This window comes from Astatotilapia calliptera, chromosome 7 (assembly GCF_900246225.1).
Source record: "Astatotilapia calliptera chromosome 7, fAstCal1.2, whole genome shotgun sequence".
Lineage (NCBI taxonomy): Eukaryota > Metazoa > Chordata > Actinopteri > Cichliformes > Cichlidae > Astatotilapia > Astatotilapia calliptera.
In genome coordinates this window covers 2,300,942-2,867,936 of record NC_039308.1, presented here as the reverse complement: position 1 = coordinate 2,867,936, position 566,995 = coordinate 2,300,942, and the positions used below count along the sequence as shown (strand labels likewise).

General features: G+C 42.4%; 21 protein-coding genes and 2 long non-coding RNA genes across 38 annotated transcripts; 9 read left to right on the top strand and 14 right to left on the bottom strand.

The window, feature by feature from the left end:
- Positions 1–4,107: 4,107 nt before the first annotated feature.
- On the top strand, positions 4,108–12,936 carry LOC113025089 (uncharacterized). Of its 3 annotated transcripts, none has more exons than XR_003272761.1 (3): positions 4,108–5,275; positions 5,714–5,762; positions 12,648–12,936. It is a non-coding gene; the product is annotated as an uncharacterized LOC113025089 (long non-coding RNA). The 3 variants fall into 3 exon arrangements; XR_003272760.1 differs by lacking the exon at positions 12,648–12,936 and adding an exon at positions 7,230–8,353; XR_003272759.1 differs by lacking the exon at positions 12,648–12,936 and adding an exon at positions 6,494–6,969.
- On the bottom strand, positions 8,708–10,645 carry foxl1 (forkhead box L1). Its single transcript, XM_026172491.1, has one exon. It carries the CDS (start codon positions 10,388–10,390, stop codon positions 9,218–9,220), a length of 1,173 nt encoding a protein of 390 aa, XP_026028276.1. The 5' UTR covers positions 10,391–10,645; the 3' UTR covers positions 8,708–9,217.
- A 5,010-nt stretch (positions 12,937–17,946) lies between the features above and the next one.
- acd (ACD shelterin complex subunit and telomerase recruitment factor) lies at positions 17,947–21,093 on the bottom strand. The gene has a single exon (XM_026172490.1). It carries the CDS (start codon positions 20,814–20,816, stop codon positions 19,143–19,145), a length of 1,674 nt encoding a protein of 557 aa, XP_026028275.1. The 5' UTR covers positions 20,817–21,093; the 3' UTR covers positions 17,947–19,142.
- Positions 21,094–21,864: 771 nt separating this feature from the next.
- On the top strand, positions 21,865–38,314 carry gan (gigaxonin). The gene is made up of 13 exons (XM_026172489.1): positions 21,865–22,078; positions 22,757–22,980; positions 23,104–23,218; positions 23,311–23,661; positions 23,895–23,963; positions 26,138–26,289; positions 30,411–30,532; positions 30,636–30,748; positions 31,702–31,851; positions 33,391–33,527; positions 34,934–35,068; positions 36,086–36,195; positions 36,284–38,314. Exons 2-13 carry the CDS (start codon positions 22,796–22,798, stop codon positions 36,454–36,456), a joined length of 1,812 nt encoding a protein of 603 aa, XP_026028274.1. The 5' UTR covers positions 21,865–22,078; positions 22,757–22,795; the 3' UTR covers positions 36,457–38,314.
- Positions 38,315–40,729: 2,415 nt separating this feature from the next.
- Positions 40,730–100,724, top strand: cmip (c-Maf inducing protein). 3 transcript variants are annotated; one of them, XM_026172486.1, is made up of 22 exons: positions 40,730–41,499; positions 47,167–48,503; positions 70,069–70,194; positions 73,404–73,454; positions 74,624–74,785; positions 74,925–74,966; positions 75,336–75,398; positions 75,504–75,584; positions 76,400–76,503; positions 86,583–86,687; positions 87,695–88,150; positions 88,246–88,311; positions 91,684–91,710; positions 91,804–91,852; positions 91,932–92,039; positions 92,136–92,252; positions 93,282–93,422; positions 94,777–94,824; positions 94,916–95,062; positions 95,166–95,271; positions 95,363–95,433; positions 96,696–100,724. In XM_026172486.1, exons 2-22 carry the CDS (start codon positions 48,180–48,182, stop codon positions 96,747–96,749), a joined length of 2,448 nt encoding a protein of 815 aa, XP_026028271.1. In that variant the 5' UTR covers positions 40,730–41,499; positions 47,167–48,179; the 3' UTR covers positions 96,750–100,724. The 3 variants fall into 3 exon arrangements, with proteins under 3 accessions (XP_026028271.1, XP_026028272.1, XP_026028273.1); XM_026172487.1 differs by lacking the exon at positions 40,730–41,499 and having other exon boundaries at positions 47,050–48,004; positions 48,157–48,503; XM_026172488.1 differs by lacking the exons at positions 40,730–41,499; positions 47,167–48,503 and adding an exon at positions 50,884–56,182.
- Positions 100,725–101,612: 888 nt separating this feature from the next.
- On the bottom strand, positions 101,613–156,434 carry plcg2 (phospholipase C, gamma 2). Of its 3 annotated transcripts, none has more exons than XM_026172484.1 (33): positions 156,422–156,434; positions 138,939–139,130; positions 137,615–137,764; positions 137,193–137,286; positions 136,276–136,323; positions 135,404–135,488; positions 135,204–135,284; positions 135,067–135,110; positions 134,894–134,966; positions 129,184–129,285; positions 128,793–128,911; positions 128,594–128,679; positions 127,496–127,613; positions 127,067–127,235; positions 126,883–126,978; positions 126,390–126,476; positions 125,779–125,948; positions 123,316–123,516; positions 120,837–120,959; positions 120,367–120,547; positions 119,664–119,732; positions 119,455–119,564; positions 117,019–117,115; positions 116,852–116,924; positions 116,430–116,602; positions 113,393–113,495; positions 107,990–108,193; positions 104,674–104,813; positions 104,426–104,534; positions 103,776–103,940; positions 102,928–103,016; positions 102,679–102,842; positions 101,613–102,271 (listed from the first exon to the last, which is right to left on the bottom strand). In XM_026172484.1, exons 2-33 carry the CDS (start codon positions 139,120–139,122, stop codon positions 102,229–102,231), a joined length of 3,750 nt encoding a protein of 1,249 aa, XP_026028269.1. In that variant the 5' UTR covers positions 139,123–139,130; positions 156,422–156,434; the 3' UTR covers positions 101,613–102,228. The 3 variants fall into 3 exon arrangements, with proteins under 3 accessions (XP_026028269.1, XP_026028268.1, XP_026028270.1); XM_026172483.1 differs by lacking the exon at positions 156,422–156,434 and adding an exon at positions 155,397–155,795; XM_026172485.1 differs by lacking the exon at positions 156,422–156,434 and adding an exon at positions 155,397–155,795 and having other exon boundaries at positions 138,939–139,124.
- A 7,110-nt stretch (positions 156,435–163,544) lies between these two features.
- meak7 (MTOR associated protein, eak-7 homolog) lies at positions 163,545–179,264 on the bottom strand. 3 transcript variants are annotated; one of them, XM_026172481.1, is made up of 10 exons: positions 179,173–179,264; positions 176,921–177,024; positions 176,656–176,808; positions 176,117–176,380; positions 175,895–176,039; positions 175,583–175,794; positions 169,997–170,183; positions 167,757–167,875; positions 166,733–166,912; positions 163,545–164,850 (listed from the first exon to the last, which is right to left on the bottom strand). In XM_026172481.1, the coding sequence occupies exons 3-10, from the start codon at positions 176,800–176,802 to the stop codon at positions 164,725–164,727; spliced, it is 1,380 nt and encodes a 459-aa protein (XP_026028266.1). In that variant the 5' UTR covers positions 176,803–176,808; positions 176,921–177,024; positions 179,173–179,264; the 3' UTR covers positions 163,545–164,724. The 3 variants fall into 3 exon arrangements, with proteins under 3 accessions (XP_026028266.1, XP_026028265.1, XP_026028267.1); XM_026172480.1 differs by lacking the exon at positions 176,921–177,024 and having other exon boundaries at positions 179,173–179,263; XM_026172482.1 differs by lacking the exons at positions 176,656–176,808; positions 176,921–177,024; positions 179,173–179,264 and adding an exon at positions 176,587–176,639.
- Positions 179,265–196,988: 17,724 nt separating this feature from the next.
- On the bottom strand, positions 196,989–210,969 carry cotl1 (coactosin-like F-actin binding protein 1). The gene is made up of 4 exons (XM_026172479.1): positions 210,497–210,969; positions 209,587–209,669; positions 202,793–202,950; positions 196,989–198,442 (listed from the first exon to the last, which is right to left on the bottom strand). The coding sequence occupies exons 1-4, from the start codon at positions 210,571–210,573 to the stop codon at positions 198,332–198,334; spliced, it is 429 nt and encodes a 142-aa protein (XP_026028264.1). The 5' UTR covers positions 210,574–210,969; the 3' UTR covers positions 196,989–198,331.
- Positions 210,970–213,650: 2,681 nt separating this feature from the next.
- Positions 213,651–219,110, top strand: klhl36 (kelch-like family member 36). Of its 3 annotated transcripts, XM_026172475.1 has the most exons (9): positions 213,651–214,055; positions 214,507–214,584; positions 215,012–215,206; positions 215,362–215,484; positions 216,486–216,707; positions 216,793–217,098; positions 217,290–217,517; positions 217,608–217,765; positions 217,871–219,110. In XM_026172475.1, exons 2-9 carry the CDS (start codon positions 214,507–214,509, stop codon positions 218,592–218,594), a joined length of 2,034 nt encoding a protein of 677 aa, XP_026028260.1. In that variant the 5' UTR covers positions 213,651–214,055; the 3' UTR covers positions 218,595–219,110. The 3 variants fall into 3 exon arrangements, with proteins under 3 accessions (XP_026028260.1, XP_026028259.1, XP_026028261.1); XM_026172474.1 differs by lacking the exon at positions 213,651–214,055 and having other exon boundaries at positions 214,525–215,206; XM_026172476.1 differs by lacking the exons at positions 213,651–214,055; positions 214,507–214,584; positions 215,012–215,206; positions 215,362–215,484 and adding an exon at positions 215,497–215,716.
- LOC113025080 (aldose reductase) lies at positions 219,062–226,226 on the bottom strand. Its single transcript, XM_026172477.1, has 10 exons — positions 225,850–226,226; positions 224,633–224,809; positions 223,396–223,512; positions 222,677–222,754; positions 222,281–222,397; positions 220,520–220,632; positions 219,855–219,942; positions 219,662–219,745; positions 219,319–219,401; positions 219,062–219,246 (listed from the first exon to the last, which is right to left on the bottom strand). The coding sequence occupies exons 1-10, from the start codon at positions 225,937–225,939 to the stop codon at positions 219,213–219,215; spliced, it is 981 nt and encodes a 326-aa protein (XP_026028262.1). The 5' UTR covers positions 225,940–226,226; the 3' UTR covers positions 219,062–219,212.
- A 1,311-nt stretch (positions 226,227–227,537) lies between these two features.
- vps9d1 (VPS9 domain containing 1) lies at positions 227,538–256,614 on the top strand. Its single transcript, XM_026172473.1, has 17 exons — positions 227,538–227,831; positions 229,712–229,784; positions 231,591–231,788; positions 231,953–232,124; positions 232,336–232,447; positions 237,167–237,229; positions 238,463–238,515; positions 239,184–239,271; positions 239,645–239,727; positions 240,666–240,814; positions 241,032–241,400; positions 241,503–241,632; positions 243,700–243,905; positions 245,024–245,108; positions 248,774–248,878; positions 250,838–250,954; positions 254,815–256,614. Exons 1-16 carry the CDS (start codon positions 227,739–227,741, stop codon positions 250,947–250,949), a joined length of 2,091 nt encoding a protein of 696 aa, XP_026028258.1. The 5' UTR covers positions 227,538–227,738; the 3' UTR covers positions 250,950–250,954; positions 254,815–256,614.
- Positions 256,615–263,393: 6,779 nt separating this feature from the next.
- Positions 263,394–270,005, bottom strand: LOC113025077 (uncharacterized). Its single transcript, XM_026172472.1, has 6 exons — positions 269,516–270,005; positions 268,256–268,363; positions 266,175–266,314; positions 265,949–266,045; positions 265,232–265,356; positions 263,394–264,350 (listed from the first exon to the last, which is right to left on the bottom strand). The coding sequence occupies exons 1-6, from the start codon at positions 269,598–269,600 to the stop codon at positions 264,174–264,176; spliced, it is 732 nt and encodes a 243-aa protein (XP_026028257.1). The 5' UTR covers positions 269,601–270,005; the 3' UTR covers positions 263,394–264,173.
- A 689-nt stretch (positions 270,006–270,694) lies between these two features.
- spata2l (spermatogenesis associated 2-like) lies at positions 270,695–275,101 on the top strand. 4 transcript variants are annotated; one of them, XM_026172466.1, is made up of 4 exons: positions 270,695–270,976; positions 272,129–272,478; positions 272,561–272,854; positions 273,160–275,101. In XM_026172466.1, the coding sequence occupies exons 2-4, from the start codon at positions 272,131–272,133 to the stop codon at positions 274,054–274,056; spliced, it is 1,539 nt and encodes a 512-aa protein (XP_026028251.1). In that variant the 5' UTR covers positions 270,695–270,976; positions 272,129–272,130; the 3' UTR covers positions 274,057–275,101. The 4 variants fall into 4 exon arrangements, with proteins under 4 accessions (XP_026028251.1, XP_026028252.1, XP_026028253.1 ...); XM_026172467.1 differs by lacking the exon at positions 270,695–270,976 and adding an exon at positions 270,987–271,444; XM_026172468.1 differs by lacking the exon at positions 270,695–270,976 and adding an exon at positions 270,987–271,449.
- A 1,233-nt stretch (positions 275,102–276,334) lies between these two features.
- Positions 276,335–278,418, bottom strand: pdf (peptide deformylase, mitochondrial). Of its 2 annotated transcripts, none has more exons than XM_026172469.1 (3): positions 278,296–278,418; positions 276,906–277,516; positions 276,335–276,805 (listed from the first exon to the last, which is right to left on the bottom strand). In XM_026172469.1, exons 1-3 carry the CDS (start codon positions 278,298–278,300, stop codon positions 276,648–276,650), a joined length of 774 nt encoding a protein of 257 aa, XP_026028254.1. In that variant the 5' UTR covers positions 278,301–278,418; the 3' UTR covers positions 276,335–276,647. The 2 variants fall into 2 exon arrangements, with proteins under 2 accessions (XP_026028254.1, XP_026028256.1); XM_026172471.1 differs by lacking the exon at positions 278,296–278,418 and adding an exon at positions 277,751–278,046.
- On the top strand, positions 277,855–285,083 carry LOC113025074 (uncharacterized). Its single transcript, XM_026172464.1, has 8 exons — positions 277,855–277,885; positions 279,695–279,816; positions 280,033–280,256; positions 280,360–280,461; positions 281,680–281,781; positions 282,515–282,628; positions 282,853–282,961; positions 283,229–285,083. Exons 2-8 carry the CDS (start codon positions 279,711–279,713, stop codon positions 284,743–284,745), a joined length of 2,274 nt encoding a protein of 757 aa, XP_026028249.1. The 5' UTR covers positions 277,855–277,885; positions 279,695–279,710; the 3' UTR covers positions 284,746–285,083.
- Positions 285,084–293,310: 8,227 nt separating this feature from the next.
- Positions 293,311–303,177, top strand: tat (tyrosine aminotransferase). Its single transcript, XM_026172463.1, has 12 exons — positions 293,311–293,393; positions 295,006–295,310; positions 295,413–295,517; positions 295,653–295,720; positions 295,902–296,060; positions 296,500–296,638; positions 296,729–296,781; positions 300,523–300,675; positions 300,814–300,942; positions 301,144–301,227; positions 302,342–302,440; positions 302,531–303,177. Exons 1-12 carry the CDS (start codon positions 293,389–293,391, stop codon positions 302,669–302,671), a joined length of 1,440 nt encoding a protein of 479 aa, XP_026028248.1. The 5' UTR covers positions 293,311–293,388; the 3' UTR covers positions 302,672–303,177.
- Positions 303,178–305,353: 2,176 nt separating this feature from the next.
- Positions 305,354–305,861, bottom strand: LOC113027216 (phosphatidylinositol N-acetylglucosaminyltransferase subunit Y). Its single transcript, XM_026176836.1, has one exon. The coding sequence runs from the start codon at positions 305,843–305,845 to the stop codon at positions 305,633–305,635; it is 213 nt and encodes a 70-aa protein (XP_026032621.1). The 5' UTR covers positions 305,846–305,861; the 3' UTR covers positions 305,354–305,632.
- Positions 305,862–305,924: 63 nt separating this feature from the next.
- Positions 305,925–307,521, bottom strand: pyurf (PIGY upstream open reading frame). Its single transcript, XM_026176835.1, has 2 exons — positions 307,220–307,521; positions 305,925–306,156 (listed from the first exon to the last, which is right to left on the bottom strand). The coding sequence occupies exons 1-2, from the start codon at positions 307,420–307,422 to the stop codon at positions 306,021–306,023; spliced, it is 339 nt and encodes a 112-aa protein (XP_026032620.1). The 5' UTR covers positions 307,423–307,521; the 3' UTR covers positions 305,925–306,020.
- A 20,255-nt stretch (positions 307,522–327,776) lies between these two features.
- On the bottom strand, positions 327,777–505,290 carry LOC113025072 (polypeptide N-acetylgalactosaminyltransferase 18-like). Of its 2 annotated transcripts, none has more exons than XM_026172460.1 (11): positions 504,770–505,290; positions 409,312–409,519; positions 409,053–409,219; positions 396,679–396,865; positions 379,047–379,244; positions 377,022–377,136; positions 369,026–369,211; positions 367,593–367,730; positions 359,443–359,538; positions 343,687–343,854; positions 327,777–331,677 (listed from the first exon to the last, which is right to left on the bottom strand). In XM_026172460.1, the coding sequence occupies exons 1-11, from the start codon at positions 505,017–505,019 to the stop codon at positions 331,531–331,533; spliced, it is 1,860 nt and encodes a 619-aa protein (XP_026028245.1). In that variant the 5' UTR covers positions 505,020–505,290; the 3' UTR covers positions 327,777–331,530. The 2 variants fall into 2 exon arrangements, with proteins under 2 accessions (XP_026028245.1, XP_026028247.1); XM_026172462.1 differs by having other exon boundaries at positions 343,687–343,851; positions 504,770–505,289.
- Positions 505,291–532,041: 26,751 nt separating this feature from the next.
- On the top strand, positions 532,042–533,693 carry LOC113027275 (differentially expressed in FDCP 6 homolog). Its single transcript, XM_026176896.1, has 5 exons — positions 532,042–532,253; positions 532,489–532,655; positions 532,778–532,970; positions 533,070–533,228; positions 533,539–533,693. Exons 1-4 carry the CDS (start codon positions 532,122–532,124, stop codon positions 533,217–533,219), a joined length of 642 nt encoding a protein of 213 aa, XP_026032681.1. The 5' UTR covers positions 532,042–532,121; the 3' UTR covers positions 533,220–533,228; positions 533,539–533,693.
- A 1,054-nt stretch (positions 533,694–534,747) lies between these two features.
- LOC113027213 (uncharacterized) lies at positions 534,748–536,021 on the bottom strand. The gene is made up of 2 exons (XR_003273001.1): positions 535,020–536,021; positions 534,748–534,938 (listed from the first exon to the last, which is right to left on the bottom strand). It is a non-coding gene; the product is annotated as an uncharacterized LOC113027213 (long non-coding RNA).
- Positions 536,022–537,462: 1,441 nt separating this feature from the next.
- On the bottom strand, positions 537,463–540,481 carry LOC113025071 (serine/threonine-protein kinase pim-2-like). The gene is made up of 9 exons (XM_026172459.1): positions 540,127–540,481; positions 539,496–539,732; positions 539,245–539,370; positions 539,027–539,121; positions 538,841–538,888; positions 538,538–538,756; positions 538,268–538,448; positions 538,011–538,181; positions 537,463–537,921 (listed from the first exon to the last, which is right to left on the bottom strand). Exons 1-9 carry the CDS (start codon positions 540,185–540,187, stop codon positions 537,830–537,832), a joined length of 1,230 nt encoding a protein of 409 aa, XP_026028244.1. The 5' UTR covers positions 540,188–540,481; the 3' UTR covers positions 537,463–537,829.
- A 23,364-nt stretch (positions 540,482–563,845) lies between these two features.
- Positions 563,846–566,749, bottom strand: LOC113027206 (uncharacterized). Its single transcript, XM_026176828.1, has 5 exons — positions 566,177–566,749; positions 564,958–565,985; positions 564,648–564,803; positions 564,292–564,384; positions 563,846–564,157 (listed from the first exon to the last, which is right to left on the bottom strand). Exons 2-5 carry the CDS (start codon positions 565,969–565,971, stop codon positions 563,846–563,848), a joined length of 1,575 nt encoding a protein of 524 aa, XP_026032613.1. The 5' UTR covers positions 565,972–565,985; positions 566,177–566,749.
- Positions 566,750–566,995: the final 246 nt, after the last annotated feature.

Here is a 566,995-nt window from a genome sequence, read left to right as displayed (position 1 = left end):
AGAAATGTGAATGCAATGTTACTTATAAGCCTCTACACTAACATGGTGGGTATTACCACTGTGTGTCTGTAAGTGCAGCCATCACACACACATACAAACATTGTAGCATAGTTCACTTCAGTTGAGTGTTGGTCAAGTTACTTGAAAAAAGTAATTAGTTACTAAAAACTGATTACTTCTCCCAAAAAAGTAATTTATTGATTACTTATTTTCAAAAGTAATTAGTTACTTAGTTACTTTTTAAAAACATGATACACAACCTGAATACGTAATAAAGCAACAGACCTTTCAGACCAATTCTACTTTTTCTGCATAATCAATCATTTAAAATGTAATCAAATGGAAAAGTCTCTTTTTAAAACTTGTTCTATTAGTTTTAATCTTTTAACTTTATGCATCAAGCAAAAATTAAATTATATGCACCAGTCTTTGACTGGAAGAAATTGTTTAACATTTCAACCTATTTCCTGCAGATTCCAGCACATAAAATAAAACAATGGTTTGTGTTTACACTCACTCTTTCAAATAGATGCGAGTAAAATGAATAAAATCAAAGACTCAGCAGCACTGAGTCCTGTCGCTCTTAAATCTATTGTCACCTGTTTAGCAGGAGTGGGACGGGTGGAGGTTTGCCCGGTGCAGCAGCCGTCATGTCAGTGGGGGGATCCGGGGGTTTCTCTGTGAATGTCACATTCCCGTGTTTGCTCAGATTTGAAGTTTAATTTTTCGCTGTAGAAAGAAGTTTTCTTCCCACGCAGTGAACAGCAGACGCTAATGTTTTTGTCACTTTTTACGGAATCAAACTCAAAGTAATGTCAGTACTTCCACGCTGTAAACGCTGCATGGTCGTACTCTGTCCTGCACTCCATATTATCCACTGGTGTTCTGCACGTTGTCATGAGACACTCTCACAAACAAAATCATGACGGTAACGCAGCGTGCTTACGGGAAAGTAGCAGTAATCTAATTACTTTTTTTGCAATAGTGATCCCTTACATTACTTGTTAGTTGAAAAAGTAATCAGATTACAGTAAGCCGATCCTTGTAACTACACAGCACTTTAGCTGTTACTTGTAACTAGGGCTGCCACGATTAGTCGACTAGTCACAATTATGTCGACTATCAAAATCGTCGACGACTGATTTAATAGTCGACGCGTCGTTTGAAGCTTTGTAAGATCCTGAAAAACGCAGGAATAAGTAGCAGGATTTAAGAGTGTAATAACGGACTGAAACAGAAGATGGCAGCACTGCATGTACAAGGATACCAGCTGCCGTTAAACCCCGAAGAAGAAGAAGCAGCGTCCCAGAATTCATAGCGCAGCTTCCAACAATGGTGGCAGCTAGTTAGTTTTAATATTGCTCTTATTATTCTTTCTGCGTCACAAAATAAACATTTAACATATTTTCAGGCGAGAATGTAGCTGTGTAAACCTCAAATATCTGCTCAGTTTATCAGGACACCGCATATTTTCAAAAGCGCTCCGACGTTTTCGGAGACGTCTGTTACCCACTAGCTCGATAGCTAGCCGGGGGCTAGGCTCACTAGAGCCGTGAGAACACCGGACTCCCGGCAAATCGTTTTCAAACCCACCGCCGTCTTTCGCTACTCAGGTTAAACATGACATATGAGTCACTTAGATAACTTAAAATGTTATTGTTTGGCTTTTTTTAGTATTTTATTTGTTCCTGAGTAAATCGGTTTGGCTGAGATTAAAGTTATAGTTTTTACACAGCTGAATAAACGTCAAGCAGACAGCTGATTATCAGAAGTGTGAGATGCTGGAGAATTTACTCCGGTGTCCTGTTATATTTTAGATAGCAAGGAGTTTATTAAACTTCACCGAAACAATCTGCAAATTTCATTAAAATTTAATAAACTATCATCTTGTCTTTATTTTTAGTTAGCACAGACCTTAAAAGCTTAAAGCTGTAAGCTAATGATAGTTATATAAGAGCAGATGCTGCTGGTGCAATAAGCTGTACGTTTTACCTCCAATGGATGATGATCTGATTAGTCGACTAATCACAAAAATAATCAGTGACTAGTTGACTATCAAAATAATCGTTTGTGGCAGCCCTACTTGTAACGCGTTACTGCCCATCTCTGCCTGTGATTAAGTTGAACTTTTGCTGGCACTGAAACCTCAGTGTTCACACACATTTGCCTCCATCCTGGATAACTCCTGCGCACATGTCAGTGTAAAGGTAATATCTGAAAATGAAACTTTGCCATGATGTTGGTAACAAACGTAATAAAAACTGTTCTTTTCAAGCAGCTGGTGCACACAAAGGTTACAGAGTTTCTCCATCACTGTGCATGTGCATTTCGAGATTCATTTACGCGCTAATTAAAGATGAATTTCTTTATATTTTACTATATGGTAGTAATATTAGTAAAACGCATGACACCGACAGATCTAAATATTGTTAGGCTGTGGAGGTTTGTGTGAACAGAGTGGTCTGTATTATTATTTGGGTCCAACCCTGCTTTGGTGCTTTGATCAGCTCTAATCCCCGTCATATTAAACACATTCACATATGGAGAGCATGCTTGTAGGGTTACCATGATATGCAACACAGAACTGTGGAACAACACAGAAATGTTCCGTGTAAGTTAGCAGATACACACTTCAGAAAAAGCACTGCAGCCTGAAACTCCAGAGAAATATGTATTCTTTTATTTGATTGAGACACCTTTGCACCACATTGATTTAATTAAAGATTTATTGAACTAGATTATTTGCCGCAATAACAACTGAGTTATGCAGTTTGGCTAAAGTCCTGTGTAGTTAGTGCCGTGTGAATCACAGTGATTACAACTCAGCCGGAGGAGGGAGGAAGAACATGTGAACCAAAAGTCAGGTCAACGGTTTTATAGTTGAGAAACATTAGACATGAGGCCAAGGCGAGCCAATAGAAAACAAAGAAGCATTTCATAATTTAATGAGAACCCTATTACAAAAATATGTTTAACACTGGAGAGCAAAGTTGCTGTTGACACATTTTACTGTGAGGCTAAAGCAAATGTTAACTTGTTGGTGGAGGAAAGGTTAGATTGCTTCTTCCAAGTAACAAGTTTGAGATGAAACAAGCACAGTAAACTCTGCATGCCCATTTGAAAGAGAACTCGCTCAGGCAATAAAATCATTTCTGTTCAGTTTTCAGCATTTGTAAATTTTGCACTCACTTTCCTTGGACTTCTTCGTGGGCCGACCTGAAACCCTTTCATATAAATATGAGTCCATTTTGCTGCTCTGTCCTGTACGATGGATTATTAAACAGAACAGTGATTCAACCTGATGAAAGCTTCTACATTTAATGTTCTAAACACACCAACGGTCTGGTGGGTGTTTCTGCTCTGTCAGACAGGAAGTGATGCCTTCTCTTCTGCTTTGTTTGGATTCAATAAAAGGAAAAAATCAGTCCTGACCAAGGAAACATGCATTACCTTTATGGCTGGTAGAAAGAAAAAGAGTGAAGGAAGAGGACAGATTAAAGAGATTTTGACAATAAGAATAGAAATGTGAAGAACAATGTGTGACATGACAACAATCGAAAATGATTTAAGGGTTAGACTGTTTTTATTTCTTAGAATACACAGAGACAAAAAAAAACAGAAAAGGAAAAACAACCTCAGAAACAAAAAGGACTTAAAATGACACAAAACAACAAAGATGTGAAAACAACCACAGACACAGTGATCACAAAATGTCCACAAAGAGACAAAAAAAATGCAAAACCACTTGAAACTGATGTAAAACAAACGCAAAGACAAAGACAGGGACCTGAAAAAGACACAAAAAAGTCAGACATCAAACAACCACACACTGACCAAAGTTAGCTGCCAAATAAAGACATGCAGAAGGATGAAATAATGTGATAAGAAGTTAAAATAAGTGAAACAATTACAAAAAAAGACGAGTACAAACATAAGCTCAAAAAGCAAATGCAAAACAGATGAGCAAAAGAAAACTACCAGATTTAGTCTCAGAATGACCCACACACCAAAATGAGACAAAAATTGACCAAAAAAAGACAAAAAAGGACGTCATAGACAAACAAAAAGACCACAATGATGTACAAAACACATAAAAAGCCATAAAGAAACACAAAACTAGACACAGAAGATACACAAAAACAAACACAACGGTATGCAAAATGAGGCAAGATGCATTTATGGAAACAGAGCCGCAAACCACATGGTGGGATGATTAGTGGGGTTTTGTGGGGTTTTTCCGTCTGCGCTGCTCTTCTGGACGGAGTCACGAATCCAGTCACGATTTTAGTCAATCTAAAGACGATGTCACTTTGACTGAAGGATGACATAAAGGACAATGACGAGCTCCATTCAAAAGAAATGTGTCACATAGTTGCTCTGATGAGCAAATCCTGCATAGTCCACAATCCTAAAGCCTCTCACAGGAAGGGACTGGAAGCCACCTCCAGGTCCCTGCTGCAGAGTTCAGCCCGGTGCCAATGCTGGCTCCGTGCATGTTAAAGATCTGTGACCACGGCCCATCAGCAAAGTTTGTTTTCTCGCATAATAAATAGAAGCGACAGGATTTCCCTTTTGTCTGAGTTGCTTTCTCAGGAGGATCTCTTACTGTTCAAACACTCACAGACACCATCAGATAACCAACATTTATTAATCTGCTTTGTTTTCAGAAGACTTTGGAAATCGCTGGAGGACGAGGAACCAGCGGAGCCAATTACGCTGGTTTATGTGTCGGTATGAAACGCACCCAGACCTCGGAGAGCCCGAGCGTCGAGTCCAGTCACTCCTCTTCTTTCCACTCCTCTCTCGCCATCTTTCCCTTCTGAGGTTTTCATCATGTTTTATTTACACGTCCGACCAAAAGAATCCTATACACAGGAAATGCTTGTGATTGTGAGTTCCTCTCCTCAAATGTGGGCAAGTTTATTTATTTCAAGCAAACATTCCTGATTTGCACAGCGCTAGCCTCAAACAGTGCAGCTTTTTCAGCGGAGTGTGAGTCTGAGCGGCGGGCCTATATTTAGACATGGCTGCTCTGTGTTTGTAATGATGCTGTCAGCACAGCGCTCTGATTTCCTGCAGGTGTCATTCTACAACAAGTCGCTCACAGACCCTCGTTTGGGACTTTCAGCACCATCAGACCTTAAAAGGCTTCTCATTAGCTATTTATGACTCCCGGTCCAGAGCAAACGCAGGGTTGTTATTCAGCTGTTAGCATTAGCGGTGAAACCAGGAAACACAAGCTGTGTCTGTACGTTAAACTCGTCACTTCTTCCAGGTAAGCTGAGCCCTGCTGAGAAGTAAATCCAGAAAATACGGCCTCTGTCACCGCCGTGACGTTCCTTGCACCCACGCCACGCGCAGCTGTTGTAGGTAGAAGTTATCAGCTAATGCTAGCAAGCTTGGTTATCAAGCTACGATCATAAACTGTTTGGGGGCAACACGCGGACACAAATACCTGCACCTCACAGCAAGTCATTTTATTTGTCAGATAATTCAGTAAAATGGTCCAAAAGGCTCCGGCAGCACAAACACCTTCAGGACATTCAGTTCAGTGACTCGATGTAGTTTTTAATCCAGGCTGTAAATGTCTTTATTTCTGCTGTAAACATGAACATGTTACACGGGAGTTGCCTCATTTTTGAGGAGACGGCCTCAAGTGGACATTCGAGGAACTGCAGTCTTTGGCACTTACATGACCTTGTTGCTCCTGCAGGTATGAAGCCAGTGACTACGGTCAGTGCACAGTGAAGAAGACTTATGAGGTGATATTTCACAATAATTCTAACCTTATTTTAAATCTTAGATGTTTGCACGTGAGGTGTTTTATTTTTTAAAGGCGGGAATGCTAAATACACTTTGTTTCAGTCTAACATGGATAAAATCAGGCTGCAAGGATGAGAGATACTTGTGAGAAGTTTGAAATACAAGAAGTCTCTTTGTCTCCATAATTTAAAACGCTTCAGCAATAAATGACACTTTTGTTTCAAAAGCTGTAAATTTTCAAGTGAATAGCAACCTTATAAAAACGAGTGCGTCAGCCACACGTCACCCAGCAGACAGGAAGCAGGACAAATGCTGCGTCCAGCTTAGTCACTGTCGTACCACCTCTGAGTGCGCTACGGACTGAAGCGTTTAGAAAATCAAGCAGGTTGCATTTTAATAACCGATTGCAATCATGGCAGAAATGTGTTCGTTTCCAAACACTTTCCAGGATGTGTTATATTAGAACCCCCCCCCCCCCCCCCCCAACCACACACACACACGAAAACGCCCTTCATTTTCTGTCATTAAAAAAAAAATACAGATCAAAGTTATTATGTTACAAATTGCAGGATTGCAAAGGACTGATGTCCTTATTATCTCCACAGAGGGGTGGAGATAACAGGGCTGATTCTTCTTCTATAAGTTTACTCAAAAAGTTCTTGATGCATTTGAACATCTGAAGCTGCTTTTGGAGAAATGTAGAAGTGATTAACTTTTGTTGTTGATCCAGATCCAGATTTAATTATTTTTGGAAGAATTCCTCCATTGAGAGAGCGCTCAAAATTTCTTGAATTGAAAGAAGAGAAAGTGGAAGAAATCATTTTGATATTCCTGAGGAAACAGTCACACTCCAGCCCGGATCTGTCTGGATGCAAGGAGGGAATTTACAGCCTGATGCAGACTGCTCCAGCTTGTGTATTAATGGAGCAAACAGACATAAGATAGATTGCAACAAATGATGATAATTGTTTTGTATAAATATAGAATTAAATAAACATGAGGCTGTGTGTTACATAATTCTATATGAACACATGAGCATGAATAAAATAGCTGGAGTGTGTTGAGCTGTTAGTTATGTGAATGCTTCAGCGTGTCATTGCGTTTACCTGCATGGAATCACAGCTGCTGGTTTGGAGAGGAGTCATAAGTATTTTACACTTTTATGATTTAGTATTAATATTTCAGCTTTATGGTGAGAATTTGTTTTGTTCATTTGCCTTTCGTGCTGTTTGAAGTTTTAGCTTTAACTCTTAATGTAATAATATAAATGAGAAAAAGGTACCAGAATTAAAAAATACAAAAAGTTTAAACATGAGAAAATTATTATATAGGATTATTACTGTTTTTGTTGTTTGGTTCCTTTGAGATTTAGATTTTTTTATTATTATTTACTGTGATTTTTACAAACTCATTCTTGATGTGGAAACAGTTGAACCAAAAAACGTGTTTCTAAATGTTGTTTGCAGGTGACCTCAGACATGGTTAAAGGCCCAAGGAAAGCTGATAAATGGACGTTGAGTTTAGGTCATGGTCAGCGCTGCAAACAATAAAAACATGCCGTTTCTTTTTGTAGTCCTAGATTTGGTGAATTTGACAGCTGCAGCTGAAACTCTGGATTATGTGAACTTCAGTAAAACAAAGATTTTCCCCATTTTCACTGACGGATGGTTCCTGGTTTTCTGGGTGTTGATTAAAACACACTTTGAAACACAAACTTAAACAAATAAGCTCAGCAGAAAATAAAGCACTTAAGGTCTATGTATTTAACCTAAACTGTGCTAATATATCATCATCATTAGGCTGAAATGATAAGTAAACTGTGGACTTTTGGGGGCACCTGCGGGACCTGGTGTTGCCACCTTGCACAGGGTGTACCATATGACTGATTGCACTGATTTAAGCAGGTATTTAGGAGAACACCTTCACACACAGATCTGTGTGGCTGTGCCAAATATATCCACACGTACAGTATGTATAAATACTGGTAAATTACTTTAAGCTTCACCTTCACAAGGTCACCATCCAGCCTGGACTGCTCTATAATCAAACCCTTTGTGGGCAAAAGCTGAAACCGCTGGTTCCAAACCTAAAATGATCTAAATGCTTCAGACTCTGGATGAATGCTGGATGTGGAAGAAACTATATGGATGTGTCTCTTACTGATCATAATCATGATCTACAATTGTTTTCTGTGCTCGGCACTGTTCATATGAATGCTTCCTCCTCCACCTGGAAGCCTTTTGATTCCTTTTATCACATCGCACTGCATTTCATTGCGGTCGATAATCTTTTCTCACCGTATGAAATGCAAAGGTGGGCCGGTCCTCCTCAACAAATACCAGGGAGCAGCACAGCATGATGTTTATTTATAAAGCTGCCCTCCAAAAACTGCCCGGCTGCCTCTGCTCTCTCATTCCACTGAAATAAAGCACCATCACCGCACATTCTTACTGCCGCTCAACTTGGAAAAACATGATTTAAATACTTTGCTGTGTTCACAAATATGAAGTTACATTCTCTGATTTCCCCAGAACATTTTCATGTTTTTTTATTAATTGAATTTTTATGAATTCTGTAAATGCACAATGTATCTCTCTGTTCTCAAACGGTACATGTTTTTGATTTCAATGAAACTTTGTTATAATTTTTTAGATAAGCATCAACTTTTAATAATGGAATGTCTGTCTGTCCTTAAACTACAAGGCAGTGTCCAGTTTTTCAGTTCTGTTGCTGCTGATGTTTCCGTTGGTGAAAGCCCTGATATGGGTTTTATTTCATTTTTTAAACTCATAAACGTTAATGAAAATGAACAAAACCAAACACGTCGTCTCATTTTTCTTAAAACAACGGGGGGGGAAACAAAGGTGCAGTTTTCCAGCAGTGTTTCTATTTATTCTTTCGTACCACAATTTAAAATAAATCACGTCAACATTTTTGGCTAAATTTTATTTTGCAGTAAAATAAATGTTCAAATCCAGAGCAGAGTGGAAAATAATAATAGGTTTTGGTTACATCATTACTGAGTACTAAACTTCATATTGTACGGCATCTTCAGGCCCAGTCACGACAATTAAAATTCTTTTTTAAATTACGCACTGTTCTTGCTTTATGGGGTTTCACCATCATGAGTAAAGTGTAGCATATGAGAATATCCGTAAATATTTACATGGCAGGGACGACATCCTTTTATTGTACTGAGCATTATGTTTTGTGCAGCCATAATTTCTGAGGAGCAACAGATTTGGGAGGAAAAAACTGAATATAATCACAAACCTGAAAATGACGCATGCGTAAAGATGAAGATAAAAGTCTTCTTGACGCTCTTTGTTCATTTTTGTCCGAACTTTAAAGTAGATGATGGCAGAGATCTTGTTTCGTGTCTCTGCGTGTAAAGCTAAACACAGACTTTACACTTTTACGCGTTTGGTGCGTAAAACGCACGAAAGTCTGCCGGTCATTTAAAATGCAGCACTTTGTCAGGGTAGGACAGCGACAAGTAAGAGCAGAAAGGGAATCCCATCTGATACAACTGATGCTGACGCGCGCCGAGGACCACGGACGCGCTGAAAGCCGGATTTTGGCCCTGTGCGCATGTCTCGGCCGGCAGGCCGAGGATGCTGCCTCGTATTTCGTCCTCGCTCTTCGCTAAAATACTGTCTATGCTGAAACCTTTGGATTTGTCCCTGCTCAGTGTGTTCCCCTTCGGCCTGTCTGGCGCAGGTACGGCCAAGTTTGTGTTTCCTGCGCAGCTGACGGTGCAGAGAGGACCTCTTTCTCTTTGGCTGAACGCAGACTTCCTCTCCTCTGATTTCGGGTCAAGGGTCTCGTCTGGGAGATGAGCGTCGTCCGTCCACAGCGCAGCGCGTTTCGGCGCGGAGCACGGCTCGGGCTGTGGGGCGTGAAGCTCCCTGCCGGCGGCCTGACTGCTGTGTTGGTTGGGGGGCACTTTAAGTCTCTGCGTGGAGGGGCTCTGCGGCTGTTCCGCGTGATTCAACTCGCCAAGAATATGTTTCCTGTCTGCGGGCGTCCTCGCCTCCTCCTCCTCATCCCTCGCGGGTGCTTCTGTTACCCTCGAGCCAGCTTGATGTTTCGGGGAGGTCTGAGGGTCCCTAGGTTGCCCGGGGGCCTTGGTGCGCTTGTGCCCGGTGGCCTTGGAGTCCAGAGCCTCCTGCTGACACTTCGCCTTCCTCTTCCTCCGGCGGTAGTTGCCGTTTTCAAACATATCCAGACACTTGGTGTCCAACGTCCAGTAGCTGCCTTTGCCCGGCCGGCCCTTCTCCCGGGGCACCTTGATGAAGCAGTCGTTCAGGGACAAGTTGTGACGGATCGAGTTCTGCCAGCCCTGTTTGTTGTCGTGATAGAAGGGGAATCGGTCCATGATGAACTGGTAGATGCCGCTGAGCGTGGCGCGCTGCTCCGGTGCGCTCTTGATGGCCATGGCGATGAGCGCGATGTAGCTGTAGGGCGGCTTCTGCGGGGGCTCCTGGCGGGCCGGCACGAAGCTCAGGGCGGTGGGCACGACCCCGCCGCTGTCGCCTCCGTACAGGTAGATCAGCGGGGGGGCGGACAGGCTCAAAGCCGAAGATGTCACACCGAGCGACGGCAGACGGCCGTGGTAGAGAGTCATGACGGCGGGAAAGCCGCAGTGTGTCCCGGGGAAAGTTGAGCCTGCTCCCGCAGCTCCACTCCTCCACTGACTGACTCTCCAGCCTCATGAGGGCCCCAGAAAAATGTTAATAATTGTTGTACGTTTGCTGTGTTATGTTGACTTTGCACTGGGAAATAAATTGTCCATCATAAACAGTCGGTGCTGCTCTTAGCCCACCCACATTAATTAAAATTTCATTGCGCTGAAACTCCCTCATGTCCCCCTCCTCTGCCCAACAACCAATGAGGTGCCGGGTTATTCCCTCATCTGTTTATAGAATTAGTCGCTTGATAAGTCTGCCCACCCAGGTTGAATCAAGCTGTGTTTATTTGGAAAAATTTCCGGGCACCCAATACATAAACGCACTGATGTGCTGTTTGAAATATCACGTCCACCCCTGACGCTCAGAGTTGCTCACACAGAGAGAACAAGCAAACATTGCCGAGTCCTTTCTGGGAGTTGCTGTGAGTTCACTCGAATGAAAACAAAGTGTATAAAAGGGAAAATAACTTAAACAATTTCTCTTCACTCGTGTCAGACTCTCGTTTTGCTTCCAGTCCAACACAAATGACGCAGAGGGAACATTTCTGCAGCAAACTTCATTTCAAAGAATATCTGAGCGCATAAATCAGGCATGGCTGACAGTATAATAATAATGATCAGCTTAACAGGAATATAAGTACTTCAGGCTGACAGCTGCTCTAAAACGATTGACTGGGTTTTGTAGGTGGTGGCGTTAAAAAAAACAATTATATGATTAGCTCAAAATTTGCAACTTATTGCGATCAGCTAATGTTGAGATTATTTTTATTAAAACATTTCTTGATACCAAGCAGTAAGGTACAAAGACAATATTATTTTTATTTTTTTATTGATTGAAAGATGACACAAGAACATGCGGGCATGCTTACACAAACAATGCATAAACCTAGGGACCTTAATATATTACAAGATTAACTTATTACACAAATATACAAATCGCATTTCCCAAAAAGAAAAGGAACAAAATATTTTAATTTGCCTTTGTAATGTGTTCAGTTTTCAGTCCACTGTCGATTCTTCCAGTTCATGTCTTGTATAAAACCAGGGGCGATTCTAGAACCAAACTTTTAGGGGGCTCAGCCCCGGTCATATTGTCATGCATGCAGTGCCTCGCAGTTAATATAAACAGCACATGATGATTGCAAATGTAGTCAGCTTTTTTCACATTTCAACGAATCGTGACAATGTTAACAAGCGTAATTACTTAGATCTGGGTCTAAAACTAATTCAGTATGAATAATCGCACATTTCAAAATTATACACCAGTTTTATCTCGTACCCTTTATTTACCAAACCTGAGGCAAAGGCTCAATCATGCTGACCAGAGCTTTCTAAAGTAAGTTAAAGCTGCTGTTGAACATTGACAGATCACATCCTCTGACTTACTCTCACCTGCACTTGGAGCTGTAAACGAACACTGAAGCTCAATTCGACCAAAATAGGAATAAAAATCGTTAACAAACTAAAATTATGAAGTACACCAGCTCCTTGGGTGGTAACTAGTGATGTGTCAGCAAACTAATGGCCCTAAAGAAACATTATAAGAGTTTGTGAAATGACCTCTTCATTTTCTTTCTGCCACAGCAACAAAAACCTCCCCCCAAAAAGTCGTATTTATTCCTGACAAACCTGCTGTTGAAGCAGCAGCACCTGTGTGTGAGTGCACTGTAACATCATTACAGCAGCAACACCGGACATTTAAACCTGTTTTTATTGGATCCTGTCTCCAGTAGACCAGCTGCCAAAATATAATATCAGAAGACATATAAGATACATTGTTATTATTGCTACTCCTTCTATTCTATTTTAATGGGTGGTATGATCAAATGTAGGGGTGCCTGAGTGTCCCAAAAAACATCTAAACTCACCTAAGGTAAAACTAAATTTAAAGCTCCGTGTTTGGTGAAGCCGCAAAACTCCAACGCTCGATAAAGTGTTAATAGCTACAGAAGTTAGCAAAACACGATAAACATCTGGCAGGCTAAAAGATGGGCGTGGCTTCGGGATCTGACGTTATAGAATGACCAGCAGGGGGCGACCCCCACCACCACCTCCAGTGCCAACCTCCCCACGTCAAGACTTTGTTATGTTAAATAATAATTTTAAATAAATGTGATGTTAAAAGATGATTTTGTTTTGTACCAATAAATAGTTGGTTTTGAAACATGTTAACATATTATGAATATATTTAAAGGTATTTGATCCATGTCAGGTCGCAGAAAAGCCGGTGCCGACCCCTGGAAAGATCAATGGTGCATCTCAGGGGCAACACAGAGACAGGCATCACACTCTGACATGATCCGACACTTGTTTGTCTTTCCTGAACAACTTTGCTTTTAAACTGAACTCCTTCCTGGGAGAATGGATCTTAATTTGCTTCTGCTAACAATCGTCAACTTTAATAGCAGGAAATGAACTCGGCATATCATTCTTTTCCGTCTCTGTGTTTTTGCCACATTTTCCAAGTAACTCATGTATTTAAGAACAGCATAATAAAACTGGAAATTCTGCTTTTCGTGTGCCACTCCAATATTTTTAGTGGCCCTCATATGGCCACCCCAATGAAAAAATTCCGGAGGCGCCCCCGATTCTGTTTCACATTTCTGATTATTTAAGTTCATCACTGTATTTTCAGCCTTATCATTAATATTCTTTTTTACATTCAGGTACATGTATTTCCTTTAAAATTCTAAATTCTGTAGCTAAGTGATAATTTTAACAAGTGAGTCTCTTTTTGACGTGAAGTAAAATGTAAATTTTGTAGTTCATCTTCTGGAAATTATCATTTCAACGTGTCAGACATCCGTCATCAGTTTAAGGAGGCCGGTGTAGGAGAACCACGGCTCGCTGTTCTCAGTCATTATGAGGTCTCCTTCACACCTTCCTCTGACCTCATAGGGTTTTCCATCAAGGAAACACTGATTAGGAAAAGGATGTGGGAAGATTTTTGTATCTTCTTTTCTTATTTCATTTATTTCTTTCTTTTGTTTTGTTTTGTTTTTGAGTATCTGACTATGACCCAAGACCCACGTGAAAGTCAGCCTTCAAAGTAAAACAGGAAGTAACCAAACGCTCACACTAAACATGAAGATAAGGGGAGGTGAACACAACGCTCAATGAAAATTTCAAATTATATAATAATGGATAAAGAGTGTATTAATTTAAAAAAATCTGAAGGGCTCAGAGAATTAAAATAGCAACGTATAATCATATAAAACAATTGTGTAAGTACTGAAATGTCTCCTACAGATGTGACCAAATCAACTCTCTGCTCTGTGGAAAAGTTCTGAATGAATATTTGTTTTCACATCGACTGCAGCTTCTTCAGGTTCTTTTCTGACCGTGTCCGTATGAAAGTGGAACAAAATGAAACCCGACTTTAATTGTCCTTGGAGAAGCTTCGTGGAGCCACTCGGGACTGTATTGCCTTACAAGGACAACATGGACAGTGTATTATTTGTAGATGTGAGCATGATGCTTTATATTATGTATTTTCCTGTTTATAGGTCAGAGGAGGATTATAACAACTTTACAAGTGCGCACAGCTGGCTCCTGCTTACATTAAGGCCTTGGAGCTTTCAGTGGATAAACTCAGAAGTTGGTCTTTTCTCTGTTTCTCTCTGAGCAGACGGTGATTCATTAGCAAATTAAACTAAACTAACATGAAAGTATGAGACGAGTGCGGGCCACGGCGAGCGGGATTCAGGATCTGACATTTTAGTGGAAATTCTGCAGGACGCATTTTGATATCTACAACTTTATGTTCGAGCAGCAGATGCACGAGCATGATGTTTTATTGACAGTGATGTCACCCAGTCGCCCAGCTGTTGAGAGTTCACAAAAACAGCACTGTGTGTCCAAAGATCAGGAGCATTGACTCCCCAAACTCAGTGTTGTAGGGTCGCTTTATTAGAAACAGATTATTAGACGTGAGGTGCCAGAGCGCTGACTTGTTTTTCCTTTCTGATTGCTTTCTGCTTTCTTTACGATCTTTTCCATGTCAGGATTGTCCATGACACAGTTTCAGCCAGTCTCCCAGAACTGGATTAAGCCTAGTCCCAGACCAAAAAGAGATTCCAGTGATGATCTCAGACTGAGATTAGCTTTAATCTGTATTTATTTGGGTTTTTGTAAAGATTTATTCTAGTGCATTTTATCCTTCATTGCTGGAGAGAACAAGGGGAACAACATGCAGGAAATGGCTTGTGTTGCTATGTAGTTGCATGTTCATCTTTGCTATAATATTGGGTGTCTTTGCAGACACTTTGTATCTGTTCGCAGCGGTTTTTCACCTGTAGGCTGATGAAACTGAAGGACGAGAACAGAAAAAAACTAGAATGAATCTGCAGGAAGTCAAAAAGCACCTTAACGACCACAAGATTTCAGAAAACACATCTTCAGTGGACAATTCCAAACCACAGGGAGAGCAAAGACGGTAGAAATGACAAAGACTGAGGAGAATGACGCAGATGAAATACTCTTCTCAGCAGAGGAGTGAAATAAGGAGTGGGTGAAGTCAGTCAGTCACTAATGAGGGAGGGGAAAAAAGAATGGAAGCAAAAGCACTGAAAGCCACATGAAGATCTAACCTTCAAATTAAAACAGGAAGCAAGATGCCAAGACCTCACAGACGAGGAGGCTCACGAGAGAAGAAACCATTCAGCAAAACAAAAGCTGTTGTTTTTACACATAAAAAAAAATCGAAAGCTTTTAAAACTTCAAAATGAGAAAACGAAGCAAAGCTAATACAGGAAGCACCCAGAGAGGAGGCGCTGTCTCTTGCAGTATTTGCTTTGAAGGCTAGCACGGTGGCACGGTGGTCAGCACTGCTGCACAGCAAGAAGGTCCTGAGTTCAATTCCACCATCAGGCCGGGGCTTTCTGTGTGGAGTTTGCATGTTCTCCCCGTGTTTGCGTGGGTTCCTCCCACTGTCCACAGACATGCAGTTTGTGGGGGTAGGTTAATTGATTAATCCAGATTGCCCATAGGTGGGAATGTGAATGGTTGTCTGTCTCTATATGTTAGCCCTGCAACAGACTGTCCAGGATGTAACCTGCCTCTCGCCCTATGACAGCTGGGATAGGCTCCAGCGACCCTGAAAAGGACAAGTGGATGGAAAAGTAAGTTTACATTTTTCTTTTTAAACGTACTTTAAGAAGTTGTACTTTGTAGAGAGGGGGAGGAGAGGTCAGAGTTCAGATGTTACATAATATTTGGGCTTTTTGCCCATTGTTGACCAATAAATCATTAAGTTGACCTTGAAGACCTCAGTGGAGTTAAGCCACATTTTAAAGCACAGGTAGTGAACTCCAGTCCCCAAGAGCCGAAACTTTTAAATGTCTCCCTGCAACAACACACCTGGATAAAATTAGTAGGTCATTAGTAAGACCTGACTGCATGCTGAGGTGGCAGTTCAGCCATTTGATTCATGTTACAGCAGCTCATGAATGAATGAATATGATGCAATAAAAGTACTTTTAGAAGTGCATTTTTCCAAAAACTTACATTTATGTAAATTTACTTGAGCAAGGTTAGGGGTTGCCACCTCAGCATGCAGCCCAGTCTTGCTAATGACCTCCTAATTTTATTCAGGTGTGTTGCTGCAGGGAGACATTTAAAAGTGTCAGGACATCGGCCCTCGACGACTGGAGTTTGACATCTGTGTTTTAAAGGATTGTTAACACGCCCCCATTCTAAAAGGTCATTCGTTCAAAACACAATGACGCAAACACAAATGCTACCAAATACATAACCTCCTCGGTGGAGCTAATAAATACCAGGATGTGTTGTGTGTCTTTTCTAGTTACTTTGCATCTATTTGCAGTGTTGCATTTGTGTCATTTTCCTCACTTTAGACATTTTTGTGTTTTTGAAAAGAAAACGTGACCATTCTTTACACAGTGGTTATACAGAAACTGCTGTTAATCTTCCTTTTGTTCTTTCTTTCTTTCACAAATTGCTGTAAACCAAAATAAATTGTTTCTTTTCTCACCTCTTATTTGCTTATACGAGCAAAATGAGCTTTTTATGTCGTCTTCAGATAATTAAAAACAATCTAGAACACTCAGTAAAGTTTAAAAAAAGGTGTTGATAAAATGCAGTTTACTGAATGGTTGTGTGCATAGCCCTCTCACAGTTACAGCCTCTGGTTGTTTGTAGACACCAGGGGGAGACAGTTATCTCTTTTTCATCATTTCAGTCTCTTGGGGGTCACATTGCACCTTTTTCTGATCATTTTTACTCTGTTTACACTCATTGGTGCATCAGCTTCTGTTAATATTTCTCCTCACTTTGGTCATTTTGAGGCTTTTTGTGCACATCTCTTTTCAGTTTTCTCTGTACCAGGGCTCCTTGACTTCTTGTGCCTCTGGGTCTGTATCCTGTTCAGTCATCCTTTCCTCTGTTGAAACATCCCATCATCTGATTTATTTGGCACCTGTTAAAATGAACAAAAACTAACCTCTACTGTTTCCTGCCGAGTTGGTCCTCATGCACAGTGCGATGTTTGGAGAAAGTCAAACACAGCTTATCAGCACAAACATATACCGACTGTCAGCACGGTGGTGGCGAGCTGATGATTTGGGCACCTTGATGTCACTGAGTCGACCACAAACTCCTCTGTATGCCAAAGTATGCTAGAGGCTGATGTGAGCCCGTCTGTCCCACAGCTAAAGCTTAGACCAGAAGAATCGACCTGCTGTAAGGGCCCAGAGTCCAGACCTCAGCCTGACTGAGATGCTGTGGTGGGCCTTCAGATGGCTGAAGCCACAATGTAAAGAACAGTGGACCAAAATTCCTCCACGATGATGTGAGCTGTGGTCGTGCAAAAAATGATTGCTTCAGATTATTACTGTCAAAGGTGGTTCTACAAGCTGCTGAATTGTGGTGCTTACTTACTGAGTTGTGTATGTTATTTATTTATTGGTTGTTCTCATTTCCTTATTATCATAAACTGTTCAGTTCCTAAAACTTCCATACAATGGCAACATTGTTTTCTTCTTTGCCTTTTCTTTTAGTGACAGTAAATACTCACGTATAGGAGGCACAGCTCTGCAAAAACTCAGGTTTAGTCTCGACTGAGAGAAATGTGAACTCCCTCCTCTGCCTACCAGCATCACTTTGTGAGGTTTTGATTAGTTCACTTCACATTTTTTGCTTTGACGTGCGCATTACTGAACCGCTGCATCAGCTCGACTTTAACAAGCACGGTCTTCAGCGACACCTCCTGGACAAATAAAGAACAACTCTTTTACCTTTAACCAGGAAATCAGAATATTTGATCAGAAATAAACACGGAGTCTGATTTTCAGGATTATGAGCCTTCATACTGATGAAGAACATGAAATATGGCTGCATGAGAGCCTGGATCGATACTGAAAAGCTGCCAAGTTTAAAAGAAAGAAAAATATCTACTAATGCAGCTTTACTAGTTTTTTGTTTTCTACAAATATGATGACTTTGACTGAGGTTTGGGTCCAAGAATTCTACTGCAGGTGAGATAATAAAGCTGCTAACTGAGCTTCTACTGTTAATACTGCTCTAATCATCTCCACACTGAACAATGAAAAAACACAAAAGCACAGCTCCAACGATGCTCTGAGACATGAGGCGGTTCTATGGAGAAAACTACAAACATCCTTTTCATTCATCTGCCAAGTTTTATTTTTCTTTTATCAATTTTGTCTGAAAAACAGAAAACTGGGGGGGGGGGGAGTTTAAAACGCAGATTTTTACTCAACTGTCACAAATATTCATTTATCAAAATGTGGAACAATCAAATATTTTACATTTTTGCTTTCATGGATAATCAAACAGCTGCTGATGACTTCTGACATCAAACTAATGTCAGCTGAATATTGCAGCGTGTGACATTTCCATTAATCACAGACAGGAAAGGTCTGAAATCACAAAAGAGAGCAAAGCCACAACCTCTGCACTTACAGAACATTTAACAGCAAATGATTGAAACGAGACTCCAAACGTGTTTTATTTGGACATTTTAGCATCTAGAGGCTGAGAAAATATTCATTTTTAACCCGTGACAGCGTCACACAGCATGAAACACAAGCATGGTTTCACAGTGCGTGACGAGTTTGTGCATTGGTGTAAGCACGGCGTTCCTGCTCAGGTGTAAAGAAAACTGCCGTTTGGCTTTATTTCGGTCAGTAATTGTATTTATTGATGATTTAACATTGTTATTTGTGTAGAGCTCACCAAAAATTGTTAAACAAACATCGACCGTGTGTGCAAAACATTTTCGGTGCGGTGTCTTTGGCATTGCTGTCATGTGCTTTTGTGAAATGCAAACCTCTTCTGTTTGCAAATTTTTATACAAAATATCAGGAAAAAAATAAATCAAATTAAGTTTTAACTTCCTACAAGCCAAGGTGATGTCTTATATGCTCAATAAACCAAAATCAGATCAGTTTCTCATTAAATTAGGAAGCTCTGACTGAAACGCCAGCACTTTGTTTTTATTTTGTTCTTGGAAAATGAGGAAATCTTCATAAAAGCTAAATAAATAACAGCTGTAAATTCCCTCATCAGCTGATGTGGACCTTCGTTTGATAAACCAAACCATCCCAAACAGAAATGGCCATCAGAGCGGCCTGAGGACACCATCATAACCGACAAACTGAAGCAATACCAGAACAGAACTAAAGACAGACGAGAGGTAAACTAGGCCCGCTCACGCTACGTTTGCAGGATTGTCTGTCTGCTTTGGAGTCACGAGATACTTCACAGCCCAGTGCAGCAGAGATTCAGTCATTCTGAAGCGACTGAAGTCCTGCAGATTCTGTCCACACACGCGGTACGAGTAAGAGAACGGCCTGCCGTCGCGATGAACCTTTGGAATTTTTCTCGGGACACTCCCTGAAGCCCGTTTAGGACTGCTGCCGTCTTCGGCACTGGAGCCTCCTACCGAAGTGTCAAAGAGCCACGATGGAGGACTGCTGCTCAGCTCCGCCTCCTTGTCCTCCGCCAAGGTGGAGGTGTCGAGGGCTTCTGGTGTGGACTCGCTTTGCTTTCTCTTAACTTTTCCGTGTCTTGTCAAAGTTGTCTCCTCCCTTTCTCGGTCCACAGGTGGGAGGCTCTGCTGTGCTGTCCAGGTGCGATGATTTTCCATTTCTGGAGCAATCATGGAGCCTGAAGCTGAACAAGAGGAAGTGGCAGTGGTGGGGAGGGCAGTCAGCTGTTTCTGGTAGGGTGGGAAGTAGCTGGACTCCACCAGGTGGGCAGGAAGCTGCGTGCTGGTGGCGGGATCAGGCTTGGATTCTGCAGCAGAGGCGGGGTGCGGCGAGATGCTTGGTGTAGCTTCTGGAGATGCATCCGAAGAAGATGAGGAGATACAAGGAGGAGAAAATATGTTCCACGGGTTGGACAAAGGCTCGTCAGTCCCACCTGTGATCACATCCTCGTGGAGCAGGCTGTCCTCCATTGGAAGAGATGAGCTGTCACTGGATGCACAAACTCCTTGTACAGCTGCTGGTTGAACTATCTGCCAGTGTGTATCATCAACAGAGGGCTGCGTGGTCTCTGGAGGGTTGCAGACTTGCAGTATATTCTCCTCCTCCATCCTCTCTGTGCTGCTTTCAGCATTTTTTAGAGTCTGGACCTGCTGAGAGTCTTCTTCTGGGATAAGGAGATATTTCACAGGGACACTGAAACACTTCTCTCCCTTATATCTGATCCTGTCCACATCCCAGCGTGTGCTAGAGCAGGTCTGCGTGGAGTGACAGGTGGAGGTGGAGGGCTGCAGGCTCGCGGCGCGTCCCCTTGTCAGCTTCTCCCTGACGTCCTCCAGCACAGCCTGCAGACAGTCGTGCTGCCACTCTCCCAGCAGCTGGGATAGGTCAAATTCACACTGGCTCTTCTGAGAGTCCTCCTGACCCAGCAGAGCTCTCCACGTTTTACAGATCTTCATCCTGACAGAGGACAGGGTGGTGCAGCAGGGAGTGTTGTCTTTAACTGGACCTGCTGCGGTTGTAGCTAGTTCTCCGACTGATAGGAAGAACCTGCATTTAGTCTGTTCTGAGGCCATGTGGAACTGCAGCCGGTAGTCCTGGATGCAAACCGTGCTGTTGAGTAGGCTGCTGAAGCACTCACGGTCCTCCTGCTCCTGCAGATGCTCCCAGGCTGACGCCGTGAGGACGGCTGGGATCTGGAGTACCCCATCAGACAGGAAGAGCAACCCGGTGGGGCCCTCGGTGTTCCCCGCCTGGGACTGGGACATCTGACCCACACCGATGACATGAGCCTTCAACCTGCTGCCCACCTCCTCCTGCTGCTCTTCCTGGCTGCCGTAGCTCAAGATGAGCCGCTCTATCCATGGAGACAGTCTGTTCCGCGGAAGCCGAGGCATGTCCGGAGTTTTAAACCGTACCGCAGAACAGTTACGAGACTCAGTCAGAAGAACACTCCCACCACATCCTCACTGTAGTGACAACTTTAGCAGGGACTCGGTGAAGTCCACACACTCGTCTCTCGCAATGTCGCCATTTATATTTTAGCCACGTTAGCTGGACACTCGCTTAGCTTAAATATTTGATCAGCGTTGTAACCTCTGTGCACTTCCGCTCTGCGCGTGTCTGCAGTCATGGCGGCGACAGTCAAGTTACCGACAGAGAACAGCAGCTCCTTCAACATAAAAGCGCAAAAGTTAATCGTTTTATTTTTATTTCGAACGATAACAAGAAGATGAATTATATATATTAATCATTAGTCATATTAGTTATATTAAATTATATTAAACCGTCGAAGCCAAATACTCGGGTAAAATAGTGAGTTTATGCCTTTAATAATATGTATAGAAACTTTGACTGACATCATTCTGTCGGGGATAGTTTTTTTTTTTTTTCGACCATGAGCCACGTTTTACGACATCCGCCATTATGCTTTCAGGCATGAATCCAATAGCTGCAAAGAATTTCCAGCATTACCCTCCTGGTTTCGGGTCGCCTTCGAGCATTAAAACTAGCCGGCCGTTTTACACAAACTGAAGTTTTTTGTGCTTCAAACTCGTAGTTATTGTGTGGAAACACGTGACAATAAGGGAATGGGTGTGGTCGTAAATTCTAAACCGACCAATCAGCGTCCATTACGAAAGTCAGAAAAAATAAAAGACATTGCGAAAACTAAAATAAAATACATAATGAAATGTAACATGTTTTTTGTCTTTAGAAACCAAATGTACATATTTATATCGGTTGTTTGATTCACAGCTGTTCTGTTGCTGCACACATTTTAAACTGCACGCGTTCCGCCCTGATGCTCCGTTCAGGTGGTGTCGCCAAAATACATTGCAAGCGGCTGTGTTAACTTTTTTTTTATCTGTTTAAAGCAACCGAGGTGGTTTCTTCTTTATTATGAAAGCTTTCAAAACATAGTGGCTTGAAATATAAATAGATATGTTCTCCGTTGTACGTTCTCCATTATCGTCACATATATTCGAGATGGATGTCATATTTACCACATTTTCCCAAGATTTGAATGTAGCACAACACATGCCTTGACGTCTACTTCCAAAATTTTCGTCCTGAGTGATCAGAGAGGGTGGATGAGTAATTCATGTAGTGTAGGTACGCCCTGTGCCCAGAAGAGAAAGGTGCATTTTTCAGTCTTAAGGTGAGATACTTAAATTTGTAATCAGTAAAAGGAAAGGATGACACCTCAGGTTTTGCATGCACTGTAAACAGTCCATGTCGGAACCCCATGTAAACATAGCTCCACAGTTTTCATTTACAAAAACATTTTGCTAAAATCATGTAACGATGTTACTTAAAAAAAACGTTAATGGCGGCGTTGTCCTTCCTTTATCACGGGGAATCTTTATCGAGGAAATCTTTATCGACATGTCGGTTGTTTTGGTGCTATGCTAGCATTTACTGGCCAAACCTCATTTAGGAATATCAGTTCAAGTTTAGACTCGATACAGTCAAGATCGCTAACATATATAAATGTAAATCATTGGGTCCCATGGGTCCTCGGGTGTTTCCGTAATATTCGGCATTAAATTGATTCACTGAAAGCATGATATGTTTGCTACGTTTGGGTTTTGCTAACGCGGCCCGTTTACACTCGCTGTACTGGCAGAGGACTAGCCACTCCAGAGAAGTCCTTTATTTAAAAAAAAAAAAAAGGTTTCGCAATGAAGAGTTTATGTTGAGACTTTTAAAACTCGATTTTAAGAATGGACCACTTTTCTTTTACTTAGTGCCGTAAACTGTGCATTACTGTCATCGTATGTTCGACAACATTAGGTGGTACTGTTTGAAGAAGCTCAGTTTGACACTATGTTGGCAGGAGTGTGCTGTGCGTCCTCGGGCTGTCGCAAGCCTAGACATGCCCGATACTGCCTCCAATGAGCCCGGTTCGAAGGTTTCGGATCCACAACATTCCCAGAGACTCCTGAGAGTCCTTCGCACCTTTTGGCAGGAGCAAAGTTTCCACGATGCGCTGCTGGTGGTGGACGGAGAGGAGCTTCCTGTCCAGAAAAATATCCTGGCTGCTGCCAGCCCCTACATCAGGTCAGTCAGTCACAGCACATATCGAACTGTTTGTAAACACCAGCTAGGGACAACAAGGGCGTGTCCAGTTTTATTTAGTGGCAGTGCTATAACTCAGATGATTCTTGCTTTACTTCCTGTTAGGACCAAGCTGAACTACAACCCTCCAAAGGAAGATGGGTCTACTTACAGAATCGAGCTGCAGGGGGTCTCTATGGCCATCATGAAACAAATCCTGGACTATATCTTCAGCGGTGAAGTGAGTGGGGATGCTTTAAAAAGCAGAGTGACCTGCTGATATCCTAATAGCGTGTGGCTTTCATTGACTGTTCATATGTACCTCACACACAGATCACCTTGAGAGAAGAGACCATCCAGGACATGGTGCAGGCATCCGACCTTCTCCTCATGACCGACCTCAAGTCAATGTGCTGCAAGTTCTTGGAGAGCTGCATCACTGCAGAGAACTGCATCGGTATCCGCCTCTTCTCTCTGCACTATTGCCTCTACCACGTGCACTACGTCGCCACAGAGTTCCTGCAAACGCACTTCCGTGACGTGGCGCTGACTGAGGAGTTCAGGGAGCTGCCACCGGACCGGCTCTGCGAGGTGCTGTCCATGGAGAAGCTGAATGTGGGCAACGAGAAGCATGTGCTGGAGGCCGTGGTGCGGTGGTTCGCACACGACCCGGATGATCGCAGGGTGGGTAGCACTGGAAAATGTTCTCTTTTTTTGCAGAGATACCTGCAGCATTCAGAGGCGAGTCTCATTGTCCAGCTTTAGTTTCATATCAACAAAATACTGATGAGTGGTTTTTCTTATTAAATTCTAAACTACCTAACTATAAACACTTTTCTTTTTTATGCATATAAAACTGTGAAGGGCTGGCTCAAACTGAATAAAAAAAAAAACTGTTATCCCATATGAATTTACAGGTACGCATGAAGGAAGTGATGTCTGCCGTGTGGCTGCAGGGTTTGGATCTCAGCTACCTGAGAGAGCAGGTAAACAGTCTAAATACTTCTTACCAGCTGCTACTGGCAGGCACAGGGAGACCGTGTTTGGATGTGAATGTTACACTGAAAACTGTTGTGTCAATTAGAGCAGGGCGATATGGCCAAAAATATTTATCACGATATATATTTGAAAATTTGCGATAACGATATAACTGACGATATAAGTGATGCGAGACAAAATACAACTCCACAACATTACTAGCGCAAAAAGACAACCTTCCATTTATTTTCACTTAAACAAGAAGCTGGTTTTTATGTACATTAAAGCTTTATAAAAATGTAACAGTGCAAATGCAAATTCCTTGCTGAAAGTTTAACCAAAAGGCATTTCCAGTAGAAATGTGCTGACATATCCTGAGCATAACCATGTATAATATCCACTGAAGTTAAAAAGAGGTGCTTTGCAACATTAAACTGCAGTGTGCAGTACGTATTTTTCGGACCATAAGGTGCACGGGATTATAAGGCACATTAAGCGAAACAAAGCAGTCAGATAAATCAAACTTTATTAAACTCATTCTTCTTGCTTCCTCCACTTCTGTACCATTGATTCATTAATGTTGAATTCTCTGCAGCTGCTCTATTCCCATGTTGTTGCAATATATTAATGACTAACCTCGTATTGTGGATGGATTGTCTCAGTTGTTCTTCTGACTGAAGTTTGGTCCGTTTACAGCATCCTGCCATGCGATTGCATTTGTCTCTAACCATGAAGAACCTTCACGTTAACTTTTATAAGTGGAAAAGTGTTAGTGTTCGTCCTCCAGCTTCACTGTTTATATTATGCTAACATAGCTGTGTCGCTAGCGATCACGTAGCACATCATTATATACCAGCTAGCCCAACTTCAGTAACCCTACAAACGCCACTGCTGTTTAGTTTCCTGTCTTCATTTATGTTGGAAGTGATAGCAGAGCTGTACGTTTGAATTTTTTCAGAAATCTCTCCGTCAGAACATGCAATATCATGCTTAGGTAACTAGCGAAACTAGCGAGCTAACTTCCGCTAGCTTCCTGCTAACTTCTAACTCCGTTAAATGTAATAACTTTTGTTTTCATGGATGCCTGGATGTTAAACTTAATTGTTCCACCTGGTAAAGCAGCAATGCTGATCGTTTTATTAAAGATGAAAGAATTTAGACAGTTTTTAACTCTCAGTGATGCCGCAGTGTTCGTTTGACCTGAAGCATACGGAGTTTAGGACCCAGATTACTCCCAGATTTAAGAGCATCTTAGTCCGACAATAACAACGGCCGCTTGCATGTTCTGCAAAAAAATGTGCTTTGTCATGTATCTGACGGACAAACACCAAATCAGTTCCACATCACTGAAGTTGCACCATTTTTACAAACCAATTCTGGTTCATTTGTTTCACTCAACAATCGGCCATGTGCGTATGAAAACAAAGGCACTGCGCATGCGCGTTTTACTCATATTCTATCGCGATATTTCATTTTCCTATCGTTGCCTAACATTATACCGGTATTACCGTGAACGGTATAATATGGCCCAGCCCTAGTGTCAATGTAAATGTATGTCATGAAAACTTTAACAAGAATCAGGAAGTATATTCGATTTTATGAGCTAGGATTCTGATCCCAGCTTATCGTTTGGCTATAATGACAGCGTCACAGCTCAGGTTAAAGGCTGTAACAGCTGAAATGCAGGCTGAGGCTGCCTTTCTTCAACATTAAGTGTGAATACAATGAGTCTCTTTCTCCCCGTGTTAGCAAGGCTAACTGACAAATGAACCATGGTTTTAAATCTGAGAAAACATCAAATGGCAGCAGAGAATTTCAGAACAAAGTGGCTCCTGTTTTCAACATCTAACAACACTGAGCATTGATAACTGAGTATACTGATGAGTGCTGTGTGTGTAGTGGCTAAAACACACACACTTTGTCTCCTTCAGCCTCACCTGGTACATCTCCTCCACCTGCAGACATGGACAGTTTAGCTGTGTGTGAGCCAGTGATCCTCACACGCAGTCATTCACCATGAAAACTCTCCTGAAAAGCTTTTAGTGACATCCCAGTGCGGGAGGAACTGCTGATTACCACCTTTATGTGGGAAAGCTGTGGCTTACTCAGTCTGCTGTAAACATACAAATGCAATATAAGTTTTGAGCTAACCTCGCTGTGTGCTACCGTTGTATCCCATCAGGCCATGGGGGAGCCTCTGATGAGGGAGGTGATCAGAGAGTATTGTCAGCCGGTGCTGACGCAGGGTCAGCTGCAGGGGGAGGCTATGCTCGCTGCCTTCAAACCCAGAGGGTATTCTGAGTGTATCGTCATCGCTGGAGGTGAGGATCGCAAGTAAGTCGCACTCGCCAACTTTGTTTTGTTCTGTTTGGACTTCATGCAAAGAAACAGAAGTTTATTTCATACATTTATTTTGGCTGCAAATACATTACCATTTATATGCTTTATTTATTGTACTGTATTCTTCAGTGTCGGCTGATGACATCAAAACTGAAGTAACCTTAACTAACCGGCCTGAACTCGAGTGTAAATTGTGTAATTTTGTGCCATTCTGGAAGAATGACTCACGTGAAATAACCATGACGGTATTTTTGCCTGTGACTATGAAATGTTGGTTCCATGTGTCACAGTGTTCAACAAAGATAGCCTGGGACAAAATTCCGACACAGTCAGAATGAATGGATGACCATTTCACAGCTACAACCTGCGTCTACTGAGCGAAGAAAGGAAAGGTGGGGGTGGGAGGTATATCAGCACTTGTTGGAAGGAAATAAAAAACAGCTGACGGAGGGAAAAAAAGATTGAAGCAGTAAAACTGAGCTGAGCGCTGCAGCAGAAGCTTGTTTGTGTGCTGTGTCCTTCAGATGCTATCATGACTGACGCAGCATGGAAACAAAGCAGATAGCGTAGACTTTGAGATTCAGTTATCACCTTTGAACTTTGAATGCCTCTGAAATCTCACAGTGTGCTTCACTCTGTCCTGTAACCAAACCATCTCAGCTGAGATTAGTTCAGGTCATGGTGGAGGTGCGGTGGGTTGATGCAGTGTTTTTGTTTAATTACGTAAAAGCTCAGATACTTAAGGAAGCTAATAAATCTGATAAGACAATTTTATTGTGACTTTTTTTCTTTTTTCCTAAAAAACCCTGATCTGTACGACATCAGTGCTACTGCAGTGATTGATATGATGGCTGTATGAGTACAGACTCTGCGTGAGCGTTGATCAGAGTGAATGTGGGAATAAAAACTGTACAGATGTCTGCTTGATTTTGCATGCAGCGCTCTGCAGCGCCTACTAGAGGGAAGGAGTTGGAACAGGTTGTGTCTGGGGTGTGATGAGTGCGATGGCGTTGAAGGTGAAATAAACACTCCAGCTTCAAAAAGACTTTTCTGGCAGTTATTTCATGGTTCAGGCTTTGCAGGGTTAACCCCTCCTTAATATTTTGTGTGTGGCTCTATAGTGTACTGCAGGGGTGCCCAATCCCGGTCCTCGAGAGCTACCGTCCTGCAGCTTTTAGATGCATCTAGGGCTGCTCGATTATGGCAAAAATGATAATCACGATTATTTTCACTGAAATTGAGATCACGATTATTTGACGATATTTATTTCGTCCGCCAGAGCTTATATTATTTTTTTTTTACATGCTGTAGTGCCATTTGTGGGAGCATTTCAAGTTGCTATACATCAATACAACTGTTATAGCCCATATTTTAAAAATGTGTATGCATTAAGTCCATAGTAATTACATAAATTGCAAAAAAGTGCAATAAACTACAAAAAAATTGAAAATCGTTTTTGTTTTTACATATATTTCTACTTGGAGAAATTTAAGAGGTTTATCCCTCAAAACTTTAAATACAAAAAAGTTGCAAAAAATAGTTTACAACAACAGGAAATTTATTTTGAGTGTCTTCATAGTTTTATTTTTGGAGATACAGCAATTTTTATATACTGCAGGAAAAACAAAAAACAATCCTATGATGCAAATTTGCAAAGAATGTGCATGTGCATCAAAATAAACTATTTCCAGCAGTGCAATTCGAGTTCTAAGGCCTACAAGTAAAAAACTACATTTTCCGCAAAAATGACGTCACTTGCGATAGTTCACGTTGACGTCTTTTTCAATGTGGGAAGTGTTAAGAACAGCTGATCGGATCGGCAAAGCGTGTTTCTGGAATATTATGTTTTTGTTCCTGCAAGCTCTTTTTATGCAATTTTTGCAAAGCTATATGTGGAAGGAAACCGTGACCGAGGACAAGCTGATGGCATAAGATCTAAGTACAACTCCTCTGGTTTCATATGGAGAAAAATTTATTGTGCTAGCTTAGCGTTCAGGTTCTACAGGGATTTAAAAATAGTTACACAAAACGAGCGTGCTGCTCTGACCGGCTTTAAAGGTTTAACAATAACAATGTATTGAATAATGACTTTAAAAAATAATATAAAATAGTGTGCAAATACTGATAACAGTGCAAATGTTTGCAATATAAGAAATAAATGAAAAATGTGAACTTTGCAGTGTTGCTCTGTGGTGCAGCTACGACACCATAGCAAAGTTTACACACTGTGTCTACTTGATCCACGTCTGACTCCGCGAAGCCATAATGTTTCCACACCACTTAAGTTTTTTTTTTTTTTACCTCTCTTTTCAACCAACAGCAGTCCACTCCTCTCCAAATAACTTCTGCTTAGCTTTCCGAGCTTCCCTCGGGTCCTCTTAATTGTTGTGACGCGTGTTCGAAATGCAGAGCAGTGCGCTTGATTTGCCACATGGAGCAGCGCGAGAGTAAAGCATGAGGGAGGGGCTAATAATCGGCTCAGTCATTTTTAATGATCGTTGAAAGCCCAGATCGTAATCGTGATTAAAATTCGATTAATTGAGCAGCCCTAGATGCATCCCTACTCCAACACAGCTGAATCAAATGGTTTGATCTCTTCAGCATGCCATCATGTTTGGCAAGGGCCTGATAACAAGCCATTCATTTGATTCAGGTGTGTGGGAACAAGGATGCATCTAAAAGCTGCAGGACGGTAGCTCTCGAGGACCAGGATTGGGCACTCCTGGTGTACTGGTTAGCACATTCAAATGGTTGATGGTTCGATTCCATCTGCATCTGACACACGGCCCTTTGGGGTTGTGTCCGGAAGGGGATCTGATGTAAAACCTTCCCAAATCCAGCGTGAGGTTTAGGGAGATTTATATCTACTTGTATTTATATAAGTAGATATAAATACTTACTTTTTGTCTGGTTTCCTGAAAACTGTCAGAGATTTAATGAAAGTAAATACAGATTACTGTAACTTGTACAGGGAGAAGGAAATGATTTTCAGGCAATTCTTTTTTTCTAGTACTGGAGCTACAATTACTCTGCAACAGATCTTTCTGGCTTCAAACAAGAAGATCTAGTGTGTTCTCGTTAGTTGATTTCTAAAGGCTTTGTCCTAAGCACCCATTTAAAAGCTATATTGTTTTGTAGTTTTCACTTTGTTGGCCTACTTTTAAGATCAGGCTTCAAACTTTCCTTTTTGCTAAAGCATATAGTTAGGGCTGGACCAGGTGACCCTGAATCCTCCCTTAGTTATGCTGCAATAGACGTAGGCTGCTGGGGGATTCCCATGATGCATTGAGTTTTTCCTTTCCAGTCACCTTTCTCACTCACTATGTATTAATAGACCTCTCTGCATTGAATCATATCTGTTACTAATCTCTGTCTCTCTTCCACAGCATGTCTTTATCCTGTCTTCCTTCTCTCACCCCAACCAATCACAGCAGATGGCCCCGCCCCTCCCTGAGCCTGGTTCTGCCGGAGGTTTCTTCCTGTTAAAAGGGAGTTTTTCCTTCCCACTGTCGCCAAAGTTCTTGCTCATAGGGGGTCATGTGATTGTTGGGTTTTTCTCTGTATCTATGAAGCGCCTTGAGGCGACTTTTGTTGTGATTTGGCGCTATATAAATAAAATTGAATTGAATTGAACTTATGCAACACAATCAATTGTTTGCAGAGAAATCATACTTTGACTGTAGCTCAGGAGGTAGAGCAGGTCATCTACTGACCGGAAGGTTGGTGGTTCGATCCCTGGCTCCTCCAGTCTGCAAGATACTAAAGTTGCCAAGTTGCTCTCCAATGCATCCATCGGGGTATGAATGTGTGTGAATGTACTTAGAAAGCACTAAGTATAGAGAGAGTGCTTGTGAGAATGGGTGTGATTGGGTGAATGTGGCATGTTGTATAGAGCGCTTTGAGTACTCCAGTAGAGTAGAAAAGCGCTCTACAAGTATCAGTTCATTTACCATTTAAAAATATGCAGTCTGAACAGGTCTGAACAGGCAGCCTGTTCTCGGTCTCCTGTGTGCACTTGGTCTTCAGTAAAAGTACCGGGAAGGCCGACTCACATCCTGTCTGAACAGAGTGAGGGGAAAACCTTTTGTCTGATCTGATGCGTTCACTCTGTGCAGAACCAGGAAGCCGACAGCTGCGTCGCGCTGCATGTGTCCTCTGTATGACGCCAACAGGCAGGCTTGGATAGAGTTGGAGCCAATGAGCGTCGCCCGCCTCGGCCATGGGTTGGTTGCTGCCGGTCAGTGCAGTCCACCGCACCTACATGTCTGTAATAAAACGCTTTGTGTTCAGTAAAAGACATTAGCAGGTGTGTCATTAGCAAGGCTGTCTCTGTTGGTCAGGGGGGTTTCTGTTCGTGGTGGGTGGAACAGATGAACACAACGCAGTCCTGGCCAGTGGAGAGAAATATGACCCCGACTCCAACACCTGGAGCCCGATTCCCCCAATGCTACAGGTAGGATCACGTTTCTGAAACAGTTACTCATGGAAACCCATAAACAGATAAACGGCAGAAGTAAACTCCTGTGTGAGTGTGCAGAAAAAGTGCAAAATAGGGATGCTGTATTAAAAACAGCAGAATGCAGTGTTTTGCAAATGTCATATGATACACTCTCTCCTTCTGCTCAGTGCTTTTCTGTCAGATAGACACTAAACAGGTATGAAAACCATCATTCGTGCTGCTTGGCTACATAAATATTCAGTATATACCAGACGTAGAGCAGATATGTTGCTGCCATATTGTTTTATATTTGACTTCATGGCCATCAGGTGTCAGCAGTGCTGCAAAAATTCCCTGACAGCTGAAGGGTTAAAGGCAGATGATACACAAAGCGCACGATCGTTCTCCAGAAAAGTGATGTCATTCACTAATAAAAGTTTGCTGTCATTAGTAAGTTCCTGATATGAAGTAGCTGGCGGAAACATGCTGGAAGGTGAAGTTAGGGGAAGGGCCCCGACAGCTCCACCAGCAGATCATCAGCTTATTAAAGCTGCTGCACCGAGATGAATTTGGCACAGGAGCACTGCACACAGTCTGAAAACAATATAATAAATAATACACTTCAAGCCAGTCATGGGGTCTGATCCCACTGCTGCGTTTGTGTTGACACAGACAAACAGCTGTGTGAAAAACTGACGTCACCAGCGGTACTCTTCGTGGCTTTGGTATGCTCTAATAGCGTATCTGATTTAAGCTCAAGTCCCCCTTTGCAAACAAACCGGGCCACAGATCGCCCAGCTGTGCCCAGTTGTGCTTTGCACTTATGAAACATCTGAACTTGGAACTCAGACGTGGGAACACCCAGAGACCCCAGGAGGGTGTTTGTTTGTGGCTGAGCGCACAGCTGAGCTTGGGGGATGTTGTTGGCGGTGGTGGTTGATTATATTAACATCCGCTGACGTTCTCAGGCTCGTCAGAACTTCGGTGTGGTGGAGCTGGATGGTCTGATCTATGTTCTTGGTGGAGAGAGTGAAGAGCTGGGGCTGATCACCGTCGAGGTGTTCGACCCCTACTTCAATACCTGGAAAATGCAGACCAGTATGACCATGATCCGCAAGGTAACCCCCTCACCTATGCGCGCACACACACGCACGCACACACGCACGCACGCACGCACGCACGCACGCACACACACACACACACACACACACACACACACACACACACACACACACACACACACACACACACACACACACACCTCTACCTCGGGTATTCATATCATCTAATTGACATAATGCTTTCCCTAGCCCCTTACCCTAACCATATAAAACAAATGCCTAAACCTAACCACAACCTAACTATAACCCTGAAAAATGCCTTTAGATATATAAAATATCTAAATGGTATCAAATAAAATAAAAACAGACATTAAAATAAATAAATGTTGACGTAAGTGTTGAACAATTAATTAAACATAAAATTAACATGACAGAAATGCCCAAAAATAAAATGTTAAAAGTGCAGAAATTGCATAAATAGAAGCAGGACAAATACTAAATGTTGTGCAAGCAAAGGAATAAAGTAAATACAGAAACAAATAAGGGTCTAAGGTGCTGCCCATGTAACTGCCAGGCTCAGGTTCTACTGTGGATTTTTGCTGCGTGTCATCCCGCCATTAAAACGATCAAAATAACACCATGAAATAATTGTAGACCACTTGGTGGAAAAAATGTCTAAATGTGGGTTTGCTGAAGTGGTGCGACAGATCGAATCGATGCTTTTAGTGAGTTGGGTGTGGGTCTGGGTTATCAGTAGTTAGTTTTTTAGCATTTCTACAGCTTTTCCGTCTGAGCTCATCTGTTCTGCAGAACCGGAAGCTAACTGGCTGCTGAGTGTTAATGATGGGTGACAACGTCAGCAATTTGTCATCTTACACCACCAATCAGAGAGCTGCATGAGGTCAGCTTCTTGTTAAATTTGAAGGAAGGACCAGAAAAAGAGAACAGATGATGACAGTCTCACATTTAGCTTGGATGGGTTGTGAATGTTTCCAGTAACGTCAGCACTAGAATTCCCAGTACAATGCCCCTATCTATGTGTATTGGACTCGGTGTTTAGCTATTTTTGGAATAGGCTGGAATTTGACCCGTATTCCAGTTGGGAATGCTGTACCACCCGGAGCGCTTGGAACTACGGTTGTCGTCACTTGTGTACGCCAACGATTTATTGCTCAAGCTGGAATTCAACTCAAACTGATGGATGTCACTTTGATGACTGAATGTAAAACTCTGAGTAACAGGATTTGTCTATAAACTGTATATAAAAGATGACCTGCAGTTATGTCACGCAGCGATTCTGGACAAATTTATTTATATTTTTAAAGTGTGTGTTTGGGATTTGGTTTGGCAGCTGTATCCATACATGGGTTCAACACAAAGATCTCCTTCGATTCTCCTTAGATTAATGACTGGATGTTGGTGGTCTGTTATGACCCCGTCTTCAGCAGTAACTTCAGCAGAACAGCTCTCATTGTTCTGAAATGTTAAAAACAACAACAACATAAAATCAGTGACAGAAATATTTGGTTAGCTTGACGGCTGGACGACGCTTTGACCTCGTCTGATTTGTACGATCGTCTCCGTCTTCTCCTTCAGGTCGGCTGCTACGCCTCCATGAATAAGAAGGTCTACGCCATCGGTGGGGGCTCCTACGGGAAGCTGTTTGACTCTGTTGAATGCTTTGACCCCAAAACCCAGCAGTGGACGGGGCTGTGTCCTCTGAAAGAGAGAAGGTAAGCACAGCCTCTGCTGTCTGTGATCTTAAAACGTTAAAGTCGGTGTTTTCTCACAGTCCTGACGTTTTTGTTTTCTTTGCAGTCAGCTTGTTTTTTGGGGGGGGGGTTCTCTCACTGCATGCACACTTGCTGTGCAACACTTAACATTTAACTTCAGTGTTGTTGCTTTAATTTGGACTAGTTTATGTTGCACAACAGGAAATGAAACATAGCTCTATAAGTCACTGTCATTCTTCCCAATCTGGAAGTTTTATTTTCAGTTTGACTAACTTTATCTAACATCACAGCTTCACTGACTTGCTCAGCAAGTGTAGCTGTTGAGTCAGAACATTCAACACTGTGGTTTTTATTGTGCGTTAGTTGTGTCACACCTTCTCTTTCGTATTGCTGAATCCACACCAAGCATGCTAGACCCGTCTGTGCTACTCATGTGGATTTCATCCATCCACAGGTTTTGGTTTCATTATGCGCTGTTATGAGGGGGTTTTTTCTTCTCTGTGGGCGTCTGCAGAATTTCCTTATTGGTTTTTCTGTACTTTTTAAGCACCGCTGCTGCAACTGCGCTTTTGCCCACAGTATGTTCAGAATCTGCTGAGGATCCAACCCTCTCACAGCCGTGGCATTGTACTGAAATTCAACTAAAAAATGCTAAAAGGCAAAGCAATAAATTAAATAAATGTATTTCAAGAGCTGGACCAGGCCTCTGCAATGTGACCCATGAGTTTACGGATTTTGGATCCTCAAACTTTTACGTGCCACCCTTTGGTTCCAGAAATGATTCTATGTAAGACAAAATGACATAAATATTTATTCATCCCAAAGTTGAGTGAGGGTCGAGTAATAAGCTGTCACTTAATGATAGCAAGCTGCTCGAGGCAAGCCAGGTTATTTGTCTCATTAAAAATGCTCCAAAAGGCAGCGATGGCACGAACCCAGTGTCACTGCGCTGAAACCACATTGGTCTCCCACCTTCCTCAGAACGTCAGTAAAGTTAACCACTGAATAAGTTCTGTAGTTAAAAACAGACGACCATAAATCCTCGAGTTGTGGAGAGAAGCAGTGTTTCTGTATTCTTGAACAGAGGTCCTCGAGGCTTCACGGGGTGTACGTGGTCACATGCATCCTTTTTATAGCGTTAATTATTCAATTCAGATCAATTCAGTTTTATTTATATAGTGAAATATCAGCGCTTTACGTTTGTAAAGTAAAGACCAGCAATAAGATGACGCTCTGAGCCGGCACTTGGCGAGAGTGGGAAGGAAAAACTCCCATTTAAGGGAAGAGATCTCTCCCGTATGACCCTAATTTACTCGTTACTTATTATCTTTAAATGAATTGTTAAACTCATTGCATAGCGAGGAGCCCGCTTTACTGTCAACCCTCAAAATGTCTGTGCTGCTCAGGTTTGGCTCGGTGGCGTGCGGCATCGGTCAGGAGCTTTACGTGTTCGGTGGAGTCAGAAGCCAAGAGAACGACAACCCCGAGCAAAGACAAATGACGACCTGCAAGTCTGAGTTCTACCATGACGAGATGAGGAGGTGAGTCGTTAAACGTTAAAACCACAGACGCAGCCACAGTGACGTAAACTGTGCTGGCGCAATAAAGTGCTGTCATATTTCAGCGCTTTCCCAAGTGCTGTTAAACAGGGCAAGGAATTGTTAACAGTTTTATTTTGAATGCTTCCATTATTTAATTTGCACACAGAACTGAAAAGATTTCACAGAATTCTGGTTCATGGTTTCATTCAACGATCCGCTTTCGCCCTTCTCATTCTCCGCCATGTGCGTATGAAAACAAAGGCACTTGCGCGTTTCACCCATATTCTGTCGCCATATTTCATTTTCTAATCGTTGCCCAACATTATAGCGGTGTTACCGTGAACGGTATGATATGGCCCAGCCCTAGTTCTGTTGACCCCACAGATTTCTGATCGGGTCTTTGTGTGAGTCAATAACGTTCCCTTGTTGAGTCAGAATGACCCAGACCCAGTTTTCTTTCAAAATCTTCACGTCTTTCCTTCCGTCATGAGTCCACCTTGATGAAATCCCCACTTCCACTGAAGCATCCCCACAGCATAATACTCCCATGACTACTACCGTGTTTCACTATGGGAACAGTGTTCTTTTTTTTCTTTGGCCTCTCCCTTTGGCTCTAGGTTCATTTCATAATCGTGCTTAATCGTTCTCCAGGTTGTCTTCAGCGCACTTCGTTCTGGTTTGAAGGCGTCTCTTCTGTGTTTCTTGCAGTCTATTCCTGTCCAGGAAACGCTGTGATAACTTTATATATCCATTTCCTGCTTTGTGAGCATCAACAATTATTTTCCTCAAGTCTAAATTGATTTCTTTTATTTTTGGCATCATGCTTTCTCCAGTGACAGCTGAAAGTCTTGTTGAAGCTTTTATTTTGTGTGTATTTGGACGATAGCGCTCCATTTGAACCTCACTTTTTAAACTTGCAGCACATCGTTGCACAGATGAGCAGAGCTGACCTTACAGTTTGCACGTGTGGCTAATCTTACGATTGCATTATTAAAAAAGAAACATGTTCTGCTGCAGGTGGATGTTCCTGGATGACCAGAACCTGTGCATCCAGACCAGCTCCTCCTTCGTCTACGGCGCCGTGCCCATTGGAGCCAGTATCTACGTGGTGGGGGACCTGGACACAGGTCGGTGAAAACATTAAATACAGCTCTGCTGGGCTTTCAGGATGTTCAGTGTTTGATCCTGTTACCCTCTCGCTTCCTTTGGTTGCAGGCACAAACTTTGACTACATCCGGGAGTTCCGGCGCACCACCGGGACGTGGCATCGCACCAAGCAGATGTTACCCAGCGACCTTTCCAAAACGGCCTGTGCCAACTTGCGCATCGCCAATTGTCGACTGTTCCGCCTTCAGCTGAGTCAGGGCATGTTCCGGATCAGAATCTGAGCCGAGACGGCAGCCGGCAGCTCTGTCCCGGCTCCATGTGTCTCCACTTTTGCACACTGGTACGCTCTATCTGCTGTAGGTCTGAGTTTATATACAAACACTAAAGCGCTGTAGTCGCTACGCTTTGAAGATCTCGACTCCAGTCATTGGTTTATACTCACGACCCTTTTGATGTATATTTATTGTTGACCAAATGGGATGGACTTTAATCTGAACACATTTTTAGCTTTATGGGTTTTATGACATTTTTCTTATCTAAATCTATTTTCTTTGAAGTGTGGGATCCTTTTTTTACAACTTTCTTTTAAAGGACATTGCTCATTTTGAATGCTTTCTGGTTCTCGGTTACTTGGCGAGGGATTCATTATACACCAGTCACTACCCCTTTATTACACTAGAAATCACGCGGCACAGTTTTTGCAGAGGCAGCGAGGCCCGCTGTGGTGCCGCTTTATTAAAGGATCACTCTAGATCATTTCAAGGCTGCAAATATCCCATTATTATCTCCGTTATGACGTTCCAGTTCATGATAACTTTGCACACGTCACCTTGTGGTAGAGATACGAGGGAAGGATGAGTCACACATGAAAGCAAAGTGAAAAGTTGCAGCAGGAATCAGCTGCCTTTTTGGTAAACGCATTAGACACTTGCCAGCTGACTCAGTCACATGCATATTAAGCCTCACACGCTGGTTTGTTTTACGTGTGTGTGGATGGATAATGTTCTGTTTGGCATGTGCTGGTCACAGCAAAAACTGTGACCAGCACAGTTTGACAGTTTAGAAGAAGGAAGTAAAATGATTTTGTACAGGAAGCTGTAGGAGCACAGTTCTGAATCCACAACCAAAGATTTCACAAATGTCTCTTAAACTCCAGGAAACTGTCGACGTTACTGGAGGCCCTCGCAGTGCAGTTGTGTCCTTTAAAAACTATGGCGTGCAGCTCAGACGGTGTAGAAAAGCCACGTGGAATTCTCCAAACTATGCACGAACACGGGTGACTTGCTTTTGGCGACGGCACCTGATTTCCGTATATTCACAGAAACGTTCCCACGTGCTGATTTCAGCGTTTGCCTCTTGGAGCACAAACTCTTTAATGGATTATCACTTTTTATCTGAGCTGGTCCGGGCCGGTCCATTCTAAAACAGAGCACGTTACACTGGTGATTTACTGGAAGTGCTGCAGCTTTGCTGACCTCTGACCTGGCTTTACAGTCAGGACAGTTTTGGCATCTCTTGACCCCGTTTGTTCTGTGCGAGTTACAGCTGCTGGTGTCTGTCCTGCACTCAGCGGCTGCGCTTACAAAATGCCCCGTTCATGCAGCGCAGTGTGCGTTAGGGCCGATCGCCCCGGGCCAAAACAACTCTTTCAATTTGAAGCGACGCGAGAATGTCAGGTTTTAAAGACTTGTGCAAAAACTTGCATTAGACTGCAGTTGGAATCACGTCTGTTTTATTTTGTAAGCTTATTATTTATCATAACATAAATATTTAATACTTCAACACCATAAATATAGCAACAGCATCAGTTCAAGCGGTAATTTGGTATAAACTGATATGTTGCAGCTGGTCGCCTTTATTTGCTGCACTGTTACTGGTTGGTTTGCTACACAAGCATTTGTAGCTCACCTAACAAAAACACTCCTGGTTTTTTTATTGTTATTTATTCCAAAATATATGCAAAATGTCATCTCATTTTTATTTTTGTTTGTTTTTTTGCTCTCTATTATTACCAAGCAGCAACCTCCAGGGCTGGAAAATGAAGCCAGTCCATCAGTATTACGAGCTGTGGTCTGAGGAGCTTGGAAGACTGAAGAAGCTTCTTGGAGGTGAAACATCTTCAGGAAACTTAAAGAAGTCCAAGCTCCTCAGACTACCGTGACCTGGATGACTGAGAACCTACACAGACATTAAGATCTGTGGTTCCTCGGATCAGTTCCTGTCAGTATCCAGACTCGCAGGTTAAACTGTCCCCATGCACAGCAGAAATAAATACGTTTACAGCCTCCTACACAAAGACAGTGTCTGTTTTCTATACAGGCGCGACTTCTCTGGCCCCCACACAGACCGACCTACCTGCTAGCTGTCTGCAAGGCTCCCCTCACCTGGAGCGGTCATGTTCCATGAATTGAAGCCGGACCTCTCGATGGAGGTTGCGGTGCCCATATCTAGATGTTCAGTTACCATTTATTTGCTCTCCATGTTACAAAAGTCTTCAGAGTCTGGGGGGAACGCTCTAGTCGCCTTCGTTAACACCTCTACACGTTTTTCTAATAATAAATTGTCAAACACAAGAGTTGATTGTTTCAATATGACAGTGATTCCAAGGGCCTAAATATTACATTTCGATAATGATCAACTATATGTAACAGTTGGCTAAAAATAGTTATTGGCTCAACAATAACGGATTAAATATCGAAATAATTTGCTACAAACTAATAAATAATGCATAAATATTCTGTCAATTCAAAGGGTTTACGTGTGAGGACGTCATAAAAATCACATTAAAAGGATTTAAACAGCCACAGATGAACAACCACACAGGGCACATTACATCGTGACATTATTTAACTAAATCTAAGCCAAAAAGCAGAAGCAGTGTGTGAAATCCTAAAGACGCCGTGATTCAGCAGCTTCTAGAACCACCTTTATGTCCCACCGCAACACCTCCGTCCGGTTGAGGTCTGGACTTTGATTGAATCTGCTTTCTGTGGCTGTAAAACAAGACCAAATCTTTATATGTAGAATTTTTGGACTTCAAATTGTGAAAAGTGAGAATGAAAATTTCCAAGAGAGACCTGCACAAAGGTTACAACAACTACGACACATACGAAGTAAAAAACAAATACAATATTCCACACAGACAAGTGAGCAACAGCAGATCATTAAGAGCTACATTTCTGACAATGTCAGCTCTTTCTGTAGATTATTCCAGATTAAACGGGAATAATGCCTTTTTTCTCCGCTCTGTCCTGATTCTCAGGACGATCCTTTGTATGACGCTGTGAGAGCGAACGCTCTATTGGTTGTGGCTTTTGCACATATAAACACACAAATAAGAGGAAACCAGCACAGGCAGAGTCTGACCTCACAACCCAGGTCACTGCTGATGTCTTTCCTCCTTGGTATTGCGTTAACAGACCAGCAAACTGCCAAAGTTTGCACACTTGCAGATGATCAGTTAATCGAGTGCATCTGACTCTCAGTACCAGGCTGCTCAACCGCTTATTTCCCATGGAAGCAGTGAGGGTGCATCTAGTGTTTCACACGCTGCTTCTGCCTCAGGGTTTATTTTCGGTGAAAGAAACAACGACTCATTGTCACAACGTCGTGTATTGTAGTTTATCAGAGTTGGATTCATCAAATTTTAGGACCCGATAAGGAGCAAATGACTTTTATCTCCTGATATTTAAAACTTAAGAAGTGATAGAGGGTGTGCTTTCTCGTTACCATGACTAATTGCAAAATCGCTAAAAGAAATGGCAGGAAATGTGCAAACCTAAACACAGCTGGTGCAACAGGCTGTGAGGCACACAGACGAATATGAAGCAACAACTACAATGAAACGGTTTGTGTTTTGTGCTGTAAACGGATTGTTGACATCAGTGGTGTTAAAGAAAGAACGCGGGTTTATTTCTGTTGTGGCCGCGTTTCTGCCTGTATAGACGTGAGGAAAGACGGAGCTGACAGAGGTTTTTAAACCGTCTGATTTTCATCATCTGACACATTTGTTTTGTTTTTTCACACTATCTGAAATTCATAAAAAGGCCATAATTGGACAGAAAGCTCTGATATGACAGCCCAGCTGTAACATTCCAGGGTGTCTTAACATTTAAAGTAAGTCATATGGTTTCCAAGCTGCTCCGTGTACGAAACAGCACTTGCTCTCGTGTGTTCGCACCTCATGACTGTCTTTGTTGTGATGTGCTGGAAAACATAAGGGAAAATAATGGCCGTCTAACCTGAAAATAACCAAAGCTGTGTTGTGAAAGAAAGAGGGAGTCTTGTTTCACTTTGTACTTTTGTAACTGGTGCATGAGGAAGTTTTGTAAGATGTTTCCCATGAGTGTCGTTCATTTACGTCAGAGGAATTAAAACTGTTGGTGGTCAAGCTGTATGTTTTTGTCTCATTTGCTTCTCTATTTCATTTCAGCCTCCAGAGAGAGCGACATGCTTAGTCACTTTCCTGCTGCTCATTTTGTATCGTGCAAAGAGATGCTGAAAGCTCCTTAATAACACCTTTTATTGCTTAGGTTGACTGCATTGCTCAATAGCACATTCGGAGTATTTGCATTGGTATTATAAGGCTGGTGTTTTTTCCTGTTCTGCGTCCGATCTGTGCCTGACCAGGTTTTCTTACTCGAGATGTACGCGATGCACTAAAGTTCATTTCTAAAACACAGACGTGTGCGACGTGCTCGAATTTGCACAAAGTTGTCCGCATTCCGTTCGTGAGAGTTCTCAGTACAAACAAGCACCAAGGAGGACGGGAGGGTGAATTATGCCTGTAAATGTGCTGATTCAGCTGAGAAATGCTGGGAAATATTATTTGAAAGCAGCACAGAGAATCTGCAGAGCCTCGCTGCTTTGCTTACCAGCATTCTGTTCAGTTGCTACTCGGGGAAGCTCTCTGTCGGCAGCTTCGCTCAGAATCGCAGCCAAAGAGCGGAAGGTCTCATAATGTGGATGCTGCACCAAGAGCTGAGCATGAAAGCGAAGCTGTTGATTTACTGCTTGACCGATGGCCACGAGCTGTGATTAATGACCGAAGAAGATCGTGGGTAAAAGTGTTGGAAATGAGCTCAAAGTAGGCCCGCTACATCTGACCGCGATGCCTTCACGGGCACCTACAAGGTGAGCTGTTTCAGGCATGTCCACCTGGGAGGAGACCCCTGGGTAGACCAGGACACACTGGGGGGCTCGTGCCTCTTGGGGATGGCCTGGTGTCCCCCAAGAAGAGCTGGAGGAAGTGGCTGAGGAGAGGCAGGTTTGGTATCTCTGCTTAGACTGCTGCCTCCACAACTTACACCTGGATGCTAATGAAGGTAGAAGTTGATGCACAAAAATATGCAGGAAATGACATGTATGAGCTCAGAGCCTCTGTTTAATGTGCTTCAGCAAAACCTACACGCAACTGCATTTTATAGTAAACTCCCCAACTTTACATTGTTATTTATCTTCAGGCCACTGAATCTCAACTATTGGTACCTGCAGGGCTAGTTTAATTTAGGAGGGTAAAAATTACGTTTTCATTGTTTTGTTTTTACTTTTTCACAATCTGTAATAACTGTGAATTTCCAGAGAAATGGGATAGTCTTACACGGCCAAGCGAGTAACCTGATCTCAGCCCAGTAAGAACATCTTTGTCAGGCATTGGGGAAAAAACGATCCTGAATGCAGTGAGAGCACAGAATGGCTGTAATTCCTGAAACAGTTCATGCGATTTCAGTGGAAACGGTCGTCAGATATTATTTCAAGATTATTTTCATTATTGCCGAGACAAACTCCATCCTTGATGGAACTTGCATCATTTCTTTTGTATTTTGTTTGAATTGATTTGATATACCTTTATTAGTCCCACAAGGGGAAATTATTTCCAATAAGACTACAGTAGACTCTGCCTGTTATAACTCGTCTCCTGAACAACACTCACCGGAGGGCCCGAGGTGTTGCAACAGGATGAGCTTTCCTTTTGAGGCACTGTTGGCAGTATGGTAGGGGTGGGGTCTCTACAAGAAAGGTGAGATGACCCAGGGGAAGCATGTGTAAACCTCAGAGGTGATACTGAGGTAGGCGTTGTGGTTTGGGACCTTTGGGAAGAGATTTTAAGCTCCTGCTCTCTCTTTTAACAGCCTTTCTCCTTCATAAGGACTCACTCGCTGCTTTGTTAGGTACACCATGCAATTATCTAATCAGCCAATCACATGGCAACAACTCGTATTTCAAGATTAAACCTCCTATCAGAATAGAGAAGTAATCTCAGTGACTCTTAACCTGACATGATTGTTGGTGCTAGATGGGCTGAGTGGTTCAGAAACTGCTGATCTAATTAATCATGTGTAGAGTTACCTGAGAATAATCTGAGAAATATACAGTAAGCGATAATTCTGGGTGAAAACCCTGCAAAATGCCCACTCGGGGTATGAACAGACCCCACTATGGCCCAGTACAGGTGTGAAATCTGTTTAGTGTGGACAGCCCACACTAAACAGAGAGAGGCTCACAGTGAGGGCCCGTGGCGTACCCACAGTATGCCCACATTATAGATGTGAGCTGCCCTACATTTTACACAGGTACGGAGGCCCAGACAAGATAACCCACACACAGCACAACTGTGGTTCAGATTAGTGGGGATATTTTTTTGGCATGCTTTGGGCCCCTCAGAAATAAATGAGCATAATTTAAATGCAGCAGCATGCCTGAGTATTATTGCTCACCGTGTCAGTCCCTTTATGACCACACTGTACCCATCTTCTGATGGGTGCGTCCAGCACACAGCGTCTCAAAGCATCTCAAAACTGGTTTCTTGAACCAGTTCTCTGCACTCCAATGGCCTCCACAGTCACCAGATCTCAAACTAGCGCAGCGCCTTTGGGATGTGGTGGAACGTGAGATTCCTGTCGTGGATGTGCAGCCGACAAATCTACAGCAACTGTGTGATGTCAACACGGACCAGAATCTCTGAGGATTCACCACCTTGAATCTGTGCTGTGAAGAAGGGCGTCCAGCCCGGCACTAGCAATGTGTTCATAATAAAGTATCTGTGGAGTGCATGTTCCAATCCTAATAAGGTTTTCTCATGCCCAAACCTTTTTTTTGTTCCCTGTGTATATATGAAGATGTGATCCCCCTTTGAAGTGTTTGAGGGATGAAAAAATGGTTATTTCCCACATTTTTAGGACATCTAACATCTTTTTTTTCCAGGTACAGGCTTGCACAGCCTATAGCTTGTTCAGTAAAATCAAACTTATGTCGGCAGAGTTTAAACGCTCTCTGAACCTTTGCTCTCACTGACACTTACATGTTTGTAAAAACACAGAAGCGACTGGTGTCGCTTTGTCTGTAATAACTTTCTGTCTCTTTGTGGTTTTTTGTAGCTCCTTTTAGTATCTTTGTGTCTCTTTGTGGTCACATTGCATCTCTGTGGGGTCGTTTTCTCTTCTGTCTTTGTTGTTATTTTAACTTTATGTTTTTTACGTGTCTGTTTGCATCATATTGCATCTCGATAGGCTGATGTTTTCTCTTTAAATTCCATCTATTTGTATTTCTCAATGCTGAAACTGAGTTCTGTCACTGTCCAGTAACAAATGCGTAGTTACTCTTACTTTGGAGCCTCATGATGTCATTAAGTACACAGAACACAATCGGGCTTGGCACTCTCTATTTTTTATGCCTTTTTTCTCATCATTTTCATCAGTGATATGTTCAGGATGTTGAATGTAATACTTAAGAAAAACCACAGAGATCACACTTAATCAAAGGGAGATTACCCATGATGGATAAATATCGCCACCCCCTCATCACCTGTGCATTTGTCATTCAAATACATGTTTGTATTTCTGCTGATTTGTATGATGCACAGATAAACGGCCTCTGTGGGTAGAAGTTCTGCCATGAATGTGACTAAACAGGTAACAGAGCTGAAATGCACAGAGGGTTAGGAAAATCAGCCATTGCCTTAATGTAAAGCATCTACCTGGGAAGCATTTTTTATGACCCACCTGTGTATGTGAGTAAGTGGAAACATGAGTCACGGTGACTGTCAGCAGTGGCTGGGAAGGCATGACTCCGGGGCTCGTATTGTTCAACATCCGCTTGGATGAGACATCTATGACGGACATTAGCAAGTTGTGGCAAGTTGATCTTTGCGATCCAAAATAAACCTGTCGGGGTCCAAAGCTGCTCTGGTGGCTTTTTTGATGGACGAGAGTAAAACCAAAGATATACAATATCCTCTGACGGCTGCAGCATTCATTACATTCCTTCGGATGTGGACATAATCCTGTTGGTTAGTCATTCTGCTGGGGCAAAAATATATTTAGTATTTTCATGACTAAATACATTTTTGAATGATAAAAATCATTATTTACTAATTTTCAAATATTAATATATTAATGTAAACACAGTAAAATAGCAATAAAATGTTTGGGTTTTGTTCTTAAAAAATTATGTGGAAATTCCGAACACAAAGCTTCCGGGAAAGAAAATGCAGCTTTGGGAAGCTGAAATAGGCACAATGCTACTTAAACCCTATTGGCTGGCATTTGCAAAGTGTTTTTAGGATGATACCTTAAGGTATATCTTCTGTTTGACCTGTTAAAACAGGCAGTTTCTAGCATTTTTAGACAGGTCTCACGTGTTCACGGTTTTAGTCCCTAACCCCTGCGAATACCAGGGGTCAACTTTAATTTGAGAAAGTCTATTTATTCTAGGCTTCTCAAAAAAACTAAGGGAAAACTTGATAAACAACAATAACTGGAAGCTGTCTTTTTGCAAACAATCAAGATGGATGATTGGATGACTGAGAACCGACACAGACACATATGTGCACTGAAGAAGCAACAATAAAACAACATCCAACGAGTGATAGTTTTGCAAGTGCTCTCCACGTACCATTGCTCTCATCTTGTCCCACCTCACTCATGTTTCTCTAGTTTTACCTTTTTGTCTGTGTCTTTGTCATATCGTAGCCAGTAGACTTTTATAAGATCATGCAAAGTTTGCTATGTCTTGCAGAACAGCCTCATATGGAAATTTCAAGTTATTTTCCGCCATGTGATTCAGCTAATAACAGAAGGATTTCATCATTTGTGAAGCCATGCTGAAAATACTCAGCAATTTGTGCATTCATGACCTGGGAGGTTAGTTGTAACATTTGTAGCTGAGGGCTTTAGCTTCCAGGTAACAAGGAAATGACATAATTCACGTAGATTACTGATTGGCAGCGCTAAGTCAAAATTTCGAGTTATGGATACTTTTTTTTAGTGGAGGCAACAGGCTTCCAAAGCCTCAAGAGTCTGGGAGAGATAATGGGAGATGGGCCGTAGAAGGCCATCAACCCAGCAGCAGGACTGGTATCTGCTCCTTTGGGAGAGGAGGAGCAGCGAGACCGCTGCCACAGCCCTATAAAATGACCTTGAGTGGGCTACTTGGATGCAGGTTTCTGACCAAATTGTCAGAATAAGACTCCACGAGCACAGGATGACGTCCAAACGTCCAAATGCCAGTCACACAGCACATGTGACAGATGTTATGGCACCTATGTAAATGTACATGCTTTTTGTAGCAGTTGGGTTTTTCAGTTCTCCTTTGTGGTGGCTTGTCACATTCTTGCTGATGAGACTCTTCGTCTGTCTTCGTCTGTCTTGCATGCTTTTGAGGCTATGCACAGATTTTAGATGAGGTTTCGGTTCAGGGACTCTTAGGGCCACAGGAAAGCCTTCAGCTTGCACCTGCTGACATATATAAATTCCCCTCTTGCCCCTGCAGGCAGTCTTTTATCCGTCAAGCTCGGGTCCTACCGGAGGCCTGGGAGCTTGAGGGTCCTGCGCAGTATCTTAGCTGTTCCTAGAACAGAGATCTCGGATGTTGTTCCCGCGCTCCGATTACCACTGGGACCACTGTTACTTTCACCCTCCACATCTTCTCCAGCTTCTCGTTTCCCTTCTTTCTGATGTTGCTGTCATCTGGTATCGCTACATCTATCACTACGGCCATCTTTCTCTGCTTGTCTACCACCACTATGTACGGTTGGTTAGCCATCACCAGTTTCTCCGCTCGATCACTCGAGAATGACTTCCATGTCATGGCGTTCCATGTATGCCCTGCCTGCTAGCATCTTGCACCCTGCTGTTATGTATACTTATTTTATGTTATGGAGCTTGTGCTCAGAGCTTGTTCCTGTGCTGCCATGATTAGTCCCTCTGTGCTGTCTTTCAGTTCAACTTTGTTCAGCCACTGGTAGGATTTCTCAATTATTAGCCACTTTAGTCACTTCTTCTATCAGATATGCTGTGCTCCCCTTTCTCAGGTTGCTGCTGCCTGAGGTATTCACTAAGCACACTATCAGTTGTGGCCATCTTCCAGATGTAGGCTACTCATGGATCTGTTGTTTCCTCCTGGACAGCGGCTCTGACACTCACTAGTCCTCAGCCACCTTTCTTCCACGTAGCACACAGTTTCAGGGTGCTGGATCTGGGGAGAAAGCCCCCATGTCAGTCAGAGTCAGTGGCTCCTATCTCCTCCTTTGGTCAGCTTATTATCCCAGCAGGGTACCTGATCACCGGCAGGGCTTAGGTGTTCATTGCCCAGATCTTGTTCTTCCCATGCAGCTGACTCTTCAGGACTTATCTGACCCTCTGCAGGTGTTTGGTGGTTGCAGCTTTCATAGCAGCCTCTTCATGATACTGATTCATTTTTGCAAAAGATTCAGGTTCAACACATACTGGAATATAATGCAGTGAAGCTCTCAGGCTTTATGTTCTGCTTTCAAATAATCATTCCCAGCTGCTGTCATATTATCATAACTGCTGAGTCTATACACTTAAAGGGATCATTTACTTTTCTGTCCGATCTGGTTTCAGAATTGATAACAAATGATATCCAACATATAGGCCTGTAAATACAAATTTCTTCATTTTATGTACATAATGTATATTACTTTAAAAAAAATCAATCCCTTTCCTTTCTGTTCCCCATTTCTGTTCACAAAGTTGTCTCTGAGAGCCACAGAAAACGAACCTCTGCCTTTGCAAATGGCAGATGCATCTAATCTGGCTGTGGGGGCAGATTTCGATCAGCAGCTCGGAGCTGTGTAAACTGCCCGTCGCCTGCACGCATCAGCCCGCCAGCGATCGTCTTTTCCTTCCCTGGAAAGTGACGACGCTGCATCATTTCCTCAGAACTGGGAAAAGAAAATGAGGATTCGCCTGAAGTCGCTGCGCCCTCCTCCATTTTTCTGCGCGCACGGGGGAGGAGGGTGAGCGAAGCTCGAGCGTGCGCCCTCGGCAGACACTCAAGCGCAAAAGACACACGGCTCATCCGCTCACCTCCCCATTGACGTCAGTCCGGTGTCACATGAACGAGCGAGGACCAATCGGCTCGGCGCTGCCGGAGAGTGCTGGCTGCTTTACACCAAGATAGGGGGAAAAGACTGAATAAAAGGAAACCGTGCCAGTTAGCTTGTAATGACCACAAAATCCCACGGAGGAGCCCACGGTCGCCGCCATTGGATACTCGTCCCGTTTCCTCGTGAATCCCGCACGTTTCTCGCTGTGGATTATTGCGTTTGGAGCCAGGGCGGACGGAATGGATAAGGCCATGGCCCTAACATATTGAGTAGCTCGTTGGTGGCGGTGGTGGAGGGGGAGGCGAGACGCGCACCGTGGAGACAATTTATGGGGCATTGTGCGGGGAGGAAAATGGTGGATTATTTGCAGTGTGTCACGAAAATCTCCCCACATCTGGATCTCCTGCCTTGAGACACTGATCGGTGGCGTTTCTGCGCCTGTCTACAGTAACCGAGGTCGTGTTGTAGCAGTTGGTTGGTAGGTAGGTACCCCCCTCACCCCCCACCCCCAAGCTCGATCTGAACGACCTCATTTTTAAAAAAAAAATTATTATTATTAATATTGGTTTTTTACATATTCATGTCGGATTGTCGTGTCGTGGCGACGCGCTCACTCTCCCCTCCTTGAGAGCAGAAACTGTTGGATTACAGACAACTATGGATTTCACCAGCGGCGGCGGCGTTGAAGGCAGCGAGCCGCACAACAATCAGTTCTACCAGTGCGAGGAGAACAAGCCTCTGCTGGCGGACATGTCGGAGAGCAATAACAACACGAAGCTGGGCGCGGGGCCGTGCAAGAGGTCCCTGCATCACTGCAGCAGCAGCGGGATGCGATACAAGCTGCTCCATGAGGGGGACATCCAGGTGTGCGTGGTCAAACACCCCCGCACCTTCCTCAGCAAGATCCTCACCTCCAAGTTCCTGCGGAGATGGGAGCCGCATCACCTCACGCTCGCGGACAGCAGCCTGACTTCGGCCACGGTAAGGAACCTTCCGGCTCTCTCTCACACACACACACACACACACACACACACACACACACACACACACACACACACACACACACACACACACACACACACACACACACACACACACACACACTTTCCTCATAATATGCTGCGTTTCACATTCCAGTTTTGCTGTTTGCCTTTTCGTGTCTGAACGCGCACCCAGATTAAGCACAGTCTGCTGTTGACGCAGTTGGAAGAAGGCAGCCTGTCACTGCTTTCCCTCCTGCTCCTAATCTGGAACCCCTCCCCGCCACGCCTCCATCACTTCTCCTCACCTTCCCGGGACCCTGCCGGCTTCCCAGGTGCCTCTCTCTCGCTTTGAGCTCGTCCTTTGACTCCGGGAGGGGTTGTTGCGTTTGGGTTTTAAATATTAACAGCTAAGATCTTCTTCCTTTAATGTGTTGGAATAAAAGCCATCTGTGGGGGAGGGGGGTTTAGGCTTTAGGTGTGTAACATGAAACCAGCTGAAGGTCTACTCCAGCAACCTGACCAAACAAAGCGCTGCTGCTTCCTGCCTGTCAGAGGGAGGCCAAGAGAAAGAGGATGCTCTGACGGGGTGACGTCTCTTTGGTCATGTGATCACATGGAGGCTCTTTCCTCTGCGGATGTGCAGGCCTATAGGTCCTGGTAATCAGCTGATTGAGCCAATGAAAACAGACCTGGATGGGATCTAATGGGATTGTTTAACCAGTAGACATAAAGGAGGAAATCCAGCAGCTTCCCCCTTTCAAAAGAAACAACATGGCCATTATTTTAGGAGCTGAAGAGCCTGGAGGAATCACACACTCTGTAATTACAGCATTAACTGCAACAGGACCCGCGTCAGTAGGGATCAGTTGTAATTGTTAGCAGAACAATTAAACCCTGTGATTTCCCCCTTCTGTTGTTATCATCTCATGACATTTTCCTCAAAGCGTGTTTTATCAGCACACCTTGTTAAAGGCCCTTTGGACGTCTGCCTATCACACCCACGCTGGAGGAGTTTGCAGAACTGCTTGCTGCAGTGTGCAACACCTTGGCAGCTGTTATTATTTCAGAAAAGACTTTCCGATATAGTTGATGACTTTCTGAATTCATGCAAAATATCACATTCGAGAAATCGTAGAGCTTTCAGGGAAAATGGATATATATATATACGTCACGGCTCAACTTTTGCCTTACACTGATTGTTGGTCGCCTTTTTGCATTATCTCATGGGCGTAACACAGCAAGTCCGTGACACCCTGAGATATGTGCGAGGAATCAGGGGTTATATGCAAGTGTTTTCATTTACAGGATGAGGTATCATGAAACTAGCTGATTAATAGAAAAATAACGTGCAGCTCTTTTGATAACGACTCCGTAGTTATTTGTGTAACCAGCCTCTGCAAAAGCAATTATTGCGGTTAATTCAAAGTTACCACGTTACTGTTAACATCAGAGTTGCCCCTTTCCAGGGCACCAATATGAATATGTCCTTAACGGTGTGCCAGGTTAAATACCCAGTGCCATCTTGTGGTTCAAAGTGGGATTACACAAAAATACATCCCATATTTTTTTTGTAATTATCATTATTTATTCATTGTAGCCTCAAATACAAGATTTGTAAGAACGGTACTGATGTATGATGATGAAATGATACGTTGTCCTTTTCTTTTCTTTGCAAGACACAAATCGCGAACACATTTTCCCAACGTTTGTTATGTGCAGATATTTACCAGTAATTAAGATATTTTGATCAATGCAGTTAAAAAAATAATTTTACTGTCACATAAACTTCCCTCTGTTCCTGACAGGGAAGTTGCAGAGTGCCCCCTGGTGGGCAAAAGATGTAACATCAACACTTACAACATGGCTGAAGGGTGTTTCTTTCATCTCTTCTTTACTTTTTACATTTTCATTTATCAGCTGTTATAAATGCAGATACTGATAGAGCGCTGCTATATTGGCCCCACTTGAATTATTTTAATTTAAATTGATATTTTGTTGGTATTTTGGATGTAAAGCCATAGCAGATGTTTCTTTAAAATCTGCTGATAACTTCAGAAAATGTTTGCAGTTTGAAGTAATTGTATAAACTATAATTTAGTAGCTGGGAGGTGTGTGGGGGGGATTTCTTCGGTTTTTGACTTTGCAAATTGTAAAGTTCCAACAACCCTGGGGTGCCTCTGTCAGTGCGCCCCAGGCTGGCTGTGGCTACAACGTAGCTGCCATCACCAGTGTGTGAATGTGTGTGTGGATGGGTGGATGACTGGATGTGTAAAGCGCTTTGGGGTGCTTAGGGACCAGTAAAGCGCTATATAAATACAGGCCATTTACCATATTATCCAATATCTTGTATATATTAATTTAAAGATAACAAAGACATTTAAACAACACTTGAAATCAAAAAATATTTGAAAATGAAAAACTAACGGTTTTTATAAATGTGTAGTACACTCTGTACTGGGCTCAGCCTTAGAGATGGGGTGAGGAGCTCGGCCTTTCAGGTGCTCCATAATGGGCTGGCTGTGGCTCAGCAGGTAGAGCAGGCCATCTACTAATCGCAGGATTGGTGAGCCAATTCCTTGGTTGCTCTAGTGTACGTGGCAAAGTATCCCTGGGCAAGAAACTGAACCCCGAGTTGCCCTTGATGCATTGATTGGAGTCTGAATGTTAGACAGTAAGCAGCTAGATGGAGAAAAGAAGTGCCTATATGAATGTGCGTAAATGGGTTCAGTCCATGTATCGTTATCATATCGAAGGGATCAAGCAGAGGCATCAGACTAAGATGCCTCCTGGAGGCCTCGTAGGTGAGGTGTTGTGGGCACCTGTAGCTGGGAGGAGACCCGGGACACGCTGGACAGGTGTCCCTCAGCTGGCTTGGGAACACCTCAGTGTCCACCCCAGAGGAGCTGGAGGAGGTCTGGGCATCTCTGCTTGGGTGGGTCTGGATATGCGTCAGAATACTGATTAAAAATAACCACACTGAGGGGTCATTGTCATTGTCTGTGACCCTCGTGCTTTGTGAACACTAGTCGTGAAACTATTGCAGCTGAGAATGCAAAAACAACCTGCAGGTATCAGTTAAGCCTCCACCTTTTCATGCAATCTTTTTAGTTTTATTTTCAAAAGCATTAAAAAACAATAATTTTCTGATTGAATCTTTTAAAACTGCAAACTAGAAGTCAGTTCAGTTTGGACATTTCTGTCCTGCTCTGACAAACCTCCTGACTGCATGCTGTGTCGTCTGTTTTAATATGACATATTAGAAGCTTATTGGCTGATGTCTCATATGTTATCCTGTAAATCGCTCAGCAACAAACAGCCCTTCACTCAGCACCGCATATTTTCTTACCATACTGCAAATACCAAGTGGTGTCATTTATCACAAAATGTCTGTTAGCCTGCTTCGTTTCAGGAAATCTACCGTGTGACGTTAATGCTGCTTTGAATTATGTCACATGTGGCGTTTATTCAGAAATCCTCATGCAGCAGCGGTGCGCCTGCGAGCCGTCTCCTATTCTTTGCCCCCGTAGAGGCTGAAATCTGAGCAAACAGGGTTTTATTCAGGCCGGGAGCGTGAATGTGCACGTCCTCAGTGGAGTTTTTGTGCCCAGCGTCAAGCGGAGCCGGTATGTGGGCCGACGAACAATGCTGACCCATTTGCTCTGCGCTCTTCCAGCAGGGCTGCTTCCACAGAGCGTCGACTCTGCGTCTCCAACAACATCCCCACGCTCTGCAAATAACCGAGATGATTGTGAGGACAAAAAGCTCTGTGAAACTGAGCGCCGCTGCCAAGAGGGTTTCACCTGAATTAAATTAAAGTGGTTGCCATTTTTCTAAAATCCTTCTCATGCGTACACAAGTGTAGACAGTTGCAGTCGCTTAGGCTTTCACTCATCTGTTAAATGCTTTTTCTGTCTCTCGCTGAGTAGCAGGAGGGAGGGTTGTGACTCACTTTTCATTCCTTGCTTCGACAGACCTTCCTGCCACGGCTGTGCTCAGAAGCATAACCTACATCACATTTATGTAAGAAGGCTGCAAAGTGCAGGAAAGCACTTCCTATATCAGGTCTCGCTCACAAAAGGCGAGAGATGAAAGGAACCTGATTATTTTGGGTTCATTTTAGATGGTGAGGTTGAACTTGGCATTTAAGAATCGCTATCTCGCATGTCCTTATAGGTGAAATATTTAGCAAGAAGCAACATCGCTGATCTATCTTGGTGTGCGTTGGTGTGACCCATGATGTCACTTTTAGAACAGATAAACTGGTTACATGGAACTTTATTTTTTCACAGCATTGTGCTGGACTGATTGAGTCGGAGCGTTGGAGACCATGTTTCCTTGATGGAACGAGAAAAAACAACAACAAAAGATGGAAAATGAACACAAATGCGCTCAAAATGACTGCACGAACACGCGACAAAAGAGCAAAAAGGACCGTAAAAGATGAAAAATGACCACAGCCTCAAAAAGACTGCAAAAGATGACCAAAAATGTTGTAAATGACATTTTTAGTCATTTTTAAGTGTCTGAAGAACAAACAAAAGGACAGAGGCAGACCTGAGGGACGTCCTGTTTCTCTAAGAGAAAACTAGTCTTGTAGGTGGTTTCAGGTGATTTGCTGTGTGGCGAATCCTAAAGTGTGAGCGGCTGAAGTCGCACAAACAGGTTTCACATTAATGAAAACACGTGCCTGTTATTCTCAGTCACTGTGTGGATGAGCCCGTGTGTTATTGTCACCTTGCTGAACGTGTTACACTTCGGATTAACTTTGAGTTGTAACACCTAACTCCTTCACGCCGAGGTGTCCAGCAGTGTCATGTGTGGGACGAGTGGGAGGCGTGGAAGTTTCACACTTGAGGGAGCACAGAAGAAACGGCGCAGAGCTGCATCTTTAAAGAAGACGTAGATCAAACTGATCCTCGACGACACAACTGCACTGCACGGAGCTGTGGGTGTGCAGCTCAGCAGCTGTTAGTGAGATGCTAACAGAGCTCTTAACACAGAGTCAGGCTCACAGTAAAGAAGTATTAGGACCTGCTGTAGCTTTACACTGACAATATAAATGATTCACCTCCATGAGTGAAGCAAGCCCAATTCCAAAACTCCTAAAGAGGACCTATTCTGCTGCACTCAGATCCATTTTACAGTGTAAAAGTTTAAAGGTAAACATGATTACATTTCACTAATTAGAAAACAGCAATTAGCTGCTAATTATACATTGAGAAAATATGCGTTCATAGTATTCTAGTTTTCATTTTCAGGACAGAAATTGTTTTTAAAAGTGTCACATCACTGATGCTTTTAGTTTCAGCCCAGCTGTTAGAACTCCCCTAGTTTCTTTAAAAAAAGGAAAGAAAAGTCAGCTAGACTTCCTGATGTGGTTGCTTAATGCGTCATTCAACTTTATAGAGCAGGCCTCAACGCCAAGCCACCTATCTCCACCATCTCTAAAGTAGGTCTAAGCAGCAGCTGATTGGTTATGATTTGTACAAAGACAGGAAACTCTGCTCTAGCCTCAAAAGTGATATCTTGAACCATTTTAAATGTGCCCCTGTTTTCAGAGATGCTTCTGCAGCGATAGATTTGATTACATCCAGACGCAGTCTTGAACTGCAGGACTGAAAATCCTGAACTTTTAATTGGATTTTTCCTTAAAAGTTAAAAAGTTTTGCACTCCTTTTCACGCAGCAACATATCGTACCGTCTTTAAGCTCTACACCTGGCTTGCATCCACAGCTGTGTCCAATTTAGAATCGGCGATTAACCTAAGAAGTCCGTGTTTGGTCTGTGGCAGGAAGCTGGAGTACTTTTAGAGAAGCCACCGAGGCACTGGGACATGCTAACTCCACACAGCAAGGCCTCCAGCTGGCCGGCAGTTTTGGGCCCAGATCCTTTTTGCTGTGCGGTGACGCTGCTAACCACGTGACCGCTGCCAATCCTGAAGCTTTTACTCTGAAGGTGGTGAAGAAAGCTTGTGCAGGAGAGTAGAGGATAAAAGTATACATCCAGATCAGCTGGTCACATGTTTTGCTCCCAAAAGCAGAAGGATCTTGTTTTTGCAGTTCTGATAATACAAAATGGCAAGAGAGTCCCAAACAGGTCTGAGCAGACCTCCCTGACAGGCCACCATACGTGTTCATACTTTAAAAAACGGATCCTCCCAGTCTGTGTTTGAACAATGCAGCCATTAGGCAAAGATCTGACTTGGAGTCAGGAATGATGGTGCTCCCTGCCATATTGATTTATGATATTTAGAATGGATTGGAATTGGACTCGTTCCCCTTATTCTGCCTTGTTATGTGTGTCAGCGAGTGATGGATAAAGTGAAGGAAAACAGAGAAAACCAAACGACAGAGTTTGTCAGGAGGGAGAAAAAAGAATGTAGACTGCAGCCAAGCAGCAGTTATTCTCTATTGTTTTTAGTCGTGTCTTTCAGGAAAACTGTGGGCTGTTTTTAAGGCAGCTGGGGAAGAAAAAAAAGAAGAAGCTGTAGTCAGTTCGGGCAGTGGGAAGTTGCACACAGTGCTTTTCTGTAGCCAAACGCTGTGAAACTTGTTTTCCACCTCAACTGAAATTTACATCCCCCCCCCGCCCGTTTGCATTTTAAGCTTTCTCTGATGTCACACAGCAGCGCATTGTCTAATCGTTTGCATGATTTAGTGGCTGATGCACAAATGTGTCACAAGATAACAAGCAAGAGCTAATGGATTGTTCATGTTATACTGTTATTCTTTCCGTACTAGCATAGCTTTGTGTAGCAGCTGTCTTTAAGTTAACTCACTGAGCTGTCAACATTTTAGTCAAGTTTTCCTCAGCCTAAGTTTGTCATTAACACGTTTCCATCACACTTTTCACCGTAGCGCTGTTTGAGTAGTTTACCCAAGTTTACAACCAGACCATGAGTGCTGCTGGTGGCCAAAACCATTGTGAGGAGGTTCTCAGTGCAGCATCAGTTGCTAGCAATAAGGAAAATCACTATTGGCTGTCCTAAAAGTCGCTAGAAGTTGCTAAATGACCTCATCGACTAATTTGCATAATTGGTGACCCGAAATAGGCACTGGCGGAGTTTCTTTTTTGAGTGCCACCTCACTGGCGCTCCTTACCATTGCCACTGGATGTGCGGAAGCAACGCAGGAGAATTATTCCTCTATGAATAAAACATCAAGAATTGCTCCTGGTGCTAGCTTCAGCTAGCTGTTTATTATTCCCTCTACCACGATCACTTCTTCTTCTATTCTGTATATCTTATTGATTCCAGAGCGCCCCCTGTGGGTAGCTTCAACAATAGCAACTATCATTATAGCCTTGTCAAACTGAGACTCAGGATCTCTTGTTTTCCTCATGAGCTTCGCTCAATTTGTCGATCCTGCCCGCTACTCTTGGTGCCGTTGCGTGCTTTGGACCCGGTGGACTCCTGCTTGGTTCCTGTTGTGGGATCTCTCGAGAAGGGTTCTGCAAAACCCTCTCCTCTCCGACATCTGCGTTGGCGTGGAGTGGACCAAACAAACCTCCGACCTGTGGATCTGGTTGTTGCTGCCTCGGAAGCTCCCGAGCCAATTCCTCTCAGGTTGGGATTAATTAACGCCAGATCGGTGGCAAATAAGACATTCATTTTGAAGGAATTTTTCGCTTCCCATGCACTGGATTTTCTTTGCTTGACTGAAACTTGGATTCCACCCGGTGAGTTAAGTGCCTTTTCTGAATTACTGCCGGCTGGTTGTGCCTTTTTTAGTGTTCCGAGAGTTTCTGGTCGCGGAGGAGGGCTAGCTGTTGTTTTAAAGGCACATCTTGACTTTAAGCAGCTATCCCCATCAACACGCCACACCAGTTTTGAACTCTGTTTGTGTGAACTGGTCCACTCGTCTTCGCTGTTGTGTGCGATTGTTTATCGGCCCCCAAAATATAACAAGAAGTTTTTATCCGAGTTCTCAGAGTTTCTTGCTGACTGTGCATCACAGTATGACCAGATCCTTTTACTTGGTGATTTTAATATACACGTCTGCTGCCCGGGGAAGCCCCTGGCTAAGGACTTTCTGGACTTAGTGAACTCTTTTAACTTTATTCAGTCTGTTAAAGGTGCCACTCAAGAACGTGGTCACACACTGGACTTGGTTTTATCACATGGTTTATCTGTCCAAAACGTACTTGTCGAGGATGCGGTGTTCTCTGACCATATGCCTATTTTATGTGATATTGTTCTTTTTAATCCTGTTCTTAAGCGTGCTGTACCTGCTCGATGTTATCGTGCTTTTGGCTCAGATACTGCCGAGCGGTTTTCCATATTGTTTGACCAATTTATTTCTTATCCTCCTGAGTTGTCCATCTCAGATGGATTAGTTTCTTGTTTGGATTCTGCTTGTAAATCTGTCCTCGACGCTGTCGCTCCTTTTATATTCAGACAATGCAAGCCAAAGGCTAGTCCTTGGCTAACTGATTTTACCAGAGCCGCTAGAAAAGAATGTAGAAGATGTGAAAGACGGTGGAAAAAAGATAGGCTGTGCGTCTCTATGGAAGCTCTTAAGACTAGCTGGAAAGTCTATCAGAGAGCAGTAAAGGCTGCCAAGCACTCCTATTTTTCTCAACTTATTGCTGCCAGCTCGCATAACCCTCGTGTTCTATATAACACTATAAATTCTGTACTTAATCCGGAAGACTATATTCTTTTGCACTCTTCTGCGGTTATGTGCAATAAGTTTCTTAATTATTTTGTGGAAAAGGTTGCTAGTTTGAGACCTCGGACTCTACCTATTGCTGACCCAGCCATGCATGGTTCTTGCTCAAGTCTGTTCTCTGCTTTTCTACCAATTGTTTTATCTGATTTAGAGAAACTTGTGTTGAATGCTAAACCGTGTGGCTCTCCAAATGACGTTGTTCCTCCCCGTTTTCTTAAAAAGGTATTTCCTATCATCGGACCACATATTCTGAACATTATTAATACTAGTCTTTTGTCTGGTCAAGTACCTAGGGAATTTAAGCATGCAGTCATACATCCTTTACTTAAGAAACCAGGCTTAGATAGTTCAGTCATATCAAATTTTAGACCGATCTCTAAGCTTCCCTTTCTTAGTAAGATTCTGGAAAGGATTGTTTATACTCAGTTGATGGACTACTTGAATGACTCTAAATTGTCAGAAATCTTTCAGTCCGGCTTTAAGCCATTCCACAGCACGGAGACAGCCCTCGTAAAAGTTATGAATGACATCCTGATAGCGACAGACCGTGGTAAATATGCAGTGCTGGTCTTGTTGGACATGACAGCTGCATTTGACACTGTGGAGCACGATTTGCTGATCTCCCGCTTACAGCACGGTGTGGGAATTACTGGTTCGGCACTTTTGTGGTTAAAGTCCTATCTTTTAAATAGGACATTTTGTGTTAAGTTGGGGTCGGCTTCATCCTCTGTGGCCCCTCTGCTTTGGGGTGTTCCACAGGGATCTATTCTTGGGCCGTTATTGTTTTCATTGTACCTCTTGCCCCTTGGCGCGATTTTTCCGAAAGCATAAAGTGCCATTCCATCTATACGCAGATGACTGCCAGCTCTACTTACCTCTTAGTCATTCTGATAGTCTCCCAACTGGACCTCTGCTTGACTGCCTTACTGATGTCAAAGCATGGATGGCAAACAACTTTTTAAATTTTAATGATCGGAAGACAGAAGCAATTTTATTTGGCCCAAATCGTTCTTCTCATACTCTGGATGTTGATCTTGCAGCTTTGACTTCCCAACTAAAGAGTTCGATCACAAATCTCGGAGTAAAATTGATTCTGCACTCACCTTTGATGACCATGTAAACGGGGTGGTAAAATCAGCATTTTATCACCTCAGACGTTTATCAAAGGTTAAGCCCTTTCTTTCCAAGCGTGACTTGGAAAGTGTTATTCATGCCTTTATTACCTCACGTTTAGATTATTGTAATTCTCTTTTAACAGGGGTTGGGCAGGGCACTTTGTCACGCTTGCAATTAGTGCAAAATTCTGCGGCACGATTTTTAACTGGTAGAAGAAAATTTGATCACATCACTCCGATTTTGACCTCTTTACACTGGCTTCCAATTGAATTCAGGATCCGTTTTAAAGTCCTTTTATTGGCTTTTAAATCTCTAAATGGTCTGGCACCTGTTTATTTGTCTGATTTGTTGAAGCCCCACGTCCCCACTCGTTCCCTTCGGTCAGCTGAGCAGTTGCTGCTTTCGGTCCCAAAGACACGGCTGAAACTTAGAGGAGACCGAGCGTTCTCTGTTGCCGCGCCGATGCTTTGGAATAACCTTCCTCTCCATATTAGACAGGCTGCATCAGTGCCAGTTAAGTCTTTATTAAAAACCTATTTTTATTCCCTGGCTTTTAACTCTGTGGGTAACTGACATTTTTATTTAATTTTATTTATTTTTTTATTTATTTTTTTATTTTTTTATTGTTTTTTAACTTTATTGCTATGTCTATTACTATGTGCATATTAGTATTGTACAGCACTTTGGTCTACCAGGTGTGTTTTTAAAGTGCTATATAAATAAATAAATGATGATGATGATGATGAAGTAGTTTTAAAACTTTTGAGCCACAAAAAGTAACAGTGAAAGAAGACTATTTTTAACCAAAGCGTTGTTAACAAACTACATTAACAATCAAAATGGTCATAGCAAACCTCACCAGAACAGCGTTAGTCGAAATCGGATGTACAAGATGGAGTTGATTTATTTTAGACAAAGAAAACTGTACATTTACTGCTGCTCCCACCCTGCATTACAATCAGCGCGGGAGCAGCGGCTTCGCTAATGCACCGTTCATTAGCGGTTTGAACGTGTAGGGGTGAACTCTGATGGCAGCTGGGGGGGGACTGCTGCCTGAGGACTATCTGCTGCCTTTGGTAAGGGCGAGGTGCCCACGGCAGCACCCGTGCTTGTTGAGTGTGAGAGCGATACTTGCTTTCACGTCAGAAAGTCGTTATAAGTCTCCAGTAACACCAGCAAAAGTCGCCAGATTTGTCGCTAGTCGCTTTTTAGAAAATTTTTGCTAAGGGGGTCTGAAAACTCACTAAATGTAGTCGCTAAGTTGGCAACACTGGTTGCTAGCGACCTCTAGCAACCACTCCCCAACCGGATAGGGAATGTGCATTTTTCCAACAGGGGGCAGATCCCTGCGTGACTGAGGACTAATGTAACACTGAAGAGGCTAACACCAAAGAGTCAGCAGGTTGGAGCTGTTTCTGCTACCCCGGCAGTGTTTTTTCTTTTCATTTGCGGCAGTTTTTGACTGAACTGCCCAAAGTTTGAAAAAGAAAAGTTCAGATGACATTTTCATCGACTTCATCCTCTCTTAAACGGTCGTGTGATTTAATGCACGTGTTGTTTTTTTAACTTTATTCATCCGTCTCCAGCTTCACGTGTGTGTGGAACATAGTAACAGCAGGCAAAAGTGGATTCAATGTGACGGTAAATGACAGGAGCATGCAGTAAAGACTCCCACACTGAGATGAAAGGAAGCGAGTGCAAATAAATCAGCCAACGTATCCGTGCATCGTGTGAAGGTGCTGATGCAGAGTTTGTGCTTTGTAGCCTGGATTCCTTGTGCTGTATCTAATAAAACAAGACAGTAAAACGGCTAAATGTATTGATACGGACCAATAGGCAGATTGATAGACTAACCAGAGACAAGCCAGTCATTTCTTTGATTAATAAACTGCCTCTGAGTTTACTCTCTGCATCTCTTTACCTCGCTCGTACAGTGTTCTCTGGCTAAATAAAAAAAAATAAAAAAAAGAATAATGTAAAAATAAGCATGTGTTTTTAATGAGGGGGAAAAAAAACTCTGGAGTGCATTAAGATTGCAGTATTTTACCGTCAGCAGTGACCCTAGCTATTTGGAGCCAACATCAGATGAAATGACTGGTGAGAAGTCTGGTTAAAAGCCCAGGAAAAGGAAAAAAATCAGTTTTTCCATTCTAAACAGCTGTTGCTTCTTTGTGTTGTTTTTGGCTGCAGAAACCAGAACAGTAAGAAAAGCACGCATGCATACAGAATGACGACCAAACAAGCATTTGTTCGTCGAGTTGTAGGTCACGTGACCTCATGAACAAGTTTGTGTCAAACTCGTAGAAGCGATGAGTGTCGTCTGCAGATGTGGAGGACGAGCTGGCAAAGAGGAGGCTGACGAAAACAATACTGGGGCTACGGTGCCGTGTGGGAAGCAGGAGTCACACGTGACGCCTTTAAAATGAACACACTGCCCTCCTCTCATTGGTGCCTTTTGACCTCATCTGCCATTACTTTACATTATGCTCCGCTGTGGACGTGAACAGCTGGAGTGACAAAAAGCTGCCCATTCAGAGCCTCACGCTCGCCGTCTAATGACAAAATTTGCAGACCTCGGTTCAAAGTTTCAACCGAGACGTGGAAACGTGACGCACATTTAGAAAACATTTAAAGTAGCGTTCAAGATTTATTTAACCTCCTTTTTATTTGTGAATGGCAGGAGGCAAGAAATCCCATTATTGTGCCGTCAACGCCAAATGCTTAGAATACGCAGGATCAAGTAGTTCACGTGGTGGTCTTGGAGCATCTTCAGCAGAAATAAATGAGTGACTAAGCAAAAGAAAACCTCGGTAGTGTTTGTTGCATTGATGGTGCTGTGTACTGTACGTATTTCTGAATTAATAATACATTAATTACAAAGCTTCAACCAAGCATGTTCCTGTTGTTGAATCATCTGCACTGATATGAAAGATTTTTATTCATATAAGAAAAAAATCTGCCCTGAAACCTGATGAGTCAGAAAAACAAATCACAGGCTACACTTTCACAATATATGGCAACTTGATTTGAAAAAGCATATATTTAAACAAAAAAGTGGAGGGACGAATGCGTTTCAACACTGCTTTTATTCAGGAAGTGACTGCAGCAGTTTGGTTTAGTGTTTGGGGGGGTCAGAACCGGTGCCCGATGCCCCTGATGTATTGTCTGGCCTTCTTGCTGGTGACGTCTTGAGCTCATTCATCACCAGACCACAATGAGCAGTGAAGCCATGGCCTCAACGTCAGGGGCAGTATCGCAATCTAATCTTAAAACACAAAAACACCACCAAGGGAACAAAACATTGAAGGCTAAAGTGAATTTGAGTGTTGGTTCAGAACAGACTGTCAGGCAGTTAAATCGCTGCGTATTTATATACGAAATGACGTTACTCCTCAGTTTGTCTGCACGTCTTCAGATGCCATTAAAAGGTCATAAAAGAAGCTTCGAATCCTGTGTGTTAGGATATTTACAGATAAGTGTTAGGCTGGAATTCTAATGTGTTTGATCAGTGTTTAAGTTGTTGTCGTCATTAATGATATTACATTACTTGCCATGTTAGATTAGAGCCATAAAAAGGGATTCGGTTACACTGCTGCTTTACCTGCAGAGACGGAGAAGTCATCAGAGCACTTCTGCGCTGCCAAAGATAAACAGCCCTCTGAGTTCGGCATCCACATGCTGGTTTTGTTCATAGGGTGTGTAGCCTGCTGCACATTTACCTCAGTGTATTGACTTTACAGAGATCACTGTAGCATCTCCTCCACAACGTAACCAGCAACAAACTCATTAGTCTCTCTGGGTGACGGTTGAAGCTGCTGCAGTTTCGGAGCTTTAGCACTGACATTCAGCCAGAAATCAAAGTCGCTACAGGACAGTTTCAGTGCCACGTGAAGCCCTGTGCATTCATACAGATGGCATTATGTGAAAAGCGGCCCTGTACAAGAGTGCACCCTGCCTCCTGCGCCACAGCGGCTGGGATAGGCTCCAGCTGACCATGACTTGAGTAGGCGGAAGAAAGTGGATGAAAAGTATTTAGACTCTTTAGTGTGAGGAATAGCTGCTACATCCAGCAGGTAACGAGGTGCAATGATAGAAAGTTTGCAGTTTGTCGCAGGGATGCTGTGTGTGCAGTTAAGCAGGTCTTACATGTTACCTGCTAAACAACTTGTCAGTGAACCGTGCTGCGATCATATCTGCATTCTGATGTATCGCTCGCTCTGCTGCTCCAGTATTTCCATTAAATACCTGAACAGGAGAAGGATATTCAGCCACGCTTTTCACACTGTCTGATGTAACTGCGTGTCTGCGCTCAGGTCTGTTGTGTGTCACAACACCGAGCGTCGACCTGCTGCGGCGGGGAATAACGACAGCTCACGGCAGGCCTGTTTTCCACAGCAACCTTCCTCCACAGTCACAGCAACGTGTGCGTGTGCATGTGAGCTTCTCGAGTGTGATTTACAGTTTTGTTTGGGTTAACGTTCCGTTTGGAGCCGGAGTCGAGCCGCTCACGGAACCGCTGCCAGGAACCGCTACACCCATTATTACTGTGCTGTTTGTTTAGTTGTTGCTGCTTTTTGGTCAGTATATCCTGATGTCTCGCTGGTGTTAAACACACTCCCTAATACCGCTTTAGTTTTCAAATTAAAGGCTAATCATATCATTTGTGTGCTGAGCACATTCCACATACTGTTAGCGCAGGAATGAGGGTGAGGAATAAATCAGAAACAGCTTTCCAGGATCTATTTTTATCTGCTTGTATTTGAAAATGTGGCAACAGATGATGTTCTGGTCGCTGTCCCGTCCTAAAATGAACGGCTTGTAAAACTTCTAAACATATGCTCCAAACTTAAAGTGACACTAACCCGTTCCTGTTCTTGTAAACTTAAATATTACTGAAGAAAAAGAAGAGAATGTGCTCGTTTTTCTCTCTTTTTCTAAGAAAACTTGTGGTTTGTGGAGAATGTTTACACCCATTTTGTGCTTTTAGCCGAGCCTCAGGGGCACAAATGTGGCAGTAAAAACCGGTGTAGTTGTTTTGGAAAACTGACATTCCTCCTTTGACTTTTTGGTCTTCGAAATTATTTAAACTAGCAATTTATTATTTTTGTATATTGTATACTGAGAGGATATCAAAGACCTGTAAGACTGCAAATATATATCTAATGTAATACCAGGATTTGTTGCTATATAAATAAAACAATTAACATAAATGATGAAGATTTATGACGACTTGAATCAGTCATGTTTGTTAAATGCGATTCGTCTTGATGCTGGAAGCAGGAAGTGGACGTCCCTCTGTCTCCGTCCTCAGTCCTGCACATGCAAAGCTCTGCTCTTCTTTCTGCTGCAACACTGCGAGTTGCATTAATCAAGTGCAGCGTTAAGCTACACGTGTAAATATTAACACCTTCAGTGAGTTTGGCGCTGCTGTGTGCACACACTGTTCCCCCACATGCACCGTCCCGCGTTAAGTCTTTGCTGGAGGGGTTCCTCATTTCCTGCTGTAGCGAGGCCGAAGCGCTCCTTGACTTTAAACGTTTCTTGGAACCGTGTCAAGCCGCAGCGCACCAAACGCTGGGGCGGCCCGGCCGGCCGGCTTGTTGACAGTGCGCCGCGGGTGTGTTTACGAGCTGCGGTTTGCTCGTTCCTTCGCAAATGGAGAAGTGCAGCGGCTTATCGTTGAGGGAAGTGACTCTAATGCTTTGAGTCGAGCAGCTTTGCACGAGTTCTGCTGTGTGACTAAGCCCTTAAACAGAACACGTGACATGTTTATGTTAGCGTGTGATCAACCTGCTGGTCACGCTGAGCGGGGGTCTCTCCGTTACCGTAGCCGCCCCTCAAATCTGGGTCGCCGCTGAACGTCCATCTGCTCGGGAAAGGCTGTTATTGGTAAATAAGAGCACGCAGGAACACAGGATGTGAAAGGGTAATGTTTGCACGATGACAGGAACAGGAAGAAATGTGCAGCCCTCCAAAGCCTGCTTTTCCTCTTGCTATCTGTCTCCAGCAGGAGGGCTGCGGTTGTCAGTGTGTGTAGTGCACCAAATGGTGTTGACTGCAAGACGCCAATAAAGTTTCTCCAACCAGACTTCTCTCAGTTTCCTCAGTGTTTCTAGATACGGTGACATATCTGACATCCTGCGTCATTATATCCTCTGTTTGTCCTCATCTGTTGTCAGTACGCTCAGTGATATGACTTACGTGGAACAGCAGAAACATGAAGTGAAAAGAGGAAGGTGTGAGGGAGAGGGAGGAGAAGGTAAAGGAGTCAAAAGGAGGTGGTGAAAGTAGGTGAAATGGTTCCAATCCAGTGAAGAGAAAAAGTAAGAGGAAGCAGAGGAAGGAAAAGGAAGAAGGATTAGAAAGTAAATGAATAACCGATGAGAATGAAATCTGGAAAAAATGTATTGTGTCGTAAATGAAGGCAGAGAGAAAGGAGCAGTGGAGGATGTTGAAGGAGAGTTGTAAAAGAAAAAGGTGGTCGAGGTAAAAGGAAGTGGACAAAAGTATTCAGTCAGGGAGGAGAAATTAAAGATGGATGAAGTTGGAAAGAAAAGAAAGCAAAGAGAAAGTAAAGAATGAGATGTTAAGTGTAGGAAGAGGGCTTTGTGAAGGAACTAAGAGACGGGGAAGGCTTTAGGAAATGAAAACAAGGAAAGGGGAAACAAGTTGGGAAACAAGACACAAGAGAAGGAAGTAAATTGGGGAAATGGTGAGAGGATGGGGGCATGAATAGGAAATATGTCAAATGAAAAACATGAGGATTTGTGGACTAAAAGGGGAGGAAAATACCAAAAGGTGAGGAGAACTGAAAAAAGAGTTGAAGGACGGAAGCGAGAAATAAGCTTAAGGAAGTAGGAGAAGCATGAGAAGGAAGGGGGGAAAGGAAGGAAGGAAGTATCGCTGGATGAGGAAGTAAAAGGAGTAAAACAGGAAGTAGATGTGTGGAAAAATAATGTTAGTCGACGTTAAATTTGCATCTGAGGTTTTTATCTAGAATTTTTCCTTTGAGAAGAGCAAATAATTTCCATTTTTAAAATAAATGGTTACATATAAAGTTACGTATTAATATCCTGTTGAGTTGTGGATTTAATTTGCTCAGGCTGACGACTCACATTAGCTTTCATAGTTCTTCCAGGGGTGAATGTGCTACAGTGCTCTGGCCTTTGTCATTGGCCTGTGAAACACCTGCCAGGTGACTCCTCACACCCGTTCAGTCAGCTGTTTGAGTCGCCCGCAACTTCCTCTGTCACCCTCCTCCGGTTTCTCTTTCTTTGTCTTTCTCTCTGGCTGCTGATGCGCTTCCTGCTTTGACTCATCATTGACGCCGTTTAAAAAAAACAGAAAACTCCTCCTTCATGCGGCGCTTTGCAAACTCTACTCAGTGTATCGACGAGCTGTCAGGGCTGTAGAGGACTGAGTCAGGGTTTACAAATGCTGACACAAGGTCACACCACACCTGAAAGGTAAAGGAGGAGGCACGCCCCACACCCTGTGCTTATGTATACTGTTGCATGCACAGAAAAGCCAACGCTTCCATGCTAACTCGAGCCTTTACTTGAGCTGGCACGGATACTTGCAGAGGAGAAACTGAGATCATGTGTTATTTAATGACGTCGTCATATAAGAGAGCAAAGCACCTCCTTACCTGGTACTCGCATGCATGTACCCACGCCTCGCTACCGAAATGTGGGAAAGAGATGTGGTTCTTCACATGAGCGAGCATCATTTCATATCCACAGTGTTACATTTTTAGGGATGTAAAAATGTGGCCGATAGCCAGCTGTTACAGCAGAGCTTGTACCTGACGTTGCCGCACTCCTGAACAGTGCCACATGGCAAAAGTGTCGCCACATCCGCCGTCACAAGCCACACTTTGGTCTCCTTTGAGCCACGCAGTCGTGCACCGCCTTGGTTTTGTAACCTCGAGCGGGCGCCGTGGATTGAAATGCAAAAGTATGATCGTTCTGGTTTTCGATGATACATCGGCACAGAAGACTTTCTGGAAAAATCTTTGGAGAGAAAAACGATCTTTGTTCCCGGTTTTAACTTCTCCTCCACCTCCTTTCCCAGTGCTGATGGGGAGGTTTCGACTGTTGTCTTTTTGTCTTGTTTGGAGCGACACTTCAAACATTCCTTTCTGCTCGTTCTCGGCCCCAAACACCCGTTTGCTCCAGTTCCCGTTCAAATTGTTTTTCGTGATCAGGAGTCTTTTTAAATGAGGACAGATTCAACATCGCCAACTCAAGGAACTGGATGCCAAAACCGATGGGAGACAACAGATCAACATCGACCGCTGCCACAGTGATGTCATCTTGTTTACTTATTTGTTGATGGCTGTAAACAAGACAAAAGCAGATACCAATGGTCAGCCAATAAACGGGCGCATCGCTACAAATGGTGTTTAAAGTCTACTGATTTACATTTTGGTGGTTTTGAATGGAAATCTGTCCATAATCCTGCCAGTGATGCAGAGGTGATCAGCACAGATGAGCCGAACGTTTTACTGTAAAATATAGTTCATGCGTCACGGTCTCTTTCTTTGTGTCTTATTTCCTCCGTTCTCCTTCCATCACTGCTCGCTGTCTGCTTCTCCCTGGAAACAAAAAAACATAACATACATCTCCATCCTCTTGTTTCTATAGCAACGCAGCAGAGAGGAGAGGAGATGAGGAGCCGTAGCCTCCTCCAGCCCTTCTCCGTGATGAGAAGCACAACAGAAAGAGACAGAATAAGCCAAAAAAAAGAAAAGGAGAGGTTTGGGAATAAGATGTAAAAAAGAAAGAGGAGGACTGAAAGAGGAGGAGAGGGAGAGGAAAGGGTAGAGAGAGGCAATCAGTGCTCGCTCTTGTGCAGGAAGGAGTATCTATGGTAACCTCGGCCGGTTATCAGAAAATTGAAGTCTCCTCTGTTTGTCTCCGTTCTGCTCTCCCTCTGCCTATTCAGAAATGCATTTATCGTCTCCTTTAGCTCCCGGCTTCATATTCTCCTCTTAATGTTGCAGTTCATCTTGTTAGTGTGTCATGTGCGTGCAAAAAACCACCGCAAACACTATTTGGCAGCTTTGAGACATGCAGACGGAGAGGCGGAGGGATGGACAGAGGCAGGGGCTGAGGTTTACTCTTCCGAGGAAATGAGACATCTTGCCCAGAACCAATATTTGCCGTGGACGTCGTCTGTAATGAAAATCCCGCACGGGTGCAGGCGCACAACAGGTATCCTGTGTGCGGAGAGGCGGGGTTACACCGAGAAGCCAGCTCACCCATCGGTCGTGGAGGGAGGTGTAAATAAAGGAATAGCATGTACGTTCTTCACCGAGGGTGGGGTTGGCGGAGCTGTTTGTTTGCTCTATAGAGAGAGATGGACGAGAACCACCTGTCTGCCCGAGCGGGCTGCAGAGGGACGCCAGGCGTCTGCTGCTGCTGCTCTCGTGTAGCTGCTCAGATGTGTTTGTGTTTACTGGAGCTGCAGACGTGCTGTTTATCTGTGTGGAAGCACACGCAGGGAAGAAGATGCAGTGGAGTCATGGAAGGATGGGCCTTGTATACTTTTAAAGTCACTGTTAACAAATGTCTCTGGAACACTAAAAAAAGAGAGCGAGAGGCCCCACGTACAGAAAGAGTGAAAACACAGCTGCAAAGGCAAACGCCACAAAGCTACACATGTTCAGCTCATTCAGTCCGTTTTATTTAGACTGTGCCTGTTCACTGCAGCGCTCGTCCTTAGGTGCTTTAAAGACTTCAACTGGAGACAGAACCCAAATGAACAGGCGGGAAGATCCTGTACTGGAACCAAAGCAGGAAAGAGAACAGAGGAGCCAGACGACGGCACGCAGTAGTGCTTTGTAAAAGAACGAGGGGCGGATTGAAAGCGCTCAGAGCATCATGGGAGGTCTCACAGTGGCCTGGGCGTATGGTTCAAATTCACCTGAAAATCAAAGGATGACAAAAAAAGGCCTAAAGATGACTACAGGGAGGTTGATGACATCCGGAAAAGGCTTCTTTGTCACAAGTTGTTACGAGCACACTGATACCAAAGCATGTGTTATTGTAATCAGATAAGAGCAGATTTTCCTGGGATTTCATCAGAAACATTATCTGAGGGGCAGATGTGGCGCTCGCAGAGGCCTGAACTGAAACGTGTAGATTTACTCTTCCAGTGAGCGCTGAAATGAAATGAATATAAATAATGCTTCTGCTGCCCACCAACGATGTCTGTTTATGTGGCGTTTCTCAGTTATGGTTGAATAGTTTAACTGCTGCATTATTTGTGCTTTAAAAGAAGAAAAGGTGGCTCGAGTTAAGCTTCCTGTATCTGCCCGCCTGCACTTTTATGTTATTAATACAATAAACAGGAAAAAAAGGAGGGGGTGTCCTTAACTTTAGCCCGTCTCAGTCAGGTGGGCAGCTACATGTGTGCTACTATATTTACATTGTTACTACTGATACATAGACCTGGTTACTGCATTATTAAACCTACGTCTGACGGAGCAGATCAGCTGTGGTTCTTTCCCAGTTTCATTCTCAGTCAGCAACACGCCAAATAAAGCAGGTCAGCTACGACACTTTAGTCACTTCTCTCTTTAGATGCCAAACTTCATGACGTTTTTGCAAACCCGGTGTTTTGCAATCAAGTCACCGCGAGAAAGCCAAAATGGAAGTTGTAATGTGTTATCTGTGTTTAACCACTGGCATAAAAACTCAATCTGTACAGTTTCACAGATTACAGAAATGGCTTTCAGAGCGGGACGTCCTGTATGTGTGACGAAGTTGCTCCCAGTGAAACTTTTCACACTCGCTCTGCCGCCCTGAGAGAAAATGTTGCCTCTCCACTCTGTGTTTTCCAAAGTTTCTGAAGGGAAATGGCCTCAGAAAAATGAAAAGCAAAATAAGGACGATAATTCCAGCAGAGCTATGCAGAGAAAGCCACTACAGATGACGTCCACTCGGGCCATTTGTGTGGATATACAGTTAATCTTGCCATCGACAATAATTGGTCGAAAATCACGCAGTGAGGCCGGCGTCTGGGAAATCAGCTGATGATTCATTTGCTGCTGTTTCTGCAGTGCTGGCCGACACTCGTCTTATTTTAGAGTGGCATTAAACATTTCTCTTCAAGCTCCTCCTGCGGGTTAGAAGATATACAGGCTCGGTTTCCTTGTGGCTTTCTCTCAGCCTCGTTATTTTTATCTGCTTGGCTCCCCCCGCCTCCCTTTCTCTGAAGACTCTTCTGTTCCTGAGTCCGGAAACTTGTGGTCATTTGTCAGCGTTTCTGTAATCATTTTGAGACTAGCAAACGGGTTGTGGCGTGTTACTCGTGTGCACTGCGATGAGACTGCGATCAGAGCTCTGCCATCGCACCAAAGGGCCTTTTCCTGCATGTGCGTTGAGTTAAAGCTCCGCCGTCGTGTCTTTCTGGCTGATGTTTGTGTATTTGCGTGATTAATGGCTTTTGCTAAATTGATTTTCCACTTTGCTCTTGCATTCGGTGAATGTTTACTTGGAACTAAATCAAATGTCACCACAGCTGATAAAGATTACTCTGTGTACTGTTTTCACAGCATTTACCACTCGGCTGTATTTGGAGGTTTTGTTTGGCCTCGTGTTTACCCAGGGCAGGTTAGCCTGGGATATGTTTCTTTTTGTCTTTCCAGCTGACTGGCAGTAAAAAATAAATGCCTTTTTCTCCTCCTGCTTTGTTTAAATATACAATATGTACTGTAAATGTTAGACAGTGGCAGACTAATATCCTCTTGCTCTTTCCCTCTCTCCTCCCCAGCCCACCGGTTACATGGAGACATCATTGCCCTACAGCTCCATAGAGGACCTGCAGCTCCTCTCTTGGGACAATGCCCCAAAGTACTGCGTGCAGCTCAGCTTCCCTGGTGGCACCGTCCTGCTGCAGGTAATTCATTATCATTATTACGACTATTTTCGCCTCCGCCAGGGAGGTTATGTTTTTGGTAGCATGTGTGAGCTGTGAGCAGGGTCGTGTTAACAATCCGTCACACCGAGGGCTTCGAGGTCGGCCGAACGATTTGTTGGTCAAAAAGTGAGAAAAAGACTTAACATTTGGAAACAAGGTTGATGTTGTCAGCATGTAGATATACACTTCATATTTCTAACTAAACATTTAACCAGACTTAACAACAAGTTACCGACCTGACATGTCTTAAAAACGTACAGAGTGTATATTTAAATAGGTTTCAAACAGCAAAAGCGCTGCAAACTTTATAAATACTTTAAAAACAAAGACAACAGAATGAAAATGTAGAAAACTGTTCTCACAAATGTTAATGCTGTCCAGAGAGGTTAGTGGATGTTTTCAGTGTTGCACTGATTGTTGCTCTAATAATTTTAACCTCTTGTGTTCAGCACAATTAGTAAATTACTAAGAGCAAAGTCCTCCGTGCAGCTGAAGTCTCATGAAAACGTAACTCTTTGTCTCCTTCGGAGCGTATCTGTAACTAGGCAGTTTCTGAAACTAGATCAAAACATTGTGGTTGATTTGCACATTCCAGGAACTCACGGTCAAAACACACTTTCCACATCTGGTTGCGTCAGCTTGTCAAATCTGATCTGCCCTATCCTACTACAGATCCTTATTTAAAGGTTAAGTTTAAACTTGATCACAGTTGTACATCAATACAACGCTTACTTCACTAAATGACTACAAAGCGACACCGGTGACTCCAGACCAGCTACAGTGGAACAAACCTGGGAGCCGACACCTCTGTGGGCAGCAGCCACATTTAGAGGTGGCTTATGTGGCGTCCAGTGGATAATTGGATCAAGACTCTCTGCTCTGTGCTCTGGTCACTGTTGTTGTTACACAACAGAACGGTAAAAATTATCATCAGGTCATTGATCCTTCTTCTTATTAGGCGGCCATGTTTAAAGCTGGAATAGCATCACTCTGTTTGCGCCCGTCACATTGATTTTCATTTATTTAGTTTCATTATTAGCAAGTATTTCTATGAACAGCTGGAATGTGACAAAAGGTTAAATAATTGCAGATAATTGTGTAAATGCTGTTTTGTTTGTAGCATTGTTAAATGAGTATTTTTACGGTTTTACGCAGTCTGAATTTACCTCGATCTTTAACTTATTAAAGCTTGTCTGTCTGCTTTGGCTTGGGACAACACAAGGTCCTGTCTTTGGCCTGTTGCTCCATGTACCTGCTGAACTCTGAGAAAATTTCATTTCAGCATTAACCAGAGCCGCTCAGGGGGCACATTTAGTACCGTTACCCATTAGCCCAATTACCTTGGATACACAGCTCGGCCTATGATTGGTGCTGGGGGTCAACAGTGAATGTCAGCCTCTTCAGCTGTGTTTGCTTGTGCCTGCTGGCCTTCTTTGGACCACCGCCCGATGCTCCCACTTTGAAGCTTTGCTGGTCGTGGAACGCTGGCAAACCTGGAATAAATCTTCAGCTATGTAAAGAACACTGACGTGCATTTAGTGTTTAGTGGATGGATGGTAGATTTGAAGGTCAAGTTGATGACTAGAAACCCCAACCTGACGCTATATTGTAGGTTAAGCTGAAGCAGGCAGGTACTCATGAGCACCAAAGGCTGTAATTGTACTGTACTTTACTATATTTAAGTACTCTAGTACTTGACTTGCCCCAACATCTGCTTTTAATACAAAATCAACAAACTGAAAGCCTAGCTGTTTCACTGCACAGAAACTGTTCCTTTAACTGTTGTTTAGCATCTCTTTGTGGTCATGTTGCGCTGCATGCAGTGTTTCTGTGCGTGATCTTTTTGATTTCTGGTTGTGTGTGTGCGGTTGTATGTTTGTTGTTCCTGGTACGTACTGTACCAGGAACAACCACAAAGGCAGTTTGTGTAGCACACAGCATGATAGCGCTGCGCAAATTAACAAAGTAGTTTGAAGTAATAATGTCGTAACAGTCGCTCATGGGTTGGGTCGGCACATTGTGTAAGTCGAATACCTAAAAAAGGTTTGAACTCTTTCTAAACGCGTAGAGATGAATCCAACGCCGGAGCTCATCCGCGTTCACGTTAAGCTGCTGCAAGCACGGCGGCGTTTCAACGTTTCGTGATATCCTGAGTATTTATCACCTTTTTTTCCTTTGACTTTTTTGTCAATATCTATTTTATCCAATAAGATAAAGTTATCTCACTGCAGTTATGTATTTCCTGTTAAATGAGATTGTCAGGTTGTCAACACTGTTGCTAAAACCTGCCATAAGTGTTGCCATAAGACAGAGTCAATATATCAATCTGTGATATCAGACTGCGATGGAATGGGGTTGGAAATAACATGCAATCAGTTTCTGATAATACAGCAATTAATGACCATCAGGGATGACAGCTTAGGCGACGATTCTTTGTGTCGTATTTGTTGGAGGTTTGTCAGTTGAGCTGGTTTAATGTGAGTTTGTGCGATGTGTCACGATGGGGGTGCAGGAGATGAGAGTATTTTAATTTATTTAATAAAACATCCATATTTGGTGTCCTTCCACTGAGACGATATCACCAAGCAAAATATTTGCGATTTGAAGCCACGGCTCTGTTTCTAAAGACACGAGTGGAACGGTCTCACTGTGGACGCCATCAACTTTATCAGGAAGTCCGACATGTCCAGTTATTACATTTTTATTCTAGTTAAAAGACTTTAAATTAGACTAGATTACTAAGATTACAATTACTTTGATTACTTAGAGATTTCTTGGCAGATGCACAGAGTGGTTGTTATTATTAACTGTGCATCTGACAGTTGCAGCACTGCAAGTTTTTGATATTGTTTTAGCAGCTCTCTGACCATCAGGTTTGCTTTCATGGGTGCATTAAATCTGTTTCTCTTCTTCACAGCGCAGGAGTCGTTAATAAAACTGTAGATCTGGTCATTTAATGCTGGCTAAAAGGTGAACTTGTGACTTTTTGCACAGCAGCAAAAGTTTGTCTCAGGATATACTCGAAATCATTTGACATTTTGCGTGTGTGTGTGTGTGTGTGTGTGTGTGTGTGTGTGTGTGTGTGTGTGTGTGTGTGTGTGTGTGTGTGTGTGTGTGTGTGTGTGTGTGTGTGTGTGTGTGTGTGTGTGTGTGTGTGTGTGTGTGTGTGTGTGTGTGTGTTGCTGCAGGCTGCAAACAGCTACTTGAGGGACCAGTGGTTTCACTCCCTGCAGTGGAAGGTAAGGTCACTGTTTTTTCTTTCTTTAACTATGAATTCAATCATTTCTTCAGCCTCATTAAAGCTGCAGCCTTCACCCTGTCCTCCACTTTGTAAAGATTACCACACACGGTGACATTTACTGCAGAATTATCATCTCAAAACATCAGAAATGGATGTTTATTATTGCACACCTTTCCCCAACCCCACACAGCATTTTATAGCACTTCATGGACCTTTATGAGGACCAGACCTCTAAACCTGTCAGGTCTGAATCCATGCTGTGCTCACAGAGCTAAATAAAGCTGTACAAGGAAGTATGCCTTAGTACTTGCAATGACTTCTGCACTGTACAAATGTTTCAGGTTAGTGTGTGACACACACGTTTCCTGGGACACCTTTAAAATAAAAGTCCAACACAAACACGGAGGAAACTGTGACAAAGGAGGACCAACGAGACAAAAACCACTTTTATATTATTTCCTAATGATTTGTGTCTGCTTTGCTTATCATTGTCATACGTTTATTTGGCTTTTTTTTAGGTGTTTTGTACATTTTTTCCTTTTTTTCTTGGCTCCATCCAACTATGAGGAACTTTTTGTCTCTTTGTAGCTGTTCTGTCTCTCTTTGCGGTCTGTGTCTTTCCACAGTTGTTTTCTTTCTGTGTATTTTTTGTGTGTGAGCTTAGTTTTTTTCTTTCTTTGCATATCTTTGCAGTTCCTTTTGTCTAAAGGTGGATTTACGGTCTTGGATTTGTATCCATTTGCATAAGTATTTGCCTGCGGACAGCCTCGCGCACCTTCGCCAACATGTAGTAGCTGTTTGTTGTCACCAACAGTGGCACAAACAACCATCTGTGGGTTGGTGTTGCTTGTGCTTTAGTGGGTCAATAAGTTGCAGAAGAGCGAAGTTCAAATGTAGAAAAAGCTGAAGTTAAACTGAACATTAAAAACGATAAAAAGCATTCGCTGCTCTGTTGTCTGTGCTAAACTCAGCTGTCACTCAGCTACATCATCGAGCTATGTGGCTGTTTTTTCTTTGTTGGAGCATTGTACACAAGCAGTTTTCCTGGGCCCTCCAAAGGCAAATACCTGTGCAAACAGACACAAACGCAGCACCCTGATGTGTCATGTGCAGTCCTGCGGCCTTTGGGCCGGTGCTCAGCTGTTCATCGCATCGTTTCTCCTGCAGAAAAAGATCTACAAGTATCGCAAGGTCCTAAACAACCCGAGTCGCTGGGACGTGGCGCTAAAGGAGATCAGAGCGCTGGTGGACATGGCTCTGACCTCACCGCTGCAGGATGAATCCATCCACCAAGCTCCACTGCACATCATCTCCACCCTGCTGGCTGAGGTAGCACACTCACTCGTGTTGCGTGACATTGCTGTGATGATGTCGTTTCCTTTAAGGTGGAGAGCTTCCATCGTTAGACGTATTGTTAACTCCGTACTCATAATTAGTTCTTCCTTATTTTTGATTTTTTCCTTTGCAGAACTCAAACCTCAGTCCTCAGGATCATGAAAACATCATCGTGGTAAGTTTGCTGTCACTGTGCACTAAACTGATATTTAACAAGTTTATTAATCGTTAACAAGCTTCAGTTGCTTTGCTCGTTAGACTGAAGAATATAGATTGTCCCCGTGTCTCTCTTTATGCTAGATTTTTTTTATTTGTGTGTTTTCGACCGTGGCGGTCGATACCCACGCGGTGGTAACTGGGCAGAGCAGGGGGAGCTTGATGCTTAGGGAAATTGCAATGTTTGTGTAGCTCACCTGTGGCCTGTTTTCACACAGCTCCTTCACCTGACAGCATGCTGGCTCTGGGCCTGTGTAAATAAGAGATATGATATGGAAATAGTCACCTGTATGTGTGCGTTTGTGTGTGTACATGTGTGTTTGTGCAGGCCATCGCTCCTCTTCTGGAAAACAACCACCCTCCACCTGATCTGTGCGAGTTCTTCTGTAAGGTGAGCTCTTGTGCATCGGATGCTGAACACGTTTCTTCTGTCGTAAATATTGCAAATAATTAAAAGCGCTTCCTTGTTGACGCCCGTCGATCTCGTGTGTTGCAGCACTGTCGGGAGCGACCGCGGTCGAGCGTTGTGATCGAAGTGTTCACTCCTGTGGTTCAGAGAATCCTCAAACACAACATGGTGAGATCGGCTGAGTCCAGTACCGCTTTTCTGCACAGCGCCGTTTTTATCTTCTTCTTATTTTAGAATTCTTAAAGTAATTTTTTAGGAAGCAGAAGATTTTGCAAGACCAGTGATTCCCAGCAACGATAGATCTGCTGTAAAAATCTTTACTGGTTCCACGTAGCCCACCTCCCCTTTTGATGACTGTTTATTGCAGGCAGTTTTGTGTTTTTGGCTGCAAATGCCACATTCCTGTGGCGTCTTAACCCTGGGAGCTTTCTGTTAGCTGTTTGGTGCTGTGTTGTAATTTAACGTCGTATCACCCACCAGATCATCTGTGACCCATCTAAGGTTAGGGTTGGACTGTGTTTTGACGTCATGCTAAATTGGTAAATATTGAGAAATCCCTCAGAGACCGTTAGCTTTCAAATTAAGGGTTTCTGCAGAAGCATTTCCATGCAGGCAGAAATATATTTCAGACTTTGTAAATGTTAAAAGGTTAAAGTACTTTGTTCTCTGTGGTTTTCTCTGTTTCCACTGGAAAAATCTGATCTCAGTGGATGACGACGCGCATTTTGCTCAATGAGAGAGTTTAAATCCGTCTGCTGTCTTCAGTTCTGTGAGAATTTAAAAAGCATGAATGAATGAATTGCCATGTAAAGTTCCCACAAGTGTCCATAAAGTCCTGTACAAGCCCTTGGTTCATGAGCAGCAACTTAATAGTAGCTAATGAGAATAAGAAAAGTTTTTATTTCTGCATATCCTTTATTCATCATTCAATTTTGTATTTTGGATGATATATTCCTAACTCTGCTTTTGGCTGTTGCTGACAGGATTTCGGGAAGTGCCCTCGTCTGCGTCTCTTCACTCAGGAGTACATCCTGGCTCTTAATGAGCTCAACGGTGGAATGGAGGTGGTCAAGAAGTTTATTCACAGGTGAGCATGTGCTGCTATAAATCTGTAATCCGTGACTCAATAACTTCAGACTACAGCCTCTATTTAAAGATGCAGTGAGGTGGGATTTAATTGCTCTGGAGGCCACAGCTGTAGCTCGCGGTTAGGATGGCAGGATGTTTAAAAAGGGGGAAAAACGTTTTTGGGGCATTGCCTTCAATACTGGGTAAACATGCTGCGCAGACCAAAGCCAGACCAGTCTACTGGAAACCAGAAATAAGGCTACGGCGAGCCTGAGAGAGGCCGTGTGTTCAGCTGAGCTTTATTGAGATGAAAGTTTTAAGAAAAAGAGAAAAATGTTGCCAAACCATCAGATTGTAATTTGCCTGAACACTTGGACAGTTATTTATTTATTATTATTTATTTTATCAATAATATAACATCGAGTTTGATGACACTGAGTGTGTGTGAGGTGTGTGTTTCTTGTCCACTTGTCCTCGTGGTAGGAACTGGGCACCAACTCTACAAGCTCTTTGAAATCTCATAATAGACAATATAATAACACATAAGTAGCACATTAGTTTTTTATTTGAATGATTCACAATCCAAGAGGAAGTGAATATAATTTGAAGCCAAAGGCTGTTGGATAAAATGCAGCACACTGCAGATATTTCCCGTACGCAAGGAGGAACTGAATCTGTGTGAAAACCAAAGAGCGGTAGGCCAGCAGTTCAAAGTAACAGGCCAGTGTTAAGATTCATTATTGAGGAAGGGTACAAGAGGTGATCGAAGAATAACCACACCAATCCGGCCGGGTGAAGTCAAACGATGATTTTAATGAATACACGCGTGGGAAGACACTCTGTACGCAGACAGCCAGTAGTCTTCAACTTAATCAAAGCATGAACAGATATTTTATAGCATCAGGGTTTGTTTACTGACGCCCCTTCATACGTCACAGACACATTTTATACATAGATCAGATCAACATCATCATGACTTTTCACCCAGAAAATCATCTCCTATTTTCATGGCTTGGTACTTTCCGTTCTTATCTTAAAATGAATTGTTCCTCTTTCTTGTCGAGACAATTTTGTAGTTACAACCAAACATAACTAACCTCTTCCTCTAAATAAATCTAATTTAAAGTGTGTGTGTGTGTGTGTGTTGACCTCACATGCTCTTTCTCAATTCACCTGTTGCACTTCTGACCTTTTACCAGACCAGAAGCTCACTGAGACTATGTGTATGTCTTCTACTAAATAAATGTTTTAATCAAGAACCTCTACTAAAACCTTAATATAAAATGATCTGATCTTAAGGCCTTCTTAAAGCTATCTGTTACATTGTTAAAGTCTCGTCTTAGCCTGCGGCTCAAAATAACTTCCTGGTTTCACTTCTGCATACAACTTCCTGTCAGCCTGCAACTCAGTCTTTCTGAAAGAGACACTGTTTAAACCTTGGAATGCAATATCCATGCTGCAAATTATATTATTAATGCAATGACAATTATTTAACAATAGCAGTAAAATAATTTCCCTCCTCGACACTCCCCCTTTTGACCTCTGGAACACCAGAGGTCACAATACATTGTGTCCTCACGCAGACCCTTCTCTGGTGGTCTCGAACCTCGAGATCTCCAGGATCCTCGCCCCTCCTGTGGTCGCCGAGATCAGTCTTCTGCAAAGGAAACAAAACACCTTTTCTTGCATCTCCCTAACTTATCCTATCTGGGACTCTTTAATTAAAAGCATGATCCTAATTATGCTCTTAACTTATTGACTTGTATTTATGTATACTCTTCAACGTTACTCATCACTTTAAAATCCCTTTAAGCGCTGGTTTCACGTCCGGTTGCTCGCTCTATTTTCCCTTATCTGATCATCAACATCCTGTGCACAAATTGTCGCTGCTGCAAGTTAATCTACTCCAAAAGAAAACAACCACTTTAATCAATTAAGTTCAAGCATATAAGCAATTACTCCTGTATACATTTCATCATAACTAAATGCTGCCTTGAAACAACTCCTATGTGTTAACACTAACTTCATTTTAAAACCTCACATTTCCTATGTTATCACCTGTTTCGGTATAGCCTTTTTATTTCATTTTGCTCCTTTTAATGTAACAATACCTCCTAATTCTAGTTTATCAGACTTAACCAAAATATATGCTTTCCTTCCTCTTTGGTCCTTCTTTAAGTTCAGTTAAAAGCTAAATGAATTTAAGGCCTTTTGCCTGGAATCAATACTGTCATGTGTGTTTCTTAACTCTGTGTCTGTAAGCGTGTGCAATCCTTCATGAACTCATATTATCCTCACAGTAGATTGGCTAATCATAGCGCTAGCCAAAGGCTCGTGACCCTCCAGAGACAAATTTGAGCCACAACTCCTTTAAAAGCACAAAATGCAATATGTATAAAAATCATTTCTATTTATAAGCTCCCCCTTTTATCCTAAAAATACCTCCTATGTAATATCTGTATGTGTAAGCCTACATTATAACCACTACTTCTAGAAATCAAAAAGAAATCAAAGCTGTTCTACCCCTTCAACCCTCACTAATTTTCCCTCTAAGAATTATTCACAGCTTTGAAAAACCGGCATTGTATCTTCTAAACAAGATTCAGTTCTGTCATGGTCCTGGGCCATGTTGGCCCAGTATTCTTGGTTCCTTGTATTTTCGCTCCTTATTTAGGCCAGGTTTTCTGAGGTGTCCTGTTGTGGTGTTCCCTAAGTGTTTTTCCCTTTGTGACTCTTACCCCCTTGTGCCCCTCTGTGTATTTATGAGCTCTCGTCTCTCTTTGTGTTTATTCCATGTTTCCCCCAGCCTGTTATGTCTGTGTTCTCCCCGTGCTTTTTCTCCTCCTGTCTGAACCTCTGTGTACTTCCTGTTTTACTTTGACAGTCTCTCGTCAGTATGCGTAATGTTGTGTTCACTCCTGCCCTGTCTCGTTATGTTTATCAGTGTCACCTGTGTTCTCCACCTGTGTGTAATCTCCCTGTGTTCTCTGTGTGTATTTCCCCGGACCTCCCTGCATCCTTGTTTCTGGTTTGTGTTATTAGCTTACCCAGTTTTCCGGTTTCTTGTTTTTCCACCAATGCTGTTTTGTGCCCACCGTTGTAAATAAATATTCACCTGCACCAGAGCTGCCGCCTTTTGGGTCCTTTTCTACAACTCCACACGGCTTGCCTCGCAAACCGTGACAAGTTCACTTTTAATCCTTTAACCTTAACTTAAAAATACCAGTTTCAGTTTTACCATATCCAAATGATCAAAAACCCAAAAGGTCCTAAAATGATCCTAAATTATTAAACAATTAAATTATTAAACCCTAAACCCCCCTTTATCTTGATACATTTCATGTGTCAAGATACTATACAAAACTTAAAACTGCTCAGTTTTCCCCACTCATGATCCAATCTATGTCATAAAAATAAACTTAAAACAGAACAGTTATCAGTCATGTGTTTCTACAAGTAATGGTAACTGAGTTACATCAAAAAATATTTCCCTTTTAGCATTTGGCATTCTCCCAACAATATACTATAATCTCATAATCTAACCCCAGTCAACAAAGCAAAACAGAAATTTTTCTGGTAAAAGCAAATTGTTTGTCCACATTAATTCATCCTCACTCACATACAGTCTCACATTCACTCACATGCAGTCACACCATGTATTTGCTAATGGTGGAGCTTCCCGCGTCAGATTCTCCACCCTCAGCAAAATGAGCTCCGTCATTTTTATTTTCCATAGGAAAATATTTCTTCATGCTTTTGGACTGGATTGACTCGCATAAAATCCTTTTTACAGGGACTTACGACCTTGATCAGTCCCCACAGGTAGCTCTCCTCAGCCAATTGTAATCTGGAAAGCCCCCTTATATTTGCTCCTCCCGAGAATTTTCAGCGCCGTTATTCACTGTTGCAGGCCTGCTTAAAACAGAAATGAAAAATAGAGCTGATTGTTAGCTCATAAAAACAAAACAAAATCACCTGACAGGTTTTCTTTAAGTGCACTGTTACAAAATAATGGGCCCAATTTTTTAGACATGTCCATGTTTCCTAAAACTCCCTCTATTAAAAACAAAACAACAACAACAACCTACCTGACAGAATCAACCCATCACCACAACAACCTTAAACACACAAATCTTGCCACCACATAATTTCACCTCCTCAATACACCAAAAGTCTCATTAAAACCACTCAATTTGCACACAAAAATCACCCCCTTATGCTCTATAACATACTTCAATTCAGCATAAAACCCCCTTACGACATCATATAATCACTAAACTATAAATTTCCTACCCCAATCTGCACTTCTCGTCTCTGCTATGCTTCCTCTTCCTGAAAGTCACAGTCACACACACACTCAGGAAGTTCTTTCGTCACCACACACTCCAGCTAATTTGCATACTGAATCATCTCTCAAGAAGCTGTAACAACAGAAACATATGTTTAAACATTCCCAACTCATTAAATCATTTTATTTCTTCCAACAGTGATCACTAGTGTTGATCACTCAGTACGAGAGCACTCCTAAGTCACTCTTTTTTAAAACTACTTTAATCCCTTTTTCGTTTTCATAACTCCCTTTGTCATATGGCTTATTCTATTCCTCAATTACAAACTCAAATGTATTTTATTAAACATTCACACCATTGTATCATTCATACAAAATAGCAAGCTGTTCTTCATTGCCTATGTTTGTGTTCTTAGCCAGGTTTAATCAGTGTCTATGCATTAAACTCCATGAGCTTGTCTTGTCTTTATAAGTTTAATGCATTTCCTGTTTGTGTGTGTGAATTTGCACATGGTGCTTTTACAGTGTGTCAGACTCCTTCATAATTTTGCCTTTAAACAGTCAATTTTCTCCTCCCCAACTTTACTAACCCAAATTCTGATTTCCTACGTTAAATAGCAGCATTCCTTGTCCTCAGCCAGAAGGTAGGGCTCCACTTGCCACTTTCCACCTCCACCCTAGCCCAGCGGTCTTACCCGTCAGGTCCGAGAGTATTCGTGACTGTGCCTGCCTTAGGTTGTCCCAGGGTTTCGAGGTGGGATCTTACCCGTCATGGGCTATCCAGCCTTCCATACTCGCCTGATACGGGGCCCAAGTGGGCAGGGGAGGGAACACACTGGCTCTGGGAATTAAAGGAATGTAAGCTGCTTCCTTCATTGCATCTTATGTTAAACTATCTCTATAATAAGCTATCTCAATTCTGACTCCTTCCTAGAATAATTTCACATATGGCACTTTGTGTATGTGTGTTTTCTATTCATTAATGTAATTGTCAGTTATTTTCTCTCTTCATTTTACTTTATTTATCTGTTTGTTTGTAACGTTCTACTTTAGTTCTACTAAACCTTGATGTAAAAAACAATACTCCCTTATTTCACGCACACACTCTGCATTTTGCCTACGCACACACTTCTCTCTCAGACTTCCTCTGTTCACACATCACCTTGCACTCACTCTACTATCAACTTTCATAGTGTTATTATTATTTAGTATTTTGTACACCTCACACAGAATCATTCAAATCGAGTACTCACAGCATTCACATCACAACCTTCAACTTTCACTTTCGATCCTGCAAGACGCAGAGATAGACATCTCCTTCACCTAACATAAAACTAAATTACCATATCAACATACAATTACTGAAATTCAAACTCAAATACACCGTTTGTTTTAATAAAGTCAAAGAGTAAACCGGTGTACCAAGTGTATGTACTTATGTGTTTTAAACTGAAAGAAAAAGAAACTCAAACTCTTATAACATCACTCATGCCTCTCTCAAGTTAAAAACACTTCCAAACTTTAAGACATCCTACTTTACATCACCAAAGAAATACCTCTCACACCTTTATTCATCATTCAAAACCTTCTAGTCACCGCATTCACACTTAAACTGTGACTAGAGTTGAAGAATATAACTCAAAACACAATTTCCTAAGAGTATTTTAGACATGCTTGTCATAATCAAAAAAGCAAGTAAAAAACAAACAAACAAAAAATTGAAACCTCCATTAATTCTCACCGCACACACAAGAAATTGAAAAAATAAAACCCACCAGCAACTAATGCTGGAGAAAAGTTACTACTGAAAGTGATGTGTTAGTCTTAAGTATATACAGTGCACTCAATATATTTATATATCTACATCCAAACTCAGTCAGTTACTATGCATCCCCTACGGCAACTCAAAACTTTATTTATAGTCCTTTACTAAACATAAATGGCATTTTAAACACACACTCAACACTGTTTGCAGCAGTATTTGTAAAACCAACTGTGGCTTAAACAGTTCACTGCTTACTCATTTGCATTTTCACTCACACACACCGTCTAAAAATAGCAGCAGCATTGCCTCAGACTCCTTTCACACAGAGATCTCTTATTACAAAGACGTCTTATATTTACAACTACTGTCAGATCTGTCAGCTTTAGCGCCTAACCAATTTCGACAAATTTAAAATAACCGCCCACCAATTAACCAGTATCAAGACTTTAACTGTTTCTGGCCTCATTTCTAAAATCCCTAACTCAATTTAAAAGCGTCAACCAACCCAAACTTTTTTGAAGTTTTAGGTTAAAGTTACACGCCCGAAGTCCACTTCTGCTGGCCAAAAAAGCGCAGATACCGTTGCAAACGGTAAGGAGATTCTAACTCCTAGTTATTCTGGAGTGCCCCAAACTCCACAGTGACCAACTGACTATCCCTCTTCGAGGACAATGTCTAAGCGTCCTTGACATTGGCAAGCGTTACCTCTGAGCACTGCGCTTCCTAGCAGACTCGAACTGCCGTTCTAGAATAATTTATAATACTTTGAAACAACAATCAACACCCGAAACAAGTGTATAACTGAGGCAGGTGCAACCTAGTGGCCAATTTGACCGCTCAGGTCCACTCTTATGACCAAATTTGGACTCTAACCAACACAATAACCAATTCCCTACCAACTACTTGAGACTCTAACTCAATTTCTTTGGGACTTCAACCCATTATTTAAACTTTTCTTATCAGACTCTTAACTACTTTCATTTCTTCTTAGCAGAACTCTAACTGCTTCAACTCATGAGATTTTCATCAAAATCAAAACAGACATCCACCAGTAACTTCAGTGAGTAGACTTAAATTTTATCATGTCCAATTTGGCACACTTTGGAAATAATTCAACAGGTAGTGCCTTACCTTTTGGATAAGCCGGCTTATGCCCACTCACTTAGACCACTGGAATTCATGTCTGCCCGTCAGACCACCTAAGACCCCGGATTTCTCCGTCCAAACCTCCAACTCTCCTTCCCCAATAACCGGACGAAGCCCCCAAATGTTAAGATTCATTATTGAGGAAGGGTACAAGAGGTGATCGAAGAATAACCACACCAATCCGGCCGGGTGAAGTCAAACGATGATTTTAATGAATACACGCGTGGGAAGACACTCTGTACGCAGACAGCCAGTAGTCTTCAACTTAATCAAAGCATGAACAGATATTTTATAGCATCAGGGTTTGTTTACTGACGCCCCTTCATACGTCACAGACACATTTTATACATAGATCAGATCAACATCATCATGACTTTTCACCCAGAAAATCATCTCCTATTTTCATGGCTTGGTACTTTCCGTTCTTATCTTAAAATGAATTGTTCCTCTTTCTTGTCGAGACAATTTTGTAGTTACAACCAAACATAACTAACCTCTTCCTCTAAATAAATCTAATTTAAAGTGTGTGTGTGTGTGTGTGTTGACCTCACATGCTCTTTCTCAATTCACCTGTTGCACTTCTGACCTTTTACCAGACCAGAAGCTCACTGAGACTATGTGTATGTCTTCTACTAAATAAATGTTTTAATCAAGAACCTCTACTAAAACCTTAATATAAAATGATCTGATCTTAAGGCCTTCTTAAAGCTATCTGTTACATTGTTAAAGTCTCGTCTTAGCCTGCGGCTCAAAATAACTTCCTGGTTTCACTTCTGCATACAACTTCCTGTCAGCCTGCAACTCAGTCTTTCTGAAAGAGACACTGTTTAAACCTTGGAATGCAATATCCATGCTGCAAATTATATTATTAATGCAATGACAATTATTTAACAATAGCAGTAAAATAATTTCCCTCCTCGACACCAGCATGACCTTTCTCCTCACTGCGTGAGACAAGCCACTCACTTTTACCAACCTCTACACTTCCTGGAACTGCCGACTAGTATTTTGAGCCAAATCGGTAGCATTTCTGAGCTAACACCGTCATTGTCTTGTCCTTATCATCTCCAGCGTGACAGGTGTAGCCCGCTACACTCATAGTAGAATCACTAGCATTCCTAGCTATCCTTTACAGGTCACTAGTGACTGGCATTCCTAAAGAATTCAAGTATACAGTGTTTTGTTTAAGTGCAGGTGAGGCTGTACCCCCAGAAAGCTCGTACACAGTTACCATGTACAGGGAGTGCAGAATTATTAGGCAAATGAGTATTTTGTCCACATCATCCTCTTCATGCATGTTGTCTTACTCCAAGCTGTATAGGCTCGAAAGCCTACTACCAATTAAGCATATTAGGTGATGTGCATCTCTGTAATGAGAAGGGGTGTGGTCTAATGACATCAACACCCTATATCAGGTGTGCATAATTATTAGGCAACGTCCTTTCCTTTGGCAAAATGGGTCAAAAGAAGGACTTGACAGGCTCAGAAAAGTCAAAAATAGTGAGATATCTTGCAGAGGGATGCAGCAGTCTCAAAATTGCAAAGCTTCTGAAGCGTGATCATCGACCAATCAAGCGTTTCATTCAAAATAGTCAACAGGGTCGCAAGAAGCGTGTGGAAAAACCAAGGCGCAAAATAACTGCCCATGAACTGAGAAAAGTCAAGCGTGCAGCTGCCAAGATGCCACTTGCCACCAGTTTGGCCATATTTCAGAGCTGCAACATCACTGGAGTGCCCAAAAGCACAAGGTGTGCAATACTCAGAGACATGGCCAAGGTAAGAAAGGCTGAAAGACGACCACCACTGAACAAGACACACAAGCTGAAACGTCAAGACTGGGCCAAGAAATATCTCAAGACTGGTTTTTCTAAGGTTTTATGGACTGATGAAATGAGAGTGAGTCTTGATGGGCCAGATGGATGGGCCCGTGGCTGGATTGGTAAAGGGCAGAGAGCTCCAGTCCCACTCAGACGCCAGCAAGGTGGAGGTGGAGTACTGGTTTGGGCTGGTATCATCAAAGATGAGCTTGTGGGGCCTTTTCGGGTTGAGGATGGAGTCAAGCTCAACTCCCAGTCCTACTGCCAGTTTCTGGAAGACACCTTCTTCAAGCAGTGGTACAGGAAGAAGTCTGCATCCTTCAAGAAAAACATGATTTTCATGCAGGACAATGCTCCATCACACGCGTCCAAGTACTCCACAGCGTGGCTGGCAAGAAAGGGTATAAAAGAAGAAAAACTAATGACATGGCCTCCTTGTTCACCTGATCTGAACCCCATTGAGAACCTGTGGTCCATCATCAAATGTGAGATTTACAAGGAGGGAAAACAGTACACCTCTCTGAACAGTGTCTGGGAGGCTGTGGTTGCTGCTGCACGCAATGTTGATGGTGAACAGATCAAAACACTGACAGAATCCATGGATGGCAGGCTTTTGAGTGTCCTTGCAAAGAAAGGTGGCTATATTGGTCGCTGATTTGTTTTTGTTTTGTTTTTGAATGTCAGAAATGTATATTTGTGAATGTGGAGATGTTATATTGGTTTCACTGGTAAAAATAAATAATTGAAATGGGTATATATTTGTTTTTTGTTAAGTTGCCTAATAATTATGCACAGTAATAGTCACCTGCACACACAGATATCCCCCTAAAATAGCTAAAACTAAAAACAAACTAAAAACTACTTCCACAAACATTCAGCTTTGATATTAATGAGTTTTTTGGGTTCATTGAGAACATGGTTGTTGTTCAATAATAAAATTATTCCTCAAAAATACAACTTGCCTAATAATTCTGCACTCCCTGTAGTCCTCTAGCATCAGCTTAGAGGACGAGTATCGTTAGACTCACACTGGATTTAGATAAGTTGCAAGTCGTCCTCTGACCTGCACGTTTGCTTTGCAGCATGCACGGGCCCACAGGCCAGTGCCCTCACCCACGTGTCCTGCCAAACCTGGTGGCAGTGTGTCTGGCTGCCATTTATTCCTGTTATGAGGAGTTCATCAACAGGTCAGTCACGCCCATATCCACACGCAAACAGTATCTGCTTCTTCTTCTGCTTCTTGTCTTTTCCCTGAACTCATTTAATAAACGCTTACTCGTCTTACCACCTTCACATTCGTCCTTCTCTTCTTTCCAACTCTCACTCAGCCTGTACGCTTGTTGTTGCATCATCTCAGAGTTTTCATTTTGCACTTTTTATACTAGAGAAAGCTCACTGCACAGCATTCATCGAGAGTATTTACACCATTGCTTCTAAGGCTCCTTTTTGCTGCTGTTCCAGCAGAAGGGTTATTCTGTTGTTTGCCTTCACGTTGTCATTGATTAGACAAACACATGACTGGTAATTTCCCACATCTTGTAGGACTAATATGAAGGAAACGATACAAACACCAATTTGCAGATGTTACCAGGAAAGCAGACGGTAACTGTTTCGATCATCAGACCACATTATGCCATTTATAGCCCTAAACTAATCTGCAATGTTCCAGAGTGCCACAGAAATACATGAGCAATTATATACAAAAGAATAAATGGAAAGTAATTAAATACATAAGCTGATTATGTTTATTAAGAAGAATAACCTGAGGTTTGTTGGGTTCTTGCAGGACTATTCACAGTTTCCAGTTTTGCTTCTTATTAAATGCAGCTCAGTGCTTGTGGATGCTGTGGCATCAGCCATTGGTGTGTGGATTTAACATTCAACATCAGCATTTTGGACTTGGTTTTTATTTATTTTAGAACTATTTTTTTGAAATGTGTCTTTCTGGTGTTTCCCATCTGGACTCTTTGGTGGTTTGACGGGCCCTCTCAGCTCATTATCACCATCCCTTTAGCGCTGTTCACCCCAGAGAGGAGCCACTTTTTCCAAAGCACTAACCCACGAAGGAGCTGTCACTCCAGGAAACATCGCTTCTGCCTCCAGCTGCACCTCACCTGCGTCTCTCATCTGCGCTTACGCTTTTTCATGCACGCTCTCCAGCATGACCGATGTTTTCCTCTCTTGCTCGTTGCAGTCGGGACAACTCCCCCAGCCTGAAGGAAATCCGAAACGGCTGTCAACAGCAGAACGACCGCAAACCCCCGATGCCGCTACGCCTGCTGCGGCCCGAACCCCCAACGCCACCTCCTGCCACCATCCTACCGCTCTCTACCACCCCCAGTCCTCCTCAGCCACCTCCCCCAGCCCCCACTAACCCCGTAGCTCCAACCATCCCCATCTCCTCTCCGACGTCCTCCCTGCCGCTCTCTCCTCCTCCCTCCGTCGTCAACTCCAGCGAGATCCTGGTGGAGCTAGAGCGGAACAACAATTCGGCAAACACCAAGCGGAAGGGCGGGCCGACGAGGGGCGACAGCGAACCCAACCTTATCGACTGTCTGCTGGTCAGCCCGGCCGTCAACACGCTCTCCATCCAGCTGCCGGCGCAGGCTGACCGAGTGCTGGGCTGCTTCGCTCTCATCCTCAAGATGCTGTGAGTTAATGCGTCAGTGCTGTAGCACGCCAAAACCATTTTTCTCCGGGTTGACAGGGTGACACTGACTCTGTGTTCTTGCTTTGTGACTGTAGGTCAGACTATGACGACTGGAGACCTGCTCTGGCCAGCCTGCTGCAGCCCATCCCCTTCCCTAAAGAGTGAGTGTTCATCATAGATAATGTAGCATATGTTGCACGCTGCAAATATAATAGGATATGCAAATTTAAAAAAACCAGATAAATCCACCATGATGTCACCCAATGGCTTGAGCAGGCTCCATTCATAAACACACAGACACATATTAGCTGAGTGGGGCTAAATGACAGACTAATAAAAAGGAATTTAACTTCTTTTATGTGTGGAATTAAGACAGCGTAGACAGTGAAGACTACACTTCCACATTTCAGCAGATTAAAGCAACTTTAGTATCCAGTTTGATGAAAACACCCACCATCACTTTGCCTTCAGACACCAAACCTTTTCGTACCAGAGCATTCATTTTTCCTCTGTTTTCACATATTCACATTTACTCACTCATCCAGTCATTCATCTTAATCTGAATGACCAAGAAAAAAAGGACAGAACTCGGATTTGGAGAAAAATCTCCAAAAAACGTCTTTTTCTTATTAAAAATGTGTCGAACTATCAAAAAGTATTGTATGAGTTAGAATGCTGGATAATATCATTTATGTTATTAATGATGAAAGACCAAAAAGCACCTTGTGTTCATTGAGGCCACTGAACCTGCGGTCCCCAACCTTATTTGTGCCACGGATAAATACAACAAAATAAAACGATACGACCGAGACAAACTGTGGGATTTTGTAAATATAATAATAAAAGTGAATTCACTGTGTAATTGTGTAACTTTATTAGCAGCGTCCTCCTGAAAATGCGCCAACGACATTCAGAGTAACATCCTCCTCTCTGGTCGCTATGGTAACGCGTAAATATTTCTTTCAAAATAAGACGCGCAGCTACAACAGGGGAAAGAGCCAGGCAAAGCGAGTTAACGATAAAAACGCTGAAAACCATAAATTTCACACCGGAGCCTCAACTCTCGCGGCCCGGTACCAAACGACTCATAGACCGGCCCGGGCAGTGGCCCGGGGGTTGGGGACCGCTGCACTACACAGAGCACTGGGGACTGCTCCAAACAGCAGAGAATTTGGGGTTCCTGCTGTGGGAACGTCAATTAAAACCAAACGTGTGCCTCTGGGGCTGAACAGTGAAGCTGTGCGGAAGCCCAACAAAAACTGCAGTTCCTGTTGTGGCCACTTGAGCCTGGTTCCAAAAACAAGCCAGTCCCCACAGACGCGCTGTCGCTGTCTCTCAGGGTGTGCACATATTTCTGATGAGGACCCGTGGGGGTGTCACTGCTGACGTGGTGAGGTACATTACCGTGCTTCCCAAAGGATCGCAGACTAGGGTGGGGGGCGGATTCCTACCCCCAGCGAGCCCGCTGTTGTTAGGCATAAGTAGCCCAGAGCTGTCTTTGTAATTGGCTGCCTGATCCCGAGCTTCATTAATGGCAACTAGACAACAACTTGTTGTTTCGTTAACTGGGGAACCCACCTGCGCCACTGTTACCTGGCTGATGTCTTCAGGCGTCATTAGGAAAAGCAACAATATTCCCCAGAACCCTTTAGCTTTGGACAGAGTGAGTCATCTCGTACAAAGTGAGAAGCATATGCATGCAGAGGACTAATTAACACATGACAAGTTGTTATTCACACGTTAATGATTCCATAATTATCATCCCATACTACATGAATAATGCCACGAACAAAGAGGGTTTTTTAATAGCTATATGAAGTCTTTTTAAATAATACTTTTAAATGATATTTGAACTGCTTCACTGTGGGATCTTCTTGCTGTGTTTTCAGTCGTGCTCCCACCGTTTCAAAACGTCTGGAAACACCGCGGTCTGCCAGCCAAAGCTTCTGTGATAGACAAACGAAGCAACGGAAGCTGTTTGGTTAACCGGTGACGCTTCTTTCCACTCGACACTTTTCAGTGACCAGCATCGAAATTCTTTACTGCTAGCCAAAACATGTTTTGTGAGGTCACAGCAACCTTTATCTTTGACCGCCACGATCTAATCGTTCATCCTTGAGCCAAGTGAATGTTTGTGGCAGTCTGGCAGTCACAGACATGACTTAGATGAGAACGAAACATTCTCTGTGAAATCTGTTGAATAAGGTGGAAACGGGATGTTTTATGCTGTAAAAACTAACAAATATGTAAACACGAGCTTTCGGTGCATTCCATGTTATTGTGCACCAGCTAATTATAGTCATGGCTATAAGAAAAGACTGTCAGTTGTAAGGATTTATGTATCAGGACATCAGATGCACTTGATTAAGGCTCCATTAAAGCAGAGGCATCGGCAGTTTGCAGTTCTGGAGCAGTCAGGTGTGTGTTAACGTAACGCCAAGGAAGAAAGACATCATCTTAGAGGAGCAACAGTTGCTGTGCATCAATCTCAGAAAGGTTATAAGGCCGTTTCCAAACAATCTGTAATCCATTGTTGTACAGTGAGAAAGATTCATGACAAAAAATCCAAGGCAATCTTCAAAGGCTTAGATAAAAGGTTAAAATACAGTTAATTGAATAAGTCGGGCTTCTTTGGAAGGCCTGCAGGAGAACGCCTCTTCTCTCTGAAGAACATGGCAGCATAGCTCAGGCTTGCAAAGCTACATTGCAGAAAATGATTACATTACTACATTACTAAAGCATTTGAATTAGATTTTGTTTAATACATGCTGGCACAGTGTAACATGTCAGGTTTTCTTGGATGTACTTTCCTAATTTTAAGACCCGTTAAGGATTAGATCATTTATTAAGTGTCGATATGTAAAAATCTTCCAATAGAAAGTTTGTGCTTTCTTTTTACTGTGCTTGTATATTTACAGTGACGCACTGATGAGCACCAACATGGTTTTTCCTAGAAAAATGGCCCTCCGTGTTATGACAACAGTGGGGGGGACGTTCAGTAGCATTGCTCCATCTTTTACAGATGGTCTCTGGTTGTCATTGGCTCCTCACAAGAATCTGATCCACTCTGCAGATCAGAACCTGTGGCATATTTTTATAGAGGAAACGAGTGCGAAGTACACACAGAGTCAAGTAATTCATTCATGACTTTCTGTGCAGTTGTGCATTGTAACAAAAATGCACAGTTGTCCCAGAATCCCTGGATTCATCTCCCAGCTCACCAGGGTGTCTCGGCACGCCATTTGGGAATCGCTGATAACAAACAGTTCATAGAAGTCATGCGTACAAGTGCAGGGAAAGTCCTAATGAGCTCTGCACTCCCTCTGCATGTGGACCGTATCCACCAACACAAAGTAACACCATGCCTCTGTGTCAGCAGCTTTACATCACCGTTAGAGAAAGCGCAGACGTGATGTCAGCTTCCAGAAAGGCACGGATGTGCCATAAAGATCAGCTCTGAGTCACGCTGCATGTAAAAATGCGTTCCTGTATTTAAGGCTGTAACACCTCACATATCTCTGTCTTCTCTGCAGGGCTCTTGCACATGCCAAATTCACAAAGTAAGTAACCGAGACGTGCTCCTGATAAATGAGGTGAACTCGAGCTTTCAAACAAACTGACCTTTGTGTCTTGATATTTCTGTCTCTAAACAGGGAGCTGAAATATGTCATTCAGAGGTTTGCAGAGGACCCTCGGCAGGAGGTGTGTGTGTGTGTGTGTTCAGGTTGATCTCTGCTTTAAGCCTAAGAAAGGAGAGTCACCCTGTATGTGTGCTTTCCAGGTCCACTCCTGCCTGCTCAGCGTGCGTTCAGGGAAAGATGGCTGGTTCCAGCTCTACAGTCCAGGAGGCGTGGCCTGTGATGACGACGGAGAGCTCTTTGCCAGTATGGTGAGTGTATGAACACACATGCACACACGTAAGCATCGACACAGTCATGCTGAACTGTAACGTGACCCACCTCCTGCTCTTCCTTCTATCCTCCAGGTTCATATCCTGATGGGCTCCTGCTATAAGACCAAGAAGTTCCTCCTCTCTCTGGCTGAAAATAAGCTGGGCCCCTGCATGCTGCTGGCCCTCCGTGGAAACCAAACCATGGTGGAGGTGGATGATCTTTCTACCTTATAACCATGAATTATGTCCTGCTCTCCTAAATATATACACATTTTGCAGTTGTGTGTCTTTTTGTGGATTCTTTGGGTCACTGTGGGGTGTTTCTACACTGCTCCGTGGTTGTTTTTATTCTAACCTTTTTGGTCTTATCGCATCACATCTCTGTAATTTATCACTTTCTGGTTGTACGTTTTCACATTTTGGTCATCCTGCTCATGTGGTGGACACTTTTGACCACATTTCTGAGGCCATTTTTTATCTCTTTGTTTTTGTTTGTGGTCATTTAGTGTCACCGCAGTAGTTTGTGTACAGATTTTATTTTAGTCTTTATCACTTTATAGATTTTCTGCATCACATTTGGTTTGTTGCTCCTCAGCCTCACTTTCCGGTCGTTTCCTCACTCTAGTAACTTTTTTTTTGGCCACACTGTGGCCATATCTGTCTCACTTTTAAGTCACTTTACCTCTTTATGTGGATGTTTCCAGTCTCGTTTTAATCATTTCTTCTTTTAAAATTAGTATTTATTGCTATATTGTCTTGTTTTTGTTCATTTCTCCACATCTCGCTTTCTGATCATTTCATTATTTTGGACATTTTGACTCTTTGCGGTTGTTTTGCATGGCATTTTGGTCATTTTATTCTCACCTTAGTCTCTGTTTAGTCCACCCATGTGCAGTTTGGGAGTTTATTATTACTATCTGGCATGGCTGTAGCTCAGGAGGTAGTTTAGGTCATTGACTAATTGGTGGTTCGATCACTGGCTGCTCCAGTCCGCATGCCAAAGTATCCTTGGACAACATGCTGGATGCCAAGCTGCTCTAAAAGGATTAATTGGAGGGTGAATGTGAGTCTTAGACATAGAAAAAAGTACTTGTGTGAATTTGTGAATGAGTCAGGTTGAGGTGATTAAGAGTAGAAAATCCATTTACCAACACTGGGCTGCACTACGTGTTGGTTTCATCGCATGTTCTGGTGTTTCAGTATATCAGCAGCTTTAACTTGTGCATGACATGTTTCCAGATCCTGTGTCTGATGCTGGAGTACAACATCATTGAAAATAAAGACACCCAGCTGCAGATCATCTCCACCCTGGAGAGCACCCAGGTGGGGCTCCGCATGTACGAGCAGCTCTGCGACCGACAGAGAGAGCTCAAAGAGCTGGTGAGTTCCAACTCCACCTCTCACTCCCATTATTTAGTAGGAGCGCCGAGGCCTGCAGCCGCTGCTGCCGGCGCACTGCTGCGGCGCACGGAAAAATAAAGTCACCAGCTTCTCATTACTGCAAATTCATGTGTCGTCAGTAACGCATGTGACCTGGCTGTAGATAATTGTCAGTCTGCAATTCTAACACACTGGTGATGGTTGTTGACAGTCTGAGAGGTCATGCACACATTAGGGACAAAAGGAAGACATAAGGTGCATTTACACGCATTCACATGTTAAATATTATGTGTATGAACACGTTTGGATATAAAATCCTGCCGTTTACTCTAAAAATCTTTGGAGGTTGTAGTTTTTTCCTTCCTTCAGAGCAGCAGCAGAGACGGGTGATGGAGAACCTGATGATAATAATAATGATAGCTAGAATCTGCAGAAAATACATGCATGTGAAACTGCCAGTGTGCTTACAATGTATGGTTGTCACACACTTTTCAAATTCACAGTAAAGTTTAGACTCTTGTACTCTTCTCCAATTATAAAAGTTTGTGTTTTTTAGTATATATTTGATATGAATGTCACTACATTTCCTGAGACGATTTACACAACGCACATTTTATATTTAAAAATCTGAAAAAGACGGCATGTTATGGAAGCAAAGCAGTCTAAATCTGTAAAATTAACAACTTTATATTAAAAAAAGCGTCTGCTTGTTACTGCTGCCATAGTTGTTAAAATAAGCGATAAAACAACACATTTATCTAATATTTGCTTAACATACGTCATTTACGCCGATATGTAGACTCCATTTATTTGCAATTCAAATAAACATGTCTATATTCCATAACTTATCTCGCCTCCTATTTAAAAGGCCTTCCCAGTAACCAGCTGTTTTCTTTATCACACCAATACAGCGGTACACCGTTATCTCTCAATAAACTCGAAATGCAGTGTTACATAATTGAATAAAATGGATGTAAGGAGAGTTTGTGAGTGAAGGAGAGAGAATAGAGCTAAAACAAAATGCCGTTTAAGATTAAATCGTAATAATCTGTCTCCCAATTGATGACGCAGAACTGAATTTCATCAGCAGGTCATTACTGTGCAGGCCAAAATCTTGCCCCAGAAACACCACGTTTATGTTTTGTAGGAGAATAAGTTTTTATCAGTGGTTCTAACTGAAGCAGGATGGGAAGCATTTTTAAAGCATCTTATTACTGAAATTAAACACGAGGTGATCATAGACGTGCCTCAGTGGGAAACGCCTGCAGCTGCTCACACGTGCCATCTACTGTTAGCAACGATTCCTGCAAGGCCTCAAGCTCAGACGCCATCTTTCTTTCTATTTTCTCCTCAGCAAAGAAAAGGAGGCCCTACCCGGCTGACTCTGCCCTCCAAGTCCACGGTGAGATCACACCGCTGACACAGACACCGTCTTAGAAAAGAAGCAAAACTCTTGATTTGACTCTTACAATAACCTGTCATCACCTCTCTAGGATGCGGACCTGGCCCGCCTGCTCAGTTCAGGTTCTTTTGGGAACTTGGAGAACCTGAGCCTGGCTTTCACCAATGTCACCAGTGCCTGTGCTGAGCAGCTCATCAAGCTGCCTTCACTCAAACAGCTCAACCTCTGGTCCACACAGGTAAACGGACCCAACACAAACAGCTGCACAAGGAAATCATGACTGTCTATGAGTCTACAGATGCCTAACAGCTGCCCTTTCCTTGCTTTGTTCCATGCTTCAGTTTGGGGATGCAGGACTGAGGTTGTTATCCGAGCATCTGGCCTGCCTTCAGGTTCTGAACCTGTGTGAGACTCCCGTCACTGATGCTGGTCTCCTGGCGCTCAGTTGTAAGACATCTTGCATAGGAAGCATTTTTATGACACGGTGAATGTCCTTGATAGTGTGTGTGTCAACTCTAAGTGCAAATGTCTGTTTCAGCCATGAAGAGTCTGTGCAGTCTGAACATGAACAGCACCAAGCTCACAGCAGACACATACGAGGACCTCAAGGTAATTCAGTCAGTGTTAAAGGTTCTTTAAAGGTTCCTGCTGTTCTGTTTCTGTGTGGCACCTAATGCTAAATGAATGGAAAAAAGCACGCCTCGGGACCTTTATCGCTTTGAAGAGAGGTCTTATATCTGATGTCTACACAGATAAATTTTGAATGGACTGATAGATGCATATATATATTTTTTGTATTAATACAGTGAAAATAAATGGTTTTGACAAAGCCACCAACACCTAACCCCATGATGGCTAAACTGTGCTTAACTGACAGCTAAAGTCAATTTGATCATTTAACATTAAGCTGCACAATCCCTCGAGGCGGTCGAGGCAGTATCGTCACATAATAAAACTGAATCTGAGGAATATTTTGATTTTGATTCTTGGCTGAGCTTTTTAACCAGCTGCTTAAAGCTCTGCTTTTCCACTATGTAACTGCACCAGAAATTTCCATCCACTGTTTATTCTTCCTCTCACATGGAGTGCAGCTAGCGAGCAATAACAATGCTCGGAGGGGTCATTTGTTTACTTTTGGGCAGCACATCAGCAGCTGCTAGCATCTCCTCCTTGTGTGCCTTCATATCCTGGCTGTACTCAGCAGTGTGTTTTTGTCACCAGTGGTGAAACGAGTTGTTTTCACCTTTTAGTAGGAACAGTTTTCTTGCCAGTGATTGTGATGCCGTGAAGGGTGTTTAGGTAGCTTAGTGTTTACGTGGCTCTCGCTCTTAGACATGTCTGGGCTTGCGTTGTTGTTGTGCATGCTAAGGAGCTTAAACACAGCTTTGTCGATGTTGCTGGCTCACCTTTATCACTGGGACTAATGCTAAAATATTGACAAACAGTAGTTGTTAAAATAGTTGGTGTACTACTTCCTGTTTCCGTGTTTCACAGCTCTCTGAGCTCAGCTGCACTTATCGCCATTAAAGACTGCTCTCTGCTGGTGTTTTTCATGCAACACATCAGTGCATCTGCATCAGTTGTTTGGTGCTTTAGTTAGTTATTGTATGCCCTCCACTGAATCTTTAAGCACAGTTATGAATGAAATCCCTCCCTGAGCCTGGTTCTGCTGGAGGTTTCTTCCTGTTAAAAGGGAGTTTTTCCTTCCCACTGTTGTCAAGTGCTTGCTCATAGGAGGGTTGTTTGATTGTTGGGATTTTTTCTTTATTAGTGGGCCTTTATCTTATAATTTAAAGCGCCTGTTTGAATTTGTTGCTGTTTAAATAAAACTGATCTCAACTGAAGTGTATATTGTTTGTGTTCCTCTCCAGGCCAAACTGCCTAACCTGAAGGATGTTGATGTTCGGTACACTGAAGCATGGTGATCGGCCAAGCTTTCAGCAGCCCCTTTACATGCCGAGACACACACAAGCACGATCACACACAAACTCACACATTACATCGACGCCATCATTACACCAGGAACCCTAACATCACCCGGCCTGAGGATCACCCCGTCTGATTAGACGCTTGCTATGAGGAGGAGCCGTCACCAGTTTCATCACCGATCCCACAAAGTGACACCGTCACCGGGAAGGAACTTTGTGAAACTCATCGCTCCTCTTACCTCGAAGGCCCTTGTTGTTTTTTTGTTTTTTTACAAACGACATCAGAGAACGAGAGGACCCGATGTACTGAAATACTGGAACCCTGCTCTCTCTGTCCTTACCCTTTGCCTCGTCCTTTCATACGTAGTCTCTCAGTTTTCATAATCACTCTTGTTTTTTTCCCTCTCTGCGTGTGCACCTCATAATGAAATCCAGAATCGAGGAAGGCTCCACCTCCCCGGAGCCTCTCGCTGGCGTTTGCCCCTCATGGAACGAAGGCCGGACGCAGCAGCTCGCCTTCCAGTTCGTCTTTGATCCGATCCACGATGTAGCTCTCCCGACGGACGCGGTCAACTGTTATCGAGTCCTCGCTCTCTCTTTGCTGTCAGTTTTCGGGATCAAATTCCGGCCTTTTCCAATCTTTCACTGGGAAAATGAGGTGCTACCTCAGAGAAAAGAAGACTGTGCCTACTCCTCATGTACAACTCGCGAAAAGGAGAAAAAGAAAACAAAAACGGTTTTTATCAACTTGAATTAACATATTTTTCCAGACATCTGTGCTTTCATATATTGTGTCTTTCTATAGAAAACATAAGGAGATGCCCACCTCCCTCCCCATCACCTCCCCAACGATGACATTTTGGGAGCTTTGCAGGAATGTCAAGGGTGATGGCAATATTTGGTCCTTTTTAAATTGCCTTCAGTGTGCGTGCTGAAGCTCTCCTGTTTCTATTTAATAGGACAGTTGTGTAGCAGTAGCTGGGTGGTCTGGGACTGACTGATATTTATAAGTTGTCTTTAAAACCTCTGACACATTGTCTTTCCTGGATTTCGTTGGGAGGTATCAAAGTACACAGCTTTTTGGGGTTTTTTGCATCGCATTATCCAAGAAGCCCTCGCAGGTCGCCGCCGCACATGGACGTCCATGTACCAAAGCCGCGGTGGCAAACTTCAGAGTGGACTTCTGAAATCGGACCTGTTTGAACCAGACCCATCACCAGCTGAGAGTTGTATATTTTCATATCCCCCTCTCGTTTTTGGTCCCCGCCGTGCAGGTGCTTTGGGATGCTTTTGAAGCAAAGAACTCGCCAAACGTCTTTCCTCTGCTTTGTTTTTTTTGAGGCAAACCTGAGCGTGGTGTCGCCCCCCTGATGCCGTTTGCCTCTCCGACCCCCTGTCCTGAGCGGAGGAGTCGCAGTGCCTCTAGCGGATGAGTCACTTGTCTTTTTACCTGTCCCACGACCTGTTTTGAATCACTCTGCTGTATTTATATTACGCCATATCACGTGGATGACATTTTTAGGCTAATTCTTATCAGAGGATGGGACAAAATTCTTGTACATATTCGATCACAATAAGGGACGAGTAATCGGGGAGGGTGGGGCACCTTCTATTTGCCTGTGTACATTCCCTCAAAGTGTTGCCTGTTTGTTGTGGCAGCGTTTCATACGATGTGGTAACTGCCCTGACACACTGCAAGTCTGTCAGGATCTATTCTCCCCGTGTGCGCGTGGTTTGGGCGGATTTGTCTTGGAAACTCAAGGCAAGCGCAACTGCATCCATCCATTTTATTTATTCGTGTCGACCTGGGCAACGCTCCAGATGCTTGTTGAATCAGAGGACAGGACGCCGTCCGCTACGAAGCGCTTTGTTTCCTATTTATTGGGTGCCACGACAGGTTTCTGTTTGGCCTGTAGGTGCGGTTTGTGTACGGCCATCTTCGGGTCTAGCTTTAGGACATCGTGCTCTTTTTCATATCCTGTATGATGTACATATGAGTGTATATAGTCGTCTCCTTCCTTTCTCTCTTTGAACCATTTTTGAATCCTCGCCCTTCTTCATCTCCTCTCTGTTTTTCTCTCAGCCTCCTTTTCTTCGGCAGGCTGTTGTTGCCTTCATCTTAATGTGTGTGGTTGTTTTTGTTTTGTTTTTCTTCTTTTCACACAAAGTGCTCTGTAATCTAAAAAAACTGTTTTCAATGTGTGTTATATTTTATGTTTCTCTCATTCGATCACTTTAATCAAACATTTGTTTCCGGTGTTTTTGTTGTTTAAGGTTTTTTGCACGTAAATGTTGCCGCGTCATCGAATATGTTTTTTCGTTATTTTGTAATTTTTGTTTTGTAAAAATACCATAAAGGGTTTGATCACTATCTCACCAGGCTGAGGACTGAAATGGAGAGATCCCATCCGGCTGTTTTGTGATTGGTCGTAGCCAGGATCTACCCACGAGCCTGCTGTTTGAGGCAGTTAAAGTTGATTTTCTAAAACAGCCAATGACACTTGGCGCCTTTGGACTGAAGCCGAGATTTAATCATTTAAACGATGGCCATTTTTTATATCACGAGTCGTATCGTATGAGGATCACGCTGACTGTGGTCATATTAAATAAAGTTGGAGATTCCACACATCAGCGACCCGATGATTCAGTCTGATTTTACTGCAGTTGTTTTTATCCCCGATGGTTTTGAAGGATGAACGGTTTGACTCTATTTTAAGAGTGACATGAAGAATCCTGATACCAATATCACGTTTATCTGGTTGACGTGAAGCCACAGCCATCGGCTGCTTAGCTCAGCGTATCAGGAGAAATGGTTACCTTGACTTTATCGAAAGGTAAAATAGTCCTTCCAGTACAGAGTTTCAGATAATGAGGTATGTGCGAGTAATCCACGAGTTTCTTTTTTCTGGTCTAGGGTCTTTATGATGTCATGCTGGAGGAGGGAGGAGCTAAAACAGACTAGAAGGGTTTTCTCGCACTGCTTCCAAGGCACACAAAGGACGGGGGAAGAAGTCTAAATGGATCAGATCCAGATCCAGATCCAGCTACGCTATTATTTTAAACATCCTTGTTGCTAGACCAGTGTGCTTGTGGCCTTTATGGGGGTTTTTACAGGGTGTATGACTAATGCCATTAAAATAAGAAAGCAGAAAAACAAACATCACCTGGTGGTCTCCAGGTTGTGATGCAGCTTTTAGGCTACAAGCAACCTGCAACACAACACTGAGCTTCAGTGCAGCGTAGCATCGTTTTCCTCCAGAGACTGTACTAGTAGGGAAACTGGCTGAGGTAACGAGCTTGGCTGTAGCTTCACCCTTAATCCCAGAGGTAATTCATCAAACTTGGCATGAAAGCAGATGAGCCCATTTCCCACAGTGGGCTGTTTTGGGCCACGCTGACTTGTCCAAACTGTGAGCCTGGGGTCCAGCATGTTGAGATGATTATGTTTCTCTCTCTTTTTTTTTTTTTTTAAGTGTTACTATAGAACGTGCTGGTTGAAAAGTACCGTCTCTCCTGTTCGGCCATGTCTCCTGTTTCCTGTGGAGCTCACTGAGCTTTCCTCCCCGTTCATCTGTCACCTTTTTTAAATAAGAAAAACATTTTTTTGTAAAGTTTCTACCACACCTGCGTCATGTACAGCTGTGCTCGAGTCTTAACCATTGTTATGGAAGGAACAGGGTCAGACAAACCTGACAGACTGAAAAAATGCAACTACTTCAACTTTATTTCCCATTCCTTGTAGTAAAATCATTTTGTTGGCAGCTGGAAAAGGGGCGCCCATCATGTTTCTCTCTCTTTTTCAGTCTTTCGGTCGCATTGATCTGCTTCTCCTGCCGAGTTATTATTATTATTATTGCTGCTGCTGCTGCTCTGTGGCTGTTGTAATAAAAATACAAAAGATCTTCAACAGGAAAATAACAACTATGATGTGAAATAATTTCAATCAAAAATAAATTGTCTGTGAATATGTTATCAACCGGGTGTGTTTTTTCTTTTCTTCATGTTATTATATCAGTGTAATGGGGGAAAAACATGAAGCTTTAGCTGTTAGTGAGAAAACAGAAGAAACACAAATGGTTTTGCAGGTGGACACGTTTCCCTCATCTTTTTGGACAGTTTCTTCTCATTTAGCTGGAGTCAGAGTCACTGCTGCTTGCATGAGATGATACCTGGACGCCACAGGTTTGCCAGAAGGCCATTTATTCTTCTCCGGTATATCTCTTCAGCCTTTTTCTCAGCGCTTGCAGCCTTTGTTTGGTAGCATCTAGAGCCTGTGTTATGGACAGCTTGCTGTACCTCATTTTGACACCCTTCTGCAACTCGCATCAACATCTTTCCAGCCTTTGTCTTCCTCTGCTTGCATCCTTGATCTTATACCCAAGTGGTTGTAGAGCAGTAGTGGTTTCAGTGATGCTGGTAGTGGAGATGGAGCACAGGGCAGTGTTGCAAACATCTCCTGTATTGAGACGAGCTGGGGACTCGTTCTCTGTCTCGAGTCCAGCCACACGCTTCATGCTCAGTAGATGCATCTGTCATTGGTTTAGCTGCACTGCTCTTGTCTACCAGGGTTACAGGCTCATTACTTCCATATTTCTCCATGCTGTACTTCAGCCTATGAGTCTTCAGAGAAGCTGGAGATCCACAGGCTGAAGTATATTCCTTTATGGAATATGTTTTGTTAAAAATTGTAAGTGAGCAAACTTACAGGTAATTATTTCCCCAGTGTTTGATGGAGGACTTGCTCTTTCGTTCGAGGCCTCTCTACGCTCCTCACTTCAAGCGTTTGGCCTACTGCTGTCCCTGCAGCCTACTTTAAAATGCGGTGGAGCAGAAAACAATGCAATAAATACAGATAAAGAATGTCGTTCACCAAGCATACTTTATTGACTCGATTCATGAGGAAGTCAGAGGAATTCTGGGACAGCTATAACCACAATCTGCCTTCATATTAAATAGAGGAAACACTCACTGCATGAGATTACAGATCGGATTTCCATATCAAACAAACATTGAAGAAAAACGTCACACTGGTGAAACTGCACAGCAAAAAAACCACATTCAAAATGACTAAAATGAATTAAACACAAGCTCCCTGGCAGCAGAACAGCCACTGCAGTGAAATCGTCATTATTTCAGACTCCGCTCTTTAATGAAAAATAAATACCATCAGTGTAACACGATGCAGTTTGATAACAGACTGAATGCAAACATATCAAGCACAACGCTGGCTACTTGGACCGTTGTAACGGCCTCTTACATTTCCTCCAGCAATTCCATATTTCAAAAACTCCAAAACGTTAGGAACAATTTTTTTCCAATCTTAAATAAATAGAAAACCATTCGGGATACTGGAATGTTGCCATCTTCGGTGGAAAGATGGCAAAAAAAAAAAAGCTCTTCCAGATCACAGCTCCCATAGCAAACATTGATACTAGATTTGAAGCCTGCTGCTCACACAGGTTAGACAAATGAGTCCTCAGGAGTAAAATTTACTGTTGTTTATCTTCTTTTCTTTTGACCTGGAGAGAAAGACGGACAGATTGAGAGCAGAGAGTAACAAGTATCACAAATTAGTTGTCATATATTACAGTATATGTACATATTGCAGTATGCACCATGAAATGCAAATTAGATAATCCACCAAAAAGCTGTTTTATGGATGGAATTTCCTAATCAGTTTATTCTGAGCTCGCCACTGAAATTTGGAAGCTGTGGCAGCCTAAGGACCTCAACTGAAGTGAAGCAGGCCATCCGCTGACGGCAATGAAATTAGTCTGATAGATAGGCGGGATGTTAGCGGCAGCAAAATCAACCAAAATATCACTAAGCTTGGCAAAAGACCCGAAGACGACAGCAGCGGACGAACGGGGTCCTTTCCGTGAATAGACTGTCGCTGCTAGAGTATTCCTGCACTTTTCAGACTTACCTTGGATTTTCACCAGTGCTGCCCTTCCTCATGAGGTTGTTGGTGGGCTGAGCCAGGGAGGATCGCTGAAGGTTGCTGTGTGTGTCGTACAGGAAGGGTTCGCCCAGCTCTGCCTGCTTCTTCTTCAGCTGGCTGGAAGACGAGTACAACTCCTCCTCCGCTTTCTGAACGATACGTGCCGAGTCAGCAGATCACAGAAATCCCGCCACAGTGACATAAACGTCGATGCGCTCCTGGTGCGTTACTCACCCCGGCCTGCTGCACACTGATGTAGACCAGAAGAGAAGCTAGCTCCAAGTCTTCACTGTAGCCGTTCTTCAGAGGGACAGAGCGGTAACCTGTGGAAGCAAACCCAAAACAGTTCATTTCCTTCATTTATTCACATCACCTTGATTTGTGTTATAACCTGATTCATTCGTGTTCATTTCGACTTTTAAAATCACTTTTAAAAATTACATTTTTTTTAATCTTAAGCAGTAACGATGGACCTAGTTTAGTTTTTACAGAAATACAAAAAAACCGTTGTTTTCAACGTGACTGTGTGAGTTGTGTTCCCTCTAAACTTAAAAAGTCTTAAAATGAGTCACAACCTAATTTCACTTCCAAATGAGGTCACTTCAGTGTGTGGTGTCAGTCTTTTGTGGAATTTCAAAATACTAAAGCCCGCTAAAATTAGATATTAAAGCTGCGTCACACTCAGAGTGGAAACTCCCCGATTACCAAGAATCTAAAAGTTTACATTAAAGTTTGGCCAGGATACAAGAGACATGAGCTAGCCACTGTCTAACATTACTTAAATATCAAATGATTCAGGATTGTTTCACCTCTTTCATTATTTATAATTTGAGACGTGGAGTGTCTCTTCTTATTAAAATATGAGCCCCATACAAAAAGTTAATACAGCAAAAGCGAGCACACCTGTGAGAAAACTGGTGAACGAGGAAATTAACTTGAGCTCCACATGATATAGTTCTCAGGTGAAAGTATTCTCAGTGTGCATTAAATCTTGCTTCTAAGTAACATTCAGTTCATGCAATAATGATAACGAGCACTACCTGAGAGTGACGGTAACAGAAGCTGCGTGTATGAATTCCCACCTGAGCGAAGGCCTTTCACAGGAAACGTGGCCTGAGCTAGAAAGTTGGGGTCTGAGAACATGTCCTCCTCGTTGACGATGAAGCGCAGGAAGGTGAGTTCAGGCTCATACACACTCAAGATTATGCGCTCTGAGCCTTTCCACACTGGGTTCAGACCATTGTCACCTGCAGGGGGCAGAAACGTGCAAAGCTTTAACCTGTGAAGCCTCAAGTCCCCATTAAATTAAAAGTCCCCAGAACCTCAAGCTGAAAAGAATAAAAGTTCCCGCAGAATTGCAGCTAAGGCCGAAGCTGCTCGAGCTCTGACTATTTTAAGGTTTTTCATTATTATTATTACATTTTGTGATGGACGACTTCTCCCGGGTCGTCCCGCCTTTTGCCCTGTGAGAGGTGGGACAGGCTCCAGCCCCCCACGTCCCACAATTTTTCCACTGTGAGATCGAAAGCCCCACAAAGACGAGGCAAATCTCAGTGTTGATATAGATACACAACAAACACAACCTTATTACAATTTTACCATCGATCTTCTTTCAAATCTCTAATTCCTGCAGAAAGCGTTGAAACAACGAACACAAGCTACATTTTTAATAGTTAGAGAAAAACTAGATGAAACAGAGGAAAATAGAAAGGTTGCTGGAGAATCTCCTTACGATAGACGATGGTCTTGTACTTCTCCTCTGTGTGCCCGCACAGCTCGATCTCCACAAATGGACTGGCGATGCTGCGGCCTGGCTTCGGAAGGTGCCTGGCACCAATCACCTGCAAGGGACGAACACAACTGCTCTTATTCTCTGCACACAATCAGGCCCAAAGTGCATTTTTGTACATAAGTGGACCCTGAACGTGACTCATAATCATGACAGAGGCACAGAGAGTGTGTGTGCGTGTGGCGGCACACCTTGACCACAATTTTGTATTTGACTTCCTTCTTGTCCTGATGAGGGTCGTAGCTATCCATACGCATGAACTCCGGCTGCAGCACGTAGCCCGTTTGTCCGTTCAGACTGAAGAGGGCGTTGTTCAGCTGCATGTATTTATCTGGGTGGACACAAGAACCTGAATAACTTCACAGTGTCACTTCTCCTTCAGGCAAATCCTGATAATTTTCTAACAGGTAGACTCGATAGTGTAACCTGTGTTATTTTTTCAGCTGGAGTAGACAGATATCCCCCAAAGACATGACAGACAACATAAAGAGGGCAGTTTGAGTTTAGCTTTAGTGCAGAGTGATGCACTGGCAACCCATCAGCATATCTTTAAATATCAGGACATAATAAAATGACCTGGTCCTCAGTAGGCCTTAAAATGAGGTAAATGTAACTTTAAATGAATCCCAACACGTGACACGTTGCACTGTGCCATTATTTATTGAACAAAAACTAAGACAAGGTGCTGACGTAACGTGTGAAAAACGTTGAACTCCTTGAACGCCTTTCATGTATTCTGGAGTCAGATGTGAGCCCATCAGTCCCACAGCCCGACTGAGATGCTGTGGACAAACGAACTGAAGCAACACTGTAATGAAGAGCAGGCCAACATGTTTGTTAACCTCACACAGAGAACAGGTATTTGAAAGACTGCACAGGCTACAGAACCATGGGGTGGACGCACTGCTTCTGCATGTTGGTTTAGCCCTAGTTAACTAAATAATGACACAGCGTCAGGTGTTGTTGTTCATCTCAGCTCATACGAACCCAAATGTACGACCTGCTAAAGACTAGATTTTTTTTAAACTTTGTCCTGACACTTAAATTCTTAGTAATGTACAGATAGTGTATTTTCTCTTTACCGTGACTGTAACTAAGCTCAAAAGACAAAGACATAGTGTCTCTAAACACATAATATATGGGTTTATAAAGCTATTCATAGCCAAAATACTACATATAAGTGGAGTAATATACTGAAATAAGCTTTCAGATACTACAAATAGAAGATTTCTTGTATTAATGGGATGTTAAAACCCGGGAGAGCAGCCAAATGGCTTTTAGCTAGGCTTTAGCTTCAGCCAAGTGGAAGCTAAATTGGCTAGTCATTCATATGTAAATTGGGTTGTTACCTGGGAATTCTGGAGGGAGGGGAGTGGGGGTGTGTGATTGAGGGGGTGGGGGAGCTGCTAAAAGCTGTGCACTTCCTTTTGTGTTTCATCTTGATGCATTCTCAATCATCCAGGGAAATAAATCTCCAAAAGTCACCAACTTGGAGTGTTTCAGTTTGCCATCTTAGGGAGAAATCAACACACATGGGTGTATGTCCTTTGTTGCTGAGATTTATTGATAAAAACAGTACAAAAAAAACCAACCATTTGTACACATATTTACAAATAATAATAAAAAGTGAGTGAGTACATTTCAACATTATACCAGTGGTCTGATTGATGCCACAATGGAGCAAATCGAGCAAAGACTGATAAGTTTGCTGCAATTTCCAGTGTGTGGGGATCATTGGTCACCAACTGCATCACGTGCTACAACCCTGGTCTACATATCACCGTTGATGAACAGCTTTTCCCATCAAAGACTCGGTGCAGTTTCCTGCAGTATATTGCAAGTAAACCTGACAAGTTTGGGATCAAGTTTTGGGTGGCTTGCGACCTAAAATCCAAGTACATTTGCAATGTCTTCCCATATCTTGGCAAGGACCCCAATCGTCCCACTGGGGAGAGACTTTCTGAAAATGTAGTAATGATGCTGATGGAACCATTCCTAGACAAGGGCAGAAATGTTACCACGGACAATTTCTTCACATCGCTTTCACTTGCGCAAAAACTTCTTGGACGGAAAACCACCATCCTCGGCACAGTCAACAAGATTCGCAGGGAAATTCCTCAATCCACTAGACAGACAGATCGCAATGAATTCACCACTCAGGTATGTTGCAGGTCTTTTGTGGTTCTATGTTTATGTGTTTCATTGTGTGTAAAAGTGCTATGGAAATAACAATTTATCTTATTTCTTAGGTGTTTTCAACCTCTGCTGCCACGCTGACGGCGTATGTGGCCAAACGGAAGAAGACAGTCTATATTCTTAGCAGCATGCACGGCGTGGTTCAGACTGATAACACCACCAAAAGGAAGCCAAACACTGTCTCCCTTTACAACAAAACAAAGTGTGGCGTGGATGTGATGGACCAGATGGTTCGGGAGTACACTGTCCGCAAAGGAACACGGCGCTGGCCAGTCGCCGTGTTTTATAACATGATTGACATGGCAGCACTGAATGCACATGTGCTGTATCAAGCATGCACCGGGACGAAGGAAAGACGGGTGGACTTCCTGGTGGAGCTTGCAAGAGAGTTGGCTCACTCTCATGTAGCTGCGAAGAAGGCAAGAAAAGAACAGTTGCTTCACACCTAACCCTGGAAAAAGAGCCATGTGTCAGGTCAAACACAACTGCAAGAACAATCATGCCACTGTGCGATGTGTTCACTGCTACAGATACACATGTGGTAAATGCAGACGACAGATACCGTGGCAGTGCCAGGATTGTGAGTGATTGCTGACAATGTTGAATTGTACTCACTCACTTTTTATTATTATTTGTAAATATGTGTGCAAATGGTTGATTTTTTGTACTGTTTTTATCAATAAATGTCAGCAACAAAGGACATACACCCATGTGTGTTGATTTCTCCCTAAGATGGCAAACTGAAACACTCCAAGTTGGTGACTTTTGGAGATTTATTTCCCTGGATGATTGAGAATGCATCAAGATGAAACACAAAAGGAAGTGCACAGCTTTTAGCAGCTCCCCCACGCCCTCAATCACACACCCCCACTCCCCTCCCTCCAGAATTCCCAGATAACGACCTAATTTACATATGAATGACTAGCCAATTTAGCTTCCACTTGGCTGAAGCTAAAGCCTAGCTAAAAGCCTACCAGCCATTTGGCTGCTCTCGGGTTTTATAGGTAGAAAGGTAGAAGCCTGGGGGATGCTAGTGTTAAATCCTCTATTATTTCCCATTTTCACACTTTTATTTCCTCAGACTTATTTATTTCTGCATTTTCATGTCCTTTCAATGTGCCGATCCTCGTGTTGCTCAACCTACAGGCGGAGGTTTATTCTAAATTTATAATTATATTCTGTCACAAATATTTTAGCGTGTTTTTGTACTTTGCTTCACTTGAATGTTTTCTTGTCATAAGAAGATAAATATAAAGCCCTCAAAACTGTCTCCTTTGTCCTCCGCTGTGTGATAAATGAGCACTGCTGTACCTGCTGTTTGGAAGTTGAGAGCCACCATGTGACAGCCGAGGGCCCACATCGGGTAAGGGTCGTAGTTTGAGGACTCGACGCGCTGGCCTTTCGGGTAGATACGACTCAGAGCTTTGCGGTTGTACTGCAGGAAGTCTTTGGTGCGGCTCTTCCCTGGAAGCTTGTTCTCCACGAAGGAGCGGACCTCCTTGTAGCTGTAACTGTCTGCAGAGCAGGAGAGAGGGGAGGAGTTCAGTGGTTCAGCCACCTCACCTTCGCTGCTTGCTAAGAGAGGGAGCTGACATTTAGTTAAAGTGAGCTAAACAAATTAACTGGATTTATTTCAGAGGGATGGTTGTTTGGGGACTAGACTGTGAAAGGATGCATGTCTAAACTGCATCTAAACCCCACCCTCTCACACATTTTCACTCAGACAGTCAGAAATATTATAATTCTGATCATTTATCAGCACAAATCCATATTTTTAGATCTTTGTATAAAAACAAAGCTGACAGTTGTGAGACTTTATCAGAGGTGGAAGCATCACAGCAGACGCTTTTCTGTGGAAGTAACTGAGAATAAAACAAAAACATGAAGCAGATTTTCCTGTTCTGGCTTTTTATAGCAGATAACCTTAAATATTCTGCAGTAGATCAAAAACAGAAGAAAACCATGAATCAACATATGAACATTACCTGATGCTGCTGAAGTGAAGCAGAGCAAAGTTACAGAGGTTTTATTAGAGACACGGCTGAGAGCAGTTTGGCATCATTTGTAAAAGTTTACATTTCTGGTCTTGAAGTACACAGAGACAGAAAGAGCTGCACAGGAAGTGTGATTTTATCGTGGTGGAAGCAAAAGTGCCAAAGTAAGAAGGACTAAATGATGTTGTTTATCAAACGAGAAGCATAGTTTTGATCTTCTTTTGCTGCTGGTTCAGTCAATTTTGATCAGAGAGTGACAAAAACCGCAACTGCACACTTTGTGTTTGCACAGTCTCAAGAACATCGGGCGAGTTAGTCCGCTGCCATATAAAAACTGTAATGGCCCTCGATTACTTGTCGATGTGCAATGCTGCTGAATAAGAGGAGCCAGAGAGCTGTCTCAGGCTGCTGTGTTATAATTCACTGTTCGGTGACTTTATTGATCCATTAAAGGTTTTAACTTAACCCAAAACACAGCAGCAAACATTTTCTCTCACTATTGATGTTGATCGGCTCCATAGGAATAAAATTTAACTGAATTTATCTGAACTGGATGTCATGCTCAACAAAAATGAGCAACAAGCACAGAACATTGAAGCTGGTCCATCAGATACAAATCCTGCTCACAGCAGCACATCTTACTGTTTTCCTTTCAGTAACCACACTCCACATGATAAGTGGTGGTCATCAAACGATGATTGTGGGTTTTGGGGCTCTAACCATGAGTGGCCGTGGCGTTGTTTCATGTGACTGTGCCCACTTCAAATTGGTCTTTTCCTGTTTTTGAAAGTAACACATTTAAAAATGAACCTAAATAGTATCAAATAAATGCTACACACAAGCTTCTTGTAAAACGAGTTTCAGGTACAACGCGATTAAATAAAGGTTTATAGACGCTTTCAGATTTAACCGCGTTTTTTCCCTTCAGATGCTTATTTGGTTTAGAAGCTGATATTGCAGATCTGTTATTTGGAAATGTCACCGAGTCATTCTGAACCTACAGAAATCAATTGTGGTGCGAATGTAGTTTTAGCATCTATTTCCAGATTGAGACAGTGCATCACAGGAAACCGTCTGTCTTTAGATCTTTCCTCTTGGTCACATCCTGTTTGTACAACTTAAACCCCCGCGAGCCATCATTTTAGGGATTCCTACCTATAAAACCCAGAGAGCAGTCAAATGGTGGAAGTGGAAGCTAAATTGGCTAGTCATTCATATGTATATTAGGCTGTTAAGTAGGAATTCTGGAGGGAGGGGAGTGGGGGTGGGGGAGTGGAGTGTTTCAGTTTGCCATCTTGGGGAGAAATCAACACATGGGTGTATGTCCTTTGTTGCTGACATTTATTGATAAAAACAGTACAAAAAACCAACCATTTGTACACATATTTACAAATAATTCAACATTTTCAGCAATCACTCACAATCCTGGCACTGCCATGGTATCTGTAGTCTGCATTTACCACATGTGTATCTTTTGCAGCGAACACATCGCACAGTGGCCTGATTTTTCTTGCAGTTGTGTTTGACCTGACACGTGGCTCTTTTTCCAGGGTTAGGTGTGGAGGGTTCTGCCCGAAGCAACTGTTCTTTTCTTGCCTTCTTCGCAGCTACATGAGAGTGAGCCAACTCTGTTGCAAGCGCCACCAGGAAGTCCACCCGTCTTTCCTTCGTCCCGGTGCATGCTTGATACAGCACATGTGCATTCAGTGCTGCCATGTCAATCATGTTATAAAACACGGCGACTGGCCAGCGCCGTGTTCCTTTGCGGACAGTGTACTCCCGAACCATCTGGTCCATCACATCCACGCCACACTTTGTTTTGTTGTAAAGGGTGACAGTGTTTGGCTTCCTTTTGGTGGTGTTATCAGTCTGAACCACGCTGTGCATGCTGCTAAGAATATAGACTGTCTTCTTCCGTTTGGCTGCATACGCCGTCAGCGTGGAAGCAGAGGTTGAAAACACCTAAGAAATAAGATAAATTGTTATTTTCATAGCCCTTTTACACACAATGAAACACATAAACATAGAACCACAAAAGACCTGCAACATACCTGAGTGGTGAATACATTGCGATCTGTCTGTCTAGTGGATTGAGGAATTTCCCTGCGAATCCTGTTGACTGTGCCGAGGATGGTGGTTTTCCGTCCAAGAAGTTTTTGCGCAAGTGAAAGCGATGTGAAGAAATTGTCCGTGGTAACATTTCTGCCCTTGTCTAGGAATGGTTCCATCAGCCTCATTACTACATTTTCAGAAAGTCTCTCCCCAGTGGGACGACTGGGGTCCTTGCCAAGATATGGGAAGACATTGCAAATGTACTTGGATTTTAGGTCGCAGGCCACCCAAAACTTGATCCCAAACTTGTCAGGTTTACTTGCAATATACTGCAGGAAACAGCACCGAGTCTTTGATGGACCTAAAATCCAAGTACATTTGCAATGTCTTCCCATATCTTGGCAAGGACCCCAATCGTCCCACTGGGGAGAGACTTTCTGAAAATGTAGTAATGAGGCTGATGGAACCATTCCTAGACAAGGGCAGAAATGTTACCACGGACAATTTCTTCACATCGCTTTCACTTGCGCAAAAACTTCTTGGACGGAAAACCACCATCCTCGGCACAGTCAACAGGATTCGCAGGGAAATTCCTCAATCCACTAGACACACAGATCGCAATGAATTCACCACTCAGGTATGTTGCAGGTCTTTTGTGGTTCTATGTTTATGTGTTTCATTGTGTGTAAAAGTGCTATGGAAATAACAATTTATCTTATTTCTTAGGTGTTTTCAACCTCTGCTGCCACGCTGACGGCGTATGTGGCCAAACGGAAGAAGACAGTCTATATTCTTAGCAGCATGCACGGCGTGGTTCAGACTGATAACACCACCAAAAGGAAGCCAAACACTGTCACCCTTTACAACAAAACAAAGTGTGGCGTGGATGTGATGGACCAGATGGTTCGGGAGTACACTGTCCGCAAAGGAACACGGCGACTGGCCAGTCGCCGTGTTTTATAACATGATTGACATGGCAGCACTGAATGCACATGTGCTGTATCAAGCATGCACCGGGACGAAGGAAAGACGGGTGGACTTCCTGGTGGCGCTTGCAAGAGAGTTGGCTCACTCTCATGTAGCTGCGAAGAAGGCAAGAAAAGATCAGTTGCTTCGGGCAGAACCCTCCATACCTAACCCTGGAAAAAGAGCCATGTGTCAGGTCAAATACAGATGCAAGAACAATCATGCCACTGTGCGATGTGTTCGCTGCAAAAGATACACATGTGGTAAATGCAGACTACAGATACCATGGCAGTGCCAGGATTGTGAGTGATTGCTGAAAATGTTGAATTATTTGTAAATATGTGTACAAATGGTTGGTTTTTTGTACTGTTTTTATCAATAAATGTCAGCAACAAAGGACATACACCCATGTGTGTTGATTTCTCCCCAAGATGGCAAACTGAAACACTCCACTCCCCCACCCCCACTCCCCTCCCTCCAGAATTCCTACTTAACAGCCTAATATACATATGAATGACTAGCCAATTTAGCTTCCACTTCCACCATTTGACTGCTCTCCGGGTTTTATAGGTAGAAAGGTAGAAGCCTGGGGATGCTAGTGATAAAGGTTTATAGACGCTTTCAGATTTAACCGCGTTTTTTCCCTTCAGATGCTTATTTGGTTTAGAAGCTGATATTGCAGATCTGTTATTTGGAAATGTCACCGAGTCATTCTGAACCTACAGAAATCAATTGTGGTGCGAATGTAGTTTTAGCATCTATTTCCAGATTGAGACAGTGCATCACAGGAAACCGTCTGTCTTTAGATCTTTCCTCTTGGTCACATCCTGTTTGTACAACAACCTGTGGCTGAACACGACGAGTTTCCTCAGCTCAAATAATTCCTCGGCTAGAAGGACTCATTTAAATCAATGTTAGAAACTGTGTAGTTACAGGAGTCACGGACGTGCATTTCAGGATGGGACCAGCTCTTGAGTAAAAGCATCTAAACGCTTTTGTGACTGCAATTATATTTTTAAAATTGTGTCATTGAAAGGAAGTTTAGACGCCAACTAACATAAAAAATAACATCTAAAAGTCAGAAATGAAGAAGAAGGTATCTGCTTATTCATTGAGACACCACAGAGACTGCACCTATAAAAGGTAAAAATGATACCTGATTGAAATTTGGCAGCTGGCCCCGTAAAGGTCACCTCCCTCTGTTTGCCGTGTGTGGCCTACATAACAGGCCCAGCACACCAAACACAGTAACCCCGATTAGCAGCGGTCAGGCACTTTTACAGTTATGAGCACCCTGTGGCACACCAAAGTCAATCAGTGACATTTACTAAACAGATGAGTTATCAATAAATCCACCGATCAGGACAATGTTGTTGCAAGCTAGACAGTTTGTCATTGCCGGCTTTAAACATGCTTTTTTAATCCTGCAAGGCTGGGTGTGAGTATTTGTGGTTTTATTTTACACTTTGTACAATAACTACGTTGCTTTTATAACTGGAGGTCTGGAGAAAAGCGATTCAAACACAAAGCTTGAATTCATCTTACTGTGACATGGAGTTACAAAGGTAACACCGCATTCACCAATGATTTCGATTCTTAACCTCAGATTAAATAAGTGAGGCAAGGTTTCATTTTAAAGCAGCGTGCAAAAGCTTCAAGCGCAGCCTGTCTGCATTAGACATGTGAGTTGACACGTATTTACCAAAGCGGTCCTTCTCTTTGCTGCGTGGCTGACAGTAGACCACCACCTCCGACATCTCCGTGGCGACCACTGCCTTCTTCTCCACTTCCACCTGTTGTTTCATCTGATATCGAACAGAAAAACAAGTCACTTCCTGTTTGCACTGTAATGTGGACAGACCACCTATGAATATAGACGCCGATGTGGTTTTGCATCTTGCACTTTGCTTCGGTCAATACACAACCTTCCCGTAAGCTCACACAGATGATGCTCTTTTACATCATTTCTTTGCAGTTATAGTTTCTTCAGTTATTAGTTTTTACATTAATTTTGTATATTTTTAAATGATTTCAAATTACAACAACATTTGTCTTAAATTGCCCTACATCGTATCTGTGGTATCAGATAAGATACCACATGATCCTCTGTGAGCAAGCACTTTGTGACGGTGGGAAAGAAGAACTCTCTTTTAACAGGAAGAGAGCACCAGTAGAACCAGCCCCACTGACTGAACGGAGCATTTTGTGTCTCACTGTAGCAGTTTTTGTCGTTGTAGTTGTTAGTAAGTAACTTTGTATTCACTTGTAGTCACTTTGTATCTCGTTTAACACTGGCAGTCCCAGGCTTCTACCTTTCTACCTTTAAAACCCGCCACCAGCCAAATGGCTGGTAGGCTTTTAGCTAAGCTTTAGCTTCAGGCAAGTGGAAGCTAAATTGGCTAGTCATTCATATGTAAATTGGGTTGTTACCTGGGAATTCTGGAGGGAGGGGAGTGGGGGTGTGGGGATGAGGGGGTGGGGGAGCTGCTAAAAGCGGTGAGCTTCCTTTTGTTTCATCTTGATGCATTCTCAATCATCCAGGGAAACAAATCTCCAAAAGTCACCAACTTGGAGTGTTTCAGTTTGCCATCTTAGGGAGAAATCAACACACATGGGTGTATGTCCTTTGTTGCTGAGATTTATTGATAAAAACAGTACAAAAAATCAACCATTTGTACACATTTTTACAAATAATTATAAAAAGTGAGTGAGTACATTTCAACATTTTCAGCAATCACTCACAATCCTGGCACTGCCATGGTATCTGTAGTCTGCATTTACCACATGTGTATCTGTTGCAGTGAACACATCGCACAGTGGCATGATTGTTCTTGCAATTGTGTTTGACCTGACACATGGCTCTTTTTCCAGGGCTCGGTGTGGAGGGTTGTGTCAAAGGCAACTGTTCTTTTCTTGCCTTCTTCGCAGCTACATGAGAGTGAGCTAACTCCCTTGCAAGCTCCACCAGGAAGTCCACCCGTCTTTCCTTCGTCCCGGAGCATGCTTGATACAGCACATGTGCATTCAGTGCTGCCATGTCAATCATGTTATAAAACACGGCAACTGGCCAGCGCCGTGTTCCTCTGCGGACAGTGTACTCCCGAACCATCTGGTCCATCACATCCACGCCACACTTTGTTTTGTTGTAAAGGGTGACAGTGTTTGGCTTCCTTTTGGTAGTGTTATCAGTCTGAACCACGCCGTGCATGCTGCTAAGAATATAGACTGTCTTCTTCCGTTTGGCCGCATACGCCGTCAGCGTGGCAGCAGAGGTTGAAGGAATGGAGAGTTTAAATGTTAGTTGTAAACAGCTATATCATATAATAACTGCAGCTGTAGCTGTGATCAGACATCCCCCTGCAGGCCCTGAAGCTGAGCTCTGAGGTCCTCACAAACCTGCTGGAGCCAGCTTCCATCCTGGGGAGCACGTTTTTGTGTTTCAGCGCGGGGCGAGGCACAAAACCCAGATGGTCCAGATGGACCAGATGGTTCGGGAGTACACTGTCCGCAGAGGAACACGGCGCTGGCCAGTTGCCGTGTTTTATAACATGATTGACATGGCAGCACTGAATGCACATGTGCTGTATCAAGCATGCTCCGGGACGAAGGAAAGACGGGTGGACTTCCTGGTGGAGCTTGCAAGGGAGTTAGCTCACTCTCATGTAGCTGCGAAGAAGGCAAGAAAAGAACAGTTGCCTTTGACACAACCCTCCACACCGAGCCCTGGAAAAAGAGCCATGTGTCAGGTCAAACACAATTGCAAGAACAATCATGCCACTGTGCGATGTGTTCACTGCAACAGATACACATGTGGTAAATGCAGACTACAGATACCATGGCAGTGCCAGGATTGTGAGTGATTGCTGAAAATGTTGAAATGTACTCACTCACTTTTTATAATTATTTGTAAAAATGTGTACAAATGGTTGATTTTTTGTACTGTTTTTATCAATAAATCTCAGCAACAAAGGACATACACCCATGTGTGTTGATTTCTCCCTAAGATGGCAAACTGAAACACTCCAAGTTGGTGACTTTTGGAGATTTATTTCCCTGGATGATTGAGAATGCATCAAGATGAAACAAAAGGAAGCTCACCGCTTTTAGCAGCTCCCCCACCCCCTCATCCACACACCCCCACTCCCCTCCCTCCAGAATTCCCAGGTAACAACCCAATTTACATATGAATGACTAGCCAATTTAGCTTCCACTTGCCTGAAGCTAAAGCTTAGCTAAAAGCCTACCAGCCATTTGGCTGCTCTCCGGGTTTTAAAGGTAGAAAAGCCAAATGGCTGGGCTCTGGGCCTTCCTAGTGTTAAAGTCACATTCACACAAGCCTAGAGAACATTGGTTGACACCCCAGTTGCTAGGGACGGGTTGGTTGCAAAGATGCATACACTGCTGCACCAAAGACCTGCTTGTGATTGCTTTGGTCGCGGGCAGATTCCTCCCATCACCAGTGAGATTTGCATTGGTTGGTTTCAGCATTAAAGGCAGAACTTTGGATGCAAACGTTCTGTTTTGTGCTGCAGTTTTTCCAGTTTCACTAACGCTTGGTGGTTAGTTTCCAACTGTTTGCATACAAGTTGATGTCTTCCATGCAATCTACAGGCAACCATGGCAATCAGCAGGTGACCAAAGTCTGTGGTTGCTGCTGGTTTTGCTGCAACCTCCAGCAATCGCATCCCAACAGGTTTTATGATGCGGGCTCTGCTTCCACAGAAGCATATCGCACTCACCTGTTGATCCTTGCTGTACTGCTGGTTCGCCGTTCTCTGAATAATGTCCCATGCCACCTTGTACCATTCAAACAGCTCTTCCAGAGAACCAGCAGTCAAGTCAAACTGCAGACTGTCTTCATCCTGGTCCTGCAAGGTCACTGCGTGGGGCTTCCCGTATTTACCATTCTTCACTACAAAAAGGAAGACAGAGAGGCCCAGTGATGTTTGACTCCCAAACTTTGTGCAAACTTTGAGGAATCAGGATTTAGTCGACGTGTATACAAACCCTAACGCAGTAATGACACATTTAGTCCAAACTGAGTTAAAGCCACAGAAAAATGCTCAGGACTGAACTAAACTGGACGACGCTGCTGTGTAATGTATATTAACTGTGCTTTTCCATTGTGACTGTGTGACACACCAAGATAACGAGTACTCACAGTTTTGAATGTTGCATTTGGAGATGTCCACGACGCCCTGACATAGTTCACCTAGTGGGTTATCTTCCATTTCCTGTTTTAGCAGACATCACAAATAGAGGTCGTTTTCAGTCACTTTCCACACAGATACAGTACAGTTGAACTCTGACCTGACTTCTAATCTTTACCTGCACTCTGATGACAGGTTCGGTGTTGCTGGACACTGGCTCCACGTAGTTAGCAGGAAAGAATAACTGTAACTTGCCACCGTGGTCTCCTCTGCACCTGTAATGAGCAGAATGAGTCACTTCAGTTCAATTTAGTTTGATTTATATTGCACCAACTCACAACAACAGTCGCCTCAAGGTGCTTTATACTGTGAGGCAAAGAGCTTACAAAACCAGACGACCCCCCTATGAGCAGCACTTTGGTGACCGTGGGAAGGGGAAAAAATCCCTTTTAACAGGAAGAAACCTCCAGCAGACTGAACAAGAAACACTCAGTGCATCACTCAGTGCTGTGCAGCGCAGAAAAGGGAGGATTGAGGGTCACCAGAGCCACAAGTAAGCCCGCAGTGTGAGAGGGAAGTGCTCTAATGGAGTGATACGGTACGACGAAGTCTTTAAGATAAGACGGGGCCTGAATATTCAAGACCTTGTATGTGATGAGAAGGATCTTACGTCACTCTGAGACAGGATGGTTCTAATTTTAGAGATACTGTGCAAGTGGAAGAAAGCAGTCCTACATATTTGTTTAATATGTGCAGTCTTAGAACATTGTGCTCTGTTAAGACAATAAGGTGCTAAGATCTTTAAAATATGATGGGCCCTGATCTTTCAAGCCTTTGTTTGTCAGGAGAAGAATTTTAAGTTCTGCATTCAACAGGGAACCAGTGAAGAAAAGCCAATATAGAAAATATATGGGCTCTATTTTTAGTCCCTGTCAGTATTTTGGAGCAACTAAAGGCTTTTCTGACAACCTTCAAAACAACATGAGAATAAAGGAATTACAGCAGTCCATGTAGCTCATGTCTGACACATAACTTCTGCGAGTGAGGAAGACTCATGAACGCATTGGAATCTGTCAGCTAAACACTATTCAAGCCAGCACAATACATTTTGATGATGTCTTCTACACTGTGTAATAATCAGTCAGCAGCATCAAATGCTGCACCGAGGACTCAGATCTAACAATAGAAGCACACAGACAAGTCCACTGTCAGAGGCCAGCAGAAGGAGATCGTTACTTAAAGATTGGTCTCTAATTACGAGACAGCTGCACCAAGAAATGGCTTTCTAATTATTTTATTACATCCACCCTGAAAGTCCGTTTGTATGTAGTCTGTTAATAAAGTCAAACTAATCAAATTTAAAAGCACTAACGGTAAGACGTGGAGTCTAACAGACTCAGAGTTCATTATTAAAGTTAGTTTAGAGCTCAGTAGGAGAGAAAGAGTCTAAATAATAAAGTTGCTGTCCTTAATGATACTTCTGTGTAAGTTGATGTGAAAAGTCCCGTGTTTGCAATTAGCCATGTTTATGTAAGGGTTACTGAGGGTTTGAAGTAACTGTTAGAATCATTTCATTGGTAAATTCAATCAAAAAAAACAACCCCCCACCCCCCCACACACACACACACTATGAGATAAAGGAGAACAACAGCCTGATACCTGCAGGCCTGACAACAGGAGATGTGTCACTGCTGTAACACCTGTAACATTCAGCAGTTTCCTCATTGCTCTGACACACACAACAAAACTATTGACCACACTACACACTAACTACACACTAACTACACAAGATTTGCGCTAAACGTCGCAAATCTCTCACGTCTCAAACACGCCGTCACTCCCCAACTTCCCCCTCCCTAAACATCTAAATGCCATGTTGCCATATCATTTTTTGATTGGTCGACATGGTACATTTTTCCACCAATAGGAAAGGGCAGGGGGAGGGGTTTGGTGTTGTTTTTGCTCTCACGCTTTCGAGCGTTTTCCTTATAAAACGCCGTTTTTACCGTTTCTTCACGCAGTAAATATAACCAACGACAGTATTCAGGAAGAAAACCAAACATATACGAATGTGAATCGCATCATTGGCTGTGGGATAAGGCGGCATCGTTCTAATCCCATACGGGAGCAGCCAGTCACTCACTGACTAACACTGCAAAACAGAATTGTTAAAGTTTTAATTTTAATTTCAATTCAGGTCAGATTATTTTTGTGCGCAACACAGATTTTGTGCGCAGAGACCGTGCCAGCAGTGCACAATTGTGCACGCGCGCAGCTTAGGGGGAACATTGGTAAATACCACAAATAGACCAAATGCGCTACAATGAGACACAAAACATCTAAAACAGACACAACAAGAAAAAAAGCACAAAAAGACAGAAATAAGAAGACACCAAGATGCCCAAAGAAATACACAAACTAGCTAAAAATCAACACAAAGTTGTTACATTAAGATACATCAGCAAAGACAAAAAGCCACTTCATGTCACTTCTAATTGGAGTCCGATCTCTACTGTTGAGGGCGGAGGGCCTTCTCCACATCTGTGTCACTAAATCAGTCCGTGGCCATGCCAACCACGTACATGCAAAGACACAAACTTGCGTGTGGACTCACCATCCATCAGCCTCTTTGGACACGTTGTGTATCAAAGCTCCTTGTTGAAAGCTCAGCTCATCTGGCCTCCTCGCCTGGTAGCTGTATAATGCCTTGACAGTATTTTTAGGCTAAAGGAGACAAACACATAGAATTGAGAACGTTAAAGGAACGATAATCAAAGAATACTCGACAACACACCACATGACCAAATCTGACTGCATACACACCAGCGAGGGCTCGATCTCATTGGGCTCCACATACGTCTTCACATCATATAAAGAGGCACAGTTCTTCTCCTGTGAAACACAGCGCACTGTTAGGAGGATATCATGACCTGACACTGACCTGAAATGTTCTGTAGTAAACTGTACAGTAAATGTTCTGAGTTTAAAATGATAAACCTTCCTCAGACTGATCACCATGTATTTTGACACTGAGGAATTTACTGGCTTTGCCACAAACTTTCCTAATTTACAGTCAGAGACGAGCAGGAACTCTACAACTAACATGGCAGTAAATACAATAAGTGATCAAATACTGATTTTTGTTTCTCCTTTTATTTGTGTGTGTTTTGTTTTTTTTAGAAAATTCTATGGTAGCTCAGAGAGGACAAGCACAGTCTCCGGAGTCGCACGCAGTGAGGATGTAACACTGCAGACAAAGATGCAAGGTAATGAGTGTTTTAATCACACGATTCATAAAATACTGCAGAGACATGTTTGCTAACAGCCATTTACTCTTAGCTTGTCACGTCCGCAGCTGTTCCGTTGCATTATTGCAAAAACCAAAAACAGTGAGTTTCCTTGAGTTTTCTAGCTGTTAGTGTGTTTGAACTCTTGGGGCTACCATAATTACCTGTTTCTCAAGCGCAAATGATTCACTAGTTTCCACAAACTTATTGCAACAGTGGCAGAATCTCTTGAAACTCACTGTGCTGAAGCGGTCGACCAGCTCGGGCGTGACCGGGTAACGTAGCTTAATCTTGCGATACAGCGGTTTCTTCCTAAAGTAGTTGACCAGCTCCACGAGGCTCTCGAACTCCGTAGTGGTGCCCAGCAGATACATGTTGCCCTCCTTCTGGATGCGGCAGTGTTTCACCTTACCGTCACCTCTGAATGACAGAAGTTGATAACAAATAGTTATGTTTGCAGTACTAAACCCGTTATGCAGATGCTCACGGTGGCAGTGTGTTCTGGCTCTGTCACCCCGATCATCAGATTTAGGTTGGAAAACACACATTTTAGCCCAACTTTGTCACTAATGGATCAGTGTCTGAATTAATGGAAAGTTTTTATGGAGATTACAGTTACATAATGAGGGGTCATCAACTTTATTTCACCCTTTATGAAATGACACATTTCAGTGGAGACACATTTGTTGAATTTCCTTTGGCACGGTACCTGAATGTGATGGCAAAGGAGTCTGGTTCTCCTTCTCTCTGCCGAATGAGAAAGGCTCCATCTCTGGGAATCCTCATTAGGTAATCCTCTGCCTGACCTCTGCTCAGGTTACTGTAGAACCACCTGCTCCACACAAACACAAGGAGGGTTACACCCTTACACATTCACAACCACTAGCACTTTATATAGCCTCTGTAGAAATTATCCACATATCTCACTTACAGCGGGGAAAATAAGTATTTGACACATCAGCATTTTTATCAGTAAGGGGATTTCCAAGTGGACCATTGACACAACATTTCCACCAGATGTTGCCATCAAGCCAAATATTGACGTCATACAAACAAATCAGAACATATAAGTATACAAGTTAAACCACAATAAATAAAGTGAAATGACACAGGGAATAAGTATTGAATACATGGAGATAACAAGGGGCAAAATGACATAGAAAGCCAGGAGATCACCTGAAATCTGTCAGTATTGATAGAGAAATCCTGTCCCCTATCAGTACTAATTGATATCAGCTGCTTTAGTCCTAATTGATGGCCTATAAAGGCTCCTCATTACCCAGAAGGCACACAGGAAAGACTTCATGATGGGTAAAAGCAAAGAACTCTCTCAAGATCTTCGTAATCTTATCGTTGAAAAGCATTTTGATGGGAATGGTTATAGGTGCATTTCCAGAATGCTGAATGTTCCTGTGAGCACTGTGGGGGCCATTATCCGGAAATGGAAAGTGCATCAGTTCACCATAAACCTGCCACGATCAGGTGCTCCACGCAAGATCCCTGTCCGAGGAGTCCAAAGAATAATCAGGAGGGTTCTCCAAGAGCCAAGAACCACTCGGACAGAACTTCAGGAAGACCTTGCATCAGCAGGTACTGTTGTTTCAAAGAAAACTATAAGCAATGCACTGAACCGCCATGGCATCCATGCACGCTCACCACGCAAGACTCCATTGCTGAACAAAAAGCATGTCAAGGCTCGGTTAAAATTTGCGCAACAGCATTTGGAGAAGCCTGTGGATTATTGGACGACTATAGTATGGTCAGATGAAAGCAAAATTGAACTTTTTGGCAGTCATTCTACACACCATGTTTGGAGAAGAAATGGCACTGCTCACCACCCCAAGAACACCATACCAACAGTCAAGTTTGGGGGTGGAAGCATCATGGTTTGGGGCTGCTTTTCAGCAAGGGGTACTGGCAGACTTCATATTATTGAAGGCAGGATGAATGGAGAGATGTACCGGGACATTCTGGATAAAAATCTGCTGCCATCTACCAGGAAGCTAAAAATGAAAAGAGGGTGGACATTTCAGCAAGACAATGATCCCAAACACAAGGCCAAGGAAACAATGAAGTGGTTTCAAAGAAAGAAAATCAAGTTGCTTGAATGGCCCAGTCAATCACCTGACCTAAATCCCATAGAAAATCTATGGAGAGAACTGAAGATTAAAGTTCATAAAAGAGGCCCAAGGAACCTTCAAGATTTAAAGACCGTTTGTGTGGAAGAATGGGCCAGAATCACTCCTGAGCAATGCAGACGACTGGTCTATCCATACAAGAGGCGTCTAGAAGCTGTAATCACCAACAAAGGCTTTTCTACAAAGTATTGAATAAAGTGTGTTCAATACTTATTCCCTGTGTCATTTCACTTTATTTATTATGGTTTAACTTGTATACTTATATGTTCTGATTTGATTGTATGACTTCAATATTTGGCTTGATGGCAACATCTGGTGGAAATGTTGTGTCAATAGTCCACTTGGAAATCCCCTTACTGATAAAAATGCTGATGTGTCAAATACTTATTTTCCCCGCTGTATCTTAACTGCACTACTGTAAATGCTGTATAAATAATCATTCTGTACAATACGATCATTTTAATTCTACAACTGTTTATAAATTGCATAGTTCATATTTCTGTATAGTTTCATATTTAGATCCTGTTCATAGCCTGTACATACTTATAGTGATAGGAAATTGTTAATGTATCTATCTCATGGCTAAAGCACTTCTGGATGGATGCAAACTGCATTTCGTTGCCTGGACTTGTGACATGTGCAATGACAATAAAGTTGAATTCTATTCTATTTATGCGGCATGTCTGTTTATCAGATGATGGCTTGGCTTTGACAGAAACAGGAGTTTTCTTTCTTCCATGCTCTTAAAAAAAAGGCTGAAAGAAGTGAGAGGGCAGTGACTACCCGTCCGTGGGTGTGCATGTGTGAAAGTGTGAAAGTGAGAAACAGAAGCTATGCATATGTGTGTGGGACTGAATGTGAGATGTAAGCTTAGCTACAGTAACACAACTAAAACTGGACATCGATGTGGAGCCCTGCATCAAACAAGGGTTTGGTTTTTTATTATAAGCTGAGAAGTTGTGAATGATTAACTCGTTATTTCTCATCACACTGCAAAATGATTCAGCACCCTGTGATGTCTGTGATGCATTTTAGCACTGTGGAACAAACCCTTCTTGCAGATGTGAGTCGGGTTTTGGTACGGCATCGGTGAGGCGCAGCTCAAAGTCCTGGCAGCGCAGTGGGTTGTCTCTGTAGTGCTGGATCAGGGCGTACACGCTGGGAAAGTGCAGGTTTGCCGTCATGTAGAAGGAGGTGTGTCCGCCCTCTGTGACGGAGCGAATGCGACAGTGCTGCACCCTCCCGCTTCGCCTGAAACACGTGCAAACAAATGACCGAAATGATGACATCGACATCAAGCTTTCTTCTCCAGTGTAGCAGAAACATGAAGCTACCAAAGTGTTTACAGCTGACCTATTCAGCTTCTAACCCTAACTGAATTCAAATTGAATATATTCTAGTCCGAGTTTCCATTTGAGTTTAAACGTGTTTTCGGCCTTATTTTGATAGATGCAGTGAAGCCTGACAGGAGAGACATCCAACAAAGGGCTGAGGGTCGTATTGGAGCCCAGACCGGCTGCTTATCCCACCGAGCTGAACCGGCGCCCTCAGTTTGTATTTTCTGTTCAAAAGTGTAACGTTTGGATTACAGTTTTTATTTCGTTATTGTTCTACTGACCTTATTTCCTTATTAAATTACTGAGTCTGGTTTGTGTCTGGTTTCTGTTTACGTCGTGATTTTCTAGGAATGACTTCAGTCCGTTGTGTTTTTTGGTTCTTGTATTTGTAGTTATTTGTAGTTATCTCCTACGCGTTTCCCTTTTCCATGTTCCTCCTCTAGAAGTTCATTCATGTTTCAGCGTTTCCTTGTTTCAGTTATGGCTATTGTTGGTTTCCTGTTGTCTCGTTGTCCTTAACAGTTTCATTTGTGTCTCCAAACTCCTGTGTTCAATCCCCACTACAGAGTGTGTGTGGGACGATCGTGGCTCAAGAGTTGGCAGTTCGTCTTGTAACCGGAAGGTTGCCGGTTCGAGCCCTGGCTCGGACAGTCTCAGTCGTTGTGTCCTTGGGCAAGACACTTCACCTAACGCCTACTGGTGATGGCGCGATATGGCAGCCTCGCTTCTGTCAGGGCAGCTGTGGCTACAACTGTAGCTGCCTTCACCAGTGTGTGAATGAATAGTGGAATTGTACAGCGCTTTGAGGGTCTCGAAAAGCGCTATATAAATGCAATCCATTATTATTGTGTGTTTCCAGTCTTCCCCGTGGTCTCTGTTGGATGGTCTGTTTTCACTGCTGTGAGTTTTCCCTCATTATCCTCAAGCTGAGGAATTTTGTTGGAATTTCATTCCCTGGATGTTTCACCCTTTTGTTGGGTTTTTATAGACATTACCACCAGCTTTTCAACTACGCTCTCATTTTGTTCTTTCCTTTCCTCTCTGGTTTAAATTTAGGTGCAGCTTTAATGCAAACTGTGACACACCAGGAAGTAGACACTTTATTTTTACTCTTGGTTATGTATGATAGAGAGGATCTCTCCAGCATCATCTATCTAAGGCACACAGCTCTGGCTGTGAGCACAGAAGCCCCGCCCATTTGCTGTTCAAACCTTCCATTTGTGAAGCGCAGCCAATCAGCTAAAACTGCTTCTTTCACACAGAGGATGATTTCAGTGCCTTACATTAATGTCACATTACATTAAACTTTAAATTGAGGAAAGGTAGATTAAGTACAAGAATAAAAATAATAATAGATCCTTGTTGAACCACACAAATTGAACACAGCGTGAAGCTAAGCTCAGTTAGCTATCCTGGCAGCTGATATAGAGTGTGCCAGTTAAACTGCTTTAGCCTGCTAACAACTGCTGTTGCCTCTGCAAGCCGCTTTGAAACCCACCTCTGTGAAAGCGCATGGAAGGACAGGGATGTGTGATCTCACTGCTGGCAAACAAATTACTGCAGATAATCAACAATCCTATTTTAACTAAAGTGGGAAAATTTGAATTTTCTGTTTTTCATATTCCTTCATGTAAATGATGATTTTATTAGTGGAAATCATTTAGTGGGTAAGGTCATTAGTTATGTTGTATAAAGTCAATATTCCTATTCATCATTAATGAGCACAGAAACCTCGAGGAAGGTTGTTTAAGTGCAAAAACTACTGAACACAGATGCCTCCTATGAGCCCTAAACAGGAAGAAATTCTTCAGGCTTATCTTTATTGTGTATTTCAGTGTTTAGTTATTGTTGATTTACTGACTGTTTTATATAGTGCACATTTTTATATAATTTCTTAATATTTCTTAAAAATCCCACACAGCATCTGTGCTTTCCACCATGGAGTAGGAGATGTGATGGTCAGATAGTAGTATAGCACACACTACAAGACACATTCTCACAGCAGAGCAAACTTTACATTTTTCTGAGCCCCATTCTCAAATCTCTCGCCCTTCTCGTTTCCTATACTACATGACGCCAAGGTCCCACCCTTAGAAAGCGAACACAGAGGGGGAAGGACAAACAGAAATTAGTGCTGGTGTGTAAATCTGATGAAAAAAAACATGGGACACTGTACCAGAAGGAGAGCGTATAGTCTGTAACGAAGGTATCGCTCTGTCGGACCAAGAAGGTGCCGTCTCGTCCGCTGGTCTCTTTGCAGTAATCTTGGATCAGCCGCTCGGCCATCTGCCTGCCTTCCTTCATGCGACCGTGGAACCACGGCTCCGAGCAGTGAAGGTCCTGATACTGAAACGTCACAAAAACAAAAGTTCTATCAACACTTTTCTAAATTATTGTAAAAGTTCTGTTAATAACTTGGAGCTGAAGGAGTCAGGGTTAGGGCTCCAGCATTTCTCACTAATGACGAGTGAAATTATCACAAGATGAATATTACAATAAACTCGAGCTTAGTCATCTATAATCATAAAATGCTATTTTTTATTACAAGAGTAACAAGAATCAAATGAATCAGGAGGAGCTATTTTTCTGTTTTAAAACCATATACTTAGTACTTTCACTTTAGTATCGTTGTACTTTGGAAATAATAACTAATCTAATATAATATAAGACATCATTCAACATCATTCAACATCCCCTTTTCGCTTCTTTACAGCTCATTGCACCACATGTCCAAAAAAGATGCATAAACCTGATATTTGAAGTTTGCTACTAAACTTTGGTTTTTACCTTCCTGGGATCCTCTTCCTCATCCTCGTACTCTTCTGCATAGTACAGCTTGTCGTCAGAGATCACACAGTAGTGCTTGTTCCAGCGCTGACAAAGAGAAATGAACATTTACATTTCCACCTTCCCATGCAAAACATGCCACTTGTTCAGGAAGCTTTTCAAAGAGCAACAGGGACACAAAGCGTCGGGCGCTGCTTTCGCTCAGTGAGGTCAATGAATTACAGAGAGATGACAAAAAATTGCAGACGCACATGAGCACCCAGCATAGCGCAGACACGAGTCCGTTTGTTACGCTACAGTACTAACGCAGCTGTTTAACACTATATTATCATAATAGAGGCAAAAAGTGGCAAGAACCGTCAGCCCTGAATCCAGAGAAATTCATTGGATTTGACTGGATTTAGCTACATTTAAATGACATAACTGAACACATTTAATCTCAGAACCTCAAACCTCTCTCATCAATGGCACACACTGATATGTGGGGTAATACCTGATCTACAGGGTCCCAGATCTCCAGGTCTCCTTCTTTCTGTCCCTTTCTAACATCCTTGACGGTGAATCCTCCCTCCATGTTGATCTTCTTGTGCTGCTCAAAGAAAACAAGGAGAGCACCGTTTTCAGGAATTATGACAAATCGTTTCCACTGACGCGCGGATGCGCTCAGACCACATTACCTTGAGTATGATCTTGCCCTTCAGCTGCGTGGGTGAAGGCAGCTGCTCGGCCAGGTGCTCCACGGGTTCGATCAGCAGTTTGTCTCCAAATACTTCTCTGAAAGTACGAGCCATCTGACGCTGCTGATCTACAGGGCAGTGCTCCTCTATGGACAGAATCACCGGGAACCTGAGACAACGAGACGTGGTTACCGAGATGTTCTGAATGGTCCAATGAAAAAACAGAATCCTTCCCAATGAATTAAGAGGCTGACAAAAAGTTCTTAAATCATCACATTGAATCGCTGCTTCTGCAGTTTAGCTCAGATCTTTGAATTCACAGAACTGCAATGTTGATTTATCTGGATCCATCATCAGCTTATATTCAGATCTAACAGCAGTCAAAGGCAGCATTTTTTGAGTAACACGTCTGGTTGTTTTGATTCTTACTCTGAGGTGACAAACGCGTGCTCGTTTATCGCTCTGACCACATCCTCAAACTTGATCTTCGTCGTCCTGCTCCAGCCATGGTAAATGATTGGCTCCCCGGGGCCCTCCCAGCAGTCCACTGTTTGCATTCAGTAACACACAAAGAGACACTGTGAACACACTGAGTGAGCAAAAAAACCTCTTATTAAAAACTCTTGTTTTACATGTAATGGTATGAGTCATGTCCAAAGTTAAAGCAATCAACTGTGGTTCTGTGACATTTACGTCAAACGTTACTAAGCATTAAATAAGAGTTTGGCCAAATTAAGCTGAAAAGCCCCAAAACATCGAGTGGACAGGGTGGTTAATTTATATGTTAGAAACCATATAAGACAGACAAGAGTTAAAATAAATCTTATTTCAGTCACTGATTTTTGTTCTGCCTACATTAACATGTGTCTTGAGGGAGCCAATCAAAAGTGGACAGCTCAAAATCAAAGTTCTGCTCTCACATCTCGACGAGGGCCTGCGATCACTTCTTGCTCACTTTGATACAAACTAGCATGCACAGAGTTTCCATTTTCAAAGATCAAATGTGTAATCAGCAGCCGTGCACTTAGAGAGAACCGACAACTTAGAGACTGTGACGTTAACCGCGAGTTTTTGGGCAAACACGTGGAGACCCCAGCAGTCGCTCTGACCTGCACCAGCCAACTTTCTTTCGTTTTTTTTTTTGGAAGCATATTTGATGAATGAGATATTGGGGCAGGAGCATTACTGAGTGTTAGAGCTGGCTCGCTGGTCTGTAAGGCGTACAAAAGACTTTATCGACTATTCAATACTTGTTAGTGTCTTTTACACTTGGACATTGTATTAAAATCGGCAGCCTTGCTCAGGACACATCTACACACGCTGGTAAAAGCATGCGGCCGTAGCCCAGTCAGCCCAGATTACGCTGAGACGTTGGTTTGAATGATCAGACGTCACTGCTTGCTTCCTTCCTTCGTCACCGTCTTTGAGCTGTCCACTTGCAACAGAATCACTCAGGATGCATGCTAATGCCGGGCCCGAACAGTGGCGTCATTCGGGTGCAGCACACGCCGGGAGTTTGATACTAACATTCGACGCAGCGGCATCCCAGACGCAGACAGCGGACATAAGCCTCTGTGGACGACTCGCTGCGAATCTGATCACCTGTCAGGTAGCTGTTGAAGAGCAACAGGAGACATTTTATCTTTCACACATAGAGACATTTAAACCAACAGTATGTGGAAATATTACTGAGCATCATTAGTATGTGTGACGGAGTCAAACTGACGTGTTGTGTGAGGAGTTGACCCAGTAATGCGACAAAGGGTTGTTCATGTCCACGTTGCTGATGTCTGAGAACTTCTCATCCCAAATACAATTCTCCTTGGAAAACAGGAAGCCGAGGAACTGGAAGAGGAGAAACGCTTCAGATTTCAGAGTAATCTAACCCGTTCCCCCAGCCCCGCCCCTGCAGACTCCACAACGCTGTAGAACTGCTACGGGATGATTGTGTATTCACTTAAACACTCCAAAAACTTAAAGACTGCTTTCTGTTGATCAGAATTTCGAGCAAGTTTTTTAACACAACTGCATTCCTGTCAAAACTCAGTTTTAGCATCGATTGTCAAACTTGGTGCAGAAGAAGGAAGATGGTGTCCACTCATGTTGGTGCTGAATACCTCGCTCACGGTGAACTCCGGGTCATTGGTTTTTCTCATGGTGTCATCAATAAAGGTTGTCATCAGCTCTCTGACTTGGTTCAGATCATTGGCCCAAGTTTCCTGATGGATGAAAGGGCCAAAATAAATAAATAAATAAATAACTAAAAATCACACATCAGACTGCGACGGTTCATTTCAAACACTTTTTTTCTAGTCCCAGAGCTGTGTGATGTCAGCGAAAGAGGAAATCCATAAACATGCTGCTCTCTGTATATGAGGAAATCAGATGAAAGCCTTAGCAGACTTTAGAGAGAGGAGGGGAACTACATGGCTTGCTTTAGATAGAGTGTAAATTAAGTAACCGCACCACAGTCAGTGGCGACTAACGGAATAAATGTACCGCCCTTACGTATTTAAAATGCAAAATATGAGTAACTGTATTCTGTTAGAGTTACTGTTTGAAAAGGTGGTATTCAGTTACTTTGTTGAAATAAATAATTTCCCCCAGGGATCAATAAAGTATTCTGATTCTGATAAATGGATTGCACGGCAGTCTTTTCCTGTTTCATATGTTCAGCTTTGCTCTCTCTAGTTTTGGTAATTCCATGCACAAAACACGCATTAAGAGGCTCTAATGTCTGTGTCTCAGTCTCGCGGCCCATGTCACCCCTAGTTGCACGCCGCATAATGACTTGAAGAAATATTTTTAAAAATTATTCACAAAATGATTTAATATGAAGGCAATAGGCAGAGTGTTACAGGCATCGGCCCAAAGAATGTAGCCTGATGGGCAGTGTAGTCCGTGCTGCAGGGAGAATGGACCCGTGATGTTTCTGTGAGCGAGGAGGGAGAAAAAGGAAAAGTAGGAGCTGTCACCGAGCAGAACCAGGAGCTGGAAGCATGTAAATATAATAATAACCACTGCAGCCAAGAAGAGTGCCTGACGAGCCCAGCTGTAAGTAAGCTGTTAAGACTCGACTGTACACTGTGTTCGTGTTTGTAAGCAGCCTTTCAACGCCTCTCTCTGTCTCTCGCTAGCAAACTTGACCCAGACAACAAAGTAAAGCTAGTTTTCAGCTACGAGCCCGACACGAACCGGACGTATTAGCCAGAGGTCCCTTTACTACAGTTCGGAGCCGCGGACCTGTTTTATATACGAGATCGCTGCAAAAAGTGCAGCCTTACCTAATGTCCACCTACTGTTACTCATTTATATTAAGATTTAAACATCTAGTTGGTGTTGGTATGGAGAGTAACCGTCAGCAATAGTAATAAATCACACAGCAATAGTTCATTCATGTAGTTGCAAAAAGCATGATAATATATTAAGTAATCCAAAGTATTCAGAATACATTGCTCTCATTGAGTAACGTAACAGAATATGTTACAAAATACATTTTGGGGCATGTAATCTGTAATCTGTAGTGGAATACATTTTAAAAGTAACCTTCACAACACTGGCCACAGTACAGTTAATTTAGGTCCTTTTAAGTGTGAAGGGGAGTGTTTTTAATCTGCATATCGGTCCAGCGAGCACACTGAACTCTTCTGCTGTAAGAGCACGATAAATGAAAAGGAAGAAAAGGAAAAACAGTAAATTCTATAACTGGTCCCAGCTGTTGATGACTGCACTGTGGTGAATCTGGGAACCACCTAGTCAGCAATCTACAAACTGTCTTTGGGACAAAGCTGACCAGGGGGGCCAAGCAGGCTCCATCTGAGACATTCAGCCCTGTGCTGACATTCAAAGAGACCAGCGGCAGACAGCGAGACACTTCGGTCATCACTCTGTGGCCTTCAGGTGGCTGCTGTTACAGCCAGATTACAAAACAAATTGATGCACAGTTATAAAATCTACCAAATCAAACACACACCGATTCTGAACCATTTTAGTACAGCCCAAAATAGCTTCATCAGCCACATATATTTCTGTAATATACAACTGTCGACACAAGAGTTACATTTCAGTGTGCGTTCTGTTAGCAATAAGCTAATATTGCTAACATATAGATTTAAGTACTGCAGCTCATTTAAAAATCAAACCAGAGGCGAGTTCAGTGCACAGCTGCAGGGCTAAAACAGGGCAACAAAACCAAGATAAACTTCTCTGCACAGCGAGGAAGTCAATAATGAATGATATCATATCACTGTTCCCCTTCCTTATAAATAAGAACTGAACATAAGCTAACCTTCCATCATCCGCCAGCTCACTGGTGACTTGTTGGGGGTAAACTTTGCTAGTCTGCAAATCTTTTAATGAGAAAATCTGTAATGCCGAGATGAAAGTAAAAATGAAAGTAACATTTTCTAGTTTCTGAAAATGTGCCCGTTTAGAAACCCCAACCTTACCCCTACACCTGGACGAGTCGCTGGTGACCTGATATCATAGTCAGGGCTGCACATAAGTGGCCCGTAGGTGCGCATTCGCTGTCAAAATAAAAGATGCGCACCAGATAAGAAGTTGCAATGTGCGTTTGCGTCCATATAAAAGGCACTGTTTTCATCCGCTAGAGTGGGATTTTCACAGCATATTCCGCACCACATCTTTGTGCGTTCATCATTTGTTTGAAGCCAGCTCACCTCCTGCAACCACTTTTCCGAGAATACGTGCTTCTTTTGCGGTTCGGACTCCTGACATTTCTTTGGAGGTGGAGGAACACCACAGTAATTGCTTAAAGGAGCTTCTTCGACATCTTGAGGAGTTCTAAACAAATGTCTGTCCTCCTCCAGAAAATCTTATGTACGCAAACGTGCGTTGCAACTTCTTATCTGGCGCGCATCTTTTATTTTGACAGCGAATGTGCACCTGCAGACCACTTATGTGCACCCCTGATCATAGTACCACCCTATTAGAGCACTTCGCTCTCGCTCTGCAGGCCTACTTGTTGTTCCTAGAGTATTTAAAAGTAGAATGGGAGGCAGAGCCTTCAGTTTTCAGGCCCATCTTCTGTGGAACCACCTTCCAGTTTGGATTCAGGAGAAAGACACTATCTCTACTTTCAAGATTCAAACTTTCCTTTTTGCTAAAGCATATAGTTAGGGCTGGACCAGGTGACCCTGAGTCCTCCCTTAGTTATGCTGCAATAGGTCAAGGCTGAAATCAGGAAACAAAATCCAGGAGCAACAAGAGGTGATGAGACAAGTGGAAACAGGTGGGGAACACAGCAGGAAGTAATGAGAGGACAAGACAAGGGAAGCAAAACTGAAAGCAAAGCACAAGGAATGGCTAACTATCAAAATAAAACAGGAAGTGAGAGAACACAGACAAGAATGAACTTAATACAGGAGGACTGACACAAGAGGACAGAACAGCGGGGAGAACTCAAGTCTGAATGAACTCGGAAACTAGTATCCGGCATAAATAAAGGAGGAAATACATGAAACAATATTGAAAAAGAAAAATATTTCAATAATCCAAACTCTGGGTAAGATGACCCAGGACCATGACAAATGATGACATATATGTCCTTTAAGTGGGTGTAACTGTAAGCAAAGACCTCAGCAGGCATGTTAGGATGAATCCAGGCAATTATTTTACAGCCTCACGTGGAGTCATGAGTCTGATTCATAATATGACTTAAAGCTGCATGCATAGAATCACCAGAAAATTCTAAAAGCTTCAGAAGTTTTGTTGACTTTGCCTCCAAATAACGTTTAAACGTTTTTATCCCTGCAAACTGTCGTTCTCACACACATGTGCACTGCGTAAACACATTACAGCTTCACTTAAGTACCCATCAAGACATGTACAGTATCCCTGTTCATCACACCAGATGAACCAATGCCACACTAGTTACAATTATAATAAATAGAAGTACATTTACCCATATCTTTGCTATGACAGTGAAAAGAAAGATGAATTCCACCACTCAGCTGGTCCTGGACGTGTGCTGGCTGCAGTATGATTGGCAGTGTTGGGACTAACGCGTTATTAAGTAACGCGTTACAGTAACTACGTTATTATTGTGGTAACGAGCACGGTAACTAGTTATTATGCCAAAATCAGGAACGCGTTAGTCGTTACTGGGATTTAGATAGGGTCGTTACTCGTTACTTCGTGTGGTGGCATCGCAGAGCTTCCACAGATTCAGTAACATTAGCAAGTGGTGGAGGCCAGCAGGTGGATGAGGGAAAGGGACGCAGAAGGAAAAGAGACCCGAGGCGGCCGCCGGTCCGAGTGTGAACTGAACTTCAGGTAAGAAGTTATGACCTGCAGTCTCTCTGGGTCAGATATGAACCAGGTTTAGGTGGAGTTTATTTTCGTTATTCTGACTTTTTCCGTACTGCGTGCTAGCTAGCATGACAGGGTTTCTATACAGCTGGGTGGGTGCTATGAAGTTAATGATGTTGAACTTTATTTTGTTCATAAGTTATTAGAGTTGCCAACCGTCCCGTCTGGTATTCAGAGAAAATATTACGCGTTTCTTATTGAGGTGAAAAGGAACAGTTTGTCCCGTAATTCAGCTACAATGGAAAAGGCACAAAGCTGGAGTTATTCTGTGTTTACGCTGCACAGCTGCCTCTTCTTCTCTCATCCTCTCACCCTCTCTCTCTCCTGTTTCTACTTCAATCATGAAACTGATCAATGATCAGCTGATCGGCTCTCTTGTTTGTTTATTGCCCACTTTGCGCCGAAAGAGGAAACCAGTCGCGCTAAACAACAGCAGCACGTTCAAGCTTGATCAGCTATTGAGAAACAGGTTTACCTTTTAGGTCACATGGATGAGTTGAAGGGAAAGTTATGAACTGTTTCTGAGAGACAAATAACACCAGGATCCTTTTTTAGGTAGCTGACAGCTGGTAACTGTGCAGGTGCGGATCTAGCAAAGTGTTGCCAGGGGTCCATGTAGGGCATTAACGGGGAAAGGGGGGCACAAAGAAATACTTTTCTTTCTTATTCTCATTTAAAATGTCTCGCTTTTAAAAAATAATTATCTGAATCTTACAACAAACGATTGATAGATTGATGCATATATACCATCAGAACAGTGAACATCACTGTCACAACAGGGTTTATTTTCATTCAAAGGCTTTATGATTTTTCCTATAATGGTGGGCCGGTCTCTAGTCAAATTCCCCGGGCCAATTTTTTGTCCCAGTCCAGCCCTGTAAGCAGCTCATCTGCAGTCTGGTGTTACCTACATCTTCCTATTCAGAAGGCAGAATTTCAGAGTTCTGAGTACAATCGACAGCACCACGACTGCAGTTTTTGTGTTGGATGTAAAAGGCGCACATGACTCTGTGACGTAGGCTAGAATCATGGCAGCAGTCAATGACGGTCCAGGCGTGGGATTTCTCTCGTGGAAATGTGCACATTATTTTTTCCTTTCTATTGGTAGGTGGCACAGTGCACTGTGGCAAGTAAGCAAGCTAGAAGACTGCAAAGTTATGGAAGCAACACATTAACAAGAGAATTCGGAGTAAAACCAAAGTTACTTTGCCTAGTAACTAGTTACTTTGAAAGTAACGAGTAACTTGAAGTAACTGAGTTACTTTTGAGAGAAGTAACTAGTAATGTAACTAAGTTACTATTTTAAAGTAACTTACCCAACACTGATGATTGGTTATATTTAATCTGTTTGGCTCTTTTCCACCTTCAAAGTTTCCAAATTCTACTCAGGATTCCTCGAGTGCCAGGTTTGCTCCGTGTCTGCTTCCTGCATAATCCTCACCCTAAATATAGTCACGGCTTGTCCGACATGCTCGTTATTCCTTGTAGCTTGTTTACCTGTTGCTGATAGATGAGAAATCGTTGGAAATCGTGCAGGAGAACGGCCGAAGCATCCGGTTTGTCTGTGTTACTGCAGGACGGAGGAGAGAGGGAACACACATTCACACGATGCCGTCAGAGCATCCTTCATCAGATCGCTATTATTTACACGAGAGGAAACGGGATCTCACCCCAGAATGAAGGCGCAGGATTCTTTCTTGAACTCGTCAAGAATCTGAGAAAAAACAAACCCAGCATGAATGAAAGGGCTACAAAAACAAGAACCTGTGTCTGGTGATATTATGTGATGTCATTCATTCATACAAACCTCATTCTGCTCAAACATGAGAAGGTTATAAAATTTATGAAACTGCTCAAAGTCCAGGCGATCCTTCTTCGAGCCCACTTCCTGCGAAAGCAGAGCATGAAAACTGTGATCAAGCTGACGGGAGCAGCTGCAGACGACTGTTTTGTGTTCTGAGGGGGTTTAACTATGTTTTTAAAAATGCATCCGCAAAGTGGAAATACCTGGAACTTTTCTTTCAAAGTGCGAGAGCTCGGCGCCTTGTAGTTCATCAAAGGAAGCAGTGCCTTCAGTTCCTTCAAGGAGATGCTGGATATGAGACAAAAAACCCAGTGTGATCAGACTGGAAACCATTTATTATTACTGGTTATAGCATGTTCAGACACTGTCCTGTGTGCAGAAAAAAGCCCACTTAACATCAGGTATAGAACAGATTTTTTTACAAGTGTATGCAATGTGAAATTATTCTGAGATCCAGATTACATCCACAAGAAATTTTAAAGTTTCCAGGGTTGAAAGGCGCAGCATCAGTAACACAGGGTAGTACTATCTGTGACGCATTGCAGAGTAACAGAAGCTTGCATCGCTAAGTGCATTATGGGTAAACTTTAAAGGGTCGGATCAGCATGAACAGGTTTACCAGACTTATGTCCTGCCGTGATTTCAACTTTGTTCCAATTAATTTCTCATCCTGTTACATGATGAACACAGTCAAGTGCTGTTTATGTGTTCCATACAACAGTTTGGACATTCAGTCATTTCACGCTCTGAGCATGCAGGAGGGCGTGGACCACAGAGTCGCAGCAACTGAGCATGCTCTCTCCACAGTTTGTTGCTTCACTAACTCTTCAGCTCGAGACATCTAGCTACATGTTAAATATAGCCAGCTGGAATATTTAGCTTCTGTTCATTTTTAAAGAATCCATATTAAACACAGCAGGTGGCTGAAGGCAAACAGGCGCTAGTGCTGGTGGGACCAGAGATCGGGGCTGCAGCACACTGGTAAAACCACTGGATTTATTTTGTAAAAAAAAAAGAAATATTAGTAAGTATCATAAACTAAACAGTTAGTAGGTAATCTTTATATTCAGCATACCTGTTTGTCTTGGTCTGATTAACAGAATACATCTGCTTCCTCAGCCAGCTGGAGGGGCAATAACACAGAGAGAGCAATGATCAGAGCAGCACAGCCACAAATAACTATGGAAGTGTGTGTGTGTGTGTGTGTGTGTGTGTGTGTGTCCTGTTAAGTCATGGAAACACAGCTGGGTGTCTGTGTGTGTCTGTAGGTGTTTGCATGACTCATATTGTTAGGTGCATCCTAACAGTATGTATAATGTAACATTTGAAAGCAAAGACTTGATAAAAGTGTAGTTTATGTTTAGATCATGGAAAAACAAAGACCTCAAACAGTTCACATTTTTACTTTTAAAGCCCGCTTTGTTAAGTTAAGTGGGCCGAACATGTGAAACTTCACATTCTGTCGCTCTAAAGATGCTTGACTGCACATTTAAACCCTGAAATATCTTAATATAAGATAAAGAAGTGGAGCACCTCTCAGTTTTTCTACGTGATAAGGTTTCTGGTAGCTCACTGCCACAATGTGCTGTATTTGCAAAAATTATTTTCTTTTTTTTTTAAAACCACAATTTATATAGTAGACAGTGAAAAACAGGAACTTTCCTGTCATTTAAATGTTTATCTGTCACTTAAATACTTCGGTGTCAGATGAAATGGCTCGGGGGAGGTGTTTATCAGCAGGAAAAGCTGCAAAACATATAAAAATACAGTTAAAAGTCCAAAACTTTCTGCCATCTTTTACATTTTCCAAAGCTGTCTGGCAGGCTGGTCTTTTCCAGGCCAGTTCTGGCCCCCAGGCCACATGTTTGACACCGCTACCTTAGGGTAATGTTTTGCTTTAAATTCGAGGCAGCTATGGTTGGAGGACATCTTCACAGAATGAATAAATGTCAGTGTCTGAGGTGATGTAAACACTGCAGCGTGCACGGCTACCTCTCTATGAGCACCGGGGTTGGTGATGCCCGAGTCTCCTCCCTCAGCATTTCAAGTCCCACCAGCCATTTCTGCGCCTCATCCACAGAATCAGCTGCACAGTGAGAAAAAAAGACTCATTACTCAAAGATGTGTTCGTGAAAACACCAGTGGATTTGGTTATATTACATAGGTAACACCAAAACTACCGTTTACCCCTAAAACAAATTAGCCTGCACTGGGCACTTCCTGGAGCAACAGGTGCACTTATGCACTGAAAAGCTTCAAAAGAACTTAACAGCAAGCGTGGGAAATGAAAAGAAGATGCAAATACATCACGCAAATCCACTTGGCAACTACGAGTTTGTTGTGCAGCAGATACATATTTCTGATGCTACTAAATTCTGTTATAAACACTGCATGGAACATCCATAAAGCTTCACCTCCCAGACTGAGGGTGCTGAGAACAAACTGGGAGCCGTAAAAGATGGTGAAGCAGGTGCTCTCATCGCGCTTGTCCTTCCCATCTTTGAAGCGTTCAAAGTCCTTGGAGTTCCTTCCCGGACGGATCTCCCGGATCTCAGACAGGTCCACTGAAACGCAGCACACGTGTTTCTTTAAAGCAGCTACAGTTTTTAAAGGATGTGATTTAACTATACAACCATCATCATTCCCGAAGGAGACCTTTAATGCATATTTCCAAACTTAGACTTTATTCATAGACTTTACTAAAGTAGAAATGTTTGATTTGGACTAACACTGGGCCCCTCAGTTCATCCTCCCCTTTATCAAACCTACTACAAACAGGGGGTGGAGCTTATGTGCACATAGTATCTTGCTCAAGGATATTTGGCATGCAGACTGGGTTCGAACCACTAACTTTGCACTTAGTAGCTGACCACCTCAGTTACAGCCACCCCATTTACCAATTATATCGCACAAACAGGATAATTAACTCATCTTTTCCCCAGAGCCATGTGATGAGATATCAGGCCTCTGTGCACAGATATGATAAACTCGTTTTTTATTTCCTTTTTAAAGTGGAGTCACCCTGTGTTCAGCAGGTGACCCATATGCCATAAGGATTCGAGGCTATGTTCTGTGTCTTTCTCCACTGTCCCATCAAATAAAGGTTAAAATACCTCAAATGCATATACAAGAATAAAGTGAAATCACACAATCAAGGAGAAATTTAGACAAAACATGCACATTGTTTTATAAACTGGAGTATATGATGTATGGTTAACTTCCTTTTTTAGCCACAGTCATCTCTGAAGCTTCATGAAGCTGATATTCAAAACTACACAATGAGCAGTGAAGTGCAGGAGATAACAGGTACTGTTCTATGTGCTGTGGTACCTCTTATACACTAATGTGCCTCCTGGCTTTTTGAGGTGTGGTTTGATATTTGTTTTTATAGGGATGTTGTGATTAGTCATAGGGTCACAGAAAAGAAACAGAAATGAGGCAGTGACCAAAATGGTAACACTGTGGCTTTAAAATGCCCAAAACACTGGCGGACGTTACCGTGGTTACATACATCCGCTATATAGATACTAGGAAACGGGAAATAAGGTCACAGAGAAAGGAGTGTGGATGGTGTGGTTTAAAACATGTCACATCCTGCTTCAGATGAACCCATTTTTGAAAGTTGTGAACCAAACCTGACAGATTCTGAGCTGGAGCATCACGGTGTATGACAACAAGCCTTACAGAGGAAACAACAGTGGGACCCTCAGGTCGTACAACTGAGACTCAAATACTTACAGACGCCATCGGTCTTGTCCGCGGTACGTGTCCACGCCACCTGACGGGTCTCCATGATGACCTGCACAGTGAGGCGCTCTGCCTTCTGCCGAAACACCGTCATGACCACGCCCATCTCCAGGTCCCGCTTGATCACGATCTTCCTGTACTCAGTCATCTCGCCCTGCTGCCCCAAACGAGCCATCTCTGCAGCTGACACAGGGTGGGAGAAAGCCGAAGCGTGACGTTTGAATAATTAGGAAAACGTGGAAACATGAGTTTTTGCTGGCTGAGACTATTTTAAACAACAACTAACCCATCAGTCATCACAGGCACCTTGCAGCTGGTGCATACTAGAGTAAAATCCTCCCTGTTGTGACACATTTATGAATCCTGCAATAGCCTTTAAAGCAGAGCGTATGTTTTTCCCACAAACTCACCGAGAAACAAACCTCTCCTCCTGCTCCATAAATCATCCTTTACTCCAGAAGGCATCACTCAATCAATCCTGCCTTTATTTAAGTTACGAAATACGATGATGAGTGGGTTCCCCCCGGGTACTCCGGCTTCCTCCCACCGTCCAATACCTCCACTTTTTAAAGTTAATTGCATAATACAGTAAGCACAAGCTAAACAGAGATATTCACTGAATTTCAGCATTTTCCTTTCTTTATAACTCTTTTTAAACTGCTTTATGTTTGGACGTTGCCTCAACTCCACACTCGGACTGGTCCACAGCTTCACTGCACGCACAGAAACACAAAGACTGTTCCCGGTATCACACAGTCACAGCTTGAAGTTACAAAAACACCTTAAGTTATAACTTCCTTCTCTCAAAAAGAACAGTGAGAAAGTAGTGAGTGTGTATATAACCTGTAACCTGCAGTGTGGATGATTTGAACTGTAAAAAGAGTAAACAGTGAATGCAATGTTGTTTTTTAGTTATTGCCCCAGACCTCTGCACAATAGCTTACGTAAGGTGAAACCAGTGAACAGTGGAAAATATGAAGTCCAGTCTAATACTAGCAGCATTGGACTGGATTAGTATTGCAATGCTAGTAATGCAACTAGCATTGCAATAGTATTACTAGTACTGCAATGCTTCTTGATACTTTGGAATGATTATATGTTATATATCATATCTTATTCTCTCCAGTTAAGTTTTTCATCTATTATTACCTCAAGAAATGTATTTTCACTCAGTATCAACTTCATTCATTTGAATGTTAACATTTGTACTTAAACTGCTATTACCAAATAACACAGTTTAGTTTTATTCAAATTTAATGACAATGTGTTTTTGTAAAGAACTTCATTTATTTGGTTAGTTGTCCCAGATCATCACCAGAGCAGGAAATGTTTGTATCATCAGCAAAGAGTGACATTTGTAATACTTTGAACACTTTAAAGGTGTCCTTGATGTATAAGTTAAAGAATTATGGGCCCAAAACTGAGCCCTGGGGTACACCACAAGCAATGCCCATACATAAAGAGCAATAACCCTTTCATTTCACAAACTGCTTCCTGTCTCTTATATAATTCAGAACACAGTTTAAAACGACGCCTCTGGCACCATAAAGTTCCAGTTTTCTTATTAATATATCCTAATCTATAGGGTCAAATGTTTTTCTCAAGATTATGAACAACCCGGCCACATATTGATTTTTGTCTGTGGAATTTGTGATGTATTCTGTTGGATCTAATAGTGCCGATGATGTTGATCTTCTTCATCTGAAGCCGTACCCACTCTCGGTGAGTAGTTTATCTATACATTTTCCAGTCGGTTGTTAAACAGTTTTTCAAGTATTTTTGAGAACTGAGGTAAAGAGGCAGGCCTGTAGTTTGTGAATCGGTGTTTGTTGCCCGAGCTATAACTTTTTATTTTCATTCGTTCTGAAAATCGACTAGTTTGAAATGTAAGTAAATGGTTTTAAAATACCCTCAAAGAATATCAGTATCATTACAATCCAAGGATTTCTGATTTTCACATTTTTTGACAATTTAAAAAACTTTATTTTCATCGGCAGCTGTGAGAAATATTGAATAAGGATTTCTGTCTATCCTCTGCTGTCCCAGGATCAGTGATCGTTCTTGCTAAATTTGCTTCAGCAGTTACAAAGAAATGATTAAAGCTGTTTGCTACAACATCCATATTATATTCTTCATATTCATTGAAACACTGAAATACGTGGGATGGTTGTTTAGTCCAGCCCCATGTTTTATAACACTGTTCAGTATTTCCCATGATCTTTTAATATTATTTCTATTATTACCCAATTCCTTCTTACTATATTTAAGTATATTCATTAACTTATTTTTATATCTTTCATATCTAATTTCAGTATCTTTGGTTCTCTTTCTTAAGAAATCTCTGTATAGTGCATTTTTCCTTCTTTTGCAGACCTTTTGTTATCCGTGGACAGTCCGTATATTCATGTTTTCTACTATATTGCTTTATTGGACAGTTTGTATTATACAATAATGTAAATATTCTAAGCAATTCATCATAAGCACCATTCGCATCCTGTTTCTGAACACTTCATCCCAGTTCTGTTTCATTAAATCGTTTTTAAAGACATTTATTGTTTCCTTTGTTTTTACTCTTCTGTATTCCTTTAACAGGTTCATACAGTACAATTTTCTGTGAGCCATTTCTGTAAATGAACTTATTGTAAGTAAGTGTTTTTCAAAGTGATAATAAATGCAATTAAAAGATTAGTCTTTAGCAGGTATCATTTAATGTAAAGACAATAATAATGGACCCAGGATTGAACTCTGTGGAACCCCTCGGTTTAGGAGTGGCATGAAGGGGGTGCAAGGAAAACACAGCAGATCTGCAGGTAATGAGAATACTTGATAGGAAATAAAGACCCTCAATGACACAACACAAGAGCCTAAAAATAGTTTTGAACTACACAACGGTTTCACAAGGAGGCGAAACAGATATTTAGAGTCTATTCAGAATCCCTACTGATGTGTCCCTTCTTCAGACAAGAAATGTATGATGCTTTTTACTAACACATACGATTAAGAAAAAATAATAAATGCACATACTTGATCTGAAAACAGTGAATAAATGCACGTGTGGATTACTGCCCAGGACAACGAGCCATATAGTGTGAACTTTTACTTCTTATTCAGGTTGGGAGATGCAAAATGACCACAAAGATAGGAAGAGATGCAAATTGGCCATAAACAGATATAACACAACCAGTGAGAGTCACAAAACAACTACTAGGAGATGCAAAATATCTGCATGATACATAGCCGGTGAAGCAAAACGACTATAGCAACATGACCGTGTGGTTTGTGGTAGTTCTGCGTGTCTTACAGTCATCTGGCTGCTTTGGGAGACTTGCGATAGCCACATGTCGCTTCAGACCCTTCTGGCTGACACGGTGCTGACGACAAACAACAGAAATCACTCATTTACATCTCATCCCAGTTTTCAGACTTTATGGTTTCACTTGAATCCAGGTCACTGCACAGGAATGTCCATGTTCTGAGCCGTGTGACGACACGTTAATTCTTTCACTATATCTGGATTCTACTTTAGCCTGAAATGGGAAGCTGACCTCACCCACGTCTTTTCTGACGAGTGGGTCCACGTCCAAACTCCACATCTGGCACCATTTCTATTTTTGCTTTTTCATATCTTCATCTCATTTGCGGGGTGTGCTAACAGAAAGGCAGCAGAATACAAAAGGAAGTGGAAGTTGAGATCACACATGCTGCAACTCCGGTCAGTGTGTTGACATTTCAACCCATGTACATTATTACATAAGCACTCATGTCGCAAAGTGCAAAAAGCTGCAGTTTCTCTAGCTGCCTCTTGAGGCTGACTCCAAAGTGAGTCGGCCACAGATCCCCACAGTTAAATGCTTGGACTTGCAGCACAAATATGCATGTTTGCAGACTAGTATAAAAAACTGACCTCTGCCGAACATTTCCCCCTTCCTAACAACTGTGTTAAGTTAGGGAGAAGCTGCTTTGAGTGGCATGTGTGCTGGTCCAGGCAGCTGTAGCAGCTAGCGCGCCGCTAATTCCACTCCTGAAACTCGACTAGCAGGCATATGTGTACCTGTGTGTTGCACCTGTACGCCATTACACTCATCTAGTGTCTACTTCTAACTCAAAAAAAAGAAGGTCAAAGTGTAAACCCCAAGCCTCCAGAAATCACTGTGTGAAGATGCTGTGCCATCTTAAAAATACAGTCTATAAACTGTCCAAAATCTGTTCGCTTTCAATTTGATTCGATTTTCAATCACAATTATCTCAGTCCTGCATACCAAGGTTACGTCTTTCAGTTTTAACTCAAGACGCCTGCAGACGGACAGACAACATCTACATACCATTACCCTCAAAAGCTTTAAAATGACATTTCCATTTAAGAAGCAAACTACAATTAGAGTTTGCATGCCTGGGCTGCAGGCAGCATCACTGACACATCAGAGAAATCACCAAACTGGGAGGGTGTGGTCAGTATGAGAAGCATGAGGTTTGTTGGTGTGCATGACACAGTGCAAACTTAGACAAGCTTGAAAGCTTTTGTTTGTTATTCTTTTTTGTTGTTGTTATTGTCAGGCCAAACAATGTCTCCAAGCAACCTAATTTCACGGGAAAGCACGTAACAGACACGCCGGTCCAAGCAGCCCACCTGCAGGGGGAGATGATACATTTAAAGCCAAGAAATCGCTAGTGAACAAGGAAGGTATGAAATACATGCCAGGAACGATTAAGCTAGGTGGCTAATATGCATTTACATGTGTTAGTAAAGTCTGTTTAAACTCATTATTTTCATATCGGCTTAAAATAAAATATCTCCCTCTGCTGGTACTGCAGCTAACTGCAACCTACTGTAACGTCGACAGGCTTCGCTGTTACCAGTGTTGGGACTAACGCATTATTAAGTAACACGTTACAGTAACTACATTATTATTGTGGTAACGAGCACGGTAACTAGTTATTATGCCAAAACCAGGAACGCGTTAGTCGTTACTAGGATTTAGATGGGGTCGTTACTCGTTACTTCGTGTGGTGGCATCGCGGAGCTTCCACAGATTCAGTAACATTAGCAAGTGGTGGAGGCAGCAGGTGGATGAAGGAAAAGGGACGCAGAAGGAAAAGAGACCCGAGGCGGCCGCCGGTCCAAGTGTGAACTGAACTTCAGGTAAGAAGTTATGACCTGCAGTCTCTCTGGGTCAGATATGAACCAGGTTTAGGTGGAGTTTATTTTCGTTATTCTGACTTTTTCCGTACTGCGTGCTAGCTAGCATGACGGAGTTTCTATACAGCTGGGTGGGTGCTATGATGTTAATGATGTTGAACTTTATTTTGTTCATAAGTTATTAGAGTTGCCAACCGTCCCGTCTGGTATTCAGAGAAAATATTACGCGTTTCTTATTGAGGTGAAAAGGAACAGTTTGTCCCGTAATTCAGCTACAATGGAAAAGGCACAAAGCTGGAGTTATTCTGTGTCTTTGCTGCACAGCTGCCTCTTCTTCTCTCATCCTCTCACCCTCTCTCTCTCCTGTTTCTACTTCAATCATGAAACTGATCAATGATCAGCTGATCGGCTCTCTTGTTTGTTTATTGCCCACTTTGCGCCGAAAGAGGAAACCAGTCGCGCTAAACAACAGCAGCACGTTTAAGCTTGATCAGCTGTTGTTAGAATTTATTTAATATTAATTTCTAGTATCAGCTGATGTTTGCTGGAGCCACAGCTGTAAAGCTGCTGGTCATGATATGGTTTGGTTATCTGGTGAGAGGGAAACATGAAGATGAAACCAGGAGATGTCCTTACTGAATCATCAGAGCTGTGATGGAGAAACAGGTTTACCTTTTAGGTCACATGAATGAGTTGAAGGGAAGTTATGAACTGTTTCTGAGAGATAAATAACACCAGGATCCTTTTTTAGGTAGCTGACAGCTGGTAACTGTGCAGGTGCGGATCTAGTAAAGTGTTGCCAGGGGGCATGTAGGGCATTAACGGGGAGAGGGGGGCACAAAGAAATACTTTTCTTTCTTATTCTCATTTAAAATGTCTAGCTTTTAAAAAATAATTATCTGAATCTTACAACAAACGATTGATAGATTGATGCATATATACCATCAGAACAGTGTACATCACTGTCGTGACAGTGTTTATTTTCATTCAAAGGCTTTATGATTTTTCCTATAATGGTGGGCCAGTCTCTAGTAAAAATGCCCGGGACGATTTTCTGTCCCAGTCCAGCCCTGTAAGCAGCTCATCTGCAGTCTGGTGTTACCTACATCTTCCTATTCAGAAGGCAGAATTTCCGAGTTCTGAGTACAATCGAAAGCACCACGACTGCAGTTTTTGTGTTGGATGTAAAAGGCGCACATGACTCTGTGACGTAGGCTAGAATCATGGCAGCAGTCAATGACGGTCCAGGCGTGGGATTTCTCTCGTGGAAATGTGCACATTATTTTTTCCTTTCTATTGGTAGGTGGCACAGTGCACTGTGGCAAGTAAGCAAGCTAGAAGACTGCAAAGTTATGGAAGCAACACATTAACAAGAGAATTCTGAGTAAAACCAAAGTTACTTTGCCTAGTAACGAGTTACTTTGAAAGTAACGAGTAACTTGAAGTAACTGAGTTACTTTTGAGAGAAGTAACTAGTAATGTAACTAAGTTACTATTTTAAAGTAACTTACCCAACACTGGCTGTTACACAGATGTTACAAAGATCCAGCAAACACCTACCAGGATGGTGCAGTAACATCTCCACTGTTGCCACAACTTTCACTGATGATGCTGACAAATGCCAAGTGAATGATGTTAGTTAATGATGTTAATCACCTAAAAGAAATAATTCCTCTAAAAATATCACAAAGTTTTTCTCTTATTTTTGTTTTCACGAAGGAAATAAAGCAAATTTATGACACGGGGGGATTTTCTGTCTTACTCTCACTGCAGAGGATGGGACATGCAGCTGTACGCTACTGAAACGGTTGGAGACACACAGGTGGAGACAGTTATGGTGGTGAGGCCTTTCGAGGATATTGTTGCTGGTGTAACAAAACTCAAAGTTGCAACAGCTAACTCTGAGCTAAAGAAGTCACTCTGAGGGAACGTAACAAGCTTGTTATTATGTAGCGGAGAAGCTATCAACTCACTATGCAATGAGGTGAAGTCAGTACACTGTGAGGTAAATGTGCTGTGAGGTAAATGTGCACTAGGACCAAGTACCCAAATGAAGGTGATGCAACAGTGCTCTAACAAGTTTCTCTCGGGAGCTAAAACTGCACCGTAAAAGAAAGGTTTTTAAGGCAGCAACCTTGTAATATGCAGCCCTGTGAAAAACTAATTACACCTCATGATTCAGCAAGAAGTAATTGTTTTCTGTATGACTTCATCAGTCTCACAGCTCTCTGGAGCTTTCAGTCAGGCTGAGGTCAGGACTCCACCACTGCAGCATTGCTGCATCCTGCTTTATTTGTCCAAAAGGACATATTTCCAGAAGTCTTCTGGTTTGTCCAGATGCAGCTTTGCAAACCTGACTGTCGTTTTTTCTTTAGAGTGTAGAGGCTTCCTCCTCCTGGCAACCCTTCTGAGAAAGCCGTACTTCAGTCCTTTTCTAATGGTCCTTTCATGAACTTTAACACTTAGCCTGCCAGCTGAGGCCTGTAGAGTCTCAGATGATTCAGTTTTTCACAGCACTGCACAGAGACTGTGAAAACCTTTCCACAAAAACGTAACACTTTGAAAGTTCCTTACACTGTGACTATCATGCACTTCAGCATAACATTGTTAATGTGTCTAATATTTTTGAGCTCTTTGAGTAGAAGTAGTTGTAACAATTGTTTGTCAGGGGTTGGGTGAAGAGAAGGAGAAAAAAAACAGAACAAATAAACCGCTTGGAGACTGAACATGCCTCCAACATGAAAGATTTCACTTTGAGCTGCGTAAACTTTGAGTTACCTCTTGTGAAGTGTGTCACAACACTGAATACAGTACATTAAGAAATGTTAGTGAAGAGTTACAGTCAAAACAGAGCATAGATTAAGAAGAAATGCCATTTTTATCTTTACATATGATTAAAAGTACGTCTGTATGTGTAAAAATCCAGGATGTGCTTTCCTGTGAATACGGCTGAAACATTAAACACTGAGCATTCTTCAGTGTTCTGAGGAAAGGTGAATAATTAACTGACATAATTACAGCACTATGCCCCTGCTTTTCCTACTGAAGTCCAGTGAGGGACAGTCCCTATTAAGGATCTTATTTACATTAACAAATTTCCTCATACTTATTAAGCACAAACTGAGGCCTTAGTCAGGTGAACATCCTGCACGACTGTATGGAAAACATTTCAGGAAGATTTGTGTTTATGTGAAATGAGGATGTGATGTTTCTTTCAGCCAAACCACCTTTGGTGCCAAAGGAATGCATTCATAGAAACACAAAGCTGCTATTTACACGGATACTTTGCATGTTTTTATATTTGGGTTGTATGACATGCTTCCATAGCCAGTGTATTGGCTAAAGAGGATGGTAGGCAGCTAAGCATTGTACTGCTGTGAATGGGGTCAGCAGGTCATGGGTGGGGTTTGGGATTGGTTAACCCAGCGGTCCCCAACCTTTTTTGTGCCACAGACCAGTTTATGTCCGACAATATTTTCAAAGAGAAATAAAACCAGTACTGGTACCAAAAAAAACCAAGATTTATTAATAACACACGGGAAAAGACTCAGGGAAACCAGGTTAATGATAAAAATGGTAAAATAAAGAAATAAATGAATAAATAAATGAATAAATAAATGAATAAATAACGCTAAAAAAACCCTGAAAACCATTCATTTCACACCCGAGCCTCAACTCTCGCGGCCCGGTACCGGTCCATGGCCTGGGGGTTGGGAACCGCTGGGTTAAGGTCCCCACCTTTTTATAGAATTTATACCTGTTTCAGAAATCTCTATAGAAAAGATTTAAATTTAAAAAAGCTATAATGCAACAATAGAGTCAGACTTTCTCTTCTTTATCACATTTAACTGTAATTTTGAGCTGAAAACAATATAAGTACATGTGAGGGAGGCCATCAGGCTGAAATACCAAAAATAAACCGGTTAGAAAGATATCAGAAACTGACCATATAAACAATCGGATTCATTCATAAACAGAAGGAATGCACCGACAGACTGAAAGACCAAAGACTAAACTAAAGTGGATGACAGGATTATTTCCATGGTTAAGGAAAAACTATTTCACAACATCTAACCAAGTCAGGAACACTCATGAGGAGGAAGGAGTATCGCTGTCATCAAGAGATGCCCAGGCTTTAAAAGAAGCAGATTAAACATCCAAACAAGCCTCTTTGAACTAACTAAACCGAGGTTAACCTGTTTTTACCGACATAACGACATGACAAAAGTATGAAGTAGGTAACGAACAGGTCATGGAGGCCGTGTTACTGGTGTTTACTGATGATGTGACTGCTCATGATGAACTGTGGACAGGACTGCACTCTGCTCAGATTCACACAAATGCTGCAAAACCGTGTGGACAGACTTCAAAGTTCAGATGGACAATGAGCCGAAAGCAACCTGTGCAACAGATGAAGCAAGAGAAGTCAGCCACAGCAAAAGCCTGGCAGAGCATCTCGGGGGGGAAACGGCATGTAGGGATGTCCACGGGCTCAGTTATGAACTGCTAATGATTTTCATCCATTTTTAAATTGAAAATGATGTTAGTAATTTACTTTTAAGCCTCTGAAAATGAGTGGCCAGTTAATGAGCCCTTGTATTTAAGACTTAAAGCTGAGCGTCTACACTTTCATCACATATCGATTGTTTGATTTAAAATCCACTGCGGTGGCGCGAAGAGGCAAAACTACAAAAACAACAAATCATGTATGTGTCCTTCGTGCAGTTTACGAGTGCAGCTTCTGGCTCCAAAAAGTAACAGAGCAGCAGCCAGAACAGCAACCGCCATGTCCCAAAACCTATATGTGGCTTTGTGTCGCTGTGCCCATCTTTTATATACAGTCTGTGGTTGTCTGTAAACTAGGCCACTGTGGCCTCAGCAACTCAGCAAGTTGCTGAGTTCAGCACGTGCACTGAAGAGGCTGAAGGATCCAGCTCATCCTCAGCAAAGACGTGTTGGTTAATATCAATATTTGCAGTGAGGTACCAGCTAAAGTCTAAAGCAACTTGTTTAAGATGCTGTGGAACAAAAGAATCATTTACGGGTGATTAACAGCAGATATACAGAGATGCATGTTACAGAAAGAGCATGAAGATTTGCACCTTGAAGATGACACATCAGCCTGAGGTGCTGGGTGAGGTGCAACACGCGCTACAGCTCTTTAAATCATACAGACGTCAAACTTCCTTTATGCTTTTTTCTTGTACTCCACAAAAGGATTGTTGTCTCTGTAACAGTTTCATTTTTGCCTGTGCAACGTTTCGCTTCAGAAGTGTCATTTAGAATCTAAAAAAGCTTCAGTCTATTTTCTTATTTGGTGTTTTTCTGCTCGTAGTTAGAGTGCAGTTTTGTTCTGACCGAGCTAACGCTGAGCCGTATGTATGTATGTATATAGAACAGCTGGTTGCTTAATGTGCCACACTCTCAAATCTAGCAGTTTTTTTTTTTAACTTGGCTGCAGGCTGAGAAATGCCTCCTCTCACTTTCTAGCAGCAACACCTGCAGGCAGTGAATGCGCCGCAGCAGCAGAGGAAGGAGGACAGATGTCCGTGTCCGTCGGTCTTTCTAAGCTCTACACTCGGCGTTTTTACTGGATTGAATTATCCCCAACATGAACTGTATGGCTATTGTCTTAATATTTGGGTATTTATCACAAGTCAAATCATTTCTGCAGTATAGGACAACGTTATCTCACATCTTCCTCAAAACCCCACAGGCCTACGCAGAGGTGATGCATTCATAATTTGGCTGCATTACTGAGTCTGTGGCTCACTTTAATCCACTCACTTGTGCCATAAAAGAAAGTTAGAATAATGAGTCTGTTTACATGCAACCCAAATATGAATGAAAAGCACCAGAGAAACAAAAACCCCATTTAAACAGTAATGAAAACAACTTTAGCTACGCATCTTTTTAAGAAAAGAGTAGAACAAACTGACATCTTCAGCTTGTTTAGTCTGAGGACTAACAGTGCAGATCTAATGGCATTCGCTTCACTGCAGCAATATATATGAAACCTGATTTTAAAGAGCTGAAGCGGCAAAAACAAAAAAACTTAATTTCGACTCATTTATTCAAATAAGTTTAACTGTTGAAGCTTTACGATAAACACATGAAAGAGATTTGATATTATTATTATTTATCTCCTCACACAGTTGCTAAATTGTTTAGGGCTGTCGAACTCCAGGCCTCGAGGGCCGGTGTCCTGCAGGCTTTAGATCTCACCCTGTTTCAACACACCTGAATCAAATGATCAGTTCATTAGCAGACTTCTGGAGAACTTCAGGACATGTTGAGGAGGCAATTTAACCATTTAAATCAGCTGTGATGGATCAAGGACACATCTAAAACCCTCGAGGCCTGGAGTTGGACACCTGTGGTTTAGCCTCTTTTAGCTCATTGCTTCTTTAACAATTACACATATATGAACTTTGGATCAAACAGTTTTAAAATGCATTTAAAAAAGAAAAGAAAAAAACCCCACCAAATATGCAGAATGTTACTTTGCTCTTTTCTTTTTGCAAACATCTGCATAAATGATAATAAATATGTGACATCACGCTACCAGCTGATACGAGATTTAACAAATTATTTACAGTTTGTTCATTTTGGGGGCTTTTTTCTACATTAACGTCCTTAACGAGTTTGTAGTGCAGTTTGAACAGTTATTTACCTTATTGAATTACATTTTAATATTAAAAATTAAAAAGTGTATTTTTCTTTTCTAAAACTAAAAAAAGGAACTTTTTCAGTAATATTTCACATGTATTTAAATTGTTATATATTTGAACAGTAATAACCTGTTACTGTAAGGTGGATAACAAAGTCACAATAATAAATTAATCAGCTGTACTCAGTAAGTATCCCATGCTAACACGATCTGAAAACGTATCTCCATATTAAAGAGCTCCAAACAGCATTATTATCACTTTTAGATCATTCTTTTAACCTTGAAGAAGAGGTCAAAGGTCAAATATGACATGCTATGTTAAATCTTTTTATGGTGCTTCCTACATGTTGCTCTGTCCACGCAGTTTTGATCTTGTAAGGATCATAGTTTCTAATTTAAAAGGCTTTTTGTAAATTTTCCACCAATAAATCGTTGAGCGGGCCGTGAAGATCTCCATGGATGGAAGCCAAATTTTATCAGAAGTCATTCAAAACATTTCATGGACTTGCACGCACACGTGCGAACACTTTCAAGGACAGGACGTCGTCGGCGTGGGTAATCGGGGCAGACCGGGGGACTGAAGCCTGGCCTCTCTGTTCACGCAGAGAACAAATGGTAAGCGTTAAAAATTCTATTTTTCTTGCAGAAATCTTTTGCAGAGCCATTTCCTACGGCTGCCACACAGATTTGAACTTTTCAAACAGCAAAAAGTTTACTTTTTGACAAATTTAGCTACAACACTGAGATTAGTCAGTCTGCTTAAACTTTCCAGTTAACCTGATGAAACACTTTACATTATGTTGTAAGTACTGACTCAAGGCGGCTGTTTTACTGCTCATCACATATTTGGGAAATTATTTGGAATATCAAAAAAACTAAATATTCCAGTTAATTACTTGCTGCAGTATTTACAAACCGATTGCACACACTTACACGCACACAGTTCACAGGACGGTGTCAGTGAATAATAAGGATCAATATTAACCATTTAAGCAAACACCGCCGTAGTGAAGTAAAATGATTATTAGCAGCTGGAGCAGCGTGTTTCTGTGAACATCAACAGTGAGTTTAGATCCACGAGGTGGACGCGAACATTACTGTTGGTGTTTGTTTGCATTTCGCCATCTCCCTCCTGCCAGCCAACAATGTATTCATTCAACTTCAACAGACATCTACGGCCAAAGGCTGTGAGAAAAAAGGAACAAGAGAACAGGCTAGACCCGTTAGCCCCATCAATACGATCAAGAGGACGTGCATGAAAATGTTCTCCGCATATCTGCCCTTAAAAGAAGCAGCGATACAGATACGGTGACTCTGGGGTCTGTCGTTTAGTTTTAACGTCTCTGCAGGTGCTTTACTTTCACAGACGGCTGTGTTAGCGCTCCACAGAGCTACAGCTACGTCGTTGCATTGGTTTTTCAGTGAAATGAAAAGGACAAGGAAGGTTATGAGACTACGAGCTGTAGGTCACACGTCTGCTGAATGAAGGCAACGTGCAGCTATTTATGGTCCATTTGAGTCTTTTTCTGGTAATTTGGTGTCTCATTGTTTCTCATGGCAACCCAAACAGAAATCTTATTTTCAGTCCTTGAATTTCTTTAGAATTTGTTCATGTCTTGTTGAAGTCATTTGCCTCTCATAGAAGATGATTTGTGTCTCCATCTGGATATTTATACTATATTTATACAAAAATAGGCGCGCTATGAGCAAGAAGAATGAAAGACAAAAGACTCAAAAATGACCACAACGCATGCACAATGAACAAATAGCATAAAATACATAGCAACTCTGCACATAAGGACCCAAAAGAGAGACACGAAATGAGGAAAATATGACAAAAAAGACAAAAGAAGCAAAACTGCAGAGACACAGGACAGACAAAATCATTAGGAGGCAAAAAGACCCAAACGAAATACAAAAAGGGCAAAAGGTGACACAGTGTGGCAAAAAGGACTTCAAACCACAAAAGCAAGAGACACAAAATGACAAATGATACACAAAAAGAAACAGATGCAAAATGACCCTCAAAGAGCCAAAGAATGACCGTAGATGGACACAATAATTAAAGCAATACACAACAACCAAAAACAAAACAGACACAGTGTGAACTCAAACTGATCAAAAGCAATGCAAAGAGGAAGAAAAGGAACCAGGAAATTGAGAAACAATTTGAGACACAAGATGATGATCAAGATGCAAACTGAAGAGAAAATTATGTTTAGAGATTCCTGAATAAATGTGACAAATTTGTCTGTGATATACTTCACCTCTGCAGTCAACAGAATGGAAGAAAACTTCAGTTGCTCAGAAAATCCTTAAATTACAACTCCTCATACAAACGTTGGTGATCATAAAGGGGAATCTAGATGTCGCTGCTCATCTGGCTCACGATCCGTGTGTGAAGCACAAACAGAGAGTGATGCGTTCTTTAGGTTTGGTGAGAGAGAATGACAGAGACAAACCGGTGACCTCGTGTTAGACCCATTACATGAACACTGAATGCAAACTTGATTCAATTCTGACCCATATTGTAGGACAAATAACGATTCTTGTGAGTTTTGGACAGGTGGACGGCATCTGTGATGAGCTGAAAATGTGCAGTAGAACTCACATTCTGGGGTTTATTGTGTTTGTTTTTTATCTTTTCCCATGCAGGAAAGCCTTTATTCACATAACTCTGGACAAGATGGACATTTGAGTGCAACACCATCAGGGGTAAAATGGTCCCAGCACAACTGGGATTTACAGAAATACGTCTACATCTTGTCGCTGTGGACAAAGGGGCAGAGATACAGATCTGAGGGACAGCTACTAACGTGAGAAACTCGTGTTCGTGCTGTGCACTTGTTGGTCCTTCAGCTTCATCCCTGCCACAGAGAAGATAAATGTCACGACATACAGAGACCTTGGTGGTGTTGTGAAACTGAAAACAGTGGAAACTGTCCACCGTCTCTGCTTCTAACCATGCCTCTTTGATCTTTGTTGTTTTTTGTGCTTTTTTATCATTGTGGTAAAGTCTTCTATGGTCGTTCCCTTTCCTGTTTAACCTTTACAGCCAATCAGCGTTTAACGAAGGCAATGCTGCGCTGGCTTTTTGGAAGAGTGTGTGCAAGTATTTCCCGCAGCTTGCGTGCTGGTTGAATTCCTGTAATCCTTCACTCCACGTAGCCAAAGATCTCCAAAACAGTCTTTGTAAGGAGCTCCCTCTGCATCTACAGACCCCACAGGTTTGCCAGTAAAAGTCTGAGCACTGATTCTGAACAGTTCTCTGGTTTGAATTTGCACCGCCTCAGTGATGCTCTTAGCAAGTTCAGTCGCCCATGCCTGTGATCAGCCAACCACACCAAGCAGGGGCCATGTTGTCTGACACGAGTGCCTTGCACAGCTGGAAATTCAACATTTTTTTTTTCCATTTAAAATCAGAAATCGGCCCTAAATAGAATAAAACTTGTTTAGCAGCAGTGAACGTGCTGCTGAGGAAACATCTAATGCAGAAAACACAATCCTGTGCCAAAGACCTTTTCAGAAAAGAAAAAGCACACTGCTCCTGGTGTGGTGATGCCAGTATTGCCACACAGGCATGAAAAGACCTGAATTGTGAATTAGTTGTTTGAATGGTGAAGATGTAAAGCTTTGTGCCTTTCCACTGAGATCCAAAGACAGCAGAGTCACTGAATGTGGGAAACATAGACGCTATTACTCCAGTTTTAAAGATGGATTGCTAACTTGAGGAGGAAAAAAAACCAAAAGAATATTTTAGTTATTTGACAGTTTTTTAAGGACGTATTGTTCTCATAATGTGCTTTACTTAAAGATACTGACATTACGGGTTATGGTGCTGTGATTTTAATGGTCTGGCACACTTGAGAAAGAGGCATGAACTAAAATAACGTGCACACCCTGATTTAAATCAGGTCTTCTGCACAGATCACTTAAAATTGCCTAAAAATACAACCACATTATGAGATCATCTCATTACAGTTATTCATGCAAGACATTTTTAGCAGAGCAACTAATCTGCGACCTCTTAATATTCAATAACTAACCTTCCAGCAGTGAAACTGACGTAAAACGACCAGCAAAGACAAAAAGCACACAAATAACCCCAAACAAGGCAGGAGAAGAAGCAACAACAAGGAAATGCAATATCACACAAAAACGACTTTTATGGAATAGAACAAGTCTCACAAAAGTGGCGCAAAACTACAATAAAATGGCACAACAGCTACACAAAGCCCCACACTAAAGCCGCAGAGGGCCCCGTGTCTATTATCCTGACCAACACAGTGAAGTTTGAAGTATTGGAATTAAATATGGGTGAAACTCTTCCACGTGGACCCAACGGTTCACCTCAAAACTAGTTCCCCATAGAAGAAATGTAAAGTGCGCCGTGCGTGAAGGCTTTCGGAGGTACCGGTCCCGCTCTGACACGGAGTTGCCTCCACGCTGAGCCGCCTCCACGCTGAGCCGCCTGGTCAGACACATCCTCTGCAGCCCCGCACACACTGCTGCAGCTGCCGCCAGCAAAAAGCGGATTTCCCCTCAGCCAGCTGAACTGTGTCACACCGCGGTCGCTAGAAAACTGACACCAAAAACAGAAAAGAAGGAAAAAAAATAAAGAAAAGTAAAGTGTCCGGCTTACCTTGTGAGTGAAATCGATTCCTTACAGCTCCCAAAGTCGCCGCTCGTTTGTTTTCTATCTAATCATGATTTGAGAGTTTTGAAGTGAAACAGGAGAGGATGTAGAGCGCTGACAAAAAGGCCACCCGCAAAACGGCCAGTTCCTCTATCCGCGTGTGTGTACAAGGAAGTAAAAGTTAACTTGCATTATAGCCCGCAAGTTATAAAAAAGTCCGGAAGCAAGGACGGTATCTATGCAAAGTACGAGAGGGCAGTGAGCTGCAGGATGAGCGCTTCTGATGCTCAGGCTTGTGTTTTCACATAAAAGTCGTAAAAGGTCGTTTATAACACGTTTCTCTGTGTGTTGGAGTCTTCTCACAGTCTCACGCGCTCATGTAAACACGCACACAGCTGTTTGACCTACGAGTGTCAACTAACAGGGGCGTTTCCAGGTTTTTTATTAACGGGTGGCACAACAGGGGGATGCGCGGGGGGGGGGATTAATTATATCAGAATAAATACAAAAACAAACAAAGTGGAAACTGTTTAAAAATTCACAGATTTATGGGAATAATAATAGGAAGAAAATTACTGCGCTGGGATTACCAGGGCGTAACGGCAGGAAGGCACCTAGCAAGCCTTTGTTTTAAAAAATTAGCATCAGATTTCAATTGTCTGGATACACTTATTGGGGATTGAACTTTAATTCCAGACAAAATGATTTTGTCTACTCTGTACTACGGGCAGTAGTGGTTTTTAGGCGACACGGGCGGTTGCCCAGGGTGGCATCGTGGTGGGGGGCGGCATCACGGGCATCGGCAAAAAAAAAAAAAAAATGCTCGTACTTGTGCTGCCCCGACGTCAGCCAGTGCATATTGGGAATGGCATTGGCACCGATCAGTTTTTGTCAGGTTAGGGCTGTGTGCAGACAGGAGTGGTGGTAAGGAGGACCCAAAGCGCAGACGCTCAGAGGCAAGAGTGTACTTCAAAACAGCTTTAATGCTAAACTCAAACAGTAACAAAACCGAGACGCCAAAATAAACTTACACAGCAAGATGACGGTAGATCACCAACCAGACACAAAGAAACACAGGGCTTAAATACACAGAGGGAGCAATCAGGGAATGGGTAACAGGAGGGAAACACAGCTGGGGCAAATCAGGCCTAACGAGACAAGGGGAGCAAAACCAGACGCATTTACATGAGACACAGACTTTCAAAGTAAAACAGGAAACATAACACAGACTGAGCTAAAGACACAGACTCGCATGCAGGCACTGCAACAGAGGGAACAGAGGCATGGGACCAGGGCAGACAGACACTGACTGGACACGGGGTTATAGCAACTAAGGATACACAGAGACGCCAACTAGACAAGGGGATACAGCTGACAGGGGAGACAGAGCAACTAGAGAAGACAGAGACATAAACCATAAGACAGAACTCAAAGAAACCAAAGACTAGAAATGATAAATAATATAATAAACTCAAAAACCCTGGGTCAACGACCCAGGCATCCTAACAGTTTTCTATCGCCCTTTTGCTGGGAGTAAGGGCGCCCTCCCGTTTGCGAGGTGCGCCTGCTGCTTGCAGCGCAGAGAGGAGAGGGCGGGGCGGCGGGGGATTCTCTGACCGGCTGGAGCAGCATCTAATAACCAACTCGCAAAATAAAACAAAATAAAAACAAACCAACAAACACGAAAACACCAGACATCATGATACAGACTTATAATTTGCACCGATGTTTTTTTGAAACTCTATACACAAAAAGTGAGCGTGAGAGCCCTCGGTGCGCCTGCTCGCTGCTGAAGTCAAAGTAAACTTTATTGTCATCTCCGCTACAGTTCAGTATATAGAGAGACGAGATGACGAGGCTCCAGTTACAGCAGTGCAAGTAAACAAACAATAAATATAAAATGAGTAAGAAAATAAATATACACTTTAGGACTCGGGGTAAAGGGATCAATAACAATTTAAAATTCATAATTTACAGTTTGATGATTTAAAGTCTCACACACAACCTGTCGAAAGGGGAGGGGGGCCGGCTGCTTCCAAATAGAGCACATTTCATTCATAATGATGTAAATCCAAGCCCATCATGTATTCATGATTTGAATCCTGGGTTGTGTGAAATCTCAGAAATGCACCCTAGACAAAGTGAATCTGTGAACTAAGGTGTAGGTGTGTTAGATTATGTTGTGGTGATGCTTGGGTTGGGGGATCTGTGTTCATACTGGAGTGCAAAATTAAAACCAATGGAAGATGGACAAGAAAAGTTCAAAGCCATCAGGTGCTCAGTTTAGAAAAAAGGCTGTGGACCATTAACCAATGTTCGCCCTTGATGGCAGAGTGCGGCACCTGGAGCCAGGAACAAGCTTGCAAAGAGCATGCACATTTTTTGCCGCCTGGGCACACACAAATTAATTGGGAGACGCAGACTGATGCAACAAAAACCAGTAAGCAGGGTGTACACTATAGTCTATATAACACAGGAGTGTTAGGCTATTATGTACACGTTGGCAAGTTGTCTGAAACAAATGAGCGTGCTGTGTGTGCAACAGTGCGGCAAACATTACTCGTCCTTTTATTTAATGCACAAGTAGTGCTGGTCATTATCTGGTAGCCAACTGGGTAAGGGTGCCATGGCTCTGTAGCTCTGTCTACTGTTATTGGGAACATATTTAGTTTCAAAGGAAGTTACGGGGCTTTCCCTCCTTTGTAGAGGGCTTATATTTCACCAAAACTATCTAATATGCATATTCACACACATTATTATAATTATCATATTCTTTTTTTTCTTTAAAAGAGTGTTTTAAAGAAAATACATTAAGAAACTGATTATTTTTGATATATATAGATATATATATATATCTATATATATATATAAAACACCCAGCACGCCCCTGCGGGCGGTTTGTCCTTGAAGCTCGGGTCCTCTACCAGAGGCCTGGGAGCTTGAGGGTCCTGCGCAGTATCTTAGCTGTTCCCAGGACTGCGCTCTTCTGGACAGAGATCTCCGATGTTATTCCCGGGATCTGCTGGAGCCACTCGCCTAGCTTGGGAGTCACCGCACCTAGTGCTCCGATTACCACGGGGACCACCGTTACTTTCACCCTCCACATCCTCTCGAGCTCTTCTCTGAGCCCTTGGTATTTCTCCAGCTTCTCGTGTTCCTTCTTCCTGATATTGCTGTCATTCGGAACCGCTACATGGATCACTACGGCCGTCTGCTTCTGTTTGTCTACCACCACTATGTCCGGTTGGTTAGCCACCACCATTTTGTCCGTCTGTATCTGGAAGTCCCACAGGATCTTAGCTCGGTCATTCTCCACCACCCTTGGGGGCATCTCCCATTTTGACCTCGGGACTTCCAGGTTATACTCGGCACAGATGTTTCTGTACAGTATGCCGGCCACTTGGTTATGGCGTTCCATGTATGCCTTGCCTGCTAGCATCTTGCACCCTGCTGTTATGTGCTGGATTGTCTCTGGGGCATCTTTACACAGCCTGCACCTGGGGTCTTGCCTGGTGTGATAGACCCCAGCCTCAATGGATCTTGTGCTCAGAGCTTGTTCTTGTGCTGCCATGATTAGTGCCTCTGTGCTGTCTTTCAGTCCAGCTTTGTCCAGCCACTGGTAGGATTTCTGGATATCAGCCACCTCCTCTATCTGCCGGTGGTACATACCGTGCAGGGGCCTGTCCTTCCATGATGGTTCCTCGTCTCCCTCCTCATATATATAAGGACGTATTGTTCTCATAATGTGCTTTACTTAAAGATACTGACATTAGATTAGATTAGATAGAACTTTATTACGGGTTATGGTGCTGTGATTTTAATGGTCTGGCACACTTGCATTAAAAATGCTTCCACTTGTATGGTGAGTCTGAACTTTGTTTTTCAACTCGGTCCATCACAAAAGGTAATGCAGCAAATTTATTTTGAATTGAATGATTTATATAATTCAGAATTAACATTATATCAATATATCAAATAATACTGCTGAAATATAATAGTGCAAAAGTAACACGACAAAACTCTGCTCAGACTGTGAATCTTATATAGTGATTTCCTACTCTCCCAGAGCACTCTATAGAACATGCCCTAGTCACTTTCTCTAAACTGAGTGCTTCCTAACTCCATTCACACTCCAACGGATGCACCAGAGAGCAACTGGGGTTAGTATCTTGCAGGCATGCAGACTGGAGCAGCCAGGGATCGAACCACTAACCTTCCAATCAGTAGGTGACCTGCTCTACCTCCTGAGCTACAGCCACCAAGTGGTAAACATGAGTAAACCGTCACTAGGTTTTGGATAAAGTGTACACTCACAAACCTGTCAAAACTGCATTTGAAACGTTGGCTACCACAGCAGTATAGTATTGCAACATGGCATTTGGGTCTTCTAACTAAAATAGGAACATAAATAGTGGAGCATTGCCAGACCTGGCCCACATCTGGTTGACATACACCCTGCCATGACACCAGTCAGTCAGAAGTGCCAGCTTGATGCCGGACCCGAACCAGACCTGTTTTCTATGAGCCTGGGCTACATAAACCAAACCACAATCAGGCCAGATGTGGCATACGATCACATAAACAGTGCCATCTACACCAGGCCTGGCCCATATCTGGATGACATATCACTTACCATGCCAGAAGTCAGCCAGCAGTGCTGGCTTGACACCAGATCCGGGCCAGGCCTGTCTGCTATGTGGGATATAGTGCTGCAGAACTGTGCACCTCCTCATTCTTTTCCCACATGTTTGCACTGAGTAGGAGATGCTCTGTATCCCATTGTACACGTGTACAGTGACAATATTATTCTAGCATACATTTTTAAAATAAAAGTGGAATCTAGCCACAACAGTCTGATTGTGAAATGCAAAGCAGGCTTTTTTTTTTATCATCATGAAAAATCGTTTTTGACTGTTTCTGCAGCTACAGACCACAAATCTTACTCTTTATCTAAACCCCTGTAACTCAGATCCTACTAAAGTGAAAGTACATTCGTTTTTTCATTTCTTGCTTTAAACATCTTATATACACGCTGGCCACACGTTGGGCTGGTGTTGGAAACACAGATTTGGGTCCATGTTGCCATGTTAGCATCACACAGTTGCTGCAGATTTGTCAGCTGGACACCCATAATGCAAATCTCCTATTTCAAAACATCCCAGGTTTTCTGCTGGACTGATCTGAGTTCAGTGAACCCAATGTTGTGTTTGAGGTAGCTGAGCGCTGTGACACGGTATGTCATCCTGCTGGAAGCAGTCATCAGAGGACACGGTCGTAGTAAAGAGATGGACATGATCGACAATTCTCAGGCAGGCAGTGGTGTTTGAACGATGCTCAGTTGGTACTAATATTTTACTGAAAATGTGCAAACTGTAGTCTCGGTTTCTCAGTTTGGTCTTCTGCTGCTGTGTCTTGTGCATTCAGAGATGCTCTTCTGCACATCTTGGTTGTAAAGAATCTTTATTGGTGTTATTTTTGCCTTCCAGTCAGCTCAAAGCGTTCTCCTCATACATCTGACATCAAGGTGTTTACACCCACTCACTGGATGCTTTTACCTTCTTCAGGTGATACTCTGTGAACCTCCTCTATAAAAGAAGGATGTGAGGAAAAATCTGGCACCAACACTCATGTCACATTTTGGTCACCTTGACCATGTCAGCACACCTGAGTTGCTGCGATGTGATTGGTTGATTGGTCGTCTTAAAAAGCAGTTGAACAGGTGTATCTGACGAAGTGGCTGCTCACCGGATGTGAGTGAAAAATTATTAAAAACCCGGGATGTCGTAGGCATTTGTTTCACCTGCGTTAGTCATAGTTCCAAACTCCAAAGAAGGATCATGAGTATTTTCACTCGCTGAAACGTCCTGGAAGCATTTGTTCATCAAATGTTTTATAAATATCTTTTAAAAAAGGGCAGCACAGCCTCATTTCCTTTACTCTGCATTTATAGTCGGCCTATTTTCAGAGAGGAAATTTCCCGCTGCTTCTTCTGAGCAAAGAATGATTATTTACAGCTGAATTTCCTTTTAAGTGAATAAAACAGTAAATGTAATATGTCCTTTGATAGCAAGTTAAGTTTGAGGTTTACTAGGTGACATCAGAACTATAGAAAAGTCAGCATGTGTGCGGATCAGGATGAAGAGAATAAAAACCCTGCTCTGCCAGACAAAGAAGAAAAAGCTACAAAGATGAATATTTTAGAAAATATGACGACACAGTCAAATATTTTACAAAGCCTACAGGGACATTTTAATCGCCCAAGTTGGAGAAAATATTCCAAAGAGTGTAAAATATGAAATGATCCCAGATTACGTTCATTTCTGGGAATATAATATTTAAATCTTTTCCTTACACCAATACAATAAACATAAATGTTTATGGGCCCAGAGCCGTCATGCTGCTGTTTGAAGTGCCGTCAGATTATCTGATAGATTTGCATGTGTAACTTGTCTCAGTAATTTGCATGATAGCGAGAGAGGAGCGGGCGAGATGGGAGGAGGTGAACACAGAGCCACTGATCAGCTGTTTGTATTAGCAGTTATTCGTCTGTGCGTCGTGCCGGCGGACATAAAGTCACATTCGAGCAAAAGTGAGAAGTGGGTCAAAGTAGCTACAATAAAGTGTACATACAGAAAATAACCAATAAATAATGAATACACCAGATTTCAGAGCTCATGTTGCTAACACTTGCTATGCTAACTCACACAGTCTCATTTGTTCCAGCTGAGTGAACAAAATCTGCACCGTGCACTTTTTTAACAGCTGACTGAACTCTGTGGTCACTAATAAAGAAATAACATTAAGCTGCTTTTCTGTGTCTTCACATCCATCAACCGTATTAATGCAACATTACCGATTTCCTGTTTGTGCAGCTGAACACATGAACACATTATATTAACACATATACACAGCATATCGACTGGTGTGTAACAGAAGTGGATTTCCTAAAGCTGCTCGTGGATCAAGTGGCTCTACAGCGACGAAAAGACAGGTTGTGTTTGTCCTGAGCTGAAAATAAAAGGTTGAGGGCTGTTTCCCATAAACTGTTCAGTGAAGTGAGATTTACAGAGTGCTGGGACAGAGGAAGGCTATCAGCTGCACCTCTGTACAACACGTCTGTTAGTTCTTCAGTTACTGATCCCTAAAGGTTATATTGGGGGATGTTTTTAGGGGAAGCATTTGCCTACATTTACATGTAAGGCTGAGCTGTGACACACTAGACTGTGGTTACAATTGTGGGGTGTGGCAAAAATAAGAGAGGCCTAAAAGAGGCCTGTGTCTACAACTGAGCCAGATGTCTGGCTGCTGATGGTAAGACCCAGCCATTTTTTGGGAATGTCAATTTAGTTAAGCGGGTGTGAATTAACTGGCTCGCTTAACAAACAGCTGAGCTCAGTCAGTGGCTCATTTGTCTTGTGGGCCTGATGTAGAGATCCCAATAGTCTCTCAGTTTACACCACCTCAGCTCAATGAGCTGGCGGCGACGTGAAGAAAAGGTTTCCTGGACTCTGCAATCCTGATCTTTATCAGCGTAACCACAGAACGAGTCAGTGCCAGAGCTGCTCAATCAAAGGTCTGCAGCACTGCCTAAATATGGATGATGGAAGATGGATGATATGTCACCACTTCCTTGCACTGTGCCAAAGAGAAGCTAGCGCGTCTTGTAAACGGGCGACTTCAGGTGATATCGGCTCAAACCTGCAATCATTTTGGTTGCAGCTGACATCACAAGCATGACATTGCAGGACACGTGTCACTTCTAGTTTTGCTCCATCTTTAGACAACCTGAACATTTACCACGCTCGCCTTATTCTGCAGCACATGAATGAAGTCTGTGAGCAGAACTAACAAGCTCCGCCCACAGGACTGATAAAAGAAGCCAGAATGGAAACGCCGAAAACTCTCTTCTGATCCTCTCGTGGCCCCTCGAAGATGGCTCCAATGGTGAGTCTGAACTTTGAAGCCTCAAAGCCTTTGTCTGCTGCCAACTGTGGGTGGAAAGATAAGCTATCAGCTAATTCTTGGATAGCAAGCTGCACCCATAAACCTACTTGTGGTGTGGTCGCAATAACTGACTATCCCGACAGTCCTGGGACTAAAATTTATAGATGTCTGCCAAGTGGCAACCTCTGAAGAAGCATCTTAGTCACATGGTAGAGTGCACCGTACTTTATTATTCCTTGCGAGCTTATTGGGAACCATGACTGTGCTTTATTTATTAGGGGCTCAAACTAGTGACTGAGACAATAAATACACATCGGAAGTGTTTAGTAAGGACACAGATCCAGGGAGCTGGAGGATGTTTTCCCTCTACAGTCTGCAGACGTCATTCTGAGACTTTACCCTGCCCGGCCATCAGACAGAATGCAAGGTTAACACACTTCAGCTACATCTATCTTTTAAATACAGTCGAAGAATCAACCATGGAAGCATTTAAAGTAGCGAGCAGCACCCATCTTCACACACTGCTTCACCTTTCACACCGGAGCAGAGCAGCTGCTGCTGTAAACTGCTGCAAAAACAGCCTTTTAAATGAATAACAGCCAGTTAGTGCAACAAGTAAAGTGCTGCAGCTTCTCTGGATCAGCTCACTCTGCTGTTCATATGAGGAAGAAGGAAAATAACACCAAAAAAATCAAAAGTAAAGCATAAAAAAAGGCTTGAAATATTTCACTTTATAAGTAATATAATACAGATTAAATAGAGATTTATTGATCCTCTTGCTGATCAACCACAGACCTGCTCATCTGTCTAAAACACTGAAGCATAAAATCACACGTGACTTAAAAGATGAAATTCACAGTATCACATCTGCACAGACGCTACAGGCCTGCTGTGATGCAGCATTCCACAGTCTTTGTTTAAGCTGTTAATTACTCAGCTTATCTGCCCAGAATCCAAGTCAGGATTTGGACTTTGTGCTAACTGGTAAGGAATAGTAAATCCAGGAATGTGTCCAGTTTGTAAGACAGGTAATCAAAGTTTCTGTTTCTTGTCTTCATGAACTTTACTGGAAGGAAAAAGAAGCTGTGATCGCCAGTGTTGTAAATTCCCTGAATTATTCCTCCAAGCTACGTCTCTTCAGTCTGATTCTTCACTCTGTGTTTTTTAATAGTGATGAAATGAATTCACTCCAGTGCAGCTCAAATGTGAACACGTCCATCGTGCTCTCACTGATGTAAAGCAGGCCTGAAACCTGCACACTGGTGACAAACCACACTGTGCAGACCACCTTTAAGCTTAATCCACATGAATTAGTAACTGGGTAGACTGGGGGGGGGGGGGGGGGGGGGGGGCATGAATGGAAGCGATATATAGCTGGGTGTGTTTACAGTCACTCCTGGTCATCCTCTGGTTCTCTGAGGCCCTGACTGTGCATGGTCTTCCCTGTGATCTCCATCAGGGCCTGGGCCTCTGGATCCACATCCAGGATGCTCTTCTTAGCTCCGCCCTCCTCACCCTGTAAAGCAAAATAATAGGTACAGAAAATAAAAACACAGTTTTTAAAGGAAACAGCAGGTTCATGCAGAAGAACTGCAGCTCTCGTGGTGCAGTGCATGCTCTGTGCATGCACTGATCAGCATTAGAGTGCAACAAAATCTCCTCAGTGTGAGTTTGCCATTAGACAAATTCTGCTGTGTGAAATGTTGTACTTTCATATATTATTAATGCAATATACAACTGCACAAAAAGTTAGTGCTCTGTGCATATTAATTACCTTGAAAAATAATTTAGGAAAGTAACATAAAGTGAGATTTGTGGAGTACTAGCACACTGGGCGATAAACTGGTCTGTCTGCTAAACCTGCAGAGTTACTGATCCCTAAAGGTTATTTAGGGGGATGTTTTGATGGGAGGTCTTTGCATACATTTACATGTAAGGCTGAGCTGTGTTGTGACACAGAGACTGTTGGTTACAGTGGTGGGCGTGGCAGAAATAAGAATAAGAGAGACCTAAAAGAGGCCCGTGTTTATGACAAAGCCACCTGACTAACAGCTGTTTGGGTATCACCTTGTTGCTGCACAATATTATTTTATTTCTGTCAAACTGTGCTATCTTTGGTATTACTTGTAGATTCAACAGAAGTAATGGGAACAAATGATGTGTTTTATGACAGGCTGCTAGTGGCAAAGTGTCTAAAAATGTAATTTAAGCATTTAATTTGAAAGAAATCTAAAGAATAACTGTGAAAATGATCAGGTACAGGGAGTGGACAGAAAAAGCTGCCAATGTTCAAAGAAAACATTTGAAAGAGCTTCAAAAAGCCTGGAGAACGATTGCTCGGGAGTCCTTTGAATTTAAAAGGAATTGCTCCTTGGAAATAAAATATGAAGAAATGAGGGGTGGCTCAAGACTTTTGCACAATATTGTATGCAGGGATACTAAAGAGGAGATTCTGTCTGTTAGTCAGGAACTTTGAAGGAATAATGCATGTTTCCTCTTTGTCCTCTCTGGAGCATCCGAGTGTGTGTGTCTCTGTCGACTTTCTGAAAGTCAACAGAGCCCCTTATAATCCCGTGCGCCTTATGTATGAACTCTGGTTGTGTTACTGACCTGGAAATGATTTTATGTGCACGGCGCTCGAAAATCTGTCAGATGTTTCAGTACGACTTTGCTAAGCTACGAAGCCGCACCGCTTGATGGATTGTCGGAGCATTACGGCTATCGTAGGCGGAGCCTCGCGGAGTGATACGTACTGTGCTTCAACATAATGTTACCATATTGTGTGTGTATAAGCTCTTTTTAAGTTTTGTGGATATTATACATAGTTATGCTGAGGATGTGTCGGCCAGTTTCCACTGGAAATGCCTTTTGGTTAAACTGTCAGCGAGGAATTTGCATTTGCACTGTGAAATTTTATATAACTTTAATGGACATAAAAAACTGCTGCTTGTTTAAGTGAAAATACATTGATTTTTTTTTTTTGCACTAATAAAGTTGTGGAGTTGTAAAGTATTTTGTCTCGTGTCAATTATATCGTCAGTTATGTCGTTATCGCAAATTTTCAAATGTATATCATGATAAATATTTTTGTTCATGTCGCCCTGCTCGACTATCCCAGCAATTTTCTTTTGATTAGACATAAAAGCTGCAAACACTAAAAATGGGCTCTAAAGAGAAACTTTAGTTAAGGCCCAAATCACACAAAATGCAAACATGTATTTCTTTGGTTTTAAACTCAACGTTTGACGGAGATGTTGTTTGGCTGTTTGTGTTCAGACAGCCACACATTGTTGGCTCCAGGTACACCGACTAACACCCAGTGTAAACCTTCTGACTCTAGGTCAGCACGGGTCTTTATTTTGCCGAGTTTATAGAAGAATTTGAACAAGTACTCTGACCTCCTCGGGCTCTGGGGGTTTTCCCACAGCCCACACTTCCATGGAGTCCAGGGTGAAGTCTTCGTCTCCAGAGAGCTGAGGGCTGCCATACGTGGTGCACTTGGGTCGTGCCCGGCTATGACCGCGGCCAAAGTCACTATCCAGCCACAGGCCGAAATAGCCGTGCTGACCGCCCATCCCCTGATGAACACCAGACAACACATCTTTATGTCAGTTAACACAAGCAGGTCACACAAAACAAATCATTTTCGGGGGCCACTCAGGGGCAAATAAATAAATATCGTCTCTTTAGCCGCTGTGTTCAGGAAACCAACCGAGTACTTTTCTATGCTGAAATCTAACCAGCAGGTGAAAGTATGAAATGTTCAAATGATTTCTAAATGATCAGAAGATGTGCTTAGTTTGTCAGGTCAGGCTGAACATAGCTGCTGTATGAGGTACAGAGCCACATGCTCCTGAGTATTACAGCCTGCTTACTGCACCGCTGAGATGATGATGAGATATTCCTGCACTTCTGTGGGACTTTCTGTTGAAACTCTTCTGATTCTGGACAAAATCGAAACTTTTACTCTTTTTAATTCTGCTGTCCAATTATTCGAGTCATAATTGGCAGATTTCTGTTTACTATCATCTGTAGACCCTCAAATGTCAAAGACAGCGCAGCTCTACATTACACCTGAAGCACAGATACTACACCATCATTGCACTGTGACAACAACAGGTGACACTGATATCACTGAGTGTAGCTGTTGGATCAGTGAGCCAACACTGCTACCATCAGGTCAGAGATAACCAACATGCTCAGCACACACCTCAGGAGAATTCTTAGATAAAAGGGTAAAAAACAAAGCTTTTTAAGATTCACTTTCACACAGTCTGCTATGTTCCCTAAATCACATACAGCTTCTCTAAAGATATTAAGGCTCTGGTAAAAGTAAGAGGTCATGTGTGAGGATATCTGTGATGAGCACAGGCCCTGAGGAACATTAATAAGTTCTCTCCAGCTGAACGAGTGTGGTCTCACCAGTCCGTTGGGCATGGTCTGCTGGTTCTGATTGAGGTACATGAAGTGTTGGTTGTATCCTGTTGCTGTATAAACTCTCAGTTTGGGGCTCACAGTGAACAGGAAGCATCTGGAGTCACCTGCGCGCGCGCACACACACACACACACACACACACACACACACACACACACACACACACACACACACACATATACAAATTATGAAGATGTGAGAGGAAAGTCAAGGGACAGCCCACAGTATTCAAAGCAGTGGTGTTACTTCCTCAGTGTTTCATTTCATCCGTGTTTTCAGATGAGTCTCTACCTGCTGCCTGACATATTTGTATCTATTAGAGCCGACACACTTTCTTTCTTGTGGTTAATCTTTTACTGAGCTGTAAATCTCATCTGATTATGATGCTTCAGTGATTTGACATTTACAGATGTCTCAAGATATGCACAGAAAAAAAGTTCTGCAAAGGATGAATAGCAAAGAGGTTTGCGTTTAAAACGCAGCCACGGCTCAGAAGCATAAACAGTAACGCAGCGATTTATTAAGAGCTCTTTGCTCCAAACGAGCAGCAGCTTCTGGGTCAGAAAAATGAAGCCAATGCAGAAGAACTGCAGCTCCTCTCGTTAATGCAGACTTCAAAATGAGTCGAGGCCCACATACTGCCCAAATCCACAACATTTAAAATGCAGACTAAAGAAATAATTTCTGTAATGTTGGTGCCTTCTGGAGCTGTTTTACTGATGACAAGTAATACGGCTCGTTGTTTGATACAGCACCAATGGTTTTACCAGAGAGAAAGTTATGCATCCATTTAATCCACATTGTCATTTTGATGCTAAAATCCACACGCCAGCAGAGATGTGTTTGATATATTTACATATAAAATATTAAAGGAATATAACAAAATATGTATAAATATTTGTAAAAATTATCTTAGGTGCTTTTTTTTAACGTTTTATAATTTTTAGATTTGCTGTGTTTTTTTCAAATATTGTATCAGTCCAGTTAAGATGAGATGAGATAAGCTTCACCACACATGAGAAATTTGTTTTGTTACAGCAGTAAGTGAACAGTGCAAAGTTACATAGCAAAAATAAAAAAACCCACTGGAATAGGATGAGATGATATGAATAAGAATAAGATACTGTACACAATAGAATAGAATAAAATAAAATACTATATACAACTGAGTAAAATACAACGTTGTTAAAAAAGAATTGCACCTAGTGTTATTGCACATACGGCAATAACACTGTTGTGTGTGTTTGGTCAGCTGTGAAGTCTTTGTTGTGGAGTGTGACAGCAATGGGGAGCAAAGACCTGCAAAATCAGGTGAGTCAGTGCACTGAAACGTAATTCTAATGAATGAAATATACTTGACAGAGAAATCGACATCATGCCTTCTGGCTGGATGGTGTGGAAAGTTGTGGTGTGGGCTAAGAGGGGTTACATCTTATTAAGTCACGATGTAGATCTTCCACAGATATCTAAATCACGCTTAATATGCACTAACTGGTGTATGCTCTGAATGACAATAAAGTATCGATTCTAATATATTCTATTCTATTCTAGACTAGAGAACAGGGGCTTCAGAAAGATGAAGAAATTCAGCTAGAAACAAAGTTTTTATGTGTGGCTTGTTTCATGTGAATCGTGTCTAAACCACAGCATCAAAGAACTTTTAGTTTTCTTTTAAAAAAAGTAACTTCCTGTTCGGCCACTCAAGCCTGTGCAACAGACAGGTATGACTCGAACCCGCGAAGTTAAACACTCACTGATTTTTCTTTTAAATCTGAATGTATTACTTGGTTTTACGACAGTGCCAGCAGCTCTCAAAAACAGGTCACTGTGATTTGTGCGGTCCCTTCTTGTAGGACCACAATCAGAATGATTTATTTCACTTGGCTAAATGTTAGAATAAAATATTAAAATATTCACTTTGTGGCCTTTTTTTACATTTTAGAGGAAACAGGAAAGCTTGGAGAAAAAAATGACATTAATGAAGTAACATCGTGGCAAACCATATATGCATCTGTCCTTTTATATGATTCTGATTACAGAAACTCCCAAATCACCACACTGTTAAATTCTCCCTGAGCGGCTGCATCAGACAATACTACTTAAAGAAGGATCATTTCGAGCTGTGAATCATGCAAAGCTACCCAAATACAGTGCAAGAATAAAAATGAGCACAACAGGTGGACTTCAGCTCTTTTGCAGTGGGAGCACTAGTCTGTGGCATACTTACCCTGAAACTGAGGTTTGACCTCCCAGGTGTGGGAGGCGAAGCCCCCAAAGACCTGCCCCTTGGTGTCTCTGATAAGCAGCAGGGTGGGCCCCTGCTTCATCAGGCCGGCCACCATCCTGGTAAAGCTCTCCCCGTGCAGCCGAGTGGAAAACACAAGCCTCCAGGGGGCGCTGTAGCCATCTGGCAGCTGGTGAGATTAAAGTGACGTGTGGAAGAATATGTGTGACATCTGATGAATGATTTGCTGTTATAATAAAAATCACACTACAACAGAGGAGGTGGATCGGGAGTCTGAAAGGTGACGGAGAACCTGTTCCCCTCTTGTTACTCAGATCACTGAATGTCTTGTTTCGCCACTTTGCATGACTCAGTGCTTTTAGTTCTTGTTATCCCACTAACACTCCCCCTATTCTTCGCAGCTCTCACCGCACTCTGCATGTGCGCTGCTGGAAAGACGAGTAAATGCTGTGCCAAACCCACTGACCAACCCCACTCAAAGACAGCAACTACTGCCCGCTCCACTCTGTTTGTAGTAGAGTATATAAATACAAAAGCATGGTTGCTTGGCACATTCATTTAAATTAATGCACTCCCAGCCTCTCCCTAACCTAAAATTAACTCTACCTAGAAGTTAAAACCAAGTCTTAGCCCTCAAACAGGCCCTTCAGAAGGCGTGCGAACATGAGAGTTGATCGAATTTCTTTTACAACATTTCATATCTTTGATTGTCTGAAGCTCAAACAAGTTCTCAGAGACACAGGTTCACACACTTGCTTTTGTCTTTGGTTTCCTGTGACAAACTACTTCAATCGCTCACTCGTGAGCAGGCGAGCAGTTCTTGAGAAAGCTGCAAGCCACAATCTCTCCATTCTGCACGGCCAGAACAACACACATTCAGCGAGTACATCTTTTATTGTAAACATTTGGACAGTGATGCACCTTTTGTGATTTTGCCTCTGCACACAGGCCTCTTTCACCTGCATCGATCTCTGTTTGAACCCCCCATATGGAAAAGACTCAGATGTGGCCTACTTCATATAGTGAATCATATAAGGCTTCTATGATTTACTCATGAAAGCGTTCATATATTGTTTTAGTAAGTATCCAAAACATACAAGTTTCATTTATATAATTTTTCAAGGGATCTTATATCTGTTTTCACTCTTGTATGCTTTTCATACAAGTTTCATACAAGACAGATACAAACTTCATAAGATTTATATATATCTTTTCCATATGGGTCGTAAGTGTTAAAGCTACATGTTTACCTCTGATCAATATCAGTAAAAGCAGTAAAACAATACAAGACATCTGAGCAAATTCTGATAGACTGGTGGTGATAAATGTGTTGCAATAGTTAGTCGATTCATTGATTCTGATTACAGATTCTGGTTAATTACAAGGAACACTATGTAGGCAGCTACTTTCTGTTTTAATGGTTTAAAGAAGGCTTTTCCTTGTTTGAACATGAAAGCACCCTGAGCTTTCATAAATATACCAGAGACTCATATTAGAGTTGCAATATTTAATCAAGTAATTCCTTCTCCGATCAACAGAAAAACAGCTTGTAGAATAGATAGAATAGAATAGAATTCAACTTTATTGTCATTGCACATGCACAGGTACAGGGCAACGAAATGCAGTTTGCATCCATCCAGAAGTGCTTAGTGATATAGATATATTACAATATATATTAGCAATAATATAGATATGTGAGTATATTACAGAAATGGGTCTATTATGTTATAATGTACACGGTATGAAGTATGTTGTGAATATTCTATAACTATAAGTATGTACAGGCTGTAGTGAGTACAAGCTATGTACAGGATATGAACAGGATATAAATATGAAAAACTATACAGAATATGAAATAAATAACTTTACAGAATCTGGGATATACAGCTATACAGAAATGGGAACTATGCAAGTTGTAAACAGTTGTAGGATTAAAAATTATCGTATGTACAGAATGATTATTTACACAGAGCTATACAGTAGTGCAGTTAAGATAAGTGAGGGTGTAGATAATTTCTACAGAGGCTATATAAAGTGCTAGTGGTTGTGAGTGGTGGTTCAGTCCATGTTATTATTGTGTGTTTGAGGGTACAGTTGTCCATTGTGGGTGTGTGTATGTTCAGTCCATGTGTTAACGTGGGTCAGAGGTCAGGAGGCAGAGTTCAGGAGTCTGACAGCTGTGGGGAAGAAGCTGTTCCGGTACCTGGTGGTCTTAGTCCGGAGGCTCCTGTAGCGCCTCCCAGAGGGCAGGAGGGTGAAGAGTCCATGTGATGGGCGACTGGGGTCTCTGATGATTTTCCCAGCCCTTTTCAGACACCGCTTCCTGTAGATGTCTTTTATGGCAGGAAGTGGTGCTCTGGCGATGCGCTGGGCAGTTTTCACGACCCTCTGCAACGCCTTCCGGTCCGAGGCAGAGCAGTTCCCGTACCAGACTGTTATACAGTTGGTCAGGATGCTCTCGATGGTGCAACGATAGAAGTTCACCAGGATGTCTGAGGACAGGTGGTTCTTCCTCAGAGTCCTTAAGAAGAAGAGGTGCTGGTGAGCCTTCTTGACCAGCTTGGAGCAGCTGGTCGTCCAGGTGAGATCCTCGGAGATGTGGACTCCCAGGAACTTGAAGCTGCTCACACGCTCCACAGCCGTCCCCTTAATGTGGATGGGTGGATGCGGGTCAGCATTCCTCCTGTAGTCCACGATGAGCTCCTTGGTCTTCTCGGTGTTAAGCAGCAGGTTGTTTGTGTCGCACCACTCAGCCAGACGATCCACCTCCTCCCTGTAGGCGGCCTCATCGTTGTCACTGATGAGGCCAATCACCGTGGTGTCATCTGCAAACTTAATGATGGTGTTAGAACCATCAGCAGGTCTGCAGTCGTGGGTGAAGAGGGAGTAGAGGAAAGGGCTCGTCACACAGCCTTGTGGTACACCGGTGTTCATCGTGATTGTAGATAAGCAGTGGTTATCCAGCCGGACATGTTGGGGGCGGTTGGTCAGGAAGTCCAGTAACCATTTGCAGATGAGGGAACTGATGCCCAGGTCTGTCAGTTTCCTGATGAGTTGTGAGGGGTGGATTGTGTTGAATGCTGAACTGAAGTCTATAAACAGCATTCTGGCGTAGGTGTTGTTGTTGTCCAGGTGTGAGAGGACAGAGTGCAGTGCGATGGAGACTGCATCCTCTGTGCTCCTGTTCTGGCGGTATGCGAATTGTAAAAGACTTAAGAGAATAAAAAGGAAGAAGCCAAATGTCAGAGCTATTTGCTTGTCTTGGTCTCTAAACTTACTACTTGAATGTTTTTCCCGTTTTACTAACATGAAGAACAACATTACAGCAAAATATGGAAGATGCCAGCATGTCTGCAAACACTCGCTCCTGGTCGGTGGCTCGGTCTCAAGCCCTGCGTGACTTGACCTTACAGCGTCTTAGATGCAAACAGGCAAGTTAACGTTACATGATTAGCGGTCATGTGACTGCAAAACCTTAATGGAAGTCTATGGCAAAAACAGCGATCCGATTCGATCTCTAAAAGCTGTCATGACACACTAACAATAACATTTTGTAACTTTTTTTATCAGTCTCGTCTAAGAGGAGACTGATAAAGAAATCGACCCAAATGGCAGATGGCCCCGCCCCTCCCTGAGCCTGGTTCTGCTGGAGGTTTCTTCCTGTTAAAAGGGAGTTTTTCCTTCCCACTGTCGCCAAAGTGCTTGCTCATAGGGGCTCATATGATTGTTGGGTTTTCTCTGTATTATTGTAGCGTCTACTTTACAATATAAAGCACCTTGAGGTGACTGTTGTTGTGATTTGGTGCTGTGTAAATAAAATTGAATTGAACTGAATTAAGACGAGAGGATTAACCAGGTAAAGATTGGCCATTAAAGAGTGTTTAGTTTCACAGTTCGCTCGAGCCTTTGCTCTGTTTTTTTGGTTGCAGACCTGTGTTATTCAAGTCAGCAAAGTTTCAAGAGTTAATTATCCAACTGACAAAAGCAACTTGAGAAAAATGAAAGTTTGGAGAAACATCTTTGGATAGTTGGAGCCTTGTGAACGTTAATTTGACTTGGCTACATTTGATATGAGTTTGCTGATTTAGGATGACAAAAATCCTAAAATGAGAGAATAATGTCTTGGTGTTGCTCTTACTTGGCACCAGAGATGGGCAGTAACGCGTTACTATAATCTGATTACTTTTTTCAAGTAATGAGTAAAGTAAGGGATTACGCTGCGTTACTGCGTTACTAAAACCGTGATTTCGTTTGCGAGAGTGTCTCCTCACAATGATGTAAGCGAGCGCGACGTTCGTGACAACAGCTGTGTGCAGATCAACAATGGATCATATATCGAGTGCGGCAGAGCGTGCAGCGTTTAAGGCGTGGAAGTACTGACCTTACTTTGGGTTTGATTCCGTAAAAAGTGACAAAAACATTAGTGTCCGCTGTTCACTGCGTGGGAAGAAAACTTCTTTTTACAGCGAAAAAAAACCCCTAAACGTCCGAGCAAGCACCGAGTAGCTACGACGTAATGGGAAACTCACAGAGAAACTCGCGGATCCTCCCACTGACATGACGGCTGTGGCACACCTGCACCAGGGCAAACCTCCGCCTGCCCCACTCCTGCTAAACAGGTGAAAATAGAGCAACAGGACCGCTGAGTCTTTGATTTTATTTATTTTCTGCTGTGAGTGTAAACACAAAAAATATTTTATTTTATGTGCTGGAATGTGCAGAAAATAGGTTTAAATGTTAAACAAATTTCTTCCAGTCAGAGAATGTTGCATATGATTAAATGTTTGCTTGATGCATAAAGTTAAGAGATTAAATCCAATAAAACAAGTTTTAAAAAGAGACTTTTCCATCTGATTACATTTTGTATGATGGATTATGTAGAAAAAGTAGAATTGGGCTGAAAGATCTATCACTTTATCACCTCTTCAGGTTGTAAATCGTGTTTTTAAAAAGTAACTAAGTAACTAATTTCTTTCTAAAACAAGTAATCAGTAAAGTAACAGGATTACTTTTGGGGGAAGTAATCAGTAATTAGTTACTGATTACTTTTTTCAAGTAACTTGGCCAACACTGCTTGGCACCCACCTGTACAGACCACATCAGGTGCAGCCAGTAAAAAGACCTACTTACTGAACATACATACATAGACTGCAAGTGTAGCTACAGCATTACACTTCGTTGTACATGTACTGTGTACATACATGTGCAATAAAAGGCTATTCTATTCTATTCTATTCTATTCAAATAAAGGAAAGATTTGTCGTCTTCACACCGAGAAACAGCTTATTAATGTCACACAGGTATGAGACATCTGAAGCAGCACCAGATAACTGATGTCAAGGTGTAGGTCTCATGTTGGAACTAGAATCGGCTGGATCGCTGCGTTTCTAAAAACTAGAGCACCTGAATACAGTTTATATGTTTGCTGTTCGCACTGCAGTAACACAACTAAGTTCTCATTAAGCAGGCAAAACCAGAAGTGTAACACCAAAATGTTTCAGGGTGTCTGAAAGTTTTTTGGTTTTTTTGACTCCATAAAAAAGCAAAAATATGCTGGTATATACTGACCTGTGGAGCCAGAAACATGAGGGTGGGGATGTCCAGTAGACACTTCAGTTCATTCCAAGGCGTCTCCCTGCAGGGGGGCAGCAGCGTCGGGGCTGGCCGGTTGCTCAAAGACACACTCAGTCCCTCAGCTACCAGCAGCTCCAGGTACTGTGATACCTGCTGTACCCTGAAGATCCAGTCTTCCAGACAGGAAACATCACAATCCCCCTCATCTAATGAGAAAAGGGGAAGTAGTAGATTTAAAGTAGATTAAGTCAGAGAAGTAGAAGTCAGAGTTTCTAAAATATTCAAGAACTTCCAAATCAGCTCTACCTGATGGTTTGAGCTCAGAGCACATCTGCTCTGCCAGGAGTTTTACACCCAGGGAGATGTCACCCATCCTCTCTGGCTTCCAGCCCTGCAGGCGTCCTCTGTGGACCAAAATCTGAACTACAGCAGAGACCAGGTCCTGGAGGAACTTTAGTGAAAGAGCAGGAGTGCTGTAAGAAGCACAGACAACAAATGCTGCAGAAACCAACACTACACTCTACTCACCTCCAGCACCTGCTCACATGTGACAACCGCTGCCGCCCCTGCCGCATGCTGGGACATGGCCATGACGAGGGGGACACGTTCTTCTGCAGTTCCCCGCAGAGTGTCTGCAAGGAAGACGATCAACTGCTCTCGGCTGACTCCAGAGGGGCCGGCGTATCCAGCCTTCCCCGTGGCTGCTGGAGCTGCCAGTCCAGGGTCGATGCTGGACATGCACCGGTAGACCCTCCTCACCATCGAGCCTGGTGCCACGCTGCCCACTGATGACTGGGAGAAAAAAAATGTTTAAAGAAACCCGGTGACAGAAAGCACCTCTACACCAAGTAGTCAAAGCATCATAGTCACAAAAACAAATCCTGCCTGATAGGAAAAGTTTAAAGATGTACAAATGGAAAACTGGACTTCTTAAAACATGTGAAACCTGATGTAATGAAGTCGTGATGTTACATAGAAACTATTATTCAGGCTTTTACCTGTTCCATCTGCTGACACACTTTTAAGTCTTATTTTGAAAACATTTAGTACTGCTTCCACAGTCACACCTGCAGCATCTCCAGCGTTATGGTCTTCCCTGCGGCGCCCCCAGCACCACCCTGGAGCTTGTCAAAAACCCCCTCAACCACGGGTCGCTCCTCGGGACGGAAACGGGCCAGCCGCTTCTGCACCACCACACTCTCAGCGTTACCCATGATGTTCTGCAGTCACACACAAAGTACAGCAGAATGGAAATCATCATTGTGTGTACGTACTGCCAGGCAATCGAATCCAATTCAAAGAAAAGCAAAGCAATATTACATTTGAACCAACCTAAAGATAAATCGATATCAATGAAAAGAGGAGCAACGGCTATTTTTTTAACCACTGGGCGAGAGGCGGGGTACACCCTGACAGGTCGCCAGGCAGTCACAGGGCTAAAAGTCGAAGAAGCGAAACCAGGTGATGAGTTTATGGGCTCGCTTAAAGAAGCTAAAATGAAAAGAATTCGATGATAAATTTTTTAAACCTCCTGTGAGCTGAGCAAATTAATCAAGTTTAGAAATTAAGAAGAATACATACTGTACCAAAGACAAAAATGTAGCTAAGCCTAAATAGTGAAGCAAATGTGCACCTGCAAAGGCGGCAGGGGCGACTCCCATGGTTGCAAAAAGACTTCTGGTTGCATAGAAGTCTAAGGGAAAATCATACTCTGCTCCCTTATGAAGCCACCTGATTAAACACTTTCTGAAGAATTTATGGGCTCAGTCTTCAGAGGCATCATAAAAGGGGGCAGACTACCAAGTTAGGTGGGAGGGGACTGGGCAAGTTCCTAGTTCTTTCTAAGGTATGGACATCCAAGGTATGGACATTGAGGCTGTGGACAGCTACAGGTACCTTGGTGTTCATCTGAACAACAGACTGGACTGGACTCATAACTCAGACGCCCTCTACAGGAAAGGGCAGAGCAGGCTGTACCTGCTGCGGAGACTCAGGTCGTTTGGAGTGGAGGGCCCACTCCTGAAGACCTTCTATGACTCTGTGGTGGCTTCTGCTATCTTTTATGGTGTGGTCTGCTGGGGCGGCAGCATCTCTGCTGGGGACAGGAAGAGACTGAACAGGGTGATCCGAAGGGCCAGCTCTGTTCTAGGATGCCCTCTGGACCCAGTGGAGGTGGTGAGTGACAGGAGAACGGCGGCTAAGCTGTCATCCCTGATGGACAACATCTCCCACCCCATGCAGCAGACTGTGACAGCACTGAGCAGTTCCTTCAGTGGGAGACTGCGGCACCCACGGTGTGGGACGGAGAGATTTCGCAGGTCTTTCCTCCCCACTGCTGTCAGACTCCATAATAAAGACTTTAACTGATCAAGCACACACATCCATACATATGCAATAATACTAAGTGCAATAATCCTTTCTGTCATCGTTGTATTTTTACTCAGTTGTATATAGTATTTGTATTTTATTTTTATCTTATTGTATATTTATTTTATTTTATTCTACTGTATATAGTATTTTATTTTATTCTATTCTGTACAGTTGTGTACTGTATTTATTCTTATTGTATTCTAATTTTTGCCTCATAACTTTTGCACTGTCCACTTCCTGCTGTGACAAAACAAATTTCCCACGTGTGGGACTAATAAAGGTTATCTTATCTTATCTTAACCAGGATGACCTCTGAACGGTGAACATCGACACATGTGACAGGCATGTCTGGACCCGGTTTGCAGGGCTTTGGGACACAATGAGCAGCAGCATTTAGATGCTTTATGATGAACTTAATTGTCTGATTAATAAAACATTAGGTTCAGCTGCTTCACTACAGCAGCGTCTCCTGAGATCTCTCCTGGTTAGGCAGATGTGAAAGCGCCACTGTGGGCTCACTAACTGGCTCAGTGAATACGTTGCACTCCCAGTGCTGATTAAGCTTTATCATTTAGTGGTGACTCCATAGTGGCCTGTATATTATGCCCCTCCGATTAATATGAATGGAAAGGACACAACAGCAGAAACGCTAGATTTTATAATGTAGTCCAGCACACATGGACGGATGGCCCTACATGTGTTTTCTTTCTGTCTTAATCAGCTGCTGATGCCTGAAAACACGTTTAAAATCTTTGTCTTTCTGAAGGCGTTTCTAGATTCCCGAAAAACTCATCCAACCATCCGAGAATAAAAAACAGCAGCTTCACCGAGTAACCTGCGACAGTTTTAACTTCTTTCTGTGGACGCGGCCATCTTTGTTTGGACTCAGGAATCGCAGGTGCACCCGGGAAGGAGGACAAAATTACTCTTTATCATTGCATTGACAGGAAAGTTTTTCCACCCGATGATTAGAGGCGTCCTTGGCTATTCTAAAGATACACACAGAGGTGATTTAGCGTTTAAAACGAAGCTAGCCAGGCTACTTTTCATCAGCGGTTAGCTGACACCTGGATGAATGCTGGGGTTAAAGTAACAGAGCCCAGCACTGCTTCATGATTATCCTTCGCCGAAAACGTCGTGTTTGATTAGCGAAGACAGATTTTATGCACCGCGGTCTCCGACAATAACAGTAAATGTGTCCGTGAGGCGCAAACCTTTGAATGAAAAAGCTGCTAAAAGCTTTCCATCCTGTGACAGCAACACTTCCGGGTCTTGCAGGAGCAACAGCCAATGAAAGAACGAAATGTCCACGCGCTCCAGGGAGGGGGCGGAAACAATGCGCGTGAGCAGCCTGGGCGCGTTCAAAGCGTCTCAGGTACAATACTGAAATACCGGAATACCAGTTGTATTCATACAATATTTCTGAACATGATTATCAGATAGATAATACTATATACTCAAAAATAAATGGTATACTATAAATACTATTCGAGCAATTTGTACGACGTACATCATTTTTTAATATTTACATAAAGTGACATGGTATAATAATATTGAAACATTTATTTTTAGCAGGCATTTGTCATATGTGCATATGAAGTGATAAAGTGTAAAATTTGTATGAAAAACCATGTGTGGAGTTTTAAAAAAAATATCCAATGAAGGCCATATTTATCCTTGAAAAAACGTCATAATTTCATAGGCAGGAGATTACTGTGAATGTGACTTTATCAAATGAAAGGAAAGACTTTGTAATACCACATAAATCGGCTTGCATCATATCTCATTTCTTTCAGCACACTCAGATCCTGGGGCCCGTCACATCAGAGGGCTCCTGGTTTTTAGAATATACATGAAGTAACACAGCTCGATGACAAGACACAAAACAACTATTAAAATTGATAATCAATCCCATAAAGACAAAAAAGAACCACAGGAAGAAGAAAAACAACTACAAAGAGACTCTAAACTCTCAAAATACCCACAAAGAAAATGATACAAAGGTCTCAAGGATATATTTTTAAAAAAAAGAAAACTCATTCTGCAGTTTCTGTAGTTTCCCTCTTCCTGAAAAACTGAAACAAATAGTAATTTATTGTCCAGTTTTCGTACTTTTGTCTCAAACCTGAATGTGTGACTCATACACAGTACAGCCCTCATAAAGAGCTTGTATTGTTTTCATGCTCCCGTCCCCTCTTTCGCCAGTAGAGGGGCCACGAGAGTAACTAAAGACAGACGGGAAGGTCCTCTGCAGAAACAGCAGGCAGTTGGAAAAATGCCTTTTAAGGGCATAAGATTTGCTGTGTGAGTGCTCGGAGTTGGATGTGTCGCATTGTAATGAGGGCTTTTGAATATGAAGGTGACGCATTGCCATCTGCTTGCGTCACATAAACAGGATATGGTGGCAAAGCAGAGAGTGCAGTATAAGAAGAACCTGAGAGTTAGAAGACCAACCCCGGAGTGCATCCACTGCAATAAAGCCACAGATAACTGGGTCATAAACCTGAATGACTCAGTGAAGTTTTGGTAGCACGAATACTAAATGGAGTTATCATCACTCTTCTGAAGCTCAGCAAAATGAATTAAAGTGCTTCTTAGGCACATTTTCTGGTGGACCTCCACCTGCCTCCATCTGAATTTGAACCTCACTGCCTCTAGGCTTTTGCTTAGTCCTAGAACCACACCTTCCAGATTTTTAGTCTTTCTGCAAGTTTGCTCTCATGTCTGCTTGATTCTGCATTGCTCTACTTCATAGTAAAGACCTACCCACACACATTCACAGTGTGAACTTCTGTTGACTGTAGTGGAACTTAACGGCACCTGCCATAAAGTGTTTAAAGTTGCAAAAACACATTTGGGAAAACTCAGCAGCGAGTCTTTCTCCAGAAACTGTGTCTGGGTTTCTCAAGAACAGGAAAAAAAATCCAAAACCCTTGGTGTGAGCAGTTTCAAGTAGGAAGTATTTGCTTTCTAGTCTCTACATCGACCAATCAAAGGAAGCATGTAACAAGCTCACATTACAGCTCAGCCGAGGGAGACGCCTACTTGTGTAATGTCTATGAGGGCGAGCTTCTTTCTAGGCGGGCGCAGTTCAGCAGAAAGAAAACAGTTTGTACTTCAAAGTTAACGGGGTCTGTGGATCTTTTTACAGTCATGATGTTTGGAAAGAGAAGTTTGATTTTGAGGTGAACTTCAGTCAGGAAGACTCTTACAAATAAACATATAAGTATTAATTATAAATTCAAATAATCTTTGGACGACATGATCCATGTTTCTACAGGGGAAACCAAAAACTGTATTATACCCCCTGTAGCTGCAGCTGATTGATCAAGTAGGGCTTACAACATGTGTATTGCGTCATTCTTTATTGTGTTTCAACACAACAGTGCAGACTGAGTTCTCTAAATAATCCTCTAATAAAGGGAACAGTGGCAAAGTCCAAGTCTTGTTTAGAATTTATACAGCAGCTATTTAAGGCAGCAATCTGCAAAGAGAAATACTACCTTAAACTGTGCAAAGGCCGTAAAGATTGTGTACTCTTATATGCATGCTCATGTACGCATATATGTACTCTTATATGCATAACAGAAGCACAAACACAGACAGAAAAGCTGCAGGAATAACTGTCTTTTGAAAAGTTTTCAGAAATATCTTCTTGGACCTAAAAGTGTTTTTGTGATTGATTCTTATAGAAATATATGAAATATAATATACAGACATTTAATGTGATGCAGGATCAGGAGACATTGTAGGCCTGGGTCATGAAAGGATAATACAAACAATGACGCATTTAATAAAAAAAAAGAAAAAGAAAAAGTGATTTGCTTAAGCAAAATCACTTCATGTACTCATTTGTTTCAGTACGACCTGTTTAAGTCAGGAAGTCTCAGTCTGCGTCAGACTTTACAGAGCATTCTTATTCCCAACGCTCAACCATTTATCACATGCGAGGGGATGTTACGCCGTGGGATGAGAATGTGTTGTAGTTTAAGGAAACAAGCTGAACATAAAGTCGCAGTTTATGGCTCGCACTTCTCATTTCTCCTGAACTGAGTATCAAACAAGTCTGTACACTTTCTCTGTAAACTCGTGGCTGTTAGTGGTTCGTACCAAATCAATCCTGCCAAAGAGGGACACTAGACAGAGCAGGCCTCACTGGGCTGAAGGGGATGGGTGTGATAGCAGTGGCCTTTTATTTTTTAACAGTTTCATTTTCATATGTTGACAGAAGTTTTCATTTTCCCCAAAATGACTGTTGTTGTCCCCCACAAGCTGCTGTTGGGTCTAAAAGTAGACTAGGAGGCCGGCCCTCTCCTTTGGAACCAGCTCCCAGTTTCTGTACTTTGAAGATTGGATCTAAGGAGCTGGACTTCTTTAAGTTTCTTGAAGAAATGTTTCACTTTTCACCCGAGAAGCTTCTTTGGTTCTTAGACCAAATGGTGGAGAGTCCCTGGTATTTAAACCCTAGTGGGAGTTGTCCCTTAAGAGGGTCGTTGATCCACTGACTCATTACAATTTGAAGATTAAAACTTTCCTTTTTAATAAAGCCAATAGTTACAGCTGGATCAGGTCACTCTGAGCTCGGAGTTAAAACATGAAGAGCGATTTCAGTGAACTCTGAGCTGTAGGGCCTGCAGGTACAACCACACCAATTACAATTTATAATCTTGGCTCTTTTTATTTTCTGTTTTGTTTCCTCATTTGTCATACTTCATCCGCCTCATACCTCAAGCAGGTACGAACAGAACCAGCGAAACACACAGTTCATATATTTGCACACATTCCGATAAAAAAAAGAAAAACATGGCTTGATCGCTATCTCTGGCAGCCTGCGTGTTCACTCATCTGTACTGATTCAGCTGTCAGCAAGCTCAGACTTGAGAAGTGAGCCTCATTAGTTCTTCTTTTCTTTTCCCTTTACCCTCTACCCCGTCCTCTGAGCTCAGTCCCTATATGGTAAAAGCGTCACTGTCGAGTGACTGCACGGAAAATCTATCATTTGACTACCAAGTTAGAAAAAAAGAAACCACACACTGTACACTCGCAAAGACTGAAATTCTCAACTTTATCTGCTGTTCTGCGCTTGTTGGATTCGCTTGTACTTTGTGCAGAAGTTACAGCGCTCCCATGAAGTTTTCATTCATACAAGCAGGAAACAGTCGTCACCTGAAGAGGTTTTCTGTTGAGGTTTAAACACAAAAGGGAACTGTGTGTTTGCCGTGCAAACAGTCTTCTTGATTGCTTTGCATCCAAAGCATTTGAATGAGATTTTGGTTTGTTTCTGACAGCTTCCTGTGCGTGTGTGCACGGACCACAATGTGCCAGCTCAGAGCTGTGAGAGAAATGACACCTTGGCAAAAATGTCACTTATGTGAGTATTTGCGTTAACACCAGGCTAATATACCTACACATTTATGAAGAATCGTATCTCATTGCAATTACAATCAGCTTCCTCATTTCGGTACATTCTGGTCTCTGCTGCAGCTCTCGATTCATTCTGAGAGAATCAGGATGCTGCTGAGTCTTTTATGTGGCGACTTCTGCGTGCCGGTTTCACTGTAAAATTTAACCTTGTGAAAAAGCAGAAGAAGAAGAAGAAGAAGAAGAACACCGGTTCCACGAGGCAGCAGACCTTTCAAGGGGACAAAAAAAAATCGCATGCTTGACTTTTGCATGTTGAACTTGTTTCCCTTTACCCTCTACCCCGTCCTCTGAGCTCAGTCCCTATATGGTAAAAGTGTCACTGTCGAGTGACTGCACGGGAAATCTATCATTTGACTACCAAGTTAGAAAAAAAAGAAGCCACACACCATACACTCGCAAAGACTGAATTTCTCAAATTTATCCGCTCTTCTGCGCTTGCTCGTGTAGATGAACTGACCTTGTCAAACACAGGTGTAACTAGGTCCAGTACTCTACTATGTTACATAAGCAGTGTGCAAATTGGCTGTAATTTTTCATCCTACAAGACTAGCTATGAGCCCAGAGTCACCAAACGGCCTTCAACTTCTTTACTCTGGAAAGCGAGGGGGATTCACACGATTCCAGTAGTTTCTAAAACTAAAGACGAAAAAAGCTAAAAGAGAAGAAGAATTATTTTCATGAAGTAGCAAAACAACTACAGAGAAATGTGGATACATGAGTGTAATTAACCACATACAGACAGGACGACGGTATCAGCGATGTGATGGACAAAAACCGCAGATTATCAACAAGATCCGGCAACTCAAACAGCAACAGGCGAATGCAAAGCAGGTTAAACTAGTCTCAGCTTTCAGGTGAGTAACTGAAGCAACTACCTACCCATGCTGACTAACACATGACCAGGGTGATCAGATGTCCCTCTTTATGTGGGACTGCACAAGATTTTTATGCCTTTGTCCCCCTGCCCCCATATATCAAGACAGTGTCCCACATTTCACCAGCTCTGCAGGATGTGCACTTTTCTGGCTTTTACCCGGTGCATGTAAAGGAAGCAATACAGTCGGTCTAATGGGAAAGTCACCAAAAGTCACAGGTTTGCAGTTTTTAATAAATAAGATGGAAACAATCACAAAGAAATGAATCAGCAGTTTACACTGGCAAATGCAGTTTTTGTCTCTACGGTTTCACACAAGGCAAAAAATGGCATGGAGTAGCAGAGCACATCATAGCTGGCTGAAAAAATGCTGAAATTGTCAGATATGGCTTATAAAATATACAACAATGTATGGATTCATCCATATTGAAATCCAGCGATGATTACCAGACAGAAACGCAGCTGGAAGAACTGAAATAAAAGAGAATACAGGAGCGTATAAAGACCATACTTTAGTTTAGCTTTATGTTAGCATAGCATGCTAGCATTGCTGACATGTCCGATGTTGTCCCACATAAACATCGTGTTTGCACCCATTTCTTTTTTCTTTTTCTTTTCTTTTTTGGGGGAATCTGATCAGCCTACGCACAACAGATTGGGAAATATACAAGAAAGTTACCTGCACAACGTATTTAAACAGTGCATTGAAACGCCAACATTTTCCACACAGGTAAGCATTTTAATGCACCTGAAAATGGTGAGCATTCATGTACACTACACTCATGTGTCAAGCGACAACTCTGTCCCTGTCTGCACGATCCGACCAGGCCGACATTAGGCAGCATGGACATTGTTTTCCCAGCTGCGTGATGCATCCTAAAAGATGTAGCATTATCTATTCAGTATTGAAAAATTATCCATCCATCCACATTGCATATACTCATTCCAACTGCCTGCTTCTCATCAATACATCTTACTTACTCAAAAACTGACACAGACCTTTTTAATCCCGGCAGCGTCCAAACCGGTATGCTTCATCCTAAAGACTCTTATTAGATGTGTGCCCTGGTCAGGATTTGAACCCCAAACTCTTGTGCCAAAGATACTTTCCAGATACACTACTCATGCACCCAAGCAGAGATGGGCAGTAATGCGTAACTGTAATCTGATTACTTCTTTCAAGTAACGAGTAATGTAAGGGATTACTATTGCAAAAGAGTAATTAGATTACTGTTACACTCCAGTACATTTCCGTAAGCATGCTGCGTTACTGCGTTACTAAACCGTCGTGATTTTGTTTGTGAGAGTGTCTCATGACAGTGACGTACGAGCGTGCAACGTCCATGGTAACAGACGTGTGCAGATCACCAATGGATAATATGGAGTGCAGGACAGAGTACGACCATGCAGCGTTTACAGCGTGGAAGTACTGACATTACTTTGAGTTTGATTCCGTAAAAAGTGACAAAAACATTAGCGTCTGCTGTTCACTGCGTGGGAAGAAAACTTCTTTCTACAGAGAAAAATTAAACTTCAAATCTGAGCAAACACGGGAATGTGACATTCACAGAGAAACCCCCGGATCCCCCCACTGACATGACGGCTGCTGCACCGGGCAAACCTCCACCCGTCCCACTCGTGCTAAACAGGTGACAATAGATTTAAGAGCGACAGGACTCAGTGCTGCTGAGTCTTTGATTTTATTTATTTTACTCATATCTATTTGAAAGACTGAGTGTAAACACAAACCATTGTTTTATTTTATGTGCTGGAATCTGCAGGAAATAGGTTTAAATGTTAAACAAATTCTTCAAGTCAAAGAATGTTGCATATAATTTAATTTTTGCTTGATGCATAAAGTTAAAAGATTAAAACTAATAAAACAAGTTTTAAAAAGACAATTTTTCATTTGATTCAATTTTAAATGATGGATTATGGAGAAAAAATAGAATTGGGCTGAAAGGTCTGTTGCTTTATTACGTATTCACCCCGTGCCTTCTGAGGGGTAGATCTTAGCTATGCAGGGGTTACCACCACCCACACAGTGCACAAGGGCTATACATTACTGCGCCGTGCTGTATAGAGTCACATTTACTGTCCATTTACTGTCCAGGAACATTGCAGTGGTCAAAATGATAACTGGGGGCATCAGAATACAGTCAGTGAGCACAATAACAAGGGCTGTAGCCATCTTTTGTATACAGTTTGTGTTCAAGCCCGAGAGACTTTACAGCAGAAACTATGTTTACAGCCTGATTTCAGCAGCAGGTGTAAGATCTGCAGAGTGAGAGAGCAGCAGAGCTGCAGGATATAAAGAACATATTCGACTCGGCTGGTTATGCAAGAAATGATCAAATGCTCCTTTTTAGAGGCTGAGATAAAAGAGGTCTCTACAACAGATCACTGTGTGAAGCTATGAATGATTTTAACATTAAAAAAAAACGAAAGACAAAAAAATTCATCTTGTAATCGATGTGGTTTAAAGAGCAGAGCCACTCCCATCCGTCTCATAAAGAGCACAGAGGCAGTTGACCTTTCGCTGTGACCTCTGTGGCCTTCACAAATGAATAACTGCTTTAGCAGATGTCACTGATCCACGAAGAGGCGAGAGTTATGGTTTAATTAAAAGGAAATAGACGTGGACGCCACATGAGCGACTGGAGCGATAGGAAGAGGCAGAACCGAGGGAGACGGCAGAACGCGGGTCAGCAGCAGCAGCATTATGTAAGATGATGCTGTGGTTCGACACACTGGAGGGGGAGAGATACGTGTTGCCTAAATACAACTTGACTCGTTCACCCATTCACACAGATTCACACATGCACAAGCGTTTTTCTATCTGACGTTGCCCAAATGCTTAGCCGTGCACACTGGAGCAGCCAGGGATCGAAGCACCAACCTCCTCTACCTCCTGAGCTACAGCCACACCTACACATACTCTAATTGTTATTGGCACAGAGACCCAAGTAAGTGGATCTTGTTCTTCATGTGAATGACAACAAAGAGTCCCCGATATCCTCGATGTCCTCGGAGCCTCTTTTTGTCCCGACACATTTGAACCCAACGACAGATGAGCTTCGTAACAATTATTTTGAAATCATTTGAATAGCTTTTAATCTCCCGCCAAAGGCACAGGCATCCACAACCTTTTCTGATGAAGGCCCCGATGAAGACTTTCACATCTTTGCATGCTGACTCCACAGTCAGCAGCAAATACAACAGAAGAGCCAATTTGTTAAAGGCTTAAATAAGACACGCTGTACCTGCCACTCCCTCAGGAGGTTCAAATCACTGCCACAATTCTTAATGTATGAGTTCACAAAGCTACTTTTCTAATGTGTTTTATTTAATCAAATTATAAAACATAAATACTTCATTTCTTTAGGAACTGTTTGTTGAAATCTGAAGAAAAGTTAACACTTTTTCACATAAATGTTTCAGAGATGGGTTTGTTTAATTGTCTTTTATGAGCGCTGTGAGCTTTCATTTTCATAACGGTACAGTTTGTTTTCAGTCTCTTTGAATCTGTGTTGGGCCTTTAGACTGGAGATCTGACTGAATGGTAGCACTTGTATACAGTAAACAGTGACTTCAGCATTTGAAGTTCTGGAGAAGAATTCCCCTTATTTGTTTTGGATGCAAATTGTTTATATAGGGTGGCTTAGAAAGCTCGACACTCTGAAATGAACACATGCAAATAGACAAAACACAAGCAAGTCAGGAAAACAGCTTTACTAGTTTGGGAATCCAGCTGAATACAGGGAAGAGCAACATGCCGATGCTTCCTGTTTGTTTTAATCTACATTCCACAGCATCCTCTAGGATTCCCGGGAGATTAATATTTCGTGACTTTTCTTAAACTATTTGAAGACTTTGTAAAGTTTAACCATTTTAACCTCATCAGATTTGGGCTTTTGCATCTTTGCATCTCTTCCTCTGCTCGGTGTAGATCGGTCAGCCTTCTTTGAAATAGCGTCTCCAGCAGGAAGCCAGCTACATATTTCAACTTCCTCACACACAGGCACAGATAAGGACTTCTGCTCAGTTTCAATTCATGTTCAGCTGTTAACAGGGGCTTCCTAGAAATGCAGCAGTGGAAAGAAAAACTGAAATGACTCTCTTTATCATAATCTTTGCCATTTCTCTTGTTTATTGCTGGCTGTAAGTCTTAATAGTTGTTTTGTATTGTCCCCGTGTTTCTGAGCCTCTTCAGTTTCTACATATCTGCTCTTCAGTTTGCTTCCTGTTTTGTTTTGGAGATTAGTTCCTCATGAGGCTTTCTGTGTTTATACTTCCTACTTTGTTCATTTCCTGCCCTTATTAGAGTCTGGTTAGGTTTACCTGTCCATTATTAGTTATATCCTCTGTCTTTCTTGGGCTCTTATCTCTATTCTTGTTGTTGGACTCGCCTGCTTCATCATGCAGGGCTGTTTAGGTAATATTTAACTGAGTATTAAGAAAAACATTCTGTATAGCCACCCCGCATTTCTTTATGTTTTCCTAGGAAAATGGGGAATAGGTGCAATAAATGAGAAAAGATACACTGAAAAACAGTTTGTAAGGCAAACACAGAGTTCAGTATTTGGTATGACTGCCTGGGGAGGCTGGAGCCTGTCCCAGCTGTCTTGGAGTGAGAGGCAGGGGACACCCTGGACAGGTCGCCAGTCTGTCGCAGGGCTAACACACAGAGACAGACAACCATTCGCACTCACATTCACATCTATGGGCAATTTAGAGTTTCCAATTAACCTGTCCCCACTAACTGCATGTCTTTGGACTGTGGGAGGAAGCCGGAGTATCCAGAGAGAACCCACAAACATGCAGACTCCACACAGAAAGATCCCAGCCTGATGGTGGAATTGAACTCAGGACCTTCTTGCTGTGAGGCAACCATGCCGCCGTGCTGCCCTGATTTTAACCAAACATGTCAAATTTAAATTCATCGCTCTGTCAGACCTGCTGACACTGATTTTAAGTCCAGTTCTTGTGTAGTGAGGCATACCTCAGCATTTTCTCCCTGTTTCCTTCTTTACGAAGGGTCAGTGTGTCTTTGTCCCGTTTCCCTCCCCTCAACTCCAGCTGGTCGTGCAGGCGGCCGTCCCCCCTGAGCTTGGTTCTTTGGGAGGTTTCTTCCAGTTAAAAACAGTTTTTCCTTCCAACTATTGCCAAGTGTTTGCTCAGAGGGGATTGGTTGCTTGTTGGGGTTTTCTCTGTATTATTGTCTTTACCTCACAGTATAAAGCACCTTAGGACAATTGTTATAAATAAATAAATAAAATAAAATTGAACTGAACTGAACTGAATCAGCTGAGAGTCCAGATGTATCTACTGTAGATCGTTTTTACACCAGCTGCTTCTTCTTTTGTCCTTCCCTTGTTCAGTTTTCTGCTAACAGCTCTTTGGGAATCACCTCGTTGGTGCAAAAATACTATTTTATTTCTGTGACAGTGTGCTGTGTTAGGTGTTTTCTGTAGAATCATCTCAAAATGGGAACAAATGATGTGTTTTTCAATTTAAAATTGATTTCTTGTAGGTTTTCACATTTTCATCCTTTGTTAGGTGCTTTTCTTTCTGTTTTTACTTGAATGATTCGTAGGTCAGTAGATGGCTTAACAAACAAAAGAAGACATTCCTCTGCAAACGAGGAACGAGGTCTGGGCTGAAAATCAGTAAAAAAGCAGCTGATGTCCAAAGAACATTTTTGAAAGACCTTCAGAAAACTGGAGAACTGTTGCTCGAGGCCGCTTTTTAAAAACATTACAAGAAAGTCTGGCTCCTTGGAAGTGAAATACAAAGAAATGAGGGGGTACCTAAGGAGATTTGGACAGTGCTGTTCGTTTCTGTTTTTCACCCACCAGCCTTTCCTCGGACCTGTTCCAGAAAGCAGAAGCAGTTTACTGAAAGAAGTAGCGCTAACTTAAATCCCAGGTCAGTTGCCAGGGTGACAGACTTTGTGAAGCTAACCTGTTTGCTGGCAAACTCAACAAGATCTCAGCTTCTTTCACACTCCTGCCTTCCTGCAGAGCCTGGTGGAGTCGTCTGACACATACACTTGCTATTAAAGCACATACAGGAATGCATGAAGCTGAAGAAGCTTCATTACTCGTGCACTCGTAAATTTTTAACTCAGATTCAAAACGTTTTCCTTCAGTATATTTTTTAGCCTGATTAAATGTTCATACAAAAGGTCTTTTGGAGGCTGATCAGTGATCCAAAATTTGCATCCAGACTTTGTTTATAGCGAGGAGCAGCGCTAATCCACACATCTCCTTACGTGGAACGCCTGACTCCAAGCAGCTTTGGTGACAATGACAACAGACATTTGCTTACTTTGCCCAGCTGTCTACTGTGGCTGTCTTTAACTGTGACTGAGATGAAAAGCAAACTAAATTTTATAAGAAACAAGTGTAACAAATCTGCACCTTTTTCTTTAGTTTTCTGTAAATCAGACTGGATTTTGCTCACATTTTGCTAGTGAGGGAGGATTCAGGGTCACCTGGTCCAGCCCTAACTATATGCTTTAGCAAAAAGGAAAGTTTGAAGCCTAATCTTGAAAGTAGAGATAGTGTCTGTCTCCTGAATCCAAACTGGAAGCTGGTTCCACAGAAGAGGGGCCTGAAAACTGAAGGCTCTGCCTCCCATTTTGCTTTAAGTTCATAAAGATGAAATGAATATTGACTATCTCCATCGATAACAACAATCTGTTTAAATTTTTCCTTTCATATATTTTGGTTTCACCACCTTGTCTTTGTGTCATGACTTGTGCTTTAAGCTCTATTTGTGTAAAGCAGAGTTGTTATATCATAATAATTACTGGAACTGTATTTTTGCCTGTCATGTGACAGGTGATGAACTGATGATCGGTGGTGATAGAGAAGCAACAACAGACTGACATCACAGCAAACAGATGCCTGACTGTCGGCCTGTGTTCAGTGTAAAGGCCCTCTGTAAACAGATGCTCATTTGAGGTGGGAGAATGAAGCGGCCCTCAGCTCGTTAGTCTCTGACAAAGATGTCTCTGTGCCAACGCCGCGCAGCGCTGGCACACAGTAGGTCTGAGGACAGACTCATTCACGCTCGCATTCCCCCCTCTGTCTCCCTGTCTTCGCTTTTCACATGGCCTGGAAGAATCTGAAAAGAGAACCGCCCCACCTCCCACCCCCGTTTGCTTTGCTCACTCGTGTAAATTTCGATCTCCATGCTCCCCTCGCCCCCCTTCTTCGGCCTCCCACCAACCATTATCTCTCTTCCCTCTTTTCGTCTCAGTATGATGAGGTTTCCAACATCTTCCTGGTCTATATTTCATTTACGCTTCCAGAAAGGCCGTTCTTGGGTGACAAGAAACCAAAAAGAAAAAGAAAAGCTCAGAGGTTGGAATGTCTCATGTTTGTAATCTGAAATTCAAATAATAGTCTCGGACATGCAAAAGTGATCACTGGGTATAAGTAAAGGGCTGCACCACCTGATCCAAGACCAAAGATTGTCTGTAGACCGCAAGCAGGCATTCGTCAGCTGTTAGATGTGGTCGGCTGGAATTACTTACATTGGCCCAAATGTAGCCCAGCCACATCTAACACCACAGTTACTTTGACTGAGGATCACTCATCAGAGTTCTGCAGAGACGCAGACTTATGACCCTCAGGGGGCTGAGAAAGTCTCCGAATCCTGAGCCACATATCCAGTTTCTGACTCATCCCTGCAGTGGAACATCTCATATTTATCATTTTTGGCACTGTCCTTAAAAAAGCTTTTCAAATGATGATTACATTTTTAAAATCTGTTAATTAACTGGTATTCCAGCTATGGAACGCTGGTTGGTTTCCGGTGTTCCTGGGAAATACTTGCTGGCTTCTACAATGGGAACATGAAAGTGACAGAGCTGTGAGGATCCTGCTGCTAATAAGAGTTATCACTACACTTATTACTGATTGAGGCTACATTTGGAAACACTGACACCACTTTAAAACGATGGAAAGCATAAAACATGTGGTGTGGCAGAAGATGAGTTGAGATGAGGATTTGTGTAGAGCAGATGAGTTCATCGGGAGTAACACGAGCTCCCTCTCTCTCCCAGGGTCCCTGCCTGCCTCTTTCTCTCAGATGTTATCACACAGGCATCTGAGTCTGTTTGGATTTAGGCCTCCGAGCTGTGACGAACCAAATGTTCAATCAGTCCAGCAGCACTTACAACAAACTGGGACAAAAGGAGCCAAACGTTAAAAGCTTTAATGGAAAACTTCAAACTAAATGTCTCGCAGAGTTTCTCTGAGTCTGAGATCCGCACTGATGCAAACCGTCTGAGCCTTTCAGTGTTCAGAGACGCTTGTGGTGTGTTTAAATTTAAAGCTGGGTTGTTTTTAAGAGCAGCCCTTTAAAATAACCAGCAACCACAGCTACCTGGGAATAAGCAGGAAACAAATGAGAAACTTCTAGTTAATTATTAGTTAATCAGTAACTGCTGATAAAAATGTATCCAGATGTAAAGTAGCTAATCATTAGTTAAGGGGGACCTGTTTAGCTCTGTACCTTTGTTCTTAGTGGTTTCACATGATACACTGTAACTTTCATATGCAGGGTCTTGGTGCCTCAGTCCATGTCTGAACACACTGCTTTAGCTTCCTTCACCCTCACGTTAAAACAACTTTATTCTGAAGGGCTCCCACTCCACACTGCAGTTCCCCACATAACCACATCATGGATATCTCCCGTCCCGTCCAAAAGGAGAAAAACCTGTCTGAACAGAAAAAGAGGCCGAGGGATTACCCGCACAAACGGTGACCTGATTCCTTATTAAAATATGAGCGTGACAGAAAACAAGGAAACACGCAGTAAGTTCCCTTTTATGATTACGTAGTTGTTAAACAACTTCAGAACAAACTGGGAGCTAGTTTGATTCCTAATGGATAACTACACAGCAGATAATGATGATTTACTACATGAGACGAATTGACAGGCACTATTAACTTATGACTCATTCAAAAGAAACTTTATACGCACATTATGTGTTAGAGACAGATCTCAGTTGTTCTCACTTTCCTGTTTAACGTGCAGTCATGTTAAAAATAAAAGTTTCGATTCTAAAGTTTTACATATAAGGACAGAAATAACAATCGTGTGCTGCAGGTTTGTCACATGGTTGTGGAGGATTTTTGGCCCACTCTTCTTTACATTGTTGGCTCAGTTCACTGAAGGTTGCAGCACACAGCATCTCAGTCAGGTTGAGGTCTGGACTCTGGCTCCACCATCTTTTCTTTTTCAGCCGTCCTGTTGGAGATCTGCTGCTGAGCTTGGATCACTGTCCCGTTGATGACCCGGTTTGGTCTGAGCTTTAGCTGCGGGACACGCGGCCTCACATCTGACACTTTGGTATACTGTGGCTGCAAGGAGGCCAACTCATCATCCCTCCACCGCCGTGCTGACAGCTGGTATGAGGTGTTTACTTTTCTCCAAAGGGACAAAGGACATTCCGAAGGACATCTTCCTGGTAACCCTTCCGAACAAGCCATGTTTGTACAGCCTTTGTCTAATTGTACTCTCATGAACTTTAACCTTTAACATGCTAACTGAGGCCTGAGATGGAGCTCCTTGCACAGGCCGACCTTGGGGTGAATTTGCTGGGACGTCCACTTCTGGAAAGTTTGCCAAGTGTCTTGAATGCTTGGACATGGCCTGCTTCTGCAATTTGATTTAGTTTTTGTGAAATACATAAATAAATATGTAATGTGTTGTAACTCGTCTGAGGTTGTTTTTATTTATTATGTTCCAAAACATAAAAGTATGAAGTGTTATGACACTGGAATAGTCTGAATCATTACTTGAGCTGTTAAAAGGCAGGAACTGATGTTTAAGAGGTGAATAATTAAAGAATAATTAATTTTCAAAGAGACAACAGCATCATGACATAAACATTTAGATATGTGGGGTGAGTGGAGGACAATTCCTGCCTCTCTCTCTCTCAGAGCACATGACTTGTGTGGGCTGCTGTGTTGAGGAGGTCTGAAGAATGCAGGAAGGACTGGAGTGCCAGCTCTGCAGGGACTGATCTGACGGTCCTTGTTCAGACTCCTACAGTCCTGCATGCTGGTACAGTGGCTCAGTGCTTAGCAGTTTGCTCACAGTAAGAGAGAGCTGCGTTCAAGCTCGACCCGTCTGTGTGGAGTTTGCAGCTTCTCCTGTGTTTGTGCAGCTTTTCTCGCAGAGCCCCGGCTTTTCCTGTTATCAAAAATATCCTCAGTTAACGCTGCTTGTCTTGGCCAGGCACACTCCAGAAAAGGAGTTGTACTTCCTGGTTACAGGAACATTTACACACACGCACAAAAAAAAATCCCTCTCTGAAAGAAAGCGATAGATGCTTGTGCATGCTTTTACCTTTGGCCCCCTCCGCTTGGAGCTGTCAGAACATGCGAGACACAAAAGTGAAAGGAAGAAGAGGCCAACAATCGCAACACCACTGTGGAAGTCACTGTGCACAAAACTGAACCAGTGCAATTCTAACAAACTGTTTTTCTTTTTTCATTTGAGCGTTGTTAATTAGTCGGACTGAAGATTTTAATTAAAGGGGAATGGGTCATGGTTCTCGTGCACTGTGGGGGAAAAGTAGGAGCTCTCCGGAGGAGTAAAGTCCATAAACGCTCCGGTCCATGATCCGGTATTTGTGCATAAAGCTGTGCTGTGGGTCTCTAACAAAAGCTCCGAATGAGAAATGTTTGACTCATTTCAGGCTTGTTTTATTTATTGCTGTGTTGGTGTGAATGTTCCTGTGGAGGGGTCATCTGCAGCCGAGACTCTTTTACCTACATGTCTGGAAATCTCTTGGGGGTGTGGGGATAAACATAATCCAGCAGCCGAGGATCAGAGGGGGAAATCCCCCAGCAAATCAGCAAATACCAAAATCACCTTCTTTAAACCGCCAAACCAAACCAAAACCTTTAAACCAACCAAACACACAGATCCAAACTGGTTTTTTTACTCTTGGATCTGTATGGTGTCACTAAGAGGTGATTTCCTGTCTGTGGCACAGAAGCCCCACCCACCCTCTTCTATTTAAGGGCCCTTTAAAGAGGGAGGAGCTCGAATCGCTTATGTCAGACACATGAAGAACTGTGGGGCTGCACCCAGCACCAGCATAAGATTAAACTAAACTATGAATTTACAAAACTAGAAGAATCCCTGTATGGAGTTAGCGCTGAGCAGAGCGGGTCCTCTTTAAAGCAGCGCCACAGCCTCTGTGTTGGGTCTATTTTAAGCAGCATTCACACAGAGACGTGGGGAAAACGCTGACAACCGTTTAAAACCTTGTGGGCAAGAGAACTGAAAATAAAGGAAGAAACTTTATTGCACTACACAACAGACACATGTGGTTCCTCCTTGTATGACTTCATTGACCTGCTGTAACAAGTCTGCTGTGATAAAGGCCCATCCACTCATTTTTAAGGCAAATTAATCTATATCTTAAGAGCATCAGCTTCAACACTGTGGTCCCAGCATGCCTGTCTCAACTCGCCCAAACTCCCACACACACTGATGGTGAAACATCTCAAATTGCATCCACTACTCACTTCCTTACAGCTCTGTCATTACGAAACCTGCCATTAGTCTTTACACACTGCTGCAACCACCCAGCAGGCAGGCACCAGCCTACTGTATGCACAATCACTCAGTGTTTGATCAGCAGCAAACAAACAGTCATCCACTCAACAGGGAGCTGTAACAGGACAAACAGCACACACACACACACACACACACACACACGCAGACAGTGTTTGGGCTGGAACAGCCGGGAGCCATCGACTGACCTATTACACACCAGCAGCTGTCACTCTGGCTGCAAACCTGCTTTTGAAAGTGATAATGTGCGAATGTGCATCGATATTCTCCGTTAACATGCTGACTTACTAGATGTGACCAAGTCATGACTGCAGACTGCGAGGATTGAATCAATACGAAGCAATGTTCGATAAAGAGCAACCAATACAAGCGGAGGGGGGAGGTGTGTAAATGATTTTTAAATCATTTAAACATCAAAAGTTCAAACTGGGAAAGCTCATTTTGATTGAGGCAGGAGCATCTTTGGACCGTGTTGCGTTACCTCAAAGAGTCTTTGGGAACTGGGCAGACTCATTACAGCATTTTTGAAAGAATAATATTTTCCCATTCTTGCATCATATTATATTTTTGCTGTTCAGTTGCCTTTGCTCCGTTTTGTCTTTTTAATTTCATAATGTGCCGGATGCAGACTGGTATGGACTGCAGGCACGCCGGGTTAGCCTACGTAGGCTAACGGTTCACGTGCACGGAGCGCTTTAGCATCATCTTGCTGAAATAAGCAAGACAAAAGGAGGCCACCTGAACGGGGCAGATGTGTATCATTGAGGAAACAACCAGGCCTTCACAGATGTTGGTGCTGGTGACACATGGAGGAGGATGCAAAGTTGACGAGTGTGGTCTTGCCCTGCACGCACAATCCTGTTGCTGACCCACACCTACCGACTCTGGGCCAACATAGATGTGTTTGCTGGGTTACTGTCGTAATACAAATGAAGGTTAAGAGACACAAAAGACACTTTGGAGACACTAGGTGTTGGAAAAAACATCAAATTTTATTTTGAAATGACCGGTCTTGTGCCCATTCTGTTTTATTTCAATTTCGCATGATTTTTTTTTCCTGTTCCAATGTTAAAAAAAACAAAAAAACAAAAACAAAACAAATGATCAAGTAAAACTTTCCAGAGAAAATAAAATTCATCTCAAAAGCAAGAAAAGTACAAAGAAATACAATCCTATTTTATCCTTTTTAGCAGGGGGGGGAAGGGAGGGTTGAACCTAAATAAAAACAGATGCTACAACCGAGACGTGGCTGCTCCTGGGTCGGGACGACGGGCTCAGACCCACATCCCGCCCACATGTAAAAGAAGACAGCCAATCACAGTGTAGTGTCCACAAGCTCCCATGATGACCCTCTCTCCATGGGAGACTAAGGCAGTCAAACACAGTAGGTTACAGTATGCATGGATACCTTTCAGTGGTAGATGATGAGATGAGACACCAGAAGAAAAGACCTCCATTTTTCACTATCCTCTGAGGTTGAGGCGAACAGGCGATAGCCGACTGCAACGGATGCTTACAGATCAATATATTAGTCATTCCTTTGTGCCTCTATAGCAAAATACAGGCCAAAGCCACGAACATGGTTGTTTTCCATCTCAGCTGACACGGATAAAGACAAACAGAAACTAGAGGGACAAGAAGGCTCCACAGCTCAGAGGAGGATCAATTACAGTGAACTCTGAAGCTGTAATCCAAACACAGCTGTCTGGCTGGAGATGAAGAGGCAGTTAAATGTGCACTCAGCAGAAATGCTAAGCTTGCTCAAAACAAGCCGCCAACCATCACCGAGGATACTGTTGGGAAAATGGAGATCTCTTCCACCTGGAGGTACAGTGTATTAAGACTACGAGCATGTTCTGGTATCTAACACATGCCTGCAAGCGAGGGGTGTCTGCTGTGCTCTTATCGGTGAACAGTCTTAATAACATGAGCCGCTCTCAGGGCATCTTTGAAGTGAAGCCCTCCAGTTTTTCCACATTTTCCTCCTTCGCTTTCAGTCGGATGGCGCTGAAGCCGGACGACAGCTGAGATGAGGAGGAGCGCGAGATGATGACGCACAGCACAGTAGATAACCAACCATGAGCTGACTGGGGAGAGGGCAGGGTGTCAGAAAGGAGAGGACACCTGTAAGAGTGCTTATATGCTTGCTTTAAGCACACGTTTGTGGTGGTTAACCTGTATATTCTGTTATGCAGCTGCATTGGTTCCAGCTGTTTATCCTACAAATCGAGGACAGAAGCACCCTGATACAGATGTGGACACATCCAAAGAGGCTTTTCCTCAGTAAGCTGGTTCAGCTTCCTGTGACGGTCTACTTGTCACTAGTGCCCTCTCCATCCTGCCCTGCCCTCTCCCCGAGAGGTAGCAGCCCAGTCCCAACACTCCCCCCCCCCCCATTTAGACAACCCAAGCCCACCCCGCCACCCACAGCCGCTCCGCCCTGACCCAACCCTTCCAGTGGCACTTCTTTACTCGGCCTGGGCGTCGTAGTTGGCTCCGCCGGCCTTCTTCAACTCTGTGCGGATGTAGTCCTCATCCAGTTCCCGCGGGTCACTGATCATGAACTCCTTGGCAAAGTTCTGCACAGAGAGAAGAGAAGATCAGAGAAGACCAGCGATACCAGAATGCATCTACATGAGAACACTCAAAGCTAACAGGACTTTACTCGAGCATACTTTATGACCACATGTATACTTCTCTCTGCTCAGTCCAGCAGTTAATCCAAGAGACAACTTTCTTTAAAATCTTCTAAAAACATGAAGCTTCGATTGTGAAATTCTGCTACGATACTGGAGATGTCTAAAATAATTTTGGCGATAGCCCACATCATACATATGACCTGCTGACAATAATGAACACCATATCATCTGCCTAATTACAGGCGTGCATCCCTACGATAAGCAGCCTGTATTTAGATGCGCATTATGAGGATGCTTTCAATAAACTCCTTCACAGTTTAATACAAATTAAAAGGTAAACTGGAAATAGGGGGAAAAATTAAATTACATAATAAGTTAGTGACAAATTGATTGACATTTGCCCCTCCATGAAGATGTACTGAATGCATAAGCGGAGGGAAAGCAGCTGCTGTTAATCAAGTCTGAGACAGCATTTAAAGGAGGTTCTGGGGTGGAGGTGGGTTGCAAAGCAGCTTACAGCAGCTGCAGACAGGCTACCGGTGAGTTATCATCAGCTCCTGTGTAGGTGGGCGAAGCTACGCTTCATTTCTTGCAAGTGTCACCAACAACTTTAATTTAGGCACCGATATTATCTGTATTATTACAGCTAATACAGTCTTCTGCATCCAAAACCCGTCATGCAGCATGTTCCACTGCTGGAGCTCATCAGCACGAGGTAGTCACATGTTCTAGCAAGCCATATTATTTTTGAACCGAGGTGTTATTTCAACACTACTTTGTTGGTTTTAATCCTGTAATTCTTCACCTCCTCCGCAGTAATAACCACAACTGAATCGACTTCCTGTTTGCCAACGAACTGGCTGCTCGTCCTGAGCAACCTGCCGCGTTTTATCAGCTCAGCGTGAATTCAAAGCTAAAAATGTTTTGGCCACTCTGACGTTAACACCAACATATAAGCCTCTTTGGTAATTTGGTAATTGGTAAATGCAGCCGCGCTCTTTAAGCTCATGTTGTGCTGTGTTGTTGTGCTGCAGGTGAGTGCAGCATTTCTAGTCCACTGGATTTCTTTGTTTTTTTGTCACCATTGTCACGTTGAAACGGCCGTTCCTTAAGAACTCATGAATGCACGGATAGCTTTAACTACATTACTCTGATACTACAGAAATCTGATGGCAAGAGCTGAATTTCTTCTGTGGTTTATAAAAGTTTATGCAGACTTCATTTATTTTTGCATATCCCTTACAGACCGTATCCTGTAACCTCATCGTTTGTCTTTGTTTTGTGTCATTTTCCTGATTTTACTGTCATCACTTGGTTTTCAACATCATTTCATTTGCATGGACTGACTGTCATCCTGCTCTGGTGGGAGGTTTCCCCACAGAAGTGATCTTTAACCCCAATGACACAAGCCGAATAAAGGTTACATTGAAAAACAGTCAGAGACTAGAGATGGACCGATCCGATATTACGTATCGGTGCGATACTGACTTAAATTACTGGATCGGATATCGGAGAGAAATAAAAAAATGTAATCCGATCCGAAGTATCACAAAATGACCTCACAAAACGCGCTACTTGCCGTAACCCAGCTCGGCGCATCGGGGCAGTATGTGTCACGTGATAGAGCGGCTGTTGTCTGCGACACCTGTGTGGTCTGTTGGTGCATTTGGAGCCTCGCTACATGCTTCCTAACCGCAGCATTTCATCTCGGCGAAAACTATCCCAGAGAAGTAAAGCAAGTGTGTAAGTTCATCACTGAATGTTTGCAGAGTATTTCCATGTTAAGCTTAACAACTGATATATTGAGCCACAGCTGGACTGGCCATCGGAGTTCCATACTGAGGTGAAAAGGAAGCGATTTGTCCCGGACTTCAGCTAGAATTAAAAAATAGACAAAGCTGGAGTTATTCTGTCTTTGCTGCGCAGTTGCATCTACTTCTCTCATTCACTCCCCCTCCCTCTCCCGTTATTACTTCAAACATGAAACTGATCAATGATCAACTGATCGGTTTTTCTGCCGCAAATCCGTCTTTCTTTTTTGTTTATCGCCCACTTTGCGCTAGAAAGAGGAGACCAGCGGATAAACAACAGCAGCACGTTTAAAAGTGATCAGCTGTTGTTAGAATGTATTTAATATTAATTTCTAGTATCAGCTGATGTTTGCTGGAGCCACAGCTGTAAAAGCTGCTGGTCATGATGTTGGTTTGGATATGTGGTGAGAGGGAAACATGAAGATGAAACCAGGAGATGTCCTTACTGAATCATTAGAGCAGGTGATGGAGAAACAGGTTTACCTTTTAGGTGACATGAATGAGTTGAAGGGAAGTTTTGAACTGTTTCTGAGAGACAAATAACACCAGGATCCTTTTCTAAGTAGCTGACAGCTGGTAACTGTGCAGGGGCGGGTCTAGCAAAGTTTTGTCGGGGGCCAGGTTGGGCATTAACAGGGAAAGGGGGGCACAAAGAAATACTTTTCTTTGTTATGTCATTTAACAACTTTGAATAAATAATTATCTGAATCTTACAACAAAAGTGGTCATCCGATTAAATGTATAGAAATCCATTATTGTAGATAGTAACTAATAAGTCTAATATACACCCAGGTAAGCTATAGTACTTTTTCCTTTGGTACCATCTGTGCAGTCTGCAATTCTGTTGAAGAAAGATGTTGAATCTATTTAAATATTGTAGAAAAATAATTGATTTCTGTGCATTTGTTTTACACATGCATTAAATTAAAGTTGATTACATCGATTAAGGGCGGGGGGTGGTTCCCTAATATTTTTGCTGGGAGTTGGCAACCCTATTAGTGAGGTAGGTAAGTACTCTTTAAAATACCAGAATAGGGAGGATGGTGTAGGTTTAAATTTATTAGAGTGATCAGTGTTGCTGAACTATGAAATGTTTTGGGTGCAGTGTATTTTTTGCATACAGGTATAACAGAATAGCTTCAGTCTCCTGTTTTTTTAAAACTTGAGTATGAACTTATACAAAATGCAGCAAGATATTTACAAAAAACAGTTTTATTGATTACAAAATGCGCTGTATCGGATTCATATCGATAGCGGCAGATATCCAAATTTATGATATCGGAATCGGACATTAAAAAGTGATATCGTGCCATCTCTATCAGAAACCAAACCTCCACATGTACCGTTAATTATGTCCAAAGGTCACTTGCTAGGCTTCACCACCGCTAACTCGAGCTAAATGCAAGAACTTTATTAGTCTGATACTAATTAAATGGTCATTAGCGGGCATCCAAGGTTTTCACGTTGCAGCCGTATGTCATGTTTGATAGTCTCACCTAACAACAGTGTTAATTTTGTTGACCAATAATTCATCATAGGACCCAACAGGGCACACTTTCTTCTGACACAGCTAAATAAATCTTATGCATGAGGACAAAAACTATAATGACAAGTACTGACACTTTGTCAATGATTCAAATATAAAGCAAAGCTAATTAAGTTAATTAAGCTTAAGTAAGTTAGCACCCATCTTCCCCGTTTCTCCTGACAACACAACAAAATGTCAACACATGGGAGGAAGAGATGTGTGGACAAGCAAAATAAGACAATCTGTAAACTGTGACCTTTGTAAACTCTCACCGTACATAATAAACTTTTACACCTTTTTTTTTTTTTGAGCTGAATCAACTTTAGACTTGGACGACTGCAGTCTCATGCCATTTAGATCAGCGGTCTCCAACCTTTTTTGCGCCACGGACCGATTTATGCCCGACAATATTTTCACAGACCGGCCTTTAAGGTGTTGCGGATAAATACAACAAAATAAAACTAGTACCGGTACCGAAAAAAAGAAGATTTATTCATAACACACGTGAAAAGACCCAGGAAAACAGAGTTAACGATAAAAACGATAACAAAATAAAAACCCTGAAAACCAGACATTTCACACCTGAGCCTCAACTCTCGCGGCCCGGTACCAAACGACTCACGGACCGGTACCGGTCCCAGGCCCGGGGGTTGGGGACCGCTGATTTAGTCAACTGAAGCAAAGAGACTTCAGTTGTCTACATTATGACTGAAACTAAAATCTAAATATCTGTCAAAACGGACACTGGCTGATAAACTGTGGGGCGCTGACCGATGGGTGACCTCAGAGTGCCTGTGTCCACCTTTAAATATGGCCTCAGAAATACAAAGAGTCCATAACACATTTATCCTTCCGTTGTTTTTGTTCTGAATCCAGTGTCGTGCGAATGCAAAGCCACCAGTTTCCCCAAAGGAACCATTACTTTAATTGCTACTTTCTCCAGTCACTGACCTGCACAATGTCTTTGACCAGCGTCTTGTCCGTGCTGATCTTTGCACGCTGCAGCCCGCTGATGCTTTCCCCGATCCAGGTGATGAGGGTGAACTTGGCTCGTTTGCTCATGGCATCTCCCGTCGTGATCCGGAGGAAGCCAAACAGACGAGCGTCGTCTGAGGGAAGACGGGAATGCACGAGTCAAGACAGATTAAAGCCGAACACATCGACTAACCAATCAGTGAGGAAGAAAGGATGGCACCAGATGGAGTTATAAAAAACACTATCAAAGAAATACAACACATTAAGCATTAATTGTCTTTAGATTTTGGGCTGTTGTCATGCGGACATAACTTATTGCTATTTTCATATTTGCAAACACATCGCTGGATATTTATTTATGCAACCCAATGCTATCCACTAAGTTTTATTAGTCTATTCAGAACTGGCCACCATCGATCAGTTAAAACTGTAACTGTAGAGTTTGTGCTTTGATCACCAGTTTTACATTTTAAGTGTTGCTGTGCAGAGTTGTGTGCTTTTGTCCCAGTGGCACAGTCCCAGCACTCCAAACCAGAGGGACGCTTTGTGAGAGCGCGTCTGTGCAGCCGGGGAGTATTCAGGTCAGTACACTAGATGAGTAAAATCGTTTGTGAGCCCTGCGGTTGTGTCGCAAACCTCCCGGTGACCACGCCCGTCACTGTCACGGTGGTCCACTGCAATCTGAGAATAACGCCCGAATACAAACAAGTGCGCCGACATGAACGAACAAACATTTCTGCTGCTTCTTTTGTCCGACTCGCGCCGCCTCGGGATCCTGGGTTTCCACTCAGATGCAGCTTTCCACCAAATCTTAAGAAAATCATGAATGTGCTCTTCATCTGCTAACTCAAAATTCTGAGTAGAGATTAAGGAACGGTCACTTAATTTGAATAGATGGATGAATAATTTCAGCCATGCACCAATTCAGAATTTCTGTACTAAGAATAAAGATCAAGTATAAATGTTGGTGGTTAAAATCTTAACGAAATTGACTGACCTGTTTTTTAAGTCTTCAAGCTTTTTATTCCGTTGTGGTCAGCTCTTTAACTTTATATAGGCAGTGTGTTATCTGTCATATGTACAGATAGATATACAGAGACTAACGTTTTGCTCAAAACCTCCAAATCCTTCCTAATTTCCTTCTTTCCTCAGCTTCTTCATTTGAGGACTTCATTGTTTTCTTTTCCTCAGAGGATATTAAACTGAATACATTTGAACTGTTTGGACTGATGTTTGACATCACCACAAGATGTGCTTAATTACAAGCAGCGTCTTTTATTTCTTTTTGGCATCTGACAGACAAAATGACGAATCAAGAACTTGATAAAATCATGGTCGGTGTCTTTGCCATCCATACATTTACTCTTGAATTCTATTCATAATTCAAAAATGGTCCTTATTCATCTTTTGATGGGCCTTGGTGCTACCCCTCAATTCATTCTGACTAAAACAGTTTAGCTCCTCCCCCTTCTGTTAAGCAAACTTTCTTCTGATTGGCTGCCCCTCCAGAGAATTTTGAAAAGTTGGAGGTTCAGTTTTACCAAACCTTTCAACAACTAACAGTCCAGAAGCCGAAGATGTTCAGTTAAAGTTGGTATATGAAGAAAAGCATTTACATTAGTGACAGTGAAACACATATTTGGCACTGGTACTTGGAAAATAAGTGAAATGGTTAATTCAATCAAAAACCACCTATCAGAGCGTAATCTCTCTTGATAAACAGACACCGTAACTGCATGGAAGCTTAGTGATTTAAATACAAAGTTAAACCTATTTAAACTCTGAAGACACCAACTGAGAATGACTGCTAGGACTCATTGTTACCTACAAAATGATTGCAGACAGCTGATGGACAGAGACCAGTGATATAGCTACATGATCTGTAATTTTCACAGGAACTTCTCTGTCCTGGTTTATAAATCACAAGCATCTGAAGACTTCTACAAATATCGTTTTTGGAGATGCTTCCTTTGCTTTTTGGCAGAAGGTGGTCTTCTCTGTTCTTACCACAAAAAATAGCAAAACCTAAATATGGAGAAGACTAGTGTTTTTCCTTTGCAAATCTGCATGCTGTAGACCAGAGGTGGGGAACTCCAGGCCTCGAGGGCCGGTGTCCTGCAGGTTTTAGATCTCACCCTGGGTCAACACACCTGAATCACATGATTAGTTCGTTACAAGGCCTCTGGAGAAGGTCAGGACAAATTGAAGAGGTAATAAAGCCATTTAAACCAGCTGTGATGGATCAAGGACACATCTAAAAGCTGCAGGACACCAGCCCTCGAGGCCTGGAGTTCCCCACCCCTGTTGTAGCTGTGGGACCCACATCTACATGTTGTAGGCGTGTGCAGTCAAAAGGGGACAGCATCGAAAAAAAAAAATGTGGAAGAACCACTAATGACGACTAATCTTCTCGTAGTCCCTTTGTTCTCCATGCTAGTGGCTAAACTAAAGCATTCAGAAAGTATTAACAACTTGTTAGTAGTGAAACATGTCTTTACGTGCTTAAAGAAAAAGAAAAAAAAAAAAGCCTCTCTTCCTCTTTGTGGGGAACTAAATAGTCCTCGTTTGCTGTTCAAAGCAACTTTTCAAACCAATCAGCACCACAGCATCGTCACCGTCAGCTGACCTGCTGTTTGCTTTTTAGAAATAACTGCACACCAAGCGCGTCTGTGCAGCAACTGCTTTGGTTGAATTCCCACAATGCCTCTCTAAGGCCCAAAGAGCCACAAGCGAACACCAATGCAGAAGCATAAATCCAGCATACCACTCTGCTGGAGCCTTGTTTGGTCTAAGAAGTCAGAAAACGTGGAAAGGACTTATATTTGAATTTTAAGGAAAGTGCAGATGCCTTATCACGCCTGCAGGATGTCAACACATTGTCCAATAAACACACTCCTGCCCGCCCTGCCTTCAGGTGCTCCACAGATTACTCATTACCATCTTCCAGATGTTGTTCTCTGTGGGCTGCAGGGCAAAGAGCCGTTTCATTTTGGGAATAACTGCACTGCAAACATACAGACTCAGCTGCAAACCAAATAAAGGCTGAATGAATACCAAAGACTTATGGAAGCATTCGATACACAAATCTCAGATTATGGCACAAATACAGCCAAAATATTTCAGTGTCACATTAAAAGCTCCACCAGGCAGCATTTAGATGCAACACGGCCCTGAAGCATCAACAGCACCGTCCCTCCACCCGGGTCTGAGTGCCGCTGGCTGCAGGGAGGGTTTGGCTCGGGCTCCTCGCCTTTCACTACAAGTTGTTTTAACGTCACCCCTTTCTGTGACGACCGGGCACCGCATCTGTACATGTGCCAGAAAAGTAAAGGTCCCTAATATTTCACAGTGCCTTTGAATTCCACAATTTCATCATTTCCTGTGGGATCAATAAAGTTTTCTGATTCTTTCAACTTCCTGTTATTGCAGCTCTGCCAACTTTCCACTCTCCACCTGTGATCTATTGGTTTGGAAATGTCACCAGTGGAGTGGAGTATCGGATGCCAACAGCTTTATAAAAAAGTCTCATCAGGAAAAAAGCTAAACTCTATTTTCTATTCGAATGAAAAGTTTAAAATGGGTCATTAAAAGTCCTGACGTACACCTCGGTTCTCTGAAAGAAGTTGGAGTAAAAAGCTGCACTGATATATTGGCTGAATGTCACACATGTTGGCTGATATCAACAAATTCACACGTGGTGCTTATAACGGCCTGTGTGAAGTTATTGTGACAAAGAGCTGAAAGGTCATTCTTCACTTCCTTGTACTGCTGGGATGCACCATTCCTTTATTTAGGATACGGTTATTTTAACCCACGTGCTGGGAAACTGTAACTGCACTTGAATGTGATTATGTCCTTTTCCATATTTATTGCTATATTTTGCTACCTTATATATAAAAGAATGATTTCCAGTGAAGGACATAGTTTAGGGTTAACACTGGTGCCTGATCAGTATTCTGTATCGACCCAAAGCCACAGTACAGACATGTGAATCCAATCCAAGTGGAAAAGGTTGTTTATGTGCATTCTGATGTATTCAATCAACTATTTGGAAAAACACAACATTAAGCGATTTTATCTTAGGTTTATTAAGTTGTGATGTCCTGACGAGGAAGCATTTCAGCAGGAAATTCAGTGGCTTTGGTTTGAAGATGTAAACTGGCTTATTTTAAGTCTCTGCTGCGTTAAAGTCTTCACAGTGAAACGTCTTATCTTTACATTGGAGCAGCTGATACAGGCTGTCAGGACAGGACCAGCCACTATAAACAGTCTTATCAGCCACAGAGGACATCCCTCGTGTCAACACCTCACTGCACAAGCAGTCACCTGACTCAGACATGTCTGTGAATCAATCTCTGTCACATCCAAATATTGCTATATGCGATTAATGAACTCTTTGTCATGGCTCTCATCATTGTTTGAGCCACCAGAGAGAAAACCAGTACAGACAAATCCTCACCCGACCTGGCGCTGAACCACACCCTCCCACTTCCTCCGTCTGCCTTTCTCTTCCTGGTTTATCTTTCCTTTAAAGCCATGCTGACTCTGCAGACAAATCTGCACTGAAACTACAACACGATGAGGATGCAGAACAGCGACCTGTCGGCACAGAGGTTGTTCTGCATTAAGTGCCTTCATTTCAGCAGTTGTCGGGCGACACCCTGCCTTCCCAAGCACACCCACCCGTCCCCTCTGAAAGCAACCGGAGCCGTCTCCTGTGGACGGTGTCAGGTGGATCAGGCAAGGAGTGGTGTTACCAGCATGTCGACTGTGTCCAAATTTGGTGTTTTTAATCTACGCTAACAGCGAGGCCTGAGGGCGGTGAGGTCAAGGCAGCTGGATTCCTCCTAATGAGCTCACACCACCTTTTATAATTAGCACTTTAAGCTATTTGTACACAACTGATTAAAAAGATCAGACCTCAGGTTTGGAAATTGCTAAAAACGTACAGATGTGCATCTTCGTTTATTTCCAGAAGAAACGTGGCAGCATGTGGGGTAGGGCATCAAAGGGCCATCACAGAGAGAAAGCAGCATTCATACCCACATCCACACTCACCAGTTAACTTCACATTCATGCCTACAGACTGTGGGAGGAAGCTGCAAGCTCGTGCTTAGCGACAGATTTGAACCCACAGCCTTCTCGTAAAGAGGCGACACCGCTGCACCGCCGTGACACAGGTGGAAATATATAAATAAATAGAATTCTTTATTTTAGTTTTAAAACAGCAATCCATAAAAATCCATAGACGGATCAAAGGTCCAGAAAACTACAGGGAAATTCTGATTCGTCCCCTGGGGGCTATGAATGTCTGCACTAGACCTTTTTCCGAGTTGAGTCAGCAGGTCTTCAAATATTTTAGGGCTATGTAAAAGTGTTGGCTAGCTGGAGGTGTTACAGTAAAATATGGACATTAAACCCAGTAAAATGTATCCTCTGAACTATGTTTTATGGGAATGCATCCAATATTTAAACAATTTATGCCTGGGCACAGATCACCCTGTGCTTATAATTCATCCTGAGGGGAACCTGACAAGTCTGAACCATATTTCATGGAAGTTCACCTAACAAGCTGGTTAGGATTCATCTTCTGAAAACAAGAACCACCTGAATTTAACTGCACAGTAACGCACAGAAAGATGAAAAGTCGATACATCTCTGAATCATCCATCGTCTGGTGGTTATATGGGCATTCATTTTGGCTTACAGGTGATTGTTTTTAAAATATACATTTGGACGACTTAAAAAGTGAAAGTCTCCTTTACAACATGGTGAAGAGTTTACTCAATAATATATACCTCTAAATAAATAAGTCATTGATTGGAGTTACATTTTCTTAGAAGAAACTAGGATTAAAAAGTCTTAAACTACATTAAAAAATGAGGAACCAGATCTTGGTGAAACAATACCCCAGCATGCAGCATCTTCTTTTTTCACTTCCTGCTGCAGTATAAGTTTAAGATCAATATTCTACAAGAGTTGATCTGAACTCACTAAACTCAAGTCTGCGGCAGCTCCTCCCACGCACGCACGCACGCACGCACGCAGAGGGGTTTTTTCTGCAGGTTACAACTTCACTGCTAAATAAGGCAAACGAGCCCACAGAGGGAGATGTGCGTGTCATCACTGAACAGGAACTAATAGCGAACGCAGCAGCTGAGCGGTTACATGTAAAGCACTGTTGTAAAGGAGTGATTTCAACATAGGAATGTGAGCTCTAGACATCAGGAAGTAGAGAGACACAGGAGGCCCTGAAGCTTTAAAGAGCTTGCATTAGCAGTTGCCACACCCATCATCTGAGCAGATGCTTCGCTCTCTCTAAAGGGGAACCGGAGTGAGATGGGTTTTTTGAAATCTATACATAAAAGGTTTGCGCACTGGAAGTCATTACACCACAGCGGCCGATGGGTGCTTTGGAGGATCTCTTGTTAGAGGCAGGTGAAATATTAATGAACATCAGCTCGTTGAAGGAGTAAAACTAAAAGTTAACATATTTCCATTGTAGTTTGCACCAATAGACAAATGTAGGCCGCCCTGTAGTAAAAAAAACTTGAGATATTGTGAACCAGATTATGCAACACAATGAATACACAGCTAAGTGCTCTGACAGCCTCGTCACAGGCTCAAGGCTCATTGGGTGATGGAGCACAGAGTCTTAAAAGATTAGTGTCCCGCCAAGTCAAGCTGCCTGATATATAGGCTGTTTTACAGAATCTACAGCAGCCAGCTACACAGCCACAGCCCTGCGTTTAAAACTGATCCAGTCTTACCTGTGCACAGCATCTTGAAGTCCTCATAGTCAGTCCCTTGTCCTCCAGGCACGATGATGTTGTTCTCATATTTAAACACAGCCCTGGAAGCAGCACAGTGGGTTAATTACTGTTGGATCACATGAGTTTGCATAATGCACACGCGCGCGCGCACACACACACACACACACACACCATTGCAGAAAAATGCCTGAGACGCCCATGCAAGGTGGCAGCTGTGTATCAGCCATCTGCAAGTGTCACCACTATAACATTTTCCCCATTGAATACAGGACAAAGGAAATTACTTCTGCCCCGCCGGGCCTGATAACAGTGCGCCGTGTGACCGCTGAACAGTCAGAATACAGATCAGCCACATCCGAGGGACAGGACAGCGAACGCTGCGTGTATTTTGGCCAGTTTTTCTAAAGAAACAGTCCGCAATGTGCCGTTCTGGCGCGTTTTCGCAATGAGCAGGCGTAACTGCATAGGAACATAGGGTAATTTAAAGTTCTGGTGCAGAAATGCACAAGTAAACGCCACCAAACATACAGCTGATTACATTTTATTGGCCTTTATTAGTTAGTGTGCTATTCGGCATGTATCCGCTTATTCAAACGACGCTTATTTAAACACAATTTCAACTTTTTCAAAAGCAAGTCCGTCTCTTCATGTTGCGCTCTTCCTCATTGAAAAGACGGAACAGTGGGCGGTAACAGACAGAGAGAAATAAATTTTTAACTAACACCACATCAAATAAATACTCTATTTGGTGTTTTAATGGTAGCCGAAGTGGATAACTGCTAGAATACCACCAGACAGATGCAGGGTTATGCACGCGTGTCATTCATTTTCGGTAATTTTAGCGTTAATATAAAACAGTCACAATCTTCAATGGAGTATGGGTTAGTAACCGTGCCCGCACACTCACCAATTGATGTCAGTGTTATCGTCCCTCACTTGGTTGTAAGCCTCTCTGCAAGCCTCTTTATCGATCTGGGTTGCCATTTTTCGGATTGAGAAGTGTTAGGCAGGCAAAATGAGCGTTGAATGGGTCCGAACCAGGGAGGGCCAGCTACACGGTACTAAAGCGGCTAACTTGCACAGTGGATGCTACACATCAGACCTAGAACCGATAGCGTTTCACGGCGGGCTTCAGTCGGAAATCACGACCACTGCACTGGAACAATCAAGCCGGTCAGACTCAGCGGGAAAAGACGGCTGTTCTTCTAGCAGCTCGGTTCATTTCCTGTATGTTACCACTTTATGGGCGTGGGTGATGTTAGTCAATCAGGTTGCCAGCAGACAGACAGAGAAGCTCCCCCAGACGCTGCGTTCACCTCCTCCTGGTCAATGAGCGTTTAGCAAAAGAAGCGCTGTCAAGGCAACGGCGACAGGCAGCGACACTTTCCGGCAGGGATTTTCTAAACAAAATCAAAAGCAGCAAGTTCTCAAAAGTGACTTGAAACCAAATTTAGCCATTTTACATTCTGCATTACCATGAAATGTTATTATTATAAATAATAATATTATTATAGGTTTCTATTAGTAATCACTACAGGTAAAACGTCCTTTTTTGTGGACAAGAGATTTTCTTTGAATTTCTTTGAATTAACAGAAACTTTCTGTTTCTATAATTCTGTATATTTCAGGATCACGTGGGCAGTAATCCTGGTTCTGAGCCTGGTTGTGCTGAAGATTTCTTCCTGTTACTAAGGGAATAAATAAATATGAATTCTCTTTCTCTCATTCTAATATTACACATTATATATCTTTTAGCGATTTGATTCCAGATTGACATTTCTTATTTAATTGCTCTTACAGTGAATGATTATTTTTATTGGCTCTGTTTATCAATACTGACAGCCAAAGTTCTGTCAGAAACATGAAAAAAGTAAAAGTGTATCAAAAATGATTCAGCAGAATAAAAATAACTTTCACAAAGGAAAAGGTGTAAAAATGGAAGCAATACATATGCCATATGTTATACAATAACATGAGAATGAGCGCAATTGTTTTGCTTTTTTTTTGGCATTTGCTCATTTTTATTTTAATTAGATACTTTTATTCTTAAGTTAAAACGATCAACTTCCGGTCTTTCTTTTACCTGCTAGCGCAACTTTACACAGCAGAGTGCAGATGAATTAATTTGAGGAACAGGTACTAGTCTGACACAAAGCCATTGGTCATTACACTCACATAAACTACACCGTAAACCCACGAGGTGGGCTTAAAACATCCACTGATCAAATAGGCTAGCTAGAGGTCAAAGGTCATCTCCCTCCTCTTTGACACTGGCATAAGCCCAACTGAGCTGTACCTCCTGGTTTGTTTGTGCCTGCATCATCCTGCCACCTGCTGGTCGACCTGCTGTCGGTCACAAGCTTTCATCAATCTTTCCTGCAAACTTAGACTCAGTGGTCCGCAATAACCACACAAATAACTATGTTAGACTGCAGGAGGGGGGCTGGTTATGTCTTCTGTCTCTCCAGCCTCATCTCCATCTGTCTGCCTCACAGTCTGCACCTGCTGTTACATGCAGGCTGCAGAGAGAGAGAGAGAGAAGATGTTCTCTCCTTATTAAACATCCTAAATATGAATATGACAGCTTGATAAATGTTGTGTCCTTACTTTAATCACAGAAAGGCCGTGCTTGTGGGGCCTTCTGACAGAACTGCTTCCTTCCATTTTTTCCACTGCAAAAGAAACTGTATTTAAAGTCCTCTGTTCTCAGAGCAGCTTTTCGACTAAGGAGCTGTCCAAACAAAATGGTGCTTTGTTCATAACTTTTGTCTTTTTTTAGCCTTAACTTCAAAACATCACAGTTCGGAGAGTTTTCTTAGATTCGCATTTCACTACAGAAGCTACTTTTTGCACCAGAAACACTGAGTTAAAAAAAGAAGAAGTGGCTGCTGTGGACAAGGAAGCTAGAGTTAGCATCTCTAAACATTATTGCACAAGGAACACTGCTGCCGTGATGGGAGTTACTCCATCACAGTAATCGCCACACCGAAGCCAGGAGCCAAGTTTCTGAGCCAAGCATTCCCCACAGCATCGCACTTCATCCACCTGTTCGTGTTCCTCCCATAGGGCACCCTGCTCCTACCTGGTCTCCAGTTAGCTCATGTGCAGTCAACTCTATGACGTAAAAGAGGCAAACTTGCTCCATGTTTTAACTGTGTACCAAACATATTCAAAATAAATATATTACTCATAAAAATAAATGAATAAAAATAAATCATCTTATCATGTCTTTTATCAATAGCTTTTGGGGCTTTTCATAGAAGTCCACTTCCTTTCTCTGTGTAACTCATTTTCCCTGAACGGGACAAACTTTATTTGACAAATTTAGGAGGCAAGGTAAACCCTGGACAGGTCACCAGTGTGCTGCACTGGTGACCTGTCCAGGCCCACATTGTTTAACTAATATTGTTTTCTTTCAGATTATTAATCGAGGTTAACTGTATCATAAAACCGATAGGCCTCCGTTTATCTCTTTAATATATTCATTCATTCATTTAGCAGCTGTTTATCTACAGTACCGTGCAAAAGTCTTGAACCACCTCCTTTTGTTTCAAAGGAGTCAGACTTGTAATGTTTTTGAAGGTGATCTTTAGCAACGTTGTTTCCTTTCTTTCTATTTCCCGATATGCTCGTATAACGTAGAGAAAAGACGGGTGGCGCAAGACTTGTGCACAGTACCGTTTGGCGTTGTTATTGGTCACTCAATGGCCTTCATAATGTATTGATGTAAATAACAACATCCGGCCTAAAGTCGTTGACTTCAAAATAAAACAAAGCCTCAAGAAGTTATTTTTGAACACTGCGTTTAGCTTTTAATCTTGTCTGGTAAATCGAACTACTACTACTACTACTATAATAATAATAATAATAATAATAATAATAATAATAATATTATTATTATTATTGTTGTTGTTGTATTATTGTTATTATTGTTATAGTTTCCAAAGATTTCAATATCTATTCAGCTTCTCAGAGACCGTTGGTTTTTCAATACACAAAATAAGCAAATATTTTCCTTCCAACAAAAATTAGCAAATGTTTATAAACATATATTTTCTATTCATCTGTAAGCTCATAGCTTGTAAACATAACCCCACCAATAAATAAACATGCAAGAGTTTATTCTGAAAACTCAAACCGGAAGTTCAGTTGATGTTTAACCTGCGGCTAAGCTAACTCCACCTGGCTGCTTGCTCCAGCTGTTTTTGTGGTCCAATACAGCGTGTGTCACCGGTAATAAGTCTCTGTAAGAAGACGGTGGACGAAGAGCGAAGTTTGAAGAATTTTTATTGCTTCCTGGACAAAATGCAGCAGTTTGTTCTTCGGCTGTCTTGCGGGACCCTTAGATGCTGCTGCTGACGGAATAACAGAAGAGCCGCCTTCTGACCCGCCTCAGGTCCGCCTGGAAGCGCTGCTGTCAGTGGCTCTGCGGCAGTGACACGGTTTCTCGTCTGGGCTTTTCAGCTGTATGTACCTCATCTCGCTAAAGGCCCGAGAGCCGCGGCTCTAGCTTGTCTCCTCTTCCTGTGTTTAGGAAGGGCCGTGAACCCTCAGCTGAATGTGGTTCATAATATCTGTGATCTAAAGCATCAGAGCTCATATTTCAGATGAGACTCAACTCTCACACCAAACACCAAAGACTTGTTGATCTCATGAACTGTTACAAGTCCTGTACCAACATGAACGATTTTTATTTTATTACTGGGCAATAAATCAAACATCAGAGTCAAAGCTGAAGGGAATATCCTCAGATCTCTTGTTTTGTTTGACTCTAATAACTCCAAATAGAACATTTCTTCCAGTTTTTCTTGAAAATAACTGAATCAGTTAAACAATGTGATGCATTATTTGAGTAACTTATTAATTAGTTAATAGTTGTGAGAGAATTACAGTAAAACCTGTGTGCGTGTGCTTTAGATGATGCCTTCCTGGGGGGATGTAATGGACAAATCGAGCCGAGTGTGTCGACCCCAGCGGATTGGCGAATCGTCTAAGGTCAGTGTTATTATTGTTAAAAATTATCGCATGGTCTGTAAAGTAGCTTCAGGTTAATCGACTAATAGTTGTAGACAGTTGTCTATCCAAAGTGCAGAGGATCTGGGGACTGTTTTCATCCCTCTGGTAAGTTGAGAAGTCAGCTCATTTCTAGCATGAGAGACAAAATCAGACAATGAAAATCTCTGCAGATCTCTCGCTACTGCTTGTACAGTAACACTGCGAGTGCCAAGAACTGAAGTTTGGCAGCAGTTGGTTTTATCTGGGGTGTGAATCAGGAGGAATGTGCAAAAGTAAGCAGGCAAAAAGAAGAAGAAAGGCAGCCTGGTTCTTATCAACAAGGTTTCTGAGGAGGCTCCTGGGAGCGGGCACACAGCCGTTTGGAGTAAGGAGTTGTGGTCAGGGTGATGTTGTGCTGTGTTTGCAGGTTTTCCGCTGCGTGGATCATGCTGCTGAACTGCTGCAGGGCCTCAACGAGCAGCGGCAGCACGGCCAGTTCTGCGATGTGGTCCTCGTGGCTGAAGACGAGCGCGTCCCCGCTCACCGAGCCCTGCTGGCGGTCTCCAGCCCGTATTTCAATGCTATGTTTACTTTGGGCATGAAGGAGGAGCACCAGCAGGAGGTATGCAGGCAACGCTGTGAAATTAGCTTATTTATGTACGTAAAATAATATATTAAAATCAATGTGGATCGTTTGTGGGAGCCTTTGTTTCTATCTTAGTTGTACTGAAGTTGTAAATGGAATAGAGTACACGCATGTGTTCTTCCTATCTGCAGGTGGAGCTGGTCGGGATGTCCTTCGTGGGTCTGAAGGCGGTGGTGGACTTCCTGTACAGCGGCGAGCTGCCACTGGACGGAGGAAACATTGACTATGTGCTGGAAGCTGCTCACCTCCTGCAGGTAAGAAACCAGCGAGCTGTTAGGTTTAACGATGCAGGCCAAGCGGCAGCTTCTGGGGCTGATGAGGGAAAGGGCCAGAAACTGCACTTCCTCTGATGGCCACTTGGGGCTGACCCTAAAAGTGAGTCAATCTCAGTAGACTCCCATATTAAAAAAATACTTTACAGCCTGTAGCATTCCAGCCGGACTTTATTCAGACGATGCACTCAATGATCATTACGGATGGACCATGGTGGGGTATTCCAACCCATTTATTCACAAATTGCCATAGACACATCATAAGAGCTGTAATCATAACATAAAACAAATAAACATTCACTTGATATAACCACGTTTCTGTTATGCTAATCAATTCACAGAAAAGGCACAGGAGGTGCTAGCATCAGCCTGCTAGATCGCTCATAAACTTATTAACAATCAAGTAATACATTTACAAATTGTCCGAAATGTAAACAACAAGTACAACACACAAACATACCTGTTCGCCTTCCAGCTAGATGCTAATTTTAAGATGGATGGAAAACGATAACCTTCTCATTAATCCTTTCTGCGGCAAGCAGTTGCGGTACGATCTTCCTTCCCGGAAGTTGCCCGTTCCGAATTTCAAAATAAGAGTCTAATCTATATTATAAGGTATAATTCGTTCAGGGATTTAACTGTTTGAAAAATATCAAATAAACAAATAATCTGGGTCATTTACACAGCCTGATACAAAAATGGTTTTCATCTCCACGAGTAGTTTTCTCTTCATGAAAAATATACTTTTTTCTATAGCTCATCAGTTTAGATACTGTTAAGGCTTAAAGTTAGAGGGGTGACCTGTTTGACTGAACTTCTCCTTTTGGAGCATTTAAACTAAATTATCAGGAAAATAATATTTCTAAGAATTTCTGTTTGTAGTGCGAGAGGTTTAATCACCTGTTAAAATCACCTGTTTAACTGTTAAAAATCAATCGGTGGTGATAATTAATGTTACCTATAAAAACTCATGCATTGTTCAGGTATGGCGAGCGGTGGATTTCTGCTGCCAGTTCCTGGAGACAGAGGTGAGCGAGGACAACTACCTGTACCTGCAGCAGCTGGCGCTGCTCTACAGCCTGGAGCGACTCAGCGCCTTCGTCGACCGCTTCATCCTCAAACATTTCTCCATGCTCTCTTTCACCCCGGACTTCCTGCGCGACATTCCTTTCCACAAACTCAACTCCTACCTCTCCAGTGGCCAGGTGAGACGTCCTCACCACGGCTCAGCAGACGAGCTGAAATCAAAAGCACGGTTAGCATTCTGAGAGCCCCTTTCTTCATCGCCAGGTTCAGCACGACAGCGAGCAGGCGCTTCTCCAGGCCTCGCTGCAGTGGCTCAGCCAGACGCCCGAGCGGACCTCCCACGCCAGGCAGCTCCTCTCCCACATTCGGTTCCCTCTGATCCCGGTGGCAGACCTCATAAGCAGGGTGCTTCCAGATGTGCGAGCTCTGCTGCCCGAGGAGGCCGGCTGTGAGGCCCTGGTGGAGGAGGCGCTGGCATACCACGCCAGGACCAGCGCTCAACCACTCCTGCAAACTGGACGCACCACAGTGAGGGGGGGAGTGGAGAGACTGCTGCTCATTGGAGGAGAGGTACAGAAGCTGATTTCATGATTTCACGTGAACATCATGTTAAACCTGCTTTAGATCTGATGTCTTCACACCTGACACTTACTGTGATATGATTTCAGTGTTAGTATTTTAATCTTGAGGCTCGTGTCTCCACTGCTGTCTGAAAAGTGAAACCTGGAAGCTTCACAGCTAGACTTCTCTTGTTTTTTGAGGTTTCCGAGCGTGGGGAGGAGCTTAGCGCTAGCGTTTCCTGTCTGGACGCTGAAACAGGGAGCTGGAAGGTGGAGACTGAGCTGCCGGCCCAGCGGAGTCACCACTGCCTGGCGGTCCTGGGAGGTTTCATCTTCACCGCCGGCGGGAGCTCGTCCAGGGACAACGGTGGAGACGCTGCCTGTAACCTTCTGTACAGATATGACCCCCGCCACAACCAGTGGACCAGGGTAGAGTGTAGAAAAGTCCCCTCCCTCCAGCCGCTTTGATAGTCTGAGGTCGTTTAGCAGCCCAGACTCACGAACAGCGTGTTTTTGCAGGGTGCCCCGATGAACCAGCGGCGAGTGGACTTCTACCTGGGGACCGTGGGAGAGTACCTGATCGCTGTGGGAGGGAGGAATGATACCGGAGCTTTGTCGTCAGTGGAGGTCTACTGCCCTGCTGAGGACTGCTGGTCCTACGTGGCAGGACTGCCCAGGTTACTGCTGACTCCGCCTCTTTGATTGAGGAATATCTCTGATAGCTGAGCTGTGAGGACTGCGTTTACACTCCACACATGTAAAAAACTGTTTGTGTTTTGCAGGCTTACTTACGGTCACGCTGGTACAGTCCACCGTGGCGTCGTCTACATCTCGGGCGGTCACAACTATCAGATCGGCCCATACCGCCGGGACGTCCTGAGCTACAATCCGTTGCGGGATGGCGATGTGTGGGTGGAACGCCAACCCATGTCTCTGGCCCGGGGCTGGCACTGCATGGCCTCCCTCGACAACCTAATCTATGCCATCGGAGGCAGCGATGACCACGAGGACACCTCGGAACGCTTCGACATCCTGCAGGTGGAGTCCTACGACCCACGCGGCGACCAGTGGACCAAGATTGCGCCGCTGCTGCTGCCCAACAGCGAGGCGGGGCTCGCTGTGTGGGCAGGTAGGATCTATGTTCTCGGGGGCTTCAGCTGGGAGAGCATGGCGTTCTCCAGAGCCACACAGGTATACGACCTAGACAAGGGGGCGTGGTCCAGAGGGCCCGACCTGCCCAAATGTATAGCAGGGGCTTCGGCATGCGTGTGCACCGTGAAGCCTCCGCCGCTGTCAGCCTCGCCACAGAAGCTCAGAAACCAGATGGAGGAGCCATTATTCTGTACTACGACTGACACGGTGACCAGCGGATCTGCGACTCTCCAGTCTGTTTACAGTGCAGGCAGGCCACAGAGTCAAGCTCAGCCACAATCCCAGCAGATCAGCTACTCTCAGTGGCAGCCAACACCTCCTCATGGTGCAGCTGACGCTTTTATTCACATGTAATAGATCTCTGAGTATGGATGCCGCTTTGCAACCCTCCTCCTTTTCTTGCTGCATCTGACACTTAATCAGTGTTGTATCTGTCGCTGCCACTGACTGTCTCATAACTGCATAGCTGTTTGGTGCTCTGTAGTTTCACTGAAATGTGGACTGTAAATAATGTGAGTGCAGCGTGTGGAACAAGACGTCAGTCGTCTGCTAATGAGCCTGATTTGTTGACATTTAAGCTGTCGACTACTAAAACAGATAAAACTGTGCACGGTTAAGGTTCTCTAGAAGTTGCGTATTTGGGAAGAATCACAGATTTGATATTCCTCTAAATACAGGAAACAGAACAAGCTGCATTTAAAAGAGGTTTTTTTTGTTCTTGCTTTTAGGATTAAACGTGAATGTTTTTAAAAGATGTCATCTCTGCCTTTGAAGCAAAAGCTGCATTCATTACTACTGCATTTTTCAGAAGTATTCGTCTGTGCATTTGTACATTTTTTCTTTAATTAAAAAAAATATTAAAAGAGAAAAGCGAGCTTATCATTGGCTCTTATCATTCTAAACATTTCATCGTTATTAGTAAACAGGTCACTGATGGATGCTCCAGCGCTGGTCGTTGTGGCGTCTTCTCTCTCAGGTGAAGGGGTAGTACGGGTGAGACTTGATTCTGAGAGACAAAAGAGCAATCATTGGTTTGATGCTGGAGAATGCAGCTACAGCAGGAAGGTGGTTGACTTACTCTTCAATTTCACAGGCCTTCCACCCTCGGTTCAGTCCCTTCAGAGCACTCAAGTCTTCTTCAGTCAGACTGAAGTCAAAGATCTGCAGGGAAACCGACAACGAGGCTCTAAATATACTTACACTACACTCCTGAACTAAAACTATACAATTGCTGAGGCGCTGTCAACTGAAATTGAACTGGGGCCTTTTGTGTAATAACAATTTGTACCACACAATGGTGCAGTGAGTCAACCAGAGGGCCTGCCCCCTAGTGGTCGTTAAAAAGAGTGCAGGTTTAATACCCCCACCGAGAAAATCGTGGTAAGCATCTTTGTCTCACCAGAGCGACAATGGTTTCTTACCTTTGTGTTTTCAAGGATGTGGTGAGGCTTTTCACTCTTGGGGATGACTGCAACACCCTGCTGCACGTGGTACCTCAGCAGGACCTGAGACAAGTTCACTGTTACTAACTAATGAGTGCACACACACACACACACACACACACACACACACACACACACACACACACACACACACACACTTTATCAACCTGACCTGTGCAGGACTGCGTTTGTGCTTCTTGGCGATATCAGCAATGACTGGGTCCTCCAGCAGCTTATATGGATCTGTGTCTTCTCTTAACCTGTGACACGGAAGGATTTATGAAGACGGGTTAAGAGATGAACAAGGCCTCTGTTGGATGTAGCTATTAGCTACTGTTAGCTGCATATATCTAAAAGATGCAGACCACAAAGAGACATAAAGTTAGCTCTACCAAATGGAAAGAGACAAACTAATATGGGGACACAAAAGAACCACTGAGATAAAATATATCTGCAACCTAAGAGGACCACACCATTATAAATAGTGCATGTGTTTATGTTTGTGCCATGAAAACCATCCTAAATATCAGGATATATTTACATCTATTTTTCCCTACCCCAATAGTCGAATTCCATAAAATAGTTTGCACTTCATCAAAATGAGATCCAGAGTCTGCACAGCAAGTTTGTTATGACCTTTACTTCCTATGAGTCAGTTTACTGGCCGAACTTTTAAAAATATTCAAAAAACATCTCTTTTTTATCGTCTCAGCCTTGGAGATATGTTATATATCTGTATATATAATAAAGGTTTCAAACATTTAAAGAACAAAAAGTTCTTCGTGTCTGTTTTTCTGATTTGGTTGTCGGTGTGGATCATGAGGCAAGACCTCGTACAGTTCTGAGGGTCTCCCAGGTGAACCGAAGGGGCTGTAGGCTGTCAAGGCAATGTTCTTGGATTTGCAGAACTCCATCATATCTGTCTGGATCAGGTAAGGATGTAGCTCCACCTGTGGACGACATGTAAACGTACAACAGTCGAGTCGAGACTCTAAAACGTTTCAGTAGCTCACAATTTCTCACTTTACAGAAAACACATGTGACATTATCACAAGAAAAAGAACACGACACCGGAAGAATCTGCACAATCATAATAATTCAGCTCCGGACTGATTCACCAATGCAGGAAAACAAAGTCCAACTTTGAGCAACTAAATTGAAAATAAAAAATGTTTACTAGTCCTTACTAAACACGGCTTTCCAAAACTCCGCACTGTCGTAAGAAGTCTGACAACTTAGTTCAGGACTGATAGTGACTGACTTAAACAGGACTGATTTCTGGAGAAACTGCAGTGGGATTGTTGCTGCTGCTGGACCTAGCCTGTTATTTGGTGGTTGGATTGGTCAGCTACAAAAGCTAATGGTGTTAGCAGCTGATACTGTTAAAAGGCTTTAAAGAGTGAAATAAACGTTTTTAGGCATCTTAGCGCTGATCAAATTGAATAACCCACTGATGACTTTTTTTCTTTTTTCAAAAATTCTACAAAACCTGAAGCACTTTTGTCTTCCATTAATAAAGTGGACAACCCTCCACTTTATTAATGGAAGTCCCTCAAGTCCCTCCTGTCACTGTCAGGAGGGACAGACTGTCTGAGAGGACAAGGCAGAAATTTCAATGCACCATATCTCCTTAACTTTAAATTGCTTCCATCTGTGTCATTAAAAGCAGTTAAAGTTACCACGATGACTACATTCTATATACAGCTAGCTGAAAAAATAAGAGATGTTAAATCATTTATTACCCCAAATTCTAGGAAAGTGTGTTACAACAGTGATGCAAAATACAAAAAAATGAAGAGCTCTGATTTAAAATAAATGCAGGGATTGTGATGTGAGGAGGCAAACAGCACTAATGAATTTCCTCAGCAGCAGTGTGCTACCACTGCAATGATCTGAACTTGTTCCTCACACACAAAGGACGAAGGCTATGTTGGTCTGGATAGGCTGAAAATGAAAGGAAATCCAAAACCACCAATCAGAGTGATCGATTTCAAATCAGCTATCAGTTAAGCAGCTGTTACACTTAGCAATTAATAACTGGCTCAAACAGACTGACAATGAATGGAAATGGTACTCATAAAATGTCTTACACAACCACGTGTGTGTGTGTGTGTGTGTAAATATTTAGACTTCTTTGTGAGGACAGAAAATTGGCTACTAAACTTGTGGGGACCAGCACTTTGGTCCCCACAAGTTTAGGCATTCATTTTTGATGGTTAGGGTAAGTGGCTAGGGAAAGCATAATGTCAATGAGATGTCCTCACTAAGATAATGAGTGTGTGTGTAACAGAGAGAGATTAACCTATGCCAAAACTGTAGAAGCACACATTGTGCAATCAAGCCTCGTGTTTCAGACCTTAAAGCTGTGTTTCTGTGATGAACCGTCTGAGGCTAGTTAGGTGCAAAAGCTTTGGAAAAGTTTTTTTTATCTATAACATATAATGGGATTGATTGTAACCGTAGAAACAAACCTCTGGGAACATGCTACATCTTTGTACAAACACCAGTTAATTACAAAATGAACTAGGAGATGTTGTAGAGCTCGTGGAAATGAGCCTTCACAGCTTCAACGAATGTAAATGGACGCATCTGCAGTACCTGATTGACCGCAGGGGGAACCCTGCACAGAGCGAGGAGTCTCTCCAGCTGCAGGATGCTGAAGTTGGACACACCGATGCTCTTTACTTTCCCCGAGGCTTGCAGTGCTTCCATCCCCTGCAAACACAAGACAAGTTTTTACAATTTAGTTTGCCTGAAAAAAATCAGCTTTTAATATCAGTTAGATCACAGATAAAAATGTAAAAGATTGTATAAGAATTTAGTTAAATGATGCATGGAGCTGTATTTATATGATTCACAGTTCACATCTGGGTCATAACTATTTACTTTGACCATTTTATTATCATTTATGGTTCATTTATCTGTCATTAACATTTACTCATATGATTATTCAGTGCTGTTATTCAAACAAGCATACAGTCTGTATCTTCTTACCCTCCACACATCTACGTAGTCTACGTCAGAGGTCACTATCTTTCCATCCTTCCTTGGGAAAAGCTCATCACCCATTTTCTGCAGTGAAAATAAAAGTCCATCAGACAGATGGCACATCTTTCCCCACAGTGCACCCTCTTTCAGTTCTAAGGCTTTCATTCCTTTTTTTGAGCAGTGTATTTTTAAATACAACCTGACATGAACAACAACTCCTGACACATTACACCGTGTCGATTTAACAAAACCTAAGCCAGGATGCAGAAGCAGAAAAACTGCATCCAACGTTTCAGAAGCTCGTTCAGCTGTTTTTAGCAGCAATGACCTTCCCAGATCGATGGGTAGTTCCTCCTCTAAGATCACTGCCGATATCTTTCCTCTTTGGCATTTGTTAAAACACACACCTGAATATTCTAGACCAGCACACTTCCACAACGTCTTCTTTTACAGAGGTGCTCATGCTTGCTGATTTGGTTACCAGCACCTAGCTCCTTGAATAAATTTGCCTAGAATGTCTTTATTGTTAAAGTGAGTTTAACAGATGGATACTGCACTGGAGTCTCTGCTTTTATCTCCAATTTGCCTGAATGGGAATTGAATACAAGGTTGACTCCTGAAGGTCGACTATTCCAGAAGATGAACTTATTCTTAAGTCAAAGCCAAATGAAGAATGGCAGAATAAAGAACAGTGAAACTGTCAGAATTGGAAATCTCTGCTCAACCTTTAGACCAACAGGGAAATGCACAAGATAAAGATCCAGGTAGTCCAGTTGGAGATCACTTAGGGACTTATTGAGGCACACAGGGATGTCTTCTGGGGCATGATGGGTACACCACAGCTAGAAAGGTTAAAGCACAGCGAGATAAACATTAACATACAGCAGTGTGATGCATAAATCTGGGTACTTTGAAATAATAATTCAATTCATTTTTACAGACAAAGAAAACCCCAACAATCATATGACCCCCTATGAGCAAGTGCTTTGGCAAAAGTGGAAAGAAAAACTCCCTTTTAACAGGAAGAAACCTCCAGCAGAGCCAGGCTCAGGGAGGGGCGGGGCCATCTGCTGCAACTGGTTGGGGATAGAGGGGAGGAAGATGGGACAAAGACATGCTGTGGAAGAGAGCCGGAGATTAATAATAACTAATGAAATATCAACTCAATGTGGGTCCAAAAAAAAAGGTGACTGAAGAAGAAACACCCAGTGCATCATGGGAATCCCCCAGCAGTCCACACCTATTGCAGCATAACTAAGGGAGGATTCAGGGTCACCTGGTCCAGCCCTAACTATATGCTTTAGCAAAAAGAAAAGTTTGAAGCCTAATCTTGAAAGTAGAGATAGTGTCTGTCTCCCGAATCCAAACTGGAAGCTGGTTCCACAGAAGAGGGGCCTGAAAACTGAAGGCTCTGCCTCCCATTCTACTTTTAAATACTCTAGGAACAACAAGTAGGCCTGCAGAGCGAGAGCCAAGTGCTCTAATAGGGTGATATGGTACTACAAGGTCATTAAGATAAGATGGGGCCTGATTATTTAAGACCTTGTATGTGAGGAGCAGGATTTTGAATTCTGGATTTAACAGGAAGCCAATGAAGGAGAAATCTGCTCTCTTTCTAGTCCCTGTCAGGACTCTTGCTGCAGCATTTTGGATCAGCTGAAGGATTTTCAGGGAGTTTTTAGGACTTCCTGATAATAATGAATTACAGTCGTCCAGCCTGGAACTAATAAATGCATGAAGTAGTTTTTCAGCGTCACTCTGAGACAGGATATTTCTAACTTTAGAGATGTTGCACAAATGGAAGAAAGCAGTCTTACATATTTGTTTAATATGTGCGTTGAAGGACATTTCTGGTCAATCTAACAGACAAAAAGTAAAAGAAAAAGATTGGAAAGGACAAATAAGAAGTTCGGACTCTTCCTCCTCATGCTGTCCCACCTCTAACACCAACTACTTTCCCACCTTGCTGACAATAAACATATCTTCACGTCGGATGATACCCTGCTGCATCTTGGAGCGCAGAGCCTTTCCAATGTCCACCTCGTTTTGATAACTGTAGGCAGTATCTATGTGGCGGTATCCAGCCGCGATGCCAGTCTCTACTGCACCCTGGATCGAGGTCGGGGACAGATGAGAGGACTGCAACAAGCAGGACAGTAGAGTTAGTGTCTGCTAACCTTACTCTTGGTTCCTGGGCACATTTACACCAATGTAGAGAGAATTTGTGTGAGATAGATAATACAACAGATAATACAAAGTTGAGAGGGTCAAAATAACATCACAGATGTGCATGAAGTCAAGCAGCACCATTGGTGACAGTCATGCCAATGTCTGATAGGCCTCTTCTCAGCAGGTCACTAAACTGAACTTCTCTACTGTGCTTTTATGGGCATTTTCCATTGATTATCTCACACATGATACAGCATGATACAGCATGCTAAGCGGTACAAACAAACCAAGAAGATTTGGCTTCAGTTTTGGTTTGGACTACTTTATTAGTTACTTAGCACCAATTGTCTCTACCCGTGCATTGCACCCCTGCTGTTTATCAGCTTGCTAACTAAGCATGTTAACATTAGCTGATAACTTCTTGTTAAGATACTAATAATGGGTGACCTCACGCCACTATGTGTCAGATACAGCAGGATGGAGGATCTGGATTGCTGCTTGATAGCAAAGTGGTGTGCAAATGTACATCAGTTGCTGATAACCATAGTTAATGGTTCAAATCATATAATATAAGAATCATCAGTTTGCTTTGTAGAAATGTGTCTGTTGAGCCACTCGATGACGGCTGAGCTTGGTGTTTGCCTGATGTAAGGCTTTTTTGGATATGTGTTAAATCACATGTAAGATAAAACTTTGATCCAGTTACTGGCTTCATATGTAATTATAAAGTCCGAATATTAATTTCGACCTCTAAAGTTTTGAAACCACTGTTTGGATGCATGTGTCTTATTATTAAACTTGACTCTGCCACCTGAAAGAGTGATCGATGTCTGCCAATCACAATCAAGTCCTTCTAATCACCTCCCTTCACAAATATCAGTAAGTATGCCTTTAAATGCATGTATTAGAAGGCATTAGTAAACATATAGTAACTCTTAACAATACATGAGAAAACACAGTAACACTGAGCAACTTCTCAAAGTTAAATGCAGATGAAGAAATGGGGCTACCTTCCATGTCCCAAGACCCAGCAGTGGCATTCGAGAGCCGTCATTCAGCTCAACGTTCCTGGCCACCTGTGTGTCCTCCACAGAGTACATTTTCCCCACCGTAAGAGAAAAACAACAAAAAAGCCTCTCAGTTCACAACCGCGCACTGTCACGGCTTTCTTCTTCCTCTTTCCCCCTCAGAGTGCTTCTGCTGAGTCAGTGTCCTTCCTTTTTCTTTGCTGATTTTACTTTAGCTCATGTTTCTGACCTTCACTCACTTGGTTTTATTCTCTTCCACCCACTCATTTCCTTTTCTTTCTGTGCTATCAGTCCACAAGTTAATTATTGGACAACATGCAGAGAACTTCACTAGAATGTAGTATTTATCTGTAAATAGTAAGTGAGGAGGAACGTGTTGCAAAGGTCACTTCTCCCATCGTGATAGCAATACAAACACGCATGCACACACATGCACACACGCATGCACACACATGCACCTTGCCTTAGTTGCACTAAAACAAATCCACTGTAATGTTCCCGCTTCCACATTAGATGGCGATCTTGTATCACCGGTTTGTGCAGCCACATTTTTTAAAATGAAAATTATATATATTTTACATTTCTTAAGTCATTTATTGTAAGTTCAGATTTTAATGTCATTTTGTATTTAATACAATTTGTCATCGTATTAATTCCTCACGTCTGTGCTTGTTTCTTAGTGGTTCTCTTATTTTAAAATAGCTTGTATTTTTTTTACATTTATAATTTCACTTTTGGATTAAACTGATTTTATGACACCAACTTCATGTTTTAATATAACTTTTGTTTTAATTTCATGATGTAATTTTTGTCTAATTACATTTGCTGTACCTGATATTTCAAACCCCAGTTTCAATCCTGTTTCTAATCCACCTCATAAAAGTTGTTTTTGGAAGAGTGGTCAACATTTTCAGAAACTGATATCTGAGCCTGTATGCTAAAGAGCCTATAGTAGTTTCAGAGGTGTACTTACGTTTACTCAGAATTTTAACACCTGACAGGTTTTTGGTGTTGTTCAAGTAAATCAAACAAGTAGGTTCTATTTTAAAGAGGCTCAAATGTTTGCTTGTTTCAATATGATGAAAACATCTGCTGTGCTTTTTGTTTTTACATGACTGCACTCCGCATGGTTTCAGTTTGCTTTTTATGTTTTTCCTATTCAAAAACCAAAACCAAGCAATGCACCCAAGCTCTCGTTTGGCATGCAATTCTAATTTCTAAATGCTTTTTGGTTTAGTCTAACCCGATAAGCACAAAAAAAGGAATTCTTTTTAAACGCATGTTCCCATATGGGGACGATGGGTTTATTTTATGGCGTAAAGCAATACAATCACCACAGTTTATGTATAAAACACTTTATCGAGCAGAATGAAGTTTAATGTGTAGATAAGCCAAAATATAAAAACTCTGTGTTTTACACTGAGGTGTATTACATCTTACAAGCATCAACAATAATTGGGCCAGTACTGGGCAAACGATGATGAAGATGGAGCTGAGAGGCAGGAGGAAAAGAGGAAGACCTTAGAAAAAGGTTCATGGAAGTAGTGAAGGTGAACATGCAGAGGGCTGGTGTGACAGAGGAGGATGCTGGGGTGAGATGAAAGCAGATGATGCACTGTGGCGACCCCTAAAGGGAGCCGGAAGAAGAAGAAAACTGCGTCCTTCTGCAGACTGTTTGTCTGATGCAGAAGGACACATTCGTGCATAGCCTTGAACACCAGGAACTATGTCCTGGTCTCACTAGATAACACTAACACTGAACTGTGCCTAAACAGTCTGAAGCGGTAGAGGGCGCTGTGTGGCCTACCCAGTAAAAACGAGGAAGAAGAGGCGGAACCAACGTAAAACGAAGAAGGGGCACCAGGGTAACCATGGCTAAAGTTGACAGCGGAGCGAAACCACTACAAAATGCCATGAAAATGGCCAAAGTGGCAATACAGCTGGACGGAGGGAACAGACACAAGGTCAGTGAGCCCCGGGGGCCGACAGCACGGACACAGCAGCGGGAAGCGGACAGGAAGCGGCGGGTGGGGATGTAAACAGAGGGAGGGGGCGGAGGCTGTCAGTGGTTAGCCACATAACGTTAACCTGCTCGTTAATCTATACATGCAAAACTACCTTTAATTAATAATGATATTTATTCACTGCCATCCCGAGACTCACCTCAGTGTTTTGTCCTATGAAAGCGCCTTTTTGCTGCATTGTCATCAAGTTTATTGTACACGCATAACACCAGTGTTTACGATGCGTTATAATAAAGAATATTTGCGTCTAAAAACAGAGACAAACCTGGCATGTTATTCAAAACACGTCGAGCTAAAATATGCAGAGGAAACAAACACTCTTCTGTGGATTGTGGTTTCTTTTTCCCATCACACTGTGACCACCTGCGTGTGGCCCCCTGACCCGTCGAGTAGACCCTGAAGCTGGTCTGCACTCTGGTGTCTGCACCAAGATGTTTACAACAGATCTTTTAAGTCCTGTAAGCTCTTCGGTGGGACCTCCGTGGATCAGCCTTGTTTGTTCACATTCCACAGATGCTCCCATCTCAAGTCAACACTTTAAACTCGTTGTTTTGCTCCAAATCATTGCTGAACAGTTTCTGCTTTGTGACAGGGCGCATTGTCCTGCTGAAAGAAGCTCCAGCCATCAGAGAGTCTGTAGGGCAGGGGAGTCCAACTCCAGGCCTCAAGGGCCGGTGTCCTGCAGGTTTTAGATCTCACCCTGGGTCAACACACCTGAATCAAATGATTAGTTCATTACCAGGCCTCTGGAAAACCTCAAGACATGTTGAGGAGGTCATTTAGCCATTTGAATCAGCTGTGTTGGATCAAGGACACATCTAAAACCTGCAGGACACCGCCCTCGAGGCCTGGCATTCCCCATCCCTGGTCTACATGATCTGCAACCGTGCTCATGTAGGCAGTACCTGTCAAAGTAACATCCATGTGGATGGCAGGATCCAAGGTTTCCCAGCAGAACAGGCCAGCTGTCACTCACGCATGCATCAGTGAGCCTTGGCCACCCATCACCCTGTCGCTGTTCCTTCCTTGGACCACTTTGATAGATACTGTCCCCCCGATCCCTGCAGACCAGGAACACCCCACAACAGCTTATTTGTTTTTAAATTTAAAAAATCAGAGAGCTGCTCTGGGTCACAATTTGGCCCTTCGCTCAAATCTTCACATTTGCCCATTTTTCCTGCTTCTAACGTCACCTTTAAGGACGAAATGTTCACTTGCTCTGTAATATATCCCGCCCACTAACACGTTCTTTGATGAAGAGATAATTATTCACTTCACCTGTCGGTGTTTATAAAGTTGTGATTGATCAGCGTATATATTTTCCTCTATGGTGATGTTCTCAAACTCGGGTCCTTTACAGGAAGCCTGCGAGTTTGAGGGCTCTGCGCAGTATCTAATATGTTCCTTGGAGTCTGTTTGTGTGCATGTGATATATTTTTCTATTGGCAGAACAAAATAAACGCTGTTGTTTATAAGTTTTGATTGGTTGGGTTGAGGTGACCCCTGACCATAGCTGGCAGTGACCTAATCTGTAGGCACTGTCACCTGTCTGTCTCTGTCCTGGTGAATTTAGACCCAGGGCATCCTTTGTACTGGTTAAAGTGCAACTATGTTTCCTCTAAAAACAGATTATCCTCAGCACCACATGTAACCAGTCCAAAGCTGAACTGCTTTCCTGAGTTACAAAACTCTTTCTTTATCAAAGTTGGAGGGACTAAAAACTGCAACTAATGTGTTAATGCGATGCATGCCAGTGTGTGAGGTTATCAGCAGCCTGTGTACTTATAACAACTGATGGCCTGTTTGTGGTCTCTCTGCAGGAAGCTTACTGTGAATACCTCCGGACCATCCACTACATATCACATGCACTTTTGGAGGAAGCTGTTTCACAGAGTAAGAGCTGAAGGAAATGTGTGACTGATGATGAAGGAGCATAATGGTATAAGGTCTCTGCTCAGTTTACCTGTTAGTGTGCGAACAGTCCAGTGCTTGTTAAAGCAGACACTGAACACGGAACATGAACCAGTTTACAAGCAGAACTACCCTCCTGACCGTTTCCTCTGTTCCTTTAATACCTTACGAGAAGCAACCTCTGACAATACAGACGTACCGAAAGTTCCTGGAGCAGTGCTTCCTCGAGTGAGTCAGGCCCACAACTTCAGAGCAGGAAAAAGCATTGCTCACTTCCTGATCCAAAAATCAGTGCTGTTTGTTATTATCAAAGAATTCCCGCAGTCCCGCACTTCAGAACTCTTTAAAATGTTTGTATAGCAGTGGACTCATAAGGTGCACAACATGTGAAAGTGGCAGCTCATTCAGAGTATGAAATGTAACTGCATTAATGTTTCTTAAAGGTACTACATCTTTGATGCTCAAAAATGGAACAAAAATGTTTCAGCATTTGTTATTCATGGATACATCCGAGCAGTTTCATCGCTGTGCGATAGTCCAGATTTAATAGGGGACTATAGGGCTACAGCCCAAAAATGTACAACATGAAAATGGCCAATAATTGAATCTTTTATATGGAGTCTGTTGGTAAATCATATCCTGTGGCCGCCACAGTTACCAAAGCTCTACTCGGTTTAACATCTGTGGGTTTAAAGCTGATTGTTTTTATGAGGCAGATAGGCTCATCTGTTCATCATCTCAGGCTACGTCCACATGAAAACGGCGTTTTCGATCACTGAAAACGGAGATTTTTAAAAACTCCTGCCAGGGTAGAGATTCTCAAAAAACTCTGTTTTTGTGTTTACATGTGGACGCAGAAAACGGAGATTTACTCACGCAAGCTCAAAGGTGTGCACCTTGTTTGACGTGACGCTGTGCGCCATGTTATTGTTTACATGAGATGAATTTCTACAATGAGACAAAAAACTGTTGCTGTTACTCTGTGTGCAGTTTTTACACGCTTACACATGCAGTTACTGTCCATCCATTCAGAAAGGCAGAGGCGTCGTCAGTTTTGAATAAATTAACAAAAAATGTAATTAAAATTTATGCATGCTGTATGCATTTAGTTCATTCCCAAGTTGTGAGTCTACACCAGCCGAAATCCTGTTTCTGGTTATTAACATTTGAAATGATGAAGGTACTTGAAAAGTAACACAAAATTAGCTGCCTTTCCAGAAAAACACAAAGCTTTTGTCCTGAAGGTTTGCATAAAACCCTGTTTACTCTTTCCCTCCCAGGCTTCTAGACTGGCCAACATTTCTGCACGGCTAGGATTTGGCACGTTCTTGACAACATTTGACTGCGTTTTTGGCGTTTACATGTGGACGGAGATATTTTTCCAAACTGCACGTGTGGACGGGATTTTTAAAAAGAAAGAAAATGGAAAATCTCCGTTTTCAAAAACACCCGTGTACGTGCGGATGTAGCCTCAGTGTACCAGCAATCATGGCACCATGACCTGTTTGTGTGGCTGCTTTGATCAATCAAAAAGCAGTGTTATCTGCAAGCCATAAGGGTACCACCTGAATGTGAGCGTGTTGGACTCGATGGATTTGTGACCCGGACCAATCAAGGGTTGCTACTCAGTAATCCTCTTGTTCCAACACTGTTAATCATTCCGATCAAGGCTTGAACTAATCAACCATTTGTGAAATTCAATCAGCTTTCTCATGCCATGTGATGACCTGTGTATAGTAGAGAGATTAATCCCATCTCATGGCGTGATATGTGTCTTTCTGGCCTCAGTGGAAAAGGAGATGGTGTCAGTGGAAGTGGCTCGGATGTTGACCCTAGCTGAGCAGTGTCTGGAGCGAGCCAAGTCATTTGTAGGGAAGAGCACCGAGCCCCCCGACCTGTCAGCTTCTGCTTTCTCTTCGGGTTCACCTGGCCTACCAGAGCCCCATCAGACTGCGGTCGTCCCTGCCTCTCACACTGCAGACACTGGTGAGTACGTTCTCCTCCAATCAGAAGCATCTCTTCTGTAAACACACTGGTCAGTCACTGCTAAGTTGGAGCCAGGAGTCACAAGTGAGATGTCACCTGCTGCACAGTGTTACGTCATCTCATTGTGTCTTTAGCCTGAGCTCTTGGTCTCTGTTTGACTGCAGTCACAGTACCTGTGGGTGGTGCTCCTGTGGCCACAGACCATAAATCCTCGAGTCCCAGAGTGAGCGGTCGCAGCAGGCTGTTGTCAGACGAAGCCGAGGAGCCCTCACCTTTCCTGCCTCCCGAAGTCTTCCACAAACTACAAGCAGAAGCGTCGCAGGACACGGGCAAAAAGTAAAGACTGGTTTTCATCAAGGAGAGGAAATATTGCTCCAGTGATAGAAGCTGGACAAACAAAGAAGAACAGACTTAGTAGTTGCTCTGGATTCCTGTAAAAGCACAGTGTTTTCAAGTGAAACAGCAAACGTGTTGCAGTCGATTTGTTATCTAAATTGACGCGTGCCGTGAGTCATGTATTGTTTGTTTATGCGTTTGTGCGCTGCAGGGAGCTGACACCCATCGAAGAAGCCTCACGTTTGAACCAGAAGCTGAAAGCTAATTACGAAGCTCGCCTGGCGAGACTCACACCTGGTCAAGCCTACCAGAAGACATCTTTGGTAAGTTTGGGAAATGAACTCGTCTCAGTCTGTTGTCACATACGCTACTTTGTTGTCCTTGTTTGAGCACAAGTTTATTTAAAAATGTAAAGACGTGACAACTTCTGTTAAAACGATTTCCAAAAATGTTACATTTTTTTATTTTAGTGATATATAAAAATTTGTTTAACAGTATTTTTTGTTTGCACCTTTATTTTGCATGTGGAATATAACAGGTAGATGATTTTTCTTAGCCAGAGGACAAACTTCCTGAGGAAGAGTCGGTCCAAACATCCCACTGGTTTTTAGAGTTTCACCTGAAAGAAGGGATTCAATTATTGATATTATTCCTTCCAGTTTTGCAGCATGTGTATACATATTTGGTCCGATTTGCCTGGATATTCAATCACACTTAATCTTTTTTCCCCTCTAAAGCCACGAGGCTGCCGTGATGTCATCTGACAGAGTTATCATAGACATAACTTAATGATAATGGTCGCGCTCTGATTGCTACTTTCTGTCTCCCGTACTCGCTGAAGTTTGTTGTTCCCTGTCACTAAATGACCACAGCACACTCAATTTGCATGTGTGTGGCACAAATGAAACAAAGGGGGGCTTTTTTTGGAAAAGGGTCTAAAAATTGGTAGGTAAAGTTTATTGAAAACACTTCAAATTTGGGCAACAGTAAAGTTTTAACTGAAGTGTGAGAGGGAGGCCAGAGCCCAGCCTGTGACGATATCTAAAAACATGTAAAATTGTGTTGTTGTTGGGTTTTTATTAAGCTCTGGTTTTGATGGCAGTGTCGCGATTATGTGAAGTTACTGTTGATGCTGAGGAACATATACAGGTTTTACGCTTTCATGCGGACTTCTATATTTCACATATTGAAACCTTCAGTCCCAGAACTTATACAAGGTGTTGTTAAAACAGGAGGCGATTCATAAATGTGCTTCAACTTTCAACTTCAACAAAGTTAAAAATAAATAGAATTTTAATCACTTTTATATCAATCTTAATATAACCTTTTAAACTGTAAAACCTTCATTTTATGCTAGCATATTTACCCAGTCACTTCCTCATAGTAACAGTGAAGATTATATTTTGATAAAAGGGAAGACAAAGAAAGACAAACGGTTTTTATTCTAATTAGTTTCACTTTGTGGTTCTGAGTGTTTCCTCTCCTACTGAAAAGATGGCCTATGCTTGACGGACGGTGCAGGTGACATATTCAGTGCGCAGGATTGGTCCGTCTTTCCTGACATCTTTGTCACTGTCACCAGTATCAGGCTGGGCGTGTTTTAGATGGATTAGCTCTTGGTAAGTGCATTGCTCACACTTGTCTATAGTGTGCATCAATGAGAGAAGAGCCAAAGTTTCCATAATGAACCAGAAGAAGGCAGGCCTGAGGAGGCAGTACAGGGCTCAGTGTAAATCTCAGAAATTCACCTTCATGTTGATGCTACTTCAATATATTCCCGCTTACTAAACTCCTCCACCTTAATGTAACGCCCTCATCAGCAATGGGCTCTTCAGCAGGGTGCTGCACCCTAACAGAGATGTGAGGAGCATGCCAAAGAACAGGTCAGAGCTGATGGCAAGCAGCATTAGAGTGGTGCTTTTTAAGTATTTAACATTAACATATGAGCATGCTGTGAATGTACATTCAAAGGTAATTTAAAGATAAGAACACACATATTCACATTTTACGTTTGTGTTTGATTTGATTTTGTTACCTGTAAATGAGGCAAAGAAAGAATTTATCAAAATAAAAGTTTAATGTTGCACAAAAATAGTGTTTATTTCGGTTATGCGAACTAAACGCAGCTAGCCGAGTCAAGTTTCATCGCAATGCCAGACTCACTCACCATCTCATTGTTTTCCCAGCATTACTCTTCACATTCATAATGCTCCATTACATCATGTATTTCATCAGCTCCAAACAAAAGCTCAGGCAGCAGCCAAAATGTAAATCCTTAAATGACGTGTATTAGTGAGTGTGGGAACGGTTGTGGGAAAACAGTGTTTATGTGATTGCTCTTTCTTTTTTGTCTCTGCTCAGCCTAAACAGAAATTTGACACACTTTTTCCCTGACTGTGGTCGCTCACCCTGTCAGTAAAATGTTTTTCTGCCTTTGCATTTGTAAATTAAACTTTCTTTGACTGCCTGGTAGACATTAGTCTCATGCACTTTGAATCTTCTTTAAAAGGACCTGTTATTCTCATTTGTTTTGTCTAAAACTTAGATTTAGCTCATTTCTTTTTAAGGCTTTCTTCTGATTGGCTGCCCCTTGCAGACAGAAGTTTTCACCAGCTGGTGGGTGAATGTACAGGTGGATGTATTACTACCAATAGTTTTTACATTTTGGTGACCATTGAAATTAAAGTTAATGCTTCAAATAAGTTGGTAAATAGAAATATGAATTACATAGGGGTGTAGATACTTAATCAAAGCCTCTCTGTGCTGCACCACCTGTGAAGGAAACGGTTTCCAAGGCCTACTCCGTGGATCGACTTCCTTCGAGGCGTGGACGTCTATCAGCAGAGAATGTACCTTCACCTATCAGCAGAGAATGTCCCTTAGTCTGTAACACAGTCAAATATATTCTCAAGTAATATTCAAGCATGCCATTCAGCGTGTTAGTACGAGCTCGGGAGCAGCTTGGGAGAACAAGAAAACAGAGACTGCTTCAGGTTGTCTTCCCAAATTGACTCAACTTTATTCACAAGTACAACAGTTTATATAGAGGGTAAAATTCATGAGACAGCAGATTATCAGTTTAAACCAGTACAGACCAAGATAAGGCAGCGTCTTCCTGCCCATGGGTGAAGAAGCATCCTTTGTGTAGTGTATCAGTTCAGCTACAATTGTGATTATCTCAGCGACATATTTTCAAGGCACAAAACGAAGAGTTCTTACATTAGTGAAATCTGAAACAAACCATTTGGCCTTCAACAGGCGTCTAAAAGATTAAGAAACTAATGTAGCTGAGGGAGTGATCTCTGGTATTTCAACCTTGTACCAGCCTGTGATTCTCACACATCAATTCTTGGGTCAAAGAGAAAAATAACTAAAACAAAGGGGCCTTATTGAATGACAGAGTTTTCCTGCATAATGTCACTATAAAACAATATCCAGTAAATGCTACCATGGTACTAAAATACCTAACAACCTGGTTTGTGGATACTGACATCTACAAGTGGTTTATATTAATCTAAGATCTAGGGACATTTATCATACAAATGCAAATAATGCAATTCTACTACAGAGATGTGGTAAACATTGATTAAGTGCTGTTGATTTAGAATAAAATATCCTCAGTTTCTTCTGTTATTCGCCTAATAGTTGTATTTAATATGTATTTAATGTCACAAACTTTGACCTCAGTTTAAGTACTGAATCATTTTCTGCGATGGTAATCAAAAATAATGGAAACTCTGGTGGATTAAAGCGCGCTACCTGTGCTTTTATTTTGTATTCTGGTCTTCCGGTTCGCGGTTCCGCTGCTGTTAATGGTGAGTGTGACGGGCGGAGGGAGCAGGCTACCTGAGAGCGTTTTATTTTAGCCGGGTAACGTGTGAGCTACAAAGCAGAACTTTCTCTCGTCGTTTTTTATAATTTTAGTGGGAAACTCGCTACATTAAAAATATATAATAAATAATGGTAAGCAAAATGCCGCCAAGTTTAGCTTACATCTGGTTAGCTCGCTATTTTCTTAATTGGCTCGCTCGGTTGTAGGCTAACACTTCTTTTTCTGTAGAGATCTTTTTTATTTTGAGCTGTAGGTTTTTAAAGTAACGTTAACTTGTCAGTTAGGTGCGGAATATGTTTCGACAGTCTGCGGAGCCTCGTGTTTTCTGGAGGAAACTGAAGGCGTTTGTAAAGGTAAAGTCATAATGGCTAATTTTGTTAGCCAATTAACGCCACTGACGCGTCCCCCCCACAAGCTTTTAATGACACTACCGTGGCAAATAATTAGGGCATTGTGTTTTAAAATACACAGTATAATAATTAAGTCAATATAAATAAACTGAAAATACTCTGTGGTTTATGGAAAAAGGTGAAGTATTTTCAAGGTTTGCACTTTAAATTGCACATCAGGGATTCCCAGTATATTTAACGTTTATTTACAGAATGGTATTAAAACTACGTGGGGCGTCTTAAATAGTTTTTAATGTAACTGCTATTACAAAACATGTAAACCAGGAGATATCCTTTTAATACAGAACCACAACATGATATAGTTGTAAAGTAAAGTAAGAGTTTTGTGGCTGCACACTTGGAGTGGAGGGAACTAGTTTGTGTTGGTATCACCAACAAATACTTTACTTTCATGTTGTGTGGAACTTGGATGATGCATCCTGTAGTTTTTTAAGTGGTGGTTGGCAGTGTCATTGACATTTCTGGTGTGGATTTTGTCCCCTGTTGGCCCATATGTGCCTCCACATTTCTGAGTCGATGCAGGAAAAACCTTTATTTTTCTAGTACTTAGAAATCTGAGTTTAAGGTATGTGTGAGTCGCGGTTGTTTTATTTACAGAAAGATTCATCAATGGTTGCTATCATTTTTTTTTTTCTCAAATAGAGGAAAGGCCGCATTAAGGCCCAGGGGAATATTTTGAACTTTGATTTATGTTAAGCTTTTTTAGTAGAGTCCAAGATTAGATCTCATTTTATTGAACAGATGCATACAGTGAAGTAAAGTAATAAGTAAATAGCCTTCTCTCCATTTTCCCCATTCAGACACTCTCTCTCCAGCGGCAGATGATGGAGAACCTCATCATAGCCAAAGCCAGGCAGGATGCTGTATCCTTTGAATATGGTAAACAGTTGGATTTACTGCATGGGGCTTTAAGGTTTGTAGCAATCCAAATGCAAAAAAACAAAGATGTGTATTAATTTTGAGCAACAATCCCCGCCTTGATGCTTGCATTATGTTCAAATGCCAATGAAGTAGGTGGTGCATTGCTGGGAATTGGGCCAGGAGAAGAGAGAATGGTTAAAGCGGAAAAGGACATTAAACTTTGGATTTCTGATTTAGGAATGTTGATTTTTGCTTTTTTTTTTACGTTCATCCTTTAGCTGAATAAGCTTTGCTTTTGTTGTTTGATGTATCCTAAATTTTATGCTCTCTGAGTTAAGCGGTCCTTTTTGGATCGCCTTGTTTAAATTGCAGAGTTAGTTGTGGAAACAACACACTAAGAAAGAAATCACTCTTTGCAGAATCACCCACTCCACTGGCATAAACAGTACTTTTAGATTCCAGTCACGGTGTGGCTTCAGTGCTGTGGATAGTTTGGATCCACACTAACACTGCAAAACACCAAAATCACACAATAGCAAACTAACTTGCTGAGCCAAACTCTGTGTTGTGTAAGGTGATTTGAGTGTTTTTTGTCAGTGGAGGCTGGTGGAGTGTAGTGGCTTCACTTTCCCAGTGAAGTTCACTTTCCTCAGTCAGTGATGCTGACCCACAATCGTTGTTGTTATTATTGTTAGATATTAAATATGCTTTGACAAAGTTTATTGAAAGTTCTGAGTAACCAGCTGCTTTTAAATGACTTGTAAAGTTGACCTGTTGCTACAGCAGAAAATGCAAAGATGTGCATTTTACATTCAGACTAAAAACCAACAGATTTTTGATCCATATTACTCAAATGAGACTTCCCAGTGTGTTGGAAATCTCTCTGGTTAAACGGTCGTACAAATGTAAAACGTGGTGACACTGATAATGCAGCTCACCTGTGTTTCATCAGCTGATCTGTAGGTCGTACAGCTTTTTGTAAAGCTCTTTTACATTTGCTTGAAAAATGACTGAAGCTTTTAATCAGTTACTGATTGCTGATTAAGTTTATACTTGTAATACTAAAAAGTTGTTACAAGCTTCTTATCAAAGAAAAATCCATTGGTTTGGACATTAGTGGCAACATGTGAGTAGTATAACTCTCTAAAGCTTTAATGAACTTTATAAGATTTCCCAGGATATACTCACGTCTTATCCACGCAATGGTTTGGAGATTTCCTTAATGTTGACATTAGCTACAGCGGAAGATGGAGGACAGAAGACTGAGGCTGCAGGAAGAGGCCAACAGGTACAGTGAGCTTTTCATTAACACAGTGAATTAAACTAAAGCATCTTTGTTTTGGTCACCTTAAATGTAAATGTATAAGAGCTGTGCACTCCTCTTTGTGCTCATGCCTGATGCAAGCTGGGACAGGAAGTTATATTTCTAGGGAGGTGTTATATGATGACCGATAGGTTTGCACTGTGAATTTCATACAGAAGTATAAAGTCCCTGCAATAAATCACAGATGTCAGGAAAACTGGACACACTTTTGAAAATTATTTTTTAAAAGTTCTGTAAATAACTTATTTTTTTTAATGCACAGATTGAACTCTGTAGCTATAAATAGGTTTCCATAATATTTCTCATTTCTTTTCTTCACACCTGCATGTAATTAATTCCTTCTTCTATTTGCACATTTGGTTAACCAGACATGACAGTGATCCTGTATTAAGTATAACTTCTGTGCTGTTATTTATAGCATTTATTGACCAAATTACAGTGTTTATAAACTGTGTAAATAACCTACTGCATAATAAACCAGAGATTGCAGGTTTCTTGCTGGGGTTTTGCAGTCAGGACAAAAACATAGTGGCTGTTGGAACCTCAACAAGGGGATCTGCTTCCAAAATTAGCGATCACTGGCAGGCATACAATTTCAGTAACCTCTCCTGTGTGTGCGTTCGTCATTCCAGGAGATTTGCAGCGTCTGGGGCAATGACTCCAGAGGAGCGAGAGCAGCGTATTCTCTACACCAATGTTCTGGAATATGAACAGGACCATGTAAGTTTAAATGCTATTAAAAAGTGTTGGCAGGTGTAAATGAAGATTAGAAGACTTTGCATAGCAGCAAATAATTCAAGTACAGTAAACAAGATGGCAAACTCTGGACCTACATATTTATTTCCTCTTCAAATCTCCAGTTTCCAGCAAAGTATCTTAGTTTGTTCCAAATCACACAGAGTTGCATGTTGTTGTTTTTCTACTGATGCAGTGTCGATGCACAGCAAGTTACAGGCAGCCCACGTTTCAGCAGTCCCCTCTGTTTTCTTTCACAAGTTCTCAAGTATTGAGTTTTATGTTGGTTAATTAATGACTAATCACTTAATAGACCTTTATATATGTGTTTATGACGTTTTTGTTTTGGCCTCTTTAGGATTGGCCCAAACAGTGGAAAGCCAAAATGAAGAAGACTCCTGATGTCTCGTTAGTGTCAAATCTGGTCTCCTACCTGCTCAGGTAACTGACAACAAGGTGGAAAACGGTTTATTTTTCTTGTGTGGAGAAATACCTGTGCTATTTATTTGTGCTTTTTTTTTTTTTTTAACACAACAAGACACAGTCAAAGCATTCAAATGTTGTGACTGCTCAGGATTGTCCTTTCTGGGTTTTATTCAAGTATTGGGGTGTTTAAGTGGTGTTTTGTCAATCAGAAGGGTAGTTTGGCTTGAGTGTCTGGAGAATTGCAAAGAGACGAAACCAGGCAGTAAGCCGAAACTAAAGTAACGAATAGGGAAATATGCATAAAGGCAAAAAACTGTCTGCCACGACTTCAACAACACCAGAGAAATTGAGCTGAATTCGAGGATTGATTTGACTTTCTCTTTGTCCTTTGGTTTGACATGTAGTTAATAAAAGTTTCACTTATTATTATCAAATTTACAGTAAAGTTAAACACAATAATAAATCATATACAGCACAGATTTTATAGAATATGCATAAACGGTTGTGTATTTGCTTCAGATGGTTTAACTGTGCTACAGAATTAGGCAGTCCTAATCCTGCATGTACTTGTTTCACTGAGAGTAGTTTGGACTTCTGGTAGAGGAGCTCATATGCGTGTGCACACACAGCACCGCGCGATGACAAAGCAAACACGTTTGTCAGAGTTTAAAACGAATGCAGTCTGAAGAGAGCTGCATGCCTTTAATGAAGAAACACTCAGCTCTAATCCATTTTAAGACAAGTGAAACACAATGTAGTGCAGAGTATTTACAGATGAATGATAATGAACCTTCTAAAAGATGTTCAGTCATTTAATGATCTTTAATGATTTCTGGAGCACAGTTTGTTATTAATCTGTGGACTTGGAAAGTTTTTAAATTGTGTTATCCCACAGCCGTTTCTGATTTTGCATCGTCAGTGGATTCTGTTATCGCTCTTAACTGTGTCCTCAGCCGGTCCGACCACCCAGTTGTGAAGCTGCTGAGGAAACATCAGTACCGAGTTTACAACCGGCTGTACCCCATCGTTAGTAAAGGTCTCCCTAAGAGTCCCGCCATGCCACTGAGACCACGTCACAGCATTCACAACCCACTTCATCCAGGTAAGGGGTTGGTTTGGAAGACAGTGGGTTCATATTTATGTTCTCTTGGCTTCTTTTTTGTGCAAACTAGTTTAAATTTTTGTTAATGAGGATTTGAGACAGAACACTGGATTCAGCTCTACTCTGTATGGGCAGCATTTAGAGGTTCTGGACTCGTGATGCTGTTAATTGGAGTGAACCAAGTTACGTTAATGGTGACATGTTCTGAATCACACAGAGACTCCGAAGAGACCAGTCAGGACAGCATGTAGTACCCAAAGTGTAAAGAGCTTCAGCACAGACTCCTTGATTTCTCCCTCGCGCTCCCACAACCTCATCCCTAAATATGAGGAGGAAGAGGCGGAGGAGCCCAGCGAGCAGGGGACAATGGACCGGGAGAACTCATTTGAAGATCTGGAGCAGTTTGTGACTCAGATGGATTGGGTTCAACCCCCCAGCAGCACAGACGACACTGCCTCGGATTCAGATTCGGTCTGCGATTTTTCTGTGCCGCTGGAGCAGGATGAGAGCCACGTCCAGGAGCTGGAGAAGAGAGCGCTTAAAGAACACCTGAAAGCTGTCGTCAAGGACGTTCATATTGCAATCGGTGAGCACAGCTTGTTGTTTTGGAACAGCAAACTCTTCTCTTGTCACGACATTTGCATTCATTGATGGGAGTTAAATGATACGGCTGTGTTCTGTCTTTCAGATCAGCTTCTGTCTTTGTGTTTGCTGTCCTTTGAGTGCCTAAACACTGCCAGCTTTAAGGACCTGTGTCTCGCCAGCATTGAGGAAGCCTTCTTCACACCTCTGTGGAGCGCCCTAGTGGCTCTTTTCAGGTAGTGCACCTGTAATCCTCAGTTCTGTGCCAGAGGCACAAAGGTGCCGAAACACCAATAATCAAAGAGCTGTTTAGATAATAGAGATCTTATAATCCACTATGGCCAAATGTAACCAAATTCTTGAGAAATATAGTGCATAGAAACTGCTTTCCTATTAAATATTAAATTATACGTACTATTAAGTAACTGCCTTACTGCTTCTAATAGATTATTCATCCAGATTTGAACACCCAAATTTAAGCTTGGCTTCCTGCAGGTCGTTAAAAGTCTGAGTTCCCATAAAACAGATATTTTTAAGGTTGTGAAGAAAAAATAAGATAAAACAAGTTAACATGTTTCTAACATTGTTGTCCCTTTATCACCCATATTTATTAAATTTAAGTTTTAGTGTGGGACGAAACACTAGGAGGCATTAATTAGTGTTGGTGACATCTTTAAATCCCCAACAAAATTCAAAGAGTCATTTATTGTCACGTAAAAGAAATGTGACAAATACTGTATAGTAATGACTTCACTGTTGAGCAGTCATGCAAACTGCTACTTAGTGCAAATAATAATACACAATTTTAGCTTTTTACAGCCTTAATTAAACTCGCTAACTTACTGTTAGCAAAATGTTCTTCTGTCACAGAGTGTAGGGTGTGAGACGGTGCTCTTAGGAAAACACAGGTGCAGTGCATGTGCCGGTTCAGATCTAGAGGTAATTTGTGAAAACGTTTACCTGAATTTAAAAGGTTGCTGCAGAGTAGAGAAATGGATCAAAACAGGCTGCATGCAGAGAGAAAGGAGTCTTAGACGTATGTTATGCTGTCTGCTTAAACTGGATGGAAAAGGCTGCTACAAATGTAGCTTTCAGACTGTGTAAAAACACTTAAAAAGTTCATTTAACCAGTGGGTCAAGGTCTCTGACCAGCATGGGGCAGTGCTGCTCTTGTTTTTGCTCAGCTTCCCTCATCTGCTGTTCTCTGGTTGGGTTCTCAACTTGTTTGTGTTGCAGATTTCGCTGTAGTTGACTGTGATGGTACTTCTAACATTATTGTGGTTTATATTTGATTCCCAGTTGTGTGCTGTGCCATTAATTTTCCGCATTTCCTATACTCAACCTTTAGTTTAGCTGGATTCAAACAAATTCAGTGGTAGTTGGTGTCGTGGCACTGAAATGAGCTGGGTGATTTAGATAATTAAGATAAATATAAAAAATATGTTTAAAATAAAATTTAAAAAAGCTCTTGCAAGAAGCCAGAAAATTAGAGTTTAAAGATTTTATGTCGGACACAGCTTGAAAGAAATTTGAGATCCGATCTTCAGCAGTATCCCTGTGTTTGTCGGTCAGACCCGCCCTGCGCTGATGCATGATTTCAAAACACGAACGCTCAGCTGGAGACTTCAGAAAGGTGACATCACCTGCATCACCATGGCTGTGTTCATCCTTTATATACAGTCCACTGTTACCACATGGAAGCTGTATCGTTTCTTGAATGACGGAGGAGAATTTTAAGTTTTATTGATACTAATAATTATGCATCAACTTGCCATACTTTTTACTTTATTGCAGAAATAAGAAGTGGAATAGCAAGAATTCTGCTCTGCAGTGTCTCGTGGTGATGTGCCCTAATTTTAGCTAGAAGCTAAAGTGGAACTATTTTTGTTGAGTTTTATGTTAAGCAGGTATGAGGGTGTCAGACAATGATCCTGTGGAAGAGCGATGTGTTGTGCTCATGTTCTAAATATTAACAACCATGTCAAGAAATAAGAAAAGCTTCTTGATTCTGGGGTTTTTATTCCACTTTAGGGTATGTTTTTAATCAATTAGACAGCAGGAGCTCAGTCTGTGACAGTTATCCAGCTTAGTTTCCAGGAAAGCTTTAAAAAATTATTCCTCATTCTGCCATCGACTAGGAATAACCTGGAGTTTAAATATCCAAAATGTACCCCCTACACAACCACTACCAGGTTTTCATGTGACGCTTCCCAGACTTGTGTCATTCTTTGCTCCGTTTCCATCATTTAGTTATTTGTCCGTTTGTTGGATTTCGCTCTGGAGCCATATGTCTTTGATTTCAGGAAGGTGTATGTAGAAAGGGAGGAGGCCTACGAGACCAGTGTGAAGCTGTACAGCGATGTTTCACCTAGAGATATCGGCATTCCCTTGAAACTGTTTCCCCAAAATACCGGTTCCCCACAAGGTTCCTACCCCTACGGGTCTGCTATCCAGGAGCTCAAACTTCTCATTCATGACCGATGTCCACAGAGGAAACTGGAATGCATTGGTGAGTCAGATTGTGTTGTTTTTATTCTCGTTTACACAAAGGCAGAGTTTTGGGATGGAAAGCTGCTCTTAAGAGAGGATTAATTCCAATTGAAAGAAGAAATACACCCTTTTCTGGCAGAAAACCATGGCCTGAGGCTTGGTACTGCTCTGCCTCTAACCTCCTCACGCTAATTTTTATTTTAGTATTTGCAGGTTTTGAAAGGTACAAAAAACATTTAATTTTGCTTCGTTAGAAGGGTTTCATGTTTGTTCGAAACTCTTTGGTGACTGGTGACGTGTCCTTTTGAATTTTAAATTCAGTCTGTTTTTAATCATAAGACCTCACATTTATAGAAAACTAAGTGTTATTATTCATCAGCATTAAACTTTACTAAAAGCTCTCTGCATCTGTAAAGTGTGAGGGCAGCCAGCCGTTAGGTGCACGTCCTCAGAGTGAAGAAGGCATAAGTCAATTCTTCTTGTGAGCTTTAAAGATAAACAGTTCTTGGCCAGATGGTCTCTGATGTCACTCTAAACCAGCATTTATGTATTTGCACTAAACCCAGAAAAAAACATTTTGTTCAGTAAATGATTGAAATAATAATTTTGTACCTTAAACTTTGCTTTGAATCCATTTTTGTCAGTCTCACAGACCTTTGACAGTCGGTCTGTTCTCACAGCAGCTGAAATCTAATGACTGTGTGGGCTGACTCATTATAAACAGAATATCAGCCTACTGCCTGCTCCTGTCACACAGTCTGCTTTAGGTCATTGTCCTGCTGTAGGGGGAAATAGCCTGCGAGGTCTATGGCCGTTCCCTCCACTGCAGCGCCCGAGGCGTTCACACCTGCTCCATGTAACATGTCAGATATTTCCGAGCACGTTCTTTCTCATCAGAACACCTCAAACTCCAAATAAGATTCATCTGTCTGTAACACTTTGTCCCAACGCATCTGTTTAATGTCCCAATGCGCCCTTTGTTTTTTTCTTTCCTCTCAACTTTGCATCCAAACCTGTTTCTCTGGCTGCTATCTCTAATTACTGGGTCAATACTTCGATATCTTATATTATATTTGAAGCATTCAGTCTGTATTGCAGTGCTCCATGAGTTTTATCGTTTCTTGTGTTTTGTTCCAGTGAGGACGTTACGCCTGATCTGTGCCTGTGCCGAGGATTACAGGTGTCTTCATGAAGGGGACGCGACTCCCAAAACAGCGGCCATGTGAGTAAATGATCAGCTCCAGTAAGTATCTGGGCCTTTACTGTGGTCAGTGCACTGACCACAGTAATCTTTCTTTTTCACTAACACACACAAATGACAAATGTAACTGAGAAACAATGCAACAGTTATACAACACAGTGGTGTATTGTTCTTTTAGTTGAATTGCTATAAAGTACACCTCATTAAACTTAAATGAAAGCCCTTTCCTCATTCCATATTCCTCCTAATAGGAAGGGAAAGACTCTTCCGAGATCCGCTCATAAGTACCCAAACATCATTTAAGGGGTCCCTGCCTTGGTAGCTGCCCTGTCAGCTCTCATCACTGCTCATTTAGGTCTGGCACAGCAGGCGCTGTCTTGGGTCTGTTACCCTCCTGTAGAGCGCCTCTTCCTGACCAGGCCCAAAAGTGGGTCGTCCTGGCTGAGCCTGCAACACACCATGGTCCAGTGAGGAGGTTTGGGGAATAAATGAAAAGGGATGGAGTTTTGTGGACTGAACAGTGATACCCAGAGACAAATGCTCAGTAGGTTGTAGCATGCATAGGGTTCAGCAAATTAAACGTGTTCTTTGTTGACAGAGTTGGACCAAAACTTTGTAAAATAAATGGCAGCCGAGCTCTGCATATTTCTCATCGTGGCTTCGTATTATCGCTGAACTGTATCCGCTAGAGAACATGTTAAAATCAGCATGAGTTTGGGCTTCATCTGTAATTTGGGCTGACAGTATTTTGGCATTATTATTTATGCAAACAGAGACTGAGACTTCTAGTGACCGCAAGTAAACAAACAGACGCTGGATTTCCTTTACTGAATGGGTGGGGATCATAGTCCTAGAATAAGAGCATTTATGAGGCTGTTAAAAGGACCACACTTAAGTTAAGGTTAGACGTTTTATAATAGGACTCGTAACAGTCGACTCAAAACCTAGGGGGGATATGTCAGCAGCTTTTAAATGGGTTTTATGTGTGATTAATGCTTGTAAAAATCCTGTTTGCTCCAAGAGTCAAGGGGGAAAAACATCTTCCTCCTTCAGAAAGCTCTTGGATACGTTTTCTTCTTTGTACACTCCAGTTGTTGTTGTTGTTGAGCGGCTGAGGCAGTGTCTCCTGCTCCATATCTGTCTCTTTGCATCGGAGCGCTTGTGACGTGATGAGACACGGCAGTGGAAGAGTTGATTGGGCGCAGCACTTCTCAAAGCTTTTGATCCAGAAAAGTTGTGACGTTGAGGGATTTTGATGTGTACCCTCACGACGCTAAAAGAAACAACTGGGCAACAAATGTCTCTCCAAGAAATGCAAACCTAATCACGCTGCACTTGTTATGTGGAAACACGAATCACGCTGTGTCCTGCCACAGCAGACATTTCAATCGGTGACTATTTTAGATTTCACAGAGTTTTGTTACCATCTTGTAGTAAAGATGAAATCTCCAGGTTGGACTGGACTTTGGCCCCAGACTGCCAGCGCTGGCATGTTTTTCTTTGCTGATTGCAGCTCAGTGCAGGGCCATATGTGACTGCTTTTCTTAGTCCCTTTTAAATACAGGTTGCCTTTGTGGATGTCACTGTGACTCACAGAGTGGGTGTTTTTAATCCAAGGCCTGATTCAGATTGGAAAGTCGTTTTTTAAAAATCTAATCAAGATGTTTCACAGACAGAGTGTGTGTGTATGTGTTAATATTTATGTTTATATTGCATATTTATCTCTCCTTGTGTATATCGAGTACACCAGTGCAACAACACTGAAGCGCACTATTTATTGTTCGCTGCGTGTTTCCGTATGAATTGATCTGCTGCAGCGTTTCGGTGCCTGACTGGTCCCCCAGCTTTGTCTTCCAAAGATGCATCTGGTCAGGATTTGTGTGCTTTGGCTTTAGCTGGTGTTTCGTTGTTCAGTATATAGAAAATTTGTTTAAGAAAAATACAGCGACAAAATGTAATTTAAACTTCACATCACGGCACTTCCTGCTTTACCTTAAAAATTTATATTTTTATATCATAGCCATTTTGTCCTATTTCACCCAGACTCGCACTGGGATTAGGGTTGGGACTGTTTCCCATTTCCAGTGTGATAAAGGCGAAGGTCTGCTATACCAACAGAGTCTCGCTCACATATAATAAAGGATCTAGCCTAACAGTTTAAGTGCTAGTACCTCGCAACATTTTCCAGGCTCTTCTCTACTTTTGGTCCACAGTTACCTGAAGTGATTCAGTCTGATTTTACTGTGTATTTGTAAAATTGCTCACCTGCCTCTCTGATTTTTCACCATACCCACCCCTTGCACACAGTGGAATCTCTCACCAGTAAATCTCAGATAAACCAGTGTCTCTGCAAGTGAGGAGGCCCGTTAAGCTCTACTTTAAAATCAAAGCAGACAGAAACATCCTCATTCTGTTCTTCTTGCTTTAGTTTTGAGATGCTGATGATGGACTAATGTAGCTGCTACCCACACATGGATTAATTTCAAATGGTGCCGTGTGCGCATTTTGGCTCACGTCTCCTTCACTTATATTACCAGACACGACCTGAAATGTTAGTGTGGCAGATATATTTAAAAAATGATTCTGGCTGTGATTCAGGATGATCGTTAACAGGCTGTTGGAGATCCCTCCGAATGTTGTTGGTCTTTTCATTGATCATTGACCCAACAACACTAGTTCAATTAAATATTCCCTCAGAATTTAGACGGGTTTCCTTTGGGGTATTTTTTGCTTTCACTGTAAAATAAATTCTTTGTATAACCAAATTAGAATTATTTTTCCTGGCCTTTACCCTTACTCTTTAGAATCTAGTTTTAGTTGGTGGTTTGTTGTTTTGTTTTTTGTACTAGTTGTCGTCTTTTTATTCTGTGAAAAGCCATCTAGTCCTTTTTTTTTTTTCCCTTCCTCTTCTATTGTGATCCTCTGTATTCCCTCTACATCCATTTAATCGGGAAATTTTCTGTCTTTCTGCTTCTGCCGTTTGCATTTTTAAACTTTTTGTCCACTAAAGAGCCCTGCAAACCCATAATGTGGCCTAATCTTCCCTGAGAGATCAGTACTTGTGCATGTGGCTGGACTGCATTGTATCCTTGGAATGCAGAGACACCAGTTTTCGTGTGAGCGATCGATGTGTATGTTTACAGTAGTGAACTCTGAAGATTAGAGTTCAGGGCTTGCGATTGTGTGAGTATGTGAGGTCCGGCTCCCAGCGGTTACATGAGCTCGTCCACACCTTCCAGAACCCGCAGGAGGAGAGTATCCAGTTGCATGTGCACCGGGTCAGTGGAGGGCCAGCAACCTGCCTTCTCACGCAAACTAGCAAACGAGCAAACGAGCAGTTAGCCCTGCGTGTGAGTCCTGATAAACAAATGGTCACTGTCTGCACACAGGGAAAATGCTATCAAGCTGTCATCATCTCCCAGGCTGCAATTTGTCCTCCCAACAGATCTCAGAAAGGGAGCAAAGGGGGAAGGAGGGGGGAGGAAAAAAAGCTTTATCATTTCCATCCCCGAACAGGCATCCCGTTAAGAGCTACGTTTGATTTAGTTTCCTTTCAGTCCCCTGGAGAGTGCATGCAGTCATACTCTGTGAATGTCACTCTTTTTTTCCCTTCATCTTTATTTATTTGCTTTTGTTTTTCCCTCTTACTTGAACTTACCGCCTCCTTCCTTCCTTTCCTCTGACAGCGGTGCAGACGACCTGTTACCCATCCTGTCCTACGTGGCTCTGCGGTGTCAGTGTCCTCAGCTGGTGTCTGAATGCGCTGCTTTGGAGGAGTTCATTCATGAAGGGTGAGTCATCCGCATGGAAAGTGATGATGTCCCTGGGAGCAGATAAACTTACAGTTTGGTGCATAAATACATAAAATAACAGTAAAACGTGAGTATTTTGTTAACATGCTGCCGCTCAGTAAAATCTTATTTATTCCCAAGTTTAAAATTAAGAAACTTTTTGTCTGAAAGGCTGTAATGAGACCTTCCTCAGCTCTCTTAGTTGCCTCTTGTAGTGATTCTATATGAAGGACAAAACTAAAGCTTTGCTTTGCGTCGCGCTTCCATCCAGCAGTGAGCAACAATGGCTAAAGGTAGATCAGAGTCAGCCAATCACTGACGACAACCAGCACACCACCGCAAAAGGACAAGAAAACACTGTGGCTTCAGGTGGTGCCAGTGACAGCGTTAGTGAGCAAACAAACAGGGGCTGATAGTTGGCTGTAGCGTTTCAGGCCCTCGGGTGAAGACTGCAGTCGGCATCGGCTGTATATTCTTTATGTGGAGGGAGAGTTTGGATTTTGGAATCAAATCTAAACCAAATTTCTTTCTTCTAGCTAATGATACTGAAGACTAGCTAGCCTGCTAGTTCATTCAGACTCATCTGAGAAGTTGCTGATGGTTATTTTAAACTGGGCAGCTAACGTTGGCCCTGTTTGTGCAGAGTAGCTAAATTAGAGCTAGCTGGCTAAAAATATCCTTACTTGAGAACATTATTGTTATCGAAGTCACAAAAATTTCATCAAATAAAATGGAATTCAGAATTATGTTGATTAGAATCTGACTGCTCGATGTCTGCTGGAGACACAAACGTGACAATAAATAGCAAACACACTGACCATGAGAAATGATGCTGACACTGGGTCTTCTGTGCAGATCTAAATAAACACAAAGCAACAGCAGTGCTTCCAGTTTTCATCTTTGTCAGGGTTAAAAATCCAAATCAAATGTTTTTCAGGCTGAAGTTTTGTTCTTTTCTGATGATGATCGGTGCAGAGCACGCTCATGTCACCAGAAGCAGCTAAGTGCTGTTCTGCTTGAGCCATACGTCTTTGGCAGAGTAGCATGTGAGTTTACACACCACACCCAAAAGGTCTCGTCATATCTCCAAAAAGAGTGGATTGTAAAAGCCGGTTGGTTAGACTGGCATTGGCTGAGGAATGTCAGGATATTTGGGATTTGGTTTTCTTCTCTATAAAAGTGCAAATAAAGTCCTTGAGTTTAGATCATTCATGTTAGAGGAGAGACTCCCGTTCTCACAGAAATGCGTTGAAGTAAAAGCTGCATGAAAAGTATAGAAAGATGGGTTTTTAAAAGAATAACTGACCTCGAATCACAACGTACACTTAACTCAAATCAGAGCAGTAAAAAGAAGTTTGACTTTAAACTCAGCCACAAATGTCTCTGATATTTTCATCTGAGGGAAAAAAAGCTGACTGTAAATTCCTTAATTAAGGAGTTAACTTAGTTTTTAGTCTGCAGTGTGAAGGATTAAACGCTGTGTTCACTGATAACATGAAAGTGCAACTGTTTGTGCGCCGCTACCCTGATCAGTTTGTCTATGATTGTGACTTGGATAAAGATCGGAGAGCATTTTATGAGTAATTGATGCAGAAATCCCGCTAACTGTAGTGGCTTCACAAAATGTTTCTTCTCCTTTTTTCCTTCAAATGCACGTTTTGTTCAGAATTTCCAGATAACAGCTGAGCGATAAGCATCTTATCGCTTTCCTCTTTCTGTCCCCTCTCGTGTCTCGATCCTCTTAGCCCCGGACTCAGAGTTGAGTCCTGGCCTCGTCTGCATCTCGTCTGCTGTCTCTAAAAACCTCCTTGGTTATGACTTGATCTTTTCATATAGCATCCATGACTTTCTTTTGCTCAGCCTGCTCACTGTGTAATGTGTTCATAACTCCAAAAGTGGAGAAAAATTGTTAGTGTAAAACTATAAAACCTTTTACTATCATCCACTTCTCTGTTTCAGCTATTTGATAGGAGAGGAGGGATACTGCCTCACCTCCATGCAGAGTGCTTTGGCCTATGTTGAGTCTCTGCAGCCCGGCGTAGCTCAGCTTCCTGCGGGAAAGCTTATATGAAACAGGTAAGGGGATATCCATACATAACATGGATGCTTTGAAGATGAGCTTTTCTGTAAAGGTTATTGTGACATTCGTGTTATTGCACAGTGACTTAAACATCCTGCAGAGAATAAGCTTTTCATTACCATCTACCTGAGGGATGCATCAGTGAGATTAATGGGTCAGTGAGGTAACCTGTGAACGCAACCTGGTCAGCTGCAAGTAAAACATCAGAGCCTGACGTGCCTCTGACAGTCAGACGTGTTTGGGCTCGTCTCATTGTTGTGTGCATTAGGGAACATAAACACATAGTGTTGGTATAGCAACTTATTAAAATCATGTAAAAATGTATCTTGGTGTTATCACATATGTACTGTTGAGCCATGCCTGACTGATGCGGCCAAATGAAGCCCAGCTGTAAAGTTACAGCAGTGCAAAGTGTCACTGGAATTTGCCTCCATTCAGATGGTGACGCTAAAACAGTTCGCTGACACTGAATCTGACACTTCTGCTGTGGCAGCTACAAGAATACAGATTAAAACACACAGACTGGTGCAGAGTCGGCGCTGAACATACTGAGTAACCTTTAATGTTGAACTGCGTGCAGTTTATTTGCAGCTGTCACTGTAAAATAAATATATTTGCCCCCTTTTATGTGAGTGCACGCAGAGCCTGAACCAGAACACCTGGGTTAACAAAAAGTTAATAACCACGTTATACCTGTGACCTCTGACCGGTGTTTAGAGTTTGAAAAACAACTGGTTTCTCTGATTAGTTTAATCACAAAGTTGAACTCAAATACAACCTTGGATAGCTAGCCAAGTTACAACTAACTGCCTCCAGCTTGCATAGCTCGTACTGCAGGAAGTTGTCAGCCTGGCAAATTTACAAGGCTGATCAAACTTGTGAGTTTGGATGAATTAGCTCAAGTCATCCAGTCGTGACAGAAGTTTTCTGCTTTAGATAGCTAGCACTTCATCTGCATTAGAAGCCATGCAAACACTGAAAGAAGAAAAGTGGATTTATGGAGTGCCATGTCTGTGTCTATTATGGCTCATCCTCAGCGTCGTGGCTTTACCAGGGAGTCAGCCTTTACTGCTAGCCCCTCTGCAGCCCTCTGTGAGAAGTCCTTTCTGCCTCACTTAGCCTTCACGTCCCAAAACTGAGTAAAACCTGAGTCTGTAGCAGGAGGCCCTGCAACCACTCGGATGAACAAATTGACTCCAGTCTGTTTATTTTTTGTTTTTCTTCAACCAAATCTCCTTTGTGCCGTTTGTCTCCTGCTTACCGTGTGCTCTCAGGGACTGCGTGTCAGCCACCAGCAGAAGTCTGGTTTGTAAACAGTTTTTAAAAAATTATACACAAACATTAGAGAAGTCTGCTCTGACAGAATTCAGTGCTATTGGTCATGGAAAAATGAGAACGCCGCCAATTTCACAGCAAAATGCTGCAGCACGACCCGTCTGAGTTGACTGACACTGGAAGTGCCGCACACGTGCAGATCCTGAAATATATGATGCAGTTTCATCTGAACGAGCAGACCGATGGATACTTCTTGTTGTGTTTTGATCTGCTGTTAAACGAGCGAACACATTTCCAGTTTTGGCATCGTTCTGAAAAGCTCATCTGGAGGAAGGTTTGAAGTGTGGATGCAGTTGTGAAAAGAGGTCGTTGAGATGGAGCGATAGCCGGAGTGAAGTAGACTGAGACTGATGCATTACACCGAGGGATGAGAGTGTCACTGAATGGCCTGTCTGGCACCCAAGGTGCTGCTCTGCAGGATGGGGCGTGATGACACTGCACGTTACAAAATGTGACATTTCTCAACTGGCGTCTCCCAAAACTCCCAGTGACACAATCATTCCACTACAGCCAAGTATTGAACTCTGCGGACTGCTGCGCTGCACAGAGCTGTCAGCAACCGCAATCAGCTCTGTGCCGGAGAAGCAGATTTAGGTTGAATGTCTGGTTATATATGCTGTGTAGATGCTTTTCCGTGGCTTTGGCTTTAAAGATGATCAAAGTTCAGATTGGTATTTGAATGCTTCTTTTTAATAATGTACCATAGAAATCCTAGACCGCCTCTGAAGTAAGAAACGGTCATCAAACACGAGTCGACATGCGTTATGTCTGACTGTCAGCAGTTATTCTTACTGCGCATTTAATCCCAGTCACTCAAAGTTACCAACACTGACAGTGGAGCAGAGACACGACCACGAAGCAGACTTACAAGTCATCAATCTGCAGCAAAATGCTGAAAAGGTCAAATGCCCGTCTCTCTCTGTACTCAGATATGACCTTCAAAACATCAAGTGCAGGTCAGAGGAAACTGGAGGACTTATCGTTAATGTGCAGCGAGTTTAGGCGACTGTTGCAAGAAGCCTAACAAATTACAATGTTGGCTTACCAAAAAGCAGCTGTTTGACACATTACTGTAGCTGGGCATGCCACGATGTGTTAGTGGGTACCAGTACATTCATGGTTGTCAATACCTAATAGTTTGATTATGACAGTTTTAAAAAATTGTTAAATACTTGTTTAATTTGCTCACACGGCAACGGCAGACGGTTGATTTAAAATGGTAACGTCATGTTTTTGACCCGGACTGAAATGTTAGCGTGGCTGCAGAGTAGCTTACTCATGTTACTGCAACATTACAAACATTTTATCCTGTGCAGCAAAGTGAATTTCACACGGCAGCCGTCTCAAAAATCTGTAACGTGCATTTCAAAATAACAATGCAGAGTTCCTTCATCCCCGAGTCTTACTGCTCCTCCTATCGACCAATCACTGCAGAGCTTCAAGTCGCAATCTTCCTGCATTTGCAGGCATCACCCAAGAGCAGCTGTACCACCTGTGATTGTTTCCACCAAGCTGGTAAAAACATCAGCAACACAAATTGGCTCAAAGAAACTTCCATAACAAATAAGCTTTGATATATTTGTGAGTACTGTGCACGTAGTTCTACCCGCAGCTAATATGCAGACCTTGTCCTTGGTTAGGCTGAATAACCAATCAGTACCAATATGAGATCAAACAGTTGGAAACGGCAGCAAAATGTCTGAAGACGCAAGCATCAAATGAACAGTGTGTTCCAGATCTGTGGACTTCAACAGACGACCGAACCAACGCTTTTTACATCGTGATGACTTGCAGTCTGCATTGACAGCTCCCCTTGTGGTTACAGCTTTACGCCTGAATTATCTGACTGAATTTAAACGTCAACTTAAAATAAAAGACTGCTTGTAGTTACTTGCAGTACTTTTTCCCTTCAACCATAAAAGGCCGATGGGGTATTGTAGTCGCTCCTTTTCTGGATTATCGAGGATGCGTAACGACGTGATGGCTCTACTTGTTGCCGCTGTCTGCTCTGAGGCGCTCAGAGTAATGAAGAGTCCTTTTGGCCTTTCCTCACCTGGTTGTTTCCAGTCACTGTGTTTGGAGCAGTCGGCCCCTGATGAAAGCAACAAAACAAGTTTCCTTTATTAGCTCATCAGTGTGAAAGATGAATCTGTGTTCATCAGAAGACGTCTGCTGGTCCTCTAGTGACCCGTTTCATGTTAGGCACACGCTTAACTACTAGTTTGTTTCCTTGTGTTTTTTAATGTGTATATTTAAGCTTTGTAGCTTTGTGTTTTGTATTTTAATCTAACCCTACCCTGAAAGTACTCACCGCTGACCTGGTTGGTGTTCAGAAGGTATATTATGAATTTTGGTAATACCCACCACCACCCCAACCCCCTGCAAGATGGGATACTTGTTTCCTTGATCCTCTTCAATAAGATCCGGGAGGATACAGAAATGGCCTCATGCAGCTCATGCAGTGTAGATATTATATTATAAATGTATTGCCAGTAAAATCTTTCCCCATTGTGTGTTGTAGGCTGCTGCACATCCTTCCGTTCACCCCGTGACCCCTGCTGCAGTACATAAAGGCTCCAGCTGAACCTGCAGCTCCCTGAAACTGCATATGCATATTTTCTTGCACACATACAGACGTACGTTACATTTAACCAACCAGAGGGACTAAACTGGTGCCGGTGAGCCTTTTTGACCCCATCAGCGCCTGCTTTGGGACCTGTTGTGTTTTCAGACTGGTTGAAGTTGGACTTATCCAAGGATTGCTGTGTTTGCTGTCCAGACTTCTTCTGACACGCCTTTCTCTGCAGAAAGGATTGAACTACTACTTCTCTCCATCTCAAATGTTTTTGACCTTTTTGTGTCCGCGACCTGAGCGCGGCACGATGACCGCTTCCCTGCAGGGACTGACAGGCTCCTCCAACTATGTCTGAGGCAAATGCTGTAACAGAAGGCAAATATTCATGTGTTAACATGTTACTGAGAATAATTAGCGTGGGCTTCATTTACTCTCTCCAGCTGATGAAAGAAAACAGCGTTGCTAAAGCTGATTTCCACCTTTATTGGCACCAGTTGGACTAATTGTTGCTCTATTTCAAGTATGTAGTTATTAAAATGCAGTTTAATAAGAGCAGTTGCTGTTTGTAGCTCACATTCCAGTTATGCATGAATGACTTTAACTTCAGATTTCCTAAACTCATCGACTTACAAGTCCCCAGCACAGCTGCACGTTGGTGTTTCAGCTTCCTCTGCTTCCAGAGGGGAGGGGCTGAGCATTTATCCACAGGAGGCTTGGAGTGAAGTGATGTTTACGTACAGTAAGACGAATAAAACTGTCGCATCGGCATCAAAGAAAAGCAGTGTGAATGGGGCTTTAATGAGGAAAAGGGATAATGTGTCAAAACTTAATCATCTGATTCAGGAAACGATTAAAATGTGAAGGAGTTTGATTTGAAAAGCACTACTGAAGTTTACAGTGTGGGGTGTGCGTGCTTAGACTGAGATTTGGAAAGTCATCTGTTCTAGAGAAACTCTTTTTAAAGAAATGACGCACATTTATAATTTTTGAATGCTTGTGTGTGTTTTTGAGGCATTCAGAGGTGAGGTTGTGTTGGATGTTCAGACGGACTCGGTGATTGGTGGAGATGTAGTGGAGGAGGAGCTCTGCAGTGTTTAGGTTGGGTTTTACTAACTGCAGGCACTCAGGTTGCTTTTCTCCTCATGTGGATGTTTTCCTGCACACTCACATTATCCAGGTTATTTCATAGCTTTTTTTTGTATCTTCGAGTTTTAAACCTTATTTTGACTCCTTCCTCCCCTCACATCTACACATATTAGATACTTGTCTTTTCTCTGGAAGCTGAGTCTTCAGTGCTGGGATGAGAATCAGTTGGGTCCACTTTCTTTTCTTCTTTAGATTAATTTCCTGCATATTTGGTGGAAACCAGTAGCTCTTTAAATCCCAGAAATCCTCAGTGCAGGTCAAATAACGTGAGCTACACTTCAGCTGTTTGAATCATTTACACTTCAGTTTACTGGATGTATCTTTTTTCCCTTTTTTGTATCCTCCCAAAACATGTGACATTTTTGGGGAGAATTTACTACTGCCTACAATTTCTGATAATTACATAAAGACTTGCCTCTGTAACGTTTACACAGTTAATAAAAATGTCAGAATGTGTTTTGTAAAGACGACTAAGGCGTCGATTTAATGTAAATGATTTATTGTCCACTGAGTCACGGTTTTATTGAACTGCTGTACTGTGAAACTTTAAAAATGATGAATGTGTTGGACAAATTAGACAATAAAGAGAAGAAATGTTGATTTGTTTTGTTTCCTTTTCTTTTTTGTTCCTGTAGAGGGAAAAATACATTTCAAATGAAATGGTCAAAATGCGTTTGACTTTGAGTCATGATACCCTGAGCCTAGCAACGATGTCAGACTTTTATCTTAAGTGTGCCAGACGAGTGAAACTTCCCTTTCTGTCCGTGTAAAGATGTTTGACTGTGTATGAATACAACATGTTGAAATTGTTGAAGTAAAACTTCAAAAGATCCGAAATGTATAAAATTTCAGGAGAAGCTGTAAAACTTGCAGTTCCTCTGATGACCACTGGAAGCAAGTTGGTTTCACATGTTCAAGTATCCAAGTTTACAACATTAATAAGTGCATTTGCAGTCTGATAGAAAAGAACCTCTCTGGAGTTCACGCGTTTGTACGAACCCCCCTCTCCCTGACCTTAATCCAATAAAACACCTCTGGGACGTTATCAGTCAGGTTGCACCTCAGCTCAGTGATGCCCCAGGATACCATCAGTCTCCTAACTAGGAGCCACGCCCTGGCATGCATGCAAGCATGGCAGAGCTATTTTGAGTTGCTGCAATTGCGTGTTGGCAAAACGGACTAGCCTACCTACCGCATCCTTTTTTTTTTTTTCTTTTTTTTTTAACTTTGAATTCTGGGCCCTCTGTAGGTTGATAATTTTCATTTCCATCAAGTGATGTGCCATCTGCTCATCCCTAACACATCGAGTCCATATCAGTAAAGATGGCCAGCATGATTTATTTTTTCATCTCCTAAAATGTTCCTTTTAACTTCTTTAAGCAGTGTGCATGAGCTCAGATGATTATCACAGCAGGTTCAAAGTGTAGCTGAAAGATCAGTGTGTTTTCATACATCTGGTCTATTGATTATCGTGCAGGAGAGTTTCCTGCTTTTGCAATTTAAAAAAGAAGCCATATGGAGGTTGGTAACCTCTAATTAGTGATCCGTTAATCAGTGATACATCCTGGAAGATGTCTGGTCTTTATTAACAGAGGGAAACAAAAGTCACTGATGTGTTTTTCCTAGTTTGGTTTTTAAGTCGCTCGGTTGTTCGGGTGTCTGTGTGAGGATGAACCCTGGATCGAGCAGGAGGATGTGATGGGCACATGGCTGAATAACAGCAGAAGCCTGTAAACTCGAGGAAAAAACATGCCACTCCGAATCAGAGGCCGCTGCAGCACCCAGCATGCCCTCCATCCTCGCTCCGTGTCTTTTGTCCCTTTTCCAATTCATTTACAGAGTTGACCCAGGACAAGTGGCTCATCACTGACGCTGCTGCATGAACCTGAGCGCATGCACTCGCTTTAAGTTTTCTCTCTTGCTGGTGTTCTGCTGTTTTCGCTCTCACTCAAGGTGTGGAGAACATTAAGATCAGAGCAGCGTTTATAAGAACAGCAGTGTTACACACGTCGTGTCTGAAAAAGTTTGAACCTTTTGGGGATTTTGTTCCCATGAAGAGCAAACAAACACGACTGTCAGCATAAATGTAGCTGAAGCTAAAAGGCTAAAAGGGAGACGTTAGTGCTTTTCCTTTTTCTGCACCCTTCCCTGGTTAACTAACATTGTTGGTGGTGGAATAACTAAAGCATGTGTGAGAGACAACAAAGTGAAATTATTTATTAGACCATTTTAAAGTGTCCAGATTAAAGAAGGTAAATGATAAACCAGGGTCGAATGTCAGGGAGGCTTTCAGAAAGGACCAAGAAAAGAGAGGACTGCCTGTGCATGTCGAGGGCTGGATGTTACGGGACTACTCTCTTCTTCTTTTAGCTGCTCACCTTCCTCCTTCTCACCCTATCCCAGCTTCCTCGTCCATCTCGCTCTGCACGGCCTCCTTCACCGCATCCATAAATCTTCTCTGAGGTCTTCCTCTTTTTGTCCTCCTCCCTGGCAGCTCCATCTTCAACCACTATCCCTCCTCTGCACATCTCAGCTTCGCCTCTCTAACTTTGTCTCCAAACTGCTCGGCCTGAGCCGTCCCTCTGATATTCTCATTTCTAATCTGCTCACTTCCGCTATAAAGAATAAAAAAATCAGAACATGAATCGTAACTTTTACTCTGCAACTCAACAAGACAACAAGGGCAGCGAGCTCCTCGATGAAACAATTTGATAAAACAAGTTGAGTCAACCCCGTAAAGAGTGCCAAAGGCTTCAGCAAATAAATGTTTTAAGAAGAGTTTTAAACTCAGAAAGAGAAGAGGCCTAATGTGCACGGGCAGATCGTTCCACAACTTTGGAGCAGCTACAGCAAAAGCACGGTCACCTCTAAATTTATACTTAGTAATGTGCTCAGACTTGACGTGCTGCAGCATTTTGCACAACCTGCAGACGCCTAATGGACGCATCTCTAACCCCACAATACAGTACGTTACAATAATCCAGCCTAGATGTAACAAAGGCATGGATTACTGTCTCAAAAAGCCGCTTTGATAAGATGGGCTTTATTTTGCTCATTGCCTCAAATGAAAAAAGCGAAATTTTACAACAGCTCTGGCCTGGCTTTCAAGTTTATATACGTTCAGATTTCACCATAAAAATCCCAAACTTGAACAGGAGCCACAAAACAAGAATCCCAAAACATAACCAGGTCCAGGGACCGATGCACCTCGAGTCAAAGTGCGATGGTCCCAAAGCAAAAGATTTTCTCGTGTGAATGTTTTACTGAGTAAAAACCCGCCGTGATCATTGTCTGTGGTCCTGATACAGATCTGGGTCTAAGTGACTCCACCAAACACGGCTGCTGTCACGAGATGTTCTCTCAGTCTGTTGTCACGCTGTAAACCGCTTTAACAATCCACATTTTGAACCAATGAGTTCATAATGGAGACGGTTAATATGAAGCGCTGCAGCGTCTGCGTCCTGCTGCTGTGGAGCACGCTCCGGTGGAGACAGCACGACTCTGCTCCCCTCATCTCAAAGCTGGCCGCCGATACGACACGAGCTTCTGCAGTGAGTAAACCGATATTAATCACTTCCAAAGTATCGAGCATGCTGACAGCTGTTGTTGCACAGACACTGTGTTTATGGGCTGGTGACTTCTCTGACCCTGTTTTCCACAGTGCCTCCTCAGGCAGGGAGAGATGATATGTCAGGAGGGAAAAACCTGCCTCTCCAGCTAAACTATCAGCCTACGGTGTCGCCCCATGAGTCAACATGCGGTGTGTCGGTTTGTCAAAAATGGAAAGTTGCAGCGCTGCTTCGGTGAGGTCTCGCCGCTCTCACGAAAGGCAGAGCAGCGCGCTGCCAAGATCGAGGCTTGTTTTTAACTTCTGATATAAAATTTTAATTCCTCTCGTCTCAGCTGCTCCAGTGTTTAATCAGAAGCAGATGGGAAGTTTGACACACGCCACCAAACTGCTTTTCTGGAACCGTTTATCCTGCTCAGCTCAGCACTATTGAAATAAATCTATTTATCCGGCATTTATCATTCAAACATTTTTATCCTCAAAAATGCAAATGACTGTGTGCTTTTCTGCTCTAGCTGAGCACTCAGAGGGCTTTTACTAAAGCAAGCTCACCCATTCCCGTCCCTGCCTGAAGTGCTTCTACACCACACACTCTCGGGGATTCATCGGTGCCGGTGTTTACAACAGGAACCGGGGATTGAACCACCGCCCTTTCACTTAGTACCTGCTCTACTTCCTGCACCACAGCCAAAAAATAAAAATCCCTGCAAATACTGTAGCGTGTTGTGGTTTATAGCACATCCTCTGACAGTGAAAGGGTTGGATGGGCTGTGATTTCATGTGCCCTACAGAAGGAAGACTGTTTCCGACTTGACTCGAGGATAAGAATGTTGGTGGTGGGTGGATGATGAGTTGTGGACCATGAACTCTGTCCCACAGCTGAAGCTTGGAGCAAACTGAAGAAAAGAATCAAAGTGCTGCAGTCAGAGTCCAGACCTGACCTGACTGAGATGCTGTGCATAGATTAATGTCCCCAAACTCAAGTGAACTTAAGCAAGAGGTCTCATCATGAACCACATGATTGCCACTAAAAGTGGTTCAGCTCCACCGCTGAAATATCTCCTTCGTTAAATTTCCTCATTTCATCTAATCTTTACCCCCACATTTCCATTCTGCCCGCTCCTCAGTCCAGGAGACTGTGACCCCCTCGTCCCCCTAAAACAAAAGCCGGTTTTCTTCTTCTATTAGATTGACGTGAATCACCGGCAGAGCAAACGTGGCCATTTGCGTTGGCGTATTTGACCGTTTTTGTCCTTTTCAGAAGGGAGAGAAAAGCAGGGAGCTCGAAGAGGAGATGGGGCCCAATGAGTTTCCCTTTGATTAATTATAATTTGGCCTAATTGGGCCGTCAGCCGACAAGTTCATGACAAAAACTGTGGCGCACTGGCTCCCCGCCCCCTCCAGAGGCTACTACTACCCTACTCTCACTTTCCTCTCTCTGCTTCCTGGTCCAGTTCCAGTTATCCTTGGCAAAAATCTGTTTGCATGAGAAGTTTACATTCTCGAGCCAGCATGTCTGCGTGACGACATACAAGACAACAATGCCATCTCGCAATCCGCTGTTTATTTAAGGGACACACTGTCTGGAATAATGGCTGGCAGATAAAGGGGCCACAGGGGGTCGAGCCGGTGCTTGTGAACGGGACAGAGAGTCACGCTAGGCCTGATGTAAATATGTCCTGGCCGCCCCACCCTAGCATCAACTCAAATGCTTTGAAGTATTTGCATACTTCAGTTTGCTCACTTACAAAAGACATGAACAGTCTCTAAATGTTATGGTAGTTTCATTTTAATGGACGGAGGCAGAATCTCGACCCAAAATGCTGAAAAGCACATTACATAAAGGTTTTCATGCTTTCAGATCATGCCACGGTTCTGGCTCCCACAGAGTGTGTTCGTGTGGAAATCAGTTACAGATTCTCCTGATCTCAACTTGTTAGATGTAGAAAGCACACCTTTGCACAGAATCTTCCATTCCCACCTTCCCACCACCGTGGAACCTCCATCCCTCAGCCAGGACACTGAAGATGGTCATGGATGGGTGTTCTGGCATGAAGCACATTAGGGTCATGGAGTGGACTAACCAGTCTCCAGACATCTATCCTTTCACACATCTGTGGAAGAAGCTGAAAAGTTGAGTCGCCAAGCAGCAGCCAAGAAACCTGAAGGATTTAGAGTTTCTGTAAAGCACCAAACTCCCTCCTGAGATGTGAACCGACCTGCCCCCACTACAAGAAACAAACACTGCGCTTTCCAACAATGGTTTTTCCAACAAGTACTAAGACAGGTTTTCTTTATCGAACTGAGTGACATGAACAAAACTTTTGGTTGATATTCTGTGTCTGTAAATTAAAATGAAAAAATATTCTTTTCTGCTCATTTTTTTGTCTCTGGCAGTTTTGTTAATGGTGTTGACAATTAGATGAGAGTTAAGAGTAAGAGGGGAGAATAAGAAAGACACTGGACACAGGAAGTTACTTTTGTTTTTTAAGTTTTGCACTGACAAATCTAAATGAGAGGTTTTTGGACACAAACATTTGTGATTTCGAGCCAGTTAAAACGAATAAACCAGATGGGTGTGATGCCATCTCACCGATCATGGTGGACAAATGTGAAAAATGCTGCCTTAAAGGTCTAAACTCATCATCGTTGATGAGTCCAACCCCAGGCTTAAAACTGGTTTGTTTTACTTTACTGATTTTACCCAAGTCAGGGTTCAAAGAAAATACCAATTGTAACCAACAGAAAGTGTCAGAAACTATTCATGATATTCCCCAAGAAGTCTGTTCAGGTCTTCTATCTTCCGTCTACGATGATTTGGTTCATGGGAGGCTTTAACCTGTCCCAGCTGATGCTGGACAGGAGGTGGGTACACCCTGAGCTCCATATAATGACTAACAGTGAGTAAGAGGCAACCACAGGTCACACCTACAGCAGTTTACAATAACTAAAACTTGCTGTACATGTCTTTGGACTATGGGGTGAACCGGAGAGTTTGGATAAGCAGAACATCCTACAAGCCACAATGCTAACCAGTGCTGAGGGAAGTTTTCTAGGGAACGCCACGCCTCTGAGCAGTGATACACCTGAAAACAAAGTACACAGGGTCAGCAGTATTGTCTATATCTTGTTTATTTGTGTTTGTAAAACGTTATTTTTGCGCTACAAAGAGGCTGAAATTGCTCAAGCTGCTGAATCTGTAACCAGGCAAATGTTGCAATTTTCATCCAGTTTAGCTGCTATACTTGGATGGATCATCTGACTGTATCTGAGCTTTCCAAAACCAGCAGTCTGACATGTTGTATGAACTTGCTCATTTGAAGCACGCTGCAAACAAAGCGTCTCCTCGATGATCTAAAAGCTTCTGAAATGATTTACAGAGGTGGCAAAAAGATGTCATGTAACTTTCTCTCACTCCTTTAAAACAAATGCAGAAACTTCACAGAGTGAAGTGCGATTACACCAGCGGGAAACACTGAAGCTCTCAGAGAAGCGAGAGGGAGAAAGTGGATGCAGTGATGGTAAACTTTTAACGCCACCACTGGGATCATGTAGCAACACGTTCTCTTTAGTCGTGGATGATAAATTTCAAGCATACAGAACTCCTAAAGTCTATGGAAGCCCGTTTCCGCCACTAAAAAAAAAAAAAAAGGATCCATAACTCAAAATTTCGAGTTATTTTCTCGAAATTTCGACATATTAACTCGAAATTTCGATTTATTAACTCAAAATTTTGAGAAAAGCAACTCAAAATTTCGAGTTAGCGCTGCCAATCAGTAATCTACGTGAATGACGTCATTTCCTTGTTATGGATACTAGCTTTTTTGTTTTTATTCAGTGGCGGAAACGGGCTTCCATAAAAGTCTGTCAAGATACATCCACAGCTGAAGCTTTTTAACTGTACCGGGAGGTGTTGCCATGGAAACACAGTTACATTTAGTGCTTCTTTGAGGCCCGGCGACCTCGTTGAAGACAAAGAAGATTTTTGTCTTGTGCTATTTGCATGTTTGCGTCGATTTCCTAAGAGCTATGTTTGGACATTGGGGCGTTGTTGGTAGTAACAGCCACCTGCATGCTGCTGTAGAGCTAGCTTATTAAAACATTATTCTGTTAAACTCGTAGTGGTCAAAACTTCCACTCAGTACAGTCTCTGTCTGTAGATATATTTACATTTTGGACCAGTTGTTGCGATCTTGGCTAACTTGGCTACAGTCGTTATCAATGTGAAGTCATTCTTTACCTGCTCTGTCTGATTATTTGGCCTTAAGACGTCTACTTATACCAAAAATATTTAGCAGAAGGAGCTGTGTGTCACGTCTTCTGTTGATGGCAGAACAGACTATGTAACAACACACAGAAACAGATAATAGGGAGAAGGCGTTGGTTTTCTTACATATCCTATAAAAAGCACATGCTGAGAGAAAACTTGCTAACGATGTGAGAACAGGCAGGAAAATATGCAACGCCTAGCAAGGTTTCAGAGTTGTATGACAGGAAATCAAAGGAGACTATTTCTGGAAAGTGCAGGAGAAGAAGCAGTGCGATCCTGTCCAGGTGAGGCTGGAGGAAGGTGGGGTCTTTTTTTTGGAGTCTAAAGGTTCCTCTCCAGAAGGACGCTCTTTAAGTCTGCAGGGCAGTTGATGGTGAAAACGTTGTGGGCAGTGTTTCGTCTTTCGATCAGGGCGGCAACAGCCTCGCCCAGGTCCAGATGATTGAGGAAGCCGGGCGCCATGTGATCAGGAGTGGCTACACCTGTGTTAATCTTCACCTGTCAGAAGAGAAGAGGAGAGGGGCTGAATGCAATAGAGGGATGACTGTAGGATGTAGAGCAGGTCGTCTACTTATGTCGGGGTTTGTGCTTCGAGCTTTGGCTCCTCCTGTCCTCATAAAACAGGTTTCAACCTCTGAGTTAAAGCTGTGGGGAGATTAGTCAGCGTCCTGTGAGGAAGCACTGGTAGTAAGATCAAGTTTTAGCTGTGAAATGGCTCATCCAATCATCTCACAACTCACAAGTCCCTGTCCACTTCTCAACAGTTTCCAAAGGCGATTTCTGAGATGTACGAAAACATCTGATGCATCAGGTTCAGAGACATCGTGGAGGTAGAGACGAGCAGTTCATCTAGTTTGATCTGATCTTATACAGGAGATCAGGTAAAGTTTTGATTAATAAGGGCTGATTTCATCAAAGTTGTTTTTCTATCAGCCAAGTTCACGAAGCTTTTTGCATATTCCTGACTAAATATGCATGTTTGCACAAAGGCAGAAATATGCACATGCACTATTTAGATAAAATGCCTGATTAACTTCTGTCATGCAAGATTACAGAATAAGGTTATGTAATGTAGATGTGTTGAAATGTGAGCTGGTTCTCACAAAGGCATCGAGGAAGAACTGAATCTGCATGGGTGGTAAAGTGGTGTCAGTATTACAGATTTCCCCCGAGTGAGCAAATGCCAAAGAAATTCAGGGCTGTGCGTGTGAACACTAGAAAGCAGAGAGAATTACATACGTAGATGATTGTGGAGGCAGGCATGTGAATTGAGCTGTGAGCTGACTTCTTTTGGTCAGGTCTAAAGGGTCATGAGTCATGTTAGCCGACTCTGTGCAGTTTATCTGAGGCCCTGCTGTGCAATCCCATTAATATCTCACCTGGTTGAGTTTGCAGGGCACCTCGGGGTACTCCTCACGGAGGACATGGCAGAAAGCCAGGGTGCTGGCAGCGCCCACTGTGAGGAAGCCTGTACCAGGCATCAGCAGCTTCTCTCCTGCTCCTCCTGTGGCAAAGCAGCAAAACACTACATAAACACACCAGGAATGCAAGGCGAGCAGCTATCGCAGGTGACCCTGCACGAGAGGCAGGGCACACCCACGGACGCAGTCTGTCAGAGTCGGAGAACATGCAGTGAGTAAAATAACATGGCAGCTGTTTTGCTGACCCCAAGTGGACAGAGAGAATAAAGAGAGAAAACCAAACAGCTCAGCCAGACTAAAAACTTCTCTCATCCTTTTGGTAAATTTGAATCTGAATCTATCGTTCCAAAGATGGTAATACCATCCAGCTACCACTAACCACAAACAGTCTCCATGCTACCCAATCACTTCTGAGCAAAGTCACAGAGAGAGAGAAGAAGCATCGGTGAAGCAGAGCTCAGCAACGTCGCCCTGAGGTCTGGCAGATGCTACCTCAGTACTACTAGAGAGAGGCAGAACAAAGGCAAAGTAGCACTGCGCCACACACACACCGCCTCATCCCACTGAGCAAACACACGTCTTCACTACAGGACATAGGCGACATCAGCAATACGACTGCGTTTCTCTGTAATGTGGACGTCGTGGCGACGGAGGGTGCTGTCTGCGATGCCTCACCTGTGATGAACGTATAGGTACAGTTGGAGTCGTCCCTCACCAGGGGGTAGAAGGCCTTCCATGACACAAATGTGCTGAAAAGCAACGTCTCAATTACCTGCAGATTTCACAGGAAAGAAAACATCACAGCACCCCAATGACTCCTGCAAGTGTTTACATGCTGCATGAGTTTAAAGTGAGGGAGAAGAAATTAAATAAGTATATTGGAAAGTGTGTGTGTACTGACCCAGTGTAGATCTTTCAGGGACTGGGTGTGTGGGGGTCCTCCCTGCCACCAGCTGAAGCCCAGAGAGGAAACTATGTCGGTGACTTTCCCCACCTCCTTCAGCAGGGCCTGCTTCGCCTGCTCGGCTTCCTCCTCTGAGCCTGAACACAGAGACGCTGGACTTCAGGAGAGGACAGGCAAACTTGTTTTCTCTAATGAATCACTGAGATCGGCATCGATATAGAACTTCAGCCCTACTGGGGAATAACAAAACATCGCAGTAGAAGATAAACACCTTCCTCACCTGCTGCTGTGATGTCATCTCAACTATCACTGAAGTTTTCTTAATAATGTTTGGTGTGTTTATGGGGTGTAAGCCCTTTCCATACTGGAAAAAATACAGGATTTTTTTTTGCACCTCCACCTAATAAATCAGCAGCTGAAAACAATAATTTGACTAAATCTGAAAATAACAAATCACCATTAACGTTCCTTTTTGCACAGGACGCACACTTGATAGGTTACGGCAGAGGTGGACGTCGCTGATGTTCGTTACCCCAAGGTGCAGTCTTTTGCTAAACCCAAACAAGCAGTTATCAGGTCAGTAAATCATTTCTGAGACAGTCGCTAAGATGCAGACAAATGATGACCGAAGAAATGGGAACTTTATCACATTGTACGGTGGAGGATTTGTACTTGAATACAAGCCCACAGACTTGTGAGACAGGAGGTCGGTTGGGTTTAATCCCCCCCTCTCACTACCACTGTGCAATTACAGCAGTTTGAAATGTTCTAGTTAGAGTTTGGTGTCATGTCTCTAAGCTGATTATTCAGTACAAATACGAGGGGACGAACCAGCAGGCGGTGATGCAGGGCAGCACTGACATGTCAGAGGCTCAGATGGAAAATTCTGCAGCTTAAATTGGCCGCCAAACAGAGAGGGTGTGTTTGGTGTTGGACGTGAGGAGAGGCAGGCGTGTTGGTGTGCCTGAGGTTGCCTGCCTGAACTAGCTCACAGGCTTTGCACCATTACTGCTCTATGAGCAGTTGGAGACTGTGTGAGTGAACGAGTGCAGACTCTTTTACATTTACTTGCAAGCTGGACGACCCGAGTCTGAAATAAGAATTTACAACATCAGCTCCACTTGGCACAAATTTGAAGGGTCACACTGGAGTCATAGGAAATACCTGACCTGAGAGTGTGTGATGATAACAAGAACTCATTACCAGAGAGTGCACATGAACAACTATGGTGAATGTTCCTGAAGCTTTGCTTTTTTACCTGTAAAGTTCAGACTTCTAAATGATGAATTCGGTTCATGCAGCTTCGCTTTAACCTGCATGAACCAAACTCTAACTTGCGGAGTGTGAACTTGCACAAGACGCTGTCTGCCCTCCATTACTGAGCAAACAGTGGAACGTGCCAATTTGGCAATCTGGGCTTTAGTCCAAGCTGAACATGCAGACTGGAAAAGCCAGGATTGAACCACCCACCTTCTGATGAGTAGATGATCAGCTCTAACTCTCACCTATGGCCCCACAGAAAGTTAGTAATGAGGAGTGCCTGGAGTTCATTCAGGTGATGTGGCTGAAACATAAGTACTGCCTCTACACCCTTATTCCTGAGCTCACTGTTAAAAAATGGCGCAAAGAGGTTTTTGAGTATTTTCTAAAGATAGCTCATACACACAAACAACCTGATACTAAGAATGATGGTAAAATGAGATTTTCTCATCAGAGTTGGTGACCATCTTGGAAATAAAAACAACCAAAACAGAAAATCAGTCCTTCATTTTCAGATCTCTAACCGGCTTTCTGATAAAAGAGTAAATGAGCCAGTTATGGTGCTTGTATCCACCTGAGAACGGTTTCCCTGCAACATTAAGTTCACTGCTGCACTACATGTGAGGGTTTCTACTGATTTAGTGCAGCTCTGGTGCAGTATGTTGCCACTCCCATACTTTGCAGGCTCTCTTTTGCACAGTTTGGATTTGTATTTAAAGTGTTTGCCGGGGGGGAATCAGTAATTATGCGATAAGGGCTGTGGACAAGCGCAAACAATCCTCAGAGCAGAGACGGGCAGGATAAGTAACCTGACTTACCCACATTTCCCACTATAGTGGTGAGGTTATCCTTTGTGTTGGGAGAGACAAACGATCGGAGTTTCTCCAGGCGGCTGCTGTCCCTGGAGATCACTGCAACTTTAAAACCTTGACACACAAACACACAGAGACCTTTAATACAGAGACAGTAGGATGGAGTGAACCTGTGTTGTTGTGCTGCTTCTGTCAAGGTCATCAGAAAGTGAAATCTGACAGGGATGTCGACAGTAACTTACTGCTCAGTTCAAACAAAGAAGCTGTGAGCATGCAACCAATAAACTCTCATCTCAGCTTCTTCCTTCCTGGAGGCACAGAACGGTAAATGCCCACAACAGATTTCAGCTTTAAGAACACAACAGAATCCAAACAGGGATGAAGCTGAACTGAAATTATGCTCTTTTAACTCTCGCCATAAACTGTAATTTAGTTTAAGATGATGATGATAGGAGTTCAGATAAATTTAGATATGATTTTATGAGACTGTGCTGATAAAACCACCCACACAGCAATCCCAGATATGACAAAGCCAAACTGTACAATGACACACACAATGACACACACACACAACTGCCTGAGAATGTTTATTCTGTCTTTACTGTTCCAAAGATTTCCTGATGGGACATGCTTTTATTGACAATGAAGCATTATTATGAGAACTCCATTGTGTCATTTTGGTAACTCCCCCTAAGTCTTGATTAAAGGAAGATTAAAGGAGCCTGTACAGTAGGCTGAACAGCCTGTTGTTTTTGACACGTCTATGATTATTAATCCAACATTTTATTATCAACTATAGATCATTTGTGTTGCAGTTTAGTTTTATGAGAGTGGAAGGGGATTTTTGGTCGATCAGTTGTCACATTGCGCGCTCAAATTTATTTTTACCCTCATAAAAATGTGATAAGCGGACCTGTCGGTCTAGAGCGTGGCATAGAAAGCCCAATACAGTGTTTTACGCACGCGGGCGGATGACTTATGGCGAGTCATTATTTAATTGTCTAACAATTCAGACACAATAAAACAATAATAAGTATAAAGTATAAATAAGTAATAACTGTATTTATTAAAAGTGGCCATACCGCACAAAAATCCCCATAAAGTGTTTACAGTGCGGTTTATAATGATGGAGTTCCTCACGCGTAAAAGCCCAGGGGAAAGACACCTGCGCGTAAAAACGCATAGATGTCCCAAAGATTTGTCCTCCTCTATTTCACTCAGTTTATTTTCCCTGCCAAATGTCCTTCGAGCTACAGAGAAGCTTACCTTTATCCAGCAGTCCTTTAACGATCCCGGAGCCCACTTTTCCCGCTCCTCCGAGAGCTAACACAACCCTGTCCGAGTTCGACATGCCGACTGTAGCTGCACAGACCTGCTGGAGGATGGAGGGTGGAGGATGACTCTGTCGATGCGAAGTGAAGCTGCTGGCTTGTGCAGAGCATCCTGGCCGGACCGGGATGCTTTAAAGGATCACGGGTCCGCCCTTGTCTACGGGGTCACTGAAGCCACGCCCATACTCTGTCTCCGTGTGTATGTGTATCCCGGCACGGCTAAATTTGAAAGGACCGGTGGAGAGATTTAAATGTGGGAAGTGGGAACATGTACTGAGCGTGAGGGCACCTTTCAGGGGTGAGGATAAATTCAGATCTGTGACCATTAATTCAGGCAGTCAGTTTATTGGCTCGATGACCAGTTTAAGTTACTACTGAGTTCAACATAATATTGCACACAATGATCTAGAAAGGTGGTAAAGCAGTATGTGCTCCATGATGGGCCTGGCTGTTCATTCATAAGTACACCGCTTTATGAGTGTGCAGTCAGGTCTGCCCCGTGTGTGATGTCAGATTGTGGCAAACTAAGATGGGAGCAGCAAAAACATTCATCTCAAGGCTTCACTAAAAGGTTTCTGTAAACCAGAGATTATGGTTACATCCATCTGTTATATACAGTCTATGTTAATCTGAACTCTGCATCAAATGGGCTCAAAACAAACAAAACCCCGAAAGTGTTACAAGATTTTGACAGAGAATTTACAGCCTTGATTGGGACATTCTGTGACCTCTTGTCACTTTGGGTAATGAACTTGTGGTATATTATCAGGAATTATATTTCGTTAGTGCAATACATTTATACTTTTCTCACAAATCTATTGCTCAGAACTAGATATAAACAGAAACACATTAAATCCGCCCTAAAAACCACAGAACAAATACTTTTACAGTTTATTTGTATAATGTATGGATATGTTCCCATCGCACCAGAAAAACTCTGCTAAAGAGTTTAAACTAGCTGCTCACCTGTGATCATGTCAGTAAACGTCCTCACAAAGACAGGAAGACGTGTGTTTGTGTGTCTGCGTGTGCCGTGTCAGTGGTTCATGCAGAGGTGAGGCTGCCGCAGCAGGTGAAATGCTGCCATCTAGTGGCTGAAACTACACGCAAGAAAACTGTTGATTTAATCGATTTATTCGGTAGCACACTTTGCAGCTTCTTCCTGTTTCCACCTTTTCTGTATTTCAGCCCGTTTTTACATCACTTTTCTTTTAATTTAAAGCAATTGTTCCATTGTTTCCACCCACCTAACGGCACATCCAGGAACAACTGCCAAACACACCCTGTATAAACTGGAAATCCCGTGCCACGTGACAATGTTTACGTTACCCAGATAATCGAGCAGATTGTCGTGTGGCCGGACTCGCCAAAACAGCTGATTACGTGCCAGGAACAGGTGAGTCTGTGTGTCAGACACGTTTTATATCGAACAAAGCCAGACTCGCCCACCTGTAGCCCGCTGCGTTACGTTAGCTTCGCATACCTACGAACATACCTTCATGTTCGCTCAGTCCGAGTTTTCCTACAAATTATACCGGTTTTCTATTGCCTCGCGCTTTGGCTTAAAAACACACATTTTAAAACTTAAATCGTTACGTTTACAAGTTTATCGGGAGCGTACGTGTAATTCGGCGTGTTTTCAAAACGACATAGATGTCTTCTTAATATGAAAAATGTACATCTTCCTTGGGGAGGTTCAGTCGCTTCCTCGCACTTCCTGGGTATTTTCCCACACAGACTGAGCCTGACATCACACTGGAAGGTTGATAAAAGTTGATTTCGCTTTCGTCGACGGATTATATATCGGCCGAACTGAAGAACAGCTCGGTACCAAGCTTCCCTGCGCCACTTCACCGCAAACTGGGTAAAGTAAGGAAAACAAGCCGGTTTACAATGTGCGGGCGGGGGATGCGTTCACTGTCCGACCCGTAAGTTCTCTTGGGTAACTAACGTAGTAGACGCGGCTAAGCTAATGCTAAGTGGGGCTGTTAAAAAAAAAAGGTTCTCGTTTTTCTCGTTGATGAGCTTGAAGTTCCCAGATGTTCCCTGAAAACACGTTAAAGTTTGGTAGATGTAAAAAAAACAAAGTGAGTCAACTTATTTTCACTTATGGCAAAGTTTCACTTTCGTTATTAACATGTGCTCAAAGCGAGTCGCAGCTGATACAGAGTGTGCTATTTAATGAGGCTAAAGGTCGAAATGTTTTATATTTCCAGTGGCCACAGTTACGTCAGCATGTGCTGCAGACATAGCAGGAGCCTGGAAAACACGTGTGTGTGTGTGTGTGTGTGTGTGTGTGTGTGTGTGTTTAACTTTAGTCACACTGTAACTCTTTATTGAATAGTTACTAACAGAACAGAGAAATATAGTCAATCCCATTGGAGTGAAATGAGGTGGAATTCAATTCATAGGACACTCCCTCAGTGACATCCGTTGCCAGTGGGCACTGTTAGGTTGATGCACAGCAATAAGAAAAAAAAAGGTGTGACTCAGTTATTAGGATCATCTTGGTTTATTTTTGTCTCTCTCTCTTATAAATGGATGAAAGAGATGAGCTTCTCCCGGAAGAGAGACGTAGATCTCACGGGCGCCTACGATCGCAGTTTGGAGCGCCAAATTGTGGAACAGGGCTCGAGCCTGCCGTGCAGAGATGAGGAGCTGTGGAGAAAGGTGGAGGGACTTATGAAGGAGGGAAATGCTCAGGAGATCCACTGCCTGGGTGTGGATCCACTGAGGGTGATGGAGGAGTCGCTCAAGGCAGTCACAGCAGCAGGATGGAGCAGACAAGTTGGAACCAGAGGAGGCCTGCAAGGCCTGGCCAAAGCCTTTGAGGTGCTGGAGCAAGCAGCCTTGAACCTGTACCTGGGTCCCTGGAGGAAGGAGTACACTGTAATCCAGGTGGGCCAGAAGGAGAAAAAAGTTCATGTGTTCAGTTAAAATAATCAAATGTGATTTTAAAGTTTCACATTTTGTGTCCCAGATGTACTCCGGCACGTTCACGCACTACATCACCCCGGTGCTGTCGACGGCTCAGATCGAGAACCTGTTCAACCTGTTGGGCTACGAGCTCAGCGCGTCATCATCTGAGCAGCTCCATCTCCAGACGCACAGAGTGAACTCCACCTCTTCGGATACCCTCCTTTGTTTGTCTTGCGCCTTCTTCCTGGCCCGCTGCGAGTGCCACTTTCTTACAACAGCGCTGGGGAAGCACTGCGGTGACACCCAGTGGGAGCTGAGCGCAGTGATGGAGAGGCAGCGAGGAAACGGCCTGCAGGTATGTGACGCTGATGCTGAGATCTTTTGTTTTGTTTTCTTTCAGCCTTGGTGCAGCCAATCGCTTCATTGTCTGCCTCAAGCAAGCTGTTTTTAACTTCCACCCTTTAAAATCTTAGAAAACGTTCCTCACTAACCCACTAATCTTGCTTTGTCGTACTATGTTTGGTCCAGGAGGGTGTACTGTGAGGCAAAATGTTTAGCAAAGAAAAGTGTCAATTGTATGATTTCTTTCTTCCTGCTAATAAATGCAACAGTAGGATATGAAATGCCTTAATTGACTTTATTACTTATACCTCCCTACAGGTTGCTGTGGAGAACACCAAGAAGATGCTGGAGGTTGGCGAGGCCCTAATGGAGCAGCCCGATGGAGACGTGGATCTGTACACCGATCCGGTTAATGAAGGGGACCCGCAGATGGTTGTCAACAAGGAAGAGAGTCCCTGCTCATTCATCTGGACGACAGCGGACAACGTATCACCCACCACTGTCAAAACACACAGCAACGGAACAACAGTATCATTCCCACCGCGAGAGCCGCTCACCGGCAGAAACTCCGCGGACAGCAAGAGGCCAAGCTGGCGTACCCCTGGTGCTACGAAGCTGGGTGAAACAAACTCTGAGCCTCAAAGTCTGCAGGTAGATCCAATCGAGGCTCTGAAGAGCGAGGATGGCGACCACAACCTCTGCAGGTGCGTCCAGAACTCAGATTCTTGTTCTTACTGCTCTGAATGCAAAACCCTGCACGATGAGACCTGTGTAGTCCTTAAGATTTGCAGAAAGAATCTCCACAACGTGAAACAAGTGAAGAAAATGCAGAGTGGAGGCCTCAGATCACCCACTCTCACTGGCAGCAGTGCAGCAGTGAGCTCCTTACCTCTGAGTGAAGACCCCGCATCAATAATTGCACTCCCTCCTGCCATCGCCTACCACGAATGCTGCGATCTCAACAATCCAGACCCTCAGATCCTGTGCCACGAGTGCAGAGTCTTCCACTTGAAATCCTGCAACATGGCGAAATCCTGCCTGTCACTCCATCACAGCACACAGCTGGGAAAGTGCTCCTCCTGTAAAAAGTGGTGCTCCAGAAAGCCTCTGGTCCTGTGCAGATACTGTGGAAACGAATATTGTAGTGGCTGTTGGTTCAGAAATCCGCTTGCATGCAGCTGCGGCCAAACATTTGACCAGTCAACATCTGTGTGATAAAGGTCTGAAAAGCTTTGCACTTACGAGATGCATTTAGCAAAAGTTAGTGACTTAAATCTGCGTACTGGAACTGAAAACGCTGCCTTGAAGTTCTGCCATTGTGCCATTTATTTGATATTTGCATGTAACAGCCTCTGTGTGGTGTGGTTTTGCGCTCGCAGGTCGCTTTGCGGTAACTCATGACGCAAAAGCAAGTGTTTTATGTTTGTGTCCTGCAGCAGACTGCAGTAAAAGGGTCAATGTGCCATTAAAGTGTATGTGTGGTAAACATGTGTAACATGGGATGAATTGGCGTGATCACCGTGGTGTGGTGGGTATGATTTAATATAAAATCAGTCACAGCATTTAAAATGTAATTGCTTCATAACTAACACTAAGAACCTTCATTTTTCTGTATTAGAGAAGTTTTCAAATATTACTTTTTGGCAGGTTATGTGGCTTTCCTCTTTTTTTTTTTTTCTTTTCTTTTGTTGTAATTTGCTGTGAAAGGTAAAAACAGCTGAAACTAACGTTTGTTGTAACTATGAAATTATTTTCTCGAGTAATCATTTGGCCGAGTGCTGAAATCTGCTTGTTTTTGCCTTTAAGGTGACTTCACTGTTGTCTAAAGCACATTTTCTGAAATGTCAGTGGCAGCTGGAAGCTTTGTTTTCCTAGCTTTTCCACTGTCGCCTTAATGCAACATCTCAGGAACACTTTAAGGGAGTCTTTCCACGTTTAGGACAAACATTTGTTTACACCAAATGATTTGTCAAACTGCATTGTACTCTGCTAATGCTGCAATGTAGCCTGACATGCACCCTTCACAGAAATGTAGCTGCACGGCACGGCAGCGCCGACCTCGGCGGCGGTCATGCGTCTGTGTGATATTCATACACGGTGCAAAAACAAAAGGATAACACTTCTTTCTGTAAAAACCTTTTGTAACCACCCGGTCAGCCTTCTACCAGAAACTTTTCCTGCAGTAATTCACTGAGCGTTATGTTTACTTCTGTTTGAAATGAATTTGTGTTGCTGTCTTTAAAGACGTCTTGTAACTAATCCGAGTCTGTTTTTTTTTTATAACCATTCCTGCTGTTGTACTGTGACAGATGCTGCGTTAGCACATAGTTACTAATGTTAGAATATCTCATGATGACTGAGGGCAGATTGGACTTTGCATCATCTCGTGGTTCAAAGTGATATTATATCTATTTGTTATTGGGGTTTTTTGGAACCAAAAATGTTCATATTTGGACAAAGATCACAGTAGCCAGAGCTTGGTGCTGCTTCGTCCTTTTTCAGGTGCTCAAGCACTCCCAAATGTCTTCACAGCACACTTAAATAAACTATAGATATAGTTGTAATGTTTTTTAGGATCATTTTTTCTGATATTATATTTTGCTAACTCATCTACAGCAGCCAGGATTGTCCAGTGGTGTTGATGTCATGATGTTACAGTGCTCTCACATTGGTGCCGCTGCTTTAACAGCAGATGACATCATGGATCGACTCGTTTTTGGAACCGGCCCCCAGTGGCCATTAGAGGAACTTCTGGCATTTACCCACATTTACTTTTAAATTTTTAAATGCCTGAGAATGAAGTTGAACACAGTCAGGCTTTCTTTGCCTTAGCTGGCTCAACAAAACCTGAAACCTCAGTTTGAGATATGAAGGAAAAACACAATGGTTAGCCACTTTGCTAAGCTAGCCTTTTTGTTTCGGGTTTGATGCGTGCTCACATAATAAGGGGCAGTTTGTGGGGTCATGTGACTCCTCCCTCCACATAATGATCCTTGTGAGTGTCCCCTACTCCAGCGGTCCCCAACCCCCGGGCCTCGGACCGGTACGTGAGTCGTTTGGTACCGTTAGCTCTGTTTTCCTGGGTCTTTTCACGTGTGTTATGAATCTTTTTTTCGGTACCGGTACTAGTTTTATTTCTTGTATTTATCCGCAACACCTTAAAGACCGGTCCGTGAAAATATTGTCGGGCATAAACCGGTCCGTGGCGCAAAAAAGGTTGGAGACCGCTGCCCTACTCCAAACAGGGATGTTGTCAGAAAATAAAAATATAACAGTAAAATGCTAAACTGTTGAAAGTTGGTGATTTTTGCACATTTTAATTCAAATTCAGTTCATTTTAAACTGAAATTCAGGTTATGTGTTCATCATTACCACGGTGGTTTAGAAGTTTGTGACACAGAAAACTCTTTAAGCTTGACGAAGCTGGCTAAATCATTCATCTTGCTTCGTACCACAGCCCTCAGGTATCCTGTAGACAAAAAACCAGCTTTCATAACTTCTATAATTAACATTTTAATGACACAAATAATTGCTTATGTGTTGAAAAGCAGTTTCCACGCTTTATAAGGTAGCAATATTTTAGCCCACATCAGTGTTTTGGTGTTCCAGCTGTTGGAGCCTTTTAACTGAGTCCTGCCCAATCGTATCCTTTCTTCACTATGATGGAAGGCAACAACATTTAAAGATCCATTCTGCATCCTTTCAGCATTTATTGTCAAAGTACAGATCTGTGGTCCACAGAAACCAGAAGACACGTTCACATGTGCATCGCCAGTTAGCCAGTCTGCCCTGAGCAGGTGTTCACTCTATTCGTTGTGTGCCTGCCAGTTGATATTAATGAAGGTCTTTGTGTCCATGCGGTCGACGTAGAGGACGCCGTCCAGGTGGTCCATCTCGTGCTGGACGATCCGGGCCGACCAGCCACTAGCCTGCCACGTTACAGCTTCGCCATTTTCATTGAGACCTGCAGGGTGAGAAGACAGAAGCCCGAGACAAAGGCACACCTTACAAATGTGGACACTCTTAAATGAGACGTGTCACTGTTGAGCTTTAAGCATGCGTACCAGACACTTCCACAGACAGGTAGCGGGGAACCGTGGCAGAGAAGCCCGAGATGCTCTCACAGGCCTCCTGAAACAGCACCGTCCGACCATCCAGCACCCTCAGCTGTGGGTTCACAAAGATCCTTAGGGGCTGGACGGAGAGACCGCGGACCTCCCTCGTGGCAGGCGCGCTCTCTTCAAACATTTTTTGGGGATATTCCAGAGCCAGGATCCGGAGTGGCACGCCAATTTGAGGCGCACTCAGTCCCACGCACTCAAGCTTCCTCATTACTGCCACCATAGTTTTAATGACACGCTGGATCTCAGGTCCCGTTACAGCTGAAGGGTCCACAGCAGCTGCATGTGAACGCAGCACCGGGTCTCCTACCTGACACACATGGCTGTACGGAGGACTGGGGGGGGATATGATCTTGCGTTTGACGTACTGCAGGTAGGAGCGCACTTTGACGTTGCTGGATAAGGAGCGTCTACAGGGTGAGGTGTGTGGAAGACGGGTGGAAGCTGCTGCCATCAGGCTCAGGGCTCCGGAGCGATGGCCTTTAGATGCATACAGTCTGAGCCCGGTCCAGGAGAGCTGGAGCAGAGACACTGAGGACGTGTTCATGGTGGGACTGAGACAAAGAGACAAAAGGAGGCCATTTAGGTCGGTCAGAGAAAGCAAAGACATCTTTTGACACTTTGTTGACTTCCATCAGTAAGAAGGTTTAAAATACTGCTCATTCTTCTTTTAAGAGGTCACCACAGATCATCACATCTGCCACCGCATCTCTAGCATCCCCATGCCTGTTTTTGCTAGTGCCACCATCTTCAAACCATACAGCAAAACTCAATTTCCCAAGTCGCACCTGTGTTTCCGAACCAAAACAAAGATGGCGGACACCGGCTAACACGAGAGGGCCGCAACTTGGAATTTTTAAAAAATATTTTTAAGTGTTTAGTGGATACCCTTTTTATTTTAATGACTACAACTAACACGTCCGGTAAGTCTTATGGCTTTCTATATTTTCAAGCATCGCCGTTTGATGCAGAGAGCTCGATGGTTAGCTCTGTCATTGAAATATAAGCTTATACCCAAGAGCTACAAACTGCTGCTAGCATTACCAGCCACCCTTGAACTTGTTTATATCGCCGCGTGATTTCTTACATCACGCTCTTTAATATTACCCTCAGCACACATCAATTAGAGAAACACCTGTTTAGCGTTAAGTCAGACACCACCTAGCGGTTTGTCCAGGTGCAACGAAACATGCGCGCCAGTTCAAGAGCGACCGTGAGCTGTTGAAGCTAGGTCGTTAGCATGTTGATGTAACAATGAATAAAAATAAAAAGTCAGATAACTGTCAGCACTGACTGAGCGCAACAAAAACGAAGCCTTGCAGCTTCCCGTTACCTCATAGAACCGTCTGAGCTCCGCTGTGGATTAGACAAGACCGCATAGTTTGGAGGGTGAAGTCAGGGCAGAGACATTCACGGCTCCGGTAAAGTTCTTCCTGGTCAACCACGCTTTCACAATAAAAGTCCATGTGCTTACCTATGTAATAGAGCAGCCCTTTTTTGTCATTGTGCATGTACAACGAAATATGGGCCAATTATGGCCAATAGAAAAGGCACACATGGGAGAACAAAGTGCTCAAAAGTAGTGCAAAGGACTTGATCTAAGTATACAGTGCATGTGTGAGTGAGTTACTCAGACCGTGGCTCGGATCAGATGATTGCATCACGTAAACATGTTTTGTAATAAAAACAAACAAATAGAATCAATAGACACATTTATTGGCTGCATAGATATTAATTATCATAGGAAATTAAATCTTGATGACTGATTTTGAGCAATTTTTATACAGTTAACTAGTTAGTTCAAATTTAATAACGTATAAACTTATTGAAGAAAGATGGGAACACCATAATATTCATCAGTTTATATCTCTATATATCCATATACTGCTTTAACATTTATTTCTCCTTTTTATTTCATATTGTACTGTGTTCAACTTTACAGCAGATTCATCTCAAACTGGTAAATGTCTGTTAGGCCTTTAAAGCCTGAACCATTAAATAGTTGACAAATAATAATGATACTTTTTATTTTAGAATCGAGTTGAATTGAATCTCCTCACAATTTAAAAAACTTGTAGTTGAGTTTTAACCCTTTAAAGCCAAGCATATCGTATTTGATACATGTGTTTTTGTGAGTTTTTGAGACTTCTACATCATCAGTGTGACTTTTTTTACCCTCAAAAAATGATATAAATTGCATGACACATTTTTAATTCCTAAATTGCAAACATACGGCTAATGTAGCAAATGTGATACAAATTAAAACTCATATATGCAGATTAAAATGTGATATATTTTTAGATATATTAGTCTAAAGGTTCAACAAACACTCCATTATCAAAAAACGAAAGATTTCTGGCTGTTATTTTATGGTTCAGGTTTTAAAAGGTTACCTGGTATCATGTTTGCTGAATCTTTGTGCAATCTATTAGTTTTTCGAGGAGGGAAAAAATAACACCGATGACGAAGTCTGAAAAACTCAAACATGAAGCAAATTTGACACACTTGGTGTTACAGAGAGAGACGGGGTTTCTTGCTTCCTAAGCTTTTATTTTGAAATGCTAAATAAAGGCATGCAAAGGAAGTTATTTGCAACATTTTTTTTAAAAAAAAAGCCGGGGATGTTCAGATGCGTGACATCCTCAACTTGCCGGTACATGTCCAGCTGTGGTGGTTCGGGGGTTTAAGGAGGTGCAGCGGGCTGATGCTCTCCTCCGTCTCCCTCCACACAGCCCGCGGAGCTGAGCCATGGACGGAGGGGAGCTGCGGGCTGGACGCATGCAGAGCTTCTCTAAGCTGCCTGTGTGGATCATAGAGCATGTCTGGACTCACAAGATGATGGATATACAACAAGGTTGGTTCTGGGGATTTTAATAAAAAGTTTTAACACAACAAAAACTTTATTGAACTCCTTTGTCTGAGTGTTTTTTATACTGATGTAGAAGAAACATATACATGAAACTTGCAAAGCTAATCTCAAACAGCAGAGATAAAGAAAGTCTTAGAAACAAAAGTATTCATGCCTTTGCGTTTGCTTGTGACATGTTGGCTTCATTTTGTGTGCTCACAGTTTTGGACCTGTCCAGCTGGCCAGATGTGGACTCCCAACCTCTGAGTCTGGAAGACTCGTGGAGGCTGCGCGTCGTCTCTGCTCAGGTCTATTCCATCATAAAGAGCAGGGACCTGGAGCACTTTGAGAGGATGATAGGGTTTCTGGAAACCACGTACCGACTTCTACCCAGACTGATTCCTGCCATCAAACACATGAAGATCATGTTTGGCCTCAAGACCATGGTAGGGAAATAAGTAGTGGTCCAGTAAGCATGTACAGGAATGTCAAATGGGGTTGTTTCTTCGTGAACGTTCACCTCCTGGTGGTTCCTGTGTCTCCTTCCAGGTCATTATGTGGATGCTCAAAGAGGGCCGGGGAATGGTTGACACCGTGTCAAAAATCGGCCAGTTCTTCCCGAGCAAACTCCCCGAGTACCAAGACCAGTGTGTAAGTGACCTGCCCTGCACCGGAACTAACTGGAAGCCACTGTTGAACTGGTGGAGACCAAAACTGAGTTAAAAGTACCTACCTTATATTATGCATAACTCACCGAACAGCTCCGAACCACTGGGGCACAAAGCCTCCGGGGGTGTCCTGTTGGGTCTGAGTGGGTTACAGGATCGGACTTGTCCTGGCACGTCCAGTCGGAGGCTTTGTTATGTTCATGAGCTTGTGTGTGCTGCTGCTGTCTTGTCCTGCTGAGGGAGGCTGCTACCTTTGAGCAGTGTTGTTGTCCGTTGGAGTGTGTTTTGTCCGCCGCGGTGTTTGGTTGGGTGGTAAAACATGTCGAGACCGAGGTTTCCCAGCAGAACTCAGCACTGGAACACAGTGATGGCTGTTGTTCACCTCACCTGTCAATGATTTTATTATTGTGGCTGATTGAGCTCTCATAAATGTCTCATACATGTTGCATCGATTGTTTCCTTTAAATGAACCCCTTAGACATCAGGAAGAAAGATAGATGGATGGATACTTTTTGATCCCACATAGAAAATGATTGTGTTACAGCAGGATTAAGAATATAAATGATACATTTTTATAATAAATATTCAAGAAAGGTAAAGGAAAAGTTCAGACACCAGACAGGAAGCATCAAGCTCTGGATGTCTTCCATAGTTTGTGGGGGGGTTTTCCTGCCTCCCTCCACTCACCCCCCAACCGGTTGCTCAGATGGCCGCCCCTCCCTCAGTCTGTGAGGCTGGCTCTGCTGGAGTTTTCCTTCCCACTGTCGCCAAGTGCTCATACTGGGTTGTTTGACTGATGGAGCTTTCTCTGTATGTTGTCCTGACAACATAAAGTGTTGTGAGGCGACTGCTGTTGCGATTTGGCGCTATATAAATAAAACTGAATCGAACTATTTGTTAGTTTTTGCCTCCTCACAGATGGCACACTGGTGGTGTGCTGTCATAGACTGTATATAATAGATGTACTTCATCGCTGTGACCTCACCCGTTCTTTCTCCTTCAGTCCTCTTTCTGAAGCCTCGAGCGAGGCACTTTTATTCTGTGAATAAAGTAAATCGTTCATAACATTTTGTGTTGTTGCATATTGAAAAATGTGATAGCATACCTGGAATTGGCTTTTGGGAACAGTTACAGTTGCCTGCATGAAAAACTTTACTTATATCAACAGGTGATTCTATGTGTTCTGGTGTTTTTTGCACAGAGCCAACGAGAAATGTTCCTCATGAGGAAGAACCACCTGGACTTTAGGACTCTGGCGCAAACACTTGCTATGGACAAAGACAAACTTGAACATTACATTAAGGTAAATCTCCTGTAAGTGATTATGAGACAGATCCAGAATATTCTATATACATTTCAGTCCCAATATATTCATGGCCTACGTGATTCATGCACATTCAGCACATTTCTAAATCATACAGTTTGGGATTTGTTGGATAAAGGCATTGCAGTTTCCCCAAAGTTATGCTTTGAGACACAGTGCTGTTCACAATAATCAGTCGGGTTTGATCAAACCTCGAATGTTTGGAATTATCATAAAGGCAACCCTGCATGTATTTGTACAACTAGATTTCTTAGTAGAGAAAAACTCATCCCAGCTGGGCCAAAAATGAAGCGGTCCTAACTGTGGCCAGCAGGGTGCGCTGCAGAGCTACGATGTACAAAATCTTTCCGTGAGCTGCAGAGTCGTAGGGCTGCCAACCTGGAAAAGTGATCAAGCGTGGAGGAACAGTAATGTGCTAGAACTTTGGACATTGGCTGCTCGTTCTCAGTCCTCGCACCACTTCCAGAGGAATGTTTTTTTTTTTACCCTTAGCTTGAATCATTCAAGCAGTTTGACAGACATAAAATCATATTTTTGCACCAACAAAGTGATTCCCAAACACGTCTTTCATGATTGCATGCTCAGTCATCCAGGTAAAGAAATCCCAAAAAGTTGATTCTGCCCATCTGGACGTAGAAACGGAGTGTTGCTCAAGACTTTTGCACTTATTATGCTGAATTTCATGGGATGATGCCTTTTGTCTGTCTTGCAGAATGACATGGACGAGCAGTATGGGGAACGGTATGCCCAGAAAGTCGAGGACAGGCTGCTGCATTATCTCCATGAGCTGGATGCTGTGTTACAAGGAGATACCTACATTGATAAGGTGTGTGTGTGTGTGTGTGTGTGTGTGTGCAGGGTTTAAAGATGCGTTTGTAAAAATGAGAGTTTGAATGTAGATAAACTGTCCCGTTGGCTCTACAGCGACCTCATGTGGTCAAAAACTCCACAAGTCTCCTTTAAGATTGTTGATGAGGGAAATGAAGACGAGCAGAAATGCCAGCAGTGAGAATGTCTCGCTGTGATAACTGAACATTTGTGCTTCACTAGATCCTGAAGAAACAGAGCCCTGTGACTGAAGAGGAGAAGCTACTTTTAGAGGTGATAAGCTCTGACTCCACCACCATAGCTGCGACCCTGAAGAAGCTGCTGCACTGCGGTAAGAAACAGCTCAACACGAAAAGTTCACCTCAAGTTTACATCATAAAAAGATAATAACTTTATATTTTATTTTATTTTAGGGTAGATTTCTTTAGCTTTGAGTCGTGGCTTTTACCATTTCTGCTGTTTCTTTTTATTTATGTAATTTTCTCCTTTTAAACTGTATATTTTTACTGTTAGGACACAAGCAGGATTAGATCTTTGTGTGAAATTATGAATATCCACTGTTATCAGTATCAAGCGTGTCGCTGTTTTCTTTCTTTAGATGCTGCTTCCTGTCGTCAGTCGTCGATATCTCGGTCGCCTCAACTCTTTAAGTCGGCTTTAAGCCAAACTAATCCAGATGTTCATCCAGAGGAGGCTCCTCGCGACGTGTCCGAAGACAGCTTCAGTTTTTCGGACAGGAGCTCAGACGTTAGAGGACATCAGCAACCAGAGGAGGAAGATGAGGTGAACAAGAGAGCGGAGGAAGAGGGCAGTCAGGGAAACAGCACAAGTGTTCAGGAGGCGGCCCCCACCCCTCAGTTCTGCTCCAAACACCAGCGATGGGTGAAGAGCATCCTGCGGGGATGCTCGGAGGAGCTTCTCCTTCAGCCGAACGTTTCCTCATCTCCCCTGCTCTTCCCGTCGTCGTCTTCTACTTCTTCATCGCAGGACCTCACACCATCTGACCTCATCCCCTGTCCGTCCGATCAGCCACCTTCGCAGACCCCCAGCCCTCCTCGGGCAGCAGTCCAAGCATCCAGAACAGCAAAACCCAAATACAGGCGCAGCTCCGGGTCACTCGGATCCTCAGGCGACACCTCACAAGCACAAATTCTGCCTCAGGCCTCGTCTGCTCGGGGCTCTCCGCTGCCTGCTCTGCTGTCACCGGTGGTCCGACTGGTGAACATCGGCTCCTTCGGGACGAGCTGTAAACACCAGCAAGCATCACCAAAGCAGCTTCTTCTGGCAGCTTCTTCCAGTTCGGAGATGCTAAGTTCTCCACACCATCACACCTCAGGAAACGTAAAAGACAAAAACAGTTCATCTCGCTCTGCCTGGTGTCAAACCCCGACTGAACAGAGAAAGCTCAGACGGGTCTGCAGTACCAACAGACACAAGGAGGATTTGGAGGCATTTGCTCAAACCCCCCAGCAGCTTGTTCAGGACCCAAGTACCTCTCAGATGGGTGTTCCAGCCACAGCCAGTGACATCAGTGTCTCTGGACCTCCTCAGAAAGGTGCTCAGTCAGAGAGTTTGTTCTCCGCCTGTGCTGCCAATCAAATCACACCATCTTCCAAGTCATCTAAAAAAGTCGTCCCTCGGAGCTCTCTTCGCCATCGTCAGCCACAAAAGAACAGCAGACCTCGATCAGGAACCGCCCGGCGCTCCTCACGCTCCTCCTCTGCCGCAGGCAGGGACAAAACCAGCCGAGGCCTCAGAGCTCAGCTGAGGCTATCGCTGCCCAGTCAGGGTGTGCTGCTGCACTCCAAGCTGCTACAACCCTACGTGAGTCTTACCAGGCTGAGCTCTGAGCAGTGTCACCTATCGACCCGAAGGAAAGCCTCAGCCGGGCCGGAAGAGCCCGTGGAGCAAGGCAGCGACGGCGAGGAAAGGAGGAAGCAAGAGGAGGAAGACTCTTCCTTCGATGTGAACGCTCTTTACTCCACTGATTCCTCAAGCAGTGACGGAGAGGAGTCACCTGACCGTGACCCTGATTATAGACCTCACATCAAAAAGAAAAGACTTCTGTTAGAGTATGAAAATGCGAGAGTGCTCAGTCACGGTGACAGCAGTTGAACTAATTTCTCCTACTCGAGTACTCGAGTTTTTAGAGTATTTTTAGATGCCGCGTGAAGATACAGCCATCAGTGCTCTCTAATGATCTGTCACGGTTCCTCTACGCTAACTGAATGTAGATGTGCAAAACACAGAACATAGAATTGTTTTAAATAGATTTGTCTCCCTATTAAAATGTGAAGAAGGTAGCACTCAAACACGTTCAACTGAAAGGAAAGAAAAGCTTCTTGTAAACGTTTGTATGGTGCAGCTTTATTGTAGCAGGTGTGTATCGAGTGTTCGGGTTTATCATAACAGGTCTCTGATTATATAATTGAGAATAAACAACACAGAGGGGATCGTTGTGTTTTCGTAATGTGTTTTGTTTGGCTCCGTCGGCAGGTCCAACGTTTCAGGACTTTTACCCCACCTGGAAGTCCAGACCGAGGTAAATGTTTCTGATTATATAATTTCCATTTGCACAGCTAACTTTTGGCTTCCTGTTTTCACTTCACACGACATAAAAACAAGGACACGCTTTTTTTTTAACCCCCTATTAAATTTAAAGTTTTTCTCAAACCGTTCTCCAAGTGGGGAACCAGCTTCTTATAGAAAGCACACATCACTTCTATTTGCACCAGTGCAAACCTTTTCACTGAGCCACAGCACAGAGCACTGCTGTGTAACGATGTGCTCTAACTCTGATGGTCAAAGCTGTAAAATCAAGTTACACCTGAGGGTTATCTTCAGTTTACACACAGTATAAAAGCTCAGGAAGCTTTGAGCTGATGCACAGGAAGGGACTGTGAGGCTGCAGACTAAGAGAAGATAACGCAGACTGGAAGCTCGTCCGTTTGTTCAGATGAGGTGAAACTAGAGCTCTTTGGCCACAGAGACGCTGCTTATGTTTGGAGGAAGAACAGAGAAGCGTACAACCCAGTTGTATTCCCAGTTCTCATCTGGTTCCTAACACCTCTTTATTTTTATGTTGTATTTTTGTTTAAGCTATGACACCAGTCTGTCCAGGGCTAACACACACAGACGGACAATCGCACTCACATTCACACACACAATTAACCTAACCCCACTAACGGCATGACTCTGGACTCTCTGGGTACTCCCACAGAGGAACATGTCACCTCCACACAGAAAGGTCCTGCGTGGGGTTCAAAACCAGGATTTTGTTGCTGCGAGGCAACAGTGCAAACCACTGCAGGATGATGACAGAGCGACTAAAACAGATGAATATTTGCTGGTTGGTGGTGTCGTGTGGCTTTAACAGTATTACTGCTGAGCTGTGCTGTAGTGCTTTTGGTTATATCGCCTGGCGTCACTGCCAGCACTGCTTCTAGTTGGTTTTCCTCTCCGTACTCCAAGGACCAATCACTGGTAGTCGTGTATACTTTTCCTCTGCAGGACATCTACAAGTCACGGGTCAGCACCGAGGTCAACCATCGTCCCACCCACTCTGTTTGCAGATGCGTATTTACACAGGTCTATTAGAGGGAACAGTAAATAAGCGCAGCGTCATGGTGGGGGTAAAATGAGGACGTTGTTAACTAGCTTAACTCATCCTGGCCTTGAATGATGGAGCCAGGATAAAAAGATAAACAGAGCAAACAGCTAGTGCAGTGTTACCTGGAACTGCTACTTTCTTCTGTGGTTTTTGAGTCGTCTCCTTTTGCACATTTGTGCTCGTATATCTCAAAAACCATTAACGATGAAAGCCTGAAATGATCACGGACTTGCTTTATTTTGCATTTTTGTGAAATATAATTAAACGCCATTCAGAAATTGTCAGTAACTATCTTTTGCAATGTGATTTTTTTATTAGTTTGTGCTTGAATACAGGTCTTTGCAGGACAGGATACAAAGGAAGATGAGATGTACGTCACGTGATGAACTCGGACCCTGTGATGTGGTTTAACCACAGTTTGTGTGCAGCTAAACGCCGCCCCCAGAGGCTTTTTAACCTGTAAAATCAGAACCTGCAAAGCTAACAGGTTGCAGATGTCAGACGTGCTTCTTTCTTCCTTGTGTTTTCTGTATGGAGATGAAGGCCAACACAGACACAGAGTTTACTGACATCAGTGATGTGGAGAAGCACAGGAAGGGGATGAGTAGGCTCTACTTCCTAAGGAAGTTAAGATCCTTCAGTGTGTGCACCAAAATGATGAGAGCTGGTACCCTCCACCCTGTGGTGGAGAGGACGTGACAGTGTTGTTCCATGACGGATACTGGACATACTGGACATACTGGACATGCAGCAGAGCTCCTTTTCAAACAGACCGGTTCAGTTTTGCTGCCTCAAACACAGAGACAGAAAACATTCACGCCTCATGCTGCCACCTTCTATAATCCAATATATCTGCCACAGAGATCAGCATGTGACCTGTTACCACCTACAACACAATCTAAATCACATCGAGGTGACAGTAACCGTTATTCGCCATTACAAACAAAGCGGAGTTATTACGATGATGATGATTTCAGCTACTGTCAGTGCGTCCTGTTTTATTTTCATTTTGCTGCGTGTGTCTGATGTAAGTCCCAGAGACGGTCATTTCTGAGCTTTCCCATAAGACCTTAAGTCCTTTCTTTCATTGTTGTTGTTGCTTCTTTAATCATCTTTTAACTTTCTGAGCTTTTGCTGATGTTAAAATAAAGCGACTCATATGAAGCACTCACATCAGTCTATTGGCTGATATCACCAGATGCTGGTGCATCCCTGCTGAAAATGAATTTAGTAATTCTTCTTTATTTAAATAAGGATTATGGTCTCGGCTATTCTTCTTGGCCTTCTGTTGATCGACAGCCACACGAAACTTTGCAAGGTGACACAAGAAGCCAAAATATCTGGTTAGTAACTCTTTCTCTTATTTGCTCAAACAATATTTTTTATGGTTATCTGTGAGTTAAAGGGATTAACAAGAAACAGGGTTTTATAAATGTTTACAAGTATAGATTTATCTGGCTCTTGTATTTCTAATAAGACACATTTCCTCACATAGATAGAAATTAAACAGGGAAAACAGTTTTTTTTCTGGCTGTTTGTGCCAATAAACACAGTTTTAGTTTTTTAGCATTTTGAGGCAGGACATTTGAAGAACTTGCCAACTTTGCAAACCTTTTTTTTTACTAACACATCGAGTTCGTTCAGATTAGGAGGCAGGATTTTGCAGGATCTCCCCAAAAGCATGAAACAAAAACAAGAGAAACAGAAGTCACACAATAACATTGAAAAGGCATTCTTCAGTCTTCCTGCTGAGACTTTAAAGTATTCTATTATTTGTAAATTGTGTTTACCTCACAGTATAAAACACCTTGAGTAAACTGTTCTTGTCATTTGTTGCTATACAAATAAAACTGATTTGAATTGAACTGAAAATAAAAGGCAGCCACTGTAGCTTTCATTGGTTAGTGAAGTCCTGCTATGAAACCTGCTGAGTGCTTCTGCCACTGTCATGTTAGCTTTCCTTCTCATTCAGATGCCACAGAAAAATCTTATTTACAAATTAACGTCATGGTCCCCTCAATAAAACTCGTTTGCTACAGCTGCTTCTGTCAGACGCCACTCAGATGCCCATAGCTCCATATGGAGGAGATCACCACCACAAAAACAATCCACCCTCTGTGAAAGGACAAAACCATCCACAGCACAGCAGCAGATTAAAGATGGGGCAGAGGCTGTTGCTTTTTTGTAAACAGGAGTCACTCCCTGCTGGTCAGTGGGCAGAACGCTGGCTTCACCTCTCAGACCTGAAAGCTAGAGGAGAGTCTCCTTTTCATTGACATTATTTTGAAATGACTGCATGATGCTTGACTGATGGGCCGTTGCATAAAGAGTAGTTTCCACCTCTTCACTGTCAGCCAGTCAGAGTGCTCACTGTAGCTGTCGAGCATTAAGTGTGTTTGGTTTGAAGTTCTGTTTGTTTGTCGGCTATTGATTGAGAACACAGTGACTGGCTGTCCGCACACGTGAATGCATAACATGTTTTTCTCAGTCAAACGTCAGTCTTAGTATTTTATAGCCTCCATGAACCAGTAACTTTTTGTCTTGGTACGTGACGTAAAAGCGTAAATGATGTGCAGGAGCTGCAGAGACTGTAAATCGTTCTAAGGTGGTTCGGTTTGGAGGAGTTCACTGACCAGTGACCACTCAGTGAGCACACAGAGCCCAAATCATCACTCCTCCTCCACTGTGCTGACAGCTGCTCTGAGGCCTTTCCTCCGAACGTTCTGCTGTGTATCATAGACAAACATCTCCACTTTGGTCTCGTCTGTTCCAGAAGTTTTGTGCTTTGTTTTTTGCTGTTTACTTGAGTATTGCGTAGTCTGACCTTGGGGTGAATTCGTTGGGGAGTTCTTGCTATAGAATGATGGACTTGTTCTGAAATGACCTCTGAGATGGATGAGCAGCAGCACTTTCTGATGTCTTTCTGAAGGAAACTGTTTCCAGGGCCTACTCCGTGGATCGGCTTCCTCCGAGGCGTGGACGTCTATCAGCAGAGAATGTACCTTCACCTATCAGCAGAGAATGTCCCTTAGTCTGTAACACAGTCAAATATATTCTCAAGTAATATTCAAGCATGCCATTCAGCGTGTTAGTACGAGCAGCTCGGGAGCAGCTTGGGAGAACAAGAAAACAGAGACTGCTTTAGATTGTCTTCCCAAAGTGACTCAACTTTATTCACAAGTACAACAGTTTATGCTGTTGCATGCTGGGGGAGCAGGCTGAGGGTCGCAGATGCCAACAGACTTAATAAACTGATCCGTAAGGCCAGCAATGTTGTGGGGATGGAGCTGGACTCCCTCAAGGTGGTGTCGGAGAGGCGGATGCTGTCCAAGATAAAGACAATGTTGGATAACACCTCCCACCCACTCCATGACATGTTGGTCAGTCACAGGAGCTCGTTCAGTGAGAGACTGAGATTACCGAAAAGCACCACTGAACGACACAGGAAATCATTCCTGCCTGTGACTGTCTCACTGTACAACGCATCCACTTAACACACTGTTTGCTGCTACAACTACACATGTTTCTTTTCCAAATATTTATTTATAAGTGACTTGTGTATGTATGTATGTATATATATGTATATATTGTACTATTCTTAGTTAGCGTATTGTCTGTCTTGTCTTAATGTTGGTTTAAAATGGAGCACTGTAACAAAAAATAATTTCCCCCAGGGATCAATAAAGTATTCTGATTCTGATTCTGATTCTGATTATATAGAGGGTAAAATTCACGAGACAGCAGATTTATCAGTTTAAACCAGTACAGACCAAGATAAGGGAGCGTCTTCCTGCCCTTGGGTGAAGAAGCATCCTTTGTGTAGTTTATCAGTTCAGCTACAATTGTGATTATCTCAGCGACATATTTTCAAGGCACAAAACGAAGAGTTCTTTCATTAGTGAAATCTGAAACAAACCATTTGGCCTTCAACAGGCGTCTAAAAGATTAAGAAACTAATGTAGCTGAGGGAGTGATCTCTGTGGTATTTCAACCTTGTACCAGCCTGTGATTCTCACACATCAATTCTTGGGTCAAAGAGAAAAACACTGAAACAAAGGGGCCTTATTGAATGACAGAGTTTTCCTGCATAATGTCACTATAAAACAATATCCAGTAAATGCTCCCATGGTACTAAAATACCTAACACTTTCCTTCTTGGTTCTCCAGATCTCCAAACTGCCAGGACCTCATCACTTACCGATGATCAGATAATCTAGTGCATTTGATAGACAGCATCTGGCTGCTGCTCACACTCTTTACATCACTAAGGTTGGACTTGTACATTTTCATTCCTTTAAAAAGGACGAGAAAGGCTGAGCGTGTCATGGTCCTGGGTCATTTGACCCAGTGTTTTGCATCTTCCTGTGTTTTGTACTATGATTTATGTATCCAGGGCCTGGAACAAAGAGGGCACAACCATAAATTTAATTCTTATAAAATCCAACCAGGTAGTTCTGGTGAGCGACAGTCAGTTTATTTACACTGAATAATGAACAGAGAGTCTGAAGAGTTTTCAAAAGTGTGACTCCTTCTGTGGTCCGTGGTGTGAAAGGTGGAAATCCAACACTCGATATTTACAGCAAAGCTCCGCTCCCACAACACACTCCTTACCAGCTTCCTGACAAGACAAGACGTGATGATCAGTTTAGTGTTCACGCCAGGCACGTGCAGAGGGGGTGGAGGGGGCTTGAGCACGTTGGGTGCCCCAAGTGCCCTTTTCTTGAGGCATTTTTTCTTCTATGTGTGTGCGTGTGGAGTCCTGCCTGTGCCCCTCAACAAAAACATTTAACTATTATTCACAATTTTGCTAAATAAAAGGCTTGCATCAGTCACATGATGTCCATTAACCAATGCTCGCCCTTGACGGCAGTGCGTGCCGGTTACGAGCCGGGAAGGAGGTCGTGAAGAGCTACAGGGCTTTTCCCTGCCACATAAATATGGAATATTATAATATTATAATTATGATATTCAAAAAACCGCACACACTGTATATATAATCTGTAAACAGATTATAGATTAGATTTATATTTTAAATATGACAAAATGCTGCAGCAGCAAAATGATTGTATCTCTTTAGTTTAAACATTTAGTCAGATTGCTGCCTGCACAGGGTGGACAGCCAAACAAACTGAATCATCATAAATACATTATTTTATAATTTTTACTTTGTTTATTTTTACTTTATTATCATAGCACTAGGAATAAATGGCCTGTATTTATATAGCGCTTTACTCGTCCCTAAGGACCCCAAAGCGCTTTACACATTCAGTCACGCACACATTCACACACTGGTGATGGCAGCTACGTTGTAGCCACAGCTGCCCTGGGGCGCACTGACAGAGGCGAGGCTGCCGGACACTGGCGCCACCGGGCCCTCTGACCACCACCAGTAGGCAACGGGTGAAGTGTCTTGCCCAAGGACACAACGACCGAGACTGTCCAAGCCAGGGCTCGAACCGGCAACCTTCCGATTACAAGGCGAACTCCCAACTCTTGAGCCACGATCGCCCAATAAGGGAAGGATTATGGATCAGCACCATGATGCAAACTTGTGGCCATACAGTATATACAGTATTCTGGAGATCACTGCATGTGCGTGTGTGTGTGTGTTTTATGTGTATCGATTTTTTAAAATTATTACTCATGTTATATTATTGTCCAGACATGCCTCGTAAGGACACGAAGAGGAAACAGTGACAGAAGCAGCTGTGTGAGGCTAAAGCAGTGAATCCCTCAGCAGCTGGATTACAGGACAGGTCACAATAACACACCCATCAGTTGTTGCATCACAGAGGTATTCAGGTATAAAAACAATAATAAACACAATTTCTTGGTTCTATAACATTTCCTGTCATTACTTTATTATGGATTAGGTGCAAGAGCTGTTAAGTGGGGCGACCGTGGCTCAGGGGGTCAGGAAGCGCATCTGTCGCCGGTTCGATCCCCGGGCTCTCTGTCCTGGTCGTTGTGTCCTTGGGCAAGACACTTTACCCTCCTGCCTACTGGTGTTGGCCAGAGGGGCCGATGGCGCGATATGGCAGCCTGGCTTCTGTCAGTCTGCCCCAGGGCAGCTGTGGCTACACCTGTAGCTGCCTCCACCAGTGTGTGGATGAATAGTGGCATTGTAAAATGCTTTGGGTGCCTAGAAAAGCGCTGTATAAATCCAATCCATCATTATTATTATTAAGTGTGGATAATTAAATAATAGCAGATTGTGCCTCGTTCTCAGGTGGACAGCAAGTGGAGAGTGAAAGACCAGAGAAGGAGATGGAAGGAGGAAGACTGTGATTCACAGGCAGAGCCTAGTTTGTTTTCTCACAATTTTCTTTCATAATTTTTCTGTTGTCTTATGGTTTTATGTGCATAAAGCAAAGAAGAAACCTTGTTTATAAGTTAGGAAGCAGTGGAAGGTGATGACATCTCTTTGATATTTCCTGGGAAAAGCTTTGATCTGGATGGTCTCTGATCAGTGCTGGAAACTAGACTCATTCATTTCCATGGAAGAAGGACTCTTCCATGGAAAGTGCGTCTAATGGCCAAGTACATGCACAAACACATACAAGGAATTTGGTTCCAGTAGATGTAAATCACAACAATATGTAAAGGACACAACACACACACACACACACACACACACACACACACACACACACACACACACACACACACACACAAAAGTGTATTTAGGTCATTAAAAGCATTAAAATGTTAGTAATGTTTTGGCCTGAGATGAAGATGACTTTCACTTCCTGCAGACCTTCATATGTCCCCGGCTGTGGGACTCATATTTGCCTTCATGATCAATAGATTTCTGCCCTGCTGTCAGACCCTCGCTTTGGCCCCAGCTGATTCTGGCGTGACGCACTGAGGCGGTCTCCCTGTGCGTGAGGCCAGCTCCTCTCTTTCACTGCTCCTACATGCTGATTGATGCTGTTAAGGTTTTGTGGTCGTATGGTTCTGGTTAGTGATGTTAGAGGGGTGTGATGGTACAACCCTCAACCTCCACCAATGGAATTATGGGCAGGGCTCAACACCCATTTTCAGGGATCTCGCTATAAAGCCGGGTTTGTACATCCTGGCTTCTGTTCTTTAATTTAACTGAGAGCGATTAAACTGCGCTGCTGCTTTTTGGAGACTTTGAATAAATCATGAGGTAAGTAAACAACATTATTTTTCTTTCTTTTTTAAAAAAATTATGTAATTTCATTAATTGGCAGATTTTAAATCATGTATGAATTGAGTGGCATCCTGATAAATTACAAGTTTTCAAAGACTTATATTACACATTACAGCACTCTTATTACGACTGGATAACTTTATGCTTTAAACCACTTAATACTAAACCTCAGCTTCTTTGTAGACCGATGAATCTATGAATGAATTATCAATGAAATATTAACCTGTGAATGCGGTCACTTTCATTTATTACAATCTTGAACAGAAAAGCTTTGAAAGTTAAAGTGTAATCCAGCAAAAGAGATCAAAATCTGAGCAGATCAATAATTCACGTTGATGAGGAAAATATATAAATTGTTTCTTGTTTTTTCTTTTTTTACGCACAAAACCTAAAGTTTACAATTTTTTTTTTTTTTGTACCTCAGGAAAAAGATTTTTTTTCACAATGTAGGCGAGACCATTAACAACTGTTACAGTATATATAGTATAGTACATATATATATATATATGAGTGTGTGTGTGTGTGTGTGTGTATATATATATATATTCGTTTTTAAAAAAAAAAAAAAACCCCATAGATAATACTGATGTATGAAGGTTGTCGGTGGAAGATTTTTAGTATTTCTAGTATTTTATTTTAGTATTTTCCAAACACAAAGTTCACACAGCTGGAAGTAAGCAGGAGTAATCAGGCCCAATAAACACCAAGAACCCCCCTCCCCCCCCCCCTTTTTTTGGAGCCCTTTGTTCATATACCGGAGATGACGGAGCCAAATTAAAGAAATGAAAACAGAATTGAACAATTAAATAAACTAAATGTATTTAATAGAAAGGAACTAAATGCATCAACATCAGAAGGCGAACCCAAAGGCCCAGATTAATTCATTTATTCTATTTCATTGGACTCAACTTATGTCATTGTACTAAAAACACAAAGAGCAATTAAATGCATAAAAAATACAAATAAAGATTCTAATTAATCTAATTAATGTAAAATGTTCGTATTCATTTGAATTAATTTTTGTGGTGATTTAATTGTTTTTAAAATAAATTTTTAATTTGACATGCTTTATGTATTAATTGGTAAATGTATGCATGTATGTATTTATATATTATTAGTTGTTGGTGACCGCACCATCACAAACACTCAGAGCTCTCTCTTTAGTAAATACCTAAACAAATAAATAAATAGAAATAAATAAACATTCTATAATGCAGAGGAATCACTGATGATGAAATCAGTCATAATAAAATAAACAAAGGAACTAATGAATTTATAGAATTAGGATTTTTCTGCGTTGGTATTTATATGCATTTGTATCAATTTACATATTTACAGAAACTGGGAAAAATAAATAAAAATACATACGTTTACATTAAATAAATATATTAATAAATATGTCTGTAATACAGTTACAGATATAAATATGATAAATATCAATACATATTTTTATATATTTAATATATAAATATTGTATATGAAATTGACACCTCTGCAATCTAGGAGAGTATAGATACAAAGTACGGCACATTACAAGACTGAGTCTGATTAAATGAATCATTTGTTAATCCTGTGCTGGACTCTTTAGTTCCAGGATGGAGACCAAGTCTTACATGGTTCAGATGAACGGGAATGGAGTTTGTGGCAAAACTACGGTAAATGGAAAAACCCTAAATGAAAATGGAGTGAACAGAAACGGGGTGCACGGGAATGGCGTCCACCATGTCAACATCAAAGGCGCCTTATACCCAATCAAATCTAAGAGCCGGAGGCAAAGGTGGGAGGTGAAGCCTTCGGAGATGGCTAACAACACGCTCAACCCCATCAGGGCCATCGTGGATGGGATGAAGCTCACCCCGAACCCGGAAAAACCCATGATCGCACTTTCGATCGGTGAGGAGATTCCTCGTAAAATTCCCTTTAGATTTGGGGGTTTGCATCATGCTTATTCTTTGTTTTTTCTAACTGCTGATTACCTTCACCTTTGCTCCTCAGGGGATCCCACCGTGTTTGGAAACCTGCCCACCGATGGTGCAGTGCTTCAGGCCATGAAGGATGCCATAGACTCCCAAAAATACAACGGCTATGCTCCCTCTGTCGGTGAGCCATCCCTAAAGTGAAATGATGTGAAAAGATAGATGCAAAGATGAATATGTTTTTCTAAGAGCCAGCAAAGCGCAGAAGAAACTGTTGAACATGTACAATCATGAATCCTTTCTCTGCGTCCACTGACAGGTTACCTGCAGAGTCGGCAGGCGGTGGCAAACTTCTACAGCTGCCCTGAGGCTCCACTGGAGGCAGAGGTGCTCACTCCTCACACACATTACCGTCTGCCCCTAAATCTGAAATGTGAACTACACTTTTACTAAAAACTCAGTAGCAAATGGCTTTGGCGTCAATCTGCTTGTTACAGTGGATTGTTTTGAGTTCCTGTGTGAAATTAACAGATTCTCCGAACTAAAGAAGACCCTGTCTCTCTTCCAGGATGTGATTCTGACCAGCGGATGCAGTCAGGCCATCGACCTGGCTATCAGTGTGTTGTGCAACCCAGGAGACAATATCCTGGTACCGTGCCCAGGCTTCTCCTTATATAAAACTCTGGCTGTTTCCATGGGCATCGAGGTCAAACTTTACAACCTGCTTGTAAGTGTGGGGACAGTTTCTCTGTTTTTAATGCTGGCCTAAGCACTAAACACTTTTTGGGCTGGAACAGTTATGATTATTACATTTTAGTGGCATCATCTTTTCAAGTACATCAATCATGGGTAAACTCAAATGGATCTGCCACACTCAGCTTATCTGTTATTTCTCCCAGAAAGATTTCACATATTTTAATGACCACATCTCAAAGGAGCAACAGAGCAGGAAACATGTGAATGAGGCTGGTGACGGTGAAGGCTGTGGAACACACAGCATTTATGTTTTCTGTTAACTGGATTCATTTATATCAAAGAATCAGATTTTATGAGCATGTAATTTGTAAAGTTACTAAAGTAAAAGTGGCATGAACATAATATACAAGTAAAGTAATGATAATAAACACTCATCGGTGCATAAACATGTATTATGATTATTTTCACAGCCGGAGAAGTCGTGGGAGGTTGACCTGCAGCACATGGAGAGCCTGATTGATGAGAGGACTTCCTGTCTAATCATCACCAACCCATCCAACCCGTGTGGCTCTGTTTTCAACAAGAAGCACCTGCAGGAGATCCTCAAAGGTTGGCTGCACTCAGAGTGGGGAAGAATTCCAGTTTTGTAAGCAAACAAACACAACATCTCTCAAACAATTCCATTCTTCTTTTGTCCAGTGGCCTCCAGACACTGTGTCCCCATCCTGGCTGATGAGATCTACAGTGATATGGTGAGTGTAGCAGCTGTCGACACAAGCTGCATCTCAGCACAGGTGGGCTTGGCTCGTGCAACACCAGCGAGGCACTTTCTTTTTGTTTTAAACCACAATGACAGTAGATGTTCTGTTCCAATTGGTGGCATTTGCCCTGGCTCTGCATGTGCTGATGTGCGTGCACAACCTCACATCAGCACATGGGGGGGATTAGTGCCTCTGTGCAGGCCAGTGGCCGGGAGGTCAGCAAGGACAAGCAGTGGATAGATAAAGATTTAAAGTGAGACCGCATCCATGTTAAAACATACAGTCCAGTACTAAATATAAAAGGTAAGTCCCACATGTTTCTATTTTATCATTTTGTCATGTTGGTTGTAAAAACTGTAAAAGCCACAAATTGTCACACAAATGTTTTTGGACATTTAAAGCAACTTTTGTCAAAAAGGAGCAAAAACATGTGATTTGAACATTTGAACAAGTATCGAGTGTACACTCACAAAATAGTACTAGCATTGTATAACCAGCACTGCTCCAAAAGGAGTTATGTTGACATTATCTAATAAGTGTATGGTTTGTTCACCTGTGTGGAATATTACATTTCATTCCAATTTACAGCAGTTTTCTCAGGGCACCTTAAATAGTGAGGTAAAGACCCGAGCAATCAGACGATCCTCTCTGAACATCTCTTGGTGATGGTGGGGAGAAAGACCTGCCTTTTAACAGGAACAGACTTCCAGTAGAACTATGCAGCAAAACTGTGGTCTGCTTTTCTAGGCCCAGTGACTTACAGGTTTTCTTTAAAGATTTCAGGTTTGATTAAATGGAATAAAGCTAGAACAGATTTTTGTCTAATAAACAGAATTAAATCATCAGCATATAGTGACAGCTCGGTCTATACTGGACCAGTCACACTGTTTTTCTGAACACGTGGGTGTAATCGTGGAGCTCTTTCAAAAGTTTGATTGCTCATCAGCTTTGCATTATCAGAAACTGTGAAATATTCCTGTTTCTCAAGATTCTTTCAGATATTTTTTTCAAAAGCAAAACTTTTCCAACATATTAAAACCAATCAATGTCTACTGTACATCGAAGGATAATAGGGTCTTAAATATTGTTATATTCAGAACTAAATATTTTATATAAACCTTCCAGTTACAAATCCTTCTCTGCTCATTATCAGCAGTATTGCATTTGCTCATAATAAGAATAATAATGTAACGTAACGTTTATGAGGACAAGCTTATTGTCCTCACATTTGCTAAAATATTTTCTCGCACTTGAAAGTAATAAAATTAGATCTCCGCTCATAAAATGTGAAAAGTTCTTATTCTGCAACTCTTCTTGAAACCGTCAGTGATGCAACACATTTTAACATGCATGTCTTATGACAATGAATGTGTGTGTGAATGGGTGAATGACTGAATGTAGTGTAAAGCGCTTTGGGGTCCTTAGGGACTGAGTAAAGCGCTCTACAAATGCAGGCCATTTACCATCAGTCTGGGAAAATCTGTACTGGTCAAAGTTTAGTTGAAGGTCATGCAAATATGTCCACAGATAAGCAGACACACTCTCTGGCAGCCATCATATTGTTTGTCAGCTCGCAACAAATGGAGATGAGGCAACAGTGCAGTAATTTTCCACTGAGAATTCAAATTGATCAGTAAGAACACCTTTATTTCCTTTTTATAGGCTATAAGTGCATCATATGCATTTATACTAACTATTATTTTAAAAATGATATGTACATATAGAGTGTTCTACCTCTGACATAAATGGTTCCCGAAATATTTGAACTTACACTCGTTTCTTTCTTTCTTTGTTGCCTCACCTTTATCCTCCAGGCATGTCTCTGCTAAATAAAACTCACGTAGCAGTAGACAGTAACGATGATGCTTTAGCATCTTTTAGTTCGTGGGGGTTCGTTTTGAGGAGTTTCCGATCATCTTTGTCTCAGCTGAAGTTGACAGTTTGGGTCTTGTTCGGATTTATTCCCTCCAGTCCTTTGTTACATCTGAGCTGTTTTGACTTTTGCACTTTACAATGTGTTGGTCTGTCTAATGAGTGCAAACTAAAACAATCGATCGATCAGTCGTTTAAGAGGCATTTAGTACATGCATGCTGCACACTGCATCGTCTGTGATATTTCCTTTGCCATCTTCACACGTTTTCATCTCAGCTCTGGAGTTGAGATGAAGATGTGTGCTTTTGTGGAAAAACACTGGGAGGCCTTGTGTCGCAGTGGACTTGCTGACTCGCCTGCTTGATGATATTAAAGCTGAACAAAAACAACTTTTGAAAGCTTGTTTTTGTGGGAGCTGTTGTGAGTGTAATAGTTTAAAGTCGGGGTTACTGGGTGCTTCCACAAACCACCTCGCCACCATTGGACCGTTCCATAATGAGCATGTGCAGACCAGAATGACTTTGCACTTTTTTGGCTGCATGTGCTTGCAATTACTGCAGCTGTCTGGTTTTGTTACAGCAGAACCTGGGGAGGAATGGGGGCCGTGTGGTGGGTGGAGACGTGGCCTCAGGGTGCACTGGTGAGGCCTGTTTTTCAGTGAGCGGCGACTGTGAGCTGCAACACCTAGGACGTTTCAGGCAGTGGGTCAGTGCCCCTGCTCCTCACCTCTGTAAGCCCTTCAGTGATAAATTGTGGTTTTATGGGGCACGTCTGCACAGTCAACATGCTCTCTGTGGAGATGTTTGACCTGCCTATGAGTCACAGTTATAAGCCATGCACACAGCTGCACATGCATTCACTCCATTGTCTCCATCAAGCTTTTCATTGCATCTATGTTGATCAATGCTTTACATTTGTCCTCCTCTTGATCTGAGAGGCGTTTAAGACATTTGTGCCAGAAAACGAGTTATGCAATCACGTTAGTGCTGCTGTTATGTCATTCACGTCAGTCTGGCCAATAGGATGCGGGGTAGTGTCTTTTCTCCATGTCACGCAGCTTTAATAAGAACCAGCTTTCTGTGGGTGAAACGTTTCTCTTTGTGGTTACCTCAGCATCGGCCTCCCTCTTTAACTCTCTTCCTTTTGTTTCTCTCTGGTATTTTTGTGAGACTTTCAGGAAGAATATTATGCAAGATTATGCAAAAAGTTGATGTAATTGTTGTTTGTGTCTTTTAACACTTTCCTCGCTGCTGTGTTTTACTCTGTAAACAGCTGCTGTCATGCTGTTAGTGAACATGAGGATGAAAGTAGTTCTGACTATACATCGCTGTGTAAATGACAGAAGTTTGTTTCCTCTTCTTTTTAAGGAGGGCATCAGACACAAGTTGAAATGAAGAAAGCATAACTACAGAAATGCTTAATTAATAAATAAGACATCAGCTGATCTCTTTGAGCAAGTGCTCTCTTTGAGCTGCTTCAGTCAGCAATAGTTGCTGTGCATCTGCAACTTGCTTTGCAACCCACCTCCAGCCCTGGGTCTTCCCGTCCTTCCTCTGATCTGCCTGAGAAAGTTTGGTCTCTCTTTAACACCGAGCCTTCGTGTTAATAACATCATTTCAAAATGACCAAGAATTCCTATGATTTTTTTCCGCTTATCTCCAAGCCCTCTCGTTTTTTTCACTGTGGTGTCAGTCTGTGGGAAACCCAAACTGATCCAAACAACAACAGCATGATGATTTTCTCCTTTTAAGTCATATGAATTAAAACGGCTGCACGTCAGTTTGCCTCAATGAAACATCTGTAAACGTCAAATATCTGCATATGTAATATAAAGTTTTTATTCTTGTTTTTGCCCTCAGGTTTTCCCAGGATGCAGTTCTCCTTCAATGGCATCCCTCAGCAGTGATGTTCCCATCCTGTCCTGTGGCGGTTTGGCTAAACGCTGGCTGGTGCCTGGCTGGAGGATGGGATGGATCCTCATCCATGACAGGGATGATATATTTGGAACTGAGGTACTTTTTATTTATTTATTTTACAGTTCCTGATGGGGGAAGCGTTGACCGATTGTTCCAATACTCAAACCCAAACACACAATGATATACAATAATTTGCACATTACATTTACCCGACTGACACGTTTCTTCGTTCAGATTCGACAGGGTCTGGTAAAACTCAGCCAGCGTATTCTGGGAGCCTGCAGCATCGTTCAGGGGGCGCTGGAGCAAATCCTCGACAGCACTCCTCAAAGCTTCTACAACAACACCATCGGCTTCCTTAAGGTAATGGAGAGAAGTTGTTTTAATATATTCCACTTTTATAATTAACTTTGAGTAGCAGTAGCTGACCCTGGTTCCTTTTTTGTTCCTTCAGTCCAGATTCTTGTTGTTATGTCTTAATTCTGTCTGAAATCACATAGTAATGCACATTAATATGCATCACATGACACTGTGTGAACGGTTTATCATCCTTTGCTTCCTCAGTCTAACTCAGAGATTTGCTTCAGCGAGCTGTCCTCCGTCCCCGGCCTGAACCCTGTCATGCCTTCAGGAGCCATGTACATCATGGTGAGTGTTGAACGTGTGGTTTGCATTCAAATTTCTGTGCCATGATCATTTTCTCAGTCACATTTAGTTTACTTAGCATCATCATTTTTGCAGTGAACTGTGCTCTGTGCCCAGGTTATCACATTTTATGGGAAATTTCCACAGTGTCTGGATTTTGCAAATGACTCACACTTAACCATTTAAATGACTTTAAAAATCAGATTTGTGAGTTTAAAACAGAAACTTTACAGAAGCTTTTAGACCTTTAATTCATACTTTGAATGAGGTCTTTGAGCAGCAGTTACAGCTTAGGTAATCTCTACAATATTTATATTTATTTGCATTCATCATTCATCTCCCTGTACCTGCTGCACCCCACAGCACGATGATACCACCGCCGTGCTTCTCTGTGGGGCTAGTGTCAGCAGGTAATGAGTGTATTGGGGTTTATAATGAGTTTAGGCGTGTCCATGTGCAGATGTGAGATGTAGATACATGGACAAAGTGCTTCTACTATGGCAACAAATAGTTACATTATGGCCTTTTGGACAGATTGTCATAGTTTACATTTCTCTTTGCCCATAACATAAAAGTCTGACTGATGGGGTGCTGGTGAGATGGTGGTGCTACCAGCAGGTTCTCCAGGACTTCTGAAACTCTATCAGAGCGACTGTTTGGGCTCCTGGTCACCTTTGTGATCAAGGACCTACCTGCCTGGCTACTCTGTTTGGCCAGACTGACGGATGTAGGAAGAATCCTCATGGTTTTAAATTTCTCCCAAAGTTTGGCCGCTAAGCACCCGGGGACACTGCTGGCAGATTTCTGCTTCACCATAGTTTTATCAAAGAGATCTACTGAGAGTTTTGGTGACGTGAAATAAAAATTATGGGATTTGATATCCCATGTGAGAAATTCTCAAGTCTCTCCAGTCAGATGATTAAGGATGATTCAGGCAAATGGAATACAGCTGAGAACACGTCGGAACCACTAAAAGGGTCAGAATACCTTTAAAAATGAAAGATTTCATTGACTGGTGGGAAACTACAAATGAAGTGTGCACACAGTAAAGGAGTCTGAATGATGTCAGCATTCAGAGTTCAGAGGTTAGACCAACCATGGTGTTTACATTTTCCAGATTGGGATCGACATGGATCACTTCCCAGATTTTAAGAACGATGTGGACTTCACCGAACGGCTGGTGACTGAGCAGTCTGTCTTCTGTCTGCCTGCTTCGGTAAGACGCCATCACCTTTCCTCTCACTGCTGATTCGTCGGTCCTCACACCGACATATTTCTAAACTCCATCCTTCCTGACGTTTCACAGGCGTTTGAGTATCCCAACTTCTTCCGCATTGTGGTGACAGTCCCGGAGGAGATGATGCTGGAGGCTTGTGCTCGGATCAGGGAGTTTTGCCAGAGCCACTATCGCCCCCCCAGCCGTGACAGCAATGACCTGGACCAGTAATGCAGGGGCTGTACCAGTCTTACAGCTGTCCCACCACAACATTACCCTGAAATCTTTTTTTCAAAAGCTGCCATGGCAACAAAAAGCATGCAACAGCATATCTAATGGTGTAATTTTTATGTAAACTCTTAAGAAATGAACAAATGTGATATTTATATTTTATACTGACAGCTTGTATTAACCTGTACTTGTATATTTATATCAATTGTATTTCACTTACACACCTCTTTGATATAATCTGCAGCTAGCTTCTTTGTTAGCTTATGCTTGCTTTTTTCCCTGAGCTACAAGTAGAGGAAGTGAATGTGTTTGTTTATTTTTATAAGCCTTGTATACTGATAATCACCTCCTTACATGAGATCGATCGATCTATCTATCTGTCTATCTTTCTATCTATCTATCTATCTATGTAGATAGATGAAGTATAAATATTGTGCATTATTTTCAGACACAGCATTTTGTGCCATTGTTAACAGTTAATATAATAAACTGTACTGACATAACAAGTAAAGGATAAATATTCAATGTTAAAGAAAAATCGCAGAATAAAATATAAACAGAAACAAAATAATCCTCCTCTGATGATTTGAATCAAAAATTTCACATTTGGATTCATGCAACTGCAAAGCCAAATACAGTTGATCAGCATCAGTCGCTACATGACAGAAACACAAGGTTCATGTGGTTTATCCATAACTTATGAGGCTTATTGAACAAAAACATGTTAAAATGAGGTTTTAATAGTTTCAGTGATCTTCGTTTCTTATCAATTCTTATAAATATTTTGGAGAACTTGTGTTTACAACACAGTGGAACAAATATTAGGACTCATAACGTGATCATTTTTTCTTTTCCAGAAGCCGAGTTTTGTCTCTGGATTAAAATATTTTTAAAAATATTTGATGCAAAACAAATGATTACAACAAACAACACACTTCTATATTTAGGGAATAAAAAACAGAAAGGATTGACTAGCACTGCTCCAGTAAAATATAAAACTTACATTCATGCAGTTATGAAGCTTAACTTTAGTCCTGGCTTAACTGATTTGCTCAGAAAGAAAACACGAGTTTACCTGTGCAGCGTATTTTATCTCATGTTTGAGCTAGCTGGGACCTAAAGACTGCCTTTAATCTCCTTATGCACACCGAATGTCCTCCTTCATCACTGAAGCTGATCTCAAACCAGCATTCAGACTATCAACAACACTCACATGCTGCTCCATCTGCCTGCCCACAGTGATGGAGCCGTGACACAGCTGGTAATAACTTTTGGCTGGTCTGTGGAGCCTCCTACTGGGCGATGGGAAGGTTTGTTTTCTTGCCACACTGTGCAGGATAACCAAAAGCACTGTGGAGGAAATGATGACCATCCTCCACAGATTCATTAATGAATGAGGTCAGGGCAGGCGTTGCAAGCCTTGCTGGCCACTGTGCTGCTGGTGCAACTGCAGGATGCCATATCCATATTTCACCTGGGAAACTAATAAGTCATAAAAGCAATATCTATCCTGAAGGGTAACTTTAAAGGCACCAAACGTAGCATTGACAGCTCCTCATGCAGCCACGTGGATCTCACGTTCGTGCAGTTTGCATGATTAATCCAGTTTATGGATAGACGTGCACATATGTGCTCAGTAAAATGTCAAACTACACAGAGCCTGGCCACATAAAGCCTGAGGTCTTTCTCTGGAATATCACAGGCATCAAATTTCTGTTTTGTTTTGATATATACGTAGTAGAGCCAGTGGAAGTTTGCTCATGACTGATGATACAAGTGCTCTGTGTGCTGTTGTCTGCAAAACTGACAAATCAAACAAGCAGTGACTCTTTTCAACTTTCTCCAACTTAAAATGACCGTCAGCAGCTCAGTGCTGGGCGTCTCTGCTCATACCAAAAGAGCACTAAGTCACGCTAATTCAATAAAATAACCAACCTGTCTCTTTCTGTTTCACAGAAGGATGAGCAGCTGTGAGGAAAGAAAATCGAGAAGAAACAGCATGACTGTGAGAACACAGAAGAAAAGAAACAACTTTAAAATCAAAGTTTGAAACTCAAAAGCAGGAATCTTCAGGTTTCTACACTCCGACCTGCCTCCATCGTAACTCTTGATTCAGATAAAAGTCCTTAGACGTCACAGTTTGTGCATTCCCAAAACTTTTCCAGCAGACACTGCATCATTTCTGCAACACCAGTTCAGTTTTCGTGGCTTCAGGTGAAGAGCAGCGTGTGTCAAATTTGCATTGCTCCTGAACCTCGAGCTCAACCCGAGACTTTGAGCAGAAAGTCAGCAGCTCTAATGCTGTCAGATCGCGTTTCCCTCTATGATGCACGCTGAAGGCTCCTGCTGAACGTTCCCAACATTCATCACAAGAGGAATCACGCTTTCATGAGTTCAACATGAACTGTGGTAGAAAAACACATCTGAGGACGGTGTTGTGCAGCACGACTTAAAAGTTTTGGGTGCTCTGTCATGTTTGAGCTGTCAGGCAAGTTTGTCTGAGTTCCACTTTTAAATGTCAGCTTGTGAATTTTCTGAATGCAATAAAACTGAGACACACTGCAGATCACAGCACAGTCGATTCTGCACAAATGTAGTCTGTTATATATTCAAATGCATTCATTTAAAACGAGTAGATGTTCCCGTTTTGTGAAGTCAGGACTCAAGTATGGAAACAGTGGATTTGCATAAAGATTTTTATTATTTGCTCAGAAAATATACAGCCTTCTACTTTATGTGCAAATGATATCCAGGGGTTTGTTTAACAGCTGTATTGACTAACATACTGTGTCTCATACTCTAAATGAGACACAAAAATATTTTCAGCTTTAAAAAGCATCCATGCACCATCCGTCTTTACCTTCCTCCAAAGGGCTTAAAGAAATGAAAGCCACTTCAGCCACAGATGTTTTACAACTGTGTGAGGCTGGCAGCTCAACACATCTGTGTTGAGTTGCCAGCCTAGTTGTGCCTGAAAAGCTTGATCCCCATCCAGCTCCAGAGGTGGAAGAAGACGTAGACGGGGATGGTGACGGGCAGCAGCAGGCTGTAGAAGCACACACTGCTGCTGCTGGTGCAGCCCTGAGGGAAGTTCTCATCCACCGCCGCAGAGTAGAACAAACCAAAGAGGGACACTATGGGGACCAGTCCCACCATCACAGACAGGGACAACATGTTTGCAGATGGGCTCGGAGGTAACGCGCTGCCGGATGATGATGTGTGTTTGGTTAGAATGCCAAAATACAACTGAAAGAATCCAACACCTCAATTTTATTTAGTCAAACAGTTTTTTTAAAGCCAGCGTCCAGTTTGTTTTTGCTCAGGTCAACTCAAAGTGAAGGCTTTTCTGTTACTGTGCAGGTGTGTCTGAAGCATCTTTCCGAATGAGTCTGGCCTCCTGAGGGATCATGTTGGGAATGCCGTCGATGACGGGATAGGCAATGCCGAGCTCCTCGTTGATCAGCTCGTTGGTCTTAGGCTCGTATCTGTGGAGGAATAACATAGCAGAATAAGTCTTTCATAGCACTGAAGTGCTGACATTTCCTACAAACTGTGAATGCAGCAGCAGTAGCAGCTGTAGTTCATCTGAACTTAATAAAACCATGACACACACATGCAATGCTTGTTTTATGTTATCATATTTATGTAAGCATTTGCCCACAATGGGTGTGTGTAAAAAACACCAGCACAGATGTGCTCGTGTGCAGTCCTCAGGAACTCAACAACAGGAAGCTCGATGATCATTAATTTAAAAGTTTTAGGAGATAAACCTAAAATCTAAATCTGATCTCAGAGAACTTTTCAGAAAAAAGATTCAGTGGAGGACACAGACAGTACTTAAATAATACAATTTACTGACATGTATTACAAAGTATAAAGTTTGAGAAGTATATAGACATAAGGTCCTGAAGTCTGTAATGGTCTTTGTGGTGTTTAAGAGCAGGTTATCATCAGTCTATGGGGTCAAATTATGAACCTCCTTCCTGCTGTTTGTATCATCACTGTTGGCAGATTCCAACTGCATCATCTCATCTGCAAACTTAACAACAACCAAAACTCGTGGTTAACAGCAATCTGAGGGCGATTAGTGAGGAAATCTAATATCCAGGTTCATCTGAACTCCAGTCTGTTTGGTGATGGTGTTAAATGTTGAGCCGTAGTTCACAAAGAGCTTCCTGGCGTAGGTGTTGTGTTTGTCTATGTGAGTAAGGGGTTGTGTTGAGAGCCACACAGATGTTCAGCTAAATCAGATTCAGGCATAATTTCCATTTGTTTTCACAGATGTAAAGTATCTGCGAAGGCAAATGACAGACCCTAATAAGCCAGCCAATCAGCAAGTACATCGCAGTGTTGCGTCTTCAAACTGGACAAGAACTGAACAATTTAAAAGGCTCAAACTGTTTTACACATTAGAAAGTGCGTGTGAGGTGGTGCCGTTTGTCCTGCTAGAGAGCAACGCGGCTGAACAACAGGAACAGAAAAAAGCAGAATACAGTGAGAGTAAACCAGAGCGTGTAAATAACCTGAGCACAGGTCTGTGTGTGTTACCTGAGCGGTTTCTTGGACAGCGGACATACGAGGACCTCCAGCAGGGCGGTGTCGAAAGGCGGCTGCGCTTCGTCCTTCACGTCCGTAAAGCTCCTCACCGGCGCGGAGACGGCAGCTACCCTCCGTAATAACGGCGTGTTTCTCACATTACGCTCAACAAAGAAGGTTTCAGTCAGCAATCTGCTCAAAACATTCTTAAACATGACCACAAAGTGCCTACCGCGTCCAAGTCTCCTACAGGAAGCATAAGTACGCGTGTAACCGTGAAATCAGTCCGCTTCCTGTGACTCCCTGGCCCTTTCGGGTTTAAAATGTTCCGCTTTTTCACTTATTCAATAAAAATATCTACCACGCGCTTGCTCACATATGCAAACTAACATACTATATTTAACACGGTAGATACCACTGCTAGTCGTACATGTCATTTGGTGAACGTTTGTTCGCGCAGTTTCCACATTTGCCCGCATGGTGGCAGTGTTCCACTGTTAGTGCCCCAGTGTTAATTTCATTCAAACGTATTCTGTGTGTGGGCTTTGACCAGATGTGGAAATAAAATAATGACAAAACATACAAAGAAACAATAAACATTAAATGAATGTGAAAAGCACTGATTTGGTCAGCTAGACTACACACCACATCACCATAAGGAGAGATCTCTATGCTGCCCACCATACTGTGGTAAATATCCTTAGAATAATAAAAGTCACGGCCACCCTAACAGTGGCTTTAAGTGAAGGAAACTAATGTAGATACACATTTTGTGAATTTTGCAACAGTTGCTGTTTGGAGTCTGATTTCTTTTAAGCCCCGTAGATGTCCCAGGAATGATTTCCCAGCAGGTTAGAGCCATACAATATTAAACATTGTGGTAGAGCTCAGTGCCAGCCAGGGCAGAATGCATTCCCTCCCATCCATATGTCTGAAGATATTGCTCTGAGACTTTGTTGGCAGGGCCCCAACCAACTTGTTTTAAAACTGCTTCTAGCTGTAATAAAAAAAAAAAAAACACCCAGCGCGCCCCTGCGGGCGGTTTATCCTTCAAGCTCGGGTCCTCTACCAGAGGCCTGGGAGCTTGAGGGTCCTGCGCAGTATCTTAGCTGTTCCCAGGACTGCGCTCTTCTGGACAGAGATCTCCGATGTTATTCCCGGGATCTGCTGGAGCCACTCGCCTAGCTTGGGAGTCACCGCACCTAGTGCTCCGATTACCACGGGGACCACCGTTACCTTCACCCTCCACATCCTCTCGAGCTCTTCTCTGAGCCCTTGGTATTTCTCCAGCTTCTCGTGTTCCTTCTTCCTGATATTGCTGTCATTCGGAACCGCTACATCGATCACTACGGCCGTCTTCTTCTGTTTGTCTACCACCACTATGTCCGGTTGGTTAGCCACCACCATTTTGTCCGTCTGTATCTGGAAGTCCCACAGGATCTTAGCTCGGTCATTCTCCACCACCCTTGGGGGCATCTCCCATTTTGACCTCGGGACTTCTAGGTTATACTCGGCACAGATGTTCCTGTACACTATGCCGGCCACTTGGTTATGGCGTTCCATGTATGCCTTGCCTGCTAGCATCTTGCACCCTGCTGTTATGTGCTGGATTGTCTCTGGGGCATCTTTACACAGCCTGCACCTGGGGTCTTGCCTGGTGTGATAGACCCCAGCCTCTATGGATCTTGTACTCAGAGCTTGTTCTTGTGCTGCCATGATTAGTGCCTCTGTGCTGTCTTTCAGTCCAGCTTTGTCCAGCCACTGGTAGGATTTCTGGATATCAGCCACCTCCTCTATCTGCCGGTGGTACATACCGTGCAGGGGCCTGTCCTTCCATGATGGTTCCTCGTCTCCCTCCTCTTTCTTGGGTTTCTGCTGCCTGAGGTATTCACTGAGCACTCGGTCAGTTGGGGCCATCTTCCCAATGTATTCTTGGATGTTCCTTGTCTCATCCTGGACTGTGGTGCTGACACTCACCAGTCCCCGGCCCCCTTCCTTCCGCTTAGCGTACAGCCTCAGGGTGCTGGACTTGGGGTGAAACCCTCCATGCATGGTAAGGAGCTTTCTTGTCTTTATGTCAGTGGCTTCTATCTCCTCCTTTGGCCAGCCTATTACCCCAGCAGGGTACCTGATCACGGGCAGGGCGTACGTGTTGATGGCCCGGATCTTGTTCTTACCATTCAGCTGACTCCTCAGGACTTGCCTGACCCTCTGCAGGTACTTGGTGGTTGCAGCCTTTCTAGCGGCCTCTTCATGGTTCCCATTTGCCTGCGGGATCCCCAGGTACTTGTAACTGTCCTCTATGTCTGCAATGTTGCCTTCTGGTAGTTCAATCCCCTCAGTTCTGACTACCTTCCCTCTCTTTGTTACCATCCGACTACACTTCTCCAGTCCGAACGACATTCCAATGTCATTGCTGTATAACCTGGTAGTGTGGATCAGTGAATCGATGTCTCGTTCACTCTTGGCATACAGCTTGATGTCATCCATGTACAGGAGGTGGCTGACAACTGCTCCGTTCTGTAGTCGGTATCCGTAGCCAGTCTTGTTAATGATCTCACTGAGGGGGTTCAGGCCTATGCAGAACAGCAGTGGGGACAGAGCATCTCCTTGGTAGATCCCGCACTTGATGGTAACTTGTGCTATGGGCTTGGAGTTGGCCTCTAGTGTTGTACGCCACATCCCCATTGAGTTCCTGATGAAGGCTCTTAGGGTCCCATTGATCTTGTACAATTCTAGGCATTCCAGTATCCAGCTGTGGGGCATTGAGTCATAGGCCTTCTTGTAATCAATCCAGGCAGTGCACAGGTTGGTCAGTCTGGTCTTGCAGTCTCGGCTGATTGTTCTGTCTACCAGTAGCTGGTGTTTTGCACCTCTGGTATTCTTGCCAATTCCTTTCTGTGTCCCGCTCATGTATTGACCCATGTGCCTGTTCATCTTAGCCGATATGATGCCTGACAGGAGCTTCCATGTAGTACTGAGGCAGGTTATTGGTCGGTAGTTGGAGGGGACCGGTCCCTTCTTGGGGTCCTTGGGGATCAGGACCGTCCGGCCTTCAGTTAGCCATTCCGGGTGTCTCTCGTTAACTAGCAGCTGGTTCATTTGTGCTGCCAGACGCTCGTGGAGTGCAGTCAGCTTCTTCAGCCAGTAGGCGTGAACCATGTCGGGCCCTGGTGCTGTCCAACTCTTCATACTGGAGACCCTTTCTTGGATATCTGCCACTGTGATGGTTACTGGACCCTGTTCAGGGAGGTCGCTGTGGTCTGCCCTCAGATCCACTAGCCACTGAGTATTGCCGTTATGGGTTGCATCCTTCTCCCATATGCTCTTCCAGTATTGCTCCGTCTCCAGCCTTGGTGGTGCTGTTCTCTTATTGTTCCCTTGCCACTGAGAGTACACCTTTGCTGGTTCTGTGGAGAACAGCTGGTTTATTCTCCTGCCTTCTATCTCTCTGGTGTACCTCCTCAAGCGGCTGGCCAAGGCTGTGAGTCTTTGCTTGGCAGTTTCCAAGGCCTCAGGTATGGACAGCTTGCTGTATTTCTTAGGCACCTTATTTGTCGCACCTTTCTGCAACTCCGTTAGTTGGCTAACCTCCCTCCGTGCTACTTTGATCTTGCCCTCTAGCCTCCTTCTCCATGGAGGGTACTGCCCCTTGTGGCTGTTCAACTTGTAGCCAAGCATCTCACTGATCACTGCTGCCGTATTGTAGATCAGCTTGTTAGTGTCGGTAATCGTGGTTGTAGGTATTGCCCGTAGTGCTGCATTAACATCATCTAGCAGACCTTCTGAGGGTACTTCACGTAACGTACTTGCGTAGTAGCATTCCAACAACGCCCTGTTTTCGTCCCTTGCCCACCGATGCCTTCTTGTTCCAGTAGCCCACTTTTCGTCAGGGTGCCCTGGTTCCTCAACACCTGACGCGGACCTTGTTGATCCGGGCGACGTCCGAGCCGGCATGCCTTCATATTTATCTGTCTCGCTCATGTCTGCGGTAGGCTTGCTTAGCATAGGGGGTCTAGCCTTAGGACCCTTACTGGATACAGACGCCCCAGGCAGGAATCGAACTTGCGATCCTCTGTTCCAAAGGCGTGTAGTTTAACCACTACGCTATCCAGCTTTTATATATATATATATATATATATATATATATATATATATATATATATATATATATATATATATATATATATATATATATATATATATATATATATATATATATATATATATATATATATATATATATATATATATATATATATATATATATATATATATATATAATATATATATATATATATATATATATATATATATATATATATATATATATATATATATATATATATATATATATATATATATATATGGGCCTGCTTGAGAGGCATCCATCATCTCTAACACAGACTGAGGCTGAAATGATACTGAAAAAGGTCGACACCTGTTCAAGCCAAAATGCAGCACATGACTGGCTGATTGTCATTATTGGTCTTTAACAGCAAAGTAAAGCAGACATGTTGAAAATAATACAGAAGAAAATATGCTCTGATGTTCAAAATGTCCCATTTATCAAAGAGATCACACTAAAGATGTCTGCTGACAGCAGAAAAATCACTGCCTAATGAATTCTGGGGAACATCTGGACATGACCGGCATGCCACCAACATCCTGCTCTAAATGAACATTTCTCTTGAAGTGCTGATGTGGGTTCACAGAGCTGTTTGGGAGGAGCATGAGGTTATTTATACCATGAATGAACAGACTCAGATTTTAAAAGTTTGTGTTTTGCTTTAATAGAAAATAATCTCATTAAAAATCACATTGACATTTTCAGTGTAATACATCCATCCATCTTCTGGGTGCTCGACACAGAGCAGGGGCGCTGCAGTCTGAGTTGGCCACACCTCCCTGTGCCTCTCAGCCACCTCCTCCAGCTCCTGTGGGGGACATAATCTCTCCCAAAGACATGTTCTCTTATGTGCATCCTGGGCCGCACCCAGAATCTTCTCTTGCTTGGAAATTTTGGAAACACCTCACCTAGTCAGATACCCGAACCATCGCAACTGGATCCTTTCCATGTGGATGATCCACATTACTGCCGACACTGCACAGATCTGTCTGTCAGTCTCCTGCTCCACTGTTCCCTCACTCTTTGATGTGACACAATCAGAACTCCTACTTTTTCCAACTGAGACGTGTGGACTCAGACACTTGATGAAAATCAGAGAAAAACATTTGAGATCCTTTGACCACCCTCTGCCCTTTGGTTCTGGCTGTATTCCAACTTCATGGTGTCCTGGAGAGTCCGTGTACTGGTTAAATCTCAGAGTCTCAGTTTTTATTGTCTCATACATATTTCAAGGTATAGAAGCGTGTGCCCAACCCGTCTAGATATAGTCTTGTTTGGGAATATGAGGGATCTGATCCTCCCTGAAGGACTGTAGTGAGAGCTTGGCTCACATCGAGTGGCAGCTGGATTCTCCCACGGTGGGAGAATCATCTATTCTGTCATCAATTCAGTTCATAGGTTTTATGAATTTTTAAGGATAGAAATTGTAACAAGCAAACAAAGAAAACAAAAAATGGGCCAAGGTAATGTAGGAAGTAAAATAAATAAATAAAATAATGTTTTAAAGGTTCATTAACCTTTATGAGTGGGCCTCACTCATAACACATCATTCATATCTCTTAACCGATTTTCTGCGGTATTCGAAATATCTCGCTTTCACACTATATCCATTTTGAAATAACAGGTGTCAACACATCTTTGGCACAGTGGCTACAAAGCCACACTGGGGGGCTGGAGCTTATCCCAGCTGTCATCCAGCGAGAGGCGGAGTACATCCTGGACAGGCTGCCGATCTGCGACAGGACTAACACACAGAGTGAGACAACCACACGCTCTCACTAAGGCAAAGAGGCAAAGATACAACACCATTAGAAAAGACTATTGATTGTATGAGGCCAAGACTGTACAGGGTTTGGGTATAAATATAGAGGACGAGGAAACAATCTGATCTGAGGGGTCATGAGATGTTTTTTGGAAGAAGAGGAATTCCTCTGATCCTCCACAGATTATTTTTGATAATGATCACGTTTCTGTTTTTAATCTGGCATTTGTGTTTTCACCTGGAAATAACAGAGCACACACACACACACACACACACACACACACACACACACACACACACACACACACACACACACACACGTGGCACGGTCAGCAACAACACTCAGGTAGGCTGTGGCATTTAAATGATGCTCAGCTGGGCCAGAGTGTGATACAAAAACATCCCCACACCATTACATGGACCTGCTGATACAGGGCAGGATGACTTCGTGTTTTTTAACACAACATTCAGATCCCCAGGCAACGTTTTTCCGATTTGCTGTTGTCCAGTTTTGGAGAGTCTGTGTGAACTGTAGCCTCAGTTTCCTGTTCTTAGCTGACAGGAGTGGTCTTCTGCTGCTGTAGCCCATCTGCTTCAAGGTTTGACATGTTGTGCATTCAAAGATGCCTCTTTGCAACGCTGGTTTTAGCGAGTGCTTATTTGAGTTGCTGTTGCCTTCCTATCAGCTTGGAGCAGTCTCCCTATTCTCCTGTGACCTCTGGCATTGACAAAGTATTTTCACCCAGAGAACGGCAGTGCGCTGGATAGTTTCTCTTCTACAGACCACTCTCTGTAAACTCCAGATGTGGCTGTGCGGGAAAATCCCAGCAGATCAGCAGTTTCTGACGCGCTCAGGCCAACAGCCACGCCACATTCAAAATCACCCAAATCCCCTTTCTTCCCCTTTCTGATTGTTAGTTTGAACATCAGCAGGTCGTCTCGACCATGTCTACACGCCGGAATGCATAGAATAGCTGCCATGTGATTGGCTGATTAGATGCTTGCATTAATAAGCAGTTAAACAGGTGCAGGGTTTCTCAAACCTGAACATGACAGTGAGTCGACTGTACTCAGGTGGAGTCCAACAGAGTCCCTCTGGGATGTGGTGAAACAGGAAATGTGAATCAAAGAGCAGCAACTGTGTGATGCTATAATGCCGATATGGACGAAAACCTTTACAGCACGTTATTAAATTGATGCTATGAAGAATTAAGGCAAAGAGCCAGTCCAGTACGAGCAAGGTGTACCTCAGTGCTCGTCACAAGAAGACGAAGTCACTGGACTGTCTCTGACACCTGCACACTGACGTCTGAGGCATCATTCAGGAACAATGACACGATTTTACAGTAAAGTGATGAGTGGTGATAGTGGTCAGGCAGCGATGTTCTTGTACATGTTGATGTCTAATCTCAAACATAACCCGCTCCACAGTGTGCAGTGTAATCCATGCTGTTACAGAAGTGGACCTTCGCAGCACTGAAAACATGTTTAACGTGGAGTTACCTCGATAAGCCCCTAATCCTGCTTCATAGTACAGGTTCCTCACCTGGACTGTTTGCCTTATCGACTGCCTGCTAGCCTGGGTTAAAGATTTCGATTATGTACTTTTACTCTGCTCAACTTGTGCATTTAACTTCTTTCCTTTTGAATCTGTACAGATGCTGGAAAAAACCACCTAAAAATAGGAATAGTGTACTAGGAGTTTAAAGAAGGCATCTAAGAAGCCCCTTCTTTGCAAATGTTTTGCGTTAATATATTTTGTACTTACTGTTAGCTCACCAGTGCATTACCAGTGCACACACCATCTGTGCTTTGTTTCTCTTACAGTTTCCCGAGAGGCTTTGCATGCCTACTTCAAACAAATAACACTCAGTGACACACAGAGTGGAACTGCCAGAGAGTCAGATATAAGACAGAGAGAGATGAAAGTGTTGTTTGTCACATTTGAAAATTAAGTCTGAAACTTAAAGTAAGAAAGCCACAAGTTGTCAGGGCTAGTTGAGTTTTTGTTCGGTTTACTCCTGCCTGGAGAGATTGGGCAACAGCTGATCGATCAGAAGAGGACGAACCATGCGGCGTCTAAATCAGCTGATGTTTTGATATTAACAGCGAGCGACAGTAAATCCATCTGCTGAGCAAGCCCTGAGCTTCTGGCATGAAGAGTCTCTATTAGGCCAGTAGCTGAGGTGATCTTTGCAGCTGCCTTTGCCAGAATCATGCTGCTGCACATGCTGGGTGGCTGCTGAATAAAACATGCCTGTGCTTTGACCTCACAGCTGGACCTCAGCGACACGGTGGGCAGTCCTGATTTTAGACCCTCAATCAAAGCATCCTCTAAAGAAAACCTTGGAGTCTGATGTAAAAACGGCCTCGCGCTTCTCCGCTGACAGCACAGCGGCCTCACCAAAAGGCAGCGCAGACTTGGCAGTGAAGTTAACGGGTCCCTGCCAGAGCTGATACAACGCTAATAACTTCGAAGCTTTCTGGCCTGGGAAAAAGAGCTCTCGTAATCTCTCTACTCAACACGTCACCTTGAAGTGGCTAGCAGAATTAGACCTTCACTCCTGCATGCATAAGGTCACATTTCCCAGTTTGAAAGACTGGCTGCGACATATTTCACCAGAGGTGTGCGTTCTTTGTAAAGGAGATCCTCAGAGACAGTAAAGTCTCTGCAGTTCCCTGCGAGTGGGGGACAGAGCGGTGCTTGAAAGGCATCAAAGCGTGGGCCATTTCACAACTTGAACGATATCTTCTTCATCAAACCTGATCCTCCCAGCGATGGCTGACTGAACGTTCATCAATCCCACGCCTCCTCTGAACTCACCACAGCCACTCACCTGTGCACAAAAGTTCTCATTGATATCTTCTGTGGCTGCTTCAGACGGTCTGTCTTTTTACCGGGAGGAGGTTTAAGAGTGACGAACAGTGACAGACTCGGCAGAGCTTTCACAGCTCAGTGGTGATATATGATGCTTCTTTTATTTCTCACATTTTTTCCTCCTAAGTAGCTGTCATGGTGAGCGCACAGTTTTAAGAACGATACAGTGAATCCGTGAAGGCTGCACACCTTTAAACAGGCTTGCGTCACATAATGGAACACTTACGCTCATGCAGGGCTCTGCCGGGGACCCTGTTAGCCAGGTTCATTTTTTTTCGTGTTTTATACTTATGACTTTCATATGAGTATATGCACGCAGTCAGAAAGTTACTGTTTAAAAAGAGGAAGATGCACTCACTGAATGCTCACCGAGACAGCACAAGGGAGCGACTGAAGTGGTTTGTTTTAGTAAATCAAAAGTAAAGAACAAATAAAATCATAATTTATTTATTAAAAATATGTTTATTAAGATTTTTGATATAAAGAAAAACAAAAAACAAAACGGACAACACAACAGCACGTTATGAAACGGCTGTGTGGAGACGGAAGATGGCTGGACGGGCCCCTCGGACCCTCCAGCAGGAACAGACGGCTGAAGCGGTTCCTCGGACCCTCCAGCGAAGACAGGCTGCAAATCCTCTGGCTCATCACACAGGAGCGGTTCTCCAGAACCTCGAGCAGAAATGCCGTCCTGTGGCGAACGCAGCTGCTTAACAGCGAGCTCCGTCTGCTGCTGCGTTGGTGTGGGAAGAGAGAGAGATAGCAAGCTCGGTGGCTCTGACGTGCTCCCTCCACGCGGCTATGGTGTGGCTCAGATAAGTGTCCATGGAGAACTGATGAAGCTGGGGGTTGGTTATACTCATTGCCTCCACCGCGCTCAGTCCCACAGCCATAGCCTGTAAGCTATCAGCCTGAGCGATGCGGTTCAGCAAATCAACGACCTCCTTCATCTCAGTCTTAAAGTCCGAGGTGGAACAGTCTGCCGGGTCCATGTTCTGGTCGCGATCTTCTGTTATGAAACGGCTGTGTGCAGGCAGGAAAAGGACCCAAAGTGCAGACTTTAAACAGCTTTAACTCAAAAGGGTAACAAAACTGAGACTACAAACTAAGCATACACAGACAGATCACACAGCACGATAAGGGTAGATCACGACACAGAGAAACACAGGGCTTAAATACACAGAGGAGCAATCAGGGAATGAGAGACAGGAGGGAAACAGCTGGGACAAATCAGGGCTGACGAGACAAAGGAAGATAAACCAGATGCATTAACATGAGACAGACTTTCAAAGTAAAACAGGAAACATAACACAGAGACTTGACACAGCAACTATGGAACAGAACAGAAACCAGAAGGCACAACTCTGACAAAGAAACCAAAAGACTAGAAATGATAAATAAAGGCAAAAACCAAAGTACGATAATAATGAAAACTCTAAACTCTGGGTCAACGACCCAGGCACCCTAACACAGCAAGGGCAAAAAATTACACTGCATAGATACCACGTCAACACTGGCAAGATACAAAAATAAAACACTAGGGTGGTAGACCGAATTATCGATCAAAGAGGATTTGTTTTAATTAGTGCTGTCAGCGTTAATCTGGTTAAACTGGCGTTAACGCCATAGCCGCATTAACGCGGCAAATCTCCATTAGTGGATGCGGCTATGGCGTTAACGCCATTTTAACCAGATTAGTGCTGACAGCACTAGTTTTATTCCATGATCTAAAAATGGCTGCCACACATTAAAAAACTTACTAAGTTTGTCCTCTAATGTATACCTAATTCTCTCCATATGCAGTAGAGCAGTCAGTTCTGTCAGCCACATTTTGAATTGAGGTACAATGTCAGACTTCCAGAGAGTCAAGATAATTTTCTTAGCAATCATCATTCCAAACAGAATTGTAGTTTGTGCAGCAGAGCTGAGGTGTAACAAGGAAGAGGAGGATCCACACAATGCAGTTACTGGCTCTGGCTCTAATGTGCAGTTGTACATGTCAGAAAAAACATTTAAAGATATCCAACCAATAGTTATGCAATTTGGGACAAGTCCAGAATAAATGGGTAAGAGAGCCTTCTCCAAGTTTACAACGATCGCATATTAGACTAATGGACGGAAAAATCCTGTGTAATTTAGTTTGTGAAGCACTTTGAATTGAATTAACTGATGCCTTAGATTTATAGAATAAGAATGGATCCTCTCCCACACCTCATCTCCAATTAGCAAACCAAGCTCTTCCTCCAATGCTGTCTTCAAAAAGTCCAATTTAAAAGTCAAATACTCTGAAAAAGCGTTCGCAAAACCAGAGACCAGGTTTTTAGAAGCCGGGGAGCTCAGAAGGAGCTTAAAAATTGGCTCCTCCTCCGGAAGAAATAGAAAGTTGATGATACTCTGACGAACATAGTTTCTAATCTGTAAATCAGGGGTGTCAAACTCAAATACACAGTGGGCCAAAATTCGAAACTGGAACAAAGTCGTGGGCTAACATTAATATTTATTGAAGAAAAAATCTTCCTCCAGATATAAGAATGAATCTTTTGTTATGGACTCAAACAAGTTTTTCTGAAAAACTGAATATGGAACAAGCAAAGCCTAATACTAAACGATATATATATTAGCCGTATAATACCAGTAGGCCAGCTCTGATAGTAATTTGGCATGGCTTCGTGGGCCAAATGTAATTAGGCTGCGGGCCAAATTTTGCCCGCGGGCCAGAGTTTGACACCTATGCTGTAAATAATGGAAAAAATGTGACGCAGGGAGAGAGAACTTGTTCTGCAACTGGGTAAATGATGCAAATTGCCTGTCAATATATAAGACTTTAAGAGTAAATATACCTTTCTGTGCCTCAAAAGAGGCGTCTAAACATGAGGGTGGAAATGCATGATTACGATATATTGGAGTATGGATCGAAGTGTCTGGTAGTGCACAACCTTTTTTGATCTGACTAAAGATTTTAACACTGTTTGAAACAGAAATTATTGACCTTGGTTCACGGATTAGAAGATGAAAAAAGAAGAGCAGGAAGGGAGCCATTCTCAACCCCTTCAGTGCCAGTAAGCAAGAGTTCTAGCATTCGCAGCCCAATAATAAGACTGAAACCGTGGCAGACCAAGTCCCCCCTTAAGTTTGGATTTACATAGATGAACTTTTGATATCCTGTGAGTTTTATAGCCCCAAACAAATGGTAATACTACTGACCCGATCAATTTGAAAAATTGCTTATTCAAAAAGATAGGTACGTTTAAAAATAGATATAAGAATTCAGGGAGAGAAACCATTTTGATTGCATTTATGCGACCTACCATGGAAATAGGCAGGTCGCATTAATGTCCTTTTTCAGTTTTTCAACTTGTGCAGAATAATTCAACTTAAAGATCAATTAGAAGATCCTTAGGCAAGGCAACACCCAAGTATTTCAATCTGTCTGTAACTTTAAAAGGCAAAGTTTTCAAAAACTCAACTTCCAGATTTGCTGTCAAAGCCACGAACTCACTCTTCTGCCAGTTAATTGTATAACCCGAGATTTCCCTAAACGACCTCACCAGATCCAATAGTACAGGAACAGATCGCTCAGGATTTGACAAGATAAAACAAGAAATGTAGTGCTTGATTTTCCCCAATCGGACAGGGTCAATGGAGGGCTCATTCCTACTGGCTACTGCAAGAGGTTCAATAGCAATTGCAAAGAGCAAAGGGCTCAAAGGGCAGCCTCGTCGTGTCCCGCGGTGTAAAGAAAAAGGCGCTGATCTATCTTGATTAGTAAGAATGGAAGAAGTGGGATGCCTATATATCATATCAACCCATGATATAAACTGTTTGCCTAAACCGAACGTCTCCAGTACCCCACGCATATAGGCCCACTCGACCATTTCAGCATCTAAGCTCAGCACTGTGATCTTGGAAGCCGCCCAATGCCCGTTATACATAATGTTAGAATTGATCATTTATGAGAACCACAGACTGTATATAAAGAATGGACACAATACAGATCTGAAGAGTGAAGCCAAAGCTGAAGGTCCTGAAAGTCTGCAGTTCTTTAATGGCCAAAGGGCAGTTTGGAAAAAGACAGAAAAAATCCTTTACCTCCTCCATTAGAGACGGGACGCCTGACACCGACGCCTGTTTCACACCGCCAAATGTAGACTTTAAGTAATTTGATTACATGTAATTTTGTTCCATAACTACAATATAAAATGTTAAATTTAATGCTCAAAAGAAATTACTTGATTGATTTAATACAATTCACTATTAATTATTAAAATAAACATTTGATCTTGTGTATTTCAATTGCATTTTACTCAAAATTATGTCTTTATGCTTACTGAGGGTGAAAATAATTTTTTTGAGTGTAATGAAGCAGACTCGTTGACAACACTGTGCCGAGGCTTGTATCGCAGTGATCATGTGACTCGCTCTTTCATTTGTTATAACCAGAGGTGAAATGCTCCATCCTTCAGTTATTCATCTTTTCATCGGCCCAGCTTTGGCTCATATTGGAGCAGCCCTCATGTCAAAATGTGTGTAATCAATAAATGTTGCTAGGCAACCTGGCCTGTGACAGTAGCTGTTTAATTTACATCAAAATGACGTCCTTAGCATCCTTTGACATCCTGTTCTTTTAAAGCCCAAAATTCAGCATTATAAGCCCAGTTTAGCAAATGTCTGATGATGAAGTTTTATTTTAATTTTAACACATTTTTAACCTTTTTAGCCCACCATAGGCCCAAGTCCCGCAGACCTTATCTTTTTACATGCTGTAGTACCATTTTTGGGAGCATTTCGAGTTGCTATACATCAATATACCATTATATCCCAGACTTTAATATATGTATGCATTAAGTAAGTATGTAAATTGCAAAAAAGTGGAATAAACTACAAAAAAAAAGAAAAAATATATATTTTTACACATATTTCTAGTTACAGACATTTCGAGGTAGATCCGTCAAAACTGTAAATGCAAAAAAGTTGCACAAAATAGTTTCCAACTACAGGAAAATTATTTTGAGTGTCTTTATAATTTGACAGTTTACAAAAAAATCCAGCATGTACATCAAAATAAGCTCTAAGCCACCCAGAAACTATACAGCTGATCGGATCAGCAAAGTGTGTTTTGGATTATAATGTTTTTGTGGCTATCAGCGCTTTTTACACGAGTTTTGCAAAAAGCCATTTGTGGAAAGAAACCGCGACCTGGGAAGTTGAATGCATAAGATGTAAGTACAACTCCTCCGGTTTCATTTGCAAAAAAATTATTGCGCTAGCTTATGTGGTTGCAGTTACACCAGGATTTAAAAATAGTTATGCAAATTGGAGTGTGCCCACTCCGATGGGCTTAAAAGTTTTTTTTTTAACTGCCAGGGTCAAAATGACCGCTCGACACTTCTAGCGGTTAATACTTATAAGTTAATACTTATTACAACTGGCCACTAGATGTCACTAGAACGGTTTGTCTTTGAAGCTTTAGATAAATTTTTTTCTGATACCAGGAGACAGTCTCAAAGGCTTCACAAAGCGTCATGCGCCCATCTCTACACTGATGAATCCACGGACCCACTCGCTACTTTAAACATCCAGATGCTCACTTTATGACAGCGTCCATTAGAGTCAAAAAGAGGACAAACCACCCAACAGGCTTGCAGTGGCTTTTTTTCTCCATACCTCACTTGTGCACTTTTAAAATGTCAAGTGACAGCAAAAACACATCACATCCATCTTTTGCACACAGTCTATGGTAAGAACCAGCTTGAGTTTTAAACCACAGGCGTAATCATAAAAAAAATCTTTAAACGATTTTGACTGACCCACATTTTTTCACAGGACTGTTTAAAAGTTAAGACTTGGCTTTGGGGTTAAACTTTGATTTGGTTAGGTTGAGTTTAATGTAAATGTTTGGCACTTAATCATAATGACGAAACCTAGGAGGGTAAAAGGCTTGAAAATGTCAATGAATGACCTCAAAAATGTGTCAACCGTGTTTGTGTTTTAATGCATGCAGCAGTGGACCTGAGACACTCCTGACATGTGATGCTGTGCTTGTTCATGTTCACAGCACCACACGCTGACATAGATGCAGAGAACGTGGACAGACAGACAGAGATTCCTACAGTTATTAGAAACGAACCATAGTCTCAATTTCTTGTAATGCTAAATAATCCAGTTTCTGCCATATTAGCAAAGTAAAAGACTTTATTTGAAATTTTATTATCTCATTCTATTTGTAGGAATCCATTGGTCGGGTCCATTTCACACCGGCCTTGAAACTCAACTAGCTGAAGTTATGTGTGCCTAACTGCAATAATGACTGCACTTTAACAAAGTGTTAAAGTTAACAACTGCCATACACGGAGAATGAGAGGAAAAGTATAACGTATTCCTGAGCTCCCCCCATCTGGCCCGCAGGAGCTTATTCCACAAAATGAGAATCTTTTTGTGGAACCGAATGGCACATGAGAATTCAATGTCATTCCACTGTGGGTTTGAATTCTGATCGTTTCCTTTGCTGAGCCCAGGTTTTATCCAGTTAGAAACAGAAGATTAGGCCCTTTCCCTGCCAGGAGAGCTTTCATTTCCATGCTGAAATATCGCTGATGTAGCGTTGGCTCCTTAATCTGATAATCAGATCCCCTAGAACTTCCTCTTTTTTGTGCCCTTCTTGTCTCCCGTGGACCTTTAATCCTCCTCTCTGTTGCCCTTTTCTCCTCATTCTGCACCCCTTATCATTTCCAAGCATTTACTCCCCCCCCTCTATTTCCCTGCTTCCCTTTTCTTCCTGTACTTCTTCTCTCTTCCATTCAACACATTCGGCTGCCAACAAAGATAAAAAGCTAAGCTCTTTCTAATGCACCTGATTGATGGACAGGCACAGATCCAATGAAGCGTTGCCCTTCAATTAAGCCTCTGTGGTCACCTGGCAACAGTGTTAACGAAGTGTACCCTTCAATTAAGTCTCACCGGTTACTCAGCAGAAGCCTGAGCCAATGAGGCGTGAGCAAAGGTTGCTGCTAAGTCGTTAACGCTCCCTTCAAGGCCCCCGAGTGCAGCACTGGCTTTAATCACTCAGTCGCCATTTAGCGCTGTTGCACAGATGTGTGTGCGCGTGCGTGTGTGTGTGTTTATTATCACGCGTGCTCACGGCTCATTGGAGGTGCTCGTAACATCAAAGGCATTGATGTTACGAGAGGCTTGTTTATGAGGTGTTCATGGTAACTCCCCCAAACAATACAGGTGCAGGGCTTCGGCTTTTATTACAAGTCATCCTTGGAAATGCTTTATTGCTTCTGGAGGCTGAGCCTTTCTGGGGATCTCTGTTGTGCTTGAAGAAAGGGCCGTGTTAAAGGATGGATTCCTCTGTAGTGGAGATGCATCTGCTTCATAATGATATCTATTAAAAGAGGGGGAGGCAGTGCAGGAAAAGTGGATTAAAAAGAGGAGAGGATGGGGTCTGAGTGAGGAGGAGTGAGAGGAAGAGGGAGGCAGAGCGGCGAGGATAATGATAGGAGGCGAGAACGAGTGGGACAGAGAGAAAGAGTGAGTCCAGGCAGCTCATCGGTGGCCTCACAAGAGAGTGGGCTGCCGCCTGGAAGTGATAATTAGTGCATCCTCAGAGGCTGCAAGGCTGCACAGGGCCACTCTTCTGCCCCCAGTTTAGCTGCACTACAGAGGATAAACTGCACCAGTGAGGCTTTATTATCTTTGTCTTTGGTCTGGGTTGTTTTCCCCAGAGCATCATAACTTTGGAAATGATGAGAGCTTTCAGACCGTCATCAGGAGCTCAACCCTTCACTGAGATGGAGAAATATTTTTCAGACAGCTCTCTCTTCATTTCCAGATCTTGTATTTTTGTGACATCACAGATGCACTTGTCTCCTGCTTTTCCTTATTTTCTGTCATATTTACTGTGTTTCAACGTTGGATGTTCATATTCAACATGGACACCCTTTGAAATAATGTGATCAGTGTACGTACAAGTGATGCCCATGAGCCATGAGCTCAGGATCCAGACCACAGACAAGCAGCCTTCAGACGAGCCTCTGTTCTCTTTTTGCTCAGCAGTGGTTTTCTCTTTGGACTCCATTTTTGCCCGGTCTCTTTCTTATGGTTGAATCATGACCTCTGACCTTTACCAACGCAAGTGAGGCCTGCAGGTCTGTAGATGTTGCTCTGTGTTCATCCTGGTGGAGGAGTCATCGATGCACTTTTGGAGGAATTTTGGGCTTTTGGACAACATTGAAAAGTTATTATTTTGAACCGTGAACGATTTTCTAGTGGCGTCCGAGATAAAAAGCATTAAGGTGGAAATGAGTAGAAAATGTTCACTTTAATCATCATGTTGTCACCATTTATGTTCTTGCTTCCCTGCTGTCACGACTTTATCGGCAACCATTAATAGCTCAAATGAGCTTTGGCTCATTACTCTTGTAATACAGGAAATAGAGGAAAAGTTTCCACCACACACAAATCAAACTTTAGCTCCCTGGATGAAAGTTAAATCACTGCAGCAAGCCTAGATAGGCTTACTTTTTTAACTGTGAGGCTCTTTTTAAGGAGAAAATGCACATTTCTCTCAGAACCTTACTGAGGATGCAGTTTAGTTCTATATTGTCATTTTCAAGAGACAGGTCTGAAAGTGAAGCAGTTCAGTTATTCTGCAGTAACTGCTGCAATAAAACAGGTATTACAAACCTGACAAAGTCAAATCCCAGTGAAACCCCAAGTCCCGTCAAGCCCCAAAGTCCCAAATCCTAAAGAAGGTTTGAAGCTAGGTGTCAAATCTTAAATCAGGTCAAAGCTTCAGCAAATAGCAGCTGAGACGTAGTCAGGTAACCTCAGATCAGGTAGAACAAGTCCAAGCCAAACCTTGTCAGGGCTGGTAGCTTGTAGCTAGTAGCTAATGTAAAGTGACATCATAAACTAACTAAATAAAACCTTTTCCTACCTCTTTATATGTGAGCGAAGCCTTGAGATTGTCAGAGCCTTCCTCCCCTCACCCCAGCAGATGCCCCTCCCCCATCCCCGAGTCTGATTCTTCCCGTTAAAAGGAGTTTTTTCTTCCCACTGCCGCCAAATACTTGCTCACAGCAGGTTGTCCGATTGTTGGAGTTTTCTCTGTATTATTGTTCAGTCTTTACTTTACAATACGAAGCTTCGAGAGGTGACTGCTGTTGTTGGACTCAAATGACTTTTCACAGATTAACGTTAAATCAGAAACTTCTCTGCGTTTAGTCAAATAAAACAAAACTCATATTAAGGTTTCCACATATCTGTAGCTTTATGGTGACTCAGGTACAAGCCTAAACTAGCCTAACCCCAGGTGACAGTCACTGTGCAAATATATGAGTGATGCATGAACATTGCCGCGGTATTTGTTACCGACAAATTCATAAAAAAATAACTTTAAAGCTATCTGAACCCATCTGAAAATGTGCACTTTATTCTGCACCATGATGGAAAGCATTCTTGCTTTTCATAATGAGATTACTGTAAAGCCATTATACAGAGTGCTTTGCATACAGTATCGTTCATTTCCCTTGCTTAAAAAAATGGCAGCATGAAATATGAAATGTTTGTGCGTATTTGTGTGCATGCAAATGATGGCCTTTATGTGACAGTGGGAGCGTAAACAGCCGCATTACCGGGACTGATGTTAGCAGTGCTCAGAGAGTGCCGCTCATACATGTTTCATGATGTCAAACTCCAAGTTCAGCAGAGACACTGCTGCAGGAAAATGCATGGGCCAATGCAACATTTAGTAGGTGCAGGCACAAACTCGGTAAAGACATGAGTTGAATGAGACTTCAGTCTTTTGAGATTTGGAGTAGTTTCAGTTTACAGTACTTTTCCTCTCCACCTACACTACACACTCATAAACATACAACCTTAATTGTGTTTGTCATGATTGGGTATAAAAGGAGCATCCCCAGAAGGCTCAGCTGTTCACAGGCAAGGACGGGGCGAGGTTCTTGTTCTTGTTCTTCTTTGTGAACAACTGCGTGTGCAAATAGTCCAGCAGTTTAAGAACAACGTTTCTTAATGCACAATTGCAAGGAATCTTGGGATTTTTCTACTGTCCATAAAAAGATTCAGAGCTCTGCAAGTAAGCGGCAAGGCCGAATAAGAACACTGGATGCCCATGACCCTCGATCCCTCATTTGGCACTGCATTAAAAACCAACATCATTCTGTAAAGCTATTACTATGCGGGCTCAGTTAACACAGTTCATCGCTACATCTACAAGTGCAAGTTAAAACTCTACCATGCGAAGCGAAAGCCATATATCAACAACACCCAGAAATGCTGCTGGCTTCTCTGGGCCTGAGCTCAGCTGACACAGACTGACGTAAAGTGGAAAAGTGTGCTGTGGCCTGACGAGTCCACAAATCTTGTGGCAAAGAGGAAAAGGACCATCCGCACCATGCCCCTGTCCCAGCAGTGTTGCAGGCATCAAATTCAAAATGAGTGAAAATTTGCAAAACAACAATAAATCTGATCAGTTTGAACATTAGCCATATTGTCTTTGTAGTGTATTCAATTGAATATAGGTTGAAAAGGATTTGCAAATCATTGTATTCTGTTTTTATTCATGTTTCGCACGACGTCCCAACATTGGAATCTGGGTTGTACATCCTCAGAACAGCGTGCTGAATCCACTGAACAGTTTTCCATTCTTCTGAAAAGAAGACTTTATGTCACGGTTCCTTATTCATGGTGTTTACACACAGATTAAGAATAAAAGAACAATTTTTATTTAGACCTTTATGAATCAAATAATATTAGCTCAACAGTGTTTAGTGATCAATATCCATCACAAAAAAACAAAGAAAAAAATCACACAGTACAAGTTTAGCCATGAATATTTTTTTAATTTTTGGTAATTATAAATATCTGCTTTAAATACACTAACAAAATAGCTTGGACATTTTTCATGACTCGATATAGTAACAGCTTCCCAAAAATTGAGATACTTTGAAAATTTCAGGATCTACAAACCTGAGCCACAACGAAAACAAAAGATCAACAGAAGGTTTGGTAACCGATGCTACACAGTAGCTGATAGAAGATGAGCAGCTCCAGTCCTCCACGAGTTACCAGCGCCGCGAAACGCGTTACTGACACGTCAGCAAGCTCCGGCTGAAAACAAAAGATCTGAATACACAACAGCCAGATTAACAATTCGACTTCATCGTCTTTAGACAGCGTTGAATGATTGGGAGATTGACTGCAATGCACTTATATTTGATTAAAAGCTTCACAACAGTGTAAATTTCAGAGATCTGTAAACGCTGCACATGATTCAGCAGAAGTAAACACACATATCCAATCAGCAAAGGTTCATGTACTCTAATGTAAAGAAAATAGAAAATACCCTCACATGTATGGAGTTACATTTGTGCCACAAGTCAGTGCAGACCTGATTTTTGCCATGTGACAATCAATCTACTTCTTCCTATGCTTAGAGTTGAAGCACAAATGACTCTCTGTAAGTCAGAGCAGCATCTGCTGTGCTGATTAACTACGCGTATGTGGGTGCCAGTTTCCTCCTAAGGGTGAGGGAAGGATACTCTTCTTTGTTGGTACAAGTTGTTGCAAGCATCGTTTAGCTGTACACACAATAGGTGTCGAGAGAAAGCCACCTGCTCCCGGTTCCCTTTGTTCTTATTAATATTACATGTTGTACACCTATGATGCAAAGCTTTCAGGGAATTACATCTTTAAAGAACAAAACAGAACAACATTAAGCGCACACACACACACACACACACACACACACACACACACACACACACACACACACACACACACACACACACACACACACACACACACACACACACGCACACATCAGTGTTTGTATTGATTTTGCTTCCTGTTGGAGAATTTTCAAGGGAAAAAAGTTCCCCCTTCAGAAACTTGTCCACTATCTAGATTTCCATCTGTTCAGTTACTTTTTGTGATTCTGCATTAATTCTGCACATAACTCGTTTGTGATGAGTACACATCCTTCAGGATACCTTTGAAAAGCCCACACAGACGTGCAGAAAGACCTCACTGCAGCGAGTAGGTGGTGGAGGATGGATTGTCGTGCTTGCTCCCATTTTAGTGAACTGCTAATTCTTTCAAAGAGACACCGAGGTCTTCCTCTCGGGTGTCGCTAATCCCCTAAACATCTGATCACGTCAGAAAGTTGCAGCTGCAGTTTGTAGCAATGCTATGGATGCGGTCTCCTTCCTTATAGATGTTGATGCTGTGTAATTTTGTTTTGTTTCCTTCCTTCACCTGGATGCTGAGGTCATGCCAGCCGCTGATTTTCCTTCGTGAGCCATCGTGGAGGGTTTGGGTTGGGCCACTTTCAGTCCACTTTAAAGCTGCATTGAATCATCTGAAAAACTGTTTTCCTTGATGAGATCAGTTTAAAATTCAACGCTGGTTGTGGAAACGGGGAACTTTTAACACCTGTTTAAGGAAGGTGTAGGTTGTGTTGCTAATCTGTCTTTAAAGCACTTTTTGGTGGTTTAATGACCTGTTTGTTTTGAATCATAGTGAATGGCTCTCGGTCTTCTGGCATTAGTTGTTTCAATGTTCAGGACAAACCTTCTGTAAACCAGCTTTGAGCTTTTAGGCTACGTGAAACTTTGACAGCAAACAATAAAGGTGATTATCCACACTGACTGTGGGGAAGATTCCTAAAAACTACAGTCGCTCCTGTCTAAAAAACAGCTGTTTAAGTGTAACCTATGATATTTTACATGTTGCTTTTTAAGATACTGTATATCCAGCCTACAAGTGTCAGTCTGGTCCATATTTCCCAGCCTCGGCCAACAGCATTCAAAGTTGAGAAAAACAGAGCTGTGGTGAGAAGTTTGCATCCACTCATCACAGCCATGGATGTCAGGCTAATTTGGGGTGGGATGTTTTTTTACAGTGGGGTGGCTGTGTGGTAAACTTCTTTGATGCAAAGCATGAAATGGGTGCACAAGTTTGAATTTATTTTGGATTCCTAACCAGCTGCCTCTGACATGAGAGAGACAGTTTCGTCTTCTTTCAGACGTCTGCAAAGTGGTGACACATCTGAATAATTTATACAATTGTTTGAACTGATGATCTTGAAATCTACAGATGTTTAGAAATGGCTCCAAGAGACTCTCCCAAGTTATGTAAATCTGCATTTTCACTAATTCTTCACTGAGTTCCCTGGACCGTCCCATTGCTCCGAGTATGGGCGGGCCAACGAGCGCAGTCCTTTGTAATGATGCAAAGAAACTACAAGTTTTATTCAATCATGATCACCAAGTTAATGGGCCTTAGCCTGTACGTATACTTCTGACCATGTGTCGATTATAGAAAATCCAAAATAAGTTTAAACTTGTGCACGCAGTTCTTTTCTTTTAAGTCATTGAAATGCAGCGATTCACCCTGAAAAAAGAACAGCTGAAAGAAATTAGCCTGAAATTCAGACCTGTGACGACTGGATGAAAACAACCACAGCTGGATTTGTAAATTCATAAAACTCCAAATATCTGTATTTTACTGTGATCTTTTCATACTTTTTTGCTGTGTATTCTGAATGAACAACCATCCAAGGTTAAATTTTCATTCACGTGGCACTCAACGAGCGGGCAGCAGTGACCTCTAAATCCAGGGAAAAGAACGCCGCGTTTCTTGTTGAAGAGTTTAAAATTGAAAAAGGAGGAAGTGTCTGAAATAGGATAATAAATATCTGAGGTTCTGCACCTTTATGCTACACCTACGCAGGCATTTTCAATAATTTTTCTTGATTAGACATCTTCTGAGGACCGTGTAGGAGTATTGCCGACATGCTGTGATAAACTACGGACCTGAAATCAGGTTTAGTACACGTTCTGTGGTATTTAATTCTTCTGAATATTTAGCCAAGGTTTGGGCCACCCTAACAAATTCTTAGTTTAGGTGTGACTTTGACCTGTACTGACCTCAGCAGTCACCATGATGGACTGAGCGCTCTCATCACTGCGTCTCTGCTGTAAGCTCTTAAAAGCCAGAGCCGTCGAGGAGAGCGCTGTGGCCACGTCTTCTGCTGCTCTAAGGTTGCATTGTGTGATTACTCTCTTCAAACGCGTTGGAGAGGCATCCTTTATAAGGTCAATGAGAAAAAGCTGATGGGAGCAGTTAGTAATTTACAGACAGCACAGATGCAGCCAGACAATGTGAGGATGAAAACTGTAGTCAGACACCGAGCTGGGCCAACGTGAGCAGGGTTGGTTTATAACAAACCCCCCACCATATTAACAAAAAGTCTGGTTCTGAAAGGGCAAATGTGCACATCATTCCCACTTTTTCCATATGCTGAGGGATACTGCAGGTATCTATTAAAGTCAAAGCAAAGCATCTGATACACAGCCACCTGTGGGCAACCAACACGACATCTGTAGGTTTTTGATCCAACTGGATTATCTTTGCACTCACGTTATATTTCTGAGTGTTGAGAGGGCTTTGAAACATGATTTTTGAGATAAAGTTAAAAGAAAAACTTAAATTTTAAATAGTGAGGAAATCTAAGAGTTAGTTGTTGTTTTTCTGCAGAGACAATTCAGCATTTCTAAAATCGTGCACACTGCAGCACACTGCTCCAGGTGTCAGTGGACGGATGCCGTGGAAGCTCCATCTTCTCCACATCACGAAGTCTTTTGTCCTGGCAGGTGTTTCCAGATTTCTGTTTAGAAGTGTACACACACGCCAGAATGATTGGCGGTTCTGTCTGTAAACCATTTAATCCCAAAACACACTCTGAAACCCCTGAGTGACGGTGTTTCTATCACAGTGCCAGTTTAAATCACTCTGTGGTATTCTTCATTAGACCAGCTCCTTTTTAGTGACATCAGGAAATCTACAGCACCTGCTCGGTCGCTCCGCTCCAGTCGAGCGGTGATGGTAACGATTTAAAACCTGCCCTAAAAATCAAACGTGAGCAACACGCCGGCTGCTTTGCAACAATACACCACATCTGTCCGTCTGCACGCAAACATATTGAACCGCGCTCACTCAATTTGTTTTGAGATTGTGTGATGAGGCTGTGGCAGCTCAGGCCTGAACTTAAACTACCGACTGGGAGCCAGAATACATCACAGGCCCGCTCCTGCAATAACCAGACTGCTTACATGATTTCATGAGCCTGTCTCCCGGAACAAGTGGCTATATTTCTCATTTCCATCGCAGAGTGGGGAGTTTTAAGAGCTCCGGCTCCATCTGTGAGTGTCTCTTCTCCCAGGTCATTGGTATAAAATGGTTATTAGGTTACTAATGGTCCGTGTCTGATTGGAGCACATCTGCTTCTATGCAGATTCTCCTTAAAAATAAGTCCAGTACTGAAACTAACTTTTTGAGAGCTTAGTTTGATGCTGAGGTCAGTGTGTTAGTCCATCTCTAACTGGACTATCATTTGTGGACCAGACCTCTATGATGGTCCATCCTGGCTTTGGGTCAGTTTGGTTTTTCGGTGTGAAGTGGCAGACTTCCTCAGTTAGACCAGTCCATCACATGAAAGGTCTCCTAATGTCTGACTGGTGTCACTACGTTCACTGTGGCAGGACAGTCAGTATGTTGGTGATGGTCCATTTCTGATCCGTGCAGTCCTGAATTGCCAGCTGGAAACTGAACTCTGACTGTCGGCTCTCCACCAGCTCCAGACAGCGCTGCGACTCCATGTTTTGGATGGGACCACCCTGGAGAGACAGAGACAAATGAGGTGAGGAATATCTCAGCATACAGGCAGGACGGGTGTGACGTTCTACTGGTGTTTTTGGACGAGCAGTAACCTCCATGGCTGAAGAGCAACGCGCACGAGTGTCAAAAGCTGCAGTTGCTCTAATGGCCACTCAAGTCAATTCCTATAGATTCCAATGGTAAAAATGCACAATTTCAGCATTATAGCCTGGCTATTATAGACTATTGGCTATACTGTATATAGATATATCTATGTATGTAGACAGGGTGGCTTTAGCTCAGGAGGTACAGCAGGTCATCTACTGATCGGAAGCTTGGTGGTTTGATACACCAACATACACATATATTAAGTGCACCATCCTCAAAAGCAGAGCAACAATCTCCATATTCATGGAGAAACAGGAAGCAACTTTTCAAATGAAACCGAGTCTCTGCAACGTTTACAACACGTCTGCCATAAAACGTATGAGGCAGTTTACAGCAGAGCTGTCAGGTATCTCAAGCATATTTTGACCTTGGCTTTGGACTTTTGCCGGTTTAAGACTGTAGCGTGAGAGTCCAGACTGACGCCTTATTAGAACCGTATTAGTTACCGAACACACCACACACAGATGGTCTGTAGTAGTATTTTGTGTATGTACGGTCAACAAATGTCCAGTAATATTTAAACATTTGGTGCTATGGTAATTATGCAATGAAGCTAATATTTCATTATTATAAATTCAGCCTCCACAGGTGATTGATGTTTATTACATAGTGAGTATTTTACCATTCAATTAACAGTTATTTAGATGTTTTGGCAACGCTGCTCCTGTGACATCTGTGCCAGTAAAGCTGACTGAAGGGAACTGACCTGAGAGAGGGGGACACAAAAAGCTTGTGTGTGTCTGTCTGTGTGCACGTCGCTTCACAACAATGTCATTTTCAATAAGAGGCTTGCTTCACTGTCTGAATGCACGCTGGGCTGCTGCCTCTCCATTCCTTGAACAATGCGCTGGCACCTAAAAGTAGGTCCTTAGTTATGTGGCAAACAACAGTAATATGTTTTAATGAGCCCGAGCGCAGTGAGAGCGGAGACTGAACCAGCGCTGCTTTGAAATCAATATGCTCTACACCTCCCAGCATTACATGCACAAGCACAAAGGAACAGCCATCAGCCTGAGGACAGAGCTGACTGTACAGCAGTGTTTTCGTGTTCCTAAACACACCGCTAACCCTGCATGCTGTTCTCGAATGCCTGACTACATTAGAAACACAACAAAAAAGCGGACCTGTGCACGGCACTAACACAGTGCTCTTCTCTCAGCTCTCAGCTCACTGAAAAGGTATCGATTCTCTCTGCTTGCTTTTCTCTGTGCACAGCTGCTCAGGCACAGAGCTGTTCACCCACAAAACCCAAGCTGCTGACACGTAAGAGTGACCAAAGCATACATGCACATATATGACCTGTCATAAACATGCATTCATGCAGAGAGCGGGACAGAAACGTGGAGCTCCATCTGTCTCTGAGATTTGAACCTGACCTTACGCTGACCCCAGGCTGATCACCGTAGCTGGATGTGTCCCATTATACACTCGGAATACTCGAGGGCTTCTTATCGAAGCTCAAGGTAAGTATGTGCAATATTTTCACAGCCAAAAAGGAGAAAAAGTGTTCCAAAGCACACTTTCTAAGAGCACCTTTATGCAAGAAAGAATATAAAGAATAAACCTCTTTAACAAGAACTTTATTGTGTTCGCTAAGCCTGTTTATTATGCTTAAAGTGTGACTGCATTACTGCTTCTTTACTGACTAATGCTTTGTGTTTTGCATTTTCCTTCACCTGCACCCAGAGACGACACACATTCCTCGAAATCGACTAACGTGCTTTCTGAAGTCCTTCTGGGTTCCTGTTTGGTTTCTTATTGTTATATTTAAAACACAAGGCCTGAAAGCTTAGTGAGTCCGTTTAAACCCTGGAGTTTCAGGGTCATGATAGACGAACTCACTTATTACCTTTTTAGTTTTTGGCATTATAATACATGCTGCAAACCTCACCTACCCCAGGGCAAAACTTAGATGTACAAGGGCCAACCACCAATGTGGAAAACAGTAGAAACCAAGGTTATTATAGTTAACTAAAACTGAACTAAAAAACTAAAACTAGATGTGAAATTTTATTTAATTACAACAGAAATAAAAACGATACTTTTGAACTAAAATTATTTCACAAATGTAAAAAAAAAGACCTAAAATAAAAAATGTTTAGTGAAAATATTCTTAGCTTTAGCGTCTGTTAGCTTGGTTAAAGTGGCTGTGAGACGAACATTTTCAAACAATAAAAACTGAACTGAAGTAAGAAAATTCACTCTGGAAACTAACTGATGCAAAAAAAGACGAGAAAACGAGAAACTACAAAACTATAATAACTGTGGTGTCAACATTTCTGATGCACAGGTGAGAAAAAACCTCTGATGCTCTTAAGAGAAAATGTTTTTGCACAGATTACTTCGAGCTAACCCTAAAACCGGCCACCCGAGTCTTATATCGCACTTGCTGATCTTGTATCAGATTTGAATTTTTAAAAAATATTTCTTCCCTTTATGCCCTTTACAGACCTGTAACTGAGCTCAGGTCTCGTGTCCTGCACTGTGAGCATTTTTTCCAGCTTTCCTTCCTGGATGTAAAAACCTTCTGTGTCTTTTGCCTTCATCTTTCTATATTCATGTTCTCATTGTTACTTGGCTGCAGTTTAAAGATTCAGATTTAGGACCTTCATCTGCTTCAGAGCTGCATTTGGATCCTTTTTTGTCCAAACTGATATATTTTCAAATTCATATTTAAGCAGAGGATTTTTCTTTTGGAGGGCATGAAGGTTGCAATTTGACTCAGAGGCTGTAATAAAGGGCGACACAAATAGGAGCCTCGTTGGAGATTAAAAGGGACATCCTTCTGAAGTGTTAGCACTTCCAAACCCAGGAGTAGATAATAGCTTCATCCAGGAAATACGCTACGAGCCATCCCTCATTTCTTTTCATTTTGCTTTAAAGAAGCCAGACTGACCATTTTCACAGGACAAAGCATAACAAAGGGCACTGAACTAAAGGGAGAAACTGAATTGTATCTCTACATAACAGACAAATTGGCAAAGAAACAATGAAATTTTATCTTTATCGCTGGTACTTTGTCTCTAGAAAGCTGTCAAAAGAAAAACATATTTGTTCCCATTTCTTCACTTGAATCTATGAAAAATGCCACAAATATTTCAGTTTGACAGAAATAAAAAAGTTTTCTTTTAAACAATAAGGCGATTTCCAAAGACTTATTAGCTGCAACCTTGGGATATCTCACACGGTGTGCAGAGTTTCCACAAACTGTAGAAAAACAACAAGAGGAAGACAAACAGAGAAATGACAGACCTAAAAAACTCTACAACAGATGAAGAGCATCTGAAGGTCACGTTGTTAAGAAACGGGACCTGATAGAGAAACCGGGAGCTGATTCATCTACTGTTCACTGAAGCCTCATCAGGAATGGGCTCAGAGGAAGTGTGGCTCTCAAGATGCCATTTTTCAGACCTGAGGTGTGTCAAATTGTACAAGATCATGAGATTGGCAGTCAAACACAACACTAACTACATGGCAACACCATGATACCGTCGTCACCATTTGACAGGATCAATATTTGACAGCACAGTGTTGTTAGCGAAAAACCCAGCAAAACAAAACAAGTAAATTAGTGAAATTCAGTCAGAATTGAGTCTGAAGAAGATTGTTCTTTCAAGCTACAGTTTTATATTTGCTTGTATGGCTCTGTTCTGTCACCTCCCTACCTTTCCACACTCATAAATGGAGTAACAATAATAATATTAATAATGGATTGGATTTATATAGCGCTTTTCAAGGTACCCAAAGCGCTTTACAATGCCACTATTCACTCACTCTCACATTCACACACTGGTGGAGGCAGCTACAGTTGTAGCCACAGCTGCCCTGGGGCAGACTGACAGAAGCCAGGCTGCCATATCGCGCCATCGGCCCCTCTGGCCAACACCAGTAGGCAGTAGGGTAAAGTGTCTTGCCCAAGGACACAACGGCCAGGACAGAGAGAGCAGGGGGATCGACCCGGCGACCTTCTGGTTACAGATGAGCTTCCCAACCCCCTGAGCCACGGTCAGATGAGTTTTTAATAATAATGGTAACACATTTTCTCTATATATACAGAACTTCTTGATGCATTCTCAATCATCCAGGAAAGTAAATCTCCAAAAGTTGATTTTGTTCATCTGGACGTAGTCTCAGCTGACTGCAGGTAAACCTACACATACGGATCAGTATCTAAGGTTTGACTCTCATCATCCACTGGAGCACAAACTGAGTGTCATCAGGATGCTACAACACAGAGCGAACACCATCCCCACTGATACAGCGGCCAGGGAGGCAGAAGAACATCACATCAAGAAGGCCCTGAGTAAATGTGGTTATCCCAGCTGGACTTTTGTCAAAGCTGGAAAGGCACCTAAAGAAAGCTCCAGCCGATCCAGGAGAGAAGGACAACCGCTGCCCACCTGCAGTGATCCCATATGTGTCAGGAGTATCGGAGCAGTTGACACGCATTTTTTCTAAACACCGGGTCTCTGTGGCTTTTAACCCAAGGATCGGGTCCCCCGACACAAACAGAGTAACACAGTGTACGCTGTTAAGTGCAGGAGGATTGCCAGGATTTATACATCAGGGAAACCAAACAACCTCTGGGAAAGCGGATGGCACAACACAGAAGAGCCACCTTGTCAGGCCAGTGGACACTCTTTCAATGATGAGGATGTAACATCCTGGACAGGGAGGAACGCTGGTTTGAGCGCGGAGTCAAGGAGGCCATTTACATGAAAAGGGAAAGACCAATCGAGGAGGGGGCCTAAGGGTACATCTGTCACTATCTTACAATGCTGTGATTGCAGCCATTCCCCAACTCTCTGTGAATGGGACTCATGGACATTGATCAGTGGTTGTTGATCAGTGGTCATGAGAATTTGCATAATTAAGATTAAGGAACTGCCCTCCCAGCCCATTGTTCCTTCAGTGGGCTGGTTTCAGTCATTATGCAAACGTACTGGTTATAAGATTGAAACCTGCAGTCAGCTGAGACTGAAGAAGTCACCTGATGATGACGAAATGTTTCTCCCACAAAACGCTACGTCCAGATGAACAGATTCAACTTTTGGAGACATATATAAGGAAGGAAGTGTTGTGTTTAAGGAAGAGTGAGACTTGTAAGCAGACATCAACTCAAAACAATCTTGTTAAAGGTGAAGCAGAATCCATATAGATTGATGCAGGTGTACTGTGGAACACATGGAGCTTCACACATGCTACCCCCCACCCCTCATCCAAGCACAGAGCAGGCATTGGTGTAAAAGGATGAAAGCAGGAATTGGGGTGGATGTGGGTTGTAAAGCGGCTTGCAGATAAAGAAGCCCAACTATCAAAAGCAGTGTTACTAAAAGCAGTTTGAAGCCTGACTAAATGAAGCCATTTTGCTGTGAGACAGAGTGCACGTACTCTGCCAGAGTGGCATTGACATTTTCAGGTTTCCATCATCTTCTGCAGTGGGCCGCTAATGGGACGTTATAGCAGGAGGAAGCAATCATAGTAGTCTTCCTTTGATGCCTTTTACTGTATATAGTATAGTAGAAGCAGGCTTGTGCCCCATTAAAGTAATCACAATGATCATTCTTGCCTCCTCTGCTGAAAACCAGTCAATTGGCTCTGTCTAAGTGTTTGACCTCCTGAGTCACTTCCAGCAAATGTACTTAGAAAGTCTATGTGCTAACTCTGCAGCTAAGACTAAGTGTACAGGAGCGGAGCCGGTGTATATACACAATCGCACACATTGATGTTCCCCTATGCACAGACACAGGCACATATATACAAGCACAGAAAACCATGTGGCATTTATCCAGCACCATGTCCTCGATGCTGCAGTGAGCCTGCCTGTGATTCTGCAGAGTGCAGCGTCGGACCGCACTATTGATTCCTTGCTATTAAGGCGGGAACACTAGTTAATCAGTCGGTCAGAGAGCCAGTCAGCCAGAAAGCTATCAAGCAGCCAGTCAGGGGGTTGGGCTGGCAAGTCAGACGGTCTGAGAGCCATCAAATCAAATCATTCACCTCGAAGGATGCGGTGAGTAAAAGCACCCCGAGAAGACAAAGAGCACCGAATGCTGCGGCAGCAAGCGTGAGGCGCTAGAGTCTGTTCATGCTAAAATACACCCAGTTTACTTTTACACGAGCAGAACAGCAAACATCCCAGAGTCTCTCAGCTTGATACAAATCCAGGATCATCTACAGATACAAACAGCCTCGCGGGCTTTCTTTGATAGAAACTGTGATAGCCTTCAAAGTGCTTTGTGACATCTGCTAACATTTAGTTTACACCAACATTCAGCTCACATCTTTTGTGATTCATTCATTCTTTTCCACAGCTGCACATTATTCTGTCTCTTTGTGACAAGAAAAATATACATAAGAAAAGATTTTTTAAAAGTACTCACAACATTACACCCACAGGCGGGCACTTTCTGTTTATTGTTGTACCCTCGACAATCCCAAGCACATGAGCTTTTCAGCTGGGAGCAGGCTGCTGTTTTCAGTGAAACAGCTTTGATAAAACCAAGACATCTTCCAACCTTAATGACCATTTACAGTCTCCTGCCCCTCTTAAAATTAGCCAGAGGAGTGTAGTATGGACATAGATTTAAGTTTACCTCAAACACAGAAGGTGATGGACCTTTTCTGAAGAGACTTTGCAATCTGGCTGATAAATAATAGTGTCGTTCATGTTTAAATACAAAGGTTCTGTACTCCGAGTGAATGCAATGCATTATTAATGCGGCGAGCCATGACTCATCCTTCAGAGAGAACAACAGGACGGTCTTCCCATGGTCACTGCACGGTGACAAAAAGAATATTATTTTAAACCCCCGTCTCTCTGCACTCATGTTGGAACAGCTTCACTTATCTAACAAGAAGGTTCGACCCGTTTTCACACCCAACTCCTAAATACATACGTTGTCAGCATATAACGGGTCGGGTCAGCTTCACATTGTGATGCATCAGATACTCCCTTAGTATCAGTTTTTTGCAGGTTAGTCCAGCAGACCCAACAGGAGTCCCCAACAGCTGAAAGTGATGAGGGGAGCCTGAAAGCTAGAGTGGTTCGGCACCATTGCTGGGCTCATACATGTAAATGACGTGAAAATGGAAACGTAACTTTGTAACCAAGTAAATGTCAGAGGCAGAGAGTGATCTCATCATTTCCTCAGAGATTATTAAGTATTCTGATAATGTGAAAGAGTCACTGTAACAGTCCACCATCCTCCTCATGTGGAGTTTAGCAGGTTTTGGTTCTTCCTCACACACAGAATCTATGCTAAAACTGTCATAGTCCCTTTGGTAGGTCTATGATTGGTCTTTCTATTAGGTCTATATTTCCTTCTGGGTTTGAGAAGCTTTTGAGGTTCACGTTTCTTTCTTTTCCCTTCCTTCACTCTTGTCTTTGTGTTAGTCTTTTGTCTTTGGTTCTCCTGTTTAATTGTGTCACGTTAATCGTCTTCAGTCACGTCTCTCTCGTTTGATTTTGGTAAGTGTGCTCTGTGTCTTACGCCGAGTTTTACTTTCCCATCTCGTTTGGTTAGTTGTCTGCAGCTGTTTCCCAGCTGCTCCCACTTCCCTCATTACCTTTTGTTTGAATTGTCTCAGTGTCCCCTTGTGCTTTGTTGAGACATTCACATATAGCTACATGCTGCAGATCGTGTATAACCTCTTGTTTTCTGGATTCTGGAGTCACTGTCTTGTTTTCTCATCTTGGTGTTATTCATGTGTCCTGCGTTTGGACCCCCAACTTACTGCAACAATCACACAGCCTTAAATATGACAAGAAAGGGGGTTTCCCTGTGCACAGGAAATGTGTACCTGAGAGAATATATAGATATGATAAGAAGGGTTTCCTGATCAAGTGTTGCGAGCGACCCTTGGAAAACCTGCACAGCTGCACTGGAGGTCCTTACATGCTTTATTTTTTTGTTATGAATCAGCATTAATATACAGAGAGCAGACAAGGAGGCTAGAAATGACTTATAACAGTGCATTCTTAGTGGGTCCACTTTGCAAATATGTCAATAAGATAAGTCCAGAAACAGCCTTTAAATGAAAAGTTTGTGAAATGTTAGTGACCCAAACTACAGCTGTTGTTGTAGAGAGTAAAGAATGAGCTGCTCATCAGAGTCATAAATGACTGTAATCAACTGAACATGATCCGACATGACTGAGATCTTTCACAGGTTTGGATTAAACAGTACGACTCTGCACTAAAGATGCACCACGATCTAAATTAGTGAGCGCCAGACAGAAAACACTAATCAAGACAACTATGTTTGTTAGTACATATTTTCAGCCCTGTGTTCACTTCTCAGTTTGGATGGATACAGTTTACGATGGCTGATTCTAAGAACGACTCTCTCGATGTCTCCGCTTTCATCTGAACGCGATCAAGCCTCGCTCAGGAAGCTCTCAGAGCGGCCCGCCCGCCCGCCCGCCTGATGAAACGCTCTGGTGTTGCTCTTCTACTGTGCAGTCAGCCTAAAGAACGTTGGCCAGCAGCTCCGCTTTTGCCAAATGAAACTTTTTACTGGGTTAGCCTAAGGTAAATGGTGCCCATAAAGGGACAAATAAAAGCAGAGCAACAAAATAAAAAGCTGATGTAAGAAAATTCACCCTTATCACAAAACACTGGCTGCTGTCGGACATAAGTTTTTGATTTTCTTCCAGACCTTCTTGCTCTGTTTCACTGTATTGATGGCTGCTGCCTTGGGGTTAAGCTCAGTTCAATATTGTAAAAGATCTACTTATCAATAATTCACAAATACTGACTGGCCGCTTCACATGAATTGCTGCCTCCCTCCGTCTCTGCTTCGCTTCATCGCCTCGCTTCTTTCCAGCATTGCCACAAGCCTCTGCCGTTCTTTCCTTTTATTTTCTCGCCCCGCCTCGTCTCTTTCTTTCATCTCTTTTCTTCATTTTGCACTTGTTCACTTGTGAGATTCTCTGTATACCTCCTCTTGCTCACTCTTTGTCTAAACATGTACTTCTGAGCAGGGGAGACTTCACAAACCAGAGCCCTTTGTCAGCTGCACAATCTACACTCTTTAAGCTTTTCCTGCAACAACACTGTCAATTTCAGAGACCAAAAATACATAACAAATGCATATAAACGTGTATCTGTGCTGCTCTGATGCTGACTAAGTGTCAGCAGCCTCTTTGCTAATAAAAACATCCTGAAACCACAGCTGTTAGTTCACTTTGAAAGCTAATGGGCATTAGTGTCTACCCTGAGGCGAGAACAACAGTGTGGTTTCTAACATGAAAATGAAAATGATGTGAAACACATGGTGGGATAATCCAAGCTTGAGCTTAGGTTGCTAGCATGAGCTGATAAGCATAAATCATGATGGGCACCTTCTTCAGTAACTTGCACATGTTGCTCATGTTTTTCTAATTACTTTTTTAAAAACAGCTAAAACATGCATGTGTTATGGCTCGAAGCTAAAGCTGCAATAAAATAATATTTCTAACAAGTAGCTTTCTGACTACGTGTCATGGGACAAATCTTTGATCAAACTTTGAGGCTACCTCAATAGAGATTTTTTTTGTTTTAAGTGTAGCTCAGTGCTTTGATTTTTCAGACACAATCAATCTATTATTAATCTGACTCCCAGCTGTAGCACAAGGCTATCGTTCTGTTATTAGAATTACTGCATCTCAGTTTCATGAATTTAGTCCAGTTGGTTTAGATCCATGTCTGTCCAGACTTTACTTTTGGATGTAAAATGGTGTTATGTATCATTTTGTCCTATCAGATGCGTTAAATTTGGTCACTTTGTGAATGACTTCTGGAGTTATGAGAAGAGAAACACACATCTCATGCTTTATCCAGAGACTGTATACAAAAGATGGACATACCAGGTTTGTGAATATTTTGAAGCTTCAAAGTTTCATTACAATCAGATTACTCCTTTTAGAAAGTAAATAGAAATAGAAAGGCAGCTCATCAGGTAAAGCTTGCTAACTTCACAGCATATTATATCAATAAACTATATGAGTGCAATCCACAGACACAGATATATTAGTATTAAGTAAATTTAAAATCAGCAGCAAAATCACAACAACAGTTGTCTCAGGGCACTTTATATCGTAAGGTAAAGACCCTACAGAGAAAACAGAGAAACCCCAACAATCATATGACCCCCTATAAGCAAGTGATCTGGCGACAGCAGGAAGGAAAAGCTCCCTTTTAATAGGAAGAAATCTCCAGCAGAACCAGGCTCAGGGAGGGGCGGGGCCATCTGCCGTGGTTGATTGGGGCGAGTAAAGCCTGAAAAGTAGAATTTTACTCATCAAAACTGAAGCTCAAACTACTTGGACACATCGAAACATCCAGTTATGAGCTTCTGATTAGCTCATAAAGAGGAAATTTAACCATAAAGGCTGAAATGGTTTAGAAACCAGGATGATGTGACCGAGGCCACCAGAAGAACTGCAGGATTTAAAACGTGGTGCTTGGTGTTTTCTGACAATGACTACTGATCCAGTGTAATTACATATACATTACTTATTGTTTTTCAGTGTAAAATCTCCATAAGAAATGACAATAGAATAATTTCTCTATTTGGAGCAAATAAGGAGAAGGAAGTTACTTTTTAAGGATAACTGGAAAGCTCTTTTCTCTTCTGCAAATTTGTTTGTACAAGAAATGTATAACTTTATGCAATTCAACTTTGTGGGACTGAGAATTATTATAGTTGCAAATATATTATCGACTCTTAATGAGGCCATTACTGGTGCAAATCCATATCCAGTTCATCACTGGTAAACAAATGAGTGCATTACTGCTAATGGAAAGAGGATCAGACGATGTAACAGTTGTTGTTACGCTAACTTTTAACTCTTTTTTTCAGTGAGATGGAAAATCTGGCCTGAAAAACGTGATCAGCTGGTGAAGTGAACGTTTAAGGTTTCGCCCTCTCCGTCTCTTCTGAAGTTTTTATACTTCCTAACATTTCTGGGGACCTTATTTGACTTCCCCACCATACTTTTTATGAAGAAATCCAAGTTCTCTTTTGAAACCCCCCCCCCCCACGGGGTTGTGCCTAATGGGCTTCATCTCTTTGACTTCTGACTTAAGTTGGGAGTGAGAGTTCTGAATCTGGCCGATGCTAATTAGGGGCTGATTCCCCTGCCAGAGTGCCTGGTAGTAAAACTACAGATAGTCAGGAAACTGGATGGTGAGGTGGTACTGTGCCTTTCAGAAGACTGGATGAGAATCGAGGAAAGGACGGGTCTGAATGATGGATAAATACGCCCCACCTTCAGTCTGATGTTTGGGATGAAAACAGTCCACGTACACACAGACGAAGCTTACAAATGCACACACAGACCAGATGCCAACGGCGTGAATGCGGTAGTGTCTTCTTTTTACTAATTATCCAGCTCCTTCTACTTATCTGTCACATTTTAAGACAACATTAAAAGTGTGAAGATAAAAATAAAAGAGGCTTGTTAAAAGTCAGAAATTGTGGACGTGTGAAAGCTCATTATGCAACGGAAGTAGATGTGCTTTTAAAATCGCACAGAATAGAGGAAAAATGATCCGTGCTCTAACAAAACCAGGACGGGTGCTTCTAAAGAGCCGGAGACAAAGTGGAGAGGAAGAAGCACGAATCTCACTCAATTATTGAATAAAAAAGAAAGAGCATAGGATCCGCAGAGATTTGGTCCAGCAGACAAAAAGCAGCAGGAAGTTACAGCAACATACAGAATATCAAAAAAGCAAAGGAAGGAGATCAAAGCCTGGAAACATTCAGAGGATGCCCCTGAAACGGGCAGAACGCGTGCACATCTGGGGTTTGTTACAACCACGTAGTGTTCGTTTGGCTGCAGTCGGCCATCTTTGTTTATACGTGCTCAAAGCTCACCTGAGTGAACGTCCAGGTGAGCTTCATGTGCTTAGTAGTGCCGTAGCTGCACTCCAGAAGCCTGGGTTTGCTGTTCACGTCAACCAGACACTTGTTGTCGTCGTCGTCGATCGTCGGGCTCAGCACTCCCAGGTGAAGCTGCTGGGAGCTGGTGTAGTACACGTTCTGCTGGGAAACAGAGGCGTGCAGTGATGAGGCAAAACACCCGTAGGAGCTTCAGAGTAACAGTCATGGCAATACTAGACTACAGTGTAATAAAACGTTTGACAAATCAAGACAGACCAGCTGAACAGTATAAAAGTTGTCTGTATCTTTAAGGTGTATTGAAAGTGCAGCGCACTGGAGACCGACATCATTAGTTATTTAGGTTTTTTCTTATTTTTTTTTGGCCTTTAGAAGTCTCAAATACTCATAAGAATGTATGCATTATATATGATAGGCAGGTGTTAAGGGGTTAAGCTCATATTCTTTCTAATGGCCACCAGGGGGCGACACCTGTGTTTGCATAAAGACTTCTGCTCTTACAGAATTCTGTGGAAAAACCTGAAAACGTGACCTCAACACATTTTTGTTATTTGGGCTGAGTACATTCATTAGGAATAGAAGTTAAGTTGGAATATGTTCCCTTTTTAAATAATTAATAATCAAGTCAAGTGGCTTTATTGTCATTCCCATCATGTGCAGTGGTACAGTACACAGTGCAGCGAGACAACGTTCCTCCAAGACCATAGCGCTACAGACAATCGAGGTCGGCCATATCTGGATATTTTGTTTTTGATGTACTATGTTTACTGTACTCCACTTCTTCTGTTGAAAATTAAAAACAAAACAGACAATCGACACAGGACCACATCAAGTGCAAGTGTGCAGAACTTTGCAAAAATTGCAAAAAAGCAAAACAAAGACAGTTCAACACCAGCCAGAACAGAACGACACAGACACAAGGCAGTGCAATAGAAAAGTGCAACAATGACAGTGGGCTGTGCAAAAGACTGAGCGTTGTGATAATAATGAGGTCCAGTCAGCTTCTAAATAAAACAGCTGGTAGAAACGTCCTGCAAAGAGACGGTTTTTACTTCGAGGCCTTTTTCACTATTACTTTAACAAAGAAGTTAAATCCATACTTCATCAGAGTATTTTTAACACAAACATCAGTATTTCTACATAAGTGATGACTGTGTGTGATTTTCCCATCATTCACTTTTGTCTGCTCACTCCTGTAGCTTGTGTTTGGTCCCAGTTGGGATGTAAGTTTTTCCATTTCTAATATGTACCAAGCAGGGGGAAATCATAGTGATAAATAATGTAATATAGTATTTGTTATCATGCTATAAAACTGGATTTAATCATTTTATTGCAATTCTTGTTTTTCTGTAGACAACAGAAAAACAAGAATAGATCCCCGATGACCCGATGGTTCTGTTTTTTTTAGTAAATTGCATCTTGGGCATAAATATGTTTTTCTTGATCAACAGAGCTCTGTCCTCTCTGTGAAATAAACTGAACCAGGACAGCAGATATACCTCAGTTTTATAACGAAGCAGCTCTGCTGTAGCCTGTATTCACTGAGGGTTTCTGTTATTAGAGGTTAGCTGCAGGGAGGACTGTAAGTAGGCTAATTTCTGAATACTAAGTGTTTTTTTTTTACTCTCACCTGCAACATTTTCCATGTCTTTTAACAACATTTTCACTTTTACTGCTGTGAAAAATAAACAAGCCACCTGTAACTGAACTAATTAGGAAGAAAACAGAAAGGAGAGAGGGGGAAATATTTAGTGGAAGGTAGGAGAAGAGAGGTCAGGGGATGATATTAGGTGCCAGTTGAATACTAGCTCAGGAAGTTTTCTTTCCCTTTCCAGGTATGCAAAAGCATGAGGACATGGTAATGAATGCAATAGTTGGTCCAATTCTGAAGCCCACAAAATGTCTAGTGAGGTAAATCAAACACAAACCTTAAGTAGGTTGAAAATTCAAACCGTGTAGCGAGGCATGCATCCCCCCCCTTCAAGTCTGACGGAACAGAAAAAGATGAGACAAAGAATCACAGACAACTTGACATGAGTAAAGCAAATGAGAAGGATCAAGGTCGACACGAAATCCAAACAAGCGGAAAAAGTTGAGATCAAGGAGCCGTGGAATAGCAGGCACAGACGCGGCACTGCTGAGAACAAACGGATACACCGGCTGAGCGCTCCGACTCACAGTGTATGTGTTTCCACAGGAGTGTGTGAGAGCTCAGAGGAGGTAATTGATGAGAATGATGACCGCCTTACAGGAACAGGACATTTCTAGATAGGAGCCATTATCACACTGTGAACCAGCCACAGGGCTTTTAAGCTGCTGTTTAAAAACTCCCCGAGACAGACAATGGCACACACTGATGTGTGCGTGCATGTGCTGCGAGCATGTCTGTGCTGCGGAGGGAAAGCTCGTTTTTTTTCTGTGCACGTGCACTAATAAGAGTGATTACATTTGCATCCGTCAATAGATTGATGCTCAGTCTCCAACGGTGGGGCCTTAATACTTTCTCCTGCCTGTCACAGCTATGGAAGAGCAGGAACAGAAGGATTAGCACGGTGCTTCTGTAGACACACAGCAGTCTCTCCTGACAGATGCACACAGTAACAAGCGTGGACAGGAGAAAGCTGGGGGATTATTTTTAGTCTTTAATGTTTACTTTCAGCAGATGAGATTTTAAGAAAGAAAATCATTTTGAATTCATTAAAAAACTGTTTGTGACAAACATCAAATATATAAAAATGAGGAGTGGAGAGGCAGCTGGTCCAGATGATGTAGCTGTGGAAGCATGGAGATATCTGGGAGACAGGGCGGGACTCTTTGATCAGATCGTTTGACACAATCAGAGAATAAGAGCTGCTTTGATGTAGGGTTTGGAGACACTGACAAAAAGACAGGAGGGGGCAGAGCTGACGATGTAAAGGTTTTCCTTTGCCAGTGAGAAGGATGGACAGGATTAGAAATGAGTCCATGAGAGGGACAGCTTGAGCAGTTTGGGACGAGGGTTAGGGATTGAGAAGCAAGGCGAGATGGTTTGGATGTGCAGAGGAGGGAGAGTGGATATGTTGGTGAAAGGATGGTGAAGCTGGAGCTACCAGGAAGGAGGAAAAGAGGAAGACCTCAGAGATGATTCATGGATGCAGTCAGATATTATATTTTCAAGTGAAAAGGCCATCTATTGGTAACCAGAAGAATTATGACTCGTGCAAGAGCAGCGTGACAGGTGGATGGCCATTTAAAGCCAGGTGATTTTTCTCAGACTGGTTTCTAACCACAAACGCCCTTTAGCCACTTTCCCTTATTAGAAATAAAAATAAATTTATTTCAACTGGAATAATGTTTTGTGCTTGCACTGTATATACTTTCAAGATTTAGGTTGAGGACAAAACCTTCTGCCTCCACTCAGCCCCGACCCTTAGTGAGGACTTCTTGTGACCAGGAACATGTTATGACTGCAATCAGATCATGCTAATCCTTAAATATATCATTGGGCCTCAAAAAATGTGTTCTTAGTCATGGTCTAAAGTGCGGACCGGCAAATTTTTCTTTGTTGCTGTTTTAATTTGAAGGACTTTAGGAATTGTGTAAAATTTGTGTTTTTCTAGGCACAGATGCGCTTCATTGTCATCCGCAGACACATGTACATAATTCATCCAGCAGACGCAGCCGGCTGGAGCTGAAGTTTGCATGTTACAGTATGTGTTTGCAAGCTCCATCTCTCGCCTCATTGCATATCTATTCAGGGGAGAATAGGAAGAAGCATAACAGAGCAGGGCACCAGGAAGGCGGGGTTTAAAGTATGACGACTTCTTTCTCACCAGTTCCTGTCTGGGGAAAAATGTGTCAACTCCTTCAAAGCCGTGTTCTGATTCAACTCGGTCATCACTGTGAGGAGGGGCTGTGAATTTGGGTAGCTAATTATTTTAATTGCTTCCATAAGCTGTATGTCAAAACCACTGACTGATGAGAAGTGGCCAAATCAGCGAACCAGACTACAGCGTCCCATCGTTTTAGAACAACAGCGTGCCCACACACTGAAAGCACCATCCATCTGTCTCTCTCTGTTTTTCCATCCTCGTGCAAGTCACTCATCGTCAGCTTGTGTCCATAAGGACTGACTCGGTGCTCAGCATTGGATGGGTGATTCACTGACAGGGGCTCTTCGTCTCCTCATTCTCCTAAAACAGCGAGGATTACCCGATCAGGTGAAACTTTTCTCTGTGCATGCCGACTCGTTCCCTAAGTTTCTCTGATATCACACAAACAGTTCATCTAAGCTGAGAAAGCTGCTCTGTCCTCTGGTTTTGTTTTGGTTTTTTGGGATACGCGTGGAGTCGTCAGCTCATCGCTGCGCCGCTGCCAGAATGCGTCGCATGGCTGCTTTCACGGACAGCGCACACTGTGGTAGTGTAAACAGCTCTGCTCTCCTAACAGCTAAAATAGTTGTTTGCACCTGCTTCTGTTTATTTCTCTTTTTTTGCACAAACATTATTAATGTGTCAGAACTTTAAAGATATCGATGCTCATTCTGCAAATTAATGCTAATTGGTTGGTCAAGAACTTCTACCATGATGTAATCTGTTGATGGCACCAAATTTCATTAAAGCTGCAGTTAAATGACCTCAGAAATGTCTGTGAGTATGAGGATGGAGGTGATGCTATCAACGAGCTGCTGCTAGAAATTTTGAACCGCTGCTCATGTTCGTGTTTTTTTCTTTTCCCTTTCTTATCCTCATTCCTATCTATTCCTTTCTGTCATGATCCAAGCAGCCAGGAACACACAGGCACAAATGTAATCTTCAAAAAAATGGGTTTTATTATACCCCCCAAAAAGGACAAGATGATTACAAAAATTCAAAATAACTGCTAATTTACATCTGTAGTCTGAGGACAGGTCACATAAAACTTTCTGACAAGCAAAAATCCAACAGGAAGGAGTTAAAAGTAGGAGTGAAGATTTGGGTGCTGTATGGTGTCACATCTCCCCTTACAAAAATATATTTTACTATAAAAAACCCTAAACTTTCATCGATACATAGAAAACGCTGACATTGACGTTGTAATGCTTGAGCTACAGCACCATACAGCCCTATTCATCCTGGATTATCAGAGTCTAGATTAGTGGGTGTGACACAGACACGTACAAGATGTTTATATTTCTGCTGGATTTCATTCGTCTAACAAATAGAGAAGCTGTAACTCACAAATCTGTCTGATCCTGATTCAAAAGGCTGTGGGACTGATCTATTCCATCAGCTCTACGTTACGCCAACAACTTTTCTTTGTAGGTTTGTAATCGTTTTTGACTGAACTGCAAACTGTTGTGGAATAAAAAGCTCATTCAAACAAGCTCTACTTGTTGTTCCTAGAGTATTTAAAAGTAGAATAGGAGGCAGAGCCTTCACTTTTCAGGCCCCTCTTCTGTGGAACCAGCTTCCAGTTTGGATTCAGGAGACAGACACTATCTCTACTTTCAAGATTAGGCTTCAAACTTTCCTTTTTGCTAAAGCATATAGTTAGGGCTGGACCAGGTGACCCTGAATCCTCCCTTAGTTATGCTGCAATAGACGTAGGCTGCCGGGGATTCCCATGATGCATTGGGTGTTTCTTCTCCTCTCTGCATTTAATCTCTGGCTCTCTTCAACAGTGTGTGTTTAACCCTCTCTCCCCTCCCCGAGCCTGGTTTATTCCTGTCAAAAGGGAGTTTTTCTTCTCCACCGTTACCAAAGCGCTTGCTCACAGGTTGTCATTTAATAATGGAGTTCTCTCTGTATTAGAATAGAGTCTTTACCTTACAATAAAAAACACCTTGAGGTGACTGTTGTTGTGATTTGGTGCTCTATAACTAGAACAGGATTGAAACTTGAATTAAGCTTCTCTTGTCAGCTCCCCTCTGCACATGTTTGAGGAGGTGAACTCAGCGAGAGAGCAGGGAAACGATGTACAGCACTCAGAAAGTCTGAATCAATCAAGAAAAGTGCAACTGGCACATCTCTAGAATCATTACGCTGAAAAAAAAGCACTCACTTCTCTGTCCATTTCTTAATTGGTCGTCCAGAGATAACGACACAGACACAGCCTTAATGATACTGAGCAGGCAGAGCCACATAAGTGTGAAAGTGACTTTGCTTTATCTGAGACTCCTGGTGAGCTTATTACTGACAGTTAGGGATGTAGTTAGGCAGGCTAATCACTGGTGTTTCCCTCAGCCATCTGCTGCGGTGGTGGAGAGACGACGCAAACGCAACAGCTGCAAAGTTGTCTCAGAACATAATGAAGAGGTTTATCTGGATGAGTGGAGCAGAAGGAGGAAGAGGAGGGAGTTTAAGAGAGAGCGCAAACAATGAGGCTGACTCTAAACACTGGCTGTTTTTCTCTAAAGACACCTACGACGAAACATACTATATGCCCCTCCCACACACACACACACACACACACACACACACACACTCTCTGAGTGCTCATTACGGTATCAGCACCGATCAGATTGATCCCACTTTTAATAGGCTTACAGTCATTTAAAAACAGATCAGTGATGAGAATCATTCCATTTCTCCATTTCATAAACGCAGCTTTTTAATGACCCACAAAACAAACTTGTCTATATGCGACTTATTTTTGTTTTTTGTAAATAAAGAAAGTTACATATAGGAGGGCTGCATGTCTGGTCCACAGATACACGAACAAAGAAAACATGTTTTTACACATCGATTTGGGCAAAGGTTAAAAATTTTCTCAAGTCCAGTAATTGGGTTTCTCTGGCAGACAAACACCCACGTCCACATGCTATTAGCTGAGAGTTTTTAAAGTTTGGTAATTAGTTTGCGTTTCTTTGTGTTAAACAGACTCCCTGGTGAAATACCTCCATCTTAAATCTTTAACGCACAAACAACTTTCCACAAAATGATAAATCAGTGTCGCCTAAATCACAGTCTCGTTATAAAAGAAACGTGATGGCTGGAGGAAACAATTTCCTCCTTCCTCGGCTTCGATGTGTCCCACCACTTGGTTTCTCTTTGTAAATGTCTGTTTTTGCCTTATGGACACTTGCAAACATCAAGTTCTGCTCCAAGATTTCCTGCAGCTCGTTCATTTCCGCCTGGACACACAGCTCCAATATCCTGGTAGTATCACTGTGTGGATCCACAGAAACACACAGGAATGCCAGCACACAGTCATAATTTACACTTCTTTGTGGCGTGTAAACCACAGCTGTGATAACATATCCACAAAAGACGTCTTACTGGCAAAGTCCAAAAATAAGCACTCTATTGAGTGCCAGCTAGTTAGTACGTTCACACTGCAAGAAAGCGCCACACACACACACACACACACACACACACACACACACACACACACACACACACACACACACATCGGGTAAACAGCCTCAAAGGTCTAATTTTCAGACTTCATTGATCCAGCCACAAACCAATCTTCTTAGCAAGGCTACACAATATTGAGGCTCACATCAGATTTCTATTACCTGCTTAATTTCCACTGCAATTTCTCGCTATTCTGTCGAAGGAATATTGTCATCAGCACCTCCTGCACACGACTGAAATTAGCCCTCGATCCAACAACAGCATTCATTTCCCAACTTTAGCAAATGAGACACAGAGATGGGTTTCATGTTTAGAAACACTTGAGCGTGTGTGTGTGCAGACAGGCTGGAAACAGTTTTTTTCACCCTTTAGAAATAACAGCTTGCTTGAAAACAATGTAACTTTTTTTTTTATTAAAGTGTATTTGTATAGCATATTGGCTTTGGGAGAAGCAATCATAATGGAAAATTGGACTGCACGAGTGATAACAAGTTGAAACTAAATAACTGCTCCGTTGTAGCTTCACATTGTGCTCCCTCTCACTCAGACACACAACCACACACAGACACACAGTTGCTATCCATGATTTGTTCTTTGGGTTTTTGGAGTTTAATTGTAATTAATTTTTGTTTATTGTGAGCTTTCCTCTGTTTCTTGGTTCAGTTATTATGTAGATTTGATATTCATGTATTGCTGTAGTTTTTGCACTCGTCAGTTCTTGGTTCCAGTTTCTGTTTGTAGAGTTTATTTTGTTCCCTCAATATGTCCCATCTCACCCTCCTGTTTCTTTTCCCCTGTGTTTAGTTATTGTTTCTAACTTCCTGTTTTATTTTGGTAGTCATTTGTCTCCCTTGCCTTTTATCTAGTTTAACTTTTCTTCTCTGTTCTTCGTGTCTCAATCTTGCTACCCCTCTGTTTCCACTATCCCTCATTTCTCTCATATGTATGCATGTATGTGTATATATATATAAAACTATGAAGTCATGTCGGCTCAGACGTCGCCTGGATCAACAAGGTCCGTGTCAGGTGTTGAGGAACCAGGGCACCCTGATGAGAAGTGGTCTACTGGAACAAGATGGCATCGATGGGCAAGAGATAAAAATAGGATGCTGTTGGAATGCTACTACACAAGTAACCCCAGCGGAAGGGGTTACATGAATAGGATGAGGAACCTATGGCATCTTTGATACCCAACATCCACATTAACAGGATGTGGAGGGTGAAGGTAACAGTGGTCCCAGTGGTAGTCGGAACACTCGGTGCAGTGACTCCCAAGCTAGCAGAGTGGCTCCAGCAGATCTCAGGAACAACACCTGAGAGCTGGGAAAGACAGCAATGCACTATTTGTGTGGTTTGCTTCAGCTGGTTTGTGCCAGACTCGAAGTGTAATCTCCAAAAGGCCGCTCACCTCAACATTTTTCCTGCAGTCAGGTTTTGTTTACAGTCGAGCCGACTGGACCTGAATGCAACATGAAGTCGATAGCTGTGGTCAGACACATTCATATAAGTGCTTTACTGAACACTTGCCAGTGAATTCCGCTCTCTGAGATCACTCTCCTCCTCTGTGTCTTAAATGGCCTCTCTATCCCACCTCTGCCCGTCTATCCTTCTCTTCCTCCCTCCCCTCCTCCGTGTCGGAAATCTCAGAAAGGAAATTGAGGAACGTTATGCATCATTGGCACTCAGCAGTTCATCAGGTATTCAAAGCCATGCGCATCTGTTTACACACACACACACACACACACACACACACACACACACACACACACACACACACACACCTAATCTAAAGGACTGGACGAATCAGAATAAAAGGATCTGAACTGGGAATAAAAAGCACTGCAGGGAATAACATTACAAAAGATATTCTGCATGAATAAAGAATAAAGAAGGAAAAGTATCGAAGGCATGACAGAAGACCAGAGGAATACTGAAGACTTTGATGTCTGCTATGAAACGCTTCCTGCTGCTTTTTGCTCTGCCTCCTCGGGCTGCGTCTCGCTGATGTCTAATAAACGTGGCATCTTTTTGGCTCCAACCAGCGAGCCCGAGTGAGGACGGTGCCGGCGCAGTTTTACCAAGCGTCTGTATGAGCAGAGTTACTCACAGAGGCCTAAAATTTCATTAGTTTAATTCGAGGAGTGGCAGCTCATGCATGAATGTGTATAAAAATATCCATTAACATAAGAGATTATGGATTTATCCATTATATACTAACATTCTCTAATCCCATGATGATTAGCACAGCAGGTACAGGATAGATAATAACTTCCATTTCATTTTCTGTGCAGTACGCACTCGCACCTCTGATTCTGAAAGCCTAAATATCCGGGGTCTATAAAGTGATTAGTTCCCCTTTGCTGATTCTGTACTGTGTAACGATATTCTGCTCCTATCTTCACTTATCCCAGCACAGCCCCTAAATATCCCTGTTATCTGAAGACACTGCACAGAGCAGTAGGTAAATTATGGCTTGCTTCAAGTCATTTTTCTTTTGAGGAAGCTGAAATTTCTTGAAAGAATTTTATTTTAAATCACTGTGTATTTTAACACCTAAATATCTGTTCACCAAGGCTAACCGGGAAAAGTGAGTTTTGTTTACCTGTCCTATCTGTGATTAGCCTGAGCCAAACTCATGCTGCAAATGTTACAACTTTTCATAAAGCATCAACCTGCCAAACCTAATTTTAGCAAAACCAGCACACTTAGAATGAAGCTTTTTATTGTGATGAGAAGACGCTCAAAAACCTTCACGGTGGCTTTGCCCGTCTCATTTTCTTGCATTTAAAAAATAGATTTAAAAAAAGCCAGTAAGAGATAAAAAAAAAGGCACCACTCAATTTCTTTATCAGCACCTGCTGATTATGCTTTCCCCCAACGGAGAGAATATATGGAAGGCAAAAAGACGGAGGGTGAGGGAGGAAATGCAAACACAGCTGTTTCAGCAGCTGATGCTGTATTACCGAGTGTGACCCAGAAAGAAAGTTGGATGTTTCCGACATCAAGGCGCCGGTCAAAGCTATTAACTTTAGTGACAATGGAGGCGAGGTTTGGAGTGTCAGAAAGCTTCCCTCGATGCAGCGCACTACGTAGGCGTCTACTTCTGATTATGTGAGCCTCTTTACACAATACTGACAATTTAATATGAATTTTTAATTTTGTGAGGCTGCAGAGCTGTTCAAAGCAGAGAAGAGCGGCAATGCACAGTCCCGCTCGCTCAGTTTTTAAATTGTTTTCTCCGGTCTGCATTAAGAAGGCAATGAGCGTAGCCTTTACCGCCCCTCAGAATTCAATGACCTTAAATCTGCAGCGAGCTGATAGAGTTGTTGATTGGCCTCGGTGACTCGAGCAGAACTTTTCAGCTGCAGAGGCTAAAAAGTTTCCCGTCGCAACTAAAACAGCACGCAGAACGTGAACCTTATTATTGGGTGGTGGGTCTCCTTGCATTTCATTTTAAATCTATGATGTAATTAGACGTCTAACTCGTGACGGCAGGCGTCCATAGCTCAAAATAACTGATGTTGTGACTATGCAGTCACCTCCGTTTTAAGTTCTTAGCTTGATGGACTCAGCTGGACTTCCTTCTGACTAGTGTTTAAAGGAGACCTGTTATGATTTTTCTTATTACCTGTCATATATATAATTCCAGTGGTGAGTGCTCATATTATACATGCCCAGAGTTTATGTACTTGTGAACTTTAGACTCTCCTAAGAAACAGATTCAAGCATTAACGTGTTGTGCTAGTGCAGACTGGGTTTTGGCATAAAACAAACAAAACAAACTGTTGTTATTTACAAAGAGAGCGCAGTGAGAAGACTGCATGTGAGAAGCGACAGCTCAGATTTTTGCAGCAGCCTCTTGCATATGCATTTCTGGGAGATCCTTTCTCAAGCAAGAAAATAAGAGAACATTTAAACCACGTGTGCCAGCTGATTTGCTAACGTTTTTGACGTGCAGTTTGGCGATAACTGAGGTGATATTTAACGCAGAAAAAGCATCTTAACTTTTTGCACTTGATATGGTTGCAGTTACTGCTGCACGGAGGAGGCCTCGCACAGATTTTAGAGCGAGTGTTTGAAGAGAGACGTTTCTCCAATCGTCTAAATTTATTTGCAATACCAGATAAACGTGATAAAAAAGTTAAAGGAGTCATGCAACACCAGCAATGACTCTTTGATGGGTGTCAGTCTGATCTGTGGATTTATGTTAATACACTTTACAAACAACATTTGTCCTCAACGAAGTTTTGTGACACTCACATTAAACTATTATAGTTTCAGGACCATGGACAGTTTTCATGGTTTTCATAGAGACCCACACAAACTCAGCTGCATTATAAAAATACACACACACACACACACACACGCACGCACGCACGCACACACACACACACACGCACGCACGCACGGATGGAGTTTGTTTCATGCTACAGAAAGCAACGCCACAATATTGTTGCACAGCTTACAGTCTTTGGAGGCTGTTAACTACCAAACCCTGTTTCCATTACAGGGAGTGCAGAATTATTAGGCAAGTTGTATTTTTGAGGAATAATTTTATTATTGAACAACAACCATGTTCTCAATGAACCCAAAAAACTCATTAATATCAAAGCTGAATGTTTTTGGAAGTAGTTTTTAGTTTGTTTTTAGTTTGAGCTATTTTAGGGGGATATCTGTGTGTGCAGGTGACTATTACTGTGCAGAATTATTAGGCAACTTAACAAAAAACAAATATATACCCATTTCAATTATTTATTTTTACCAGTGACACCAATATAACATCTCCACATTCACAAATATACATTTCTGACATTCAAAAACAAAACAACAACAAATCAGCGACCAATATAGCCACCTTTCTTTGCAAGGACACTCAAAAGCCTGCCATCCATGGATTCTGTCAGTGTTTTGATCTGTTCACCATCAACATTGCGTGCAGCAGCAACCACAGCCTCCCAGACACTGTTCAGAGAGGTGTACTGTTTTCCCTCCTTGTAAATCTCACATTTGATGATGGACCACAGGTTCTCAATGGGGTTCAGATCAGGTGAACAAGGAGGCCATGTCATTAGTTTTTCTTCTTTTATACCCTTTCTTGCCAGCCACGCTGTGGAGTACTTGGACGCGTGTGATGGAGCATTGTCCTGCATGAAAATCATGTTTTTCTTGAAGGATGCAGACTTCTTCCTGTACCACTGCTTGAAGAAGGTGTCTTCCAGAAACTGGCAGTAGGACTGGGAGTTGAGCTTGACTCCATCCTCAACCCGAAAAGGCCCCACAAGCTCATCTTTGATGATACCAGCCCAAACCAGTACTGCACCTCCACCTTGCTGGCGTCTGAGTGGGACTGGAGCTCTCTGCCCTTTACCAATCCAGCCACGGGCCCATCCATCTGGCCCATCAAGACTCACTCTCATTTCATCAGTCCATAAAACCTTAGAAAAACCAGTCCTGAGATATTTCTTGGCCCAGTCTTGACGTTTCAGCTTGTGTGTCTTGTTCAGTGGTGGTCGTCTTTCAGCCTTTCTTACCTTGGCCATGTCTCTGAGTATTGCACACCTTGTGCTTTTGGGCACTCCAGTGATGTTGCAGCTCTGAAATATGGCCAAACTGGTGGCAAGTGGCATCTTGGCAGCTGCACGCTTGACTTTTCTCAGTTCATGGGCAGTTATTTTGCGCCTTGGTTTTTCCACACGCTTCTTGCGACCCTGTTGACTATTTTGAATGAAACGCTTGATTGTTCGATGATCACGCTTCAGAAGCTTTGCAATTTTGAGACTGCTGCATCCCTCTGCAAGATATCTCACTATTTTTGACTTTTCTGAGCCTGTCAAGTCCTTCTTTTGACCCATTTTGCCAAAGGAAAGGACGTTGCCTAATAATTATGCACACCTGATATAGGGTGTTGATGTCATTAGACCACACCCCTCCTCATTACAGAGATGCACATCACCTAATATGCTTAATTGGTAGTAGGCTTTCGAGCCTATACAGCTTGGAGTAAGACAACATGCATGAAGAGGATGATGTGGACAAAATACTCATTTGCCTAATAATTCTGCACTCCCTGTATGGTGTCTGCCTGCCAGACTGCTGCTCTAGGTCTACACTTGTGTGACCTATGACCTATATTTGACCTGCAGCATATATTTATATGCTTTTCTGAATACAATTAACAAGCTGCCTCTGTCCTGTTGGTAAATTACCCAAAGTTGAATATCATCTCATAGTTTCTTGCCAGATTTGATAAGATGACTGCGCCCGTGTTTAGATCTCACACGCTGGGCTCTGACTGCACACACGTCCCCCACCTGAGGATTAACCAGGGCCCGGCAGAAGATATAAAGAATTATGGGTAGCACTTTATAATACGCCCCATGACTAAGCGTGGATCCCCTGTAACTACATGGCAATTCAAGGTATTTTATTTACATTTAAATTTAACTATAGTTATTAATATTTACACAGGAAGACACATGAGAATGAGGGGGTGACCAGTCAGGTTTAACAGGAAAGAAAGAAATAATTATACTGTAAGTAGATGTAGGTACTGCAAGTAATTACACGTAGTGTGCAGTTTCTATGGTAATTCTGCTGAAAAACAATGTTTCTCCATCTAACATTAGAGACGGGCTGTACTTAACTATCAGGTCTGTGTGACTTCAGTTGTTCTCTTTCACAGTTACTCTTTAAACACTTTCTAAATGAGTGTTTCCTTCCTCTAATGTACCTACCTTTAAGTATTTGTAGGGAAATATAATTACTTAATTTGAAATAAAATACCATGAAATTCAATTTTCCATTTTTCCCATTACAGGGGAATTAACCCTTTAAGACCTACCATAGAACCAAGTCCGCCAGAGCTTGTATTATATTTGTACATGCTGTGGAGCCATTTTTGGGAGCATTTCAAGTTGATATACATCAATACAACCATTATAGCCCAAATTTTAATAACATGTCTGCATTAAGTGCATAGTAATTACACAAATTGCAAAAAAGTGCAATAAACTACAAAAAAAATTGAAAATTGTTTTTGTTTTTTTAACATATATTTCTAGTTAGAGAAATTTAAGAGGCTTATCCCTCAAAACAAAATAGTTTCCCACCACAGGAAATTTATTTTGAGTGTCTTCATAGTTTTATTTTTGAGATACACCAATTTTTATATACTGCAGGAAAAATGAAAATAAATATTATAATGCAGATTTGCAAAAAACAGCATGTGCATCACAATAAACTATTTCCAGCAGTGCAATATGAGTCCTAAGCATCCCAGAAACGACACAGAAAGTCATAAAGTCAAACATAACTTTTAAAAACACCAGTATAGGCTCATGAGGCCCTGATAGTAAAAAAACTACATTTCCACAAAAATGACGTTACTTCCGGTTTCGGGCAGGTAATGGCGGACAAGCGAAAGTTCACGCTGACGTCTATTCCAACGTAGGAAGTGTTATGAACAGCTGATCGAATCGGCAAAGCGTGTTTCTAGAATATTATGTTTTTGTTGCTGCAAGTGGTTTTTATGCAATTTTTGCAAAGCTTTATGTGGAAGGAAACTGTGACCTAGCACAAGCTGATGGCATAAGATGTAAGTACAACTCCTCCGGTTTCATATGCAAAAAAAAATTATTGCGCTAGCTTACGCGGTTGCAGAGCTACTGGGATTTAAAAGTAGCCCGCTCCGACCGGCTTTAAAGGGTTACGCCCTTTATCACAGGTGTTACTAAATTATACTGCATTGTGAATCATACAAAGCTACCCGACCGAGTCCAACAACGCATCAGTTTACTCGTTATCTGAAAGCAGCTGCTTGCAGCACTGAATCCACAAAACAAACTGACCACCTTAAAGCTTTTGTTTTAGTTTTCTGGTACGCACCTCCGCTCTCATTAGCATTGTTTTCAGCGTTAAGTGACAGCAACACACACCCAGGCTGCATGGACCCAACAATAGGCAACTCACAGCTGAACTCAATCGAAGCGCCAGAGAAACTTTACACAGCGATAACACGTCTGTCTGCTGCTTTCAGGGTTTTTTCTGCCCCCAAAGAAACAAAGCAATCAGCAACAGCAAAACATCAAACCATGCTTTAAAAAGCTGTGCATAATGACAAAATGTTTCTGTTTAGAATTGGACAACGTGCTAACTGTGCCTTCTTTCTGTTATGATGTGGAAAAAGATAACACTCACTCATCCCTGCTGCATAATGCAACTTTATGCAAGGGCTACTCTCTCCAAATCCCCCATTTAAACTAACAAAGACTGCAGAGGACTCTAATTATCTGCTACTGACAGCCTGCCTTGGGGGATTTCTCTGTGCGATCAGTATTTATCGGTGTCTCGTGGATTCGAAGCGATAGGACAGAGCGGACGAGAGCAGAATGAAAACCTGAGCCGACTTACTCACCTGAGGCGTCATACCATGGCACAGGTACATGATGGGGACGTTGTCAGTGTCAGGTCCTTGGTCCAGACACAGGTCGTCTCTCAAGCTGTTCTTCAACTGAAAAACAGAGTGAAGGTCAAAATGAAGACGGGATGCTTCTCTACCTAAAACTGACATTATAGGCAGTGAAGCTCAGGAATACAAAATGACAAGACTGCCGTCTAAATCGATTTCATAACAGAGCAAACAGGACACAGGAGGAGGGAATGACAACGTGAAGGGGAACAGAGGAAAACTAAGGACCTAAATACATAAGACGATGGGCGACAGGTGGAAAACACAGCCGGAACAAATCCAACTAACGAAACAGGGAAGCAAAACTAAACATAACGCACATGAGATGAGGGACTGTCAAAATAAAATAGGAAGCGATAAGAACACTGAGACTCAGGCAAAGACACGTGAGCTTGACACTCGCACGGGGAATAACAGGCATGGAAACACACGACACAGCGGGGAGACAAAACAAAGCAAGCAACAGCCAAACTAGAACACAAGAACCACACAGGACAGGGCCAAGAGAGGAGGACACACCGAGGAAAGACTGGAGACTGGACACCAAAGAAACAAAACTAAAGAAGAACTAAGAACTAGACATGCAATAAAATCAGAGGATCTCCTAAACTGAAGATCAGAATCTCAATATTCCACAAGTCTAAACAAACACAGGACCCAGACGACCAGGACAAGGTCTGAAATTAAGAACAAAAAATTAACTGTTTTTGTAAAAGAAATCTCTTTACAAAAGTCAAACGTTGTGCTTTTAAGAGGACATTTTTCATTGAAACATTTTTATACGTTATTTTATGTTTTTTTCCCTCTAATTTAAGAGAAATGCCCCGTCCTTTGAGTCCACTGTTTTTGATCCTTTGATATTTTGGAGGGACAACTTATTAAAGAGCTGTAATTCCTTAACCCTTCCTTTTTAATGGGCTGTTAATCCCCTCAAATTACATCCGAGAGAGTGCGCTTTAAACCCAAATTCATTATTTTACTGTCACTTGAAAGTGTTTTGGGAGTATAATAAAGAAACCAGCTAAGACAGCGATGATGTGGTCCTTTCACCACAACCAAGAAAATGAAGTTAAAGAAAGAAGACGCTCTGTTTAAACGACGTGTGTCTGGTTTTCCTTATGGATGCGTCTTTGTATTCCTCTCATAAGTGGAAGACGAGTGAAGCAGTCTCCTTCTCCCTCTCTATCTGGCTGTCTCTCTACATTATTAATTACTCCATTATGACAGAGTGGTGCACTACACAGCTTTAGCTGCGTGGCTAAAGTGAAGACAAATGGAACCACAGCGGGCTAATTACTGCTCGCCAGGAGAGTTATGCAAACACTTTACACTAACATTCACCTTTTTTGGCAGCTGCAGAGTCATATTTCAAAAAGAAAGAGCATCTTTGCTTTTTGGGTCACAGGTTATTTCCTCAGTTTGGCCACGTTCCACAAAAGATTATGAACTAATTGTTCAAAGTAGGCAAGAGAAAAACTAAAAAGAACTTCAGGTTGTCCTTTCTCCGTCTGTTCTGCTTCATGGCTTGTTTTCTGATCTTAGCAATTATCGCACTGAGTACAGTGCTATTAATCCCTAACCCTCAGAGAGGGAGGATCCTCCAGAGGGCCAATATCGCTGTGCATCGAGCCCATGTTGTAGCCAATATCCGAGTCCACGCTACCCATGGAAGGGTTTTGACCTAAAGTGAATAATTTACCCTGGTGTCTGTAGGATACTGTTACGTTAGATATACCTTGGGCAAGACACTCAACCCCCGAGTCCTCCGATACATCTGCAGCATGTGCACAGAAAAACAGCGGCTGTGTGCACACATGAGCCCTAGCATTTTATAAATACAGTGGCTTGCTGCTTAAAAGTCTTTGGTGTGGTCATTAAATCTAGAAGGGAACTATAAGTCAAAATGCAGAATAATAATCTGGACCGTCTGTAATTGTTGATCAGTCAATCGTGTTAGTTTCTGCTGCATTTCCATTTCATGCCATCACTTCTTTATGTTATTCTCTCAAAGGGCAACTTAAGTATAGAGCTGAGGTTAGTAAACTTTGATGACTTAGTCAAATCTGATGCCAGCAGAGGAGCTAGCAGTGAAGGGTTAACAGTTTGAATCCCAGTCAGCGTATTCATTTCACTCTGGTAATCAGTATTAACTAATATTAACTATTAGCCAGATGCCTGAAACTACAGTATCGATATCATAGCGTGAAATCAAACTGTTTAATTTGTATAAAAAAATCCAGCCTTGGTAATATACAGCAGAGATTTTTGTACTTTGACCATGTTCGCTTGAACACTTTACGGATAATAACAATCTGTTAAGCTGCTTCGTGATTCATGACGTGTCATGAATCTTTGTGCGATGACTGATGCGCTCACACATGCATTATTTTCCTCTGTCTCTCTTCCACAGCATGTCTTTATCCTTCTCTCACCCCAACCAATCACAGCAGATGGCCCCGCCCCTCCCTGAGCCTGGTTCTGCTGGAGGTTTCTTCCTGTTAAAAGGGAGTTTTTCCTTCCCACTGTCGCCAAAGTGCTGCTCATAGGGGGTCATATGATTGTTGGGTTTTTCTCTGTATGTATTATTGTAGGGTCTACCTTACAATATAAAGCACCTTTAGGCGACTGTTGTTGTGATTTGGCGCTATGTAAATAAAAATCAATAGAACTGAATTAGTCATGGCTTAGATTCCATGTGATATCAACGGTCACAAATCCGTGGATAACACAAGAATAAATGATTCATTTATATTAAAGTAAAGATTTTAAAAATTGAAAAACCATGAAAATATTCGTAGTCTTTTTATACAGTCTATAGTTTTTCCTTAATTTAGGCTAAAATTGATGAAATTATAGAAAAAGTGGTCAATGAAGTTAAGTTTCTTAATTTTTACCAAAAACGATGTTTCTTAAAACATAAGCTAATAACTCAGGTCTCTAAGTTCTCCATGTTTTCTGAGATGTTTTTTACCTTTTTTTGATAACATCTTCAGTTTGGGTGACGTTTATCTAAATTTTCCATTCCTGCACATTCCACACAACAAACTGTTTATTATCTGAAGTAAAATATTCACCAGCAGAGCTCTGATAACAGCGATAACCGCAGCGTCATGAGGACTGATGTGATACGAATGCACACGTTGAGGAAACCTGGCTGTTAATAGCTGACACTGAACTGATGAGCTTCGGTAAAAAACGACCTCTAAAAAGAGCGGATTTGAATAGAAATGTCTCTGTATGTATTCAAGCTCTGGTCTGAGTTTGGTCGGCTCCAGGTTTATTCATCATTAACGTTGGCAAAATACAAACATTACTTTTGAAAGTTGAATGAAACGGCTCGATGGGTCCACATTCACACCAAACCGAGTCTCAAAGCTGAAGCATTTGGAGTTTATGATGAATGACAGACAGGCAAAACTTTCATTTCCGACAGTTTATTTTCTCCACTTGCAGCACAGCTGGCCTCAGCCAACCTACAGAACCCGCCGTTCATCGGGATCATGGATCGCATCTCTGCCTTGGTTTACTTAATGCAACCCATCGCCTCTCTGCGCTCCTCTGCATCACGTCAGAGACAGTCCTGTGGAGGTTTCAGTGTGTTTTTGATCCATTATTGGAGGCTGAGTGAAGCTTTCTGTTTCCCAATATCTCACGCTGCTTTCGGACGTATCACAGCGCTGCAATAATTTGATTTTTTATCGATCCCCTGAGGGAATTTCGTTTTTACTTTTGTCCCATTTCATAGAGGGTCAGAGGTCAGGCTCGATTACACAGCCGGTGGCTGCGATGACACCGGATGATTCAGTGTTTTGCTCAGTGGAGGTAAGGAAGCAGGAGGATTTAATAGTTGTTGAGATACATCAGTCTGGACTCCACCAGCTGATAACTCTTCCATCAATCAGGCCGTGCTCTCGAGTCCAGGAGGCATCACATCAGGGGCCATTTCACTCATGAAGGCAATTTTTGATGCACTTGTATTCCCATGCTATGCCCCTTTGCACTCCATAACATCTAAAATTTTAGTTTAGTTTACGTTATTTTCAGAGGTTAAAGGTCTCTAACATATAATACAGTGTAGAAGTCAGAGAAAACCATTCTTTATATTTCATGAGTGGGAAATAGAAGCAGCGATTTGGTAAAACATGTCAACATGAATGGAAATTAAGTAAATAAGGCAACAAAGAGCTTAAAAGTCAAGCTTTGGTGCGATCACCTTTTTTCTTCAGCACAGTCTGAGGTGGCCTTTCCTTCATTTCTCTGAGTGGTCTTCAGGAAAAGTTCTCCAGGCTTCTTGAAGAACATTCAAAGCCCTTCTTTGGATGTTGGCTAACATTTCTCCTGCAAGATGTTCCCACACTGCTTCAATAATGTCGCGGTCCGATCCACGGCTGATGCTGTTCCACTCTGTGTTTTTATCTCCAGGTGTGCTCTTACTGCACCTGCAGTGTGTTTGGGATCGCTGTCATGCATTTTTCTTCATAATTCCATTGATTTTAACAAAGACATGCGACACCACCGGCTGAAACGCAGCCCGAACCATAACAGATGCTCCACCGTGTTTAACAGACGGCTGTAACTCCTCTGTTGTGGCTCTCGCCTGACTTCTTCCAGATTCATTTCCAATTGAATTTCTCTCCGTTTCCCTTCTTTAAGCACGGCTTCTTGACAAAGCACTGTCTGTGCTGTGTTCAGTGCTTGCCTTGTGTGAGCTGTGTGTTCTTGTAGCTTTGACTTCATGCTAAATAAGAGATGAGTGTGTAAACAGATGGTTGTCACATCAGAACGCATGTCGCGCTCTCTCCGACTGCTACCTCCCGCAAGATATTGTTTTTTTTTGGCAAATATGAAACCTTCCTATCTACATCTCTCACATGTCACCGTGGCAACGCTTTCCTCTGACACGCTCGAAGCCAAGCCCCGCACGTGCTCAGTAGTGTCAACAAATAACTCCATCCGGCCCACATTGTGATTGAAGTGTTTATCGAACAACAGCACAAGAGGTGATGCGGAGGCTGCTTTCAGAACTGGAGATTCAATTGCTGCCGCTAATGTCTGCCCCCCACCCAGCCGCCCCTCCACCCCACCCCACCACCCACACATCTATCAACACATAACTCTTTTCTTCTATTCAGCGACAGAATTGATGTTCCACAGAGACGGAATAAAACTGAAAGGTTTTATTTAACTACAGGTGGGAAAACAAAAATTGTTTGCATCCAGCTTGCAGACAATCAAAGTTATTTGAAAAATAAAATAAAAGAGAGAACTTACACCTGTAGCTCTCCCACGAGATGAGAACAAGCATGTCCCATATGCCTGAAAATAAGAGGCTTCAACCTGGTGGTTTCCTTTTTGGGTGATTCCACAGAAAATCAGTGAGTGCCTCCCACCTGACCCCCTCCAAATCAGCTATTTGTTTATACAGCAATTACAGTATTCATGTAGTACACTTCATAGGTGCAAATGGATATCCACTTGAAATTTCCTGGCCTGAAAATCACGTCCAGGCTCTTCCACAAACCTGGAACCAAATCAGTTTCACACCAGCATCATCGATGAAACTGATCAATGAAACTGAACTAAAAATATTTAAAGTGACTTTTTGCATGCGGCTAAACATAGTCTGTCCTGAACAGTGTAGTAATATTTGTTCACAGATTGAAGTTCAGTCATGCACTCTGCAAACCCGAGTCCACTGGCCCAGCAGGAGGGATCCAAAATGAATACGGATCACGGATTCAGACCAGATCCGGTTCAGCTCTGGTCGTTTCCCAGCTCATCCCGTCTGAATCATAATGGCTTCATTTCCCTGACGTGATTTGTTCCTTTGTTTAAAAAGGCTCCTTTGATCTAAGCTATACTAATTTATGCAATATATATAAAAAATGAAGCAGTTCTTATAATGTGCTTCTTTTTAATGATAAAACTTTAGATGAAAAAAACCTGGAAAGTTGCCCTGCTTTGTTTTTTTTCAGGAATCTGAAACCATGACTGAACTGGAGAACATTAGATCAGAGGTTTTATCCAGTAATAGCAAAAAAAGTGAGGTTGTTACATTTCATCAGTAGATTAAGCTTTTACTAAAAAATTATTGAAACATAGAAATGATCATTAACTATAGAAAAAACAGTTTTTATTCATTAAACACTGTCTTGAGGATAATAACGTCACAGACCGTCTCTCCTGTCGGGTCACAGCTGAGTAATTAGATTAAAAATCAAGAAGAAAAATAAGATTCCAGCTTCATTTAATCAAAATTACATTTGGATAAATGACAGCAAATGTTCTAACAAATTATATATTTAGTATCAAAGTTTTATTCTGTCTGTCATGACAACGGAGCTAATCGAAATGAACCTTTTTAAACTTCCTGTTTTTTAATATAAACAGTCAGCACTGGCACGTGTTCATATTCAGGGTGAACATTCCCAGAGCTGATTGGAGCAACTCTGATCAGCTGTTCTGGCGGCTCTGAGTTGATTTTTAAACTCAAAGATTGTTTTACCTGCTTCCTCGAATAGGGCCCACAATCTGAAGACCAAACCTCATTTCAGTTTACGAGTTATTATTATTTCAGAGTAACAGAAGCATGCACTGATACTGTGGACATTTTATCTGATTTCCTATCATTCAGAAAAACTCAAGAAAGTGAACAAACTGTGATACACAGAGCATCACAGTTTGTTGGCACCAGTCAGGATGCCATCTGCCACGAAGCAAAGATGGTTCAGGAACGGTTTGAGGAGCACAAAAACGGGTTTGAGGGGTTTCACCAGATCTCAGTCCAAACAAGTCCGATCCACGGAGGACTTAAAGGATCTGCTGCTAACATCTTGGTGCCAGATACCACAGCACACCTTCAGGGGTCTAGTGAAGTCCATGCCTCGGTACACTTAAGTTACAATGTGGCAAAAGTTTTGGTTTTTTCATCAATGCAGAAACTGGATGTCTACCCAAGCTACAATCCAGTTATAAGTTTTAAAGATTTTATGGGTTAAAGGGTGACTGAGATCTCAATTAAAAATGACATTAAATGGTTAGTAAGTGGAATTGGTCCCAAATTAGTCATTTTCTTCCTCTATCAGCAGGAGCAGTCAGAGCAGGGGGATAATTCTGCTCCGCTTTCAACAGATTACTGTCATTTTTCAATTATGCAAAATCCTCCCACGGACGTTAGATGATGAGAGTTATAGTCATGCAGAAGTTAAGTGGTAGAAAAAAAGTTCACCTTCTCCATACCTGCTGCTGTGATTTAAAGTGAGTGTGCGTGTGCAATTGCACTGAGGGTTAACAGAAAAGTTGTGTTTTTGCAGCTGGAAAGTTACAGGAAGTCATGAAGAGGTGTTTATGATACGACGATAACAGGGTGGGTATTGTTTCTTTTTTAGGTTATTTCTAAAAAGCATCGACATGAAGAATCTGAACAAAACTCAAAATAAGAGGCGCACACTCGCAGGAGCACAAGACCTAACTGTGAAAGTCCATTTGTGACCATTTCCAGATGAATCATTTTGGGTAGAGGGTATATTTTGTCACCACAGGGAATCAAAATAATTTAGCAGAGGCACTGATATACAGACCACGTGGTGAGAAACCCCCCATCACTTCTAGCAACTCAAATCCAGACTTTAATCACTCTAATATCTTTATTTTACACCAAAACATGAAAAGAAGTATCAATCGTATTGGATGCGAATCCCAAATCCTAAACTGGTAGTGGTCGTGTATAAGAAGGCAAAAGTCCATGAAACAGCCCCAGGGTCATACATGAGGACATCAGTGAGGAACAAAAGAAAAAACAGAAGCACTGGAGCATCAGGAAATGTTTGGAAAGCTATAAATGTACGAGAAACAGAGGTTTTAAACTAGAACAGAAAGAAAATGCCTACAGCTCTCATGGGCTGTGTGGGGTTCAACAGGCTGCCAGTCGACTGCAGGGCCAACTGTTTCACAAAGACTACAAATACCCAGGAATACATAACGTTCTGATTTGGGAATTATTCAGAAACCAGTGGGAACTCATTAATGAATAAACCCTTAATTCTGGATGTCAACATAGGCAAAGACGGAAATGCAGGTCGATCACAGGAACTCACCACGCCATACGCAACTGTGTCGCTGTAGGATCGGAGCTCAGGGTAGATGTTGGAGAGGAACCAGCTGAACGGTCGACAGCGGAGTCTTGACCGCAGGGCCTTCCTCTTTGAAATGTCCCCGATGTCTATTCCTGAGTTCTAGGCAAGGAAATAAACACACACAGATCCAAGTTTTACATGCTGAGCATTTTACTGCCACCCAATGACCTCGAGCAACACGATAAATACAAAAAGAGCTTCAATTTTCTTACATTCGACGTAGCAATAAATAAAAACACGTGCAGAATTCAGGCGTCTGCGTCCTTTGAGCACTACTACATCCTTGGAATGGCAATGGAAGAGTCGGAAATGATAACTGAGCAGAAGAACAGCAAGGAATGTTTAAAAAGGAGCCTCACAGAGTGCGATACTCAGTGAGGAACGGCTGAAATTAAACAGAGATGTTAAAGCAGAATCTACATAAAAAGTATGTGAAATGTTCCCGAAAGATTGTTTTCCTGCCAAGAGGAAATTTACCCTACAGACATAAATTGTTCTTGGTCCTACAAATTTGAGCATATACTGGTTGATCTGCATTGAATCACTGTAAATCTGGTCTGCAACACTGTGCTCATACAAAAAACAATATCAGAGAAGAGTTATTGCCGGGCTCGAGCAAACTGGAAGACAAGAGCGATCTACAGGCTTATAATGAAACTAGCTATGAACTGAAGGACTACTTTGGGTGAGTTAGGTATATGTGCGATCACTCAGATATGAGTCTGACTTCGCATTAGACCTGAACACACGTGGTTGAAACATGGATACTAAAAGGCTGAACTAGTGTGAACTTTTTGGGATTATGAGGGTTTGGTTAGGTTTTGATAGGTCAGCTAAACCTGGTTAAGAAACACACTGTAGATCTTTGTTATACAGTATTCAAATGACTTGCGTGAGTTGTCATCTGAAAATGTAAACAAACAGGAAGTGACAAAAACGGTAGTACCTCTAATGACCGCTTGAGGGTGGGTCCAAAAGCAAATCGATCTCAATGCTAAAACGTGCAACGTTACGACATGAAACGGTATGATGGAGCTTGACACAGAATAAATAACCAAGCTCTCTAGTGTCATCTGGTAAGTTAACGCTCAATTATTTTATCTAACTTTCATCACACATACAACTAACATGCTAAGAATTGTCCAAAATCCACAGCGAAAATGTAGCTCCATCTTTTATATACAGTATATCCTTGCACAACAACAATCCTTCAGAGATGCATTTGCTTGTTATTTATGTGCCACTGACTTTCTAGTGGATCTCCATGGTGGCATTCATGGCTGCTAGAAAATCTGTAACACAACCCCTGAACACAAATAAACATGTCCACACACACACACACACACACACACACACACACACACACACACACACAGTGAGTGCAGTGTGTTTACCTGCAGTGGAACGTTCCAGGCCATGTAGACGTGACTCTTGTACTGGTCCATCCAGACCTCAGCCACCCTCAGAGCATTGCGGCGGACGTGAGCCGTCAGGTTCTCCGTGTAGGGTTTGTGGGCACGCTCGATGTGGGCGATCCGAGAGCAGGGCAGGACCTCTACACTGCCACCGCACTGCCACACCTTTGTTACACACACACACACACACGCACACACACGCACACGCACACACCGCACACACGCACACGCACACACACGCACACGCACACACACGCACACACACACGCACACACACGCACACACACACGCACACGCACACACACACACAAATGTAAATTCTGACATGTGAGGACTGTGGGGACTCCCAAAAAAGGTAGAGATATTTTCAGCACCTGCCAGGTTACTGCCAGTTAAACCTGTGTCCTCTGAATAGGGGATTAAAACCTGCTGAAACTGAGCCTGGCTGATGGAATTAGCATGAATAGAAAGGTATCACAGGCACACAGTGGTGATGCCTACCCAGATGCTGCTATTTTCATCTGTCTGCACTTGTTTGACAGTGGAAGCTGTCCTACATGCCTATGTAGGACTAGCCAGGCTCATGACACATGTGACAAATGTTATTTCAAGTCATACATGTTTTAGTAAAACAATATTTGGTGTGTGTGTGAGGTAGCACATCATAGAAAACTCATGTTTGGATTCTTCCTTCTTTTGTGCCATATACGGTAATGGAAAAAAGTGTCTTTGGATTCAAAGGTTTTCTGTGTGAGGAGATAATAAATACAAACTTCACACCCTCAGCAGGTTCTAAAATTAGGTAAATAAAACCTCAGAAGTACAGCTACACGTGGGATATTATACCGTATTATTATTTATCAGAATAAAAACTAAAAATGCAGAAGCAGTGCCTGAAAAGCTAAGCATTATCTTCCTGCTTCCACTACTCACGATTCAGACAAGCCACAGTTAACATGTTAAAGGCTCAAGTTCATGACAGACATGGCTGGTTTGGAAGGGCTATCAGGGCCTCTTCTCTTTAAAAAGAACACAGCAGCACAGCTTAGGCCTGGAAAGCTGCATCTGAACAAACCACAAGACTCCTGCAACAATGTCCTTTGGACAGAGACCAAAGTGGAGATGTTAGTCCATCATGCACAGCAGCACATTTGGAGAAAAAGAAACACAGCACATCTCATACCAGCTGTCAGCAGCGTGGTGGAGGCATGAGGATTCTTCTAGAGTCAGATGTGAGCTAAAGGTTGGACCAAACTGGGTCAACAGGACAAAGATCCCAAGCACATCATCAAGTGTCCAACAGAAAAGTATCCAGGTGCTGCAGTGGTCCAGAGTACAGACCTCAGCCTGACTGAGATGCTGTGGTGGGAGCTTCAGAGAGCTGTGCATACATGCATGCTGCAAAACTCACTGAACTAAAGTAACTAAGGAAGCTCAGAGCCTTTAATATGTGCAGCAAGATGTCAGAGATGTTTATGTCTGTGGTAGCAAGTGCATCTAGTCTCTGTTCTCCCTCAGACTCCACCTCGCTGCCATAAAGAACACTACCATTCTCTTCAAAGCTGCATAATAACTCTTCGTTCTGTCAGACCCCAAACATATTTGTATCATACCTCCATGCAGCTGTTATTCTCATATTTAGAGAGTATTTATGATTTATTAATGCAACTTGCAATTTTCTCTTACACAATGTGAGTCTTGTACTGTTTTAATCCAACTTCTTTTTTCATCACTGTCGTAAATATATAAAGTTCCTCACCTCATCGTGCAAGGTCTTCATCAGGCGCCTGCAGCACTTTTATTCTAAATGTGTTGTTTATTGCAGACTTTAGTATTTTTGCTCTTGATCGTGAAAATAAAAACCTGGTGTTAGAAAGGATCATAATAAGTCATGTTTAAAGGCTAACCCCACTGGCCTGTTACACCAAGCAAAAATATGCACGTTGACAAAATGTTACTGCAGCTAGAACTTCTGCACGGCTGTTGTTAACATCTTGCAGCGGTTAAACACTGACTGTCAGTGCTAAACAAAACCTTCCTGACAACGAAGTCGATACAGTACTCAAACAATGCTTTGATGTGGAATAATCGAACATCTTTCACCAGCTACAGGTATTTTATTAGTGTTTCGGCCCACAGCTGCATATCTAAATGTTTACTACTTTGCCCTCCGGTGAGTTTCAGAGTATGATGCGATGTGCACCGTCTCAAAGGTGAAGGAATTACATGGATCACGGGTCAGCAGGAGAGAAGCAAAGGCCATCTCTGCTGGTACTTTAGCTACTTTGAGCTCTTCCTTCTCAACATCAACTCCACTCATATTAACTTTTTTTCAGGGGTCCAATTCAAACCACTGCCAATAACAGCGAAGGACATCGCTGACTGATGTATGAGCGAGGCAGCAAATACATCGCAGGGTTACCTAGACAACGGAACTTGGAGTGTCCACTAGTGACCACCTGTCAGCTACAAAGCAAAGTGCAACAATCAAGCTGCTTCAAATGTGGACCAACTTTCAGGAAATAGCAACACTTCTCCAGAAATATTCTAGAATTCGCCACGTTTGGTCAGAAGATTATTGTACCATTGTTTCCACAATAGCGCTGCTCAACACTGAGCTGCAGGCACCTTAGGATTTCACAAACAAATGCTGGGAAATGCTGATTTGAATAGAAACTCCTGTTCCCTCTATTGCAATCCTGCACTCCTGTGCATTTGTGTTCTAATCCCTCCTGCCGGCCAGCCTCCTTCCCTCTATCCTACCAAAGCAAAGCGCTGCTGCAGAACAACAGCAGAAACTGTAGCGCTGGCCTGACGCCCAGGCAGGGCCAAATTCAGAGATAATACATGCTTCTTTCAGAAATACCTCAACACTTTCTATAAAGGATTTACAACATGGGGTTAGAGTATAAGGAGCTATTCTTCGAGTATAACAATCTACCTCTGAGCATGTGGGTGTGCAGCGTGAGATAGAGAATGGCATCAGGAAAAAGGGGAAATGAAAGAAGGAGAGATTCAAAAAAGGATATAAAAAGAGGAGGTGCTGGGATAAACACACAGGGAGATAAAGCGGGAATAAAGAGATGAGATAAAGAGAGTGAAATAAAGGGGAGAGAAATCTGGTCTTCAGTGATCTTTTCGAGAAGTCTTTTCTTTTTTTGGCTTTGTTATTTTTGTTCACGGGTGAACACAGGGTCATGTGCCAAATACTACACAGCAAACATCACAGAGCATCATTATGACTTTGAGAACTCGCAGTTTGGGTGCGTGTGCATCCGCTGTCTGGGAAGTTGTGTCTGGCTGACTTGTACGGGTGTCACCCAGACAAAACGCAGCACATTTACATCCCTAATTGTCTTCCGGCCTGTCTCCTTTGGTGAAATGTGGAACAAATCTTGCTGTCAGACTTGTGTTTTTAAAAGTTTTTAATGAGAAAATGAGCAGCAAAAGGCATAAACAAGTTGTGAATTATAAATCGCATTGAGCGAAGACAACCACCCGTCGTGATGGAGCGAGAAAAAAAAAAGACAATGAGTGTTAAATATGCACAATATTACGCCAGCACGGCGCAGATCAGGCTTCATGAAAGCAATCTTTATCACTAAAAGGAGCGTGCAGGCCAGAGATACGGAGAGCTTCTGCAGAAACCGAGGGAGCGCACGAACAAATCGCTGATAAAAAAGAAAAAGTAGTCTGTGTTTGGTATGAAGATAGAAATAGAACAAACGGAGTGTTTTCTGAGTTAAACCCAGGGCCAAAACCAAAACATGATGAAATAGTTAGATTAGGAGCAATGCCCCTGGGACATGTGTGCAGAACTGATTCTGTCAAAATATCACCGCCGATTTACATAATCATTGATCTGAAAAAGGGGCTTCTACAGCTCTGTGTGCTGAAACATTGACTTTCCCTGTCATTCCTGATGTTTTTATAGAAAACCACGAAGTAAAAAACTCATCAGAATAATGATGTGCGTGTCGAGGCGGGGGCTCTATAGAATTCCACGTGCTGCTGAGTTCAGGCTTCAGATGGTCCTGTGGCACTGGAAGTGTTTGCTACAGAAATAAAATGTCAATACTCTGGCTAACCTTTGGTTGCTCTTTCAGCTGTTCCAAAAAACTCCACACACGGAGTTGTAACCTGTCCACATCCACACAAAATGCTCCACAGCCCCTTTGAAGTGCTTCTACGCTGAAACCGCTCCATTTTGCTTCACCGTTGCTGTCAACCCTGCAGAGGGCAACTGACTCTTGGCCCCGTTTCAGCACACAGGCCAACAAGTAATGTGGGCAGAGCGGCCGACGGCTGAGGGGAGCATCTGATCTGGGTCAGAAAGACGTGCACTGCGGTCGTGGTGGCGACAGTGAGCTCATCCCCCCACAGAGGGACCCTCACTACTTCTGCTTCACTGAATAAACCATCCAACTCTCCGCTGTGCTAATGTCAACAGGTGTTCAATTTGTCTCTGCAGTGTGGGCTTATGCAGAGTAATTATATGGCAAAAGAGCTCTATAATAGAGAATAACCTCACTGCATGATGCAGCAGCACTCTTGCTCTCTGCACTGTGAGGAGCTAAGGAGAAAGGCATTATCAGACCTGTAGCAGGCTTGACATTCATGCTTCATATGGAGTCACATCCGAGTCCTCCACAAAAGCTTCCGTGAGACAAAGGAAGGCACAACACAGCCAGTGACCAGACACATTTATATTCATGACATCATAGTGTGTTTATGACATAAGGTTGTAGCTGTTCTAAAAATGCACAGAGCCAAATATACTAAGTGGAACTAATAAGCCTGACTGCAAAACGCTGTGTGCTGGACTGGAAAGTTTGTCGGGTGAATAATCTGTGAAACAAATCGTCAGCCAGTTCTTTTCAAAGATGCCCTGCACCATCAATCAGACCTCAGGAGGGAGGATCCACTAACCAGCACAGCAGTGTAACTGTGGGGTTCATGCACATGTCTCAGAATAACACTTCAGGAAGCAGCTGAAGAAGCAGCAGCAGGTTCTGATAAAAGGGAAACTGTTAAAATCTGAAGGTTGAAGGAACAAATAGAAGAAACCAAAAGATGATTTGCCACCAGATCCTGATCCATGCATGCATCACTCCCCTTTATTCTGACTTAAATCCAGTGACCCCTGAACGACATTCTTTGAACACACTTCACACCTGAAAAAGAAGAAAAGACTACATGAGAGCTGATTTGTGAGGCTGCAGATCTCTACATGCGCCCTGCTGTGTGAAGACACAGACGTCTGCTGCCTGAAGTTTTCATTATGAACCAATGTCTGCGTAGCAATGTAACTAATACCCTGAAACACTGCCAACTCTGCTGCTCCCTGTAACTTTATGCATGTGTAATGAGCCACTCCCCCCTCTCTCGGTCCTCCATGTTAAGCTCTGCTCTCTTACATTAAACAGAAGTATTAAGGAGCAGAAATAGACGCGTCTCAGCTCGAAACATCTGGCTGAGCAACTACAGGAGCCAAAGGTTAGGCATGTATTCCCTCCTCATTCCAAATTATCAAAGCAGCAACTTTAACAACCACATAAGGTGCATAAAATATCATTATTTGAAAAGTTTGAAAATTGCTCTTGCAAACGTAAAAAAAAAATCCTGTCCGAGTGGTTCCTTCATTTTCTCTCTAACTTTTCAACACCTACAAATATGCAATGCACTTCTGCGAGCTGCAGAAGCACCTGTGTTTGTGACCTTTAATAAATCTGGTGCAATATTTCCTATAAGTGCACTCTTCCTATTGGAGTTTAGACTGAGATAACACAGCTCCTGTAGTCAACATCCAGCCAACATTCCTTTACAGGTAGTGTCGCACTCACAGCAGTTCGCCTGCGTTCTTGTTTACAGGTGGAGGGGTATAATTACTGGGGAAACATCCACCATTCCCGAGCAAATACAGGGAGCATCAGTCAGCTTGGATGCTGGCAGGTCTGCTTGTTCAGCTCTTTAGCTCCATAACCTAAGCAATACCTTATTTTTCCACCAGGGGCAGCAGAGCAGATCTTTTACTGAAGGTCTCTGTTCATCTGTTGAAACATAGATACTGAATAAAGCACTGAAAAGGTTAAGATTGCAAGGAGGGATCCAAAAATAGTGGCAGTGCTGTAATCAGTCCAAACATGCATGAGGTGATTACTCTGAAGGGGAGATTGGACACATTTAAATCGACAGATTTCAGTTTATTTCGGGCCAGTTTCTGAAACCATAGTTGCTGCTGGCTTGTCCCACCATAACTCAAATCAGCTTTCAGTTCTTCTCCCTCGATTCTGATCATTTAGCTCCAAGCATGCCTTCTTTAGCTTTTTACGGTTCATTGAAGGCTGCCGATGTGGGTTTCTTTTACTGCTGTTTTAGAAGAATGGAGCCAGGGGGAAGGTGGCATTTAAAACGTCTATTAATGCATCACAAATGGATGCAGTCAGACAAAGTTAATGATAACTGGGCTGTATGTCTGTTTTAGAGGGCACAGTACAGTAACAACCAGAAACTTCTCTCTGTGTTTCATTTATTTATCTATTCTTTTCTAGACTTGGTGGTTCAGATCAGCATCAGCCAGCCCGGCCTGATAATCAAACCTGCCCGACACAGACACGGTTGCAGTAAATCACTCCACACCGAGCCTGAGTCAACAGTTTCTCTCGATGGCTCCCGGATACATTCAGCCTCAACGCTGTGTCATCCTCCCGGGGCTGATTGGCAGCCTCAGGATGACTGTGCTTGTGCAGAGCCCAAGGCCTCTAGAGATCCGATTAGAGATAGAGTCCCTCTGGTAACTTAATGTTCTGATGGAGTTAGGCTGCCTGAAAATGAAATAAAATGTGTTGCTGCTCAAATTTGCCAGAAACTACAAGAAAACTGGAAGATGTGGAAGTTACTGTCACCATAATGTGATATATTCATATAATTTTATCATATTAAGTTACAATTTGTAGTTGTTACATCATTAGTAATTAGCCAGTTTGGGTGAGTCACCGATAAAGATGCTGCTCTATCAAAGGAAAGGTCATTCTTTTTTCTGTATGCTAGGCGAGCCGTCCTTTTAGCACAGTTCAGGTTGGATGGTGACAGCAGCTGATGCTGTTGTTAGGCGGCCCACGCTACATGTGTTTGTAGGTTACTGTATGGAAAGTGCTGGCAGAGATCTCAATCGATATAATTCAAATCAGTTTTACTGGTATATGCAACTGTTCTTGAATTTTAAGATAAAGGTCCAAAAATTAACAGCTCCTTATGAGCAAGAAAAACACCCTTTTAACAGGGAGCAACCTGTTAAAACCAGGCTCGGGGAGGGAGGGCCACCAAAGACACAGTGTGGAAGAAAGCCTGAGCTTAATAAGGCTTTATAAAGACACAGAGAGAAACATTTGAGTGAAGAAGAAACACCCAGTGCATCATGGGATGCCCCCAGCAGCCTAGACCTATTGTAGCATAACTAACGGAGAATTCAGCATCACCTGATCCAGCCCTAACTTTATGCAGGTGTAAATAAATATATTTTGAAATAAACTGACACTTTTTCCTCATAAAATGACAGTTTTCTATTAATGCATGCTGGCTGTATCCTTGTAAGGACTTTACATTATAATATAAAGCACCTTGAGGTGACTTGTTGTGATTTGGTGCTATATAAAGAAAACAGAACTGAATTGACAGATCAGTTTAAGATTGATAACGGTTATCATTGCTCCATGTTTCACCAGTAACTAGTTTTTAGAAGTCTGGTTAAACCAAGCTGTCAGGCAGCTGCTGCTGATTACATCAAAATGGCGAGTGTGGCAAAAGTTTTGACCCCAATACATTAAAAAAACGAATTTTTACTATAATCAAAACCATCTGTTTCATTGTGGACTGTATCGTAAGGGTCTCCATGAAGCTGGACAAAAAGGAGTTCTTGAGTATTCAGAAATTAATCAGTTTGGTTATAAAAAAAAGTTTATAAAGACCGTCTCACCCTGATTCCAAGCTCCACATTTTCTCCACCATAAATTTCCATGCCCTCATCAAGCAGGCCAATCTCTTCAAAGTATTTCCTGTCGACCACAAAGCAGCCAATCAGAGCAGGGCTCCTAGAATGAGAGGAAAGAGAAAAGGTCACAGAAAAATGAAGCTTGCTTTATATTAAAGTGAATGCACTGTCATTAGGCCCTTTAAAAAATATAATGCAAAGCCTTCTCCTCTACCCACATACAACAGCTATGTCCTAATCCACAATTAGCCTCATACTGGGGCTAATTGTGGGGATCAAGCCCCCTGCAGATCTATTTTTCAAGTACACTGCACATTCGCTGCTCTAAACATAGTCCTTAGTCTTGCATGAAAACCCAAGCAGTGCATTATACTCACAAATGATGCAGCTGTCAAAATGATGCCTTCACCTAACACAACTACTTCAGGACATTTTGTGGAAATTCAGGCGGGAAGAGTACACAAATCTTTCATCAACATCAAACTGAACCAACAGGGGTGAAAAATAACTCCTATTAGTATTCATGCTGTCAGTCGCACACATCTCTTCTTATCAATATGAAATACAGCAGCGCAGCAAAAACAGCTTGTTTGGGTGAATTTTGCATCCCAGTGGATACACACAGTAGCAAACAGCCAGAAACCAAAAAAAGACCCCCCCCCCCCGGCTTTCAACACATTCTTTTTCATACAACATTCAGTTAAAGAGTTGTTTTTATTTTGCAGCCTATAGCGTACAGCAAATACTGAGCTATGGAGTTCTCATTATCAATCTGCAGTGGTGCTAAATGTGAGGTGCAGAGGAAACACTTCCAGGTGTGCTGAAGCATTAAGAGTTCCTTTCACTGGAACTAAGAGCCGAGCCCCCGCACCGTAATCCCCCCTCCACCAAACTTTACACTTGTGCAGTCAGAAAAGTACCGTTGCCCTGGCAACCGCCAGATCCAGACTGGTCCGTCGAACTGCCAGACGAAGGAGCGCGATTGGTCACTCCAGAGACATGTCTGCACTGTTCTGTATTTCACTGCATTTTAGTAGTAGTATCCATTATCGCATTCAAAGGTGGATTTTCTGAAGCTCAGCGGAACAATGTGCGTCCGAACACTGCCTCTCACAGACCGTAACTCATCATCTTCTGATAACTAGGAAGAGCACAATACGCATGTTTACTTAAGAAATTAGATACCGATTTAACAAAACTGCTCTGAAAGCCATTAAGCGGTAACAATACTCTCAAGGGGTCCTCCCGAGCAAATCCAGCAGCAATCTGCACTTGAACAAAAGTGCTTAAGAAGATAGAGAAATAAATAATTGGGCCCATTTATCTTCCTCCATTACAATATTGAGCAGGATACGTCCTCTTGTTTTTCTCCAAATCTATAAACACTGTATTATTGATTTACTTGCCATAAACCTCAACTACAGACATGTTATCCTCTTTGCACGTATTGGTGAGCAGGCAATTCTGCTGTCATTACTGGGCTGTTTGTCTGTACTGGTCTCTGGTGTGCGTAAGCAATCTTTCTCCGTTATATTGGCAACACTTTCCTGGCCACTGAAGATCATTCTTTGTGGGTATGCGTGGTGACTGTGCGTGGTGTTCAGGACATCAAATAAGCAGACATAAAATGCACCTGCTCTCCTTCTTAAATGTTAACTGTAACGGCCCACCGAGACCGTTTTTATGTCTTACACTTAATTTGCTCGGTAGCTGTATTGCTTCCCGCGGGTTTTATACGGGTTACAATACTGACACTACACTAAGCAGAATTTACATGCGTAATTATTCATGGGGATTAGTGTTGGAGAAATTATAATGTAAAAATAATGAGCTTAGTAAGTGATCTTATCAACCCTACTTCAATATGCTTCAAGTCAAATGATTAATAATTAATACATTCTTGGACTTCTTTCACATAAAGAGGTTCCTTTTAATAAAATAAAACCATTTCTTTTTCCCCCTCATATTTTTTTTTACATTATCGAGCCTCAGAGCTCATCTCCCGTTTACCTGATAGGCGCCGTGTTGTTGTGCTGCGTCCACCAGGACTTTGGCGGGTTGAGGTATCTGCACCACAGCTCCCAGTCGAAGCCCTGAGCAGACAGAGGGTATTCCTCGATCTCAAAGGTGTCATACTTGATGTTGTCAAATGAAGGCGAGACCACCCGGGTCCGGTCCTCCTTTATTCGCTGCAGAATAGGCTCCGCCCTGCAGGATGATAAAGTACAGATAGGAATGTGTTTATAAAGACAAAAGCAAATTATTGAAGAGATCGGTCTTACGCTGCAGGGATTAACGTGGTCTCTCCCATCATCTCACATCATGTTGTGAGAAGAATCAACACCATAAAGTATAGATTACTGGAAAAACAGTCTTTGTAGATGTGGTTTCATCACATTTTGACTCTGCATCAGCTACAAGCAGAGCTGTGCTAAGCCTGTCCGAACCTATGTCTTCCCCACCCAATGCACACATCTCCTGTGGTGTGCACAACCACACTGAGTTCTGTACCGCACAGGATGTGGCACTGGGCACTGCTCTCGTCGTTCACTGCTAACGGGGGAAGTTTCTTCTGATCTGAGGTCATATTAGAAAGAACCGAGTAGCAAGGCAGGACAGGCAGGGTGTTTGTGGCTCCTGAGAGGGGTGAGAGGCTCATGTGTATTGGCGTGCTTCCCGATGCAGTGAGGGGGCGACTGGTGGCACCAGCTAAACCACCAGCTGGAGCGATTGGCACACGCATAATGGGGTCGGTGTGCCCACCAGCAGACACATCCATTTGTGCAGATTTGACAGGGAAGCACTGCTGCCCGGCTCCCAGGCAGGGACGTTAGGGGCCCAAAAGTTGTCTGTGAATACCCCACAAAGCTGTGGTGGGTCTTGAGTTAACTGCACAAAGCGATGCTAAGAGAGGTGTGTAGTGGAACCTGGGGGCACAAAATGCTTGTCCGGCTGTATTTGTAAGACCTGCGACTGATTGGCGACCTTTCTTTGTCTTTTCTGATTGACTGCAGGACAAGAAGGAAGAGCCTGCTGCTGTGCTGCTTTATCAACTACTCCCCCTGGAGGATCATGTGATAGTGTTACCTTGTTTTTTCTAATATTCCTGTGCAGCTTTCTGTTGAGCGAGGAGGAGTGAGCAAGCTTTCTAATAAGCTTTGATTCTTTTCCTCTAAAGAGACGTTTAGTGAAGAAATTATATTTTGTTCCAGTAGATATTTGTTTTACTCATTCATTATTTCACTTTGCTTTTACTTCTGTGCGGGTGTTGATTCTTTTGGTGTGCACATACTCTGTAGCAGCCTTTTTATTAAATGTATTTCTTTTAAAAAAAGACGGAAAGCTTTTGTTGAGCAATCATCTTAAAGCCGATACATGTGGTTCAGAACTAATTTGTGTGCTATTAATTTGGTCACAGTTGCTTCATTATGCATCTTTTTGTCATGTACAAATACAGTCATCTCAAAGACAGGATAATAAACTTCAGGTAACTGATCTAACATCCAAGACTGGACCCTAAAAATTCTGACTGCTCTAAATGTCCCTAAAGGATGGAAAAACAAACAGCACAAGACACAAAATGTTCACCTTGAATCATGTTTGAATTTTTGAGCCTTATTTGCCTCTTTGCTTTGTTTTGATTAAATAAATATAAAAGACAGTTTTTGTGGTCCTTTTTGTCTTTATTGAGCCTAAATCTCATTGGTGTATTTTCACAGTTTATGTTCCTGATTCTGCTCCGATTGGGCGGAGCAACCAAGTAATTTTATCCAGCTTTTATTTAGTTCAAAGCTCTGTTTCAGCAGTGTCATTATCTCCAAGTACCAAAATGCAAATGAAGAAGTCAAAAGAAAACAGAAAAGTCAAAAGGCCCCAGACACTGGCAGAGGAAACAGCCTAAATTATTCCTCTTCTATCTTATATTTGTCATGAATATTACTGATGCTGCCTGCTGTCAGCTGAAGATTCTTTGCCCTTAAGAACTTTATAACCCGGCTGCGTGTTCGGGTTTGTTTGTTTTTGAAATTTGCATTTTAACAGTAGAGAAATAAAAAGTTCTTTAAACTGAATTTGAAGCCTAAAAAAGTCAAACATGTATTAAATATCACACGAATGAGTCTGTCTGGGAAAAAAGAATGTGATAAAACAATCTGGGGAATTGTCAGTTCAAGCTGGGAAATGAGACGGCCGTCTTGACTGGATCAGGAAGGTCATCCCGCTGGAGAGCAGCGAGCACAGAGCTGAATCAAGGACTGAAGGAGTGCAGCTGAAGGCTCATCAGAGACAGCAGAATCAGTGGAAGCAGTAAGGTGGTGTCTGGAATATGAAGTCCTTGAGAGATCCGATTCCATCCTACTTAGCCTTGTAAGCCATTCCAGAGCTGAGAATTGAATCGGAGAGTGAGTACAGGAAGTGGCTGGAAAATTCAGCGTTGGGGGGCTGAAGAGAGTCCAAAGAGTCCAACCAGAGCCAGGACTACAAATGAAGTCCTTGATCAAGTAATATGCAATTCAGCGGATGTTGACCACAAGGCTACGGGGCTGTGGTGGGATGATAACTTTGGCAAGTGGGACAGCTCTTAAGATTCATGGGGGGATGTTGGCAGCCTGGGCAGTGATCACACACAGAGGGAAAGAGCACTGCTGTTGAAAAGCTGAGCAGATCACAAGATGTCCTGCTGCAGATAACGTCTGTCCCCAAGCAGAGATGCTGTTTGTCTATTTTTAACTCTTCGGCATTCAAACCTCGGACATTTTGTGACATTTCTTTGTTAATTATGTGGTTCTTCCAGGAAACAGAGTAGGTTTGTGATATAAAAAAGAAAAGTTGAAAGATTGCAAAGCAGACATTTAAAAATGTTCCTGTTTTAAAAGACGATTTTTATTCATATTTAGTGAAACAGGATTTAAATCAAAGTGGGTTGCAAAGCAGCTTGCAGAAAAACATAGTCCTTCTCTCAAAAGCAGGGCATAATTTTTTTAGCAGATATCTGTACTTGTTGTCTCTTTTCAGCCATTAAGGTGGACCTTTAGGGTTCCAACGTTCTCTTGTTTTTAAACCTGAGACACTTTTTAAGGAGTCATGTTCGACTGTATGAGCAGAACCCCGGACTGCCGCTTAAAGGTGTGAGCTGTGTCAGTTTAAAACACCCTGCATAACTGGATGGTCCATCTTCAAACTCATTCAGAGCAGACAGGCAGGAAGAATTTAGCACTGACATTTCTGATGAAGTGTGTGAAAAATGTTTGGAAAACAGAGTCTGTTAAAATGCTAGGCATATTCTGAGTCGTCCACTGATTGCACTTCTCTGCCACTAGATTACATAAAATATTCAAAGGGATTTCACCTCTGTGCATAAAATGTTTGACGAAGGCAGGAACTCTTTTAGTTTAATAGATTACAGACTTTCTGAGGTTAAAGTGAAGGATTAATATGAAGCTCAGGTTGTCTCCCTATCCACAATGAAGAAGTCTGCTACACTCCAGGAACATGGGGCAGCCCAAACGTTTGTCACGAGGCTCAAGGATTTAAGAAATATACCACAATCAGAAAAAAAGCAGATACAATGAGTCAAGCCATTTACCTGACAATGACAACAAAGTTAAAATGATTGGTTAATGGTCTAATCGAGCAACAGTATTCTAAGGTAATACCTTTCAAATATGATGTAATACAGTAATTTCTCCTTAATGTCAGAAAACACCAGCGTTCTTAAATGTTAGATTTTCTTTTAATTTACAGTGGCTTGCAAAAGTATTCGGCCCCCTTGAACTTTTCCACATTTTGTCACATTACAGCCACAAACATGAATCAATTTTATTGATTTGCAGTTATTTATTTGTAAAAAATGTTTGGTATCATGTATGATTTTCGTTCCACTTCTCACGTGTGCACCACTTTGTGTTGGTCTTTCATGTGGAATTCCAATAAAATTGATTCATGTTTGTGGCTGTAATGTGACAAAATGTGGAAAAGTTCAAGGGGGCCGAATACTTTTGCAAGCCACTGTATATATTTTTGTATATCTCTACCTTTCTTTCCAAAAATCTAGAAAACAGATGTTTGAAAAAAAGTTTTTAATAGTCTTATCGAAAGTTCTTAAAGTTTAAGCATTATCAATATTAGCTTTAATTTCACGATCACTGTGTCACCAGCAAAATCTGAGAAGAACTGTTTTCTGACTCAAAATGAGATCTTTGCAAAATTGTGTGCTTGCTGTATCTCTGTCTTATCTAACAAAGCTGGGCACTCGGTTAATGCTAATGAGGCAGAACCTTACTGATCCTTTTGTGTGTTGCAAACATTACTGAAAAATAATATTATTGATGTGAAGAAGACAAAGGCTGAGTGGAATGAGAAAAATCAGAGCCTTGCCTCTTCAATTTGTGGACTGCTAGAGGCTGTCATCTAAATGCAAACTACCACTGGCAGTTCCACGAGGGAGAAAACATAAACCTGGCACTGTGGCTCACAGTCATGCATGTTTGATCAGTTCAGGCCCACAGATGTATACGATAATAACATCAGAAATTCCCAGCATTAGAGAAGGGGGGGGTGGGGGGCTCTTTCATCCTGCACTCTGATTGTTCTTGGGCGGTAAACCTCGCCTATGGCTGAGTTTTTTTTTCATCCGCTCGCACATATAAACACAGCGAGCCCACACAGATAAGCCTGGAATCTTGATATAGGGGGAAATCTGGGATCCACCTAATTAGTGAGACCTTCACATCAAAGAAAGGTAAAGGCTGGAGTGTTCACACGGGGAAGCGCCACGTCAGCTGAGAGAAAATTATTCTCTCACAGCTGAATATTAAAACATGTAAGGTGCTCTGGAACTCATTCATTTAGCTGCAGATCTCCAGATAGATTAACCCCAGCCTCCGTGAACTGCAATTAGTTAATATATCTACAAATTTATGGCAAATAAATTAGTTATATTTGAACAACATATTAGCCAGGAGCAAGTGATTTAAAAAGATCCGTTTTAGAAAAAAAAGAAGTGTCTAATAAAATAACTTCACTTTCTGTGTTTGACATTTTTAACTTCATTTAATTTTTTGTAAACAATAAAAATTCAGAAAATAACTTTTTTTGTGTTGTCAAATGAAGATGAAGTTCCATCTTATGTTAATGGAGCAGCAGGTGTGCCATTACGTCATCTCTCAGCATAGACTGAGCTTTGAACTACAGTACTAACAGGGATGAGAAAGAGATACAGGGAGTGCAGAATTATTAGGCAAATGAGTATTTTGTCCACATCATCCTCTTCATGCATGTTGTCTTACTCCAAGCTGTATAGGCTCGAAAGCCTACGACCAATTAAGCATATTAGGTGATGTGCATCTCTGTAATGAGAAGGGGTGTGGTCTAATGACATCAACACCCTATATCAGGTGTGCATAATTATTAGGCAACGTCCTTTCCTTTGGCAAAATGGGTCAAAAGAAGGACTTGACAGGCTCAGAAAAGTCAAAAATAGTGAGATATCTTGCAGAGGGATGCAGCAGTCTCAAAATTGCAAAGCTTCTGAAGCGTGATCATCGACCAATCAAGCGTTTCATTCAAAATAATCAACAGGGCGTGTGGAAAAACCAAGGCGCAAAATAACTGCCCATGAACTGAGAAAAGTCAAGCGTGCAGCTGCCAAGATGCCACTTGCCACCAGTTTGGCCATATTTCAGAGCTGCAACATCACTGGAGTGCCCAAAAGCACAAGGTGTGCAATACTCAGAGACATGGCCAAGGTAAGAAAGGCTGAAAGACGACCACCACTGAACAAGACACACAAGCTGAAACGTCAAGACTGGGCCAAGAAATATCTCAAGACTGGTTTTTCTAAGGTTTTATGGACTGATGAAATGAGAGTGAGTCTTGATGGGCCAGATGGATGGGCCCGTGGCTGGATTGGTAAAGGGCAGAGAGCTCCAGTCCCACTCAGACGCCAGCAAGGTGGAGGTGGAGTACTGGTTTGGGCTGGTATCATCAAAGATGAGCTTGTGGGGCCTTTTCGGGTTGAGGATGGAGTCAAGCTCAACTCCCAGTCCTACTGCCAGTTTCTGGAAGACACCTTCTTCAAGCAGTGGTACAGGAAGAAGTCTGCATCCTTCAAGAAAAACATGATTCTCATGCAGGACAATGCTCCATCACACGCGTCCAAGTACTCCACAGCGTGACATGGCCTCCTTGTTCACCTGATCTGAACCCCATTGAGAACCTGTGGTCCATCATCAAATGTGAGATTTACAAGGAGGGAAAACAGTACACCTCTCTGAACAGTGTCTGGGAGGCTGTGGTTGCTGCTGCACGCAATGTTGATGGTGAACAGATCAAAACACTGACAGAATCCATGGATGGCAGGCTTTTGAGTGTCCTTGCAAAGAAAGGTGGCTATATTGGTCGCTGATTTGTTTTTGTTTTGTTTTTGAATGTCAGAAATGTATATTTGTGAATGTGGAGATGTTATATTGGTTTCACTGGTAAAAAGAAATCATTGAAATGGGTATATATTTGTTTTTTGTTAAGTTGCCTAATAATTATGCACAGTAATAGTCACCTGCACACACAGATATCCCCCTAAAATAGCTCAAACTAAAAACAAACTAAAAACTACTTCCAAAAACATTCAGCTTTGATATTAATGAGTTTTTTGGGTTCATTGAGAACATGGTTGTTGTTCAATAATAACATTATTCCTCAAAAATACAACTTGCCTAATAATTCTGCACTCCCTGTAGTCCTCCCGTATTGGACATAAATTGTTAAATTCAGAATTTATCTTAAAATCCTTTTTACATACAAATTCTTGAATAATAGGTCGTATCTGAATGGGAGGCAGAGCCTTCAGTTTTCAGGCCCCTCTTCTGTGGAACCAGCTTCCAGTTTGGATTCAGGAGACAGACACTATCTCTACTTTTAAGATTAGGCTTAAAACTTTCCTTTTTGCTAAAGCATTCAGGCTACGTTCACTCTGCAGGTCTTAATGCTCAATTCCGATTTTTTGATCAAATCCGATTTTTTTGTCTGCTTGTTCACTCTACAAATAAAATGCGACAGCAAATGCGCTCTAGTGTGAACGCTCAAAGCGGCCGCATGCGCAAAAGAAGACGTCACACACAACGCGCTCTGTTTAGACTCAGAGCAACAGCATGTTTGACTGATGGCCTTAATATAAAGACTTCGGACTTGACGTTTCCCAATTTTTGCTTTAAGTTATTTTGTTATTTACATAATAATGTAAATAACCTAATAATGATCCTTATTGCTGTTTCAGAGGAGCGCTGCTTCAAAGGATAGCTGCAGGTTTCTGTCAGAATCTGCAGATTATACAGAACAAAGAAAATGTTCACGTTTCTCCAACGTTGTCTTCTCAACAGTTTCACTGACATCTACACGGGATGGCCAGGAAGCGTTCGCGATGTCTTCTCCGGCGCTGATAATTGGCGTCTGTCTTGTGTCGGTGACGTAAAAGACGGATTTAATGCGACATGACCATCAAACAGCAGTCGCTTTCTAAAACATCGGATATGTATGGGATTCAGCACCACATACGAAAGTGACCCAGATCAGATTTGAAAACATCGGATTTGTCTGTGTGTACTGTCTTTCTATGGTCTCCTTTTCTTGTCACCTCTAAACCAATCGTGGCAGATGGCTGGCCCTCCCTTAGCCTGGCTCTTTCTGTTAAAAGGGAGTTTTTCTTTGTGCTAGTTCATAGGGTCAGTTGATTGTTGGGGTTTCTGCAGAATACTACAGGGTCTTCTACAATAGACAGATCAATCACTTTCCATGAGTTGCTGTTTGGAGTGGAAACTTATTATATTGTGAGAAAATGTATTTTTAGATTCTGCTTTCAACAATTCTGTTGGAGTGCAGTCTATACAACAGGCTATTTCTGTACATACATGCCAACATACGTGCACCTCATCATGTAATTATGTTTTGCCACCATATTTGGCGATGACTAGGAGCCCATATAGAGAATATGAGATTATAGAGGATTACTGTGATAACAGCCGGACAGTCTCTCTAACATAAAACACCCTATAATTACTGGACTTTGATTCAAAATAGACAACACTGCCGATAATTGCAATGGATGGTAGAGGCAATTATGCAGATCGAGCAGTCAGTGCTTTGTGGGTAATTATACAGCAATTTCTCAATTTCTGCAAAAAGAAATGTAGAATCTTCCAGAGGGTGGCCAAGATTCGGAGCACAGAAAGGAGCGTGGAAAATAAAGGTTTAGGAGGAAGGTGTCAGCAGAGGAAGACAAATGAAAGAGACGGAGAAGAAAGTAACACAGAAGAGCAGAGGCGTGCCCGCTGCTTTGTCATTACTACAAGTGAAATCACATGCGTTACTGGGAGCGTTAATAACACTGGCACAAATACAACAGCGGCTATTATGGCAGTGACGAGCGGCACAACAAGAAACATTTAAACACAAAAACACATTGTCAACAAAGTGTGCTTAAAGAGAGGGGAAAGTGGACGGAAGAAGCCTCGTTCGCTGGCTGAGCTCTTTTGTGTCTCAGCCAAGAGTGATGTTATTAGCCACAGACAAATACCCCCCACTGTGGCAATACGTAGGAGGTTTGTGTCAGAGCTTCGTACAGGGAGGGAGGGAGGACTGGAGTGGGTGGACGAGTGGAGGGTTAGGAACCTTGTAAGTGTCTCTCGTCGAATGTGAAGCACACAGCAGCAGCAAATGTTATTTTGGATCCAACCCAGACAGTAAGATGAAGCACGCTGAAGAGCAAAAAGCAAGGCAGCACACACAAACGTGTTACCTGCAAATCGATGTTGAACTCGTGTGTGTGCGTGTGTGAGACATTCTGGCGGCTGTCAGAATGATTAACGGGTGCAAAGCAGTGTTTTTAAGAAAGGACCCCGAGGTCGCAAAGTGTCCTCGGCTCAAAGAGGCTGCTAGGAAGCAAAACAGCACTTGACAGAAGAGCTGACGTGTTACGGAGCTCAGCTGCCCCAAGACTGTCACGTGTTACACACAACCAGTTATGCTAATGGGGTCAGTAATTAACTACTGCTCTCATTACTTAAGGTGCTTAATGGATTCATTAGGAAGTATTTCAACTGTGTGTCAACATGCTCGTCTCTGGCATCACGCGTGCTTGCAATTATTTAAACTCCAGCCTTAAGAGTGGGTTATTTCCAGGAAATAAAAGTGTCCTCATTAAAATGCAAATACATGCGACTTATCAGATTACCTGCTGTAACTAGGAAGCAAGGTTTAAATATTTAAACTTTCAGCAGGAAATGCAGGCAGGCCAAAATATCCCAAAAAGTTGGAATAACGAATCTTTAACCTATAGTCAGTCTATACCTCAGGTGGCACATTGATAAGCCTTCTAGTTCAAAGAATTGCTCCTAAACTGTGTGACAAGTGGGATATTTGTGAGCATGCACTGCTGCGAATTGTTGTGGAAGTGTCGGTTAGCGAGCGTCCACGGGAATTTGAAGCCGGAGTAAGGAAACTGGAACTGTCGGGAAATCGATGTAGAACACGAATTTCTGTCAGTGTTACGATCACGAGAAAGTAAATAAAATAAAATCAAGACAGCGGTACGAGAGTAGCTTTTGTAATAAGGAAGTGCTCTGAATATGTCAAATCTCAAACTGTTTATTAGTCCAAACCAGAACTGTGAGCATTTCTAAGTAGGCATGACATCATTTTTAATTTTACATAACCAGATGTGATACTATGAGTTCATACTGTTATGAACATGATGTTTATTAGCATCATTTTAATATATAGACAAGTAAAGAAGGTCACTACTGCTCCAGTAATGTATAGCATTTCAGTAATTACAGTTACCTTTCCTGAAAAACAGGGAAAGACTTTACTTTTGTCCGATATTCAAACAATACAGCACATTTACATCACTGATTATAGTTCAGCCCATAAGATGAACGGCACTCTGTGCTCGTAAGCAGGAAGGAGGACTCACCTTTAGCAGCTTGACAGCGATGAGTTTCACATCAGCTGCTCACAGTGTGGTGGTGTTGGATCGTTCTGTTTTTGTTCACCTTTTCCTGTTTTATTTTGAAAACATTGGTTTCTGTTCCTGTCAATTTTTATTCCTCACTTTGCTCATTTTCCATCCTGGTTAGTTGTTTGCTCCGCCCTGATTAGTCTCACCTGTGCTGGCTTCCACAGTGTATACTGCCTATGCTGCCTGGCACCTTTGCACACCGCACGTGTAAATATATTCTTTTCTTAACGCAGCCGTTCACACCAACTGCGTAATTTTGCAGGATGAATTTGTGATTTTGTTTTTTCAGATCATCTCATGGGTGACGTTCAGGTAATGCTGCTCCACACGTCCAACACTCAGATCTGGATTTGATGTAATCAAGGTGGAATTTAATCAAAACTAGAGCTTACTTCATGAAACGGAGCCAAGAAGACAAAGTGGACGGTGAGGGAGTCAGTGTTAAAACATTCAACCTTAAAAATTACATGCAGCTGCCACTTGGCTTCAAATGAAGCAGAAAATGTAAAACCTCAATAACTAGTAAATGTCCTTTCATATTTCTGGAATGGCTATAACTGGGAGCGACGTTGCTAGTTATCATTATGATGCCACTTCATCTCATACTGACTGACTTATTCACCTCAGCTGCTTAAGATCACCGTCTTTCCCCCGTGCGCCTGCTACGTACACTGGATTATATTTTTTATACAAGTATTTTCTGTATCGGTTTCATATTAAAAGCCCTCTTCAGCTTCATAAACCGGTTAATATTTTGAGGATATTCTCACAGTTATCAGAGTGAGAGAGTCATTTCTCACAGGGACTGTAAGAGATGTTAAACTGTCGCCGTTGCAGAGTCGTACCGTACAGCAGATTGAACTGTCAGAAGTGATTTACTCATCAGTGTGCAGCTAAACAGTGAATCCGTTAAAAATGATGGCAGCCTGTTCCAACCAGCACATTAACTCTGATAAAACCGGCAGTTTTTGACAAAATGCAAAAGTTACTGAAAGTCATTCACTCAATTCTGCAAATACTGTCAGACAACAACGACTGTGGCACACACAACGAAGAAAGTCACAGAAAATGCGTCTCTTAAGCCGGTAAGAATGATGGACTTTAATCTCTTGTTTTACTTCTTGAGTAAATTTTGTGAATATCAGAATAACAGTGAAACACACCTGAGACCACTCAAGCCAAATAAGCTGAAATCCTGAGAAAGGGAAAGAAAGCAGATGAGACCTGGAAAACATATTTAGTAAACCGGAAAGCTTATTTGTCTGATTTGTTACCATTACATGCAGGACTGCCCGCTGCCCTCACCCTGATTCAGGTGCACTTTCTAACTCAACTCAGCAATTAGCACTAGTTCTGCACTGATGGCCAGAGACAAGTTAAAGCTGAGGGTCACCTTCAAATGTAAACACAGTATAAAAACTTCAGCAAGTCTTTGAGCTGTCACTTGAAAGCCTCATGCAAAGAAATCAATTTAGATTAGAAAAAAGATTTGCTGTTGCTCACAAAGCACGAGATGGATATACAAATCTATCACCACCAAGTGTCAAGAACTGAGTGAGGAGCATCATCAAGAAATTCAAAGAGAGCCACAAGTACAGAACAAGCCTGACAGAGGTAGAAAGAGAAAGACTTCAAAGACTTTAGGAAGAAAACTAGGGAGAGATGTGTTTAACTACCCCAGACCCTGCAGAGGAATAGACTGTGCGGCTGCACACAAAGGAAAAGTCCACTTCTGTAGATAAAACTAAAGGTCTTTGGCCACAGAGATGCTACTTATGTTTAGACAAGGGAGAGGCACCACAGTCCCCACAGTGAAACACAATAGTGGAAGTATTATGCTGTGGATGCGTCAGTGCTTCTGGAACTTGGAACTAGTGACGGTGGAAGAAAGAAAGATATGTGACAACTTTAAATGAAAACTTCAAGCAGTCAGCAGCAAAACTGGGTCTGGGTCGTTCTTCTTCTTGTCCTGTTCAATACGACGACTAAAAACATACGCTGGTGCTGGTGAAGAACTCCCTCCAGAAGCTGATTCTGTTTATCTGGATGCTACATTAAGATGAAAAGACTTTTTGGGATTTTTTTATCTGGACATTTAAGCATGCGTCAGACACCAAGTGAACGTTATGTACTGGCCTGCATGAAGCCCTGACTAGGATCCCATTGAAAATCTGTAGAGAGAACAGGGGACCACGGTCCATGTCAGAGGAACATCAAATCTGGAAGAGATGAGAGACTCAACATAGAAGAATGGGATGGGATTGCTCAGGAGGCGTGTGTGAGACTTGCTGAGAACGACAACAAATTACTGCAGGCTGCCGTCCGGCAAAAAGGACACACAAGTAGACTCGGTGCTGGAATGAAGAAGTGCAGGAAAATATTTAAAGGAAGAGTTTAGCAAAGACAAAGTGGGATAACCAGGCAGACGGGAGTACTGGAAGGTTAGGTGTACAGGAAGGAGAGAGGTGGCAAAGGAAAAGGGTTACAGAGACTTGTATGTAAAGCTGGAAGGTTTGGTGAGGACGAGCTGAGATGAATGCAGATCTGCTGTGGCGTTCACAGGTGTATAAGCTAATGTGTGTGCTGATAATAAAAGATATCGTTTCTTCTTTTAATGCTAAGGATGGAGCACGCTTCTTATCCTGCTCAGCTAACAGACTACAGTTTACTGTGCTGACAGTAAGGGCCGAGAGGTGACAGCTGTGACAGTCCAGCATATTGACATGAAGAATTAACATGAAAATGGCTTAAAAGTGTTCTTTCTACTTAGAAAAGCAGAAGTTCTAGTAATGCTAGTCTGTTACTAGTCTGTGTATGTGAAGATGACATGTGGCTGTCTTTTCACAACCATTTAGTAACCAACTGGATGGTGATTAAAGACATGAAAAAACACAAACAATGCCAGACCCATTTAATTTCTTTGCTGAATTATTCCGATCAACATTTCTCACATTTCCTGAGACGGTTTGACTGAAGCGTCTCACGATTTCTGCAGATTGTGAGAATCTTTCTGTGATATTTGGTTCTGTAGATGAAGAAATCCCCAAGTTCCTCACACAAATACTCTGAAGCATATTGTTGCTAAACTATTTGCTCACACAGTCATTCACGTAGTGGTAACATGTCCACATCTCTGCTTCTGAAAGACTCAACCTCCAGTGAACCTCGAGAGCATCTCACTGCCGAGGGACTCCTCTATCAATCCTTTATCTGAGGCCTGATTTGAAACTATTGGCAACAACAGTGTGAGCTGCATATGAAAGTTCCAGCTTGAACCAGTTGTACACAGAAACATCAAAACCCTCAGAAAGCAGCTTCAAAGGCTTTGGACCGATCTTCAAAGCGCGCAGCGCAGTGTTGCATTTTAGCCGCTGAATTAAACATGTTTCCAAGTCATGCAGCCGTAACTGGAGCACTGAGGTGTAAGCTCCGTAGGTCAAAGTTGTCCTCATGAGTTAAAGTTTATCAATGATTTATATACGACATCACTAAGAAAGTGACACCGCTGAATGGAAATGGAAAGGAACTGTGTGAGGACTCAGGCTCTCTCTTGACATTAGGTTTAAATGTGTTCAAACAGAGAATGATTTTTAACCATCGCCTTTGTTTATATTGGGTTGTTCTGGGCTACTGACTAAGTACTTGTGATAGCAAAGCGGAGACGTTTGTGTTCTTTTTTTTTCACATTTCCAGAACGCATTTTTATCATGCTGTTAGTATTTACAGCCAGATAAACAATGAATCTCTGGGAACGTGGAGCAGGAGATGAAAAGTCGGATTGGTGCGGCATCAGCTTTAATGCGGGCCTCGTATCAGGCTATTGGGGTGAAGAGAGAGCTCAGCACTGGCAAAGCTTCCAATTTAGCAGTCATTCTGTGCTGTAACCCTCACCTATCATCATCAGCTCTGACTGGTGACCGAAAGAATGTGGCCAAAATGAGTTTCCTCTGCAGGGCGGCTGAGCTCAGCTTTACAGATAATTTGAGAGAAGAGCAGCTCCTCCACATGGAGGTGGTTTGGGCATCTGAGGTGATGTCTGCATCAGTGGTCATCACTATGGAAACATATTTATAAACTCTTATTTGGCCCAGAAGTGTCTCAGAAGTGTCTCTTATGGAGCAACTGGGAAAGTATGTATGTATGAATAAAATGAAGACTGTGATCTGTTCTGATATTCTAAATAATAAAAGAAACAACATGTCAATAATAACTTTTATATTGATTTTGTTTTGATAAAACATTTTAAAGTTTGTGGATGAAGAGAACCTTGAAGAGACGTGCACCTACGCTCCTTCTTTTCCGAAGCATTTGATGTGCTAAGGTGGCAAACCGAGCTCACGAATACTGCTGGATATTAGCAACGACTAAAACCCAATGCTATGCCAGCAATTCTGACCCTCAAGAAGTCTTAATGTCCTTAGATAGCGAGTTTAATCACTTTAAGAAACATGAAAGAAGGAATATTACGAGTAATGTAGCCCTGAAAGCCAAGCAGTTGTCACATCCTGAGCTTCCTGATCACAGAGGAGTGTCGGGTCACTCAGCTCAGCAGTCTATAAGCCAATTAGACCCCTCCTCCACACACACACACACACACACACACACACACACACACACACACACACACACACACACACACACACACACACACACACACACACACACACACACACACACACACACACACATCACTCTCTCATGTGATGATCTTCTCTTTGATGTACAGTTTGAGTAATGTCTGTAATGTTGTTACGCTCGGGTTCAAACTGAAACGACTGAACAGAGATGTCTCAGCACTCGATGTCGCCGGTCAGATGGTGTTTCAGTGTAAACAACAAACGCTGCTCACAAGTTAAAGGATTTTATGTTTCTAAACTGACACAAAGTAAGACAACTGTTTGTTTTCTAAAAAGCATCAGATCCTAATTGCTGAAGTTAAAGTTAATCTGCAGGACAACCTTTACAATCTCACAACATGTCCTGTCACGATAGTATTCATGTGATTAACCTGCATTCAGTAAACGTGACGTCTGAACTTGACAGTAAGGTGCAAAACGTCTGTGCGGTACCATTTCGACAATCCTAGGTTGCCTTTTTTCTCGCGTTATCGTGTTCACAGATGCCCGCCCACTCTCCGTGACAACAACCCCCCCGTCAGCCTTCAGACTGAGGCGTAAAAAGCTGCACATGCATTCAGACTCAGAGTTCCTTTGAAGGGATGTGACCAATCAGATTTCACAATGCAAATACCGATCTCTCCTTTTCATCACGAAGATGATTGTGGCAAATATTTGTTTCCTTCGACACTGTCAGAAAAAACACGTTTCCAAGAATGAGCACGCAGACGAGCCACTACCTCAGACGCCTTTACTTTGTGGTTGTTGCTATAATTCCTTTTAAGGTGTCTTGGTTTAATGTCAGCCTGCATGAGGTTTATTCCTTTCACAATGACCTTTTATTAAAGCCTACAAGAAGAAAGTATGAAATGCTAAAAATCTAACTTTATTTATTTTGTTTTCTGGCGCGTTGTTGTGTCGATATTCACAGCAAAGATATTATCGTTAACATTCACGCAGCAGAATTTAGTTCAGGTTTCACTGAGCAGATTCTTATTTCTACTTGGATTAAGTGATTCTGTGATGTAGTCACTGCAGATGTGTTTCTTTGTTGATCGGAGCAAAGACAAAGTGCGTAACCAGAGCGCTGCAGGTTTAATTAAGCACCCCTTTATTTAGCAGAATACCTCAACCACTTCATCTCTTTTATCCACCCGGGTCTTTGGAATTAAATCACCTCACTGCCAGCCTTTCACACGATTAACTTTGTGGCCTAAAATTCAAATAAATATGTCAGAGCCTCTGTGGCTCTCTGGAACTGAAGGTTTGCACCTGTCTGACTGATGAATATGTGAGAAAATGGGTTACAGCACCACAAGTTTGTTATAGCAGTCAGAGTGACGGAGGAATGCAGCGATCCCGTCATGAATCAGCTTATAAATAGATTATTTCTTCCATTGTGTGCTGAAATTCTTCAACCGCTGCTGCAATAAAAGAAGGAAAAATATGCCTTCTTTCTGGGAATTACCTATAATATTCTCTTTAGTTTACACTGGTGCAATCAGTGCAGTTTAATTGTTTTTATATAGCACCAATTCACAGTAAGAGTTGCCTCAAGGTGCTTTACATTGCAAAGTAAAGACTCTACGATATTACAGAGACAACTCTAACTAATGATCCGACATGAAAGAAGGCAGTCTGGGATATTTGCTTCATCTGTGTGTTAAGGGGTTCCTCACAGGTACAGGCCCGTGGTCTGAATAATCTTAACAGTGATAAGTTGATGATATTTAAAATCAAAGCATTATTTAATGCTGAGACTTGTAGGGAGAGGGTCTAATGGACATGTTGGATGAAGGTGGAGAGAATCGAGCAGTGACATATCTGTGACATGTGTGGGGAAGCTATGATTTCTTTTTCTCTAATGTTTCACATTAAATTTTAAAGAAATTCATGGAGAAATCCAGGGCTCAGAGGTTAATCCTGTTTTCCTCCGTCGGTGACGCATTATAAGATGTCTCGGCTTCACAGTGGGCTTCTTTGATACAGTAAGAAACTACGTAAAACGCCGTTTCCAGTTCACGTGTTACCTTTGTGAATTCTATCAGAGAGACAAACCTGTCTGATTGATTGCTTTAAGCCTGCAGCACCACTAACTAACACACTTCACTGTGGAAGCAAAGCATGGAGTACGAGTAGCTGGTCATATGTTACTGAAGGCAATAATTATTTAAATTTTGCTACAGTACTTTTAGATTGATGTCCCCAGTGTTGTGTGGTCCGGTGTTCTAAATTTAAACGTTGTTAAGAAAAGGAGGATCTATTAAGTGTTCAGTTTCTCCATGCACCATATATCAGGACTGAGAGTGTGATTAAAGCGATGAGTGGACCTATTAACATTTTAAGAGAAGTCATTTGAGTCTCATTATGACTTGAGGCTTTATAGGTGTTAGCGGGGCCTGCAGTGGTGGTGTCGGGTTCTTTCTCCAGCTTCAGGTGCCACCCTTTTGTACACCATCCTGACAACACCTGAAATGAACAGGGTTCATGATGCTGGGTGGCTGGGCTTGTAATACACTTATGGTTTACACCAGTTTACACTGTTATGAAGGGTTAAATTAGCTGTGGAGACATAAAACCTGTGAACATGTTGATTTCTGCAGTAAAGCTACAAATCAAGGGAGTGCAGTCTCCACCTTTCTCAGTGGCGTTATTTTTCAAATCCATATGCCTTATGGTTATATACTCGTATTGTTTTCTTCAGCTTGTAGCCATTGTGGAGTTTTGAAAGCAGGAGTAAACTGTCCATTTGTTGGGAACTATTTTCAGCTTGAATTGGTGCAAATCTGGTGTTGCAAATGCACCTGCATGATCCCTTTCTTTAGAGGAGATTCTGAAAAGTTGTTATTGCTATTTATATGCCATTAGCATCGGCCCTGTGCTATATGCTGAGACAATCTGGTTCTCTTGTGGACCTCACAATGTCTTTGGCTGCAAATGTCCTTAAAACTACACTCGCTGCCAGCGTGAGCCAGCAGCTGCACGGAGCTTGCTTTAAGTGAAAAAAGCTGCTCACCATCCAGTGTTGAACTCCACGTGTGCGTCGAACAAAGCGACAACAGGGGCAGAAGCTGCCCTCCAGCCGCTCACTCTGGACCTGATCAGTCCTTCCTGCTTATCATGGCGGACCACCTTGATGAACCCCGGGCCGTGCTGAGCATTGGTCTCATCCACAAAGTTCTGCAGATGCTCCTTTAGCTCCACTGGAGAGAGACACACACAGATTTAAGCATATTGTTAGCAGAAGTAGGATCTCTGACATCTGTTGTGTGACTGACCTAATCGACAATACTCCACAAAAGCTCACACATGCTGTATTGACATAATTCCACATGCTAGGAAAGGCAGTGCAGGAAGACACCGGCTGAGTTAAACTGATGAGCAGCAGTTGTTAGTATGCAAAACAGCAGGATGGTGATGATGTTGGAGCTCAGTCCAAGCATTTCATTTGCGCCTAAAGTTATAAAATTGAGACTTGAGTATTTCTCAAGGAAAAAGATGAGAAAAAAAGAAATGATGATATTTCGTCACAGGTGTAGTTTATGGTCGGAGAGTGGAGCCTCTCCTATCTGAAATATTTACAGCAGCTGTGACCGAGACAGTCGATCCTGGTGGTGTGGCTGAGTTTCTGGAGTTGACAATGGCTGCTGATCCAAACGCACCTCAAATGTAGTCCAGTAGCGAGTATAGCAGCACCCTTGATGTGCATCTTGCAAGCCTACCATCTTTGAATGAGGTGATTTTTAGACAATCGCATGCTTGTAACTCTGTGGCAATAATCTGAAGAAACAAAAGGCCTCTGTGCCAAAGGGAAATAGTTACCTCAGTTTTGTACAGAAGGAACAATCCAACATTTTTCTTTAGAAGAACTGACGGCTAGCCAGGCCTGACTATTCAACATCAGAGTTGGACCTCAAAAAACCTTCTGGTCCTGTAGCCTATAAGAATATCATTTTTCGTCTGGGTCTCTTTAATGACGTTTCTGCTGTTTATGGACTCAGTCAGTCATTCTGGATCTTACTGAAAAATAAATTCGTTGTATTTTATGATTCTTGGTCTGACTGTGTTTCTAGGTCGAGGGCTATCCATCGTGCGTTCACTGTGATTGGTAAGTGAGTTAAGGCTCTTTCACATTATGTTCACTTTTCCAGCCCTGGAGCCATTTTCATTTTTTCTTGCCTCCCTTTTTCTTCCTGAGTGACTTCACACAGACCTTGATTCACACAGACAGAAACATGCACAGAATATTTACGGCACACGTATATGCCATCTGCCCGCAGTGGAACAGCAGACGTCTTCATTTCCTGGTTGTGATTTTTCTGTGTTGTAATCCTGCCTGGAGGCTACGGCTGCTGCTTTTCTTTTTCTATTCATTATTACCATCAGCCTGGATTCTCTAGTCTCTCTGTTTCCTTTTAATGAGCCACAGTTTGCTGCTGACCAGGAAGAAAGATGGGCTCATTTACAACAGGAGTTGGGAGGATCTGAAAAGCACCTTACTGTGCTATATGTACATATGCGATGACTTCTAAGCACTCAAAAAAAAGAAAAAAAATGAAATCATTAAATCAAGCCCACCAAGCCCAATTAGCCCGGCCCACACCATGCAACCTGTTTTCATATAAAATATAGCCAAGTGAAGAGGAAGAGCCCTGATTTACTTTACGCTGTTAAAAAAAAATCAATTATGTGATTGAACTGAGAATTTTGAGATCAAAATGAATGATGGATTGATGATCGCCCAACAGAAAATCAATCAACATGTGTTTATATTCAAGACTATACAATATCACAAAGAGAAAGAAAAAAGGTTTTGACTGAACAGCAGAAAAAGCTGTAATATTTAGAATAATGTGGCTTATAAATGTTGGATGATAATTATATAGACAGTTTAACCTGATACCTAAATTACTGTTGACTAATTTAATTATATACTTACTAAATCAACTCATCCCATCAATTCCCACGAGTCTGATGCTCATCCAGTCTCTTTTCTTTCCAAGCTCCTTTGAACGCTCATTGTAAGGAAAATTATGTTTCAGTCAGGACGCTTTCATTGGAGGGGGGTTGCGAAGCAGCTTGAACAAGTGCAGCAACTTTCCATGAGCTTTGCCAGTTGGACGTGTAGCGTATCAGCTGATGTAAGCTGGCAGTGAAATCAGATCATCTGTGGCTGATTTGTGGTTTGCTAACATTATATTTGAATAATATAAGATTAATGAAGATTAATCTTAATCTTCTTAAAGTCCGATTAACAAAAACACTTCTTATGTCAAAAACATTTTTTTTAATATATTAGATGTGCAAGGCCAGTATGTTTAGGAGATCACTGTCGTACTTCTGCAGAGTGCATTACATACCAACCACTATGTATGATGCTGGATTGAGGACACAAATGCGAGCCATGCCGTGGATCGGCGAGAGCATCAAAAGTTGCGTCTGGAATCTGTTCAAGCCACTCTCCTGGTTTCATGGTTATAGATCGGAAAGCTCCTGTTACCACCAAGACCACTTTGGACTCGTCCAGATCTCCTCGAGTTGTTTCTTCAGCCTCTGGTAGTTCTTGATTTTTTCGTTCCCCTTCTTCCTGCTGTTCCTGTCACATCTATCAGAACTGCAGTCTTCTGTTCCTTGTCAGCCACCACGTCTTGCTGATTAGCCAGCAGCTGCTTGTCCTTTTTAGAAATCACAGTTCCACAAGACCTTAGCTGTGTTGTTCTCAACCACCTTTGGTCGGCTGCTATCAAGACTTTCAGATTTCTAGTCCATATGTTGTCGTTTCTCCACACTGTGTTGTCCCCCTCAGCTTACACAGTCTCAGATTGCAGCTTATATTCTTCATTTATTCTAAATGGGGGACCTGTTGTGATCAGGAGATATTTTATTTTGTATTCTTATAATCAGTTATCATTGATTAATCATTTACCATTGTTGAATCTCTTGACAGAATAATCTTTTAATTACATCTGTGTTACTCTGAGCAAATATTAATGCACACTGACTGTTTATTGAGGTTCTGTATCATTCTTGTTATCTGCTTAAGTTGTTGCACTTTAGTGCAGTCACACCGTTCAGACCCACCAGTCCTGTTGGGCCCAGGCCCGCCTGCGTTTAGTTCTGCACGTACGCCGGCCTGTAACCACATGCACGCACTTATGTAACACACGCACGTTCACCTACACACTTAGTAATAATAGGGGGGTCGTCTGAGGACAGTTTCTCTGATAGATACACTTTCACAAAATGCACAATGTAATACACACTTGTTTTTCTCTTAAGAGTGGCAGTTGATGTCTATATAAGGGAAAACTCTTTGATAGGCGGGGAATTGTTATCATTTGTGATCATTTCCAGTAAAGATCCAACTGTGATGTCATAATGGCAATATAAGGAGACGGGACAGTCCAGTTGACGAAGGATTGTATTGCAAATTGTCTTTCCCACACTGACTGCGCAAAGTGTGTAATAAAGATCACTATTTTTTGACACCTACTTCGGCCTGGGCTTGCTTTCTTCTCTTCCCTAAATCGAACGAACCATAACAATTCCTGGTGCCGAAAACCCGGTTGGGGAGGAGTGGGACCCGCAGCTCGTCGTTGAGGTGACAAAGGGGCGAAGGCCAGCAGCTTATCTGAGTGACGCCAGGCGGAATAAGAAAGGTGAGTAGTGCCACCTGTTGATGTTTATCCAAAGGCGCTATATTGGAAGTTAAAACTAAATTGAATTAAATAATATTCACTCAGTATAGGCTTCTGGCGTTGGTCCATAGTGATCTTGAGTAATTAGTTTTAAAATAGGGCATAGTAGTCTGACTAAATTCATTGCTGTTTTATTTTGGGGGTGAATTTTGAGTTAAGAAGTTATGTGTTTAAGTCAAGGTGTGACAGTGTGTGAAAACTGATGTGGGGTGGTTGGATGCCAGCCGATCACCTGGTAGTGTAGGGATAATTTGGTTTTAATTGGGTAGCAAAAACGCGGTTTTGGGCTTCAGATAATTAAACTGGGGGGGCAAAGTGCCCACAGTGAGGCTTTTAAAACAATTAAAGGGTGTTAGGACGGGGGACGCGGTCCCTTAAGAGCGCAGCTGCTCAGCGCCGTGGCGGCGACTCCTAATCGCGGACGCGTGGCTAGGCTTTTTGCTCGGTTGGTTGCCGGGGAAGTTCGAGCATCCCAAACAGACGAACGAACCATAACACTGTGCATAGTCTGCAACTTAGATCCTGTCAGCTGTGGTAGACTCCTGCCTCTATGGACCTGCGTATTCGGTCCTGTTGTGGTGCTGCCATGATCTGTCCTTTAAGCCAGCCTTTTCTAGACACTGGTAGGATTTCTGGATGCCAGTCATTTCCTCTGTCTGTCGATGGTACATCTCATACGGATACTTAGTTGTCCATGATCATTGTCCTGTCCCTCATCACCATCTGTCTTCAGCTGCCTGGGGGATTCTTGGAGTAGCTCATCTCAGGGGGCAATCTTCCTGACGTATTTGCAGATGGTAAACGATCAGCGAGTCGATGTCTCACTCATTCGTGGCATACAGCTTGATGTCATCCATGCACCGGAGGTGACTGATGGTCACTCCACTCCATAATCTATATTCACATCTACTTTTAGTGTTGAGCTGAGCGATATGCAGAGCAGCAGCAGGAACAGTCATCATCTTTGTGTAGTCTGCACTCGTGTGTTAAAAGTTGGCCTCCAGTCACTTCTAGACAAATGTCATCAGTGCAGTGAAAAGCACTCCAGTAACCATGTGTGGAGCATTGACTTACAGGCTTTCCTGTGGTCAATCCAGACAGTTCTCGTGTCTGCCCGATCGTAGAGTTCTGGTGGACTGCTCTATCAATCAGGAGCTGGCCCTCTGGTATAATTTTACTCCATTTATGCCTTTTATACTGTATTTCCATGTATGTTCATATGTTTCAATGCATTATTGCACCTATTTCCCAGTTTTCCAAGCAAAACACAAAGAAGGATGGCTGAAGACTTTTTCCCAGCACTGTATTTATAATGGAATTCATATAAAGCTTTCAAAAAGATTCAAAGTATTGTCATTGTGCCATTAATGGAGGTTTGCATGGCTCAGTGATCTTTGATAAGCCCCCTGAAGTGATATGAACACAGCCTCTCAAGTCTAATTTAGTATTCTGGTGGCAACACTTGCCTGCATTTCCACTTTTGCCTTCATCTGGCCTCAGTTGACCCTCATTTGTCATAATTACACCCTGCATGATCAATAAGCAGCATTAATGATCTTGCACTTTTACTCAGTTATCTTTCATCACTTGCCTTCATTATAAATTACCTCCACGCAGCTGTAACTCATTCCAAAGCAAAAACATTAAATCATGAGCTACTTCCCAAAGAATTGCTAAGTTGAACGTTTGTAACGCATTAGGAGGGAATAATTTGAGGTAAATGTTAAACGTATTCATTCCCTTGCTTGCTCCACTAATCAGCATTCAACCCCGTGCAGCAACCATAACTAAACTCTGATATATTGTATTATTGAAGAACAGAGGAGCAGTGGCAGACCCATAAAATCTGCAGGCGTTGGATGCACGGACAGATTTCTCATAATGGTAATTATAGATTTGGCAGCAGTGAAATATGTTTCATTGTACGTGATGCAATTATTAACACTGGAAGTCTAATAGACAAGCCACATCCAGGCTTTGCCTGTGACTGCTGCAATAAGTCTGACTTTGTGTTCATGCACCAGTGATGCAGCTAATGCCTACACGTGTCCTGATTTCGTGCACCATCCGAGGCAGAATATACGTGGGACATAAAACGTGGACCAGTCGAGGCTGTAGCTCAACTAAAGGTGCCAGTGCATGCTGCAGTTATTCAACTCTGGATCTCTGTCCTATAATGTGAAGATAAGCTCTTCATCAAACTGGAGTGACTTTAACTAGCTCTTCATTTGGCTGGCTCTTTTCATTTCACTCTGTGTTTGAACCATTAAACATTCCAACAAGTTGGTTGAGCTGAAATTTTGCTGCCACTTGGGACCAAAGATGAAATCTGCAGCTTCACGTGGCTAAAATTAGCCTCAGCCTAAGATGAGGTTGAAGTTTCATTAGAAAACTTGCATATTGCTCTTAAGGTTTCCATCAGTCTATTACAAGCTAAGCTAACCGACCCCTCATCAGTCCTCACTCTTATTTTTGGTTTTGGTTTTTTAGTTTTCGGAAACACAACAGCTACATATTAGCTAATATATCCTGTCACTCTATTAATCCTTTTAGCAAATTTACACTTTAAAAATAAAATACACATAAAAACAAACAAATAAAAAAATAAATAACTACATATTGCTACAGCTTTTTGTTGTTTTTTACCACCCACGATAACATCCTGTAAAAAATTTCTGCATGACAGAAATTTTGTGTCAAGTTTCATCAGGAAAATTAAACTGCTAAAGGTGGAAACAACAAACTTGAGGGAAAAACACTGTCGAGTACAACTATAGACACGCTAGAGGTGATACGAGCAGCTGTTGATGTGCGACCCAAAATTAAACAAATGACTCTGCTGCAAAATGTGCCAGCTGCACTCCATGTGATAGAAAGAGAGTGAGATACAGTGGGGCAAAAAAGTATTTAGTCAGCCACCGATTGTGCAAGTCCCCCCACTTAAAATGATGACAGAGGTCAGTAATTTGCACCAGAGGTACACTTCAACTGTGAGAGACAGAATGTGAAAAAAAAATCCATGAATCCACATGGTAGGATTTGTAAAGAATTTATTCGTAAATCAGGGTGGAAAATAAGTATTTGGTCACCTCAAACAAGGAAAATCTCTGGCTCTCACAGACCTGTAACGTCTTCTGTAAGAAGCTTTTCTGTCCCCCACTCGTTACCTGTATGAATGGCACCTGTTTGAACTCATCATCTGTATAAAAGACACCTGTCCACAGCCTCAAACAGTCAGACTCCAAACTCCGCCATGGCCAAGACCAAAGAGCTTTCGAAGGACACCAGGAAAAGTATTGTAGACCTGCACCAGACTGGGAAGAGTGAATCTACAATAGGCAAGCAGCTTGGTGTGAAAAAATCAACTGTGGGAGCAATCATCAGCAAATGGAAGACATACAAGACCACTGATAATCTCCCTCGATCTGGGGCTCCACGCAAGATCTCATCCCGTGGGGTCAAAATGATCATGAGAACGGTGAGCAAAGATCCCAGAACCACACGGGGGGACCTGGTGAATGACCTGCAGAGAGCTGGGACCAAAGTAACAAAGGTCACCATCAGTAACACACTACAACGGCAGGGAATCAAATCCCGCAGTGCCAGACGTGTTCCGCTGCTGAAGCCAGTGCATGTCCAGGCCCGTCTGAAGTTTGCCAGAGAGCACATGGATGATACAGCAGAGGATTGGGAGAATGTCATGTGGTCAGATGAAACCAAAGTAGAACGTTTTGGTATAAACTCAACTCGTCGTGTTTGGAGGAAGAAGAATACTGAGTTGCATCCCAAGAACACCATACCTACTGTGAAGCATGGGGGTGGAAACATCATGCTATGGGGCTGTTTTTCTGCCAAGGGGACAGGACGACTGATCCGTGTTAAGGACAGAATGAATGGGGCCATGTATCGTGAGATTTTGAGCCAAAACCTCCTTCCATCAGTGAGAACTTTGAAGATGAAACGAGGCTGGGTCTTCCAACATGACAATGATCCAAAACACACCGCCCGGGCAACAAAGGAGTGGCTCCATAAGAAGCATTTGAAAGTCCTGGAGTGGCCTAGCCAGTCTCCAGACCTCAACCCCATAGAAAATCTGTGGCGGGAGTTGAAAGTCTGTGTTGCTCGGCGACAGCCCCAAAACATCACTGCTCTCGAGAAGATCTGCATGGAGGAATGGGCCAAAATACCAGCTACTGTGTGTGCAAACCTGGTAAAGACCTATAGTAAACGTTTGACCTCTGTTATTGCCAACAAAGGTTATGTTACAAAGTATTGAGTTGTATTTTTGTTATTGACCAAATACTTATTTTCCACCCTGATTTACGAATAAATTCTTTACAAATCCTACCATGTGGATTCATGGATTTTTTTTTCACATTCTGTCTCTCACAGTTGAAGTGTACCTCTGGTGCAAATTACTGACCTCTGTCATCATTTTAGGTGGGGGAACTTGCACAATCGGTGGCTGACTAAATACTTTTTTGCCCCACTGTACATCCCAGGTAGAAATGATTTTTCACCTTTATTATGGGACAATATTGTGCAGCTCCTGTTACAAGGATAAGTCACTTTAGTTATTAAAGTTGTTGAAGAGTTAAACAGCTATGTTGTACTTTTATTTAACACCTCCATTAAAAACACTGCTTGCATTTGACCCTGTGTACCCTGCTGTGGCTCTACTGCTACAGAACAATGCTGCTGCTCCTGGCACCCTGACAGATTCACATTTTTTTAATCATCAGTAACTCATATAACAGAAGGATGCATTTCACCTACCCCTGGTGTAAATGACATTAATGTGAATTCATTCTTTAAATGCTGATAGAGTCTAAACCGTGTCAAAAACTTTGTCTGTCTTATTGTTGCTTTGGATGAACTGAAGCATCCGCTCGTTCTATTAACCGATGTGAAAACTGAACAAACACAACAAAAACTGGAAACTGATACAGTTTCTCTTAGAGTTAAAGTTGTGTCTTTGGAACATACCGCAGCATAAAAGGATGTAAAAACAAAAAAAGAGAAAAAAAGACTTGTAGTGAAGTCCAACACTAAAATATTTGATGGACATTTCAATTTGGACATATTTAGCCATAATATAAACAAGTGCAGAGTATCAGTGAGGAGGAAGAGAGAGCTGTTATGAAAGGGATGAAAACTGGAAAAGTGGCAGGCTCAGACTGCATACCTGTGCAGGTACAGAGATGTTTAAGAGAGACGGCAGCGGACTTTTTAACCAGTCTGTTTAACACAGTCTTGGAGAGTGAAAGGATGGCTGAGGAATGGAGAAGTGTGCTGGTACTGATGTGCAGAGCTGTAGGAACTACAGAAGAATAAAGCTCATGAGAAATATCATTAAGATATGAGAACGAGTTGCTGAAGCAAGGTTAAGAAGAAAAGTGATGATCAGTGAGCTGCAGAGTGAGCTCATGCTGAGAAACAGCACTAATGTTTGGATTCAGTGCTGATGGAGAAGTATAGACAAGCTCTTTGTGAATCTACAGAAGGCATATGATTGGGTGCCAAGAGAGGAACTGTGGTCCTGCATCAGGAAGTCAGGAGTGAAGTATGTGAGGCAGGTGGTGCAGGACGTATGAGGACCGTGTCACGGCGGTGAGCTGTGAGTAGCTGATAGATGGGATGGCGGTGGGGGTGGGATTACATCAGTGATTGGCTCTGAGCCCCTTCTTGTTTGCAGTGGTGATGGACAGACTGACAGATGAGGTCAGGCAGGAGTCTCTGCGGACTCTGGTGAAGCCGAAGGAAGAAGCAGCTATATTGTAAACAATAAAATAGGGAACGATGTTTTGGCTTAATGCTGGAACCGGTCTTCTAACTAATGGGATGTTAGCCATCATCTCCTTCCTCCACTAGAAGGGATTTATGGTTTTATTCTGAACTAGTTTTGAAATTTAACCTTTGGGTTAATTTAATGTTACACAAACCATCCGTGGAGCGACCATATTGCATACACAGCACTTCTGTGGTCAGAGGATTAGTAGATGTGTTTGAGCCCCTGTCAGTCAGAAAATCAGCAGATTTCCTTTTGATCTTATTTCAAGTTGGTAATTAAGCTAATACTCAGCACATGAGGGATATAAGCTGTCATGTTCACATGAATGCTTGCAGACAATATACATCTCCTGTGGCTCAGGAGGCTGTGCAGTTGGGAGGTTGGTGGTTCAGTTCCCATTTGCTCCAGTCTGTGCGCAAAGCTATCACTGTGCAAGATAGTGAAGCCTGAGTTGCTCTCTGATGTGTTCATTGAAGTGCTAATGTTGGATAGAAAGCCACACAGGCACAGGGAGGACATGCTTACTCCACACAGGTTTTAACCAGGAGCCTTCTCCCTGTGAGGGGACACTGCTAAGCAAGACATTAAGAACAACTGCTGCTGTGCCAGCTGTGTAAGTGCAGGCTGGCTCTGAGGAAGCTTGAGGGTTTTATGAAAGTCAAACAGCTGGAAGCCACAAACACAACTTCAGCTCACGTCACATCAAATCTGAAGTGCATCAGGTTCAGTTCAATTTTACTTATACAGCAACAAATCACAACAACGGTCGCCTCAAGGCTCTTTATATTGTAAAGTAGACCCTTCAATAATACAGAGAAAAACCCAACAATCATATGACCCCCTATGAACAAGCACTTTGGCGACAGCGGGAAGGAAAAACTCCCTTTTAACAGGAAGAAACCTCCAGCAGAACCAGGCTCAGGGAGGGGCGGGGCCATCTGCTGTGATTGGTTGGGGTGAATCAGAGATTCAATCATGATTAGCCTCACAGGTCTGTCTGCCTCCGCTGAAACGTGAAACAAGCTTAACCTCCTAAGACCCGAACTCTTCGACAGCATGCATTTTTAATTTCTCTTTGATATTTGGGCTGATTGGGGCCCGATGAATGTAAAAACATTCAAAATTACCAGATTTTTTTTTCCCTTATTTTTGTTTTTAAGAAAAATAAGAGCTACATGAGGATATTCATTTAAAAATTTGATAGAACAGTAGCAGTATAATGTCCTCGTAAGTGGATATCAGGTCCTTGTAGAGCAAAATTGGGTATTTTGGTCTAAATAACCCAAAATGTGATGTCCACATATGTGGGCGCAGGTCCTAGGAGGTTAATGTTAAAGCTAAAAAAGAAGCTTAATGACTGTTTTGTCCACAAAAGGCCGGGCTAATGCCACACGCTGGATGCGTGAGAGCTGAAAACATTAACAGTCCACTCCTCTCACACTGACAGCAGAACAGTGGTTTGTTTTATTTTATGTAGTTTATATATTTTTAGCAGCCTTTAATACTATTTCCTGTAAGCTGTAGACATTCACGACGGCCGTCTACCACGCCACTTCATTTCTACTGTTTTCTGTCTTCTTCTGTTTAGACTTTTCATTTCTGTGCCCACGGTGTAATGATGTAAGCCTTCAGTGTGGCTTTAGCTTTAAATATACTGTTTTATTTCTATCTGTGCATTATTCTCTTCCACCAGACGTGAGACCTCTTGAAAACTAATGATTTATCATTGGAGTCTGTTTACACAGAATAACCCTGCGACTGAGCATCTTTGATCTTACACATATGATGCTGTTACAACCAGCCAAAGAGCTGCTTTGAAGAACTGAAAAATCAATAATTTAATGCATATAAAATCTTAATCTACATACAGAGAAGAGGCCTGTGAAGACCTTTGTTTCTGAAACGTACATATAAATACAGACACACTAATTTATACTCAGAAGATGTGTTTTATTTGCAGATCCCTAGAGGCAGCAATATATTTTTCTTAAAAGCAAGAACTGTATTGGTTCGCAAATGACACGTTGCAGCTTTCTGAATATGGATTTCCTCACTGACCGAGTTTCTGCAGTTTTACACCAAATAAATTCCAGTTCTACATGAAGTAAAAGATCAAGAAGACTTTGATTAGAAACCCCCCCCGGAAAAAAAAGCATCGTTATAGCATTAGAAGAAATACAACTTGGCATGGATCACGACATCTACAGATGACACTGTGATCTGTAGCAAGAGTAGAAGCAAAAGAGCACATGTGTGTGAATGAGACGGAGACGGGTGTAAAGGCGAAGCTGCAAGGAGCAGAGGTAGGGAAGATGGATGAGTTTAAATATCTGGAGTCAACCATCCAAGAGAGAGTGCACAAGAGAGGTGAAGAAGAGAGTCCAGGCAGGGTGGAGTGGGTGGAGATGAATGTCAGGGGTGATTTGTGACAGAAGGATCGCAGCAAGAGTGAAAAGGAAGGTTTACAAGGTTGTAGTGAGACCCGCTCTGAGGTCTGGTTTGGAGATGATGGCACTGACAAAAAGACAGGAGGCCGAGCTGGAGGAGCTAAGATTTCCACTGGGATTAGAAGCGCGTACATCAGAGGGACAGCTCCAGTTCAGCGGTTTGGATACAAAGTTAAAGACACGAGGCTGAGATGGTTTGGACATGTGCAGAGGAGGGTGAGTGGAAATGCTGAAGATGTCAGGCAGGAGGAGGAACGGACGACCTCTAGGGAGGTTCATGGATGTAGTGAGGGAGGACATGCAGAGAGTCGGAGTAAGAGGGGGGAAATCTTAGGGATAGGGTAAGATGGAGGAAGATGATCTAATGCGGTGACCCCTTAAGGAAGCAGAAGAAGATGTGCAAGTAGAACTAGACATGAAAAAAGAAATGCTGAGGAAGGTTTAAGGTTCTTACAGCTGTTGCTGTGGTCATCCACCAGTATGACCTCTTTGAGCAGGTGGGAAGGAGTCCTCTGGATGGCCGTGTGGATGGAGCGCAGCAACACCGACAAGGCCTCGTTGACAAAGATGAAGATGACACTGAGCTGGGGAAGGTCTGATGAGTAGGACATGTTTCTGCATCTGAGGGGAAACGCCAACATTCAGAAGCTTTGTGAGCCAAAATCACATCCTGTTAAATCCTTACAGGAGAACACCACCACACCGACACTCACCCGTCAGGCCGTAAATCTGGAATCGGGCGGGTGAGGGAGATGCGGTCGCTAAGGTAACCGTTGTAGCCATAGTACTTGAACTTCTTGAGGGCAACCCTTCGGCTTTCCGGGCCAAGGTCGTGACCCCAGTGGTTGAAGAGTGAGGAGGCGGGGTCTGAGGCTGCGTCTGACGAGGATGCCGCATCTTCCCCATCCTTCAGAGGAGTTTCTGTGGACAGAGAGAGGGAGCGGTCGATGACTAGGATTATACAGTTAACCCTTTATCACCCAGGTATCACACAGGCTGCCTGGACTTGTTTTGTACCTTGTGAATGCTTTGTGCTTCTGTAATAAACCGAATATGAGCGAAAACCTTCTTTATTTTCAGAAACCATTTGAATTTTTGTCTCTAGTACCAACGGGAACAGAGTTACGCTTTCTCAGGAGAAATGACTATGACCAAGTCTAAGCGCTCCATGTGGTTATCAAACAAAACCTGTTGACTGAGGGCTGAAAGAATCATTTCTGCAGCATCGGGAAAAAGGATGGAACTCAAATGCGATTGAAGAAACAGGGATTTTTATTGTCATTCCAAATAACACCATCAGGCAGCTGCGCAGATCCGTTTCTGCAGAAGTGGAAACACATCCTCTAACGTGCCCCAATGTGACACTATTTGGTTTTCAGATCAGCTCGGACCTCTGCGCCACACATGCACATGGTGGAAAACAGTAACAACCAAAAACATGCTGTAGGCATATTTGGTGGTTTGAAATGATCGATTTAAAAAATATATAGCATGCAAAGAGGCTTTAATGTATTCCGCTTTTCACTGTGCAGGCTGCAGAATTTGGATGCAGCAGTCTGTTGTTTGTCCGAATCACCAAAAGATGGGGATCCTCTGAGAGAATGAAATATTCATGAACTGAGGCCGGCTGGAACTCCTCACTCAGGTGTGAAGGTGTTGAAAACACAGAAAGTATATAAGCAAAAACTTTTTTCAATCCATAAAAACGAACTCAACACCGAGCCACGAGACTCCAGCATGGAAGTCACGATCTTGAATGTGTAATATACACCACAGTGGTTTGAATGCTTGAAGTTAAACTCAAACAAAATAAAAAACAGAAATATGAATTAATTCAATTTTCCAAAAAGATCAAAAAGTATTTGTTTTCTTTTCCCATGACAGCGGTTGACAGTTGCTCAAAGCGCTGTCAACTTTTATAACCTGCTACTCACTTTTTTAAACCCCTTTTCATGGAGCCCACGTACTGTAGCGTTGGGCTGTCACGCTGTAAGACATTTGACATTTGGCAGGACCCACTGTGCTGTGCCAGGTTTGTATTTCACACAAGGTGACAACGTTTAGTACCTCCTGCTCAACAAGGGAAAGTTGGTAAGCTTAAAGTTCTCATCTACAACTTCCAACTGAACACTAAACATCATCACGACTGCAACTGATCACCCAAGAGCTTGTTATGATTGAGGATTCAGGGTGCACCAGTCTGCCGCCGCATTAAAACCTGGTGGTTTTAATTAAATTTGTTTTAAACCAATTTTAAACTAATTAAAACCTGGTGGCCCTCGCCAAAATCCCCCGATCCTAATCGTTTTTTAGCATCGGCACGTGTATTCTTGGACCTGTGGAAGTGGTTGCCGGCAAATTGACGGGGTCGTCCTTGGTTTGCGTGGAAGACAGTGACTCGTCTGCAAACTACTCACGGCAAGAGTGAAAAAGTGTGACACAAACCAGAAACAGATCATTTAGTAAAAGTAAAAGCTCCTTTTTAAATGTTACTTTGAAGGTGAATGTTTTCCACTTTTTTAAGTTTCAAGCAGAAAGTGAATTCAAGTGAAAGTCTGAGCTTTGAGCGTGCTCATTTGAAGCCTGCACATCTTTTATAGATATTGTGTTGCACTGTCTCTTTGCCCCCCAAACTATGTGCGACATTGCCAACTGCACTGGTCTGCATTAAATATTTAATAAGACAATATCCTTTATGTATGGGATAATTTTGTACTGAACTGAAGTCACATATTGGGCAAGTTATCAACACATGACTGAACATGATGCCCAACCAAAGACAAATGTAAAAAAGCCTGAAAAAGAGGAGGGTCACACTCTGCTCCTCATATTTAAAAAAAACAAACAAAACTGCATTGATCAAGATCAGGATAGCATGACAGGTTTATTGGGATTACAAGAATACTATGTAGGAGTGATGGGCAATATGTAGTGATTTGTTATTAAGGTGACATTGAAGACGTCAGTGGATGTAAGCTGAATTTTGAAGGATTGCTAACATCACCCCGCTCTGCACCCCTACTAAGTTTCATCAGAATTGACTAAAACATTTCGAGCTCTCACATTTATCGCATCAAAAACACAACCTTCTCTGTGGAGGTAAAAAGAAAAGGGAAAAACAAATGTCCAACAAGAAATGGTGATACATTTTCAAACACCTGAAAGGTGATAAATTATTCACTTCTATGTTCGTGAAAAAAGCAGAGGTGCAAAAATTGTCCAAGAACTCATTTGAGCTCTTTAGTCACTTTTTCTTTAGAGGAGATGACTAACAAAACACAAACTCCATCACGTGATCGTGACTGGCTCATGTTCTGATGGGGTTTTTTTTAAATACAGGAGTTTTCTCCAGACTGGGATGCTTTTATCACGGGTAATTATGGCACATCACAGTAACATACTCCACAGGTTTAATTTTGGTTTCTGCAGTTTAAGATTTTGACTCCAACCAGCCGACTATCTCTACTTCTATTTTCAGCCCTCAGTGGAGGACTGTGAAGTGCCTCCTTCCTGCAGCAAATGGCTTTTTTTTATTACTTTGAACAGCAGTACTTCCCCCTTTGGTAATAACATACTCAGTGCCCTCGTGGGTGAAATGGCACCTCCCTCCAAGTCCACTCATAGCCTCATAATAAGCACCCTAAAAGCACTACAAATGATTCGGTGTTCCATTTTTCTTGGCCACAAATGCATTCTGAGTCATGCAAAGTTTTTAAGAGTTTTAAGTCACCTCATTTGCAGCCATTTATATTCACTGATGCATTTAGTTAATGCATTGTGCTTTTCAGAACAGACAAAAAAGTAAAAGCTGGAGAGGGGAAAAGAAAGATGGATGGCAGATTGAACCCGTGTGTGTGTACTCTGTGCTCGGGTTGAGAACAGATGAGCAGAAGGAGTGTGCTGTGACCTGCACTGCACTGTGTTAGACAAACCTCATTACTAATTCAGTTGGACCAAGCTACCCTTTACAGCACAGCTGGAGGGCACATCATAGCTCTGTACAAGACGTCAGGGAGAATAAAGTGGGACAATGCTGAGGTTGTGTCCGTGTGCGTATTATACAGTACCAAGTGTAATATTTGTACAAATGATGTAGGTGCAACAGAGACACAGTGCTGACGGCGTGTGACAGTGTAATATTAAAGTCAAATTTAGCGTACTACAAGTGTGGGAATGTGTGTGTGTGTCATTTACTGTGGATTTCCACAGGAAAATCTGAGGGCCAAATATGCTGTTTAAACATGACTGATAAACATCAATGGAACACTTTTTAATCAGAGAACAGCATCAAGTCAGGTAAAGTTCTGGGGTATTGATCTGGTCAGTAACAGAGGGGGTGTTAATCGGTATCAGCTGCTTTGGTGTTCGTGAAATTAACAACAGGAGCTCTAGAGGGGCAACAATGTCACAACCCCCAAAGCAGGAATGGTTTTACTGGTGGAGGCCACTGACATTTTCTCCTCCTCATGTTTACAGAGTCTCACGAGCATGGAGGAGATTCCAGGAGATAGACAGGGCCGTAGAGGGCCCTTAAGCCACCAAAATTATAAACAGAGTCAATGAAGGTGGCAGAGAGCCCAACGCCATCTAGTGGGCCCTGAGCTCATCTGCCATAGAATACCAGAACTAGCAGTTCCACCATTGCCACCCTGTGATTTCCACAAATGAGAGCAGGTTCACCCTGAGCATGTGTGTGGAGAACATTGTGCTGTCTGTAAGTGTGACGGCTTTAGTGATGGATCAGTGATTGCATATCCGCGGAGGGATACACAGGCCTATTCAGGTTTGGCAACGCCACCCTGGCTGCCATTAGGTATCAGGATGAAACCGTTGGACCTGGGCTGGGACGAGAAATATGCTTTAAAATTCAACCGAATTTAAAAATACGTCTGCACTGCTGCAGCAAACAGTGCAACTTTGTCCAGTCGTACCCTTGTGGGGCGTAGGAACTTGGCGCCACATCAATATCTGCTCAGCTACACACAACACAATGCACAAATCCAGAAAAGAATGAGAGTGAGGTAACACAATTTGAAAAGAAAATCAGCATTTATGGCCTTAAAAAGAAGCTTTGGTGATGCAAAGGAGGAAAATGTCATCTACTAATCTAATAAAATGGAATCTAGAAAGAAACAGACAGGAGGAACAAAAAATAATGATGACAAGAGCACAAAACACAGAGGACAAAGAAGTGCTGACAGGATGCTGAGTGAGGTACGAGAGAGTGATGGAGAGGGCGAGAGGCAGAGAAAGTGATGAGGAGAACAAGGATAAAAGGGATGTGACAGAAGGTATTCATCCCCAGGCATCTGTAAACTAGGAAACCCTGAGCTTTGTCTCTCCAGATTGTGGAGAGACACACTTTTATTAGCTCAGACAGACACCATGACACACACACACACTTCCTGCAAACCTGAGGGCATCAGAGCTGGACTCCCTACAACCTAATGGATTAGAAATGAGACGCACTGCTGGGTGACAAAGTGGCTCACCTTGTCCTCCAGTCACTTTATGCAAAATTGACATACGATTGGCTCAGCAGGCTGCACGCTGCAACCGGCTCTCCAGCCTCAGCACAACCTCTGCAATCAGAGCTGAGATCAGCCTCAATCAGGACTGAGAGCAGGACTATTCCAGATTAGAATCACTGTAAACAATGTGCGAATGACTACCAAAAATATAGAATCTCTCTTCTATAAACACTTTTATTTGGACAAGGGGTTGCAAATGTTTGATTTTGTATATTTTGGATGTGAAATCTATTGTTATCCACTTTTACTGAAGCTCGAACGAACAACGTGAATATATATATAGCGGCGGTCTCTAAGAAATGTTCCTTTATTTAAAGTAACAGAAAAATTACATTAAATTAATCAAATATGACAAAACGACATCATTATTAGTAAATCACTGAATATTTGAACCTATGTAGAAGCTTTTTCACGAGTGTGTTTCAATGGCACACTGTGTTACCTAATGCTAATCATCATTTTAAAAGGCTACTTGGTTATTAGAAAACATATTTAGAAACCTGTTATTACATAAAATAATTAGAAAACACATTTGTTTAGCTGAGTGTCTGCAGCATCAACTGTCGTCAGGTCAAAAAAATAACGGTGGTCTAAAACTAATCAGAATATTTCCTCCTGAAGGGTATTCCCTTGACTTAACCGCTCTAACTGCCTCTAATCAGAATAAAAGACAAGCTGTAGGCCCCAATGTAAAACTGTGCAAGAGTTTATAGTCGGGGAATCGGATGCCTCGTAGATCCGTGACAGCCAAACACTGACGTACCTACAGGTGAAAAAGAAGTCTGTGGGAACGCCTGGCTCAGTTCCCTTACTTTATGACCTCAGTAAACACTTTCTGCATCGGTTTATGGGCTCTAGTGCTAGTTTGAAGTCTTAAAACAATACAGCATGATGTCCTGAATGATAAAGAAGGTCATTACCAACCATCCTTCTTCCTCACTGCGTCACATTTAACAAAACAAAACCAACACGATAATAGCAAAACAGACAGCATGAGGCTTCACAACAGGGCCACGAAACTGGAGGATACCAGCGTGGCTGCATCTATCTTGTATAAACAGTCTATAGAGTTCGGAAGAAATACAACAACAACCCATTACTGCTGCTGAACGCCTCCTAAAAGCTGCTTCAGACACATTCTGACAGTTTCTTCATCACCAAAGCTGCTACCGGCATCATTTCTGAAAATACAAAACATAACAACTCCAAAGCACTATTCTGTTTCGATGATCATGTCATGTAAAAATGCGGTGTTCGTTCGGCATGATGGAAAACGCGGCCACCTCCAGCACGCTGCTGTCGCTCAAACACCGGTTGGGTAACAGCACGATCCGTGAGAGCTCACCAGCTGGGCTGTCAGTTGAGGTTTGATTGACAGTCGGCTGGTAGATGAGGAGATGAAGTGCTGGATGGCAGTTTTTTAGAGGGAAGTGGAATTCAGTAAAAGGGCTAAAGAGTTACTAAAACGATTTTAAAGTCTAAACTGAACTGCGAACAAAATCCAGGAATATCACAGCTGCACAAAGTCTGGGTCTGGATCTGTTTGTGCCTTTGGCTGTCAATCTTCCAACCAAACGCCGACTCGCAAACATCCACTGAAGAACGGAGAATAAAATAATCCAGACACAGAAGAAGAATGCTCATAACTAAAGTGATGGAGACGTCTTTGAGGACAGAGTCGCTATTATTAGCACACAAGTACGGGGCCGTTAGCGCGGAGTGGAACTGCTGGAGGGTTGTGATGATGATTCAGAGCTGGATCTTATTTAGGGAGGAATAATTGAATGATGTCACGACAAAAAGGAGATTCAGGATTTGCAGATTGCATCCTATTAGCAATCAGCTGTTATTTTGAGGGAATGAAATGCTTGGAATGCTTGTTTTTCATTCTCTGCGTTAAATCTCAGTGTAAAATCAGCAGCCTTGTGTTCATTCAACCCCATTGACTGTGTGGGATACAAACAGCTTAAACCGACGAAGACCTTAAATGGGACATGAGCCCGATTTGCAAAACACCATGCGTGGATGTAAACCCCCCCAAAAAACACTCAATTAGTCCTCCGCACATCCTCTGTGTACTTTCAAGTTGCTCATCAGCTCTGCTCCGAAACACTGCTGTTTTGCAGGAACCTATCCCAGCAGGCTTTGCGCTTGTAACACAAACATGCGCCCACACACACCCGAGGATTTGAAAGAATTTGTTTTCGTGGAGAGAATCTCATTTGCTCTGCAAGCCCCGCAACATTGTCTCCCCGCGAAAGCTTTTTGTGTTCCAATATTTAAAGAGGCATAAGGGAAAACACAGGCAATTCATTTGCCTTTTGTATTGACTCCAAGTCCCCTTCAAACCACACGACGGCTTCTTTTTCGTATCACAGCGAGAGATGACTCATAAAAAGTGCTTTTTCCATAGCTTGCTATGCGTTTGATTGTGTTGCCAAGAGCATGCTCGCACAAGAGTCATTTGCAAAATGTTGTGTGGCCCCCAGCTGGGGCAAAACGGGAGCCCATCTGCAGATCCCCAAAGTAAAGGGCAACTAGCTTTTCCCCCGAAGTTTCTCGCTGCTTATTATACAACGACACATACTGACAGAGAGAGAGCGTGATGTCTCACAGAGAGAGCGAGAGAGGGAGGGATGGGCGCCTTTGTGCCAGAGTTCACACATGATTAATTTAATCAAGCTGTGAACAGATGGTGATCTCTGTCTTCCTCCTCTCCCCTCAGGTATGAATAATGTGTTTAATGGATCACACCTGGACAAGTCAGATCTGTACTTACAGCGAACTACAGCAGAGTGAGAGGGCGCAGACGCGTTAGCCATTTTTACAAGTGGATTTTGTTGCATTGCTGGCTTCGTACATCTGTTTAGATCGGGGCATTTTTAGCAATCAAACCTCTGTCTCCAGAGGAGAGGGAGGTGTCGCAGACAGAACGATACGCCGCACGATATCTGGCACTTCCTGCGCGAGGAGGAGCAGCCCGGCACTGGAGGAGAACAGCAGTCTCTCAAGCGCAGATGGATTTCAGGAACAACAGTAGTTCAACATTCTGGGAAATACCTGATTGCTTTATTTCCTCAAGTGAGATAAGAAGATCAATAGTAATCTCATGTGTAGTACAGAGCGAAAGCTGGGATAGTGTTCAGTCTAGCTTAGCATAAAGAATGCGGGGGGAAGGAGACAGCACACATATATGTCCAGAGAATTAGAAAAAACAACAGAAATCACCCCAACTACCACAGAGCCTAAAAAGACGAGTTGGAAGTGTTGCTGGAGCTGCTACTTGAAAAACAGATGTGTTGCAGTCATTATGAGCGGTTGGCTGAGCATGTGCTCGCTGTCACTGCATGCTGAAACCTGGGTGTCAGTCTTTATATATGGTGCACATTTCAGTCATACACTTATTTCATGCAATCAGCTACTTCTAACTCTAAAAATCATTTGGAAGGTCTGTATGCAGAACAAGCAAATAATTCACTTCATTGTTTTCTTTCAGGTCCCAAAACTCCAAAGAAAATCGTGAGATGAAGTTCAGTCCTCGAATTAACAGAGTCGTGGTCTAGCAGAGCGCTAGGAGGTCAACGCCAGTTTAAAAGGGTGATTTATATAAAATTCACTGCCATACAGCTTTCTAGAAAGAGGCTGAAAATATTTTTTCACTTAATATTTAATATTAGGAGTTTTGACACTTTCCCACTGGCTTTATTGCTTTTCACCCTAATGCTCATTTTCTGTCATTTGCAGGTATAATCATATAATATATATATATATATATATATATATATATATATATATATATATATATAAAATATCATATAATCATACCCAAACTTGAACCATAATGTATTCAAACATGACCACACAGACACGACAGCTATGTATATTTTGTAAGACTAACACAAGTAGTGCGTGTGTGTGTGTCCACTCTCCTCCTATATCAAACATGGAACATTGTTCACTAACGCAAACATTATACCTGCAGGATTGCACTCTGATGTTTTGTAGCTTGTCGTGCCTCTGACCATAAAATATCTTTTTTAGAGCAAATGCCACAAAGCATGTAATGTGTGGTTTTACCGGTGATGCTACAGAAGAAAAATCTCCCACTGTTAGCTAACTAGCACTGATGTCAGATCCTCATTTTGTGGCTGAAATGTGTCCACTTCAGAGGTCCATGAATGCGCCTCCTTTCACTGTCATGCCATGTTATGCTTCTCAATACCCTTTCTCGCCTGTCACACGCACTCAGGAGGAAGCTGCTCTCATCATCATCATCATCTCAGTCTGGTATTCCATGGCTGATGCCAACTGGGCAGAGCACAGGGCCCACTAGATGACACTGGGCCACCTCTGTGGAGTCTGTATGATGATGGTCAGAGATATTCACACCAGTGACCTGCTGGAGGTCATTCTGTGGCTCTGGCAGTGCTGATCCTGTCCCCCTGAAAAGCAGATACATGTCCTGGGTTAAGGGCCTTCTACGACCCTGTCCAGCACTCCTAGAGTAACTGCCTGTCTGCCTGTAATGGAGACACAACAAACCTTCTGGATTTGCCATCCTGCAGGATTGGGCTACCTATGCAACCTCTGTAGGGTGCAGGTATCGCCTCATGCTACCAGTAGTGACACTGACCCTAAAACTAGAGGGGAAAAAACAGTCATTAAAAAAGAGGAGGGTAACAAACATCAGTGTCATCCAGCTGTAAAGCCATCCCTGTTTTGGGTGTTTCTCATTGTCCTCCTCTGGTGTTCCTGTTGGGCTTCTTTAAATACAACAGTCATGGTTAAAAACATTCATGTAATGAAGCAGATGTCTGAAAGGGTCTATTCAGCTGAGGACTTTGAAGAAGATGATGCAAGACATTGTTCATAATTTGCTGTCTGCAGTTAGCAGACTTTTGTAAGTCCCTACTCCCTCTCTGCGATAACCCTCACCTCATTGTTTACTGTGGAATAATCCAGTGTGTGTTTATTTTCTCCCTCTCTGCGCTGTCTCTCTGACTCAAAATCTGACAGACTGCAGATTAAAGATCAGAGAGGCAGATTCCATTATGAAGCCATTTCCCTCCTTTACCATGCTAACAACCTTTTAAAACCATCTGCCATCATTTTCTCCCCATCACGCTGTCTTCATAGTGCGATGGCCGCTACAAATGACTTCCATCCCTTCTTCCTGTCTGTCTCACAGTCTACATACTGTGTCTGTGCGGGCGTGCAAAGATAGCAGATCTCGTTTCTCTCTTCAGCTCAGTCACAAACATTATCCATAATGGCTCTCAGGGGAGACGCACATACTGTGATGCCAACACACACGGGAACAAGTGTGTCCTTAAAAAACACACCACGGGAATTGTTCGTGACAAGAGGGAATTCTACGTTTTGATCGAAGCTCGACTGAAGTCTGGTTTCTCCAATCGCTCACTTTCAGAAATCAATACAGATTGAGTGGGTCTTCCTGTAAATCCATATGGCTCCCTGCTGCAACAGACGGCTCCACTGCTCCACTAATTACATTACAGCAGCACTGATAAGGTTTCATTGTCTCATACGAGAGGATGATCGGGACAATATGATTGCTGTAAAAGACATTTCTCGGAAAAGTTTTCTTAAAATAAACGAGACGCAAGACGAGGAGAGATTTTCTTATCATACACAGATGATACTGTGTTCTCGAATGTGCTCGTTCTACTCTGAAAACAGCTGGATCTGTTTCATGGTGAGATGAGAGAACGTTGGCCGCTTCAGAACATACACGTGCCTGCTTGAACGTACCCCCACCCTCACACCCCCACTTGTTAAAACAGCAAATGAAAGGAACAATTCAAAAACAGACGATAAATCAAAGCGTGCAAACAGCCGTCCAAGAACGGATGAAAACCGCTGGCATCAAGTTGAAAGTCACGCGATAACACCAATCAGACACAACACCTGCTTGATTATGCAGTGTTTTGTCAGTCGTTATGTTCCTTGTTCTTCTAAATTCACTTTCCACCAGTGTAGTGTGAGCACAGTTTGCCAAGGTAAGCTAAACACTTACTGTATGCTCGGGGAAATGATTCTGTTATTAGGGAAAGCAAAAGCTACAAGTTTAGCTACTCTTCCTGTCGATCATTGTTACACTTTAAACTTTAAGTCTCCATCGCAATGCACTCTGTCCTCTCACACCTGGACAACAACAACACCTACGCCAGAATGCTGTTTATAGACTTCAGTTCAGCATTCAATACAATCCACCCCTCACAACTCATCAGGAAACTGACAGACCTGGGTATCAGTTCCCTCATCTGCAAATGGTTACTGGACTTCCTGACCAACCGCCCCCAACATGTCCGGCTGGATAACCACTGCTCATCTACCATCACAATGAACACCGGTGTACCACAAGGCTGTGTGATGAGCCCTTTCCTCTACTCCCTCTTCACCCACGACTGCAGACCTGCTGATGGTTCTAACACCATCATTAAGTTTGCAGATGACACCACAGTGATTGGCCTCATCAGTGACAACGATGAGGCCGCCTACAGGGAGGAGGTGGATCGTCTGGCTGAGTGGTGCGACACAAACAACCTGCTGCTTAACACCGAGAAGACCAAGGAGCTCATCGTGGACTACAGGAGGAATGCTGACCCACATCCACCCATCCACATTAAGGGGACGGCTGTGGAGCGTGTGAGCAGCTTCAAGTTCCTGGGAGTCCACATCTCCGAGGATCTCACCTGGACGACCAACTGCTCCAAGCTGGTCAAGAAGGCTCACCAGCGCCTCTTCTTCTTGAGGACTCTGAGGAAGAACCACCTGTCCTCAGACATCCTGGTGAACTTCTATCGCTGCACCATCGAGAGCATCCTGACCAACTGTATAACAGTCTGGTACGGGAACTGCTCTGCCTCGGACCGGAAGGCGTTGCAGAGGGTCGTGAAAACTGCCCAGCGCATCGCCGGAGCACCACTTCCTGCCATAAAAGACATCTACAGGAAGCGGTGTCTGAAAAGGGCTGGGAAAATCATCAAAGACCCCAGTCACCCATCACATGGACTCTTCACCCTCCTGCCCTCTGGGAGGCGCTACAGGAGCCTCCGGACTAAGACCACCAGGTACCGGAACAGCTTCTTCCCCACAGCTGTCAGACTCCTGAACTCTGCCTCCTGACATCTGACCCACGTTAACTCATGGACTGAACATACACACACCCACAATGGACAACTGTACCCTCAAACACAATAATAACATGGACTGAACCACCACTCACAACCACTAGCACTTTATATAGCCTCTGTAGAAACTATCTACACCCTCACTTATCTTAACTGCACTACTGTATAGCTCTGTGTAAATAATCATTCTGTACATTCGATAATCTTTAATCCTACACTGTTTACAACTTGCATAGTTCCCATTTCTGTATAGCTGTATATCCCAGATTCTGTAAAGTTATTTATTTCATATTCTGTATAGTTTTTCATATTTATATCCTGTTCATATCCTGTACATAGCTTGTACTCACTACAGCCTGTACATACTTATAGTTATAGAATATTCACAACATACTTCATACCGTGTACATTATAACATACCATAATAGACCCATTTCTGTAATATACTCACATATCTATATTATTGCTAATATATATTGTAATATATCTATATCACTAAGCACTTCTGGATGGATGCAAACTGCATTTCGTTGCCCTGTACCTGTGCATGTGCAATGACAATAAAGTTGAATTCTATTCTATTCTAATTCTAAAAGAGTTTGAAAAAATTTAACAAAGTTCAAAAAGAGATTAAAGAAGCAGGATGCCATAATTTAATGATTTAATGGCCAGCTTATGTTTATCAATAACAATAACTACTCCATAGATCATCATGAAGAAAGTTGCACAGGAGAACAGGCTGTAGAGTCTCCTTTAGCAGGAATAACCTGAAGTAAACATTTTCTATATGACTTCATAAGGAATCTATCGCAGCATTATGGAGGAATTGTAGCCCCACTTCTTTACCGTTACAGCGGAGTTTGAGCCATTGCAGCACCTTGACTCTAGAATATTTTGGTGTACAGAGGAGTTCACGGTCAACTCACTGAACCCAAAGTCACGTCCCAGATCATGTGACTGCAAAACAAGCCCACATCAACCTTGCATTATGGCCAAACTTATCCAAACAAGCAGTAGTTCAGTCTATTTCTGTAAAGGGAGTTGGTTCTCCCTGTGAAACATACACTCACTGACCTGAACAATCCTCCTTTATGACCCTTATAGTGACCATTATTCGCAACTGAACTTAATAATTTACTTACAACCCTCTTGTTGTGTGCACCCCCACCACCTTACTTTAGTATTCCTGGTCACAAGTGACCAGTTTTAACAGCTCTTAAATTAACATAAGAAACATTTTTCACCACCAAATTCAGTTCAGTGGGTTGTTCAGTAAGTGGGAAAAGTGGGCCTTTCATTTTGTCATTCAGTGGGCCATTCAGGGGGTCAGCGGCCAAAGGTGAGGGGGGGTGGGGGGTGGGTGCCCATTCATTTCCTATCACTCTTGACCGGGAACACCACAGATGCAACAAAGTTGATTAAAACACTCAAAATTCAACGAAAGAGGTGCTCATCACTTTTATATGTTCAAGTGCACAGTGGGGATGATGTCATAAGGGCTCGAGGCAATCAGATGTAAAACACAATATTTCTGCGTTTTTGAATTTGTAAATCGGTAAGAAAATGAAAGCAGTGACTGAGTCCATGAACTCACGTGGGTTCATCGAGGTCAGCTGAGGTGTTTTTTGCAGCCACAAGGTTGCATCATTGCAGCCATTAGAAAGAGTAGAGTCACTAATGTGAGAGCTGAACACAACAAACACAATTTGATATAAATCTATGGCAAAAGACATAGTAGAACAAAGCCATGCTAAACAAACGTGTTCATGAATCTCCAGCCTCAAGTTTCAACCTAGCTTGACTTACGGCCTTCCTGAACGAAAGATCTGCAAACTTTCGTTGTTGTCAGTTTTATTTAATCTGGAAAAAATAGATAATAACTAGAGAAAAGAAAAGACTTTTTTTTTATAGCCGATTAGCTACACAGCCATTATGATGAAAATACATGACCTGTTTGAAGTGCAGAACATATGGTTGGACAAACACACACACAAAAACAAAGAGTTTTTAGATTTATGCGAGTTAAAATCATGTTAAACAGGCAGTAAAAACTGCTGTGGGATAAACAGGCAAACAAAATAACAAGTGGCATTTCCTCCTCTGTGACCCTCGGCATATTCCTGGTTGAAAGAAATAAACAAATTAGATCCAGAGAAATGTCATCTTTATGCAAATGAATTGCTACCCCCAAAACAATACCGTCCAGCAGCCCCCCCTCCTAGCACACATCAGCATTTGCTGCGTTTAAAATATTCAACAAAAACAGATTGGGAAGGTTTTTTGTTTTGTTTTTTTCCTTCGTCTGAACAAGACATTTGCATTTGCAGCAGTGTGTTTGCTTTAAGAGTGCAATATGCTTGAGTTCTGGGGGCATAATCAGAGGAACAGAAGGGCATGCATGTTCTCTAAAAGAAGAGACCCTGGAGACACTGAGAGAGAAAAAACTCTGTTACTGGCGCTTCGGGAAGCCAATTAGCACACAGCAGCAGAACAGCAGGTTTGTTGTAAGGAGGGAAGAAGAGAGACGAAGAGGAGAGGATTTAAAACATGTCAGACTTTTGTGTTCTCTGTACGGTAAAGAGTTAAACTGTTGCTTGAAATACAGACATTCAAATCAGTCTGAGGTTTAGCTCATTTACCCAGACAAACAGAGAGAGGTTCATAAAGATTAAAGAGGTAATTGTAGCCTGGAGAAAGTGACAAAACTCAAAGGCAAACAGTTACAAAAGCCAGGTGGTGGAATCGGAGGAGCCGTTTCACCGTCACAACCCGAGCCCCTGAAATCATTCACGCTGTCAGAGCTGACCGTGACACCAGTAAGTGTGAGGAGAAAGATATGCCTCTCAAATACATTCAGCAACAAATCTGAAAAAGGTTAAAAACCAAACAAACACAATAAACGGCTTTGGGGAGACTTGAATTCAACAGTACTCAGAAATCGTATCACAGACTTTGGAGTCAACGATGAAAAACAGCTTACATTAATAAACTGGGAGAAGCGTATGCTGAAGCACACCATCGTTCTGCCTCTTCACTAAAATCTTGTAGGATCGATGGCATCACCGTGCCTACAGAAGGAGGTAAAGTTAGAAATTTGAGCCAAAGGAAAATCCCAGAGGTAGAACACATCTGGGCCTAACCCTGATGCTCAGGTTTGGCACTGCGGGCAGATGTAGACACAGGCCTAAAGTCAATGCGAGCTGCAGAGGCTTGACATAGAGCGAGTGCTTTCTGGGTTAGACGTGGGCCAAATGTCACAGCACACCTGGCATCTGGCTGAGTCAAGGCAGCCGTGCTCACTGTGAATCACCGCTGTCAGGCAAAACCAAATGTTGCCCACAGACAGCTGCCGATATGGCCCAGAAATGAATTACCATCTGGAGTCCACACTCGGCACCACGAACCAAATAGTTTCATGGGCTGATTTTCATTTGAATTCGGGTATATTTCCACTTTTAGACTCCTGCTGATTAGTTTTGTGACTATCGTGTAATAAAGAGAAAATGTGTTTTGAAGAGTCCCTTTGTGGTCTTTGAGCGTCTGGCCTTGTCAGTGATGGCTGGAGGCCTCGGCGTATCATGTTTTATGTCACGATGATGCTTAGATTAGATGCAATTATGTACTTGTGACTAGTCCCTGTGACAAAACAAATGGGGACATAATTGGGTTTAACCCTCAGCTGTGTACTTACTCTGCCCGTGTATATATTTATATTGAATTTGTGCAACAACCTCACACGCTGTGACAAAGCCTCTGTGCCAAAAACACAAGAGCAGATTCCTACAAACACAAAGCAATTAACTGTCCTTCATGAAACCCGAACATGAAAATGAACTAGAGCTGGGCGATATAAGATTTTTTCATATCACGATATGTTTTTTTCATTTCAGGCGATAACGATATCTATCACGATATAAGCCAAATAACTATATTTGTAAGATTTAAATGTGCCGTTGCTCACAAGTAAAATGTGAAATAATCAGCAGCTTGTTTTTATTTAAATATTTATTTCCTATAATAAGTTCAACAGGGTAGATGTACTTAAGGAACATGAGACTTTTTCAGATAAATAAAGGCAAATATTGCAAACTACACAAAAGGCAGCCGCTAAAGCGTTTAAGTTTCAAAATAGAACAAACGAAACAGACTTAACTGTCAATTCCACTTAGAAACAAAATATTAATTCTAAAAATAAATCTTAGTTTGTTTTACAGAAGAACAGACAAAACTGACTAACTTTTGTCAATATCAAATAAACTGAGAACTAAAAGGAAATTCTCAATCTCTCCTTGTTGTATAGCTGAGCTTTTCAAACAGTTTTAACAGTTACTTTAGTCTGACAAAAGCCGAATGACGAATTAGCGCTTCCAGTCAGAGACTGAGCTGCACCGCTTTATTGTATTTCCAGACTTGCTTTCGGCACAATTTACAGTGCACGCTACTCTGTTTTTGTCAGACTTGAAACAGCCGAAATACCTTCACACTACGGAACTTCTATGGCTCTTCCGCTCGACGATCTCTCCGGCGTTGGAACCATCATCTGTTTTCTCTTCGGTCACGCTCTCGGTTGATTTTTCTGTAGTCGGCACACTCATTTCCTCTGTTACCCGGGCGGCACGGCGGCTGGCTGCTTCCCAAACAAATACACATGTGCGGCTTGGCACTTGTGCTGTACGTAACAAGTCACGTGACGCTGCGGCTGTGATTGGTTGGATCGGCTCTGCGCTACTTAATTTGGATTGGCTGTTCTTTTTTTTTATTTAAGAGTACAAGAGAGATGAGGCCTATCGCAATAGTTTAATTTTTCTGTCGAGAAAAGGTTATTTCGCAATACATATCGTTATCGTTCTATCGCCCAGCTCTACAATGAACTAGTCTTAGGAATAGGTTTCATTTAGCTACATGCTAAACAGACACCGTTTCAGAGACTACAAAATGTTACCTGTCAGTTCAGCTCCCTTATATTTATTTTAGCACTGCAGTTCAGCTGGTTTCCCCTTCGCTATTCCAGATAACTACAACCCAGCTGTAACAGGTCACTGGCGGCCTGGTGGATGTTAAGCGGTTAAAGGAAAGTTATTTCTATGCAGTCTCTCTGTTAAATATCTTAAGGCGATCAAGCTTAACGGAGATATCAAGCCAGCAGATATGGTGTCCAGCAATGTGCAGCCTATAGCAACAGGTATTTATTTGTTGAGTTGGGAACCTCTGTTTATTGAAACAGTGGTTAGTTTGACTCCTGCAGCATGAAGCATATACAAAATCCTTCTAGAAGCAGCTCAGCAGCCCTTTAAAAATGATATCTTCTTACTGATTTTAAAGCATTATCTAAATTAGCTTTTATTTCTATTGTCACCAGTACACGTGTATGGACTCACCAGTAAAATATGGTTAAAATAATTATGACTGTGTCTCCAAATAAGGTTTGAATAAGCTTCTTTTCCCCTGGTAGTTGCACTGTACATCTCCCTCGTATACTTTGTTCTTTCACTGTTACCACGCAGCTAATAGCTCGGTCCCACTTCAGTAAAAACAGGACACCACTGTGGTTGCGCAGTCATTGTGTTTGTGTTCTTGGGATTTTTTTGCCATCAGAATCCGATTGCAACCAACTGATCTCCCGGAGTTTGAAAATGCAACATCCTCAATCTACGGGTGATCAATTTCCACTACAAATGCAACCTGTCTCCAAACACTTGCAGCCAGACGAACATATAAGGCTCTGGTCAGACTCTGAATGTGAGCAAGTGAATTTTTGTTTAATGTGAATTTCTGTGTATGTATGTAGACGGTAACAGATTTGCAACAGACGGAAGAAGATTTGCAATTTTTGCAGATTTATCGGAGTTAATCGCCACAAACAGATTTCACATTATTATTTCACTGCATCCATTTCTAGAGGCAACAAGATCACAAGTTGATTGCTTATGTTTGCAATAGTTGTGTGATCATGCTTCGGTCTCCGTAAAGCATAAACCGGTGTGAATCTCTACTGGGCGATTTCATCAGTTTAGCATGATTGGATAATCTGTTTCAGCTGCTGATTGGCTCTCTGGGGCAGGAACAGGACGCCCACAACCATTAGCATTTCAGAACTGTCCCTTAGATTCAGGATTCTGTGACTGGCATGACCCTCCTCATATAATGCCTCTGGTGCCAGTCTAAAAGCTTAAATACTGTTACAGAGAAAGAAAAGAAGAACATAGAAAGTCTGCATCAGTGTCCAAAGCTACCACGGACATCTAGTATACGTCAACCAGCCCTAAGGGCACCCAGAGAGAAGGGCAACCCAAATCACCCTTTTGAATACGATGCCTAGCAACAAAGGTAGTAGGTTTAACACAGTGATTGCCTCCAAACAGCCTCAGTGCACTTGTGTCAGCAGCAGTATATGTGCCAAGCTTGGAGAAAGATGGACAAGAAGAGCACTTCCTTCCTTTATTAGAGAGGTATTCCCTCCACTTCAGCAGCTGCCACTAGTTCAGAATACCTCTGCACATTATTGACACTGGAGCCAAAGCAGCACTTAAGTTGCCCTGTTGTCCTAAGAATCTGCCAAATTCATTTCAGCTTTAAGCACCAGGCTGTCTTTTCAATCTACCACATGTCCTGGTTTATTAAGCCCACAATGGGCTTATTCCTGGTTGATTTGCACATCATAAGAGTACTAATTTAGTCAAATAAGTTACAGCTCCAGGGTGAGAGCAAAAATTCTCATCTGGGTGTTTAACAAAACCACATAAGAACCCAGACGAACTGTTTTAAAGGCGCTGTGATTTTGTTAGAAATGTGTCCAAGAGCTGTTTCATTGATTTGCGAGCATTTAGTGTGACCAGCAACCAACTGGCAGCATTTCAGCCTTCTTTGGATGAAATAAGCTCATACGCTCGCTTCTCCTCTCGGGTGGGCACAATGCACAATCAGGAGTCGGACTCTATGAGATTAATATCCCTCGCCCAAACATGCATGCCATTTGGTGCTAAATGAAAATACTTCTCCTTTGACTCTGCAGATCAATCACACTAATGTTGAGCGGAGCTCTCTGTGTGAGCTGAAGAGCTTTGTATGTTCAGCACTGAGCGCTAATATCCATCACAGTGTTTCACAGTCAAGCTAATCTCACTGATAAGGTGCCAACGTGAGTCACACACTTTCATTTCAGCTGCCACACAAGCACCAGCACATAAATTAAAGGTAGTACACGGAATGATTCATGGAAGCTAATAAAAGGCACGCCACTCATTTCCCATTGGTACAAACTATATTAAAATTATAGGGGGCCGAACGATACGCAGGGCTCGGTTATTACTTCAAGTGCATTAATCTCTGGTTTTCTGACTGGATTTTGGCTTTTAACATATTAGTCAAAATACGATGAGTGACTTTCGAAAAGCGCAAACTATTGAAACCATTTTACGAATCCAGCATCACAGCAGCAATCGTTCCTTACTCCGTCACACACAGCAAAACGTTCATTTCCAACTCTGTCGTTTATAGCAGCGCCTGCTTGGAATCGTGATGTGCTGCTTGCAGTGAACAGCAGTGACTAATGCACCATGAACTGTTGCCAGCTTGGGTCAACCTCAGGTATGCGCTGCTGTTAAAACTAAAAAAATATTATTATAAGCGTAAATCACGCTTTCATGTTATTTTTACCCTGTGGGTCAGTCTTCATCTTACAATATAAAAGGGCCTCGGGGAAACTGTTGACCTATAACGGCACTAAAAAGTACTTAAAAAGTAGGACATTTGTTCAGTGTTAGTAATATTTTAATGCATGCATAAATAACAATAAAAGTAGAGTGCACTTTATTATTTCAGAGAACCAGAGCTTAGACTTTGACTCTTATCCTGGCCTTAGTCTCTCAGATTTACGTTAAAGTGAAACAGATTTGATGCACGGCTCCAGACGTTGCATTTATAATGAATTCAGCTTTGATAGAGTCTTAACAGAGCAACAGAATGCATCTGCAAACTTGGAAGCTCAGACCAGATGAAACGACCGTGTTCCTGTGAGTGTTCTGCTTTCATTAGGCGTTTCTTCCAGGACCAGGTCTACATGTGACTTCCTGCTGCTGCAGGTCAAGATAAGTGCAAGAGGAAATAGTGTTAGTGTTTGCAGACAAAGTTGGATAAAGGTCAAAGTGCACTCTGTGACCCTCTGACATTTGCGGTGCCTTGTTTTTGTGTTTTTCAGAGAAAATGCCACAGTGGGTTGTGGGCATTGTAACATCAAAGCGATGTGTGCCTGCTGCGACGTGAATATCACTGGACATCTTCTGTTTGGAGTGATTTTTCTCATGTGGTCCTGACGGCAGCTGCTTCAGTTTTCTTTCACACACAAGCTGTGACGTTAGCTGCCGGGGCATCCAAACAAGTCCTGGAGAAGCTTTTCAAAAATGCAGAAACTCCTCATTGTTACATTCAGTTGTAACACACGCTGTCTCATTTGGCTGGTGCTGAATCATGGTGTTATTTCTTAGAGCTGAATGCATGACAGAGTCTGAAGGACATTCTCTTTGCTTGCGCCGTGTCCCTCGGTGCTGTAAGTGATTGCTAAAAGGGTAATGCTGGGTACCACTATAATGCACAATGACAAGGTGACTGCTACTGGCCTTCAGAAAACAAAACCTCCTCATTACGACGCACATTTTATTACTTCTGTGACTGAACGGGGCAGTTCTTCTCATGTCTTCCTTCTCACAGTCATCCTCCAGGCTCTTCTTCATGTGCTGGTTTGTCTCTTTGCTGTGATCTGGGATAGAAACTGTTTAAACATTATCGTATTTTCCAATCATCCTACATTTCCCCCTTCGTGCCCACAGCAGTTTTTGTTCTAAAAAGAAAAACACAAAGTCTTGTCTACTCAGATAGTCTTGTCACTTGTCCCTGTCCTTCCTCATTCTCTCGCGGTCTGATTCATCTGCATGAGAGACAGCAAGGAATATCTGACAGCTACTGCGGGTCAGTGGACCGGTTCTCTGCTCTGTGAGCATGAGTTTGTTGTGTTTGTGATTGTGTGTGGGAGACAGAAGGAGGGGGGGAGCTGTGGGTTTGTGGTGGTGGTGGGGTTGCTTGGGGGGGGGGGAGACACCCGGGGCATCTCAGTGTCCTTGGTGGAAACAGCCAGAAAGCAGCAGACCGGCTTCACTCTTAAAGTCAGAGCTGCAAGACGTGGTGTCCTTATTGAATTCACTATGAATGCAAAACTATTTCACAGACAATGCTTCAAAAAACACGAGATTCATTTAAAACTACACTGCACATGCCCTGCCTTGCCTCTGAATACGTGAAATGTTTTGTTTGCCATTAATAACAGTTATCCTGTTAAGGTTATCCACTAAATTGACAAATATTCACTTATATAAATTAACCCTCCACAGGGGGGCTATGAGCCGCTGTACCCTTTGAGCCAGTCCTGAGGCTGGACGACCGGGGAGGGTTGCATCAGGAAGGGCATCCGGCTTAAAATCTTGTGAATCATAAAGAACAAAATTTGCATACTGTGGCAAAGCTGAGGATATTAAGATCTTTGTTGAGGGGAGAGCAGGGTGGACAGGATTAGAAATGAGTCCATCAGAGGGACAGCTCAGAGTCAGAGAGGCTGAGATGGTTTGGACATGTGGAGAGGAGGGAGGGTGGATAGATTGGACAGAGGATGATGAAGATGGAGCTGCCAGGCAGGAGGAAAAGAGGAAGACCTCAGAGGAGGACATGATGAGGGCTGGTGTGACAGAGGAGGATGTTAGGCATAGGGTGAGATGGAGGAAGATGGCGATCCCTAAAGGGAGACGCCAAAAGAAAAAGAAGCATTAATTATCTTTTTGCAGCGGATGTCCTTGAACTGAGGTGAAGCCTTACATCCTTACCAGTATCTGCGGAACACCTCATATGGTAGTGACCATCCAAAAGCATACCCACCAGATTCATTAATATTGGACGTAGTGAGTCTATAAGGTCACTGGGAAAGTAATTACTGAGGTACCAAATGAGCCAAAGGCTTCTATACGACGAGTCGCCCCCTGCTGACCATTTAAACAAACGGAGGTTTACAAACAGGCACACCCGAGTCGCCAGATCATTATTCTCTAATCTGCAGATTTATACCAGAGTTCCAAGCAGGTGGAAGAAAAGAAGTGTACAAAATAAATGAACTCTGTGTTAAAAGACTCTCTGTGCACTACAGCGCTGTTCCCTGGATGGACGCCGCAGCCGGAGCAGCAAAGCACATATCTGTAGGCAGGAAATGTTGTTCTGGCTGAGCCCATAATTAATCTTTCAGTATTTAAACAGTTACAGTCCCTGTTTCACTGTATATTTAATCATAAACCTGAGTTTGCAGAATCCTGGAAAGCCAGCAGCAAACAAGTTTTCCCCAGGTGCTGCTCTGTGACGGTGAATCAATACAAAGCAGAATATAATGAATAAAAACAGAGGGAAGAGAAGACAGAGTGTCACAGTTATTCCCTCCAGTCTGGAACACACTCGCAAACTTTGTTCTTTAAAGCATAAAAAAGAGAAAGAAACCCAGACGCTCTCTCATCCTCCTGTGACTCTATATCATGTCCAACACAGCAGCGATGGACTAATGTATTAACAGGAAAGCATCAACATGAGCCGGTCCTTATTAGCAAAGCTAATGTTAATGCATTACTACCTTTTACTGTGTTCATCACATTATACTGATTGCCAAGTTACTCGGGTTGTGTTTGATGTAACCTACCTCCAACCTACTCTAAACCTACAGAGAAGTTTTCCTTCACAGTGATTTACCTGTTTCAGAAGGTACAACAGATGAGAAGGGGGGGTGGGGGCATGCCATTATTCTTTCATCTTTAAGTCCTTTAGGCGCTACTCTGGGGGGTGGGGGGGTGGGGGTGCAGAGCCATTGCAGGGGGGGCGCGGTATGAAAAGGGGGAAAAAAACCAACGCTTGGACACTGCTAGCACGGGGCGCCCACACAAACGCAAAGCAGGAGATGAAGCATCGCTGAACATGTTTCCAAACCAAATTCATTCTAAGCCAAAGACTAGAAAACATGGTGAAGCAAATCTTCACCTGCACAAGTGCTGAGGTAGGTCTCCCTGCAGGATTGGTTTTCCCTGCATCGGGAGCAGCGCTGGGCTGTGTAAATCACAGACAAACAGGATCCCACATTCTTGATCTTTAGTTCACAAACACTTCTTGCAATGACTAACTGCTCCTGACATGTTGGAGATGTTTGCTCTTTATACAGTAAAGTTACAGCGGGATACGAATAACATCAGGCTGATCCTGCCACGATTTGTTCCCCCTGTCCAAATCACCGACAAACAGGATCCCACAGCTGTTTATGTTTTTGAACCCATTTTGTACAGAGAGATATTTTTTGATAAATGCATTGATAGCAATGTTGAATATTATTACACAGGAAAAAAACATCTACACATAAAATAATCACATCGTGACGCCTCTGCCTTTGTAAATGGAGGGACAGTAACTGTGTGTAAAACCTGCAGATAATCAGATTAACAGTATTTCGTCTCTATCTGCCATTCTGCAATTCATCTCATGTAAACAATAACGTGGCGCGCAGCGTGACGTGAAAAAAGACACATACCTTTGATGTTGCGTGACCAACTCTGTATTCCTCGTCCACACGTAAACGCAAAAAATGAGTTTAAAAAATCTCAGTTTTCGGTGATTTGAAACGCTGTTTACGTGGACGAAACAGCTGCGTTCTCAAAAATACCCGTGTAGGTGCGGACGTAGCGTAAAAGAGTTAGTAGTTTATTTTATTACTACCTGTAATTTATTGCAGATTACTTGTATTTGCTTAATTGTTCACTAAATGTTTGAGGTGTGAAAGAAACCGCAATGGAGCAAAATATGGGCGTGTGTGGTTGGAGGAAGTGTTTGTCCGCGCACAAAAACAAAAGGTTTGGGAACCACTGTTCTAAGGTGCGTCTCTGGAAGCTGGTTTTCAGTCCATCTTCAGCAGCATTCCAGCTAGCTCATCTTTATTAACACCATCCCATGCCCATGCACCGCCTCCACCTTGCTGACATCTGATTGGAGCTCTGTGCCTGTCACTCATCCGGCCACGTGCCCGTCCATCTGGTCTACCAAGTGTCGCTCTCATTTCATCACTGTATAAAACCTTTGAAAAGTCCCTCTTCTAATGTTTCTTGACCCAGTCTTGACGTTTCAGCTCATGTGTCCAGTTCAGTGGTGGTCGGACAGCACTGGAGGATAATGGGTTCCTGGCAGCTCCACCTTTGACTTTTCTCAAATCTTTGGTAGTGGTGCAAAGACATCCACACAGGAAGTGACAGAAGGCCTTATTTTATTTGCAATTTTTTATTTTCTTTCCCTTAACTAAAATAACTGCTGGCGGCACAAAGTCAGCAGTCTCTGGGTTAAGGGGAATCCAAACAGGACTGCCAGCTGGTTGCTAGTGCTTGATGCAGCAGTGGTTTACTAAGGCAACCAGAGCCTGGAAGGCCTGCAAGCGACCAACTATCAGCTACAAAGTGATGTGCAAGAAGCGAATCACTCACAGTTTGACGCTAATATGAAGAATTTAACAATATCATGAAGTATTCCAGCTGTGACAGTCAAACAGTGAAAACCAGATGTTGTTACAGTATTGTTACAACATAGTTTTGTTTCTATTATCATGGCAAAGCTACATATATAGCACAGAGGGAAAGTTCATGATCTGTGTAATACAAAACTTTGTTACAAAAGCAATAAAAAATTCGATTAAGTATTCAGAATTCATCCTAGAGTGCTTAGTCTGCCTGCTCCACTGCACAATGACAGGAGAGGGTCGTAGCAGCTGCAGTGATATTAAATCATTTAGATAATGTGCTGACCTGGGGGGAGCACAGACACAGATGACCTCAGCTGCACCGATAGCAGCAAGGAAAGATGTGACTGGTTAGTCAATACACACCGTGCACACACACACGTGCACGCACAGTACACTCAGAGACTCGTTTAATCAGGCAGCCTCCTCAGACGTTCCAGAGGGATTCATATATTATTCATTTGTGGCGCTGGGACACATTTACTGCTCATCACCGGGGGGAAAGAGGTCTCACCTGGGACAGGTCAGTGTGTTTAGGAGCAGGCAGGCCACATGCTTTTGGCCACAACTACTGAAAAACTGTTGCTGAAATACAAACACAGATTTTCAAATGTGAGAATTGAATTAATGATGCAGAGTTTGAGACTGCGGGAGGATCCCGAAGATACATGATTCTAGGAAATTGAATTCCAGTCACTGACATTCTGCTCCACTCAATCTCCTCTCTTACAAACCACATCTAACACTGCACAGTATTATACTTACATGTTACAGAGTGCGAAAGCAACTTGTGGGTTAAATTCACACACTTGGTGAAGGTTAGGAGGAGATTCTCTTTGGTTCTATGGATGCATGTTGACTCACTGTGAGCTTTGGCTATTAAAACAGAGAGACAGGAGTCTTTGCATAGATTTTTTACAATGTTGTGTTCACCACAAGCAAATAACGTGCTGTAAAAACTTGGTTATTTTAAAGACACAGAATCAGCATATCTGTGACCTCCCAAATACACCAAGTAACTTACTAAAAATATCATGCAGTCAAAATCAGATTTCTTTTAAAATCTTATGGCGTTATTTTTGTGCCACTATTCTGAGCGCACGTAAAAACAATTTGCAGGTGCAAGTGTTGCATTTTGAGGAGAAATTTATTTTGAGCAAAAAAAAGCTAAATTTGAGTGAACAAAATTCATTGCTGCCTGCAAAAACTGTATTTCAGTGTTTGCTGTTATCCACACACACACACACACACACACACACACACACACACACACACACACACACACACACAACAGCAGCCCCTCTCGCTCAGTTTTTGTATTTGCGCTCGCTCACGATGTGTTGCTCGCGCTCTCAACATTTCTGCCGCGTTCAACTCTTTCTCTACACCGTTATATTTGTGCCACAAAACCAGCCAATCACAGACTTGGATGCAAAAAAAAATCTGATTGGCTGTTCTGGTCTCCAATCAGCTCGAAATGACGAAATGCAATATCCCAGAATGCATTTCGTCCAAAACTCAAACGAGGCAGTGGCAAAGGAACACAGAGTGGCGGAGTTTGAAATATTACTCTTTCTGATCACAAAATAAACTTTTAAGATATTTTCTCAAAGAATGTTTCTGTGTAAACTTCAAATATCTGCTCGATTCATCAAGACATCACATATTTGCAAAAGTGCTCTAACGTTTTCGGAGATGCCTGTTGAATGACGTGAATGATAAGAAACTGCTGAAGTGACATGAGCACTTGTTAATATTGCTCAGGGTCCAACCTCACCACAACAGAATGTGTTTGTAATGTGTGTGAACAATACAATAATTAAATTAAGGTGTGCAGGAAGCTCTGCATGTTTTAGTAGTTTCACAGTGGATACATTTCCTGATGCTATCCAAAGGGACTTGTGTCTCCAGCTGGAATCAAACCAACAACCTTGTAAGTAGGGGTGCAACGATATTCGTATCGATATTGAACTGTTCGATACAGTGCTTTCGGTTCGGTACGCATATGTATCGAACAATACAAAATTTGTAATTTATTTTATCAACTTTCCTTCTGACGATGCTGTCTGTGTTGAGCGCTCAGTGAATCTGCGTTCGACTACTCCGCCTAGGGTTGACAGTGCAGCCTAGGCGGAGTAGTCGAACGCAGATTCACTGAGCGCTCAACACAGACAGCATCGTCAGAAGGAAGAGCGCAGGGCAAGCTAGCGAGACAGAAGTTAAGCTCTCCTTGCAACATGGCAACTTGAACCTCCCCCACCCTCATTCAGATCTGGCCTTTGGAATTATTTTGGTTTTCATGTGACGTATGACCCTGAAGGTAAGCGAGTCATGGACTAAAGTAAAACAGTATGTTGGATGTGCCATGCAATGCTCAATTACATGGGTGGGAGCTAGTGTGTTAGCGCAGTTAGCTCGTTAACGTGTTGGCCGTCTAGCCCCATGCACGGGGCGATCGGCGGTAGCTCGTTAACGGAGATTTGCCGTGTTGTGGCGTTAAGGTCATTTCAACGAGATTAACCTGAAAGCACTAGTGGGAACACAACGAATATGACTGCACATTTACGCCGACATCATCCTAGTACAAAGACAAAAACAACAAGCATGCATGCTACAAACTTTAGCCGAGTCATTTAGACAGCTGTTAGCACATGATTCTCCTTATGCTGCTGAGAATATAGCCCAGAAGAAGCGGATAGTATAGCTTTTATTTTGGAAAGAGCCATTTCTCTGTAATAAACTCTCTTTTCCAAAGATGAGTGATTCCTCAATCAGATACAGGGCTCGCAATATCGCTAGCCCGACGTCCTGGGGCTAGCGATTTTTTCCAGTCGGGCTACCAAAATCTATCTCTGCCCTGCCCGTCGGGCTATTGTAGGAAGGAAAAATCTATGTCAATGCTTTTGCATTCTTTCAGAAATGTAGCTGGGTAATTATGTCATTGGCATCGATGAGCCACTGTCAATATGTGACATATTGAAATCGCGTTTGAATTTGCGCTTGTTTTTTTGCTTTCACTTTGCAACCGCGCGAACTGTGTATAGAGAGCGACAGCACTGATCTGTGAGTGATGATAATTTGTGCACCAATTCCTCTGACATCGTCTTATTAATCGTTAGCTTACTATGCAAACATGACAAGTGAAATCTCCCGCAGCTTAAACATGTGAGAGGTTGATCGCGCAGAGAATCGCTGAGCTTATGTGAGTGCGGCAGGATATATATTTGACTACGATGACCTGGATGACTGAGAACCTTCACAGACAGATATATATTTTAGTTCTGCTGAGCCAAATAAGACAGGTCAGGGTGAAGAAGTGACAGCCAAAGAAAAGCTTACCACAAAACGGAAAAGTTATGACAAATCAGACTATAAGGCAAAAAAGAAAAGGGTCATTCTTACAATTCGGTGCCATTTGAGTCCTAGTGACATAATATGGTATATTTAGTGTAAAACTTGTCTAATGCTTATTTCTAAACCATTTTCTTGTATGTTTAACCCCCCTCTACCATAGAACACATTGATATATACACAGGATAAATACATTAAAAGTAAATTACTTTTATTTTAGCACAAGTCACTAAAGTACTATGTCCCCAGTCATGCTTGCTCGACTTCAGTTACAAATATAACTTAAAAATAAATAAATAAATCTAGATTTTTCATAATTTCTGGATTGGCTTATTTCTAATGTTCCTCATCAAATGTTCTTTTTTATTATTAATGCATGTTTAATACTTAAAATCTTTAAAAAATGTTGTGTCCCTGAATCAACTGTCACCCCTGTTACTCTGATAAGAATTCCATAGAACACATCACCTGATTATTCTTTTAGTCACATGACACTCCCGGATGTAACATATTTTGGAGGGAAAACTTTCAAGAAGAAGACGAGTAAGTACCACTCTTTAATCAACCCTTTTTTCAATGTTTTAGCAAGATTTTGTAATGTGGCAAAGCATAACACGTCCAACCTGTTACGCTTATAATAGTGGAAACAATTTTTTTTTGTAATTTTTATAATATGGCTAATAAACATGTTAAAAATGGTTCTTAGTGGTCACCATGTACTAGCTTGTTGTTCATCATACTAGTAGTAATGGCTAAGTTTAGCATAAAATCTCCCCCGTTACCGTCACCCCTGTTATTGCTATGCACTGTAACAGGTCTCTTTGGTCTCTTTGGTTATTGGGAGGGAATGAATCAGCAAAATTAAGTTACTTAAAAATGGAGCCAATTTTTTTTTATATTCCCTTTGAATCTAAAAACAATCTTTTGAAATTACACTGTGTCTTAAAACTGAACCTGTCTTCTTTCAATATAATGCTTGTTTAAAATACTTCCTTGAAATTTCCTTGCAGATTTTAAAAAGGGACATTGTAGCTTTTAGAAAATGTAAATATTACTATAACTGTGTATTCAAAACAGTTATTAATAGAAAATTGAATGTCCTGTAACAGGGTGGACATTTGGCACGTCATGGGTAAAGACTTTGATTTTAAAAAATATTATAATATAATATCCTTAGCTGGACCAATACATTTTTCTTATAGGTTGAAAATCCCTCTTTTAGATGAAATGTTAAAATAATTCAAAATTTTGTATTTTTTGATGAAGAGTGATCACACTGAAATGGCACCGAATAGTAGGAATGACTCAAGTGCAGCTTTATGGTTTCATGGACAAAATTATTTCTGTGGCTGCAATATGACGAGCTAAATAACCAGGGCTGCACATAAGAGGTCCGCAGGTGCGTATTCGCTGTCAAAATAAAAAACACGCACAAGGGTTAGGGTTAAATTTAAAAACTGTACTTTTGAGTTAAAATATATATTTATAATTTTAATAAATGACAAATTAAAAAGGCATGAACCTTTTTTTTGTATCGAAAAAATATCGAACCGTGACACCAAAGTATCGAACCGAACCGAACCGTGAATTTTGTGTATCGTTGCACCCCTACTTGTAAGTCACTGCAATATGGAGCCACTAAAGGTACTGATAGAAAAACTATTTAAAAAAAAGCTTGGTTTGTCTTTCTACAACAGGGCAGTGTTAGCTGCTGTGACATACTTAACCCTTGGACAGTTATTAACTTGGGTTGAAAACACCCAACTTGACATAACACACACACACACACACATACACACACACAGAAATCTATAAATGTCGGTTGTGCGTACTTCAGTTGCTATCAGGAGCTTCCAGTTAACATCCACAAAAACGTCGCTTCTTACAACAATTACTTATGGAACCTGGATCAGGAGACAAACTTGCTAAGCTTACACTCCAATTAAGAGAAACCTGCTTAAAAAAAGTCTGGCTCACGTCCATATCTAACTGTGGCATGGAAACATACTGTACTGTTATCTCTTTTGCTTCCCACCATCTGCAGAGCTTCACACTCACACAGCGTTATGAATTGGCTGGCACTGACAAGCAGCCCCCCCTGCATCTCCCGGACTTAATTAACAAGTGTAACTCTCATAGCAAGTGATGTACAGAACAGTGTGTGTGTGTGTGTGTGTGTGTGTAAGGAGTGGGATTGCATTACAGGCTCCGTGATGCTGCACATCATGGCAAATGAGGCGGGGGACATCCAAACCTTCTACATCTGTAAACTCAAACACGACTTCGCTCTCCCAGCAGTCCTGACAGGCCTGCTGGTATATTTATGATCCCAGTCCTGGCACCATCAGCACATTTCCAGCTGCTACTGCCTAATGCTCCTCATGTCCAGGATTCATTAGACAGAAAATTATAATTGTCTGTAAGATCAGGAAATTTGTTCCTATCAATTAAAACCATGTATCATTGCTTATCCACAGAGGAGGACTGCTAGCTTGTAGTAAGAATCGGGGCTGCTCAACCCAGCTTTCGACGTTATTTGCCTGCTGATGGGATACAGCTGTCTTTACTACAAGTAGTATGATACCTGACCAATCCGAACACCAGAAGACAACAGTAACAACAAGTTAAAAATCACACACAGAGTAGCCACAACATTAATGTGGCAGCAGCCTCCCACAGCAGGAAAGTGGACCAGACCACACAATCTGCTCAACTCCAAGCACCAAGACAAAGATTCAGCGGCACAGACCGAGCACTCAGACTAAATTAAGGACCTGAAGAATTTCCTGCCAACATCTGACACACCACGGGAGGATAGGAACCATCGGGCAGCCAAATTATCCCACAGTCCAACAACCCATTCAGTTACATCTGCCAGCCAAACTTTCTCTCTACTGCTATCGAGATTTCAAGCTCCCTCCTGCTTCTTCACCTGTGATTCAGAAATAGGTTCCTGGGAATGCCAGCTCACCTCAAGTGACCACTACTAACTGGGTCTCCCCACGTCGTTGTAGTCAGTCCGCAAACAGCCCTCAAACAGAGAGTGATCACAAGGCGAGACCCCTCACGATCCAATACACCTGCCATCCGATAGAGCCTCCAACTTCCATCATTTCTGCTAAGAGCACACATGGTACTTCTTCAACTACCTCTTCCTTGCCAGTTTTCACTTTTTCTATCCTATTTTTTCAACATTTGGTTCCCAGTACTGGCCCCACGATGCCAGATTCACTTTAAAAACTGTTCCAGCAACATTCAAAACACTTTGCTGCCAGAATCTTTTCTCACTTCTACTGGTTAAATATTATTCCCATGTCTGGTATCAGGTTGCCTGATACATTTCTCTTCATTTTCACTTTTTTCAACATAATTCATCTAACATTTCAGGCCGTGGGTTGCTGGATGGACTTTTTCTGTTCTACTTCTTAGTTGTGTCTGCTCCCACATCTGTCACCAGGTTGCCAAATCTTCAGCCATCTCCAAAACCGAGTATTTAATTTTAATTAAAGATGGCAACCAAAAGTTGTATACATGTGTTCCCATGGATGGGATGACAGATGGTCCAAGGTGTGCACCGTCTTACAATATGGTTTCTGTAGGAAATTGTAAACTCATCTTCAAACCAATCAAGTCTAGCAGACTAGGTTGAATCTGGAGTCCCCTCAGCTCACCTCCTGATCTGGCGCTTGATTGTAAAATCCAATCTTCACGGCTTTCAGTAAAGCCAGTGTATTTACAGGCCGGGACCTTCTCTTCTATCTCTCAGTCACTGTTGGAAAATAAATAAATGGCAGAAACTGAACTGTTGTCATTTTTCTCAACTCTACGTGGACATTGGAGAAGTCTTCTGCACCAAGAGATATTCTGTTTTCCTTCAGATTAAACATATTTATATATTCTTACTCAAGCATTCACCTACTACTGCTTCCTTTTTAATCAGCAGGATTTAGCACCCCGTGGTGATTAGTTTAAACTTTTGACACTTTTCAAACACATTACATGCTGTTTTAAGGAATTACGCCATTCCAGCCAGAAACCATTTGAAAATGTTCCTGCTCTCATTTCTGGCACCGGGATGCCCTCTTTTTTAAATCTCCACACTCCCTTTTAAAAATCTTCTGCGCTTCTCTCTCGTCAGCTTCACTATTTGGTTTTTATATGTTGGCAAGTGATGTTTACTCATTACTAACTGAACTTCATCAACTTTCTCAGTACAAGCTGCCAAATGAACACGTTGCTTATCTCATTTCATCATCTGCCTACATTGCTGCTCCCAGTAATAGTTGCTACATCAATGAGGCACTGAGGACCATTTTTCCTAACTGTCAGTGAAATCTCGACATCGTCAGCCTCCTGCCAGGAGCTGCCACCAATCCTCAGTGAGACCTTCTCTCAACCACAGGTTCTGGCCTAGCTTGTCTCTGAATTATCAATAAACATTTGTCATTCACATGTTGGTTCGAGGTTCTTGCCAGTATATTATTAAGATTATTTCGATGTATTAGAGAGTCAGAAGAATTTCATTCCTAACTTGAAACAGTAACAGGGTGGTATGACCCAAACTCTATTCACAACTGGGAAATTGGTAATTACGCAGCTCATGAATACGACTCACAGTCAGTACGGTCATAGTACAGCTGTAATGGCAAAACCCCTAAGAGTAATGAACTGACAAAGGTTGAGTGTTATTGCCTGCGAATTCAACTTTCTATTTTTAAGATATTGTGTTATTTTCTGTGTCATTGTTTAACGAGGCTGCTGTGCATGTAAACAACACATAGCTGCTGGTGTTGTGCCTGGAACGAGCAGATTGGGTTAGAGGGGGCAAAGACTCGAGCTGGTGTTTGGACTGGATTATGATTGCCTGACTGCATCCCTTTTCCTACAGCTGTGAGTGGCTGATGGGTAGGGTAATGTTAATGGAAGACAGAGCCAAGAGCAGGGCCATGGAGCAGTGCGTGATAATTAGGGTTGCAAGTTAAACTGTGAGGATTCAAAGTTAAGAGCCAATCATGACAACAACGAGACTTGGTGTTATTTGCATTTGCCAATGCGCTCAATAATGCAAGGTAAGCATTTAAATAAAAGCTCTACTGTAGAACAAAGCAGTAGTGGAGATGGGGACTCGAGGCTGTGGTGCCATTAATCTTAGAGACAGGGAGTCGGGCAGCAACTTTCACCAGATCTCAATCTAAATGTTATTGGGTTTCCTTGAAGAGTGTCGAGCTTGTGCACAAGATTTTCTAAATTGGAGAAGAACACGTGAAAACTCAAATTAGTTGTGCTTCTTGAACTTCTTGTTTTTGTGTTAGAAGTGCGGACATTTCCTGCTAATAGAGGGGTTCTTGGAGTTACAGGGATTGTATATAATCAGAACTGGGCCCACATCATAGCCAACTTTTCTTCTATAAGGTATGGTGACATTTTGAATTAGGGTCTGTTTCAGCAGACACTTGTCAAACTGCAGGGGAGGTGGGGCATACAAGTTCGTCTGATTCTGGAAGGTACTTCGCTTTCACAGAATGTGACAAGAGCCCCTCAGAAAAGCTAAACAGCACACGAGAATTCAAAATGTCACAGTACGTCTAAAGCAAATAGGGTTTTTGTTCAAATGTCGACAGCCCTCTCCCTCAGTCCGCCCCCGGGCAACGAAAGGTTAAAAATGAGAAACAGCCTCGAGTCTCGATAATGTATGGGGCCCGTCCTGTTTCATGCAGCCCAGTGTCTTATAGCCTTGGCCCTCACCGTCCAGCCATCTGTCAGCCATGACCTGCCAGTGGCATGAACATGGCAGCACGCCAAAGACTGCGGGGGAAGGAGGTGGTGGAGAGATGATGAAAAACTGAAAAGGAGATGAAGGGATGAGAGGACAGTGAAAGAGAGCGGGAGCTGTAATCCTCCCTGACCCATAAAGCCTCTGCCTCTCACCACATCTGTTGACTCTGAAAGGGCTTCATATTTACATGAGCTCAGCCTGATGGAGGCTCCGGGGCTTTAAAACATGTTCTGCAGAGAACTCAGCTATTAGTCAAAAAAACCAAGCTACAAATCAATAAGGAAACTGTTGCAGCAGAATTCCAGTTATTTAGACGGTTAGCTGTGACATTTCCCCTGAAATAATTCCACATTTATCATTATTATAGTTAAATTGTTGCTAAATTGTTGGAATATTACATTTTGTTCATCGTCTGTCTCGTAAAATCCTACATTTACAAATTATTGCATTACAAAACTAAGGTCAAGTAATTGCAGCGCATTTTCAAAGCATTCTACATTCTGCCAGGATGCAGCGGTGGTGCATTAGGAATAGTAAGACAGACAAGAACAAGTCTTATAAAAGCCATCAGGGCTAAGTTTTTGTATCCAGTGAAAACTGTTGAGTTGACTTTGAGTCACAAAGACGATCCAAGTAATGTTTGGCAGCACACAGAACAGAGCAGATGGATGCGCTGAAAGAGTTTAAATGGTGTGCACCATAGAACATTTAATATTTGGATGTGCAGAAAAATATCAGCTCATTCTGTCAAGAAGGCGGTTCATTTTTAACTTGAAACCTGACAACAACGTGAGTGGTAGCTACAGCTGGACCATCCCAGCCCCACAGACAGTGTGAGGGGAGCAGTGCTGTCTAAGGAAGGTCTGAGATCAGGTTAGGCAACAGCCATTTTTATACTTACAGCTGAGGATGCTGGGTGTCCTTACCCAACCTGAAAGGCTCTGCGGGGTTTGTGAAACTGGAGTTTTTATGCTTTTGTGCATCTACACAACAAAAGGACTCTTCAATGAAGTGGAAAATGGGATCCTGCTGCTCAGGTGTTTACCTGCTGTGACTGCTGCATCCTCAGAGAAGAAACACAGCTCTGAAAACACTCTGTCGGAGCTGATTAACTCGTCTCCCTATAATGGCTTTTGGATGATAGTGACAATCTGGCTGTCATCACTTTATCAGCATCGCTGCGGAGCAGACATCTACCCACTGCTGCTACCTTCTACTCGTGGACGCTTACGCAGCGTTTTTTCTTAACAATGTCCTGACTCGCTGTCTGTTGTACCCAGCTGTGCCTGAACGAACAAATAAGCACCGCTGTGTTTGACGGTTTTGTAAACCACTTGTTTATCATGCATTACCTGGTGAGATGCAAGGACAAAGGAAAGATTGGCCCCCACCAATTTACGTATCACATTATTTCCTTTTCAATCATTCAGGCCCTTCTAAAACGTTTGATGAAATAAAACAAGAAACCATGAAATTGGAGACTTCGATGTAATGTTCCATTAAATATGATACTTGAATGTTTTCCTTCATGACAGAAGACAGTTAAAGTGCTTCAGTGATTTTTGCAGTGTTGTTTCTGTGAAAACCCAACGCTGAAGTCAAACCGGCGAGGGTAAGGATGTCTCGCATATCTTTTCAGTGCATCGTGAGCTTATCATGAGTCGTTTTACTCCATTTAACTGTGAAGAGCCACACATTACCAACACTGACAAAAAACTATTTCTTGTCAGTGGTGGCTTAGGCCACAGGCACACCGGGGAAAACAGTAGTTGGTGCCTGCTGCGAAAGCACAATGTGCAATCAACTTGTGATTTCCTTGTCTTTGAAACTGTTATTTCAAAAGACCTGGATCAGATCCACGATCACTCGGAATCAGGTACAGACATTTTATAAAAGTGAGGAAACTAAAAGAAGTAAGGAAACATGAATGTGTTCTGTGTGCGCACTGCTGAAAGAAGACATACAGGGGGGGGTTTCACTGTGTGCTGATCTCTGCGTAGAAATGTGACTAAAAGCCTGGAACCTCTCCTGCTCCCTTTAAAAAGAGAACAAGCTGTGTCCCTGTATGATCCTTGCATCAGGATTGTCATCAGACAGACAGTTTGGTTCTCAACTGTTTCAATAGAATTTCAGTATTATTGTGGAGCAGGTGGGGCTCAGCTCACAGCTCACTCACAGCTTTGAGCCATCTAGCCATGCCAGGTACGCTGAGAGTCAATCTGAGTTGAACCGAGACAGGTTGCCTCCCACCAGGTGACCTGTGCAGTTTCCTTGCATCCGATTTATTATTTACTGTAGTGTGACTGAGGCCTTAGCTGGCCCTCACATTATTAGTTAAAGGAAAGCTTTTTATGTTGTTTTTCCTTTTTTGCTCCCCCCCTTGCTCAGAATCCAGCCTCCTTGCTCAGATGACTGAAAGGCTTTTCCAGATCGAGGTCCTAATCATGTGATTAGGATGGTGGGGATGTAGCAGCAGGATGCAAGGCAATCCACCGACTGCAACCATTACTTGGGCATATTTCTGGAAAGCTTGTACAGATCAAGCTCTAAATCCAGCTGATTTATAGACGGTTACCAGAAAAGGGCAACAATCTCTGAAACTTATTTTCTTCTTGAGGGCCAGATTTTAAGGGGAGGAAATTGATTATTTAGTGTTAGGTTTTTCTTTTTGACGAGAAAGAAAAACAGATCCAGATAATTACGTAGATTTTTTTGCTGCCAGGCAGGACCAGCAGCTGAGGGGTGCATGCCATAGGTAGTGCAAGAATATTTTCATTGATCACTGATATCAGAATTAGCAAGGAAGAAGTCCTGTTGGATTCCAGAGCCAGATATCAAGGCCATATGGAGATTAAATCCCTAAAAGCAAGAAAACTGGGCGCCAAAGCCACTGACGGCATGCAAAATCTGGGCCTGACTGCAACATCTTCACTAGCCTGTCTCTATACAGAGCCTTGGAGCTCCCTGCATTGCATGACCGTGCATGAAGAGATCCATCAACAAGATCAAAGTGAATGCCTGTGGACAAGCTGTGGCCTGATTACCTGTGGGTGGGCAGACTGGGCAAAATAATCTCTGATATAACATCTGAATGCTGTGAGAAGGGATCCCACAAATATGTTTTATTTGAAAGCCAGAAAGTGCTGTGAGCCACGAGTGCAGTAAAAAGCTGTGACAGTTACCATCAATATAAATTGTCGTAGCCACTCAGACCCATGGAAAGACACATAACAAAGTAAATACAGAACTGTAAGTGTTCCTAACAGCCCTACTTCCATTCATCTTTTAGAATCCCTGAAAAACGAGCCGGAGAGGGAGGCTGCGTGCACTGACAGGCTACTGGACAAATAAAGAAAGGTAGGCATGCACACCTCCTCTGTTTGAGTAGCATTCTTCATCCTCCCTCTCCAGTCTTCTGTTCCCCTTCAGTGACATGACACCCTGCCTTGGATTGCCAGACAAGCTCTCATTCTATCAATCAGCTGCAATGCCTTCAAGACAAACCCCGTCTGCTCCGCGTCTCGCCGGCTTCGCTCTCGGCTCGATTCTCCTCTCTCACCTCTTGCAACTCTGTGTCGACATAAAACTTCTCTTTCTTCCTTTTTTCTTTGTATTTGTACTTTATCTGCCCTCCTTTTGTTTTTCCTCTGCTCTCTTCTTTCCTCTGTCTTTTGCACATATAAAAGAACTTTTGTTGGCATGCACTTCATCGTGTGGGAGTGATAATGTCCTCTTGGCTTTTACTTGATAAATTAGCTCAGTGAACAATGTGTATACATCATAAAATAAGTAGCTGCTCTGATCATGTTCAAGAATGAACAGAATCCTTCATCAAGAGTTTAAAGTTTCTCTTTGCACATTTCTTTGGTTGTACATGTATATATTCTTTATGCTATATATAAAAATGGATTCAACCAACCAGATGACTGATAATTATGCATACCTGCAGTGAAATTCTGCCTGGATAGCGCCAACTTATCATCTGTGCTGGAGGTAGCTATTATGGCTAATTAACCTCCTTTGCCCCCTCTCCAGAGAGGGAGCCCTGAAGCTAGAGGAGCAGCAGCAGACAACTGCTGCCCAGCAGAGAACAGCCTGGCCCGGGCAGATGGCAAACCTTAACCCCCTGAAGTGCGATGCAGGAGGCAGGATGATAGAGAAACTGGGGATTAGAGGAAAAGAGCAAAAAAAGAACTACTAGCTTTGCAAATGATGATCTCAGGTGTCTGCCACTTAAGTTTTAAGATTTCAGTGCAATGACAGTTCAAATACCCCAAAACAGATTGTTTTTTATCGCAGCAGGAAGAGAGGAGTGCTGAGAGAAGCAAAACTCGACTTCTGAAACAGTTTGTTTGTTTCTTTTGTTTTACTCTCTCTCGACGATGAGGCACCAAAAATTGTTTGGTCAGGTGACGTGGTTAGCATTAGGAAAATGTCTGTACCCCTTTGCTCTGAGGAACATAAATGGTCTGACAAAGACTCGCGCAGACAAAGTGAAAAACAACCTTTTTTGATTGTCATTTTGTTTTTATGCAATTAAGATCATGAATTTATATTTTTAAAGAAAACTTCTAAACGGACTGTTGGCAGTGGGGAGTTTCAGACTGATGTCCTGACCTTGCACCCACTTACTAAAAAATACAAAACAAGTTATTTGCTTCACTGTATGCTACTCCACTGTATAAACCTGAGATCAATGAAATCTAATGGCTGACCTTTAACTTGTGTAGACCACAAAACATAATTTATCATCAGATCCTGATCCAAAGTTGGACGTTTCAGTATGTTTGTCAACAGCTCAGATACTGGATAGATTTAAAAACAACAACAACAAAAAAGAAACATGATTAAAAAGCAAAACAAAAGTCTAAATAAAAGCTACTTTGTGATTGCACTCTGCTGAGAAAAGACAGTCTGATGTTGTTTTGTTCTCAGCAGTTCTTTTATGGATCAAACGCTGGGTACAAATACGACTAACTACAAGGTCCATCCAGTGCTCCATGCAGAGATCAGAGCATCAGTATTATTGAGTATTACACAAAAACAGGGTTTTGCACTGGACCCAACTGTGCTGTTTATGGTGCTGTCCGTGGTGCTGAAACAGCTTTAAGCTGATGAAAATTCAGATAAGTTAAATAAAACCTTCTTGGCTGTTAACAAATGGGACACACTGGGGTGGAGGGGTGATGATGTCGTACTAGGTGACGAGTCTCTCAGGCAGGTCAGAAATATCTGTTTGTTTGAATGTCTGTAAAACAAGGTTGCTTAATAATATTCAACTTCCATTAACACAACGATCTGTTTTGTTGCCCTGTTGTGCGTGCATGTGCAATTACACTTGCATAAATCATTGTAAGAGAGCATATACTCACTAGATGCTCTCTTACAGATCTCATGTTAATACTGCCTACTTGAGACTAAAATTCCTATGCAGAGTAAAGATGAAAACCAAATGTGCTGCAGAACTGTTGGTGATTCATGTGGGCCTATATATAGTCTACACAACAACCTTAGGGCATCCACACTGAGGAGAATTGTTAGGATGTGAAGAGTAACTGAGCAGTTTCTGCAACACAACAGGGACATAAAAGGCAGCCGGAGAGTTTTACTGGAACAGAAAACATTTAGAAGAATTGTTCGTTTAGAGGGGAGGAAGTTCTGATCAGACACATTGTGCCTGTGCATGCGAGCAGGGGGTCTGCGGTCCACAGCACAGCAGAGACAGATGGTCCTCTTGTCAGCATATTACGCTCTGACCAATGAAAAGTCTCCAAAATGATGCGTGGAAGCAAAAAAGGCAACATACACACTTTCCTTTCTGTTGGGAGGATTCAGTTATTACCAAATCACAAACCACATAAGGTTTGTCTGCACACACTTACACACACAATGCAAGTGATGTATTTGGGGCTAGATTAGTAAAGACAGGTGGTTTATGGAGGATGCTTATTTATGCAGACTACACATGTTTGAGATTCAGCGAGTAATTGTAGTGTGTGTGTCCAAGACTGTTTTTGTTGTTGTTATTATTTCTCTGTTGGAACGTCTTCTGGGAATTAGATTTGCACTGCTGTGTGTGTGTGAGAGAGTATGTGTGCTTGAATGTGTGTGTCCTGCATGTTTATAGCAACAGTAATCCTGTGTTGGTTTAGCTCTGGGAGCACTAGTCAGGGGGGGCAGAGCGATGAACGATCATAAGAGTGTCTTTGCTTCCTGACTTTATTTGAAAAAAGGATAGCTCAGGCACATCGTTCACATTTGCCGTTAAATGAATCTCAACATTTCATCCCTCTGACACAACCTGAGGGTTTGCCTTGGATGCTGAGTGGCTTCTAAGTGCTTGACTCACGCCGCTTGACACAGTGTTAGTCCAAATCTGTCTCTCGACTGCCGACTGCAACATCGGCGCTACTCGAGCGAAACAACCTTGGGAGCCTAATGTGAGGTGTGCTGAGTGCCAAACTTTTTATCTGCAAACGGCTGCATCTCAGGAGTCAGAACAGAAAAGTCAAAGAGGTCAAAGCCGCGCAGGGCAGGTTACAGGATTGGATCATCCAGTCATCTCATCAGAACGAGCTCTTTGATATTTACTTCATTACGTCATTTCATTAACAGAAAAAAAGCCTGTTTATATCTGAAATGCATTATATTGTGTTTGTCAGTCAACAACTACACAAATGCCCAATAAAGTCTGATTGTACATTAACACTTTCTAAAGACAACCCATTAGAATTAACTGCAATTTGTTTGTGAAGTGACTTTCATTAGAGCCTCTTCTGCTGGCTGATGTTAGAATGAACAGCTAATCAAGGCGGAGCATCTTTGCTGCTAATTAGTGGTAATGCTCTTTAATTGTCAGGAGCCATCTGTCCCTTCCACTGCTCTAAAGGTAAGTGTTACAACCTCAAACAACATCTTCAACAACTTAGTGCTCATTACGGCCAATGAGGAAAAAAACAAAATAAACACACACACACACACACACACACACACACACACACACACACACACACACACACAGAAATCAGCTGTTTACTAAACTAACCCTCACTTTCTTTACTTTATACGGACACATGCGAAACACAATCCACTTTACAAACATGTTCAGAGCTGTGTTTACAGACAGAGACGATATAAAATATTAAAACTGAGAAATTTTTGTGTTTTTTTGAAAAATATAGTTCATTTTTAATTGGATGTCAGAGACACTTTTCTTAGCACGGAGGGAAGTTTACTGCTGTGTTGCATCATCTTTCCCCCATTCTTAGCTGATAAAAGTTTTTACAACACCAAAACTTTTCTGTTTACTTTCATGGTTTCATTTCATTGTCACCAGCACTTTCTCTCTGTCTCTCCCTGTGTTCATTATAGACGAGCTGTTTTACAGATATATGACTTCTTCATGTATGCTGAGCTTTATTTACAGCTCTATGGAAAAACTATTTGGCTTCCCTAACAATTTCTTGTGTAATGAATAATGAAAGCTTGGCTTAAACTGGCCATGTTGCACCATATACAAGCTTTTGACCCCAAATCTAATCTTGACACTCACAAAGAAACGATCTGCTGTTGGATAGCTTCACTCAACATGTCTGATGAATAGATAGTTGTTTCAAAAAAAGAATTTAGCCCCTTTTTCTTTTAATATCCCTGTCACAGCCTGACAACACCTGATAAAAGTGTGCTGGCTGCGTTATTTCATCGCACTGACTGGAAACTCTTTAACCTTCCTGCAGTGCTCTGTGGACCCGTTAAATTGAGTCTTGAAACCTCTGCTTCATATCACAATGCCAGACAAATAAGTGCCTTTAATAGAGTGAAGCTGTGGACCCGGGCAACCTCTGGAAGGCTATGTAATGACTATAACTTGTTAGCTGCTAAGCAACCACAAATGCCCTGCTTTGCTCGCCATCTTGACTGGCTGCACTTTGCAATGGTTTGTGCTGCTGCTGACGCACAATGTTAGCTCAATACTTCCCATCACTATCACTGTCTTGCTTTTAATCTCACATGTTAAATAAGGCAAAACCTAGTTTTGTTGGGTTTGTACAATGAGGGTGAAATTGTTAAATAAAGCCATTAGAAATAAAGATTAAAGAGTACTACTTTCAGCGAGGTGAATTCAAACCAGGAGTGATCACCTCAACAAAAACTCAAGATAAAGTCCAGACCACCCTGAGGTGGACCGGCTATGATGCCCCGTAACACATGGGACCCCATGAGAACTAGAAGTCTGCCTTCAGTTTAATCTTAACTACACACCTTTAGGCACTAGCGATCAGCTGTTAGGGAGAAAAATGTATTCTCCAATCAGCAAGAGGTTGTGAGATGTTGCTTTCTGTCAGCGGGTGAAGGTTAAAGAGGTTTCTGTCACTGCACCAAAACCATCCTTGCATTTTTTTCCAAGTTTTGCTGCAGCTCGTTGATTAGTTACGTGTTTGCAGATAAATCAGCGTCAGATCTGCTGCAAACTACAAGCAACTGAAGCAGTCTGCTACTGACCAAAGCAGCCACAAGGAGCTTTTTGGTGCAGCACCCTCTTTAAGACCTTCTTTGTGACTTCAGCAGCCTCCAGAAGCCACTTGCCAACTGACAACCAGAGGTTGCCAGAAAGTCTCTAACCTGTTTCTTGGCCTTACTGTGACTGCATCGTGCAGTACTGACAATGCACTATGGCAGGTATGTATATCTCTGTGTTTAAACAAGCTGGTAAACACACACACAAGGAGACAGAGGTGGAAACAATATCATCTCTGTTCTCACAGCTGGTAAACGTCTTGGCGAGATGTTGTAGCGCATCCAGAAAAAGCAAGAATGGAAACACAAAAACTAATTTGGAGTTTTGATCATATTAGTAACCAGCAGCGTCTTACATGGGGCTTTAAAATCTCTCATACTGCTTTGACATCTGGTGAATGTGAAGGCCAAAAGCATATGATGAGGAAATTACAAGCCAGTGTGAGGTGTTTAGCATCTAAAAAGCACAGCAGCACAGGAAGCACTGCCTCCACTCCCCATCTGTCCTGATGCTTTTAAAGCCTCATTCCCTGGTCCAAATCATCTCAGCGCCACTAAATAAAGTGATTTTTCCCTTCATGTAGAAATTGGAGTTCGAAGTGCTTTTAGGCCGTGAGCAAACTTTGCAACACACCCGCAGTACAGTGAAAATTACACGTCATTTAACTCATGGCAAACTACTGTGAAAATGGACAATTGTTCAGGGTAGTTGGTTTTTCTTAAGTTGCCTGAATGTGTTTCGACACTGCTTGTGAGTGTGTGATTGCTGTAGCAACCACAACATTACTGTAGTGTGTGGCAGCGCGTGGAGGGTGCAGAGGGAGAGAGTGGGATGGTGAGATACTGGGTCAGTATTTGCTTATCTACAGCGGGATTAAGATTATGATGAATAATCTGGACTGCACAGATGGGTGAACAGTCCAACACCCACACAAACACGTATTCATGAACTGATACACAGCGTGTGTCTCGTCATCTTAAAAGCACAAACAACAGGATTCCTCTGTGAATTTATTTAATTACAAATGATACAAACTTTCACTTTGGTTTTGTTCCAAGCTATATGATAAAATCCCTCCATGTGTTACATATTCTGACTCATCAAAACACAAAGTGTCAAAAACAGGACACTCTGAATCTAAAGTGTTAATAGAAACCAAGGACACACAGACAGAGCTTACAAGCCGTTTTACCTTCTTGGTGGACGATACAAGACATAAGTACTTGTCTAATATCTGGAAATGGTGTTCCTGCCAGGGTGATGAACACCAGTCTCCCAGTTAAGTATCTTAAATTTGACGTACAGCTGCAAAACTACAAGCTACAGCTGGCTAAAGTCTTACTGTTGCAACCAACGCATTTCAAAATGTGCAACACTTATTTTGAAGTTAACCAGTCTCTGTTTCCAGTTCAAGCTGCTGCTTCCAGTTCATGTCAAGCTGCTGCTTGGCGAGAGAAGTTGTTGTCTTGCATGCAAAAAAGTCTACTGGTGACGCAATCTGCTAGCGACCAAGGCGAGGAGGTTTTCCATACAGCACTGTGTACCTCTGTGTGACCAAATCCACGACAGTGACGGCCAGCACCACTTGCCAAACGATAGTCGAATACCCATTCTTTTTACTTGAGACTGGTGTTTGTCAGTCTGTGACTGGGGCCTAACCAGGCTCGCTAGGGTTAGGAGGCGACCTCACACGGCAGCAGCCAAAGTGTCAACTCTGACACTTCAAAATGTTGGTGAATGTTACAATGTCCAATTTATTAGAATTTCACTCATCAGAAGCAGAACATATAATTCCTTTAAAGAACGGCACCGACAGCACAAAGAAGATGGAGAGGTTTCCTGTAGTTCAGTGAGTCAAATTAATGGAGTTAAATATTGTAAGTGCCATCTGCTTCCTTCTTTGAGGTAAACTGCTGAACTAACATGGAATATAATACAAGTTCTAACTTCAGGCAAATCTGCTATTCTTCAAGCGGGCGGCTGAAGAGTGTCGGGTCTACATGGCTTAATCCTACTTGAACTGGAATGCAGAGAAATCATGCAATAGTCTTGTGACTTTATTTTTCCAAGTTAAAGCTGCTTCTGCCTTGCAACACATGCAAAACACCAGAAATATTTACATAAAGGATTCCTACTGACAGTCAGAGGACATGTTTCCTAAATAATTCTGAATGAATTTAGGACTTCTGTCACAGTTGTTTGCTTTCACAGTCATATTTCATGATCTTCATCTTTCCTTGGCCTTCTTACTCCGCTGTCTCGTAGACCAGTGCGCGCACAACAACAACGCATCAACAGTAACACATAAAACATGGATATCACATCATCCTGCTATATGGTGCAGTTATTGATTAAAAAAATATCAAATGGTATTCCCAAGAAAAATGAAACATAAAAAATCCAGTATCATGAGTCCGAGTCCTTTTTCGTTAGCCAGAACCTCAGAGGAAGCTCAACCTTTGTTCTGCCGAGTCTTCGTCTTTCTGTTGTTCCAGTTTTTCTGTCTCCAACCAACACCACCACATCTCCACCTTTTCTTCTCTGGAATACCAGGCAGTTTTCCTGACAGGAGTCACGCTCATAAACATCACTCTTAATATATTATGGTTAGTATTTACGCAAGGAAAGCAAACTGTTAGTAACAGTGACTGAGAATTTTTGGTCCCATATCTTTACAGCACCTTCAGTGTCTTGGTTCGTCACATGTCCTGATGATGTTCCCATCTCTGGTCAGTCATGCCACCGCTGCAGGCTGGGTTACATCAGTAAACTGTCCTGTTCCCACTTAATTTATTACCTCATCAAACATTCCCTGCTTCAGCGTGATGTTGACTATGTGTCGTGTGTCTATTTGCAGTGATATCGATGATATGATGAGTACTTTAGGGCATGACTAACATGTGAACGCCAAGTTGTGATCACGTCAGTAAAGCTGCGTGTCAGTGCTCATCAGTGTGCGCGTGAATTTGTTTTCATCTTAGAAACTGGTCCGTTTCACGCTGTGTTTTTATCTTATGGAAGATAAAACCTAAATCTAGATAGCAAAGGGTCACCTTCGTTCAGCTTCTGTTTCTTACTTCTTCTCAACTGCATATAAATGGTTTTCCACTCAACTTTATACAACACGTCTCATTCACGTATTCACACAGGCACTTTTTTTCCACACCCAAGTGTTTTCTAACATTTACACATAAATACGTGTCAGAGAGCAACATGTTCTTTCTCAGTACCTGAGTTAGAGTCACCCCATACGGCTGTATAACACGGTTCAGCCGCAGCTATATGAAATGTCAGTGATTTCAAGGCAGACCTGGAAAACCCACATAGAGGCCGGGCACATGAAGGGGATGAGCAGCCTCTATGTGAGAAATGGCCTCAGGAGACAGAACGTGACTCAAAAACAGCTTTAATGTTGCAGTTTTCCAAAAATACAAAAATAACGCCAACGCTGGAGTCAGGAATGCAAACGGTAGGAGTCAAGGGCAAACCACGGAGAAAGGAAGGACACAGCCGAGAGGAAAACAGCCGAGGAGACACACGATCAAGGGAGGACACAACAAGGGGCAAGAGGAGACTCAGGCAATATACACACAAGGTAAAGAACTCAGGAGACAACAGGTGGGAAATACAGCGGGAACAAACCAGGAATAACAGGGAAAGTCAAAGGACATATCAAAATAAAAAAGGAACTTATTCACATTGAGACATAGACTCAAATATGACACAGAATCACAAAAATGAACTAATAAACCCAAAGCTGTGACTAACACAGAGCATAAACAGAACATAATCCTTTCTCAAAACCAAAAGGAACCATAAACCCACAAAAACTCAAAACTCTGGCTCCAAAACACGACACACAAACCAAAGACAGAAAGTAGCATCACATCCGCAGGATGGTGAATATGAAAGTCACAATAACTGGGATTTGTAATAAGCGTTTTCTTTTTTAAACATATAGATATTAATCATCTCTATGTGCGTCTGTTCAAAGTTTCATTGAGGCTGGCTAACCTGTACGCTGTGATCATTAGTGCAAAATTACTTCAACTGCTGTGATAAAGGAATTTGCCAGATATGGGATAAATAAAATATTTCTCAGCAATCAGTAACTAGAGTCTTAAAAGACATTCTAATCAGATCTCAGAAGTGCCTTTTATTTTTTTATTTCTTGGCCAGAGCAAATTAGCAATGATTTTAATATCACACTGACTTACGACCAATGATAGGCAAGCTAGCTAGCCTTAGATAATCATGTTAAAGCAGTACAAACTGGACACGTCGCCACTCTGCTGCAGGGCGTCTTCCATCATCTCACTACATAATTTCTTTTGTCAAGTAATCATTTCATACTTTTCAGACCTTACACCTCCTTCACTTGTCTTCCTCTGTCTTCTTTATTAAAAAATACATTAAAAAAAATTAAATATGAGCTCCTGGGTCCAGTGAGAGTTCGCAATCTCACTTCCCTGTCAGGAAGCACCTTATCTTGAGATATATGGAGGCTGAAGAACTGACAGCTGATGTGCTGGACTCGATCCAAGGGAGTCCCGCCAAGCCCATCCATGCCCCTGAGCTTTAAAGCCTCACACAGAAATGCACTTGTCATTAGCTGTGATCTTAGCCATAACATAAACTCAGCAGATCCAGCTAATGAGAAGTGATTGTTTCATATGGAAAGACAGCAAACACACACACAGCGTTCTCTGTACTCATATAACACATCAACAGCTACGTGCTGAAACCACATGAAAACACACAGCATGTTGGCATGCTTTCATTCTAATGCAATAATCAAGTTTAGTCAACATGAGAGTTTCACAAGCAAATTATTTACTTAGGAAAATGTAATTAAAGTTCCCTGAAATCAAACAACTGAGAATAAAATTAATCCTCAATCACAAAACTAATTGAACTAAATAACTATTTTATGCCAGCTGGTAAAATCTGATGTAATTAGTTTAAAAGAGGTTTTATTTTTAATAACACTGAAACAAAAAGTGTAACAGCTGATGCATAGGATGCATGGAGAAACATCATTTTCATGATGTACACAGTCAGAGGGCTGAAAACAGAGAGCGGCAGTGAGAGGAGGCGAGGAGGAGTTGGTTGGTACACTGCATGAATCACAAAAGTGATGGGTGGAAAATGTTCACTATCCCGAGAGGGATTTAACATCTCTCCCAGCATCGAGCACATAAAGGCAATCGCTGATTTATAAGCTGCCAGGATCCCTTTATTATAGAGAGGGTTTTTATATCAAGTGTACATATGTGCGGCACTCTTTACGTCGCTGCTGCGATGCTTTAATAGAAAGAACGCTGTTTGTCTGACACTACAATCAGAGCTTTACTAACAGATTTGAGTGGGCTGTGTCTCATTGTGTGGTGTGGTGACAGCTGCCAGTTAGGCATAACTCAGGTGTGACAGAGGTGTCAGACTTAAGGCTGTAAACAGGAAATACATCACTTTGTAATGAGATTTTCTTTAAGAACAATAAAACACGAGCAGCGGTCGGAGGATTCAGAGTTGAACAGAGTCTATTTTTCATGTTTCCTACAGCTCATTAAAGCCTGCACTGAGACAGCTTTAAAAAAGTTCTGCTTATATACAAACCCCCTCATACCTAAATGACAAAATACAGTGGGTCAGTTACCAACGACTCCTCAAATGCATGTGTTTGATGAAATACTTCAAGGACGTTACTGTTTGCAGATTCGCTGGGCATGCACCTGTATTTGACAACACAGACAGCTAAGATGCCCCCTTCCATTTATATGTGAAATAAAAATAATCCAAGTAAATGCAAAATGCAGTTTTAAATAATCATTTTATGTATTAAGAGAAAAACCCTATCCAGAGTAGGGCTGGGCCATATCATACCGTTCATGGTAATACCGGTGTAATGTTGGGCAACGATAGGAAAATGAAATATGGCGATAGAATGTGGGTAAAACGCGCATGCGCAGCGCCTTTGTTTACATACGCACATGGCGGCGACGCAGAATGAGAAGAGCGAGAGCGGATCGTTGAATGAAACGATGAACCAGAACTGGTTTGTAAAATGCTGCAGCTTCACTGGTGTGGAACTGGTTTAGCTTTCGCCCGTCAGATACACAACAAAGCACTATTTTTGGTAGCGCATGCTAGCGGGCCGTCGTTATTACCGTGTTGTATGGAAAATACGGCGCACTTAAAATCAATCCTTTGATTTTTCTGAAAGTCGACAGAGCCCCTTATAATCCCGTGTGCCTTATGTATGAACTCTGGTTGTGTTACTGACCTCGAAACGATTTTATGTGCACGGCGCTCGAAAATCTGTCAAATGTTTCAGTACGACTTTGCTGAGCTACGAAGCCGCACCGCTTGATGGATTGTCGGAGCATTGCGGCTATCGTAGGCGGAGCCTCGCGGAGTGATATGTACTGTGCTTCAACATAATGTTACCGTACTGTGTGTGTATAAGCTCTTTTTAAGTTTTGTGGATATTATACATGGTTATGCTGAGGATGTGTCGGCCAGTTTCCACTGGAAATGCCTTTTGGTTAAACTGTCAGCAAGAATTTGCATTTGCACTGTGAAATTTTATATAACTTTAATGCACATTAAAAACAGCTGCTTGTTTAAGTGAAAATACATTGATGGGTTTTTTTTTTTGCACTAATAAAGTTGAGGAGTTGTAAAGTATTTTGTCTCGTGTCAATTATATCGTCAGTTATGTCATTATCGCAAATTTTCAAATGTATATTGTGATAGATATTTTTGGTCATATCGCCCTGCTCTAATCTAGAGCTACTTGGCCATAAAAGCTGAAAGATCTCATCCAGCAGCACGTCACGCAACGATCTAAAGAACCAGCTGAGGAGCAAAGTCAGTGACATCATCTGTCTGAAAGGGTCACAGAAACGTCTCTAAGGCTTTGGGAGTCCAGTGAAGCACGATGAGAGCCGTTAGCCACACATGGGGAAAACCTGGAATAGTGCTGAACCTTCCCAGGAGCAGGAAGGTAGCTGCCCAATATATAAGTCAAGTAACAGTACATGTTATAAAGCAACAGAACAGGTCAGTCTCCTCTGTCATCACTGTTCTGAACAACACAATGTTCCTGAGCACAAACACAAGAGATGGGCAGTTCATTTTCCCACATGAGAAACTGAGGAGGGCTGCACCAATCAGCTGAACTCACATCTGCTCGGTATTCATTTTATCTCTTTATAAGGTGATTGGTGCTTCCCCACCTCTTACTTCAAAGGTCACTGGTGTCAGTAACAACAACCAGTTCCTGAAAATAATGCTGAGCTCCACTGAGGCTTGCATGAGAGCTCAGCTCCAGCTGACACTTTACACCTGCGCATTTACATAAAGCAAAGTTCCTCTGCTGCAGCTCCGAACTCCTCATGTCAAAAAGTTTTCCTTTGTGATGAAATCTTGGCCTGCTGAAACAATCCATGCGTCTTGATGCAACAGGAGGATATCAGCCTGTCTGAGATTGAAAAATAAAATACTCTGAGATGAGAAACTGCAGCCCAGAGGTGGTTATCAAGTCAAGAATGCCAAGTTAGAAGCGCTGTGGAAACTTCTTCATGAGGTGTTTCAGGGAAAACAAACTTCTGACGAGTCTCAGAAGCATAGCGGTGCACGCGTCAGTCTGAGATGGACTGTGTTTGATCTTACTCCATCAATTAAAACACACAGCTGTTCATCTTATCTTTGTATTTCAGCAGGGCCTCCGCTGCTGATCAGAGCACTGTTTGAACATGATGTTTGATAATCATGCGAGAACAAATTTTAGTAGTCACGCTCGCTCTCACACGCCAGATCCGTGTCCAGTTGGCAAGTAAACTTACATCATCCTCGTTTGTTTTTGGCATTCATTTGTTTTGGAGCCAAACTTCATTCACTGGACTCACTGGAAGCAAATACACATGTCCACATACTAGCACTAGCACTTCTTTAGCGTCATGAAAAACTTCAGGGAAATCATCGTTCTTATTTTGTTTGCATGGATTTTCTTCAAGTGCTCCAACAGTCCAAAGACACTGAGGTTCAAACTGGTATCATCATTTTGCATATAATCACAGAGCTTATTTTTACTTTTGGTGCATTATTTCATGCCATGAACAATATCATCGAGACCACAGAGAGTCAACGACATCCAGTGCCTCCAACTGACGATGGGCGATGTCATGTCAGCAACTTACAAATCTCACCTTTCTCAGCTTGGAGGCGAGCAATTAAAGCAGCTACCAGAGAAAGCAAATGATACGCCCATTGACACTCGATAGAGTATTAAACACATTATAGGGTTACCTAGGCAACTGGAGAAGTTCTGCTAGTCTAACCCTAACCCCAAAAATTTCTTGTGCCATTTAACAATGTGCTATAAATAACAGCACAACAGGTGAACATCAGAAATATTTTAAATGGATGTATTCTTACATTTAGTGATGAGTGTTTAAGTCGATCCTAGTGTTGCCTCGTTAAGAAACAAAATAGTTCGGTATTGGAACAGACACATAAAACCAAGGTATGACAAATGGAAATATTAGATCCTCAGTAATAGACTGAGTTTATGTAGATTATGTCCATCCACCCAGCCATCCACCCATCTGCCGCTTCTCTGAGTTCAGATGGTAGAGAAGAGTCTGAGGAAAGATGCCCAAACTTGCCTCTCCCTGGTCACCTCATGCAGTTCGTCCAGGTGACACCAAGGTGTTCCCAAGCTAGCCAAGAGCCATAATCTCTCCATCACATCCTGGGTCCAACCTCCAGTAGGACACGCCCAAAACACCTCGCCTAAGAACCATCCAGGAGCCATTCACATCAGACGCCAGAACCACCACGCCTGGCTCCTTTCAAATGTAGATTATGTCACCATTACATTTATATTTTATATAACAATACAAATATTATTTTTTATGCTTTCTTGATATTTATAGCAATATTCCGCAAACTGTTGCATCTAAACATTGATCCAGGCCAAGAAACCATTAGTCTTACTTCAAATTCAAAATTCAAATTCAAATTTTATTTGTCACGTACACAGTCATACACAGTACGATATGCAGTGAAATGCTTGGACAACTGCTCGTGACCTAAAGAAAACAAAAAAAGGAAAAGGCTATGAATAAGATAGGAAATAAATATGAAAAATTAAAAAGGGTAAATTTTACTAGGAAGGAATAAAATATAAATTAAGGTTAAAAAGGAAATAACTGTACAACACAAATTAGAATGAAGGGTAAATTTAACTGGGAAAGAATAAGATAAAATATATAAATTAAAGTTGAAAATAAAATAACTGTACAACAAAATACACAATATAGAACTTTATACCGCTGCCGGGTCCTCTGCAGTCTACGATTGTACAAACCCTCTGCTTCGTGTCCAAGGTGCCCAGCGTACGTGATGTGTGTTTACGAGCATGTTAGTAGAGAGGGAGATTGTTTCTGAAACTGTGATAAAATGCTCGTCTGGACAGAGACTGTTTTAATATGGATGTAATTGACCGGCAACCCAGTCTCTCCACAGTGCTAGCTGGGTTAAGCTCCAGCCCCCAGGCAATCTCCAAGCAAAGTGAGTATGGCCAATAATTGGATGGATTTATGGTGGTGTTAGATTAAAAGTCACAGGAACACCAAAGTGATTACAACTCACCCGGAGGGGCCATTCCTAAACGGAATAAACTTCATGGGAAAAGCCGAGGGTTTGCCAAAGTCGGTAAGATTCATCCCAAGCCCAAATGGATCAGAACTGACATCTCGAGCCAATAAAAAAAAGAATAATTCATGAGTGTAATTTATTATCATTATCTCCCTAGAATCCATACTGCCACAAGTTTCATGTCCACTGTTGTAAGACGACATTTACCAAATAAATCAGAGCACGTGGGCGCGTCTGTTTTTCCAACCTCTCTGAGACTTGCCAAATTGCAAAAGTATTGATTTCAAAAAGCAGAGACCTCTAATAAAGTTCATACATTTTTAAACCAGACTGAAAGTGTCAGCATCAGATGATTAAAAAAAAAAAACCCGAGCAAGGGGGAACGCATGGGCGTTCGGCTGGCTGGGAACAGCGCTGCCTGACTCATTATTCTTAGTCACCTCCACAGCTTTCTTTATGAGAAGGATGCTTTGCAGCTTTTGCCTTTATGAGATATCGTACAGAGTGGAGAGGGAGCACAGTCTCGCACTATACCTCCTTAACAAATATATTAGTATCATAACATCTGACTGCAATACTCATTTTACAGTAATGATTAGAAATGTTTTTCACTGATGAGGCTGTTCAGCGTGCCTCCATAGCAGCTTAGTAGCATTCATTATTGTCCTACTATTTACCAATTACAGTATGATCTTCATTCATCACCATGAGCTTCATTTAATATAATTGGACTTTTGCAGCATTATAGTCTCTGTGATGCCGTTACTAAGAATACTGTGACCGAACGGATGCATAGCATGCATTAGTCTCGCTGCAGAGCTGAACCGTGAGCTGCTCGGCAAGTTCAAAGTTCTAATTCCTCGTTTTCCTTCTTAATGTAAAAATGACTTCAAGTGTCTCCTTTGACCCTGGGACCAAACTCAAGTATTAATAATGCATTCTGAAATGTCAAAATCTTCCTCAGGCTTCACAGAAAGAAAACCAACCTCTTTTATTCTGAGCAGAGTTTCTCAAAGTCAGAAAGAGCAACAGTTAGAAAAAAACAGTGAGGAGCCTTCTAAAGAGTCTGTTGTCACTTATGGCCTTGAAAAACTAATTATTCTATCACGCCAGTGTCAGAGCAACCAGAGCGCTGCGATGACGCTCCTACATCTCCATTGTTTTGATAAGGAATGAGAAAAAATTGTCACATTTTTTATTAATGTCTGAATTTCATTCATGCATAAAAGCCTGCCACTGACAAAGCAACATACATTAACCAGCATGGATGCTAATTTGTATGTAGACGAGATACAGCCCCACGACACACTTCAACAGATCAAACAACATTAGCATCCTGCGCCTCGTGCGTATCGCAGTAATATCTCGCTGTCTTCGCAGCGAGAAATCCATCTGAGAGGCAGAGCGAACAACGCGGAGATGAGCTTGAGCAGTGACCCGTTAAAGTGTACTACAAGAACGCATTATAAACTATGGGGTATGAGCATCGAGCACCGAGTCAAAAGAGGATGACCAACAGGGGAAATCTAATTACCTCTTAAATGATCTTGTTGCATTTTAATGTGACTGAACTCCACGGCGCTGGAGAGTTAGTGCAGGCCAGAGACGCAACCAACAGATCATTTTATCACTCCAGAATGCAACTAGGCAGAATTTAATAAAGACAGTGTACTGGTGTGAGCACAGTGCTGTCATGCATAAAAACTGTTTTCTCATCAGTGGCAGTGCTGTTAATTCCTGCTGAAGTTCAGTTTAAAGACCGATCGCGTTGCACAGAGAACTTCAAGTTAGCGGGAAATCAGCTTCTGGAATTTTTTACGTGACTCTGTTTTAAGACCTTCTCTGCTATAATTAGATCCAAGTTTTCATGACTAAACGCCCATAAATTGCAACTTGAATGAACTTCTTAACAATCAACAATCCACCTGACAGTGATCAGTGGTCAGCTACGTTTTGGCTGCTGGCTTTATGGGTCGCCACATCAGATCTGCCTCCATCTCACCGTCTCCCGGTGTAACATGGTAGACTAATGTGCCTGTATTAATTCATCTCCATATTATTGTGTGAAGTTGCACTGGGTTGGGAGTGGTTGTGTGTGTGTGTCACATTTCTGGTGAGCCAATGGGGTTGGACTAATTAGAGGCAGGTGTAATTGATCGCACTGATTCACTAGTCTACTGGTAGCCCACACTACAAACACTGCTGTGATATTTTGTCTCTCTGTGCAGGTATGTAATGTGATGAAACCTGATATGTTCGGGATGGATGGGTTGTGCGCTGTGAATTATATAGTGATGGTGTTATTTTGTCTCTCTGTGCAGGCCAGGGCCTATTATATGCCGCAGCTTAAAGGCAGCTGAGTTGCGGAGGCTGGAGTGACCACTGGCTCTCTACTTACAGGGTGGTGGGTCTCAGAGGACAACTGCTAACCCTGTTGAAGTCAACATGTGGAGTGCAACTGGCGTTGTGGCATAGCTGGCTCTGGCCTTGGACTGTGTGTTTGTACTAGATCTGCAAATGGGACACTGGACTGTTTTATCTTTTACCTTTTAGAATTTTATTGACTGCCATCTTTTTGCCCACGGCTGAGACGGTTGGTCAGACCTAGAATCTTTTTGTGTGTGTCACACCAACCCTCTCCATGCCCTCCTTCACCTTCCTCTTTTCCTCCTGCCTGCAGCTCCATCTTTGTCATCCTTTGTCTGATGCATCCATTATCCATCCTCTGCACATGTGCAAACCATCTCAATCTTGTCTCTCTCTCTCGCTAACACATTTCCATCTCCATCCTCCTTCACCCTGACCTGCTGCACATCCTTTCAAGTTCAGACTCTGTCTAGTATATAAAGCTGTCCTTGGTGTCCAACTTTACATACTACTCTTTATTGTACAACTCCCAGTACTCATGTCTGCTTTTTTTATTTCCTTTGTTAAGAATCCCACTTATTCTTGCTAACCTGTAATTAATTGTCATTTGCATTTGTATTGGGACTTTTTTTTTTACCTTCTTTCTAGAATATGAGGTTTACGGTTATTCACAGGGCTGAAAACCTGTCGTTTACCCACACAATCTTCTTAAGTATCCTCTATTCTGAACAAGCAACAAACATCACCTACACACTAGAAGACGGAGAAGAGACTTTGAGAAGCATTAAGAGGCTCTGGTACTCTCTCACAGACCAGTCTGAGGGAATTTGTAGGTTCGCTCTTCCTTTTGAGATTATTTTGTATAATTATTCTGGTAAAAACTGTTGAAGAGAGGAACTGAAGCAGCTTTGTCCTTTGTGCATGCAGAGGTTTGTTCTGAAAAACCAGCCCAGAAGAAAAAGCAATAGACACAGCACTGACTGACAGCACATCCGTGTTGGTTGTTGATGATCTTCACATGACTGAACTCTACTATCTGTGTGGCCAAAACAAAACAAAATGTATATAAGTATAACATTCGACATCTGATTTTATCGAATTGTCAATAAAACAGAACTTAAGGCGGCTCTGAAAAGAAAGTGTAACAAAGTTTGTAACAGAGTGGATATGAGATTTTTTTTTATTACAAAATGTAAATAAATTTTATTTTGGGCCAATTTTTCATGTGTCACAGTTTCTAAGCTGCAGAACATATATTGCAGCTTCTTTGTATTTAGGATGGGCAGGTTTAGCGTTACCACGACAACAAGACTTTTTATTCCATTGTTGAAAGTTTTATTGCCTGTCCTCGACTCAATTTTCATAACTTTTGGTCCCTCCATTTCTTCTGATGCAATTCAAAATATATTTTCTTTTGGTTATCAGTTCCAGCTCCACCTGAACTGCACGACTCTGATTACATCCAGAAGAAAAGAAACGAAAACACCGGGGAAATAAGCTGAACAAACGAAACCTACAACATTCCCGCTTCGATCTCAGCTATTATAAAGAGCACATACTTGCACAACTCTCACATGAGAAAGTTTTTGCAATTAGAGCCCCCACTGTGCTTCTTTTGAGTGCTTTATAGTATACGTGATATCAAATTTCTGTTTTCAAAGCGATATTACATGAATGGTAGGAGCACTAATAAAAAATCAATGTGTGAGATATAAAAAGAGCATTAAGAGGATTCATATTTCCTGTGAGAATTTCATACAGGAGATCACGTTTCCATCACAAAAGGAAATACGCCACTAAGCAGGATTTAGCTTCTCATTTCCTCTGGTTAGGAGAGAGTGATTAGCGGCAGCCACACAAGGCTGGGAATATGCCAAGTATGTTCAGCACACTGCATACTTCAAATTAAAGAATCTGGTTATTTTTAAGAAAATGGCCTAAAAGCAGTATAAAAAAACTTTACTCTGTCTGGCTGCAGAAATGATTAATGCGGGCGTCATATTAACTCTGAGCAAGAGCCTGAGCCACAGCATTAAACCCACTGACAAGTATGTAACATTTATCTCATTAAAGTGCAGTGATTGGCTGTTATGTGACATGTGGCAGCCTCTCCCCAGAAGGTTCACTGCAAGAGCTGCTGGGAACAGGCTGTGAACCATAACAACAAACACCAAAGGACTGTTTTTCAGTCAGATCTGCCCTCAGTCGTCACATCCAGTTTCAAGAGACCACGCAGGGCATCGCTGTGGCTCACTTGGTCGAGCTGGAGCTTTTCCCACTATTCTGTCTACTCTCACAACTGTCCAATCAAATCAAGACAAAAATCACCCAAACTTAAATATTTAAATAGACTTTGCTAACTACTGGGTAAGATCACGGTGGCTTCAATTTGCGCAACATCTTGAAAATTAGAAATATCCTGTCTCAGAGTGACGCTGAAAAACTAGTTCATGCATTTATTAGTTCCAGGCTGGACGACTGTAATTCATCATTATCAGGATGTCCAAAAAACTCACTGAAAAGCCTTCAGCTAATCCAAAATGCTGCAGCAAGAGTCCTGACAGGGACTAGAAAGAGAGAGCATATTTCTCCTGTTTTGGCTTCCCTTCATTGGCTTCCTGTTAAATCCAGAATTCAAAATCCTGCTCCTCACATACAAGGTCTTAAATAATCAGGCCCCATCTTATCTTAATGACCTTGTAGTACCATATCACCCTATTAGAGCACTTCGCTCTCGCTCTGCAGGCCTACTTGTTGTTCCTAGAGTATTTAAAAGTAGAATGGGAGGCAGAGCCTTCAGTTTTCAGGCCCCTCTTCTGTGGAACCAGCTTCCAGTTTGGATTCAGGAGACAGACACTATCTCTACTTTCAAGATTAGGCTTCAAACTTTCCTTTTTGCTAAAGCATATAGTTAGGGCTGGACCAGGTGACCCTGAATCCTCCCTTAGTTATGCTGCAATAGACGTAGGCTGCCGGGGATTCCCATGACGCATTGAGTTTTTCCTTTCCAGTCACCTTTCTCACTCACTATGTATTAATAGACCTCTCTGCATTGAATCATACTTGTTATTAACCTCTGTCTCTCTTCCACAGCATGTCTTTATCCTGTCTTCCTTCTCTCACCCCAACCGGTCGCAGCAGATGGCCCCGCCCCTCCCTGAGCCTGGTTCTGCTGGAGGTTTCTTCCTGTTAAAAGGGAGTTTTTCCTTCCCACTGTCGCCAAAGTGCTGCTCATAGGGGGTCATATGATTGTTGGGTTTTTCTCTGTATCTATTATTGTACGACCTACTGTACAGTATAAAGCACCTTAAGGCGAGGAGGTTGTGATTTGGCGCTATATAAATAAAATTGAAGATTGAAATTCATCCGTATTTTCTATGCAGACTATGGTTTTGGACTCCTGCTTGAACTGTTTGAAGGATTCTTTAGATTATAACAATTTTCTGATACATGGCATAAAACTAAAGCAATTATAGCAATCATATAAGAAAATAAACTACTGCATAAAGATTCTGATAACCCTACACTTCACCACACATATTTGGTGATATCCAACTAAAGCACAAAAGCCTGCAAACAAGTGCAAAGTGAGCAAAAAACCACTGACTGTTTATTCAGAACTCCTACCACCAGCTGGAACAGACTCCACCACAATCACCACATCACCTCTGTCATGAGTTATCGTGTTCACAAAGTCGAACGTCCACGCCGCCTGCACGACGGCGATCATCAGTCTCTGACGGCTGAGGGGTAAAAAATAAAAGATGGAAGTTTCAGAATCACCAGAATGATTCTGCTGCTCTGGCCTTTGTCTAAGCTAACACCCTAAACCTCGCCTCCACACTCATCGCAAAGACATGAGAGTGGTGCCAATTTTCTCATCCAACTCTGAGAAACAAGGTTGATATGTTGATGCTTGTGCATGTACTAGACTTAGCTCAAAGCTAACTGTTACCCTTTAATGCCTCTGTAACAAGAACGCTGCTCCTGCTTGTACATGGTTCTGCTGTTTGCCAATCGCAGTTCTTCCTGATTAGCTTCCACAGAGGAGACATGGATGTTCCCTCTCATAGAACCGACAGATCTCTGCGAGTTGGGTGCAAGTTGATATAATTTTGAAGGCTCATCATCTGTCCTTGGAAACAATGTTTTGCAGTCACAGTGAATTTCTGCTGTGATTTCAAGTGTGAACAATGTCATTGTTGCAGAGATTACGGCTGGTCTGGTAGAGAGAAGCTGAGCCTATCATTATGAAATCACTGTGGAGGAACGCGTTTGTTCTTTGATTCTATTTGAGATAAATAGAAAAAGCTTAGTAATGAGAAAGGAGACTTTAATAAATGAATCGTGTATTAAGTACGTCACTAACTGTCTTAAACTTCCACCTACTAAGCTGTAAAGAATACGAGTGCTTAAAGATTGGCCGTTCACCTTGAAGAGATCCCCGTTAGTGCAGCTTGTGCAGGCCAATCATGTGACTCAAGTTTCCTCCTCTAGCTCTTTATTAAATTTGAAAGACTGGAATGACCTAAAATGCCCCTTAAATCACATTCACAGCCATAACAGGCCAATTTCATACACATAAACCTCTGCAGCTCCACACAATCTACTGCCTGTCAGGTAGAGGAAATAGGGGCCACGGCAAACAGCGACAACAGGGAGCCAGACGGACAGGTAGACAGACAGATTAGCAACGGGAGATTTGACCTTAGCAGAAGGCGCAGCAGATAAAAAAAGATGCTGAGATGGATGCCCTCCTCAGATTGATCTCAGTCTTAGAAAGATGAGTATCTCTTAAGAGGAAAATGACAGCACCATCTGTGGAGATGATTGAGTCGATGACTTAGCCATTGTTCTTTTTTATGAATAGCTCTCCATTTTTCAACCCGCCAAAGTGTGATTACAGTGCTCAGCTTGGGTTTGTACAGACACACCAGGGCTTTGGCGTACGTTCACCTGGACTGTCCTGATCTCACAAAGAAATGCCAAACAACGACGCCGTTCTCAAAGTACAAGTACAAAGTCAGGAAGCAGTAATACAAAGTCAATCAAAGGCCTGGTCGCTGTGGTGACATTGCAACGATCTCAAGGCAGTTGGAACCGCAGTGCCCACGAACACAATAACATTCAAGCCCCCTGCTCAAGAAGGCACATGCACAGGCTCACCCGAGTTTACTGGTGAAGAGAGATGCTGAGCATGACCCAAAGAACGCCGTCCCCACAGCTGAGCGCAGAGGTGGAAACGTCATGCTTTGGGACTAAAGGTACAGGTCGACTTCACCACATCAAACTTTGCAGTGTAAAATCTTGGATGGTGTCCTTTTCAGGGATGTGCTCATCTGTTTATCTATTCGCCCTCCTGATGCTGATTCTTCAAACAACCTGGGCACGGGTGCAAAACCAGTACAGTGTTTTAACTTTGGCTCTGTCCGGTGGCTCTTCACTCACTCACTAATGTTTAGAGCAGAAACCGGCATGTTTCGAGTCTTTAATAATGTTGGAACAGAGCAGAGCCAAGCTGAACAGAACATACCACAGAGTATCAGAGGGAGGGAAAGCCCTATACAAGATTGGTCTGCCATGAAAATGTCTCTGTTTGGCTTTTCTCAGCAGTACACACAGAGTTCTTTCATGTGTTAATAAAAAGCCTGTCAAAAATGCAGCTACTAAGGGAATGGAGCGATCTGAAGGGCGTTCACAGGATCTTACAACATGTAACACTAATGTAAATAAATACCTGCAGCCCCACGGAGCCTGCAGAAATGTGATACACCCACTCATGCACGTGACAGTAGCAGTATCTTATTAACACAGCCAGGTTATGATCTGATGGTAAATGGGTTTGGTGTTCTTCTTTGTGCAGGTCAGTTGTAAAAGACACATTTCAGTTTTAAACAGCGCCACTTTGTAATTATGCAGACTCAAACTCAGGGTTAAAAGGTTTCAAACCACAGAGCCACACACAGTCTCCAACAACTTCTAACAACAGAGACTACCCTCACACTTCAGCTGCCTCTCATTGTTCAGAACAGACGTGTTGTTTGGGGAGAAAAACCTGCTCTTGTACCGTAATTTCAGTAAACGTTTTTCTTTTTGTGCTCGTTTCAGACTCTAATTTTCGCTGCGTTCGGTAGATGGTCAGTAATCAATCAGTCTCAATCAATCAGTCTTTATTTATAAAGCACTTTTCATACAAAAAGTGTAGCACAAAGTGCTTTACATAGTTAAAAGCAGCCCACCCCACCCTCCAACTCACTCCCCACACTCTCATTAACATAAATGATGTGAATACACACATATTGTGAAAAATGAATGAGAATAAAATCAATAAATATTAGGTAAAGCCTAAATTAATAATAGAATAACAGGATAGAATAAATAAGCATAAAATAAATAAACGCTAAGTAAAAGCTAAATTAAAAAGGTGGGTCTTGAGCCTGTTCTTAAAAACATGTACGTTCTCTGCGGCCCTGAGCTCCTCCGGCAGGCTGTTCCACAGACGAGGACCATACCACTGAAAAGCTGCCTCTCCGTGAGTATGTGTCCTGACTTTAGGGACAATCAAAAGGCCAGCACCAGAGGACCTCAGGGTCCGCGAGGGTTCGTATGGTAAAAGCAGATCTGAGAGATAAGAAGGCCCAAGACCATTAAGACATTTAAAAACCAATAAAAGAACTTTAAAATCGATCCTGAAACACACGGGGAGCCAATGCAGCGATTCTAAAACCGGTGTAATGTGGGCCCGCCCTCTGGTCTTCGTCAGCACACGAGCTGCCGAGTTTTGCAAAAGTTGTAAAGTTGAAATATTCTTCTTAGGAAGACCAGAGAGCAGGGCATTACAGTAATCAATGCGACTGGTAATAAAAGCATGCATCAGCATCTCTGTGTTGGCCCGAGAGAGAATAGGGCGGACTCTGGCTATATTTTTTAGATGATAAAATCCAATTTTGGTCACATGTTTAATATGTGGGATAAAACCAAGCTCAGAGTCAAAAATAACACCCAGGTTTTTCACTTGTAGCGAAGTACATAGTGAAAATGCCTCTAATTTAGACAAGAGTTTCTCTCTCTGAGCCTCGGGACCGACGATTAAAACTTCAGTTTTGTCCTGGTTAAGCTGTAAAAAGTTTTCTGCCATCCAAGATCTTATATCCAAGATACAGTTAAAAAGAGCATCCATTGGTCTGGTGTCATCAGGAGACACAGATGTACAGCTGCGTGTCATCAGCGTAACTGTGGAAGTTCACTCCATGCCTCCTGATGACACTGCCGAGAGGGAGCATATACAAATTAAAAAGTACAGGGCCTAGAACCGACCCTTGAGGCACACCACATGTCATTTTATGGATCTTAGAGGAGCATGTATCCATACTCACCATAAAAGTTCTGTCAGAGAGATAGGAAGTGAACCAGTTGTGTACAGCACCAGAGAGGCCCACCATGTGTTTCAGTCTGTTTAAAAGAACAGCGTGGTCTACTGTATCAAAGGCTGCGCTTAGATCCAGTAGCACCAGGACTGAGAGCTGTTGGGAGTCCCAGTTACATCTAAGATCATTTAAAACCTTTAGGAGAGCCGTCTCTGTGCTGTGGGTCACCCTAAATCCAGACTGGAATATCTCCAGGATCACATGGACTTATATTTTAGGGCTCTGTTCAAAGATCACCTGCAGAACTTTTCTCTTCCATCTGGGCAGTTTTGCGATTGCAGCCTCGTGCTGAAGATGCAAAAAAGAGAATTATTGATTTACACAAATTGGGAAGACTCTGTGAGCCATTCCTAAACAGCTGCAGATTCCAAGATCCTCTGTTCAAACAATCAGTTGTATGTAAGTAGCAAGTTATTTTAATGTGTCACCACTTTGCCGAGATTTGGAACAAGACCTAAACTGTCGCGCTCAGATGAGATGCCTGTAAGCTCAACTGAAATTTGCAGCTGCCAAATTCCTTCTGTTTCAACAGGAATGGAGGGAATATTACAGCCTCTACCAAAATGAAAATAAGTATTGCAGGTGTTTAATATGTACCAAGCAAAAAGCCCGACTGGATTCAAACCCAGAAGCTGCTGTGCAGTAACACTGCCACCCACCTTGCATCTATGCTGCCCCTCGTGCTTTGTGCAAGCACAACTTCACTGTTCATTTATGTGCATGAGCTGCTGCATTTGAAAATAAATACTGCAGGTGTCTAATATCCAACAATCAAAAAAAGACTGATCGATTTCAAAAGATACCATAAGCTACAAAAACTCAGAAGACTTGAACTGCAAATTATTAAAACAATTGCTTCAAAGAGGATTCAGGAAATTGTGTAATGTTTATCTCTCTATTAAGGCAGTAAGAAAACAAAGAGGAGCGTTTCCTCAAGGTGCACAGCCAAACATTAAAGCAGTGGCACTTCATTATTTACGTTTCCTAACGTGGAATAAAAGAGTTTCACAGCAGACACCGAAGGAATGCTGGGAATGTTACAGCATTTCTGTGCATGCGTGGACTCACATGCACACGCAGACTTTATAAAGACACCCTGCTGTTCACAGCTCATAGCTCTGGGAAGTGTGTGCATGTGAGTGTGCGCTAGTGTGTGTTTAAAGGGTTTTTTCCACCTGAAGACACAAAACACCACCTCCTCCCTCCTGTTGCTGCTTCAAACACACACACAGACACACAAATGTGCTGCAGGTGCATTACATTACATTACATCACATTAATCGCACTGTATGCACACACATGCGTCAAACACACAAAGATAATTTTCTCAAATATTCCCAAAGGCATCTGGGATTTGAATGTGGACAAAAGGATGGAACACAACTGTGTGTACTTTGTGTGTGTGGTGGTGGTGTGATGGGCTTATTGTTCTGTAATCTGCTCTTGGATCCTCGGGGAAGTTGAATTGCAACACCTGATTATCTCGGAGCCGGAGCATCAACAAGAAAGGTAATTCCCTGGAGACAGATTGAAAGTCTTTCTCGTCTCTCTCTCTTTTCCTTAAATTTCTTCATCCTGTCTCACTCGCCTTTTATCTTTTTTCTCAATCTCTCCCCCTCCGACACGTAGACACACACTTTCTCCCTCTTCTCCACAAACACACGGCACTCTTGTCTAAACCACCTCTTTTCCTCCAGCATCCCTGTTTTACCCTCCCATTGCCTCCTCCTGCTATTCTTTCTCATGTTGCCCTCCCATCCCGTCCCTTCAGTCCTCCTCTCTTCCACTTCTCTTTCATCATTTTATTTAAGAGGCACAGCGGTTTGATGAAGACTGCTCTGATAATTCACTGACATAATTCTGCTGTCTTTTCATTTTCTCCATTACTGCATGAAATGGGCTGAACCGGTGTGAGGGACCTGTGTCTGAGGAAGTCTTTTCCTGCGTGTTTCATATGTGAAACACAGCCCATCAGCAGCAGGAAAGCTGTTCACTGCCGTGCTGTGACCTCTTCTGTGCTGTTCACCTTGAGGAGAATTAAATTCCACTTCCCCTCAGATTCAATTTGCCGCTCGTACGAGGCCCCGCCTCAAACGTCGAGAAGTCGCAGCGTTCTCAAACCCGAGTGTGCAGAGAGATTTCTTTGTGTCCGCCGGAGTGAGTGACGGCTCGTCAGGATGGCGCCGAGCTGTGTCGCCGCAGCAACAATAGCCTTTCGATAGCAGCACCTCGCTTCATTTCGCTTCCATTACATTCAATCATCGTTCCTCTTCTAGAAGTGCATTTTTCTGTTGAAGTCACAGCAATCCGTGTGCGCTCAAACAGTTTCCTAACATCATTCATATTTCAACTGAGGGAAGCAGGACTGGAAAATGTTTTGGTCTCTGAAAGGGCCTGTGTGCTGTTTGGAAACATACATCCACATACCTGCGTGTATAATGAGCATCCATAAATGCCCGCTTTGTTAAAGCTTCAAATTCACAAATCCCCGATGCAGCGTGTGCGCTGACTGGATCAGAAACTGCCTGTTTCGGGTCAGCGTGCAGGGTGGGTTAGGTCCACATCGTTAGGCCTCTATGTGAAAATTTCGCCTGTTTGGCCAACACAGATGGAACTGCTTGTGTTTCCTGGGATCAGTAACAGCGAGGCTGGTTCTACATAACAGCACACAGCTACAGCAGCAGTTACTTCATGCAACATGTTGCATAATCATGAGGTTTCTAACCGCCACAGTAACCTCACCGATTACTGAAATAAGCCATAAAAAACGGGACGCAATGTGAGAGACATGAAGAGCTTTTAAGTCATCAGGTCACCCCTGGTTTACTTGCATGGGTTTTTGTGATTTTGATTAACTTGTCACGGCTGCAATGACAGATGAGTGGGGTGACGAGTGAGGACCCAAGAAGCAGGCACTGCTGATGTGAGTGAGCTTTATTGTGGGGAAGGACATAAAACAAAAGGCGAGGATGTCGAGAACAGAACTGAGAAATAACCTAAATTGGGAAAAACTACGAACTAAACAACAAATCAGAACACAAGAAGACGGAGCGTGGAGGTACATGAAGAATGACAGCATCGAGGAACACAGGGAGACTCGGGGAGACAACACAGACGGACCAGCAACAAGCAAAACGAAACACAGGGCTTATATACACACAGGAGCAATCAGGGAATCACAGAAGGGAGAAATCAGGGCTAACAAGACTAGGGAAGCAAACAGACACGGTTCCAGACACGTTCACATAAGACACTGACCTTCAAAGTAAAACAGGAAACATAACACAGCAACGCGAACCTGACACAGAGACACGAAAAAGGCATAACACTAAACACAGGGAAGGCATACAAACAAAACCCAAGACAGAAATCAGGAGACAATAAAGAACCTAGGAAGCAAGAAATACAGAAACCAAACAACAGAAACACCAAGTCAACGAATACAACACACAGAACCAAACCCACTGGGTCACTAGACCCGGGTACCCTAACATAACTTGGTGAGAAATTAACAAAAACCCATATGGAACCACTGAGAGTCTATCATCCATCCAGATAGTTGGTAAATGGATGTATTAGACCAGCGGTCTCCAACCTTTTTTGCGCCACGGACCGGTTTATGCCCGACAATATTTTCATGGACCGGCCTTTAAGGTGTTGCGGATAAATACAACAAAATAAAACTAGTACCGGTACCGAAAAAAAGAAAATTTATTCATAACACACGTGAAAAGACCCAGGAAAACCAAGTTAACGATCAAAACGATACCAAAATAACGCTGAAAACCAATAAAAACCCTGAAAACCATACATTTCACACCTGAGCCTCAACTCTCGCGGCCCGGTACCACACGACTCACCGACCGGTACCGGTCCGAGGCCCGGGGGTTGGGGACCGCTGTATTAGACCATATTCAAGTCTAAATGTATCGGTATGCGTGCCTGCCTTTCCATTCCTGTGTCCTCTTGTCAGTAACTGTATTTTCATCCACCTGTTAAAGAGCAAAAAACAATTTGAAAAATTGAAAATTAAGTATAACTTTCTATTTTTAACTCCGTCTGCTCTCAATACATTATTGCTGTCTCTCAGACCATCCATTTCCACACTATAAGGGTCCATACTTAGATAAACCTTTATACTGATGGTCACACGGGCTATATGAACCGAGTGTATGGAGTTTTTTGGGAATTTATGTGGAATCAATGAACCTGTTGAATTCAGAAATAAATAGCCAACTTTAGAAGAGAAGAGTTATTGCATATGAATATTCCATTCAGTTTTATTTATACAGTGCCAAATCACAACAGCAGCCCCAACAATCAGATAACCCCCTTTGAGGATGCACTCGGTGATGGTGAGAAGGAAAAACTCCCTTTCAACAGGAAGGAACCTCTGGTAGAACCAGGCTCACACTGTAGAGATGAATAAGTAAATGTAAAGCAGTTATTCAAAGGTTGAACTGTCCTTTGTCTGCGACCTTTACCCTAAAATGTTTGGTTTGCAGCCTTTTTCCTTTTTTTGCTGACTTCATCTCTGTGTCTTAACCAGAAGGACTGGAGCCGTCTAACATGCCATTTTAATTACCATGACATATTAAACATAACCAGCTATGCTAATGAGGTCACTCATTTAGCTAATTAATGCACTAATTAGAAAATATTTCAATGTCTGCACGTAACTCGGTGGTGGTACTTAAATGAGCTCCGTAACCCAAAAGCACAAAGGAGTTCCTTAGAAATAAGTGTGTCCTCATTAAAATCTGGTGCACAACGCGAGCAGACACGAGCGCAGATGTGATCAAGATGCACGTCAGAAAAATCGGAGGGAAAAGCTTCTCTGTGAGCATGCGGCCGAACCCAAACAGTTCTCGGGCCTCGCTCACCAGCGGTCTGCCGTTTGTCTGACGCGAGGCAGCTGCTTTGTAGCACCGAACGCTGGAACAGAACAGCCGAAGGGCACCGAGTACTTCACTGAGCCACAGTGAGGAGCCAGCACCTGGGGGAGATCCACCGAACACAGCCTACTTGCACAGGTCTGATTACACACACTGTGGTAAATTATGCACTAAAAATAAATGACCAATAATGGCGTCGTGCATTTTTCATTATGCAGAAATTAAACTGGAATTAATTAATCACAGCAGCCTCGAATATAAAGACAAAAGTCATAACAGGGAGCGATGAGACCTGTTAGCACGAACAGGAGAGTCGCTCAGTGAAAATGACCTTATAACGATGAAGATTACCTGCAGCGTCTTGCTCCAGAGTAATGCAGACTGGAGCAGACTGGGATCAAACCACCAACCTTCCAATTAGTCCTACCTACAGGTACACAGAAACCCTAACTCTGCGCAGTAAAGCTAAAGTCATGTAATTATTACTTTTTATAGGGACTAAATCCTTCTTTTTCTTTTTAATTAAAGGTTATTAATATCATTTTAAAGTAACCACCATCACACCGTTAACTACAGATTTATCTTGTGTATCTATTTCTGTCAGTTTTACTTTTCCTGACAGTAGAAACACAAACACAAAAGCTCGATCTACAGACAGCTCGGGTTCTCATCTCCTCCTCAAACCTGCTTGTGAGGGCAGCCAGTGGTGGGAAATGTTAGGTGGACTGGTTCTTAAAGCGCCTTTTACAGCATGCCTCAGTCCCGCTTTCATACCAGCACTTTTTTGATGTCTAAGAGCTTTCTGTGTAATATTTGCATGCTGATCAAACAAGCTGGGTGTTCAATATTTACTCAGGGTTCAGTATCTATCCCCAGGATGCTTCGGCATGCAGACTGGGATCAAACCACCAACTTTTCAATTAGTGGTTGACCTGCTCTACCTCCTCAGGGAGATTAGCTTACTCTAGCGCCAGAATAGGATAAAACTGTGAAGTTAACTGTGGCTGAACTGGTCATATAATGGTGTATTGTTATCACCTGTCTGAATGGTTTCAGTAATAAATTCTGGAAAGTTATTGAATTATTTAAAAAGCAGTGCAAATCTCACCTATTTACACCAAACACAATGCGGATATAAGAAGCACTGCTTAGCTTTGCTTTGAGTGAACAACAGAGCTTTGTATGTCTGCATCATATTCAAGGTTTAACTGTCAGTGGCCATGCATCAAACAGAAGGAAACATCTTTAATGCTGACAGAGGTCTTTGATAAGAGGGGAAATATTACATGTCCTCTTCACACTTCTCATCTTGAACATCTGCAGGAGTCATGGTGTCCACTGCATTTCAGAAACTCTTAGCTTTACTCCAGCAGGTCCAGGACTGAAACATAGTATAAGTGAAAGACTGAGATGTGGGGTATCCTTCAAGCTAAAGACATTCAACAATCAAACGGCGTCTTTGAAAGTTGATGGTATGGAGAAGCTGGGAGGATGTGTTGCAGCTGCAGGCCTTAGATGGCAGAGAACAACGGTGGGTGGCAAACTCACTCATCTTAGATAATGTTTCCAAAGCAAAAAAGCAAATGCATCCAGTCTGAGAAAGGAAATAAAACGCGGCCTCCGTGTGTGTGCCGTGTAGTGCAGAGCTTTGAATCTCACAGCTCCTCTCTTCAGGGGAGATTATCCCACACAAAAGTGGAGAAAGCTGCGGAGGAACAGCACAGTGTGGTGAGCTCAGGTGCTTCCTCAGATTACTCTTTGAATATTAACAAAATCAATGCCATTCAAATCTGGGTCAGGGCCAGAAGATGATCACGTGTGCTAACCAACATTTTTAGTCATACAGAGCTTTCTACAGCATCTCCACATTTTCCACTGCAGTGGCTTAAAATGTGTACAAATGCATATATTTTTAACAAAATATACCTCAGTGTTTAGTTTCACTAACAATCTCCAAACTCCTAAATCATCATTTAAATTCGGTTCATTGCACCTCGTCCTATTCACATCATTTTGTTTGTTACAATAACAGCATTGTACTCATAGAGCTGCTGAGACCTGGGAATGCTTAGACACAATCTCCAAGGATCCAAACTGCTTCCATCAGCCCTGAGATGTTGGTAGTAATCTGTCTCTATGCTCAGTGTTTGAGGCCAACACTGGCTGACACTGAGAGCAGGTCAGGATACGGTTTCTACACTTTCTCATGTCTGTCCACGCATGACCTTTAAACCTTTTCATATGAGGAATTTCATTATAATAATAATAATAATGATAATAATAATGATAATATGCAGTCCTGACACATAAATTCTTATCAGTTCAGCCCAACTGAAAATTTGTGTCATTTCTTCTTCATAATCTTTGCAGTAAAATATGATTTTGTTTGAAATCCTTATGTGTTTTTCTTTTTTTGTGCCTTTTCTTTGCTGGTCTCACTTTTCTCTCTGCTTTATTTTGAAAGTCTGTGTTTTTATTACCCTCCCCTTCCTGTTTCACTCCGGATCTTTGAGCCTTCAGAAGGCACTGGCCAGTCCGGTGGGGTCACGGTGGGTATCTCCATCTTTGATGTGCAGTTTACTGTCCATACTTGAGTTTTCTGTCATTGTTACACATTTAAACTACGACCCATGTTGTTCGACACAAGTCAAACACAACTATAAAGGCTAAAGATGTACACCGTGTGTGTTTCCCCACATCCAAACTGAACATTTTAAAACTTTATTATTCAAAGTAACCACATTTAAATAAACAGGATTCTTAGGAGATTTGAGAAGAAAACTCAATGATTGTATTCGCAGGGCTTCACTCGTTCCACATGTCATGTTACAGCTTTATTCCAAAATGGATTCAATTCATTTTTCACTTCAAAGTTCTACACACAACACCCCACAATGACAAGGTGGAAACAAAGTTTGTGTAAAATTCTTGTAAATTTACTAATAATAAGAACAAAAATAGTAAATCCTTTAGACTGGACATGATTTGGGAAGCCACAGCCCGTCTATATAAGGTTTCATAGCTACCAGTGCATGTTAGAGCACAAACAGAAGTGTAGACGTCCGACTCGACTGTATCGAGGAACAGATCTGGGGAAGACTACAGAAAACTTTCTGCGGCATTGAAGGTCGCAGTGAGCAGAGCCTCCATCATCCAGTAATGAAAGCAGGTTTCACCCACAAGGACTCTTCCCAGGGAACTTTAGATATTTTGGTGCTGTGAAGACTATATTTCTCTTATCAGTGTATTGATTGTTTATTGAAAAATGCCCTTTGGGCCCGAGTGTGTCTGTTCATAAGTTATAGCAGCACAAGGCCCAACACCGTTCCTGAGGCCCTTTTCTCATTTCCCTGTGTCTCTCTCGCCTTCTCCTGTTTCTACGACTGCAACAGCTTTTTCAGATGCATTTGGCACTTTTTGATGAGCAACTTTTTGCACTCTAAAAATAACTCACCGTGCCAAAGTGAGGCAGACCTGTTCTCTGCATCTGTACACTGTGATGTCACAGCTGCTCAGGCGCAGCTCTCCGTCCAAATTCTGAAGGACAAACCAACACATTTTTAACAGTCCGCTCCTTAATGAGAGGCCAAGGCCATTTACAGCATCATTGGCACTGGGAGAGACAGCTTTCCAGCATTAAACCAGTGAGAGCATCTATGGGGTTTTTTTTAAATAACTTTTTTGGACCAAAGTCAAAACAGTTTCTCCTTAATTAAAAAAAATTATGTCGTGTCAAGCTTGATTAAACTAGCCAACAGTGTTGGTCAAGTTACTTGAAAAAAGTAATCAGTAACTAATTACTGATTACTTCCCCAAAAAAGTAATCCCGTTACTTTACTGATTACCAGAGGTGGGACCAAGTCATTGTTTTGCAAGTCTCAAGTAAGTCTCAAGTCTTTATCCTCAAGTCTCAAGTCAAGTCTCAAGTAATGTCAGGCAAGTCAGAGTCGAGTCTCAAGTCACTGGTGTAAAAGTCCGAGTCAAGTCACAAGTCTGAAACTTTGAATTTCAAGTCCTTTCGAGTCTTTAAAAAAAACAAACGAAAAAATAATGTTGCAGTTATGCTAAATGTAAATATTAGACCATGTAATTTTAAAATCTGTGTTTTTCTCAACACATGACAAAATAGTGAACTTAGAAAATATACACAAATTGTGAAATTGCACCTCTTTAAAATGCAGCTCAATTAAACCTAGCTCCAAGAATAATTTTCACCGACAGTTCTGAGATAAGCTGCATGTTATTCTTGGATGCGCTTGTAGGACCGGCTTTAAAATCGCATGACAAAAATATCATACACATTAAAAAGAAACTGCATCACCAACGTAGCCTGGACAACATTTGCTAGTTAGATGAAGTCAGCTATCTCATCTTAGCATATTTATATGCATATTTATAATCATACGGTTCTTGGAGTGAGTGCACACACTCATGAAGTTTAGTAACTTCAGGTCACTGCAACAAGCCCAGGTACAGTTTACCGACGGATGGGTGCAGGACCTTGAAACGCACAGTGTAGAACGAAAGACCATCGTACGTATCATAAGTTTACCAGTCTCACAAACTGTCGTCATAAATACACATTCGTTAACCGTTTATTAATAGGACCTTTGAGCTCAACGATAATTAATTAGTAGTGGAAATAATTTCTGGTAGCATCACAGAAATGTAGCAGTGACAATAATACTGTATGCTGTAATCGTACTGGGCAATTAGTGATACAAAAAAACCCTTTTTATCCTGTGAATAAAAGTATGTTTTTGTCAATGTACCATAATAACAGAAGCGAAACGCAAAATTGTGTCAGGACAATTCACTATTTATGCACAATAAACAAAGGAGCATAGCGCGACAATTTCTGTTCAGCGCCAGACTTGCTTGTAACCTATATCACCAATTATGTTAAGAAAAATGACGTATTAACTACTAAAAAACACTGACCTTTGTGTAAATGCTTGGAGCAGACTAACCTGTGAGCTGGAGTGTTCTGGGACGTTATATTTGGTCTTTGAATGGCTGCAATCCAGTCGCCTCTTTGTTACTTCGGAAACATGGCTCGAACAATTTCTCTTCAACGACGTAATCCGATAACAACCGATCTCTTTACCCGTCGGCTTCCCGTGGCTGTCATGCGACCGGCTATTGCAGTTAATAACACAACAGCTTCTTGACATTTTTGTGTTTCTTTTTATCGCTGTGTGACTGATTTCAATTGAAAGTCTGTGTGCGCTAGTACCTCTTGCCACGAGTTCCCAGAATCCTTTGCGGTTCTACCCGTGAATGACGTCACATTTTCAATCTCTATATAATATGTATGTTAAATTTTATATTTGGGGTAAAATATCAAGTCTTTTCAAGTAAACCGGTTCAAGTCCAATTCAAGTCCCAAGTCATTGGTGTAAAAGTCCAAGTCAAGTCACAAGTCTTAGAACATTTTTTCAAGTCAAGTCTAAAATCATAAAATTAATGACTCGAGTCTGACTCGAGTCCAAGTCATGTGACTCGAGTCCACACCTCTGCTGATTACTTATTTTCAAAAGTAATTAATGACTTAGTTACTTTTTAAAAACACGATTTACAACCTGTATAGGTGATAAAGCGATAGATCTTTCAGCCCAATTCTACTTTTTCTGCATAATCCATCATACAAAATGTAATCAAATGGAAAAGTCTCTTTTTAAAACTTGTTTTATTAGTTTTAATCTTTTAACTTTATGCATCAAGCAAAAATTTAATTATATGCAACATTCTCTGACTTGAATAAATTAGTTTAACATTTAAACCTATTTTCTGCACATTCCAGCACATAAAATAAAATATTTTTTGTGTTTACACTCAGTCTTTCAAATAGATGCAAGTAAAACACAGCAGAAAATAAATAAAGTCAAAGACTCAGCGGTCCTGTTGCTCTATTTTCACCTGTAAAGCAGGAGTGGGGCAGGCGGAGGTTTACCCTGGTGCAGGTGTGCCGCGGTCAGTGGTAGAATCCGCGAGTTTCTCTGTGAGTTTCCCATTACGTCGTAGCTACTCGGTGCGAACAGGTGTGGGATTAGAGCTCTGGGTAGCTCCCCAACTGGGTCTAGAGAGTATTTTAAATTCAGGGAATTTAAAATAGAAAGTAGCTCGTCCACAGAAGGACTGGTAGCTCCCCTTACGATAAGGGTTCAGATCGCGCGAACAGGTGTGAAATGTGTGTGTTTAGTTAGTTTGTTTGTTTGCTTGTTTTAATCAATTTTAAATCATGCTTTTTATTTGTTCTTGTTTCTAATGTCTCTGTAAAGCACTTTGAATCACCTTGTTGTTGAATTGTGCTATACAAATAAATTTGCCTTGCCTTGCTTGCTCGGAAGTTTAGGGGTTTTTTCGCTGTAAAAAGAAGTTTTCTTCCCACGCACAGCGGACACTAATGTTTTTGTCACTTTTTATGGAATCAAACTCAAAGTAAGGTCAGTGCTTCCACGCTTTAAACGCTGCACGCTCATACTCTCTCTGCACTCGATATATGATCCATTGTTGATCTGCACACAGCTGTTGTCACGAACGTCGCACTCGCTTACGTCACTGTCGTGAGACATTTTCGCAAAAAATCACGGTTTTAGTAACGCAGTAACGCAGCGTTCCTACGGGAAAGTAACGTTAATCTAATTACCGTTTTTGCAATAGTAATCCCTTACTTCACTGGTTACTTGTAACGCGTTACCAGTACAAGTAACGCGTTACTGCCCATCTCTGCTAGCCAACGGAAAATGAAGTAATTTAGTACAACATAAATGTTAATGCAGCAGTAATATTAATCCACGAAAACACGATATCTAACCATAAAACACAAACTGGCAACATTTTTGCACAGGCCAATCTATAAATGTAGAAATGTTCATTCTTTAGGGCTAAAGAATACGTGAGGCAACAACGTACTGGTGAAGAAAAACCTGCAGCGTTGTATCATTACAGCCAGCGCCACTGTGGTCAACAGCAGAGTGTGCGACATCCAAATGATTTAGGTGTTCTTCCAGTGACCTCAGTGATAACCTTGTCTCAGCAGGAAGCAACCCAGTGTGTGACCTCGAGCTATTTAGCCGGAGGGTACCAGCTGTATATCTCCTTGTTGTCTGCAGGATTGCAGTCAGCGTGGTTCATCTCGCTGAGAGCCATCGTGACAGATTCAGGAAACGGTGAGTAAAACTGTCAGATTCATCCGCTGCAAATCCCGCCTTCAGACAAGCCGCTGCCGTTCCATCGGGCCTGCGCTGTGATTGGCATGCAGGAAGCAGCGCGTCACAATAAATCAATCAGACCAGCAGAGCCACACAACAAAACAACAGTATCAGGCGCTTGTGTCCGCAGTCCTGCAGAGGAGATCAGACTAAGCCTGAGAGGATTGAAGAGCAGACACTCGTGCTGCTGCTGACTGCTGGACAACAGACACCGAGTGACAGTGACAAATGTGTTCAGTAAAGTCTTTGACAATGTCGTGGAAATAAAGGTGTGCTCTGCCCCCCTGTACCACGTATTGATACAAGAAAGTACAATCAAGCTAACAGTATGGCCACTCTAAAACAGGCCGTGTTACGCTGCATGTACGTACCTCTCAGCCTTCACCTGCTTTAGCCCTCTAAACAGAATAACAGTCAAGAACTAAAGTTTACAATAATAATATCACTTATTTGGATTCAGGTCACAGATGCAGCAGACTAAGCAAAGCAGCCCAGCTGTCCCACTTCGTCCAGCACTTCCTGGGGGACCCCAAGGTGTTCTCTAGCTAGACGAGCTGTATAATGTCTCAGGTGTCCTAGTCTCTGCCCTTCCAGTCTGGATCACCTCCCTAAGGGGCCATCATAATACTACTCTGAACTACCTCCCGATGTCTGTGCTGATTCAGCAAAGTCTAACAGTGTCGGGGCACCTGTGCCATGTTCCCACATGTTCCCACATGTTCCCAGAGCCTAAACTGCTGAGGATTCACAGGAGAAAAAGGCGTCTGTAATGAATATGTTACTTAATTCTTAATGTATGCAATGCACTGCAATTCTGAGTGAGCTCACTCAGTTCAGTCTGCCTGTCTGTAACCACACACCTCAGAGTTTCATGTCACAAAAACAACGACGGCCCTATTTTATTATTTCTATTTTGATGTCCAGCAAAAAAAACTTCATCTGCTGTCTTGACTCGTTTTCCAGCTGCAGTGAAATGCTGCACATTCATTGGCTCACAGCCTGAGATTGATAACTTATCACCTGGATCTGCCTCACAGAATAACCATAACTTACAAATGAAGATTTCTCTGTCTTTCATTTAATATAACTTTAAACGAGCTTAGGTCTAATGAAGTCGACACCTGTCGGCCATTTAAATAATGCAGATTTTAGAGACTTCCACACTGGAAGCCACGCCCATTTTTTATACTGTCTGTGAGTAAAGTGGGTGCACCATTCAGTACCCCTGGATCAAACCACAGTCGAGTATTACTGCTGATCTCAAAGACCCACCTGCAAAGTTTGATATTGTTTTACAATAAACTACATAAACCAAATTAAACGATGGTACCCACACAGACGTACAAAGTAAAAAACAATGAGCCAGGCTGTCACCGCTGGTAAAGAGAACGTTATGGTCTGTTAACAGAGAGGAAGTTAAAGCTGCAGCGCTGACAGGGAAATGCCTCCAAGCAATGAGCCTTCAGCACCAAAGGACAAGATAAAAACAAGTTTCTACAGATTATTGCACCACTAAACAACAATCAAAATGTTTTCAGCATGTGTGCCCCTCTTTATGAAGCCATACAAGCTCAGCGTAAGCTCCAGTGAAGCCTTCTTTCTCTGCAGCACAGCCTGAGGGGAAGAGACATCAGTCGGATCCAGGCACCAGAGGTGGCCAGCGACCAGAGGCAGATTTGTGTCAGGGTGCATTACATGCCCAGGAGAGCGCCGTTGTTTCAGAAACATACAGCTGACCTCTCTGAAAACAATTCTTCAGGACAGCAGCAGAGGATAAGTCCTGCAGGCTGTGTTGGTGGCTCACTGTTATCCTCTGTGTGTGATCTGATGGCGCCCTCACTCACTGCAGCTCACAACCCAATTTTAAGTTTTGCGTTTTTTTGTTTTAAACTTGAGGAATAAAAAAAGGATTCAATTTGAATAAAACTGGCAACATTTGATTTGTTTGTTACTATTAAAATAAGTGTTTACTGCACAGTGTAGCTGCTGTAGAACAGCCTCGCATTCATGACGCAGCTCTGTCTGCCACCAACTCTCCCTGGAAAATGAAGGATCGACTGTGCAGCCAAAACAGGAAGAAGACAGTGATTTTTTTCCCATAGTTAGATTCCCTCAGGTAACTAAAAAGGCAGAAGGTGGAACAGCCAGAGTAACTGGTGAAACTGTACAAAGAAAAGGGGAAAAAAGCTCTGTTTGCAGAGCAAGCAAAGGGAGAGTGCTAGAAAGAAAAACAAGGGTGAGTATTACACAGAATGTGGAGTGTGTGCAAGCAGATCACAGGATGAGGAGTGTGTGTTTTCACCGGCTGCACCTGCAGCACACTTTCTGCAGGGCCGTGTGAGTCGTTTCGGGATCACAATGACATCAGGAGGGATTCTTAGAAGATATTTAACTTGTAAATAGACGTAAAACTAATGTGAAATCAGGTTATTTCATTAACTGTTCCTTGCAGTGAAATAAGCAAACTAACAGCCTTTATCAACTTTGAGTAAACTCATTAAACTGAGCGGATGAATGTAATTTGAAATTGGCACCTCATGTTTTTGTGTTACTGCTAAAGAGAACGAACCCAGTGACAGCACTGTAACGCCCTGAGCTATTCAGTACTCTGTTTAAGCTCATGGAGTATTTTCAGTAGTTACTGTATTTTTAGTTGAGTGCTGAAGTTGATTTCTGCCATCTTAAAAGAGCAAACTAATGTAAACTGTAGCCAAATTGAGACTCCAAAGCTTCAATACAGTACAAAAAGACGGATGAAGCCACCATGACGTTACACACTTGTTTTAGCAGAAGTGACCGTACTTGAACGAGAACGCTATACAACTGTGATACAAACACACGTCTTGGATGGTCTGTACCTCACAGAAAGTCACAATTTTATTCCGATAATAAAAGTAAAGAAAATAAACCTGTTGATTAACATGGCCACTGCTGCAAAGTTCAACATTTTAAAATGTGAGCCTATGGGGACTGACTCAGTTTTGGAGTCTGCCTCAAGTGGCTCTCAGAGGAACTGCGGTTTCGGACTCTTCTGCATCGGCCTCGTCGTTCGTACATCTCTCTCCACTTTACTTCTCCACTTCAGTAATCAACTTAATTTCATTCATTTATAATGAGCTTAGCTTGGTAGCCTAACTGATTAATTCTGCGGCTGAATTCTGGCCCAGACTTTATTTGCATGGCAACACGTCTCTCAGCTTCAGCTGAGGAATTAATTTAGCATTTTTCTCTTCTTCTTCTTACTGTACTGCTAGCATCTTATTTGTTGGTCGTTATAAAGTTATGCAGGTGAAGGAACTATAATAATGAAAACTACTTTATCTTAACTTTGGTCTTCATCTGAATATAGACAAGAACATATAAAACCCTTTATGCACACGAGAAATCAGACACGGAGATATCCTGAACAGAAGTTACATCCACAGTGCAGCATGGCATAAAAAAACACAAGCAAATGCAAAATGGGGCAAATATGGACAAGAGATGACGAATGCAATATAAGATGATATTTCCATGGAGTCTCTTTTTTTCCTCCACTTGTCACCAACATATGTGGAAGAAACTTTAGCTTTAATAAAACCTGGAGCTACAACACAGCTGAGTTTTAGTAACTGACTTTATATGAGAATCTCTGCCTCTCCATTCACTCAAATATCATCACTGTGAAGCCTGGCAAAGCTTAATGGGTTGCAGCAATTCCATTACAATGAATTAATTTTGCTGCATTACCATTTTTATAAGTGCCATTAAAACTCTTCAAAGTCCTTTAAAAGGAAAAATGTCATAAATTCAAGTCTCCACACAGAGCTTTAAAAAAAGCCTCAGGATACATTTCACAAAGTTTCCAGCAGCACAACGTGGACAACAGTAGCTACACTCCCAGAGTTTCCTTCATTCACCATCGCCGTGTGTGACGACTTTACCCCAACGCGGAGGGAATCTGACTGTGGCTAAAGGCCGTCCCCACCGGCTGGAAGCGGGGATGTAGCTGCAGGCAGCTGAAGTGAAAGTACACGGACAGTCTGAGGAGCTAAAACTGAATCCCAGGGATGTTTGTAGGATGGGAAGATGGTAAGTGGGGTAACAGCAGGGGGCACTGGATGAAACAGATGAACTGGATGGCAAGTTCCACATCCGATGAGCCGAGCAGAATCTTAACTTGTGACTGGAATGCAAGCTACGGTTTCATGAAGCGTACCTTAACTGCAGCAGACAAAGGGCTCCGTGCTCCAGACTGTAATTAAAGCAGAAATATATTCAAATGTGTGTGCACAGCTGTCTACAGCAGCTCACAGGAAGCAGGCGGGGGTCCCGTGGGAAATCAAAACATTTTATCGGATATAAATGCAATGTAAAAAAATTGGGTTTCAGCCTGATGAACTGCCCCGTGCCTTCACACTGATGTATTTATTTACTATTTACATTCTTTTCAGGATTGTACTTAATGCTAAAAGTGATAAGACAGCACAAAAACAAAGTATTTGTAATGAAGAATAATATGCTTTATATTATGGATTCATTCATGTGTGCTTCACTTAATGTTGATGGATAGATCATTTTAATTACTCGTTACTTCTGCCTCATTTGATCTATTTCTGTAATACATTATGATTTATTATCAGATTTATATCTTCAAAATAAGAAATACGTTTTTGAATACATGACATCGAGTACAAAGTCAATTATTTGTATGAATTCTGGAGCAGAAGTATGAAGCACAACTTTGTAACGCTGGTTCCATCCACACTGTCAGTGCTGTAGATCATTTTTGACTTGCACTCGACAACAAACAAATCCTCCCTAATGACAAAAATTACTTCAAAATTACTTGCATTAGATTTCTTCACATCAAAGTAGGGGTGACCTGGGCCGCGGGTTTGAGACCCCTGCTTTAGACCAATGAACAAACATCTTCCAGCAGAAGTAGTAAGTCGACCAGTGACCGCCCATCGTTGACCTGACAGTGGGCGGGTGAAAAAAAACTGTTTGCATTTAATGAAATGTGCTACACAAACAAACTGTCAAAAACAAAATGAAAATAAAAACAACAAATTGCAATTTAAAAATTTTGGCGCACTATTTAAAAGTCTGTCACATTTATTATTGCCACTTATGGTTTTTCTTAATTTTTGCTACTGTAACTTTGCACTGTCCACTTTCAACAAATTTCCCACATGTGGGACTAATAAAGGTTATCTTATATTCTTATCTAACACATCCTCTGATTGGCTAAAAGTGTGATGCATCTGTGTTTTGAAAAGACATCGATATATTAAGTTTTGTTATTTTATTATAAATATGAGTAGCACTAGTAGTTTTAGTAAAAACCAAAACAATGAGCTAAAAGACGCTAAAACGCTAAATTGGAGTGTAAGCTTTCTCCAACTTAAACCTTCATATAACACTCTGTAACAGCAATGCTGTTAAAAAGTTTTTGTTTTATTTACCTGTCAAAGATAAACAACAACAACAAAAATAATCCCTATAATTTGGAATTAGGATATTATATAAATGATAGATGAGCGTTCAGTCAGGCACTGCATCCCCTCAGTACAAAAACAAGGGTAAAAATGAATCTGCCGTTATGTCTCCAGCAGGGTAAATGCACCATTTAGTTGGTTTTTGATGCTTTTCCTTTCTTCAGAGCATTTTCATCTTCTTGCAGCCCACCCAGTACCTGACTCCCTGACGCCAAGTGTCGGAGGCATTTCTTGCAGCCCCCAGATGACAGCTTCATGAGGCTCACGGGCCACAATAGTCTCCCGAATGCTGCGCTGGAGGAATTTAGCTGTGGGGCAGCGCAGTGGAAAGCCTCCCTGTGGTGCCATAATGCAGCCTCGGGGAAATACGCTGCAGGATTTAGAAGACAGTGTGTGACAGTAGAAACTTCAACAACTGTTTGAATCTGTGTCGGAGACACCGCGTGTGAAATGCTAACAGGCTACGTCGTGCAGCCTGCCGCCATGAGAACGTCACTCTGATGAACGATGACATGAACGCCGTGCCCGGCTGATTGACTCGCTCATGTGTGTCCACAGACGCGCAGATTTAAAAGTACAACACTTCACAAAGTCCTTACACACTTCCTGCTTACGGGATCAGACAAATGTATGCAAGAGCAGCTGAACTGCTAGCTTATGCTGCATTTGGGATTTAAAATAGGTGCGTGTATGTGAGCGTGGCTCACAACCCAGTCTGCAGATGTATGTCAAGTCAAACCCACAAAGTACTGCACAGAGCCTCAGTGCTGAGGGTTAAGTCCATTATGAATCCCCAGTGGATTTGAGCGTATGTGTGCTGCTGTGTGGAAAGTGACAGGGTGGATATTGACCGCCGTAAGCACGGTCTTCTTCTTTAATGAACCTCTGTGTTCTCAGCTCTCACAGGACCATCACAGATCCTCAGGAGCCTGCTTTGCATTTCTAACCGAAGTACCAACATTATGTGTTTAACACAGATAACTAAACAGGAAGCTAGTTATTCGGCTTTATCAAGCCACTTTATACTGACTACTTATTACATGTGCAATCACCTTGGGTCTAAACAAAGCAAGAACCTAATGTGGAAGTCCTTTTTTTTTTTTATTAGCATCTTAATTAGCATTAACCTGCAGGGACCTGGCATCCACATATGTGGGCATCACATTTTGGACTGTACTAAATTTTGCTCAACAAGGGCCTGACATCCACTTACGAGGACGTTATACTGCCACTGTTCTGTCAAAATTTAAAACTAATGTCCTCATACGTGGATTTAATTTTTCTCAGAAACAAAAATCAGGTAATAAAAAAAAAAAATCTGGTAAGTTTTGTTTTTACATTCATCAGGTCCCAATCAGCCCAAATAGCAAAGAGAAATTAAAAATGCATGTTATGAAAGAGTTCAGGTCTTAGGAGGTTAATTAGCAGATGTCTGTGTCTGTGTAATGCACCTGTACAGTTTATGGATGCAGCTTGCTAACCAGTCGCAGCGGATGGCCCCGCCCCTCCCTGAGACTTGTTCTGCTGGAGGTTTCTTCCTGTTAAAAAGGAGTTTTTCCTTCCCGCTGTCGCCGAGTGTTTACTCATAGCAGGGTCGTCTGATTGTTGGGGTTTCTCTGTATTAGCGTAGAGTCTTTATCTTACAATATAAAGCTATATAAATAAAGCTGAATTTAAGTGAATAATCTGATGCCAAAATATTAGAAAGGCCACCACAGTATGACTACATATTGGGTGGTTGTAGCTCAGGAAGCAGAGTAGGTCATCTACTAACTGGAAGACTGGTCGTCTGCCTCCTTGATCGAGACGCTGAACCTCCCTGATGTGCTCATTTAGATAAAAAGCACTTAGGTGTAAATGGGGAATCTTGTAAAAAGCGCTTCGAGCACTCGAGTAGAAAAGTGCTACATGCGAACCAGTGCATGTCATCATTGATTAGCTCTGCAGTGATCTCAAGTTCAGGGCTTATTCGGTATGTAAAGCTGACATGTTCAAGGTAAAAATCGGGCAATAAGCTGCTCTTTAATTCAACCTGAACATTGATAGCTTTGTATTGGCGAACCGACAGTGAATCTAGCATTACACCTTTATTGCAGACAGACTTCTTCCCGGCGGGCATAAAACTTTTGCTCGGTCACAGAGAGCAGCTGTGACCAACCAAGCGAGAGGGATGAATGTGGATTTCGACAGCTTTTGACACAGCGTGATCATGGTTAAGTTGCAGGTGCGCACCAGAGCCAGAGCTGGCAAATTAACTTTTAAGACTCAAAGCTCAGAAGCTCTTCCTGGACTTCTGTTGCCTGAAATGGGCTTTGATGCAGCGTGAACGTAAAGTGAGGGCAGCGAATGACACGTTGTTGTAACTAATAAGTGATGCTTCATATCAGTGCTATTTCAGCTGCATCCGCAAACCATTTGGGGATAAAAATAAAGTATATTTCACCAAAATCATCTTCGTACGAGGGAACAAAATGTGTCTGCGGAGCCAAAATGCCGAGAGGCTGATAGCGTGGCTCCTACTGATAAGCTTCAGATCACTTACTATCCGAGATCAAACGCTGCAAAGCCAACTATGGCACTATTGTTGTGTTTTTTCTGTATGTGCTTAAATCCTTATAATTAAAGATTTTTTCAATGACGGGGATGCAAGCAGTTTGGGAAAGTCTTTGTGTTTTCAAAATAAGGAAAACTTCACAGGCTTTTCATAGTGATCGTGTTGGGTGTTTATAAATGTCTCAAGACACAAGAAGTGAGCTTCAGTGCTGTCAAGGCTCCCTGCACAAACACTCTACTCATTGTCTGTCTCATCCTTGTGTGAGCTGCCTTCTGCGACGGCATGACATCGAATTTTTAAAAGAACATTCGGCTGCTCCGATCTCATCCTCACATCCCACACATCGTTCAGCCAAATGTGTTTCATTTCAACGAGGTGCTAACTGTTCGGAGCCCCGTCTCTGGAGAAAACCACCTGCACAAAGTCAGCAGAGTGGCTTCGTCACCGTTTAGATATGAGTACAAACTGGAGCTGTCAACAAATACGCCAAATGTGATTATATAATAATTTAAAATATCTGATTGTGAAAATCAATAGTGCATTGTCTCCGTTTCTGTTTCTGGTGGTGGTGGGAGAGGGCAGCGTTACTGTCTGCCTCACTCAGAGCAGGAGAGCGATCCTGCTGTAAGTCTCACTGTGTGGCATTCAGATACTCTCTGGATCTGAGGGCGACACAGAGAGTGTAGATGATTCAGGGACAAACGGCTACCAGCTGAACAACTGCAGATAAACTGTTAACTAATCATGGCCTTGTTTGCTGAACAGTTTGTATTTGCGGAAAAATAACAACAACAACAGTTATTGTTTGCTGCTGCAAACAATAACAGGCTGCAGCAGACTGTTGACCTGTCCACTCTTCAAATCCACTCCTGAAAATCCAGTTCTTTGTGTATACACCGTGTTCTTTTAACAGCCTGTACAGGCAGTTATGTCTCTCACTGTATTAGCGTGCTTCATGTAGTTGTGATGCCATATTGGAAAACCCTTTTTAAGCCAATAATGACTTTGTGACAGCGCTGCAGCAATAAAACTCTCAGCGTGACGTTTGTGATACTGATGTGAAGAGAAGTTTAATCCAGCCTGCATCGTGTTCATATAGCACATCCCCAACTCTCACTCAGCTAATGCTCACATCCGACTGTTCCATTATTCAGTGTGATGTGCTGATCTGAGACATGCATGCCTGTCTGTTTGCTGGGGCACTGTTTTAAATGTATGTATGCATTTGCTATAAATCCTCTTTGTATGTCTGCACTATTGCTGACAGGTTGTTCTGAAATTGCAACCAAGTATCAGATATCACAGCGTGTCAGTAAAGATCATGAACTTTTCTCCTTTTGATCGTTCTTTTTTACCAGCATACAGTCAGGTGAGGAGGAAAGCACGTGTTCTTTCACCTCTAAGGTTTTACATGTCATGATGTCATAAAAATATACATCCTCTGATGCTTGCCAGGTTCTAAACTTATTTAAATCCAACCTCAGAAGAACAACATATCATATATAACATTGTGTCATTTATTCAGTCAAATCTAAGCCGTTAAAACAGATACAGTGTGTGAAAAACTAAGCACACTTCATGATTGAGTAGCTTCAAGTATTCATTTTCAGTGTGACCTCATCAGTCACTTCCAACAACCCTCCCAGGCTGATGGCAACAACTGCTTCTCTGAGATGATCGTCTCTTTCCTCCCTGGCGTTGTGTTAATGGGCACCTTCATGCTGCACACCTGCAAACTGCCACAACCTCTGCTTTTACAGAGCTGCTCATGTACACTCACATCTGCTGATGATCAGTTAATGAAGCGACTGTGATAAGCAGCTCCTAGTAGAGCAGGGCGATATCACCAAAAATATTTATCATGATATACATTTGAAAATTTGCGATAACGACATAACTGACGATATAATTGACACGAGACAAAATACTTTACAACTCCACAACTTTATTAGTGCAAAAAACCCCATCAATGTATTTTCACTTAAACAAGCAGCTGTTTTTTATCTGCATTAAAGTTATATAAAATTTCACAGTGCAAATGCAAATTCCTCGCTGACAGTTTAACCAAAAGGCATTTCCAGTGGAAACTGGCCGACACATCCTCAGCATAACCATGTATAATATCCACAACACTTAAAAAGAGGTTAAACACACACAATACGGTAACATTATGTTGAAGCACAGTACGTATCGCTCCGCCTACGTTAGCCGCAATGCTCCGACAATCCATCAAGCGGTGCGGCTTCGTAGCTTAGCAAAGTCGTACTGAAACATCTGACAGATTTTCGAGCGCCGTGCACATAAAATCGTTTCCAGGTCAGTAAACACAACCAGAGTTCATACATAAGGCGCACGGGGTTATAAGGGGCTCTGTCGACTTTCAGAAAAATCAAAGGATTGATTTTAAGTGCGCCGTATTTTCCAAACAACACGGTAATAACGACGGCCCGTTAGCATGCGCTACCAAAAATAGTGCTTTGTTGTGTATCTGACGGACGAAAGCTAAACCAGTTCCACACCAGTGAAGCTGCAGCATTTTTACAAACCAGTTCTGGTTCATGGTTTCATTCAACGATTTGCTTTCGCTCTTCTCGTTCTGCGTCGTCGCCATGTGCGTATGGAAACAAAGGCACTGCGCATGCGCGTTTTACCCACATTCTATCGCCATATTTCATTTTCCTATCGTTGCCCAAAATTACACCGGTATTACCGTGAACGGTATGATATAGCCCAGCCCTAGCTCCTAGCTCTTGCTGACCCTGTTGATTCTTGGGGAAGTAGTAGGATGTACTTAGTTTCACTGCTTCTGCATCCAGATAAATACATTTAATGTTTTTCTTTTATGGTCTTGTTAAATAAATAAATAATGGCATGCACTTAATCATCTTAGATTGCACTAGACTAGTTTTAAACCCTTCAAAAGGACCAGATTATTTTATTATGACCTGATATATAAAGCCATAGAGCTGCAGTAGGGTGTACTTTCTTTTTACCATGACTACATAAAGGGTCAGTAAAATTAAAACAAACACTGACCCATGCAGGACGCTCTCCCTCGCTCTATTAATCTACTACCTCAGATTACACATGGCTGAAGTGATGCTAGGCTGTAGTTAAAGAGCACTAATCAAGGGTTCCTCACAATGGCAGCCAGTTAAACTTGATGAACGTCGCATTTATAATCATTTCCTTTGTGTGCGAGTGCAGTGCCCCGTCTTTAAAAGTGGAACCCAGCACAGATTTTTAGCTACAATTCTAGAGGTGTCCCCTTAACCCGTGGCAGCTGATTACTGTGCTACTGTTTTGCCAAGGAGACGTCTATAAGGTGTGTGTGTGTGTGTGTGTGTGTGTGTGTGTGTGTGTGTGTGTGTGTGTGTGTGTGTGTGTGTGTGTGTGTGTGTGTGTGTGTGGAGAACAGTCAGACGCTTCGTCCAAACTGCACGAGAATCAATACAATTAAATTAAAATGTGTCCATCCGATATTTTTATAATGCTCGTTGTTTGGTTCACATGTTTTCACACTCCTGTTTGATTGTGTCGTGTCCAGTGAATAATGGAATTTTATTTCTATTAACATGTGTTAAAACAAACAGAAGCTACTGCCTTATTGCTCGCCACAGTGAGTAGCTCCACATGTTTGACTGAGGATGAAACAGGTCCTTTCCCTTGCTAAACAATGACCCCAGGGAGCTTCTACAATGTGTTCAAATTAATATTATTTCAAAAGTCTTTCTGAATGATAAGAGTTTGGTGTGCCTAAATGTTCTTCAGTAGCCTGGAAATGACAAAACAATCACAAAGGATCTGGTTTCTAAAGCTACACAGTGATCGTGTACTCTGCATATAAAGCAATTAAAACATTGTAAATATACTCTCCAGTAGTTTTCAGAGTCCAAGCAGATATATGTAAATACTTTGTTTTGGCCAGTCAAACCACAGCTCCAAGATAAAAGGTGGAAAATGTCGAAGCCGTCATCGATTTCATCGAGACGTTAAAGCGGCGGCTTTCGGTCAGTCAGCCTTGGGTTTGTGTTATGCCGACACAGCAGCACATGAATGAAAAGAGACGATGCTCGATGTGGCAGTGATACAGGAAAGAGACAAGAAAGAGACAAAGAGACAGGAGACGAGTTTGAACCAACCACCACTGTAGGCGCTGGGAACGATCTAGTAATAAAATCTAACGAATGGGGATTTTCAGCATCTCCATTTTTACACAGTAAATTTTGTTGCCCATCTAAAAAGCAATATATGCAATCATTAGATTGCACACACAGCAGATTGTATTTATTTTCACCTTCATCTTTTTGCTGTCTTTGAATGCAGAATCCACTGGAAAATAAAATCCTGGGCCAGAAAGTATGCAGCGTTGGATTCTGCAGCAGACGTGCTGTGAATTGGTCTTAAATCCCTAAATTTCGCCATTGTCAGCTTAGATTGTACACCGTCACAGTATAAATGTCTAAATGCATTTTTAGATATAAAAAAATCTAATTACAGTTGCACAGCTGGAATCTGTCAGTTATAAAGTCTTGCTATGCTACTAATCATCGTGCGCTGTGGTTTTACACCTCGAAGGGGAAATTATTTTTAATAGACTAATCTGATGTGAGAAGATATGAGAAAAGACACAGTGATCCAGACATTTTCTATACAACAACAATGCTTTGGCTTCAGGGACCTGCTGAATCCAAGTGCACATCAGGTTCGGGCAGGTTTTTCCTCAAAAATAGAAAATAAATAAATAAAAATAGAGAAAGAGCAAGAGATGATTCTGAGTGGAAAAGTGGAATATTGGCTGAGTTTATATGGAATGACCCTTCATGACACCAAAGAAGAGAAAGCACAGTACAAAAAAAATAAAAATAAAGCGCCTTTTGGTTCCTGAGGCTACTTAGCACATAACACAATTTGGTGGAAGAGGTTATGAAACAGTTTAGTAATTATATTTAATCAGATTGTGTCCAGCAGGAAATATCATTTTTGTGCGCAGGTCAGATCCCGCCTCAGAGATCTGCGCCCAGTCACAGCGTAACTCAATAATGTGCTCGCTGCGGTCGGGCTCAGGGCAGTGCAAGCGCAGGGAGGCAGCGCTACAAACTCTGCTGGCTTTTATTCAAAGAAAGTGGCACTCGTGGAGTTGTATCGCCCTCCTGCATCTGACCAATCAAAGAAGGACTTAAAGGTTAAGTCATTGCAAAACTATCACACCTGGCCTAGCACCTTCCCTTTGAATTTTAGACGTGTGAGAGCGAGGAACCTGCAGCTCTTTAACATTCACAGGAAAGAAAGTAACCTCTCCAGGGAGGCGAAGGAGTTTCTTCCCTTTGCTCTTCCGCTCAGTAGCATCATTCTGTGTTATCCTCGGGCATCTTGGAGCACGACCATGAGGGGAAAAAAAGAGATCCAAAAACGGATTTCTGTCTACACACTTCCCAGCGCACCTCCCAGTGTTGCAGTGTCATGACAGCCAGAACCGACTGAGGACAGGATGGTACGCTGATGCTCTTCTTCATGCAACAATGCACAAGCGCTGACACCTGCATCAGATCTCACACCAATGCCACGCACCTCTGATGACACGAAGATGCCCGACTTGCACTGAGACATGCGCGCACACACACGCACACACACACACACACACACACACAGAGTCTCAGAAGTCCACCCTCCTCCTCTTCTGAACACTGTCAACATGGATCAGCTTGCATTGACTCATAAAGAAACTCCTAAAAATAAGTCTGTTGGCAGGGTGGAAACAGACAATGCAGAGCACGAATCAAAACGTCACGTGTGAGCAGACATAAACCCAAAAAAAGTAGTAACAGTGGCCAAGAACACATATTACGTCTCCATAATTACACTCATGCATAGCTCACTTAACACCAGCTCCACGGTGCAGAAATGGATGGTTGTAAACAAATGTGTTAAGCCACACACTGCTTGCTGACCTGAATCTCTTCATTGCTTAACCTGTGCCTCTGCAAAGCCTGCCACGCAACATGGCAACAGCCAGAGGGATCACCTGATATGCTCCGGCAGAGTCGGGATATCTCATTTCTGCTTAGCTCACTAAAACGGAAATCCAGCCTAAAACTGAGATGTGGTTTTCTTTTTGGAGGCCAGCAGGGTTCAGCATTACGTGGTCCAGAAAGACATCTGTGAGTATATAAATCAACAACATAATGTTAAAGATCTTGGGATTATCTAACCTACGCTTTTACTTCATATAAACTGTTAAATACTATACATCATCTCACCTTTCAGCCAACTAAATCATCAACTGTTACCAAATTTAATCAGCTGCATAAAGATAGATGAAACAATATCGGGCAAATAAAAGAAAATAAAGAAAAAGAAATCAGCTTTGGAGTTTCTAGAACTAGTCAATAATAAAAGCAGAGCTCTTACAGAAGATGAAATTATAAAGTGTCTTTTTATGATCTTAATGAAACCATAGTTGGATGAAGTTTTGACTAAAAAGAAATTTATCCCAGACCAGAGAAGAAGAAAAAAACAATGTTGAATGTGAAAATTGGAGGAAGGTCAAATGTGTCAAAAATGAAAAGATGTTCAAGAAGGAAAGAAAAAAAACTGTCAGAGAAAATCTTTGTGACCTTTTCCAGGAGACTGACAGCAGAGTGTGAGACTGATGTGCTACATAAATGTGATCCTGCGTGAAACAAAGATAAACGTCTTCCTGACTCTCCTAAATAATTCTAGTCTGACCAACTGGCTGCTTCTGTGAATGAACACCCTTTTCTTCTATCCTAGTATCACTAAATACGCTTCTTGCTACCATATTGGTGGCTAAATTGGAGATATCTGTTGGCTACCAGCACATGCCTAGCATGTATTGTAGCCAACAGATGTTAGGCCCTGAGCTGGAGTCAAACTTGCCAACAATGGCCAAGCGTGTGAGGTTAGCTAAAAGCTGAGAGGACTACTGGCAACTTCCAGTGGAGTGATAAGATTTTCCAACCGGCAAATTCAACACCGCTGGAAGATAAATTCAATTTCCGTTAAAAATGCTCCGAGAGGTCCCAAGACCACAAACCCAGCTGAGTCACCTACGTCAGTCACTTGAATTTGTGGAGTTGAGGCCTAGCAGACAGCTGGGAGTCACAGCTCGCCACGACTTCAGTATCCACCTGTGGATTTTTATTTGCATTTTAATTCAGTTCAGTTCCATTTATATAATCTTACTTCCCAACTAAGGTCAAAACACTCAATATCATAAGGTAAAGATCTACAATACTGGAGAGAAAAGCCCAACAAACTGAAGATCCCTATGAGGAAACAGTCTGTGACAGTGGGGAGGAAAAACTCCCTTTTAACAGGAAGAAAGCTCCAGCAGAACCAGGCTCAGGGAGGGGAAGCTATCGATATTTGTTTATGAATGATTATATTGACTGGACAGATGACAACCATTCAATGGGCTGATAACTTTCCAATGACTCTGAGACGCAGTGCGTCCTGGATTCAAACAGGTTTTATCTGAGGTGTTGTTTTTGGTTCATGTGACTCAGGATTGTGCATTTGATAAAACTTTAGTTGAGCTTCTTTAACATACTTGTCCTTAACTCATCTACATCACAAACCTCTGGAATTGACCACATTAAATCAGGCCACTGCATACTCAGACTCAAAGGAAGACTTTGATTTGATTGGTTTTTTAGGTTAAACATGAGCACGCCATGAGAATGTTAAATGCTATTAAAAGACAGTGCCTCTGAGCTCTTTGATGAGTTAGCCTGATCTTCCAGTACTGATTCATGAGATTAGACAGTGCTGAAAACACTGGGGTCCATTAGTCAATGATTTAAGGTCTTAGTTCAGAACAAGTCTGAGATCCTGAAACGGCACGATGTGCAGTTGCTGCTTTGAGTCTTCACACCACCATTAAAATGTCAGAAGTACAGGAACCTTAGTGCTTTTGAGTATTAGTAATATGCTCATATATCAATCATTCAAACTTTACAAACCCTCTGAGTCAGCTTTCAATTCAATGCCAATGAAAGTCAAGCCTGTGAAGTATATTTTCTGCTGCATACTGAGCACCGTATTATCCTCAAACCTGCATGCCAGCGCTGCAGTCCGGTCATTTTGTATCAGTGACAATGCATAAACACGTAAACACATCAGCCTCTGGCTGATAATGTAATCTGGCACCGGCCCCGAGGGCTGAGCAGAGTGGAGGAGAGCAGAGTGCCAAGCACTCCAGAGGCTAAGTTTGCTCACCCGCTGTAACCCTAAAGCCTGTGCAGATTCTATTACCGCTTCTGAACAGTTCAGTAAACCATCAGCCTGCCATTCTCCGCATTACTGATGAGTGTGCTTTAATAATACCCACATCTCTGCACAAAGACTCTGAGCCGCATTAGAAAACACAGATGCTGCTTTAAATCAGAATATGTAGGCGTGTGTAAAAGTGTGCATCTCCTCAGATTTGCTTTTAATTCTTTGCCACAGTAAACAACGTGACGTCTTCACTCGTCTTTGCCCACTTGTGAGAAACTGGTTCTGAATCAGAGGGCCAGTACCCTTAAATATCCCCGTCCAGAGTGGAAACAGACTGCCCCCTGTTGTAGGCACACATCTGACCCAACAGCCAGCTTTCTTTCAATTCCTGAGATTTTAATCCATCCATATATAAAAAAAAAAGCAGGTCATGCTTGAGAGAATGAACTGCTTTTCTCAGCTGCTCTTTGGTAAAAATCTGCATTATTTCCCATCTAAAATGTGCAGAAATGTAAGTTAGTTTGAAGCAGAGGTATAAAAAGAAAGGCCTGCTCTCCTGGTCACTGGTGAATGAAATGTCCATTTTTATATATAATAAAAAGGCTCTGAATAAAAATACTGCTCGAATAAAATGTAGTTCTTTTCTCAGAAACTTCATGATTTACATTCTCATGATTTTAAATGCAAGACAAAAAACCTTTTTTCTTTAGTTTTCTTAAAACTGATGCAAAATCGTATCTTTTCCCTGCACAAACGAACCACAGTTATACATCTCTGCATGAGAAATGATGTTTTTCCTCTCAACAGCATTAATTCAGCATTTCTGATTAGGAGCGTGCTCTCGACGAGCTCATCCGAAACACAAAATTAATCCTGGATCAACAGTCTTTCTCAGAGATGTTTGATAAATTAGGTCCCTTATCTTTCCAAGGAATGGCGTTCTCTCGCCGACTATTGGCATTAGAGCAGAGCTCCGGTGTTAATCAACTCAGCAGTGCATATTTCTCCTAAATCCCGCGCTCAGTTACTGGATCATGTACTGTCCCATTTAGCAAAGGATACGGAAAGAGTTTGCCCCACTTTTTAATTTTTGTTGACTCATTGATGCACATCTCCGAGGAGCATAATTAAAATGTGAAGTATCCAGGGGGAGTAGCAGCCCTCTGTGTCTGTATCACGGAATCATTTTATCAATGAATAAAATCCTGGGTAGATGTTGTTGGATGGCTTTTGCCCGCTGGTAGGGTCTCCCACAGCAAATTGGTCCTGGGTGAGGGACCACACAAAGAGCGATTCAAAAAAATCTCTATGAGTGTGAAATCTAGGGAACAGTTCACCCTGCCTGTGACAGGGTTACCAGCGCCCCGCCCCGGGGCCAGAGCTGGAGAGGGTGCCCGAGGACGAGCGCCTGGGGGCCCAGCCCAGCCAGGGGACATGGGCCCACCCTGCGGAGGGGGTCGGGTGCAGTGTGTGCTGGGCCAGGTGTCAAGACCCTGGCGGACCGATCCCCAGCTACCGAGACTAGTGACTGGGACATGGAACGTAACCTCTCTGGTGGGGAAGGAGCCTGAGCTACTGCATGACATTAACAGGTACCAGCTAGATATAGTCTAGCTCACCTAGACACACAGCCTGGGCTCTGGAACCAGTCTCCTGGAGAGGGGACGGACTCGGTCCTAGTCTGGAGTTGCTCTTGGTGAGAGGCAGCGGGTCGGGCAGGTATCCCCTCAGCTTGCTGCCTCCTGATTGAGCTGTTCCAGGCATGTCCGGCGAGAAAGAGGTCTGGGTTTCTCTTAGGCTGTTGCCCCCACGACCCTGCCCCAGATAAGTGGAAGAAAATGGACGGATGGATAAAATCCTCACTCGCTGCTAGTAAACATAGAAAACTCAGTTCTTTGGGGTGAACCTATTCTCTTTTCTTTATTTTCTGTCATATATGAACCGTTCCAGCGGTGCATCCTCATATTAAACATGTCTTTAATTTGAAATAATGATGTCAGTGCATGTCGAGGTAATCCATGTGAGCCAGAAGCTTCAGGCTTCAGATTGATACCGTTTTTCTTCTTCTCTTGGGTCTGTATTAAAGCTGCACAATTAATCAAATTTTAATCTTGATCTCGATTTTGGCTTCCCACAGTGAAACGACTGCGATCGAGCGATACTGAAAATCCATGCACTGCCAAAAGAATGCAAAGCAAAAACGAATGAAGCGCTCCCTTAATCAGCACCTGACCACGCGGCTGCACGTGCCAGTCCCGGCTGCTTCCTGCGCTGCGCGGATTGCAGTGTCTTGGATGAGGCTGGATGAGTAACACCAGGTTAAAGACAGATTTATAACAAAATCCAAACGTCTGGCACAGCTTTAGTCTGCAAACGCACCCCTCAAAGCGGATCAGCTTTAGGGCAAGTGATGTTAACCAAGAACATATGCAGAGAGTGCTTTAGACTTGTGTCTGTAGCATAAAGCAACACCGCTAACTCATTCAAATGCCTGAAAACACACAGCAAACTGCAGCGTAATTAATGCACGAAGGCCAAGAGAAAACAATGCAACGGCCGCTGACGCCCATAGAGCACACCTGTCTGCATAACCATCCGGCTCGCAAAGACCCGCTGAAATTACCAACCCGACTACACCCATGTTGGCGACAGATGTGTCCGGTAAACACGATGACTAATGTTGCTTCAGGAAAACGGTCAGAATATTGGTCAAAGGTATCCCCACGTGCAACATTGTGCTGTATGCAAAGTTTCCTTTCTGTCAGTTTCATTCACACCTATCATGCAGGTGCAATGAATGAAGTGAAAGACTTTATACTTTTAGGAGATGCATCTAAGTCAGGAATCAACACACTGATACAACTTTGTGTTAAGCTTTTGTTTTTCTTCTAAGAGTCGAATCGAGGTGAATGAGGAGGGTCAACTTTATTTACAGATGTGCAGATATGAAAGCAGTGTTCTGCTTATGATGTCAAAGACAGGAGAAATCCTTTTTTGGTCATCAGTGAGCACACACACCTGCTGTTTGAAACGTCTGTTTATGACGGCTTCAGCTCTCAGGCAGGAACGAGCTGAGGGCCTGCATGAAATAAGGATTATTTTCAACTGTGAACAAAGAAATAAAATCCCTATAATAAAAATATAGAGCTGGAAATGAACGGTCTCCTTTAATGAAGACGTCCACAGATTCAGACAGCTGTAGAAACATTTATCCAGCTCTGACACCGATGACGCTTTTAGACAACTGAACTAATCTGTTCCTGAATATAGGTTGGACTTTAAAAGTTGTCCAGAGAGGGCTTTAAATGGGGTGATGAAGCAAACACAAATAGTACATTAAAGTGGGACATTAACTATCAATGGATTTGAGGCTCTACTCAGCTCAGACGCCACTAAATGCATATATTAGCAGCATGAATGGACTCAAGTACAAATAACAAGCACTATGCTCCTTAACAAAATCACATCTTTGGAAATACATGTGATCCCCCAGAGCAAATCACTGGACCGAACTTTTTCAGAGCTGAAAGGGTTTTCTTGTTGTTGGTCAGTATGGGGTTAGGGTGCACATCTACTGGTTTATGTGGAATTTTCACCCTGCTGGTATACCCAAAGGAAACCCTCACTGCACAGTACCTGCAAGGGCAAATAATTGGCAAGCTAACACCTTCTAGTTTCTGAAACTATGCTTGTTCACTGGTTATCAGGTGGAGAGGTCACATTAAATGAAAGGCTTTCGCACACATTTCATTCAGTTGGCTCTGCGTCCTCACAGGAAGAAGGTTGTGGGTCGACTCTTTCTCTGGACACCCTGGATTCCAGCTAACAGGGAAAAGTACTGCATAGAAAATAAATTAAGGGTGTAACTCTGTAACCAACTTTGCACCATTTAAAAGCATTGTACCATTATTTTATGGTACGCTCTCTCTAGGATACAAGTGTCCCACATCAGGAATGCTTTGGTAACACACAACTATACAGACTTATGGCTTCAGCATTCCTCACCCCGACCACCATCTGTTGGGAGAAGTCGGCTAATGCTAACACGGAGCCAGATCTAAATATCCTTTCAGAGAGATGACTGGTTGCCTTCACCAGAGCTGGATCTGAACAGTGAGAACATTTGTTGGATGTTAAGGTGTTTCATGAAGTCCAGAACTGACAGAAACTGGCAGACGAAGAACTTGCAACATTACAGATAATACAGAAACCATTTAGCACAGATATGAATACGAGCAGGAGTGCATTGACGTTTTAGCTTTCCCTGTTTGTGTCACTCAGGCACAAAAATCTTTGAAACCCACAGCCTCAGTGGGCTCTGCATCAGCGACAAGCAGCTGTACCCTAAAAAAGGCACATCGAGGCACTTTAGCTGCGAGCTCACACCTTATGAGAATCTGTGGAATCATGTGATACTTTTACTGTTCTGTAATCACTCTGACTTGGACCACCGGTGGACTGATACACAGCTCCCTCTGCAGCCACACAGTGCTTCGATGTTTTGTTAAACATGTGTAGAAGTCTGCTATTCCAAGACCTGCAGGCAGCTGTGAGAGAAGGATAAATTCATGGATTTGCCTCCTTTAAGCAGCAGGGGAACGTCTCCACTTTATTTCTCACATGTGAATTTTCCAGGTTTTCTTGCTCTACTATAATATTAAAGCACTGTGGTGGCGAAGGTGGGGCTTATTGGCTAACTTTAACTGATAAACAACATGTCACACAAGGCTCCGCAATTATTTCACAGCCAATGAGAAACAGGGTGACCTGTCACAGATGTACAGGACGGCAAAGCAAGAGTCATCCACAGAGCCAGGAGCACATGGCTGCTGAAACATGATCTGCAGTAATGTAAGATGGAAAAAGGGCCGTGTGGGTCCTGCCTGCGTAATTAAATTGCTCCACAGCTCTTTTTCTGCATTTAAAGTATGCAAAACAGTCTCCATACTTTACATATTTGTCTGCTTTCTACTGCTTACGTGACAGTTTCTTGTTTTTCTTTGTTAATAAAATAATCAATGCTAATTTATTAATGAGATCTGGGTAGCAGGTCTGATACATTGTATATTCCAGTGGAAAATTTCCACAGCATTTAAAAGGCTCTGTTTGCATGTTGCAAATAATCACATGGACTGCAGCAGTCTCCGTGAGGCTCGGTGCACAGGTGGAGCTGTGACTTTAATCTGAAACACGCGCTGGACAAATGGGGCTCAAATATTTCCATCAGCTGCTAATCTGTTGATTAACCCTTTAACTAGTCGCTCAGCCCCGGTTACATCAACAGAAAAGCAACAGCAGAAATGTTCGTGTAACTGATTATTGTGCGGGGATCGCAGCTTTATCACTCCGCACTGCTCCTACAATGACGCCGAGCCCGGCGTTTCCCCGGAGGCTCCAAACTTTCCCGTAACCACGGCGGCTGCTCTGACCTTTAATGTGCTCGTTGACGACGCTCTCCAGCCGGTCCAGCCTCTCGATAATCCTCAGGGTTTCACCTTTGCTGTCCTCCTCCAACTTTCTCTCCGCCTCGCCGCCGCCACCGCTCTCCGCAACTTTAGGACCGCTGTTGGCCACGTAGTTGGTGATCCAACCGACGTACAGCAGGCACACGATGTTGGTCATACCGCTCAGGATTACGCATGTCGACACCAAAGTTTTAGTTCTCCTTGTGCACAGCATCGCGACGTCCCTCCATGGGCAGGCAGGTGGATGCCAGGAGAGGACGCGCTCGAGAAATGTTTCCAAACGGAACTAGAGCGAGTCAGTTCGCCTGTGCGCGCTCACGGGCCCGGATCAGCATCTCCACATCCTCCGGAGGCTTTCAGCGCTTTCCACTGCCGCACGAGCGATACTTCAGGTTTTAATCCCAGAGATGAAAACACGGTGTCCCGCTAAGCTACCGGCGAGTTCAGCCGCAAAGCCGTGAGACGCAGCAACCCACCCCCCACAACCCATCCCACCGCGTCGTAGCCCTTGCACAGCCCAATAGGAGGGTAGGAGGAGGGGTTTGCTGGAGTCTACCCGCCCCCACACACAGCTGGAGCGCACAGAGGAGGGCGGAGGGGAGGAATGTGAGGAAGCTCAAGTGCAACGGCCCAAACAGTGACGATCGGCGCGGCGCGGTAACGGAAACCAAACCGGTTCGAGTAAGTAAGGAGCGGCATACCGCGTGTGTGCGCGAGCGCCGAGTCTACAGGTGAGTCTACAGGTGAGCCTGTGGGTTCAAGTGTGAGCAGTTTGGTGACAGATTGTGCTGGGACTGCAGGAAGTGAGCTTCACTCCTGTTTTATTAAAAATCATGACTGAGAAAATGATTTTTTATCATCCAAGTCACAGTAGGAGGTCATCTTTCGCACTACACGTCACATTTATATTAATGTAAGATCATCTGCATTAGACATATATGTATAGATGAACACACACGCGCACACACATATATGTGAGAAACTTTGAAATGCAAGTATAAAAATATGAAACTTATCGTGCACAAGCTTAAAGGTGAAACATCCCAGAAGTGTTCAGTTCAGATCATATTTGAAGCTTCAGTAACCGCTGTGCGTTTGTGCACACGTGTGTTTTCCATTAAAGCCAGCTGTTTTATCAGAGGCTGTTCCTGAATATTAGCAACTATTCACACGCTTCACTGTAGTTTTCATTTAGTTTGAGTTATATTTAGCTCCGAGGACGCATCATCAAAACACAACTCGTCAGCTATTGGGCCATCACATGTTTGATTTTTTTTTTTTTTAGAATACTCGTGATGAACATCATCAGATTCAATTCATATTTAGCCAATTTTATGATTGCAGAGGTTCTGATTGGGCACTGGCACCGGGTTTCCTCGGTGAGCGTGAATAACTGTTGATTTAGCAATTTCCACTCTTGCTGTGAATGTCCATGTGAAAGACACAATATAACTATAAATATAAATACATAACTATTTCAAATAGATAGGACTTTGTGTAAAATATAAGTAAAACACAGTGTAATATTTAAAAGGTGTTTAAAGCCTGTATTGATTAAAAAAAAAAAATATAGTCATGTTGAATTTCATGCCATCGACATGATAAAAGTCGGTACAATGAGGAAACGTTAATCACTGTGTTGCATCACTCTTTCTTTTAACAACACTGTGTGCATCTTTGGAACTGAGGGGAACAAATCCTCTGGGTTTAAAAGTCGAATGTTTTCACATTCACACTTTATCATTTCTGGGCCTCTTTTGTTCGTCTTTAATAACGTCCCAGAGGTTTAGTATCGCAATAACGGTTTAGGAATTACAGCCATTTTTATACACAGCCCCCCTTTTCAAAGGCTCAAAAATAAATGAACAATTGGCAGACAAGCAGGAGTATCCTGCTCCCTGTTAGGGGTAAACGGTCTAGATTCCAACTGTTGAACTCCCATTTGATCCAAACTATAGTGTAAAAGCATTCCAACAGTTTCTCAAGGCTAAGAATACGATATTGTTCCACATGCATATGTAATATGTACGTCCCAGCCCTCGATCAGGTAATTCTCACATTTCTCACTGACATACTGTAACTCATCATGCAGATTGTGGAATGATATCCATTATTACTTATAAAAACTCACCTGGTGGGCCTTGATGTGGGTGGCATGTGAGTCTTAGGGTTCACTCTGTAAACAGTGAACAGGTATTCTGTCTGCAGTTGCAAATAAACATCGTGACGCCATTTTTACAAACTCGACTGCTGCAGGTTTCACTGTTTTCCACATTACTCACAGCGAACATCTTCAGATTAAGCTTTATTAACTTTATTAACATGAAAAAATTAAAACTATGACTTGAGGGCTAACTGTCCGAAAAAGTGAAACATAACTTTCAGAGTCTCTCCACCAAAGGAATTCTTATACAGCCCTTACTGAGGTCTACATATGTGCATATTATACAGTCAATAAGAATGTACCGTCATGGCTTTGCTGCCAGTGAGTGGTTTACTCAAAGGCCTCTGGTGGGCATCACTTTATATGAGCACACACACTCACACACACATGTACGCACACACACACACACATGCACGCAGACACACACACACATGATCGCCGACCACCTAGGGTTGCTGTACCTGACTGCTAAAAGAACTTCAGAGCTTCACACCACCAGCAGATGGATCTCACAGTGAGGGCCTCTAGGCTCCAGCTTTTATCTTTGTCTTTCATCCACTGCTCCACCAATCGCACACACACTCTTGCAGACACACACGTACACACACGTGGCACTGAATCGAAAACTCGCCATTCACCCAAGAGCACTCTGGCAGATTCAGCTGACTTGCCGAGGGTATAAATAATGCATTAGATCTGAAATATTAAGGCTCTCTGGTCTATGCCGCTTTCAATCTCGTCTGACTGACTGTCTGTCAGTCTGTCTGGGTCTCTCGTTCTTTCTCTTCCCTCATTTTGGCCAAAAAGGAGGCAAAATGTCATTGATTTTACTGTGCTTGGAGCAAGAAAAACACTAAAAACCCAGTAAAAGGGTTCAATCTTTGTCTTCCTGTAATGCAAGCAGACAATTGTTGAAGTGAACCTGATGAGTATCCTCAAAGCAATCAGGCATCAAAGACATCTCAGTTTCATCAAAATACGCTCCAAAACTGTAGCATCACTCGTCTCTTATGAGTTACTGTGCTCAGGACACGCAGACTGAACATTACCATCATGTCTGTCACTTTATAACTGGCGTGGATGGTGACAGGTCCCCAGGCATCTTTACTGCTGTAGGGTCACACAGGGTGGGGGGGGGCTGTTTTCACCAGTGTACCCTCAGGCCTTTTCCACTCGTATTAAAATTATTTGATAAAATCGGATTTCTGAGCAGTGATTGCCTTGGGGAAGACCTTAGGCCTGAGATGCAATTATTACATCAGTACACAGATATAAGTTCTGTCCAGCAAAGATGTTTTCAAGTCTACAGTGTTTTAAATGTTTAAAGGATACAGCTAACCACTTTAAGTCTCATGCAACTGTTGCCATTGCAGCTTGCAGAGGTAGTTTAAAGTGGCTCGCAAGATTACGAGGTCAGGGATCCTGCATGCTCAACTGCCTCAACATTAAAACCACCCAACTAAGAGCATGGAAGTGAGACCTTTACCTGTAGGCATTGTAATTCGAAAAGGTTATTTCTGCACGATCTGGATGTGAAGAGCCGAGCTCTTTATAGTCTTCTTCAGGCTTGTGGTATGATGGCACAAACTGAGCTTGAGCCCAGAGGGAATGATCCATTGTTTTCTTGTAGAGAAGCATCACCTCAGACTCATAGAGGTGGACTCTAATGTCAGCCTTTTCAAGCCAAGTCTGGAAACTTTTCTCTTTTCTTTGAGGCGGTGACCTATGATACCAACCAATAAGCTGCTTATAATGCAGTCTTTAGATATCTTCCCAGGTGATTCAGTCGCCACTCCTTTGCTGATCTACATGGTGGCAGAGGGTGAAAGAAGAAATTCACACCTTGGTGCATGTGACCCTAATGACTCACCTCTCAGAGAAATTTGTTTAATGTGGATTCTGGTTAAATGGCATTGTGTTTTAAAGCTGTGACTGAATAACTTGAAAGTGCATCATGGTGACACACAGCGGTTCCCAAAATATCCTTGCCATTTTGGAATGAGTCTGGCATGATTTGAAATTCCGGTTTAATATCAGAGGACATCGTCTCTTCAAGTTGTTTCAGCAATATAGAACTGATTATGTGGGAGCATGCCTGACTGCAACAAGGGCTTAATTAAATCAGCTCACGGGTGGATCAATTGAAAAGTCCTCTGTGTTGACAAGTGTTTGCTCTGACAGAGAGGACGAGGAGCCGGGCCCCCTGTGCTGCAAGCTAATGTCACAATCAGCTGAGATGACTGACCAAAGAGAATTGAACAGCAATGCACAACGTTTTCGTTTTGTTATCTACGTTCGGTGTTTTGCTGTTCGTGTTTCACAGCAGTCTTACAAACCAAATGTAGCTCGGAACAATTTATTATAGAACCTACTCAACAAATTTGTAAAAATATCTGGTATGTATCAAAAAACTCTAACCTTCAGCTTATTCAATATAAAATACTTCACCGGGTCCACTGCACTGCTCGAAAAATGCCAAAAATGGGTCTGCTTCCATGTGAAATATGCACACATACATATCTCCATGCTCTGTGGCTCTGCACACTTGTTCAGCAGTTCTCGCTACAAGTAACTAGATCACTTTTCACCATGATTGGCTGTCTCATCCCATTACCAGCATGTCTCTGTCTGCTGGGGGACACCACAACAATTACTGATGATGTCCACAATCCCAAACTATTACTCATAGCGTTAACTATTGGCAAAGAGACAATCCTAGTGAACTGGAAAACAAGGACCACCATCAGTTTGACTCAGAGTACGGTTCACATTCTGTAGGATCTTCATTTATATTAGTTTATTTATTAGGATTATGGTCTTTGTCCTGTTCATTCTCTTTCTTCTCTTATTCCTTTCTCTCTTTTTTTCTCCTTTTACCTTCTCCCTCCTCATCTGTTTGTATTATTGTGCATAATACAGCAGATCCACCCTGGTAGAAATGACTTTCGCTCCCCGTTTCCTCTGTTTCCCAGTGTATGTCCTGTCCTCTCGCCTCTCCCAGATACTTTATTGACTTGTTTAGCTAATGACTCTGTAAATGAAATGAGTCAGGCCCTGTGTTATTACTGTTATTGTTACTATTATTGTTTTGTTGCTGTTATTATTATTGACAGACAGAGCACAAGGGAAAAAAAAAAAAAAAAAAAAAAAAAAAAAAAAAAAAAAATATATATATATATATATATATATATATATATATATATATATATAATTATTTTTTTTTCTATTTTTCACATTCACGTGTCCCTCAAAGTTTTTGAAATGCAGATAAAAAATAAATGAATAAAAAAAAGCAAAAATCGATGTTTGTGAATAAGAATCATTAAATTAGGCCACACCCCATTTTTTTCAAAATAAGAGAAAACATTTACCTTACTTTCTGTTATTCTGGTGAATAAAGAATATTTTGTAATCAATCACCAAAAGCATGTTGGTGGGTGTTAGAATACCTGACCGGTGCTCTGAAGTAAACTCTGTGTGTGGGAGCAGAGTGAAAAGTGTTTCGTCTGACTGATTTGCATTTGACATTTTGCGTTCTCACATCCATCAGCTCAGGGCTGCAGTGCATGTGCGACACTGGCTAATAACTGAATAACTGAGCTTTTTCATATCCTTTGTGTTAAAGAACATCAGCACATACATGTCACTGGCAGCAACATTGTTACGTCTTTGTTTCTGAAATATGAACTAACTGCTCTTTAACTGCTTTTGTTGGATAAATAAAACATTTTTAAAACACTTTACAAACTGAAAAAAAAAAATTTTTGCTGCTTTTTTCTTTTTAACCTGTAATGCACGAGGAAGAAAACCTGATTTCAATTAACTGAATAAAAATGGAGTCATCTGTTTGTTAAAGAGCTGCACATGTATCTGAAGCACCTGGCATATCTGTCCTGTTGTACTTAGACTTGTGCAGAGCACGCTATGTGAAAACGGATGTTTCAGAGAGTCCTGGCAGGTTTGTGTTTCAGTGAAGTGCTACAAGATAAAAGCTCCTCCATCCTAACCTGAAACACCTATAAGACGCTTTTCTCTCGAAACTGCTTCTCTTCAAGTTCAGGTGAGACAAAATATTCGTGCTTCTAAAGACACGAGTTCACACGCCTAAAATGAGGATCTCTACAAGAAGATTTTTTGGCCTTGTAGTAACCCCAGCCTCACCTGACTCTAAACCCTTTTGCTAACGTGTTCTCCACTCAGTCGCAGGGCTCCTGTGGCGCACTCAGACTGAAATTCACTTCCCAAAGCCTGCCTGCTGACTTTGCCTCTTGCTATCTCCCCCTTTGTGTGTTTTTACCTGCAGAACGTCAATCACGAGTGAACCTTTCAAACTTTTATTGTCTCTATCTCATAAAGTGGATTCTTACCTCTTTATTAGGTCGCAGCAGGTCGAGAGAGGTATTTATCGAGGCAGTCTGTGGAAGTAAAAATGCTTGAAAAAGACTTCCTACATTCATCTGTGGAAAGCCAAGGTGAACAGATACTCTGAGTTTGTAGCAACACTCTCTTTCTGCACATTAAGACAAAGAGGCCTCAGAACAGATCAGTGACCCTGAATGCAGGATGCAAACAGGTTTCTATCACACATGGCTGACTTCCACAGACACAAACAAAGCGTTTTGCTGTTTGGTTGCTTAAACAGGGTTAAAATAACACATTCTTCTTCATTAGCCAGCTATACAACAGTAATGTGTGCCACAAAGCATTAAATACCTCATTTGTCTTTGCTTGTGTAAAAGCAGTGAGACATGAATATTCAAATTTCTGGTTGTTGTAATTCATCTGTAAAACTATACAGTTTTACTTTAGTTTTTTTCTTTTCCTCATTTGGGTCATTGAGGACTTTTTCTCCTCTTCTGTGTCAAAGTTCACTTCCTGTTTTATTTTGAAGTTTAATTCCTATTGGTCTTTTCTGTTGAGTCCACCCATACCTTATGGATATTTAGTCAGGGTGCCTTTCCTCGGTTTTTATCAGGTCATTATTACACCTCCCCACCGTTTCTGAATCTCATATGTTACTTTTTTGCTGACTTCCTGTTTTATGGATTTTAATTGCTCGTTAGATTCTTCCGTCTCTCTGTGTACCATTTTTTTTGTTCAAACTCAAATGAAAGGTCGTTGTTTTCCCACTAACCTGCCCCCCACCTGGTTAAATGCATATTAGGTCCCCCTGTGAACATTTATTGAAAAACAACAGACGCATGGCACAGACAGTAGCTGAGCATTCTTCTCAGCCAGGATGAAAGATGACGATCCAACCAAAGCAAGCAGCACTGCTAAAATCAATCAGACACTCTCGCAACACTCTTGAAGCTGAAATGACGACTTCCAAATTGTTGGACGAGCCGACGAGACACTGCAGGGTGAACTCGGTTTAATTATTCGGTTCACAGCAGTTTGTTGCTTGTGCAGAAATCGTGGTAACAGCATGACTGAGGACACTGACGGGCTGTGCAGGTGAGACGTGGGAAGCGCACCTCCTGTCAGAAACGAAACAGAAGTCGTTCATCAGCTCGTGCAGCAAGTTTGAAACTATGAAGCTGCTCCAAAACAAAACAGATGGAAATGTGCTGAGGACACACTCAGCTGTTCGAGTGTGTGTGGTGAGTTCACTGACCCACTTCTGCACAAAAGCCTCTCCTCTCTGCTCGTCTCCTGCTGCACCACTGAAGTCCAAGGCAGACATTTTTGCACTTTTTTCCAGCGACTACGTTTCTCTCCGTGTACTATACAAACAACTTTTTTTGTTTGTTTGTTGTTGTTTCACTTTGTTTTCTTTGTCTTCTTCTGTTTTGCTTTTTTTTTTTTTTTTTTTTAAAGCAAATGAATCAAGCTGAGTGTCCTCTGTCAGAGCTGGTTACCTGTCCAGTCTATGCCGTCTGCTGTCCACCTTTTTTTTTTTCTTTGCCTGTCCCGTTTGGATCTTTTTGCCATTTTTTTGCCATTCACACGGGACAGACATGACTGGGAGAAAGAAAGAGAGGTATGGAAAGAAAAACAGCGGGGAAGAGGAACGGTGATAAAGGGCAAAAAATAAAAACCAACAAAACAAACAGACAAAAAATACAAATATCAATCACCTGGATCACCTGTTGAGAAAGAAGAAAAAGAAAACAAGCAAAAAAAAGAGAGCAATAAAATAAACAACATCATCGCGATGATCTATGTGAATATGACAGTAAATACTAAATATTAAACATTATTGAGCAGCACGTAAGATCGACAGTGCACAGTGTGCTTTGAGGTAGGAGCCAAAAAGGGTGTAGTTTGTGGGTGTGATCACCCGTGTGTACACCTGTGAGCATGGACGCGCTTGTTTTTAAAAGGTTCCTTCATGTAATGATCTGCTAGAGGGTGTGGTGGGGCCACAGCCCCGTCCTGCAGGGCATGAAGCAGGTATGGAGGAGATCAAAACTCCAGACATCCAGAGGCCCCCAGAACACAAGAGACCAAGGAAGACCAACAGAGGGGCAGCCGCGCCACTGTCCCAGAAAGAGCTGAGGAGAGTCCCAGATGAGGGCTCACTCAGCAGCCGCGGAGCAGAAGCCAGGGGGGTTGCAGTGACGCGCCCGTGAGCTCCGCCGGCCGCCAGCTGTGCCTGAGTGACCGAGCCCGGGGGTGAAGACTCCAAACTGCCCTCCGACGCCAGGGGTGAGGTTGTACACCCTGATGGTCTTCTAGATGCCGTGTAGCGTGCCCACCAGCGTGTATGTGTTATGAGAGTGTGAGTAATGTGAATGTCTAAGTTGGGGGTTAAAATTGAGGCACAGGCAGCCAGAAGGGGACAGAAGGGGGGATGCCTGCCCTGCACTCTGGTGACACACCTTTACCCCAAGGCCCTGCATGTGTGGGTGATTGTGGTGGAGCGGGAAGAGGGAGGCAGCTGGAGATGGGGAGGGAAGGAAGGGAGGGGTGGCCTGCTGCCCACCCTGTGTGCAGCACGGTGACTACAGATATTTGGCTTTTTTATGAAGTAAATTTGCACATTTGTCCAAATAAAGATGAGTGATAAAGAAAATGGAACCATGGACTCGTGCAGGGATGGGACTAACTAACCAACCAATGGTTGACTGACTTCAGATATCTGGAGACTGCAAAGCTGCCCTGGTGGCACATAGTGACTCTTATTATACAAAGTAAATGCTTAGATTTTTTCCTTTAATTTGTCACCTGTTTGCATATGAATGTTGGTACATTTCAGTAACTAAACTTTCGCTTTTCTTTTTTATGTTTTAGTAACTAGTTATGAATTCTACAGCCTTCCTCAGCTTCACTTGTTTTATGCTTTAGTAATAAGCGAGTAAGTGAGACAGCAGCACTATCGTTTGTCTTGGCACAGACTCCACACCCAGGGAGAAAGGAGCAGCTGCCAACAGGAACAACCAGGCTGCACAGAAGACCTGACAGTAGTCCAAATGTGACTGCCCAAGGCAACTGGGCAACCACAACTGGTCTTGTGCTGTGATAGAGGTTAATGAGATTGTCACACTTTGTCTGCCCATTCTAAACCATGTTCTCTGTGAATAGGAATTTTTCTTGTAACTATTTAAATACAGTAAATCCTTTGTGGCAGCCTGTTCTCATTGCCTGAAAGTCATACACCGCTGCATCCCCACAGCCACTGGCATCTTTCAGACACACACACGTTGAACTTTGACGTTAGTGTGGTGACGTCCAGTTTATGAGACTGCTCCCGCTCTCACTGGGTCACATTTAAACGCGACGTGTCGCAGCATTTGTCAGCGTGCGGGATCACTGCTGTGAAGGACATTTAAGGATACCTTGCTGAAACACAGGGGAGTGTGCTGTGTTATCATAATGCAGTCACAGAGTGTTGAGAAACAGTAACATAGTAACAAGACGCTTTGCAGTTTGACACATTTGAGAGCGCGAGGTGCAAAGAGCTCTGCAGAGATCTTGGAGCATACAAGGTAGCAGTGTTTCAACCTTGATCGTGTCTGTTGTCATCAGAGAAGCTCTTCCTTCATTTCTGCCAGTGTCACGTGTTTTTATTTACAACTACCAAACTTGTGTATCCTCTGATCCAGTGACACACAGTTTGCAGCGTGTATGCACTTACACTCGATAAACTGGTGTTTTATTGTGTGTGTGCACGCCTGGAATGAGCCAAGGCCATCAAATCTGAAATTTAAAAAGGAAATATAGAGTGTGTAGTGCCTTGATAAGTGGGCGGTCATGTTTTTTCCTACACCTGAATTCAAGTCCAAATATTCTAAGCTGGCTGGATAATACGGCCAACATCTAGTAAGATAAGACCATGAATTATCTGCATACTGAGAAGTCTGAGGTCACTGAGAAATATTCTTGCTTCTGAAAACATAATATCATCATTATCAGCAATGCACCTGCTAAGAGAAGAGGCCATTACATTCCTACACCAGCACACGGGTACAATAGTTCAGTAAAGTCATAAATAGAGGCTGACTGCTCTCATTTCTCATCACGCCTGTTATGGACTGAGTAATAAATGAGTCTGGAGTTTGGTGGACGGCCTCTGCCTCCTGTGCCACAGCAGCTCTGAGCTTTGGGAAGTGTCGGAGGTCTAACTGGGTTTGTTGTCTTCGTGTTTCCAAGTGCAAATGTTTTAGTTGATGTTTGATGTTTTTTGGCTGTCATATCTCTCCAAACTAGCCATAATTAGGAATTATAAAAAGCTTAGTTTGCATGTCACATTTAAAAAAATAAATAAAAAAAATTATATTTATATAGCACCTTCTAGAGAGAGTCACAAAGTGCTGCACATAAGATAACAAATAATACAAAGGTAAAACAGACAATATAAAACAGGCACAAATTAACCAAAAGCAGTTTTAAAAAGGTGAGTTTTGAGTTGTTTTTTAAAAAACAGCTACTGAGTCCACAGTTCTTGAGGTTTTGGGGGAGAGGGCCACAGTCTCGGGGCCACAGTGGCAAAAGCTTCACTCTTAGTTCTCATCTTAGCTTGTTTTATAGCAAGTAAGCCCTGATCAGATGACCTCAGGGACCTGCTGGGGACATCGGGCTGTGGCAGATCAGAGATGTAGGCTGGTGCCAGTCCAGGCAAGGCTCTAAATGTCAAGACCAGGGTCTTAAAATGAACTCTAAGGCTACGTTCACACTGCAGGTCTTAATGCTCAATTCCGATTTTTTGATCAAATCCGATTTTTTTGTCTCCTCGTTCACACTACAAATAAAATGCGACAGCAAACGCGCTCTAGTGTGAACGCTCAAAGCGGCCCGCATGCGCAAAAGAAGATGTCACACACAACGCGCTCTGTTTAGACCAAGAACAAACAGTATTGTTTGACTGATGGCCGTTAATATAAAGACTTCGGACTTTACGTTTCCCAATTTTTGCTTTAAGTTATTTTGTTATTTACATAATAATGTAAATGCGTCAGAGGACAGTTCATATACACAGGTCTGCCTGGAACAAGTTTTGTCATGTTGCTACTGGACTGTTTTCATTTGTGGGATTTACATAATAATGTAAATAACCTAATAATGATCCTTATTGCTGTTTAAGAGAGGAGCGGTGCTTCAAAGGATAGCTGCAGATTTCTGTCAGAATCTGCAGATTATACAGTACAAATAAAATGTTTACGTTGTCTTCCCAACAGTTTCACTAACATCTACACTGGATGGCCAGGAAGCGTTCGCGATGTCTTCTCGGGCGCTTCTCTGGCGCTGATAATTGGCTTCAGTCTTGTGTCGGTGACGTAAAAGGCGGATTTAATGCGACTTGACCGTTCAAACAGCAGTCGCTTTCTAAAACATCGGATATGTATCGGATTCAGTACCACATACGAAAGTGACCCAGATCGGATTTGAAAATATCGGATTTGCGCCGTTCACACTGTCATAGCATGATCGGATATGGGTCGCATAGGGTCAAAAAAATCGGATTTGATGCGCTTTCGCCTGCAGTGTGAACGTAGCCTAAGTTCAACAGGAAGCCAGTGTAGCTGAAATAGCAACGGTGTCACATGTGAATACTTTGTTAAAAGCCTGGCTGCAGCATTTTGCACAGCCTGCAGACGATCCAGGGAACCTTTGCTTAGACACATAAACAAAGAGTTACAATAGTCCAAGCGTGAGGAAATAAGCAATCTCAAGTATAGCAATCTCCAGTTCAGAGTGAGATAAAATAGGGCTTAACTTAGCCACATTTCTTAAATGACAAAAACAAGACCGAACCAGAGAATTCACATGCCCATCCAATGTGAGAGTCAAAAGTGACACCTAAAGTCCTGATAGAGGATTTAACATAAACTGAGAGAGGACCAAGGATTAATATGTACAATAAGATGAGAAGTCGTCATCTTCACTGAAAATATTGGGTGAAGTTTGCACATAATCGTGGAAGTTGACCATTGAAGAACACTAAAACATCACAGATCTTGTATCTTGTATTTAATGAGACTGGCAAAAACACGTCGTACAGCTGGTTGCTGCCAGGCCTTCTGCACTTAAGTTCTTCATCCCAAATTTAGCAGTGACTCAAACAAGATGATGAATATGAAAGTGAAGAATTGTTCTTTTGTGAACGGTGGCACACGTTTCAGAAGACTACACTGTAATCATTTAAAATAAAAATGGCTTATAGTTCCTTAAGAATCATATTGCGAGTAGTTACACAAGCTTTTAACTCTCATTAACTCTAGCAGACTTGTTGACCTGTGCTGATCATGCCTGTCCCAGAGCACAGAGGCAGAGACCCCGAGGCTGAGTGCTCGGGTTTATTGTTTAATAATTCATTACTTCAGCTCTCTATCTAAGCGTGCCTTCATGTCCACACACACACACACACACACACACACACACACACACACACACACACACACACACACACACACACACACACACACACACACACACAGAAATGTCCTGTGAATCTCTTAAATGGTTATTGCTCAATCTTAAATTTATAAAATGAGGCATTTGAACTCCTGTCTGGGAAATTAACTGCTCTGAAATATCACTCAGTACATGCAAGCAATTTTCTGAGGTGCTTTTACCAACAGTAGTGACAGCTGTAGCTTTGTTCATGCACAAACTTTCTTGTAGAATTGAACCCTCAGGAACTGGAGGGAATTTGGTTTGATAAGAGGAAAACTGCTACAAACTGCTGCAGAAAAATAAGTGGGACTAAAGTTTTGTTGTCAGTTAAGCAGCCCAATGAAATGGAGAAATCTTTATTTAACTCAAATCCTTATTTTTCTTAATACCAAAGCAAATTTAGCAGTTACCACTGTTTCCAAATAGCAGTGGTAACATATTATTTTAGTAAAGAAAATAAATTAAAACAAATAAGTGAATAAATAAACAAATAAATATCTATTTTATTTTCTAATTTTCACTTTAGCCTTGCTGCAAATTTTAAAGACCTCTCTGCATTGAATCATACCTGTTATTAATCTCTGTCTCTCTTACACAGCATGTCTTCATCCTGTCTTCCTTCTCCTACAGCAGATGGCCCCGCCCCTCCCTGAGCCTGGTTCTGTCGGAGGTTTCTTCCTGTTAAAAGGGAGTTTTTCCTTCCCACTGTCGCCAAAGTGCTTGCTCATAGGGGGTCATATGATTGTTGGGTTTTTCTCTGTATGTATTATTGTAGGGTCTACCTTACAGTATAAAGAGCCTTGGGGCGACTGTTGTTGTGATTTGGCTGTATGAGTAAAACTGAATTGTATTAAAAATTGCAGTCCGGTCACTTTTAGCCCTTAAGGTGATGGTTAGTGGGCTTTAACCTTTCTTGATGGATCATCAATCAGAAGTCTGAGTCAATAAATAATATTAATATTATTCCATTTATTCCATCCATTAGTGGATCAAAACTTTCATCCTTTGGACACCAAACACCTACAGAATTTTGTGACAGTTCACTTATATTGCCTGTAGGATTTGTGCACAACATGGTATAATAGTCCATGCTCTCTGTGTGAAAGTATTGGACCAACCTGCAGTCTAACACGTGAATGACTGTTGCTGTGTCTTAATCCAGCTGTTACCGCTGCTAAAATGTTTGGCTGTTTGTCTGTTGTTTTTTCTTTTAATTAATAAAATAAATACCAGTTCCATCTAGTTCTGACCCATGTTGCTATATTCCTCACGCTCTTCCCATCATTCCTTGCTTGGTTTCTTCCCCGTTTCTCCTTCTGGCACAGCTGTGTAAGAGGGCTTTATTCCATGAGAACCCATTATGGGCAGACAGCTAGCGTTTACGCCTGTCACACCGTGGACGTGCATGCGTATATATTCATCTGTGTGTCTGCAGTGGTGCCGTGGGGGGAGCAGGGCAGTATAGCTTTTAAATGTGCCTTAGTATGGGTGTGTCATCCTTCATGCTTCTCACCAATAAAGCTATAGTATGCTTACCTGCACCCGTCCTTTCCTCATTCATCCTCACCTCCTAATCTGCCCTGATGTGACGGGATGGCTACACTGACTATAATGTGACTAGCGGCACAGTGGTGGCCATCATTGCCTTTTACATATTATGAATCAGGCCTACATTACTGCTGTCGTCACCACTTTCTCTTACATGGTGCATAGACAGGCTGTAAGACCAGCCTTGTAACTCTCCATTAACAGGTTGCCAAATCATCCCTGCACTCTTTGACAGCTGAGAGCAAAAATAGAGTTTCTGAAATAAAATGCTTTGGGGCAAAACTCCACAGGGAGCTGTTCTACCTTCCTTTCTTTCTACACCCCTAACACTTGAACTTTCAGCTAATACATTAACAAAACTATTGCTAAACACACTATTCAGTAACCTTGTTACATTTGTTATTTTATTTGTGTGCGATCTACAGTGAAAAGTAATAAAGGACCTATAACTGAGCACCACGGCAGATAGGCAGCAGATGGTGTTCAGTAGATTAAGCTAGCTGGGTGCTACTTGCTAAGAAATGGAAATGAAAATCAGAACTAGAGGTAACTGCAGAATCAGTTGCTAATTGCTGGTGAGCTGCTTAGATTCTTAGCAGGACTTCTTGCAAAGCTTGACAGCTCTTGGAAAGCGGGCAAATCCCAAAAAGGTTAGATCGTGGAACAAACACGGCAGCGTGGCTACAGTCGAAGCTAAAGACAAATCTAAGGTGGTTGGCCAAAGTGCACAGCACTGTGTTTGGTGATTGCCATTGTCTTTGATCCCAAACTCATCTTTTGTATCAGGAAACTGCTTAAAACAAGGCTGTTCATGAAGAATCACCTTCAACAAAGAAATGATCAGAAAATCAATATTAATCAATAAAATGTAAAGAAGAAAATACTTCATCAGTCTGATACTTACAGGTTTGGTTTGGGATACGTTTGGAAATGGCTCTGTACCATTTCCTGTGCAAAGAACATCCCCTTCTAATGACGACTGCACACTAAAATCTTTACCCGAAAGTCTCTCAAGCAATCAGACTGCAAGCAGAACGTCAGTGAAAGAAGCATCTTCCATCAAAATCCACCTTCGTGCTCCTTTACAAGTCAGACTGAAGCAACGGCATATTGTCTGCATCACTGAGCAGCTGATTTCCTGTTGAATGGCTCTCATGAAGAAACTTCAAGAAACTGGAAAACTGGCTGGATTGCTGCCACTCAAGCGCACCCTAGAAACCTGTTTTCCCTCTGGGAGATGAAATCTGCTCCTCTCCAAGAGCTGTCAAGCGTTGTAAGAACTCCTGCTAAGAATCTGCCATCACCATAGTCAAAGGAGCTTGCAAAGAAAAGCGTCTGGACTTCTTTAAGTTGCTTGAAGACGTTTCACCTCTCATCCGAGAAGCTTCTTCAGTTCTAAGGTCAAATGGTGGAGAGTCCCAGATATAAACCCAGTGGGAGTTTCCCCCCACAGAGGGACAAAAGGACCCCTGATGATCCTCTAATCACATGAGCCAAGGTGTGAAAGCGGGTGTGGGTCCCAATCAGCCAGAGTTTCGGGTGAGTTCATTGTGAAACCTGGCCCCACCTTATCATGCGAATTCCTGAGATCAGACGGCCCAGGATGTGAGTGGGCGTTCAGGCATCTGGGGAGGGAACTCAAAACTGGGTTATAGATGGCAGACAGCTGGTGTCGTAAGCCCCGCCTCTGTTCAAAGATGGTCGCTCACAGTGGACATAGATGGCTTCTTTCACTCCTCTTTCAAACCATCTGTCCTCTCTGTCCAAAATGTGAACATTGGCATCCTTGAAAGAGTGACCTTTGACCTTTAGATGCAGATGGACTGCTGAGTCTTGTCCTGTGGAGGTGGCTCTTCTATGTTGTGCCATGCGCTTGTGACCATCATCATCATCGTCTGGGAATCTGTGGGAAACCCATAACTGTTGGAGTCCTGGTACTCCAATACTTCTTTTGTCCACATTAGTCCAACATTTACATCAGTATATTATATTGCCATATGGCACTGGCATATGTTGCCCGTCTGTTCCCTTTATAATAATATTCACTTTTCTTTGTTACCTTTGAGATTCTGCCACCCTGTAGCCATTTCTTCATATCTATATTACATTCATAATTATTTTTATCTTTCTCACTTGTCAGATAAAATAACTCATCCTCTGATTCTGATTCAGAAAAGCTTTCGTATTTGCCAAAACATGGCAGATGCCATTGTAGAAAGCTCTGCATACAGCGACTAATCTATGAAGAAATAAGAAAATCTCTAAATATATTGTTACGAAAATTGAAATTCGTTCTCCATTCAAACGTCAAAACACAGAGAAAAAAATCCCGTGAAGCAACAGAGGCTTGTGTTATAGTGCAGTTTAATTCCCACTGAGAAGAAAAAGCATGATTCAATCCATCTTTCTATTGTATGTAATTTAAATTAGATACAGAGACACATCCTCCCACTCTTTGCATCCATCACCAACACAAAGCTTCATGTTTCCAAAAGAACTCACAACGGATTGTTTCCTCCATTTCTTTCTATCAGTATCAAGAGATTTGTTTTTGAACACTGAGAAACATTTTTCACAGCACTAAAAAGTAAAAACTCTGAATTAAACTGCTGACAACGTTTCTGATAGGTGCAGTCTGGTAATAACTGTTGCCCTTTTTCAGTTACAAACGAATAAATCCAAAGCAACAGAGGAAAAGAAAGGTGAAGACGAGAGCAGAGGAAGGGTGGAGTGGGTGGAGATGAGTGGCAGAAGGGGAGCAGCAACGCTGAAAATGCGGAGTACAAGATGTTAGTGTTTTGTTGCGGACAAAAAGACAGCTGAGCTAGAGTGTCCAGGACAGACGAGTAGAAATGAGTGCATCAGAGGGACAGCTGAGCAGTTTGAAGAGACAAAGTTAGAAAGGCGAGGCTGAGATGGAAGCAGAAAACATCAAGGTCCGTGTTGCATCAACAGGTCAAACCTCATCCAGCTAATCGCTCTTTTAAATAATATTTAAATATTATTATATTTAATAAAGTTATGTTGAAACCAAGCACACCATTGTTTTTCTTGTGACATTACCAATAAGTGTGATGTGTCACATGACCCTCTTCCTATTGAAAAAACAAAAGTTGTATCCAAGATGGCCGACTTCTAAATGGCCACCATGGTCACCACCCATCTTGAGGAGTTTGCCCCCTCACATATACTAATGTGCCACAAGCAGGACTTTAATATCACCAACCATTCCCATGTTATTACGCTGTATCCATATAAATGGCCCACCTTGTATATGGGAATCCCACACAAGACCAAGATGCTTATATTTCCTCAAAACATTTTCACTGGATTGATAGGTGGATGTAACTTATTAACTGCTATTGAGGTCCAAGGCCTCTGTGAAAAGAAAATTGAGCAACTGAGTGAATAATAGTAATTCTATTAGATACACATACAACTTTATTATCTGAGTAAATATAAAAACCTTGTCTTGAATATTTTTCTCTATATAAATGAACAGAAAATAAACTGTCCATGAACAGGACCCTGTGGAACACCTCTTTTGTTCTTTAGAAAAGATGGTTTGTCATTGAGAAGAGGTCAGGGTGGATGGATGGGTCAACCAAACAATAGACAAACACTAATTGTGTGCTCCAAATAGTCTGATTCTTAACGTTGTGTTGGTTTCATTGTATCCATAATAATCCAAACTCTCATCTTGAGGGTTTTTTTTGGGTGTGTGTGCATTAATGTTTTCATAGAGATAAATCAACAAAACACACCTGCTTCACATCGAGACCTATATGATTGTTCACTTTGGAGGACTTGTTGGTACATTATGCAGTCAGAGTGAAAAGTGAGAGGACGCGTGGTCACAGCCCCTTGTTAACACACACTTCAACAAATTATACCCAGAGAAGACCCACTGGGAATGTCAAACCACGTCTCCTGAGTGCAGAATCTCAACTGTGCGCTGCCGAGGGCCCCGGCTGACCTGCGCCTCATTTGCATGACGGAGTTCGGTGTAATGAATTTAATTCTGAGTGTGTCACAACTGGCTGAGCTCAGTGTAGGTCCCACTGGCTTTTCCTTTTCTCTCTTCACAGTCTCCCTGCAGATGAACTGTCTCATCCAACCACAGCTTCCTCCTGTGAGAAATGCTGCACATGGGACTCTTTTTTTCTTTATCTCTTTATTGCTATCTCCATCACACACACACACACACACACACACACACACACACACACACACACACACACACACACACACACACACACACACACACACACACACACACACACACACACACACACACACACAGCTATTTCTTTCTCCATCTTCATTCTCAGTCAGACACCTGGGAGTCCTTTGTTTAGTTCTCTAGGGTCTGACTTTGGCAGTCATTATGAGTCAGAGGAAATCCACTACAGAGCCTCATAGAAAGGCTGACTGAGTTAACCATAAAACTCTTTCTCATCCCATCTGTCTCTTCCCACCCTTGCCACTCCTAAGACTTTTCTTTGCCTCTTTTATTGCTGTTTTCACAAATAGCTGTTACACAACTTCAGGCAGATATAAGCAGAGTGATGCAGGTCATGAATCAGATCAGAACAATGAAAAATGGTGTCTGGTGCTTGGACAACGGCACTGGGTGGTTCTGGGGTGGGACATCTGTGGACCGGGCTTCTCATGGATGCTCAGTCACAACAGTGTAGATGAGTGTTAATAGGATATTTTGAATTTTGAATTTGGGTATTCAGGCTTTCCTGAAAGCACTTATCTTTATGTGTCTTGTAAACTTTGAATGCGTCTGCGTTTGGGTCCTCTCCCCCCAGAGAGGGGGTACTGCTGTACAGGCACTGGTGCTAAAATGAGAATGGAGTGTATCAGCTGGATCCGGGGACAGCTTGAGCTAGACTTGTGTCTACAGGGTCAAAGAAATCAATTAATGCCATGGCAGCCAAAACAAGAAGCATGATATGCCGTTATTTAGTGAAAAGTCTCAGGGACACACAAGCCGTCCTTTTGAGCAAACAAACACAAAGAAGAAAATCTATCAGTTCAGCTCTGACGCCGATAAAATAACTCCTGTAGCTGTTCAGTCACAAAAGAAGAATTTGTTTGACATTTTATCCCCAAAGTATTTTTTCGTTTTTGTCACTCTGCCTCCTCTGCCTCCTCTCTCCTAGACGTCTGCCCTCGCAGACGTGACAGATAGCGTTGAGAGGAAACACCCAAATACCATCATCATTAATATGACTCATTTTTAAAGACACAAAGGAAGAACAATTATACATAAGACAGCTAAAAATGTCTCTCAAGTACCTTTTTGATCAGGAAATGGAGAATTAATAGAAATAAAGAGCAGAGCTTATTTTTGGAATATGAGTCAATGCGAAAACTGACAGGAGCTTTATTGGGGGATAAAAAGGTTAAAGGATTTAAGTTTTCTTTCTTCTTTCAGTTTTGTATCATTTTGTAAGTAGGAAATAAGTGAATATAACTGTGTAAATATTTGTAGATAATAATTCTCCACTTAAATTACAATTTGTTTCATATGTGAAAGGTTTGGTTTGAGAGCAGGTTATGGTCTAAGTTAGAATAGACCTGTTGGAAACATCACCCTGAAATGATGTGAGAGGGTAACCTCTTAGAAATGTTGTTAATAACACTCAGTCAAGTCCTCATGGTGTAAAAATATATGATTTTACAAAACCAAAGAGAAGCACAGCCAGTTGAGGATTTCCGAACACCAGCAATGAGTTCTGGAAGTTTTACAGCTCTCACAGCGACAGAGTGACATGTCGCTGCACGTCAGCATGTCAGTGGCAGCAGACGCTGACAGAACTGCTCTCCTAACTCACAACTACAAGAAAAGACTTTTTGCCAGTTTAGTTACTTTTTCACATCTTTTCAGAGACTTTTTAATGTTTTAGATTTTCTTTTTGCTACTTTTGTGTCAAAAAAAGTGATTTCCTGGATGAATTCTTTGATCAGTATGTGACTCTGATCATGTGTCTGTGGACTGACTGTGTTCATATGGAGGAGAGCAGCAACAAGTTCAGACAGCAGCCAGAATTAGAAGAGGAAGCACCGTCGATCCAAACAGTTTGTCCAGCAAATCAGAAAAAGCTCTCAGTTTACCGAACGAAGAAATGTTCTCGTGCACAAAATTTCACAAAGCTAAAAACTTTCCTGTGGCTGTAAGAAGATTTGGGGATGAACTCGTTTTTCAAATGAGCACTCTGAAACCCAAAGGCATGTCGATAATGACATTTTTTATTTTACTGTTGCTTTTATTTAGTTTTTCCTCTGTTTGGTTGTTTCTCATAAGTGCGTCTGATTGAGAGAACCTGAACACTCAGCAGTGTGTTGGATTACCGTGTCAACAAACAAAGCTATCATCTCATGTCAACCCGACTATAATGGCAAACAGAGACGTGTGAGCAGTAAGGAATCCCTTTCTAGCATCTCCAGTAGCCCACGAGGGAACCAAAGCGCTTTGATCTGGATCTCATCTGCAAAATCTGCAGTTGACAAGACAACAGCTAAAGCGCAGCTTACCGAACAACTGCTATTTATGCTACTGGCAGCCGCAGGGGATGAAAACATTATACAGGTTTCATCATTCAGCTCAGATTGCACTGACACACCTTTTGATTTGTATGATTTTTTACTGTCTCTGCGATGGCGTCACTCAACATTACTCTCTGAACTAGTAGAAATGTGAATGAAAGACTGACTCAGGTTCGTGGATTCCTGCTTTGAAGTCTCACGTTTGGCATTTTGGCCGAGATCATCTTCTGTGAAACTGAGGACACTGCACACTGTGCTTTAAACACGTGGCTAAATGTGACTGTGCTTTTTAAAATTAGCGTCATGCTGTATTAAGTAATACTTCAAACTAGTGATTAAGACCAAGAGCAGGGCTGAGCAATTAATATTTCCAAGGTGCCACATAAGAAACTGGGACTGCTGTGGGAGGCCTCACCAATGAGCTTGTAAAGAAATAAAAGTGATAAAGATGAAGAGATAAAAGTAAAACTGCACAGGGGGATCAAAGTAATCCCCCGGGGCTTCAGTTTGCTCTGGGTACCAACAACAGAATGTTTGTTGTGCTTTGCTCAAAGATGATTGCAGATTAAAGCTCCATCAAATAAAGAAATTATCTTGTCATTTGTTGCTCTGCAGCTGATGGTTGATCACCAGAGGACCAGTCAGAGTCTGTTGGTAGGTAAGTAACTAACTCTAACTAACTTAACTACCCCATCATTGGTCACTTTCCTCAAACATGAGAATTACCTGCTGTGTGGACTTGCCTTAAACTTTCCAGAGCCTGCAGAAGTGGATCTGGAAACAGATATAACTGTGGATGATGAGGCGGCTGGCTGTATCTGGTTAGTTACTGGAAAAATAGCTGGTGAGGGTACAAGTGTGTGCTGGAAAACTACCAAAAAAAACCCAGAAGAAGTGCTCAGTGTACACATGAGGCAGTTGGACACACTGGAGCTGTCAGTGACAGTTTGTAAATCCTTGGATGATCAACGTTTGATTTAGCAAAGATTTTACGTTGGACCCTCTTCCTGCCAAAGCTTCCCCATTTATCCGGGCTTGGGGTCAACACCAAGAGAGAGACGACAGTTAGCGAGCAGCGCTGTGGCTTCATGCTGAGCTTGAGCTCCAGATGTGATGTTTGCTTTGAGAGTGTTGGTGGAGAAGGACAGGGAAGGAGGTGCACTCTGTCTTTATGGATGAGAGAAAGAAGATGACAGGGTGCCAACAGAGGAGCTGTGTTACTGCATGTTTGAGTGGTGCAGGACACGTATGAGGACAGTGAGACTGGAGAGGCGTGTGGGTGGGTTTACATCAGGAACGTGCTTCAAGCCTCTTAGTGTTTGCGATGGTCATGCACAGGCTGACAGACGAGGTCAGGCAGGAGTTTCATGCACTATGATTATTTTTTAGATGACACTGATCTGTAGTGAAAGCAGGAAGAAGGTGGAGGAGAGCCTGGAGAGGTGGAGGCATGCTCTGGAGAGAAGAGAAATGAAAGTCAAATTAAATACCTGTGTTCGACCATCCAAAGCCACAGACTGTTTACCAGAGAGGTGAAGACTGTTAGGAAGAAAACTACTAAATAAAGCAGTTTTGTGCTCATTAAAGGGTTGGGGTCAAAAGCATCGGTTCAGTGCTATGATTAGATTGAATTATTGAGATCGACATGTAGAGCGCAGAAGGGATTTCTGCAGAAATGCTTACACATCATAACTGGTTAAAGTCAGGATGATCTTTTTCTGCAGCACGGAGTCTGAGCCCAATGTCCCGGACTTGGATAATAAGTAGAAAAAAGACTTGTACTTTCCCTCACTGACTGTTCTGATATCAAAAGTTTTTAAGGTAGACTGTTTTCTTGGATTTGGTAAATGTTTAAATATGCAATTGTAACTCTCTGGTGCCACCTTAAAACCTGTAGTCTGTAATAGGACATGATGTCGTTGGTAAACAGGAAGTAAGTCTGTGAATTAAGGAGAAGGCATGTGCAGCATGGTGGCCTTAGCCAGATAAATCCAGTGGCATCCACATACATCCTATGCCTTTGGTAGCATTGTGGTTTCACCTTTCCCTGTGTCAATAAACCTGTGAACCGGGAATCGTGTCATCAGAGTCTTGATGTGGGGAAGGAGTTTAGCTGACTGCCCAACCATAGCAGAGGCAGTACCCTGACAGTGGAAGAGTATTCCAGAAGCTCACTCCCTGATATGACAGAGCATCTGTGAAAAGGTGGTCCATCTAAATGCCAATTCACAATCACCTCTAATAGTGGCTCGAGTCAGTCGAGACCCGACAACACTGCTAGATTTTTGTTTAATAAAATCACTTATTGGTGGAGGCGCCAGACCAGGTATAGCTTTGTATATTAGACAGGCAGCGTCCAGCGTTGTAACAGACAACAAAACGAAGACACAAGACAAAGTTAGAGACGCACAGCTGAGATGATATGAACAAGTGCAGAGGAGGGATTGTGGATATATCGGAGGCGCCAGGCAGGAGGAAAAGGGAAAAGCCTCAGAAGATTCATGGATCAAGTGAAGGAGGAGGAGCAGAGGGTGGATGTGACCAAGGAGGATGATGGGATAGAGTGAGATGGAGGTAGATGATGTGCTGTGGCGACCTCTGTAAGCGACTGTATACAAGTCGTTGTAGTCGTGTATTACCACTTTGTTCCAAAAGGCGGTGTAGTGAGTCACTAGCTAAAACTTAAAACAGTAACATGCAATAATACTTGTTAATAGGTACAGCGCAAAAAGAAAATTAGTAATAAAAGTTGGCCGATAATTACAGAATTTTAACACAAAATCTGACAGAATTTTGTAGTCAGTGTTTTTGTCTCTCAGTGACTTTACAGTCTCATCCTAAACATTCAAACTAGTCTGCAGTCCCTTAAAGAATACAGGAATCGTTAAAAGACTACAAAATGTCATTTATGACTTTAGACCTTTAAGAATTTCTCTCCATCCATCATGAGATGCACCAGAAATTAAGTTTCTCTGAATGTTGATCAGGGAAACTTTTATATAACCCGGACTTGTTTGAAGAGATTGAAAGCAATCATTTCTCCTCGCAACCTATTGGCTATTCCAGCCAAGCATTACATTCACACAGCGAGAGGGAGAAAATGTGCAATTACTTCTACATCATCTCATCGGAGAGGAAAATTGGTGCTGCCAAAGTGTAAAGAGAAAATTCAGTCCTCATCTTGTAGAAAACTCAGCGTGAGAGTAGATGTCGCAAGAATGAGACAGACAATCAATCAAAGACCTGAAATATGAAAGAAAGAGAAGACGGAAAATCTGATTTAGGAAATGACAAAAGATATGACATGAAAGGAAAGCGGAGGCTAAATGAATGTGAGAGTGCCAGCAGGATAGAGTGGGCCAGTGTAATACTAATCCGATAACCTGTAGAGCAGATCAACAGCATTCTCCACCGGATTGCTTTCTTCCTGTTCCAGAGGATCATTTTGTGTTGTCTTTTGCACAGCTGCTGATTCGGAAGCAAATCTGCTTCGTATGTTTAGTACAACACGTGTAGAGATTTGACTGTTTTGACAAACAACTCTAAACCTACCAGAGCCTGTATATAAAAGATGGACGTAGCCACCGAGACATCATCCATTGATTTTTGGAGGTCTGAGTTACTATGTTTAAGACAGAGGGTGGAGTGCTAATCAGCTACTGCTATCGTTGTTAACTAGCTACATGTTGTAATGGCACCAGTGCAGTGTACAGATGCAGATATATGCTAATTAATGCTAACAGAATGTTCTGACCCAGGCCATTAGCTCCTCCCTGTTTGAAGTCATTCTGCTCTGCAAGCTCTGATTGGCAGTGGGCTGAACACTGGTGACATTTTTAAATTAAGACCCGACCTGACTGCTTCCTTACAATTCCTACTGAAGGTTTATTTGTCATAAAGAGTGTTCCAGTATAGGTCAGATATTGGGATTTCCACGTTCCAAGTCAGAATTGTTATCTGGAATTCCAACTCAGATATGTGTCATAGCCTCCAGCCCCGCCCCAACTTAGTAAGCTGAGGTGGCACCTTTGAATGCAAAAAATAAGAAAACTGCATAAATAAATAAATAAATAAATAAATAAATAAATAAATAAATAAATAAATAAATAATACAACTTTTAATCTATCTCTTGTGTATTGCCAATGCATGAATGGCTCTGCCTTCCTCAGTTCCTGGAATTGTTGTTCTACTGTGTGAAAAAATGCTTTTAAACATGGAAAAATGCAGAAATTTCATGTAGATTTTAAATACTGTAAATATTTAAAATCTATACCAGGCGGGAGGCGGGTAAAAGGTAAAGCCTGCATTTTCTTTGGATTTTTATGGTGTAGGTAGGCTAGTTTTATTAGTTGTTTTGGCCACGACTACCTGAGGAGAGATGAATTAACCAGTTTATTTTGAACTGCAAAATTTGCAGCACAGGTCCTTCTGTGGGAGTGGGGAGCAGGGGAGTCACGTCCATGTTGCACGCTGATTTCCCCAAGCTACAGACTAATATAATACCACAATTTCACTCAGTAAAACAGGATTCCTCAACTGCGGGTGTTGCGAGCCGTACAAATTGTCACATAATTCAATAAAATCCACCAACAACAAATACATGGCCAGGAGCTCCGGCTCAGTGACTCATATTGGCGTGAGTGAGGACTAGCAGACAACTGCCAGCTAAAGCTACTTGTGCTGCTAACTCTTTCAAGGTGTCTATGCCACTAACTCCAGTAACTCCGGATAGATCATTTCTCAAAGATTCTCCTGTCATATAGCTTTTAAACAGGGCAAACCCAGTTTTTTCATAAACATGCTTCTTTGTGCACTAAAGATTTTAATAAACATCTTTTAGAGACGGCCTCGTGTGGCTGTTAGAGGAAACACAGTTTCTGGGACTTAGTCCTGAAAGTTGCTTCTTGATACCAACTCCAAAGCACAACAGGTTAGGGTTGCAAGTGCTGCAGTGGCAGTGGTTTAAAAAGTTTCATGTGGTCCACAGTCTTGATATTCTAGCATGAACACAATTGCAAAGACTTTTTTTTGCAGACTCTTTCCAAACCTGCAAAGATAACGAGGTTCTCTGAGCACTGATTCCTGGGGAGGAGAAATTCTCCAAAACACAAATTTTCCTGTCACAGTTTTGGGGACGTTGCATTGATTTATTCAGTCATTCAGCCTGTTTGCTTGCTGTGCTCCTCGATCCACTCTCCTGCTTTGTCAGGCCTGCCACTATTCATTTGCTGTCTCAGTGCTTTGTGCCGTAGCTCTCCGGCGTTCTGTTTACCTTGCCTATTTTGACTCTGGATCCTGCCTCAGCCTGTTCCCACTGTACCTTGAACCTTCTTCAAACTCTGGTTCACAAAACCCAAACTCGCATTGGTCCCCTAGCAACAAGCTAACTTTTGCAGGGTTTTTAAAGGTGCATTGTGTAATGTTGTTTGTTTGTCACAAGCAGTGGCGTGTCTAGAAAATTTTTGTTGGGGGGGCCAGGTAGGGGCACAGATTTGGAGAAGGGTGGCAGATGTAATTGGCAGATAATGTTAAAAACAATTCTACCAACCGTTAACCATAATTCAATAACCCTGTAAACCTAATAACCGTAACCTTATTAGAATGAGATTTTAACCACTACGGTGCAAAGTGTTTAGATACTGTGTTGATTAAGTACAAGAGATACAATCAGTCAGTGTTTATTCAGCATTCAAGGACATCAATATTTGCATAGTATTTTTACTGACATGTAGTGCACATGTGTTTTGGGCAAAAACATTTTTGAATATTAAAATACGAACATTTTTAACATACAATTGGCAAATTAGCCAATTCCAATGCAAAACCAATGCCTGTTAAAAAAAAAAAAGAAGATAATCTTCTCACAAACTGGTGTTTGATTTTGAAACAGGAAAAAAGTGGAGAAACAACTGAAAAGACTAACATTTGAATAAAACCTGAAAGCAAGTAAATACTTTATATGCTGCCTTACTTTGGTAATATTGAGAACAACACTGGCTGATGATGAAATGCAGTCAGCTGGCATGGTGACACTGCCAGTATTAACCTGCAGGGCTGGACTGGGACAAAAAATTGGGCATTTTCACTACAGATTGGCCCACCAGGTATTAAAGCCATAAAGCACCGCTGAAAGCACAATACGTTGAACCTCGAAGCTGATGGCCTAGTGTCACCTGCTGGATAGAGGTGAAAACACAAAGCAAACAATGTCTCTTTCATCTGTTTCACAGCATGCACGGGAACTGGAAACTCGCCGAAGGGAGGCAGAGGAGAGAGAGCGGAGGAAGCAGAGGGAGGTGCAGCTGGAACTGGAAAGACAGCTGAAAGAGGCTGTGATGGTAAAAAAAAAAGTTTTCCACTTGACACCAATTATGTACAGAGTCTTTTCTCCTTGACTTTGATCTTTGAGAACTCCAGCAAAATGTTGACTGTCATTATAAAATTCACACCTAGTCTTTAATGATTTGGAAAAATGGTTATGACAGTCCAGGAAAAGGTAATTCAGGAATAGGTCAGTTTATACCGCTCTGTTGGTGCATCTGTTTATGTAGCTGTGTGTGTGTGTGTGCATAGATAAAAGACAGCATGCAGGCTGAGATGCAGGTGAAGGAAAAGGAGGCTGAACAACAGAAGAAGAGGATCAGGGAGCTGGAGCTGACACAGCAGCAGCTGGAAGTTGCCCTTAATATGGAGATCCAGGCTCGGCTGGAGGAGGAGAGGGCCAGACTGGAGCTTGAGCGGTAACAATGGATTTCTAACTCTTATTATGGCCCTTTATTATTTTATTTGTGATGGAGATCTGAGATATCCATGAGAAGTATTAACATTTTCAGTTGCTTCTTCCCTTTTTCCCCTCCTTCAGGTTGCTGCAGGCTGAAGATGAAAAGAGGAAACATTTCCAGCTCCTCCAGGAGCAGCAACGTACAATGCAAAACCTCAGCCCCATACAGGAGCTGTCAGATGGCAGTCCCGATGAGGACACCCCCTCAGCCCTCAACTCTGCCTCTCAGGAGGATCTGCAGGCATCTCGCCAAAGAAGTCACCAGCGTCTGGAGGTGAACAAGTTTGTTTTGACTGGCTTTGTGAGCAGCATCTTATTTAGTGCTCTTCTAAAACAACACTGATGAAGATGCCTGCATGATTTTTGTTTCCAGGAGGTTCAGGAGAGGCTGAGGAATGCCAGTCAACAGGTACGGCACTGGAACATCCAGCTGAACCGACTGATGACCCCCATTACTCCTGCAGGTGCGGTATTCACTTTGCCTCTTTGCAGCACAGACTTCTGCAACAGAGTGTTAGTATAGTTAATAACAGTGTAGACCAGGGGTGTCAAACTCAAATACACAGTGGGCCAAAATTCAAAACTGGATCAAAGTCGCAGGCTAACTTTAATATTTATTGAAATATATTTATTCCTCCAGATATAAGAATGAATCTTTTCTTATGGACTCAAACACATTTTGCTGAAAAACTGAATATGGAACAAGCAAAGCTTAATACTAAACAATATATATATTAGCTGTATAATACCAGTAGGCCAGCTCTGATAGTAATTTGGTATGGCTTCGCGGGCCAAATGTAATTAGGCTGCGGGCCAAATTTGGCCAGAGTTTGACACTTATGGTGTAGACCATATAATCTGTCAGATAATTGCATTAAAATGCTACAAAAGGCACCTACCCCCAAACATGTCAAGAGATTCATTCAGTGACTTGAATGAAAGAATCTGACTCACCTCAAGTTAATTAAAATTAAAAATAAATCTTATTATGATTTAAACACGGAAATCTTAAAACGAAAAATAAGCGCATGCACAGTTGTTACAGGCTGCAAACATGTTTTATACTGCTTTGAAGTCTGGGACAGCATCATAAGAGGCATAACTGATCTCACCATAGTCCCATGAAGACTCAAGATGAGTGTTTTCACGACTGCCATCTTGGTGTTTTGAAATCAGGCATGATGAATGAAGGGAAGAACTGTCTGTTAAGGTTCTCAGTCGTTCAGGTCATCGTAGTCTAAGGAGCTTGGAAAGAAAAGCATCTGGACTTCTTTAAGTTTCTTGAAGAGAATTTCACCTCTCATTCAAGAAGCTTCTTCAGTTCTCTGAAGAAATTCTGAACTGAAGAAGCTTCTCAGATGAGAAGTGAAACATCTTCAAGAAACTTAAAGAAGTCCAGATGCTTTTCTTTCCAAGCTCCTTAGACTGTAGTTAAACTTCACACACTGGACTTGTCAGTCACACATCCTTCGCCAGTAGGCATTCCCAGAATGATCTTTCCCCTTCTGACGCTTAGAATGACCAAATATGTGCAAAATGGACAATTCCACATGCCACCATGTCAGTCTTTTATTAAATATGACATGAAACAAATGACTGAGCCATTAAATCTGTCACAAAGGTGTTCACCTAATTCCAGGCAAATGGAATAGACTTCTATGGGACCATAAGTCTTTTTGCACTTTGACATTTGTTTTACTTTTCAGATCTGTAACCTATAACTTTTATACTGTATGTGTTTTGATCATAGGAGTCTACGGGGACTTACTTACTTTTAGCACGTTTAGCAGATGATGTTGGCTTCTTTTTTCAGTACTGGAGCTTCCTGCTCATTGAAGACTTTTCTAAAAGGAAATGCTTAATCCAAAATGGCGTTTTAAGGGCTTGGATTAATGTCAATTTCAGCAAATATTCTTTCTTATGTTAAAAGAACATGGATCTCTGTCAGTGATAACTTCTGACTTTATAACTCAAATTTTAAGAGAGAGCTTCACTGCTAAGCTCTCATCTGTGTGGGTGTCACGGTTCGCTTGAGGACTCACACGCAGGACTCAGAGGCACAGTCAGTATTTATTACAGTTCCACCAGGTGTATATACAAACAGTGCAGGGGATAGTGCTATATACAAAGCAGTGACAGGGAAAAGGCTCTGGGGAAATCCAGGTAGGGAAAAGACACTTGCTCCTCTTCTGACTCTCTCTCCAAACACCGCTCGGGGGATGCAGAGTCGGGTCCAGGGGATCTATGTACAGAAGGAAACACACGTTAGAGGTTTTGCACAGGGAAGCAAAAGAGAACTTGCTCAGAGCCGGGCTGCACTGACGCGAGTCACACACAACGATCCAGTGATGAGTAGAAGCCACTCCCTGGCTTAAATGCTGGCTGCACTGATGAGGCCCAGGTGTTTCCTCCTCAGAGGGGGGTGGGCCGAGGGCGTGAACCCACCATGAGTTCCGCCCTGGCGAGAGAGAGAGAGAGAACACTACTAGTCAGCGGCCTGCTGATCCCCTGGCCGTGACAGTGGGGTTCAAATCCCTTATTCAGATTAAGATTTTATGTGACATTACATTGGCAAAAATTAAATTTACTTGAATAATGTGAGTATTGGAGTAAGTACTTGAGTAGTTTTTGAATAACTTTAATTTTGTAATGTGCATATTTTATGAATAATGATGTTTCAATACTTTAATCTACTGAATAAGTAAGAATTAGACTTAATAATCTTTTTACTTTAAAAAGGGAAATTGTGTACAATCTTTTATTCTCCAAAATGCACATAATAAAAATGTTTTGGGGAATGTATGTGCTTTTTAAAAACCAATTGCTTCTTACTTGATGCATGCTATAACTTTCAGCAAAACTGAACTAAAATGTGTTAACAAGCTTACCAAATAAGAAATGTTTTGTGAATTTTCTTTGCAGAGCGACTATCAAAGCCCACATGCCCTAAAAAGGAGGACGCGCTGGCCAGTAATGAGTTCATCACTAAGTTTAAGATAAGAGTTGATCAGAATAGAGGCGATGATGAAAGTCTGGAGCATCAGTTGGAGGCTGCCAACCTGTCTGATGAATCGTTCGAGGCCCAGACAGAAGTCAACGGACAAATATGATCACAGACATTTTAAAAACGCCAGTTGAGAGTTAAGGGGGAAAAATATTGTAATAAGTATATATTTGAATTGCACACTAAGATATAAAGTGATGGCAGCGAGCACAGTGTTGCAGGATTTAATTAAAAACACATCTGACTAAGACCAACTGAAATTTAGAGTTGTGTATAATAAAGTTTATTCATGATTAATAAAACAAATCTGTAATAATTTTCTTTCTCTTTTGTCCAGCTGAATCTCGCTACAGCTTAAATAAAAGAAAAGAATGTGTTTTGAATATATTAAACTATTCTCTCTTTTTCTTTCTTTCTTTTTTTCTTGGTGGGTTTTCTTTTGCAATCAAACGCAACATTATACAATTATATAGTATAGTAAGAAATATCCTTTAACTTAATTTAGTATTTGTTTTTTCATTTTTGTTTTTATTGTTTCCCCTTCAGTTTTGTGCTTATAACATGTTCTAATCTGACATATTATGCAGTAAATTATTTTTGCAATAATTTAACAGGCCATTGTGGGAGCCAACATTCACTTATCAAAGACATATTTGTATATTCTGTGGACTGCTTTATGGTTGTGTCATTTAGAAACATAAGCCACAACAGACTTCCACTGGAGAGTACTTAAAAATGTATTTTTATGTAAAGATCTTTTAATAACTACTATATTAAGAGAGAACCTATTGTTACATGGATTAATTGTACAAACTGTAGAGAAATAAGTTTAAGCGTGCAATTTGTTATTCATTTTTAACTGTATTAATGTTTTTATGTTAATACAGCCGCCTCATATCTGTTTCCTCAGTGTTTTTTAAACCATGTACTCCATCTATGAGTAAGAACATGAATAAATTCCTTTCCAAATTTGTAGTTCTTTTTTCCAACACACAGATGCAGGTATTCTTTTGCACCAAGGCGTTAAAGAAATGCTAAGAAAAAATGAAAATACTACGTTGCAACCTGTGTGTGTGTGTGTATATATATCTGTATCTATATAGATATAGATATATATGTGTATTCGTACCCTTTTTTCATCATCTAGTTTCCTGTGCCAGATCTTCTACTGATCCACTGAGGCAGACATGTAAAAAACATGAACTAAAGCATATTTCTGTATATAAACAGGACTTTAAATCTTTATCAACAGCTACTTTAGAGGAAATTCTTCAATAAACTGCAACCAAAGGCTCAACTCAGAGGACAAAACCCAACCTGTTATAAATAGTGTGACAGCAAACTTTCTCTTGTGTAAAGTTACAAATAGGAGTAATTATCCACAGAAGCTTTTATACATAATGAAGTTATAATTCGTCCTGTAGAAATTGTATATTTAAGCTATATAGTTCCCTCTGATAACTCTGCTATGAATGCCTCTTATTAACTTTTATGCTTTTACAACCCACTATGAGCAAACACTCAGCAACAGTGGGAAGGAAAAACTCCCTTCTTGAAGGAAAAAACCTCTGGTAGAACCTGGAAATCTGTCTAAACTAGTTGGGGGTTAGAGCAACAGATGCAAGTCTTCAGATCATTTGCAGTGTGACTGTCTTTGTGCACACTTTAACCTGATTCAGTTTTCTTATTTGTCAAAATGCACCATGGGTAAAAAAAAACCAAACAAAACAAAATAGTAATGAAGGAGAATCCTCAGCAAAGATGAATTAAACAAGTTTTATTTTGATCCAATTTTACTTTAAGTAAAACACATCTTTATTTGATGACTTTAATGTCATCAAATAAAGACAGTTTTGGTGGAGCTCCTGACCCAGCCCAAGCTCTCTATGAAGACGAGGAAAAACTCCCCAGGGGGCCAGATCGATGGGAAGAAACCTCGGGAAAGCCCATTCAAAGAGAGATCCCCTTTCCTGGGATGGCTGGGGGGGTTACAGGAAGTCCGAAAAAGCTAATTTTTTATTTATTTATTTTTTAAGATTGACCCATTCCTGTCCAACAGAAAAAAGAAAGGAGGTTACCACAATGTATCACACTTATATGATAAGGTGTGAATTGTGTGTTTGTGTGTGTTATCTTAGCCAGGGGTGAAGCTGGAGCTCCTCCAGTGTTGGGCGCTTCTCCGGGGCTATAGTTAAACATGCCTCCAAGAAATTCCGGCATCCTTGAAAGAAAGAAAAGATCAAAAAGATGAAGATGATAGTTCTAGTGATCCAAGGCATCAGTGAATCTGGAAGTGTGAAGTTTTCTTACCTGTGGACAGACGCTTTTTGATGCTCAGTTTCTTTGCGAGGAACCTCTCGGTACTAAAGTGCCGTGCATGAAGCGCTTCATACAACACCACTCCCATTTGCCACACCGTGGTGGGTCCACACCTGTAGCAGCTCCTCCTGTACCACTCGGGAGGGGTGTGAAGAGGAGTGCCTAACAAACAGACACAATTACAATTTCTTCTAAAACAAAAGACACAAATTGTTACATCTGTGAAAAGCAGGAGCAGAATATGTTACCATAGAAGACGCGATACAGAGATCGCTGTTTAACAAAGCAGCTCAGTCCAAAGTCAATGATGCGAACTCGAGGCACATCGGAGCCGGTCTCAATCAGAATGTTTTCTCCCTTGATGTCCCGATGAAAGATGTGTTTATCCTCAAGTTCCTTTACAGCATCAACTAGTTGCTTCAGAATGACCTGGAAAAGATGAAAAACACAATAATGAGTTAATGCTTTTCTGCCTTGATTGAATGCTGTACAGTCTAAGGCTCTCCCAGTCAACCTACCTTGGCCTTGTCCTCTGGTAAGGTTCTTCCATTTTCTGCTTTGTATTTTTGCAGGTCCACAGCGGGGACAGGTCTCTCCAGCACCAGGATCAGCTCTTTGCCAAGGTCGAACCACTCCAGCAAGGACACAGGTGCTGATATTCCCACTGACCCTTCTGCTTCACCTGCAAGTTTAACCATAATGGCCACTTCCACCGAGAGCATCTTCCCGCTTTCATCCTGAAATATTACAACAAAGTGGATGATGAGGAACGCCGCATTCAATCCAGTAATGTAAAACTAATTCAAGTGTTGGACGCTTACCGCCACTTTGCAGTAGACTTTATTTTTGGGAATGTGTTTGATGGCAACCTAGAAGACACAGAGCATTGGTGAGCATTTCCTCAGTATGACATAATGAAAGGTGGAAACACAGCAGACGTCTCAGTTTACGATATTATCCATTATCTGCGTTACTGCCTGTCTTACTACCATCATCTGAACACTTACTGGAAAACGATCTTCTATCCGGTAGCCAGAAAACACTGCTCCGCAGCCTCCTTCTCCGAGCTGGTGCTCCTCCACATATCTGGCTTGGAATTCACCTGAACAGACAAAACAGCAAATCTTGTTTTATTACAGCTGTGACACAAATTACTCTCCTCTGTAGCCTAAATGTTCCTTTTGCCCTTCCCCTGAATATAAAACCCAAGCTGCTTGCTACTTACGTTTTTGGTCTGCCACTGATTTTTTGTCCTGGTCCACATTCCTTTTTTTTTTCTTGGGTGACTCTCTGTCGTCTCCCGTGGCCTTTCTTTTGCCATGTTTTGCGCACACCTGTTTGTTGTTCAAGTCTGGAGATGTGGAAAACACCAAAAGCACATCAGCTCACTGGATGATAGACACAAACACTAAACACCAATATCTTAAACCTAGCAACCACACTTAATCTACCCCCTTATTCAACTAATTAGCCTACCTTTACCAGAGTCCAACGAGGAGGATGCTTGCTCCTTGTCACCGCTCATATGGTCAAGAAGTTTAGCCCTCTTTGCTTTCTTTGTTGTGTCCTCTTCATCTTGCACAACCTTGCGCTTCACTCCTTTGACCACATCTGAGCTGGTGGAAGGACCAGCCTGCTCAGCGACCCTCCTCCTTTTCATTGGGGTCTTCTTTTCAGGACTGGCCTTTCTTTTAGCAGTCCTGCTCTTACGATCTATAAACAACAACAACACAGTGGTGAAAAAGAGTCCCCGACATCAAGACTGGAAGCAGTTTGATGGCAAAGAATTTGAAATTGCTTTTGCTTAAATGATCACAAGTTTAATCTTGGGATGAAAAAAAAAAAACTGATCAGTGCGAGTTGATACTAGGTTTACTAAGTCTTAGATCTTGATGGCACTTGTTGGTCTGTTTTTACTGTTGAGTCCAAGAATAAACTTATTACATTATTTTACCAAAAGACCGGTAACCTTTCTTTGATTAGACATCTTGTATTAAAGCTATTTTCAATTAAACATATGATTCAATTGCTCCAAAAATGATTCACACAGTGTCAACATTTCTAGGATTTGGATTTTACCAGGATTTGATTTTATTATTTTACTTACCTTGATCTCCCGAATCTTTCTTATCGGCTGGAGTGGCAATTTTTCTTGTTTCCTTTTTCATTGTAATTTCGGAGACCCTTTAAAATCGAAAATGTAAACCGTAATGAGCTAAGATTGAGTTAATATTCCTTCAAATGTGCACCCTTCAAATGCTTGACTTTTCTAACTGAATTCTGTAAGTGAGCTTTATAAGTAAACTCTGGAAACTACGGCAACACAACATAGAATCTTGCCTTTCAGTGACTTCACTGACTGCCAGCAGTTCAAAGTAGTTTACAGAAAAACACTGGCAGACAAAGCCATAATATTTCATATAATTCAATCATTTCATATCAATTAAACAGTTTCTTTCATTATCTTTCATCATTTGTATAAAGACCTCATCTATGGATGACAATATGAAGATTTGTGGTTGACCACACACATTATAATAAACACAGTGTCAGCTACATTGTCATCTGATTTAAAGTATTTATTATGTACATTTAACTGTCATGGTAGTGAGTCTGTGACCCAGTGTTTTGTGTTTGTTCATTTATATTCATTGATTATTCTTATGTATGTTTTTGGTTCTCTTTATTGTTTTCTTCTTGTGTTATATTCTTAGGCTTTAGGTTTCTGTTACTTTGCCTTGCCCCTGTGTCCCACGTGTCATGTCTAGTCACTCTTGTTTCCATGTTCCCCAATTTCTCCCCAGTCAGTCATGTCTCTGTGTCAACTCTGTGTCTTTGTAAAAGTCTCTTGTTTGCTGTTTTACTTTGATAGTCATGTGTGCTGTGTTAGTGTTTTCATGTCTGTGAAGGTTCTCAGTCATCTAGGTCATCGTAGTCTAAGGAGTTTGGAAAGAAAGCGTCTGGACTTGAAGTTGCTTGAAGATGTTTCACCTTCTCGGATGAAAAGAACTTAAACTTTGCTTGAACGTCTTCAAGCAACTTAAAGAAGTCCAGACGTTTTCTTTCTAAGCTCCTTAGACTATGTTAGTGTTTTCAGTTTTCCTTCCCCATGGTCTTGTTGTTTGTGATTTCTCGCAGCTGTGCTCTCATCCTGTGTCTTATTCCCTCATTTATCCCTCTGTGTATTTAAGCCCATTGTTTTCCTCTGTTTGCTGTTGGGTTATCTGTGTATCATCCATGACAATTAAATGAAATAGCAAATGCAACTACAATTTCAATGAGATTCATTCCTGGCATTCTACTGCGGTGGCTGAAAGTAGACACCAAGCATTATCACTGTAACTGATGTAAATATTGGACTTGGAGGGGATTCGTCTGATAGACTGATGCAAACATTACTGTGAGGAAATTTTTGAATCTCCCAATTTTCTTTTTTTCTGAAAGAAAGAAAGTTGGTTACTGTATCACATTTGTATGGCAAGATGTGAATTCAGTATGCGTGTGTGTTTGTGTCAGAGAGGAGTTTATCTGAGCCAGGGGTAAAGCAGGAGGTCCTCCAGCATTGGGCACTTCTCCAGGACTTTGTTAAAACTTGTTTTCAAGACGTCTGAAATGAAAGAAGGACAAGAGATATCGAGATGATAATTCCAGTGATCCAAGCGATCACATTGATTTTCTGCAAAATTTTCTTTTTGAGAGTCATTCGGCTGGGCAGGGGGTATAACACATCTGCAATGCAGCAACATCTGCTCTCTGGGCCTGTGTGAGAGTGTTATCTCAATGGCGGGAATGAGGATGTTGGAATTTGGCATCTCAGGCACCAACTCATCTCTTTCCTTAACCGGGCTCACCAGAGATTGGTTTCAGCCTCTCTCCATGCTTTAAGGAGGTTGAGTTGATAAATCTGACTGGCCCCTCCCCTGTCTGACCCTATCTCTTCATAGTCAACACCAATGTTCTCACCGTGTGACCATGAACGGTCCTTACCACTTGGCAAGTAATTTCGAGCTAGAAGAAGGGAGTAAGACAAGCACTTTATGTCCCTGTTAAAATACAACTACATTTTATCAAATATCACTAAGCAGTCCTTACCTTTAAATACAGCCTGGTTTCTTTCTCTTTCTTTCTATATCTCTGAGTGAAGTTAGCTCTCATTCTTTCTCTTCCTGTGAAATACAGCAAGTAGAGCTTTAGATAGCAACACACTGTGACACAGTTAGTGTTTGTTGAGGTGATAGAAATGCTGCATTTGAAATTACCTGACACAACATTTTACTCCCTTTTATGTTCACTCCTTTTTTTCTGAAGTACCGCAAATTATGGGCACGTGGGGTTGTTCTGGTGTTGTGCTAAAAATAAATAAATCAAAACTACAGTACATGGTTTGTTCTTTCATCTCTTTTTATGCGACATCCTCTACTGATTAAAACGTGACTGCCTTTCACTGTTTAGGCTCAAATCTCATTGTTTGAAGGCCTGCAGTGACGTGAAATATTAACTTCCCCCAAATGCGTTAAACCCAAAGTAACGAGTTTGTTTTGAAAATATACGGAGTGGAAACTACAGATATTTGTAGTTTTGCACGTCTTTCTTCCTCCACCAGAGGCCATAGGCGCTGTCGATCTTGTATGTCCTCCTGCAGCAACATCTCTGTGAAGCTGATGCCTTCTTGCTTGCAGGTTGAAGAATCTTTGGTGCGCCTCCACAATTCTTCTTTAATTCGCCTCTGTGTGAATAGAATAATGATGTTTCTGTTTCTGCCATCAACTCGTTTCCCTAAGCGGTGGACAATATCAACGGCCTCTTCTAAGTTCAAGTCAGGGGCAATCTTCTGAAGCGTTTGCAAAACCTTCACTCTAATGTTTTCGTCTTTGTCTTCCTTCACCCCTTTCAGTTTTAGGCACCACCTCATTCGGTAGCGCTCTTGTTCTCTCACTCTTCTTTTCAAGTCTTCGTTTTCTTTAAGCAGCAGTTCATTCGCATTTGCCAGTTTAACAACTTTCAGTTTGCAATCAGCTATCTCTGCAGCGTTAAACTCTACAGCCTTAGCCAAGCTGGCAACCATAGCTGCACTTTGTCTGTTTTGTTCCTTGATATCCTCCAGTTGTGCTTCAAATTTTTTGTCAAGTCCCATAATGGCTTCAAAAATAGTTTTATTGGAGATATCATCTTCCTTCGCTGAAGATTTTGTTCTTTTCTCCTCTGGCGGTTGTTTTCGTCTCCCTGTGAGGTGTCATGCTGAGCAGATATCAGAATTGAGTTCAAGCAAAGTTGACTCTTTTGGTGATTACAGTTTGTCCGGGCGGGCTGTGCGTCTTATTTCATCTGCAGACACGTCGTTGGATGAGGAACAGCTCATGTTGGCATCAGTGGCAGTCAGGATGGCGGCATCTTCCAGAGGGAAGGTCAGGTCGCTGGTCTCTCTGAGCAGGACGCTGTCCACCAACAAGCCCGGTTCCACGGCTGGAGATTACCCTCCTCCGGCTGAAGCCCCCGCTTTTCCCCCGAACAGCGAGCCAGCAGCGGCGCCTCAGCGGAGACCCAAAAGCAGCGGCTGCTCCGTGCTCCTCTTCCCCAGTCAGGGCAGCCAGTTTGTGGGCATGGGCAGAGGACTTTTGAAATACCCCAACATTAAAGAAATGTTCACCATAGCCCAGAAGATCCTGGGTTATGACCTGCTGTCTCTGTGTCTGGAGGGCCCCGAGGACGAGCTGCAGAAAACCCCAAAGTAAGTGCCAGATAAATGTCTGGAAAAGGACAATAACTGCAGGTCCTGCCTTCTTAAATGTGGCCATTTTATCTTTTTAAAAAAAAAAAAAATACTGCTACAGTAATATTAATTTATATTTAAAATGTGCGCACATTATGTATGAAGGTGTGGATGAATGATGCTTGTTGTAAGAAAGCATTTTGAGTGCCCAGTAGAAGAGCATCTTTCAAATGCAAAGTTTCTCATTTCAACTTTAATTACTGCACATGATTAAGGCGATAAGAGTAAATAAGGCTTCCAACAGTGGTTATTTCTTATTATCATATCTTATTTTTATTGGTTTTATCAGTAGATTGTTGTTTCACTCCCACCAAAAACATCACCGTAAATAATCTTCTGATTCTGAATGACCATTTAAAAAAAATAAACAAATTGTTCTGAGTTAATTTCAGTTACGGATGTATCAGTGACGTAAATGATATATCGGTCATAATCGGGAGGCTGTTACATTTTTTTTTTTTTTTTACTTGTTTTGACTTGTCTTTTCTGGGGCGATGAACTTTGCAGAAGGTAGAAAGATTTCTTTTTTGGGGTCTTTTTGTGCATTTGCAAGTCTAACAGTTTCTGATGCTGGCAGCAACTTAGCAAATGAAGATGTAGCTGAGCCCCTTGAATGAATTTGTTTCGTGCCATTTATGAATCAATCATTTAAAAGACCTGTAGCAAGACAATGACAAAGCTGGCTGTCAGTCTGTCTCACCATCTGTTCTTTGCCTGTCTTGACTGCCCCTAATTGAATTCACTTCAGATATGCGAGGCGCGTTTCTGAGGCCCAGAGTAAATGCACTGGCAGATGCCAAGGGCGTCTGGAGGAGCAGTTTCTGTGTTTCAACTAAAGGTTTTCCTCTGTTTACAGCATTCCCTCAAGAGTGACTGCTGCCTGTGCCAATCTGTGCACTGGAGGGGATGGGGGTCTTCATGACACCATTCACTGACAGTGATGCATTGCTAAGCTGCCTACTCTTAAATGTAACCATTGCAACTATATCCCACCTTTACACTAACCTGAAATCTAATTCTGAGTCGAAGCCTGAAACCAGGTCTTAATTCTCAAGCAGGACTTTGGAAACGTGATAAATAAGAGAATAGTTCAACAAGTTTAAACAGTCACAAAATTTCACACAATCTGCCCTCTGTGAACCACAACACGTTTCAGACATGCAAACTGGCATCTCTTCAAAGCAATACTTTAATGCAGGGGCATTAACTGTCACAGTCCTTGTCCTCCTGGTTCTCCTGCCAGTTTCTCTCTCTCCATCTGTGTGTGTGTGGTTACTGTGCCCTACCTTTCAGAGGCAGGATCCTCTTAGTCCACGCCCTCCGGCCTGGCCCACCTGCCCCTCATCTGGTGAGCAGTCGGCTCCCTTTAAATACTGAGGACGTTCCTTCTGTTGGTGCTTGAGAAACCAGTCGTGTTGGAGGCTGTAAGTCTGTTTACCTGTGTCTGTGGGTTCTTTTCACGCCACCCTCTTTTCTGTCCAGGAGCCTGTTTCCCTCGTGAGCGATTCATTTGTGCAGTGGGAGAGAGAAGTCTGAAGATTGAGCCTACTCTACCAGACCACCTGTTTGGATTATTGAACATAGAAACTGTGGGCATTTTGACTAGAGACCGGTCCACCAGGTATTATAGGAAAAGCCATAAAGCCTTTGAATGAAAACGAACGCTGCTGTGACAGTGATGTAGACTGAATGAGAGAAGTAATATTAATATTTTCTCTGAATACGAGACAATTCCGTTTTTTACGAGACGGTTGGCAGCTACTAACTAACCTTGTGAATAAAATAAAGTTCACTATCAGCAACATCATAGCACCCACCCAACTGTATAGAAACTCCGTCATGCTAGCTAGCACGCAGTACGAGTTATTGTAACTGACTGTAAAAAGTCAGCACAACGAAAATAAACTCCACCTAAACTTGGTTCATATCTGACCCAGATAGACTGCAGGTCATAACTTCTTACCTGAAGTTCAGTTCACCTGATACTCGGACCGGCGGCCGCCTCGGGTCTCTCCTCCTCGGGTCTCTCCTCCTCCTGCCTCCCATTTCCCTCATCCACCTGCTGGCCTCTGTGGAAGCTCCACCATAGCCACCGCCAGAGCTATTTTTACACATCTGCCAGCACCTCGCCAATCCACCACCTCTCATTGTTTATACCGTTACTAAAAAACCCCAAAAAACATCGGCCTATAAAAACGAAAAATCACCATCGGGCATACCGGCCAGTCCAGCTATGTCCAGATGGACAGAATCAACTTTTGGAGATTTACTTACATGGATGATTGAGCATGCATCAAGACGTTTTAACCCTGCTGGTCTGTTTTAATAAAACGGACATGGTCAGAGCCGCCATCCCCTCTCCATCACTGTCATCGCTATCCTTGATAATGTACAAAACAGGCCAAATTTTCCACACTTGATCTTCTCTACAACATGTTGGCTAACAACACATTCTCATCCCAACACGTAACATACAGACGCTACCCACATAACACAATTGGCATGGGCCGGATCTGGCCCACACAATGTGCTTATACATGGCCCTCATACCAAAGAATGATGGCCATCATTCTTTGCGGTACGTGGGCCATGTGTAAGTTGTGTGCAGACACACTGCTGGCCCTGTGCTGGCCCAGAACAGTTTCAGCTCTGGCCCCAGATGTCAGCCTAATGTGTACCTCAATCAAGCCATGTAATAACAACATGTGCTGGAACATTATAGTGCAAAAGTAACATAACGAAACTCTGTTCAGGCAGTGACTGGACTGATTCTTATGTAGTGTTTTTCTACTCTCCCAGATTACTCAAAGTGCTCTATACAACATGCCACATTCAATCACACACTTTCTCTAAGCTGACTGCTTCCTAACTATATTCATACACATTCACACTCTTGACATGCAGACTAGAGCAGCCAGGGATCGAACCACTAACCTTCTGATCAGTAGGTGATCTGCTCTACCTCCTGCGCTACAGCCACCCAGTGGTAACAATGAGTAAACTAGGTTTTGGATAAAGTGTACACTCACAAACCTGTAAAACCTGCATTTGAAACGTTGGCTACCACAGCAGTATAGTATTGCAACATGGCATTTGGGTCTACTAACTGAAATAAGAACATAAACAGTGCCATCATTGCCAGACCTGGCCCACATCTGGTTGACATACACCCTGCCATGACACCAGTCAGTCAGAAGTGCCAGCTTGATGCCGGACCCGAACCAGACCTGTTTTCTATGAGCCTGGGCCACATAAACCAAACCACAATCAGGCCAGATTCAGCATACCATCACATAAACAGTGCCATCTACACCAGGCCTGGCCCATATCTGGATGACATATCACTTACCATGCCAGAAGTCAGCCAGCAGTGCCGGCTTGACACCAGATCCGGGCCAGACCTGTCTGCTATGTGGGTACGTGACAAATTGTCAGTGTGTTACGTGTTAGGAATGAGAATGCTCTTAAGGTGGTTAGCAAGAGGAAACTCTTCTGCTACAACTAGCTTTACTTGCTAGTCTAGCTGTGTTTCCACACAAGGAGCAGATTCTAAGCAGAGCCAGTGTTCGCTATTAAAGACCCGAGGTCATAATGAGCACACGCAAACCACCAGAAAAAGGTTGCTAGCTTCTTGGCATATCCAGCTCAAGTCATTGAACTATCACAACTTCCAAAAGCCAACAGGAACTGATTTGTCTGTTCGACTCAACTGAAAAACTTAGTTGCCAACACAGCGACACACAACAGATCAGAAAACAGCAATTGGACGATCCCTGATGACAAAGCACGGTGAAAGAAGAAGAAACCCGGCTCAGGCAGGAGCAACCATGTGGTGGATGAAGGAAAAAGAGGGGAGCACTAAATAAAATTTGTGATAACATATTGTAAAAATTCAATTAGCTGAAGAGATGTGGTCCTCTAATGACCTCATGTGAGTAAGTGTTTACTGGTTAATAAATCTTTTTTATGTTCCTTCAGTGTGCCTTTGCCTCCTGCTGCTGCCTTTATTAAACCATACATTTGTCTTTTCAAATCAGTAGTAAAATCTGACCAAAAATAGCTCCTGCGTTACGCGCTCCCTGTCTAAACAAACAGCGTTGTCAATGAGATACCCGAGCACAGCGTGACATGGTGTCGCTTCCGAACTCTACATTATACAAACTACATCAAAGATTCAGGGTTCTGGAGATGGATCGAGGGAGTCAGAGAGGGTAACTTTATTGTCTGATAGGGAACATATTGACTCCTCCATTCTGGCACTGCAGGTCCTGAAATCTACTAAATCACACACACACGCACACGTGCACGCGTGCACACACACACACACACAAAATAAAACTCGAAGGTCACAGATTTGATAGACTGGGTCCTTTGGTGCTGAGGCCCAGTGGTAAATCTTGACATTGTGTGTGATTAAGTGGGAGCATATGAGGGCTGTGCTCATGCACATGGGATCATAAGCTGCTGGTTCTGTAATTAAAAGACCTCTTTTTAATTATTAGGAGATAAAAGGGGAGTGTCTGACTACTAAATCAATACACGTATATATCTGATTTACACATTAATCTACTTTAAGATACAAGTGGCACATTTTGAGCAATGCTTGTGTATTTAAATGGTCCAGGATGAGCACAGTGCATGATTTAGTTTTAATTACATTTGATCAATTTGAAGTTTTTTCCACTTTTTTCCTGCCACAAATCGGCTAACCTATGAGTTATTACATTAGGATGTCGGGCAAAACCTTAAATCTCTAATTAGCCTCGTGTTACTTTCAGCTGCTCCCTTATTCACAGGCCACAGCAGGTAGCTGCGGGGTGTGATTGGGCATATTGTTTTACTCTGGATGTCTTCACTGAGGGGATTTGTGCCTTCTCCTGGGAACTGAACTGGAGATCATTCACTGGTTAGACAAATGGCAAATATGTAAAGCCCTATACTTAGCCTTGTGGCTCGTGTAAGTCACTTACACATGTAACCAGCTCCTCTCTGCATGGTGCTAATTATGCAGCTCAGACACTTCATTCCCTTCATGCAGCTGAATCTGTATGCACCAATTTGTGCTGTTTCTGCATCAATTTATATTCAAATAATTTTTTATGTAGAGAAAAAATTAAAATTTGGCACCGGATACTCAGCATAGAGCCCACTGGAATAAAATGCAAGCATGACTGTCTCACTTCTGTGTCACAGATAAATAATTATTCCCATCTTATTTGGTTAAATCTGCTACACACTATTATAGCTGGAATGTCAGCCATGGTTACAATTCCCAGTATTTTACAAACTCTTTGCAGCTAAAGGTCTCGTCTAGTTTGGCTGAAGTAGAACTTGTTTATTTCACACAAACACAATCCTTGCTATTCTGTCTTGTAGTCGAGTGGATCCTGCAGTCTTTCAACAACATGTCATGTAAATATCTGGGAACTGGGGAGAGCAGCTGCTGGACTTTTGGGAAGGTGATGTCATGTCTTGTCTGAAAGAGAACTCTAGCTGCTCAACAGACCGGTGTCTTTGACTAATTTGTATGTCATCTGATTGTTGGGTTTTCTAATATAAGAGGAGTAATATAAAGTGCTTTGAGGAGACCTCTCTGAGATGCTTTTTTTAAAATACTCAGTCATGTTCCTGACTTGCTTTCAATAAACCTGAAATGTTCCTCCAGCTGTTTGTTGTTGTTGTTGTTGTTGTTGTTGTATCACTTACTTCTCTGGGCTTTTGTTGCCTCCATTCCACCTTTTTTAAGAACATGTTGCTGCTATCAAATTCACAATGAGCAAATATTTTTGATGAAATCCTAAAACATTTCCGTTTAAACATTTGATATGTTTTCTGTGTTTTCTATGCTGAATGAAACTGTTTTTATGAGCTCTTAAAATAACTGCATCCTGCTTCATCTTAAACAGCATCCCAGCGTTTTTGGAATCGGTCCAAGTGTTGCATGTGTTGAGTTCGTGGTCGTTAACAGCATAACCTCAGTAACAGCAGCTTAACGGCAAGAAAAGGAGATGAACACAAAATCTTTTTCCAAAAAAGACAAAGAGTTTCTGAATGCTGACTATGTAGCTGAAAAGATATGCCATAGACGAAGAAAACAAACAAAAAAACCAGACTTCTGTCATTTCTCATCTAGCAAACTGTCTTTGACCAGTTCTACCAATTCAATTCAATTCAATTCAATTCAATTCAATTCAATTCAATTCAATTCAATTCAATTTTATTTATATAGCACCAAATCACAACATAAGTCGCCTCAAGGCGCTTCATAGATACAGAGAAAAACCCAACAATCATATGAGCCCCTATGAGCAAGCACTTTGGCAACAGTGGGAAGGAAAAACTCCCTTTTAACAGGAAGAAACCTCCGGCAGAACCAGGCTCAGGGAGGGGCGGGGCCATCTACTGCGACCGGTTGGGGTGAGAGAAGGAAGACAGGATAAAGACATGCAGGTTAAGCTACTGAAACAGTCTTCTTGGATCTCTAATTCACCGCACATGAGAGATGCCTGAAGAAGAACCCAATTGGTAAATTTGCCTAATTATTTTCTTTAAAAAAAACAAATCATGAGAAACTACTACCAGCACTCGTCCTACTACCTTTTTGTACTGCCGGGTAGTTAGATGCATGTACAGCTTGATGAAGAAGTTGTGTTCAAACACTCTACATCATTATAAGTCATGTACATTTGCAGTATGGAAAACATTTCACATAACAGTCAATGCAACTTTAGTTAATACTGCAAAAAGGAAATGTCTCGCACTCGTCCCACTTCAGCTTATTTTCAGACTTCCCAATGTTGCAATTTTACCACGAACTCCTAAAATGTGTTAACCACTAAAAAGGAAACAAGCTGAAAGAAACATGTGAAATAAGTCTCACTGAACTGGCATCAGCAGAGTGTCAGCAGTGTGTCCTTTTCACTGTAAGTGCAAACAACAGCCAGCAGATTAAAGCAGGTCTGCAGGGGGCAGACAGGCTGTCATGCCCATTCTGACATCAGCTGTCCCAGTACAATCAAGCTCTTTGAGCCACAAACACTGTACATGCTGTGACAGCAGACGTTTTTCAAGTTGTACAAGAGCAGAGACACTGCAGGGGTCAGTGTTCTGAAGCACAGGAGTTCCTTTGATTGGTACAAAGAGCCAGAGCTCGACAGGAAACATGGAGTTAAACTTGTTTCTATAACCAGACTATAAAGACTAAAATAGGTTCATACGTCCATAATCTATTCAGAGATTTCATGGCTTTGTCAAGGTTTGACGTTATAAAAAGTGTTATACAACGAAGCTGTTGGCAGTATCACAGTTATAACTCTCCTGAGCAGGTAAAGGCTTTATAGATGAAGTCTCCTGTGGTGTTACAAGGTCACTAACATACATAACATCACTCTGGGTTCTTGGCTAGCTTAGCATTAGCATGCTGTCAGTGCAGGTGCTTGTAGAGAGCCACAGATGTGTTAGCAGCTTAATGCAGTCGTGAATGCAATTTACATCGTGCACTTGATCTTTTGTGCAATAAAGATCAAAGTTGCTGCAGACTGTGCCACTCTTTTCCTCTAAAGAATCAGTCAGTCCTCCAACAATGTGCAACTGAAATGTACAAGCACGATCGATTAGCAAGAAGCCTACAGTCAGTAGTAATAAACTGTGTGTTAACATTCAAAACTCCACCTATCAGAGTACTCTCTGAACCAGCAACACTCATGCCAACATCCAAGTTTTCTTCCATAATTATTCAAACAGGCAGTTACTCTTTCACACAGGGACCTGGTCTGAAACAAAACCATCTACAAGATGCTTTTATTCTGTGAAAACACTGGAAGTTCAGACAGTTAGATTTTAAGTTTACACTCAAACAATATGTCTCCTAAACCATGTAAATAAATTCTTCCATATTTAAAGTTAGAGCCATCGTGACTACAGCCTCCAAAACCAAATATTCCGCCTTCTCCGTCTGAAGCAAATCTGTAGAAAAAAGAAGCCGCTGACATTTTTAAACTAACAGACAGGTTCAGAGTGTAACGTGTTGCTGCACTTCTTAATAACAATGAATAGTTTGACTCTATGAGTGCAGCCAGAACCAAATGCCAAGACTGAACTCATAACGCAAAAGTACAAGAATGTACTGAAAGCACTTTGCAGTCGAACTCGACTTTACGAACCATTTTTAAAATGAAGCCTTTCAAACTATGAAGTAGTTACTCAACCAAAAACAGGAGCACGCATCTGTGACCTGCGACTGTAAATGTAACGCCGTGGAGGAAAAGAGCCCACCCACCATCTGTGAGGAGTTTCACTTTTACCACCAGCGCTAACAGGAAGCTGTCACTAAATGCATACATGTGCTTGTGTCAGAATTGAATGCTCAGCTCCAACACATCATACAATATAATATAATTTATTCTTTTATAATGACAGAACTGAGAGAATCCCAGTTCGCGTGCCTGTTGTACTGGGATTCCTTCCACTGGTTTGATGCTGCAGCAATTCTCACACAGTTTGACCATCATGTACTGGATATGTAGTTTTTTTCATTTACTGGTATTAAAGAGAAGCGTTAATGTCTACGTCTTATAAGAAGCACTACTGACTTCTCACACATTTCCACATGTTGCACAGCAACTTTATCTCACAGATAGCTCACATCGTTCCTGATAAAGTATCCAGTAAACAGACATCCTGCAGGTCAGCTGTTACACTCTGAACTGAAGCAACGTATCAGCATGAACCAGTTTAAAAAGCTGTTCAAAAATTTTTGCAAAGTACAGGGAGGGCTCTGATTGGGTGTTCTCACCCACTATTTTCACAATACTGATGTGCATATATGTGTGTGTGGGTGCATATGTAGGTTTATAGATCTGTGAGCGTGTATATCTTTTGACGTGTTACTGGGGTTATAAAACCTACATGTAACAAATCGTAATGAAGAATTGATGATGGAAGAACAAGTGTCGACTATCAGTTACTGAATAGAGGCGAGGGGGTGGGATTAAATAAGCTTGTGCTTCTTCCGACTCTTTTTGAACATGTAAGTGGTTCATAATTATTAATGCTTTGTTTTCCTTTTCTTGTGTTTTCTCTGGTTGTCTCTTTTTCTCTGTTGTTGTTATTCTGTTTTAACACCTTCAAAATAAAGATTCGATACAATAAAAATTCGGGTTTACATGGTGAAACGCTTTGCAACCTTTCTCTGGATGACTCCTGTGCTCCATCTAAGCCCGCAGATTTATCCACACACACTTCTAGCAAAACAGTTCAGCCTTATATCAAAAACATATCGATTCTCTGTCAGCTGTGTGTCCTCGAGCAGAATCATCAAACCATTTCAGGGAAGCATTTGCACTGTGTTATTTTGGGTAGTAGGTTTCTCGCTCCCTGATTCGCTCTACTCATCGTAGATTGTTCGTCTCTACTGAAATAAACTGGCTGCATCTTTGAGTATAAATCAGTCCATTGTTGGCAGATCACCTGCAGAACTTTCTGGCCCCGTCAGTGCATCCTTACAACTGGTGCCTGACACTAATCATTATGTTCAAAGTGCACAGACGTCTGTCTGATGACCTGTTGTTTCTCTGGCGTTGTGGCACAGAGAGCTCGACACTGCAGTTTAAGAAAAGAAGAAGTAATGAAATACACTTAAAAAAATAATGAGTGTGCCCAAAACAACTGGGAAAACCTCGTTTTGTCTTTTTAATTGTTTGACTGTCAGGAAATTAGCTTGTTTAAACCACTCACTTTGAGTCAGTTTATCCAAGTGCTGCACAGACGTTTGGAAATTTTCTCTCTGTCTCTTTGTGTGTTAAAATGCAGTGAGTTAAGCCCCCTGTTTTACGGCACTCAGAGGCTTTTAGTTCTTTCTTCCGTGGAGAGTGACAGCAGAGGAAGGAAAGGAGTGGAAAAGTGAGTGATGGTTAAAGACACGCAACAAAAGATCTCCTGCTGAACCCAGACTTCGCTGCTGATTGTTCACAAATGCCGATGATCGAACAGGAAAATGAAAATGAGGAAGGAGGTAACATCAGGCAACGATTCCAAAGTCAAACAGGGAGCACTTACTTCAGAATACGCTGGTTGGATTCCAGCTCCGGTGGATCTGCAGGCCCGACTGTCCCAACTCAGCCCTTACATTTCAGAAGTGTCCGAGGAGCAGCTCTGGTCCAAGCTGCCAAAGCAGTGTAAAGTTTAAAGCTGTACACAGTTTACAAGATGACACCTGAAATGAGTGACTGAGCCCAGGAACTCAGCACGAGTGTTTACAGAGGTCCCAGCAGCAAATTTCAAAATAAAAGACCTTCTGCAGACTAAACGCTTCACAAATGGTTTTGTGCGATGCAACATCACAGACACCCCGGAAATTCCCAGAGTTACAAGTAAAATAGAGAAAATAACTACAGTTACAGTTAAAACAGAATAAATACAAAATGGAGCAGCGGCGTGTTTACAGCACAGACACTGGGAAATGCTACACGAGGCCAATTAGCTGACTGGGAAAAGCTGGTACAGAAAAATGGTGAGAAGAACTCAAATCAACAAGGCTGTAAAGAACCAACGATTAATAAAAGAAAAATGGAAATGAGCTGGTGATGTCTAAACTGTTTTACATAATGTGATGTTAAAAAGCAGTGTACAGTAGACTAAAGTGTGAATCAAAGGAAATGCAGTTTGTACCAATAAGAGAAAAACAGACTGAAGTTGACTGAGTGTTGAGCCCATCAACACATCTCCTCACATAAGCTAAAAAAGGATTTTTTTGGTAAATAAAATAGAAAACCAGCTTTTCCCAGATTCTGCAGTGAGATATGAAAGTCTGCTTCTCAGCACGGGTATTACAAAGCAGCAAGTGGAGCAGGCTGATTGATGATTAAGTAACGGCTGCCTTCGACATTTCCAGTTCAAAAGCAGAGGTAGGATCCTCTCCACGAGCAGATTCTGTGAAATTGCACTTAAATATTGGCGTGGTGATAAATTTCCTGCAGGGTGAGATTTTTCTATTCACATCACGGGAAAATTAACATCAGATATGACAGCATCGTCTGCTCTCCGTGTCAATAATCTGACATTTGAGATGACATTAGCAGCACGTTATAGAGCTTCACCTGCCTGATGTGTCAGGTCCTCAACATGACATATTTAACCCAAGTAGTCTTCTTAGGAAGGTTATTAATAAAACACATTAATGGTCTCATTAGCAGAGATTTCCATGTCAGCGTGCTCATACAGTATTACATATTAGTCACAGAAGGCTCATGCACCGTCAGTCCGATAAAGAACACCCTTGAATTTATTTCATCATTTTCCTGAAAAGAAAAAAAACCATAATGAGGTAATTTAAAAAATGTTATCAAAAATTAACAGATTTCATGATTCATGATAAACATGGACGTCAATAAAAGCTCTCAGCAAAACTTAGTCAGCTGCACAGGAGATCAACTGAAGGCTGGAAGCATATTATATCAAATATCAAATATTAAAGAACAAAATATGCATGTAAAGGTAACCATAAACCACACCCATAATTTATTTATATAGCACTTTAAAAACAACACATGGCCGACCAAAGTGCTGTGCAGCAGAAATATACGAAGTACAATAAGAATAATAAATACAGTAAATACATAACAATGAAACCTTTTAACCTGGATTTAAAGAGCACCACTGATGTCGACTGTCTAATGTCTCTAATGTGAAGAGGAAGATCGTTCCAAAGCTTCGAGGTCACAATAGAGAACGTCTCTAAGTTTCAGTCATGATTTAGTGACTGAGCTGACCGGAGTGAACGAGGGGGGACGTAATGCTTAAAAACCAGTAAAAGGATTTTAAAATAGATCCTAGATTCAATTGGAAGCCAGTGTAAGGAGGCCAGAACCAGAGTAACACGATCACGTTTTCTTTTACCAGTTAAAAACTGTGCCGCAGCATTTTGCTCCAGTTGCACAGAGTGCCCTGGGCAGCCCTGTTAAAAAGGAGATGCAGCAATCCAAACGTGAGGTTATAAAAGCATGGATGGCATCTGGAAAGAAAAGGCTTGACCTTTGACAGACGTGTGAGGTGATAGAATGAAGGTTTCACCACCGCATTTACGTGCAGTGTCGAGTTTTACCCCAAGATTAGTAACCGAGCTCTTCAGGTGAGGAGTCAGAGCAGTAAAGTCAACATCTGGAGTAACAGAGGAATGACTGGGACTGTACGTTCATTAAAATGTAAAACATTTACAACCGTCCAAGATAAAATAACTGCAACTATTAAAATGGTTTTCAAGCAACTTTCAGTACAAGAACAGGACGGTTAATACTACAGACACCAATGGAAATCACCTGCTGACACACCTGCATCTATTTAGAATATTGAACAAAAACATAATGAAGCATAATTACAGGAGTTTGTTAAAACAGGCAAACGGACAATGCAGGAAATTTCAGAAGTAAAGATACAGAGGATTAAAAACAGATGTGATATGAGGTGAATAACTGAAGTTATTCACCTCATATCACATCCATTCTTGTCCATAGTCTTGTTACCTCCCGTATTGACTGCTGCAATTCTCTTCTGCATGGTCCCCCCCAAAAATCCCTCCATAAGCTTCAACTGGTTCAGAACTCTGCTGCTCGCATTATCACCAGAACCCCTCCTACCAGCACATCACCTGTTCTTCAGGAACTTCACTGGCTCCCTGTGAAATTCCGGATAATATTCAAACTTCTTCTGCTCACCTTCAAGGCCATTCATAACCTCGCTCCTCCTTACCTTTCTGACCTGTTAACCACCACCTGTTCTGCCCGCTCACTTCGTTCTTCTTCTTCTATCCAGCTTGCTGTACCTTCCTTCCGCCTCACCACCATGGGAAGCAGAGCTTTCAGCTGCTCTGCCCCCAGAAATAAGAAGCACTGGTTCTCTCCCCCAGTTTAAATCCCAACTCAAAACTCATCTGTTCAAATCTGCATATTCACTGTGAATCCCCTGTTTGTTCATTTTATCTTGTGCTTTTGTTTTATTGTTCTTATTCTGCCATTGTTTTACTAAGTGTTTTATCCTATTGTAAAGTGTCCTTGGGTGACTTGAAAGGCGCTCATAAATAAAATTTATTATTATTATTATTATTATTATTATTAAGTCCTGAATATGGATTTTGTAGTGTTACTTAGTTTTGATTAAAATATTGAATAAAATGAGCAAAAGGGAATGAAAGTAGGTACAACAAATAAAGAGTCCTACGTCTGTACCGTTGTGTATTTAGTGCTTCATTTTCATTCATTATATTTGTTGTGTATGGTGACTTTATTAAAAAGCATATAAAAAGCTGCAATTACTTCTGGATACAATCAAATTTTTTTGACTCCACTGATACAACGATTGTAACAAAAGGATGAAAAAGTAGTTTTAGGGAGCTTCAGATAAGACCCTGCATGTGGTAAAGTTACACCAACATTCATTTAGTTATAGCTGTAGACAGTGTTGATGTGCGACACACATACCCAGTCTTAAAGTGTGTATTAGCATCATGGCCTTCACGCTGTCAGTCTCAGGCTGAAGAACCTGACTGCTAACAGTCTCAGTGTCATTTGCTTTTATTGTCATCCAGAAGTGATCAGCAGGCCTCTGTGATCTGTACAGCTGTGTCTCTGAGCAACTGCTGAACATGGAGCTGCTTTCCTGAATTACGCAGCGCAGAGAAAGCCTGTGCACAGACGTTCACAGCAGCATGACTCAGTCCACTGCTTTGGTCCACACTAAAATATCTCAACACCCACCGGATGGATATCATGAAGTTTAGTGCGTCAACTGTTGCCAGATGATCTACTTTGATCACCGCCTCGGTAACCGCAGCCTCACATTTCTGGTAGCGGGACTGTCCCCGTCTCACGGTCCCTGGATTTTGTCCTTGTTCCCTTATAACGATTGTCTTTCACTTCATGGTTTCACACTCGTACCTTGCTGTTGTTGTATCCTAATACAGAGGTTTGGTTTTTCATTAATGACTCGTTCTGTGTTTGTACACGCATTCTTATTTTCAAAGCTGAACTTGGACATTAGCGTGTGTGGATCGCCTCACTGTCACTGTGTGGGCTTTAGCACGCTGATGTCAGGATTTACCTTGAAGCCTCACTGTGCTTTGCTGCATTGCTTCTTGTTTTGTTTTCACTCTTTGGCTGAGTTTTGGCAGCATTTATATTTGTAACTCTGCCAGCTGGGCGCCTGCAGCCTTCCAGCCAAGGTTTGTGCATTCTTATCATCCAGTATCGACCCATCCTTCTATACTTCCAGGGCATGCAGCTTGGGCAACATTCACAGTATGAAGGTAAAATTTTGCATGCCTTCATAAATACACTAAAGTTATTCGGGGGCTGGTTCGTCAGCAGCTAGTGCTTTTGTCTAACGGCTCAACAGATGATGTCAGAAAGCAGACTTATTATTTTTCTCATTTCCCTCTTTGTTGCTGCCACTCACCTTTTCTGTGTTTGTACACGAGTCAGCAAAGGTTAACAAACTTAAGAAATGAAAAAATAATCAAAAAATGAAAGTTATGGCACTGAGCAGACATGCTGCAGCAGCAAACACCACGAGTCAGAGTCGGGAAGGATCCGTGTGATATAACCAGTGTTGGGACTAACGCGTTATTAAGTAACGCGTTACAGTAACTACATTATTATTGTGGTAACGAGCACGGTAACTAGTTATTATGCCAAAATCAGGAACGCGTTACTCGTTACTGGGATTTAGATGGGGTCGTTACTCGTTACTTCGTGTGGTGGCATCGCGGAGCTTCCACAGATTCAGTAACATTAGCAAGTGGTGGAGGCAGCAGGTGGATGAAGGAAAAGGGACGCAGAAGGAAAAGAGACCCGAGGCGGCCGCCGGTCCAAGTGTGAACTGAACTTCAGGTAAGAAGTTCTGACCTGCAGTCTCTCTGGGTCAGATATGAACCAGGTTTAGGTGGAGTTTATTTTCGTTATTCTGACTTTTTCGTACTGCGTGCTAGCTAGCATGACGGAGTTTCTATACAGCTGGGTGGGTGCTATGTTACTGATGTTGAACTTTATTTTGCTCATAAGTTATTAGAGTTGCCAACCGTCCCGTCTGGTATTCAGAGAAATATTACACGTTTCTTATTGAGGTGAAAAGGAACAGTTTGCTGGAGTTATTCTGTGTCTTTGCTGCACAGCTGCCTCTTCTTCTCTCATCCTCTCCCCCTCCCTCTCCCGTTTCTACTTCAGTCATGAAACTGATCAATGATCAGCTGATCGTCTCTCTTGTTTGTTTATCGCTCACTTTGCGCCGAAAGAGGAAACCAGCTGATGTCGCGCTAAACAGCAGCACGTTTAAGCTTGATCAGCTGTTGTTAGAATTTATTTAATATTAATTTCTAGTATCAGCTGATGTTTGCTGGAGCCACAGCTGTATAGCTGCTGGTCATGATATGGTTTGGTTATCTGGTGAGAGGGAAACATGAAGATGAAACCAGGAGATGTCCTTACTGCACTGAAAAAAAAAGTTCTTTCAATTTACTTGATTTTATTGTGTACATCGGTCCCACATAATATGAATAAGTATGACTGACTTAATTTTCCACTTTCCAACAAGTAATAATTACTTGTAAAGCCAAAGTATTTCATTCAAATCAAATCAAATCAAATCACTTTTATTGTCACATCACATGTGCAGGTACATTGGTACAGCACATGTGAGTGAAATTCTTGTGTGCGAGCTTCACAAGCAACAGAGTTGTGCAAAATACAATAATGTAAACAAGCAAAATACAAGAATGGCTACATCTGAAACTAATAAATATATGTACAATATATAATAGTATATGCATTTCTGGATGTGTATACTAAATATTTTCCTACGTGTGTGTGTGTGTGTGTGTGTGTGTGTGTGTACACATATTTTACAAATTAAATAGAGTAAACAATAAATAAAATATATAATATAAAATATACAGAGTTGAGACATGTGCAAAACAGTGGCGTTACTGTACAGTATGGAGTGCATAATGTTGAAGTTCCAGTAGTGAAGCTGAGGTGTCTATGACGTGTTCAGCAGTCTGATGGCCTGATGGAAGAAGCTGTCTCTCAGTCTGCTGGTACGGGACCGGATGCTGCAGAACCTCCTTCCTGATGGAAGTAGTCTGAACAGTTTATGGCTGGGGTGACTGGAGTCCTTGATGATCCTCCCCGCTTTCCTCAGGCACCGCTTCCTGTAGATGTCTTGGAGGGAGGGAAGCTCACCTCCAATTATCCGTTCAGAGCACCGCACTACTCGCTGGAGAGCTTTGCAGTTGTAGGCGGTGCTGTTGCCATACCAGGTGGTGATGCATCCAGTGAGGATGCTCTCAATAGCACAGTGATAGAAGGTCCTGAGGATGCGGGGGCTCATGCCGAATCTTTTCAGTCTCCTGAGAAAGAAGAGGCGCTGCTGCGCCTTCTTCACTGTTTTGTTTGTGTGTACTGACCACGTAAGATCCTCAGCCAGATGTACACCAAGGAACCGGAAGCTGCTCACTCTCTCCACAGCAGCGCCGTTGATGGTGATGGGGGTGTGTACTTCTCTGCACCTCCGGAAGTCCACTATCAACTCCTTTGTCTTTGCGACGTTGAGGGTGAGATGGTTGTCTTGACACCAGTGGGTCAGGGCGCTGACCTCCTCCCTGTAAGCCGTCTCATCACCGTTGGTGATAAGACCCACCACTGTAGTGTCGTCCGCAAACTTCACGATGATGTTGGAGCTGTTAGTGGCTGTGCAGTCGTAGGTGTAGAGTGAGTACAGGAGAGGGCTCAGTACACACCCCTGTGGAGCACCAGTGTTCAGTGTGATGGGGGATGAGGTGATGCTGCCCAGTCTGACCACTTGGCGTCTGTCAGACAGGAAGCTAAGGATCCAGCTGCAGAGGGAGCTGCTCAGTCCTAGATCCTGCAGTTTCCTGTCCAGCTTCGAGGGAACGATGGTATTGAATGCTGAGCTGTAATCTACAAACAGCATTCTCACATACGTGTCTCTCTTCTCCAGGTGTGACAGGGCAGTGTGTAGTGTCAGGGCTATGGCATCATCAGTGGACCTGTTGTGGCGGTATGCGAACTGTAGAGGGTCCAGTGAGTCGGGTAGTGCAGAGCAGATGAAGTCCCTGACCAGCTTCTCGAAGCATTTGCTTACGATGGGGGTCAGGGCTACAGGTCGCCAGTCGTTCAATGAGGAGATGGTGGAGGATTTGGGTACAGGGACGATGGTGGCCATTTTGAAGCAGGCTGGGACTACAGACAGAGAGAGGGAAAGGTTGAAGATGTGCGTGAACACTCCAGCCAGCTGAGCCGCGCATGACTTGAGGACGCGGCCGGGAATCCCGTCCGGACCAGTAGCTTTGCGTGCGTTCACCTTCCTGAAGCACCTCCGCACATCCTCCTCAGACACAGTGTGCGCACCGCGGATGACGTCAGTGCGCACACTGTCCGGTCTCATGGTGTTCGCTGTGTCGAATCTAGCGTAGAATACGTTTAGATCCTCACACAGAGAGGCCGTGGTCTGCGGTGTGCTGGTTTTCCCTCTAAAGTCTGTGATCGTGTTTAGTCCCTGCCACATACTCCGAGGGTTGTCAAACTGTTGCTCCACCCTGTCCCTGTACTCACGTTTGGCTGCTTTGATCGTCTTCCGGAGTTGGTAATGTGCGTGTTTGTAGTCCGATGTGTTCGCGGAGGCAAAGGCGGTGCTCCGTGCCGCCAGTGCCGCGCGAACATCTCCGTTAATCCAGGGTTTTTGATTTGGGAAGGATTTGACTGTTCTGGATGGGACGACATCTTCCACGCATTTCCTGATAAATCCGCAGACTGAGTCTGTGTACTCATCAATGTCCCTAGCAGCCACGTGAAACATTTCCCAGTCCGCGTGATCAAAACAGTCCCGCAGCGCAGACTCCGATTGGTCCGTCCAACAGTGCACCGCCCTGTTACGCCATGGTACGTAAGATGGCGCCGAGTATGGCAGCCTCGTCGCGAGCTCCCCCAAGCAACGGCTTTTTTCTGTGTTTAATTTTACTTTTCCTTCATTTTTTCGCGAGTAGCACTTGTCTCCTTGTGTACGACCGACAAACCTTACTGGACATAAAAGACGGTCTTTCTTATAACTTTCCGGAGTTCAAGTTTTGCAACACGGACGCTCCGTTTGCAGACCCCCCATTCATCTCACCTGAGACGCCTTTGTTCTCTGGCCCTGGAGGCCGCAAACGCCGACGCAGAGGGAGAAGATCTGGCGTTCTGGTTCGACTGAGACGGCGCACTAACAGACCACCGTTACCCAGTTTATTACTGGCTAATGTGCAGTCTCTGGAGAACAAGCTGTGCGAGCTTCGGGCACGGATCTCATTCCAGCGAGAGATGCGGGACTGCTGCGTGATCTGCCTCACAGAAACCTGGCTATCGGACAAGGTACCGGACTCCGCAATACAACTACCGGGGTTCTCCGTGCATCGCGCGGACAGGTCACAGGATCTTACTGGGAAAAGCAGAGGTGGTGGTGTGTGTTTCATGATCAACAACAGCTGGTGTGATTATGCGAACGTGCACCCGGTCAAATCCTTCTGCTCACCGGACCTGGAGTACCTGATGATTAAGTGCCGGCCATTCTGGCTACCGAGGGAATTTATAGCAGTGATTATTACGGCTGTTTACATTCCCCCACAAGCCGACACTGACCGAGCACTCAGGGAACTGTACAGCGCGATCAGCAGCGAGGAAACCGCACACCCAGAGGCAGCGTTTATCACAGCCGGAGACTTTAATAAGGGAAACCTGAAGAAAGTCTCACCAAAACTCCATCAACACATCCACTTTAACACTCGTGGAGATAGGCTACTCGACCACTGCTACACCTCTTTCCGGGATGCGTACAAAGCCCTCCCACCGCCCTGTCACATTAGATTACTTAAAAAAATCATGTTCGATGTACATACTGTTTATCTGTTACCAAAATATCAATGTATTACGTAATGTTGATATATTTTAAAGTTTAACACCAACGTATTTTTGATTGTCAGTGGTACTTAATGAAATTGTGTAACATAAAGGCATTATAATTATGTTCCTGCAACACAAATTATGGCTTTAAATCCTACTTAATTATTTTAAGTCAACTTCATAAAAATTCAGTCCTTGGTTTCTTGCCTATGTACAATATAATAATGTAAACATAAACTAAATGTTATTGACAAAAAAGGCAAAAAAAAATGGGAGTGCTGAAAAGTTCACCTTTATTTTAACAGCAGTGAAAACAGCAAGCATATAAACTTGTTACACAGTTTTAGCGATTGCCTGCAGATATAACTGAAAGAAAGATTTAAAACATTTGTAAATATTTCACCTCAAAACTGACCTTAGCAGCAATACAAGAAAGCTACAAATAAGTGCTTATTAATGATCCTGTCATCTTACACATATTTGTATTTAATTTCACAATTAAAAGTTTGAAACTAAATTAAGCCTACTTGGAAAAAGAATCAAAAAGGCATCCATGAACAAACAGGCTTACACAAATATAACTTTTTTTTGCATTTAACATTTCTACAACTCCTGTTACCTGGAGTTTAAGAGGCAGAAACCAGCAAGCTGCTTTGAATGATCAAGTCTGTACATATATAGAACAACTTCAGCTTAAATTGGTCTTCCAAAACTCAAAGAGGCAGCAAGCTGCTATTAAGGATAAGATATATCTTCATACATGTCACATTTTGTATTTAGCTGTACAGAATTTTTTTACTAAATTGAAGCTTAAATGACACTGTCACATAATACCAAACACCTAAAGGAATCTTCCTTTTGAACATATAAGCAGGATGTAAAGGTTGACCCAGAGCACATTGCTAAAAAACCTCTGTAAACATTTCTCGCAATACAATACCACCAAAAGGAAGAAAAGAAAAAAAGTGTCACCTCGAAGTGCAGTCACATGAGAAAAAACAACAACAACAACAACAACAACAAAAAACCCCCAAACAAACAGTATCAGCAGTATAACATTGCAGTTTTTCGTTTTGTGTTCAGTAAAGAATTGCTGAAGTGCAGTCTTTGACCCTTCAGTGAAACAGACGGTTTTTGAGAGCAAGAACTTTGTTGGAGAGTTTAGCTCCATCCAGTTCCATGAAAACCTTCTGGAAAACCTCAAAGGTGTAGCGGAGGTCAGCAGGGTAGGCAAGGTTTAGTGCATACATGAGTCCAAATAGCATTACCTCAGCAAATGCTACATTATCCAAATTCTTCACCACCCTGATGCCTTCAAGGACAACTCCAATGTCTTCTTGTTCATCTGCTGAAGCTTGTTCTTTAAGAAGGTAAATTCCAACAGTGGTGTCTTCAATGGCCTCATTGATGGCGTCTTCATCCATGTCCTGTAAAAAAGACATAAATAAATAAAATAAAAGTCATGTTACTCAATCCATGGCAAGTGAGCAATATGATGTACTGGTGAAAGTCACCCCCCCACCCCCCCCAAAAAATAAAATAAAATACCCCAAGTACTTACCACATACTCCCGGATAAGGTTGTCAGGATCTTCACCCATGTAGATACACACTCCCTTAATGACACACTCACGTCCAGCATTAACATCTTCACACTGAAATGAAATTTGTGTGATTAGTATCTTCAGTCAGCCCTTCTCATTGATTTTAGGTTTTAGTACTGTACTTTACATGAATGCTTTCAAAGTAAAGGCACACATACTAATAAAGTTGACTAAGTAGATTAAAACAAAAACAAGCAGATGTAAAAGTAGTACAAGATGACAGCATTTATCATTGGAAAAACATTTACAATTTTTAACCAATTAAAAGTTTTGTCCAAAAGGGGTCATAGTTGTGTTAAGGCTTTATCACTTACATTATCCATTTGTGCCACAACTTTTTTCAGTCTTTGTCCAAGCTGTCCTCCTCTTCTTTTGAACAGCTTCACCAGGTTGTCTAAGTGGAGATCCATCTGAGACAGGAACTTTGATTGAAGGGGGATTGTGGTAATTATTTTAAACTCAGCATTGATCTGAAAACATCAGCACAAAAGAGTGAGCTTCAAATGTTTAACACCAGGAAGAAGGCCACAATCACCAATGCTGAAGAAATTGGCTGTTAAATGTGCCTAAAGTATTTTAGCTTAACACCTCTTCCAAGAACTCCCGGTGTGAGTCAAACTTTACCTCATGGACATCAAATAGAGCAGGCCATCTTGCCATGAAAGCCTCTACCATTGGTGCATCACGAACAACTTCATGTCTTCTGTAGGCAAAAGTCTTTTCCATCTTGAATTTCACCAACTCTCTGTTGTTCTTCTTCTTTATGTCCAAGAGTAAAGTTTTCCGCATTGCCTCCAGGCTCTCCTCAGTTTCTTCTGGTGGGTATGTTGGGCAAAAGTTTACTTCTGCCCTCTTTGCTTTTTTGACACCAAAGGCTGCACTGCATCTTCCAACAGGTTTGTTCTTTAGAGAGTTTACAGTCACCTCTGGGCAGCCCAGTTTTCGTAGCTGGGTGCGATAGTTTGAGAGTTTATATTTTAAACTGGTCTTCCATCCTCCAAATCCAGTGTTGGAGCCTGTCTCAGTTAGACAGGGATGCTTCTTGATCAGACTCTGAGCTACTTGATCCATTTCTTTATCACTGACATACACTTTATACTTCACAATTTCCTGCACCAAACCTTCAAGGATGGCTGACTTCAACTTGGGATCTGGAATAAGTGCAGTTCCATTCTGATTGTACGCAATTTTTGCCTGCTGAAGTTGTAATTCAGCATCATACGAAAACTTGGGCACATAAAAGACAGCAGGCCAAGAAGATCGTGAGCTTGTTGACTCACTTGATGACAACACATCCGTGTCCACAGATCCACCAGACAGGTACGAAGAATCGTTAACAGAGGAACAGCTGAGGGCTTCGGAGTCCTGGACAGGATCAAGAATGATATAATCCTCATGCTGCATAGTGGTGGGTCTTGACATGTCAATAACTGCCACTTCTGAAACTGAGGTAAGATTAAGGAACTCATTCCCAAACAAGGGATCCATAAACTGAAGTCTGAAATCGCCCTGAAGACCACAATGTCTCTTGACTTCAACAATGAGATCCTCAATTGATTCAGGTGGTCCATTGGAGAGAGTGAGCCTTTGACAGGTTCCATCAGTCAAGATGATCTTTAGGATCGCAGGGGTCCCCATTTCAAGCAGCTATTCTGTAGACGAAAAAAAACAACAACAATACATCAGACACCCAGAAAGAATAACTTCAGTTTAGTCTTCATACAGTTACCCATACATATCAGTCAGTTATAAAAGGTCAGATATACAAAAAAAAAAAGAAAAAAAAAAAAGAATGTATCTAGTGAAATACATGTGACTGAACTTATTACAAATATTTGCACACCTTTTATTTCTTTATGCCTTTTTAAAGTCACCATGCGGACTGATCCGATCTTGTAGTCAACCAGTGGATAAGTGTCAAGGAGTTCACGGAGTGAAACAAGAGTGAATATTCTTGCAGATACTGGGTTGAGCTCAAAAGCTCTGTAGTGCTCCCTGTACCAGCCACCGAGCTCTCTGACAATGTAGAATATGCTCTGGTTTACAATGCAGATGTGGTTTATTTCACAGAATTCTGGCAACCCACCAGCTGCCCTGTGGGCCAGTACCATTCCCTTCCTATAAGTTATGCCCTTTATTGTCACACACTGTGCAAGGTTTATCTCTAGAATGTCAGGGAATGTTTGCCTAATGACTCTAGCCATCTCCTCTTTAAGCAAATCCACTGGAAAAGTTGATACAGCCGAGACCTCTAGTTCAGACTTGCCAAGAGATGGGGAGCTTAGATGGTAAGCTATCATCATCTGATGCTTTGAGGCCAAGGAGAGAGGCACATTCTTAAAGCAGCTTGTGTGTCTCATGACCTGCTTGAAAAAGCTGTGTTTGGCCTCGAAACGCATTGTCCACAGCCAAACAACTGGACAAAAAAACCTAATCATCTGTGGATAGTGCTCCAAATAATGGTGTTTTGGTAGTAGCTTAACATCAGGAAACAGTGCCTGGTATCGCTGTCTGTGCTCTATAATTTTGCTTTCCAAAAAAGCCAGAGAGTCATCACTATGCACAGGGGACACGACAAGTTCTGTGATATCCTTCAGAGTCATGAGAACAAGCCATGCAGGCTCATCTTCAGGCACAAGTGATCCAACTAAAAAAGGCAAGA

What these genes read in the sequence shown, in the direction of transcription:
- foxl1 (XM_026172491.1), bottom strand. Translation starts at nt 10,390, where the DNA reads ATGACTCTCTACCACGGCCGTCTGCCGTCGCTCGGTGTGACATCTTCG.
- acd (XM_026172490.1), bottom strand. Translation starts at nt 20,816, where the DNA reads ATGCCTCGGCTTCCGCGGAACAGACTGTCTCCATGGATAGAGCGGCTC.
- gan (XM_026172489.1), top strand. Translation starts at nt 22,796, where the DNA reads ATGCCCGATACTGCCTCCAATGAGCCCGGTTCGAAGGTTTCGGATCCA. An exon ending in GCTGGAGGTGAGGATCGCAA is followed by an intron (nt 26,290 to 30,410) that starts GTAAGTCGCACT and finishes CACTCTGTGCAG; the next exon opens with AACCAGGAAGCCGACAGCTG. An exon ending in TGTCCTCTGAAAGAGAGAAG is followed by an intron (nt 33,528 to 34,933) that starts GTAAGCACAGCC and finishes TGTGCTGCTCAG; the next exon opens with GTTTGGCTCGGTGGCGTGCG.
- cmip (XM_026172486.1), top strand. Translation starts at nt 48,180, where the DNA reads ATGGATTTCACCAGCGGCGGCGGCGTTGAAGGCAGCGAGCCGCACAAC. An exon ending in TATGAGGAGTTCATCAACAG is followed by an intron (nt 86,688 to 87,694) that starts GTCAGTCACGCC and finishes TGCTCGTTGCAG; the next exon opens with TCGGGACAACTCCCCCAGCC. An exon ending in GCACATGCCAAATTCACAAA is followed by an intron (nt 91,711 to 91,803) that starts GTAAGTAACCGA and finishes GTCTCTAAACAG; the next exon opens with GGAGCTGAAATATGTCATTC.
- plcg2 (XM_026172484.1), bottom strand. Translation starts at nt 139,122, where the DNA reads ATGGCTCGTTTGGGGCAGCAGGGCGAGATGACTGAGTACAGGAAGATC. An exon ending in ACCCCGGTGCTCATAGAGAG is followed by an intron (nt 136,324 to 137,192) that starts GTAGCCGTGCAC and finishes TTGCCCCTCCAG; the next exon opens with CTGGCTGAGGAAGCAGATGT. An exon ending in AGCACTGGTGAAAATCCAAG is followed by an intron (nt 102,272 to 102,678) that starts GTAAGTCTGAAA and finishes CTTTCTCTCCAG; the next exon opens with GTCAAAAGAAAAGAAGATAA.
- meak7 (XM_026172481.1), bottom strand. Translation starts at nt 176,802, where the DNA reads ATGGGTAACGCTGAGAGTGTGGTGGTGCAGAAGCGGCTGGCCCGTTTC. An exon ending in CTCTGAGCTCAAACCATCAG is followed by an intron (nt 175,795 to 175,894) that starts GTAGAGCTGATT and finishes TTTTCTCATTAG; the next exon opens with ATGAGGGGGATTGTGATGTT. An exon ending in AGACCATGCCCAACGGACTG is followed by an intron (nt 166,913 to 167,756) that starts GTGAGACCACAC and finishes GGTGTTCATCAG; the next exon opens with GGGATGGGCGGTCAGCACGG.
- cotl1 (XM_026172479.1), bottom strand. Translation starts at nt 210,573, where the DNA reads ATGGCAACCCAGATCGATAAAGAGGCTTGCAGAGAGGCTTACAACCAA. An exon ending in GATAACACTGACATCAATTG is followed by an intron (nt 209,670 to 210,496) that starts GTGAGTGTGCGG and finishes TGCTGCTTCCAG; the next exon opens with GGCTGTGTTTAAATATGAGA. An exon ending in CTTCAAGATGCTGTGCACAG is followed by an intron (nt 202,951 to 209,586) that starts GTAAGACTGGAT and finishes GTCTTCCCTCAG; the next exon opens with ACGACGCTCGTCTGTTTGGC.
- klhl36 (XM_026172474.1), top strand. Translation starts at nt 214,868, where the DNA reads ATGTGCAAAAGTAAGCAGGCAAAAAGAAGAAGAAAGGCAGCCTGGTTC. An exon ending in AAGCTGCTCACCTCCTGCAG is followed by an intron (nt 215,485 to 216,485) that starts GTAAGAAACCAG and finishes TGCATTGTTCAG; the next exon opens with GTATGGCGAGCGGTGGATTT. An exon ending in CCTACCTCTCCAGTGGCCAG is followed by an intron (nt 216,708 to 216,792) that starts GTGAGACGTCCT and finishes CTTCATCGCCAG; the next exon opens with GTTCAGCACGACAGCGAGCA.
- LOC113025080 (XM_026172477.1), bottom strand. Translation starts at nt 225,939, where the DNA reads ATGTACTCTGTGGAGGACACACAGGTGGCCAGGAACGTTGAGCTGAAT. An exon ending in ATTTCCCTGTTGGTCTAAAG is followed by an intron (nt 222,755 to 223,395) that starts GTTGAGCAGAGA and finishes TTTTCACTGCAG; the next exon opens with AAAATGGGTGATGAGCTTTT. An exon ending in AAGGCCTGTGAAATTGAAGA is followed by an intron (nt 219,247 to 219,318) that starts GTAAGTCAACCA and finishes TTTGTCTCTCAG; the next exon opens with AATCAAGTCTCACCCGTACT.
- vps9d1 (XM_026172473.1), top strand. Translation starts at nt 227,739, where the DNA reads ATGGCTAAAGTTGACAGCGGAGCGAAACCACTACAAAATGCCATGAAA. An exon ending in TCGCAGGACACGGGCAAAAA is followed by an intron (nt 232,125 to 232,335) that starts GTAAAGACTGGT and finishes TGTGCGCTGCAG; the next exon opens with GGAGCTGACACCCATCGAAG. An exon ending in GAGGAGTTCATTCATGAAGG is followed by an intron (nt 248,879 to 250,837) that starts GTGAGTCATCCG and finishes TCTCTGTTTCAG; the next exon opens with CTATTTGATAGGAGAGGAGG.
- LOC113025077 (XM_026172472.1), bottom strand. Translation starts at nt 269,600, where the DNA reads ATGTCGAACTCGGACAGGGTTGTGTTAGCTCTCGGAGGAGCGGGAAAA. An exon ending in TAAAGGACTGCTGGATAAAG is followed by an intron (nt 268,364 to 269,515) that starts GTAAGCTTCTCT and finishes TTGTGTGTCAAG; the next exon opens with GTTTTAAAGTTGCAGTGATC. An exon ending in TACCTATACGTTCATCACAG is followed by an intron (nt 265,357 to 265,948) that starts GTGAGGCATCGC and finishes GCTTTGCCACAG; the next exon opens with GAGGAGCAGGAGAGAAGCTG.
- spata2l (XM_026172466.1), top strand. Translation starts at nt 272,131, where the DNA reads ATGAGCTTCTCCCGGAAGAGAGACGTAGATCTCACGGGCGCCTACGAT. An exon ending in AGGAGTACACTGTAATCCAG is followed by an intron (nt 272,479 to 272,560) that starts GTGGGCCAGAAG and finishes TTTGTGTCCCAG; the next exon opens with ATGTACTCCGGCACGTTCAC. An exon ending in AGCGAGGAAACGGCCTGCAG is followed by an intron (nt 272,855 to 273,159) that starts GTATGTGACGCT and finishes ACCTCCCTACAG; the next exon opens with GTTGCTGTGGAGAACACCAA.
- pdf (XM_026172469.1), bottom strand. An exon ending in CCTGTCTGTGGAAGTGTCTG is followed by an intron (nt 276,806 to 276,905) that starts GTACGCATGCTT and finishes CTCACCCTGCAG; the next exon opens with GTCTCAATGAAAATGGCGAA.
- LOC113025074 (XM_026172464.1), top strand. Translation starts at nt 279,711, where the DNA reads ATGGACGGAGGGGAGCTGCGGGCTGGACGCATGCAGAGCTTCTCTAAG. An exon ending in TGTTTGGCCTCAAGACCATG is followed by an intron (nt 280,257 to 280,359) that starts GTAGGGAAATAA and finishes GTCTCCTTCCAG; the next exon opens with GTCATTATGTGGATGCTCAA. An exon ending in GAGATACCTACATTGATAAG is followed by an intron (nt 282,629 to 282,852) that starts GTGTGTGTGTGT and finishes GTGCTTCACTAG; the next exon opens with ATCCTGAAGAAACAGAGCCC.
- tat (XM_026172463.1), top strand. An exon ending in CGGCTATGCTCCCTCTGTCG is followed by an intron (nt 295,518 to 295,652) that starts GTGAGCCATCCC and finishes GTCCACTGACAG; the next exon opens with GTTACCTGCAGAGTCGGCAG. An exon ending in ATGAGATCTACAGTGATATG is followed by an intron (nt 296,782 to 300,522) that starts GTGAGTGTAGCA and finishes TTTTGCCCTCAG; the next exon opens with GTTTTCCCAGGATGCAGTTC.
- LOC113027216 (XM_026176836.1), bottom strand. Translation starts at nt 305,845, where the DNA reads ATGTTGTCCCTGTCTGTGATGGTGGGACTGGTCCCCATAGTGTCCCTC.
- pyurf (XM_026176835.1), bottom strand. Translation starts at nt 307,422, where the DNA reads ATGTTTAAGAATGTTTTGAGCAGATTGCTGACTGAAACCTTCTTTGTT. An exon ending in CTGTCCAAGAAACCGCTCAG is followed by an intron (nt 306,157 to 307,219) that starts GTAACACACACA and finishes ATTCCTCCACAG; the next exon opens with ATACGAGCCTAAGACCAACG.
- LOC113025072 (XM_026172460.1), bottom strand. Translation starts at nt 505,019, where the DNA reads ATGCTGTGCACAAGGAGAACTAAAACTTTGGTGTCGACATGCGTAATC. An exon ending in GGATGACCACAGCAACAGCT is followed by an intron (nt 396,866 to 409,052) that starts GTAAGAACCTTA and finishes GTCTCTCTCCAG; the next exon opens with TGGAGCTAAAGGAGCATCTG. An exon ending in ACACAGTTGCGTATGGCGTG is followed by an intron (nt 359,539 to 367,592) that starts GTGAGTTCCTGT and finishes TCTGTTTTTCAG; the next exon opens with TTGAAGAACAGCTTGAGAGA.
- LOC113027275 (XM_026176896.1), top strand. Translation starts at nt 532,122, where the DNA reads ATGTCTCTTTCATCTGTTTCACAGCATGCACGGGAACTGGAAACTCGC. An exon ending in AGCTGAAAGAGGCTGTGATG is followed by an intron (nt 532,254 to 532,488) that starts GTAAAAAAAAAA and finishes GTGTGTGCATAG; the next exon opens with ATAAAAGACAGCATGCAGGC. An exon ending in GAAGTCACCAGCGTCTGGAG is followed by an intron (nt 532,971 to 533,069) that starts GTGAACAAGTTT and finishes TTTTGTTTCCAG; the next exon opens with GAGGTTCAGGAGAGGCTGAG.
- LOC113025071 (XM_026172459.1), bottom strand. Translation starts at nt 540,187, where the DNA reads ATGAAAAAGGAAACAAGAAAAATTGCCACTCCAGCCGATAAGAAAGAT. An exon ending in CTCGTTGGACTCTGGTAAAG is followed by an intron (nt 539,371 to 539,495) that starts GTAGGCTAATTA and finishes CCACATCTCCAG; the next exon opens with ACTTGAACAACAAACAGGTG. An exon ending in CAAAAAGCGTCTGTCCACAG is followed by an intron (nt 537,922 to 538,010) that starts GTAAGAAAACTT and finishes CTTTCTTTCAAG; the next exon opens with GATGCCGGAATTTCTTGGAG.
- LOC113027206 (XM_026176828.1), bottom strand. Translation starts at nt 565,971, where the DNA reads ATGGGGACCCCTGCGATCCTAAAGATCATCTTGACTGATGGAACCTGT. An exon ending in CTCTATTTGATGTCCATGAG is followed by an intron (nt 564,804 to 564,957) that starts GTAAAGTTTGAC and finishes TGATGTTTTCAG; the next exon opens with ATCAATGCTGAGTTTAAAAT. An exon ending in TTGTGGCACAAATGGATAAT is followed by an intron (nt 564,385 to 564,647) that starts GTAAGTGATAAA and finishes ATTTCATTTCAG; the next exon opens with TGTGAAGATGTTAATGCTGG.